Raw genomic sequence first — 576,716 nt, 5'->3', positions numbered from 1 at the left:
GAGAGACAGAGAGAGAGAGAGAGCGTGAGAGAAGGGAGAAAGAGTGAGGAGGAGAGAGAGAAAATGGTGGGGGAGCTATTCTTAAGTAGTGGAATTTCACTGGCTATTAACATCGGACCAATGACTGATTAGGAGGTTCTCGGGCTAACAATCTGGGTTGTAAAGTGGTGTGGGGGAGAGAGAATAATGGCGGCAGCAAAATAGCAGATCTGATGCCAATACCATTTGTGTGTTCCAAAAAGAGCTTAAAATCTGAGGAAATTTGCAAAGACCCAAGTGAAGACCCTTCCTAACATAAATGAGTCATGTTGAAACACTAACACAGAAACTGAGCAGCACACCCAGTAGAGTAAATAAAGTCAACCTTGTCCACTGGGTAGAACAGAGGGGTTTACAGGAGGAGCAAAGGGACTGAACAGGCATTGAAGCTGCCCCATGAATGTTCAGCAGCTCCATGTGCATCCTACGATGTGTGGAAAAACTGAGCCTACCGAATTTACTCAAGTTCATACACAGTCATACCACCAACTACACTGGTCAAAAGCTTAAAATAAGGGCTAAAATGACTCTCCCTTGATTGAGATATTTGCTCTGTCCCCAAAAAGTTTTGCATTCAATGAAAATTTGAATTATAAAGCCTAACTTTGTCATTATCTAACATTAGAAAATTAAAGCTACATTCAATAGCAAACCATACTTTTCTAAAATCAACTTCTTTTAGACAGTGAAGCTAGAAATTATCCTTTTAAAAAAAAGAGTTATTTCAGGGCTGGGGTTGTGGCTCAGTGGTGGAACACTTGTCTAGCACATGCAAGGCACTGGGTTCGATTCTTACCAACACATAAAAATAAATAAAATAAAGGTATTGTGTCCATCTACAACTACATATGCATTTTTTATGTTATTTCCCTTCTCCTATACATACGTGTTTCAGATCACTTAAGGAAAGCTAAAATACTTTATAGCAAACTAACACTACTTCATATAATATGCTGCCAATGAACATAATAACCTTAAAACGCTCCAGAAAGACAAAAAGAGAGGTAAAGATGTGTTTCCTCACAGGTAGCTTGATGAAGTGCTTTCTAGGTTTCACACAGGAAAGTTGACAGAGAAGCAACAGAAATCACTGGCCCAAGTCATCCCAGTGCTGGGGACTCACCACATGTGGTCAGAGTGCCCCCATCCAGACTGCCTTTCCTTTAGTCAGCTCTCTGGGGTGGGGGTCCCTTGTCAGTAGTGCTTTTCAGCTGGAGAGCACAGGAAGAGCCAGCTGGAAGCTCTGCCTTGCAGCTCCTCCCCAGCTCTCACCCCATCCCTTCACTGAGACTGAAGTCTCACAGGGCTGTGAATCCTGGAGCTGCTCTTAACACAAAGGAGAGGTTTTTGCTTCTCTCTCTGTCCTTTTTTTTTTTTTTTCTTTTCAGTGCTGAGGATTGAACCCAGGATTGAACCCACTCTACCAGCTGAGCTATCTCCCCCACCCCTGCTTCTCTCTCTTGTCCACAGACAACCTCTGTCTCCCGACCTCTGATCTCACAGTCTTCCTTAGTATCACAACAGCCTCTGAGATGACTGCGTGAGATAATAGCTCAGCTGTAACAAAGATCCAGTGTGAAGTGTAGTCATGATTTAAAAAAATAAAAGTCCAAAGTTCAGAGTGATTTATTAGGAAGTACAGCAGCTCCTTAATAGGTAGGGAGCCCAGATAGACAAAAGTAACAATTATAAATAATTATTTAGCAGAAGCTGTGTGCCAGGCATTGTTCTAAACACTTAACTTACATATTTTATATGAGTTGATTCCCTTAATATCCCTCTGAAGTAGATATTGTTGAAACAAAGCCCTTGTCCTGGAGCGATGGCAGATCCGGTGGGCTGGAGCGTGGGTGGTGAGCTGTGGCTACACAGTGCCAGCCATGCCTTGGCTGGCCTGAGGCATGGTGGGTCAGCGCCAAGGCAAGCCAGGACACACCAGCCTGTCAGCCCTCAGTGGCCCAAGGCCTGGTGCAGAAGCCCACACCACACCGCACCACAGCCCTGAACCTCCCAGCATTCACAGTCTGCCAACTTCAACAGGAAAATGAAAGTGAGGCAGACCTAAATGGGATTGCAAGGCTAACTAATAGCATTAGTACTTTTCTAAACCCTGATTAGCATAAATTTGGAGCAACATCTTTGACTCACATGCTCTATAAACACCTAGGCTAGCACAATCAAGTGGCAAACTTGCCCTCTGACCCTGTGGAGTTCTCTGTTTCTCTTCACACTTGAATGAATCCTACTCTTACAATGACTCATCTTTGCAAATTTTATTCTTTGAATTCACCAGACAAGAACCCAGAAAGAAGAAACTGGGCAGTGAGCTGCTGAGATCTGCTGCAACACTGGAGGGCATAGCCCACTATGAAGAACTACCACACGTTTCTCACCTGCAGAGGCCTGCAGTTGACACAGACCCCCACACACACCCTCCAGCAGAAGTCTAGTTTCATCTCATACTCCAGTTTCATTATGTCTATTCCCAGTTTACAGATGTGGAAACTGAATCTCAGAATGGTTAAAGAAAGAAGGAAGGGGCTGGGGAGATAGCTCAGTTGGTAGAGTGCTTGCCTTGCAAACATAAGGCCCTGGGTTCAATCCCCAGCACCGCAAAAAAAAAAAAAAAAAAAAGAAGGTAGGGGTGTCAGAATTTGAATCCAGACCAAAGTCTTAATCTTCATTACCCAGCTTCTACAGAGAATTGCCCCTTTAGTTAAGATCTCTGTAAAGGTTAAAATTCCCTAAATGAACTCAAATCAAAATATTTTTATATATTGTGCTAGGAAACTTCGATTCAACAATTGCTGATAACTTGCCATATTTGCTTTTTCTGATAGATGTATTGATATAGATTGTTTTGCTGAAACACAAAGACATCATGACATCATCTCTTATCATGCCTAAATACTTCAGCCTGCATCCCCTAAAAGAAAGAACACTCTCCACAATAACACATTACACCTAAGAAAATTAACAATGATTCACTGATAGCATTCAAAATCACCTAAAATTTATTATGCAGTTTTTATTGAAATAAAATAATGTGTCAAAAGTAAAATTTGATCAAAGTTCACACTTTGCTTTTTCGTTATATCTCTAATCTTTTCTTAATCCCTTTCTAATGACATTGACATTTTGGAAAAAAAGAAGACCCATTGTCTTATAGAATAGACTACATTCTGAATTTCTATGGGCAATTTCTAGTGGTATCATTGACTCATCTGCTATAATTCTTTTTTCTATAAACTAGAAGTTAGTCAGGACTAGAATCTTAGTTGATTCAAGTTAAAGATTTTTGGCAAAAAAATACTGCAGGTATGATATGATATGTGTACTGTTAGTTTGTTATAACAACAGAATATCAGATTGCCCCATTCTTAGCCATAAGGATTTTGATCACTCAGTAAAAGTAGTCTTATGGTTTAAATATGAGGAGTACCCCAAAATCTTCTGCTAATGTAGGAATATCAGAGGTAAAATGATTAGATTGGGAGAACTGTAACCTAATCAGTCCATCCTAGTTTGAATTGACTAACCGGGTGGTAACTACAGGTAGGTGGGATGTGGCTGAAGAGGTGGGTCACTGGGAGCATGACCTGGAAGGGTTATTCTTCCTGTGACCCATTGTCCCCACCCCTCTCTGCTTCTTGACCCCACCAGGAGCTGAACAGCTTTCCTCCACTGGGCCCTTCCCCCATGGTGTTCTGCCTCACCTTGGGCCCAGAGCAATGGAATCTGCCATCTATGAACTGAGACTTCTATAAACCATAAGTTTCAAGAAAACTTTTCCTCCTTACAGGGACACAAAAGCTTGTTAAATGGGTGGTGAACACAAAAGATGTTTCCATCTTAAAAGTATATTTTTTCCTTAGCAATTAGAACATAGGTTGATATCCCCATGTTATGCAAATGTTCCTTTGCCAAATTTAGCACCAATAATGATCTTTGCTTTAATCAAATATTTCTTTGAAGATTGCAAAATTGCAGCTATTTATACCACTATCGAATTTATGATCTGGAATTCTTCCTTAAAGGGGAACTTTCTGTCTGCAGCTGAAAGAACTATTACCAGTCCTCCTATCCTGTCTAGATGAACACCCCATACTTCCGTTCTGATGGCCAATTTTAGAGTAAACCCCACAATAATGTCATGGTCAATGGTAGCAGGTAAGTCAGTGTTAAGACTAACACACATACTCGCCCCACCCACAACATCTTCTCTTCTCCAATCAATCACAGTCATTATTTTTTGTTGTTCAAATAGTTCCCCAACTCCCCAATTTGGCTTCCAGTTGGCTTGACTATTCTGTTAACACACCCTCATTGGTATTTGAGCATTTCCCTGACTTTCTAACTCAACAAAATGTCCTCAATCATTTTGTATTTTTTCTACTCCCAAACTACAACAAACCATTTCTCTAAGGGGCCCTTAAGAATTCATATTTCAGGCAGGGCCACCCAGCAAGAGACTTCCACACACAGCTAGGCTTCCCTGGCCTGAGCAGCAGGCTCGGACCACAGACAGCTTCTCGGAGCAGGGCTGAGGGAGACTCCCTCACAGGATCAGACTCCTCGGCCCAGGCGGTAGGTCTGGACTACAGGGAACGTCGCAGAGGAGGACTGTCAAGCAAGAGACTCATTCGTAGGGCGAGGCTCCCTGGACCAGGTGGTAGTTCCAGACTGAAAGGAACTTCTCAGAGGAGAGCTGCCCAGTGAGACTTCCCCACCAGGTGAGTTTTCCCCACTGGGTGAGGCTTTCCCACTGGGGTGATAGAACCAGAGACCCAGGCCCAGACCAGCCCTGCCCCAGCCCACAGTCTAGTCTCCCTTTGGCTGACCATCGGGCAACAAGTGGAGGCACCTCTGCCCACGAGCAGAGAATATATCCCACCTGAAGGCCACCACCCTTAGAGGGGCAGCTTTCTTGTGGATCATTGCATTATCAAGTTCAGGCTAGGAGTGAGTTATTGAAAATCTACAGGGACACTATAAGTCAACAGGGAAATCTGCAATATCTCAGAGTTTCACTACTAGAGGAGAAGATACCTGAGCAATATGAGAAAACAAGGGAAGAAAATGTCCCAAACAAACCTAGATGCTACATCAATAAAATCCAATGACAGCATGGCAGAAGAAATGTCAGAAAGGAGTTCAGAGTGTACATAATTAAAATGATCAGAGAAGCAAAAAATGAGATGAAAGAGCAAATGCAGGTGTTGAATGATCAAACCACTCAACCATTAAAAGAGCAAATGTGGGAAGCAAAAGATCATTTCAATAAACAGAGATACTGAAAAAAAAAAAAAAAGAAATCCTTGAAATGAAGGAAACAATAAACCAAATTTAAAACTCTATAGAAAGCATAACAAATAGGATAGAACACCTGGAAGACAGAACCTCAGACATTGAAGACAAAATATTTGATCTTGAAAACAAAGTTGAACAAACAGAGAAGATGGTAAGAAATCATGAACAGAATCTCCAAGAACTATGGGATATCATGAAAAGGCCAAATTTAAGAATTATTGGGATTGAGGAAGGCTTAGAGAAACAAACCAAAGGAATGAACAATCTATTCAATGAAATAATAGAAAATTTCCCAAATCTGAAGAATGAAATGAAAAATCAAGTTCAAGAGGCTTATACAACTCCAAATATACAAAATTACAACAGACCCACACCAAGGCACATTATAATGAAAATACCTAACATTCAAAATACAGACAGAATTTTAAAGACTGTGAGAGAAAAGAATCAAATTACATTCAGGGTGAATCCAATATGGATATCAGCAGATTTTTCAACCCAGACCCTAAAAGCTAGAAGGGCCTGGAACAACATTTTTCAAGCTCTGAAAGAAAACGGATGCCAACCAAGAATCTTATACCCAGCAAAACTTACCTTCATATTTGACGACGAAATAAAATCCTTCCATGATAAACAAAAGTTAAAAGAATTCACAAAAAGAAAGCCAGCACTACAGAACATTCTCAGCAAAATATTCCATGAGGAAGAGATGAAAAACAATGATGTAAATCAGTAAAGGGAGGAACTACCCAAAAGAAAGAGCCAAATAAAGGAGAAACAAAGTTGTGTCAAAAAAAAAAAAAAATGAGCCAAATAACTGGGAATACAAATCATATCAAGGGTTTTCAAGATGGTGGACTAGAGAGTGGCTGCATTTCATGTTGCTCCAGAACTCAGGATTCAAGAAGAGGAGATATTGAGAGATTGGGACCAACTCAAAGCCACCGGGTGAGTCTCTCCAGTTGGGGAGGCATCCCAGATGGGGTGGTAGTCCCGGAATGCAGGGAACTTTGTGAAGTAGAGTTGCCAATGAGACACCCCTCCCCCTGCTGGAGCAGTGAACTCGGACAACTGGGAGCATCATAGAGGAGGTCGCTGAGCACAACGCTGGGACTCAGAGCAACTCACCAGGGCTCCGGGCGGCTGCCTAGAGGAGGAGCTGCACGGCAAGCTATTTGGACTCAGAGCTATCGCTCCTGAACACCGGGAGGCTGCCCGGAGGAGGAGGAGGAGCGCAGCGGGTCGTTCGGACTCCGAGCAGCCGCACCAGAGCTACGGGTGGTTACCAGAGGAGGAGGCCCGCGGTGAGTTGTTTGGACTCAGAGCGACCACTCCTGAAAACCCGGGGGGCTGCCCAGGGGAGGAGGAGGAGTGCGGCGGGTCGCTTAGCGACCACACAGGAACACCGGGCAGCTGCCTGGAGGAAGGGGCGTGCGGCGGGTCGTGGGGCTCAGAGCATCTGTACAGGGCTCCAGGTGGCTGCTCAGAGGAGGGGCCACATAGTGGCGATTAGGTGCAGAGCAGAGTCCCAGGACCTAGGAGACTTCTTGGTGGAAGACCCGAACAGAGAAGAGCTAAAGGGCAGAGCAAAGGTTCCAGGACTGCGGGCAGATTCTCTGAGGAGGGACAGTCTGAGGAGACTCGTCTGCAAAGGGTGAGGCTCCCAAGCCCAGGAGGGAGGTCCTGGCACCTGGGAACATTGCAGAGGAAGGCAGCCCAGCCCAGGCGGAAGTTGTGGATTGAGGAGAACCTCTAGGAGGGGAACTGACTAGTGAGACCTCCCCACCAGGTGAGTCTTCCCCGCCAGGTAAGGTTTTCCCACAAGGATAGTAAAACCAGAGACACAGGCCCAAACAGGCCTTGCCTCAGCCTGCAGCCTAGTTCCCCTTTGGATAACCATTGGTCAACAAGTGGAGGCACCTCTGCCCACTAGTAGGGAATATACCCCAGCTGAAGGCCACCGCCCCTAGAGAGGCAGCTTCCTAGGGGAACACCGAAGTATCAACTTCCTCTAAGACTTCAGGCTACTGAAGGATAAGAGGGGATACACTAGCAATCTTCAGGGACATTATAGGTCAATAGAGGAAATCTGCAACATCTCTGCAGTCCACTGACACCTGAACAATATGAGAAAACAAGGGAAGAAAATGGCCCAAACAAATCTAGATGTTACATCAATAAATCCAATGACAGCATGGCAGAAGAAATGACAGAAAGGGAGTTCAGAATGTACATAATTAAAATGATCAGGGAAGCAAATGATGAGATGAAAGAGCAAATGCAGGCATTGAATGATCACCAATCGACAGTTAAAAGAGCAAATACAGGAAACAAAAATCATTTCAATAAAGAGATAGAGATACTGAAAAAAAAACCAAACAGAAATCCTTGAAATGAAGGAAACAATAAACCAAACTACAAACTCCATAGAAAGCATATCCAATAGGATAGAACACCTGGAAGACAGAACCTCAGACATTGAAGACAAAATATTTAATCTTGAAAACTAAGTTGACCAAACAGAGAAGATGGTAAGAAATCATGAACAGAATCTCCAAGAACTATGGGATATCATGAAAAGGCCAAATTTAAGAATTATTGGGATTGAGGAAGGCTTAGAGAAACAAACCAAAGGAATGAACAATCTATTCAATGAAATAATATCAGAAAATTTCCCAAATCTGAAGAATGAAATGGAAAATCAAGTTCAAGAGGCTTATAGGATTCCAAATACACAAAATTACAACAGACCCACACCAAGGCACATTATAATGAAAATACCTAACATACAAAATGAAGACAGAATTTTAAAGACTGCGAGAGAAAAGAACCAAATTAAATTCAGGGGGAAACCAATACGGATATCAGCAGATTTTTCAATCCAGACCCTAAAAGCTAGAAGGGCCTGGAACAACATTTTTCAAGCTCTGAAAGAAAATGGATGCCAATCAAGAATCTTATACCCAGCAAAACTTACCTTCAAATTTGATGATGAAATAAAATCATTCCACGATAAACAAAAGCTAAAAGAATTTACAAAAAGAAAGCCAGCATTACAGACCATTCTCAGCAAAATATTCCATGAGGAAGAGATAAAACACAAAGAAGCAAATCAGCAAAGGGAAGAATTATTCTAAAGGAACTGTCAAATAAAGGAGGAACCAAGTTGTGTCAAAAATAAATAAATAAATAAAATTTTAAAAATGAACCAAATGACCAGGAATACAAATCATATCTCAATAATAACCCTGAATGTTAATGACCTGAATTCATCAATCAAAAGACATAGACTGGCAGATTGGATTAAAAAGAAAGATCCAACAATATGTTGCCTCCAAGAGACTCACCTCATAGAAAGAGATACCCAGAGACTAAAGGTGAAAGGATGGGGAAAACATACCATGCACATGGACTCAGCAAAAAAGCTGGAGTATCCATCCTCATTTCAGATAATGTGGACTTCAAGCCAAAGTTAGTCAGAAGGGATAAAGAAGGACATTTCATACTGCTTAAGGGAACCATAAATCAGCAAGATATAACAATCATAAACATCTATGCCCCAAACAGTGGCTCATCCATGTATGTCAAACAAATCCTTCTCAATTTTAGAAACCAAATAGACCATAACACAATAATACTAGGTGATTTTAACACGCCTCTCTCACCACTGGACAGATCCTCCAAACAAAAATTGAACAAAGAAACCATAGATCTCAATAACACAGTCAATAATTTAGACTTAACAGACATTTATAGAATATACCATCCAAACAAGAGCGAATACACTTTCTTCTCAGCAGCACATGGATCCTTCTCTAAAATAAACCATATATTATGCCACAAAGCTAATGTTAGCAATACAAGAAGATAGAGACACTACTTTGTATTCTATCAGATCATAATGGATTGAAGTTAGAAATAAATGAAAGAGTAAAAATCAGAAACTACTCCAACACCTGGAGATTAAACAATATGCTATTATATGATGAATGGATAACAGAAGATATTAGGAAGGAAATTAAAAAATTCTTAGAGGTAAATGAGAACAAAGAAACATCATATCAAAATCTCTATGAAAGCAGTACTTAGAGGAAAATTTATTTCATGGAGCGCATTTAATAAAAGAAGTAAAACTCAACAAATAAACGACCTAACACTACAGCTCAAAGACCTAGAAAAAGAACAGACCAACACCAAAAGTAGTAGAAGACAGGAAATAGTTAAACTCAGAGCTGAAATCAACGAAATTGAAACAAAAGAAACAATACAAAAAATTGACAAAATAAATAGTTGGTTCTTCAAAAAAATAAACAAAATTGATAAACCTTTAGCCACGCTAACAAAGAGAAGACGAGAGAAAACCCAAATCACTAAAATTCGGAATGAACAAGGAAATATCACAACAGACACGAATGAAATACAAAACATAATTAGAAGCTATTTTGAAAATCTATACTCCAACAAAATAGAAAATTTTGAAGACATCAACAGGTTTCTAGAGACATATGAATTGCCTAAACTGAACGAGGAGGACATACACAATTTAAATAGACCAATTTCAAGTAATGAAATAGAAGAAGTCATCAAGAGTCTACCAACAAAGAAAAGTCCAGGACCTGATGGGTTCTCAGCTGAGTTCTACAAAACCTTTAAAGAAGAGCTCATTCCAATACTTCTCAAAGTATTCCATGAAATAGAAGAAGAGGGAACCCTCCCAAACTCATTCTATGAAGCCAATATCACCCTGATACCTAAACCAGACAGAGACACATCAAAGAAAGAAAATTTCAGAGCAATATCCTTAATGAACATCGACACAAAAATTCTCAACAAAATTTTAGCAAATCTCATCCAAAAATATATTAAAAAGATAGTGCACCATGATCAAGTGGGTTTCATCCCAGGGATGCAAGGTTGGTTCAACATCCAGAAATCAATAAATGTCATTCACCATATCAATAGACTTAAAGTCAAGAATCACATGATTATTTCGATAGATGCAGAAAAAGCATTTGATAAAATACAGCACCCCTTCATGCTCAAAACACTAGAAAAAATAGGGATAGTGGGAACATTCCTTAACATTGTAAAGGCCATCTATGCTAAGCCCATGGCTAATATCATTCTAAATGGTGAAAAACTGAAATCATTCCCCCTAAAAACTGGAACAAGGCAGGGATGCCCTCTTTCACCACTTCTATTCAATATCGTCCTTGAAACTCTAGCCAGAGCAATTAGAAAAACCAAAGAAATTAAAGGGATACGAATAGGAAAAGAAGAACTCAAACTATCCCTGTTTGCTGATGATATTATTATATACTTAGAGGCACCAGTAAATTCCACCAGAAAACTTTTAGAACTCATAAGTGAATTCAGTAAAGTAGCGGGATATAAGATCAATGCACATAAATCTAAGGCATTTTTATACATAAGTGATGAATCTTTGGAAAGAACAATTAGGAAAACTACCCCATTCACAATAGCCCCCCAAAAAATGAAATACTTGGGAATCAATCTCACAAAAGAGGTGAAAGACCTCTACAATGAGAACTACAGAACACCAAAGAAAGAAATTAAAGAAAACCTTAGAAGATGGAAAGATCTCCCATGTTCTTGGATAGGAAGAATTAATATTGTCAAAATGGCCATACTACCAAAAGTGCTATACAGATTCACTGCAATTCCAATTAAAATCCCAATGATGTACCTTACATAAATAGAGCAAGCAATTATGAAATTCATCTGGAAGAATAAGAAACCCAGAATAGCTAAAGCAATCCTTAGCAGAAAGAGTGAAGCAGGGGGTATCGCAATACCAGATCTTCAACTCTACTACAAAGCAATAGTAACAAAAACGGCATGGTATTGGTACCAAAATAGAAAGGTGGATCAATGGTACAGAATAGAGGACATGGACACAAACCTAAAGAAATACAATTTTCTCATTCTAGACAAAGGTGCCAACAATATGCAATGGAGAAAAGATAGCCTCTTCAACAAATGGTGCTGGGAGAATTAGAAATCCATATGCAACAGAATGAAACTAAATCCATATCTCTCACCGTGCACGAAACTAAACTCAAAATGAATTAAGGACCTCGGAATCAGACCAGAGACCCTGCAGATTATAGAAGAAAAAGTAGGTCCAGATCTTCAACATGTCGGCTTAGGACCAGACTTCCTCAATAGGACTCCCATAGCACAAGAAATAAAAACAAGAATCAATAACTGGGATAGATTCAAACTAAAAAGCTTTCTCTCAGCAAAGGAAACTATCAGCAATGCGAAGAAAGAGTCTACAGAGTGGGAGAATATCTTTGCCAATCATACTTCAGATAGAGCACTAATCTCCAGAATCTATAAAGAACTCAAAAAACTCTACACCAAGAATATAAATAACCCAATCAACAAATGGGCTAAGGAAATGAACAGACACTTCACAGAAGAAGATGTACAAGCAATCAACAACATATGGAAAAATGTTCAACATCTCTAGTAATAAGAGAAATGCAAATCAAAACTACCCTAAGATTCCATCTCACCCCAATTAGAGTGGCCATTATCAAAAACACAAGCAACATTAGTTATTGGCGAGGATGTGGGGAAAAAGGTACACTCACACATTGCTGGTGGGGTTGCAAATTAGTGCAGCCACTCTGAAAAGCAGTGTGGAGATTCCTCAGAAAACTTGGAATGGAACCACCATTTGACCCAGCTATCCCACTCCTTGGCCTATACCCAAAGGACTTAAAATCAGCATACTACAGAGATGCAGCCACATCAATGTTCATAGCTGCTCAATTCACAATAGTTAGATTGTGGAACCAACCTAGATGCCCTTCAATTTGATGAATGGATAAAGGAACTGTGGTTTATCTATATATACAAAGGAATATTACTCAGTTATAAAGAATAATAAAATTATGGCATTTGCAGGCAAATGGATGAAATTGGAGAATATCATACCAAGTGAGTTAAACCAATCTCAAAAAACCGAAGGACGAATGAACTAGCTGATAAGGGGATGATGATACATAATGTGGGGTGGGAGGGAGGCAAGAATGGAGGAAGAAGGGACTATATATAGGGAAAAGAGGGGTGGGAGGGGTGGGGGGAAGAAGAAAATAACAGAATGAATCAAACACCATTACCCTATGTAAATGTATGATTACACAAATGGTACGCCTCTACTTCATGTACAAACAGATCAACAAGTTGTACCCCATTTGTTTACAATAAAAATAAATTTAAAAAAAGAATTCATATTTCATATATTTCTAAAACAAAATTATAATTAAATGTTCCCAAAGCAGCCGATACCAGCTAATACCATTGCCAGAATACAGTACAATAATTTTCTAGTTATTAATTAAAATCCTGGTTGGACTTTTATTATCAAGAATAAATGTTTAAAGTAATAGATTTTATCTTGACTAGAATTATGGCTCCCTAAGGAGTCTAAAAAATGATGGATGAGTAAAGCCAGGACTCTGGAATTAGATCCTCATCGTGGAGAGCCAGGTTCAGTTCATATGGTCCTGGGTGACCAAAGCACAGTCTTCCTTAATCTGATAAAGAGTCTTTCCCAGAAGACGTATAAATGAAATTTGATTCATTCGCTTGCTAATTGTTCTTTGCTGTCACCTCTGTTAAATCATGACATATTAATCATGTGAGCATTCTAAATCCTAACAGGGCTTTGTTCTAATCCCACTCTGCACCCAACGTATTAGCACTACAGAAACAAAGCAGGTCACATGAACCAGAAATTTCCCATTTGCCTCAAAATAAATAAAGTTTTCATAAAGAAATTTCCAAAAAGAATCTGCCATGCTCATCTGAAAAATATTCACATAATACCTTAGAACCAAATTCACGTTTGCATTTACTTAGAAACTGACAGGTACGTGAATAAACCAAATTACTCTACAGCATAGTCAAAAGTAACCTACCTTTGTTCTTGGATCAAATGTATGTTTGAATTCCCGCTCAAACCTATGAACTCTGTGACCCAGGTGGCGTTCTGATATTTCTTTATGCCTCATCTCTTCCTTTATTAAGTGGGCTGTTGTGGAGCCTACTAAAAAAGGTAACTCACAAGTACATACCGTGAAGCCTGGAGAGTTCCTGTAGAGTAAGGGTTAACAATTGCTTTTTTCTACTATCTGTAATGACTACAATTCCCCTGCCCCTGTATTAGTCAGATTAGGTAAAATGATGCTGCAGTGATAAATTAACCCAAAATCTCACTGACTGAAACACATAAGAGTATTTTCTCACTCAAAGATCACTGTGGGCCCTGGTAACTCTCCAAGGTATCATGCCTCCATATGATGAGTCAACAGTCCCTGCTGCTTTAACCTGGTGGTTCTGCCATCTCAACATAGGGTCTCCTCCGTGATTGCTAAGGTATGGAAAGAGAATGAAAAATCCCATTGGGTTCTCACTGCCTCACATCACTCTCATTCATATTTTCTTGGTAGAACTATTACATGGCTCCTCTTAAGTACAAGCAGGCTGGGAATGTTATTCCCAAGAAGGAAAAGAGAACTAGATGTTGACTTTTGCTACTAACTTCTATCTTCTTTCTAAGCCTTGAATTTACTAATATGACCAAACTAAAATAAATACATGGGACATCTTGAGTCCTGCTGGCTTAATGCTTAATCAATATTTTACATAGGTTAGTTTCATGCAGGAAATAAAGACAAAATAATTTTTTTAATTGCAAATGTATGAAAATTGACATTTCTCAAGAACAATTCTCACTTTCTTTAAAGGCAATATCCCACAAGAATATACTTTTCATGAGAAAGGAGTTCATTATCTTTTTTTTTCCAGTTTTATTGAGGCTACCAAACAAATAAAAGTTGTATTTACTTCAAATGCACACCATGATGTTTGGTTTTACATACACATTGTGTAATGATTACCACAATTAAATTGACTAACATATTCACCTCCTTACATTGTTACCTTTTGTATGTGTGATGAAAACATTTAGATCTCTCTTAACAAACTTCAATTGCACAATATAGTATTATTAGTTATAGTCATCATACTGTACATTAGATCTTTAGAATTGATTTATTCCTCTTTCATATAAACTTTGTACTTTTTTTTTGGTAATTTTTCATTTTGAGTCTAAGTTGCTGAGGTTGACCTAGAACTTGCAATCGTCCTACCTCAGCCTCCCAAGTCACTGGGATTACAGTCATGCCCCACCCTAGCCCTTGGCAACCACTATCCCACTTTGTACTTCCTTTTTTTTTTTTTTTTTTTGTTATTTTTACAGACTGCATTTTGATTCATTGTACACAAATAGGGTACAACTTTTCATTTCTATGGTTGTACACATGTAGATTCACACCATTCATGTAATCATACATATACATAAGGTAATACTGTCTGTTTAATTCTACTCACCCCCTCCCACTCCATTTTCCTCTACACCATCCAAAGTTCCTTCATTCTGCTCTTCCCCCCTGCCACCCCACCTGGTTATATATCGTCATGCACTTATCAGAGAAAACATTCATCCCTTGGTTTTTTGGGCTTGGGCTATTTCACTTAGCATGATATTTTCCAACTTCATTCATTTACCAGAAAATGCCATAATTTTATTCTTCTTTATGGCTAAGTAATATTCCATTGTGTATATATGCCACATTTTCTTTATCCATTCGTCAATTGAAGGACATCCAGGTTGGTTCCACAGTCTGGCTATTGTGAATTGAGCAGCTATGAACATTGATGTGGTTGTATCTCTGTAGTATGCTGATTTTTAAGTCCTTTGGGTATAGGCCAAGGAGTGGGATAGCTGGGTCAAATGGTGGTTCCATTCCAAGTTTTCTGAGGAATCTCCACACTGCTTTCCAGAGTGGCTGCACCAATTTACAACTCCACCAGCAATGTATGAGTGTGCCTTTTTCCCCACATCCACGTCAACACTTATTATTGCTTGTGTTCTTGATAATAGCCATTCTAATTGGCGTTAGATAAAACCTTACGGTAATTTTAATTTGCATTTCTCTAATTACTAGGGATGATGAACACTTTTTCATATACTTGTTTATCACCTGTATATCTTCTTCTGTGAAGTGTCTGCCCATTTCCTTAGCCCATTTGTTGATTGGGTTCTTTGTATTTTGGGTGTAAAGTTTTTTAAGTTGACACTTTGTACTTCTTAAGAATTTGACTTTTATATTGCACATAAAAGTGAGATCATGTGTATTTATCTTTCTGGGCTTAGCTTATTTCACTTAATATAACATCTTCCAGTTTCATCCATTTTTGTCAAAAATGGCAGGATTTCCTTCTTTATATGGCTGAATAACATCCCCTTGTATATGAAACACATTTTCTTTATCCATCCATCCATTGATGGAAACTTAGCCTGATTCCATCTCTTGGCTATAGTGAATAATGCTGCAGTGAACACCGAAATACAGATAACTCCTTGACAAAATAATTTTATTTCCTTTGGATATATACCCAGTAGTAGGATTTCTGGATCACATGATAGTTCTATGATTAATTTTTTTAGGAAACACCATGTTGTTTTCCTTAATAGCTTTACTAATTTATATTACTACCAACACATCCTCTCTAATACTTGCCTTTACAATAGCCATTCTAACAGGTGCAAGTTGATATCTCATTGTGATTTTGATTTGCATAACCAAAGGACTAGGTATGTTGAGCATCTTTCCATTCACCTGTTGGCCATTTATACATCTTCCTTTGAGAAATGTCTGCTTCTCCATTTTTTTAAGTCAGACTGTTTCCTTGCTGTTGAGTTTTTTGAGTTCCTTAAATATCTTAGATTTTAACCCCTTATCAGATATATGGTTCACAAATATGTTTTCCCACTCAAGGTTCTTTTTTCATTTCCTTGATTTTTTAAAAATATTTTTATTAGTTATTGATGAACCTTTATTTATTTTTATGTAGTGCTGAGAATTGGACCCAGTGCCTCTCACATGCTAGGCAAGAGCTCTACCACTGAGTCACAATCCCAGCCCCTGTTTCATTGATTTTTTTCCACTTGTTTTATAGAAGCTTTTCAGTTTGATGCAATCCTATTTGTCTATTTTTGGTTTTGTTGCCTGTGCCTTATTAAAAAACAAATTGCCCAGATGAATATCAAGAAGTTTTCTCACTGTTTTCTTCTAGTAATTTGATAGTTTTGGGTCTTATGTTTACATCTTTATTTTGAGTTGATTTGGGCATATGGGTATAAATAAGGGTCAAATCTCACTCATCTGCATTTGGACATCCAGTTATCCCAACATCATTACCAAAGAGACTCTTTCTCCATTAAATATTCTTAGTACCTTAGTCAAAGATCTATTGGTCCATAAATGTGTGGATTTGTTTCTGGGCTCTCTGTTCTATTCCATTGGTATATATGTATGTTTTATGCCAGTACCATGATGTTTTGATTATTATAGCTTTGAGATATATTTTTAATAGGTAGTAAGATGTCTCCAACTTTATTCTTTTTGCTCAAGATTGCTTTGACTATTTGGAGTTTTTTTTTGATTGCATACAAATTTTAGGGTTTTTTTTTTTCTATTTGTATAAAAAAATGTCACTAGAATTTTGACTAGAATTGTATTGGATCCACAGATCACTTTGGGTAGAATGGAGACACTTTAACAATATGCATTCTTCCAGTTCATGAACACAGTATATCTTTCCATCTGTTTGTATCTTTTTAATTCCTTTCATCAATGTTTTACCATTTTCAGTTTACAGGTCTTTCACCTGTAAGTATCTTATTACTCCTAAGTATCTTGTTTTTTCTTGATGCTACTGTAAAAGTAAATGTAAATTAAGAAATTTTTCTCAATTTCTTTTTTGGATAGGTTAGTATATATAAATGCAACATATTTTTATATGTTGATTTGGTATAGAGCAACTTTATCAAAGTCAGAGAAAGCTAAATGGAAGACACTCCAAATATGGGCTTTGAAAGATCTGGGTAGTCACAGATATGGTGGGAGTCAGAGGACAGACATTCCGGAGTGAAGAAACATGAAAGAAAGCAGACCCATTCTGAGACCGCGAGAACTCTGTTTATGTTTTCTAAACGAAGAAGAACTTTACACTTTGATGAGTGCCAGAAAAAGGTAAGCTATATTTCTCAACCTGGAGAACTACATTTGGTGTTATAATTAGGGATAAGAAAATAGAGAATCCTGTGATGGTTAATTTTGGTTGTTAACTTGACTAGATCTTGAGAAATGCCCAGAAAATGGGTGAAGCAGTCTGGGTGTGTCTTTGAAGGTGTTTCCAGAGCATATTGATGGGTGGGCCATTGAACTGAATAGGGAATACCTGCACTGAACATGGTGGCACCATTCAAGAGGCCGGGGACCTGGGTAGAATGAAAAAGCAGAAGGGAAACTCACCTGGGCTGCTCGACACTTCTTAGCAGGTCATTTTTTGCTATTGTTGGCACACATGGACATCACACTGCAGCAGCTCTCCAGGGGACTTTCAAGTCCTCAGCCTTAGACTGGGACTGCGTGCTTGGTCCCCTTCCTCCTGAGGCTCCCAGCTTCTCTGAGCAGCTACTGGTTTCCTTGGCTGCAGAGGCCCAGTGTAGGACTGTTCATCCCCTGATTGTTTAAGCCATTCTGCTAACTCTCCTCTTATAATTATATGTTCTTTGTGTTCTCTCCCTCTGGAGTACCTTGAGTGATGCAACCCTTAAGAAATTTAAAGTGGGTGCTGGGCATAGTGGCAAATGCCTATAATCCCAGCTACTTGGGAGGCTAAAGGGTGAAGGACCACAAGTTCCAGGTTAACCTATACAACTTAGTGAGACCTGTCTCAAAATTTTAAGTTTTAAAAGTACATGATATGATCAAAGGAATAATACACACTACTCTTGTGGGTGTTGTAGCCAGTACCATAATTGAGCCTCGTTCCTAGAGGCGTAGAACACCAGCACAAGAACTGTACTCTTTATTCTATAAGCAGGAAGGGACTACTAGAAGTTTGTGAGAATGGAATGAAGTGACTAAATCTCTGTGTTGTAAGGGAAACTATGGTGGCAGAATGAATAATAGGGAAGAAAGATTTAGAAGTAGGTCATTTTGTACAATGGTTATTGCAATATGTCAAATGGAAAGTGATGAAGGTCTACAGTGGGGCCATGGCAGTAGGGATGGCAAGAAAAAGAAAAGATGAACTTGATGCTAAATTTTGGGAAACTGATGAGTTGTAAATATAAGGTTGTAAGAGAAGGATTTAAGAATTCTGGTTCAGTTTATGTCATCCATTGTTTTAGGGAACATAGCAAGGAGGCCACATAAGAGAGAAGCTGATCCATTAGGGATGATGCAGAATTTAAAACACTGGCCATTTTAAATCCCAGATCTGCCATATACTAATTAATCTTGATTTTTTTTGGGGGGAGGGGGGTGTGGTGGTACTGGGGATTGAACTCGGGGGTGCTTTACCACTGAGCTACATTTCCAGTCCTTTTTTTTTATTTTTTTTTTTTTAATTTTGAAACAGCCTTGCTACGATGCCAAGGGGGAGCCTCAAACTTGAAATCCTTCTGCCTTGGCCTCCCAAGTCACTGGGATTATAAGAGAGCACTACCACACCCAGCTAATTATTTGATTTGAACAAGTTACTTAACTTCTGTGTGCCTGTGAGGGTTAAATAAGCTAATAAAAATAAAGAGCTTCACATAATGCCTAGTTCATTGCAAGAGGTCAGCAGTGTTAGCTATTTTTATTATTACTGTTGTTATCAACACTAGCACCAGCACTATCAGACATTTGGAGATGCCTAAAATCACTGGGCAGGGCTCAGGAGAAGGATGAGTATTTGAGGTAGAGATATGTATTAACATGAGAGTGGTGGCTGAGTGTAATAAGAGAGGGAGAGATGGCCAAAGGATGAGTGTAGGCTGAGGCAGGGCTTGCATTTAAGGCATCCGTAAAACAATAGGCATTAATAAAGACTCTTTAGCAGTCACAATGAGCCATTCATCTCTGGCTCATGATTGCTGCATGACTCACCAAACCTGTCCAGGCACAGGGAGGCACCATCTTTGCATTCAGATGTCTACACAGTTACATGCCCCCCAATTTTAAGTCCAATGATTGTTTATATTACGTGAAAAACACTCAGGGTTTAGAATCATTCTTCATGAATCTGTCACAAGAAATCATTCAATAATCTCATCTAATCTGTTTTTTTTTTCATGTAAATAAAATGAAATTCCAAGTGATTCGTAGGCATCAGATTTCAAATAATGATAAAGCCTAGGCTCATTAAGCTCTCAAACATAGTGCTACATATGGAGAGAATGTCATAGGTTTAGGAGTACAGAATGTACTCAAGGGTTCTCTTTGCATCTCAATTTAGGTTTGGTGTGAGATTATTTATTCTCAAGGAGCATTTATTTGCATTACTCGGGTTTCTCAGCCTCAGTACTATTCTTGACATCGTGGTCTGAAAGACACTTTGACGTGAAAAGTCATTACTCTATCTTGGAATGTTTAGAGCAACCCTTTTCTCACTAGATGCAAAAGAGATTTAACCCCCAACCCAGTTGTGACAGTCAAAATCCCAGACACAGTCACGTGTCTCCTGACACCATTGGCAGGGGATGGGGGGGTGGGCCTTCCTAGGGATAAAATTGCCAAGTTCAAAAATCATTAATTTTTTTAATTAAGTAATAAACTCACCCAAGTCCTCAGATGTTAAAACACATGCTCAGATTAATAAAATCAAAATGTGTTTTCATTTGGTTAGTGAACTTGGGATCAATTCATCTGTCCTCCCATGAGAAATGAAGGAGTTGGTGACTGGATATCTGAAATCATTAAATACCCACCTTTTTTTTTTTTTTTTTTTTTTTTTTTTGCGGTGCTAGGGATTGAACTCAGGGCCTTGTGCTTACGAGGCAAGCACTCTACCAACTGAGCTATCTCCCCAGCACTTAAATACCCATTTTGATGACCCAAATATGATTTCAGTAAAATACTTTTATTTTTTAAATCATATAACTAAGGAGGAAATGCTTTTTTAGGAAACAAGGCAATAAAGTAGAATTAATCTGTCAGCACTCTATCAAATAGATATTTAAATATGTAAAACCTAGGTTGTTTAATTCCTCTATGCCTACGATTCCCCCAATGTGTTTCACAAAGTCCTGGTTCCTTGAGATATTAATAGGCATTCTGTAGGAAAAGAGCTCTGTAGTGAGAAAGTTTGGAAATGGGTGGGTTAAAGTTAAATGTTTCTGTTTCCCACATAACTCATCAGAGCCTTTAATATATTTTTGTGCAGTGTGAATCTCCCAGAAGCACATGCAAGATGAGCTGTCTCCCCATCTTATTTGGCTATGAAGTGTTTTCGCTTGTTTGTTTAAGAGTTTCTCAAGGAACAAATGTTCCCCAGAATACTTTTGGGAAACACTGCACCATCCCTCACTGCCTTACACTGAGCGAGCCCTGGAGTTGCAGGGACGAACGATGTGGGACAAACACCAATCAAGAGGCTGCAGGTCAGCAGCTGACCATTTAGAGCCATAGCACTGAAAAACTTTCTCTCATGCAGGCGCTGAATTTAAATTCTACCAGCAACTGCTGCTATATTCAAAGTGTTAGGGTTCAGTTTGGTTTGGTTTTTAATGATAAACAATGAGATTCATCCTGCAATATTGAACAAGAAAGGAGAGTATTTTGGAAATTTTCAGGGATGATCAGAGTTGTGAAAGAAACTTGGAATACCATGATTACATAAGGACAGGGAGCCAGATCACTCCGGGCACTTCAGGAATTCAGGGATGGCTGCTTTGCTCCAGTCACCAGACGGCCCACTCAGTACACCGTCCACCTGAGTACATCCCCTGAAGAATCAAACTTCAGAAAAAAAGACATAGATTGGCTTAGCTTGGGTCAGGTGCTCATCACCTGCCCCCCAATCCCACCAGTCACAGGCCACATCCCACTATCAACACTGCATGGAGAGAGGACAATTCTTCCAAAGCGTAGAGGCTGAAAAGAAAAAGAAAAGATGAACTTTACACTTTCTGAACAGAAAAAGAAAATAAAAAATAAAAAAATAATTAAAAAAAATATATATATATATGGGCATGTACTTTCCTTTGTTCCACGATTTCTACCCCTTCTAGTCAGTTCTTTGTATTTCTTGCATACAGCACTGAAGCATTCCAAATGGGCAGGCTTCAGCCACCATCAACAGACAGAAAGCCTGTCTTTCAGAGAATTCAGTCCTTTGGGGTTGAGTCCTTCTACCAAGAAACCTGGCATTAAAGATTAATGACTCCCAAGAAAGAATCATTTAATTATCAACTAAACTCATTCATTCCTAATAGTCACCCAAAACACAAGACAGGAAAATTTAAGGCAATGTGAGAAGGAAGAAAAGGGAGAGTTTAAAGACAAAAGTAACAAATCAATCCTTTGCGACCTCCAAATGATCAAAATAAAGGAATTGGGTTAAGTATCTGTCGTTCCCCATCCTCAGATCTATTGGCCATGGGTTTTTCTTAGTAATCTAAAATTTATCTGATAACCATCAATTTCTGTGAAATAGGGAGTCTGTGTTATGATCATTACACACACACACACATATATATATACACACACACATACATAAAAATTGTATCCCCGCATCTGGTGGAATTGCTTCTACCTGGTAGATCTTTTGGGAAGTCACAGGTTTTTAAGTATTTGTTCAGAGCATACCTTATCTTGCTAAGCAGAAATACTACACAGAGTTAGATTGTTGGGGCTGGATTGTGACTCAGTGGTAGAGCACTTGCCTAGCGTGGGTGAGGCACTGGGTTCAATCCTCAGTACTACATAAAAATAAATGAATAAAATAAAGGTCCATCGACATCTAAAAAATATTTTTTAAAAAAGAAATTAGATTGTTTGCTGACTTTTATTTTTGTTTTTCAGCCTATGCGGGGGAGAGAATCTTTACTGACACGTTTCTATTTGGGCTTAATTGTTTACTTCTTATCTTTGCCTAGCAAGTCTCAATCAATTTTATAAGAAAGAAGAAAAGCATAATTTTTAACTACTGCATTCCCTTTTATGAAATTCAGCCTTTTGGTTACCTGTGTTCTGGGGCAAAAGTAAGTTTTATGTGATCTTTATTTACTTAACACATTTTATTACATAGAAAAAGTGAAATTCAAGGACCAGGATGTATCTCAGTGGCAAAATGTTTGCCTAGCTTGTGTGAGATCCTGGGTTTGATCCTCAGCACCACAAAAAAAAAAAAAAAAAAAAAAAAAAGATAAAAAGTGAAAGAGGAAGGAAGGGAAAAAAATGAAATTTAAGTAAAAAATCCTATTGTTTGAGAAAGGATAAGAAGATGGAGACAATAACCTGCCTGCAACACATCTTATATTCACTTTTTCCAAAGGAGACATTGTACTTAGTATTCATACTGCAAAAATGTCAAGTATAATAGAACAATCACACATCCAATTATAACTAGACAGTGACAAAAGGATGCTGGCTCTTCTGTTACTTTGGTTTCTGCCTTTTTCTTCTTCTGAGAAGAAGCATTGTGCACTTTTTAAGGAAGGGAGTTCTGTGAAAGGCACATTCACATTCTCATAGCTGCTGGGAAGGGAGAGTTGCAGTCTGAAAACCAGCTCACCACCATTTATTGGCTAAGGGAAGAGCGAAGAGGATATAAAACAGAAATTAAAAACTCTTCCATCCGCAACATCACTGATATTGTCTCAGGCCCACATGAGTCCACTGAGTAATATCTGAAGACAAGGTTTGTAGGAGGCATTTATCTTTGAAGTAGATTTGCTTTTTGTTTTTTTTTAATCTAAAATTTGTACTGAGTAGACCTTAAATAACAAATCTCAAGTAGGAAGAGAGGCCATTTACATTTAAGAAAACAGAATCACATAATTACAACTAAAATATTAAAGCTCTCCTGGATGAGCATTTTAATTTGGTCTGCTATCAAGGGCATTGTTATGAAACAATTATGAAACAAACCTGCAAACCGGAAGTCACCATCTATGGAGGGATGTTTTTGCAGGTTGAATGTCTATTAATAACAATTTTCCTTTTCATCCTCTAGCTATCCTAACAGTTATCAAATTAAAGACAGGTTTTTCTTGGTACTTCGTAAACATCATGTGACTTTGGGAAATGGGGAAATTCACAAGATCTAATTGGGAATAATCATTGGGTCTGCCAGTAGGGGGAGTGCAAGTCAAATTTAACAAGAGAGCTTCAGAAACTGGAGTTTATGGAAGAATCCTAGGAGCAATGGGCTTACTAAATTGAAGAATAAAATGAAGTTAATGGCAATACTTTGTTGGTAAAATTGCATGGGTCTTAAATACTCAAAGAGAAACATCAGCACCCTGTAGAAGTGATAGTTGGGTGTAGAGCACAGATTGCATTTAATGTCTGAATAATTATTTACCCCTTATCTCCACAAACACACACTCCAATTTTTGTTTGTTTTTGTTTACTTCTGCTAACATATAATGCTGGGATATATGTCCAAACTAAAAGTTTTGGTTTACTAGATTACTCATTTTCTCTCTTAGACCTATATTTGAAATCTGGAACACTTTGGCCTATACCCCCACATATCATAGTCTCTGGTTAACCCTTAAAGATCTTGATAAAGATCTTTTCTACAAAAATCTTCTAAGTTTCACTTTAAGCAATTCTCATACAGTATGTTATTCTAGTTCAAGTATAGCTCCCTTTCCCTCAAGATTCACTCAAACTTTATTCTCATTTCCAAATAAAAACCTTCTCCCTTTCTCTCCACAAGTTACAGACCCATCTATTTTCAAGAGAGTCCTTCAAAATTCTATACCAGCTTTTCTCCCAATAAACAACAGGTCTTGGTCTCTTAAAATAGTACCGTACATGAGGGAAGATGAGAATTATGCCAAATGCTACTTTCAAAAACACTCTTTTTTTTGCATAATTGAGAAAACAGTTCTTAAGAATTGAGACTCTGAAATGTTACAGTATTTATTCATCTTTTGTCAAGCCCTGGAGAGAAGCCCTTTTAGAAGCAATGACAGAGCCTCCAAAACTCCTAGGATCAAAGCCTAGTTTTGAATTTACTGACTAGGTGACTTTGAAGAGTTATCTTAACTCTCTAAGCCTGTGTCTTTATAAAATGGAGTCAAAACAACTCCTTTTCAGAGTTGTTTGGGAGAAAGAGATAATATATGTCAAGTCTATGGCATTCAAATACTCAATAAATAGCTATTATTTGTCATAAAATGATAGCTATGTCTTATAACCATCCTAGATATAGATCCCCAATCCTTCTAAGAAAGGAGTCTCAACTAATATGTTCCCATTTGTATAACGGATGACAGGTTCTCTCCACAGAGAGTTAGGCTGCCAGGGTTAAATGCTGCACCATTCATCCACTGCTTTCCCCTGAGTGTACAGACGGTCGAAGGACGACTTCAGCAATGCTACCCTGCCAGGGATCTGAAAAACTGCTGTCTAGATACAGTAGGCTGGAAGAGCACATTACATATGTGATGGGACTGGAGAGAGAACAAAGAAGGCTGAGAAGATGAACAAGAAAGACCAAGAGGAACCAGAGAACAGCCAAAGAACATAGACGACCTCGTTTCACCGCTTACAGGGTATCCGCAGAGAAATTAGCACACAAACGCAGAAGCAGTTAAAGCAAACAGCAAATCCAACAGAGGAGCTGAAGTTACTCAGTTCTGTTAGGAATACACTTAATCCGAAAGACAGTCAAGGCTGTTTCCCAGGATGCAGTGCAAAAAATACAAAAACAAAAATTCTGAAAGCAAAGATTAAACACACACACACACACACACACACAGAGAGGATCAATCAATAAGGTCCTCGTCTGGGTAACAAGAGTTATAGGATGAAAGAACAGAGACCTTCCTTCTGGACTGAAGGAAGGCTTTTGGACTTAAAAACAAAAGGGCCACCATGAGCTACATGGGATTCATTTTTTTAAGTAAAGACTCACACTCAAACACTCCGAAAATTAAAATGCTAAAGACTTACAACCCAAAAAGGTTTACCTTCAAAAAGAACAAAATTCCCATTAGCATCAGACTTCTTTATCAGCATCACTCGACACTAAAAGACGGTGAAAAATGTTTTTGGAATTCTAAGGAAATTTTTTATAAATTTATAATTCTATGCTAAGCCAAACTATCCATCAAATGTGAGTGCAAAATAGATACTTTCAGACATGCAAGAGCTCAGCAAGTTCAATTCCCATGAACCCATTTTAAAAATTCTCCATATGATGACATACTACACCAAAACAAAAAGGATCTAAAAGTAAGAAGAAACTAGTGGAATGAGCTAAACCAGAAAGACTGCTGAAGAAATACTGTACATCAGGATGGAAAATAAATTATTCCAGAATAGAACAGGAAGTCAGAAATCTGTGAAGAATGTCATTAGGCTGAAGGAGAATTCCATTACACAAATGTCTGATTAAGAACCAGAAAGTTCTTAGAGCTAAAATGAAGGCATTACCTGCTTTACTTCATCTAAAGCATAAAAAGAAAGGGAGTTAGAAATACCAGGGAAAATAAAATATTACATAAGAAGGTCATTGGGAAAATGTGATGCAAACTAAAATGTGATATATTTTGAGCAATCTCTTAGCTTTGAAAAAGAAAAAAGAAATTCATTTGCCCTTAACACTTGGGACATTCTGTGAGCCTTTAGTATTGGTCCAACTTGCTATAGGCATTTTCTGCAAATAGTTACATACACATAGTGTTGCTTTATGGCTTTGTGATATATTTTGAGCAATCTCTTAGCTTTGAAAAAGAAAAAAGAAATTCATTTGCCCTTAACACTTGGGATATTCTGTGTGCCTTTAGTATTGGTCCAACTTGCTATAGGCATTTTCTGCAAATAGTTACATACACATAGTGTTGCTTTATGGCTTTAAAATTTTAGAGTCAATCTGCATCAAAGAATAAAAAGAAAGTATACCGATAGAACAGAATATAAATATTACTAACCTCACAAGATAAAGGAATGATAGAGCTGACAAAAGTCAGAAGTAAGGAGAAGAGGAAGAAGAAATGTTGCTAAGTTTCTCATCTTATATAAAAAGTCACATTGGTTAGGCAGCAAATGTCAGAACCACCCAGCTAAACCACTGCTGAATTCCTAATGCTCAGAAACCGTGGGAGATCATAGCTGCTTGTGGTTTTAAGCTTCTACCTTGTAGAGTAATTTGTTATGCAAAAATGGATAATCAATACAGACTGCTATCCCTAGAGAAATAAAAGCAACTGAAGAACCATCTTTGCATGGTCAGAAGCTAGGAACTTTAACCCAGGATCTAATCTCAGGAAAGCTCAATACACTAACTGGGCCTTCTTTGAGCAAGAGTCCTGTCTGTTGCCTCAAGCTCAGTGTAACCCAACCTGAACTCCTCAGCTTGCGTCCCATTCATGGTTTTCCATTCCTCGTCTTGGGCCCACCATCCTCCTATGCACACAAACCTAACATATCTGCTGTGGTTTGTCCCCACCAAAACTCGTGTTGCATCTTTATTCCCCAATGTAGCAATTTGGGGGAATGGGACCTTTAAGAAAGATTTAATGTCTTTCTTGGCAGACTGGATTAGTTCTTGTGGAAATGAATTTGTTCTCCAAAGAGCAGGTTGTTATGAAGCAGGTCAGAGCTCCTTCCTCATGCACCTGCTTCCTCTTCCACTTTTCTGGCATTCATGGAGCAATATGAGGCCCTCACCAGAAGCCAAGTAGAAACCAGAGCATTTGGATTCAACAAAACTTGGATTGAAATTACTCAGGTTTTCACATCTGCATCTGTACTGAACACATACAGGCATTTTTCTCCCTGTCATCATCCCCTAAACAATACAGTATAATACTTATTTACCTTGCATGTAGGTATTATGACATTTTATATAAGGGACTAGAACAACTGAAGATTTGTATATCAAAGGGAGTTCCTGCAAGCAATCTCCCATAGATATTGGAAGGATGATTGCACCCGGTCTCAAGTATTCTGTTACAGTAACAGAAAATAGACTAAGACAATGTCTAAGCCTGGATTATCCTAAAAGCTGAGCCAATGGTGGTAGCTTACATTCAAATCATTTGTTTTGTAGCAGGATCCCAGGGATCAGAAGTGAGACAGTGAAACAGGAAATGAACAAAAACCAAAACGAGAATGCAATATCACATCTGCCAGCACCCCCAATAAAAGGAGAGAAGCATGTGTCTCTTGGTTTCCAGTCCAGTGGGTCAAGAGTTGCCCCACAGGGCCTGAACTCCCCCATACCCTGCTGCTATAAATACTGAGTGTCAAGCAGGTCCTCAAGGTCACAGAAACCTGAGGCCGTAGACAGGAAGTTTATAGCTCTAGCCTGAGAGTGGCAGGTTAACTCTGCACAAGGCTGCTCAAAACCTGAGAGGAGGTGGTTGCCAAGGCTCTGGTTGGAAAAAGAGATGAGGCCAATAGGATTTGAAGTGCTGTGCAAGACGTATTCAACACAACCCACATCCAAATGCTGCCACATCCTTTGTATTTTACAAACATAGATCTTGACTGTCTACTCCCCCTTTCTCCATATTCACAGCCAGATACTTAATCCAGGCTCCCTGTCCCTTTCACTGCTCCCCCTCCCCAACCTTCCATATTGGGGAATGATCCCAGGAGTGCTCTACCACTGAGCTACATTCCCAGCCATTTTTAATTTTAAGACACATCTCACGAAATTGCTGAAGGTGGCCTCACCTCCCAAGTTGCTGGGCTTACAGAGGTGGGCGACCACACCCGGCTTCATTGCTTCTTGCAACAGTCGCCCAACTGGGGTTTTGGAAGGACTGATACCCAAATGGAATAACTCCCAATGTTGATTCTCTTTAATTAATTTCAGTTATTCTTGGTCAGAATGTAACAATGGCAGTGCCTCTCTGCTCCTCCAGTGACACAAACCAGAGATGGGCTGGGCTGGTCCGTAATCCAAACACCTTAGCAAGGAAAATGACTCTCTGTTGGACCAGCCTGTCCAAGGTCAGGAGCCAAGAGATGTTTTTTGCCCCATCTGTATCAATGGGAGTGAAGTTGTTCGTATAGAAAAGAAGGCTATGGTGAATTCCGGTCAACTGGGGACTATCCTTCGATATTATTTACTTTGACTCTTGAAAAATATTTTAACATTTCCAAAAAATAATCTATTCTATAACTTCACAGTTAATTGATTCCTTTGTAGAATACATCCTGCCTGGAAAATCCATCCCCTTACATATTTTATGAATTAAAATATTAAGCAACATTCCATGATGTTTTTGAAAGATGATGATAGATCATTTTTTTTTTAAATCCATGGCAAATTTCTTGGCTTGATCCTCGCTTATATTATGAACATGTTCATTGAATCTGAGGAAACTAGATCTCGTTTCCAAGGTTGTTGTTCTATGCATGTTACAAACCTAATGTACCTAATTACTTGTAATTAGTTGTATTGTAAACTCAAATCTGTTTAATTAGTTTTTATTAGCCTCATCATAAACAAAGTTGATTGTTACAGGTTGTCTTGTTACATTGATGGAGAACACCTGGAATGGATAATTAGCTCCTCCAACAACAAATTAACTCGGACTACAAGCTGTCATTAGTAATTATTTCACCCCCTTTCAGGGAGAAGTCAGAGATTAATATCATAACACAGAGTCAGAATAAAGTCAAGCTGATTGCTTAAAATGGTAACATGGTACTTTTTGCCTGTCTTATTGTAGTTGTTTCTCTAAAGGGGTGTGAGTCACTATGTGAGCATGTGTGAATAAATGCAACCATCTAGCTATATATGCACATTTATATGGACATGCTCCTATGTACACAATAATATATGTATATGAATGCACATTTTACATATTTTTAAACTCCAGCCACTAAATTTATGGAAACCAAACTAAGCTAAAAAACAGAAGCTTACTGGCACATTTAATGAAGAGTTACTCAGGGACAGGCTAAAACCACTAAAGAGGCATTTTTCCCATAACCTTATAATGAGCAGATTTTTTTTTCCTTTCTGAGAATGAGCTTCCTTGGAGACACAGACTTCCTTTCTGGGTAAATTTTGGCCACTAAAAGTCCACAGAGGGAAAGCCTACATTATAATATTAAGTGGAAAATGCAGGGCACAGAACTGGATTAACAGTACAATCCCTACTACATAAACAATATGTTAAAAAAATGGAAAGAAATGTGCTAGAATGATAACAGCACTTGTTTCTGAATGTCTTTTCTCTTTACAGTTTCCAAATCTTTATATAACAATCCTGTATTAATTTTATCATTGGAAAAACTCAAAAAAATAACCATGGAAATCTTGATTATTAAGAAACTCACTAAAAAGCCACATTGGCCAGGCAGCAAATGCTAAGGCTATTGCAAAGAACCATTTTTTACCTCAGGGTGGAAAATTGGAAATTCAATTTGTTTTGCAAGACTTTGGTTTGGAAAACTTCAGCAGTGAAATCTGAATCCCCACTTGAAAGATAAGCACACAGAATAAGTGGGCTTTGAGCTACTGCAAAAGGTACTTTTCAGCAATGATGATGCCATTTAATTTTGAGGAAAGTCACTGGAGTTTATAAAGAGCTTTCACAGAACAAGGTGCTGTAATAAGTTGTTATGGTTTGGATATGTGGTGTCGTCCTCCAAAAGTTTATGTGTGAGATATGTAAGAACATTCAGAAGTGAAATTATTAGATTATGGGAGTTGTAACCTGATCAGTGGACTAATCCACTGATATGGATTAACTGGGTGGTAACTGTAGGCAGGTAGGATATGACTGGGGATGTCCCTTTAGGGTTTATATTTTGTCCCTGGTGAACAGAGCTATATATATATCTTTGCCTCCTTGTTGGCATGTCCTGAGCTGCTTTCCTCCACCACACCTTTCTGCCATGATGTTGTGCCTCATCTTGAGTCCAGAGTTATAGAGTCGGCAAACCATAAACTGAACCTCTGAAACCATGAGCCAAAATAAACTTTTCCTCCTCTAAATTGTTCTTGTCAGGTCTTTTGGTCACAGTGATGAAAAAGCTAACTAAAACTCAAGCCTTGGTTTGGAACCCAGAAAACCTCAGTATGAGTCTGGTTTCCCTTTATGGGGGTGGAAATCATGAACTTAAAAGTAGTAGAGTGAGCTGACATAACTTTCCTATGTATATATATGAATATACCACAGTGAATCTCACCATCATGTACATCCACAAGACTGGGATCCTCATTAGAATAAGATATATTCCATGCTGTATAAATACATCAAAATAGATTCTACTGTCATGTATAACTAAAAAGAACAATTTTTTAAAAAGCACTTTGTAGGTTGGAAAATGCTATAAAAATATCATCGTAAAGGACATTGTAATACAGCCAATAGATCACCAAGAATTTTATTTTATTTTACAAGTGAGAGAAACTGAGGCACATATGCTATTGTGATTGTAGCACTAATTGTAATAGGAAAAACTTGAAACAACCTATATATCTATCATCGAGGGTTAGTAAATAAGTAATGAAAATGAAATGAACTAGATGTACATAAATCAACAAGGATAAACCTCAGAAACTAAATTTTGCAGCAAAAAAAATGCAGTTATAGAATAACACATAGAGTGTGTCATCATGTTTTAAAACATCCAAATGAAGCCAGGCACTGTGGCACATGCCTGTTATCAGGAGGCTAAGGCAGGAGGATTTCAAGTTCGAGGCCAACCTCAGAAGTTTAGGGAGACAATGTGTCAAAATAAAAGTAAGAAGGGCTGAGATGTACCTTAGTGGTAGAACACCTCGATTTAATCCCTAGTACCACAAAAAAAAAAATTTTTAACCACACACACACAATAGTCTATACTTCATTTTTAGTAAAAATATAAAGACAACAATGAGAATTTAAGTACTAATATCTGATTGTTTTCCTACAGAAAGAAGAGAAGCAGAGAGAAGAATGTAATCAAGGTTTTATGTGATCTTAATTATGCTGAGAGTTGAGTGCACTATATTGGATCACTTACTTACACCTTCTCTAGATGTCAAATGTTTTGCATTACAACTGTTTTGACCACTTTATGCAGTTTAGTACATCTTGTCTGCTGGAGTCCTCATGTCAGTTAAGTACTAAAGTTCAGTCCTCCAACCAGTTGGCCAAGTCCTCAACCAGCATGTGGCAGAGGAAGGCCTAGAGTGCTGCCCTCAAGAACCTTAGGCACCAAAGATTCCATAGCCCAGGGACCAGGCTACAGAGGGGGAAAGCCTTAGAATAAAATTGTAGCCATTCTCTATGGTGTGCATCTAACTCTGACTTTCCCTCCCTGAGTGGGTGCACTCTACTTGTTAGAAATATCACCTTAGAAGGAGTTGTGGCTTCTTTTCCTTTTCACTCCCGTGCATCTTCTTAACAAAGAAGAAAGCAAGCCTTTATGTGGCAGCTACTCACTTCACACTCAAGTTCCCAGCCCCAGGCAGGCCCCTAGTTGAGGAACACTGGGTACAGCTTGGTCTCTGGGAAGGGAATGTTTCTGCAAGATGGTCATAGCTTTCCCATTTCTCAGTCAAGGCTTTTTCCACACTGCTCCCTGTCTGTGGTTTTATTTTTTGGTTTTGTTTGGAAGGGAGGAATGAATAACTGGCGTTGAAAGGGAAATACGTAGACCCTGTGACACAAATCCTGAGTTCCACGTCCAGTTCATGATCTCAGCCCAGATTTTGTTGTACTTCCAAGGACAACAGTTTAGGGGTATGTCGCCACAAAGTCAAACTGCCCAGAGGCTTGTAAAATTCTTATTCTCCCATCTCAATGGATTCTCCACTTTGGCCAGCCATAGGCTGCCCCTTAAAAGTCTGCATTTGGAGTCTGCATTTTGCTGTTGCTGCAACACTACAGTCTAGAGAAACTGTTATCTAGAGAAAAGGATTAAGTCCTGAGAATTTGGAGACCTGGTTTCTTCTGACCACCTCTGCCTCGGTTTTTTCATTGCTAAGTTGACAGAGCTGGGCTTAAAGAACTCCAAAGCTCCTTCCAGTTTAATCCTGGGCTTCCATGTGCACATGTTAAAATTTTGGACACCTATTGCATGACAAGCCAAATATCCTATGACAATGCTCTTGGCTTTCTCCCCTGTGGTCATGAGTGTGAAGATGGCTGCCTGAAGATAGGTAAGTTAGCCCCAGGCATTTCCAAGCATTGATGAAGTAGGGGATTCTTCTTATGTGCTATGTACCAGGCTGGGCTGATCTTCAGAAACACAGAAGTATGGTCCAAATGGATGAGTCAGTGATAACATGTGTGATACAACAAATGTTAGATAGGAGTTGAATTGGGACAGGCTTCTCATCCAAGTGGCCTTTGGAGGCCACAATGCAAACAGGGATAAGTATAAGTAGCTACAGTTACTATATTAGAAATGTGTTCAAGACACAGAATAATCAGTGTCCTAAAAAAAATTCCCTCAGTGAGAGGCTTCTCTGTTGGACCCAAGGGACCTTTATTTCACAATCAGATTGATCCAATGAACCCAGCCTTCCCAGAGAATTTTCAGACTGCCCAGGGAATCTCACACCTATCAGGCCTACTCTGTGCCCCTGGGACAAATAATCATCCTACCACAAACGGTACTGTCACTATCATTTTTGAGCACCTGTGGGTGACAGTACTCTGTATTTTTATTTGCTATGTCTTATTTCCCCAGTGTTTCCACTCTCTTCAGTATAAATACTAGGAACATCATTTTACAGAAGAGGAAACTGTGTAAGAGAGATGGATCTCCATGGCTTTGCACAAAATGACTTTCCCACCTCATCTCTGGTCCTGCTCTTTGAAAACAAGGTTGAGATGTTGCTTCCTTTGTGCAACCTTCTTAACTCCTGCAGGGAATTAATCTTTTTCTCTTCTATATTCCCAGGGCACTCCCAAATCTCTCTTACAGCTATCTTCTGTTCCAAGCTCTTACTCTTCACCAAACCACTTGTTCAAGTGAATAAAAACATTTTATCACAACCCAATGTGCACATATATTTTTAAATTACACATGGATTCCTATATTACTCTATTACAGGAAAGAAAATCATGCAGAAAAACATTCCAAATGATGACAAGATGTCATAAGCAATGTTTGTAATTATTTTTAGTAGTTGCAAAATCCTTTTACTTTTTGTAACTTATTTTAAATTAGTAATTATTAAAATAAAATGTCATTGAATTAAGCAATCAAATGTTTAATATTATCTATTATTAATTGGAGCAAGAAATCATCTGTTTCTTTAATGAAATTCTTGGTAAAATATTTAGTGATGGAGACATGAGTAATCTGATTCTAGGTTTAGTTAATTTCAGTATTTGGCTTATTACCTTACATAGCTGGGGGAAAATTCACAAAAATTTATAGAGCCAAATAGAGTGCATTGCTGTATATGCTTACTGAATTGTCATGTTTGGTCTTTAATTACATATATCAAACATGAAATAAACCTTTTTTGAAATTTTCCTGGTAAGTTTTCCTCTTCTTGATGTTTCTAAGCATTTCCAAACTAATTATAAAATGTACAATAGGTATTTTTTAATAAAGGGATCAAGATGGCGGACTAGAAGGAGGCTGCGTTTCTTGTCACTCCGTAACTCCGATTTCAAGCAGAGGATATCTGTTTCTTTGTGAGGCAGTTGCTTATCAATCCCCTGCTGTTTACCCCATTTGTCTGCTGTGATGACCTGCAGTCTGCCAGCATATGGACACCTTTTTTGAGTGCAGATTGCTCACTGTCAGGCACCTATCATCCGCCATTTGTCTGCGTCTGGCCTGTCCCATCACCTGCCTTACACCTTTCCATCACACCAACGCACGAGGCTCACCTTCCGATCATCTGACAACAGTCAGCAAACTGATCGCCGACCGCCAGTGGAGCACCAGCTGCCTGCTGTTGCCTGGAAGTTCACTGTCACAGTACCTGCAGGTTTGATTACACGTGGCTGCCGCCATTTTGAGACAACAGCCAGGCCCCATAGGACCCCTCGCCGGACTGACTGAGCCCCATATCCAGGATAACTCAGCTCAACCGATCACTCCCTGCCTCTGGGGCCCTCACATCGACTGACTGCTCCCTGCCGCCAGGACCCCCAGACCATCTGACTGCGTCCTATCACTGGGATCCTAGACCGACTGATTGCACCTGGCCTCCAGGATCCCACAACCACACCAAACACACTGGACCTCCAGGACCCCTACCGGACCAACCGCATCCCATCTCCAGGACCTCCAGCTGACCACGTCCACACCCTGAGCGTTGCCAACACATTTGGAAGCCACAGCAGCCATCCTGGATAATCCTGGAAGCCGTAGCTCCAATCTTTAGATGGGGCAAATCCCATCCTGAGACACCTGCTGGAGGCTTGAAGCTCATTGTCAGGTACCTCTCAAGCATCAGGCTACTGAACTCTGGGAGGTTTCATATAGTATGACTCTGGGAGTCATACTATATAACTGTTATACTGTAGATTTTCTTTTTTCTCCTTATAGAAATCATTTAAGTTTTTATTTCTTTACTTTTCTTGCTCTCTTTTCCTTTTGTTTACCTGTTCCCTCAGAGTCTCTTTCTCCCTTTTTTGCATGCTAACATCCAATTTCTTTTGATTACACTCTCACCCTTTCTATTATCTAGAACTTCTGTATAATATTTTCTTATCCCATTAACAGCCATATTCTACATCCCTCTGCATCCTCTTTGTCCTCTGCAGACCTTATTGCAAATCTGTTTGTTTTATTGAAGATAATATTTTAACTCATTCTATTTATTATGACAATTTTGTTATTGTCCTCATAGGGGCTATTTGGTCTAGGACTGCATAGTGTCTGAATTGGGCACTGCTAATATTGATCTCCCCTTAAAGAAAGGGTTTTGGAAACCTATAGGGCCACTATAAGCCTATAGGGGGAAATCTGCAATACCCCAGATCTGCACTGCTAGAGGGGAAGATACATGAACAACATGAAAAAACAAAGGAAGAAAATGATCCAAATAAAAAAGGGATCAAAGCTTTCTGAAATTCTTCATTTGAAAGATTAACTTACATGTTAGAAAATATCATTTCTAAATTGAAGCATGCAGATTGAACAATTTTAGTGGTAAAAATCACTACAATTTTGGCCACAAAATTACATAATGATGAGTACATTTTCAAAGATTCCTTTTTAAAATGCTCCCTCTTACATGAGTTTGTTTTGCTTGGGAGTTCTTTTTGCAAAAGAGTTATTCTTTCATTATATAAAACAACTTGTAACTTGAAAAGACAGATTAAGCATGTTTAATTTTTGTTTAATCTCCTGAACAAAGTATACTTTATAACCACTTGTCTTCACCAAAAAAAAAAAAAAAAAAAAAAAAAATTTAAGGAGCAGTTGCTTGTTTTATTTTTAATGATGCTCAATATCTTTAAGATTAGTTTTGAATCCTAAATTGTTATTTTAGATTGTCACAAAAGAACCAGCAAATCTTTCTGTCATACAAGAAATTTTCAAAGCCATTCCCAATCTCATTATAATGAAAGGTATTGTTTTTATAATATTAACCTTGTTGATAATACACAGGTGTGCATGTGTGCACACATACACAATTAGGTAGAATATTCCAAAAGCAAACAAAAGTGAGGACACCTCGTTGGGAATCCTCTCACATATCAGAATTGTTCTGTTTCACAGATTATTATCAGTAGATGTATCAAACATTTCTTAAATTTTATATAGTCATTTTTCTTCCAAAATAAAGATCAACCACAAAACTTGACTGTTAGTAGTTTCAGAAAAGAGACCTGGAGTTTTCTTCTCCAGACTGCCTTTACCATCCACCCCTAAGGCAGGGCTGGGCCATGGGTGTCCTAGGAAGTCTTGCTTACTAAGCAAAGGTTGTTAAGCTCCAGGTCTTGGCTTTGGATATTGTGATGCCAATAACTTGGCAATAAAGACATTTACTCCAGATACTACAGACAGAAAGATTAGTGAAACCACTTGTAGTGGAGGTGAGGGCAGCATTTGGGAAACGAGGCACCCGCAGACTCAACTAGAATAGAAAACATCACCACCCAAAGCACCTATGAGAGCTGAACCAGGTCTGGAGAAAGAATTCAGCAGAGACTGTCCTTATGCAAGGGCCCAGCTGCTGCCAGGAAAGCAGAATAAACACAGGGAAAGACTACCCCAATCTCTTTCTCCTGTCCTGTCACTGCCCCTTGTTGGCCAAACCCACGTAGAAGACAGTCAGCAGGTAAACAAGGGAAATGTGTTTGGGAAAGGTCAGCCTCCTGGACACAGAGCAGGACAGGTCAGAGCATTAAATGGTGGGGGAGGAAAAGCAAGCTGGACAAATAGAAAACAACCAACCCAGATGAGAAGTCCAGTCCTTTAATAATACTGGTTTGGAGCCTTCAGACCCGCCCTTCTCCCTACTATAGATAATATCCTTCTGCTTTTGGGATGGGAATGGGGATCCTCTCTCTACTGATTCAGATACTTTCCATCAAACTTATTATTTCCTATGTCCAACACGAATTATTCATGCATCAACCAACCTATTTTACCTGGGTAACTTGAAAATATAAATACTACAATGCTGAGGAACATTTTTAAACCTTTATTCCATACTTAAATCTCTCCTATGCTATGGAAAACCACTCTTCCAGAATGGTCTACAAAGGTGAATATTTGTTAAAACATGAGTTGTTTGTAGTGACACAAAGTACTCAGATGTTTTCAGCTCAATACCACAAACATGAGCCATCATTCACCTGCAAAGAATCTGCAAAGACAAATTACAGATGGTCTCTTGCTCTCCCCCACCACCACCACATACACACACCGACTCAGGCAGAGTACAAATATCTCTTTAAAGACAGGTTATGAGAAATGTTCTCATAAAGACTAATTCTGGACTCTGAGATGGCCTTCAGGAGCTCATTAGAATCTAAAAAGGTAAGTAGAATTTTGAGCAGTGAACTTCTGGGGAAATGGGGAGTTAGAGGGATACCTCATGCTGTGGTTTGAATGTCTCATTGAGATTTGATTGTCATTGTGACCATATTAGAAAGTGGAACCTTTGAGAAGTTATTGAACCATGAAGGTTATGGCCTTGTGAATGTGCTAATGCTGCTATCTTGAGGGCAGGTTCCTTATCATGGGAGTTGGTTCATTATAAAAGGGCAAGTTTTGTCCTCCAGTTTCTCTCTCTCTCTCTCTCTCTCTCTCTCTCTCTCTCTCTCTCTCTCTCTCTCTCTCTCTCTCTCTCTCTCTCTCCTCTCTCTCTCTCCTCTCTTTCTCTCTCTCTCTCTCTCTCTCTCTCTCTCTCTCTCTCTCTCTCACACACACACACACACACACACACACACACACACACTCACTCTCCCCCCAATTCTGCCATGTGATAATGCAGCAACAAGGCCCTCATCAGACACTGGCACCAGGACCTTGGACTTTACAGCCTCCAGCATGAGCCCTTACATTTCTGTTAATTATAAATAACCTAGTCTGTTGTATTCTGTGATAGTAACACAAACAGGCTAAGACTCTTCAGATGAAGAAGAAACAATTTTAGTTACGCTACTTACTCAGACTAAGGACTTGTAATTAAGACTCTGATGAGGTGGGAGAGTAGAAATGATGGTAAATATCAACCTCTGTTGTATCTGAAACCAAGTAGAACTGCAATTACACCTCAGATTCAGAGTCCCTCATCTAAAACATTCTCAGTGCCAAAGGCCTATAATTTAAAAACAATTTTGAACTGGTTGTAAACTTCTAAAAACTCTTGAGACAAGACTCTTGCAATTTGTGCAAAAGGAAGAAACTGGGCAATTGTATTTGTTTCAACTCTGGTTCAGCACTATTCCACAGGGTAAAATTGAAGAAATAAAGTGAGAATGAATTTTCTTTGATGGTTGTCAATCCTATCATAAGAATTTATGGGAGAGTAAAAATCATTATAGCCAAAGGGACCTATTATGAGGATGTAGTCTTTTTTTATTTCAGTTTGAGGTTGCATTTTTAAAGACCATATCAATTGGAATAGCAGTGAAAAGTGTCATTTTTTAAATTTCCCTTGAATCCTCAATATTACAATTCCAAATCTTACCACAGAAATCTGGCATTAACCAGGAGCAATCCCATTTGAATGTAACAATTATTATAATACACAGAGTGCTTACTATGAGCAAGTCACTGTTCTAAGTGCTTATAAAGATCCATTTAATGCCCCATTTGACAGATGAGAAAACTGAGACACAGAGAAATTAAGTAACTTGCTTAAAGCCGCACAACTATTAGGCTAATAGAGTTGCCAGACAAAACCCAGACTACCCAGCTAAATTTAAATAGATAAATGACAAATATATAAGGATATCCCATACAATATTTAGGGAATCTTACACTAATCAAAAATTCACTTATTATTTGAAATTCAAATTTAACTGGGTGTCCTGTATTTTTATTTTGCTAAACCTTGCAATGCAAGCCTAGTAATGGAAGAGTTCAAAGATCAAAGGAAGGACACTGCACCAAGGAGTATCTGAGCCCAAGAATTACCAGTATGTTTGTGGTGCTGATTCCTTCCTGACCATAGTTACTACCTTATGATAACTGAGCATTTTCTTAAGGTTCTGCAGTAAGCACCTAACACAGATGATCTCATTCAGTTATCACAAAGGTAATACATTATCAGGCCTTTTAAACAGGTGATAAGATTGAACTACATGCCCAGGTTCATGAACCTGTAAGCTATGGGGCTGATTCAAACAGAAGGTACAGTAGTAGGGAGGTGAGATCAACTCTGTGCCACTTCTATAATGTCTGCTCTGTGCCATACAGTTGGATCAAGGTGTGTCCTAATGAATGTCTTTCAGAAATTTCAAGTGATAACTGAATACTTAATCTTAGCCCTCTTTGATTCTAAACCAGAAGCTTCTCTAATAGACATCAGCTCCTTGCAAGAAGAAATCAATGTGCTCTTACAGGCAGTTCCAACCGTATCCTCACAAGTTGGTTTCCACCATATTAGAGCGCCTCCCCCGACAGTAGATTCATCTCCAACTTATGCGAGACCCTGTCCTGTTTTCCATGATATTCTTCACTCTCCACAAGTCCTAGTGGAGTCTGACTACCCAATCTTCAAACCCTATCCCCTTTTGGTCTCCATGACATTGTTCTTTCTAGTTCTAACCTCCCATTATGTATCTTTCCAGCTTCATCTCTGCTCTGTGACCAGTCCTTGGATAGATTCTTGGTCTATAGACTTCCATGGACTTCTGTTTTTCTTTTTATACAGTCCTTTCATTGAGTCTTTCCTTTAGCAGCCTTCTCTTATGACTCATAACTCTGTATCTTCAACTCTTGTCCATGAGTCCTCACAAATTGATATACAAAATACAACTGTCTCTATACCTACATCCTTGTCAGTTTCCCAGTCCTTATTCCATTTTCCAAAGACTAGAGACCTCAGAAATTATTTCTGGCTCCACTCTGTCATCCCTTGGACCAGAATCTTCCCAGTACCCTGCTGTGTCTCTCTTCCAGACTCTTTCTGATGTGTTCTTTCTCTCCTCCCAACTCCTATTGCCATTTTCTTTGTTCTGGCATAAATTACTTCAATAGACTCTTCACTGGCCTCCTTGCTGCCCAATCTCCTCTTAATTCTATTGATTCTGGACATCACTCCAAAATCTTCCCTGAATCCTTGCATCCCATATGTGATTTCCCCAGTCAGAATTAGCTGTGGCATCATTTTTACCACAAAATACTTGATACCTACTGTGGATCCTTGAACGTTTGGATACAAAACTTTCTTCAGGAGCCTCTGATACAATTAGGGAAGCTTCATAGACCAGCACAAGTTTATGTAAGGTGCCAAATTAACAGTGCAGGTTGCTAAAGCCAGAAAAATTCTACAGAAGATGTCACAAGGTTAAGGATAGAGAAAGGGGAGATGTGGGCAGAGAAGTTAAGGGAGGAAAGTAGTCTGTCGAGGGAGTAGCATGAACAAAGATCGGAGCCCCTCATGGAATTTGGGGAGACATGGGGAGGCCAAACTGGTGAACATGGAGGGGAGGATAGGCCTTGAGAACAAATATAACAAGCAGAGCGGAAGGCAGTTACTTCGTGTGTTTGGGGAAGAGTAACAAATGACTATTAGTCTCAATCATGGTGTGTGAGTGAGTGCCAGAAGATGGCAATTTAAATGTGTAATCAGAGTTCATGGGAAGCCACTGAAGACTTTGGGATAATTAACAGAGGCCATCAATGTGGTGTTTTAGGGCTCTGAGGGCAAGACTCTGCATGCTAACATAGCCATGGGAGCATTAGAAATGCTAAATCATGCTCACAGATTGAGCTATATGGTATTTGTCAGTGAGGAAAGTGATCCTTGGGAGAAGAGCTGAGACTAAGGAGCATCTTTTTTTTTAATATTTTTGGATGTTGATAGACCTTTATTTTTATTCATTTATTTATATGCAGTGCTGAGAATCAAAGCCAGTGCCTCACTCATGCTAGGCAAGCGCTCTACCACTGAGCCACAACCTCAGACCGGTAAGGAGCATCTTGAGAGAAACAGGAAATGCCACATTCCTTATTTATACCCATGCCAATTCTGCAGGCAGGTGATGGGGGGGCAAAAGTTTGTGGGTAGAATATGCGGAATCATAATAATACTAATAATATCTATACTTTTACAATAATGACAGGAAGAACAATTCACATTATTATGTGCTTACAATGTGCCATACAATGTGCTATGTGTTTTCTCCAGGTGGAACGCAGGCTAGTAAAGTGCTGCAGTGCTAGCAGCATACACGTTAGCAAATAGCCGATATCCTGAGCACCTCTAGGGAGTCTCTACTGTCCTGATCATCCACACTCCCATAACCACCACGCGTCACCCCGCCATGTCCACTGGCTGGGGAACTAAAAGCACAGAAGAGCGTTTCTAGAACTCCTCTCCAATGTTATGATCTGTGCCTCTTCCAATTGGTCAATGACCCCATTCGATATTTTTAAAATTGCCCCTGTATTTTATGTATTCGGCAGCTTAATTTTTACATTAGTTTTGTATTCTAGAAGAGGAGACAAAGGCTCAAAGAGGTAGAGATTTGACCTAGGTCACAGCTCCTGAATAACTGAGTACAAATTCTATCTGACTAGAGTCTGAGCTCTTGGTTCTCCTAGGAGGGTAGATTTTATGCTGGAGATTTGGGGACCTACAGCTGAACAGACTGACCACACCAAATAAATCAACAGGGGAAATATGATTTCCAGAAACTTCCTGTTTTACTGGGTCAGAGAAATCTGTTAAGAATGTCAGGCCCTTAGTCCACGAGTCATACAAAATGCTAAGCAAAATGCTGAGTTTATGCAAAGGGTAACATTTCCTTCAGTGGTGACATTTAGAGTGGACTGTTACATCTTCATCTAGCAGAACATTCAAACTCTTTTCTTTCATCCTTAAATTTAACTGATCCTGTCCCAGATGCTATGGTTATTTGCCTCTAGCTTCCAAAACAAAAGTAAACAGCAAGGCCATCTGTTTCAGACCGCCATGTGAGAAGGTCAGCCTCCCCCATTGTCTCTGCGCTCCAAGTTAAAAGTTAACAAAACAGAAAGAGGTTTATTTAGTATGAACTCCTGAGCTGCTGCTGGCCGTAAAAGGAGAGTCAGAAAACAGGACTCGATTTAGATTGCCATAATGTATGACTAAGAATGTAGCCAAGAAGTTAGGAAAAGAACAACAAAACCCTAAGGAAAATGAAAAGAACTTAATGTGAGAAAGAAAAAAAAAAAAAAAAAAAAAAGGAGAAAATAAGGAATTAAAAATCAGACTGGTAAATAAATCCAACACCAGCTTACATAGAGAAAAATATACAGATGGGTAAATAAGTAGACAAAGTTCATTGTTTTAATAGGTCAATATGGAAAATGTTCAATAGATCAAATGAACATTTCAAAGGACCCCAAAGGCAAGGAGAAAAATGCAGCATTCATTTTTTTTTTTTTTTTTAGATAGATGATAATATATATCCATGGAGAAATATCCAGGAGAAATATCCAGAAGGGCATTCAAAATACTAACAGTATTTATCTCTGGGTGACAGAATTTGGAGCAATTTTCTTTCTTCTTTATATTTCTTCATATTGCTTGAATTGTTTACAATGAGCATTTATCATTTTAATAGAATAAAAAATCTAAAACTATTTTCATTTTTCTCAAATATGATTGTGAAATATAATACTTGAAAAAAGCTACATAAAAGTATAAACAAATCATATTTGTATTTGCTTTATAAGAATATAAGCATCACGTCTGTTATCGCAATGAATAATATAAAGAGAAATCGTATGAAATTAACTACTGCTACTCTCCTATAAGATTATGCCTTTTATGGTTTAGATATTCTGTATCCCCCAAAAGCTCATGTATGAAACAATGCAAGAAAGTTGAGAGGTAAAATGATTGGGTTATGAGAACCTCAACCTAATCAGTGCCTTAATTCACTATAGAGATTAACTTAGTGGTAACTGTAGGCAGATAGGGTGTGGGTGGAGGAGGTAGATGGGTCATTGGGGGCATGCCTTTTGGGTATGTATTTTCCTGAGAAGTAGGAATCACATCTCTTCATCTTTATATTCATATTGCCTATCATGATACATGTATTTTGAATAAACAAATGATACAAACATACTTTTACAAAAAGTCCTCAGGTCAATTTGACCAATGATAACAAACAATGTGTTCTTTCATTAAGTTATTGTTATATAAAAAGCAATCCTGGTAATTCCTTCAATATACAGCATAGATTTTTTTTAAAAATGTAAAATTAATGAAGAGAAAAGCCAACTCGCCTCCCAGAATCTCAGTTTTCAAGAGTCATCAGGTGGAGAAGCAGGGAAGGGGCAGAAGTTGGAATCAAGGACCATGGTTCCAGTAAAACCCAAGGAATCACAGTCAGAAGTGAGTTCTGACTGGGAGCCTGAACAAAGTTCTCTAGTTTCAGTTCAGGCGTTGCAAACTGGCAGTTCTGGAACTGAATTTGGCCCATAGAAATATGTTGTTTGGTCTGCACTCTGTTTCTTTAAAACTCTTTTAGAACTTTGCATTTGAATGTCATGTGCTGGGAATAATACTGGCTGCAGCAGGGACTTCTCAAAGTGCTTTGCATATTTGAATCCATTAATGTGCTAGAGAACATTTGTTGAGTGCTTACAATATGCCAAGCACTATTTCAAGCACTTTGTGTGTATTAACTCACAAAAGACTTTAACAACCCTACCTCCATATTACCTCTGGGAAAACTGAGGCAGAGAGAATTGAATAATTTACCTGACAGATCCTGTAGCTAGTAAATAACAAAACCAGGATTTAAATGTGGGCAATCTAAGACCCATGTTTGGCCAGTTAGCCATAGTACTGCAGTTGCCTCCCAAATCTACACTTGTAAATTTCTGACTTAGTCCTTGTCAGTTGAGGTACATGAGCCATGGTCAGCAGAGTCATGTCACTGAGTCATTGATCCGAGAATGACATGTTTGTCTTCTGTTAGGGTTTGAACGACCTCTTTCAAGTGAGCAGGTAAGAGGTCCTCCCTAGAGTGAGAAGAACTCCACATATGCATGGCTAGGGGTCACAGAAATAGAGCCTGAGTCACCTCTGTCACTGACGTCTGACACCTTACAGTTCTCAGAGATTCGCCTTCCTACTGGACACTCAAAATGCATAACAAGCAACAACAACAACAAAATGGGCTTCTTCAAAATTAAAAGGTTTTGAGTATTAAAAGATATTATCAAGTTTGGGGATGTGGATCAGTGGTACTGCACTTGTCCAGAATGCTCAATGCCCTGAGTTTGATCTCCAGCACAGCCAGGAAAAAAAAAAAAAAGAGGCACTATCACAGAATAGAAAAAAATATTTACAAATTCTATGTCCTATGTCTGAAAGGCATAAAGAACTTCTATAATTCAACAACATAAAAACAACAACCCAACTTTAAAATGAGCAAAAGATGTGACTAGACATTTCTGTGAAGGAGCTATTTGAATGACCGACAAGCACAAGAAAAGATGCTCGGCATCATTAGTAATTAGGGAAATGCCAATCAGAACAAGAGGGGAATCCCATTTCATACTCACTAAGATAGTTATTATCAAAACTCTAGAAACTAACAGGCGTATATGAAGATACAGAAAAGTTGGAAACCTTGTGTCTGGCAGGTGGGAATGTGAAATGGTGCAGTGGCAAGAAAGAATTTGGTGATTCCTCAAATTGTTAAAGAAGGACCACATGATCCAGCAATTCCACTTCTTGGTATATGTACATCCAAAAGAACTGAAAGCAGGGACTCAAACAGATTCTTGTATGCCAATGTCCATAGGAGCACTAATCACAATGACTAAAAGGTAGAAACAACGCAAATGTCCGTCAACAGATTCATAGAAAAAAATGTGATATACACATATGATCAAGGACTATTCAGCCTTCCAAAGAATGAAATTCTGAAATGTACAACTACATGGTGGAACCTTGAAAACATTGTGCTAGTGAAGTAAACCAAACATGAAAGGACAAATGTGTGCTTCCACTTACGTGAGGTAGTCAAAATTATAGAGACAAGAAAATAAACAGATCTCCAGTGGCTAAGGGCTGCATAAATGAGAAGTGCATTCAATGGGTTCAGAGTTTGTTTGGGATGATGAAAAAACTCTGGAAATGGGAATGATGATTATGTAACATTGTGAATATATTTAATGCCAGTGAACTATATACTTAAAAATGATTTAAATTATAAATTTTGTTAGATATTTTACTACAATAACAAATATGCCTTTAACAGCTAATGAAGTCATACAGAAAACTAGATCCTTGCCCATTCAAAATCAAATAAACTAAAAAAGTGTTAGGGGGATAGGAAGAAAAGAATCTATCAAGTTAGCCAGATAATTAAAAAAAAAAAAAAAAATACTTAGGCAGAACATGGCCAGAAATAAAAAAATAGTCTAGCTGCAGGAGACCATACAAAACTTCAAAAAAGAATCAAAATGCTTTCTTAAAAACTTTCAGAAAGAATTAAATATGATAATGCTTACCAATTAGGTATATGTTCACAAAGACATATGCTAAGATAATAAAATAAATGTCAAAAATCTCAGCTGCTAAACAGTGTAGTAAAGTTAAAATGTCTTCACTTCATGTGAGTCTAACTGAAGAATAGAGCCCCCAAATTTAATTACAGCAAAATCTTATCAAGGTATCTGGAATGTTCTTGGGAGTTTTCAATCCTTTCCAATGAAATGACATGAAAATTTTGAAATATTAAGTCTACCATTTAACTATTCATTAAAGACTACCATATTCTAAATAAAATGAGTTGCAAACTCCATGATTAGAAAGCAAAGTCATGGGGGTTATAAGTTGCTCTGTAGTCTCTGTGTCTTCATTCTCCCAAAACTTTAACTTGGTTCATGTTAAGTTAATGGGAACCGTGGGAGTGGTAACACCATAGGAATATTGGTTTATTAGAGAGGAAATAAAATTTAATTCTAGGATGAACCATTTAGTTACGGAGTGACCTTGGGCAAGTCACTCAACCTCTCTGAGTACCAATTTCCTGTTTTGAAATAAAGAGATTGGACAAAATAACCTTTAAAATCTCTTTAACACACTATGTCACATTTTATTCTGCCCTCTCTTTCATCGTTTTGCTTCTCTATACCAAATATGTCTGTGCTGAAATTGAAAGATGTGGTTTCATAAACCTCCTGTAACTGTGATTTTCATTCATTCCCTCCAAACTTATTCTCTTCTTATATCTCAACTGCCCACACCCGAGAATGATTAGAGAAACTCTAATCCCTCCCTTTTGTTTATTTGTACATATCACATTGGTCCAGAAAGAAGTGTCTAATTTCACTTCTTAAAAAATGTAAAATTCTCTTGCACATATACTGTGCATAATCTTATTTTAAGACCAAATTTTAAAAAAAAACCCATGCTTAACAATGTTTACTGAGTTTTTTTCTCCATTAAAACAGGAGAGTGACATATGCATTCAGAAGGATGGTAAGCGCATGCAGACAGCATGCTGATGAGTTCCAGCCAACTGCCACCCTTCCTCTCCTGGCGTGATGGCTGATCACCAAAATGCATTCCAGAGCTGTTCTCTCCTCATCCATCTCATTTGAGAATGAATTCATTTCTGTTTTAAGTCATCCCATTTGGGAAAACCTAGATCCCATCAACAACAGCTTGAGAACAGAATCGAGAGGAGTAGAAAGGCAAGAAAGAAGACCTAAAAATTAAAACAATCTTTCTTCAGTATAAATCTGAAAAGAAAGCTCTCTTTCTCAGAGTGCCACCAGTCTATGCAAGGAAGATTCTATTCTTTTCTGTATCAGGTAAACAGACAATTTAATAACATTAGTTCATCTGTGGTCAGGAATGCTACATCCAAACTCCACTGTTGGCATCTTTTCATTGGCACGACCACAGATCCTGGCCAGGCTGTTGGTGCACAGGACCGACATGTGCCTACAGACCTGCCATGTCTAGCTGGAATCTTCTTAAGATAGATGAGTTTGTGTTTTGCAGAATTTTAAAAATAGGAAGACCCCAGGTTTTAATGAGTCTCCATTATACCAGCATATATATTTGATATGAAATTTCTTAAGTTTATATTCTAATAACGTTTTACACAATGAATATGCAAAGCCAGATCTATGGAAAACCATATGTGAACCAATCAGGGCCGGAGCCAAAGTGGGATCCAAAAGCCAAAAATAAATCCCACTAATGTGATTCACTCATGTATTCGTCAAATACATAAGTGAGCAACATCTCCTCAACTATTCTAGGCACTGTGGAGGATCTCTAAAGCTTACACCGATCACACTCCACAGCAGAGTGTGGCAAAGTACTGCTGAAGAGACCTAAAGATTCTGATGACCTGAAGAAGAGAGGGGAGCACCCAGCTTCCTTCAGTCCCCAGTGGGGTCAAGCCAGAGCAGGCCTTAGGAGATCTTTGACCCAAAGACAGACAAATGAAGCCACCGGTATCCTCCCAGAGTGATGACAACATGGTTGTGTGGCTGGAAGGGAACTCAGCTTCCCCTTAAGGCAAACCAGACCTCTGATGAGGGACCAGCTCCTCACTTGTGTTGCCCCCATGTATCCTAGAGTCCCAGAAGCTGGGAGAAGGGCCATCACTAGAATAGAGAGGAAAAGAAAGAAGTCCTACAAATGAAAATAATCTTTCCTCAACCCACATGGGGAAAGCATAGTATCAATCTCAAGAGCCATTTCCATCTAAGGGACATGGAGAAGGCAAAGTACAGACAAACCCGGAACCAAAAGAAAGAAGAGCAAGGCTCTCTAACAGGTAGGAGAAGAAGGAGAATACCTAAGTGAGCCCACCTTCCAGAAAATTCTGGTTTGAACTGTGGGAAAAGATATGTACAGCAGGGAGAAGAACAGCCCAAGTTGCTGGTAAGAGATCAAATTTCCTGAGGAGTTGATGATAGGAAGTGGCTTCTCAAGTACACATAATTGAGTACACAGACTCACTTTATCTTCAAAGACAGAAAAAAAGAAAAGGAAGAAAACACCTCAATCTAAAACCAAAGCAAGACCAGACAGGTGCCTCACAGAGAACCCACAGGAGAAAGGCATTTCAACAGGAAGAAGTGGCCAGAAAATTCAACTCCTGGAACTTTGGAGTATAGAAGACTAAACACTCAGAGAAAGGGAGATTGAAAGGGTGGGGAGTGCAAGGACAGCAGCTGACTGGCGTGTGAAGAAGCAGACGCACAGAAAAGCCAGAAGCAGAAGACCAGAGCTACCGGATGCTGGGCACAAGAAACACTGAGAGTGTTTCAAGGCTTCAAAACACCCTGGGACCACAGACCTAAAGGAGGAGACTAGGAACCTGAAATACTCAGCTAATACCAGCAAACAAATCCGTGACTATCCTGTGTAGGAAAGCAGATGATGGTTAGTCCCGTTGGGACACACTGATGCTAACTTCAGTTCAGTCCCTTCAACCCCTGGGTTTCTAGTAAAATTATCCAAAACCCTTGTCAATACAAAATCCTCAAAACTTAAAAATGTGACTTGTACAATTATGAAATTAACATATGTCAAAGGTGTTCTTCAGTTCATTAATTAATGAGAGAACCAACAAGACAATAAGCCTTGTTCAAAGAGTGTTTTGAAGAGGTAGGTCTTCTGCAGCATTTGGAACAATGTTAGAATGAGAATGCTGAGTTGCATGCAAAACTGAGTACAGCAATAGGCCATGACCTTGGTGTTCTCTTTTCTACTAACCAGAATTTATTTGGAAAATCTACATGTTAATAATAACTTCACATAGTCTGGAAACTAATAGTAATGGGTTGGTCAAACAAAGTTTATCATCCTGCTTGGTTATGAAGTGCCAAAGTGGAAAGGCCTGCTAAACCATGCCCCACTTGACTTTTAGGGGTACTGGAGATCAGACTCAGGGCCTTGTGCATGCTAACCACATGCTCTACCTTAAGTTATATCCCCAGCCTTCCCTATATGAAATTAAAAGAACACCTCACCCATCTTTTTGTCTTGTTTCCAAGTTTCAAATAGTTATAATCTTCCTTAATCCCTTGATGCATAATTTAATAGGTGATGGATAAATCTCATTCATGACAGACACTGGAGGAATATCTCTCCCAATTTTTTGAGAACTGAACTGTTCATACAGACTGTTGATGTGCTGGCCTTGACCTGTTGGCAAGAGGAATAGTGTAGGAGGAAAGAGAAGAAATTCCTGATTAGAAAAGTCCACAGATGGCAGTGGAGAACAACTAACCCTGCTGGTCTCAGCCATCTGCCAGCCTGCCAGGTCTTGCTGACCATGTCACACTGAAATCTGGCACTCGTCTTCCTCTGAGCCACATGAACCACCTGAGCAGGGAGGGAACCACTACGGTTAGAATCCAAATGCATCACCTGCAGAAACAGCAGTTCCTCTGGTAGGTGAGGACAAAGACTACCCTTCCAGTGTGGAACTCAAAGACAGCAAGTGGCCAAAAAGGTCGATGTGACCCTTCAGGAAAAGCCTGTCCAAAAAGATGCAGTTGAGTAGGAGCTCAACACAGGACCAGCCTCACCTACCCCAGAAGAAAGAACCCAATTTCTTATATTAAAAAAAAAAAAAAAAAGAAGTTCATGGAAACCAAAATACTTCCTCCTTTTTTCTTGGGGTTTTCGGGCACTTTTTACAGATGATGGGGAAAAAAAACTATTGTCAGCTAGGCATGAGCAAAGGATCAGTAAAAGACGTTTTCAAACAATGGCCAAGAATTGTACCTAAGGAGCTGGGTTAAGCAAGCATGAATGTAAGTGGCCAGGTATATAAAAGAGGGGATCGTGTTGATGGTTCCAATCAGTGTTACCAAAGAATATGTCTGGAAATAAGTGTTAGTAGGGACATGGAGAAATTGAAATCCTTACACATTGCTGGTAGGAATTTAAAATGATACAGGTGCTATGAGAAAAAAGTTTGGCATTTTCTCAAGAAGCTACATGTAGAATTAACATATGACTAAGTAATTCCACTCCTAGATATAAACCAAATTGAAAACAAGTGTTCAAATAAGTACTTGAACATAAACATTCACAGCAGCACTTTTCATAATAACCCAAAGATGGAAACTAATCAAATATCAACAACAGATGAATGGAGAGACAAATTGTAAGATATATAGATAGCTAGATATAGATAATTGAATGGAATACTATTCAGCCTTAAAAAGGAATAAAGTGGGGCTGAAGCTATAGCTCAGTGGTTCAGCACTTGTCTAGCATACACAAACCCCTGGGTTCTATCTCCAGTATAGCAAAAGAAAAAAAAATGGTAAAAAAGGATGAAGCACTAATACATGCTACAACGTGGTAACCTAAAAATATTATGCTAAGTAAAAGAACCCAGGCACAAACGGTCACATTATGTATGATTCCATTTATATGAAATATCAAAAATGGTTAATCCAGAGATAGAAAGTAGATTGGTGCTTGTCTCATGCTGAAAGGATGGAAAACAGTGAGAGGGAATTACTGGTTATTGGGTACAGGATAGTACTTTGGGTTGATGAAATATCTGAGAACTCAAAGGAAGTGTTGATTTCTCTATACTGTGAATATACTAAATGCCACTGAAATGTACACTTGACAATGCTTAATTTTACCTTGTGTGAATTTCAATTCAATAGAAAAAGTGAGGCAGGAAGTATGAGCAGGACAATAACAGCATAGGTTTTGAACTGTAAAGGGCCCAAACCTGTGAACAGCCTTCAAAATGTGAAGAAAAAAAAAATTTCAAAGTAAGCCAAAGTTTGGACAGAAGAGGGAGCAAGAAACACACAGAAATATAAAATTTATATTTAAAAAAATAAAGGTTCAGAAAATACATTTTTTTTCTAGAATCACATCGCCATCTTCTATTTGGATAAGTTATCTCCTCTAAAAATAAAAAGAATATATTTTTTAAGTCCTCAATACTAAGGAAGAAATACTGACACATCAGGATTCAGAGCATAAAGGCTTGACCCCAAAGATCAGAACCATTAACTACCTCTCCCCACCTTACACAGAAGAGCCAGAACCAGCCGCGGTGCAGGGTGGATGGGTAACTGTGTTTTCTGAGACAAAAGCTCCAAAGTTCCAACTATGTGTTCTCTGTGGTGGCGAGTTTGTTTGTTTGTTTATTTGTTTGGGGGCGGGTGTTGTTTTTATTTTTGTTTTTTCCTCTTGAATCACTCAACTAAAATGCTTCCAGGCCTGTAGCAAATCAGTGTCTACCACTCCCTCCTCAGCTTTTCAGCATTCACAGCCAAAGGCAAAGCAAGTTAAAATTAACATCTCCAGAGAAACCATAAATGGAAAAGCCCCTAATATTCATCCTAGTGTGTCTAAGAAGTCAGCAAAGGGACACATTCTGCCTTGGTCCTGGGTAGGGGAACAGGGAGTTTAAGAATTGTGTATGCAACCTCAATGTCACCTAGGTCACTATCCTTTGAGAGTCAAAACAAAGGACCTGAACTCCTAACCCAGATGCTATCTTCCAGATCATTCTTCCTAGCCCTCCAAAGTCAATTAGGTCATATTCCTAAACAAAGACCATTCTCTCCTAAAGCTAGCCGTCAAAAGAACATATATATATATATATATATATATATATATATATATATATATATATTTTTTTTTTTTTTTTTTTTTTTTTTTTTTTTACCCAATTGCATGTATGTCTTGGGATTTCTTTAGAACTTGCAGATGCCTCCCTTGAACTTGAATTTGCAGGTGCATTAGCTTTTTTTCCCTCCTCCCTACAGCAGTTATTACTGGGTCACTTCCTTTCAGAGACTCCTTAAAACTTCAGGGTCTAAGGTAGATGCCCTGCAGATATCTCAATTTAAGGTTATAATGCAGGCACACATCAGTCTCAGCCAGCACTAAACCAAAAGCTTCCTGTTCTGAGAGGGCTCCCACAAGCAGAGTGCCAGAGCCTAATGCATCACTACTTAATTTTGCTAGAAAGGACCACTTATCTTCATTAAATTTTCAAACTTTAAGCTTTTGAAATACAATTTTCTTATTAAATCTGGACTTAGGTCAATGTTTTAGCCATTAAGTGCAAATATATTTGCTCTATAAATAGAGCAAAATGCCATGCCAAACAGCCTCTCTCCCCAAATTAATTAATTTAGAATAAAACTGGAATAGTGTGGGCTCTGGAATTTGAATATTCATGTTGATATCTTGGCATCACTTATCTCAGTGTCTTGAGCACTGTATTTAAACTCCCTGGACCTCTGTTTATTCATCTATAAAATAAACATAACAATTAGCATCTACCTCTTTTATTAAAAAATTAAAATGTCTTTTTACTTGTAAAGAAAGTTATCCAGAATAGTTCTAACAGTGTTCCTTAGAAAATCCACTCCCAGTGACCCACCTCCTCCGCCACACCCCACCTACTGACAGTTACCATGCAGTTGGTTCATTCGAACTAGGATGGACTGATTAGTTACGGTTCTCATAATCTAATCATTGCACACCTCTCAATATTCCTGCACTAACATAGGAGCTTTGGGGAGAGAACTCATCTCCAAACTACAACATATGGCATAATCATCTTCTCTATGTCTTGGCAAATTCTCTTACTCATGTTTTTTATTAGAACATTTTGTCATACATAGTAGTTGGGTTCATTTTGACAAAAGTATACATGCAAGAAATTTGATTTCAATCCCCTTTCCCCCACCTTTCCCTTACCCTACTCCCCTTCCTCTGCTCTACTGGCTTCTTTTCACTCCTTTATTTATTTATTTTTAATTGGTACTTTCTACATATACATAAAGATGAAATTCCCTTTCATACATTTATATATGTATATAACATAATTTTTTTAAATTCATTCCATATTTTCTCCCCTTTTCCATCCTTCCTCCCTCTACCTTCTACTCCACTGACCTTCCCTGTATCTTTATGCTATCCCATCCCCACCCCACCACATTCTTTCCCTTACTTTGCTCTATCTTCCACATATGAGAGAAAATATCTGACCCTGAGCCTGACTTATTTCATAAGTGAAAGCCATGGTGTTCTCCATTTCCATCCACTTACTGGCAAATGCCATTATTTTATTCTTCCATATGACTGAGTAAAACTCCATTGTGCATATATACCACATGTTCTTGATTCTTTCATCTATTGACAGCCATCTAGGCTGATTCCATAATTTAACTATTGTGAAGTTTGCTGCTATAAACATTGAAGTGGCTGTATTGCTATAGCATGCTGATTTTAGTTATTTTGATAAATACCAAGGAGTGGGATAACTGGGTCATTTGCTGGTTCCATTCCTAGTTTTTTGAGGCATTTCTACACTGCTTTCCAGAGTGGTTGTACTAATTTGCAGTCCCACCAACAAACAATGTATCAGTGTATCAGTGTGTTTTTCCCCACATCTTCACTAGCATTTACTATTATTTGTGTTCTTAATTAATTACCTTTATGACTGGAGTGAGATGAAATGTTAATAGAGTTTTGATTTGCATTTCCCTGATTGCTAGAGATGTTGAACATTATTTCATGTATTTGTTGACCATTTTTGTTTCTTCTTTTGAGAAATGTCTGTTTAGTTCTGTTAACCACTTATTGATTGGGTAATTTGGTTTTTTGGGCATTTTTTGAATTCTTATATATTCTGAATATAAATTCCCTGTCAGAGAAGCAGCAGGCAAAGATTTTCTACCATTCTGTAGGCTCTCTCTTCATGCTCTTAATTGTTTCCTTTGCCTTGCATCTTCTTAATTTGAGGGCATCCCACTTATTGGTTCTTGGTTTTATTTCTTGAGCTTTAGGGTCTTCTTGAGAAAGTTGGTACCTGCTCCAGTTAGGAGTGTTGACCTAGCAGTTGCAAGGTTTCTGGTCTAATTCCTAAGTCTTTGGTCCATTTTGATTTGACTTTTGTGCAGCTCTAACTTCATTTGTCTACATACAGATATTCAATTTTCTCAGCACCATTTGTTTAAAAGGCTATCTATCTTTCTACAACATGTATTTCAGGCACCTTCGTCACAAGTATCAGATGGTTATCAGTATGTGGATTTGTCTCTGTGTTTTCTATTCCATTGATCTTCTTGCTGTTTTTGCTTTATAGCTCTGTAGTATAATTTGAGATTGGGTCCTGTGATGCCTCTTGCCTTGCTCTTCCTGCTCAGAGTTATTTTAGCTAGGCTGTGTCTCTTATTCTTCCAAATGAATTTGAGGACTGATTTTTTTAGTTCTGTGAAAAATGTCCCTGGTATTTTGATGTGAATTGAGTTGAATCTCTATATTGCTTTTGGTAATATGACCTTTTTGACAATATTAATTCTTCCTGTCCAAGAACATGGGAGGTCATTCCATCTTCTAAGGGTTTCTTCATTGTTCTTCATAGTTCTATAGTTTTCACTGTAGAGATCTTTCATCCCTTTATCCCCTTGCTTAGATTAATTCCCAAGTTGTTGTTTTTTGTTCATTTGTTTTGTTTTGCTTTGTTTTAGGTTATTGTGAAAGTGATGGTTTTCCTGATTTTTTTTCTCAGCCGAATCACTGTTGGAATATAGCAAAGCTATTGATTTATGAGTGTAGGTAGATCTGTTTTGCTGAATTCATTTATCAGCTCTAGAAGTCTTCTGGTGGAATATTTTGGGATTTTCTTAGATACAGGATCATGTCACCAGCAAAAAGAGATAGTTTTACTTCTTAATATTTGAATCCTTTTAATTTTCCTCTCTTTCCTAATTGTTCTGGCTAGAGTTTCAAAAATTATATTGAATAGAAGTGGTGAAAGTGAACATCCTTATCTTCTTCCTGGTTTTAGAGGAAAAACTTTGTTTTTCTTTGTTTAGTACAACTTTGGCTTTGTGTTTGTAATATATAGTCTTTGTAATGCTGAGGTTAGTTCCTTCTATCCCTAGTTTCTCCAACATTTTAAACATGAATGGGTGCTGTATTTTATCAAAGGCCTTTTATGCATCTATTGAGACGATCATATGATTCTTTTTTTTTTCTTAATTCTATTCAAGTGGTGAATTACATTTATTGATTTATGTATGTCGAACAAACCATGCAACCAGCCTGGGATAAAGCCTACTTGGTTATCTTTTCAGATGCATTTTGCATTTTAAGGATTTTTGCATCTGTCTCCATAAGGGATATTTCTCTATGGTTTTCTTTCCTTGATTTGTCTTTGTCTAGGTTATACTGACTTCATATAATTTATTTGGACGTGTTCCTTCCCTTTAAATTTCATGGAATAATTTGAGAAAGATTGGTGTTAGCTCTTCTTTAAAGGTCTGGTAGAACTCAACTAAAAATCCATCTGGTCCTGGGCTTTTCTTTGTTCATAGGCTTTTAATTGCTGTTTCAATTTTATTACTTGATATTGACCTGTTTAGATTTTCTATATTTTCCTGGTTCAATATGGGTAGTTCACATGTATCTAGAAATCGGTCATTGTCTTCTAGATTTTCCAGTTTATTAGAGTAATATGGTTTGTTTGATTTTTTGGTTATAGATGGACACAATACCTTTACCTTATTTTATTTATATATTCTTATGTGATGTTGAGAATCAAACTCAGTGCCTCACACGTGGGCCTGCCTGCTAGGCAAGTGCTCTATCTGAGCTACACCACCAGTCCTCAAGATAGTTTTTAATCATCCCTCTGGTTCAGAAGTGTCTGTGACGATATCTCCTTTGTTTTCTCTAATTTTGTTTATTTGGGTCTTCTCTCTTTTTTTGGCTAATTTGGCTAAGGATTTATCAATCTTATTTATCTTTTCAAAGAACCAACTCAACTCTTCATTGCATTGATCCTGTGTATTTTTTTTCTCAATTTCATTAATTTTGGCTCTGATCTCTGTTATTTCCTGTCTTTTACTGATTTGGGGGTTAGTTTGTTCTTCCTTTTCTAAGGCCCTGAGGTGGAGCATAAGCTTGTTTATTTGGGATCTCTCAAATTTTTTAACATAGGCACTTGATGCTATAAATTTCCCTCTGCTTTCATGCTATTTCAGATATTTTGATATGTTGTATCTGTGTTCTCATTCATTTCTAAGAATTTCTCTATTTCTCTCTCATTTCTACTTTGATCCATTCTTCATTTAAAAGAGTATTGTTCAGTCAATCCAGTGAAGTGATGAAAGACCATGTTAAGTGTTGACAAGAATATAGAGTCACGGGTATAGTGATATATACACTGATGTTGGAAATGAAGTTTTTCATGGCCACTTATAAAACAGTTTTATAGTTCATTATAATGTTAAACATATATCTAGCAATTTCACTTAGATATATATCTAAGAGAAATCAAGACAGTCCACCCAAAAATATTTATTCAGATGTTCACAGCACCTTTGTTTATAACTGAAAAAAAATCTGAAAACAATCCAAATCTTCATTGAATGAACAAGAAAATTCTGGTATAGTATATTTATACAAAGGAATGCTAGTCTATAATACTAATGGGTGAAATAATAAAAATGTAAAATAGATAAATCCCTAAAGTATTATCATGTGTAAGAAAAAAGTCCTTGACAAAACTGTGTGATTCAATATATGTGCAAATTTTAAAAAGACAAAACCATAGCAATGGAAAGTAGATTACTATTTGGTAGGCTATAGAATGGGGAAAGGGATTGATTGAAAGTTAAGTGCATGAGAAAACTTTGTGGTTGTTGTGGTTTGGATGTGAGGTGTCTCCCAAATGCTCACATGTGAGATAATGCAAGAAGATTCAGAGGAGAAATGATTGGGTTGTAAGAATATTAACCCAATCAGTGAATTAATCCCCTGATAGGCATTAACTGAGTGGTAACTGAAGTGGTAGAGTGTGGCTGGAGGAAGCGGAAATTGGGGCATGACTTTGGGGTATATATTTGTGTCTGGAAAGTGGAGACCTCTCTCGCGCTGCTTTCTGATCATCATGTGAGCTACTTCCCTCTGCCACACTCTTCTGCCTTGTTGTTCCTGGAGGAATGGAGCCAATTGTCGATGGATTGAGATCTCTGAAACTGTGAGCCCCAAAATAAACTTGTCCTTCCCTAAAATTGTCCTGGTCAGATCTTTTAGTCACAGCAGAAAGAAAGCTGACAAAAAAAGTGGTGATGAAAATTCTTTTAAAGCTTAGAATATCTTACTCCATACCCTTATTGATTTTAAGGTCTGAGTTGAGAAATCAGAAGTGAGTCTTATTGGTTTGCCTCTAAATGTGACCTGATGTTTCTCTCTTGCAGCTTTTAATATTCTTTCCTTATTTTCTGTTAGACATTTTGATTATGTTATGGAGAACTTCTCGTCCAATTTGGTCTATTTAGGGTTCTGTATGTATCCTGTATGTGAATGTCTATTTTGTTTCTGATATGGGGAAATTTTCTGTTACTGCCTCATTGAAAATGTTCTTAATGCCTTAAGCCTATATCTCTACATTCTCTTCTATCCCAATGACTCTCAGATTTGGTCTCTTGATATTGTCCCAGACTTTTGTATATTTGATCATGTTCTATCATTTTTTTCCTTTTATTGTATACTGTGTACTCAAGTTAATGTACACTCTCTTCAAAGTCTGATGTTCTGTCTTCAAGAGCTGAATTCTATTTTCTATGCAATCTATTCTGTTGATGATTCTTTTGAGTGAATTTTTAATTCGATTCATTGTGTCTTTCATTTCCAGGAGTTCTGATTGGCTTCTTTTCAATATTTCTATTTCTTCATTGAAATGATCTTTCATCTCGTATATCTGGTCCCTTAATTCATTCTTCAGATCATCTTTTAGTGCATTAAAATTTTAATAATTTTTTATTATCTTTCTCTAGAATTTTATTCACTTCCTTATCTGTGGAATCCTTTGTTGGAGAATTGTGAATTTGGGGGAAGATTTGTTTGCTTGTTTCCTCATGTATTCAGAAGTCTTGGATTTTCACATCATTTGTTATGGATTCCCCTTTGTCTATTATACACATGTCCTTTCATGTGCACTTACCTTTTCAATCCTTGGATTTCTCTCTGTTTTTGATATATGAGTAGATGTCAAGGGGTGGGACCTGAAGTTCTCCTCTGGTTGTTATTTCTTGAAGTCTGGTTGTCAATTTGGAGTTTTATCTCCCCAAATCTATGAGTTGAAGTAATATTGTAATATTAAAGCTCAGGTGGGGCTAGATCATGTGTGGGGTGAGGTTCACTGTTTCTTGGCTTAGTGTGAGTATTTTTCAGCAGCAGTATCTCTACTCTGTGATCTTGAAGTATCCCAATCACCTTCCAGTCATTCTTGGGGAGGCATCCAGGAATAGCACTAGTGTCAGCAACAGATTACAGTCTTAAGATAAATGTCCAGTGTCTACTTTAACATCTGTAACACTAATTGACATCTATATAGGAATGGTGGGGTCAGTATTTTAATATCAGTACCAATAGTAAAAATCTGTAAGCTAGATCAGGTATTTTATAGCAGGTATCTACTATGTCATCCACTGTATTAATAATCATAACATCAAGGAAGTTTTCAAGATGGCGGACTAGAGGGCGGCTGCATTTCATGTTGCTCCAGGACGCAGGATTCAAAAGAGGAGATAGTGAGTGACTTGGGACCAACTCAAAGCCGTCAGGTGAGTCTCTCCCGTTCGGGAGGCATCCAGGATGGGGCGGTAGCCCCGGAACGCAGGGAACTTTGTGAAGTAGAGTTGCCCGGCGAGACGCCCCTCCCCTCCACTGGAAGCAGTAAACACGGACAACTGGGATCATCGTAGAGGAGGTGGCTCAGCACAGTGCTTGGACTCAGAGCAACCACTGGGGCTCATGGCGGCTGCCTGAGGAGGAGCTGCGTGGCGAGCTGTTTGGACTCAGAGTGATCACTTTTGAACACCGGGGGGTTGCCTGGAGGAAGAGGAGAAGTGCAGCGGGTCTCTTGGTCTAGGAGTGACTGCATCAGAGCTACAGGCAGTTGCCAGAGGAGGAGGCGAGTGGTGAGTTGTTTGGACTCAAAGCGACCGCTCCTGAACACTGGTGGCCTGCCTGGAGGAGGAGCGCGGTGGGTCGCTTGGTCTCCGAGCAACCGCTCCTGGACACCCGGGGGGCTACCCCGAGGAGGAGGAGGAAGAGGGTGGGTCACTTGGACTCAGAGTGACTGCCTAGGGCTACGGGCAGTTGGCAGGAGTAGGAGACACAAAGTGAGTTGCTTGGATTCCTAGTGACTGCGTCGGAACACCGGGCGGCTGTCCAGAGGAAGAGGTGTGTGGCAGGTCTATTGTATGGGGCTCCAGGTGGCGGCTCAGAGGAGGGGCCACATAGCCAGGTGATTAGGTGCAGAGCAGAGTCCCAGCCACGTAGGCGGCTTCTTGGTGGAAGAGCCGCACAGAGACACGCCTAGGGGAAGAGCTAAGTTTCCAGGACTGCGGGCAGATTCTCTGAGGAGAAGCAGCCTAAGGAGACTCGTCTGCGAAGGGTGAGGCTCCCAGGCCCAGGAGGTAGGTCCGGGACCCTGGGAACGTTGCAGAGGAAGACAGCCCAGCCCAGGCGGTAGTTGTATATTGAGGGGAACCTCTAGGAGGGGAACTGACCAGCGAGACCTCCTCACCAGGTGAGTCTTCCCTGCCTGATGAGGTTTTCCCACAAATACGGTAAAACCAGAGACACAGGCACAAACAGGACTTGCCTCAGCCCACAGCCTAGTTCCCCTTTGGATGACCATTGGTCAACAAGTGGAGGCACCTCTGCCCACTAGCAGGGAATATACCCCACCTGAGGGTCACCAACCCTAGAGAGGCAGCTTCTTCGTGGAGCTCCGCATTATCAACTTCCTCCAAGACTTCAGGCTACTGAAGGATAAGAGGGGATATACTAGCAATCTTCAGGGACATTATAAGTCAATAGAGGAAATCTGCAATATCTTAATGACCCACTGATTCCTGAACAATATGAGAAAACAAGGGAAGAAAATGCCACAAACAAATCTAGATGTTATATCAATAAAATCCAACGACAGCATGGCAGAAGAAATGACAGAAAGGGAGTTCAGAATGTACATAAATAAAATGATCAGAGAAGCAAACAATGAGATGAAAGAGCAAATGCAGGCATTGAATGATGAGATGAAAGAGCAAATGCAGGCATTGAATGATGAGATGAAAGAGCAAATGCAGGCATTGAATGATAGCACCAATCGACAGTTAAAAGAGCAAATACAGGAAGCAAAAGATCATTTCAATAAAGAGTTAGAGATATTGAAAACAAAACAAACAGAAATCCTTGAAATGAAGGAAACAATAAACCAAATTAAGAACTCCATAGAAAGCATATCCAATAGGATAGAACACCTGGAAGACAGAACCTCAGATATTGAAGACAAAATATTTAACCTTGAAAACAAAGTTGAACAAACAGAGAAGATGGTAAGAAATCATGAACAGAATCTCCAAGAACTATGGGATATCATGAAAAGGCCAAATTTAAGAATTATTGGGATTGAGGAAGGCTTAGAGAAACAAACCAAAGGAATGAATAATCTATTCAATGAAATAATATCAGAAAATTTCCCAAATCTGAAGAATGAAATGGAAAATCAAGTTCAAGAGGCTTATAGGACTCCAAATACACAAAATTTTACAACAGACCCACACCAAGGCACATTATAATGAAAATACCTAACATACAAAATGAAGACAGAATTTTAAAGACTGCGAGAGAAAAGAACCAAATTAAATTCAGGGGGAAACCAATACGGATATCAGCAGATTTTTCAATCCAGACCCTAAAAGCTAGAAGGGCCTGGAACAACATTTTTTAAGCTCTGAAAGAAAATGGATGCCAACCAAGAATCTTATACCCAGCAAAATTTACCTTTAAATTTGATGATGAAATAAAATCATTCCATGATAAACAAAAGCTAAAAGAATTTACAAAAGGAAAGCCAGCATTACAGACCATTCTCAGCAAAATATTCCATGAGGAAGAGATAAAACACAAAGAAGCAAATCAGCAAAGGGAAGAATTATCCTAAAGGAACTGTCAAATAAAGAAGGAACCAAGTTGTGTCGAAAATAAATAAATAAATAAATAAAATTTTAAAAATGAACCAAATGACCAGGAATACAAATCATATCTCAATAATAACCCTGAATGTTAATGACCTGAATTCATCAATCAAAAGACATAGACTGGCAGATTGGATTAAAAAGAAAGATCCAACAATATGTTGCCTCCAAGAGACTCACCTCATAGAAAGAGATACCCATAGACTAAAGGTGAAAGGATGGGGAAGAACATACCATGCACATGGACTCAGCAAAAAAGCAGGAGTATCCATCCTCATTTCAGATAATCTGAACTTCAAGCCAAAGTTAGTCAGAAGGGATAAAGAAGGACATTTCATACTGCTTAAGGGAAGCATAAATCAGCAAGATATAACAATCATAAACATCTATGCCCCAAACAGTGGCTCATCCATGTATGTCAAACAAATCCTTCTCAATTTTAGAAACCAAATAGACCATAACACAATAATACTAGGTGATTTTAACACGCCTCTCTCCCCACTGGACAGATCTTCCAAACAAAAATTGAACAAAGAAACCATAGATCTCAATAACACAATCAATAATTTAGACTTAACAGACATTTATAGAATATACCATCCAACCAAGAGCGAATACACTTTCTTCTCAGCAGCACATGGATCCTTCTCTAAAATAGACCATATATTATGCCACAAAGCTAATGTTAGCAAATACAAGAAGATAGAGACACTACCTTGTATTCTATCAGATCATAATGGATTGAAGTTAGAAATAAATGAAAGAGTAAAAATCAGAAACTACTCCAACACCTGGAGATTAAACAATATGCTATTATATGATGAATGGATAACAGAAGATATTAGGAAGGAAATTAAAAAATTCTTAGAGGTAAATGAGAACAAAGAAACATCGTATCAAAATCTCTATGAAAGCAGTACTTAGAGGAAAATTTATTTCATGGAGTGCATTTAATAAAAGAAGTAAAACTCAACAAATAAACGACCTAACACTACAGTTCAAAGACCTAGAAAAAGAACAGACCAACACCAAAAGTAGTAGAAGACAGGAAATAGTTAAACTCAGAGCTGAAATCAACGAAATTGAAACAAAAGAAACAATACAAAAAATTGACAAAATAAATAGTTGGTTCTTCGAAAAAATAAACAAAATTGATAAACCTTTAGCCACACTACGAAGAGAAGACGAGAGAAAACCCAAATCACTAAAATTCGGAATGAACAAGGAAATATCACAACAGACACGACTGAAATACAAAACACAATTAGAAGCTATTTTGAAAATCTATACTCCAACAAAATAGAAAATTTCGAAGACATCAACAAGTTTCTAGAGACATATGAATTGCCTAAACTGAACGAGGAGGACATACACAATTTAAATGGGAGAATTGGAAATCCATATGCAACAGAATGAACTAAACCCATATCTCTCACCATGCACAAAACTAAACTCAAAATGGATTAAGGACCTCGGAATCAGACCAGAGACCTTGCATCTTATAGAAGAAAAAGTAGGTCCAGATCTTCAACATGTTGGCTTAGGACCAGACTTTCTCAACAGGACTCCCATAGCACAAGAAATAAAAGCAAGAATCAATAACTGGGATAGATTCAAACTAAAAAGCTTTCTCTCAGCAAAGGAAACTATCAGCAATGCAAAGAAAGAGCCTACAGAGTGGGAGAAAATCTTTGCCAATCATACTTCAGATACAGCACTAATCTCCAGAATCTATAAAGAATTCAAAAAACTCTACACCAAGAATGCAAATAATCCAATCGACAAATGGGCTAAGGAAATGAATAGACACTTCACAGAAGAAGATGTACAAGCAATCAACAAACATATGGAGAAATGTTCAACATCTCTAGTAATAATAGAAATGCAAATCAAAACCACCCTAGGATTCCATCTCACCCCAATTAGAATGGCGATTATCAAGAATACAAGCAACAACAGGTGTTGGCGAGGATGTGGGGAGAAAGGTACACTCATACATTGCTGGTGGGGTTGCAAATTAGTGCAGCCACTCTGGAAAGCAGTGTGGAGACTCCTTAGAAATCTCGGAATGGAACCACCATTTGATCCAGCTATCCCACTCCTTGGCCTATACCCAAAGGACTTAAAATCAGCATACTACAGAGATACAGCCACATCGATGTTCATAGCTGCTGAGTTCACAATAGCCAGATTGTGGAACCAACCTAGATGTCCTTCAATTGATGAATGGAGAAAGAAACTGTGGCATATATATACAATGGAATATTATTCAGCCATAAAGAATGATAAAATTATGGCATTTGCAGGCAAATGGATGAAATTGGAGAATATCATGCTAAGTGAGATAAGCCAATCTCAAAAAACCAAAGGACGAATGATATCGCTAATAAGTGGATGATGACACATAATGGGTGGTGGGAGGGGTTAGTGTTAGGGTTAGAGTTAGGGTTAGGGAGGGTGGCAAGAATGGAGGAAGGAAGGACTGTATAGAGGGAAAAGAGTGGTGGGAGGGGTGGGGGGGAAGGGAAAAAATAACAGAATGAATCAAACAACATTACCCTATGTAAATTTATGATTACACAAATGGTATGCCTTTATGCCATGTACAAACAGAGAAACAACATGTATCCCATTTGTTTACAATAAAATAAATAAATAAATAAATAAAAATAATAATAATCATAACATCAAAATTGGGCTAGGAGTTATAAAAACTATATAATTCTTATTAAGTGGGATTATTCACTCTTAAAGACAAAATAGAGTGGGAAGACGAGAAAGTTTGAAATATTTTAAAAAGTGATCAGAGGAGAGGCAGTAATTACTTTCAATTAATATGAAAGTAAAATTACACGAAGATACATATAGTTTTTCAAACCTATCTGTGCACTGAAAACATACTCATGCATGCACACACAGAAAATCATGCATAATGAAAAAAGAAGTAATATAGTACAATGAATGATGCCTTAAAAATTTTAAAGTTAAAATTTTTTAAATAGAATAAGAAAAATAGATTTAAACACTGAGAGTACAGAGGGGAAAAAAGAAAAAATAGAGTAAAAGAAAAAAATTACTGAGAAATAAAGGGCTTCTTTCCACAGAGAATGTCAAACTGTTGGCAAGGATGGATTTTCATTCTTTGTATTTATTTTTGACTTTGTAACTTTTGGGTTTTGGACTGAGGTTGTCAAATCCAATGCCTTTGTTTTCCTCGCTTAGCTGCCAGCCACTGTAGCTAGGAGGCAAAGCTGATTGTCGTAGATCTCAGCTCTCAGTATCCCAGTTAAAGGTGGGATAGTACAATTTGGGTGATGACAAATTGTGTATTTCTGAAGCGGGGATGATGCAGAGTTCTAAATTGGAAGTTCCAGTAGTTGGGGTTTAGTCTTGACCAAACTGGAATTCTGTGAGTGGGTTTTTGGAATTTGATCCACAATCCCTATTGCTAAGGAGATGCCAGTCTCCGCAAGACCTCTGGATATCTAGGGCCTCTGGTAAATCCACTTTTAGGGCATAGGGACTACATGTCCACAGGTTTCACCTTCACCACTATGAATATGAAATACTGGGTATCTGCTCTGGAATGCAGGTACTCCTGTGTGACTGTTAAAGGAGTCTTCCCAATAACTCTTATGTGGTACCAGCAACAAAGGAAGACTTCTCCTCTGGTACTGGGACCCTCCATGGTCCAGGTACAGCTCTTTTTGTGCCCATTTCAGTCTTTCTGGTTCAGGCACCTCTGGAAATTTTTTTAGTCAGTTGCTGGTAACTTCTTTTGAGTTCCCAATCTCCTGTCTCTGCTAACAGCTGTGTAGCACTTATAGATGGTTCCCTCACCACCAAGTAGCCACTTTCTGTGTGCCTTCCTGCCCCAGGAAGCTATATTGGGGTTTACTTTCACTGAGCCACTTCCCCTAACAACTCTGTATCCACTAAAATTAGCCTACTCGCTAATCCCCAGGTTTCCCCTATGTCAGGTTTTCTTTATTATTAATTTCTTTTTCCACCCATATGGTCTTCCCTTCCCTCCATTGTCTCTGTAGCCACCCTCGGTGGGCAAGCTGGTGCACCTCTAATGCATTACTTTTTATATTATGTTGAAGTTTCTGACTTCTCTGAGTCTCAATGGTTTTTGTTTTGTTTTGTTTTTATAATCCAGTATTAAAAATTTCAGTGAGTTCCCTTACTTACCCACCTCACTGAGAAGTGGTCTTCCTGCTTTGTAAGTCTTGTGCTGAGGAATTGCTGGCAGGGCACCTTTCCTCTAATCAGTCATCTTCTCCCCCTGATCCCATTGTAAGGAAAAAACTGAAAATGTTTAAAGTATGTATGTGAGTTCTGGCACAATCTAAGAACACAACCCATGTTGTCTATTCTTATTCTTCCCTAAAGGGGGCATGTTTTTGCTTTGTTTTTGCAGTGCTGGGCATTGAACGCAGCAGGTCTCGTGCTTGCAAGGCAAGCACTCTACCAACTGAGCTACATCCCCACCCAAGGGGACAAGTTGATCTACCGCAGAAATGAATCTGTTCCCAGTCAGGAGTTGAACCACTTTTGCTATTTTGAGACAACTGATCTTCAGGAATACCTCATGTTCTGACCTATCTTTTCTGAGCTTCCACAAGTTTAAAAGTGTTTCATGAGTTGCAAGAGTCTGATCTTGAGTCCTGTCAGACCTTATTCCCTTTCCAACATCCCAGTAGTCCTCTGCTTGGACATCCCTGGCAACAGGAAACTCACCACCTCCCAATGTCGGCGTCATTTTTGGATGGTCTGATTCTGCCATGGCTGTCTCTGTCTCCTTCCTGTGGCAATCCAGCAGCAGTCCCCACGCACACTCTTTCCACATGCTTTGCCCTTCAGACACGTACTAACACTATCAGGTTTCTGGGCTAAATATCCCCACATTCCTAAAACCATTATTCCAGGATTCTGATTTAAAGTCCCCTGCCCAGAAACTCCTACTTATTAATATACCTGAAAACTGCCCAGTACATCCAGAGGAGTTCGCCCCCAGGAGAGACCAGACTGGGAACAGGAATGTAAAGACCAGGAGACAGGTCTTTTCCTCATTCTTTCACCTGCTGTGCTCCTAAGAATCTTCAAAGACATGGCATTGGCTTTCTTCACACATTTCCTAAGTTGGATGAAGTATCAGTGATCATTCAGCGAGGACCTAATTAACCCATTTATGCTTTCCACGTGACTAGGAAATGAAGAGAGAGCCAAAACAAAGTGTGGACACTAAGTTCTATGTCAAACTCCATGCTGTCAATTTTACATACATTATTTAAGTAAATAACAATCATATGGGCATTTTAATTATGTTTTCCATTTCAAAGATGAAGAAACTGAGGCTCAGAGAGGTCCAGTAGCTTGCCCTCAATAGTAGAGTAGTTGAGCCAGAATATGAACTCAGACCATTCTAAGTAAAGTTCCTGGGCTTTCTTCTGTAGTAGACATGTCTTCAGGGTTCACCACAAATGTGTACAAGGACTCAGCTACAGAACAAACACTTAACTCACCTTGAGACTATAACCGTTCACCTTGACTGGGTTCTACCAAGCCAACCATAGAGTTAAAATATCAGCCTAGACCAGAACTCAGCTATTGGCCAAATCTCACCACTGCCTGTTTTTGTAAATTTACTGGACCACAGCCATTCCCATTTATTTACATATCATCTATGACTATACATCACAGTAGAAAACTACCAAGGCAGAATTAAGTATTACAACAGAAACCCCTTGTACAAAACCTAAAATATTTACCAGGTGGCCCTTTACAGAAAGAGTTTGTCTGCTACTTCTACATTTGCCATATCCACTTTTCTAGGGTAGGCTGTCCTTCAGAACTACTGTTATCACCTGCTTTGAACTCCATTCTCGTGTGGCAATTCCTCAGCTGCTATAAGAGCTGGCATGGGGACCGTGGATCCCATTTTCCCAGCATCCAGAGATGTCCCCTCTCTCATGTGTGCAGCTGTAGCAGGACTCCCGTCACCCTGCCCAGCCCTCCCCCAACCAAAGAAAGCCTGAGACCCAAACAGCCCCTCAGACTCCTTCCCCCACAATTCCACACCTGAGTATAAGGACTCACAGACACTTCCTGAGAACTGATTTATACCCCAGCCATGTCCTTGCAAGACACTTGGGGGGAATGAAGGGAAGAGAGAGGAGATGGGAAAAGAAAAGAGAGTGGAATGAATCTGACACAACTTTCCTAGGTACATATATGAACACACCATGGTGAATCTCACCTCTGTGTACATCCACAAGAAATTAATTCTAAAAAATAAGTATGGGTAAATGGCAGAAAGATCAATAGAGGGAAGGGAGTAGGGGGGAGGGAAGGGGAAGGAAAGGTACTGGGGACTGAATTAGAATAAGATAAATTCCTTACTTATATAATTTTGTCAAAATGGATTCTACTGTCGAGCACAAAGAAAAAGAACCAATAAAAAATACAAAAAGATGAGCTGGAGTTGTAGCTCAGTGGTAGAGTGCTTGCCTCACACATGTGAGGCCCTGGGTTTGATACCCAGCACCATAAAAAAATAAACAAAATAAAGGTATTGTGTCCATCTACAGCTAAAAATATTTTAAAAAGTAAAAGTAAAAATTATACATACATATATATATGGAAAGAGAGAGAGAGAGAGAGAGAGAGAGAGATCTGGTTTCTGCTGTTCTGAAAATTGTCCTTTCCAACTTTGGTTCTTCAACATTTTCTTTAGTCCTGTAAATTTTTTCTTATTGTTGTAACAGGGATTGAACTCAGGGGCATTTAACCACTGAGCCACATCCCCAGCCCTTTTTAATTTTTTTTTTTTTTTTTTTTAATTTTGAGACAGTTCTCACTAAGTTGCTTAGAGCCTCACTAGGTTTCTGAGGCTGGTCTCGAACTTGAAACCTCCTGCCTCAGCCTCTCGGGCCGCTGGAATTACAGGCAGGCTCTACCATGCCCAGCTACAAATGTGATTTTTATGTTCCTGCCCATGGAAGATACATCAGTCAAGTCTTGGCAGGAAAGAAATGATGCACTCAAATTTGATGACCTGAGGACAGTTTAATAAAGGAAACATTTGCAAAAGTATAAAAGGGATTACATACTACCCCAGGGTTGTCAAAACTTTAGACTTGAAGAGGCAAAAAAAAGCAGTTAGCAGCACCTGGAGACGTGGGGGCGGGGGGATGCAAACAGGGTTGTCTGGAAGAAGCTGTGAATCTCAGGTGCAAGGGGATGGTAGAATTAGTCCCCCTCCCTCACTCTTCTTGACTCTAATCTGCCAGAGCTCTCCATTGGCCAAAGGCAACTGGAAGCTTGAAGGAAAGGAAGCCCATTTTCCAAATTTATTCAAGCTGGTTCCTGGGGCACACAGAAGGGTGGAAAGTAGAAATGGAAAATATCCAACACAGAGGACATCTCGCATCTTTATCAGACCAGCAGACATTCCTTTTATTTGGCAAAGATACTCAATTTTCTTCTGGAAACCACTTCTTCACTCTCCTGCCAAGTGATTTAAGCCTGGTGGATTTTCTCTCTAACAATCAGAGCATCCTGAACCTCCAATTACAATTGGTTCTGAGATACACATGTAACCCATTTTGGAGTCCATGAGAAGAAAGCTCTGCATTTCTGCCAGAAGAGACCTCCTTTCCTCTAAATTGGAGGGCATTAGCAGAGAACTGCTGGAAGTCAACTGTCTCTCAACGGAAGAAGGAGCCTAGATAAAGAGAAAGTCAACCTTGAGGAAGGTAGAGAACTAAGAAAGAAGAAAGACTAGGCCCTGATAACAGTGTTTGAGTTCCTGGATCTGACTGTGCCTGCAACCCACTGTGTCCAGCCTAGCCTGAAATTGAAGTGGTATTGAACAAACAGGATTCTACAGTATAAAAAGCACTGGTGGCATGATTGTTCAAATCCTCGCTCCAGTTCCTGCTAGCTGTATAACACTGGGAAAACACCTGAGTTTATGATCATCACACTCTTTGACTTTAAAACAGAATTATAACACCCTGACACCCTTTATAGGTTTATTGTGAGCACTAAGCAAGATCACATAGTTAAAGGTCCCTGGTCAACTGTAAAACATTGTTCAAATGTCAGATTCTTCCTCAGGTCATTCCCATCTTCAGATGTACCACCGCGAGGACACAGTGTTCTACAGTCAGGGGCACACAACATTCTAAAATTACTTCCAGGGCTGAGTAATGACATATTGAATAGCAGCTGTCAAGAGCAATGGCAATTTCAACATTGCCAAATAGAAAAGAGAGAAAGAAAGAAATTGACAAAATTGGCTTTATTTTAAAGAGGCAGACTGGAATTGGCATCTAAAAAACAGAATAATGAGAAAAAGGTTGCTGAATTTAAAACTATCTGAAACAACCGAGGCAAAGGAAGATGAGAAACAGGCAAAACTAGAGGAGAGTAGGCCATGCTGGGGGCGCTGTGATTCAAGCAGTAACAGTCACAGCTGGGCAGCAGCAGAGTCAAAATCAAAACCCATGACAACAGACAAGATGGAGTGCTTCCCTGAGGACAGAGAACTGTTGAAAGCAAAAACTCATATGTTAAAACCACAAAAGAATAAAGGCAAGGAAGCCTGCGATCGGGGCAGGAAAGCCACGCTCAGAAAAACAGAAAGATATCAAAGATCTCACGGCTGAAGCTGACCCTGAGAGTGAGTAGGGAATGTGAGAGCAGTTCACCAAGTGGCCAAACCCCATGTGGAAATTTCAAAACTGGAATGGGAAAAATCCAAAGCGCAGCTAGGAAAATGTCTTACCACAGAAGCCAAAGAGGAAAACACATGTGCAAAATGCTTCAATGTGCTGGTCAGGAGCTCCCGCCTCACAGATAGGAATACCAGACTTGGGAAGCACTGGGCTGGTCCAACAGCTCAATTCGATTACAGACTAAAATCACAAAGCAAACAAAAAAATTGATCTGAATGTGTCATCGATATGCCAAAGGCACTGTGATTTACCAATGGGCTAAAAACTGAAAGACACGTCTAAAGGAAATTGAAATTTTTTTTTTGTCCCAACTGAAGAAAAAATGCATTTCTTACAAAGTGTTCAAAAGAAATGTATTTCAAAAATGATTTTCAGCATCTGCTGTGAGCAAAGCACTGTGCCAGGTGCTATGTGTGACAGAAAATGAAAGCAGCACGGTCCTTTGGCTCACACAGCTAACAGTCCAGTTGGAAAGGAAAATCCCACCAGCCTAAGATAGAATAGAGCATGGATAACTTCAGATGGGACAAGTCAAGCTTAGGTGACTGTAGAGCAGGAGAATGTGCAATGAAAAATCACAAAAGAGAGGAAAACAGTTTTCCTTCCCCACTGAAGCGGGGGTAGGAAGTAAATAAATCTACTAGAAAGGATTCATTGGTACCTTCCCCTTCCCCAAATCACCCCTCATCGAAACACAGCATCACAAAGTCCTGCCACTTCTGTCTACCTCCAGACTGTAACTTGAGTCTTTCCTCATTCCTCTGTCCAAAGTGCTCCTAACCTCTTCTAGACCACTGTCATCTCCTACCTGGACAGCTCCCAGTTATCACCTTGATTCCTGTTCTCTCTCCCTTAAAATCAGTCTTCCACCTGGAACTCAGAGTAATGTTTTAAAGGCAAACTAGTTCAAAACCCTCCTGTGGGTACAAGGATCAAACTAGATCAAAACCCTTCTGTGGGTACAAGATCCTCTAGGACCCTGCATCTTACCCCTTAGTCTCTGACCACTCCTCCAGGTTCATTTCATGCTATTGAAGCATATAGAACAGATTATGTGATAAGCACCATAGGACAAGACTAGGCTACCATAACTTTAAAAAAAAATAATCTAATGGTTTAAAAAAATGTAACAAAACAGAAGAATTGAACACTCCAAATCAATAGTAAAGTCTGTTGCTGCAGTCATTCAAAGATCCAGATTCCTTCAATGTTATTTCTCCACCATCCTTATGGTATTGTCATCATCTATGTGATGGAAGGTAGGAAAAGACACATTTATGTCTGACTCAAAGAAGGCAAAAGGTGTGGAGACTACACAAGCAAGATTTTACAACTCAAATCAGCAAATGCAGCTGTTCCCACTCCCCACATTCAATTGGCAAGAATGTAGAGTCCTAGCTACAAGTGGAGACTGGGAAATGTAGTCCCTAGTAACATCCCTATTGCAACATTATTACAGTAGAAGAATGGAAAATCTATTTTGGTACACAAAAAGCATTCTCCATATCTGTGAATGAGATTACAAAAAGAACATCCAGCTAAATATTTATTTAAACAATTGAAAAGAAGAAGTTAGAAAAGATACATAAGACAAAACTTAATCAAAAGTAATTTTTTGCGGCAGTATTAATATCACACATAATAAAATTTAATGTGAAGAACTTAAGGAGGGCATGACATAATTATTAAAATAATAATCCATACTTTTAAAGATCTCTCTGATGATCTTCCTTAATTAGATTAGCTCGTCACATGTTTATGTAAAAAATCAGTGTTCTCTTACATTGAAGCTGCTTGAATTCAGTTCCAGCAAAAGGAAAACAGGAAATAATTGAAAACATGTTACACTAGCCAATGTATGTTTGTAAATGTGACCACGGGTCTGAGCAGTGAGTTGGAGTGTGACCTTAAAGTCCTCTATATTGGATGCTCTTCTTGCATTCTGCCTATGAAATGTGGCCATCCTCTTGGTCTGCAGCACATACTTGGTCTTGACAACCAGCAGTGATATCAGAGTTTAGTGAAGGGGTGGTCCAATGGAAGTTTTTTGTTTTGTTTTGTTTTGATTTGTTCTTTTGGAGACATGGTCACACTAAGTTGCCCAGGCTGACCTTAAATTTGTGATTCTTCTGCCTAAGCCTCCCGAGTTGCTGGGATTACAGGCATATGCCTCTGAGCTCAGGTGGTCGAGTGGTCTTTGAAAGCTTCCTTTGCAATCTTTCACTGATGATCAGCCTTCCTTGGCTGCTCAGAGGTTTCTCACCATGTTTTACGTCACTTGTTTACCATCAGTGTGGGTGGACCACACCATCACCCCACGGTTCTGAAGCAGCTTCACATTCAACACCTCCATACTGCGGAAATGAAAATGTATTTTTGACTTCTCCTATTCAGGCATTTTTTTTTTAATTAACAATTTTGCTACAAATACTTTTTTGTAAGATGCCTGCATATTGATCAGAATTACTGGTATTTTGAGTAATTTCAATTGTTTCCTTATAATCAGTGCTTATAGAAGATATTTTTTAAGACTAGAGTCAGTTGCCAAGCACAGTGGTGCCTGCCTATATTTCCAGTAGCTCTTGGAGGCTGAGGCAGGAGAATCTCAAGTTAAAAGTCAGACTCAACAACTTAGCAAGGCACTAAGCAACTCAGCAAGACCTGGTCTCAAAATAAAAATAAAAAGGGTTGGGGATGTGGCTCAGTGGTTAAGTGTATCTGGGTTCAATCCTCAGTATAAAAAGTAAAAAATAAAAGAATAAAGTCAAAAATTCTATTTTATTGTGAAAACACATAACCGATAATTATGTGTTTGTCACAAAGACAGTTGTGAAATGGCAAAGTTTGAATTACATAATTTCAGCATTCAGGTGTGATGCATATTTGTCAGACAAATAATTATTGTATCTTCCTTAAGAAAGGGGCTGGGGATGTGGCTCAGTGATACAGAGTGTATGCCTGGTGTGTGCGCTGCCCTTGGTTCACTCCCTAGCATCACAAAAGAAAAAAAGAAACATAATCTGGTTTGGAGTTTTTTTGTTGTTGTTTTTGTTTTTTAGTTTTGTTTTTTTTGGTTTTTTTGTTTGTTTTTTGTTTTTTGTTTTTGTGGTGCTGGGGATTAAACTCAGGGCTTTGTGCCTGCAAAGCAAGCACTTTACCAACTGAGCTACATCCCCAGCCCTGTCATCTGTTTTGAAAGTAGAGATTTGTCTTTCTTTTTAGTGACATTGAGCATCTATGGTTATTTAAAAATTTGTCTTTACAGTTTTGTCCATATGATCCTAAAAATGTCTTTGATTTAAAACATGAGCAACAAAAAACAAGTCTCATTATTGTCTGCCTCTGCAAACAAACACTTCTTAAAGAACTAAGTTTAGGACAAAGAACAAAACCAAGCTAGATGCTGTAACTATTTCCACAATGTGGATTAATACATTTTTCTAGTTATAGACTGGTTGAGTTCTGTTATCATTTAGACAGAAGCTATCCTCCAAAAGCTCCTGTGTGAGACAATGAAAGAATATTCAGAGGTGAAATGATTAATGAGAGGTGTAACCCAATCAGTGGATTAATCCACTAATTTGGATAAACTAGGTAGTAACTGTAGGCTGGTTAGAGTGTGACTGGAGGAAGTAGGTCATTGGGGGCATGATTTTGGGGTTTATATTTTGTCCTTGGTAAGAAGAGCTCTCTCTGCTTCCTGGTTGCCATGTCCTGGACTGCTTGACTCCACCATGCCCTTCCGCCATAATGTTCTACCACATCTCAGACCCAGAACTATGGAGTTGGCCAACCATGGACCAAAGCTCTGAAACTGTGAGCTAAAATAAATTCTTCCTCCCCTACGCTGTCTTGTCAATATCGGTCTCAGAGACATAAAAGCTAAAACAGTAATTAGAAGCTATTTTGAAAATCTATACTCCAACAAAATAGAAAATTTTGAAGACATCAACAGGTTTCTAGAGACATATGAATTGCCTAAACTGAATGAGGAGGACATACACAATTTAAATAGACCAATTTCAAGTAATGAAATAGAAGAGTCATCAAAAGCCTACCAACAAAGAAAAGTCCAGGACCAGATGGGTTTTCAGCCGAGTTCTACAAAACCTTTAAAGAAGAGCTCATTCCAATACTTTTCAAAGTATTCCATAAAATAGAAGAGGAGGGAACCCTCCCAAACTCGTTCTATGAAGCCAATATCACCCTGATACCTAAACCAGACAGAGACACATCGAGGAAAGAAAATTTCAGACCAATATCCTTAATGAACATCGACGCAAAAATTCTCAACAAAATTTTAGCAAATCGCATACAAAAACATATTAAAAAGATAGTGCACCATGATCAAGTGGGTTTCATCCCAGGGATGCAAGGTTGGTTCAACATCAGGAAATCAATAAATGTCATTCACCATATCAATAGACTTAAAGTCAAGAATCACATGATTATTTCGATAGATGCAGAACAAGCATTTGATAAAATACAGCACCCCTTCATGCTCAAAACACTAGAAAAAATAGGGATAGTGGGAACATTCCTTAACATTGTAAAGGCCATCTACGCTAAACCCATGGCTAATATCATTCTAAATGGTGAAAAACTGAAAGCATTCTCCCTTAAAACTGGAACAAGGCAGGGATGCCCTCTTTCACCACTTCTTTTCAATATCGTCCTTGAAACTCTAGCCAGAGCAATTAGACAGACCAAAGAAATTAAAGGGATACGAATAGGAAAAGAAGAACTCAAACTATCCCTATTTGCTGATGATATGATTGTATAATTAGAGGAACCAGGAAATTCCACCAGAAAACTGTTAGATCTCATAAGTGAATTCAGTAAAGTAGCGGGATATAAGATCAATGCACATAAATCTAAGGCATTTTTATACATAAGTGATGAATCTTCAGAAAGAGAAATTAGGAAAACTACCCCATTCACAATAGCATCGAAAAAAATAAAATACTTGGGAATCAATCTCACAAAAGAGGTGAAAGACCTCTACAGTGAGAACTACAGAACACTAAAGAAAGAAATTCAAGAAAACCTCAGAAGATGGAAAGATCTCCCATGTTCTTGGATAGGAAGAATTAATATTGTCAAAATGGCTATACTACCAAAAGTGCTATACAGATTCAATGCAATTCCAATTAAAATCCCAATGATGTACCTTACAGAAATAGAGCAAGAAATTATGAAATTCATCTGGAAGAATAAAAAACCCAGAATAGCTAAAGCAATCCTCAGTAGAAAGAGTGAAGCAGGGGGTATAGCAATACCAGATCTTCAACTCTACTACAAAGCAATAGTAACAAAAACAACATGGTATTGGTACCAAAATAGAAAGGTGGATCAGTGGTACAGAATAGAGGACATGGACACAAACCCAAATAAATACAATTTTCTCATACTAGACAAAGGGGCCAAAAATATGCAATGGAGAAAAGATAGCCTCTTCAACAAATGGTGCTGGGAAAATTGGAAATCCATATGCACCAGAATGAAACTAAACCCATATCTCTCACCATGCACGAAACTAAAATCAAAATGGATTAAGGACCTCAGAATCAGACCAGAGACCGTGCATCTTACAGAAGAAAAAGTAGGTCCAGAGCTTCAACATGTCGGCTTAGGACCAGACGTTCCTCAACAGAACTCCCATAGCACAAGAAATAAAAGCAAGAATCAATAACTGGGATAGATTCAAACTAAAAAGCTTTTTCTCAGCAAAGGAAACTATCAGCAATGCAAAGAAAGAGCCTACAGAGTGGGAGAAAATCTTTGCCAATCATACTTCAGATAGAGCACTAATCTCCAGAATCTATAAAGAACTCAAAAAACTCTACACCAAGAATGCAAATAATCCAATCGACAAATGGGCTAAGGAAATGAATAGACACTTCACATAAGAAGATGTACAAGCAATCAACAAACATATGGAAAAATGTTCAGCATCTCTAGTAATAAGAGAAATGCAAGTCAAAACCACCCTAAGATTCCATCTCACCCCAATTAGAATGGTGATTATCAAGAATACAAGCAACAACAGGTGTTGGCGAGGATGTGGGGAGAAAGGTACACTCATACATTGCTGGTGGGGCTGCAAATTAGTGCAGCCACTCTGGAAAGCAGTGTGGAGACTCCTTAGAAAACTTGGAATGGAACCACCATTTGATCCAGCTATCCCACTCCTTGGCCTATACCCAAAGGACTTAAAATCAGCATATTACAGAGATACAGCCACATCGATGTTCATAGCTGCTCAGTTTACAATAGCCAGATTGTGGAACCAACCTAGATGTCCTTCAATTGATGAATGGAGAAAGAAACTGTGGTATATATATACAATGGAATATTACTCAGCCATAAAGAATGATAAAATTATGGCATTTGCAGGCAAATGGATGAAATTGGAGAATATCATGCTAAGTGAGATAAGCCAATCTCAAAAATCCAAAAGGCGAATGATTTCACTGATAAGCGGATGATGACACATAATGGGGGGTGGGAGGGTTTAGTGTTAGGGTTAGAGTTAGGGTTAGGGAGGGTGGCAAGAATGGAGGAAGGAAGGACTGTATAGAGGGAAAAGAGGGGTGGGAGGGGTGGGGGGAAGGGAAAAAATAACAAAATTAATCAAACAGCATTACCCTATGTAAATTTATGATTACACAAATGGTATGCCTTTATGCCATGTACAAACAGAGAAACAACATGTATCCCATTTGTTTACAATAAAATAATAAAAAAAAAAGCTAAAACAGGTTCTAAAAGACTGATAAGTCAATCTTTGGGTGATATAAGGAATAGCAGATTATTGGGGACAATGGATGTGCTTTTGCTCTTCATCTTCACCTTGTTCCTGTCTCTAAATGTCCATAAATATGTCACTCGGCACCTGTCCCAGGGAAGGGCATTGGGATCAGTTATACATCCTACTTCATTACAGCTGCCAAAGTTCTCACAAATTCCCAAACTACTCTACTCTCCCAATTCTGATGTGAAAGGCAGCCAAGCTTCCTGGACAGATACATGACATACAAGGAAGTCAAATGCAAGGCAGGGCCAGTGGGACATCTATCAGGGACTGTCAGCTCATTAGCCCTTCACACTGCTAGTCACTATTCTAAAAACAGCATAAATGAACTCATTTAATCCTTGGAACAACCTCAGATCTGGATATCCTCATTTTAAATGGAGGAAACTAGGACATGCGGAAATTGTTAAATTTTCAGAGATGAAGAACCCAAGATCACACGTGACTAAAAGGCTACACTGCCTTTCAAGTCCAGCAGTGAACCAGAAGTAATGGTCTAGCTGGGGTTATAGTTCAGTAGTAGAGCACTTGCCGAGCACCTGTGAGGTACTGGGTTTGATTCTCAGCACCACATAAAAATAAATAAATAAAGGTATTGTATCCATCTACAACAAAAAATTTTTTTGCAGTACTGGGGATTTGAACCCAGGGCCTTGTGCTTGCGAGGCAAGCACTCAACCAACTGAGCTATATCCCCAGCCCTACAACAAAAAATATTTTTTAAAAAAGAAGTAATGATCTGAAAATCAAGCAATCAGAATACTAGTTACAATTCTTAGTAGGTGGCTACATGACCTCAGGTCCTTCATCCTTTAAAAAAAGGTGGCGGAATGAGTTACTATGAATTGTAAATTAAAGCAAGCGTCATTTTCATACATGGAGATACAAAAACTTTTTGTCCCCACTGTTGGGAAAGACAGAAGAAAATGGGTGCTTTTCTCATTTTCTAGGATGAGTATGATAATAATGACAACAATAATAGTAATATTACCTGAACTTTATTGAGTGCTTAATGTGTGCAAACACTAATAAATTCTTTTCAGAGATTATCAAATGTAATCATAATGGTCACTCCATGAAAGGAGTACTATTACTATGCATGAAATTAGATGATAAACCAAAGCTAAAGGAGATGCCCATTGTCTAATGAAGAAGTCAACATTTAGAAGGCTGCATAAACTGCCAAGGTCTTAGGGTTCTTGATGGTGGACCATGGTGGAAACTGGGGCAGCCTACTTCAGAACTCAGGCTTCCAGATGGGAAAACAATCTCTCTATATTTGTTAACATTAGTCACAGCCCTTTAAATGGAATTTTTTTATTTTAAGTGCAATCCTATCATGGAGTTCCTCCTAATTTACTTCATGAAAATAATCATGAACATTTTGAAAATTTAGCTATAAAATATTCATGTCAGTTTTGAAGTAGGATTAAAGGTGAATTTTTTTTTCTCCTTTTGCTTAACTAAATGTCCCGTAAACATTAACTGAAAAGTAATGTAAACATGTATTTACTTTGGTCTTTTTAAAAGAGGTTCTTAATATTAGAAATGGAAATGATATTAAATATCATTTCATGTTCCAGAATCCCATGACTGTACAAGGCAAATACTGAATTTTAAGTTATATTAAATCTCAAGCTAACATAAGCCAGTTGAACATATTAGAGATTGAATTTTTTAAAACTATTAGATTCTGCAGTCATAATTATCTTACTCTCTAGTCTGTTAATTTCAAAAAGAAAGACCAGTTGCTGATGGTGCCCCACCTGAGCCCTCCCTTCTGCCCCAACTCCGTATGCTTTTTCTTTGGAAACTTCCTCTATTTCTCAAATTTCACCTCCTTCAAGAAGTGTTCTCTGACTCTTGGTCTTATTTTATGGTTGTCTCCTGACCTTTCCTAGGATCCTAGGCACACCTGAATCTTAGCCCTCGATGATATTGCATGACCTAGTTTACCTGTTTGCCTAAGATCCCTGAGAGCGGAAGTTAATTCCAAAAAATCTATTTGTTTCTAGGTCCTAGCATAGTGTGTTTGTGCATGAAAGAAAATTAGATACTCCTTAACAATCAACAGAAGGGTTATCTTAATAATTGCCGTTACTGTGAACAACATAAATTAAATGCTTTTTAAGTCTTCATGGTCAAGTTTTTAAAGCTCTTTTGCATGTCAGATCATTTCTAGATTAATTTCTTTTAAATTGAGAGGGAGTTTATTGACATTTCCTGACCACTCTGAGCAAATTGGAAAAGCACATGCAGTCACCATGGTTTTTCACCTGACTGTAATATGGCTTAATGTTGTTTTGAAAAAATTTATCTGCATCTGTCCTAGTTGCATTCATTGTGCTAACAGAAATACCCTACATGAATTCTCTGCTTTCAAAGTTAATTTGGCAAACATCTGCTACAAGAAAATGGTCCAGATGGTTGCTGACATGTAGTGATAATAAATAAGTGGTCCTTTTCCCATATTGCGTAGAATTTGCTGTAGTTTTCTATTAAAGGGATGTGGTTTTTAAGGGACAAAAAAAAAATTCATTTAATTTCATGGCCACCCAAGGCACATGGAAACAAATGTGATTCATATGTCTAAATGCAAGGCCACTCTTTGCAGATTCAGACGAGGTCACATTTCCAGAAAACCTCATGTTACTGACCTGTGTCCCTTTCTGATATTTAATATTACTTGCCACATGTTCTACATGTATTATCTTAATCTTTTCAATAAGTCAATGTAGTAGGTAGTTATTTCTATTTTCTAGATGAAGAAATAGTCCAGAGTTATTAGTAAGTGGTAGAGTGTCTCATGCTTATACCCTGTCCCTAATATCCACACACTCTCTCCCACTGGTTTCTGGGCATCCACTACCACATTGTATTCTCAATGGGTGAATACAATGGGTGAGGTGTATTACCCAGGCCTTCTTCACCAGTAAAGTTGCAAGATAACACCTTGTGAGCCACTCAGACAAAACTGTATTTGCTGCCTACCCTCCCTAAATTCTTGGGCACTGAAGTCATGTGGAAAACCATATAGGAATGTGGAGAATACCTTTCCCACCCATCCCTGGTGTCCTCCTTTAATATACAACTAATGACTTATCCCATTATCTCACAGAACATCCTCTGAAATATCTTCACCTCAGCTTGCCATTTTGCTCTTTCTAACTAGAAAGATCAGAGAACTAAATCTAAGACACTCTGTACTCTGCTCCCAAAGGGGCTAACATTTTTAAACTTCTTTTGTCAAAACAGACTAGCAACTTGATTTCTGCAGACTGAGCTTGGTTAGGAGGCAGGCAAGCACAAGAAATCACCGGAAATGTAACCAGATGAGAGGTTTCTGTATTGACTAAAATTTCTTCTATGAAGAATGTGCCATATGGTTGAGAGTTAATAAGGACGGTAAGATCCCACGGGGGTGTGTAAAGGTGATAGCTAAACTGCCTGTGAAGAAGAACAAGTCTAGTTAGCCTCTGAGTGTGCTTCTTGGGGAAACGAACAAAGTTGGGGCCAGAGAAGTCTTCTTAAAAACAACATTGAGGTTGAGTGGCCGGCCCTGCTTCTCCCACAACATGAGAACACAAGGCAAACATTAGTCCAGGAAGTTTTAGATGAAGAAACAAAACTATTACATACAAAACTTTTAAATAAGTCGTGAACTTAAATAACATTAAATAACTTACATTAGGGAGCACTCAAAGGAAGTCTGACACCATGATTAGTGCCTCATATACGTATTATCTCATGTAATGCACACACAATATTGTAAGGTATTGGTATAATTACTATCTTGCAGGTGAGAAATCTGAGACCTGAAGATGTTAGATAATTTGCCCAAGGTGGGCTCCATCAGTATGTCTTTTTTTTTTTTTTTAATGTGATACAGAGAACCAAACTCATGGCCTTGGAGATGCTAAGCAAGTAATCTACCACTGACCTACACCCCCAACAGCACACACACCCACTCATTCTTCCCTACTCCAGCTCTTCCCCTGTTTTGCAAGGTTAGTGGCCTCAAAAGGAATTCATAGCAAAGTAGAGATACTGCAGGTTGCCTAAATTCTGTGTTTGAGGACAGAATTATTACATGCTTGATTTCATGAAATTAAGTCTCAAGCGATTCAACCACTTTATAAGCCAGACTTTCTCAGCAAAAGAAGCAGTTCCTCTGTCTTAACATCAGCACATGACACTCAGCGTTTCTGTCCTATGGCAGGCATTCAGTGAATGTCAGTGTTAAGTTTTTAGGGAGTTGATCCTGAAAGTATCAGTTATTCTAATGGAAAGTTCTGTTGAAGCAGACACAAAGATTTCCTTCCAAAATCAACCCAGAAATGCATTCCTGAGTGAAATGTTACTTCTTAAGAGTATCTTACTTTTTAAAACTGTTATACTTTTTAAAAATCTCTTATTGAATTATAATATAGAAAGAAATGCATTGTCCACAAGAATATAGCTCAATGAATTTTCTCAAAAATGAATGCACCTTTGTAACTAGGGATCAGGAAATTTCCAGCCCCTCGAAGCCCTTTGTGCTCCATTCCAGTCACTATCCCAAAGGATTAAAAAGTTATCCCAACTGCCAACAGTATCGAAGAGCTTTGCCTGCTTTTGTAGAGGCAATATAATTGGGGAATATAAGTGGAATGGTATAATATGTCCTCTTTCACGGTGAGGTGAGGTGGGGAATGGTTAAGGAGGCAACAAAGAATATTTTAACACTAGTATTGCACAGAATTAACAGCCCATAAAAAAGCTAGTAAAAAGAAAACCTGATTCTTAGTTTATTCTTGTTTTTAAATTTTCTACAATAATACAAACCCATACCACCTGCACCTGGAATCAACTGTTCTCACCAACCACTCATGGTAGTACACCTGTTTCGTTTAAATTATACTTAACAATCATACATGTGGTTACATGTATACATAGAGCACTCCTTTTCATTGCTGTGTAGAATATTATTGAATATCACTAACTGATTTATTCATCCTTTCTTTTCTAGCACCAGGAATTAAACTCAGGGCTTCATACATGCTAGGCAAGCACTCTACCACTGAGCTATATTCCCAGCCATGTTTTTTATATTTGTATTTTGAGCAGGGTCTTGCTAAGTCGCCAAACCTAGCCTCCAATCTGCAATCCTCCTGCCTCAGTCTCCCATGTAGCTGGAATTACAGGCATGCACCACTATGCTCAGCCTATTCGTCAATTTTTGATGGACATTCAGGTAGTTACTAGTTTGGGGTTCTTATGAACAGTGCCGCTCTGAATAATTTTGTCTATGCTTTTTGGTGAACATGAGGATGCATTTCTACTGGATGAATACTTAGAATAGCCCTTTTGAGATCATAGAGTATGCAAATATTTAGATATGCCATGCTGCCAAAGAGCTTGCCAAATGGTTGCACCAATTTGCATTCCTACCAACCATGGATGAGCACTCGCACTGCTCCATATCCTTACCACCAGGCTCTACACATGTTCAGTCTTTTCATTTTGGCTATTCTGGAAGGTATATTGTATACATCCAAAATTGCAAAATATAGGGGCCTCCTTGGAAGACCAAGAATATCAATTTCTTTAGAAAGGATCCACAGAAGATAAAAGAAATCAAATTCATATAGATACAAGAAAACCTAAAAGATCATCTCTAAATTGTATCAAGGGATATGACCATCAAAATAGGTGTAATATGGACATAAGCAATATTAACAATATTTATTGAAGACATGCTATTATGGACTAAACTGTGTTCCTGCCCCCAAAATTCAGATGTTGAAACCCAATACTAGTGTCACTTTATTTGGAAACAGGGCCTTTAAGGAGGTAATTATTATTAAGTGAGGTCAGGAGGGCAAGACCCTAATCCAATAGGTTTGATGTCTTTACAAGAAGATAAGAAGAGACACCATAACCCTCTCCTCTCTCTCTCTCTCTCCTCTCTCTCTCTCTCTCTCTCTCTCTCTCTCTCTCTCTCTCTCTCTCTCTTCCCTTCTCTCTCTCTCCCTCTCTCTGCTATGGGAGGTCAAAGTGAGAAGTTGACTGTCTACAAGTCAGGAAGAAAGTCTTTACCAGAAACCAACCTTGTTGGCAACTTGACCTTGGATTTCTAGTCTCCAGAGTGGTGAGAAAATAAGTGTCTTGTTTAAACCACACAGCCTGCGACACATGCTCTACCTCGGACACTGTGCTAGGGACCGGGATACTGTGGTAAACAGTATGGACGGAGCCTGAGCTAACCATACGTCACTGGCACATGTGAGCGAGCATGTGTACTTGTGCAAAGGGCGCTGCTCCTGTTCTGCAAGTCTAGTATGCACAGAGGAGGGGATAGTGGGCCCCTCCTGTAATTCCCATTTGCTCCTGTCAGTGATGTCTCCTCCTTTTATTTTCTACCTGTACATAATTTTTGAAGCCTAAGGATTTAATTCTAGGGGCTGGGGATATAGCTCAGCTGGTAGAGTGCTTGCCTTGCAAGCACACGGCCCTGCTTCAATCCCTAGCACCGCAAAAAAAAAAAAAAAAGTTTAATTCTAAGGCACATTGATCTGTTCTTCCCCAGGTGGTAACTGTATTTTACTATTTCTATGATACATACTTTTTCCACATTTTAATATCACTGAAATTGAGATGTGGTTAGAACCTATGAAATCTTATCAATTGCTGTCAGTTTGTGTTGAAGTCAAGTTTTTCTAGAGAGGATTTAAGCTTTCTACTGCCTGTCATATGGCTCCATACCAAAGTGAAACTGCTTTAAATTAAATTCCTTCATTGAAGCTTTTTGAGATATTTTGGGAGTGAATTCTGACTACAACCAGCATGAGAACCTATTTGTGGTTCCAATTTTCAGGGGAGATTTATTTCTCAGTCTTCCACCCAGAGCCAGTTTGCAATATCCAAGGTTTCTTTTTGAACTTCTATGCATAGAATGTTGTTTTTTTTTTTCACATTTACAATTACACTGAGAACATAGCCCTTTGTTCTTGCCAACATCAGTGACCTGTGTAGATTCTTCAACCTGTTTTCCCTTTCTCCAGAGTGCAGGAAATGTCGTGCCTTTCACAATAGAAGGGATTTGATGACAAGAAAACAGGGTTGTTTCTCCCTCTGTGTTTTCCAAGTGCTTTTTTCCTTAACCATTAGCATTGCTGTCTCTGCCAATAACCTCTGAGCCTATGAGAATAAGAATGCAGATAGAAAATCATGACTCAGCTCTGTGCCCCCAGATCTTATGTTCCTGGAACATACTTGACAATTTTAAAAAATGAACAAGTTAATGAACACATGGCTCAGTCATCTCCATCAATCTTCAACACAGCTGAGGCAGTAGGACTATGATGGTCTTAAATCCACAGATACTAGCATTGGCATTTAAAAGTATGTTTGATAAAAAGTGACTTGTTGACATATGAAGATTTCACAAGTTGCTAGTGAAAATGTGGGTCAAACAACATGCAGTGAATAGATCCTTTTTAAATGACTTCTACATATATTAATGCACCAAAATATTAATGGTTTCTCCCAAAATGTAGGATTCTAGCTACACTTTTTTCCTTATCTCTGCTTTCCCAGACTTTCTAAAATTTATTTGGTGACTATGAAATAAACACACATACTTGTACAATATATGTTTTTTTAAAGTGTGAAAAATATAAGACAGTAATCTTTGTTTCTGTTCTCTAAAAGGAAAATTGCTGTTTTCCTTAAAAAATAAAAACCCGATCCCCCAATATTGGCAATGAAAAGAGACTCTGCCTATGGGAAAGGACAGCTAAACCATGCTCCCAGTCAATCATTTTTTACATAACACAGACAGAGCAAAGGTGTGTCAGATCTCCAGACTGGTGAGTTTAGTTTCTATTTCAACTTTCAGTGTAACATTCTACTGAGATGGGTATGAGAAAGGAAAATGTCACTTGTTTTCATAATGGAAGCTACAGAAAATAAAGATTGGCCAAATCATCTTAGATAATAGAGCTCGAATTTTAAAAGGTTGCGACTGCCACAATCAACACTATTTTCCCAAGATTCGCTTTCCCCTTTGAGATCTCTGGCTAATTACTGCAACCATCACTGGGCAGTCCTTAGCCCTTTTAACACTCAAGTCTAAATACAGATACATATCACCATGATCTCTTTGGATCCCTGTAGACCTACTGTTAGTAGGTGTTATGGATATAAGGTGTCCTTCAAAACTCCTGTTAATGCAGGAATGGTCAGAGGTGAAATGACTGGATTGTGAGAGCTGTGACCTAATCAGCCCATCCTAGTTGGAATGGAATGGGTGGTAACTGTAGGTGCATGGGTGGGGCTAGAGAAGGTGAATCACTGGGGGCGTGTCCTGGAAGGGTTTATCTTCCCTGAGGCTTCTTCACCCTGCTTTCTGGCTATCATGAGTTGAGCAGTGTCCTTCCACCATGATGTTCTGACTCACCTTGGGCCCAGAGCAATGGACTGAGTCAACCATGGACTAAACCTCTGAAGTCATGATCCAAAATAAACTTTTTCTCCTCTAAGTTGTTCTTGTCAAGAATTTTAGTCACAGTAACAAAAGGCTAACACAGTAGGTAAACAAAAACGAATACACAGAGTAACTATAGTAGAAAAAATTATTTGCTTGGGCAAATAATGAAACTTACTGGACTGGAGTTGTAGCTCAAGAGTAGAATAATGCTTGCCTGGCATGTGTGACCCACTGGGTTCAATTCTCAGTACTACATATAAATAAATAAAATAAAAGTCCATTGACAACTAAAATAAATTTTTAAAAAAAGAATGAAACTTATGCAGATAAAGCAAAATATACACAAAGAGAAAGAGGATACAGATCTTTGATGACTTCTTTATTTTGTATAATAACCTGCCCTGTGTAGAGACTCAGGGGTTACCATTAGAACAAAGGAATACTGAATCTCATGGCCTTCAGACTTTTATTTCTAAAAGCCTGGAAGCTATATCATAAATGTCCAGCTCCACCTTTGTAACAATGCAATGACCTTGGAATTACCATGTGCATCCCTAATGTCTAAATTCTATGTTTAGAATTTCAGGCTGTGCCAGAGATTTCAGCTTAACAAAAGGACTTCCTTTCCTGGTTATAGTGGTTTTCTAGCTGAAAGGCTTTCTGAATGGACTAGCCATAGCAGTTCAAAGACTTAAAAGAAGATTAGTGAAAGTAGAGAGGTATACCATATTCATAAACAGAAAAACTCAAGTTCAAAAAGATATACTTTTTCCTCAAATTATTCTATAAATACAAAATATTCACTAACAAATTTTTGACATGTGTTTTAAAATTTTAGCAAACTGGTACTAAAATGTATATAGACATGCAATGAGCAAGGAAGAGTCACATCAATTTTAGAGGGAAAGGAAGAAGATGCAAAAGAGGAAGGTGATATACTCTACTATATATCATGATTTATTAAAAATCTATAGCAATTAAAACTGGTATTGACTGAGATAGGAAAAATAGAGCAATAACCAGAAATTGGAACACAGACAGTTACACATACATAAAAATTTGATCTATGATAAAGGTTTCATTATAAACCAATATAGAAAATATGGATTATTTAATAAATAGTTGTGGAATATTGCTTTGCATGCACCCAAAAAGTAACAGGGATTCCTTTTTCTTACCTACATAAAAATAAATTACATGTAGATTAAAGGCCCACATAGAAAAAGAAAACCCATTTTCTTTTTGGAAAAGATGTAAATAAATATGGCCACGATCTTTAAGGTGGGAAGAATTTCTTCAAAGACACAAATCAAAAGGAAAATGAAAAATATGATGAGGTAATGTGTTTGCAATGTGTGTATATCAAGTGTCATAAATCAATGAGAAAAAAACAGCACAACAGAAAAATTGGAAAGATTTATGAAGTGGTAATTCACAGACTAGGAAATTAAAATGGTCAAAGAACACATGAAAAACACCCTTAATCACACTAATGACCAAAAACATGCAAATACAATTCAAACCCACAAGAAGATAATTTACTGAAATTGTTTAATCCAACTATACTAAGTGACATTGAAATTTTGGATTTGTTGGTAGTAGTATAAAATAACATGAGAGAGCAATATCTAGGAAAGATGTAAATGAACATAGCCTTCAAACTAGCAATAGCTCTCTACCTCTTTTAAGTCTATACAGTATAATCTATAAGGAGTTATATACAAGGATACACAGGGGTTTGTTCCTGTATCATTTTCAATAGCAGAAAGAAAATGAAAAGAAAAAATCATCTAAGTTTCACGTTAGAACCTTGAAGTCCAATGCAACAGTGTTGAGAGATAGCGAGACCTTTAAAAGTTAATTAGCTCACCAAAATGCCTTTCTTATGGGACTAGATTAGTCACCACCAGGGAAGGATGTTATAAAGCCAGGCTGACACTCATGTTTGTCTCTCTCATGTCCCCACTTGCTGTTTTGCTTTTCTGTCTTATGATACAGCACAAAGCCATCAGTAGATGTGGTTCCCTGAACTTGGACTTCCTAGCTTCCAGAATCATAAGCCAAAATAACCTTTTTTCATCCATAAATTATTCAGCCTCAAGTATTCTGTTGTTGCTCCAGAAAACAGTCTAATACAATGATCGATAGAGGACAATTTTAAAGTATATTATTTTCATATAATAAACTACTATAAAGTAATAAAGATGAAGAATTAGAAATTCAGGTATCGTACACAGTAGACAAGTTACACAATGATGTGTTGTTAAAAAAAAAAAAAAAAAAAAAAAAAAAAACAGGCACAATGATGCACACCTGTAATCCCAGCTACCCAGGAAGCTGGGACAGGAGGATCACAAATCCTGTCTCATATTTTAAAAGCTGAGAATGTAGCAATCCTGGGTTCAATTCCCCATACAAAAAAATAAAATAAAAATTAGAAGAATTTGTTCAATATATTCTTTATGGATATACACATATATATAGTGGTATTAAATGTATGTAGCATTGAAAAACACAAAATTCAACATGATGACGATATGTTGATTACCCTCTGGGTAGCCAAGGAGGGGAATGGAATTGAGAAATAGTATACAGTGGAATGCATCTAAATCTGTAAATCTCCACATTTTTAAACTGAGTAAAATTTAACAGGATGTTAAAAGGGATTTTCTTATTATCTTTGATAGTCAGTTATGGTCCTGGAGCCAAAAAGAGTTATGAAACACTTTTCTGCAGTATTTTATTAAAAATGGTCCTTCAAATATCAGTTTCTATCAATCACCTCTAGCAAGTTTAAGAGGTTATGCTTTCATCGATGGGGTGTTTTGAAAAGGATTTATAGGAGTAGAAAGGTTTTGACTTTTTTCCCTCCTTTCTCTGGTGGGATGCTTCCCACCCGCTGCCAAACCAAGTGAGAGAGTTCCAAGCAAATTTGTCCCCGGGACCAGGAATGCCTTCAAGAAAGGAGATGGCATCTCGCTTCGTCACTGGTTTTTCACAGAGCTCTAATATTGCAGGCCCTAGCACTACTTTGAAACCATAGAGAATACCAACAAGCATTCTTGGGAGAGCTGAGAGCACCCACAAGCATTTATTGGTATCCCTGTCTGGTTTAACCCATCTCAAGAGCACCAAAGGCAAGAGACAAGTTACAGCAGCATGCACTTACAGGGTGGGAGAGAAGGTTCATTAGGTAGGCAGGTTTTGGGCAGCAAAAGGTTACATTGTATTTTCCCACTGACCAAAATAACCTGAAAAGAGTAGCAAGGCATGAGCCATCTCGAAGAGAGCCTGACCAAGAAAACCACTCCCTGAAGCTAGGAAACCCAGCAAGAAGAGGCTGTAAAGAATGAAGCCTTGATTACCTGAAGCAAATGTATGAAAGAGGGTTTCAAGAATGACTAGCATAGTATGAAGTCCCTACATCCCCACAGGTTCCCTGAAGAACCTGTACATGAATGCTTTGATTAATGGAGGGAATTTAGACCAGCCAGAATTAGCCAAGAGAAGACTATATACAATATCAACTAAGTATGATGACTTTTTGTCCCTCTTAAGCTGGAAATTTCCACACTAGAGGAATTAAAAAGCAGGAAAGAGGTGGGAAACAGAAAGAAAAAAAAAAAAAAAAAAGAATTCTAAAAGAACACCCAGGCTCTCCGTCCTCAGAGTCAGCAATAAGAAGGGTTAAGAGAGAAGTTGGATTACACTTGAGATGTGACTCAAATTATTTTTTAAGAGACGGCATGTCCCTCGGTTGTTCAGGCTGGCCCCAAACTCCTGAGAGCAAGTGATCCTCCTGCCTCAACCTCACAACTAGTTGCCATTACAGTCATGTGCCAATGGGCCTAGCAGGACTAAGCTTTTTAATATCTGAAAACAGAACTCTTCTTGCAGGTGAATGTGAGCAAAGGTCAATTACAGAATGAGATAAGGGAATTTATCATGAGGTGATTAAAAGCAGTTCTGCAGGTTGTTTCCCATTTGTTCCTCTTAGGTTTTAGTCCTGGGCTAAACTCATTTATGAAGCAGTTACACCAGTGGGACAAAATATTAACTATTTAATAAAGCTTGGTGGTGGGTATAGTAACTAGACCTCAAGACACCACCTCCTATTACAAGCTAGTTTAGTCCCTGTCACAGGGTACCAGGACTGTGTAGTCAATAACATATGGTAGAAGTGAAATGTTACTTAACATAAAGTTAAGTGACATTAAGACTTTTTAAAAGACTCTTTCCTTTCTTTCTCCCCCGCCCCTTTCCCTTCTCTCCCCTTCTCCCCGCTCTCCCCCATCTCTTCCCTCCCCCCTGACCCATCTCCCCTTCAAATTCCCTTTCTGTAGGCAACAGCAACAAGAAACCGTCTACCAACAACACAAATAAGTATGGAAGTTTATTCTCCGGCCTTTTTTTTTTTTTTTTTTTTTCAATTTAACCTTCATTTTATTTATTTGTTTTTATGTGGTTCTTAGAATTGAACCCAGTGCCTCACCCATACTAGGCAAGTACCACTGAGCTATAACCCCAGCCCTATTCTCCAGCTTTGAGAAGACTGCAGCCCCATCCCACACCTGAATGCAAGCTCTTGGAGACCCTGATTAGAACCACTCAGTCAAGCCACTTTTGCTTCCTAAACCCCCAGAAACAGTGAGATAATAAATATTTTCTGCTTATACCGCTACATTTTTTGAAGTAATTTGTCACATGGCAATGGATAACTAATAACACAGGTACATAAATATTTGATACAATGCTCTTTATGTTCTTCTAAATGTCTAAAATATCTCATAATAATTTGAACATATATCAAAAAGATTTTCCCCATGTTTGTCCTCTGAAACTGAGAAAAGGGATCTTTTGGAGGCAAGCACATTCAGAGGAAGGTAGACGCTGCCTCTGGTTTGGACAGAAATCAGAAATCGTTCTACTCCCCTGGCAGTACTCTCATTAACTTAAACATTCTGAAAAGTGAGAAACGTCGTGAAGTGAATTATTCAAATAAAATTAATAAAATAATATGCAGAATCAAAGGTCACCGCAAAAGAGTCAAATGGTGCCACATGGGAGTCCAGCTGAGGTAGGATAGAAGGTGACTGCTAAAGGAACAAAGGAAAAAAAAAAAAAAAATACAATGTTTCTGACTGACACTAGGTGGCAGTAAAGTTTTATAATGCAATTTATATTTCAATTACACCGTTTGGCCAGGGTTAAAATGCTTTCAGTGAATATAACTCAAAAAGGTTAAGGACATTCTTACTTATTACTTAGTTAACACTATTTTTAAACTATTATTTCTAATTAGGAATCAAAAAGTACATGTATTGATTTGTGTGACCTAGCCCGTTTTTGAAATGAGGTCAGTGAATGCATTTATTAGTTTATAAAAATTGATAGCTTAATAATTTCAAAATAATACTTCAATCATTACACTATTAGCATTCATTCAGTCATTCCTAATCTGAAATTTGGAGTAATTTAGGAGGAGTTGAGTCACAGTTTACTTTTGAAAGATTGGTACTTATAGACCAAACTAGGAAAGTACTCCAGTAATTATAGTACTTTTCTCATTCCTTTCCTTGAAATTATTCCCTATTATAAGAGGTTGTCTAGCTTAATAATTAAGAGCACAGACCTTGAAACTAGATTGTATAGGTTTAAATACTAGTTCTACTTTGATTTTTTTTTTCAGTCCTAGGGATTGTTCCCACGGCCTGCACATCCTAGGCAAGTGTTCTACTGCTGAGCTACATCTCCACCCCTACTTCTATTGTAGATTATAATCTCTTTACCTACCTCATAAGTGAGTCAAAAATTAATTTGTATGCATAAAGCACTGGGACTAATACTTCCTACATAGAGATGCTATTTAAATATTAACTATTATTATTTGTTGACATCAATTCCCTGTATCTGAAGTACAATGTGCTGTGGAAATATAGAGTAAAAAGTGAAACACGAAACACAATCAATAGAATCAAAGTTCACAGATAAAAGAGACAAACAATATCTCTTGGAACTGCCCTTTACCATTTTTTTGGTAGTTTTATGGGTTATTCTGTCTTGTTTATGTTTTTCAATACAGGGTGTTGAAACCAGGGTCTTGTGCACTCTTCTACTGAGCTACACCCCTAGTTCTGTCCTTTACTATTGACATAGAAGATATGCTTCCAAAGAACAGGAATAAGTTAAGAATGGGACACAAACCTTCCATCTTGAGCCAATGAACTTTCTACTGTAGCACGACAAATTATTTTTATTTATTGACTGAAGAAATTCCTGAAAGACAAGTATTCAGCAATACTGGCTGCTAGTTAAAAAGGCAAATGAAATTCTGAAATGTTAACACACACTTCTATCCAATCTACATTATTCTGATCATTGCCATCCTCCATGTCATGAAGTATTCTACCTTAATTGCCTCAAAGAAGGAATGAGATGACAGAATCCACACCATAGGATAATTTTAAAGCTTTATTTGGCCCAGGCAGTAAGACAAAAGGTTTAGAAGGAAACCTGACCTTTTAGAATGGAGCCTCTTCTGCTTCCAAGACTCAAAATTTTTTTTCTGATGGGGAAGAATAAGAAGACTTAAAAGAAAAACAAAGAAAACACTGGGTTCTGAAAAGGAACCCTAGGTTTGATCCCCTTCCTATCAACCTGAATCCTATGTCTGAGTTCAGAGAAAAGAATAATAAAACACCCAGGTATGTTTGGGGCTTCTAGAGAAGGATAGTCTGCTCTGCTCCAAGGGGAATCTGGAAGCTGTAGCACTCTCTAATTTCCCATGTCCAGTATGTACAAGAATAGAAGGAAAATCTGTATGATATGCCTCACAGATGGTCCTATAAATCCCACAGAAGTTTCCAAACCCACAAAGTGGTGTGGTAGCAGCAGAACTGTGCCAGAAAAGCAAGATGAGCACAGAGCAGTTTCTCATGGTGCAGCTGGTGAAGAAGCAGTTGAATTTTACCAACACAGGGAGCAGCTATGAGGAAGACACTGAGAATCACCAGACAGGAAGAGGTTTGGTCATCAGAAGCAGTGGGGGGCCACAGCAGGCACTTCCCTGGAAAGTGGGTGTATCCTTTAGGATATGGGTTCAGTTGTTTTCAAAAAAGATCAAAATAGCACAGCCTTAAACAAGCAAACTGCTCATTTCTCTCACATAAAAGTTCAAGGTAGGGCTGGGGAGATAGCTCAGTCGGTAGAGTGCTTGCCTTGCAAGGCACAAGGCCCTGGGTTCGATCCCCGATCCCCAGCACCGCAAAAAAAAAAAAAAAAAGAAAAAGAAAAAAAAAGAAAAAGTAGCGGCCCAGTGGGCTAGAGCTGCTCTGCTCCACCAGGTCATCCAGGAACCCAGGTTCTTGTTGCTTCACCCCATGCCCAAGAATGCTGCCCTCGCCCTTGCAGAAACAAAGCTGGCTTACCATTGCTACATCCTCATGCCAGCCTGGGAGGAAGAGAAAAAGCAAGGTGAAAACCTGAGGGCCAGAAAATGCCATTTAAGGGGCCAACCCAGAAGTTGATGTATCACTCCCATTGGCCACCCATTGGACAGCACTTAGACACATATCCACTTTGGCTTCAGAGGCTTAGAAGAATAATCACTGGGAGGGTCAGAAGAATAATCACTGGGAGGGTCAGTAATCACTGGGAGGGCAGCTTAGACCCAGGGGAAAAAGATAAGGTGGTTCACTGACTAAAGGAAGAGAACATATCTCTGATCTACGATATCTGTAGGTGAGTGGTCCTCTCTGCATGGTTAAGTAGAGTATACATACAAGACCATATGACTCAATGTTACACAAATCCCTTGAATCTTAAGTGCAACTCTGGGCAAGTAACATGGGGCTAAACTTCAGCAAAATGAAATTTCTTCCACTCAATGGAATCATAAAACAAAAATTAAATACAGCTAATCAAAAAAATGAAGTTACATTTCTGCACATCTTAGTTTGTGGACTGATATTTATAGTAGCCACTCTTAATTCATTTTACTGAATATGCTTGAAAAAATAAAAGTATAGATCTTTACAAAACCTTGACAAATTCTGATTTCATATTTTTCGTCATACCATAACAATTTAATAACAAGATTGTTAATTATGTTTTTAAATCCTCAATGTTCAAAATAGTTTTATCACATTTATCACATTTATCTGTTTTATCTCCAATTTCCATGCAATTTATTCCCCAACTCCTTTCACCAGATTGTTAAAACAATGGGTACATAACCAAAAACAGACAGTCAGTAGGCCAGCCATGCACCTCAGATGGCTTGACCCAAAGACTGTACCCAGAAACAATGATGTTAGACAGGCTAATCAGATTGTCCCTCTTGGACATCTGAGCCAGAGATACACTAGAGAGCATGTGATACAGCTAGCAAGAGAATGAGAATCAAAGAAAGTCACAGAAAAGAGGCCATTAATCAGCAACAAAGGTCACAAGTCACCATGAGTGAAGTAAAAGCACAATATGAAGTAGAAATCAACATCAGGACTGGGGCTGTAACCTTACAAAATAATTACTGTAATCCCTACATTTCCCACCCTCCCTTGGAGGGAAGACAGAGACATGTGTCTAGTTCTATCCAGTGGAAGGTGAGTGTCAAGTGTCACCTCCAAGTCAAGGTCAGTGAAAGCCAGGGGTTCCCTCCAACCCTCCCATCCCTTGTACAGAAATTTAGGAAGCCACAGCTTAATATGGCAGCATCATAGATGGAAGGGTCTGGGGTCTCTGAGTGGAGAAGGAGAATCTCTGCTGAAATCATTTTATGTGATCAAAAATAAATTTTTGTTGTGTAAAAACCCCTGAGATTTCAGGATTGGTTTATTGATACAGCTAGTGGTTAATTATACAACCAACACAGCAACCAGAATTTCTAGTGCTTTCCATATTATAATTATTCTAGTGATGGTAATTGCATCATGGTAACTTGTTAAAAAGAACTAGTAAGTCTGGAACACTTGTTTACAGCTGATGTTGGTACTGACCCCAGCCCTGTCCATGCTCTCTCATGGGGTAAATATTTCACATATTGCCCTGCTTATAGGAAAACTGCACTTACTCATGCTCTTGAACTTATACTCTAAGTAAAAGCTTAAAGTATAAAATACATTTTTAAATTGTAAGTTAGCATTGGGAAAGAAAGGTTTCATTGCTAGCTTTGTGACTGAAGAACACAGAACAAAAGACAGGTTAACAAGAGAAAAGCAAGCAAATGAATTTCAATTTTACATGATATAGGAGGTTTCAGAAAAGAGGACCCAAAGAAACAGGAAAGTTGGGTAAGTTTGATGAAGGAGATGATGGTGGTTGTGGAGAAGTAGAAGTGGACAAAGTGGGTATGATCTAATGGTAATAAAATGGGGGAAATTAGAAGAGCTGCTTATTTAGCTTTTTCTCTGTGTCTCTGTGTCTTCAGGGATAGGTATGATCCTTTTCTCTAGGTGTAGGGTGGGCATCTCTTACATACAGATCCAATGACCTGAATCTCCTGGAGGAGATCAGAGGATTCTTTTATGGCTTGCTTCAAGGGGAAAAGGGAGGGAAAAGGTCAGAAAGTCCTTCCTGCTTTTATTTTCTCAAGTGTCAAGTGCCATCTGTAGGGTTAGTGTGTCTTAAACCTCATGATCAGAAACTACACACTAATATACCACACCCATACAACTTACTATATACATTAGGCAACAAAAACTATTAGAAGCTTAAATACAGGGGAAGAAAATGAGATAAAATCTAAGAACTCTGAAAGAAAGAAGAAATTAAGACCTGGTGTCTCCCTACCACCTCGCCCTCACTACTGGGAATTTTAAACATAGGTTCTCACACATGTTCGGCAACCGCTCTACCATTGAGCTACATCCCCAACCCTTTTCATTCTTTAGATTTTGAAAAAGCCTCTCCTTAAATTACCCAGATTGACCGGGAATTTGCAATCCTCCTGCCTCAGCCTCTGGAGTAGCTAGGATTACCCAGAACACACTACCACACACAGCTAGTATTTTTGTCTTAAATTGCCAAGATCAAAGAGAAAAAAATTGAAAAGAGAGAACTGTGATCTATCCATGTAAAAGCTTTTATAGTTATAGTTATAGTTATAAATGCTTTTATAGTTATGTGCCACTTTATTTTACTCTGAAATAATGGCATTTCAATACAGGAAATCACTTCGTATTGTTTCCTAAAAAATTACCTGTGCTCTTTCTTTGCACATCACTTGAATAAATTTTAAACAATTACATTGCATTTCATTTATAGTCCTGAAATTTAAATTTGCATTTCTTAAACAGTTACAAGAAGAAAACTAATGTAGCCACTAATGTGTATTTTTTTAAATATTATTTAGTTGTCAATGAACCTTTATTTTACTTATTTATATGTGGTCCTGAGAGTTGATCCCTAATGTGTATGTTTTAAATGACTAAATTCCATTTTCATTTTATTTTCTTTCTCAGGATAAAGAAAGAAAATAAAAGTATAAAGAGATTAGAACTTTTCTGAAGTTACTTTTGTACTTCACGAACTTATTGCAATTATTGTAGTATTATAGAAGATATGCATAATATACTTTTTCCAAACAATAGAAATGGTGACTAAAATACATACAATCTTACATCAATTTTTAATATTCAATTATATGTGAAAATATTTAACATTTAACATGGTAATTGTAACATTAAAGCTACCAAAACTACAAAATACAAAGTAGAATCCTAAAGTTTAAATATAACTTATCTGATAGCTGCGTAATCCCCACAAGCCTAATAGCATGAAATCAATTTTTTGAAACATAGAGGTAGAAAGTATAAATTATTTTTAACCAATAGAAGAACAAAACCAGCCAGGCATAGTGGCAAGGCCTGTTAACAGCTACTTGGGAGGCTGAGGTAGGAGGATCGCAAGTTTGAGGCCAGCCTGGTCAGTATCTCAAAAACCACAGCAAAGCAAAAAAAAAAAAAAAAACAGAAAAGAACAGAACCATTAAGTCCCAGGTATGGCTTGATTAGGAAGCGAAATAGGGTCAAGTTATTTTCCTGAAAATTAACCTCCAGTGAAACATTTCTATATCGAAAAATATGACCGAACATCTAGATTTCACCTTTCATGTCCATTGTCCTTTGCTGCTGCTTTCAAAACACAGCTTTGTCTGAACAACTCTGAGATACAGAGGGCAGAAATTCTTATCTTCTTAAGGTCCATGAAGACCTGGCAAACTGACCTTCAAATTGAATTCAGCCTACAGAACTACTTGTTTATTTTATGAGACCCACAAAATTGTTTTTATAATTAGTTGCCGATAGTTAAAAGTTTAGAACTTTCACAACATAAAAAAGAAAATGAACGGGCCATTCCTGGAGCATATATCCACCGTGTCAACAATGGCTTGAGCTGAGCTGGGTAGAAGATGACCCTATTTTGAGGGCTAGCCACAATCCATACTATTCTCTAATACTCCTCCAAATTGAGATGAAAGGCCAGTTACCACTGATGATGTTTTACTGGACCTTCTCTCTTATAATGTGACTGCCTGTCCCATGAGTTCTGGGGGGGACGGGGCGGGGGGCAGCGTCCCGCTTCACCCCAGGATTAGTGAGGATGTCATTAGTCATAGGTGAGACTTAGAGCATTTGCTGAAAACCCATGCAGCTGAGTTTGGAGATCACTTAAAAGGTTAAATAAAAAAAAGACCTTCAAAGATCATCTCCTTCAAACTCCTCATTGTATGGAAGAGGAAACTGAGGTCCTAGAAGGCTAACTGATTTGTATCAGATCACACAGTGCATTTACAGAAATGCCCAGCCCAGAGCCCAGGTCTTTTAACTCCAGTCTCCTTCCACTGTAATAACAGAAAAAGGAAAAAGAACCAACAACTGAGAAAGGAAGGAGAGTAGGGACACAGTCTCCCTTCCCCCTCCCCTGGGCTGTGGCAGGCAGCCAACTGGAGCTTGCTGCATATTTAATTTAAACCTTTGTCTGCCCTGGCAAGGACAAAGTACAATCTGTTTTATGTAAAAAGTCTTCCCTGAGGAAAGCCTCAGCCTCCAGCTGCGAAACTGATTGATGTTCTTAAAGCCCCCAGGAACCTCTGCTGGGATCCGAGGTTGCGGTTTCCAAAAAAAGAGTTTGTGAAAAGGAAAGCACTGAAAACAAAATTTTTTCCCCTTTATTGTGTTTCTCTCGATTTGAGAGAATTAGATTGAAACAAGAGGGGAAAACATGCAAATAAAGACTATATTTTACAAGCAGGTTTCAGAGTTCCATCTGGGAGGGGCTTGGGATGGCAAGCTGCTTGGGGAGACTGGAGACTTGTCTAGAAGCTTTTGTCTAGAAGCTTTATTTGCATAGCAAGCACTCTGCTTTTACTTAGATTGCCTGTTCCAATCAATAAAGAGACCAAAATGCTCTAAAGATGCTTTATGCACACTTGATGGAAAAATGAAAGCATTGATACCAAAGAATGTCCCTAGTGACATTTTATTGGGAGTGTTTGTGAGTTTCTGATGGAGATTAAAACTCATCTGATTTTGAGAGTTTTGTGGGGTTTGTGATAACCTGTTTCAGAGACCCTGATTCTGGATAATATGTCTTAGGAAACCAAGACCAGTTTTGAAATCCAGTCCTGGAATCACCTGAGAGTGTCCCTGGATTGGTCAGGGTTAGGGAGTGACCTCTACATCAGCTCGAGCCTCAGAGCACAGAGAGCAACACGGAAGTGCCCTGGGGACACCCCAAGAGGTCAAACCAGTACTGAAGTTCTGAGGGTGACCAAAGTTCAACCTGGAGAAGTGTGGCTTCCCGCTGTCCCTAACCTGCCTGGAGCAGACCACATGTCAGGTTGGAAGGAGGGCACAGGTTAGTGTGCAAGGACATGCCTTCCCGTCTGGCTCAAGGGCCAAACTTCAGCTTGGAGTCAGAACAAAGCCACTGCCAGGTCAGGCTAAGGAGCTCAAGACTGTTTTGGGACAGAGCCAGGACCCAGAAACCATTGCCATGAGCCACCAGCTGGCTCTGGTCCCAGAAACATGTGCAGCTGCTGCGCAGGCCAGACTGGGCCTGCAGACTGTCACGGTGCCAACCCCTCCATTAGGCCTCCCAGTCTGCTCTCATCAGGCTCACGCCCAATGCCCTGTGTACTTTGGCATCAGCCTGCCTTTAGGTGTGTCCTGGGGTGACTGAATAAACCTTCAAAACAACCACATGACCTGCTCTCTTATCTTTCTGGGCATTACACTGTTGTCCTAAAATTGCACAGAGGTCAGGGTGTATAGTTCCAAATCTTTTCTGACGTTTGTTGGCGTGATGAAAATGAAGGAATGAACTATTTCCCTTAACTCTGTGTGGTCTAATTTAAGTGTCTTTCATTAGTACTTCTAACAAGAACACAGGCGCCATAGCTGGGGTAACAGAAATCCCTCCCCATATGCCCTAATGGTGGGTGCAAATCGATGAATGGCCGCATTCACAGCTGCTTGCAGAAGTGCCTCCTGGTATCTGGGGCATTAAGTTCCAGTAATAAAGTTAGCAGACGTATAGTCATACTGAGAAAAGGTCAAAAGGGGGAAATCTTTATTTTTTAAAAAGATCATATGTATTCCTTTTATATATACTAGATCATCTTCTGTATCAGTGGTTATAATCAGTTCCCCAGGGCAACTGATCCCACTGACACTCTTTTTCTAAGAGATCGGGCATCTTCTTTCCACATTTTTGTTTTTCTCCAGAACTTGTTAGTCCCTTTCCAGCGTGAGTATAAATTCTAGCATTTAATAAACTGTACCAAGTCCTTCTGGAGATTCTCTTAGCACCAGGGAAGTGTCTATACAGTCTTTCAGTAAGCCCAGGCTGTAAGCATGCTCCCTAGTACAGAATAAAAGGCGGGATGCAGTCCCATGGAGAGCAGCCTGGCTGGGTTTAAGTTATAAGACAAGTAAGACAAGGTCTCAATGCTTAGGAAGCTGGTAATCTAGGGGAGGCCGTGGGTATGTTGCTTAACAAGGTGATAAGTGCATGCTAGTGGTGGGAACCAAGTGCCATGGGAACTCAAAGGAAGCGATGATTAATTATACTGGGTATGGGGATTAAAGATCTGGGAATGTTTCCCAGAGAGAAAAACAGTTGAGCTGAAACTTAAAGGATGAGCCGGCTTTGATCATGAGGAAATTTAGTGGGCAGAGTGCTCACTCAGTAATATGCATTCCAGGAAGAAGCATGGGGCAGAAGCCTTCCAGACCCAGAGAAGTGATGATACATGAAATGTTGGGAGCATAGCAGGTCACGTGGTAGAGCTGGAGGTTACAGCATAATGTAGGGAGTGACACAAGGAAGACTGAAGGGTTAGGTTGGGCCAGATGGTGAGTGTCCTGGACAACAAACCCCCTTGGACTTCATCCCAAAGGCAGTGAAGCATGTGAAGGATTTTAAGCAACTGGCTGGGTCAAGGGATTAGGTTAGTATGTATGACAAGCAAAATTGTCTAAAAATGACTCGGAAAAGTCACTCAGGGTGGCCTGGACAAGCCAACTGGAACAGGGACTTCCCCTTTTTTCCAGTGGGATGGGCTGCCCCAAATTCAGCCTCCTACAGGACTGGCAGCTTTTCTCCCACCCCAGCCAGATGAGCTATAATTCCCCACAAGCTTCACATCTCCAGAGCTGGAAAGCTGACTTTCCCAGACAACTGCTCAGGACATCTCACACCTAACACAGACTGCCTACTCCACTATGTACCCCAGTGATAAATGGCTTCTCCATATGGATATTGTTTTCCTATATGGAAAGCAACAAGGAGGTAGGGTCCTTTCCCTGGAACATAACCTTCTGCATTCCAATAGATGCTTTGCCTTGGATTAATGAGAGGCTGGGAGATTATAGATGTCTTTTCTTCCTGTTGACACTTGCTTTGTTCAATCCTATAGTAAAGCCTGTTTCTAAATTCGTGCCATGGGGTGTTGTGGAATACTCTCTGACCCTGATGCTTTTTGACCTGTGAAGGCATCTACATTGTGCCAAAGTGGGGTGGCCCTAGGAATGAAATAAGGCATTTCCCCATTGTCTGTTAAGACTCTTTATGTTGTAACAGAAAATACAACTAAAACTGGCTTTAAATTGATTTACTGATTCACATAACTATTGGCGTGGGCAGAGGGTACTTAATCCAATGTTTCAATGATGTTATCAATGACCTACTTTTCTCTCCCTGCTCCACCTTCATTAAGATCAGCTTTATTCTAAGCCTGACTCCCCTACTGGTTGTTGGAAAGCTAGCAGTCAAAATCAGGTCTTTAACATTCACATCCAACGTCAGAGAGAACTTTTGGACTAGTGTTTCAAGCCAGCACCCTGAAATTCACCTAAATTAGATAAGCTTCATTCATATATCTGTGCCCACATAAATTCCTATATTCATTTAACAAATATTTACTGAACACCTACTATGTACTCTCAGGGACCAAGAAGAAGTTCTCATTCTGAGAACGTTCTGACCTTTACAATAAGCAGCAGCGCCCCTCCCCCCTCCTGGCTGATAGTTCTGACAAAATGGCGCCTATGGCGCCGTCCCTGCTTCTCTTTCGGGATTTCACCTTCCCACCGGCGCGAACTTGCACCCTATCAGGAGCCCAGTAGAAGAATACAGCCAACCAGCCTGCACCTCATCATACCCCTCATTCCCTCAGGATATAAATACCCGTGTGAACAATAAAAATTTGCAGCTTGATCAGAATTCCTGTCTTGCTGTCACTCCCTGCGTCTCTTATCCCTTTCATTCCTTCTCTCTTAGGTTCGCCGTCCTCGTTGATGTCCCGCAGGTCGGGACAATGTACCAACCACTATTATAGGTACTGGGACACTGAAATAACATTGAATCACTAATGGCTTAACCCAACTGGTACCCTCCACCAGAGCTAGGAGTATGTTCAGTTTCCACCAAAGCATATAGTGATGAAAGTAGATACTTAGTATAAGGAACTCTGTGCTAATAAGAAAGGGGGAAGAAGTAATGGATACTTCCATTACTTCCAAAAACATCTTATACAATACTGAAGGTATGGCTCAGGAACCAGCATTACAGGCATCATCTGGGAGCTTACTGTAAATGCAGAATCTCAGGAGTGCTCCAGTTGTACTGGATCAGAACTTGCATTTTTTTTTTTTTTTAAAAAGATCCCCAGAAAATCCATAAGAACATAGAACTTTGAGAAGCTCTTTTATCTATTCTGAATAGATAAAAAACACATTCTTATGAATGGAAGGGAAGGAAGTTGGAGAACAAACCTAACAGTCTCTGTGGCAGACAAAGTTAGGACAACTGCTGCTCATGACAGTTCTCTCAGAAGGAAGTGAGGAGCTACTTCCTCTGACAGGGATGATTGACCCAAGGGAGACCATCTGCCAAGGTGAGCCAATTATTGGAGTGCTTTTCTGGCACTTTGAAACATGATTGATGAGGAATAGATATAGAAGCTTGTAGGAGCAGAGCTACAAGTTGGCAGAGCCCTAGGAGATCCAGAAGTGCATAATGTGGGAAAATGCAGATCACTCTGAGTCTCTGTTATTCAGCAATTCCTTCCAATATCCCCTATTTCTCTGAAGTTAACCAGAAGGGATTTCTGTTGCTTGCCATCAAAACCACCTTAACTTAGAAAGCTTTGACTTTCTAGAAGAGTTATCTACTGAGGATGGGGGTCTGGTCTGCCTTGAGGGGAACTCCAAAGGGAATCCATGTCACCAGCTAGGGCTTCAAGTGCTTCAGCTGCTTTTCTTCTCAGCTTCTACACTTGACCCTCAGCATCAGCCCTGAACACCCAACTTCATTTCCAGTTGGAAGCCCTTTTAAAAAATTTGGCATATTCTAAAAATGTTTGTGGTTTTCATAACAAATGTCCCATTTTGGGTTCACTTGCTATGTGTCAAATAATGTATCTCTCTAGAATCAATCTACGTGCCCTGTTTTTTTCTTTTTCCCAGTAACGGGGATTGAATCCAGGAACACTTTACCACTGAGATAAATCACCAACTCTTTTTTTTTTTTTTTTTAATTTTATTTTTTATTTTGAGACAAGATCTCACTAAATTGCCCAGGCTGGTCTCGACCTTGCGATCCTCCTACCTCAGCTTCCTGAGTCACTGGGATTACAGGAGAGTGCCACCTCACCCATTTGTGGGTCCTCTTTAATCCAACCTTCTACTGTTAACGTTCTTTCAAATACGACTGACTTATGTAAATATATCTACCCAAAGATGAATCAATGTGATACCAATTTTTTTCTTTTACATGCAAAATGTTTTCAATCAAATGTTGGCTAATAACTAGGCTACTTATACATGAACAATACAGGCATTTAAAGCTTAATTACTCTTTCAGGCTCATAGTGAGAACATCGAGGCTTTCTGTACTAGTCTGAATTTATACAACTTGAAGTATAACATCTTATTCCACAATATCCTCCTTTTCATCTTAAAAAAAAAATCCTTGATACAACAAAACAATGAGGAGGTCAAGTCTTACAAGGAACAAACATGGCATCACATAGGGAAGTGAGTCACCAAGCATCATGCTGGAAACTGAGCCAGGACTGAACTGACTCATGTCTTTCTGGGCCGAGAACCAATTCTAGTTATATCATGCTGGAAAATGACTCATTTACTACCTTTATTAGCTCCCCTCAAGATCAAATCAACTGCAAATTGGAGAAGGTCTTATGAAACTCAAGTGTCTCTGCTTGAGCCATTACCCTCTGCTGGTGCACAGAAGAGTTCTGTGTCTGAAACTGACGGGTTGTTTTGTGTCAGAATCGCCAAGGCCAGCCTTGGCAATTGTGTGTTGCTCTCATCTGAGCCAAACACATCTAAACATGAGAGAATCCATAATCTTTATGCTCTCTACACATAAGCACATTTTTTGGATAATCAATTGGTTGATTGTAAATCTATCATCACTCATGTTCAATAGTTATTGTCATAGAAAACAATCTAAAGAAGCAGTTACCCAGTAGTACTTTTGTCAACAGAAAGTCAAAGTACAGCAATAGCTAACAGCTCTCTTGTTTGCCTCATGGTAACCTCTGCAAGTAAACAATACAACAGAAAGCTGCACTCATAAAGTATTCCTTGAAAAATTGGAAAGAAAGGCCAGCTAAATTAGAGGTCCAAAGTCAGGAAGTAACTTCGAAAGCATGTTAAATAGGTGTCTTCTTAAGAAATGTTAATATTGTTAACACTTGACAGTATAAAATGAATTTGTGTTTGTGTACGTGCTGGGAATTGAACCTCATGCATGCCAAGCAAACACTCTACCACTGAGTCATACCCCCAGCCCTAAAATGGGTTATTTTTTTTTTTTTAAATGAATGCCTTGATAGCAGAATCCCCTAAGTGGCTAACCTAGTTACAAACATGGAGGAATTTCACATGCCTATCTGAAGTTCTGACAACGTTGGGGCTACCATCCTATATGACAGCAATTCGGTAGAACAGAACATCAGCTGCTGCCTTTGGAGAGGACATCTAAAGTTCTCTCCAATAATCTCTAGTTCTCCACAGTTCCTGCTGTTGTTCACTTTTTTTTTTTTTTTTGGTACTAGAGATTGAACCCAGGGTTGCTTTACCACTGAACCACATCCCCAGCCCTCTTTATTTTGAGACAGGGTCTCACTAAGTTGTTAGAGCCTCACAAATTACTGAGGCTTGCTTCCAGCATGTGATCCTCCTGCCTCAGCCCCTCAAGTTGCTGGGATTACAAGCATGTACCACTGCGTCTGGCCAAGAAGTTCTTAACGTAAAATATTTAAAAGCTTATCCACCTTTCAGATTGATCAATCTTGTTTTAAATTCTCAGTGAGATCTTTCCTCACTAAACATATATTGAGCATCTTATTTGCACAAGACAATGTGCTAGGTATCATACATAAAGGCATAAGATATTGTCCTTGCCCTCAAATTGCTTCTAATGTAATCAAACAGAAGGTCATAGAAGCATATTCTTACCTTAAAATCTCATCTTAAAAAGTCTGAAAATGAACCTCAGAGACTTCGTACTAATTTGCCCTAAATCATAGAAACTATAACTTATCTTTCCCAATTCAGGGACCTCTACCTCTCTATCAAAAACTGTAAGAGAACTGGGTATGGGGTGGTGCACAACTGTAATCCCAGCTACTCAGGAGGTTGAGAAAAGAGGATTGCAAGTTCATGTTCAGCCTGGGAAAATTCATGAGACTTTTAATAAAAAATGTAAGAAGGACTGGGATGTAGCTTTGTGGTAGAGGGCTCCTGGGTTCAATCTCCAGTACCACCAAAACAAACAAACAAACAAACTGAATTTTTGAGTAACACTGTGTCGTGTTGTATTCTGACATGTAAAGTACTACTACAGGACATAGTCATTTTTCTCAAGAAATCTGTATTCTAGTAGAATTGCAAAGACACTAAACAACAACTCAAACACATGTGTGCATGTGATGGGTGCTTGACAGTGGGGATAAAAACCTGCCACGGTATCCAGGGATCCTTTCCTCTGCAGGTGTTTGAGAAGGCCTGATCTCACCTCTAAGCCTGTGCAGACATACTGGATTTATCATTCCAACCCTCCACTGAGGCTGGGAGCTAGCTAAAGAAAAGTTGAGGTTTTCCCCAGTAAACCCACATAATTCTGACTAATGATGACAGGGAAAGTTTAAGTAAGGAAGTAGTGGTGGGGTTAGAAAGGAAGAGGAAGAAAACCAGAAAGTCCCAGAAAGAAGGGAAATTAGGTAAAGACTCCAAAAGCCAGGGGGAGCCTCTGGATAACCCTCCCATCCTGTGTTCCCCGTCCACTTGGATTCCTAACACACACTGATTTTTCCAGTTATGGGGGTCAAGAGGGTTCATTTGGGGTCAGAAGGTGACCTGTGTGTGTGCGTCCTGAGCCTGTTCACTGTATGATTCATTCTTCTCCATCACCTGTATAAACAATTCCTATATTGAATTTCTTCTCTTGTAAATACTTAAAAGTGGTTTTTGATTTCCTTGCTAGATCCTGGTTGACACATATAAATACAAAGACTTAATGTATTAAAATTGTGACTTACCAAGTAGTATAGTTATAATATTCAAAAAAGTGGAGCATAAATAGGTCTTCTCTCACTTCCATTCCTAATATGCAGGAATTGCACCAATGACTACTCTAATAAAAAAATTTATTTAACTGAGATTCAGGAAATTGAGTCACTAAACTGAAGACAATAGCACTTGCCTGAAATCCTGGCTACTCAGAAGACTGAGCCAGGGGTACTGAAAGTTCAAGGACAGACTTAGCAACTAAGCAAGACCCTCAAGAACTTAGCAAGACCCTGTAAAATAAAAAATAAAAATAAAATAAAATAAAATAATAAAAAGAACTAAAATAAAAAATAAAAAGAACTTGGATGTGGCTCAGTGCCCCTGCATTCACTCCCTGGAATGAAAAAAACTGGCTTGCCAGCTGAGTAGGAACATTGCACTTGAAGTGTGTCATAAGCAAACAAGTATCCCAAGATTGTCGTACCACTGGCTCATCTATGAGAAGCTACAAGAATGTGATTGACATGCAGCTCAGCCCACAAACTCCTGTGTGCCAAAAGCTCTTGCAATTCTTGAGTCTGTTTAAATTAACAGAATGTTTCAAAGAGGTAGTGAGAGCAGACAAAAGCAGAAATGTCTTTATTTTTTAAAAAATGAGGAAGACAGAGATGAAAGTCAGAGAGAGAAGGGACAGGAAGCACTAGATCATGGAATTCATTGGTGTGAAGGGTAAAGCGATCGACCCCCAACATGGAACCAGGCACAGAAAGGGAGTGAACAAGTGACGGGAGGAGGAAGCAAAAGACAGTGCGTTCCTCTTTAGTTAGGACAGCCCCACAGCTCCACAATTTAGTGGAAATGCCCACAATTTGGAAAAACAGACATTCTCAGACAAGTAAAAATATAATACTGCATTTTACAATAAACACAGAATGATTTGCACATTGACTTTCTTTTTACAAATCCAAATATAAAAAGGTTCTCTATCACATAGCACATGTGATATGTTCTCCTATCTCCTGGGTTATTACTTATAAAAAAGTATACAAATTATACATATATATACATATATATACACACACAAATTCTAAATAATCTATATATACAAAATTTATGCAAATTATACAATTTCTAAGTCATTAAGCCAAATCATTTATGCCCCATCTTCCAGAACTTGTCATTTTTAACACACACACACACACACACACACACACACACACACCCTCCAAAAAAGATATTTTTAAATAAATCTACTTTATTAATAGAAATCAGGCTGAGATTTTGTTATATTCTATATTCATCTGCATTGTTCCATGAAAAATGTAATAAAAATGCAGGCACATGCTGGAAATACTAAATTAGAAAAACAGCTGTGCATTTTACATTGTCCTGCCCTAGAAAAAAAGGCACCCAGGACAATCCCAGCAGCTGGCACACTCTCCATGATGTGCTCATTACCACAAGTAAATAAAGTCAGTAAATTACTGGCAGAGCACAGGGGGCCATGATGAGTCTAGGAAATAACCCTTTCATCAAACTCTCTGCACATTGTATATTGCCTGGGCAAAAAGCAAATAATGATGATCAATGGGGAATTAATATTTTAGTCAAAGAGGAATGGAGATGAATGCATACTATAAATTATTAACTAGCACTTGTACTCTATCCCCTTGGCACAGTGTGAAATTGGCTTCTAAAGAAACAGGATACATCTCTTCTACCTACCTAACACCATTTACTCCAACCAAGGAATAATACCCATAAAGATGCATATCTCTAAGACATTCGGGAGGGAAATTTATACTACCCTTCTGTAATAGAATGTAAGCAAAATATAAATATTTCTATGTTTATCCTTATATAAATATGTTTTATGTTATATGTCCATAAATATTATTGTGCTGTGTTAGGAAGATAATCATTGGGCTGGGAACAGAAACCCATCAGTCCTTTTTTTGTTCTTAGTTATGACCAGCAGTGACATCTTAACCTCTCTGGCCTCAGTTTTCCTCAACTGTAAAAGAAAGTGTTGGATCACAAATTACCTTGCAGAATACTTTCAACTTTAAAAGTTTGCATAAAGACCTCAAAATGAACTAATAGGGGAAAGAACTAAGAATAAGTTATGACCAGAGTTTCATCATAAAAATAAAAGATGAATATAAAAATCATTCAATTCTTTAAACCAATAAAATACTGGTAAATTATAAAATATATACATGTATATAATCATGTGTATATATAAGTTGCTTTTCTCTCTCTTTCTGTATGTGTGTGTGTGTGTATATATATATATACACACACACACACATGTATATATATATGTATATATATATATATATATATATCCTTTTTGGTTTTTTTGGTACTGGGGATTGAACCCAGTAGCACCTTACTACTGAGTCACCTCCCCTATCCTTTTTATCTGAGACAGGGTCTAAGTTGCTGAGGCTGACCTTGAACTTGTGATCCTCCTTACCTCGGCCTCTGGAGTCACTGGGATTACAAGTATGTGCCCAGCTAAGTTGCAACTCTCTTCATGAAAAAAGAAATTGTGAACCAATAATTGAACACATAAGTGAAAAAGTTCTATATTTGCCTATTAACATACCATGCAAGTTACACAGGAAATTATTAAATCATTGGTATTGAAAATTTGAGAAATCGTACTGTGAGCCATCATAGACTTGCAATTTCCTGGATATGCAATTCTAGCAAACAAAAGTAAAGGCAGCATTCACTGTGTGATTTAAGACACCCTAAAATGAATGACTTGAACTCTCTAAGCCAAGAGCCCACAACAGAAGAGAGGGGAACATAATCCTCTGTAACACAAATAGGGTTGTGATAAGGTTACTTACAGGGAAGTGTTCATAAGCTAAAGAGAACTTAGAGCCAAGGGATATGGGGACTGTGGTAAGGGAAGTCATTCTGATCATTTAGAATTCATTTTGAAATGAGGGAGAAGCCTCTGAATCAGCTCAGAGGCACAGAGGGGGGTTTACACCTTTGGAAAGAATTTAGGACAAGCCCAAGCTTAGAGAAAGCTAGAGACCATCAAGTCCCATCCTCCCGTTTTATAGGTGAAGAAGGCAGACAAGGTATGTCCTTGCCCAGTACTGAGCATTTGGCAGAGTTAAGCTAGAACTCCAGTCCAGCCTGCTTTCCCTGACCACTTCCGTTTTTTCTGTGTGGATCCAAAACAAATCCTGCCCTTCCTGACTTATGGCAATGATCCTCCAGGGATGAATAGAATATTCTGTTACCTCTCCCTCCCTGAGAATTTCTCCCAAGCCATAAAGTTTTTCCCAAGCTGACTAATGCTTTGCTAGGTCAGAACTGTTTTTGAGCCATCGTTCTAAATATCCTCTCCCAGCTGAGAGACATAAGAACCAAACAATTCATATGCACTGACTCTATTATGCTACTCCCAGGAGCGGAAGAGCCAGCATGACCTGTGTGTTGCACATTAATGACTCACTGACCAAGTATCAGACAAGGAAAAGGCTCTCTAAAGGGGATGGTAGGGAGAACTCAAATCTCTCTGTGTCTCAATTTTCATGTCTTTTACATAGGAGCATATTTTCATTTGAGTTTCTAAGATCCCCAAAATAGAAAATGATTGTTAATATTTTAAATCTTATTTCATTGATACAAATTTGATTCTTAAAGCAGTTCTTTAAGATTATATAGCTTATTTCTTTGTTTCATGAGAGAAAAAATGAGGATCAGAAAAGTTTCGATTTGTTCAACATCACCCAATGTTAGAATCATCAAATCTAGATGATTCTAGAGTTGGAAAAAACTGGGTCTTTTGACATGCAGTTCAGTGCTTTGGGACCTATGCTATGTGGTTTATCCTGTTTAGAGTGCCATATGAATGTGACAATCTAGAACACAGGGAACCATACACTCAGATTCAATCTTGGTGAGACCAAGATGGCGGTCTCCCACACTATCAAGACAGTTACCCTTCCCCCCAAATTAATTTTGTTCCTTGTAAATTATGTGGTAAACCTTACATATAATTTCAGATACAGAAACAGAGACGGACGGGGAGTCAACTTCTACAACTAGCAATTCTGAAATGATGGAGCTGGGTCATGATGAAAGAGGAAGCAAGTAAGAGGAAGGGCTAACTGTACTAAAGTACTGCTTCAAAAAAAAGAGAGGTAGAGAGGCCACCCTAACCCATCCTCTCCTACACCCCTTCTCTAAGGAAAGTTATCAGCCCCAACCCTTGTCTGCTTCCACACCTATCACTCAAACTTAAGGTTCCTTTTGGTGATTTAATTCAGGCTCCTAGTCACCTGACCACACCTGGATAAAAAGGATAAGGGTGAAAGAACAGACCCAAAACTTCAAGGCTCTAACACCTCATGGGCACTGGCTATTATTCAGTGCTTGCATGAGAGCTGTTCTGTTCAAAATCACTCAACTATAATACTCTCTTCAGTTATAAACTCTACTCTACCAAGCCCCTGCTGTGCTCTGCAGGAAAACAATTTAAAATCACGTAACTGGGGGCCCATGATAGAGTCCTCATCTGGCATGCTCAAGGCTCTGGGTTCGTCCCCCAGCACTGATAGGACGGATGGTAGAAGAGGGCAGGACAGTCACCCTCTGTGTAGTTTCTTGGAAGACTAGGATAGTATGTGGTGGGAGGGAACAAACAAGGAAGAATTAAAGTATTTCCCCATGTTAAGTGGGGTCGGAGGCCAGCACTGTCTCTTGGAGCATTCTTCTCTGTAAAAAGCAGCAGGAACATTTCAAAATAAGAAAAAGAAAGATTCTTCTTAAAGACAGGAGTCATTTCACAGACTTGAAATCAGACCACACTGAAGCTCCGTCTGCAAAAATAATGGTTTTTCCTGACATTTTAAACAGCACAATTTAACAACTCAATGTTTCATTTGACATTTAAGAAGTCATCCATCTCCAAGAAGCTTATTGGCAAATCTTCCCAGTTCCAGGAATTAGCAAATACAGTGTGCATGAGAACACATCTTCAAGAGCCCAAAACACTCTTTTAAAAGGGAACCCAAGACGCTGTGAATAAACTTTGGCTGAGCTGGACCTGCCTCTTACCTCAGACCTGCCAATCCACCATTTTGAAACCACTTACCCTTTCAAGGTTAAATTACTCAGTTTCTTCAATTGAAAAGCAGGCATTCAGGAGTAAGTTGCCTGGGTTGGAGTTGCGGTTACTCTGCTGCTTAAGCTGGTGACCTTGGGCATATTACTTTACTTCTCTCTGACTTGATCTCTTCATTTCTAAAACAATGATAATAGTCGGATAACCTATTGCGTTACGATGATTAAATGTGCTAATATTTATAAAGTTCTTGGAACAACCTGGCAAAATAAAGGTCGTATAATTGTTAGAAAATCATTAATGACATCTATGTACCAACTCTTTTTTCAGATGATTTGTGTACTAATCCTCACTATGTGATCCATGCCAACACCAATCAATGTATCACATTTCCCCTGACCTATGTGACTACTTTGTGGATGGCACATTTTTCCAATTAGAGCCAAAGGATGATTTGAGTCTCCTTCTAGGATTCCTAGGAAAGATATAATATCTCTTTGATTCCTAGAGGATATAGAGTCTGGAGCTGTTACCATTATCTTTCAAATATGAAAGAAGAACCTGTCTGAGAATAACAGAGAGTGGAACGGTTTCATGCCAGAGAAATCACATTCTGTTGACATTATTTGAGCTCCTGGATGATGGGATGCTGGAAGCCAAACCTCCTTCTAGATTTCTCAATTGAATGATTAAATGATTTGTCATTTGATTGCTTGTTTAATCACTTGCAACTGAGAAAGACCAAACTAGTAAAATTTACCATATGTCTCAGGGCCCAAAGTATGTATCATGGCCATGGCAGAGGTGATCAAGGCACCAGGGAGCATAGAACTTCTAATGTGGCAACATAAAAATATTATAGCCTCATCAGCATGAAAATGTGAAGCTCTGGGGCCTGGAGATATAGCTGAGTGGTAGAACACTTGCCTAGCATGTGGAAGGCCTAGGTTTTATCCCACTCCACCAAAAAAAAAAAAAAAATTGTTTTTAAAACAAACGTCAATTTCTGACTTTGTGATTATTGTCTGGTGTTTTAGTCAGCTTTTGCATCATGGTGATCAACCCAGCCACCAAGAACTTAGAGGAGTCCACTGCCCTTGGCTCCACGGTGTGGCAGGACATCATGGCTGAAAGGCAGAGTGGAGGAAAGCAACTTACCTCAAAGTGGCCAGGAAGCAGAGAAGGAGAGAGAGAGAGAGAGAGAGAAGGAAGAAGGGGCCACAGGGATGATGAACCCTTCCTGGTAGCACTCACAGTTACCTACCTCCTCCAGCCATGCCCCACCTGCCAGTCAGTTCATTTAATCTAGGATGGGCTGATTAGGTTACAGTTCTCACAACCTGATTGTTTGCCTCTGAATATTCTTGAATTAATGTAGAACTTTGGGGGCAGATACCTCACATCCAAATCATAACATCAGGTTACTTCATATTTCCTAGTCTCAGTTGCCTCGGTTGGAAAACCATAATTGAACTAAATCTTTACGGACCCTTCCAACTTTAAAATGTTATGACCATGCTTGAAATTAAGGTCCCCTCAGCCAACTTCACGATTTCTCAATAAGCTCACTTTTTCCATTAGCTTTAAGGCCAAGAAGAATTCCAAAAGAATGGTTTGTTTTTTGGTTGTTGGGCATTTTTAAGGGGACAGGTGGAAAGGAGAGGAAGAGAGTTGACCTAGTGATGATTTGCGTGTACTTTCAGCACCTTTGCCTCATTTCATACATCATAATTGGAATTAGGTACAGACTTTTGTATAGAAAAGATACCCTGGCACCATAAATAAAAATAAAAATTAAAAAAAAAAAACTTATTTAATCCTCACAACTCTATGCAGTACAAAGAGATGAGATAACTTCCCCAAAGCCATTCAGTTTACCATTGGCAGAACCAGGGTTTGGCCCAGCTGTTAGCTTCAGGGTCCAGTCACTGAGCCCCACATTGGCTGGCTCACCTGCTGCCTGACAGAAAGCATCACAGCTGCTGTTCACTACTCACAGTGCCCACCAACAACCAATGCGAAATAAATAACCAGCATGTTCCCTTCAACAGTACCAACGGGTGAAAAATTCAGTGTATTTTCTTTCAAGCTAATGATACTAATACTACTACTGTCATTGTATCAAAATAACATTTAGCTTTTGAAAATAAAAAATTAGATATCTGGTAAGTCTCTTGACCTGAGCCACTTCATTCCTTGTTAACAACAGATAACGTAAAACAGGTCAAACCGTAATATCAGCTAAATAAAAATTCTTTCCATTCTAAGCACCAAATGCTATCTTGAATCTCTTTATTGAAAATCTGCTTACCCTATAAAGTTTCTAAACAGCAAAGCAAACTCCCACAGGCAAAGGAGGAAAAATCATTAAGAGCCGGTCTCAGAGAAAGTTGCAAGGAGCTTAAAACTCAATCCCCTAGATAAAATATTCAACCCATCATATATGGTTATACCATTTAAATACTTAGATTTAGGCTATGAGAACAACAAATATGATAAAGAACAGGAAAAAGTTTGGCCCTTGCCATCTATTTATTTATGGAACAAATAACTTCTTGGAATTCTCTGGAACATTTTTATTGACATCATATTTACACCATCCCTTTTACCCATGTATTAAACTTTGCTCCTAAACCACTAATTGTATGGTTGATTTTATTCAAAGTAGGAATGTCTGTGCGTGTGTGTGTGTGTGTGTGTGTGTGTGTGTGTATGAGAGAGAGAGAGAGAGAGAGAGAGAGAGAGAAAGAGAGAGAGAGAAAGGGAAAAAGAGAGAGAGAAAGAAGGAGGTAACACTGTGTGTGGCCAAAGCAAGAACTATTTACTTCTTTAAAAGAAATATCAATAGTGTGCTTGCCAAGACAGCAGTCAGAGGAAGCCCAGTACTTGCTATAGAAGCAAGCCAGAGGAAAAAGAGCCAAAGATAATCTGGCTGCAGGAAGACAACAGAAACAACGAAGCTAGTGAATGTCCAGCATGTGGACATTAACCTGTTACTATCACCATGTGTGGATTTCTTGTAAATTCTTCAAGACTCAAATTCCACCCACATTCACACATCAGTTGAGAAACTGATTCTAATATATATGTTCTACTTGTCTTCTTCAATTTGTGTCTCTTTACTTCATCAATTGATATGAAATTCATGTCTTCATACTTTGTCCATTTTTAAAATTGGTTTCCACTACACATGCTTGTTAGTTTACAACTGTATTTCATACTATTCTGAATCCATATTTTCTATGTTAACTATTAACAACATAGGCTGTAATCTTTCTTGAGCAAATAACTATTAGAGAACTGTGAAATTTTAACCTTAACTGCACAGGATTGAATTACTCATATCTTTTATTTCATGCAACCTGGAATCATTGGTCCCTGCAGGATCATTCTGTACTATACTGCTCCCTTATCCCTTTTCTTCTTTGATTTCCATGCCCAATACCAGTCCCAACTGTAGTCACTGATGTCATTTTTTTTTTTTTTTCAATAAGCTCTGAACCCAGTGGTGCTCTACCATTGAGTTACATCCCTAGCCCCTTTTATTTTGATACAGGATTTCACCAAGTTGCCCGGGCTGGCTAGAACTTGCCATCCTCCTGCCTTAGCCTCCTGAGTTGCTGGAATTACAAAGTAGTGCACCACGGTGCCTGACTACAACTGATGTCTTTGACAAATGTATCTTAGTACCCACTTATCTTTGCAAAATGCATACTGTTATTTTACTGTCAAAACACATATCATTATTACTATCATTACTCTATAGGACTAAATGTTCTTATTTTTCACTAATATGTTTTAAAGATCTATCCACATTGCAATATGTACATCTGGTTTGGTGCTTTTAATAGTTGAGTTACACCACCCGAGAAATCTAGGTTCTGAATATGTTACTATATTCTACTGGGGGAAAAAAAAGCATAAAATCACAAGCTAAGAGGAAATATCTTACCATCAGTGCACGTGGTACGTAGCAGCCTGAAGTTATATAATGTATTTAAGACTAAAATGTTGGGGAATAACCCAAACTCCACCCCCAACCAGCTGTATGGTTTGTTATTTTTGTTAGGAAAATTACCAAAGGGCCATGAGTCTGGTATCTTTGGGGAGATGTTTTGTGCTTCAGAGCTCCACCACTGAGGAATGGCCTCTTTTGCTGTTTTGTGTCTTCTACACAGGCTTTGACAGAGTCAGTTTTTGAATCATTGATGGGAGAGGTGGAGGTGATAGATTGCAAATATCTGGACCCCAGGGGCAGTGTGCTTAACTTTTATGAGCCTCTGTTTCTTCATTTAAAATTAAGGGAGGGTCTAACCTGTAACCAATAATGAATAAAAGGTATCATTTTTCTTTATTTTTAGCTGAAGTCCACAAGTCCTATTACTTGTGATAAAAGTGATTTCAGTTCCTTGTTATGACATAAAAGTGAAATACAGATGACCATATTTCCTGTACTACATGACTTCTTACTCTGTTGATCACTTTTACAATTAGTGAGTTAATATGCATAATGTAGGCAAAAGCAAATTTACCAGAGAGTTGAAGCTATGAGTTTGGGGAGTCACAGGTAGTTATGGAGTGTTCTAGATAGAGGGAGGCAAGGTTAAAAACATTACTATATGTGTTTCTGCTAAACTGCCTAAAGAGATCTCAGAGAAAAGGGACTACAATCTCTAAATCTTCATAACTTGATGCGATTTTTTTCTATTCTAAATAAATATTCCCTTTTATACTTAATTTTATGTATGTAATTTTGTGTCCTTTTTTTCCAAAAGAGATCTCCAAATTGAATTACTTTAGACTTCACAAAACCTAGATTTTTCCCTTGAATGTATATATAACCTTGTGATTTAACATTATGAACAAAAACATGTAGATAAATCTCAATTAATAAAAAAGTTTTCTGAAGTAGAAAAGGGCCTCTAAATTGAATAACTGGGCAAGTTATTCTTCTGTGTGCACCTTAGATTTCTTGTTTTAAAACATCTGACTAGCCATGAGAGCCATTTTAACTGAGAAAATCCCAACCCATTCATACCTGTCTTGCTATACTTCCAACAACACAATAATATTTTAAAGGAACTCACAATGAATTTTCATTATAGAAGATTTAAGCCTTCAGTAGTATGACAAATTATACCCACTGTCCAACTAAGTCTTTATTTTGTAAATGCAATTGTATGAATGGGGTTCTTGCCATAAACACACTAGTTAGAGCATGTCAATATAGAACTAATCTACCTTATAAGGACAGGAACATTTCCTCTACCTGTTCTCATTTAAAACTATATGTTGATTTTCATTTATAACAGTACTCAAAATAGTCCATTCCGAAAGAGGAAGAGGTATTTTTATAGTAAAATGAAATCCACTAAAATCTCTATGTAAACCAGGTTGTTTTAGAAAGTAGGAAGAAAATGATGAGACATTTATGAGAAATCAATAACAGTTTCTGAATATTTGACAAGATCTGAGAAGTTTTTAAAAGAGGAGGGGAATGACAATCCAGTTTAGTCCTCAAACACAAGAACACATAAGTTGGGGGTTGGAGACATCCTTCTCCAGTGGTGATTCTACCACACACTGCTGCTTATTTGGCAAAGTGGGAAGGGTGCTGGAAGTAGGGCAGAGAAGGAAGGATGAAGTCAAGTTTTTTGGGTTAAAAGAGAAATTATAAAGTCACTCAAATGTGCATGCTTTTTTTTTTTTTTTTTTTTTTTTTTTTTTGCAGTGCTGGGGATTGAACCCAGGGCCTTGTGCTTCCAAGGCAAGCACGCTACCAACTGAGCTATCTCCCCAGCCCAAATGTGCATGCTTTGAGAAGAGGACTAGACAGAAGCGTGACTTATCCAAAGTCGTAGCACCAGATCAAGCAGAACTGGAGCTAGACCCTGTGACCACACATCTGATACACGTTCTCCTTTACCAACAGGTGTTTGTGGAACCCTTTGAATGCTTTCATGGTTCCAAGCCCAGCTAGGAGTTTATGGCACAAAACATAAGAGTGATATTTGCTTACACCCAATATCAAATTTTATAATAAAGTTATATTAATTAAGGTCATGGGTATTGGTGCTGATGGAGTTCATACCACTCCAAACTATAGCACCTTGGCATTGAAGAAACAGCAGAAGCAAAAACATCACTCTCCTCTTTGTCTTCTCCCCTGAAGCAGTTCATACAGCCTTCATTCCAGAGGTGCCCTCCCTCTACCCAAAGGAATAGCCTCAGCCTTGAAGACACAGAGACATCAAGAAAAATCTAAACAAAGAGATAGCTAAATTTCCCCCCAGTTTGTTATCATTACGTCCACTTTCCCCCTTTGTCCAATCACACTTCTGCAAGACTGTTTATAAGACACCAAACCTAAGTAAAAAATACAGTGGTTTCCCTGTTTTTTTGTCTTCATTTCCAAAGCCTCCCATATCATGTAAAACAGAATTAAATGAACTTGTACACTTTCTTTCCCCCTACAGATATCTCACCATGAACCTTACAATGAGTAAGAAAAATCTTTTACTTTTTCTCTTCTATCGCACAAAGCTAGATAAGGAGATCTGTAGAACATGATGAAGTGCTCAGAAGTTAGTCTCACACATTTGGAACTTGATGAATGGAAGTCGTGGATTGGTAGATCAGAGGATATTGATGGCTAATAAACAGCGCTTGAATAAATGATTATATAGAAAAAAAACTAGATCACTACTTCAAACTACAAGCACATGAAGTGCAGAAACACAGAACTTTAAAATGATTGAAAGAAAAGTAAGAGAATATATTTATGACATTAAACTAGGAAAGGATTTCTTAAACAAAATACGAAATCACAAACCATTAAGGGAAATAGTCATTAATTCAATTACATTTTTCTTGTGGGTGTGATGCAAGGAATTGACCCCAGGAGACACTCTACCATCAAAATACATATCCCTATTCCTTTTTAGTTTTTATTTTGAGATAAGGTCTCACTAAGTTGCTGAGTCTGACCCAAAACTTGCAGTCCTCCTGCTTCAGCTTCCCAAGTAGTTGGGTTTTCAGGCATGTACCACTGTGTCTGGTTAATTCAACTACATTTTAAAAATACATCAGGAGGCTGAGGCAGGATGATCACAAGTTTGAGGCCAGTCTCAACAACTTAGTGAGGCCCTAAGCAACTTAGCAAAACCCTGTCTCAAAATTTTAAAAATTTACCCAGCGACTTGGGAGGCTGAGGTAGGAGCATCATGAGTTCAAAGCCAGCTTCAGCAAAAGTGAGGCACTAAGCAACTCAGTGAGTCCTTTCTCTAAATAAAATACAAAATAGGTCTGGGGATGTGGCTCAGTGGTCACCGTGGTCTAGTGCCCCTAAGTTCAATCCCCTGTATGCCCCCACCAAATTTTTTTTTTTAATTTTAAAAGATGGAGATGTGACTTAGTGGCAAAACATCCCTGCTGCAATCCTAAGAACCCAAAAAACAAAACAAATTAACACTCCCCCAAAAATAAAAATACATCAAAGGACACATAATATGCCTGTACAGTTGCATTGCATTCATTTGTAAATATTAATTGAACTATACTCATAAGACTTGTGCATTCTCCTTTCATCTATTATACTTTAAGTATTTTAATTAAATATTACAAAAAGATATGAACAGAAAAGTCATAGAATAGGAAATCTGAATGGCTAATGAGCATGAAAAAATGTTCAGCCTCACTGAGTACATGTAAATGAAAATGAAAATTCTTTTTTTTTTTTTTTTTTTTTTTTTTTTTAGCGGTACTGGGGATCAAACTCAGGGCCTTGTGAGGCAAGCACTCTACCAGCTGAGCTATCTCCCCAGCCCGAAAACGAAAATTCTAACAAAGATATATTTTACACATTAACAAACTTTAATAAGTCTTGTAAGACCAGGTGTTGGTGAGAATGTAGAGTACCAGGAACTCCTAACATTGCTGGTAGGGGTAAAAATTAACAAAAATTACTTAGGAAAATTTTCAAATATCCATTAGGTTATGCACAAATATTATAATCCAGCAATTCCTTTCTATAAAAATACCAAAGGGAAAATATTTTACATGCTTATAGAGACAGGCACAAAAATATCCATAGAAGCATTATTTGTAATAACAAAATGTAAAAAAAAAAAAAAAAAAAAAAAAAAAAACCAGAAAGTCCAAACAACAGAAAAGCAGTTTAATAAGTTATAGTCAAACTAGAGTACTGCATGACTGCGAAAATAAATGAGCTAGAGCTAAACATGTCAATGTAGATAAATTTCACAAAAATAATGTTAAGTACAGAAGGGGAATTCTTATAAGAGTTACAGAACACGATGATTCTGAACTATAGTCTGGCTTTATCTTCAGGGAGAGTTTTATCAAAACCTCCTCCTTTTGGGGAGTCAGCAGGCAAGGGCAGAAGTGAGTCCTTAGAAACACTGGGCTCACTACAATTAAAACACTTGGCAGGTATGACATAGGCCAGGTACTGGACATTGGGCAAGAATGTGGTTTACATTTGCTAGAGTACTTCTGTTTTCACCTTGACCAACCTCCAGTTGTCAGGAATAGGTCCTCACAAAACATATGGAAGGGGAAATGAGTGTCCTCGGCTGACCCAAGAAGGAAGGGAATACATGAGAACTTTGTACATGACTCAGGAAAGCCAAGTACAGATAAACATTGTGCCAAGCTCACCCAGCCGTTTTTAGTTCACAAAGATGATGACATATGGGCCTCTTGAGTCACACAGCTCCAATCTGGTTTCCTCCAGTTCAGAAATTCTACCATCTCCAGAAAACAAGTGTTCATCCTCCTGCTATGGTGGTAATGGGCTACCTCCCAGCAGCTTAGAATGCCAAGGGGGACCTAGGAGTCTAAACCAACCCTCTTCAGCTTTCAGTCCTCTTTAGTTTAGCCCTGCTTTCCCCAACACCCTTGCTTCCTGATACCATTTTTTTTTTTTTTTTTTTTTTTTTTTTGTGGTACTGGGAATCGAATGATACCATTATTTTTGAGGAGTGCGTGGCACAAGCCCAATTGATGCTCATCTTTCTCAGTGTCCATTTAGGATTTGGCTTTATCAGGTTTACAAAGTCAGTTCCCATACATGTTCCTGTGTTCCAGCTTCAAAACTACTGTCGCGATGGATTCTCATTGACATGTGAAACAAAATACAAACTAAGCCTGGTTGTTAAAAGCAGAAATCAGACAGGAAGTGTCTGTTACGTGCGATTGTTGTGTAGGTTTTCACTCTTTAGTTGGGAAGACAACCTCCCCGCCTTTGGCATTGTCAATTTATGCCTTCAATTAAAAATCACTATGTGGAGTTCAGGAGGGATTGACATTATATGTGTGTATTCAAGTCACTTTCCTTGTTTAACGGTTTATATAACAATATAACCACAGTCTGATTCCTTTCATCTTTTATGTATCTTAAATGTCACATAATTAATAAATGAAAAGATTGAGAAACCTCTCTATGGTTATGAAGGTGTTATCTTGCCTTTTTATAACTGGAGATCATGAGATTTTCTTCCATATTTAGACAGGACAGAATCAGAGTTTGTGACCATATAGTTCATCTCTTTCCCTTTTATTTTGAAGAGCAAGAAACTGTTCAGAGAATTGACATGATTTGTTCATGACCATTAGTAGCAGATCTAGATTATCTGTAAAACCATCTGATTATGGGTCAGAGTTCTTTTGCTAGAGATCTCAATCTGGGATTTTTAAATTTTTTTTTCATAGTAGACTAAATTTTCCCCAAATATTCAGTTATTCTGCTTCGTTTTTTTCCCTATTGATAACATTCAAATAATTCAAAAATTTTTTTTAAATCTCAATAAATTATACCACTAATAAGAGCACTAAATTTACACACACAGCTTGAAGCAGTCAACTAACATCTATTTATTTTAAATTTTGTTTAGTTGTATATGGACACAATGCCTTTATTTTTATGTGGTGCTGAGGATTGAACCTAGGGCCCCACATATGCTAGGCAAGTGCCCTACCACTAAGCTATAGCCCCAGCTCCACATCTATTCTTTAATAAATGACAAAATGGGGAAAACCTTGATCAGTTTCCCTCATTTGGTTAATCTGATTAGTTCAGGCCTTCTCCTTTATATCGTCACTTAACCAGTAGGTACAGATCAGATGATAGTTTGCCAAGAAGGACCTGGGTGTTTCACTTGGTTTAGGGCACTAGATGTTGAGTTGCTTGCTCATTGTTCCTACAGATGTCTTCAATTTTATACTGGCTTACGTATCCAGTCCCATGGGTGATGTGTTGCAATATACCCTGATTTTCCACATCGCCTTGGGAACATAGCCATCTTAGAGATTCAGGAAGCACACACCCAAAAAAGGATTAAATTGTGAAAGTTCATTCCATTTAAGCAAAGCTGGTTCTCTGCTTTCTTCCCTTGCAAACTGAAGTGCACAATATCATATAAGGTAACAATGCATTCACTTTGAGACTTCAAGAATAGGGGGCTCAGGCAGAATTTTCAAAGCAAATAATCAGATGTTTTTCATATTCCAGAGTTTTAAAATTCTGAAAAATATAAATTCATAAAAATGCCTAATGTGCGCGTGCACACACACACACACACACACACACACACAAATCTGAGATACTGGAAAAGTATTTTTGATTAAATGAATTTTCCAGAGTGTTTTCACTTGCTATCTTTTTCCCTCCCCATAGGAAAAAAAATTTTAAATTCATTTATTCATTTTAACTTCACAAACTAAAACAGACTGTAAATAATTGGGTAAAAATAAAGATAGACCAAATTGAGGAAGATTTCATTTTTAAACTTAGCAGCAGCAACACTATTCTCAAACATATACCATTTTCCATTGATTACATTAATATATCTTTTTTTTTAACATTAGGAGATCTTAAATACTGGATAGATTAGGGGTAAATACAACACTAGAATCCTAAACAACTGGAATAGAAGTTGATTCACAGATCCTTCATTTGTGATTTTAATGTGGCCATGAAGTTCTATTTGGTGGGGCTTTATGTTCACCTGTGCCAACTGTGGTCAAGAATCACTGTCACAGGAGGACAGGATAAGTGGTCGGAGAACAGGGGATGGCCATTAAATTCATTTTCTTTCAAAACCATTAGGACAAGTTGAGAATGTGGCAAAACTCAGCCTTGTACTTTTTCTTAATATATCAGGTAGAGCCCAATTGTTCCCAATCTTCACCTTTCTCCTGGGAAATTGAGAATACTATTCCTTTCATGAGAGCCTTAGATACATATGAAAGAAAAACAAAATCAGGGAATAGGGCTGGGGATGTAGATCAGTGCTAGAGCACTTGCAGAACAGGCATGAGGACTTGGGATTGTCATCTTTAAAAAAAATAGGTTAGGTGGAAAGTTTCAGCACAGTATCTCATCCTCATCCCTGGGACATTCAGAGTTAAGTTGGAAGTGTGAGGAAAGGTGGCACATGTCAATAGCTTTCCTACCCACTTTTCTGTCCTCCCCCAGGGTTGAACCCCTGGGAAGATAATATGAGTTTTGATTTACTTCTCATAAATATCTCAGTGACTAAAAGAAGTGAGAAAGACAAAACCCCAGAGGTTATTTGATGCAGCTGAAAAGGTGGGCTAGTCATGATGCTGCAAACTACCACTGCACAGAATTCCAAGCCATTGGCAATTTTCTAAACAAATCCCAAAATAAAACCAAAATCCATTTGAAATTGTTGGGAAAATCTGCATAAAATTTTGCAAAGAATAAAAGACAATCAATAACTTATGTTATAACCAGGGCTACTTTTAAATGGCTATTATTTTGTAATAGAAGCATGTTCTTACAATTAGAGCAACAAAACCCTCTACAAAGAATACTAGGATGAGCATCAAGAAACCCCCCCAGCCTTTTTCTCACCTCTGCTACACACTAACACTGAAACTCTGGACAAATCAGCCATACTCCACCTACAAAATTAGAATTATAATAAATGTTTCTCCCTCCTAAAGATAATAGGAAGATGACTATCTGCCTTGAGCTATAACATAAAATCCAAGTTATTCTTATTTTTAGTACAAAAAGTCTAGAAATAAATACCATATTGTCCTAACATTTTTATTATTATAATTGGTCCAAATTATGGTTTTTTTGTGTGCAACTTTTATTTGGTTCTTTGTGCAAGAGGTAGACAAAGAGGAAAAAAGTCACATGAACAGAGAGAAATAGGAAGAGGAAATAAATGAGACAATTTTGATTAATGTATTATGCTAAAAAATACTGCAAGAAATGAAACAGCGATGCTAAATTAGATAGCTACAAGACATGAAATCCCCTTGCCTAGCTATTTCAAACCAAGATTCTATAAAAGAGAACAAAGCCAAACAAAGAACATATGGTATTGTTAAAATGAAGTATCAGAAAACTTAAGTAGCTAAATGATTTCCATTTGAAATCAAGAAGGCATATTAGCTAGTAAGTGGATCCCATTGTCAAGAGAGTATATAGATCTCCCTAGGGTTTGGGATGTTCTTTCCTGATCTTTCAAAGTAAGAGGCTGAGCTCAGAAGTTTGTGGTCCTTGATCTATTTCTGAAATCTCTGGGGACCTGGGCCTAACCACCTCAACAATCAGTGTCATCTTCTCTCAGTAATAACAACTGTCTCCAAAGGCAAACAATATCAATCTTAAGATTTTTATATCTAGTTCACTAAATTCAGTTAGCACATTTTAGGATTAGAAACAGCAGTTATTGTTTATTTTCATGTTTAAAAATATGAAAAGATTCAGAAACTTCAGTATGAAAAAGGTAAAGACTAAGAAGATACAGAAGTTAGTGAAGTATATGAATAAACTAAAAAATAATCACTTTGCACTTAACATACTAGGTTAAGAGTCTTTTTTGAAACTCAAATAAGATGCACTTAGGACAAACAAGGAAGTCCTACGTGGAACCTTGGGATTCATAGGCAGAAGCTGTCATATCGCTATCACACAAGGATTAGAAATTCCTGATTACCTGTCTAAATTATCTGCTCTGTGGGTCTTGGTCACTGAGACTCCATCTTAAAATCAAAAATAAAAAGGGCGGGGATGTAGCTCAAGGTAGAGCGCCCCTGGGTTCAATCACTAGTACCCAAAACGAAAAATGAGAAACAATTTCTTAGGATTTGAAGATGTCATCTGTGACACAGGGACAATACTAATGGACTCCAAAGAGTTTCTGTTGAGAAAAATAAATAAATAATGTATATGACAATGATTTAGGCCATAAGAAGTCAAGGAATTTTGATCCCCATTTCTATAGTGTTTTGAGCTTATGAGAAAATATGCTCTCAGTTGCCATTCCATGTTTCAGCTTCAGGATACACAAGGAAACACAATCAACTTCAAAGTTTTGACTGTGCTATGATAAGTTTTTCTTCCGAGTTACAAAAATCACATGACTTCACTACTATATATATTCAAAATCAAATTATGTTGACTATATTTTTGTATAGGAAAAACAGTATTTCAAGGCATTTTTCTAGAAAGGAACCAAATGGTTTTCATTTGATTAAAAAATTTCTCTAAGATGAGATGATATTTATCTTATGCTTTTAGTTTACAGGAGTAGCTTTCATAGGTAAATGACATTCTACATTAATTTTGCACAACTGACATTTTTAATATAACAGTCATTGCATCTAAATGGCCTTTCCTATAGTAGCCTCATAAACTATGTTTGAGTTCCTTTTTTAAAACAACTTGAATTTTGTTATATTACTTTAATACCATTATAAGTCACTAAAATTATAAAAAAGATATTTTAAAAGGTTTTTTAAAATATTACTAATTAGTAATAGTTACTTTGAACATTTTGGTTTTCATCTTTCCAGAATCTTTCATATGTGCACAACACAATCGTATTTTAATAAAATAGAACATATGATTTTACCACTTATCAGTATATTGTGAAAATATATCCAGGCTATCACTTCTGCTTCATCAGTTTAAATGCCTGCATTGTATTCCATTGGATGGATGGATGAATTGTGTGGATGGATAAGGGATTAACCAGTCATTTATTATTGAACAGTTACATTTTTCTGGTTATTTCTTTTTTATAACCAATGATTCCATCAACACTGTACACTATTCGAATCACCCTCTCAGAATGCATTCTTGGAAGCAGTTTCTGGATCAAAGAGAAGCACATTTTTAAGACTTTTGATTCCTATTCCAAACTGTCATTACAGAAAGATTGTACTAACTTTTATTCTCGCCAGTAGTGTATGAGTGCCAGTTTTCCAGCATCCTCCCCTTTGGGGGGAAAAATCATTTCCATTCTCTAATATGTCAAAAGTATGCCAAAATGTGTCAAAACAGCATTTCATTGTTATTTTAATTTGCATGTATTTGGTTACTAGTGAGACCAATCCTATTTTCCGTAAGAGCAGCTGATCCTGTAAGGCCCTCCAGTATTCCCTAGCTTCCACCTCCAGCCACTGACTGCTTGCTCTGAGGACCTGTGACTACTAAGAGTGTTTCTTGGGTCTGATAGCAGGTGGAAGTTGGGCAGAGACAGCAGGAAGTGCCTAGAAATTGACACCCCAGTAGCAGCCTCAACCAGGCTGAGGCATAAATACCATAGGGGCGCCCAGTTAGATGAGATATCACGTGGGAATGCTTTGCCCTCTCTCCCAGAGTTCCCCAGCAGAACTGAGTCCCTGGTGCCCCCACAGGAAACTACTTGATGCCACATCCTTTGCTGGCTTCCCTCCCTTCCCTATTTCACTTCTACACCAGGATCGTATCCCTATTAAAACTACTTGAACTTGATACCTTATCTCAGGGACGCTTTCTTTTTTTGTCCCCCTTATTTAGTCAATTGTCTGATTTTTCATGTATTTTCCCCATCCTGATATTGGTATTAGAATTATGTATTTTAAAATATTAAGAAGGAAGAGATACTTGTGGAGGGCAACCCTGATAGATCACAGCATGTTATAGAAACCATCAAATTCAAATTATCTTACTAAACAGGTTAAGATTTAAAGTATTGCAAGTAATTAATAATAACTAGTATATTCAAAGCTAATTTTCCCCCCTCTTTATCTTAGATGTACCATATTGAGCTAAAGATTTTCTTGGAAGTAAAAATGAACTAGCAAACCACAGTGTGGAGAATATTTTAGCCAAAGTGTACTGAATGTGTTGATTAAACGCTGTAAAATAAGCTACATTCAAGGACTGGGATTGGTGGCATGCACTTGTAATTTCTGTACTTCGGAGGCTGAAACTAGGGGATCACTTCAGCCCAAGAGTTGAAGATCAGCCTGGGCAACATTGTGAGACCTCATCTCAAAATCAAAACAAACAAACTACACTCAAAAGGGTAATTATGGTCAGTATAGACTGCCATCATTTTTAGGGAGTGATTAGAGTTCAATGAGAAGTCTGTGGAGGTTTCATATGGACAGATATTTTGGGTCAGGTGACATTTTCTAATATCTAAAATCAATATGTTCTTAATTAAAACACCAATCTCCCAACAAGACTCTGAAAGGCAGTAAACAATGTTAAACTAAACTGGATCAGAGCCCAGAAAGTCAGGCAGACTAGGAATAAACACGATGAGTGGGGCGGGGGCATGCCAAAAACCACCACCAACAAAAACCGTTCAAAAGCAACTAACAATTTAGTTAGGGGAGTAGGGGAGGCAGGGAAGAGAGAGCAGAGAACAAAAGAAAATTGTCAGTTTGCGTCTTGCTCTGGGCCAGGAATCAGACACAATCACTCCAGAAGAATCTGTTTAGAGGCCATTCTTCCAGCTGCACAATTTAAATTCAGCACTTGCAAAGGTAAAACAAGGACAGTCTAGACAACCTCACTTGCCTTGTATGGGCAATGAAAGTTATTAAGGAGGGTATACAGAATACAAGCCCAGAGCACCCAAACTGAAAAGCCTCTGCAAGAGCTGTGACTGCTCTGCACTTCTTCGTGCCATCTTCAGCAAAGTCAAATAAAAAAAACGTGTGACTGTCATCGTAATGTTCTTTAGCAGGACAGATTCTAATGTTTTCCAGAATTTACAAGATAAATGAAGGCTTTGGGGGGTGGGGAAGATATATGAAGACTATGTATCTACACAATAGCAAACACCCAGAAGAAATGTAGAAAATTTAATCCAGATTAGAGTCGGTGCAAGTGATGGCTATTGGATCCCAAATCTTGATGTTTGAGATAATAAATCACTCATCAGCCCTGTGCTAGTCAAATTCAAAAAGCTCACAGTCGGATTGGTTTGGAGATTCCTCTGAACATTCCTGTCTCAAACTAAAGTGACATTTACTTATATACATTTATTAGGTATTCATCCAACCATTACCACTAATAAACGCAGCTTACTGACTGTCTGCATCTATATGTGCTGAATGCTGTAAGGCAGCCAGTAACTAAACAAGCAAGGATTGAGGTGGCTTTGGGGAAACTTCATTAAAATGCAATACCACTCTAGCCAGGTGCAGTGGTAATCCCAGCAAATCAGAAGGCTGAGACCAGAGGATCTCAAGTTTGAAGCCAACCTCAGCAAATTAGCTAGATACAAGCAGTTTAGTGAGACCCTGTCTCAAAATAAAAAAATAAAAAGGGTTGGGGATGTGGCTCAATGGTTAAGAGTTCTGGGTTCAATCCCCAGGACCAAAAAATAAATAAAACAATTTTTAAAATAATATCCTGTATTAGCCAGGATAGACTTGGTTTTTCTGTGATAACAAACCACCCCCAAATCTCAGTGGATTAATCTAACACATTTTTCTTTTTTCATCACACTAGATGTTCCACATGAATGAGCAAAAATTGCTACACATTCACTGAAGAGCTTGATCTGATGAAAGCCTTGCCAGTTCACACTGCTTCATCTGGAACACATGGCCAGGAGGGAATGGTGGATGGAGAAGGAGACTGGGAATCTCCTACATGCCACTTCCTCTCCTATTTCATTAGCCAGGATGAATCCTGTGACTCCTTTCAAGCAGAGTTGAGAAGTGCCATGTCCCTTATGTCCAAATGGGAAAAGAAACTGGACTTCTGAGTACTTTCTACCACACCCCTCAGTGATCTGGAACTCTGGATGATTGCCTAGCACAACATAAGGGTAGAAACAGATGTTGAGAGGCAAAGCTAAGGATACATAATAAAAGGCTGCAGTCATGGCTCAGTGATCCTGTGTCAAGGTCAGAAGTTGAGGAGGATGGAGGTTCAGGGAGTTGTAAGCAAAGAAAGGTACAAGCAACAAAATCCTGAAAATGCCTTCAAGTAGAAAAGTCCAACCTGTTGTAAAGCCAATTTAATTGACTTTGTTTCCACACAAAGTGACATTTTCCTCAGGGCATCTTAAAGGTGTCACTTGGTATCTGACATCACCCCTATCTGCATTCCTCAAAATATGATCCTTGCACCATTAAGAATAGATATAGCTCAGCTCAGGAGGCTGAGGCAGGAGGATCACGAGTTCAAAAACAGCCTCAGCAAAAGTGAGGCACTAAGCAACTCAGTGAGACCCTGACTCTAAATAAAATACAAAATAAGGCTGGGGATGTGTCTCAGTGGTCGATTACCCCTGAGTTCAATCCCCAGAACCTCCCCCTCCAAAAAAGTAGATATAGCTGAGGGACTTCACAGAAATACTAGGACCTGCCTAATACTTTATGGATTAAAAATCTGAAAACCCAGGAATTCTTTTTTTTTTTTTTTTTTTTGCAATGCTGAAGATTGAACCCAGGGCCATGTGTTTGCGAGGCAAGCACCCTACCAACTGAGCTATATCCCCAGTCCCTAGGAATTCACTTTTTAACAATTTTCTCCTAAGTTATTTTAATGTATTCTAGATTTTGGGGCTCTTTTTCAGACTCCTGCCTAGATTCAGGGAAGGTCTGAGGTCTGGCTTGAGTCTGGGCCTACCCCAAATCTACTCACCAGGTACAGTATGTCCTAATACCAGAAGGCTTAGTAAGGTCAAGGCTGTGCATCTGGGCTACTTGGGGACTGTCCTTGGTGAGAAAGCTTTGGGAGCCTGGAAACTAGGTTGATTTTGAGATTCTGCTGAACTGATTTGTGAAGACTGATGGAACATGGAGTACCTTCAAGGACAACAAAATTTGTAGGTAGGTAGCCAATGGATTAAAAATGGTGGGTTGGAAAAGAGCCCAGTTACTTCTGTAGAACTTCTAGCACAAAATTTATAATCCCAGGTCTAATCTAATACTATGTCTTTCTGCAACTTAGGGTGAACTCAACAGAAAAAAAAAAAGATTTTATTGGTTATTTTTAGTTATGTATGACAGCAGAATTATTTTAATGTAATTATACATGCATGGACTATATCTTATCATAGTTAGAGTTCCATTCTTATGGATGTACATGGTTGGTGGGAAGAAAATTTGCTAACAACGAGTTCAGGACATTTCTGGGTTGTTATCAATTATCTATCTATCCATCTGTTAGCATTGTACTTTTTATAATTGTTATTTGTCAACCCAAGAGTCATAGTGTGCATTTTGTTTAGATATCAGCAATTTCCCTCAATATTCAAGAACAAGACATTTGAACCAATGATTCACCCTTAATTTTTGTGAGTTGTGGATGTTTCAAAACTTTCCAGTGTGTGCATTTTGCTTTTACTCTCCCTGTTCCCTTTCTCTCCTTCCTTCTATCAAGTATGTAATAGTTCTGTCTTATAATTACCTGGTATATTCTTTTCTTTCATTTAAAACTTTTTTGTAAAAGCTAGGACCATTTAAAGCTTACACCAAAGGAGGGTATCTAAATATGAAACAGATGAATAAGTATGTCATGAGCAAAATAACTTGCAGATATAAGAGAGAAAGTTAGAGTAGGCATATGTTTGTGCTTGGGAAGACAAGTCTGTCCAAATATATGGAAGAGGATTAGTGGGGAGAATGGACCACTGGGATGTATAGAAGGTATTGGCTAGTTATCATACAAGCAACTGAAAATTCCAGGATGACCCTCAACCTCTGTGACTGACAAATTGTCCTCAATTGGATGCCTAGAGTTGGAAATAATTGATGCCAGGTGGGTGAAAGAGAAAGTTGATTCCATTTACTATACCACCTCATTTATTTCTGGGGCAAGACAGGCAACTGAAAATGGCATATATGTATCAACATTAGATGGTCTTTTTTGTTTATTTGTTGCAGCACGGACTGGGTATTGGTATCAAAAACATCTTAAAATTTAAGAGCAGCCTTTTATACAAGAAATTAAACCATACATTAGAACCAATATAGAAAGCATTAATATTTTGATATTTCAAATAAATAGAAAAATATGGAAAAAAGTTAAAGAGGATCCCAATTATGAGATCTCATTTTAAACTAAAAAACAGTCCTACTATTTTGAGCCAATAATATTGTTACATATAAAGCTTTCATCAATAAACAGCCTTTCATAGAAAGCATCTTATTTCTTTTTCCTCTGTAAAGGTTTTCATTTTGCATTTGTCATCTAACCCATTGCATCAATAGTTCCGCAAAAGTTGATTTATTCTCTTCCTAAGATAGAGTAGTGAGTCCTCTCATGCATATGATAGAGCCCTCCTTGACTGGAACTGTTGCCTTCTCATAAGTCATAATATGAACTTTGACCTCTGACCACTTTTGGAGAGTAACCAAATCAAAACAGAAAAATCTGATCTTGCTAAAGACCACAAAGAAAGTTCTTGGCAAAATCAGATGAGAAAGCAGAGTTCATGAACTCCCAGTGCTGACATTTTTAATCACTGCTTCTGTCCCTTGTTTTGGGAACCCTATTAGGATATTTTAAATGTAAGAAATTTTGGAATTTTGCTAGTTTGCTTTCCATGACCAATTTAATGGTGGAAAGAGTTATGCACTAAGAATCAGAGACTTAGACTTAAAAAAGAAAGAAACTTCTTATAATGGAAAATTTCGATGAACTCTTTTGACCCTTCACTCAACTTCAAGAATCCCTAACTCAGCCTATCTCATTTCACCTATATCCCTTCCTTCCACATAAGTTTGGAGAAAATCTTACACACTATATCATTTTATTCTTAAATAGTTCAGTATGTATTTCCCCCCACTCCCATATGGGGATTGAACCCAGGGGTGCTCTATCACTGAGCTACATCCTCAGCCCTTTTTATTTTTTTACAAGGCCTCATTAACTTATCCAGGCTGGCCTCATATTTGCTATCCTCCTGCCTCAGCCTCCCGAGTTGCTGCATTAACAAGTATATGCAACAATGCATCTGGCTTCAGCATGTATTTCCTTTCTTTTTTCTTTTTTGGTACCAAGGACACTTAACCACTGAGCCATACCCCCAGTCCTTTTTATTTTTTTTATTTTGAGACAGGGTCTCACTAAGTTGCTTAGGGTCTTGCCAAATTGCTGAGACTGGCCTTGAACTTCTACTCTGCCTGTCTCAGCCTCCTGAGTAGAATGGATTACAGACATATGCCACTGTGTCCACCTTCAACAAGTTATTTCTAAAGGACAAGACTTTTCTAAAAAATATAACTTCAATGCTATTGTTAAATCTGAAACATGATTATTATTTAACACCATCAGATATATAAGTAATGTTCAAAATTCCACCTATCTCATCAATATAATAATTTTCACAGTTCATTTGAATCAAAATCCAAGTAAAACTTACTCATTATATTTCACTACACTTTTTAGGTCTTTTTAAATTTCTAGCCTTTCCCTCCATCTCTGCCCACTTGCACTCTTTCTCTCTAATTTATTTGCTGAAGAAACCAGGTCATTTTTCCTGTAGGTCATTTATTCTGTATGGAATAGATTTTGTTGATAGCAAGCCCATAGTATTGTTTAACATCTTCAACTCTCTGATTTAAAATTTGTAGTTGAATCTAAAAGAACTGAAAAGTTCAGATTTGGTTGTCTTTGGTAAGAGTATATGATGTTGTGTGTTTCCATCAGAGGAACAACGTCTGCTTATCTCTTGTTTTATCATGTTAGCAGATGTCTGGATGCATTAATTCATTAAGTATTGGAAATGTGATATTATAATTATATTACTCCTTCATTTATTTATTTATTTTTTCCAGTACTATCTCCAGTACAGACTCAGGCATGCTAGGCAAGCACTCTACCACTGAGCTACAACCCAGCTCCTACTCCTCCATTTATAAGCATAAAAAGAAACTTCCCTCATCTACTATATAGCTCCCCTGGAAGTACAATTCATAAAGCAAAAAGCAGGATAAATTCTTGCTTACTTCTCTTCCAAAAAATTAGTTGAGTCACTAGTGTCCTGTAATGTTGATCAACTAAGTTGTTTTTTAGTAACATTATCAACTCATGAATTTAAACATATTTTGTGTCTCAATCCATTATAGTTACTATCCTTATTAATGCTTAAATCATCTCATCTTTGACCACTGGGAGGCACTTCAAATTGGCCACAGGATCCTTCTGATTTGATTCTCAGAGACTTTTATAGATGTTATCTGATATGGCAAGATGTTCCAAGCATACCATGTACATTTCTCACTTTGGACTTGGAATCAACCATTTCCCTAAGGACCTCTGATTCTTTTCATGGGAACTAGTATTTAGAAATCACCAACTGAGAGCTGAGTGTTCACTGACATTGGGGTGGCTATCCTTTTTAGGTCTTTAAAGTAGACAGAGCTAGGAAATATTTTCAAGATAAAACATATTGCTAGGTGTGGTGACACATTTCTGTAATCCCAGCAACTCAGGAGGCTGAGGCAGGAGGATTACAAGTTCAAAGCCAGCCTCAGCAATTTAGCCAGGCCCTAAGCAACTTAGTGAGACCCTGTTTCAAAATATATAAAATAAAAAAGTGTTGGGATGTAGTTCAGTGGTTAAGCACCCATGGGCTCAATCCCCAGTACCAAAAAAAAAAAAAAAAAAAAAAAAAAAAAGATAAAACATATCACCAATTCATATTGTTTCTTTAAATTCAAATTCGTGATTCCAGAGAAATGGAATCTATAGAATGTGTGTGGATGGATGGATGGATGGATGGATGGATGGATTGATAAATAGATAAGATAGATAATAAGAAATTGGCTCATGTGATTATGGAGGCTGGTAAGTCCCAAGATCTGCAGCAAGCCAGAGACCTGGGAGAGTCAATGGTGTGATTCTGGTCCAAAGGCCGGAAGAATTCTCTTATTCAAGGGAAGTCAATCGTTTTGTTCTGCTCAGGTCCTCAACAGATTGGATAAGGTTCACCTGCATTAAGGAGTACTTCACTCCAACTATCAATTTAAATGTTAAGTTAATCCAAACACCCTACCAGACACATCCCCCCCAAAGTGCTTGACCAAATATCCATTTGCCCCTATAGCCCAAATTTTAAAAATTGTCTATCACAATGACTCTTGGGTTTAAACTTAATTTTTCTTACATTACAAGTGCAGTTCCTTTCTCCTGTGCTCAGAATTCCAACTCCCAATAACCTCAAGTGTAACAGAATTAAAATATTACACAATTACTCAGTTGTTTCATCTTAAAATGAACATTTAATAGTCACAGAATAATAATACCCTAACAATATGACTATTTAAATGGTTTTGTTATTTTTTGACTTGCAAATCTTTTTGTGCTCAAGGTATATTCCATGATTAATATGTAAAAGATAACTGCATTATGAAGTCAATTGGAATAGTTCCTCTCAATATGATTATGCACCAATCGGATACATTTTTAGATTTATATTATTTTATTGTTTATTTTATGAAGATACTTTCAAATTTTTTTACTTTAAAATTATACAAAATCTTTTTATTTTATTGTGCTTTGTTTAAAACATTTTCATCCTCTCCTTTTAATTCATTTTTCTTTTTTCTTTTTTTGTAGTATTGGGGATCAAATCCAGGATCTCATACATGCGAGGAAGCACTCTCCTAATGAGCTACATTCCCAGACATTTATTTACTTATCTATTTGTTACCAGGAATTGAACTCAGGGGCACTCAACCACTGAACCACATCCCCAGCCCTTTTTGTATTTTATTTAGAGACAGGGTCTCACTGAGTTGCTTAGTGCCTCGCTTTTACTGAGGCTGGCTTTGAACTTACAATCCTCCTGTCTCAGCATCCTGAGCAGCTGGAATTATAGGAGTGCACCACCACACCCGGCCCAGACCTTTATTTATTTTTATTTTTATTTATTTACTTTTTTTTTTTTTTTAAGTAGTGGAGATTGAATCCAGGGGTGCCCTATTACTGGACTATATCACCCCACAACCCTTTTTGTGAGACAGGGTCTTGCCAAGTTGCCACAGTTGGTTGTACTTGTGATCCTCCTGCCTCAAACTGCCAAGTAGCTGGGATTATAAGCATGGGTCACTATGCCTGGTCTCATTCTTTTTATTTATTTTAATGATATTAAATTTATATGTGAAGGATATGGAAAATGACAATCCCAGGACAGGGAAATGACAATCCCCAAAAACTGCTTGACCCAAGGAGGAGAGAGGAGGAATCCAATTCTTTCCCAGTAAATCCTTTCCCAGTAACAATGGGCCCTAAGGAGAAAAAGCAAACATGCATCCCTTCCCCATTGGATCCCCAGCATCTCCACCAAAAGCAAACATTCATCCCTTCCCAACAACAATGGGTCCTGGAGGGAGGAGGCAGATACTGGGCCCTGGACTTTCACCCTTTTCCATGGTTGGGGAGTCCCGGAGGAAAGAGTAAACAGTGAAGCTGTGGGTAACAATGGATCCCAGCGGAAGAAAATAAGCAGTGGAGCCAAACTCTGAGCTTCCATCCCTTCCCAGTAACAATGATTTTCAAATCTTTACAACTCTGCCCAGACTGACATGTTTTGCCCCAGCCTCTGATGATTAATCACTCATATGGTAACCTATAAAACAGAGTCCTTCTGTAACCAGGGGCCATTTTCCACCAGGAAAATGAGCCCCTCCCAAGCCTAACCGATTGACACTGTTGCTGAATAAAGGAAAGCTTGCTGATCCTTTTGATGTCTGCTCCTGTTTTTGGTTATTTGTGCTTACAGTATGGGGCTCAAATCTGACATTTTTCTATTTCTAGACTGTATATGAAAGTGGATTTTATGAACTGTTAGGAAGGAAGGGTGAGTCAGAATAACTTTTCTAACTTTATGACTCTAGAACAGAGGTCAGCAAATCATGACTTGTGCCATGACCTGCTTTTATAAGTTTTATTAAGTTATAGTCATGATTATTTGGTTAAATATTGTCTATGACTGATCTCATGCTATAGAGGCAGAGTTAAATAGTTGCAACAGAGATCTTGTGGATCTCAAAGCCTAAAATATCTACTATCTGACCTTGGCTTTTGAGATGTCTCTTCTGTTCAAAATTTTTAGCTTCACTTTTCCAAGATCTCCGATTTCCCTCACTTTTAACTGAATCTTCTCTCCTTGGCCCCTCCTTTGTCTCTTTATACTGCTCAATTTAGTCTACTTTCAGCAGTTTTCCCTCAGTATGGAGCTTTGAAAGAAAGCTTCAGCGGGTTCAAGAGTTCATAAAGCCCATAGGACTCCATCCTTTTCAGACCTTGTCACTGTATTGTCCTTTCACTTGCCAGCAAACTGGAGTGCACACAAATCTCTCTCAGGTTGAGCTGCTATTCTCAAATCGTGAACTGTGCTTTGGAGTGAGTACCTAGTGGTGGTTTTTGAGATTCGACTCTTCTCAGATCCACTTGATGCACCAACACTTCTCATATAAATGCTGATATCACGCAGGTATTATAGTTGCTAGTGGTTTGTTCCTATATACTTAAACTTTGGGGTTGGTGACAACATATTTTCACTTTTTTTTTTATGTTATCAATAGCGTTTGGTTTGGCTATCTTAATTTTGTGTGTGTGCATGGTGGGGAGGAGTGTGGTTATGGAAAATTCAAGAACTAAGTAACTATTTTACTACTACTGCCATCTTGTCAAAATCCCCAAGACTTGTATTTTAAACCCAGATGAAGTACTAGTTGGATGAAAAGCTAACCAGAGAAGGAACTGGATTTTCAATGACCTTCTCCTAGCTCTATAACATTATAATTCTAATTTTCACTCTGATTTTCATTCCAATAATCAAACTGTTAATTTCAGAAACTAGCATTTATTGAGCTTCTATTATCTACATATCTATATATAGGTTTTTTAAATGATGAACAATCCATAGGTCTTGTTCTTAAGGAACTTATAGTCCAGTGAAAGAAGCAGATACATAGATAATTATAATATAATATGATTATGTGTCATAGTACAAGTAAGTAAGCATTTCTGTGAGCATCCAGAGGTAAGAGCACCTAACTCTGCTTTATGGAGTATGACAAAGGCTGAAGAGAGGAGACAGTAACTGAGATGAGTGCAAAGGGTTGAAGACTGTATATGAACTATGCAGGCAGAGTTCTCTCATGATGAACAGAATCTTTCAGAGGCCGGATTTGCAAATAAGTTCCAACATTTCTATATAAGACAACTCATGGGGTGGTGGAATACAAATAAAATTCACTACATCAGGGTATAAAGTGGTAAGAAAGTAAAGTTATGTTGTGATTGGAAACTAGAGAGATGAAATGAATAATTCAGATTTTTTTAGGTTGGTTTTACAATGCCTCTAAAATATCCAGAGAGAAAATGCCAAGAGTTAATACATGAGATGTCATCAAATTAAAGAGCTTCTGCAAAGGAAACAATTAAGAATGTGAAGAGAGAACCTACAGAATGGAATAAAATCTTTGCTAGCTACTCTTCTGACAGAAGATTAATATCTATAAATATATGAAGAACTCAAAAAAATTAGCACCGCAAAAAAGCAAATAACTAGATTAATGGGTGAATGAATTAAGCAGACACTGTCAAAAGAAGAAATACAAATAACCAACAAATATGTGAAAAAATGTTCAACATCCCTAGCAATCATGGAAGTGGAAATCAAAATTGTGCTGAGATTTCATCTTGCCCCAATTAGAATGGCAATCATCAAGAATATAAACAATAATAAATGCTGGAAAGGATGTAGAGAAAAAAGAAACACTACTTTATTTTTGGTGGGATTGTAAATTAATACACCCACTAAGTAAATCAGTATTGGAGGTTCCTCAAAAGACTAGGAATGGAACCACCATGTGCTCCAGCTATACTACTCCTTAGTATTTATTCTAAAGAATTAAAGTCATCCTACTATAGTGATACAAGCAGCACAATTCACAATGGTCAAACTATGGAACCAGCCCAGGTGTCCATCAATAGATGAATGGATAAAGAAAATATGGCATATATACATGATGGAGTTTTATTCAGCCATAAAGAAGAATGAAATTATGGCATTTGCAGGAAAATGGATGGAACTTGAGAATGGTATGTGAAGCGAAATAAGCCAAACTCAGAAGGTCAAGGGTCATGTTTTCTCTCATATGTGTAAGCTATAGAGGAAAAAGGAAAAGGAAGCTGGGGGGGATCTCAGGAAAATCTAAGGGAGATCAGTAAAATAGAGAAAAAGGACCAGGAGAGGGAGGAGGGAAGCAAAAGATAAAACACTGGGGAATAATATTAGCCAAATTATATTATTGTATAGTGAGTATATATGAATATGTAACAGCAAATCTCATTATTATGTACAACTATAAACCATCAATAAAAAAATGTGAAAAAAAAAATCCAGATAGAAATGTTTGGCAAATAGCTGGAAATAATGCCATGCTCAGGGAAAGTGTCCACCTGGACACAAAAACACTATCAGGTAGTATGGAAGTCTTACAAGTATATGAGACATCTTAAAGTAATGTAGACTGAGAGAAGAGGCATTGAGATAAATTCACCACCATTTTTAAGAGGTCTAGAGAGGAAGAGAAACATAAAAGGGATACTTAGAAGGAGCAAAGAAGTAGAAGCCAAAGAAGGGGAGAATTCCAGAGCAAAGTCAGATGTCCAGAGAATGTCAACTGAAAAGTAAGCACTGGGCCTTGCCATTAGGTAGCCACTGGTGACCTCAGCAAAAACTGTTTCCATGGATTGGTGAGTATAGGAGCTACATTTTAGAGGGTGCAGAGAAAGTAGGGGAGGTGAGGAGATGGAAACGGAAGATAAATTGATCTTTTCAAAAAGTTTGGTAGGGTCTGGCAGCATCAAAACTTACAGATTGTGTCCCATAGGTAACATAAAATCAACCAACCAATGAATATTAATTATGAGCATTTTATATGTAAGCCATTGTGCCAAATGACTAGGAATGGAAGATTTCATGACATAGTCCTTGTCATAAAGGACACAATAGGAAAGGAGAAAGTATGCAAATCCATAAATGCACTTCTAAAAGGAAGGCCTTCAGCAACTCTAAGTAATCAGATTAAATAAAGCACTTTTTAGAGTATATTGGGCTTTATTATCTTTCTAAAATTGTACCAAGAATGTATGTGCATGATTTTGAAAAATGAAGAAAATGTATGTTGGTCAAAAATTAACATAAAATAAACCTGATGTATGAAACAAATAAATGAATCACTGACATTTAGAAGCATTTGACTAGTAATACAGCACAAAACCCTTGTATCTGTTCACTAAAAGTTCAAGTCCAGGGTTGGAGATGTAGTTCATTGGGAGAGTGCTTGCTGAAGGTCCTGGGTTCAGTCCCCAGTACTGAAAAAAAAAAAAAATCAAGCTGGGCATGGTAACATACATGCCTGTAATTTCAGTGACTTGGTAAGCTGAGGCAAGAAGACTTCACGTTTAAAGCCAGCGTCAGCAACTTAGCCAGACACCATCTCAAAATAAATTAAAAGGAGCTGGGAGCGGGGGTGGTGGTAGCTTAGTGGGTAGAGAACTTTCCTAGCATATGGGAGACCCTGGGTTCCATCCCCAGCAACAACAAAAACAAACAAAAAAAAGATCAAGTTCAGTCTCTTTGAATATAATCATGTTATCTTACCAGTCACAGGTAGATGACTATGGATTCAGTACAGAGTCTGTGAAGTACTCCAAAGAGGAAATTCCTTATTAGCAAACAAAATTAGCAGTAGACATTGACATTGCCATCATAACTTTATACAGAGGTCTCCTCTTCAGTCTTTCCGTCCGTCCCTTGACTTTCAACGTAAATGTTTGACATGTAATAAAATACCCTCATAGTTGTAGAAATGTTTTTTCACTCTCCAGTTTTCCAGCAGCCTTCTCATAAGAGCTTCCTTCAGATGCAAGTGGAGAATAAAACTGATCACTGAGACGACCATCAGATTATACAAGTCTTGCTCTTAAGAGCATCCTGATCTGTGAGAAGGTTTGTTTTGTTTTATTTTTATACTAGGGATTGAACCCAGGGCACTCTACCACTGAGTCACAACCCCATCCCTTTTTATTTTTTTTATTTTGAGACCCTGCTATGTTGCCCAGGTGGGCCTCAAACTTGTAATCCTCCTGTCTCAGCCTCCTGAGTAGCTTGGTTATAGGTATGCACCACTTCACCCAGCAGGAGTCTTTTCTTTTGCTGTCTTTCATGGCAGTGTTCTGAAATCCATGAGCCAGGTCTCCACACAAGGAAGCACAGAACCAAAGATAAAGGACATAAGAGTTGGATAGCACAGCCGCTTCTCTAAGAAGGGAATGCTTCTATTTACCTTTACTTTATCCACAGTAGGATTACCAATAAGATGTCAAAGGTGACAAAGTAGAAAGAACCTAAGCATCTCAGGACACAACTGTCTTTTCCTTTCCTCCCTAACACTTAGTCCCAGCCTTGAGTTGATACAATGACACTCTGCCAAGCTTGGAAGCTGTGGTTCCCAAGGAGAGTGTTCTCCCTGTGTTCTGACAGGTGGTTCACACCTGGAGGAGGGTTGGGCAATCTTTTCCCTTTATATCACATTTCCCAGGAGAAAAGAGATCCCCATAGTTGGCTGTAAAATTGGCTTCTCTCAGTAACCAAGGTCTGGTGACTCTGCAGTCTGACCAGAAAGCAAGCCTTCTGGGGCAGCAGGATGGACCCAAATAAGACTTTCAAATATTGGTGCAAAGAGCTGTAGGTTCATTTGTGAATTATACAATGACCTTCTTTCTTCAAGTGCCTGACACCAGATGGCTGAATAAATAAATAAGTTACAACTAAGTCTGTTCCAATGTTATGACTGTGGAATTTGAAATAATTCCTTTAATCAGTCATCCCAAGAGTTGTCTCCTTGGTGTCCTGACCTAGAAGTGGATATCTTTCACTATGACTTTTCAGAGTCCTTTGGTGATAAGAGATTTTCAGCATCCGTGAATATAAATTTAAGTTTTATTACTGAATTTTCAGGAGGCAAATTAATGAAAACCTCTGGGTCTCATTTTGCTGTGGAAGTAACTACTGACATTTAAGAATTGTTGAAGGATTGGAGAGAACTGTATAAAGTTATACCATTATTTATTTTTAAAATAGAGATTTCCAAATAAACCAATTTATTAGATTTCAAAAGGGAACTTCAAAACTCAAACTTTCAACTCCAGCTTTCTTCAGACTGCCAGAGGTTCTTTATCTTCCTTTGACGTTAAAGAATATCAAATATTTGGACAGGAAACTCTTCTATTTCTATAGTTATTAAGAACTCAAAGATGAATGTAGCCATTAAACAAACTATAATAGCTGACTTAAATTTGCTAATGAACAAAAAAATCTTATGAACCTGAATCATGCTATTATAATAATGAAATATTTTGGGCATTGTCAATTGATGATACACTTGATTCCTGTATTACTGAATCAATTGACTCTTGAGAAAGCAGTTAAGCGGTGATCCAAGATCTTAGTGCAATAAGCAATGATCTATTCTAGATCAGTGGTTGTAAACTCCAGCTATAAATAAAAACCAGGAAAGAGAGGCAGTTAAAAAATATTGATGCCCAGGTCCTGCCCCAGAGATTCTGATCTAATTGGTCTGTGGTGATCTATTGCTTCAAGATGATATGTTGTACTGTAGTCCCGTTTTCTCAAAATTACTCCCACCCCACCTTTTCCATCTAGGTGATTCTAAAGTGTATTCAGGTTGGAAACTATATGTCTTAGTCTGTTACGGCTACTATTAACAAAATATCATCAACTGGGATGTTAATAGGCAGAAATACAATGTATTTCTTATAGTCTGGAGTTTGGGTCCAAGATTAAAGTGCTGGCCAGATCTCTGTGTGGTGAGGGCCAGTTTCCTGTTTCACAGCTTGTTCTTGCTGTGTTCTCACATGGAGGAAAGGGCAAGAGAGCTCTCTGTGGCCTCTTTTGTAAGAACACTTACCCCATTCCTGAGAGTTCTGCCCTCAGGACCTAATTACCTCCCAAGACCCACCTCTTAAGCCATTAATGTTAGGAGCTAAGATTGCAAAATATTAATTTGGGGGCACACAAACATTCAGATCATAGCAGTCCTTATCTAGATTAACTATCTAACTTTTTATGACACTGAACTCTTATTTTTAGTTGATATAAGCAATAAAGTGTGACAGGTGTACTTGTAAAATATTTCCTTTATGATAATTTATTCTAAATCACTATTTCTCTCAACGTAATGGCTTAGAAAATTAAAATTACTAAACAAACATAAAATAGCACCTACGAAGTGATTAAAAGTGAAAACCATAGTATGTGTAGAAATGAGGTATAGGTGAGCCACCAGATGACTTTTAAACGTCTCTATAAAGTTGTTTGTAAGAGCCTTGGCATGAAATCATAAAGTTTTCTACCTAAATAGAATCCTTAATGAGGATTGAGGATAAAAGTTAAGTGACTTTCAGGTTTCACCTCATTTTATGAGAGGTGTTGGTTACAACTCATGTTCCTAGATTCTCATTTTAATATTCTTCCTTGGTGTTGAAACCACTTCATAGTGTATAATTAGTAATGTTATAAATCCATCAGGCATTCGGCATATATGTGAACAAAATTAAAAAGGAAGAAAATAGCATCCTTTTCCTTATCCTCAAAAAGCCTATAACTCAGCCAGCTAAGTAAAGTGAGAGACTGGTCAAGTTGTTGGTATCATATTTGATACTAACCTCTCCCATATTACTCTCTTTAGACATGAACTAGGTAGCACTTGGGAAACTAAAGAGAAATAGTATCTGCAGTTTTGACACATCAGTTCCATTTACTTTGAATTTCTGGGGAAGAAGCATGTTGATGCCCTTACCCATCAAATAAGCTGACTTCCTGCCAAATGGATGTGATCATAGGCTAAGGGTGAACCTTCTAGTCAGGAAGCAAGCAAAGGACGAGATGACACCAGGCTCACTTTATAGGCCTTGTGCTTGATTAATAGCACTGCTAGAGATTAAAAAAGAAAAAGGAATGACATAAAATGATGTCATCTACTTAACTGGAAAAATACTACTGCTGCATACCTGTAGTATTATCAAGGTTATAGCTGACAAAACAGATATTCTAGCTCTAATAAAGAAAATTCATAATCTCATTATTTTCCTCAATTACCTTACTTTTGCTATCAAAGTTTGAAGTTATTCTGTCTCATTTCTGTGAAAAATTCCTACAATTTTTTTTTTAGCTTTTTTAATTTTAATTTTAATTTTTATTTATTATTTATTTTTTTAGTGGCAGTACTGCATTGAACTCAGGAGGACTCTGCCACTAGCTACATGTCTATCCCTTTTTATTTTGAGATAGGGTCATCGCTACATTGCTGAGGCTGGACTTGAATTTGTGATCCTCCTGCTTCAGCCAAGTCACTGGAATTACAGGCAAGAACTACCACGCCGGCTAGATCTTCCTTGCCCCGACTCCCTCCCCAACTGTAGGTCCAATCCAGGGTCTTGGCTATGTTAGGCAAGGACTCTACAACTGAGTTACTTCTCCAGTTCAACTGCAAATGGTTATCATTTCCTAAACTTCATTTGAGCAAATGAAACTTTTGAGGGAAAAAAAAAGTGACTTTATTAATTAATCCATTCAACAAGTATTTGTTGCAAACCTACTATATGCTAGGCATTGTGCTATGGAGAATTAGATAGGATCATAGATGTTATAATCCAGTGGGTTCAGGAAAGAGACAGTAAAAAGTAAAAACCTAAGAAAATCACAGTGATAATGGAGTACCATGAAGAAAGTAAACATGGAATTGTGAGAAAGAATACTGGGAGGGCTTGCTTTATATGTAGGACATTTGTTGCAAAGTGCTATCTAGGCAGAGAGATCCATGCACATGAAGACCCTAATACAGGAAAAAAAAAAAAAAAAAAAGCCCTAGTAACTGACCAAAGAGCAGATAACTGGTGTACAGGGAGCAAAGGAGACTATGAATCAAGACTTAAGGAATGGTAGGGATCTTTAACTTTTAGAGTCCACAGACCATGGTAAGGGGTCCGAATTTTCATTCTCATGGAATGAAATGGAAGATATCAGAGATGTTTGCTCAAGCAGATGACATGTTCTGATGTATTGTATGTGTGTGTGTGTGTGTGTGTGTGTGTGTGTGTGTTTGATCTTACTCTTCACTCTGAAAATATCCAGGTTGCCTACAGTTAAGTGTGAAATATCAGAGTGATCTCAACATTGAAATGACTCAATTGTAAACAAGATTTTCTTGCTTGTTTGATTTAATAGAATCCCAAAGTCAGCAAGGTGCTGGGCTAGTGAAGGAGAACGGAGATAGAGGGTCATGTTTTTAAAAGATACATACATCAGTTTATTTTAACTTAAAAGAATGAACATTAGGGACTGGGGAGATAGCTCAGTTGGTAGAGTGCTTGCCTTGCATGACAAGGCCATGGGTTCGATCCCCAGCACCACACACACACACAAAAAAACCTTATAAAAGAATGAACATTGACCCATCAGTCTCCCGTGTAGATGGAAGTCTAGGAACATGAGTCCTTTGATAAACTTTATTAGCTTTTATTTTCTGTCAGCATAAAACACGCTTGTAATTATCCATCAAGCATACATGGAATAATACTGGAGTGCAAGGAAAGTACATTCATGGGAAAAAATAAAAATTAGTTTGGACCAATCTGCAAACTCCTTCCAAGCATAAGATGTGTGTTGCATGAGGTGAAACAATAGCTACAGAAATGTAGCGTTGTTGGTTTCCCTTTCATCTAATAAGTCATTTCAAATTTATGAATTTGTATTCAGACTCTTCTTTGATTTCCATTTTGAGAATCAATTTTCACCTTTGTCCAATAAATTTGCTTTAATATATAGTATAAATTTCATTATATTCTTTAATAAACTAAACTGCTCTACGTTATCACTTTTCCTTGAATTTTTGGGTCATGTTTTCCTTCTATAATTCTACTCAAAAGGAGTTTATCTGTTAATGCCTAACTTAAAACTTAAAGGCTGGTCTGGGGTTGTGGATCAGTGATAGCGCACTCACCTAGCATGCATGAGGCCCTGGGTTTGATCCTCAGCACCACATAAAAATAGAATGAAGGTATTGTATCCACCTATAACTAAAAAAAAAAAAAATATATATATATATATATATGTAAAACTAAAAAGTAAACCCTAAAAAATAAAAATATATCAAGTTAAATATTTGTTCATAAAATATTTTTTTAATAGCACTCATCCCAAAATATACATCCTCATGCAAAGGTTTTTAAAGTGACTTCTATTTGTTTAGCACAGTGATTTTCACATTCATTATTTCACTTAAGTCTCCAAGCAACTGTGGAAGGTCAGTGTCATCTTTTTCATTTTGAAGAAGTCAAAATGAAACTCAGAGGTGGTCAGTGACTTAATATTATACATAGGTCACCCAGTGGGAAAGTGGCAGAACTAGAGTTGGAAGGAACATAGCCCTTTGATTCTTTGGTCCTTCTTTTTTAATCTCCTAATAGTATCAATCAAGGCCAAAGAGCAGTAAATGGGTCTTCTACACTCTTATCCCACAACTCTGTGATGCTCAAACCTGCTGAAGTTCAAAATATTATTATTTAAGTTAAAGACTCTCTTCCTTCTTTCAATTGTGCATTAAAGTCTCCTGAATTAAACTGGAATAAAATTAATGGGGAGGTCTCTTTTTCAAAATTAGTTTGTTTTAGGATTTCATAATATTTCTGGAAGTAGTTTTAGATAACATCACAAAGTGTTTTGAAACTGCAATAGAGAATCCCTATATGAAGTTGGCTTAGCTTTAAGGACTGGCATAATTGAAGCATAACATCATTACTGGATTATGGTAAATCATCTTTTCATTTTATTACAGCAGACTGCATTAAAAATTAACAGGCTATTTAAAAGTAAACTACAGTACAAATTTTTATCTAGGTCAGCAAATAAATATAGAAGAATATAAATAGGGGGGGGAAAGTTATTTCCAGCAAACCTGAAACATTCTCAGATTTGGATCAGTTTTTGGTACCAACCTTAATGATCTTTCTTGATACTCAAAGTGAGAAATTCAAAATTCAGAGGAAAAAAACATAAGAGTAATCTTATGAATCATTTAGCGTTAGTTTGGCTTAAATTTATTCCACCTGAGGGAAGTTTCATTATTAATATAACAATAAGAACAACAACAACAACAACAACAAAAACCTGGTTCTTCTTCAGATCTTTCTATTTGTGAAGAACAGTCCTCATATCTTTAGTTATAAGAAGAATGTAATCTCTAATTGTATGTGTAATCCTTGTAGATTCAACCATTAATATCTGTTTTTTACTTTAAATAAAAAATAAGAGCCTGAGAAATTAATGCTTTCTTAGAAGATTGTTCCTCTCTCAATACTATACATGACATTTCCTCTGTAATGGGGACCTACTGGGTCATCTTGTCTCTTGGCCAGGATGAACTTCTGCCATTGCACCTCCCAAAGCAAGAAGCAGAAACAATATGACCCTTAATTAATCTTAAAAAAAAATGTACATCTAGGAATGGCTGTGTACCGGTAGTCCTATACTTGGGAGATTGAGGCAGGAGAACCTCTTGAGCCTTTACATGATTTATGTTTGATTAAAGATCTACATCTATTATCATTTTTCTGTTCTATCTTGGTCATATACATTTCAAATTGATATTAACTACACCCTAATCCACCAATGGTTTCTGTCGCTTATGGGATTAAATTCTAACTTGTTTAAAAGAATGATAACCTGAAAAATATATCCATATATGTTTTCTCATCATATTCTGTTAACTGTAGAGCCAAAAGAAGTAAAATTATAATATGCAAACTATAATTAGATTTATTTCAATTTTCTAAGATCACAGATTTGCATCACAGTGATCCTAACTAAACATGATGAATCTTTTTTAAAATGTATTTTTAGTCTTTAGGCTTTTAAATATATAAATATATAAAAATATATATAAGTATATATATTTTAAGTAGTAGGTGGGCACAATACCTTGTATTTTTTTTTTTTTTTTAATGTAGTGCTGAGGATTGAACCCAGGACCTCATGCATGCTAGGTGAGCTCGCTACCACTAAGCCACAACCCCAGCCCAAACATGAGTCTCAATGCCCACTTCCAAGAGTAAATAGGGATTTTTGGTTAAAATCTCTGGAAAGGAGGCCAATTCAGGTACTTAGTGAGAGGTGCTGTTTGCTGGTTTCTGGGGATACCACACTGCATGTTGAATGGAGAACTCCCAGAGTAGAAATGAGGTCCCCAGTTAGAAGACTGTTAACACCATTCGTGTAGAGATGATAGTGACTTAGATTAGCATTGAGGTGGTAACAGTGACAGAAATGGAAGAATTTGAGATAGATTTTGAAGTAAAATGGACAGAATATGCTGATGAATTAGATTTGGGAGTTAAGGAAAACAAGAAGTCAAGGACATTGATTAGGTTACTTACCTGAGCTATTGGTTGATTGGTGGAAAGAGTCATTAAGATTGAGAACAGGGCATTGGAGTAAGTTGGGTAGAAGTTAGTTGTGTTTTAGACAATGACATATTTAAGATACCTATCAGCCATCCAATTGAAGATGGCGATTAGAGTTGGACTATGGGATGAGGGGTTGGGTATTTTGATCTTGCAGCACTCACTCAAATCCTCTGACATGATGACTCTGGTGGATTTAGATATCAGGTAGAAGAAAAGAGTTTCTTTCATAAGTGCTTGAGATACAGACAACACAGCTGACATTTTTTCCCCATTTCTGGCTGTGTCTACTTGCTTTTGAACCACAGACCCACTTGGAAACACTTAACTTGGAATTCTGAGGGTTGCTCAGCCTAGTTTCAGAGTATGAAGGAGGCAACCATGTGAACCATTCCCGTCCTCTCTGATAGATGCTCTGGGTGCTGTGAAAATATTCTTAGAGGACTTGAATTCACACATCAGCCTATCCCTCCTCCAACAAGAAGTTCTCAGTGATCCTCATCTCCTTGATTTATGTCTTCCTATGGTATCCTTCCACACTAAATCAGTGCTTATATCTGCTCTCTATTACCAATAATACTACTGATAGGCGAGATGAGTAACTTCTAAGGCTAGGTCATAATGGCATGGCAGCTCTATCTTGTCTTAGATTACTTACTCTGGGGGGAAGTCATTGCCGTATTCTGAAGATGCTCAAGCAGCCCTGAAAAATTCATGTGGAAAGGAACTAAGACCTTGCACCAATGGTCAGAGCCATTTTGTAGGCCATGCTAGTGAACACCCTTGAAACTGGTTCCTCCAGTCTTAGACCTTAGGAAGGCTTCTGCTGACATCTCATACAACCTCCTGAGAAAGCCCCAGCCAGAACCACCTATCCAAACCACTCCAGAATTCCTGACACAGAGAAAATAAGAAAAGATAAATGATGATTATTATTTTAAGTTTTAAGAGATTTGTTACACAGCAATGGATACCTAATTTGTCCTTAGGGAGATAGAATTATTGTCGTTATGAACAACTTTATTATTAGAACTTTCTATTTTGTAATGTTAAAAGCATGGAAAGTAAATTGACCTATGAGTTTTTCAGAAGAGAAACATCTAAAAATCAATTCATTGACTCTTGTTTTTGTTTTACAATGCTGCAGGTCAAACTCGTGCCCCAGAACATGGTAGGCAAGCCTTCTACCACTAAGTCACACCCTCCCCAAGCTCAACCCACTGACTCTCTCTCTCTCTCTCTCTTTTTTTTTTTTGGTACTGAAGATTGAATGCAAGGGTGCTTTCCACTGAGTTACATCCCCAGTCCTTTTTATTTTTTTTTATTTTTAGACAGGGTATCAATAAGTTACCTTGGGTCTTGCTAAGTTGCTAAGGCTGGCCTTGAACTTGGATTCCTTCTGTCTCAGCCTCCATTGATTCTTAAATCCCAAACTCTGTATTAAGAATCCAATAAGGGGCTGGGGAGATAGCTCAGCTGGTAGAGTGCTTATCTCCTAAGCCCAAGGTCCTGAGTTCGATCCCCAAAAGAACCCAATAAAGCAGAAGTCGCTATTGTTTGTTAACTTCATTAATTACTGGTGTTTTAGGAACTCAGCCTGTCTGACAAAAGGAAATACAAAAATATTTTGGATCTTTTGTTTTTATGTCACAAACAGTTCCAAAGTTCAGAGGAAGGAACTTTGGTGTTTCCTTTACACCAAAGCAGATTGAGCTGTGCTATGTTATTTATCTGAGAATAGGAAGTTATGAGATTCTGAATTCTGAATATCAGTCAGAATTATTCACAACAAAAGCCTCCTTGGATCTAACTTGTAATTGAAATCTGCCAGGAAAAAAAAAAAAAAAAAAAAAGCCTTGATGTTCATCCCGCTTCTTGGAAAGTTGTTCATTCTCAACAGCAATCTAAATGATTAGAATGTATTAAGTCATAAACTCATTTTCTGTGCAAGTACCTTAAAACATAAAATGTGGCCTTGCTGATAACAGTTGGGAATCCCTTCTTACAACAGTATCTAAATGGCTAAACACTGAAAATTCTACTAAAATAACACTTTTCAAGTTCATTTTTCGTACATTACCTGATTTGAGTCTTAAAACCTGTAGGTGGGCAGTTCATCCAATTTTAACAGATCAGAAAATGGAGGCCCAGAAAGGTTAACCAGCCTCACTTCCTTAATTTATCAGGTTACTTTCCCTTTCTGAAATATAAGAGGGGTGAACTGTTTTCTGAGGTCTCTTCTAGTCCTAAAATCCTTTTATTCCAAGGGATTGAGGCAAGATTCAATCTGTGTGTGAGATACAGAAAGCACAGACTAGGAGTTAGATCTGGCTCGTCTCCACCACTGACTGACCTTGAATGCTTTGGAGGAACACTTGCACTTTCTGAATATCAGTAGCCTGTAAAAGGAAGTTAATAAGATACACATGATAGAATTATTTTGCAGTTCAACTGAAATAAAATATGTAAATCCCTTATTTGCTCTGGGACCTTGATCTAGTTAAGTAAATCTCCCTCAGACCTGGTTCCCAAGCATAAAATGCCATGACAGGCAGGAAGAACTTCACTTTGGTCAAGTGCAGCAGATGCTGTGGTGTGCCCCTCCCTCAGCCCGTTTCAAGACTGCAGCATCCCCTCTCCAGCTGCCCCTTCCTAGGAGGCAGCTTAGATTAATGGCTGTCAGTGCAGGTGATGAAATTCAGACCCTCTTGTCTCAATTTAGAAAAAATATGAAACTATCTCAGTCCAGGCCTCCTTATGAAAAGGAGAGCCCTTTGATAGAACTGCACGGGGATCCAACCACTCTCTGCCCAGTCTTCTTTCCTACCCTCCCTTGTTGATGCTGTCCCTGAGAGCACCCGCCCCTAGAAACTACTTGTGTGAAAACTTCCATCTCAGATTCTGTTTTCTGGGAACCCAACCATTATGTTTTAACATGATGATAATGAGATAACAGATTTAAAAAAGAGCTCTGAAAACTGTAAAGTTAGAGGCAACGTTAGATACCTTTACCACAGCATAATGAGAATTAACTAGAAAATACTGGGTGTTTTCTTGTTCTTCCCACCAATGAGGTTCTTCAGGCGACATTCTACATTATGACTTCAGAAATGAGAAAGGAGATCATGAGAAGTAGGATATGATATAGGAGCAGCCTTTTCTAGAACAATTTAGGGAAATATTCAGTTTAGAGAAGAGAACTGAGAGGAGAAATTAGGGCAAGGCGATTACATGTTTGTGTCCACACTTTACCCCTTGGGGGGTGTGGTCTGTGGGGGGAAGTGATAAAAACATCCAAACAGGTTCAAGCAAGACTAAGAGCCTTGGGGCTATGGCTGGATCCTCTGGGAATAGGCAGAGGGAAGCTGTGGAATAGGAGAAACTCCATTAGCACTGTGTGGCTAGAAGCAATGACTGAGCAGTGGCAGAAAGGAGCCCAGACATCTGACCTCAGCGCTCCATGCCTTGCTGGTGGCCGGGGTCTAACAGGCTGTGCAGGAACTCAAGCACACCCTGCCCTTATTCCCACAAGGGAGAGAACAGGATACTGAGCATAGGGCAGGCCACAGAAGCCTGGGGTTAGGAAGAGGAGGAAGGAACTCTGCAGGGCCATCAAAGCACTAAAGCCTACTGAAAAATATGACCAGCTGACTTGAGGGAGGAGTCCTGATGAGATAATGCCAGCCTGGGAGAGGGTTTAAAGATTATTGAGTAGTCAGGGAGATAGAAAATAATGATTGCATGCAGAGAGTGTTAAGATGTTTTACTTTAAAAAATAATTATTAAAAACATAGATTTATAGATAAGTATAAAGTGACTTGTTTTGGTTGTGGACTGTGTTACAGAGATGTTGACTTCATATTTTACTTTGTTTCCATCTCTCTCTCTCTCTCCTCTCTTTTTTTTTTTTTTTTTTTTTTTTTGACAGTACTGGGCATTAAGCCCAAGGCTTTGCATATGCTAGGCAAGCACTCTACCACTAAGCAACACCCCTAACCCTATGTGATTTTAAAAAAAAACACATTTTTATCAACTACCCAGGAAAGTCCATACATAACAGATAGATTGGGAGAAATAGTAATTTGCTAATATATCAATTATTTATAATAAAGAGTAAAAACATCATACTGGTATTTACAGAATCAAAATAAGCAAATGTTTTGTCAAACAGAATGTAGGCCACATTCTATATCTAGTTTTAGGCTGTGATGTGGAAAATACCTTATTATAATTCATTTAAATCTCTCCCGTATAGTGAAACAAAAATTAAAAGTTGCATTTATGATTTTAGGTTGTTATCTATTAAGTTAATTTATTATCAAGTTATTTTTATTTAAAATAAAGCAGTAAAATATATTGGAAAGGGTTTACAGACAGATTTTTACTATATTTGTGAATTGTAAACATACATTTCCAATGCATACTTAAGTAATAGTTAAGGAAATAAAACAACGAAATGAAAGACTAGTTAAGGGCATACTATCAAGTTGAACCATTTGGGTGGTCATGATATGTACATTTTGTTGAATATAAACACCAGTGCAGTACTTCTTGAAGTATAATTTTAAATAAACATATTTCTTTAAGAATTAAAAAAATTGTGTATATGTTCACAGAAAAAAATATGACCAGGATATATTCTAAAATGTTACTAGGCCTTTTTTTTTTTTCTCAAGCTAGTTAATTTTTATTACATTTTTCATATTATTTTTTGCATTTCCTAATTTCTTATAGTGAGTATATTACTTTTTGAGTCAGAAAATAAACCCATAAATATTAATAAAGATCTGGACAGGAATGATTCTATTGGTAAAAATTATCTTTAATGAAAGGACCATAAAGCAAGTGAAATTATAGAGATGGCCATGCTATGGTAGAAGACTGGCATTTTATACTGTAGTTGACTGAAAACTAGTGAAAGATATGAGTCTGGCAAAGATCACTCTAAGCATAATGTGAAGAATGGACTAGAAAGGACTGAGAGGCATCAAGTCCTTAGTAGGCAGTTACAAAGATCTGAAGGAAAAAATTATGATGATTAAACCTTTGCTCATATTAAGAAACAAGAGCCAGGCATGGTGGTGCATGCCTGTAAACCCAGAGACTCAGGAGGCTGAGGCATGATCTTAAGTTCAAGGCCAGGCTCAGCAATTTCACTTATATTAAGAAACAAACTTTGTGTACTTCCACAGATCTCCTGACTACCTCCTTATCTCTAGATCAGCACTTGACTTTTGCTAAGCTGTTGTTCTACTTTTGAAGGTGGCTGATGTATCCTACTTTGGGCAAGGGGTGTGCGTTCCTGATCTCCACAGAGAATCTGCATTAGAAACCAAGTTCAGGGGCATTTTGCTTTCCATGGGGAAAACCTTTACCAATGGCAAGTGAATCCAGGAGGAAGGCAGGGAGATATTCTCATCCTTCTTTCTCTTGTGGACCGTCTGAGGTTCAGTTCCTCCTTGTAGTTCTCCCAAAAAAACACCAGGCCTGCTGAATATTTTAGATGAGTGATTTGTTGCATGACTACATGACAGCTGTCAGTGTGGTAACACAGTGAATTTTTACCGTGTTCTATCTTCCCTTGTCTTACACCACTTTTCTTCATCAGTGTAAACCAACCCGGACTTATGCTTCCTCAGTTGAGTGCGCCTCCTGCTCTGCTTTTTACAATAGCTGGGTGCTGACAATACAGCCCATCCCCTAGGGTGCTGGCTTTGCAAACGGGAAGGCCGGGGTTCAAATCGCCAGCACCATGGGATTGGAAAAAAAAAAAAAAAAGCAAGAAAAATATAATAGCTGGGTTTAGACTACCTTTCCAGGTAGTTTTGACTACCTGCACGAATATGGTGATACTGGAAGTGAGTGGAGAGAACAAGAACTTAAGAGATATTTAGAAGGTAGTACTGGTACCAAGTTGGTGGCTGATCTAATATATGAGGAGTGAGGGTGGAGGTGTATTAAAATGACTCCTAGATTTCTAACTTGGACAGGTCAGTAGCCAGCATTAGCACAATTCCTAGCACATATGAAGTCCTCAATCAATATTTAATGGAAGCATGAATTATGGTACCATAATGAAGGTGAAGAATACAGAAAGTGTTTATTAATGTGCCATATTAGAATAACCTCAAGGAGCTTTTAACAAACACTAGTGGGCAATAAACACTAGTGTTTGCAATCCTCTTCTGAAGATGCCCCAATATAAGATATGTATGAATGATTGATTAAGGCCTTAGAAATAATGGTAAAAAATTTGTCAGATTTCAAACAAATTTAATTCTAATTGAACAAGAACATGAACCTATCTATTCCAAATAACACAGCACAGTTTAAACCTGCACAATGGTCCATGATTCACAGAGTAACTAGACAGTTAACACAGATAAATCCTGAACCTCTTATTTCTGAGCTATTTTCATTTTTATGAAAACCATAGAAAAACAGAGCTAAAGAGCCTTCTAGAGATTATTTGGCCTAACTCCCCTGATTCAGGGATAATTTGGCACACAGGTTCAGAAAAAGTACTGATACTTATTTTCTGTAGAGCTGACTGACACTACCAAATAACAATATTATGTTATAGAAATGCTGGCCAAGAAAAGCTTACACTACTAAAAGTAAGGAACCATCTTTTGTTTGAGTATAATAGGATGCATGACACCCTGAAGTTAGGAATATTTGGGCTTAAATGGAATTTATGGCTAAGCCTAAATGCTAGACTGGACATGGTAGTAATTATCATGCTTGGTACTAAAAGTAAAATTACTGGTCTAGAAGTATGATGGAAACTTCAGTGCCAATCACATGTAGAGCAATATCTTATAAATACTCAAAAAATAAGTCATCTAGGACTGGAGTTGTGGCTTAGTGCTAGAGCACTTGCCTAGCACATGGGTTTGATCCTCAGTACCACATAAAAATAAATAAAGTTATTGTGTCCACCTACAACTGAAAAATAAGTCATTTAGAAAGGGGAAAATCAAGTACAGTCAAATATATTTTATTTAAAAAATACTCATAGATAGCTATGCTTTGTGCACACTTCTAAGAACTTTACATATATTATTCATTTAAATCTCATAAGAGACCTATGAAGGAGGCACTATTATTTCACTGATAAGGAAACTGAGGCACTGAAGATAAGTAATTTCCAAAGTCACACACTACTGTGGTAGATGCAGGATTCAAACCCAACAACTTTGCATTTTTGGGCCATGCTGTTTAATCGGCATCTTAAAATAACCAGCTCAGCACATTGATCATACTATGAAGAGGGACCTGGGAGTAACTGAGAGTAAAACAGATCCACATCTCTGGTCACATGCTGGAGTACATACACTTACTGAGCAAATGATCACCTACACTGTTTACACTGTTCCATCCCTTCTCAACTCTTTTTCTGCCATTGAATGGATACAGTTTGATTGACACATTTTTATGCATATAGCATTAAGCTTCAGTCTAATAGTCAGAGTCCAAACTTGGAGCAGCAATCAGTAATAAGCTCCTGAGGTTGAGCAAGAATGAAATTTTCTAGAACTCACCTGAGGGAAAGCTTGTTTCACCACTGCTGTTCCTGGAATGAGACTCTTTTCATCTATTCAACAATGATTTATTGGTGCTTTTTCACTTGACAGTCACTGTTTTTAGATTGGAGTTGCTTTGTTGAACAAGATTGAACAGGCCTCCACTCTCATAGAACACACCTTCTTGTGGTGAGACCAACAATAATCAAGTAAACAAGTAAAGGAGAGATATAATAAGAAACACGAAGGAAAATAAAGCAGGATGATTGTTCAGAACCTGGCATGGCTAGGCTGTGTCTATGTTAGATGGGATGGTCAGGAAAGTCCTCTCTGAGGCAACTTTTGAGCAGAGATCTGAATGAGGTAAAGGAGGAAGCCATGTGAAAATTTGGGGGTCAAAGGCAGAGGAAACAGCAAATGCAAACACCCTAAGGCAAGAGCCAGCTGGACATTTTGAGGAACAGTGAGAAAGATAGTAGGATTGGAGAGGAATGAGTAAAGAAGAAAGTGATAGCAGAAGAGATGAAAGCATTAGGCAAAAGTCCAACCATAAGGGTTGGGTTGTGGTTAGGAGTATGGATTTCATTCCAAGTGTGATGGGAACTACTAGAGGGTTTTGATCAGGACAATGAGCACATTTCATTTTTATTTTAAAGGACTGCTTTGACTGCTGTGTAGAGAATGAAATGCATGGTGAAAGAGTGGAAGCAGGGAAAATAATTAGGTGATTACAGTAGATGGGCAAGTCGCTAGTGTAGAGGTAGTAAGAAAGGGTGAGGTTTCGGATATATTTATATCCACATCTGAATTAATAAATTAACTGACAGAAAGGGCTATGGATTGGATATAGATGTGAGGGAGAAAATTTTGGGCATTGGGGAAGGACTGGATTATTTCTTGGGAAACGATGAAAGAAAATTGCATAGGAGTCATTTTAAGGGAAAATGAGACTAGAGACCTAAACACAGTTCTTGTAGGGGGACCTTTCTTGATAACAGGACAGGAGACCCAAAGAGGGCACACTTCTCTCATCCAGTCAGAATCATAGACTCCTTCCATTATAGTCCCTTCCTCTGCTGAAAAGTCATCTCTTAGACCATAGCCATTGCCAGAGGGAAAAAAATTCTACCTTTTTTTTTTTTTTTTTTTTTGGCAGGTGGTAAGAAAAACTTTTAAACAGGGATCTATGTGTATAGAACATCTATGCTGTAGATATACTGAAAATAAATACATATGTACCTTTTATATTAAATATATACCAATGTATATTATTATGTTCTCTATATGCATTGAAATAGGATAGTATTTGTCTGGTTGTAGGCACTTTACTATGGTTTAGAGTTCAGTACTGGTCTGTGTCCATTACCCTCTCTCAGCACTCCATGATGTTTTTCTCAAGCCCAAAGCCAGGGTCTTTCCTTCCCTGACTGAGGCTGTTATACATAGAAAATAACACCTGAACACTCTACTTTTGAACCAGACTTTTAGTGCAGGAAGGAAGAGCTGGTCCAACCTGTACTTTATAGCAGAGGAAACTGAGCCTGGAGAATTTGAAAGACTCCCAGAAGTTCTAACAGTGCCTTCTGTACACAATAGACCTAACCTTTCAGAATTACACTTCAAGTGCAGCTAATATATTTTTAAGCTCCCAGATTTCCATTAAATACAGAGGCCTCCTGCTTCAGATTCTTTTAAAATAGCAAAGGAGAAGAAGCTAGGCAGAAAAAGGAAGACAATGTTTTTTTTATTTTTTATTTTTTTGGGTGCTGGGGATCGAACCCAGGGCTTTGTGCTTACAAGGCAAGCACTCTACCGACTGAGCTATCTCCCCAGCCCTGACAATGTTTTTTTAACACACATCTTTTAATACATTATCATCACCCTAGTAAATTTTTCTCATGGAGGAGTGATCTTAGGGAAGTGGCCATAATGGAAACCCAAAAGTCAGATCCATATTTTAAAAAGTTACATTATGACAAAGACCTATGAATCATTCTCATTTCATCCAGTTCTCTCTAATTAGTCTGAAGGCTCCGCTAGGACAAGGACTGGAAATATGACTAGGGGATTTTGAATTTGAATTGTTCAGCAGATGTAATAAACTCATAAAAGAAGACATTTGGAGGTTAACTTTTCCAAATCCTATTGTCCATAACTTTTATTCTGGTGACAGAGCCTATTCAAATTAATAATACTAATAATTACTGCATCCTTCATGAGCTTCAGACTTTGTTAAGCGCTTGATATACCATCTCATTCATCATTAATCCTAACACTAACCCATGCTATCGATACAATTACATTTTAGCAATGGTGAAACTAAGGCAGGCACGAGGCCATCACGAGGTTGAGCAATCTGCCACAGTTCACAGAGCTGAGCAATGGAAGAGACAAGATTTGAACACTTACCTCAAGTACTTAATACCCTGATTTTCATTTGTTTGCTTTATTTTTTGTTCTCAGGGAAGCCCGGCAGCCTTTCACCCACTAGGTTCCCTAACGGGAGAGATTTTCCATAAGGAGCCTATTTAGGCCAACAATGAAAAGGGACTTTTTTTTTTTAAATGATCATTCTCCTTTCGGTTGTAATTTTTTCTTTCAGGAACTCTCCACGCCCCACCCCCCTTCCACGCCGCTGGTTTCCGAATTGTCACAAAACATTTTGCGCAACGACCTGGGGTGTTATGACACTCTTAGATATAAATCTGAGGACCAAATGGATGAAGGACAATTTTAAGTAAGAACACACTCTTCCTTCGCCTTGGTTAAACAAATGGAATGGAAAAGATTTGTTCAGATTGGAGTATCCAATAGACGCAAGCTCTTCGGAAAAGCACCGACTCCTTGGCAAACACTGTGCTTAGCGAGACGTCAAAACTCCTGCGCGCAAACAAACGTAGGAGGGGCGCAGTAGCCCGCCCAGCGCAGACTTCTTCAGACTAGCCCAGGTTTTGGAGAAAGCCCGGGGCAATTGTAGCTCCTCCTTCTCCGGGTTCAAGAATGAAGAGGGAAAGGGGGAGAGATGGAGGGTCGGTGGTCCTGGAGGACTTCTCTCACCGACCTGGCAAAGGTGCAAGGGCAGGCCGGAGAGAGGGTCTCCACTGGAGGAAACGTCTGAGTCAACGCAGGACACGGAGGACGAGAAGAACGGGGGAACCCCGCTGCTGTCCTGTCCATTAACAGAGGTCCCCTTCCCCCCCGGAAATGCCCTCGCCGGGCCTCTCCTTTCGCCACCACCTCCTGGGGACTAGGGTTGTAAAATCCCACGCAGTGCAGCGGGCTCCGTGGCCGGGCGGAGCGAGGTGGAGCCCGCGGTTTCCCGGCACGGCCCCAGTAACCTCCAACCCCCTACTGCCGACCCCTAATTTCCAGCGAATCTTCAGCCTCGCTCTTCGATTTCCCGACCCAGGGCAGCTCCAGCCCCACCCTACCCCACAGGTCCCCTGACAGGCCCTGGCCGGGCCGGGGGCGGGGCACCTCTAGCATCTGGAGCCGGGCGGCGTGAGGGAAGAACCACGGCCCTGGGAGCCCCACCTTTAGGTTCTTTCAACTGCCCGGCCCCTTGAACATCTGGGCGCGGGGGCTAGCTCTCCAGATGTGGCTCCTCGGCGGCCAGATGTGCGCGTTCTCCGCCCTAGGCAGGCGGCCTAAGAGTCTGGGCGAACACGTGGGAGGGTCTGGGAGTTCCCCTCCAAACTCACTCAAAAGCCAGCGGAACGTCAAGTCCCCTGGGCTGCCGGCTTGGGCCTCCTCGTCTCCCGCACGCACCGCCTAATGGAAAAGTTTCCAGCTCAGCCTGTGCCCTGAAGCTGAGTAAGCTGACCTTGGAGCTTAGAAAATAGGACAGCTTTACAGAGTTCCCAAAGTTAAGCCCCATAGTTTGTCCAGACGACACTCGTGCTGACGTGGGACTCCAGCTGTGTAGACAGCAAATCCCAAATCGGTGGGTGGACAGAAGTTGCAGTAGGGTTTGCATCTGAGGCTGGCCCTAATGCACTTTTTGACCGGGTATGGATTCCATATTTGAAGTTGGGGGTCGTATTCCACCTGGTACAAGCAGTTCTGGGCGGGAGAAAAGCCTACTGAATCCTGTGACTCAACCCCCTTGGAATGTGCCTGGAGTAATAATGGGGACTTGAAAGGTTTTTATGGCCGAGGTAGCTGGTGGAGACCAGGCTGTATTGGCGGTCGGTCGAGGGGGGCGGTATTGCCTTGTGCAGCAGTGCTGCGCCTGCAAACAGGCCAAAATAGTCGGAGCATCTGGTTTATATCAACCAAAAAGCATTTCTATCGGCTTAATCCGCCGTCCCGCAGAACCGACAGAACAGTACAGCCAAATATATTCTGGGTACTCTTTTAACACTCCAGTAATAGCTAGACCGAATCACGTTTTACCGCTGGGATTTCTGTCCTAACGTACAACTGTCGTTATTTTATAGATGTTGCAAATTTAACTTCCTTTTCTGAGCTTGTGTGTGTGGGCATGTGCCTGAGCACTTACATTCGCAAGCAACTCCCTTAACTACGTTGCCCTTTTCTTTTCCTTTTTGTATGCGACCTTAGAATAGTGAAAAGTATCTGAGACCAACATATGGGTTGCTTACAGCACTAAATATATAGCTGCATTTTCTTTCCTTACGCCCTACTCAGAATTCCAAAGGCAAGTTGGAACAAAAGGAAAACGTGTCTAAGTGCAAAAGGAGAACTAGTGCCAAGAATTACAGTCACAGGGTAAATAACCTTGTTTTCTCCTTCATCAGTGGCCGCCACTAAACCCCCGTTCTTGGACCGTGGCCAACAGTCTGTCTGGTGGAGGGTGCTGCTAATTAGAGAGAGCCCATAAACCTCTCTGTCAAAGAGGGCATGTGACCTTCCCTTCAAGTCTAAACAATAAAGCTGGCGAACTGCAGACTGCACTCAACACTGGCTGCCCTGCCGATTCCCTAAATAGGAACGGGATGAAGGCCAGGCTTAAGAGGTTACCATAGCTTTGCTCTCACACTTTAAGGAATCGGTCACTCCACTTCCCCGTATAACTTGTTTCAATTACTCTCTACAGCCTTTTAAGAAGAGAGCAGCTTGCAGAGAGAACTCATTGTCTAATCTAAATGAGGAAGCAATTACTTGCTGCAGTCCTATGAGCTTTGAGACTGTTGGGTCAAAGATCAACCTGATCTCATGTAACCTAACTTTGCACTTTGGAAGATATACCCATTTAATAACAATTACTTTGTCCTGCTTTTCCGAAACCTTGTTTTCTAGTAAGGATCCTCCTCCTTACTTCAATATCCTTTCTAGTCTTAGAATTTAAGCAATTGTAAAGTAAAACCACAACTACATCCGCATATTACTTAATGCTAAATATCTAAAAAATTGTGTGTGCTTATAGGCATGTCTCAGAATATAACACAATAGAATTCTGTCTTCCCTTCTTTGTCTAATCTACCTCCCTGGGAGCCCCCTTGCTAGCTTAAATTTTATACAACATGTTTTAAACTATAAATAATACAGTTCTACTTTCCTAGAACATACCATATGGAAACTGTCACTTGCTATATATCCTAACTGTATTTGCTTTCAACTTAAAGACTGAATAAAGTTAATCTCTTGTGTAAAGAGGCATTTGACCTTTTGTACGTGTGTGTTTTATTAGTTGAAACACAGTATGGAACAACATGCAGAATTCTTGGTGTTGTGAACAGAGCATATAAAAGGGTTTACAAGGTGTGGTTTGAAGAGAGGAAGGAATGGAGCAAACGCTGGTGGAGAGGCAAGGAAGGAAGGAAGGAAGGAAAGTACTTCCTGAGAGGATCCGCCTCCCCATCAAGCTACATTCTCTCCTCCAACTCATCCTGTTGTCTTAGCCAATAATTGATGGTAAATGATTTGTCCTTATTTTTCCTATTCAATTAAAAACCATCCTCTCTCAAACTGAAGCTACTCTGAGAGCCAAATCTATTGACTTGAATCCATTTAATCTTCAGATTAATAACCTGAAACTTTTGCATAATATAAGGCAACATTCATTTGTTAGCTTTTTAAGTATTCTGTGACCTCCTGAATAACCAAATGTAATGTAATTAACAAGAGTCTGTAATGTAATTAACAAGCCTTTTTTTCTCAGTTTGTAAAGTAGGGATGATACCTCTTCTCAAAGGTTAAAAGTGATATATAAGTGTTATCACAACCAATACAGGGGGCATCACAAGTCTCATGAGGTACATTCTTCTTTTTCCAAAAAACAAAACAAAACAACAACAAAAACCATGTGCTACAACATTCCCTTTCTTTGTAAAATAAATTAATAAAATCCAAGGTATGTAATCCCTATGTAGTAAGTTAGTCAAATGACTTTGTATTTTCACGTAAAGTTTCTTTTGGAATTGGATTTTAAAGATATTGTAGTTAATTTTATGTGTTAACTTGGTTAGACACAGTACTCAGACATTTGGCTGAGACTAGTCTAAATGATGCTGTGAAGGTATTTTCGTTTTACATTAAGATCAACAGGCCCAATGTGGGTGGGCCTTGTCCTATAAGGCGAAGAAGGAATTCTATCTGTAGAATGCCTTTGGGCTTATAACACCAACTCTTCTCTAGCCTACTGACCTACCCTGCTGGTTTTGGACTTGTCAGCTTCCATATTCACAACAGCCAATTCCTTAAAATAAATCTCTCTCTCTCTCCTCCCTCCCCCCTCTCGGCACATTATTGGTTCCTTTTCTCTGGAGAAGCCCTGACTAATCAAGATATCTACTGTTGTCTCTTGGCACAACCGTGATCTACTCAAGCTCTCAAATTAATTAATTAGTATTTTTTCAAGTACTGGGGATTGAACCAGGGATGCTCTAACATGGAGCTACATTCCCAGTCCTTTTTATTTTGAGACAGGGTGTTAAGTTGTCCAGGCTGGCCTCAAGCTTGTAATCCTTCCATCTTTGCCTCCTGAGTAGTTGGGGCTACAGGCATATGCCACCATGCCTGGTTCCGGTCCTCAAAGGTAGAATAACTTAAATAGGCCTGGTTTAGATGAGGGAGAAGTCTCCACTTACAACCCAACCGGTTTCCCAATACTTTGAGAAAGCATCGTGTAAAAACAGAATTCAGCCAGATACTCTAATAGGGCTTCATCAGCCCCTGTCCTTATTCATTTTTTCTAAATCTCAGCAATTGGAAGAACTTCTGTCCCAAAGCTGATGTGCAAAAGCATCTGCTCCTGTTCTTCACCTCCCTTCTCTTTTAACAACCATCTTTTTATAAATGTTCCCTAAAGGTACCAGTTGAAAACATAAGAAACTGGGACAGTTCTGAGATGATGACTTCAACTAAAGGAAGCTGCTGGATATGTCAGTGAAACTGTCAGATTCAGGATATATTTTGAAGAAAGCCAAGAGGACTTATTAAGAAATTGGATGTTAAGAGGTAAAGGAGGGGCTGGGGAGATAGCTCAGTTGGTAGAGTGCTTGCCTTGTAAGCATAAGGCCCTGGGTTCGATCTCCAACACCCGCCCCCCCCCCCCCCCCCAAAAAAGAGGTAAAGGAAACCAGGTGCAGTGGCTCACACCTGTAATCCCACAGATTGGGAAGACTGAGGCAGGAGGATCACAAGCGTGAGACCAGCCTGGGCTATTTAGCAAGACCCTGTCTCAAAATTAAAATAAGAATGGCTGGGAGTGTAGCTCAGTTGTATGCAGAGTGCCCTTGGGTTCAATCCCCAGAATCACAAAAGAAATAAAGGATAATAAAAAATCTGCTCTGAGAGAACCAAATGAATTATGCAATGACTTAGAAGAAATATCAGGATAAATTATCCTCAAATGATCCAAACACTGATTTGGTAACAGTGAATTCATTTTTTAAAAAGCAGGAATTTATTTCCCTTAAATTGTTAGGTTACTCTGCTTGGATATAAGCACTGTGCAGTACTATTGTACAAAGCAGGCAATCAATGGATTTTTTTGAATGTAAAACATTGATTCTAATTTGATTTGTACATGATGCCAAAATACCATTCTTTTTTCCCCCTCCTTTCTCTTAATATGGGATTGTTAAATAAACAAAGAGAAAGCATTAGTGACTTTCTTGTTTTTGTTGAGCACAGTCATTTTGTAACCTACACTTAAAGATAATTGTTAATCCTATGCTTTAAAATTACAATTTAAATAATTATCTTTTAGAAAACAATTTAAAAACACAACCAACGCTAAACCCTAAGAAGAGTGTTTCAAGGCTGGAATATTGATGGATAGGTAAAAGGGCAGAATGTATTCTAAGAACAGTGAATCAGTCTGACATGATTTTTTGTTTCACAAACCTCCTTTTTAAGAACAATGAACCTCTTCAGGGGAGACTAAAACACTGAAAAAAAAATGTTGCAGTTCATATATTCATTGTGTTCTTTTGAATTTTCATTTAATTTTCTAAAACTCTTTGAAACACCACACCAAAAAAAAAATATATATATATATAATATCAATAAAAATGGAAATAAAACTCCATTTTAAATGCTATCTGGAAACACTTTAACATATATTACATATCATAATGAAGTAACACAAGGAAACTTTTTTAACATAGGATTCCTCTCTAAAGCTTAAATGTGAGGCAGACAGACGTCTGACTTTCAAACAGATGGAACCCCAGAACATTTCCAGGATACATAAATCTGAATTTTGTTTTCTATTTTATGCTTGAGACAACTAACCAATCAACTGATGGCTAGGATTTCTGAACTCACTGCTTTTCCTATCTTCCCCTTTCTAAAATTCAAACTGAACAATTCAGTATATTTTTGTAGTCCTATGGATGAACATTACAGAATGTATATGATTTCATTAAATTTGCTGTGATTGTAATCTTTTATGTGTGTATATAATGCCCATTGTCTTATTAAGACATGTTCAGTAATAAATGATACCAATTCATGGAATCCCAACATATGCACTCTGACATAAAAAAAGAAATACAAATTACCACTAATAAAATTAGTTTATTTTATCTTAAAGTTTTCCAAAAATACACTTGTAAATTTACCAACATACTGGGATAAATTTAACCTTTACAAAGACATTAAAATTTTGTAAATTATTCTCTTTTAGCTATAAAAGTACACAGAGTAGAAGGTATTATAAAAGAGAAAATGTTAAGTCATGGTCAATGTTTGAAAGGTGCTAATACACATTCAGTATTCAAAATACTAATAAAAGATTAAATCTTAAAAACATTTAGGGAAAAAAGGTGTGCCTTCCTTTCAGAAAACTTTAATTGTAAATGATGTTTAATAAGAAATATATACTGCATACCACAGTAACAATGATCTTCTCAAATTTTACCTAATTGCTTTATAGATGAATCAACCTACACAGGAGAAAACATAGGAAATTGCTTTTAAATATAATTAGCTCCCTAATTTCCTGATATTAAAGAAAATTTAGCCTGGTCCAATTAAAAAGTAAAAATTACTTGTATTTAATATAATATAGAATAATATATTTTAATAATATAAAAGTTCAAGCATTTCCCAAAAGTACAAACTGTGTTACTCCAAAAGAACGAAAACATATTTATCTCGCCAACATTTTACAGGAATTTGGAATATTTACATATTTTATAACACTGCAGAAATCTTTGGTGGTGACATATGGAATAAGATCCCTGAAAATACTCTAATAATTTTGTTCCATCAATCAGTGTAGTCAAGTATTTACAATCAGTAATGGTGGCAGTATCCTTTTGTAGCCAAATATGCATATACCGTGAGGTGTGTGGAGGGGATCTTATGTCAGACCTAGGTGGGTTTACATAATTACTTAAGCACTAGACTTATTTCTGTCTCTCTTATATATTTTTTTAATACAGAAACAATACCTTAAAGAATAGATCAATTCTTACTTCTAAACAAACTTTTGAAATAGTTAAGTACTAGCGAACAAATTGAATGAATATGTAGTAAAATAAGATATTGGCTATAATTTCTGGATAAATTCCAACAGCTACCAAAATACTAATATCTGGGCCTCAAGGGACAGTAAGGGAAAAGCAAGGCACTGTGGTCTCTGGACAAATTTACATTTTTTAAAATCAGCAGACTTAAAAGCAGGGGTGGGGGGGTGGGGGAGGGAAGGGATAGAGAAAGACCTACTGTACCTTAAAAGAAATAAGAATGTATAAGCTTATTTCACAAAGATCAAAAAGGGGATGCTAAAACACATTAAGGTGACAGAGACTACAATTTAAGAAATGTAAAATGAAGAGAAAGAAAGTGATAGAAGAAAAAAAAGGTATCTACTATGTATAAGACATCAACAGTAGAAATATATCAGAGAAAGGACTGTGAAGGAGTATAATTAAACAGAAGAACTTTCGTTAGTTGAGACAGGTATCTTTGATGAAGCATTTTGATTCTACAAGATAAATAATTCAATTTAAAATAGTATGTGTTAACTAAAGGATGGTGTTTTTTGTTGTTATTGTTCTTTTTTTTTTTTTTTTTTGGTGCTGGGGATTTAACCCAAATGCCTTGCACATGTTAAGCATGTGCTCTACCACCAGGATAGGTGTAATACTGAGATTAGATTTGAAAAAGGTAAGATGGTGCCAGTCAACTCCCACAGATAATGTTCTTGATACAAAGTCATTTATTTGACCGTATCTGGCAATTTACAATGAAATTGCCTCTGCCTAGGAAAAGCAAGCATGGTGTAGCATTTATATTGAGAAGTCCAGTATAATTAGAATTCATAGGAATTTTGAAAAGGAATTAAAGTCCTTCCAGAAACCAGGAGGCTAAAAATTAGTCAAGGTAAAGTAGATGGAGATATTCAGAGTTAAATTTTGGGAGAAAAAAATTGAATGAAGTTTTATTCAGTGTTATGTATCAAGAATGTGAAATAATCAAGAACATACTAAAGCCTAGTATGGATGCAACATTATGAATTACACTCCTGAGTAAACATTCCATTCTTGGCTAATACTCTGAGGAGGTCCTGAATATACATCACCAACTGGCTTCCTTTCTTAAAAAGAAGGAAGATCAATGATCTCACAAATCTCTCCCCTTGTGTTTTCTTTTGAGCAAATAAGCAAAATGGTCAAATAAATTAGCTTGTATAAGTTAGATTATTGATCACTAAAACCATCACCAAAAATATACTGACTTACGGTTCACAATACATATTTAGTAGTGCAACCTTAAAAAGCCTCATAGTTTATTATCTCCAAATCTCTTGGATTAAAAAATTTTTAAAAATAATTTTCCATATGCAGGATTAATGGTGTCTGAATTTCTATTTGCACTCTTCAGGGAATTATCTCAGTCAGAAAAATATTCAAATGATTTGAGTCAATGCCAGATTTATAAACCAGTAGCACATATCAATGCCAAGCTTGTGAATGGATTGGCTGTTGGATAATTTTGTGAATCAGAAGAGACCTAAGCACTACACTGATCTCCAACTCTATTTCATAAAAGTTACCATTTTTAAAAGCTGAAAATGTAATTGGTGTTGACAAAAACATACTAAGTTCAACTACACTGTACAGCTAATTATGAAAACTGGTTAATGTTTAAAATAACTTCTCGTTTATAAAGGAAGTAATTAAAATAGTTATAATTGAATAGTTAGCTATACTTTTTTATACTATAAATCCAATGAATTTAACAAATGAAACCCACAGGAAAGGAGATGATGTATTTCAAGGTATAAATTTGCCATGTCAGAATAAGACAAACAAGTATACAGTGTCAACAAAATTTAAAGTCAATGTACAGTTGTAAAATAAGTAAACATTTTCCTCAAGTGTGCAAAACTAGTCAGGAAAGTGCTATGTGGATACCTGGTTTTCAAACAGTTTTTTCAAAAAATTTCAGTTAATGGTGAAAAAATGAGAAAGTATTATAAAAGTAAAAATTAAAGGAATATATAAAATATACCTTATTATCTTACATTATGTCCTTGTTATGTCACTGCCTATTCAGAGGCCTATTTATTTACTATCCTCATTTGATAGAGATCACATAGATAGAGGTAAACACAATGTAACACCACAAAAGCTAATGTGTCCTGAACCATAAAGACTCTTTTCAAGTATACTGTGGGTCTGTGTTTCATCTTATATCCCAGGCATTCAATGTCACTGATGAATATGAAAATGGGTAAAATACTTTTAAAAATAATTTTGATATTTGTATATTAATAGGACTTGCGTAACTACCTTTAGTAGTCAATATTTGAAAGTAATTGTTAAAGAAATAAAGCCATTTAAATTCATGAAAGTAATTCCTATCACCAACACAATTTTAAGAACTATTTTAATATGTAAATCCCAAATATATCATATTAGAAAATGAAGTTGATGTATTAGTATTGTTTGGGATATCTGAAGAACAGATGACTAAAAATACACCTGTGGTCTCTTCTTCACTTTATATTTTAGTGAACCATACCGCACCTGAAGAGAGAAATGTGTTATTAAGAATTTGATTGATTACTTTAAAAAAATAAGACAGGATTTAACAGTTCATAATCACAGGAATTTTTAAACTTTCTGATACAAAGAATAAATGATCTTGTAAGCATGTATAAAACAGTACTCCTTATATACTCATAAAACATCGACAGTTATTATTTATGTTTTGCTTAGTATATTGTTAATGAATATTGATTTGACACTGCTTTCTGGGCTTAAAGAAAACATTATGGATACACTTTTACTATTTATTTACCATGTAGGATTGGTTAAAAGCAAAATGTAGTTAATTTTTTTTTAGTAGCACAAGGTTGACACTGGCTATTTATGATAACCATGTGATTTGCTATGTAGGAATATCATTTTCTACTTGGAGTGGAAGACTAGGTATTTACCATTTTCAAAATTCCCAGAAAAAAAAAACATTTCCAGAGAATTTAAAATATAACTGCTACTCTATCATTTCAATCCTTCATTTATGGATCATTAATACACGAAATGATAATGCAGCAGGGAAATCCCCGAACACCAATCATTAGAAAAACAACTCTACACTTGACTAACCTCCTTGCGGCCTTTGCTGGTTTTCACAGATTTCATGCTTTGTGATCTCCGAAGTCCTTTGTGTGTTAACATCTCATCATCTGAATATGGCCCATCCGCTTCTTCATCTGTCTTCTCACCTCCATCTTTCAGTGGAATTCCATAAGCTAAACAAGTTGTCAAAAACAGCATGTTTTGGTAAAAAGACATCACTCAGCTTTGGCTCTTCACCTGTGGGCTGGCAGTTCTCTGCATATTTTGCATTCGCCCAGTTCCTCTTCTCTCTCATTTGAAATGTGCTCCCTGCCCCTTGCTATTAATCTTTGACCCCTGTACTATTCTACATGAAGATCATAACTCACTTCCTCTAGGAAGCTTTCCCTGACCATTCTTCTTTTTACTACACATTTAAAAAATTATTTTTGAGCAGTGACACATTTGTCCTGTTAAACAATCAGTGAATGTAACGAGATATACTGTGAAATCTCTTCTCATCTTTTCTCTTTTTCATAAATTCTGAAAAACCCAAGCATTTGTGTTTTTCAGTTTGTCATGTGTGCCTTTGACTTTTAGCAGTTAAAAGTTCTCTCACTCCAAATAATATCATTTGTTAAGACTGGCAATGGTAAGGTGAACCAAGAAAGACCCAAAGGGAAATTTGGCAAGTTCAATGGGGACAGGTGATGGGGAGGTTAGACCAATCCTGTTGCACTGAGATAAAATCCAGCCAGACAGGCAACAGTATTTAGAAACACCACAGGCTACAATGACAGATGTTAGTCAGAGAAAACAGCCAGCATCAGGAAGGTCAGTGATGTAAGTGGGTGTACTAACAGGCTGTTATTGTAGCTATAAAGACTTTTATCTATTAGCCCACATGCAAACATCCAGATAATCAGGTCGGTTACTGTGAAGAAGTTTAAGAGCATCCTGAGGCTGGGGCTCAGGAACAAGAACTTTATCATCCCTGAAGCACAGGTTCTCAAACTTTAGCACATGTTAAGAGATACTAGGAGATTCATCAATACAGATTGCTTGAGATTTAACAGGCCTGGGGTGGAATTGAGATCTGTATCTCTAACAAGTCTGCAGGTGATGTTTATGCTCATGGACCTTGTTTTGAGAACCAAGGTCTGAGGGTCCTGGAGAGAACAAGACAAGGGCCAATCTAAGGCAGCCAGACCACTGGGTGGGTAGATTATAAAGACAGGGCTGGGGTTATAAAGCCCTGTGAAGTTTCAAATTCTTCTTTAATAAAGATAAGAAGCATACATACTTAAATCATCAGGTGAGGAAAAAGTAAAAGGGTTTCCAGGATCAGGAGGAGGCAAGGAATAGACTCCTTGCATGTGAAAAAAACTATACATAATTTGAACTCACTAAGTAAAACTCAGAGTTGTGAATGTTTTTCACTCTCATAATTACATAAACTACTTTAACTGTATATTAGACAAGTATGATTTTATGCTGTGAGACATCTAGGTTAAAAATTAAGGAGGAGTTGAAAGCAGAATCAGTTGTCATATAGGCCAAGATCTATCTTTTCCTGCATTATTCAAAAAAAAAAAAAAAAAAGTGTTCTGGGGAGAAGACACTGTATAAGCACAGGGCTAGGGCAGCGGAGGAGTTTGACTGCTCGGAAGAAACACAAAGAGGCCAGTGTGGCCAGGTCAGGGCATGAGGTCACAGGCCTGGGAGAATGTTCCTGATGCAGTAGGAAATGGGAAAAATTGCACAAAGGAAAAAAAATAATAACATTGTGTCTCATGGAAGTTGACTTGTAGTTAATTCTAAATGTCTTCATTTTCCCCTTTTCTTAAATTTGCAAAATATTTACTTAAAATTATACTTCTATAACTGAGGAAAACAAACCAGAAAAATTTTTGCTTTTAGGTTGTCATCTCTAGATTATTTATTACTGAGGCACTGAGGATAGAACTCTGAGCCTCCCACAAGCTAGACAAATACTTTGGTCACTGAGTTATATTCCCAACCTAGATTATTTTTCTACTGCTGTTGCCTACATAATATTTCTGATTCCAGTATGGTAAAACACAAAATAAGGAGTCAAGGAGAGTCAGAAAGTTCTCTAAAGTCGCAGATGTGGCATATAACTACAGTTCAATAAATAAGTCCTTGCCATTTTAACTGCCTCTCATTTTGTCTGATCAGGATTGGAATTTCATTCAAAAGCTGATTATACAACTTATAGTTTCCTTCTTTTCTAATTTCAGCTAAAAAAAAATCTTACAGACTTTCTAATTATAGTCTCAGGAAAAGTGATGGTTTGACTTGTTATTCCACAGCATTGTTTAAATTCTATTATGTATGAGTCATGTACTAAAGTATGGGGATACAATGATGAAAAGACACAGATTTTTCTCCCCTCAAGAAACTTATAGTCCAACAGGGGAAACAGGATCAAATAGGTATTACAATACTGTAATAAGTGCTATAAAAAGCTGATAAGGACAAGGTGCCAGGGGAGCATACAGTAAGAAGAATTCACTCAGCTTGGGTTCACTTAGATGAGTTCAAGAGAAGATCTTGTAGGGGATAGTGGCTAAGCTAAATTCTGAAGGGTTCATGATTCCACATAGCTAGGGCATGATGGAGTGGGAGAATAAGGTTGGGAGCTAATACACCATGCTATCAAGTCTGGACTTCACCAAAGAGAAATTGGTTTGGGGAGGGGCACTGAAATACTTTATTCAGAAGACTAACATGATCTCTGGGTTGTGTAAAAAAAATTCTACTTGTGGGGCTAGGGAGATAGCTCAGTGGGTAGAGTGCTTGCCTTGTAAGCACAAGGTCCTGGGTTTGATCACCAGCACCACAAAAAAAAAAAAAAAAGAAAAGAAAAAAAAATTCTATTTGTACTTTGGAGAATGAATCAAAATGGAATAAGATTGAAAACAGGGAGCCTAAGCAGGCAGGTCAGAATTTAAAAAGTTGCAGAAGTGAGGACACAAAAAGTAGTGTAATTCAGGATCTATTAGGAGGTGAAACTGACAAGTTTAATTTAGTAATTTATTAAATCAATCCCAAATGAAGAGAGGGAAGATATTAAGTCAAATACTTCATTAAAATATACATTTACTAGTTAACTTAAAACTCAAAAATGAGCATCTTAAATATTTTTCAAAATAAGTGTAAAGCTTGCTTTCTGATTTTAAGATTTACTTAAAAAAATCAATAAAAATCTCACTACTGAGAGCTAAAGACTGCTAACATTTTAGTAATACCCTTCCACATTTTCTTTTATGTATATGCACTTCAAAAAAACACTATACGTATTAATCCATTTCGTCATCTAACTATTGTGTATAGTATAGGGTTATAACTATAACATACTGTTTTGTTAATATTTTCCTCACAATCTGGATATGTTTTCATATCAGTAACTATATACTGACATTATTAATTTTCATGGCTAATAAACTACCTTTTTGCTTAATAATTTTTCTATAGGGTATTGTCAACAAATTTGACTTGTTCTAATATTTGTTGTTTAATTTTTGGGGGGGCAGTACTGAGGATTGAACCCAGGGTCTTGCACCTGCTTAGGCAAGCACTCTACCTCTAAGCTATATCCACAGTCTTCCAATATTTGTTATTTTAAATGAGATGAAGTTTCTTTCTTTCTTTTGTCAGTGCTGGCATAGAACCCAGGGCCAGGCATGGGAGGCAAGCTCTCTACCAGTGGGCCACATCCCCAGTCTGAGATGCACATTCTCATACATACATCTTTGAATATTTTGTCTGATTATTTCCTTATGACGTATTCCTCGAAGTTTCTTGCTGAGTTAAACGGAATTTATTTTGATGATTACTGCCAGATTGTCATCCAAAAAGATTATTCCATTTTAAATTCATACAGCATGCACAAGAGCATTTGCATCTCAACACATTTTCTGTGGTGATTTAAAAAATACTCATGAATTCTGACATTCTTCTTCCCATCTCTTAAATCCCATAGGTCTTTGTACCTACCTCAACAAACAGCTACCAAAAATGTGGTGGAAGTCACACTGAAGGACTTCTTGCCACTTTCTCTTGGGACTCTGATTCTGGAAACTTTTGCTGCCAGGTGAGTCTAACTATGCTCAGAGATCACAAGAGAAAACACAGAAACAGCTGTTTGCCTCTTACTAGAAGTGACGACTCCAGCCTCAGCTGCTCTTTGACCACAGCTGCATGAGACCCTGAACAAAAACTGCTTTGCTGAGTCCATTCACCCTGTGTATGCAAAATAAGTTGACTGTGATTGTCTGGAGCCACTGTTTTGAGGTGGTTTGTTAAGCCGCAAGAGATGGTTGGAACAATTACCAACATGAAGCAATGTTAATTAAAAGCATTTTCCTCCAATGCAATCAGCAAAAATTACTATTATTACTATTTTAACTAAAATAGTATTATTTAAATTAAATACTTCTAACTAAAATAAATAATATTTACTATCTGAAACTGAAAATCTTTTTCATGTATTTGTTGGTCAGTTGTACTTTTTGTAGAACTAGTAATAATTGGTTTGTAGTTGTTCCTGGATTGTCAGAAATCTGAACCACCCCTGGGTGTGGTGGCGCATGCCTGTATTCCCAGTGACTCAGAAGGCTGAGGCAGGAGGATCCCAAGTTGAGATCAGTCTCAGCAATTTAGTGAGGCCCTAAGCAATTTAGCAACTGTCTCAAATAAAAAATTAAAAGGACTGGGGATTGAGCTCAGTGGTAAAGCCCATCTGGGGTTTCCTCAGTGCTCGCCCAACACACACACACACACACACACACTTTCATATATGTATATGAACCCTTTGCCTGTAAAGTATAATAGGAATATTTCTGACAGTTTGTGGTCTGTCTTTTTTCTTTTTTGGTGTGTTTCCCATATATATATATATACACACACACACACACACACACACATACATACATATGTCTGTATATTTATGTGTATATATATATATATATATATATGTATATACATATATATTTATTTAAAGGTAGAAAAATCCCTCAAACTTTGCTGTTATGTTTATTGATTTTGATGTAAGGCTTAAGAAAGTTTACCCATCTAAGTGAATAAAATTATACACAGGAATTTCCTACTACATGGCTTCTTATATTTAAATCTTAATCTTAGGTTTGAGGCAAAGTTATAACTTCAATTCAGTTTCTAAGTCTAGCAATTATCTTAACGTCATTAGTTATTTTCATATGTCTTATGTTATTTTAATTTCATGGTTTAAAATGTAACAAAAGAACTAAATAGCATCTTAAAATATTTTAGTTACACAGTGCGTGTGAGGTGGTGCACTCCTGTAATCCCAGCAATTCAGGAGTATCTTAAAATATTTTAGTTACACAGAGTGTGTGTGAGGTGGTGCACTCCTGTAATCCCAGCAATTCAGGAGGCTGAGGCAGGAGGATAATGCAAGTTTGAGGCCAGCCTGGGCAACTTAATGAGATCCTGTCTCAAAATAAAAAACAAAAATGGCTGGAGATGTAGTTCAATGTAGAGCACCCCAGTACTGCAAAGAAAAAAAATTTAGTCACACCATTTCAAATTTAACAGAGGAATATCATAAAAATGTTAGGATTTTCATATATAACCCCATTTTCATCTAGATAATTGGAAAACAATTCTTAACCTATTCTAAAATATGATTAAATTGCTGATAAAGAACTCAAATATGTAGTCTACAGATAGAGTAGAACACATAATCAAAATTAAAATAACTAATTTAAAATGCATATTAAGAAATGCCTGTTCAGAGCTATGTTTTTATTATTAATATATTAATACTTAGGTTAATGGCTCCAAGTTAATGGTTTCTTCTGCTAAAAGGCATTGCTACCTTAATCAATGGCCAATGCTTGATTACTACCTTTTAGATAACAGCCACCAACTTTGTCAAGGTATTCATTCTTGTGAGAACTTGGAAGAAAATTCCTTATTTTTCCTTTACAAGGAGGGACTGTTATTTTATTTTTCAAATTGGTTTTAAGAATAATTTTCAATCTCCTTCAAAAGAAAACTTTTACTTTCTTAAATAAAAATTAAATAGTTCTGTACCTTATAGACTTAACACTTCAATAGGAAATGTATGGAACACCTCAGTTCTCAGCCTTGCCTTGAAACAAAATTTTCTTATGAATGACAAAATGTTGAAGGAACTATGTCTTATTTATGTGTATGCTTCTAGGATCATAATACTTTATTATAGCTACAGAATAGAGCAACTGTAACATGCTCATGTTACAGACAGTATGCCTACAAGTTAGCTCCTAAAAGATGGAATTTCAATGTATTTTTCACTGGAGTAATCCTATTTTCCAATTAAGTCATCTTTCCTCATCAGGTTTAACTTTTTATCTTGTGAGTCAACATCCTTGCTTGTCCGCAGCACTTACAGGACAGTGTGCTTAACTCTAAGTATCATTCTTAGATGTCAGTACATAGTTGGAGTATTGATCACAAGTCAGAGCTAGCACTGGCTGGTGAGGAGGTAACCACACTCACAGCTTCTAAAAAATTCATGGTAGCAGAAGAAGCTATTGCTATTTTCTAAGCTGAATGATTTCCACAGTCAAGTAAAAACCTTATTTGGAGAAGTTTGAACAAAATGAGGTATAGTTAATTATCAAACTAAAAAATAAAAGCTTAAAAGTAAATTTTACCCAAATTCTGGCAGTTATGATACTAATTTAGTACCCATCTTGACCCACAAGCCCAATTATGAAAGGACCATATATTACAACAAATAACACACCTGCTGATTCACTGGGGGTTGGTTTGCTTTTCTTTTTTGCGTCTGGTAAAGGCTGATATGGTCTTTGTCCCACAGGCTCATCACCTTGTATGGCTGTTAAATCATGCATACTGAAACTTCTTAAACGTTCAGTTATTGCTCCTTGGCTCTATTAATAGAGAAGTGGTAGATCCAGGAAAAAAAAAAAAACAACTTTATAAACTATCTAGTATGCTTGCATTTAACATTTTAAATATTAAAATTTTATTATGAAACACAGTAACATTTTGTTATATTAACAACATCCTTCAACATTTTATTATCAAATTCAGAATGAAAGTTGAGGGATTTGTGTAATGAGCACCACATATTATTTACATTTTGCTATTTGCTATATCACATATCAACTATCTGTCTATCCACTTCATTTTTTATGCCTTTCAAAGCAAGTTGTAGCATTAGTACATGTCACCCCAAACATTTCAGGACTGTATTTAATTTTAAAGTGCAAAACAATGTGTGATGAGATCACCTTCAGAGAAAAGAGCATCCTTGATTCAGTACTCTGGGTTAGTAACACCAAAATTACCACTTTGGGGCATAAAGTTTATGATTTAGGGGATCTTTTCAAAGTAAAGACACTGTTTTAAAGCTAAGCCAAGAGTGGTACTAGCTCTACTTAGAACAAGGCAGGAAAATTTAAGAGCCAAAGAAATTTGGATATATAATGATATTTACTTAATGAATTTACTATCTGTTAAGACATAGTTACTACTATATGATTTGACTTTAAGTTATTTTGCCATAATAATATGAAAGACACTACACACAGGTGGGATATTTAAACATAAATAACTTAAAATAAAATAAAAATTCATTCCTTAACTGAACTAGTCACATTCCAAATGCTCAATAGTTAAATGTGGCTAGTAGATAAGTATTGGACTATGTAGATAGAGAACATTTCCATCACTGCAGAAAATTCAATGGTTTCCCTCACTGTACAGTTTGAAAGGTACATTTTCTGAACTTTTCATATATAAGTACGCCCCCCCAAATTATAAAGTTTTGTGAAAAGAGAAAATAATTTCTAAATTTACCTACTTTAAATTTGTACAGTATATAGATGACTCATTTCTTATTTATAGCTAGATTAAAAATATTCTTCTGAAGGCTTTTTACACTTATTATTTCTTCTTTTCACACATGTGAATTTATGATTGCTTCTGGTTAGAACGTTACCATAGAAACTCATGGTTCATAGAAACTCATGGTTCAGCTCTAAATTTCAAAGTCAAAGGTGCTACATACATTTGGGTGCTACTACTAACTTGTATTTTATCCTTAAGAAAAGGTCTTGATTCATTAGTCTTGATTCATAACTTTGGGTTACTGATACCATACTATGTCAAAATGAAACCCCATTTACATACCCTACTTGAGCTTTGTATTTCTACTCTTTTTTTTTTAGTTGTAGATGGACAATATACCTTTATCTATTTATTTTTATGTGGTGCTGAGGATCAAATCCAGTGTCTCACACATGCTAGACAAGTGCTCTACCTCTGAGCCACAACCTCAGTCCCTTTCTACCATATTTAAAAAATCATGATAAAGAATTACCAAGGGATCTATTTCTCCACAAAATAATTGAATTTTATACATTTAAAAATATTCTTAGCATGGTTTGATTCACTGTACTTGCTTCCTCTTTATCAGATATCATAATTATTAAACAGATGGTCGACAGCATACTTCAGAGACACACTACAAGGAAGTGACCAGTGCTCATCTGAAATAGGTACCTTGTTTTTTCAGAACAGTTATTTTCTTTATCCCACCTTTGTATTTCTGTGCCCTTTCTCAGCAATTTTTGATTTTTTACCTGCTGCCACCCCCACATGACAAATGGCATGCATGTCCATGTGTTATAGTATGGTTCTTAAACATCCCTTAACGCCCCACATGTCATTTGCTTGGTCCCCAGTGATGGTACTGTTAGGAGGTGGTTGAGTCTTTAAGAGGTGGACTTAGTGGGAAAAGGATAGGTCATGGCAGGGGTGTGCCCTTGAGGGGGATATGGAGATCCCTGTCCCTTTCTTTTCTAGTTTTTGCTTCCTAGCACTATGAGGTAAGTACCTTGCTCTTCCATGATATGCTGCCTTGCCAGAGCCCAAGCAACAGGGTCAACCAATTGTGGACTAAAACCTCCAAAACTCTGAGCCAAAATAAAACCTCTTCTATCTTTAAGTTGATTATCTCAGATATTTTGTTACAGTGACAGAAAGCTGACTAACATACTATGATATCCTCTACCTAACTGAGGTGCAATTTCCAAGGCTGGCTTTAATTATCAAACCTTTCCACTCAAGAAAGTACATTTTTTAATACAAATGAGTGAAAGTGTCATTGAGTCAGTCAGCTTAATAATTATATCATCCACAAACTTTGGTATCTATAATCAACAAATATCTTAGAACCTAGATCACAAATAAACTCATACACTATTGTTATTTCCATTGCTGTACTATGTATATTTGCCTCCAGAGCAAAATTTTAGGAAAACAGAGGACAAATTTTACACTGTTTTTCTTCTCCTACTGCATCTGATATGGTTCTGATATTGAGCATATAGTAAGAGAACTAAACACTCTTTTTATGCCTCCTTTTCTTTCATTTACTCTTGACTGATAAAGAGTTCTCCCTAGATAGCAGCATGTTTTAATGTGAACACTAAAGTTTTATAAGCAGAAATTCAGCAGCAAACTACAGGCAAGGTCATGGGCATCTCCATGGGTAGATGACACAATATGCAGGGACTTGCTTAGGGTTTAGATTAAGAATGGAAAAGGCTCAACTCAGAGATATCTGGAGGATGGGGGTGGTGTCTATTTATTGCCTGGATTCTATTTTGGTTCTTGAGTAAACCATCACTATTGTTATCAATACCCTTCGAGGGAGGCCAGGTACTAGGAAAAAGCAAAAAGGGATGTAAGCCTTCTTTGAGAAAGCCCAATACTTTCACAGCTATTATCAATTGGGAAAACTGGATTTGCCACCACATATATAATATGTATATTTTATGGACCCAGAGTAGAACTTATATGGAAACAGAGAAATATAATGTAGCATTATGATTTTCAAAAACATACAGCTGGGTTCGGTGGCACACACCTGTAATTCCAGCAATTCGGAGGGAGGATCAAAAGTTTTAAAGACAGCCTCAGCAACTTAGCGAGGCCCTAAGCAACTTAGTGAGACCCTTTCTCAAAGTAAAAAATAAAAAAAGGGCCCGGTATGTCACTCAGTGGTTAAGTGCCCCTGGGTACCATTTCCTATAGAAAAAAAAAAAAAAAAAAAAAAGCTAAACAACAAAAAACATGATATACATTATATGCATTCAATGACCAATTTAAAGGATAGGTGTAATCACAAAATAATTCCATCTAAATTCCAATCTTCAGTTTTTATACCCTCATCACAAAAATTCATTAATGAAGAAATTACTTTTCCTATATGATGTTAAGTGGAAATAATTTTTCTCTACCCTGTAATTCTAAATCACAAGGGCAAAATGGTTGCAAGTATGAGAATAGTTATAAGAAATATATACAAAAAAGAAAACAGTATCCTCTTTAGGCATATGGGATGGGTGACTTTTTTTGTTTTTAACTTTGTTTTCTTCTTGTGACACTAGGGATTAAACCCAAGGCCTTGTGCATGGTAGGAAAGAGTTCTACCTCTGAGCTATAGCTCCAGCCCTTTTTATTTCATTTTGAGATAGCCTTGTTGAGTTGCCCAAGTTGACTTTGAACTTAAAATCCTTCTACCTCAGCCTCCCAAGTAGCTGGGATTATAGGCATATGCCACTGTGCCTGGTTGACAATTCTTTCTGCTGTTTCACTCATGTTTTCTGTATCTAATCCTTTATTCCTCTCACTGAAAAAAAAAAAAAAAAAAAAAAACAGTAGATTTTGAGGGTACAGATAAACCATTATAGTCACTGGTCAATAACAACTTTAAAAAGCATTGCAGTTTTAGTTAAATTAGTAGAATCTTGTTTATCTATTTTATTTGTTTTGGTTTATACATTAAGTCTTTTAAAAGTATAAGAAAGATAAGGAGGGCTGAGCTGTGGCTTGGCTGTACAGCTCTTGCTTGATTTGATCTCTAGCACCAAAAAAAAAAAAAAAAAAAATTAAAAAAAAGGAAGAGAATGTATGTAAGTACATATATTTAAATATATATACACACACTCACACACATATATATATATGGGGGGGAGGAAGGTTCTAGTCTCACAGGGTAGGGAAGTATGTACGGAAACAGAAATCAGAGTCAGTCAGAAAGAAGGGGGTGACCATCCACAAGGCAGTTCTATATCCAGGTACTTTAGATCCTATTCTCTGCTGAATTGTAAGCACATTGTTTTTTAAAAGTGATCCTAAAAAAATCAGAGAAAATAACAGAAAGATTATAATAAGAATGCAAAAGTCAAAGCATTAGACTAATTTACACTGAGACTCATTTTCTTAAATGTATATGTGAGCCTGTCCAAATCCAGACTCTGAAACTTGAGCCACCTGAAGTTCAGAAGTTTTTCTAAAACTTAATGATGATCAGTCTCAGTGTAAATTAGTCTAATGCTTTTAAAATTTAGCAAGTTCCTGTCTCAAATTAAAATTAAAAGGGCTGGGGATGTAGCTCAGTTGTACATCCCCATCAGAGCTTGCCAAGCATGCATGAGGCCCTGGTTTCAATGCCCAGAACCTAAAAAACAAGAAAATGAGAACATGATAGAGATCCAGACCTAAAATACTCAAGCTCTAGAAAGGATTTTTTAGCTGAGAAGCAGCTCCCTGACCTGGCACCACCCAAAGTCATTTATATCCAAGGGCACTAGGACATCTGAATATCTACTCAAGTATTTAAGTACCTGTTTGGTATCTACAAAAAAATATCTTGTGTATATAACCAATTCTAACTTTTTCTTTTTTGGTACTGAGGATTGAACCTAGGAGTCACTAGGATTACATGTGTGTGCCACCATACCCAGCTAATTCTAACTTCTTTACACTCAAATAATTTTGCCTTTGCCTACATACTTCTTTTACTGGTTAAAATATCACATTAAAATGATTACATTTTGGGTTAAGCAAGGAGAATTTATTGTGCTTATCAGCACCTTTGAATAAAACTTTAACCTATTCTCTTCACATTTTTTATTAAGAATTTAAAAAATATATAATTACTAATGCTTTCTTATGAGCATAAAACATTCGTTTACAGACTAATTCTTATTATTCCATTTGATAATGTATAGCTATTCAGCTATATTTCTTGTTGATTCTTGACATTCTTACATTATAGTTGCAGATAAGGTTAATTCCCAATTTTTAGGGAAATCTCTTTTCCCTATGGATAGTCAACAACAAATCTGATCAAACTCAGGATGAACTGACTGCATTTGCATTGGGTGAATAGTATATTTTCATGTTTTTAAGATTAAAGCCGTGTATTTATTGAAGCATGTCTGTAACATAGAGACAAATTTGAAATGGAATTAAAAATTATCTGTAACTAACCCCAAAAGTATCTATATATATTTAAATTTCCTTTTATTTATTTATTTTTTTGGACTCATCACATCCCTGGCATCTACTCACTAGACACCAGGAACAAACAGCCCCTTCTCAGTTGTCATAACCTAAAATGCCTCTCAGTGGTTGGGCACAAATGGCCTCCAGCTGCGAACCAGTGTTTTAGAGAAGTAAGGGGCTTCACAAGTTAGGTTCATTTTATAGATGAGAAAATTAATACTTAGGGAGAACAATGTGAATAATTTGCTTAAAATCTTAAGGCTAATTAGTGGCAAAATCAGAATGACAACAAAAATCCAGATTAACTTGACTGCTCTAGAGTTCAGTGTTCATTATACCAACCTGATTCCCTAGATGTGAGGGAAAAATAGTATGACCTTTCTTTTTCACTGTCTGTACAAATAGTCTCTTTTTAAGGGGATGGTATTAAGTAGCTGGATAGTCTCAAATCCTTTCACAAACAGAAAGCCATTAAAACAGAGAGCAACATGTCAGAATTTTTGACCTAATCATGAACATTTAAGTCAATCAGATTTCAGCAATTTTATCAGTGAAGCTCTAATTTCTGTGATAAATGACTTTTTATGTCTGCTAAAGAATTCACCAAGAGTCTGCCAAAGGAAATTCAGAGAAAGTTAATATAACCAAGAGCACTTTTCTTCATCTGTCCTTCATTCGTCAGTAATGTTGCTCATCTGTACAAAAGCCACCTGCATTTCTCATGTGAAAAGCTATGGAATGTTGAACATCCTCAGCAAAATCCTTGAAGGTCCTTCGTATATTTATGCTTTGCTCAGCCAAAATAAACTGTATGCTGACCTTGTGAACAGATGCCTGGTAATGAGGTTATAGAACTGAGTAACATTTTCAGAAAATTGCTTTATAGTGTAATAAATGTTCTGATTGGATTCCTATATTCATATTTAACATGCTCAGGTGTGGTTCAAACTGGGAAACCTAGTGAGGGGTATAACTGTTCTTCAAAAGTCACATCAAGAGTCTAAAAATCTTTAGCCTGGAAGATATTTTCTTAAAACTATATATTGTAAAAACTTAAAATAATTCTTAAGTCATTACCATTGACTTTCTTGTAGTTTCTCCATAGAGTTCACCGATTTATTTCACTCTCAATTTACTTGTGAGTATGAGTTTTCTAGTTTTGTGATACTTCTATGATAATACTTTTTTCTGATAGTTCCAGAGATTAAACTAATTTTGGTTACTTTAAAATAAGCATAGTAGCCAGGTGTGGAAGTGCATGCCTATAAACCCAGTAACTCAGGTGTGAGGCAGAAGGATTCCAAGGCCAGTCTGGGCAATATAGTGAAACCCGGTCTTAAAATAAAAAAATATTGAACCCAGGGAAGCTCTACCTCCGAGTTATACCCCCAATCCTTTTTTAGTTTTATTTGAAGACAGGGTCTCACTAAGTTGTCCAGTCTCCCTGAAACTTGTGATCCTCCTGCCTCAGCCTCCTTAGTGGCTGGGATTATAGGTGTAAGCCACCCACCCATTCTTAGTGACTTTCTTAATGATTCCAGGTAGGAGTCTCTAATATTCCTGTATCATCATGGTAATGGTGAAAGTTACCCCTGCAATTCCAAAACACATTCTTTTATCTTGTTGATAAAAGAATCAGGGGCTGGGGTTGTGGTTCAGTGGTAGAGCACTTGCCTAGCACAGGTGAGGCACTGGATTCGATCCTCAGCACCACTTATAAATAAATAAATTAATAAAGGTCCATCCAGAACTAAGAAAAAAAAATTTAAAAAGAAAAGAATCAGGACATCATGAACAAGTTGGGACAGTTTCAAAATAAATTTCAGGTATGGAATATGTGTTTCTATTTGTTTTGCAATAGTAACTTAGGTGATTTTTATGCTCTCTGCTTTCTGCCTTTTGGGGTGGAGAGGTAACTTTAAGGTGATAAATATATAAATAAAATCAATGAAGAAATAAGAAAACTAAAAAAAAAAATAGATATAGGATTACTTTCATAGTATTTTTACAGAAAAGTCTGTGAGATACTGTTTAATAATGGAGGGTAATGGGTAGGGTCTTTTTTTTTTTTTTGGGTGCTGGGGATCGAACCCAGGGCCTTGTGCTTGCAAGGCAAGCACTCTACCGACTGAGCTATCTCCCCAGCCCCATGGGTAGGGTCTTAGCCACAAAAGATGGGATGAAATTTTCAGTTAGTGAATGTAGACATTAGCTATAGGTGGACAGTAACTTGTGAAGGCAGGGACTGTTATCTGTCTTATTCACTGTCCATCCTTGGCATCTAGCTTGTAGTAGGTGTTCAATAAACAGATGTTAAATAAATGATAAGTAGGATGCTAAATATTGATGGAGGCAAAGTATGAAATAAAAACAAATGAAGATGGGCTGGGGTTGTGGCTCAGTGGTAGAGTGCTTGCCTGGCCAGGGTGAGGCACTAGATCCAATCCTCACATAAAAATAAATAAATTAATTAAAGGTATTGTGTCCACCTACAACTAAAAAAAATTAAAACAACAACAACAACAAAAATATACAAATGAGGAGGGAATAAGAATGAAATAATATGATGGGAGCTGCTGATTCCCCACACAGAGGGTATAGTAGTAGTGAATATAAATCAAAATAAAATAAGTACCCCAGCAAATCAGTGTGTACAAAGGTGACTCACAGAACAGCAGATTAGACTAAACTTACATGTTAAAGTAGGTAAAAAAAAAAAAAGGGATTTGCTTCTATCTTTAGCATAATGATTTATGAAAATGTCTGTTTTCTAAACAAATTTTCAGGTTGAAATTTTTCAGTTTTTATCCATAGAAGCATGTTAAATGATGCTTTTAAATATAAAAAATTCAGAAAACACCTTCATTTGGATGTAAATAAATACACATACTTAGTGTGTACGGTCAAACAATGCTAAGTTTCATAACAAATGAACAGCAACAAGTTCTTAGTTCCCTTCTCCCCTTCATCCTGGCTATTTCAAACCCTGTTTTCCCATTATGATAGATGAAGATTTTAGTTCTTTTCCACTTCCCTTTCTCCTTCCTTCATCTTCCCAATACAACAAAATCACATTTGTTAAATCCTTAGTCTGTATTCTCATTATTCTTATTAATGCAAATGCTATTCACTGCTGGGCTAAGTCAGGCTCCATTATTATTATTTTCTTTCTTATGAAACTTTTATTTTTCCTCTGAGTTGATGATTATGCCTTCCTTTGTTGGTGCTCAGTTGTTGTACTCTCCCTTTTTACATTGCCTCAATACACTTTTTCTGGTGCTCAGGGTTGATGTGCGGTTGCACAGATACCAGCTGTCTGTAAACAGTGAGTGCTCTGGTGGCAGCATGCATTCTGACATATTTGAGTAACATCCCTAAGCAGTATTAATCCTATTAGATTCTCTCAGCTTCACACTCTACCCTGCACCTTTCATCCATCACATCCAATACTGGCTGTTTGCACTTTGGACTTGCTTCAAAGTTTCCTCCTGGGTGTTTTGTCATCTCCCTTCTATTAACCTGTTTCCTAGATCTCACGGGTTTGCTTTTTGAGGATTATTCTGTCTTTAACAAATCATATCTGCCCTGACAAAGGAGTATAGGTAAATTATGTGTCTCTGTATGTGTAGAGTTAAAAAAAAATTATATTAAGCTCATATATGACTGAGTTTGACCATTACAGAACTTGAGAGTGAATATCATGATGCTATCATGGATGGTACCATTCTGTCTTCAAGCTTATAATGTCACCATTTAGAAATTTAATGCTGGTTGGGGAAACAGCTCAGATAGTAGAGTGCTTGCCTCGAATGTACAAGGACCTGGGTTCAACCCCCAGCACAAAATAAAATAAAATAAAATAAAATAAAATAAAATAAAATAAATAAATAAATAAAAATTGAATGCCATTCTGCATTTAGAAAATTTGAATGTGATATAATTTTTTTTTTTTTTTTTTGATGGTACTGGGGATTGAACTCAAGGGTGCTCTATCACTGAGCTACATACCCTTTTTTTAGAAAATATTTTTTTAGATGTTAATAGATATTTATTTTTATTCTTTTATTTATATGCCATGCTGAGAATTGAACCCAGTGCCCCACACACGCTAGGTAAGTGCTCTACCACTGAGCCACAATGCCAGTCCCCTAGTCTTTTGAGACAGGGCTTGCCAAGTTGCCCACGCTGGTCTCAAACTTGAGATCCTCCTGCTTTAACCTGCTGAATAGCTGGGATTACTGAAAAAAGTGTCTGTTTTCTCATTTTAAAATTCCTAGTTGTTGAATGTTAGATTCCTGGATGACTTTTTTAAGCAGATATGGAAATCAGGAATGCATTTTCATTAAACAAGAAACTAAACAACTGAACTTCTAAAACTGAAAATAGTCCTTTAAGCTGAAACTTTTGCTATTTTAATGATGATTTATTAATGTATCTTAATAAAAGAAAAAGACCTTAAATGCCAAATAACCTGAAAACTATACTAAAGTGTACTACTGTACTATAATTAATAATAATTTATTAAAGATTATTTTTATACAGTGTATTATATATACAATGCTGCATAGTTAATAAACTTCCACTTAATCCTTATCCCAACACACTGATAGGTATAAAATTTGAAATTTTCATCCTGTTGATTATACTGATTTTGATTCTTGAGTCAAAGATTCCTTTTTTTTGCAGTGGTGGGGATTGAATCCAGGGCCTTGTGCTTGTAAGGCAAGCACTGTACCAACTGAGCTATATTCCCAGCCCCCACAAAGATTCCTTTGAAAAGTGAAAGCACCCTCTTATTACATCCCTTTGACACTGAAATGATATAAAAATGACCATGTTACTAGAATACTTCTTTCCATAGCATTCTTGTTTGTATTTAAGATAACTAAAGGAGCCTCACTTGAAAGCAGAATACCATTTATTCTTAATTAGACTTACTAGTAGTAAACTCAAATTTTAACTTGAAGTGAGATAGACACGTGATATCAATGTTTACTGGGATCTCCTTGTGCAAGAAAGCACTGTACTTTTATATACACTCTCACAGATAGTCATATTACCCCCATTTTATACAATAAGCAACTTATGAACACAGAAATTAGGTAAATTGTCTACGGTTACTTTAGCAAGTCACACACAGCACTTTCTGGATATGAAGCCTATTTTCTTTCCATATACCACACATTAAAATCACTTACTCTACAGTATTTAAAATAAACCACACCAATTACTACATGCAAAGAAATCCAAAAGGCATAATGCAAATATTCACAGAAGGCATTCATTTGATAACTTGGCTTGCAAACACAGCAAATGACATTAGTAATTGGCTAAGTAAAATTTCAAGTTTTAAGAACAGAATTTTTTCATGCCTTATTTTGAATAATCAGTTACCTCAAATTGATTGAAGTAGAGGTGCAGAAGTAAGCCAGAAATCCTACCCAGATATTGCCATCGAGAGAGAGAGAGAGAGAGAGAGAGAGAGAGAGAGAGAGAGAGAGAGAGAGAAAGGGACACCAAAGACAGAGAAAGAAGAATGGTCATCTTTTCTTAAGGTTATAAAGTGGGAAAATTATGACAAAAATGACATTTTAAGGTATTTTTTAAAATTAACTGTCTCTTATTTGGTAATCAATTAAGAATTTCAAAATAGCAAACAGAAACAATGTTAAATTATCTTTAAAATTATCTATGTGTTCTTTCCAGTATTAGAAAAACACAAAGCAAAATTCTGCCACAATTTTATAATGATTTGAAAAATAAAAGGGCCATCTTTCTTTATCTCTTGACTTAATGTGACATTGGATTAAAAGGTAAATGAAAAATTACCTTCACTGCTGCAGTGACAGCTGCAGTAGCTGCTAAGTTTAGACCTTGCCGTCCAAAGTTTACCATGGTCTCATAGCCTCTTTCCTTTGCTTGTACAATATAATCATCAATCTCCTGGGAAAACAAAAACAAAATAACCACAGATGTTAATTTTACCTAGAAATATTGTTAAGAAACCCAAAACTAGGACTTTTTCTTTACCATGTACCAGTTTCACCAATTTTACAGCATAAAGCTGTTGATATACATTTGTGTTGATATACATTTCTAAAAATGACTTATGGAGATAATTTATATATCTTACCCTTTCCTTTGAAGAAAGAAGTGGATGAAGGAATTTTCTATATATTAAACTTGCTCCTTTGGTATAGGGAGAGAGCAGCCATATGACAAAAGCAATCTTCAGTTCATAGTACAAAGGAAACCTAACAAGAAAAAAGCAAAAAAATACTTCCAGTGGGGATGGGGGGAACTACAATGTGGAAAACACAAAAACACTTTTTAAAAGTTTGGTCTCTATGTTAAGTTTTTACATTTAAAACATAGTGTGATCAGGGGCACACTAATGACAAATGAATTGACAGATTGCTGAATTGACAAATTCATCTCATTTAACTGCACATGAGTTGACCAGAGAGCACTGATGCCCTCAGAGGGTCACAACTTCTAGTATGATATTCTTCCTTTGAAGCAAGCATAGGTAAGCTGCCCAACTGAATGTAGCTGTCAAGAGAAGGCATTAACAGCCTCCTCTGCCATTCAGCCATGGTAGTAACATATACCCATTCTGTGGAGCTAAGTTGCCATAGAAGTAAATGACATACCTCCAAACATCAGGACAAAACCTATATATGCTCCAAGTGCACAATGTTGACCTCATATGCACATCTCTTGATCTTTCTCAAGAAAACTTCCTCTCCAGTCTATCTGGCCAGAAATGTAATATTCCACTTGCAATTGAAGGGGGAAAGGAATCATCCCCAGGTAGTAGACTGGGAATTCTGGTTAACATCCATGCTTTTTCCCACATGATTTCCTAGTGCCTTTCTTTTAGACTGAGTATGCTTCCCCAACCAATGATGGTGGGTTCAGCCAGATGACATGCTTTGGCCAACAGAATGGGAATGTGACATAAGTCAAATGCAAGCAGAACCTTCCAATACGCTTTGACTTTCTCACCCCAAGGTCCTCAACCTCTTGCTTTAAGCTTTTGCCTTCCACCATGGGAACAGCTGCTTCTTCAGCCTTGGTCCTAAAATGAGAAGACACTTAAAACTCAGCTGAACTATCAAAACTGCAGCCAACCATATGCCCTCAGGCAGCTTGGGGAAGAAATATGTCTGTTGTTCTAACCTGCTTCATGGTGGGTTTTTAGCCACACTTACAGTTAACTAATCTATCATGAGAGGACCAGCATCTTGGTCCATGAGGAGTCAAGACATATGATAAACTGAACAAGTCTGGGTTCTTCTGGTATACATGCAAACAAATAGATGACAATGAGGAGTCACTACTGTGCAGTCAACAAAGCATGTCTGCCTCAGTGCAACCAAGGAATGTGTAAACTTTCAATACTCACGTTAAGCTTTTTCTACACTTTTTTTTTTTTTTTTCCAGTACTGGGGGTTGAACCCAGGACCTTGCACATGCTAGGCAATCACTCTACCACTGAGCAGCATCTTTTAAAATAAATAGCCTGCATCAGACCAAGCTTCTTGATTTCCCTGGAATTCTTGGGAACAGAATGATCCTTTATTTGAGGAGTGGAAAGTGATGTTTTCATGGAGAAAGCAGATGAAGAAAATGAGATGTTGGATACGAAGTAACTTGATCAAATTCACTTAGTTAACAGCAAGAGCAGGATAAAAATTCTGGACACCTGAAAATAAGTCTGTATTAGAACTTATAGTAGAACTTACCAAGCAACTGTTTGATCTGCTATTGTTTCAATCACAGTGTAGAGGGCAAAAACAATCCAGTACATCATCCAGCGAACCTGGAAATAATAAAAATACTAATCAAACAATGGACTAAAATTATTCACAACTGAGAAATTCTACATAAATATATGTGCATTTCTAGAGATATAGTATGTTGGGCTCAAATGCAGAAGGTGATGGTCTACTTTTCAACAGATTTTATGTTTGAGTTCCTTAGATCATTACATCAACAATCTTGGGATACCACAAAGAATAACAAATCTCTGAGGTCTGATACAATATAGGAATCTAAATCAAAGAACTGGATAAATAGGAAATATTTTTCTTAACTGGAGGAAAATTCTTTAAAGATGTTATCTACACATTTCTTAATGAAGATTATTGGCTATTTATTGCATAAATAATACAGTAAAATGTGATATAACCACCTTTAATCTTCATTAGTCTCTAAAACTTTGCATTCCTTGTTTCTCAAAATACAGAAATTGTTTTGAAGGATTGTTATTTGTATTAATGAAACATCCATAATGCCCATCATTCAGTTTGAGAGTTTAAGGGTGCTTTCTTCTTCTTGCCCTCATAAAAGTCTGAACTTGCATATATCTTCCAATCCAATTCACATGGTAGTTCAGGACATTTTCATCTCTTGCTTGGACTAGAGCATCTTAACTGTCCTTGGCACTCTGGTGTCACTTGGTACCAATCCTTTTCATAGACTGCTATCGGATTAATTTTTCTGGAACATGTTCCCTAAATTGATACCTTTCCCTCTACCTCACTAGACTTTCCTCATTTCCCATGATGGTTCAAGTTTTACTAATCTCTGCTCTCCTGCTCAATAATAGCAAATATGCAATGCGCATGTCAACCATGAGCTAGGGACTGCTAAGTACATAATGTATTACTAATTTATTTAACCCTACAACATTATGAAGTAGGAAATGTAATTATTTCCATCTTAGAGTAGACAATGATGGCTAAGAGTCAAAATGACTTGCTTAAGGTTTGAATCCATTGGCTATGTGATTCTGGAATTGGTTAACCAATTAAACCATTTATAGAGAAAATTGAAGAATTATTGAATGTGGGGCCAAGGATAACCATTACTTCCCCTTGTTCTTATCCTAATCAGTGACAAAAAAAAAAGTAAGTAAAAATCAGGCCATTATAAGCAGCTAGAACATTAGTCTAACTATTTAGCTTATAGATAAGTTTGTTTGCATATTTCATGGACAGTATCAGATTATAACTCAAGTAGTTTTTATAGTTTTCTATTTATATAGACAAATCAATTAATAATAGCCATGAATAATTGTTGAAGCAATTGGATTGTGAAATATGAACAATACCAATTTGCCCAATGTGCTTTAATTTATTGAGAATTCTGAAAACTTAAAAAATTGGCCAATTTTTTGCATTTATAATTTGCAATTATATCTGCAATATGTGGAAATTGATTTATGAGATTATTGCAAATAAAAAAAAAAAAAGGCCAAATATTCTTTTTACTTTTCATGACTTCTTTTAAATCTCCCACTGCTACCAGTTCCAAGCTTCTGTCCAAGGATGAGGATTTTCTTCCAGGGCTGAAATCCTTTGAGTGCCTCTGTATGTTGTCTTTTTTTCCCTCCTACCCAACCCTTAACGGGAAGTGATGCTCCTCCGAGTTCATTCACTTAGCCCTTCCAAAACCAAATACTAAGTACTTTTAACTCTCAACTGAACTCATAATCTTTTATCCTGATTTGCTACACGCCTTTTCTCAAAAAAGAAATGAAGAAAAAATGGATACAAACAGAACAATGCACTTTTATAGAGCTGTAAGGGAACCTTGGAAGTAATCAAACTTTTCTGGTTGGGTGTCCCATTCAACCTGCCCTAGGACTCTTGAAGAGTTTCCAAAAAACACTAGTGCTCCCTGAGGGTAGAGTCTGAAAACAAATAACATGGCTAACTCCCCTCTTTTTACTGAGGTCCAAAATAAATAAGTTGCTCTTGGTCAGGGACCTAGGAAATGGCTGAAGAAGATGGAGTGCACCTGGAAGCCTGAACTTTTTTTTTTTTTTTTTGGGTGCGGTATGAGGATTGAACCCAGGGGTGCTTTATCTCTGAGTTATAGCCCTAGTCCTTTTTTACTTACATCTTGAGTCAGGGTTTCACTACATTGCCCAGGCTGCCCTTAAACTTGCAATCCTCCTACCTCAGTCACCCCAGCAGCTGGGACTGATTACATGTGTGTGCCACTGTGCCCAGCAATGCATCTTTTTAAATAAGTGACTGCCACCAGATCAATGTTCTGAGTTATCCAGGAATTCTTGGTTTTCTTCCTCTCCTAACTAGCACAAGACTTTCAGGGTCAACATTATTACCTCTCCAAAATATTTAAATTAAATTTGGCTCTTCTATGAGGTTTGCAAACCTCAGAAAAATAAAAGTATTTAAGGCAAGGTTGCTAGTTTTCATTATTTACATTTTCATTACTTCACAACCATCATTATGGTTGTGATCTTCCCAAGGGATAACAATAAATAATACTCCATTTTTATAACTCCAGTTACAATTTACCTATCAATGGAGCTGAGTAGAGGTGAAAGGAACTGTACAGACAGTAGTCACTAGCTGATATTCCCTGAATGAATAGCTGTTGACCTGTCACAAAGTTTTCAGAAGTATAAGTGCTTCAGTTTTCAAATGCAGTCATCAGTTAATTTTAAAACTCACAAATAATATATACAATGGTTATCTCTAAAAAATAGAACATGTATCTGTGTCAAAAAATGTTCTGCTGTTCTCAGATGTTCTAGCTCCCAATATGAGTCAAGATCCTAATATTATGAGGAAAACTTACTAACAGGATTATTTATAAATTTGTGGGTTTGGGAAAACCTCATGAGAAGTTTTAACTATTTAATAAAATCAGTTTTGTGGGTGTGTGTGTGTGTTGTACTGGGGATTGAACCCAGAGGTGATCTATCATCAGGCTACACTCCTCACCCCTTTTTATTTTTTGAGAAGGGGTCTCCTGAAGTTGCTGAGGCTGGGCATGAACTTGTGATCCTCCTAGCCTAGCCTCCTGAGTCACTGGGATTACAGGCAGTTGCCACCACTCACAGCCTAGCAATGTCAAAATTTTTTTTAAAAAGGAGAAAAAGAAGAAAAAGGATAAGGCATTGCCTTTTTAGTTAAACAAAACAAAACAAAACAACCACAAACCAACAAACCATTCAATCAGTTGGGCATTTTGGACATTTTCCTAGGGTATAAAATATGATTTTATATAAACAAGAAGTTTTAATTTGTCTTTAATGAATAAATTTCTAACAATCTGTCCTCTTGAACTTAGGGATTTTTTCATTTTCCTCCTCAGAAATAACAAACCTTAAATATCGTTGAACCTATAAAATAATTAAATGTAATTCAATGAGCATGTGTTATTCATGGGAACAACCACAAAGAAAAGTTATTAACCTTGAAAATACATTGTTTCACATTTTCATTAACAGATTTGGTTGGGATTTTATTAGAACTATACCTCAAGGCCACACAGCCCCCTGTTTAAGATTTTGCCCAAAAGAAATAACAGATGATCAGAAAAAGAAAGCAAGTCACAAAATTATAATTAGACATGTGAAGATAAAGAAAATATTTGTAAGATCGAATGAAAGCACCAATAACAAAATGCAATATTAATGTAAAAAACTAGTAGGAAAACAACCACATCTTATGGATGTAGTCATTCCTCTGTATATGTTCCATGTTCAAAATCTGCAGGTGCTGAAGTCTGCTATATACAATGGTACAGTGTTTGCATATAATCTGTGCAAATACTCTTATATACTTAAATAACCTCTAGATTACTTATAATATTTAACACAATGTGAATATAATGTAAATAGTTATTATACTGTATTATTTAGAGAAGACTGACAAGAAAAAAGTCTAAGTTTGTACATGTTCAGAACAGACATAATTAAATTTTTTTTTTTTTTTTTAATCCAGGGCTAGTTGAATTCAATGATGGAAAACCTATGGGTATGAAGGCTGATCAAACACAACAGAAATAATTGCTATTAAAATGGTAAGCCAATTAAAGTGAGTAATCTAACAGGTGACTTTAACAAATCACAACCTACTTTTTAAAGTTACTGGGGAAAAAGGTTACTAGCATTATCTTTCTGAGGAAGAAGCCAGAAATCTCATCCCTGGGATAAAGGGAAAGTAAGAGTTCTCTTACTGTGTTGGGAGGAGGGTTGAAGTAGCTCATGGTTGAGGACCAAGACCTTTACTCAGCAGTATTAAGGCTTGGCATGAGTGGGAAAGGGAGTGGTCTGGGGAAGAGATGGGACAGACTCTGGAATCAATGACACCCTCATCTGTGTTAGAGCAAGGGCTTGCAATGAGAGGTCTAGGACAACAAATGACACACAGAAGCATGGTAGTGACATCTTGCTGTCCATAAAAAGGTATAGTGATGGAGTATGGCTGGGAAGTGGCCCAGTTAGGGTCTGTGCTTCTGAGTTCCTCTTTGCAAGCAGGTGGGTCCATGTGACTAGTTCTTACCAACAGAATATGAGCTTAAACTTTTGAGCAGAGGAATGTGTCTCTTGAACACACTTTTCTCCTGGGCTGGCAGGGAGCACAGCAGCCTTGGAAACTGTGTGCTGAAGGTGGGCAGAGCCTGAGTTCTCAACTGCATGGGGAAAATTCCTTGCCTCATGTGGAACTGTTGTGTCACAGAGAAACAAATTTCTGTATTTTGTGTGTCACTGGATTATTGTTGCATATTATGATCACAGCGTCTTAGCCTCCCCTAAGATGAGAAGTCACACTATGATCTCTGTGAGAATTGAGAGGGCAAGACAACCACAGCAATGGTTCTAGAATTTGATAGGCATTGGTCAGAATGCTCTTAGAGCTACCTGGGGCATGCCTTATGCCCTGCTAGGTGGTGACAGGTATGGGAACCACAATGATGGGGAAGTAGAGAAGAGGACTACCATTAGCAGAAACTCTGGCTGAGATATCCTCAGGGAACTCTCAGAACTGAAGGGTAACAAGGGTTGATGTTCTCACGAAGCAGAATGGAGTAGAGCCAGAGGAACAGGACTTAAAATTATTATGTGATCCCTGGCAAAATGGCTTCTGTGAATCTGTTAGCTATCATTCTATACTGTCAGTATGTGTGACTTCAACAGTAATTCCCTTATTTTAATAGGCCAAGAAAAGAGATAAATGAGTTGTTAGGAACATGCATAAAGTTTGAAGTAAATATATTCTGAGTGGGAGACCAATGAGATACCCAAAGGAAAAAAAAATGCTAATAAGTTAGGAGAAAGATTACATAAACACATCCAATGTTCTATTTTGCTTGGTATGTTTTCTTTCTCAAGAGTACACCTAGTGCCCAGTACAGTAACTGGCACAAAACAGAAGCTCAGAAATATTTATTAAAAAAGTTAATAAACTGGGTTAACTTAATAAGTAAGAACATAATTTCCATTCTTCCTAATTATTCAGTGATAAATGTCTCTGGAATGTGGTCACCATGAATAGTAGCCATGTTTCAGTTTTGAAGCACTTTACCCATTATATTTTTCATGACTAGAGAAAAATATAATGACTTAAAACAAAATATTTATAAGTAAGAGTCCTCAAATGGAATCTTAAAAAAATCATTCAAATATCAAAAGGAATTTATTTTCCAAGGAAATATACTCTTACAAATTAGGCAAGTTCTTTTGAAGATTCTTTTTGAAGAGTCATCTGTGACATATGACCATAGTATCCAAAATTACATTTTGGTTTATATAGTGCATAGATCAGATTATCCTACTTAACAAGCCAGTACTTGCCTTATTATTATTCAAAATCCATAAAACTTTTATAAAGCCTTAGCATTTCAGAAATCCAGACAGTCATGTGATAGTGTTCTTATTTACTCTCTCCTAGGAATTAGAAGATATTTAAAGCCTGAGTGAATACTTTAAAATGAATGTACCCATAGGCTAAATTTACTATCAGAAGACCATGCTCCACTTAATAGGAACACATTTATATACCCTGATGCCAAAAGAAAAGCTGGCCTCATTTCATGATCTTTTAACATTTTTCAACAAAATAAGTTTTTATGTTTTACATTCTTAGACAATACCTTTATGAAGATCACATTTCAAACTATAAAATGACCTTCCTGATTTCCATTACAGAAGTTGAGAGAAATACACAGGCAGAGGAATATCATGTTATGAGAGTCATGGACAATATTAGTACTGGCATCCTAATTCAAAGATATTTTTCTTAAATTGTACCCTTATATTGCTTATTTTGCTATAACCAGTGTGATAGTATAATAGCAATAACTAATACGTGATATGACTATACAAATTTATAGTTGTATAATAAAAAGAAAAATTCAAGTGATATATTAATTTGATAAATATTTTTTAGGGCCTATTATAAACAAAGCCTTTGACATGAAATAATCATAAATCATGTTAAGGTGTTCCTACTTTCAAGAAGCTTTCATGGGGGAGGCAAATAAGACATATGGATGGATGATAGGCAGTTGCAGCATGTTTGATCCAATATGTAATTACTAATATTTTACTACATATTACATATTATCCACCACCTTACATGAATGAAATATCTTCACTTTTAAAGGGCAGCCTTTTCTAATTGGCTCTAGCCTTCTGAAGGTCATGTACAGTGTTTGTACTGTACTTTGTAATATATCTCTGCATTTGGTTTATGTATCACGTTCCTCTGATACTTGGCTGTCACAGCAATAAGGCCTGAAACTGTATTGTTAACCACCGTATTCTTAGCACCCAGCATCTGGTAAGATAAGGATAGCAGAAGGCTTCTAACTGAACTATTCCTTAAAAAAATTTTCTTTTTGACACTGGGGATTGAACCCAGATGTGCTTTACATTGAGCCACATTCCCAGTCTTTTTTATTTTTTAGTTTGACACAGGGTCTCACTAAGTTGCTGAGGCTGGCTTTGAACTTCAGATCCTCCTGGCTCAGCCTCCTGAGTTGCTGGGATGATAAACATATGCCACCATGCCCAGTCAGTCCTTTAAATTTAAGGTCTGAACTGATACAAGATTCAAATAAGCATCTATGATCTGCAAGTTGCAGCTTATAATTTACATACAAAATAGACTTGTGTTGTAGCTATTTTCAAAGTTATCAGACAGTAAAAATCTTTCCAACTTTTCTTAATTAGAGTCTTTGAATTATAACACTATTAATGTTGGTCTTTAAGAAAACATAAAAAAATTATATATGTGTAATGATTTCAATTATAACCAAACTAAATAAATCCAGAGCATAAAATGGTAAAATATGCTTCACTGGAAAAAAAAATCTTTGCTGAGTCTAAAAAGAAATAAACATTGCTGAATTTCAGACCACCCAAAGAGAACTTCATTTTCTGACCATTATTAGCTACTGAGTCAAGTCAATTCACCCACAATATTCACTCCATACCACATTTTAGAGACAACAGAAAAATCCTCTGATACAGAATTCTTTAGAAACAGTATAGAGTTGAAATGATTTCTTCTGTCTCATTAATATTATGTAATAATTTTACTTCATAATGATTCCCACCCTCCTTTAAAACAAAGAGGAACAAAATGTGAGAAATCAAATAGAAAAACTCCCTCTTTTATCCAACCCAGATGGCCTGGTTATGCGATTTTTCTCAGTGCTGTGCCAAGCTGGAGGCATGGCTGAAAATAAGCTAGTTGCAGTTAAATTCAAAGTGAACACAGACCATGGCTGAACATTATTTCTTAAAAAGATGAAGCACTTCAGGTACCAATAATGTTGTTTGGACTGATTTTGGCTTCCTGAACTTTGAGATTTTTCCCCCCTACTGCTGCATTTGAGGATGTTTTAACTTGTGTAGCTCCCCAGGTCTCAATGACTGGGAGTTGTACTTTCAGATGCTGAACTCACATACACAGCAACATTGCTTATCTGGGGCTTCGGGTTATCGCTATTACAGACCTTCAGGATACCGAGCTAAAAGAGAAAGCCTTACCTTACAGAGATGTATCTTGTGTTAAAGTGAATTAAAATGGGGCGGACTATGAACAGAAAGGGATGTTTCATTGGTGTCTCCAGTACTCTTGAATCACCTAACTCCATATATATCTCATCTCTCTGATGAATTTGAAAAACTTGAGAGAAGGGAGAGTACAGAGATGTTTAAAACTAGATGGTAATTAATTTAAAAAGAGTGTTGAAAGAAGATGCAAAAAGCAGGAACTGCTTAAGGGAACTGTTCCCAGGATCAGAATTTAGGAAGGAATGACTTCTCAGTCCCAAAATAACTCTTTCCATCCACACTGGCTGAGAATTTGCACTTCACTTTTTTTTGTTGTTGTTGTTTAAAGTCCTCTTGATTTATTTGGGATAAAACACATTTGTAAGAGACACATTTCTCTCTTAAAAGCACGATTTAGAATTTCTCAGGATTTCAGCATGGGAAAGTCTACCAGAGAGAGGTAAACTGGGCTAATGCCCACTCTATTGGTTATGCTAGTTTTCATCCAAAAAAAATCAGCCTACTTCCTTCTTTCCCCTGGTGTTCCTAAAGTCTTGGCTTCCTATTTGATGCATTTCCAAGGGATGGCATACTTCACAGGAACCAAGGCCTTTAGTTTCTCCCTTATCTGTCTTTACAAAGTAGATTTCATCTTGTTACTTCTACCAGTGCATTAACCTAGCCTTTGAAGATATGTCTCTTTCTTCAAGTGACTGGCAAAACTATGCCTAAAACAGTAGATGAAAAATTGCATTCTTTAGGTATGATACCATACACGATGCACATGGTGCAGCTGTATATGAAAGGCTCCACAGCAAACCTTAAAATGGGTTAAGTATTCAAACAGTGAGCACCAGCCCTTGTAATGCTAGACCCACAGTCTTCCTTAGAAAGTAAAGACCAAAAGAAGAAACAAAAACAAAAAGTTGTAGGAAGGATAACTCTCTGTCATGACCGAACAGACCTGTTATCAAATTACTTCTCTTCAAAAGCATGTGCATGTTGCAAGCAACTTCACAGAAAGAACTGAGAACTGACGTTCAATCTGGGTGAGTGGAGAGAGGGTAGGAAGAGAGAAAGAGCATCAAGGATACTTGTGGGAAGAAAGAGCTGCCCAATGGCCAAAGTATGGGTCCTGGGTAAACAGTGACAGCAACAAGGAGGTTAGTGAAAGGTACAGAAAGAAGGGTATATGATTCTAAAAGAAGCTTTGCTGACATAGACCTTAGCCCAGCCCTAAAACATGGAAATTACTTAATGTTCTTATTCCCTTAATTGTAGTATGTGGTTAATTTTTGAAAGATATTATTTTGCTTTAATCAATTTCAAGTTTAACCCATTTATATATGACAAAAATGAACCTTTTGCTATTTAGTGCCCATTTGCATATATAAATTTTATCATTATTATTATTTTAAAAGTGCAGCGTGGTAAAGGGCTGTGATGAAAGGCTGCCAGAGTGCCTCAATAACCTAAGACAACTCTTAATCAGTGGTCTCCAACGTGGGTATGAATAGAAATCCTGGGGATTACAATTATACAAATAGCTAGGCCCCTTCGTCACATGTACAGAGAGAGGGAAGTAAAGCTTTTAAAAGGCAAGCTCCCTGTGTCTTTTGGATGTGTGATCAGAATCAGAATCTGCATTTTGTACACTAACTGAAGCTTGAGAGACTGTGGTAGGAGACTGCTCCTGCCTGTTTCTCACATCCACTAGTGGAAGGTGTTGACCTTCACTGCCAGAGTTTAAGAGCCTTAAGAGCCAGGAGATAGGTGTGGTGGTGCATGCCTGTAACCCCAGCTTCTCAAGAGGCTGAGGCAGGAGGATCTTAAGTTTGAGATCAATCTAGGTAACTTAGTGAGACCCTGTCTTAAAACAAAACCCAAAGCAAAACCAAACATAAACAAACAAATAACAACAATAACAAAAAAAATTGGTTGGGGATGTAGCTCAGTAATAATGTGGCCCAGAGCTTAATCCCCAGTAACAATAAATAAATTAATTAATAGAAAGAAGATCCTTAGGTTTGAAGCAAAAGAAAGTATGCTTGGATTTGTGAGACAACTTGTTTAAATAAATAAATAAATAGATAGATAAATAAATAAATAAATAAATGAATAAATAAACAAACGCCCAAAAAGCTCAATAAAGTAGAAGGAGCTTGGATTTCAACCTGCTTCTCAGTGACACTATTCATAGCTCTTCCTCCAAAGTTATGAAGAATGTTCTTACTATCTGGCTATGGTCAATTTGATGGAGGTTCACTTCCTTCACAAGGAGAAAGTAGACTTAAGAGTGTCTTCCTTCGGAGTAAACCTGCCTCTTATATAGAGAGAAGGTAAAAACCTTGACTGGCAAGCTGAAATTATGTTCTAATATAACATCAATGGCAGAAGCTTTCCCAGTTGTTTCCAGCAATTTATCTGGACAATCTTGTTAATAAGGATGTAACATAATAAAACTGAAATGTTAGATCTTTATTTGAAAGACACCTGTTGGAAACCTTTGGCAATTACTATAATTTTATAGAATACAAATCACTCAATTTATTTCAGTGACTTTTCAAGACTTCTTCCATTTTACCTAAAGGGTTTGGATCTGTTTTTTTTTTTTTTTTTTTTTTTTTTAACTGTGATTTACTTCTTTTTAAAAAATATTCTGAGAGCCAAGAGACAGACAAAATTTAAGGTCAAATACATTTTAATATAGTTTAAATTTATCATGGTTGTTCAATAGGAATTCATCTTTTTACATTTCTATTATATTTCTAAAGTAACATCTTTTTCATGTGCTTTTAAAATTACATGAGATTTTGGGGAAAGATTTTATTTCTCTTACTTAGCTAAAATCTTCAGGAACAGCTCTAGCTTTTATATTTTTAGGAGGACCTTTCACAGTGTGATGACAATCTGGTTGACAATCTGATTATTACAGCTGTAGTTGGTAAAGCACTATATTTCTAAAATTACATAATGGAAAGATGATGTACGTGTCTGAGCATTCCAGAGGTAGATCCAGGTATTGTGTAAAAGAGGAAATTTCACTGTAAATAGTATAACCATTAGGTGAAAATAGAAAAGTCAGATATATCTAATAAATATCTAATTTTTTAGAATAAAACTTATAGTTTGTATTTTATAATTTAGCACTACTTGCTTAAACCTTTTTCTTATTTTTCAATTGAACTCTTTTTCTACTCTTCCCCCTACTACTTCAAATGTTCCCCCTACTACTTCCAGCTACTTCAAATGTTTATTTTATTAAGCTTCCTCAAAGGAACAATTCTTAGATATAGTAATTCCTCTGACTTTGTGTGGGTTTGAACCCAGAGCACTCTACCACTGAGCTACATCCCCAGCTCTTTTTATTATTATTTTTTTAAATTTTGAAACAGGGTCTTGTTAAATTGCTTAGGGCCTCACCAAGTTGCTGAAATTGGCCTTGAACTTGTGATCCTCCTGCCTCAGTCTCCCTAAATTGCTGGAATTATACATGCGCCACCATGCTAGGCTTAGTGTGTGTGTGTGTGTATTTTTATTTTTTGCTTTTATATTCCTTTATTTATCCTGTTGCCTTACAGACTCTTTTAATTTGATATTTTTCTTGCTTTGTGAGTTAAGGTTCAATTTCATTTTTCTTCCTTTTTCAAAATAAAGGCTTCTAAAGTTATTACATTCAGAAATATAAATTGTGATATGTATTCCTTTCATTTTGATTTTTGAATTAGTCTACTGCTGTACTTTTGATTTTATAGTCAATGATTATTTCTCCCCTTTAGAACTTAAGGAGTTTTCTTCAAAGTGGTAATAAGGTTAGGATTTCTGAACAAATAAAGAGAAAGCAGCACAGTGGCTGCCTCTGAATGCGTCGCCTGCAGTGAGGGTGGAGTTTTTGGTTATTGTAGCTTTTATGATTTTAAGCTATTCCATCACTAGGGATTAGGGTGGAGGTGGCTAGGCCTTTCTCCAATTTACTTCCTAGCGACATTTCCTTTAATGGAAAAAACTGTTTCTGTGTCTGTTTTAAAAATCCATTTCCACTGGCACTGTAGTTGGTAAAATTCTTCCTAGATATTAGCAGAAGCCTGACTTAGCCTATTAGGTTTAATGTTACTGTGAAATGTTTTTTTCTGTGTATCTTACAAAGCATTTTCATTGGATGCTAGAAAAGGACAGCTGGCTAGCTGTATCTTTGTGTGGAAATTGTGAGAATGCTTTCAATTTCCTTCATAAAGGTCAAGGGTTACATTAAATCACTTTCTGAAACTTTAGAAGGGACTATATTAGGCATTTATTTTCAATTCCAATTACATAATCTTATTCACATTTAACACTTGCCTCTTAAAGTGTTAAATCCAAGATATGATAATGAAGAAATTGCTTTTAGAAAACTTAAGTGTCACTTATTTTAACAGTATTCACTATTTTGACAGTGAAGCTATATACTAACATAATATTACATATAAAATAAGTAAACCTGATACATTTAAAATAAGGTTTAAAAAGAATAATAACAATTTAGGTAAATTATTTTTTAAAACTTGATTTTCGGGTTGGGGGTGTAGGGATAGTGTGCTTGCTTGCCACGCATAAGGCTCTAGGTTGATCCCCAGCACTGAAAAAACATAACAAAATAAAAACAACAACAACAACAAAATAACTCCCCAAATGACAAGGCAATAAATAATACTAGGGAAAGGTAGGGTAATGGTAGGGCCTTACAGAGATCAACTGCAAACAGTGTTTATATAATGAAAATGATTATTAACAGGCACTGTAATATCTCAGGTACTGATTTAAATGCTTTATATTCACTGACTCACATTTTCCTCACAACCACCTGGGGAAGTAAGTGCTCCTGCTTTCATTTTACAGATAAGGAAATTGAGGCACAGAAAGGTCAAAGGACTTGCTTGAAGGTACAGCTAGTAATGAGCAGGACGAAGGTGATAACCTGGGCAACCTGGCTCCTGATGCTCTGTTCTTTATCTGCACTTTTTTGTTTTTTAGGTTACTGGGGATTGAACATAGGGCCCTGCACAAACTATGCACTCTACCCCTGACCTACATCCACATCCTTTTAAATTCATTTTAATTTTGATGGAGTCTCACTAAATTGCCCAGGTGGGTCTCAAACTTTCAATCCTCTTGCTTCAGCCTCCACAGTAGCTGAGATTACAGGTGTGTGCCACAGTACTCCGTGTTTATAGTCTGCCTCTCTCTAACTTAGCCTAATTAACATAAATACTGAATATTGATCTAATTCAAATTTCACTGTAACGACACTGGGAAGCTGTTGGGACAGAAAAATATGCATGTGTGGCACTAGGTAACAATAAGATCATATTTCACAGAAGGAAGTCAAGTCACAGTGTCCATCTGAAAAACGAAGAAATAGGGAAGTACACATGTTATCTAGACTTTGGAAATAAATACTAAATTCAGAAAAAAAAGAGTTGAAAATAGTGCCTCTAGATATTTAGAAATAGGTATGGGAGGGTGGAGAAGCTTTTGTTTTTCATAATAAGCCTTGGAAAACTTTGACTTTAAAAGTTAAAAGCAAGTATAGCTTTAATAAAAATAAAAACTAAATTAAAAGTAGATCAGAATGGAAAGTAAACAGCTAAGCATGTGGTCTTATGAAACTAGTTTTCAGTGCAAGAACTCCCATGTTAATCATCAGTAGGCTAATCTCTAAACTCTTCCAATTAGTAAAACCCTTAAATCAAATTAAAAAAAGAAAAAAATGTGGGCGGGGGCAGGGCCAGGGAGAGCCCTGCACATGGGAAGCAAATGCTCCACCACAGAGTTATGCCCCAAGCCCATGAATGAATATTTTTAATTGAAGGAACACTTCTTGACAATAAAGAATAGTTCTTGGGGCTGGAGAGATAGCTCAGTCGGTAGAGTGCTTGCCTTGCAAGCACAAGGCCCTGGGTTCGATCCCCAGCACCCCAAAAAAAAAAAAATAGTTCTTTAGTATTTTTCTCTCTTCTATCTGCACCCTAAAACTAGCACAGAACTTTACATTTTAATAATCAATAAGAACTGTAGAAGTGGCATGTGGTATATTTGTTCTTTTTCATATCACCTAAATATTCAGTCAAAAATTTGGTCACTTTAAAAAACTAAGTTGATGGTTTTAGACGGTCTTTTCTGCACCTTTAAAAGTGTACTCTCCCAGAGTTTTTCCTGTCCTTTGTTCTTGCTCACGGTAAATTTCAGGACCGAATGTCTGATTTTAATTTTTAAGTGCTGTTAGCCAATCTTTTCATTGCTGCTTTCTCTAACATTCTTAGAATAAGAACACTGGTTTCCTAGAAAAGCTACAGCAATTACACATGACTTGGAAGTAAACACTCTATTTTCAAGTCATAATATAGTATGAGCCTGAAGAAATTTGCAAAACCATACTAATTCTTCGGTAAGTTTACATTTCAATTACTGCAAGGCTGAAAGTCTTTAAGTAGGCCATATCAGTCACACTATACAGGAAATTATATCCTAGGAAAGGTCTGTTTTAAAAATAGGCAAAGGAAGAAAGGAAAGTTGCCAAAATACACAGCACTTTCCATTTGTTTTGATTTGAACACAGCATCTGTTTTATCAGGTGCAATCTACCACTTGCAGGCGTAAGGGGAATGGTAGTAGTTAGGGTGGGAATAAGTAAATTAGTCGGAATGTTTGCTTTTGGAAAATAGTTTTTAAGTAGATATCAGCAGAATTTAGGTCATAATCAAATGCCACAAAGAAATTGGGCTTTGGGATAAGTGTTCAGACTGGACTATATATATATGCTGTAACCCAGCAGAATCAAAGTTGAGAAGGTAGATCAATCCACTTAAGAAATGTGCATGCTCTTGTAAATATAATTTAATATTTGATATACATTAAAAGTCAACTTTTTGGGGCTGGGGTATGGCTTAGTGGTAGAGCGCTTGTCCAGCATGTGTGAGGCACTGGGTTTGAATCTCAGTACCACATAAAAATAAAGGTTCATCCACAACTATATATATATATATATATATTTTTTTTTAAGTCAACTTTTTTTCCTTTTCTTATTTATTCATCATTCAGAAATACCTTTCTTGCCTACTTAATAGGGCTATAGTAAGGATGACTGGGATATTATGGGGATAGGCAGAATGATGCCTTCCTTTTCCAAAACGTCCATGTTCCAATCTCTGGGAACTGTCAATAGGTTAGGTTATATGGTAAAGGGGAAATTAAAGCGGGGGCTGGGGGTGGGGGGACGGACAGATGGAATTCAGGCTGCTAATCAGACAACCTTGAAAGGAGGAGATTATTCTAGATTACTCAAATGGGCCCAATGCAATCACAAAGGTCCTTGTAAGAGGAAGAGGGAGGCAGAAGGAAAGAACAAGATAGCCAGAAGCATAAAAAGGTACAAAGTTGGTGGCTTTGAAGACGGAGGAACAGAGACCTAACCCAAGGAAGGTGGGCAGCCTGTTGAAGCTGGAAAAGGAAAGCAGATAGTTTCCCTTTGAGCCTCTAATAGGAATGTAGTCCTGTAGATCCATTCTAGATTTCTGACCTCTACACAAGTATAAATTTGTCATTTTAAGCCTATAAGAGTGTGGTAATTTGTTAGAGCAGCAATTGGAAATAATAAGATGCAAAATTATTTTGATATTGGTAGAAAATCATATATAAAAAAGATAGTATTATTACAAGATGACACCTTAACTTAGTCTAACAGCCTTGATGTTGGATAGTTTGATTACTGGGAGGTTTTGAAGTTGTATTATGTTTCCTTCTCAAAGGTTAATGTCCTGCCCTTCCTGTTGTAGTGCCTGACCATTTTTGGTTTTTGCACTCATTTTATTTATGAAACTGTGTCAATTACCATGTAATTATCAAACCAGCTCTAGCCACCTGCCTTTCTATTTCCTTAGTTTCTTTTACTCATTACTCTAGTTTTCCCAAAGGAATGGTTAAGAAAACTTTTTTCTTTTGCATAAGATATTCCTTACTTTGTTAATGATTAGTTATTCTTTAGAAACAATTCTACATTTAGCTGGGAGTACAGCTCCGTGGTAGAGCACTTGCTTAGTATGAGCGAAGTCCTGAGTTCAATACCCATTGCTGCAAAAAGGTGATGACCTGCTAAAAAGCATTACAACAACACAAAAACATCAATGCAAACAACATGCCAAGAATGTATTCGAAAAAACACAAATACACATATGTAGATATATAAACACATGTCAAGCTTTATAGTTTTGAATAAGAATGTCAATGGATTTTCTCCACAGACTAAATTAAATTTACAAAGCAGAATTAAAATTTCAGAGCTAGACGAGCCTTATGAATCTCAAATGTATAAAACAATCTAGTAATAAAAATCTGGGTGTTTTCTTAAGTGTGTTCTCAAGTCTTTGAAAATTAACATTAAAGAAGTAAGATTGAAGCATAGTGATAAATGGACTAGTCTTTTTATAATGGTTCTTAGCTCAGTCCCTAAAACACATCTTTCCTTCTCTTATAGCATCATTTGCACACATAGGCCCACTTGTTTTTATTATAATTTATTTAATACCTTCATATTTCTTATTGCTACCCCCTTTCCCTTTTATTTTTACTTTAGGGGGTAGTATTTCTTGCCTGCTGATAATATCCTCAAAGTATTAGAGCTTCTGATCCAAACTTCACTTTCAACTTATACTTCAACATTTCCCCCACAAAAATCAAGCAAATTTGGAAGGGGACACAAGAGAGTACCTTAAACACAAGTATATACACAAAGACAAACCAATTGTTGCTTATCTTGGGTCTCAGGAATGCTTTCTAGGGTGAAATTGTTGAGAGGCATATTACCCTGTACTTCAACTGTACAACTAATTATATTAAGAAAAACATCTCATTTAGTAATAGCATTATAAATATCCCAAATAGGGAGAGGAAGGATGGGGGAATGTGCTTGCCTAGCATGCGCAAGACGCTGGGTTCAATCTCCAGTACTGAAAAACAAACGAACAAACAAAATAAAAAATTCAAACCCATCAACCAAACAAACAAATCAAACAAAAAGTAAACTACATAGGGAAGGATTCACCTTCATTAAGCACTGGCTAATCTGTATTTCATAGTTCATGTATTTATGATGTTTAGAAATGGTGGGAAACTCTTGTTTTTAACCATTCAAAAGAATATTTTAATTAAATTATTTCAAGTAGGGCAGAATATTGTCTAGGGAAATTGCACAAGGATTACTATGAAGAATTACTATGAAACTAAAGTATAAAAACTGATAGAAATTTCATGTCTACTGAAATGAGTAATAAAAAAAATTTGGGTTGTATTTCACTTGATTTTTTATTTCATTTTTTCCTATTAGTTATTTTATTTTTCAAAAACATTGGTCAATGATTTCTTGGAAAACAAAACAAAACAGGTCTTTCTCAATAGGCAGTTTGAGAAGCACTGTTAATGAAAAGTAAGTGCTGACTTCTAAAAAACTAATAAAACAATACTTGTCATATTTATTACAATATATATTAAAACATATCCTTCAAGTAATTTATAAGATGAATTTAAATGACTAGGACTTAATGTGGTTCTATGTCTTAAGACTATTTCACTAATTCTAGATCCAAGAATAAGGATAGAAAAACTTCATAGCTCAATTAAGTTCTTTATTTCTGCTAAATGTATTCCACTATTTGAATTGAGTGGTAAAGTATACTTCATTACAAAAATTAGTTTCACATAAAAGAGAAAAAAATGTGAATAACAGTTCAGTAGAATAGGTTAGTTATAAAAGTCTATTGCTTCTTCCCTGAAACCCCAAAATATAGAATCATGATCTGATTCCTGATCATTTGATGAGTTTGAGGACAACACTTCTGTTTAAGATTCTTTATGAAGAACTATGGCTATATACTCAAAAGAGTTAAAAAACAGGTACTCAAATTCTTATACATGAATGTTTGAAGCAGCTCTATTCATAATGGCCAAAACAGAACAATTCCAATGTCTGTCAACGGATGAATAAACAAAATGTGTTTTTCGTTTATCAATACAATGGGATATTGTTCAACCACAAAGAAGAATGAAATACTGATACATACTAAGACATGGATGAGCCTTGAAAACATATGCTAAGTGAAAGAAGTCAGTTACAAAAGGTCACGGATTACACAATTCTATTTGTATACAATACCCAGAATAAGAAAATTTTCTCTGAAATTTCACTCTATCAAACAAGGTAAACCATGTCAGGGATTCATATGTGAGGAAGACCATTTTCTATTAAACAGTATGGTTAAGACTGGGAAAGAGAACGTACAGAAATGAAAAAACAATGAGTAAACAACAACAACAAAAAACAACAACCAGAAATAGGGAAGAGTAAACTGAAAGAAGAAATATTGAGGACTAAAAACAAAATCATTATAAGTAGAGCCCAATTCAAGAAGAAAAAAGTTGGAATTGTTAGTAATAACAGAATGCCTGCATACTTAAATCAATTAGAAAGTGTTAAAAGGCCTATGAAAGAAAAGAACTTTGCAGGAAAAGAGATATTCTCAGCATACCTATAAATTTATAAGGATAGAAAAGCCACAACCCTCTCCCCAAAAGTCAAGCAAACAAAACAAATTCCCCAAACCCTTATTATACTGGAATTTACAGACTAAGAATTATCCAATTACTCATCTTGGGAACCACATATGTCTTTAGATACCAACCAACAGTGAACTACTTTTTAAAATCCACTTTGGAGTTGTTGTCAAAGTTAGTTGTTTAAGAAAATATAAATTTCATTACTTCACATTTACATCATAGTTTCACCCAAAACATGATTCCAGCTGTTTCTCAATGAACAGAAGTTTTCCAGTGTTTCGCATTATTGATTAATTGAGAATTAATCACTCATAAAAACTATACTTACATACTCCTTCACGTTTTTTGTTTTCACAGTTTTATATGAATAATATGCAGGATAAAGCATTCCAAACACCAGCCTAAAAATAAAAAAGGAGATGACTAATTAAACACAACAATTCTTTATTTTATTTTATGGTTATGGGGGTCCAATCCAGACCTTTGTCCATGCTAGGCAAGTGCTCTACCAGGGAGCTACACCTTTCCCACCTCCACTAATGGTGGTTGAACCCAGGGGCCCTTTACCACTGATCTAAACCCCCCACCCCTTTTTATTTTTTGATAGGGTCTCACTAAGTTGTTGTGGCTGGTCTCCAACTTGCCAACTTCCTGCTTCAGCCTCCTGAAAGGCAGGGACTACAGGTATGTGCCACCAAGCCTGGTTCCAACAATGCTTTTAACAGCTCAAGAAAACTAACATAATAGAAAAGAAGTATTTCAGGAAACTTATAACTGTAAATTTGCACGAAGGCAAATGTGTATAAACTAAATTCACTCAGAAAAGCAAAGTCAAATACATTTTTTAAAAAAAAAAGATATTTCAATATTTTAGATGGCAGTTTCATGGAATAAAAGATTATTTTTCAAAAAAACCCAGACTTTTAAATCCTGTTTTGCAACATAAAAACCCATTCTCTGGTTCCTTGAATAACATTTGGAAAATGTAGGAAATCCATGAAAGTAAAATAAAAATTGTCCAATCCTACCAGTCATCAACAATCACATACCATATTTTATCATATGCAAATCCCACTCTTTATCTGTATATAGTAAACCTAAAACATAAACATACACACACAATTTGTGAAGATGAAGACTTGATCATTCATGATACAAACTTGCTTCTAATTATGACAGCGTTATGAAACAACACTGATATATTATCATGTGCATTAAAATAACCATAAGCATTTATAAAATGACTTCAAATCGCTAATAGATCTTAGTGTAATTAATTACACTCATCCATTGCACAGGTCCAAGAGATATATACAAACATAGAATAAACAGATGGACACAGAAATATTATGACAGTTTATAATTGTATTTTCCTGTAATATGGCATTTTTTGGTACTTGAATATTATTCAACAGTATTCTTTTTTTTTTTTTTTTGGAATGGGGAATTGAACCCAGGGGTGCTTAACCACTGAGCCACATTCCCAGCCACCTTTGAGTCTCACAGAATTGCTTAGGGCCTTGCTAAATTGCTGAGACTGGCTTTGAACTTGTGATGGTCCTGTCTCAGCCTCCAGAACTGCTGGGATTACAAGCTGTGACACTATGCTTGGTTCAGCAGTGTTATTCTTAATGTCTGCATTGCCTTGTACTTTTTGATTCCCACAATCCTGAGTTTACAGGATTCTGGTTAATCCCTAAGATTTTGCTATTGCACATAATACTGTAAAAAACATTTTTCTGATCACTGACATTTCCTTACTGGTGATATTCCTGCTTCAAAGAGTATATACATACTTTACCTACTTCTGAAATATCCTCCACAGAAGTTGTTCTGTTTTACATTTCTATACGTTACAAATCAAATGTTTTATTTAAAACAAACAAACAAACAAACAAAAAAAAAACCAAAGATTTGCCAGTTAAATAGGAGAAACAAATAAAAACCTTACTTTTTTTTTTCCCCTCTGTACTGAGGATAGAACCCAGGACCTTAACACATACTAGGTAAGTGCTCTACCACTGAGCTACATTCCCAACCCTTTTTACTCTATTTTTTTTTTTTTTTTCTTTTTTTGTGGTGCTGGGTATTGAACCCAGGGCCTTATGCATGCGAGGTAAGCACTCTACCAACTGAGCTATATCCCCAGCCCGTTTTTTACTCTATTTTGAGACTAAGGCCAAGGCTGGCCTTAATCTTGTGATCCTCCTACCTCAGCCTCCTGAGAAATTGGGTTTACTGGTATGTGCACCATCACCACCTTAGAGCTGTTTTAATATACATTTCTGAATACTAGTAAGTTTGAATTTCTTTCAAGTGTATACTAGTGTTTTGTTGCAGAGTGATATCTTTTTGTCTATTTTTTGTTTATTCTATTTTAGAATAAGTTTTACAGAAAAGTTGGGAAGATAGTGCAGATAAGTCCCATATACCCCATACTAACATCATACATTGGTATAGTGTATTTGTCATACTGACACATGAACTACACTCCATACTTACTTTGGATTTCCTTAGTTTTTACAGAGTATCGTTTTTCTGCACTGTACAGTAGAAAGTGTAGCATCTTACATTTAGAGGCCTTAGAGCTCCTTTAGCTGTACTTTCCACAGAGTTTCCTTGTTTCTGATCACCCTGACAGTTTCGAGGAATACTGAGGAAGTATACATAGAATTCTTCTCTACTGGAATTTGGTTTTTGTTCATCTCATGATCAGATGGAGGTATGGGTTTCTGGGAAGGTCACAGAAGTCAAGTGCTATTCCTATCACTTTATGCCAAGGGCACAGTTACCAATGTGACTCATCACTGTTAATGTTACCCTGTACTACTATGCCCAGACAGTGTTTTGTCAGATTTTCCAACTGTGGAGTTACTCTTTTACCTCTACTTTCCATACTATACCTTTTGGGAGGAAGTCACCATTCACAGTCCATGTTTGAGTGGGAGTTATGCTCTACTTCACTGATGGCAGAGTGTCTACATAAGTTATTTGGAATTCTTCTGCACAGGACACTTGTCTATACTCCCCCAGTTGTTTATTCAATATTTATTGATATCAGTATGAACTCATTAATATTTATTTTATACTTTGAATTATAGTCCAAAATCTCTTTATTTATTCATTGTGGTGCTGGGGATTGAACCCTGGGCTTCCTGCATGTGAGGCAAACTATCTACCACTGAGCCACATCTCCAGCCCAGTACCACTTTATTTTGTTGCTCCAAGCATTGGCTATTGGGAAAGCTTTCGGTTAGTTCCTGTGGCTATTTGACATTACATCTATGTTTGTGAGATTCTCTTGAATGCTTCATTACTTCCTGGCATTACATGATACTCTAGGTTCATCTTGCATATTTCCTGTTCCATTCCTACCATCGGTCACATCCCCAAAGAGCCCCAGTTCTTTTTATTAAGGATGGTATTTGAAACCAATATCTGGGTGCTAGGTATGCTCACTGTTACTGGAGGATTGTTGAGTCTAAGTCCTTCTTTTGTCTATTTTACATATATATATATATATATATGTATATGTATATTTTGGTTGTAGGTGGACACAATACCTTTATTTTATTTTTATGTGGTACTGAGGATTGAACCCAGGGCCCCACGCATGCTAGGTAAGTGCTCCACCACTGAGCCAAAACCCTAGCCCCTATTTTACATGTTAATACATAGTATTATATTAGTTTGCTAGGGTTACCATAAAAATATTATACTCTGGGGGGCTTAGACAACAGAAATTCTTTTTTTCACAGTTCTGTATGCTAGAAGCCCAAGTTCAAAGTGTTGGTAGGTTTTGTGTCTTCTAAGGATTCTTTCAGGCTCGCAGCCTTCTAGCTCTGTCCCCACACAGTTGCCTCTTAAGTCTATGTGTCCTAATCTCTTCTTATAAGGATACCAATCATACTGGATTAAGATCTATCTCAAAAATGTCATTTTAACTTAATCACCTCTTTGAAGACCCAAACCAGACACATTCTGAAGTATAGGGCGTTAAAACTTCAACATATGAACCAGGTACAGGGGTTATGACTTCAACACATGAATTTTGGGAGGACACACCTCAGTCTATAACACATATCGTATATTTGTGAACCTTCATATTGAATAAATGTATTTACTTATATGATGAAGTCTTTCTTACTGGAAAAATACTTAAATCTTATTTTTAGTTCATTTATAGGACATATTAGGGGAGGGTGAAGGCAGTACATTTCTGGTGACTTCCTTATCCTTTGGTTTGTTGATTATGTCAGAGGAGGAATACTGAGGAATACCAAGGAATACTAAGTCTTCTGTTGGGGATTTTATCCTTAGCAACTAGAAGCACATCACTAATAATTCTGCCTTACCTAATATGACTGCCCTGGAAATGCCACTTCACCAGAAGCACTAACTCCCACTCTTTGCCAATAGGAATTTTAGTTGTGCCACAGAGGTCAGGACTTTTCAGTTAAACTTTATGCCCCTTCATCCCCTCTCACACAAAGCACAGAAACCTTTCAGTTCAGACTTTTTAAGAAAATAATTACCCAAGGTCTAAACAAGTACTCAGGTCCCAGGGCAGCTCTGTGTCCATCCTCGCTGTTGACATTAGGTATAATTCCGTAAGTAAGCAATCGGAGTTCTCTTTTTCATTTTCAAGATCATAGTTTTAATCCAATTCGTGTTTCCCTTTAGAACATGGACATAATTAAGGTATTATCTTCCATATTCTCATATAATCTAGTGCCACCAGATTTAAATGCAACATGAGGGGCTGGGGTTGTGGCTCAGGGTAGAGTGCTTGCCTAGCATCCATGAGGCACTGGGTTCGATTCTCAGCACCACATATAAATAAATGAATAAAATAAAGGTCTATCGACATCTAAAATATATATATATGTATATATATATATATATATATATTTTTTTTTTTTTTTTTGGGTGCTGGGAATGGAACCCAGGGTCTTGTGCTTACAAGGCAAGCACTCTACCGACTGAGCTATCTCCCCAGCCCCCTAAAAAATATAAAAAAAAAAAAAAGAATTACAGATTTAAATGCTACATTGCTTCTTTCTATCTTTCTTTTGAACAGATCTTTCTCTCCTGCTTCCCTTGGCAGACAAATCCATCTAATCTGTAACTCAGTCTTGTTGGTTCTTCCTCGGTGAGAGTACATGCATCCATCCTTCCTGCTTTATTTTTGATCTTGTGGCCAATACTTATTTTCACTTGGGTTCAGGCCATCTCATCTGACTTACTGGATAGTTTCCAACCCAGTCCTGTGTCCACTGTTAGATCAGTCTTTTTAATATACCTGCAGCCTGGCCTTGCCTGAAGACTTCAGTGGCTGGTTGCCTCACCTGCTTGCTGACCAGCCCATGTGGGGGCTCATCAGAACGTAAATTGAAAAGCACTGCTTTATATACACCATCTGCTCCAACATGGTTCCCTCATTATGCCTGCTGTATTTCTACTTCAGTCCTGGAATGTATGCTTTTTGCCTGGAATGGCTCCCTCCCTTTCTTTCTTTTCTCCTTTTTAATTCTTGCTTAATTAAATCAGATATTTTTCCCTCAAGATCCAATCTTCCTGCATAAATCATCTACATTATTTTATTTAGAACTTTAGAGGAATTTGTCAGGATTAGTCATTTTGCATTTAGTGTATTCTATTTTAGATTGTTTGAAAAAAATGTTTTTTAGTATATAGCTTCTACTGTAGATAATTTTTTTAAATATAGGAAGGATTTGGGGTTAGTTGATAATATGCATATTGGTGTTTGACCTTCTTTCTTTCTTTCTTTTTTTTTTTTTTTTTTGCGGTGCTGGGGATTGAACCCAGGGTCTTGTGCTTGTGAGGAAGGCACTCTACCAACTGAGCTACATCCCCAGCCCTTGACCTTATTTCTTAACCTCTGTGTTGAATAGACAAAAAATTGAACAAAAAAGAATATCCCTAACTCCTCTTTCTTGTAATAAAAAAAAAATAATGTATATCATTTGGAACAGGGCAAAGATTAAATGTCTTAATGTAGAACAATTTTTTTCAGAACCACTCCTATTAGTATTATTTTCTAGAGGTTTTCTTTTTGGTTTATTTTCTTTAACAGTGGGGGTCTATGGTAGATGTTTGCAGCCTGGGAGGTCGGGCATAAAGCCAAAACATGAGCACACGTATAAAATAAAGTATATTTTAGTAGGCCACCTATAAAATAAACTCAGGGTTTATAAAAGGAATATTTGCTACAAATAAAATTCACCTATAAATTTGAATATTTTTTCAGTTATAGAGGCAGGAAGAAATAGTTACTCATTTCCTCTTCATCCTATTTCCAACTAAAGAGGGGGAACTTTGCCAAAATACTCAAGATACCCTTCTCTCCCACTAAGGTGAAGCTGTCTTTTGAAATGTACAAACCCTGCCTATGTTGAAAAATGTATACTAATTTTAAGTGGAAAAAAATGTTAAGGGAATGCAGTAGTGGGAAATGGTCCTTACATTTTTCATATGTGGAAAATACTTAAAATAGCTATTTTCTAGACAGATGTTCTATCATTTACCAAAATTATTTTGGAGAATTACAGCATGTTCAAAGTCAAGTCTTAAAAACAACCAGTAGGAGAGTTCTGAATACTAGATGTAATTATGTCATCAAAGCATAAAAGCTATCAGAATCTGTCTGATCCCCAGCACTGAAGCTATCTATCATTTCATAAAACACTGATTAAAAGTTCTTTCTCTAATTTAGACCCTAAGAGCACCTTATTATAGAATTTTAAGAAGATGTAGGAAAGTGTATTACAATATAAAAATCACTAGTAATTTCAACACTAAAGTGAATCATTTTTCCTTTTTGTTAAAGGGTTTTCCAAATGTTTTCACACGTCTGATATATTTGTCTTCCAAATGCTTTGAAAAATCATAAATATTATTAATAGTTTAATAGCAAAACTAATCAAGACAGGTTACAAAGCAGTAATACCAAAAATTTAAACTTTTTAAAAAAAGATCTATTATTTTTATTACCATTCCTTTAAAAATTAAAAAAAAAATATATATATACCTATCATCTAGTTTTAAGAATTAACAGTGAGTCACTCTTATCTTTTTCAGGTTTTCTATATCTTTAAGAAACATTATTTAAAAACATAATATGGTTTAGAAGCATAATTAGAACATAATTGAAAACATAATTAACATTAGGATACAGAAAGATGCCCAATGCTATATTGTCAGCATTTTCTTACACCTTTAAATATTCTTTAATAATACCGTTTAATACATGGTATAGAATTCCCTTAAGTGAATGAAAACTATTCAATCACTTCTTACATGTCCAGTACAATGATGAATATTCTTTGATTAATAATAGCAGCAATTACTTATGAACACTTTATAAGAGGTATAATGTTAAGCATTTTACATGCATTATTTCATTAATTTACCAATAACACCTAGAGATGGGTGCTATTTTAAAACCTATTTTATGGATGTAAAGAATGAATCTTCAAGAAGGTAAGAAACTAATCTAGGATCATACAACTTGTAAGTTTGGTGGCTGAATTCAAAACCATGCATGTCCACTCCAGAATGCACTTACAATCTGTTTATTTCTTAATGACATTTTTCTAAAAGTGAAATAACTAGGTCAAACGGTCTAAAATTTTGATACATATGGTGGAATAAAAAAAATCTATCCAAACTGCTATTTATAAAGGAATAACAATGTATATTCTTATCAGGAATATATGAAAATACCCATTTTAAATGACTGTTCTAAAAAACTGGATAAGAAAAAAATGTCTAGATGAATTAAGTGAAGTAGAAGAGATGGCAGCCATCAGGTTTTTTTTTTTTTTTTTTAAACAACAGAGGAAATGTGTTTCTAAAATAGTAAAATATGGTTTAGAACAACAATGTCATGTATAAATCACTACTAAAAGAAAAAAAAGTTCAATAAATATTAATCTATGGTACTAACATTTAATTTTGGAACTGCTTATACCTAAAATTTTTATATTATGAATTCCCTCTCTAATGTATAAAAGAATGTAAACCATAGTTTGTCAAAAATAAATGCAACAAGTGGGCACAGTGGTGCACGCCGGTAAACCCAGCGACTTGGGAGGCTGAGGCAGGAGGATCAAGAGTTCAAAGCCAGGCTCAGTAATGTAGCGAGGCCCTCAGCCACTTCGTGAGACCCTGTCTCTAAATACAGCACAAAAAAGGGCTGGGATGTGGCTCAGTGGTTAAGTGGCCCTGGATTCAATCTCTGGTACCATAAAATAAAAAATACAAAAAAAAAAAAAAAAAAAAAAAAAGGGGGTAACTGGACAGCTTCTTTAAGACAGGTAATTAAACAGTAGAATAAAGATAACAAGTGCAAAATAAAAGTTCTTTCTCATTTTTAAACAATCTGTTTACCTAAATGTAAGCAGGAAAATAGTTTCCTGGGTACTCTTACAGTAAAATAATTTTTACATATAAAATATATTAAAAACAATGACAGTTAATACTAAAATATTCATCATTTTTTTAAAATATATTTTTTAGTTGTCAATGGACCTTTACTTTATTTATTTATATGTGGTGCTGAGGATCAAACCCAATGCTTCACACATGCTAGGCAAGTGCTCTTCCACTGAGCCACAACCCCAGCCCTATTCATCATTTTCTAATTATTTTACTTCTAATTATTTGAGTACAGTCTACCATGCTCTTGAAGGTAGGAGCATTTTGTCAATCTGTATGGGGGAAAACACTAAGTGTACATCTCTTCTCAGTGAGTTCACCCTGGTAGCCTGAATAGGTCATTTGGTGAGCTCACACTGGTCATTTAAAATGGGCCATTGTAGGGGACATTTTGCATCAAGGGAATTAGCTAATGATATAAATCAGTCCTCTCTCCCCCAGCTGTTGAGCATTACCAGCATGCCACTGCCTATGTGTGTTCTAGCCAAGGGAAATTGGAGTATCTTTCAGGACTGTGGAATAATACATGTAGGGTGCTCAAAGAATTCAGTAAAATAAAAAAGGCAGCCCATATATAACCAAGTTTAACCATGACTTCATGCCAAGATTAAGAAACAGAAAAAGGCAAAATTCTCTGTCCTTTAACAAAACTCACTCCAATTGTTTGAAGATTACTGCTCTAGCATTAACTTAGACTATAGTAAATTTTAAAAACAATCACAATCTTAATCTTCAGAAGAAATTCTGGACATAGTCTATTTGTACTAGTAGTTTTTTGACTTTTTTTCAAAGTATTTTTGCCCCCAAGAGGAAATTTTTCTTAGAAATCACACAAATAAGAGAATACAATGAACAGGTACCTGAGGCAACTTAATTTCATTGATTATTGAGTCCTCTATGGAATCCTAAGCCCTTAAGAAAAGCATCCCCTACAAGTGTTTTAACAGTTTCTAATCCTGTCTGTTCATAAGAATCAACTGGGAATGAGACTCTTTGCAAGTAAGGTCCAACAATTCGAATTTCTAAATTCTGCATCTTAAACTAAGCTGTGACAATATTTTGTTTTCTTTGGTTTTGGATTAAAACTGATTGTGATTAAGCAATATGCTTTCTGTATGATAAGCTGGCTTCAGTCTAACTGGATTTTTAAAAGTAATGTGAGAGTGACTTTAGGTTATCTTAACTTTTGCTAAAAGCTAGCCTTGACTTAGATATTAAAATGAATATAAGAGATCACTATAAAAGAAAGTAGTTACATAAACTAAAATGATAACTTAATAAATCTTGAACATACTAAATTTGTGCTTGCTTAACACCAGACAATACCAGTGGTACATAGTCTAGTGATAATGAACCAGTGCATATTCCTCCTCATCTTCTTTGAGGTATGTGTGCCATGCTCAATAATCAATGAAATTAAGTTGCCTCAGGTACCTGTTCATTGTATTCATCTCTTATTTGTGTGATTTCTAAGAAAAATTTCCTCTTGGGGGCAAAAATACTTTGAAAAAAAGTCAGAAAACTACTGGTACAAACAGACTATGTCCACAATTTCTTCTGAAGATTAAGATTGTGATTGTTTTTAAAATTTACTATAGTCTAAGTTAATGCTAGAAAAGTAAAATTCAATTTCCCACAGGTCATTCTGTCATTGTTTAAATAGCCAATCAGCTAGCAAAAGTTCATGAACAAATAATGTGTAACTTTGTCTTTTGCACATTTTATGAAAAACAGTTTTGTTGCTAAAAATCTCTGCTAATTGAGAATTAGCATTTAGGAGAACAATGGTTAAGTGGATATAACCTTAAAGACAAAGATGAAGATTACATACAGGAAGCAGAAGTCAAACCCATGAAAAAACCCTTCAAATCCTGAATTCTGGAACTAAAGGTACAAGTTTAAAACTGCCAAGGAGAGGAGAAGAGAGTAAGCATTCCTTTGAAAGACTTTATATATGTTTTTAATAATAGTCATCAAGAGCTATGAAGCTTGGAATTTTCATGTTGTTGGAGCTAAACTTCTAATTTTGTTCCAGAGCTTTTAATTTCTACTCCAAAAGAAAGCTAAAGATAAAACTAGAGGAAAAAAAGGAAACCACATTAAATCAGACTTTGACTTCCTCATCCCCTCCTTCTCTCTCCCCTAGCCACACCCCCATTTTTACCACAAAGGCCTACGATGTGGTAAACCTCAACCAAAGAAAAATGTTTTAAAAGAATGGTGAACTTAGTACAGAATACAGTGTAGAACCAAGGGCTACAAACCCTTGAAGCATTCAAGTAACTTAGTCTCCTGTGGGTAGAGTTCCACAGCATGGCAACATAGCTCAAAGAAGATGACAGTGCCTGGTTGACAGCATGCCACTTTGCCAGTCGTTATTTTCCCATTCTGATAGTCACTACAAATAAGAAATTCATAGGTGGAATGAATGTTATTTTTTTTTTTTCTACAAATGATGGAAGTCTCAGAGATATTAAGGATTTTAGGAACTATGTGCCCAGTAAGTACTGAAGCCAAAACCCAATAAATAGAACTTCTAATTTCAAGACCTTTGTTCTTCTTTCTTCTCTACCAAAAAATAAAAACCCCCTGAGACAAATGTGCTTCATGATAACACTAGAAAAACAATATTACTAGGTGAATGAAGCTGACAATCAGAAGTTATCTAAGTAATTGTAATTGTGATCCACCAATATACTAGTATTATATATATCAGATTGGAGACCCATTTTTTTATTGTGTACTAAGTCTACATAAAGGAATGCCCATATCTTCGATAAACATTCATCACATTCTCCAATTCCTATCAAACTGGTTAGGTAGCTATACTTGAAAGGATTAAGGATTACTCACATCATCTGAGCAACTCTTGACTCCCAAGCAACTCTAAACTCAGAGGAACTGTTTGCTTTATTTAGCACCTTAAGCACAGGATTTGTAAAACCTAAACTTACTGTTAGCCCCTTCGACTTAAAGATAACTTGAGAGTTCAGTTGTAATTCTAAGGTTTTAAAAAACAGCTTCTGGTGAAGGAAAATCACACACAAGAAAATTTTGAAAATGTTGAGAAAATTTCCTCTCCTAAAATACATTCCTCTATGCAAATAAAAAGAAGATGAGTCATGAAAACCATAAACAGGGATTCTATCCTATTCTGTGGAGTTCATTCAGTACTCCATGACCAGAAAGTGAACTTTCCTAAACTGAACTCAGTTCTAAAATTTATGCCAACTCTTCACATAAAATGTTCATACCTGAAGTGCAATCTAAGCTACTGTTACCTATAGTTACATCAAAAATGAGCTCTAGAACTCCTTACAAGGCACTATCCAATCTGAAGTGAATGTAATATTTTGTTTCCAAAGAATTTTTAATTCTTCTCCAGAAGACAAAACCAGAAATCACTAATGCATACTACATGCAAGCGACTATTTCTTCTATCACATATATATATGAACTTGCTATTGCTCTCATGCCCTCCCCCTTTCCTTTTGTGGTATGAGGAATCAAAGCTGGGGCTTCAAACATGATGGACAAGTGCACTACCACTGAGCTACATCCCAGCCCTTCTTTTTAATTGAAACAAAATTTGTGATGATTTGGAAACAAAAAAAATTATCTTTTTCATACTTCTTAAACCACTTCCCTCACTTTCTTTATTCAAATCATTCTAGTACTTCCAGTATCTCCAACTCAGTAATTTTTTCCCATGCCACTCCCTAGAGCTAGAAAAATCTCCCTCTTCATGTTGAGAGCTCTGCCTCCTCTCATAGACACACTGCATGTCTTTCATTAATGGGCTTGAAAGTTTGGTAGCCTTATTTTGTGGGGCAAAAAAACAATAACGAAAATTATGTTAACAAAACAATAACCAGAATGTAACAAACATTGTAAAAGCATTTAAAAATACTCTCCATATTTTCTTGAGGTGGTCATCTGACAGAAGGAACGTCTAAATGCTGTCCTAAGTACATGAAAATCAGAGAAATGGAAACTTTATTTCTATCATAGACAATGGAATAGGAAAACAAACAGACAAACATGTCATAAGAACAAAACCACCATCTAATTTAATTCTGACGTCAGCAATTACAGCAGAAAGCCAGAATGCTGGCTGGTTGGCACTACCAAGGTCTCTGTCTCTGAGGGAACACCTTTCATTATGTTATGAAAGGTGTTTTCAGAGGACTTTACAGTCACTCTTGAAAAACAGTACTGTTTCCACCAGCTATGACTTGGCTACCCACCACCAACCCCATCTAAAGAAACAGAAAAGTGATTAAAGAGAGGGCAGTAGACATATCAATTAAAAAGAAGTGTCAAAATTCTTCCTCATGAAGTCCTGCTCTATGATAGGATGGCAAGGAGACAAAAGAGAATTGGCAATTAAATACAGTGTCCTTGATTGGATTCTGTATTAAAAACAACAATGCAAGTACATAATGCATTATTGGGACAATGTGGGCATTCTGAATATTAACTGTCCCTCAGTGTTAATATTTATCAATATTCATAGGTGATATCAGTCCTGTACCTCAGTAAGAGAATGCCTTGTTTAAGAGATATAATAATTAGGGGCTGGGGATATAGCTCAGTTGGTAGAGTGCCTGCCTCGCAAGCACAAGGCCCTGGGTTCAATCCCCAGCACCGCAAAAAAAAAAAAAAAAAAAAAAAAAAAAAAGAGATATAATAATTAGCACTGAAACACCACATGGTCTGTTACTTTTTTATAAAAACATTTTATCTTCAGAATAATTTGAGATTTACAGAAAAATTGTACAGATAGTACATAGTACAGACAGGGGACTCTCTTATAACCCATACTCAGTTTTCTTTATTACTAAAATTTTACATTAGTAGCTGGTGTGGTGATGCACACATGTAATCCAAGCTATTTGAGAGGTTGAGGCAGGAAGACTGCAAGTTCAAGGTCAGTCTGGGCAACACCACAAGATTCTGTTTCAAAATTTAATAAGGACTGGGAATGCTGCTCAGTGGCAAAGTGCTTACCTAGGATGTGTGAGGAGGACTTAGGTGTCATCCCCAATCTCCCCCTTCAAAAACAAAATAAAAAACAAACAAACAAACAAAAACACCCACTAGTATATTTGTCACAATTAATGAACCAAAAAATAATATAGAGCTATTAACAAAAGTCTGTGCTTTAGATTTCCTTGTTTTTTTATACAACGTTTTGTTTCTGCTCCAGGATCCCATGTGGGAATCCATCCATTTACCACATTACATTTAATCAACATGTTTCCCAGGCTCCTCAGCAAGTTTCTCAAACTCTCTTATTTTTAATAACTTTCACAGCTCTGAGGAGTGCTAGTTAAGCATTTTTTAGAATGTTTATCAATTAAGGTTTGTCTAATGTTCTTCTGGTTCCCCTCTGAAGATGGGTTTCTGGGAGGTGCATGACAAAGATGACGTATGTATCATTTTCATCACATATCAAGGGTACATACTATCAATCTAACCTGTCACTAATACTGTTAACCCTGATCACCTGTCTGAAGTAGTATATGTCAGGTAAAGTTACCAAACCCCTTAGTAGCTTCCCATACCATCCTTTTTGGAAGGAAGTCACTGTGCGCAGCCTATACTTAAGAAGTGGGGAATCAGGCTGTTCTTCCTTGAGAGTAGAGTAGCTACATAAATTATCTGGAATTTTGATATGTAAGAGAGTTGTTATTTATTCATTTATTTATATCAGCATGGACTCAGGGCAGATATTTATTTTACACTTTCGCCAATCTAATACTGCTTATGTTGTTGCTCAAAATTGTTCCACATTTGGATACTGGGATCTCTTCCAGTTGGTTCCTGTGTCTCTTAGGTATACCTCTATCATTTTAAAAATTTTGTTTTGAACACTTCTTCATTTTCTGGCATTACAAGATGTTCCAGGTTCATCTTGTATATTTCCTGGCCCATTCCTAGAACTAGTCATTTCTCTAAAGTGCCCTAGTTCCTGTCAATGGAGAATGATATTTGAAAACAGGACCTAGGTTACTGCCTGCTCTTGTTGCTACTGGACTGTTGATGATTCAAGGTCACTTCAATTTTATGTATTAGCCAATATTTTTGTAGAATATTGTTACCTTTTGATTTATCAATGCATGTATTGCTGTAATTTATGAAACTTTTTATTAAATAACTGTTTCTATTAAATAAGCCTCTATGTGCCAAGAGAAAGTTAAGTATCTATTTCTCTCTATACTTTTTGTGTTCGCTTGCAGTTTATTTATTTGATGCTGGGGTGGAGAGTAGACACCTGGTAATTTTCTTATTCCCGTTCTTATCCCTCCTTAACCCTGACTGATTTTGTGGCTTGTGTCACCGGTCAGAGGAAGAATACAAAGTCTTCTTGGTATTGGGGATTTTATCCTTAGCAACTAGAAGCACATCACTAATAATTCTGCCTTACCTAATATGCCTGCCCTGGAAATGCCACTTCACCAGAAGCACTAACTCCCACTCTCTGTCAATAGGAATTTTAGCTGTGCCACAGAGCTCAGGACTTTTCAGTTAAACTTTATACCCCTTCATCCCCTCTCACACAAAGCACAGAAACCTTTCAGTTCAGACTTTTTAAGAAAATAACTACCCAAGGTCTAAACAAGTACTCAGGTCCCAGGGCAGCTCTGTGTTCATCCTCACTGTTGACATTAGGTATAATTCCATCATTAGGTATAATTCCATAAGTAAGCGATCAGAGTTCTATTTTACATTTTCAAGATCATAGTTTTAATCCAATTCGTGTTTCCCTTTAGAACATGGACACAATTAAGGTATTATCTTCCATATTCTCATACAATCTAGTGCCACCAGATTTAAATGCAACATGAGATGCTTCTATCTTTCTTTTGTAGAGATCTTTGTCTCCTGCTTCCCTTGGCAGACAAATCCATCTAATCTGTAACTCAGTCTTGTTGGTTCTTCCTCGGTGAGAGTACATGCATCCATCCTTCCTGCTTTATTTTTGATCTTGTGGTCAATACTTATTTTCACTTGTGCTCAGGTCATCACATCTGACTTACTGGATAGTTTCTAACCCAGTCCTGTGTCCACTGTTAGATCAGTCTTTTTAATATACCTGCAGCCTGGCCTTGCCTGAAGACTTCAGTGGCTGACTGCCTCACCTGCTTGCTGACCAGCCCATGTGGGGGCTCATCAGAACATAATTTGAAAAGCACTGCTTTATATACACCATCTGCTCCAACATGGTTCCCTCATTATGCCTTCTGTATTTCTACTTCAGTCTTGGAGTGTATGCTTTTTGCCTGGAATGCCTCTTTCTCTCCCTCATGGATCATTTTTGTTTCCTCTCTTTTCTTACCTGTGATTTCCCATGCCAGCAGTGCTCACTATTTACTTAATTGTTCAATTGCATTATACGTGTATAATAGCTTTGAAATTGTTAACCTGCTCTTCCATGGGATACAACTTCATCAACTAGGGTGCAGTTTTATATATAGCTCTTTTTGACCGGAGTTTTAGATTCCAGTCATTTCCAATGTTACTTAGATCACCACCTTTTTCCCTTAGTCCTTTCAACAAGGTTGTTTCATACATTTATAATATAGTTAGATTCTTTTGTAACATTCTGCATTTCATTCTAGATCTCTTACCCTTCAAGATAATTCTTTCTTTTTTGTTTTTTGATACTGGGGATTGACCTGAGAGTATTTCACACTGAGCTACATACCCAGTTCTTTTTATTTCATTTTGAGACAGGGTCTTGCTAAGTTGTGATTGACTTGTGATTCTCCCATCTTAACCTTCTAAGTTGCTGGGATTGCAGATGTGCATCATCACACCTGCCTTGTTCAAAATGATTTCTAAATATTTGCTTATATGAGGGTTCACTCTTTGTGTTATAAGCAGTGTATGTTTTGACAAATACATAATGTCATGTATCCACTAGTACAGTATAATGTGGAATAGTTTTACTGCCCTAAAAACCCCTTAGGCTTCACCTATTTAATGATGCCTCTTCATTCTCTTGCAACCACTTCTGTTCAAAATCTCTAGACTTTACATTTTCCAAGATGTCATATAAATGGAATTGTATACTATATGATAGCTTTTTTAGACTTGCTTCTCTCATTTACCAATATGCATTTAGGATTCATCTGTTTTTTGTGTGGCCAGATAACTCATTGTTCTTTTTAAAAATCACTGTATGGTACTCCATTGTATGGATATGGCAGAGTTTTGTTTATGCATTTAGCTAGTAAAAGATATCTTAGTTGATTCCAGTTTTTGGTAATTATGAACAAAGTTGTAGCTAAGTAGGCTTTTTGTGTGGATTTTCAACCCAGTTTGATAAATAAGTAGGAGCCTGGCTGTATAAGACTATGCTCAGTTTTGTAGTAAACAAATAAATTATCTTCTAAAGTGGTTTTATCATTTTGCATTCCCAATGGCAATGAATTTTCATCTTGCCAGCAACTGGTATTGTTAGGGTTCATGATCTTAGATATTCTAATAGGTATATGGTGATATTTTTATAAATATAAAAGGCGTATAGTAATATATATGGCATTCTGGTATTCTTTTTCATATGTGTATTTTTCATCTGCATACTTTTTGGTAGGTGTATTTTTTTTTTTTTTTTTTTTTTGTGATTCAGGGTGCTCTACCAACTCTGCTAGTCCTTTTTTATGTTTATTTTGAGTAAGGGCCTTACTAAATTGCTGACGTTGGCCTCCAATTTGTTGATTCTTCTGCCTCAGCCTCCCAAAAGTCACTAAGATTACAGGTATGTACCCCTGCTTCTGGCTTATGTTCAATTCTTTGGTACATTTATAAATTATTTTCTTATATTTGAGTTTTAAATCTTTTTTGTATATTTAAGATACAAGTTATTATCACACAAGTATTTTACAAATATTTTTTCCTAGTTTGTGACTTGTCTTTCCATTTTCTTAAGTGTCTTTCACAAAGTAGTGTTTAGTCCAGTTTATGATATTTTTACCCTGTCATGGATTATATTTTAAGTGTTGTATCTAAAAACTCAGGGTCAAACCCAAGGTCACTTAGATTTTCTCCTGTGTTTTCTTCTAGAAGTATAGCTTTGTGTTTTATATTTAGTTCAATGATCCATTTTAAGTTAATTTTAGTGGAAAATGTAAGGTCTCTTTCTAGCTTTTGGTACATGGACATCTAATTATTGCAGCACAATCTGTTGAAGCAACTTATTTTCAAATGGTTCAGTAAAACCAAGAATAACAAAAGTTATTGCTATTGTAGAACATGCATGTGTGTGCACACACACAAAGCAAGTGTGATCAATTGTTAATAGGTGATTCTAGGTAAAGTGGATATGGGTGTTCACTATACTCTTTAAACTTTTCTGTAGCTTTAAATTTTTCAACCAAAAGTAGTGAAACACTTTTACAAAAAAGGGAAAAATGAAATAGTTTAAAAATATTTTCATTAAATTCTTTGTTTCTCAAAGGGTTAAGTTTCAGTTATCTTAAAAGATTATAATTATGTAGAAAACTAGATTGCCTAAAAACCTGATTACCAGACTACCATATTCCTGGAGAGAAATGTAGAAAAGAGGGCTGGGGATATAGCTCAGTTGGTAGAGTGCTTGTCTTGCAAGCACAATGCCCTGGGTTCAAATCCCCAGCACAACAACAAAAAAGAAATGTAGAAAAGAACAGTAGCAATTAAAAACATAAAAATGTCAAAAATATTTTGCATTAAAAAATTTCTACCGGATCGGTGGATTCATCTATTCTTCCACAAAGTGCAGTTAGTTTTTAAATATTTTCCCAGGTTATATTATTAGGTGTATATAAACTTATGTCTTCTTGGTAAATTAATCCTTTTCTCACATGTTGAACATCTGTATCTGTACTATTACTAAATAGCTTCTATATGTAATTAGTTTTGTTTTTTCAATGCTGCTTAAAATCTTTGTCTTTTAATTGTTAGTGCATTTACATTTATTATAATTATGATATATGTAGATGTCAGCTTAATATATTGTTCTGTGCTTTTAATTTGTTCACCCTTTTGCTCCACTATCCCTCTCTCTCTTGTCTTATGAAATTGATGAATAGTTCATTAGTTCTTTGCATCAGTCCCCGGTGTGGTTTTTGATATGCTCCATGAAAACAGAGAATAGGAGAACCAAAAGTTAAGGTCAACAGGTTTTAAGAAATTCCTTTAGTAAAAGCTAGGTTTACTGTTCTTTTTTTACCTTGGTGGGTTCAGGCTTCTAAGCAACCTTTACTTTCTAATGAGCTCACTGATTTTTTTTTCTTTTCTTTCCTTTTTTTTTTTTTTTTTTTTTTTTGGTGCTGGGAATTGAACCCAGAGCTTCATGCATGCTGGGCAAGTACTGTACAACTGAGCTACATCCCCAGTTCATCCCCAGCCCTTTTTATTTTTTATTTTGAGACAGAGTCTCACTGAGTTGCTTGTGGCCTCACTAAATTGCTGAGGTTGGTCTTGAACTCACGATGCTCTTGCCTCAGTTTCCCAAGCTGCGGGGATTACACATGTGTATTTTTTTAGTTGTAAATGAACACAGTATCTTTTTATGTGTTTATTTTTATGTGATGCTGAGGACTGAACCCAGTGCCTCACATACATGAGGCAAGCGCTCTACCAATGAGCTACAGCCCCAGTCCCAATTTATTCTTTTTTGAATAACAAAAAACATTTATTTTGCCTGGTAGAAGAAATGATCAAACATTTCCAGTTCTCACCCCTTATATATAATAACAGTAAATTCTTTATATAACATTCATTGGTTCTAAAGTTTTTGGTTGATCATGTTGCTACCTATATCTGATTTTCATTGTTTTCAGAAGAATGTTCATAGTCTGAATGACTTTCATCACTAGTGCATTTAAAAAAAAGTTGTTAAATATTTTATCTAGTACTTTTTCTTGTTTTCAACAGGGTCCATCACAATTATGTTTTTGTCCACCAGGACGCTGAAAATGAAACTCTAAATTGCTCTTTATATTTGGAATTTTAAGAGACTTTATTCTAAAAAAGACAATCAGAAAAGTCTAAGAAAGGAAATCAGTTTCTCATTAGGCATTTCTAGGACTGGAGGAAATAGAGATATGGGAGTTCCCTAAGTCTGATGCAAATTATGTAAATTGCTTATGTGTGAGAGTGCCTAATGTTCTTTTGTGCTTATGGCAAAAGAGCTTTTTTAAAAAAACATAATCTCATGCTCAAGAATGTTTTTCTTTTTTTTTAAATGTATGAACCTTCAATTTTTAGGACAAATTTGAATAATCTCAATTTCTATTCAATCCTCAAGATTTGATAGTACAAAAAACCAAAAATTCAGGAAGCTCTAATTCTTTCCCCAAAGATATATAAAGAGGATGGAAATGTGGTTTAGCATTACATAATTTTGCCACCCACTGCAGAAACAGGAATGAGTGCCTAGCAACTGTAAGGGTCATCTCAGGAGAGTGCTGATTGCTCATTGGAGCATTCTAAACACAGATGCTTTTCTATCCTTATCACTTCCAGTCCCTGCTAGAACACATGGTGGTTACCTTGGATCCCAGTGCCATCTCATGAAAACTGTCCTTTGACAATCAATAACTAACACTTAGGGCAGCCTCGATCTGTTGGGTTATGTACTTGGGGGGGTAATTAAAATAAATTGTAAATTATTAGAAGAAAATATGCATTCTATGTAGAGAGTAGTCTCTGTTCTTCCCCAGTGACATTTCTTTTAAGATATGAAATGCTAGTTTTCTTGATGGTATTTTTCTGACCTTATCCCCCATTCCACAGGTTTTAGCTTTAAGGGGAAATATCTAACTCTTAAAGAGGTTATTCATGAATGTGTCTAGATATTAATAGATATTATTTGGTGCTTACAGTAGAAGAGTTTTTCTTTTTTTTTATTGTAAACAAATGGGATACATGTTGTTTCTCTGTTTGTACATGGCGTGAAGGCATACCATTTGTGTAATCATAAATTTACATAGGGTAATGTTGTTTGATTCATTCTGTTATTTTTTTCCCTTCCCCCCACCCTCCCACCCAGAAGAGTTTTTCTTAAAATAGTGATTTCATGTTCAAGAATAGATTTTTATTTTCTTTAAATGTATACTCATTCACATTTTAGGCTGAATTTAAATACTCTTTAATTCGTATTTAATTCTAAAGGTGTAATAGTACAAATAAAGAGCTCAGAAGATTTAGTTCCTTTCCCAAAGATACATAAAGAGGACAGAAATGTGGTTCTTCAATAGACAATGTTGCCTCCACCCCAGGAAGAAAAATGAGAACCCCTTTTCCTGTGTTTCCTGGTATATATATATATATCTTTCTGTACTCTGTGCCTTTTACTGATCTGTTTGCCTGTCCTTGCTCTAATACCACATCTTCTTAATTACTGTAGCTTTGTAGTAAATCTCAGTATCTGACTGAACAACTTATCCCACTTTTTATTGTTTGCTCTTCCTTCAAGATTGTCTTGGTTAGTCCTTGCACTCCACATTTCCATAACACCTTTAAGAAATAACTTGATAGTTTTCTTCTCTAAGTATACGAATTCCCTACTTCATGAACTCATTCAGTCTCTTCACTTTGAATATATAGCCAATCTGTCAAACAATTCTCTGGGTTCTATTTTTAAAAATAAATCTAGAACCTGACCACTGCTACTGTGCTTATCCAAGTTACCACCCATCCTCACCTATGGTCTGTTCTCCATGGCAGAGAGATATTTTAAAATATAAAATTTAATACTGTCATTTCTCTGGTCAAAACAGTAGAATGGCTCCTCATCTCACTCAGTCAATTCCAATGTCTTTAACAATGGCCTAACCTCTGGTGGCACTCTTACTCACCTTTGGCCACACTGACCTCCCTGGCTGACCACAGCCCTGTGTTAGGGCTTGTCCTTCATTGGATTCCTTTTTGGAATGCCCTTCCCATTGTCTGCACAGTTAAGGCCTTAACCTCTGGCAAGTCTTGTTTAAATGTCAACTTTTCATAAAGGTCCTAGTTAGCTACCCTATTTAAAATTATCTTACTCAAAGCTCCTGCCAGACTAAAGGAAAATTCAATCTAAACAAAATGTTTTATCTTTTGACAGAAATATTCAATATATATTATGGGTACATAAGTACATAATAACTATAAGCAATTTGAAAAGCAAAGTTTCATTGTTTCACATAATCCATTCTGTCTTCCCTGTATCTGCCAAAAATAAGACAGCTACAGAAATTAATTGAACACATGATAAATAAATACCACAGATTGGGAGATGAGAGCCCTTTCTGCTGATCATAGATCTCAGTTCTTTTGTTTGTTTTGCATTTTCAATATGTAGAGAAGAACTGTGTAAGTCAAATAGTATTTGCTTTTGTGATATTTAATCCCTAATACATATATGGATAGGGAGAATTGGGACATTTTCTCAAAATCTTAAGGTATTAGGTCAATTTTTTCAATAGCATTTTGGCTGGGTTCCATAGCAGTTTTATCGAATGTTACTTTCAAAATTTACTATATTATATATGATCTATACTAGAAATGTGTACACGGGATGTGGGGGTGGCACCTCTAATCCCAGTGACTCCGGAGGCTGAGGCAGGAGGATTGCAAGTTCAAGACCATGGTCAGCAATTTAGTGAGGCCCTAACCAACTTAGAAAGCCCCTGTCTCAAAATATAAAATAAAAAGGGCCAAGGATGTAACTCAGTGGTAAAAGTACCCCTGGGGTCAATCTGTAAGTGTCAAAAAGAAAATAAAATATATGTAATAAATGTACATAAGTTATGAGGGCCAACAAGGAAACAAACACATGAACCTACCATACAAATTGAGATTAGGACATCACCATGACATCCCACCAACCTCTGTGCTCCTTCTCTGGCTAACAAGTTCCAGTCACTACTCTTCCCCCTTAGTTCAACACCCTGGCAGTTTTCACTGCCTAAGCTCAACATTCCACCTGTAAACCTGTTCTTCTCCTGTTTCCCATCTCTCAAAATGGTGACACCTCCCACTCAGTTGAATCACGAAGTCAGAAATCTGAAATTCCTTCCTCCTCCTTACACCCAATTACCAAATTTTGTTAAATTCCCCACCCCCAGTCTCTCTCATTTCTTTTCCCATGTCTAAAACATTTCAGGCCTTGATTCTGACCCTTCTTACTTTTCAAGGGTACTATCTGCTTCCATTTACTTTCCCTAAACCCACTTTTAGTATCTTCACTTAAGATCTCTCAACAGCTTTTCCTTACTTTCTCAATAAAGAAAAATCTCCTTATCAGGTTTTGCAAAACTTGGCCTAATTGATTGAACTCTTCTAGTTTCTCTAATCTTATTTTGTACATCTCATCCAATGACATTGAACTATTTGATGTTTCTCAAGAGTCTTATTATTTTTCTAAGCCTTGACATAGTTCATTCCTTCTGATTATGGCCTCTTCTCAAGGAGGATATGCTTAACAATGGAATTAAAAGGTCATTTTCTCTGGGATGATTTCCTTGCTTCCTCTGGGTGGGGAGCCTCTCCTCCCAGTCGTCATAAGATGTTGTTCACACTTGAAGCAGCAGTTGTGACTTTGGACAAAGTCACTGACCTTTCTCTTTCTGTTTGCTTTTCTGTAAAATACAATACTGCTGACTACTTTGTTGTAAGCATTAAATGAGTTAAGCCATGTAAAAGGCCAGGCACATGATACACTTTCTGTAAGTATTACTAGTATTATTATTGTCAATGTTATGTTCATGGACTTTTCCATTGCTGGGCTTTCGTGCACAAACAGTGCCATAGTTATTAAGCTCTGTATCCTCAAGGCCTGGAACATTATTGATACATGGCAATAAATATTTGCAGAAGAAATAAGTGTAGATAGAAGAGCAGAGCCGAACCTTTTGTACACACAATCTAATATACAAATATGGCCTAAAATGAAGTCAGAAAATGAAAAAGTGACACAAGAAATTGACAAAATGCTAAATATTCAATCTAAGGGTTCTATGACTTTCTTTTATGGCTTCTGAGAATGCAGTGGACATTTAGCAGTTGAAAATTCTGACAGCAGCAGTATTTATCTGGGGGAGGGGATCAAGTAAAATCATCTTAGTTAAATGCATATATTAGCAATTTTAATTTTCAATTTAAGAAGCACAATGATTTTTTTTATCATAATTTAATAAACAATGCAGTTGAAGAAGCAGTAACGTAAGTCTAATTTCCTTAAGTAACAGGAGTCTCCCTGTCAACTTACATATAAAAATAATCATGTTTCCCAATATTATATTTATTTGGATTGACAGTCATCGTCTTCATTTCTGATTCATCACTTCTCTGTGAAAATAAGCTACTTTTCTTTAAAATACCTCCTTCATTATAATAATTCTTTTCACAGAATGTTTTTATTACTGGTTTATGGCCAAAGATTTACCTTTCCTTTATTTTCCTTTTTTATTAGTTTCCATAACAATACACTGAACTATAAATACTATGTAGTTTTTCTCAGGGTATAGGAAAAGGACATGTACATGAAGATGGACAAATTCCAATGATTTCCTTTAGAAACACATATATACACATATCAGCCACACAGAAACAGGAATCACAAAATGAATGTTCCCCTCCGAGTGTCATTTGCTAAAAACAGTATCATATGAAACTGTGTCCTTATTTGTCACTCAGAAAAGCTCACTTCTGTGGCTGGGGTTGTAGCTCTGAGGTAGAGCATCTGCTCAGTACATGTGAGGCACTGGGTCTGATCCTCAGCACCACATAAAAATAAATAAATAAAATGAAGGTATTACATCAATCTATAACTAAAATACATATACATATATAAACTTTAAAAAGTGAAAAGCTCACTTTTTGTGAATATGTTCTTTCCCCCACCAAATATTTAAACCTTTTAAGATTTCATCCTATGAGATTTACTCTTTAGCAATCAAAGTGCCTTTTTAGCAAGTTCAAAGTCAGTTACCTTTAGTACTGAGTCAAGATCATCTGAGGATTAATAAATTACCTGTCTTCCTCTTCACTTAAAATGTTTTTCTTTCTTACTGATAAAATAGAGACAAGTTAATCAAACCATACTTAGAATTTCTATCATTTTGTGAGGAAGAGAGCAAAAGAGGGGAAAAAGTATGATTTCTAAACAAAAACAAAACAAAACAAAACAAAACCCCAAACCCATTGGTGCGAATTCTTCACAATACCTGCACACTTTGTTACTCTAGTCCTAGAATAATATATTTCAAATTCTAAAAGAAAATAGATGCCAACCAAGCATTTCATATCCAGCAAAGCTGTTTCTGATTTGAAGATGGAATAAAAACCATGACAAACAAAAATTAAAGGAATTTACAACTAGAAAGTCTGCACTACAGCACATTCTCAACAAATATTCAATGAGGATGAAGTGGAAGACCAAAAAAAAAGGAAAAACCAGCAAAGAGAGGAACTATGCTAATGGAATAGTCAATCAAAATAGAAACTAAGTCAAATTAAAAACTAGAAATAAACCAAAATGACCCACAATACAAATAATAACCTTGAATAATAATAACTTTGAATGTTAATGGCCTAAACTCATTAATCAAAAGACACAGACTGACGGATTGAATTAAAAAAAAAGAAGACTCAACATTATGCTGTCTCCAGAGATTCACCTCATAGGCAAAGACATTCACAGACTGAAGGTGAAAGGATGGGAAAAAACATATCACTCACATTTTGTTACTCTATCACTAAATTTACATCTGCAGATTTATTAGTACTGCAAAGAAGTTTAATATACCAGAATTATTCTAATGCATGAAAATGCTTTAAAAAGTAATATTAGATAAAATATTAGCAAACTGTGTTCAACAACATATTAAGAAGATTGCACAACATGACCAACTTGGTTTTATCTCAGAGATGCAAGGTTGGCTTAACATACACAAATCAATAAATATAGTTCATCACATAAATAAAATTAAGCACTGAAATCACTTAGTTGTCTTAATGGAGGCAGAGAAGACCATCCAATGAGATTCAGAACCCATTTATGATAAAAAACAGTGAGGAAACTAGGGATTGAAGGAACCTACCTCAACGTCATAAAGACTATATATGAAAAACCCAAAGACAACCTTGCAGTAAATGGGGAAACACTGAAAGCATTTTCTTTAACATCTGGAACAAGACAAAGATATCTACTCTCACTCCTATTTAATATAGTGCTAGAAACTCTGGTCAAAGCAATTATGCAAGATAAAAAAATAAAAAGGATAAAAACAAGAAAGGAAGAAGTACAATTGTCACTGCTTGCAAATGGCTTGATCCCATAAAGATGCAAAAAACTCCACCAAGACTGCTAGAGCTAAAAAAATAAATTCATCAAAGTAGTAGGTTACAAAATCAACATTAAAAAATCAATAGCTTTCCTATATAACAGCAATGAATCTGCTGAGGAAAAAACGAACAGGAAAACAATTCCATTCACAATAGCCTCAAAAACAAACAACAAAATACAGAACAATGAAGGAAGAAACTGAAGACCTCAGAAAGTGGAAAGATCTCCCATCTTCATGGATAGGCAAAATTAATATTGTTAAAATAGTCAAACTACAAAAATCTATATACAGATTTAGTATAATCCCCATCAAAATACCAATGACATTCTTCATTCACAGAGCTAGAAAAAACAGTCCTAAAATTCCTTTGAAAGAATAAAAGGCCCAGAATAGCCAAAGCAACACTAAGAAGGAAAAAAAAAAAGTCAGAAGCATCACAATACCAGACTTTTAATTATACTACACAGTTACACTAACAAAACTGCATAGTACTGGCATAAAAACAAGCACATAGACCAGTAATGTAGAAAAGAAGCCATAGAGACAAATCCAAACATCTATAGTCAGGTGATCCTAGACAAAGATTCTAAAACCATTCATGGGAAAAGACAGTCTTTTTAACAAATGGTGCTGGGAAAACTGGCTATACATGTGAAGAAGAATGAAAACAAGACCCTTAGCTCACTCTGCACAAAAATTAACTCAAAATGGATCAAAGACCTAGGAATTAGACCAGAAATTATGCAACTCCAGAAGAAGTGGAACACTCTAGCATATAGGCACAGGTGACGATTTTCTCAATAAAGCTCAGGCAAAATGCCAAGAGTTAATAAATAAAATGACATAAATTATTAAATTAAAAACCTTCTGCACAGCAAAGGAAACAATTAGGAATGTGAAAAGAAAACCTACAGAATTGGAGAAAATCTTTGCTAGCTACTCTTTTATTATTTATTTATTTTTTTGGTGCTGGGGATTGAATCCAGGTCCTTGTGCCTGCTAGGCAAGTACTCTACAATACATCCCTAGCCCCTGCTAACTACTCTTCTGACAGAGGATTAATATCTTAAATATATAAAGAACTCAAAAACTTAGCATCAAAAAAAAAAACAACCTAATTAACAAATGGAGAAATGAATTAAACAGACACTTCTCTAAAGAAATATAAATGGCCAACAAACATATTGAAAATGTTTCATTATACAGCAATTAAGGAGATGCAGATGAAACCTACAGAAATTTCGTCTCATTCTGGTTAGAATGGCAGTCATCAAGAATACGAACAATAACAAATCGTGGAGAGGATGTGGAGAAAAAGGAACACTTCTATGCTGTTGGTGGAATTGTAAATTAGTACAACCACTCTGGAAATTGGTATGGAGGGTCCTTAAAAGACTAGGCCTGGAACCATCATATGACCCAGCTATACCACTACTCAGTATTTATCCTAAAGAATTAAAGTCACCATACTGTTGTGATACATGCATACCCACGTTTATAGCAGCACAATTCATAATAGCTATGGAATCAGTCTAGGTGACCATGAACAAATGAATGTATAAAGAAAATGTGGTATAAATACACTATGGAGTTTCATTCAGCCACAAAGAAAAATGAAATTATGTCATCTGCAGGGAAATGAATGGAACTTGTGAGACCATTACATTAAGTGAAAGAAGTCAAACTCAAGGTCAAGGGTCTTGTGTTTTCTCTCATATGTGGATGCTAGAGAGGAAAAAGGAAAAGAAAGGAGAGAGAGTGGGGAATCTCATGAAAATCAAGGGAGATCAATAAAGGAAAAGGTCCAGGAGGTGGGAAAAAGGGAGGGAGGAGGGAAGTGCTGGGGAATGATATTGGCCAAATTATATTGTTTATTATGTGCATGTGTGAATATGTAACAAGAAATTCTACCATTATGTACAACTAAAATGTACCAATTAAAAAAATGTGCAAAAAAGAAAAATAAAAGTAGGTTAAATTCCTCAGAAAACAAACAAATAATATCAGGGTCTTGTTCCCACTCCCAGTGGTACAGTGTTTTTTCCTAGCATGCACGAAGTTCTAGCATAGAGAAAAGAAAAAAGACTCCTGAGGTCACCCAAGGCAGGGGTGAATCAATGTTATTTGGTGAGTGGCTGGTGAGGAACACTGGTAGGTGTAATATGGCATTGGAGGAAAGTAACAGTAGTATGGCACAAGCAACAATGGTAGGAGAGGACTGCAGGGCTGCAGGTCATTACCATGAGGATATTCATGGCATCTTGCATCTTGACTGTGCCGAGACAGACTGAAGAAGTGAGATTTAGACAGGTTAGGTTTCTTAATCCATTAGATTCGTGATCAGTTAAAGTCACCTTACTTAAGATCCATGAGTTAGTACCTAGGGGATATTAAGAAATAAAACACTAAAACTTTCAGAAGTCTGTTTTTCCTCATCTTTCATTTCTTTATACAGAATTATAAAGAATATTCTTACAAAGGGGTTGCCATGTCTATAATGCTGATTAGGGCCTGCCATCATGCAAATGGACAGTTTTAAAGAAATAGGAATGATAGTAACATGTTTCCATATAGGCCATGTGGGTATAAAGGACATTCATGTGGAATATTGTATTTGTGCTTTTCAGTAAACTCTGTGAGTTCATCAAGAACAGAACTGTCCAATTTTTGAGGTGGAATAAAGTCAAACTACTAAGCAGTGATGCTACTTGTACTGACTTTAATTAGGAAAATGAATTAGGATAATGATGATATATGGTTGCATTTTACCCAACTCTAAATTCTGTAAACTAGAAAGAAGACAAAAATGCTGATATTCCAACTCATGCAGAAAAATTAAAATAACATAAATACTAAAAGTTATAATTTCATAAAAACAATTGAACCCAATTCTTTCTCTTGTATGTCTGGAGGGCTTATTAACCTTTTAAATATATTTCTTTAGATGTAATAAATATTTTAGAACAAAGACCACTGATTTCTGCTGAGTAATTTGTACTTCTCTAGATAATAAATACTGCTTATTTAGGTTTAAACACTACCATTCTGTCTTTGTTCTTATAGCATAATTTATTCTTCATATTGTCTCATTTTCATCTACTTAAGGAAAATTAATTGTACTTAGTAAACAAACACTAGGGCTGTATGGCAAATCCAGAGTCATCTGAACCACTGGAAAAGTAGCAATCATACCCTCCTACCCACCCCAAAACTAATGAGGTTAAGGTCATACAGTTATCCACATGTGCTAATATTTCAGTCTACTGTAGACACAGTAGCCAGTCTATGACAAGTTCTTAAAAATGGTTGATATGAAAAGTCAGATTATAAGATACAGGCATTTATTACTTTGAGGGGAAATAAATTAAAACTTGCTTAAATGTATTTAATTTTATAAAAAATATTTTTAGTAGAAAAGGTTAATATTTATTATGGAAATATTACCATAATAACAAAGAAGAAATTTAAAACTCATTCCCAATTCTTCTGCCCAGAAATAATCAATGATAACATTTGATTATGTAATTCTATCTTATTAGTAGAGAAAGATTATAATAGAGCATATAAAAGGATCTGAAAACATAAGTCATGTAAAAACTCTTAAACTAATGTTGCTGAAATTTAACAGATAAGTAAAAGCTGAAGGAGTAAATAAAAGTGTACTTGAACAGTAGAAATGTCAGGGTCTAATATGATCTTTTGATTTTAAGAAAAGGACTATGAAAGACTGGTATTTAAACTCTAAATAGCATCTCCCTTTCTGCTATGGAAGATAAAATTTTCCTGATGTTTCATTCCTCCCACCCTTCCCCTCCTTCTTCTTTTCAGAATTTTTTTTTTCTTCTTATTTTGCAGTACTTAGGATTACTTAGAGGCACTCTACCTCTGAATTATATCCCCAGCCCTTTACATTTTTAAATTTTTATTTCTGAGACAGGGTCTCAAAAAGTTGCTCTGGCTGGTCTTGAATTTATGACCTCTTGCCTTAGTCTCCCAAGTAGCTGAGGTTATAGGTCTGGGTCATGATGGATGTCTGAGCTTCTGTAGATTTTAATTCCTGCTTTTTTGGTTTTTTAAACCAAGATGTGTAACACATTCTAGTTTATAGTCTTAATACATTGGATAGTTTAAAAGCTTGAAATGATTTTGGTTTAAAAGCTTGAAATACACATAAGGCTCCACACTGAAAAATCTTATAATCTTTTTAAGGCAGCATAAACGTGTACTGCTGCAAATGTGCTATGAAGTCACCTCACAAATGTGGCATTTTGCGGTTTGGTAGACTTTGTTCTCATGCTAGTTGGGAATATGAAATCCATTTCCAAGTTGAATTTCATGAGGTACTGAAGAGAACATTGTAATAAAATCCAGACATTCCATCTACTATATTCCTTGCTTCTAATACTTCCGCCTTCATTCTAAAAAGACCAATCAAGTTTGTCTGGAAAGATTATTTCGTTTCATTTTTTCTTTTTCTTTTGGCATTGGGGATTGAACCCAGGGACGCTCTGCCATTGAGTCACTTCCCTAGCTGTTGATTTTTTATTTTGAGCCTGGGTCTCACTAAGTTGCTTAACAGCCTCTGATAAATTGCTGGGTCTCGCCTTGAACTTGGAATCCTCCTGCCTCAGCCTCCCAAGTCACTGGGATTACAGGTCACCCTGCTGAAAAGATTACTTCTTTATAGCCACCAGTTTCTTGCTAAGCATCAGATATTTTTCAGACACTTAAATTTCCTTGTTTTAATATTATCAAACTATTGAGAACCAAACAAAAGATATTATACAATTTTTGTTTCCTTGTTTTAAAATGGTAACAATATTTGGCAGTTCAATTCTATGATTTTTCCAACATTACTAATTCTTAAAGAAATTGTGACTAGGTTTTTCACATCTTCTAATTTTCAAACCTGACTGTACATTCCAATTACCAGAGGGCTTTGAAGAAAAGGATGTCCAGGCCCTATCCCAGATAATTCAATCAGGATCTTTGGGAATGAGGTCTGGGAAATGTATATGTATGTGTTTTGTGGTACTGGGGATTGAACCCAAGGGCACTTTACCACTGAGCTACATCCCCAGTCCTTTCTATTTTTAATTTTGAGACAGGGTCTCACTAAATTGCCCAGACTGGCTTGGAGCTTGTAATCCTCTTGCCTCGGCCTCCAGGGTTGCTGGGCTTAAAGGTAAGTGCCACTGCACCTGGCTTCAAAGGGTTTTTAAGAGCTTTACATATGGTATAGTACTTTGTGAGCTCTAATTATATTCTTTTCTATTTTACATTTTGAGACAGTATCTCCCTATGTTGCCCAGGCTGGTCCTGTACTTGTGGGGCACCTACCATAGCCTCCTGAGTAGCTGGGACTACAGGCGTGGGTAACCATGCCCATCATGAGCTCTATTTCTAAATGAAGAATCAGAAATGCACTATGAAAGTGGATAACCCAACTGTTCAGTAATAGTGAAAATAATTTTAAGATTTTTAAGAAGTTAAAGTTAATACCACCAAACATATTTCTCAAATTAAACAAAAGCATTAACTTGCAACATTTGTATATCTGCTTTTCTGGCTCAGAGCTGTAATTTTAAATTATTCCATCTTAAAAGAATTGTTTTTTAAAGCATGAATAAGGTTGGAAAATCTGTTTATTAGAAAGTTTTAAGATTGGTTTGTGGGATTAAATGTTAGCAAAACATAAGACTCTGATAAACTCAGTAAAATGAGAATTTGGTGCTTGCCTAGCAAGCTGGAGCCCCTGAGTTCAATTCCTTAAGGATGCAACGAAAAAACCATCTGGCTAGGAGTAAAGGAAGTAAAATGATCACTGTTTTGAGGGCTCAGTTGTAGGCTAACATTCTTCATGCTAAAAAAGAAAAAAAAAAGTTAAAGTTGGCAATCTGTTGGTATTTTTGGGTGACTACTAGAGCCCAGGGGTATAGATAACTTTAAAAAATTAAATCTAGTAAGTTTTTTACTTTGTATTCTCAAACTAGAAATCTTTACTGCAAATCTACTAGCTGATGCCTCACAATCATGTTCCTGAGGTGCTGTGATGCTTTGTGTTTCATTTACTGACCAAGTAAGCACAGCATGTGGAATGATAAGGGGGCAAGGGGATAGCCTAAACAGGCCAAATAAATCCTGGCCATGAGTGAGTGACAGATGTCTTAGCCAGGTCAACACCCCCCCCACAAGACTGGTCTCATGGAAAATATATAACTCACCATTTCTTTCTTTTTATATGAATGATACTCAGCATGCATAAGGAATAAGAACTACATAGTAGTATTATATGTTAATATTAGAATTTACTTCTCACTGATAGGTTCAGAGTCATCCAGATTTTAGGGCTAATGCTAACTACCAATCTTGGGGAACTGTCTAAAACAGATGTTATTTTTTTCTTTTTTCCAGTGCTGACGTACAAACCCAGGCCCTGGTACATAGTAGACAAGCACTCTACCACTGAGTTCCATCTCCAGCCCAAGTTAAATTACTCTTAAGTAGGTATTAGGGAGTTTCAAGCAATGTAACATTCTTTACTAGTTAAACTATCAAAATAGATCAACAGACTTAATAAACTTAATGATATTATTAGGAATACAAAACAAAAGCTGCTGAGTGAAGAATATTATTCTATATTTCAAAATCCACATTATCACTTAGAGTCTGTCTTAAAATGGAAGGAGCTATAGTGAAGGCATATTAATTTACATATTTTCAAAGACACTGAATTACTTTTTATAGCAATAGTATGTGTATCAAATGGATAGACAAGAAAACTGTCATCTGAACATAAATGGGAAAAAGAAAGCAGTTAAATAGCTATTTATGTATCTACTTCTAGAATCTCAAAAATTCCTTGGATAAATAAGTTGGACATTGTTCATTGGACTCATATCAGCTCTAAGAAAGGACAAGAGACATCCTGCTTGGCGATTTCACAGAGGTTCTGGCCTTCTGTTCACATATTCGTTGTGACAGGTGCAGCCCCTTCCCTGCCTCCATCTGTGGCCTGGCTCAGCACTAAAACTGGCCTCTACACCAGTAAGAGGCATATGGGGTGGGAAGGATCAGTATCAACATCTCCTTTCTGCTGATATCACTCCCTGCTTGTTATAGCTTGTCCCTTTAGTTCCTGTGAATATCTTTGTCCTGACTCACTTCAGATGTTAGACATGTTTTTTTAATGTAATAGTTGATACAAGGAAGAATATATGACACAGACTTCTAGGTCATTAAACATAATAAAATGAACACTGTGAATCTGTCAACCAACAACTTAAGAATATTGCTAGTATCATTGTTTCAAACCCCTTTCATAGCTAACCTCTATTCTAGAATTTATGATTATCACTCTCTTTTCTGAAAAATAGATTTGCCATACACACACACACACACACACACACACACAATTTCACTATACATTGTTTAGTTTTGCCTATGCTGGTCCTTTAAAATGGTATCATATGATATGCAATCATATCTGGTTTCCTTTTAAAGCACTATAATTTTCCTATTACCTGTCCATATTGATGCTTTTAAGTGAGAGTTCATTTAGTTTTGTTGTTGTATAATATTTCATCATATAAATATACCAACATTTACTTCTCCTGTCCATGTAAAATAGTATTTTTGGTAGATTTTTGCATTACAAACAGTCCTATAAATATCCTTGCAAATGTGTCTTGGCACAGATTTCTTTTATGGTTGGTACATTGCTAGTTATGGAATTGCTGGGTTATAGGGTATGTGAATGATTAACACTGTAAGTTAGGGCCAAATTGTTTTCCAAAGCAGTTCCAGCATCTTACTCTCCTACTGGCATTATAAAAAGGAACCGGTTGCTCTACACATCCTTGCCAACACTTGGTATTTTCAGACTTCTTAATTTTTGCAATCTAGTAGGTGTGAAATGGAATTTCAATATGGTCTTAATTTACATTTTCCTGAAAATTAATGAATTTTATCTATATTTTTATGTATCTAGTTGCCATCAGTGTCCTTATCTATGACATGCCAGTTCATTTGTCCATTTTTCTTCTACATTAACTTTTTTTCTTCCTGCTTTTAGAGAATTCTTTATATCTTCTAATTATTATATAAGATGTTAGCCATATAAGTTACAAATCTACCTGCATTTTAAATCATTGGGCCATAATTCTTGTGCTAGTTTCTCCTATCACAGCATCCTACCCTTCCCCAAGTTAGACTGAGGAAATAGCAACTAGTTTCTAATTAGTTAAAAAAAACTATATCCTCAAAAGGATACTTAAAATAATTATGTATTTTTCATATAGATGCTACAGATAAAACTATTTTCAGGAATGATGTAGTAGAAAAGGAGTGAAACTGAATCTTCAAAGGGTGATGATACATAAGTATATATAAACATTTAACCAAACTCATGTAAATTATTACATAAAAATCCTATCTCAATAAAGCTGACTTAAAACATAAAAAAAATGGTAGGACTAATTTTAACATAGTGAAGTGGTATAACATTTCGTGTAGGGTCTGCATCTGGTGCTAGACTGCCCCTTAGCCCTGCTACTTAATACCTGTGTGATCACCTTAGGCAAGTTATTACACATCTCTAAGGTGGCGCTTTCTCACTGATAAAATGGAAATAAAAGCAGCAACTGTACCATTAGGGTTGTTGTGCAACAAAAATGAATTAGTTTGAAAGTACTTAGAATAATGCCTAATGCAGAGTGAGCATCAAATACATGGTAGGTTACAAAAAATAGACAAATTTATCATTTCTTCTATGTTCTTTTATAGTGTCTGAAAAATTCTTCCCTACTATATCATGATATTCTCCTATCTTCTAAGAGCTTAAAATGCTTTAGTTTTCATGCTTAGGCAGATAATACACTTATAATTTAAAAACGTCAGCTTGCTCTTAATTTTCTTTGAGAAATAATCAAGTTGTCACAACACTATTCAAAATTATTTATACCTTCCTATTGATTTTGTTTTGAGACAGTTTCTTGCTATGCTGCCCATGCTGGTCTTGAACTCCTGGCCTTAAGTAAACCTCTCGACTCCCAGCCTCCCAAGTAGCTGGGACTACATGTGCAAGCAACCACATCCACCTAAACTGATTGATTTTGTGTACTGGGGATTGAACCAGGGATACTCTACTACTGAGTTCTACCTCTAGCACTTATTTTTATTTGAGTATCATTAATTTGCTGAGGTTGGCCTTGAACTTGCAATCCTTCTGCCTTAGCCTCCTGAGTGACTGAGATTACAAATATGCACCATTGTGCCCAGATTGAAATTTCTCTTTTGTCATATCAGATTTTCACATGTCTGAGTTAATTTTTAGTTCCTTATTGTGTTCCATTAAGTTTAGTGTCAATCAATGCAAAAATATTACCTTTTAATACTACCTTTTAAATTACCTCAACATTACAAAACCTTTATATATAACAGATGTCTTCACTTCCTGTTTTTCCTAGTTTGTCTTATTGATTCCTGGGCTTTTGCTTTTTTCCTATGAACTTCAAATAATTAGCCTATCAGATTTTGCTATGGTATGAACATGTGTTGAAGGCTTACTCCGCAGCCTGTGGTGCTATTGAGGGTTGGTGGAAACCTTCTGGAGGTGGGGCTTAATGGAAGTCAGTTCCCTGGACTGCCCTTGAAGGGGATATAAGACCCCAGCCCCTCCTTTCTCTCCTTTCTTTTTAGTTCCAGCCATCATGAAGTGAACACGTGTCTTCCACCACGAGCTCCAACCATGATGTATTCTTGTGTCTTCCTTGGCCCAAAGCAACAGGGACAAGTGACTATGAACTGAAACTTCCAAAACTGTGAGCCAAAATAAACCATTCCTCCTTATAAGTTGATTCCTCTCAGGTATTTTGTCACTGTGATGGAAAGCTGACTAACACAACACAGGTTATTCAAAAATAACAATCGATCGGTAGAGTGCTTGCCTTGCAAGCACAAGGCCCTGGGTTCAATCCCCAGCCCCGCCAAAAAAAAAAAAAAAAAAAAATCGAAGTCCACTGAATTTATAGATTTATTTTGGAAGGGTTTATAATTATCAATATTGATACATTAATACTGCCTGTACATTTACTGTGGTCTTTTATCTTTCAATCACACTTTAGAACTTTCTTCACAATCCCCCTATGCTTTAGTCTATTTTTTATTCTTTCTCCCCCAATTTTTTATTGGTATATTATAGTTGTCCATAATGATGGGATTTGTTTTTGTATACTCGTACACAACAAAATAATTTGGCCAGTATCACTCCCCAGCACTTTCTCCTCAGTTTATCTTTTAACAAGGGATTGATTTATTGACATTTATTGTTATTGACATATTTGAACCCATTTTTACCATCTTTTCTTCCTATGTCTCCTCACCAAGACCTAAGGCCCCCACCACCTTTTTTGTCTTCTGTATTCTCTAGCTTCCTTTTTTTCTTTATATTAGTTCAGAAACTATAGAATAATTTTCTAAGAGATTATACTATTCTCTTCTCATCTTTATTGTGAGTCAGAGGAAAACTAGAGAAAATGGTGAGGAAAGGATAAAAGGGAGGACAAGAGACAATAACGACAAAGTTAGAAGTGGGGAGCACAACTGAAGTCCTTGAAGGGGGAAAAAAAAACCTGAATGCTTTCCTTTCTCAGTTTTTATCTTCAATGTATACTTAAGTTACACCTAAACAATGCCACTTTTAGGATTATAGTTTCTATCATTTTTTGTTTTCTTTACCTTTCTCAATCATTCAAAGTATTCTAGGTCTCTTTCAACTGTAACCAGTATTTTAAAAATAGTTTACAACCATATACATATATATACACAAAAACATACATATTTCTGGTTAGCTCTTTTAGTTAAAGTCTACAAGAATTTATTATGAGGCTGGGGATGTAGCACAGTAGTGGATGTATGCTCAGAATGCACAAGGCCCTGGGTTGCGTGCAAGCGCACACACGAAAGTTGCTACCAAAAATCTAAGGTATTGGGATAAGATTACTAGAAGATAAACATTTTATATCTTAAATTACAAGGGATCAAATGAAAGAAAGCAGTATTTGCATATTTTGCCACATAAAACAATGGAAGATATAGATTAGAAATTTCAAGAATTATTTAATCATAATAAACAAACTTTGTGGGGAAAAAGCTTATTTCCAATTTACATTTGTTGTTTTACTTGGCAAGGAAAAGACTAGGTATCTTTTCATAATATCTTTTTTTTTTTTTTTTTTCTTTTTTTCTAGTTGATAGACCTTTATTTTTTTCATTTATTTACATGCGGTGCTGAGACTTCACACAGAGTGCTCTGCCACTGAGCCTCAACCCCAGCCACACACTGAACCCTTTAAAAGGTACTTGGAAAAAACAGATGGTTTTTCCCTGTAAGCTTGGGTCCATATAAATACCCCTGATATGATTAGAAGATTAATATTCTTAAACTACTATAATATAATATAATAAACATCATTACCCTATGTAAACGTAAAAAAAATAAATAAATAAAAAAAAAAATAAAAAAAAAAAAAGGAAACCAGTCAGATGTTAAGATGAATTCAAAGGAGAATATAAAGAATAGATATATGGGCATGAATATAGATTTTAGAATAAATTTATAAATCATTTTTAATGTAAGATTGTTTTATGTTGCATCATAATATCTTTACACAAAACTTTCAGACCACTTTCCTCATATAATTTTATTTAACAGTTTAATATTTTCAGGTTAAGATTTAAACATTCCAATACCCTTTTCTCTTTTATATGGGCCTAGAGGTATAACTTTAATGATTCTTTTTCCTATTCTTTAATAACTCATTAAACATCATAAACCATTCTTGTTTTGATTTGCAAAATCAACTTAGATATATATCTAAGTAAAAATTGGAAGTCCCTGTTCTTTCAGAAAATCCGAAGAAACAAGAAACTAAGTTTGATGAAAATTAACGATTTAAAAATACAATGCAAATAAACAAATATCAAATGAACTTGGAAGTTGGTTTAGAAAGAATGAGAATGGTCAGTGCCCTCAACAACAACAAAAAACAAGGACCACAGGTACATAGCAGTGAGGAATTGATTACGGCAATAATGAAACCTGCTAGGCAAATATCACCAAGTTTGTTCTCTTTTATTCCCATATTTGTACTGTCTTAGGTCAACACTCAAGAACACCAATTGTTCATTATTCCTGTAGGTTTCTCCATGGTTAAACCAAGAAAAATGTCAGTCTATCTACTTCATAATTTTTGTGAAAATGCATTCCAAATTTAGGAAGCCCCAAAGATTGGTGAATAAAGTTTGATGATGAAAAAGTGTCATATCACAGATGTTTAGCATATAATTGATAACTACATGTACATAAGTTTTAATGCCAATGTTGTTTATTAATCGTTGGTGAAAGTCATGTAATACAAGCTTAATTATTCACTTATTTAGACATCTAAGGAGCTTAACTAAATACAAAATACAGTTTTTCACAACAAGTAATTTACCTGTGATTCTCCACAAGAAGCATACAAGTTTCTACCCTGCCCTCATGTCTCCAAGGATGGCAAATACAGTGCTTTGAGACTGTCAGTCTAATGGTGAACAATTCCAGATATTATGAAGTTTTCCTTTACATGTTGAATAAAATCGGTTCCCTGTAGCATCCACCTATCAGTTCTAGATTTGCACTTGAGAATAACAGAAAAATCAGTACCCCTTACTCATGTGATGACTTAAATTATATTAAGAGAGTTATTTCATTAAATTCCCCATCCCACTAATTTTTCTAATCTCCGAAACTTTTTTTCATGTTTATTTTTCTTTGGACATACAGAAGAGACTGTTGTGCTCTCCCCAAAAAGATATGTTGGAGACTTCACCTCCACTATTTCAGAATTTGACCTTATTTGGAAACAGTCTTTACAGAAATAATCAAATTAAAGTGAGACAGAGAAAGCCCTAATCCATATGAATTTGGACCACACATGCACAATATGAAGGGGGAGATCACAGTGATGTATCTATAAGAGGCAGCAAACATTCTCCGTTTCAGCCCTCAGAAGGAACCAACCTTCTTTGGCTCCCAGAAACTGTGAGAAAATATATTTATCTTGTGTTAAGTGACCTTGTTTGCCAGTACTTTGCTATATAGCAGCTTTAGCCAAGTAAAACATTTTCCAGAAATGTGATGTGATTAAAGGTTAATGAAATTTTCCAAGTGGATTTTTTTAATGTGAGAATAATTCTTTCCTTATAAAATGACATGTCATAGCTGAACACAGTGGTGCAATGCTTGTAATCCCAGTGACTCAGGAGGCTGAGGCAGGAAGATTTCAAGTTTAAGGCCAGACTAAGCACCTGAATGAGACCCTATCTCAAATAAAAAAAATTAAAACTGGGGATGTAGCTCAGTGGTAAAGCTCCACTGGTGTTCAATCTCCAGTATTAAAATAAATCAATATAAGTAAACAAATAAATAAATGGACATATCATTACTTGAAACTATTGTCAGTATTAACACATGAATACTTCATGAAATTATGTTCTGAATTATGGGTTAATACAATCCTGTTTGGTTTATATTTTTCCTATGATTTTCACTTTCACAATTTTCTGGGTAGCTCTTTTTGCAAAATTGATGACAATGTTAATCAGAAAGATTATAGTTTTGTTTGTAAGGCATCATATGGTAACTTTTCGTTTTGTAGTCTAATTTTAAGAGTGTTTTTTGTTTTATGCTTTTTTTTTGGGGGGGGGGAAGTGCTGTGGATTGAACCCTTGACTTTGGCATGCTAGTAGGTATTCCACCACTGAGTTATACTGCCAGGGTTAATCCTAGTGTCTTACCCGTTTCTAGGACCAGAAAAATTATAACTTGTAAGTTATACTTCATTCATAAATTTGGAAATATGGGATATAAAACCTTGATTATGAAACATGTAATTATAAAAATATTTTCTAAGTGTTTACTAATTTTCATCAACTTTTAAAAAAATTTCTGTGATTTGAAATAGAAATTATTTTTAAGCTAGTAAATAAAATGACAGATTAACAACAGTATTTTATACAGAAAATTCTTAAGAGAGAGCTATCAGAGACAATTGTGAACCTCTGAATATTATTATAGACTTTATAATTTATCCCTAACTACCCAGAAGCAGCAAACAGGAAACAACCAGTCATTTTTGATGGGAATGTCAAGCAGACTGTACTTCATAGATCATTCCAACAGAATTTTTTGTAACAATGGAAATGTTCTATTTCTGGGCTGTCCAATTACATAGCTACTGAGTACCTGACAATATGGCTAGTGTGACTGAGAAATGTTAAACTTTATTTAATTTAGTTAATTTCCATGTAAATAGCTACATGGAAATTGGAGAGCATAGTTTCTAGGGTCATTCCCTCCCATGTATGTTTTCTTTCCTTTTCATCTAACAAGAGTGGTTCCAAACAGTGGCGATTTTGCCTACTAGGCATATGACAATAACTAGAGACAATTTTGGTGCTTATAACTGGGGGATGGGGTTTAACCACTAGCATCCAGTTAGTAGAGGCCAGGGAATGCGGCTAAATACCCTACAATTCATAGGACATTTCACTCATAACAAAGAATTATCCAGTGCTGAGGTTAAGAAGCACATATTAAAAGAATCTTAAAATGAAATTTAAAATACTTTGAAAATCATCATTAACGGCTGTATTGTATTCTAATAGTAGCTGGTCTGCTCATTAATTAAAATAATCACTCTCCATTATCTTTTCCTGAGTCCTACCATTTTCTCGGTCCACCTTACCTTGGTGACTATGCATCTTTCCTGAGTTTCAGTCACAGTTATCTTTTTAAGTATACAAACATAAGTGGCACTAGTAAATTTATTTTCAGTAATAGGGATAATTATACACAAACCCTTTATGGCCAGTTTTATAAACATGAAGACTTTCATAACAGAACAATTTCTATTTATAAGTTTTTGTTTATTTCAGAAATGTATGAAAGGGGTAGTCTAGTGCAAACACAATTAATGACATAAAAATAAGCAGAGAATCAGTAGTAATTTTTTTTCCCATGTGATTTCAAAATAATGTTATGTACATTTAAGACATTTAAATTATCCATTTATGCCACCACTATTGTAATATGCCATTTATTTTAACAGTTTAATCTATATTGAAAGTAGAGAATATAAAAATCTCCATCCTGAAAGGATTCAAAATCCAGTGGAAAAAGAAACAACTAATATAGTAGCCATTTAAGAAGGGGACAAAAGCAAATTGCTACTGAAATTAAGTCTAATTTTTGTTGCAAGTTCTGACCTATGCGGTGAAAACAAGATCTAATAGTTTAGGATGTGTTTTCTTTCTTAAAGAAGGAAGACAGAAAAGATGATTTCCTGTTGGACAGTCCCAACATCATTCATGAAAATGTCAGCCTTTTCATTTTCCTGAAAATATTATGCTCCTATTACTGCTCTGATTGTCTAAACAATTTAGGGTAATTTCCTATTAATGAGCATTTAATTTATTCACATAAAGATCTCATCAAAAATGCAAAGATAAACCTATCTTGACCTAGTAGAAAGAAGATATTTAGCTATCACTCAGGGTATACAACTAATTAAAATATTTAAAGCACATATGAGGAAAGAAAATTGTTACTTATGAATTATGGCGCCCCTCAAACTTCCCATAAAAGATTTAAAAATTACTTGGGGATCTGGAAGTAGCAGTTCAGGGGTTGTGTGCATTTTTCTCTTTTTTAAAAAAATGTTTTTTGTAGTTGTAGATGGACAGCATGCCTTTATTTTATTTATTTTTTTATGCAGTGCTGAGGAGTGAACCCAGTACCTCCACATATGCTAGGCAAGCTCTCTGCCACTGAGCTACAGCCCCAGCCCAGTTATGTGCCTTTTTAGCATGTGTGAGCCCCTAAGTTCAATTTTTACATCCTCTCAAAATATAAAGGAATGATAGAAATTACTAAACAATTTTTTGATTATTATACGCTATTGTTTCATTAATACTATCATATCTTAAACACACACACACAAATAAATAAATCACATTTTTGTGCTCTAGGACACCAAAGATGAAAATAAGAATGCACATTCATTTCCAGGTACACTGTTTTACTATCTATCCTTTATTTGCTAAGGTGTACAAACCTACTTTCCTATCTATTCCCCTCCTCCAGTAAATTTTAGCTAGATTTAAAGAGGTAGTGTTTCTAGTAATGGCACAAATGTAGAGCCTTTTCTTTTTTGCTCTCTGGAATAAGTATGTCGGGAAAGGGGCTCGTCAGTGGAAAAAACTTTTTACTTTATTCAATGCTGAGATCCTTCCAGGCTCTCTTTCCAAACAATTCATTCACTCACCAATGATTTCTTTAAAAATGTTGTCAAATAAACATTGGAGGAAATTAAAAAAATATAGCTCTTGAATTCATGGAGTATAATATTTATTATCAATATTTCTGTAATTCATAGTTCACATTCATTACCTCCATTCTCTTATTGCTGAAAACAAATAGTGAATTTTCTGTGTGCAATGAACAATCTGAGAAAAGACCTGTCCTTGTGGAGATTATTTTCTGGATGGAGCAGACAATAATAGATAAAGAAGTAAAGTTTATGGTATGCTTAAAGGTACCAGATACTATGTAGAACACAACAGGGAGGGAAAGCAGGAGTGCTTGGGTCAGAAGACCTCACTGATAAAAGCCATTTCAGAAGAAAGCTAGGGAATGAGCCAGGAGGACATCTGCAGGATGGGCACTGAGGTGGAGGGACTGGCAATGCCCAGGCTCTCAGGCAAGAGGCAGGGTGGAGAACAGAATCTATGGCAGCTAGAATGAAGACAGCAAGGTAGAGGGCATGGAAAGATGAGGTCTGAGAAATGAAGGAGTCCAGATTATATCTTGTTTGCAGTCCTTGGTAAGGACTTGGCTTAACTGGGTAAGGCAAAAGTCAACTGAGGGTTCTGATCAGAGAAGCAACAAGGTTTGATTTGTGTTTCAATGGGATCATGTTAATAAACTGTAAAGGGACAAGGACAGAAGTAGGATGTTATGCTATTATAACAATACATTTAAGATAGGATGCTGGCTTGGACCGGTGTGTTACATGTAAAGGTGGTAAGAACTAATTTATTTTGACAGTAGAGTCATCACAATTTGCTGTAGGATTCAATGTTGGCAATGAAAGAAAGAGAGGAATCAAGGATGATATGATGGCAATGTATGATATTAATACCCTTTTGGAGCTGGAAGTGGTGGCACCTACCTATAATCCTAGGAGAGGCTGAGGCAGGAAGATTGCAAATTCAAAGCCAGCCTTAACAACTGAGCAAAGCCTTAAATAACTTAGCAAGATCCTGTCTCAACGTAAAAAATAAAAAGAGCTGGTGATGTGACTCAGTGGTTAAGTGCCCCTGGGGTCAACCCCTGGTACCAAAAACAAACCAACAAATAAATAACAAAAACTTTTTGGAAAACTATTTGCAATTTATATAAGTAGTTACAAAAATATTCATAATATTTGACTCAGAAATACTCCATATATATTTATCCTAAAGAATTAATTTAAAAGTATATGTAAATGTTCATTATAGCATGATAATTACACTGTAGCATTACTTATTAATGATGAAATGTTAGAAATCATTTAATTTAAAAACAAATAGCTATGAAAATTGTGAATACTGGCTTGATGAAATAGAAGCTATTAGACAACATTTCAGATAAAAATAGAAGATGCTGGGAATATATAAATAGTAAAAGCTATAACTATACTCTAATTATAACCTTGTCATTTAAACAGAGATGTATAGAAAAAAACAAAAACCGATAGTTGAACCATTTCAAATGCTGGGATTTTAGGGGAGTATATTCTTTCTTGTTCTGATAATAATGACTAGCACTTACTGAATACTTTCTATTTGTCAAATGTGGGACAATGGACATTATATATAATAATGCATTTAATCTTATAGGGTAGATTATGGTCAATAAATGGTAGGGCCGATATTTGAATTCAGGCAATCTGGCTTTAGTGCTGATCTTAATTACAATGCTATATCATAAATATATTAAGAAAAAACTTAAGGAAAAAAAATGGGAGTTCCTTCCATTTGTGAGAGTCATGTTTTAAGAGGTGAGGTATGGGTATGCTCTATGAATATTATATCATTTGGAAATTTCAGATCACCATCCCTTGAAAATAGCTAGGTTAACCTGTCAATCTTGCCTGTGAAATTAAAGTAAGTTGATTTTATCATAATCATTTTAAGATGAAACTGAAGCTCAGATGAATGTCATATGTTGCTCAAGACCACATAGCTATTTAACTGGCCAGATCTGATTCTAAAGTCAGTGCTCTCAGCCTTTGCATTACACTGCAGAGAACATACTCATGCATACTGGGAGCTCTGGAAGTTCCTCGTATTCCTTATTCATACTCCCAGAGGTTCATGTGATAGCATTTGTCTTATTTTGCTCATGATAAGCCAGAAGTTTCAGTGGGTTTAAAGAAAGGTAAGAAAATTCTTTATTCTGTCCAAGTTTGTGTAGATCCTGATACTGTTTTTAATGGTTAGGGGCAGGGAAACTGAAGCAAAGGAGAAAACCTAAGGATGCTCATGTTGCTTTGCAAGTATACTTTCTAATGTGATAATGATTCAATGGCTCATGAAATTCATTTCCTGACACTTGATAAATCTATTTTTCCATTGTCTTTTTTTTTTTTCTCATGTTTTTGCACCCTTTCTTTTGCCTCAGACCTTAAATTCTGTAGATTATGTAGTACCGCATGTTTAAATCCCCTCTCCAGTGAGGGTGCCTCCTAAGTGGTCTCTGCATTGCCAACTGATTCACACAACAGCAGCAGAGAATCTTGCAAAGTAAAGCTGTTGCTGCCTTAATTCATCCCTTCTTCCTTCAAAACAGGCTTTCAAGCTAAATATCCAGCTTTCCTTTCCAGTTTTCTCTCCAGTCCCTCGAATGCACTAACTAATCTGGGCTCTCCCTGCTCTGGGCTTTGGCTCACACTGTTCTAACTGATCAGAAATCCCTTCCTTTTTCTTCTTTGGCTGTATAAATCAGGTTCATTCTTTAAGGCCCGATTTGAATATAATCTCTCTTACCTTCTTAGAAGATTCTCCAAGCAGATATAACCCCTTTCTTGTTTAACACTGGGTGTTACAATGGGAGTAACTCTTAGAAGTCTTGACATTTTGACCTGTATTGCAGATATCTGTGCATTTAAACTTCAGTTCCATCAAGAGCAACCACGTGTTATTGACCTTTGTAACTCAAAAAATATTCATATTCCTAGTCAATGGTCGAAAACAAAAATCTGATCTGAGTAGTGCAAAGTCAAAGTGCTCCACATTTTCTAACAGAATTGGTCAAAGGAACCTAGAGAGTTAAAAAAAAACCAAAACAGTATATCGTCTTAATGGGGCACTTTAATTTTCTAGGTGCAGTGTTTGATAGACATCTACCAGGTCAAGAAAGGTATGCCTAGATTATGTAAAAGACAGATTCGAAGACTGGCCTGGAAGAGGTTGAAGAAACAATCTGGAGGCATCTGTGGTACAATTTTGTTGTTTCTTGATTTTTGGTTTGGTTTGGATGAGCCCAGGAAGCTCTGGGGCTTAAAACTAGAAACGTTTGATTAAATGACAAATTTTGAATGATACACTGCAAATCAGGTCAAACAAGTCTAAGCAACTCACTTCCAAACAAAACTAAAACTTAGAAAATTTATCTCCTCTGTACTGAAAAAAAACTTAAAAATGTAGCATTCCCCCCCCCAATTATAAAGCTAATCAGAAAAGCCTGCTTGCTCATACAAACATTTCATAAAGGTACTGAGATAACATTACCTATAGAGGTCATGAATAATGAATCCAAAGACCCCTGAATGTAACTACGTCATTGTTGTTTACTTGGTGACTTTAAAAGTGGAGACAGAAATAATATGGGAAGGATGGGAGAAAATCGGTCTAAAGTGTATTCAAATACCTTTACAGAGCAAACACAACGAACTGTTTTCGTAACTTGTAGCTCTCTTTGGTAAGACCACAATGAAATGCACAGATAATATGAACAAAGGCAACAGGCACCTGCAGTCTCTGAATCACTTAGGAAATATTTCCGCCAAGACAGGGCCAAATTAGAGGATCTGGGCGATCACGCGGGTGTCACCTTTTAGTAACAGACTCCTTTCTCTGTAAGTCCTAAATAGTGGGACAACTGGGACCCTTCCCAGTTGGGCTGGGAGCGGTCTCGTTTTTTAGACAAATCTCTCCTCCTACCACACGTGACCGAACGGCAAAGAGCCGCGGAGAAAGACACCGCAACGCATCAGCCGGGGGATACAAAGGCTCGGTGCCGCGGCATCCTCGGGAGGATCACGGAGCCTCCCGCGCTCGGCATTTGCAGAGCTTGCGCAGGGCGCTGCCGCGAGGCGCGCCGCTCCCGGACCCGCAGGGCGGTGCCGCGCAGCGCGGGGAGCGGGAGCAGGGAGCGCGCGCCGCCTGCCCAGCGCGCCTGCCCACCCAGCGCCGACAGAGCAGGGGCGCCGATCCGCACGCAGCTGCGTCAGGTCGCCACCACCGCCGCCCGGCCCTCGTCCGCCGCAGGGAGCCCCACAGCGACGTGGACCAGGGTGAGGAGGTCGAGGGCCCCCAATCCCTGGGCAGGCCCGAGGTTCGGCTACCCCACTCCCGCCCAGGCCCCGGCTTTCCCCTTCCACTTGGCCCTGCCTCTCCCCACACCTCCTCCGGGCCTGGCGTGCGCAACGGGGCGCCGTGAGCGGCACTTACACTACGGCTCGGGAGATTATCCAGGACACCATCTTCCCGCGGGCTGGGGCCCCGGCTCCGGGGAGGATGGGCGCTGAGCGCGGTGGACCAGGCCGCCAACGGCAGGCCGCGCGCTCGCCGGCTCCTCGCGCTCCCCGGCTCCTCGCGCTCCCCGGGGCCGCGCTGGCGCCCTCGGCAGCCCGGCCCGGTGTCTGCGCGCGGCCGCTCGAGCTGTGCTGTGGTCGGTCCCCCGCCCGTCCCCGCCCGCCGGCCGAGCCGTCGCGGAGCCCGACGGCCCCGCCCCTGAGCTCCGCTGATAGGCGGCGGCGGCGGCGGCGCGTCGGTGGGTCAGGGCCGGGCGACCGGGCCCGGGGGCTGGACCTGTGGGACCCTAGCTGGTGCCGGACCTCCTCGCGACTGCAATCCTACTCCTACACTCTAATCTCCCTTACTCGCCTCCCTGGATCCTAGGGACGCCCACCCGGCGGTGAGAGGGGGACAGAAGCCGGGGACTTGCGAGTAGGGGTCGACAGTGTGTGCGTGAAAAATAATCAGCAGGAGCTGTGTCCGATAGAATTCTCTGGTTCAGGCCCTAGATTCTGGAGAGCAAAAATGCTCGGGCACATCCGGTCCCTTCAATGTTTACGGAGGCCCCCGTCAAGGGCATCCTCGTGGTGCCGCATTTTAAGCGAAAGGAAACCGTTGGGCCGCCTTTCACAGGCCTCATTTGTGTACCAGCAGTCGCATGGTGCAATGCAGGGAGAGACCCCGGAGAGCTTTGGATTTCATGTTTGCAGTTGTGGGAGTAATTGTTCTGGGTCTTTTAGAACACCTTTCCATTAGAGATCTGTAAAGTCTTGTTTTATAGACACAGATCTCCAGTATTTCCCTGAGCCTGCCAGATATCCAAAGTAAAAGCTCAACCTAGGATTCCTAACCTGCCCTAGTGTTTACAAGTGTCTATTTTTTGGGAGGTTGGATTATTGCTTATGCTTTCCAGTTCTTGTGTTTATCATAATTTCAAAACTAGCACTTAAAAACTTATATATATATATATATATATATAATTTTTTTTTTTGGTAACTACAAAATCGGGAGAATGATCTTAAAGCTGAGGCCTTCTCCCCCCTCTTTTTAAGACAACAGTAAAAGGTGGGTTTAGTATTAAAATGATGGGAAGAATAAAGGATTAAATGTGACCTTGGAGCCTTTAATTAAAGTACTAAAAAATAAGATGGCTTAACTTGTGACATATGTAATTTATTTTCGTTCCTCAGTTTCCCCAAAATAAGAAGAGGCTAATAATACTGTAGCCTACCCGTTCTTGCCTTTCATTGTTAATATGAGGCACTGCTAAATAACATGTTTAGGAAGTGCTTGAACTTGCTTGGAATAAAATCACAGGACACATGTGAGTCCTTTCAGTTCCCAGGGTCAGTAAATTAATGCTTTGATTACTTAAGAAATGAGCTCAGACTGCTTTCTGCCTTAGGCTTTATTTCTTTTTGCTTATTTGTATTAAGAATATGTATTTATTTTAAAAATCTCAATAATTTGCATTTGTTCTGAATCTTTTAGTTTTGGCTATTACTCAGCATTTTAGGGGGATTCAGGTGTGCCACATAAGCACCAGCTTTCTGGAGAATTCTCTTGCCCACTAAAAACTCAAATGCATTTGAATGTCATTCAGATCCCTTCATGAGTAAGTCATGAGTATCTTTATAGCCTTAATTTTTACAGCTGTAATCACTAACCCCTAATGCACTCTAAGTTCCCTACCTCTCTTCTTAGAACCAACCTGTATTTTCGTGCTCAGTGCCTTTGCCTGAATTCCTTTTTCCTCTAATGCTTTATGCACCATTCTCTACCTGTCAGAGTCCTCATTTTTCAATGTCCTGTGCCATGAAGATGTTCTTAATTTTCTTCATTTATAATTATTTGTAATTTTCTCTGGGCCTCCATAATTTATTACTTTCATTTCTATACCTGCATCATTCTGTTTACACTCATGTCTAAGCTATTGAATGGTGAAAAGTTTGAGGACAGAGATGATGTATTAGATATCTTTGTGTTTTCCTAATATCTAGCTCAGAATGGGACCCAATAAACATACAGTCACTCTGTTAAGTGTCAAACTTGTAAAATTTTAGCCATGGATAGTGGAAGTTTATTAAAAATGTATGTCTATCTTGCTTATTTTGGAGGGTCATTGTTCTGAAGATGAAATTATTTCATTGAGTTATATTAATGTCTTCAGGGGTTGTCAAGGTAGGTAGGACTGCTATCTGCTTTCAGAGATGTCCCTGGACAGCTCTTTGTTAAATTTCATTTTGTATGCTTATTTGTAGCCTCTGTTTCTTGAAAATTCATATTAATTTTTGCTGCTTTCATTCTGTTTACCTGAAACAGTTCTCTTCTTCCTGTTTCATTAGGCTGTGGTTTGAAAACCACCTATCATGTGCTGCACACACATTGTTGAGTCATACTGATAATTTAAAAGGCCAGGTAGTATAGTATTTATTCTCCTTTGATAACATGGATACTGAGGGTTAGAGAAGTTAACTCACTGGCCAGTGATCATGTAATTGAAAGATGATGGTCCTGGAACTCTAATCCATGTTTCTTAAGCATCTTTACATCATACTGTGATAGATAGCTGAATTGTGTCTAAGACAGTGGGTTCCCTCTAGGGGAAAATTAGGAAGAATTTGTTTGGTGATTGTAATGATTGGAACTAACCACTAGCATTTGATGGTTGAGGACCAGGGATGCTGTATGATTTACAGTGTGTGGAACATTGCAGTGCCTCCAAATCCTTCATGAGTTACAAATAGCCTGCCTGGCATTCATGTAATATTTGTAATTATTTGGGTGTGGAACTTCCATTTTACATATAAAGTCATGGGTTTTAACTGAGACTGAAATTTTCTATTTCTACAGCTAATTGTTTTGTACATTAAAGATTTGTTTGTTCAGAACTTGACCAAAAGTTGTTACAGTTTTGGAAAATTGCAACAGGAACGGCTTTGCATTAAGAGCTGTCTTACTCACCTACTGATAACTAATTTTGTCCCAGGATTCATGTATTGAAATATGTGCTATCTTATAAGTTATTTTCCTTTTCCTTGTTTTATCTAGGGAATATGGATTTTTTTTTGAAGTTTTCTATAGGAAGATTGTTATTCATTTCATCTTATGCTGGTAAAACAGAGGTTGGAAAATATTTTATGGAAGAAGTACATTGAGACCCTGAGGGGGAAGCCTCCCATGAGAAGTACCCAGCTTTTAAGTGGTGCCTTTCTCTTACTGGACTGTGCCTCAAGATAGTTGAGATCTGCTAATAGGTGACCATTTGGTTAGTGTTTCACTGTTTAAGTTAAGGCTCCAAGCACAAGGGGAGAAAAGGAAACACAGTACCTCTGCCCAGAAACTTTTATAATCTGGTCTTCCTTGGTGTGCTTGAGATTGTTCAGGATAGGTGATAGTTATTTTTTTTAACTACCGAATATGATGTTTTTGTTTTTATACATTATATCACTAGTATTCATGCTGTGAGTGCTTCTTCCTTGTGTTCTGCAAGGACACTTAGACCTTGGGTATTGATTTTAATCATGGTGGGAGGCAGCATATTCAGGGCAGAGGACATTGTCTAGGTGACCTGTTTCTACTACCAGTAATATGATGTTTGGCAAGTCACTGTATGTTTCTTGTTGAATGGATGTGATAATACTATGGTGATCAAACGCAAGGGACTTTAAAAGTTAAGAGTAATTAGATTAAATTAAAAGAAATCCTTTTTTCCCCCTATATCTTCATCTAGTTGTCCTAGGAGATATGTGGAATGTACATCTACTGCATGTTAAAGGAATTCATTTATTAGCAAATCAACAGAGCAAGGTATGGAGATCAGATTTACAGTGTACAGAGATACCATCTAATCATATAATTATTATGAGTCTGCAAATGAGACTGGATACTAGGTCACCTTCCCATTTCTAATGGGAAAGTATGTTCAATGAAAATATTTTTATATGGAGCAAGACTAAAATTTCTAAATGAGTCTACCTTTAATAGTAATTTAGAAAACAGTGATAGGGAAAGAATCTTAATATGACTGACTTAAAAGAAGAAACATGTTCTGGTTCTGTTGTTGTTTTTCCCCATGGGCTGTTGGATGAATACCTCTTCTCTCTCACTGTCTACTTGTGGTGTTAACGATTACAACAGAGGTCAAGTTTGGCATCTGACATTGAAATTTAAGTATTTAAAAATGATAATGAGGGGCTGGGGAGATAGCTCAGTAGATAGAGTGCTTGCTTGTAAGTACAAGGCCCTGGGTTCGATCCCCATCACCCAAAAAAAAAAAAAAAAAAAAAAAATGATAATGAAAATGCAGCAAGAATGCAATAGAATAGAAAGATTAGATTCTGAGTTAAGTATTCATTATAGATATTGATATAAGATGGTTACTGGCTAACCATCATTGAGGAAAGCAAAGTATGTCTATAAAATTGCTGGATCTAGGAAACACACATAGTAAGGAATTTACATTGTCTGAGGTTCTTTTAAATTGAGGTAGTAGCCCCATCTAAAACAATTAAGAATTTAGAAGAACTTTTTACCCTTCATGATAAAAAATGATTTTGTGTTTAATTCTGTTAAGTAGCAGAGAAAAATCTAGTTCAAGACATATGTGAGGTACTCTCATTGTCCACTTTAAAATACATAGTTCTTTTAAATAAATGGAGTAAATCATAGTTCCTCATTTTAAACTAGATTTAAATGATTTTAGCTGTTTAGGTACATACGGTGTTATGGTGTAATTGTCAAAGAGCTGAAATGTTCGATAATTCCATTATGTTTAGTAAGCAGAACTTAAAAGCATTATTGATGTTTTGGAGTGGTAATTCAAAGCACACAGAATATAATTCAAAAAGGGAAACAATAGAAAGCTAGTCTTTTTTGTTCCACTTACTTTCAGAGGTAAACTGTTTTCACTTTTTTTCCCCAAAGTCCAGATAAAAACCCAAGTACTAATACATATTTAGTTTAAGATACTAAGAGGGAAATTTATAGCACTGAATGCATTAATTAGGAAAATGAAAGATAAATCAATAATCTAAGGTTTTAGTTTAGGAAACTAGAAAAAGAAGAGCGAATTAAATCCAAAGTAGATTGAAGAAAAGAAATAATAAATAGAATAGAAATAATAAGTAGAAATCAGTGAAATAGTAGTCAGGAAATCAATAGAGAAGAATCAACAAAACCAAACTAGGGTTTTTTGTTTGTTTATTTGTTTGTTTGTACTAGGGATTGAACTTTGGGGTACTTAACCACTGAGCCACATCCCTGCCCTTTTTAATATTTTATTTAGAGACAGTGTCTTGCTGAGTTGCTTAGAGCCTTGCTTAGTGGCTGAGGCTGGCTTTGAATTTACATTTACAGGATTACAGGCCTGCCCACCTCGCCCGGCTAACCAAACCTAGTTTTTAAAAAAAGATCAATAATATCAGTAATGCTATGACTAGGGTAACTTAAGAGAAAGTAAATTACTTATAACTGAAATGAAGAGAGGCATTGTTAAAGATCCTGTAGACACTAAAAGAATAATAAAGGAATATTATGGTTAACTCTGTGCCTACAAATTTGATAACTTAGATGAAGTCTAACAAATCTCACACAAGAAGAAATAAATAATCTGAATAGTCCTATATTAGTAATGACCTTTCAAAACAGAAGACATTACTCCCAGATTGGTTCCTTGGTGAGTTTAAGGAAGAAATGACACATGTTCTCTATAATCTCTTTTAGAGGATAAATGTAGAGGAAATACTTCCTTGTTCATTCTGTGAGGCCATCATTATGTCTGCCTTTTAAAAAACAGATTTCCTCTGTGTTCTGGAATCCCCCACCTCCCTCTTTCTAATACCTTCAAGACATGTTTAGGTAATGAAGTGGAATAATGATCAGGCATCAACCAGACAAATTACAAGAAAAGTAAACAAGAGAATAGTATCTCTCATGAACATAGATGCAAAAATCTTTTAATAAAATATTAGCAAATTAACTCCAACAGCGTATGGAAATTACACACCACAACCAAGTGGAATTTATCCAGTATGCAAGACTGGTTGAATTTTGGAAATTCAATTAAAATAATCCATTGTATCAACAGGCTAAGGAAGAAAAGTCACATGATCACATAAATTAATAGATGCAGGAAAAGCTTTTTGATAAAACCCAACACCAATGCATTGTAAAAACTTGCAGCAAACTAAGCATAGAGAGGAATTTCCTTAAATTGGTAAAGAATATCTTCAAAAATCTATAGCTAATATCATAGTTAATGGTGAGAAACTGTAAACTTTCTTGGTAAGATAAGTAACAAGTCACGGATGTCCCCTCTAAAGTTGCTTTTCAGCATTTTGGATGCTGAAAATGCAATAAAAAATTAAATAAAAGGTATGTAGATTGAGTAGGAAGAAATGAAATATCCACAGATGACATGACTGTGTAGAAAATGCAAAAGAAGTAACAAAAATACTCCTAGAACTAGTAAGCTGTTATATCAAGTATGCAAGATACAGAATTTATGTGAAAAGGTTATTTACTTTCTTAATATTCCAGCATACAAGTAGAATTTGAAATTAAAAACACAATACCATATACATTAGTAACCAACCCCCCAAATAAAATTCTTAGATATTACTCTGACAAAATATATTCAAGATCTATGTGAGAAAACCTATAAAACTAGAGAAATCAGGAGAACTAATTAAATATACCAGGTTCATGCATAGAAAGACTCAATATCATCAAGATATCCAGTTCTTCCCAATTTGATATATGGACTCAGTGCAATCCCAATCAAAATCTTAACTGGTTTTATTTGTAGATATCAACAAACTGATTCCAGTTTTTATGGAGAGATAAAATACCCAGAATAGCCAATACATTTTTGAAGGACAAGAACAAAATTGGAGAACTGACATACCCCAATTTCAAGACTTAAAACTACAATAATCAAGGTAGTATGATAGGAGTGAAAGAGTAGACAAAACAGTAGCCAGAGAGAGATCCACAAATATAACCAACTAATTCTTGATAAAGGAGCAAAGGCAATACAGTGAAGAGAAATAATCTTTTCAAAAAATGATCCTGGAACGATCTGACATTAACATGTAAAAAAATGAACCTAGAAACCTTTCACACTTTACCAGTTAATTCAAAATGGGTCACAGACCTAAATGTAAAACACAAAACTCTGTAACTCCTAGAAAATGCATTAGGAAAAGCCTACATGGTTTTGGGGATTGGCAATGATTTTTTTTAGATACTGCACCAAAGGCACCAGCCATCAAAGAAAGAATAAGCTGAACTTCATTAAAGTTAAATTTTTCCTCTGTACAAAACATACTGTGAAGATAATAAACAGACAAATCACAATCTGGGAGGAAAATATATGCAAAAGATACACAATAATATACTATTATTCAAAATACTCAACAAACTCTTAAATCTCAGCAGCTTGATTAAAAAAAAATGGGCTGAAGAATGTAACAGACACCTCTCCAGAGAAATACAGATGGTAAATAAGCATGTGAATAGATATTCCATATCATATGTCATCAGGGAAATGCAAATTGAAACAACAGTGAAATATCACTCCATACCTATTAGGATGGCCAAAACCCAGAACACTGACAGCACCAAATGCTGGCCAGGATGTGGAGCATTAGGAAGTCATTCATTGCTGGTGAGAATGAAAAATAACATAGACACTTTGAAAGACAGTTTGACAGTTTGTAACAATCTAAACATTCTCTTAACCATTCAATCCAGCAATCACACTCCTCAATATTTACCCAAATGAATTGAAAGCTTATGTCCACATGAAAACCTGCACAAATGTTTATAACAGTTTTATTCATAATTGCCAAAACTTGGAAGTAACTGAGATGTCTCTCAGTAGGTGAATGGATACATAAATTATGATACATTTAGACAATGGGATATTAGTGCTAGAAAAATGTGAGCTATCAAGCCTTGAAAAACAGAGCAACTGTGAAGTCATGTTACTATGTGAAAGAAGTCAATATGAGAAAAGGCTTCATACTGTATGATTTCATTTATATGATATTTGGAGAAGGCAATACTATGAACAGTAAAAAGATTAGTGGTTGTCACAGTGTGGGAGAAGGGGGCATGCAATAGGCAGAGAACTGGGAATTTTTTAGGTCAATAAAACTATGTTTATCCTGTGTAGTATTCAATGGTAAATACATGTCATCAAACATACATCAGAATTTGTAGAATGTACAAAATCAGTAGTGCACCTAATGTTAACTATGGACTGTGGGTAAAAATAATGTGTCATTGGAGGTTGGTTGATGGTAAAAATCGTACCACTCTTGTGTTTGGGATGTTGATATGAAGAGAGGTTGTGCCTGTGTGGGGTAGGAGGTACATGGGAACTCTGTATTTTGTACTCAGTTTTGCTGTGAACTTAAAACTAGTGTAAGAACATAAATTTTATTAATTCAAAAATAAATAAGCTTGAGGTCAACCTTGTCAACATAGTGAGACCCTCATTATTAAAAAAAGTTATAAAAAATAAATTTAGTAGAAAAAATGGGCAAAGAATATCAACAGTTAGTTTTATAAAATCAGGACATTCAAATTAATCCAAAGATACACGTGGTTTCTATGAGAATTAGTTCTTGTTCAAGAAGCATAGTTCAACCCTGGAAGGTACTAAAAAGGAAATCTGTTGGTCCTCAAAGAGTATTAAAGGGAATTTAATACATAATCATATTTATATTTCTTGTAAGTCCCTTTTGTTCTGTTTCTTCTGCTGCCTTGTAGTTGCTCACAGGTCAGACTCTAAAGCTTTATTCCTAAATCCCATCCAACAGATTTACTTCCATCTTTGTTTCTTATTTTACTCATTATGTTGACCATCTTAATCTCAGAAAGTTTTTAAAAGAAAGCTAAATGAGTGACTGAAGGAAGACTGCATATGTCAGCTCACATATTAGTAAATTTTTCCATGACACACTAAAAAAATATTTCAGGTCTCTGTTAAAGAAATCTGGATGAAAATTTCCTTCCTTATTTACCTCCCATATTAGCAATTGCCTGCATATTAAATTGAGTGATAATTGCTATATTGGTGAGAATGGATACTCAGACATTCTTTTTGGAGAAAATAAAGACTCAGTTTTTCAGAGGGGAAATTCTATACATTTTTACATTTTCGTAGATGTCATGATTCTTCATCCTACTTTAGGACTTTATCTCAGGCCTGCTGTTTCAGATTTTGTATAATTGGGGCCTGTGTGTTTAAAAGCTCTCATCCTGTTTCTTTTGCATTTTCAAAGGAGACTTTATACCCTGGGTCTCAAATTTTTTGTTCAGCATGTGTTCAAATCACCAGTGATGCTTCTTAAACCAATTCTCAGTTTCCTATTCAGATCAGCTAAAATCAGAATCTCTAGTTGAGGCCCCTGGAAATTTTTTTAAGACATTCACTATAATCTAGATATATAATTAACTATATGATAAATAATCACAGCTGTTTTTCTAAGCTGTTGTAAGTTTGTGAACTTCTCCAAATTCTCCCCCATGCACCTATTTCAAACCTTGAAGACTTGACTAGAATACTTGTCCAACTTTAATCTTTGAATTTTCATTCTCCTTACCTTGACTTTCTTCACCATCCTGTTTTTCCCTTGCTAAAAATCACTGAAGAACTCTTAATCTTCTGTAAACACCTCTTTCTAGACATTCTATCTTCCGTCTTTTCTTAATACCTATGTTTTGAGAGTTATCCTGTTTTAAATCCTGTTCCTGATTCTGCTGCTTTGTATTATCCTATACATGAAATATATATATATCCATATACTTTTCAATCTATTTATGGATATTTGGATGCTTGAATTTTGTTTTCTTGAGCTGCATATGTGAAGGCTTATCTATGGTATGTATTGCATAATTGTATCTATTTAAGATAGGGGCACTGGGGATGAAGCTCAGTAGTAGAATGTAGCTTGCATGCAAAGAGACCCTGGGTTCAATCTCCAGCACCAAAAAATATAAACATAAAAGTAAATTGTAGACTTTTTTTTTTTTTTTTAATGGTTGCTGTCCATTCTTGTAGATTTTAAGCTTACTGACAGCAGGATGTCTCTCACATGTCCCATCTTGCATTGTCTAACCTTATTTATGGTAAAAAATAAATATTTGTTTCGCTGAATTGAATTTTATTCTAAATTGTTTATCCACCACTCTCTTGAAAACTTAGTTTTCCACAAACACTAAGACAACTATTGATATGACCCAGGTTGTAACATATGAAAATTTTGTTTAAAAAATTAATAACGATTAAAATAACTATGAATTGGTAGGATAACTTACATCAAAATTTCTTTTTTTTAACATCAAAAATTCTTAATTGGCAATTTTATATTAGTATATCCCTTAATTCTTTTAAAATGTCACTTTAGTTTCTGCATATGGAAGTAATAACCTCTAGTAAGTTGTGTGATATTTAACTGGTATTCTTAAGAAACTCATTTCAGAAGTCTAGATAACAGGAGTGATATAATTAGAAATTCTTAGAAATTCTAGTAGAATAGAGAGAATCATTTATATTTTTAAAATTAATGATATAATTTTATTATAGAACTTGTGATAACTGGTTAATGCTAGGGTCATATTGATGGCATGTTGTAAAGCTTCTTGAAGGAATCTCTCGGGTTTGTAATCACTTGTCTAGGACATTGCTTATTGGCTTTTGTTCATACTCAGCACTACATCAAGAAGGATGACTTTATGATTCTAGCTCTGGCTCAGTAAATGATGAAACCTGGGTAAATCATTCTTTCACTTGGTCTTCTGTTTCCTTATCTACAAATTAAAGGTAATACCTTCAATTGCTTGTCCTTATAGGATTATTCCTGGGTTATTAAGTGAATTAAACACAGAAATATATGAAATCTCTTTATAAGCTGTACACTGAAATGGGTATGTGAGTTACTGTTTTTAGATTAATAAGAATCCATTGTAAATATTCAAGACAGCCTTTTGTAATGGTAATCCACTGAACTTGGGAGAAGCATATTGTCACACGGGAAAAGAAACATACTGATTTTGAAGTTCAAAGGAAAGGGAAAGATTGCTTTGTTTGGAGGAAAGGAGGCAGATGCTTCAGAAAGGTGATTCTTTGCCAGGGTCTTGTGTAACTAGAGTTTTGTAAGGTAAATAATAAAGAATTCTAAAACAAAGGAGGGAGGGAGAACACAAGTAGGAAGATTTGGAGATGTCAAGTGCGGTCCTGGTGCCGCAGTGAAGTGGCATAAGTGTGGCCATCAGTGCCACACTAAGACATTTGGACTTTATTGTTTATCCCCTACGCTAGAAGAACCCCTAGAAGACTTAAGCAGGGGAGTGTTGTGATCCTTGAATTGGTCTTGTGGTCTTTCGTCAGAGTAGAGGGTGAGTTTGAGGAAATACTGGAATACGGGAGTTAGAAATCAAGTCTAAGGCTTTGTATTGATGCTATTAATATGGGGAAAACAATCAGGTTTTTTTTTTTTTTTTTTTTTTTTTTTTTTTTTTGGTATTGGGGAGTGAATCTGGGGTCGCTTAACCACTGAGCCATATCCGCAGACCTTTTTTCTATTTTATTTAGAGATAGAGTCTTACTGAGTTTCTTAGGGCCTCGCTAAGTTGCTAAAACTGGTTTTGAACTTGTGATCCTCCAGACTCAACCTCCTAAGCTACTTGAATTACAGGCGTGCGCCCCCATTTCTGGCTTACAATCAGGGTTTTAACCCAGGACTCTCATCCTTGAGTCCACAAATCAGGCATCCCTGACTAGCATTCAGGGGTCTGTGAACTTAGAGGGTGAGAAATTATTTATGTTTTTCACTACCCTTTATCTTCCATTATTGCACAAAGGGGAAAAAAGCTCCCAAACCCCAGTAACAGCAGTACTTTTAGCTTTTTTGACAGTAGAAATCAGATATTTTATGTTACATTGAAGTTGTGGCAATGGTGGATTCATTTACATTGTTTACACTTCTATGACCAGGCCTTAAGGGAAGGTGAGTTTTTTAAAAAAACAAGTAGTGTCTTCCTACCTGTCTCCAAATACATGTTAAACAAGAAGGGTATTTGTGCTTCAGCTTTGTCTTTACTCAGTAATACAGTCAAGCAAGAGTTTGTTTCCAAGCGAAAGCTGTGTAAGCATTTTTGTTTATTTCAAATAAAATTTATTTGTATTATTTGTCATTCATACTATCTATCCATATCACACTATCTTCTGTATCAGGTAGTCCGATGAAATATACCCATTTTGTTCTTTAAAAAAAAAAAGTTGTTGCACATATCTTAAAGCATTGCTTACATTACTCATTCTTACTTTGAAATTATAGTAGTAATAAGATCTGCTCAGAAATTTTATACTTAAATAGGTAATAAAGAAGCGCATATAGTGTTATAGCTTACTATTTTTACTATTTTGGTGACTATTTCAATAAAATTAGTTTCCTTTTATACACATTTTTAAAACTAAAATGTTATCTTAAGTCCATGTTTAATCAGACTAATAAGGTGGTCTGTGACACTAAAAAGGTAACAACCCTTGGTAAAGTGAGACAATGGCTCTTTCAGAATATGCTGGTATTTTGTCATTTTTGGCAAATTACACAAACTAAAGTTTGAGCCAGATGAAGCAAATGATTTATCAGATCTGTTCTAATTCAAAATTTTTACTTTTGATTTTTCTCCCCTCCAAACCACTATCTTCCATAGTGTTTCCCATCTCATTAAAATATAAATTATAAATTACATCATTTTACCCCAGTTGCTCAGGTCAGAAATCTGAGTTATCCTTGACGTCTAATGTGTCTAGAAAACTAACTTGATGTTGTTATATATTGTGTGTGTGTATGAATGTGTAACAGTGAATTATGTTTAATGATAATGCTCCAGTAAAAAAGAAAAAGTAACCTGTGTGTTCTTTCTCTGCTGTCACCACAGTCAACAAGGGAGACTTCTGACACCTGATGTGTGGGACTTCTTCCACCATCAAGGAGGCAGTCAGTTCTGCAGCAGACAACACTAGGACATCTCTAATCCAATTCATTCTGACATAATCTATCTAGAGATAGCATCAGATTCCACAGGTTGGGGACTCAGTCCCCAAGACTGAGCCTCCACCCCCAATTTAGGTTCTAGTTGCAAACCTTAGGCTGTTTCTTTTGGTGCTGGGGTTGATTGGGTCTTGTGTGATAAGCTTGTGTTCTTCCACTGTCCTACACCCCAAACCCCTCACAAGTTGTTTTATCTGTGCTTCCCACCAATGGCTGTTATTGGGGTTCCCACAGTTCCCTTCTTGGGTCCAATTAGTTTGCTGGAGCAGCTCTCAGAACTCATGGAAACACACTTAGGTTTATTAGTTTATTTTATAAAAAAATATTAATGATACAGGAGATAAGACGTGCAGGGTGAGGTGTGGGAGAAGGGACACCAAACTTCCGCCTTTTTTTTTTTTTTTTTGAGACTTCATTGCCTAGGCATGATTGAAGCATGGACAGCCATGTCAAAATGTGATTAGACCAAAAGGATATGATCTAATGCTTATAAACTGGGTGAGGAAGCCCAGCAAGGCCTCTCTGCTTTAGCATTCTTATCCTATCTGTGTAGCATTTCTCCCTTCAGGGCAGAACCCCTCTGGAATGAGGAGGGTCTTATGACTTACTATCAGACAAGGGTAGGCCAGAGGATGACCAGCTGAAAGTAGAAAAGTAGAGGAAGATTAGATTTTCTATGATGCACCTTGGGGAAGAGAAATTGAGGTTTCTATGTCTTGTCTTTGGGTAGAAGTTGGAAGCCAGGAACCATGGAAGAAAAACAGATTGTACATATTATGACAGTGCCTTTTCTGTATTATTAAATTCTAACCTTCTAAATCTATGTACCTTTTCATCTCTACCTCCTCCCTAGTTGGGGTCAGAGGTCATCTCTGCACTGTTGCCAGTCTTCTAAATGGATCTTCTATTTCTGTATTTTTTTTTTTTTTTGTTTTTTGTTTTTTGTTTTCAGTGCTGGGAATTGAACCCAGGGGCTTGTGCTTATGAGGCAGGCACTCTACCAACTGAGCTATATCCCCAGTCCCCTATTTCTATTCTTAATCTTTTAACAGTCTGTTGTATGCTTAGCAAGCAGAGTGGCCTTTTTGGTACACAATGAGAAGACTTTGCTGCTTAAAACCCCCTCTAATGGCTTTCCTTATGTTTTGGATTAAATTCTGCCTTGGCCTACAAAGCCCCATGTGGTCCCTGCTTGCCCTTCCAAATTCATCTTATATCACTACCTTCCTGGCCCTCTAAATTTCAGCCACATTGTCCTTTTTTCTATTCCTGTAAACATGTCATCCTACTTTTTCTGATAGAATCTTTGCATTTGCTCTTTCCTCCTCCAGAATTAGCACCTATCTTCCCTGGATTCTGGGGTGCCTCCTTCATTTATTGTTTAGTCTTCTCCACTTACTTAATCACTCTTGGGTCATCTTATTCCAGTTCTCTTCATAGTGTTCACCATTGACTATTGTTCTTATTTGTTTTCTCTCTCCAATTAGAGAGAGCAAGAATGTTGTCTTCCCTGTGTCATTATTATAGTCCCAGTACCTGTATACATCCTGTAGAACATTCTTTAGGATTTTGGGTGGCTATTGATAGCCTAAAAGCACAGAAGAAAATAAGGACTTCATAAACTAGGCACATTACTTGTTTTTGTCCACAGACTACCCCTAGCATTATATTATACCCTTACCAAAATAAACCATAATAGAATGACAGTTTAAGGATGTCATGGCAGAGTACAGCTTATAGCATTTTAGTGGAACTAGCAAGACGTGGGATAGGGAAAAACAGAGTGCCTGTGAGATACATGCATGTGGGCACTGGTAGAATTAGATACTTAATTTATCCAAAATGATCCAGATCCTAGAGAAGGATAGGATGGAGACTCATTGACTATACACTAAGTGCCAGGAAGTGTTCAGGAGTTGAAATAGCCAGACTAAACAAGTTGTCTGAGAGCAACTTAGTCAGCAAGTAGATGGGAGAATCAGGAAAAAAAAAATTTTTTTTTTTTTTGGGAAGAACCAAGTAATGGGAGGAAGAATTCCTCAGGATTTATAGCAGAGAATAAACTTCGATTTAAAGCAATTTCAACTGCTTTTATTCAGCTCATCTTGATGTGAGCCAATTTCAGAGTTTCCTAGGCCTGCGGGTGATAATGAAAGCAGCTGGTGGATTGTGAGTGTGAGATTTGGAGGGTGGGAGGGAGGGATAAAAGTCAGGGTGGAGCCCTCAGATTTCTGATGTAGAAGCAGTGTTTATTTGGCAGTGTTATTAGATCCATCACAGATCACTAAGGCTATTTAATCCATTGTTTTCCAAACTTTTCACAAAAAAGATCTCTTGTTTTTTCCACCATGAGTTCTACTTTATGATAATGTTTTTCCTCAAAACTTTAATTAGTAATAATTTGCCTCCCAATTTTAACCAAAGATTGCAATTAGAGCAGTACATGCTGAATTGACCTAAGCTGAACTAAAAGCCAAAAAACAAAACAAAGGCCTTCAATTTTAGTTACGATTTTGCAGTTTTTAAATGATTGTTTCACTTAGATTTTTGAAAGATTAAAAATATTGGCGGTCTTAAAGTTGAGAGCCTTTGGAGCTTGAATATTAAAGGCCTAAATTCGTTTCTCAAACTCTTTGACCTCAAATATTTTTCTTTCACATAGGTGCTGTGCTGTTTCTATAGGTCACTTAGCCTTAAGACTGGTCATATCTGCAAAGTGGATTTAATTCTACTTTTAGGGAGTTGAGGATCACCTGAGATGATAATGCCTTTAAGCCCTTAACCTATTGCCTGAAACATAGTGTATGTGCAGTAATTACTACCCATTGTTCTATTTTTATTGTTATTGCTTGGGCAAGTTATTCAGTTTCTGTGTCTTGGTGTCCTCAACTGTAAAATGAGAATTATGAAACCTAACTTATAAAACATAATAGTTCATATGTGTTTGAATTCTAATGTGTTATACGGGAGGAGAAACATTATTTGAAAAATGTATTAACTAGGTTTTTTTTTCTTTCTTTCTGTGATATTGGGGATTGAACCCAGGGGTACTCTATCACTTAACTACATCCCCAACCCTTTTAATTTAATTTTTTATTTTCAGATAGGATTTTGCTAAGTTGCCTAGACTGGCCTTGAGCTTATAATCCTCCTGCCTTGGCCTCTAGAGTGGCTGGGATCACAGACACCGAGTTCAGCTTGAACTGTTATTTTCCTATTCTGTCTTTGCAATCAAGACTATTTAGAATGTAAGTCTTTATTTATTTTTTGGCATGAAGGCTATAGTCTACATCAGTACATTGGTCTTTAATTTAAAGTCTTGTTGATAAATTCTACACAAGGTTAGAAGTTCTGTTACCTGTTTTTTAGGTGCAAATGTTAGAGGCAGGGGCCCAAAAGCAAGACCAGAACAGTAGTTATCTTTAAAAATCAAAATACAGCAAAGATTGATGAGGTTGTGGAGAAACTGAAACCCTTGTATGCTGATGATGGAAATGTAAAATGGGACAACTGCTGTGGGAAAAAATAGAGGTTCTTCAAAAAAGTAAAAATAGAATTACAATATGGGTATTTATCCAAATGAGTATGTGGTAACTCTGTGGTCTTTTTCCCTACAAATGCATCACTATTCTAAAGTTACTTTGCTGCATTTTAAAGGGAAAGTTAGGCACTGTCATTTTATTTATAAATTTGTACATTTGTCAAAGTCTGAAGGGGTAGCATTAATGAACCTTGAAGCCTACTGAACTCGGTAAATGTATGTTGACTGATGTCTCTCCAAGGTGAAGAACAGCTTTACTGTGCCTTTGTATGTACATTTCAACCCATAATGATTGATTGTTTTGGCATTTAACAAAGGATTCTGCCTTAATTTTGTTTTCTGAGAATTTGGCTTTTTGATTCCATATCATCTAAATGTTATGTTTAGAACTTTTTTTTTAATTGGTACTGGAGATTGAACTCAGGGTCACTTGACTACTGAGCCACATCCCCAGCCCTATTTTGTATTTTATTTAGAGACAGTCTCACTGACTTGCTTAGTGCCTTGCATTTGCTGAGGCTGACTTTGAACATGCACTCCTCCTGCCTCAGCCTCCCTGGCAACTGGGATTACAGGTGTGCGCCACCATGCCCTGCTAGAATCTTTTTTAAAAAACATCATTTCTCTGAGCTTTTATGCTGAACTTTTTTTTCCTGAAATATGTTACTTGCCTACTGTTCCAGACACTTAAGGCTTTTTAGGCAGGTTGTTAATTTGCAATGGTGTTCTCATAGTTTGCAAAGTAAGTTTGCACAACCTTAGAGGAGAAGATTGGCTTCATTTATAGTTTTTTAACTTTTTAAAACCAAACATTTATAGACTTTTTAAGTAGTAACTTATTGACATAATTCACATACCATCATCCAGTTAAATAAAATACACTATTATTTGGTTTTAGCATAGATCACCAACCTGCACAGCCATCACTACAATCAGTTTTAAAACTTTTTCATCATCCTACAACTCATTGCCATTTAGCAGTTGTTTATCACTTGTCTCAATCCCTCTAGCTCAAGGCAACTACCAGTCTACTTTCTGTCTCTGTAGTAATGCCTGTTCTGGGTATTTCATATAAATGGAATTGTATAATATGTGGTCTTTTGTGACAACATTTTATATTGTCAGTGGGTATGTATTTCGGTGGTTTTCCACTCTTGGGCTATTATGAATAATGCTGTGAACATATGTTCACATATGTGCACATTTTTGTATGGATATGTTTTCATTTCTTTTGGGAGACCATTGAAAAAAATAAATTTAACCAAACTCTATAAAGAAAAGAGTTTGGTACTACTTTTAGAAAAGTGTGGATAATTTAACATTTTTCTTATTTATTTTTCATCCTCATGTATTAGCTTTTGCTGGGTTTTGCTACACTAACTTAACAAGCTATTTCAAAATCTTGATAGCTTATAATAACAAAAGTTTGTTTCTTGCTTATGTTGTATGTTAGTTGGAGTTGGATAGGACTCTTCCATTTCTCTCGTTGTCCATTCAGGCTGAAGAAACAAGTCCTACTGGGGACATTTTGCTCTTATAATCTAGGGAAAAAAGCAGCTGTTGGAAACATGCATTTAAAATTTCTGCTCAGAACTGGCTTATGTTACATTTCTGCTCACATTTTATTGGCTTAGCCAAGTCATGATCAAACCTAAGAATAGCAGGAAAATTTATTTTGACTATAGGTAGGTACTGCAAATCACATAGCGTAAGATGGGGATATGTATAGTCTTTTATGGAAGGAGGTGTAAGTGATTGAGAACAGAAATTCAGGCTATTATATCTCAAAAGAAATAATGAAACTTGGGGAGGAAATTTGAAGACTCCTGTGGCAGGAAGGTAAAGCTGGTGAAGCTCTATGTTTTTGAATTCAAGGGACTGTCCTACAGTTTTTAATTTCTAGTGCCAAGGTCATGGGACAACCAAACTTAACCAACAGTATCTACAAGTATCTAGAAGTGAGTCAGAGACCCATGGAAGAAGATGAAAGTGGGGACAAGACAGAGATCATATATGTGTTGTGTGGGGAATGACTTAGAGAACTACTCTTGGGTACAGTCCTTTGACCAGTTCCACTCCCTTCATAATGACTTTTGATAGCCCACCATAAAGAAGGTCCCTCTTCTTGTTACCCTTTCTTCTCCTTCTTTCACTCCCTCATTTCCTTGTACGTTTGTTTGAAGAAGTTAGATTATTTATCCTATAGCTTCTTTGTCTAGATTTTGCTGTTTGCCTACTTGTGGTAAGATTATTTAACATGTTCCTCCACTCCTGTATTTCCTACATATTGATAGTTAGATTTAGAGACTTGATCAAATTTAGGTTTGAGACTTTTAGCACAACCTCATCATAAGTGGTATTGTGTATTTCCATCATTATGTATTTCTATACATAATCTCTGTTAGTAACTATTGATGGTAATTGCTTAGGTCCATTAGTAAATCAGGAATTACAAAGAGGTGATTTAAAATTTTTTTTTTCCTCATACTTAATTACTAAGATATTTTTAGGTAGAGAAATTTTCTCTTGTCAACTCTTATCCTGAAGTGTACTTTAAATAAGAAAGGAAAGATAAGTGCTTGTTTTTCTTTAGTAATTTTCAAACTTATTAGTTGGTTCTTTAGGATTCTAGAGAGATAATGAATTATTTTTAGTATTTTTAATGAATTTATGGATTAAAAATGTTTTAATTTTTCAATTCTTATTGATGCTCTTATTGACCAATGAACGTCTCTTCAAATGATGCCTAAATCCTTTCACATGATTTAGTACCAGTGGTCTTGGTAGCTTCCTTGTTTTTGGTATAATGAAATATTCAAGGATTACCTTGTAAATATCCTGACCTAGATCTGAAATCAACCATTTTTGGGAAGTTAATTTAAATATCCTTGATTCTTAAATTACAGAAATTAATATGATGACATTTTTAATGGATGCTTTCCTCGAAGGTGTGACTATTATGTAGACTCATATTAGTTCCTTATAGATAAAATAGAATGAAAACTTAGTAAATACTGGGTTTATTCAGCAGAACTGTGGTGGGTTTAATGAATTATTTTCAATTGCTTTGATCCAGTCTCCTTGCCACTTTGAGATGGATACATGAAATTGTAATTTGTTTTTCTTTCCTTACATTTTTTAGTGACTTAAAATTTGTTAATTCACTTTTTTTCTTTGTTACCTTTTAAGTCTTCATTGTAGATTAACATTTCCCTTCCCATGATTAATTTTTTCAAGCTTTGTTCACATCAGAAGGAACCTCTTAGAGTTATTTGGAGCCTCCTCCACTTGCCTTTTAAGAAAAAATGATAATTACTCTATATATAGTTTAAAAGATGAACTGTTAAAGACAAGGAATTTCTGCTAGGTTGGATTTCTTTTCTTTCTTTTTCTTTTTCTAGTTTAGAGTGAATACTCTTTTGAGGTAACAAATAACTATTTCTGAAATTGGCAAGAAAACTTCTTCTTCAAACTCTCAAAGAAAAGTTGTGGTAGTTATCTGATTCAACTTCTTAGAAAGATCCCTCAAGTTGCTTTATTTATCCAGAGAGAGTCAAGAACCCAAACTTGCTTTTTCCCCTGAAGATGATTGTAAGCTGACAAGGGAACAAATATGAAAGATTCTGTGGTGAAAGTGTGCAGTAGTGGAATTCCAACATATAAATTTAAATTTTGCTTTTCAAAGCAGATTTTCAGATACAATAAAGAAGGGGCTCTTTATGATAAAGATAGACTTGGGCAGTGCTTTTACTCATGTTCACTTCAAAGGTGATGAAAGAGAAGGAAACTTTTCCCCTTTTAATGAAAGTATTATGTATAATTAATTATTAAAGTGTGTATACAATGAAGTTATTTTGAATTAGATTAATTGGAGGGAAGAGTTTGTCGTTAGAAATAATGGTGAGGAGGAAAAGCAGCAATGAAAAGAAAAACTGTAGGAGTGAAATGAGGTGAGAGAGCTGAGAGGAAAAATGGAGGAGAGTGGTTAAGGAAAAGAACTGTTTTTGTTTTCTCCTTTTCTGCCAACTTTTGGGTCACACTGAAGAGAGGCCCACACACTCAGGTGACTGACCAACTGAGTGTTCAAGTTTTCCAACTTCTAAGGTTGATAAACTAGTACAGTACTTACTGCATAGGGTTTTGCAGATTAAATCAGTTTGTCTATAAATTGCTTAGTAGAGTGCCTGGTGCATGTTAAGTGCTCCATAAATGCTATTAGTTTTACCATAACTATTGTTGTTATTAATACTTTATTTATGTATTCAAACAAGTGTTTTTTGAACTACTTGTGTGGTTGGTTAAAACGATGAAAGTCCTTGCTCTTGAGAAGCTTCCGTTTTTATGAAAACAAATAGGCAAGTAAATAAGTGAATACAGATTATGCTAAGTGCTATGAAGGAAATAGAGGGAAGAGAAAGAAAGAATAACTGGGGAAGCCATTTTAGAAGAAGGTGCCAACAAGGCTATTTTGAAGACTGGGAATGAATCCATACACTGAAGATCCTGAGAATTGCATTCCAACAGAAGGAGCAGCATGTGCAAGGCTTTGAGGCTGGAAACACCTGGCACATATAAGAAGCAAAGAAAAGAATGGAATATGGTCTGAAAAGGATACGCCATCCCTCTACATTCCTTAACTGGCTCCACTGCTCCTTTATTTTGCCTTATGTACTCTCTGGTACTACCAGCAAATTGAATGAAATCCTGGGGTGAATCTCATGTGTCCATGTGAACACACTGGAACTAGGGTTGGAGAAACTCCTTAGATACTCCTTTCACATTGGTTAGGAGGCCAATTATTTGTAAGATACTTTAAAGTTTTTATTTCACAAGTTTCTTAAATTCAACCAGTTATTATTGGCTTATATTTTAAGAAGATTTTTTTTAGCTTTAGTTTTTTTGCTTTAGTGCTTGTTCTCCTTGCTTATGTTGTTTATGGTTTCTTATAATTACAACAATGAGTTTAAGAATACTTCTTTCAGACTTTCATTTAAAATTTTACTTTGTGAAAAGAAGTTAAACTGGAAAACAAAGTGGAATAGAAGAGTAAAGAGAATAAGAAAGAATAAGAGGAGGAAATCAGTAGGAAGAGAAATAAAAGAATATAAAATTTTTTATATATACATATATATATATATATTTTTTTTTTTTTTCTTTGCATCGGACAGAATGTGTTTGTCTTGCCTAGTCGGAGTTACAGGTATTTACTTTTTAGACTTTTTACCAGGGAGTAGTTAAGAACAGTAGGTAGACTTTTCAGCTAATTTAAAAAATAAATGTATTTCTAGGCAGTTTTGTTAATCTGCATTTTTGTACTTTAAAAATTGCTTTTGAAATCAGAACATTGAGCACATCTTGATAAATTGGATTTAATTAATTTTGTATTTTAACTTAGAGAACCTCAGGGTTCAGATAAAAATAAAATGAGACTGGTCATATTTGTCTCTTGTTAACTTTTCAGTTGAATAGGATATCTTACTTTATATGATAAGCTAGACCACTTATAATTAGGGCCTTTTATGTGTTTTATAATTGGTATATTCTTGTATAAGAAGGTATACCTTTTTTGTTGAATTTAATTCTCCTATGTATTTCATTTATTTATTTATTTTTTGTAGTACTGGAGAATGAAATCAGGGCCTCATTCTTGCTAGGGAATCACTCTATGACTAACCTACATCCCCAGCCCTGTGTTTCTTTTATTTTGAAACAGGGTATTGCTAAGTTGTCCAGACTGGCCTTGAGTTTGTGATCATCCTACCTCAGCCTCCTCAGTAGTTGGGTTACAGGCAAGTGCCACTGTGTCTAACTTATTTATTTTTTTAATCTCGATCACAATCATAAGCCAGAGAATGACCAATAAGATGAATCAAAACCTCCAAGTTATATGGAATCTTAAAATGTTCTAGGAAATGCTCAAAAGTATTTTACTGTAAAAAGAGCCAAAAACCTAATACATTGCAAATTGTTTGAAAACTTTTAAAAGCCACATTTATATTAACATTAGATTTGGTGGCTTAGTGTATAGCAGAAGACAACTTTTTGAACTATATTATTTTAAAATTTAACTTGTCTAGAGGAAAAATTATAATTGTTGTAATTGTAAATATTAGTTTCTCTTTTTCCAAATTTCTTTAGGTTTATACAGTTAATTTTTGTTAAATTCTTTCAGATGTTACTTATTTGGGGAAGACTAATTATTTTGGGGGGAGGCATCTTGCCTTACTGATGCTGCTGGTTTTATTTGTTCTTACCATGCTTTTTCTCTGTGGTCATGAGATACATATATTTCAAGTTCGCCTTACTACCCAGTGCCATTTCCAGAACATTGTTATTCTTCCCTTTCATGAAAATCCCCGGTCCTTTAGGTTCATGCCTCCCAGTCATACCACTTCTTCCCTTCTTCATTTGTCTGTGGACCTTCATTTATTGAAGAATAAAACTCGCTGGATGCAGTGGCAAATGCCTTTAATCCCAGTGACTGGATGACAGCCAGTTCCTGACCACCCTTCCCAAATTAGCAAGACCCTAAGCACTATAGTGAGACCCTATCTCAAAATAAAAAATAAAATAAAGGGCAGGGTTGTAGCTCAGTGGTAAAGTGTCTAGTTCCAAAAAAACCCAAAAAACAAAAAAAAAACACACAAAAATCTCATTTCTTTCTATTCTTGCCATCCCTGTAAATACCATCCAACAACACAGTTTCTCGCTTTCTTGACCTCCTTTCTCGCTATTTTCATTTCCATTTTATTTCTTCTGTTTATTTCCAAGGACCAGTGGTAGTCCTTTAACTCTGTCCCCATTGTCCCATATATGGCACACCTATAAAAACTTAAACTAAACTTATACCATTTAAAGTAGCGTTGAAAATAACTGTTTTTAGACTTCTAGTATTTTGAGAAAAATAATAGGTGAATGATTAGTAGTAATATTCATTAAAGTTATTAATGAAATATATAATGATCTCTAGATTATGATTTCCAGCATATTTTAATGCACCTGCATGGATTTCATTGAAATAGTCTCAGGATTGAAAACTCAGAATTTAAGGAATTAATCACCCTGAGTATTCATCACTGAAATAATGATTTTGATACCATTCTAATCGCAGCTTCCTGTCCTTCTACAGTTTTCACACTCAGTTATTCCTGTTACTTTTCGTGACTGTCTTTCAAGGAGTCCAGCATATCAATTTGTTTTCTTTGTACAACACACAGTCCCTAAATTTTAAAATTGATATACAGTATACACAACAGAAGAAAGTGTATACAGTAAGCACAAACCAGGCACATAAGCAGTACCCAGAACAAGAAACAGCGCATTACCAGCTCCTTGAAACTCTCCTCAAACATCCTCTGCACTTCTCATGGAATAGATGAGTTAGATTATTTCCTATCATAAATATATCTTATTATCTAATAATGGGAAAGATCAAGTTAATTTCCACCTCCTCTCATAAGGTATGTTATATAAAACTTTATTACTGTTTTCTTGTTTGTTGCTTTGGTATTGATTAAATGATTGTAATCAATTCTGAGAACATGTTCCTGCTGTAGAGTCAGTAGTAGTATTATTAAATAAAGGACAGCATTTTTTTTAGATTCATTTTTAACTCATTTTGAAAGAAACCTAGACTTGATTGCTTTCTTTGTTTCACAATTCTAGGTATTAAACCCAGGGCTGTTCTACCAGTGAACTACATCTCCAGCCTTTTTAAAAAAATTATTATTTTGTATTTGTTTTATTGGTTATATATGACACTAGAATGCATTTTGACACATTGTACACAAATGGAGCATAACTTCTCACTCCTCCCTGTATATGGTGCTTACACCAGTAGTGTAATCATACATGTATATAAGGTAATAATGTCTGTCAAATTCTACCATCCTTCCCATCCCCACCACCCCACCCCTCTTTTTTTTTTTTTTTTTGGTACTAGGGATTGAACCCAGGGCCTTGGGCTTGCAAGGCAAGCACTCTACCGACTGAGCTATCTCCCCAGCCCCCTACCCCTCTTTTCACTCCCCTTGGCACAATCCAAAGTTCCTTCATTCTTTCCTACCCCCCACTTCCCATTATGGATCAGATCCCCTTATTGGGGAAAACATTTGGCCTTTAGTGTTTTGGGATTGGCTTATTTCACTCGGATCTTCTCTAGTTCCCTCCATTTACCTGCAAGTGCCATAATTTCATTCTTCTTTAAGGTAGAGTAATATTCCATTGTGTATATGTACCACATTTTCTTTATCCATTCATCTGTTATTAGGGCATCAAGGTTGGTCCCATAACTTAGCTATTGTGAATTGAGCTGCTATAAACATTGATGTGGCTGCATGACTGTAATATTCTCATTTTAAGTCCTTTGGATATAAACCAATCAGTGGGATAGCTGGGTCAAATGGTGGTTCCATTCCAAGTTTTCTGAGGAATCTCCATACTGCTTTCCAGAGTGGCTGCATCAATTTGCAACTCCATCAGCAATGTAAAAGTGTGCCTCCCCATCCCCCATCCTCACCAACACTTATTATTACTTATATTTTTGATAATTACCATTCTGACTGGAGTGAGATGGAATCTTAGAGCAGTTCTGATTTGCATTTCTCTAATTGCTAGAGATGGTGAACATTTATTCATATGTTTGTTGTGAATTCTGTGAATTGTCTGTTCAGTTCCTTCACCCATTTATTGATTAGGTTATTTGGGGGGGGGGTTTGGTGTTAGGTTTTTTGAGTTCTTTCTTTATCCTGGAGATTAGTGCACTGAGGTGCATGTGGTAAAGATTTTCTCCCATTTTGTAGACTCTCCATGTTATTGTTTGTTTCCTTTGCTGAGAAGAAGCATTTTAGTTTGACTCCATCACATTTATTGATTCTTAATTTTACTTTTTGTGCTTTAAGAGTTTTGTTAAGGAAGTCAGGTCCTAAGCCAACATGATAAAGATTTGGGCCTACTTTTTCTTCTATTAGGTGCAGGTCTCTGTTCTAGTGCTTAAGTCTTTGATTCACTTTGAGTTGAATTCTGTGCAGGGTAAGAGGTAGGGGTTTAATTTCATTTTGTTACATATGGATTTTCAGTTTTCTCAGCACCATTTGTTGAATGGGCTATCTTTTCTCTAATGTATGTTTTTGGCACTTTTGTCTAGTATGAGGGAACTGTATTTATGTGGGTTTGTCTCTGTGTCTTCTGTTCTGTACCATTGGTCTACATGTCTCTTTTGGTGCCAGTACCATACTGTTTTTGTTATTGTGGCTCTGTAATATACTTTAAGGTCTGATAGTATGATGCCTCCTGCTTCACTCTTCTTGCTAAGGATTGCTTTGACTCTTCTGGGTCTCTTATTTTTCCAAATGAATTTCATGATTGCTTTTTCTAGTTCTGTGAAGAATGTCATTGGGATTTTAATAGGAATTGCATTAAATTTTGGTGTTATGTGGCCATATTAGTTCTGCCTATTGAAGAGCATGGGAGATCTTTGTTTCTTCTAAGGTCTTCTTCAGTTTCTTTCTTGAGTATTCTGTAGTTTTCTTTATAGTGATCTCTTTTGTTAGATTGATTCCCAAGTATTTTATTTTTTTGAGGCTATTATGAATGGAGTACTTTTCCTAATTTCTCTTGCAGTGTTTTCATCACTTATGTATAGGAGTGCATTTGATTTATGGTTGTTGATTTTATATCCTGTTACTCTGCTGAATTCATTTATGAGTTCTAGAACTTTTCTGGTATAATTTTTTGGATCTCTAAATATTGAATCATGTTGTTGGCAAATAGTGATAGTTTGAGTTCTTCTTTTCCTAGTCGTATCCCTTTAATTTATTTCATTTGTCTGATTGCTCTGGCTGGAGTTTCAAGGACAGTGTTGAATAGAACTAGTGAAAGAGGGCATCCCTGTCTTGTTCCAGTTCTTAGAGGAAATGCTTTCAATTTTTCTCCATTGAGAATGATGTTGGCCTTGGGCTTAGCATAGATAGCTTTTGCAATGTTGAGGTATGTTCCTACTATCCTAGTTTTTCTAGTGTTTTGAACATGGAAAGGTGCTGTATTTTGTCAAATGCTTTTTCTGCGTCTATTGAGATAATCACAATTCTTGTCTTTAAACCTATTGATGTGATATATTGTGTTTATTGATTCCCATACGTTGGACCAACCTTGCATCCCTGAGATGAACCTCACTTGATCGTGGTGCACTGTCACTGCCCGCGGCAACAATCCCACAGATATTTGTTACCACTTGCAGCAACAATTGCACGGGTATTTATCAGAGGTGGACTGGATATAAACGACTTCTATTTCTGAGCTGCTTCCTTGCTTGCTTGCTTATTCTGTAGCTTATAGAGGAAGAAAGGCTTGCTTGATTTTAGAGGAAGAAAGGCTTTGAGAGGAAGAGAGATTTTGCTTAGAGGAAGAGAGACTTTGCTTTTAGAGGAAGTTTTTAGAAAAAGAGAGACTTGCTACGCTTATCAGAGATCTATTTCTTCAGTGTTCTGCTGCTGCTTCTTAGCGGTAGGTCCCGCATCCTGTGAACTAGGTGCTATTTGTCTACGACCTAGAGGTGTGTTCTCAGTTCTCTGCTCTACGATCTGCCTTCTGCCGCTGCCTGCTGCTTACTGCTTGCTGCTTACTGCTTGCTGCTTCTTCCCTCTGCTAGCTGCTTCTTTTTACTACTAGCTGCTTCTTTCTGCTTGCTGCTGCTTCTTTCTGCTAGCTGCTGCTTTTCTCTGCTTACTGCTTCTTTTTGCTGCTTCTTTCTGCTTGCTGCTTCTTTCTGCTTGCCGCTGCTTTTTCTTACTGCTAGCTGCTTCTTTTCTCTGTTAGCTGCTTCTTTTTACTGCTAGCTGCTTCTTTCTGCTTGCTGCTGCTTCTTTCTGCTAGCTGCTGCTTTTCTCTGCTTACTGCTTCTTTTTGCTGCTGCTTTCTGCTTGCTGCTGCTTTCTGCTTGCTGCTTCTTTCTGCTTGCTGCTGCTTTTTCTTACTGCTAGCTGCTTCTTTTCTCTGCTAGCTGCTTCTTTTTACTGCTAGCCGCTTCTTTCTGCTTGCTGCTGCTTCCTGCTTGCTTACTTTTTTTTGCCTTCTGCCTGCTGCCCACTTATATTCCCTCCAGGAGGTGGAGGGCCGGGCCATGCCAGTTGAGATCAGGCAAGGAGCCAGCTGCCCTATCACGGCAAAGGTTAAAACGAGCAGGCCCGAGTAGGAGCACTCGGGAACACCTGTGCACGCGTTGTGTGCGTGGACTTAATGAATACGGCCAATGATAAATCACCTGAGTGTGCTTATGTTAATTAACCTCCTCACTGCCAATGTGATCAAAACAACCTCCGATGTGATCAAAACAACCTCTGACTGGCCGCCAGGCGCCATCCCAGCGCCCACATGGCACAGTCCCCAACAGTGCACTACCTTTTTTTTTTTCGGTGGTGCTGGGGATTGAACCCAGGGCCTTGTGCATGCTAGGCAAGCACTCTACCAACTGAGCTATGTCCCCAGCCACTATCTTTTTAATGTTTTTGTATGCAATTTGCCAGAATTTTATTGAGAATTTTTGCATGTATGTTCATCAGGGATCTTGGTCTGAAGTTTTCTTTCCTTGTGTCTGTCTGGTTTTGCTATTAGGGTGATACTAACCTCATAGAATGATTTTGGAAGGGTTCCCTCCTTTTCTATTTCATGGAATAATTTGAGGAGTGTTGGTGTAATTCTTCTTTGAAGGTATTATAGAACTTGACTGAGAATCTGTCTGGTCCTGGACTTTTCTTGGTTGGTAGGCTTTAGATGGTGTCTTCTGTTTCATTGCTTGAAGTTGATCTGTTTAAATTGTGTATGTTCTCCTGCATCAGTTTGCGTAGATCATATGTCTCTAGAAATTTGTTGATGTCTTCAAGGTTTTGTTTTATTTGGGTATAAATTTTCAAACTAGTTTCCAGTTGTCTTCTGTATTTTAGTAGTGTCCGTCATGATATTTCCTTTTTCATCACAATTTTAGTAATTTGAGTTTTCTCTCACTTTCTCTTTATTAGTGTAGCTAAGGGTTTCTCAGTTTTATTTTTCAAAGAGCCAACTTATTTTGGTGATTCTTTTGAATTATTTCTTTTGTTTCAGTTTCATTGATTTTAGCTCTGATTTCAATTATTTCCTGTCTTCTGCTTTTGGTGTTGATTTGTTCTTTTTCTAGGGCTTTGAGATATAATGTTAGGGCATTTATTTGTTGACTTTTTATTCTTTTAATATAAGAGCTCAATGAAATGATCTTTCCTCTTAGCATTGCCTTCATAGTGTCCCAGAGATTTTGATATGTTGTATTGATGTTCTCATTTACCTCCAAGAATTTTTTTATTTCCTCTCTGATTTCTTTTGCTATCCAGAAGAGTGTTGTTTTGTGGCTTAACATATAGTCTGTTTTAGAGAAGGATCTATGTGCTGCTGAGAAGAAAGTGCATTTACTCATTGATAGATGAAATACTCTGTATATGTCCATTAAGTTCAAATCATTGATTATATTATTTCTATAGTTTCTTTGTTTAGTTTCTGTTTAGAAGATCTATCCAGTGGTGAGAGAGGTGTGTTAAAAAAGTCACTCAGTATTATTGTGTTGTGGTCTATTGGATTCTTGATATTGATAAGGATTTGTTTAATGTACATAGATACTCCATTATTTGGGGCATATACATTTATGATTGTTACGTCTTGCTGATGTGCGATGCCCTTAGGAGTAAAAAATGTGCTTCTTTATCCCCTCTGACTAACTATGGTTTGAAGTCCACTTCAAATAGAAGTCTGATATGAGGATGGAAACCCCTGCTTGTTTACGCAGTCCTTGTGAATGATACGTTTTTTTCCCCAACCTTTCACCTTCAGTCTGTGGATGTCTTTTCCTAGGAGGTGAGTCTCTTGAAGATAGCATATTATTGGATCTTTTCAGTCTATGTCTTTGGATTGATGAATTTAGATCATTAGCATTCAAGGTTATTATTGAGATATGATTTACATTCCCGGTCATTTTGGTTATTTTGGGTTTTTTACTTGACTTAGTTTATCCTTTGATTGCCCTTTTATTTATTATAGTTCCTCCCTGTGCTGGTTTTTGTTTTTTGCTTTTTGTTTTTCTTTTTTCCATTTCTTCCTCATGAAATAGTTTGCTGAGAATGTTCTGTGGTGCAGCCTTTCTAGTTGTGAATTCTTTTAACTTTTGTTTATCATGGAAGGTTTTTATTTTATCTTCAATTCTGAAGCTTAATTTTGCTGAATATAAAATTCTTAGTTGACATCCATTTTCTTTCAGAGCTTGATATATGTTATTCCAGGATCTCCTGGCATTGAGGGTGTAGGTTGAGAAATCAGCTGAAGTCCGAATTGTTTCCCCCATATGTAATTTGATTTTTTTCTCTTGTAGCCTTTAAAGTTCTATCCTTACTTTGTATGTTAGTCATTCTCATTATATTGTGCCTTGGTGTGGGTCTACTGTAATTTTGTACATTTAGTCCTATAGTTGATTTTCCATTTCAGTCTTTAGATTTGGGAAATTTTCTGATACTATGTTATTGAAAAGATTTTGCATTCCTTTGGTTTGTATCTCCATGCCTTCATCTATTCTAATAAATCTTAAATTTGTCTTTTCATGTTATTCCATATATCTTGGAAGTTCTGTTTATGGTTTCTTATCATCTTCTTTGTGCAGTTGACTTTATTTTCTAGAGCATATATATTTCATCTTCATTGTCTGATGTTCTGTCTTCTAAATGGTCTAGTCTGTTGTTGATATTTTCCATTGAGTTTTTAATTTGGTTTGTTGGTTCCTTAATTTTGAGGATTTCTGCTCAAATTTTTTTTTTTTATAATCTCTGCCTCTTTATTGAAGTGATCTTCCACTTCCTGTTGTTTCTCTCCAATAACATCCTTTATTTTGAAGATCCATCCGTGTATTTCTAAACTCCTTTTCTGCCATTTCTTCTACTGTGACGTCTATGGATTATGTTGTTGAAACATCTTGGTTTGTTCGAGGTGCTTTGTTCCCTTGTTGTTTGTGTGTCTTCTCATCTAGTGGTATGGATCAACAGCAATACAGTTTCTACCCTTGTAATTTTATAGTGTCCTTGAAGAAGACTTCCAGTCCCTCACCTTTAAGGGGGAGATCAATATTAACAGCACCCAGTGCAAACAATATATAACCTCAATTTAAATGACTCCTATTAAGGCATCTATAGTTTTGTCACAGTATAAAGAAATGATGTGTTCAATTATTATCTACAGTATAAATAGTAAGTTTGCTAAAAGAGTTTTACCATTTCAAATGATGTATAATGAGGGAACAGAAGTAGTGTAAGATGTGAGTTTATAAGGGAGGAAAGAAGATAGAGGTAAAGTTTATAGTAAGAGAGAGGGAGGAGGGGCTGGAGCTGTGGCTCAGTGTTAGATCACTTGCCTAGCATGTGTGAGGCACTGGGTTTGATTCTTAGCACCACATATAAATAAAGGAATAAAATAAAGGTCTATCAGCATCTAAAAAATATTTTTTAAAAAAAGAGTGAGGGAGAAATTAATAGAGGTTGACTATTAGTGTGAGAGAAGTGAGAGAGAGAATCCAGGAAGGGAGACAGGTGAGTGAAAAAATACAAATTTAAAAATTTAAATATAGATTTAAATACAGATTTTTTTAAAAAAAGTAAAAATGTAAGAATTTACCACAGAACTGTAATATACTATTCAGACATCCCATTCCTCAATAAATTGATGCATGAATGATATTTGGATTCAAAGATGGTAGAAGTGTGAGAGGGCAAAAAAATGAAAGAAAAGTCTCAATGGAAAATTAAACGATTGCTTCCCTTGACTTTCAAATATTTTCTCAGCTTCCCTGAGAAAGGTGGTATTTTCTGAAGTTTGATGTTAGCCCCAGTCCTGTGGGTGCCGGACCAATTGTGTGGGTGAGCGGATAACAAGATGCCCTCACACCCTCCTCCAGTCTTCCCACTTATTGTAGCCAGCCCCTTCTGTCCCTGCACATTTCAGGACTCACTGAGCTGGAGAGAGCCTGGTTTTCTCTAGTTTCTCCAACCTGTGCTCCTCCTGGGCCCCTGCTCTCCAGCTTTTCACAGGTTTGCTAGACCCAGACTGGCCCACACCCAGCTGCAATTTTTTTTTCTTTATTTTTTTGCGGTGCTGGGGATTGAACCCAGGGCCTTGTGCTTACGAGGCAAGCACTGTACCAACTGAGCTATATCCCCAGCCCCACCCAGCTGCAATTTGATGGGCCTGGGCTTCAGCCTTCCCAGGCTCTGCCTTGCTTTAGTCCCAAGATCTTAATGCCCTTTCAACTTTCAAAGAGACCACCAGGGATGTTCTCACACAAAGGAGTGACCCTGCAAAGAGACAGCCAGATGGCATCTACTAGCATGTCTAGCAGAAAGACCTCAGGTGTAATCACACCTGCGGATACCCCAATATATCTCCAGGCCCTGCCCTGTGTTCCCAGACTGAGGTGGCCAAGCTCTAACATGGCTGCGGCAATCCTGTAGGCCCTGGCTGGTGTCCCAAGATGGTGGCGGCTGCGTGTAACCACACCTGTGGGTACTGTGACAGTGGACTTCCAGGCAACAGTGGGTAGTGGGCATGTGGGTGGTCTGCAGGCTAACAGGAGGCAATCGGAGGGTGGACACCATTCTGCAGGCACTGGGTAGGTGAAAGACAGGTAAATGGCAGATGATAGCGGCCGTCAGAGAGTGATCTGCGTTCAAAAGGCAGGCAATCACGGTGCCACAAATGGGGGTTAAACAGCAGGGAATTGGTAGGCAGCAACTGCTTTCTTGCCTCTTGCCGAGAAACAGTATTTCCTCTGCTTGAATCCTGAGTCATGGAGCAATAAGGGATTCAGCCTTCTTCTAGTCTGCCATCTTGGATCTCCCCTCTCCAGGCTTTTTATTTTTATTTACTTTTTTATTTTAAGACAGGGTCTTGCGAAGTTTCCCAGGCTGGCCTTGAATTGATCCTCCTGCCTCCATCTCCTAAGTAGCTGGGATTGCAGTCATGTACCACTGTGTCTGGCCTTAATGGTTTTTCATACAACTGTTAGGAGAGTCTTCTTGATAGTCTTTTTCTCTAATGTGCATTTTGTATTTTTTCTTTATCTAAGGAAAAAAAACACTGTATTTCCCCAAATTGTCCTGAACTTTATTAGATACCTTTAGGACATTGCTGTTTTTAAAACATTTTACAATGTATTTCCCTGGTTCTGGGAAGACTCCACATGCATGGTTTCTTGATCTGGTGGACTCTACCACTCTTCTGTTTGAAATCAGGGCATGTTAGGAGGACTGCCATTATGAAGTACTGAGGGCATGAAACAGATATGTCCAAACATATGGTTCAGTCACTTCCTTACTCCCCACCCCTCTTAAATTTGAAGTCGTGACTCCTAATGTGTCAATTCACAAAAGTATGAATCTGTAATGAGATCATTCTGGAGTGAATTCCAGCTCTGTCCATGTTGTGTGGCTATATACATTTCCTTTTTCCTTTCTGTAGGCAAAATTGGAATAATATATCTTTCTCACAAATTTTAAGTGAGGAATAAGTGAAATAATGAATATGAGGTATTTTAGCATACTGCTTTGTTTATACAATGTCACAGTAAAAGATAGTTTTCTGTCTTTTCTCACACAAGGTTGGAAACTGATAGAGCCTTTATTACATTTTGGAGAACAGTAGTAATTTCTTAAGTGATCTCTTTGCTCCTGCTTTAATTAATCTAAACTGGTTGCCCCTGTGGATTTACCTTCCTGAACTATTCCACATTTGCTACTCCCTTCTTTAAATTATCAATAGACTTTCTTGGCATTTAGGATAACACCTGACATGAAAGGACTTCTTAGATTGACTTCAGAGTTTCTGACCTGATTACCCATCTTGCTTCCCCAGGTTAACCTGTTGACTCATTGATGCACTTTAGATTATCCAGCTTGTGTACTCACCCAATGGGAATGTCCTCTTATTGGTGACAGACATGACAGAGCCATTTAGCTGTCTCACACACAGAGGCCACTTTGCCCCTACCTTGATCCCTTGGGCCTCTCACATTCTAAATTTTATTATTACCTACATTTATGATCTATCACCTTAACTTTGACTAGTGAATTCAGCTCCCTTTTCTCTTTGTCTTCCCCTTGATGTGCTAAGGAAATTTTACAACCTGTGTTGTTCTTCCCCATGGTTTCTCATCTTTAGCACAATTGACATTTTGGACCACAGAATTCTTTGTTGAGGGCATTATCCTTGGCATTGTAGGATATTTAGCAGCATCCTGACCAGTATTCACTAATGCCAGGAGTAGTCCCCTTTCCTGCAAGTTTGACAACCAAATATTCTAAGGGGACAAAATTTGCCCCTGATAAAAAATCATACCATTAGGTCATCATCACTATAAATCCATATTTTCTGATTTTAATAAACTCTATTTTGTCTGTCAGTTTTTTAACATTTTGCTAGTCAACTCTTCTATTTTTCAGACTTTTATTCTCCTCAAATTTTCCATCTATTATTCTTTGCAGATGACCGTGTATTTTCAAAGAGAAAAGAAAATAGGAACTATTGTATCTGTCCTCCCTAAACTTCGTGATACCAACCAGGAACTTACCTGAATTTGAATTATTTAACAGATTTTGTGACCTTTAGCAAGTTAGCCTTTAAGTCTCATTTTCTTTATCCTCATAAAGGCTGTCATAACAGAAATTATGTCATGTACTTAGAATAGTGCCTGGCCCATAGAGTCAGATGGTGATGGGCCAGTAGAAATGCCAGACCTGGGGAAAGGAACGCTACTTATCGTGAAGTGCAGAGATTCTTATTAGGGTAATATTTGAGTAGAGATCTAAGCAATATAAAGAGTGAGTCATGTGAAGATGCTTGGGAAATGGACTGTCAAGACATGTGACTATAATTTAGGAGAGAGAATGGTAACTGTACGGCAATGTGCAGTTAAAGGGAGTGGGTAGGTTTGTTTTTTTAGATGGGAGAGACATGATCATTTAAAATACCCAATGTGGGGGCTGGGGAGATAGCTCAGTTGGTAGAGTGCTTGCCTTGCAAGCACAAGGCCCTGGGTTCAATCCCCATCACCACACACACACAAAAAAAGATAAGGGCCAAGAAATCAGACAGATCCATTCCTGTGATATAAATCTGAACAGAAGCTGCACGAAGGGTCAAGTGCTTATATTCTTTAGGACACAGGAACCAGGTGGCTACTTATAAAAAAAAACAAGATTCATTAAAATACCCATTGTAAAGTGCAATAAGAGATGGAAGGTCTAGTTACAAGAAGCCGATTTATTTTAACAGCTTCTTAATTATTCCTCTGTCCATTTTCTATGCTATACGTCAGTTAATCATTTTATTTTATTTATTTAAATTTTTAAAAAAATTTTTACAGACTGCATTTTGATTCACTGTACACAAATGGGGTACAACTTTTCATTTCTATGGTTGTACACAATGTAGATTCACACCATTCATGTAATCATACATACACATAGGGGTAATACTGTCTGTTTCATTCTACTATCTTTCCTTCCCCCACCCTCTCCCACCCTGTTTTCCTCTATACCATCCAAAGTTCCTTCATTCTTCTCTCCCCTCAACCCCCACCAATCCCCCTTGATATGTGTTGCCATTGATTTATCAGAGAAAACATTCAGGCTTTGGTTTTTGGGGCTTGGCCTATTTCACTTAGCATGATACTTTCTAGCTTCATCCATTTGCCAGCAAATGCTATAATTTTATTCTTCTTTATGGCTAAGTAATATTCCATTGTTTATATATACCACAGTTTCTTTATCCATTTATCAATTGAAGGGCATCTCTGTTGGTTCCACAAGCTAGCTACTGTGAATTGAGCTGCTATGAATGTTGATGTGGCTATGCAAATCTTATTCTTTACTTTTTTGCTTAAAGTCCTTAAGTGGTCTTCTTGCCATTAGTCTAAAATTCACACTTCATAATGGTCTACTGGTCCCTGCTAACATTACTACTGAATGAAACATTCACCACTGTTTCCCTCTGCCTTTATTCCCTTTATCCTCAAAGACCGCACCCCCTGTTCAATTAATTGTCCCAAGTTTCAGTAATACTATACTGCTTTTCTCTCACTTCCTCAAATGTGTCATGTTCTCTGAAACATTCTGGGTTTTACATTTGTCTAGATCCTTTACCTTACCCTTTGTTTCTGTGACTGACTTTGATTCATTCTTTAAGCTTCATCTTTCTGATCAAACCTCTAACTCAACCCCTGGCTTACTTTGCCTTTCCATGTGCTACCATCACTAATATTCTTTTTTATGTTTCTCACAACTTATAACCATCTCTTTGTTCTTTACTTTTGAATCCCAGTACAAGGCAGTAGTACCTGGCATATAGTAGATCCTTGGCAAGTATGTCTTGAGTAAGTTAGTAGATATAATTGCTAGTTAGAAAAGAGCATTAATTCATTTAAATAGCACTTTTATTTAAATGTTGCTTTGTGCTAGGCATTGTGCCAAAGGTTTCCCATTCCTGCTTTCAAAATGTTCCTGCTCCAGGTCCAATGATGTTTTTCCAAATATGAGTTCTCCTGACTTGAAATCTGGGTAAATGTGAATATATTCTTAGTATCTTTTTGTCTATTGTGATAATTTCATTTCTAGGATGAGAAGTTACTCATTATTCTACACTGAAACGTCATGTGCTCAGAAAAAGAAATAAGGTTTGAAGGGGAGAAGTCTTCAGATGACTTTCTCTTGTGAAGAAGAAATGGAGGTTGTAAGAAAGACTTGTTCTCTTGAGGATAACCTTATAGCAAGGAGATTTTGAAAGAGGAAAGTGTAGGAAGAGTTTCAGGAAGAACCACAGGTATATTCCTCTGTTTAAAAAGTTTTTATTTCATAGCTGCTCAATTCACAATAGCCAGATTGTGGAACCAACCTAGATGTCCTTCAATTGAGGAATGGATAAAGAAACTGTGGTATATATATATACAATGGAATATTACTCAGCCATAAAGAATGATAAAATTATGGCATTTGCAGGCAAATGGATGAAATTGGAGAATATCATGCTAAGTGAGATAAGCCAATCTCAAAAAACCAAAGGACGAATGATATTGCTAATAAGTGGATGATGACACATAATGGGGAGTGGGAGGGGTTAGTGTTAGGGTTAGGGAGGGGTGCAAGAATGGAGGAAGGAAGGACTGTATAGAGGGAAAAGAGGGGTGGGAAGGGTGGGGGAAAGGGAAAAAAATAACAGAATGAATCAAACAACATTACCCTATGTAAATTTATGATTACACAAATGGTATGCCTTTACTCCATGTACAAACAGAGAAACAACATGTATCCCATTTGTTTACAATAAAAAAAAGAAAAAAAAAGTTTTTATACTAACTTTTTCTTTGAATAGCAACAACAACAATAAAAAAAAAAACCTAACATTTTCTGAGCACTTACTGTGTACTTGGCACTGTGCTAGTTGTTGTAAATGAATTATTTAATCATCCTGAAGCTAGTGTTATTGTCATCCCTTAGTAGATAAGCTTATATTCCTGATTTCCTTTTCTTAAAACCCATTATGCCAAGTCTAACTTACCCTCCAGGGAGTGAGGCACGAGGAGTGCAGCTGGACCTCTAGCTCGCTCGCCCTCCTGTCCTGGGGATCTCATGGGCCTTGCAGTAGTTGGATTAGGAAAACTGAGGAAACGCCAGTGTTTCCTTCCTTTCTTTTTTTCTCTCTTTTTTTTTTCTGTGAGCTTGACCTTTGTCAGAAATATGTCATTATTATCCCAGAACCAAAGGTTAATAGAAATTAAACATAGTGCTCATTATAATCAATTTTGTAAATTGGCATTCTTCTTTTCTGTTTGACTTTTTAAAATTTAACACAATATAAAAATAAGTTTATCATTGTTTTTGTTAGTTTCATCAAGCCCTTATATTTTCCACCTTATATTTTCACAAAATCTTAAGTTCTTCAACTACAAATTCTATCACAGAAACCAGTGTTGAAATTCAAACTTGCTTGTTCTGAGGAGGGACTAAATACTGGGAATAAGGACAGTTGTTTATTTGCAAAAGTTATATATACTTAAAGTCTTAAATTCAAAAACTGTTCATAGTGGGGGTGAAGCTCAGTGATACAGTACTTGCCTAGTCTGCATAGATCCTCGATTTGATCCCTAGCACACAAAAATCAAATAAATCAATCAGTATTGTTTAATGGGGAAAAGTAGTCTGATTTCAAAAGATAAGCGGTCCACTGATTAAGTTTTTGCAATGGTGATTCTTAGGCTCGTTCATAGGGAAACAAATCTGGTTCTAGAGCTTCTTTGGAGGCTTGCAGTCCAATCCTGGCTCTGCCACTTACTAGTATTATGAAGTCATGTTTATAACTTAGACACGTTAATCATAATTACTTAACATGTTATCATTTCTTAGCCTCCATTTTCTCACCTGAAAAAGCAGAGATATATTTTTAGGATTATTGTTAGGACTAAATGAGATTATTTATGTTAAATGCTTATTCTAGGCTTAATAGATCTCACATGCTGAGTATTAGCACTTCATTTGTTTAAGTACTGTGTGATTGGCAACATCATGTATCTAGTTTAAAGAAAAGATATGATTAAAATTTTTTATTCTAATATGAAAGGAACAAATTTAAAATGACTCATGGTTTTAAAAAAATAGATTAATGAAGAATTACATCCTTTCAGTTTTGCAGAGAATCAAATAAGTGTAAAATAAAGTAGACACCAGCTGCATTCTGATTTGCAAGTGTAATCAAAATACTAAGATGCATTGTGGAAAGGTAATCCATCTTTTGTGAAATTCGCAACAAAATGGCAAAAAAAGTTGTGTTTGTGTGTTTGTTATTATAAACCCCTTTTGTCAGAACCAAAAGAAATTTTCTCATAATCTAGAGGAACTGTCATTTGGCAATGTCTGGAGACATTTTTGGTTGTCACATGGAACAGTTTGGGTAGGATGGGTAGTGGGAGGTGGTGCTGCTGGAATCTGGTGGGTAGTGATAGGAATGCTCCTAAATTTCCTGAAATTGAGAGAGAATAGCTCCATCCTCCCTGCCAACAAAGAATTATCTGTCCTAAAATGTCAGTAGTGCCAAAGGTGAGACTCCCCTGATGTAGACTTGCACAACAACATACCTAACTGTTAACATTATGGTATGTTTAGTGGTAAATACTTGATAGAAATTAGTGGATTGTTTTAAGCTTTCATTCTTTACCTGTAAATGAAAATAGCACATTTTTCTCTTTAAATTACAGTAGTTTTCATGGAGGAAGTTAAACTAGTAAATTTCTTCCATAATTATTTTATTATCTTTATTATGAATAAATAATCCAGTAGACCCATTAATTTTATTCCATTTTAAAGATTATATTGAGTGATTGATGATGTATAGTTTTTTTTCAGTGCTGAACGTCAAACTCAGAGCCTCATGCATGTTAGGCAAGTGCTCTACCACTGAACTGTGTCTGGAACTCATTGATAGAATATAAGTCTTTTACATTAGATTTTATAATAATTGTAATCTGAAATGATTTCCTTTATTAAGATGGTTGTTTTGACTAGAAGTGTGGAGACATTACAGAATAATCATACTTGATTTGATCAATTATTTGTGATAATTAGGAATTGGATTTTTAAAAATTTATTAAGCATTTCATTAGTTTTAAAGAATAAAAAGTGAACTACTACTGACCTTTCTTATAAGGGTAACTCTGTTCTATGCATATAGCATGTCTTCCTTTGGATCCTCACAGCAACTCCTTCATATATGAACTATTTTCATTTTGATTTTACAGATAAGGGAACTGAGGTCCAGAGAGATCAAGTTATTTGCCCAGAGTCTCACAGCTTATAAAGGTGGAGTTGGACTAGAATTCAGACAATGTAGCACAAGTCAGCCCTCTTAATCACTATATTACATTATGCTATTAACCCAAAACATCTAAATGTTTCTGATTAATTTCATCTGTTTGGATTAATTTCATCTCTGTAGCCACAAATAAACTGAAAGGCAAAAAATTTTAGAATACACTTATGCCTTGTACCTTTGGAATGTACTGTACAATATGAGTTCATACATCTTTAATAGGATGTTAATGTAGTTTGGATATAAAATGTCCCCTAAAGATACTAATGATATTAATGACTTGGTTCCCAGACCAAGGCACTATTGGGAGGTGGTAGAACCTTTGAGAAGTGGGTCCTAGTTGGAGGAAGTTAAGTCATTAGGGGTATGCCCTTGAAAGGAGATACTGGGACCCTGGACATTTCCTCTTCCTCTCTTTTTTGTTTCCTGGCTGCTGTAAGGTAAACAGGCCTCCTCTACAGTGTGTTCCCACTCTGTGTTTCCACCAGGATGTACTGTGCCATAGGACCGAAACAACTGGGACAAGTAACCATGGACTGAAATCTCTGAAACCATGAACCAAAATACCTGTTTTCCTTTTATTATTTCCTTTATTGTCTTAGGTGTTTTGTGATAGCAATGGGAATCTAACACAGATGTGAAACAATGGAAATTCAAAATTTTCTACCATCTCCGTGCATCTTCTGGTGTTTACAGTCTTTAATCCCAGGAAAATCTATAATTTTTTCTCATACTTAGGTTTATTTTATCCTCCCACATTTTTCTTTCTGGCTCCCGTTTGGCTCTTCCTCCTCCTCAAAATGGAATGAATAAACTGGAGAGTAATTTGTCTAAAAGAAATGTGTCTATCAGTAAGTGAGATTATGGAAGAGATCTTACAATTTGCTGGGTGACAGAGGAAGATATAAAAGAAATAGTCTTAATAAGCCACATTTGAATAATCTGTAATTGACTGTAGTTTATTTCAGAAAGGTCTTCTTATTTTTGTTGAAGAAACTTGTAAGTGAACTTTCCTAGCCACAGAGTTAAGAAGAAATCCTGTTTATTTTTAAAAGGAAAAAAAAATTTTGAAAATAAGGTCTCTACTATCTTAAAGCATAATATTTTGTCTAGTAGATATGATAGTTGGAGTAAATGAGTTTGAACAGTCTTCTATTATTGTTTCCAAGTACAAGTTTCTCAAATCTGCCTATAAGTATCTTTACTGTTTTTCAAATGCTAAAATATGAGTAAGCTAAAATAAGTTTTAAAATTTTTTCTATAGCTATCTAGAAAGAGGCTTCATAATTTTACTATGCCACTAATTAAAGAAATCCTATTTAATTTCTGAAGAAAAATACAGTTTATTTCTCAATAATATAAGTTGCATTTAGTAAAAACATTTTGAGGATTCAGTATATAATGATGTTTCAAATGGTTTTTCAGTGTGTCAACATAGGAATGGCATTTGTAAAACTTGCAAATATGAGCGTTAGTTCTGATGAATCCACAATATGGTTATGTTAAACACAAATTCTCTGATATAGAAATATGAATTATGCTGGGGATAAAAGTCTGTGGTAGATAGAGCACTTGCCTAAGAACAAGTGCCTGGGTTTGATCCCTAACACCACACACACACACATAAAAATTATATGAGTTATGTGCTAGTTGATGAAAATGCTTGCAACTACTGCTCCCTGAAATTTTTTATCCTCTGATGTGGAATGAAAGTAAGGAAAGGACTGTTGTTGAATCACAAAAAGGAACTTTATTCCTATATAATAGTAGTCAAGGTCACAAATTTTATATTAGTCATACATCTTTTTTTACTGAGTGACACTGGGAGTGTAGTAAAAAATGTTTGAGTCCATAGTAGTTCTCTGTCTGAAATGGTGTTTCTCTCTGTAGGCATTCAAATTAGTTGGGGTAGAATAATTTTTATAACAATTTAAAAACTGTTAATAGCATACACTGAGGTGAGCTTCAAGCTCATTCATCCCGTAACCATTGTGTTCACAGCTGTCAGCAATAATAGTCTAGGTGCCAAGCTTTGGAGAGGTCTTGCTTGTTTAACTACATTTTAGGCTACTGCTGAAGAATTCATTACCTCCCCCATTGAACTTACCTAGGAGATGAACTTTAAGATCTGAAATTGTTGCAAAAGCTTGCATGTCGTCTGCTTTTTGATTAAGTGAGAGACCTTCCCAACTTGATTGGAACCTTTCATGTTGTGCCTAGAGCAGTGATGTTTGAGTGTACAACTGCTATAATAAAACAAATATAGCTTTAAAAATACTACTTTAAAAATTGTTTTTTAATTGACCTAGTACTGTATTTGAAAAATCCAGAAAAGGAGGATTAAAAAAACAAACTCCAGTAGTCCTACCACCAAAAGAAGCTGTTAATACTATTTAATATTCCTAAAAATCTCTTCTACCGATTCAAAAAACTCCACCAGAAGACTGCTAAAACTAGTAAACAAATTCAGCAAAGCAGCAGGTTACAAAATCAAGACAACAGGGCTGGAGTTGTGACTCAGTGGTAGAATGGTGTGATTCTCTGCCTTAGCATCACATATAAATAAATAAATAAATAAATGTCCATTGACAACTTAAAAAATATATAAAAAATCATATAACAAAAATCATTAACTTTCTTCTACACCAATAATGAAACTCTGAAGAAAGGAATCAGGAAAACAATACCATTCACAATAGCCTCAAACATGCACACACACAAACACACAGAGATTGGAATAAATCTAATCTAGGAGGTGAAAGATGTAAGACTTCTACAATGAAACTGTAGAACACTAAGACCAAAATTGAAGGAGACACGTGAAGATGTTCATGGATAGGCAGAATTAATATTGTAAAATGGCCATATTACTGAAAGCAACATTCAATTTCAGTGCAATCCCCATCAGAATATCGATGACATTCTTCACAAAACTAGAAAAATCTGTCCTAAAATTCATTTGGCAGAACAAAAGACCCAGAAGAACCAGTGCAGTTCCAAGCCAAACAAAAAAACAAAACAGGGCTGTGGGTGTGGCTTAGTGCTTGCCTCACACGTGCAAGGCACTGGTTTCAATTCTCAGCACCACATAAAAATAAATAAAGATATTGTATCTGTCTACAACTAATAAATGTTTTAAAAAACAAAACAAAACAAAAAAACTCCAAAAGCAAAACCAAAAAGACAACGCTAAAGGCATCACAACACCTGACTTCAAATTATGCTATAGTAACAAAAACTATGGTACTGGTGTAAAAACAGACACACAGACCCATGGAACAGAATAGAAGGCACAGAGATGACCCATTTATTAATTGAGTTATTTTGGAGGGCAGTTTTGGTGTTTTTTGAGTTCTTCATATATTCTTGATACTAAACCTCTGTCAGCGAGTTGCCAGCACAGTTTTCTCAATTCTGTAGGTTCTCTTGTCACATTCTTAGTTATTTCTTTTGCTGTGTAGCTTTTTAATTTGATGTCATGCCATTTATTGATTCTTGGGATTATTTACTGAAGTTTAGGGGTCCTAACAAGCAACCTTTGCCTGTGCCCATATGCTGGAATGTTGACTCTGGTTTCTTCTAGGAGTTGCATAGTTTTTGTCTAATTTCTAGGTCTTTGGTCCATTTTGAGTTGACTTTTGTGCAAAGTAAGAGATGAGGATCTAGTCTCATTATTCTACATATGAATAACCAACTTTCCCAGCACCATTTGTTAAACAGGCTGTCTATGCTATTTCTCCAGTGTATGTTTTCCGCACCTTTGTCAAGGATCAAGGATTTGACTGTAGATGTGTGGGTTTGTGTTTTTGTTGGGGGAAGAGTCCAGGACTACCAAACCTTGCTTTGCTTTTTGTGATGCTACTTTCATTGCTCTCTCTCTTCAAAATGGTCACTTTCTGAAAAAGACTCTTTTGTTAAAATTACTCAGTTTATCTTTTCAGTTTTAAAAGTTCTTAGTACTTACATTAGCATTCAGATATCTGTCCAAAGAATTCTGAATATGTTATCACTGTGTTTATTTCTGTAGAAATTTAGCAAGATAACACGGTAGTAGTGAGACAGACAAAATTAGTGAAGTTAAGAAATAGCATAGCTTTGGGAGGTGGTAGACCACTACTAGTTCATTGTTTAGAGAATATATAAATAAAGAAAGAGAATAAAAAAATCTTTTGTGTGTGTGTGTGTGTGTGTGTGTAAACAGTATTCAGGGTAACCAAATAGTTAATTAGGGAAAACCTTTTTTAAAAACAAATTCAGGTAACTAATGAAAATAGAATGATACAATTAGTAAATCATCTGTGGGCAAGTCCTAAGGAAATAATGGAAAAATGACCATTGGGTGAGTTAGGCTGGCAATACTTGGAGATAATAATCACTGTGTGTAGGATAACCTATAGTAAGATTATATGTATCTTACTGTAATGGATTAGGAAAGTATATGTATCGTTTAATAAAGTATTCTTTTTTTTTTTGTACTGGGTATTGGACCCTATTGTGCCCTACCATTGAGCTACATTCCCAGCCCCTCCCTTTTGTTTTGAGTCAAGGTCTTGCTAAGTTGCTCATGCTGGCTTGAAACTTAGATTCTCTTGCTCAGCCTCCTGAATGACAGGGATCACAGGCTTGTGCCACCACCACACCCAGTCTAACGAAGTATCTTGCCAAAAAAATCGAAACTGAGTAATGTCTCTAAATCTTACTGTTAGTTTACAGAAAATGTGGAGAAAAGAGCAATAAGTCAGTACTCTAAGGAACCAACTCAATTTAGAGCTGGTATGTGAGAAATTCTGCAGGACAAATGACTTATTACTGATTAAGGGTGAGTTAAAGAGTTAAGAGTTAAAGTTAAAGGGTGAGTACAAATGCATATGTACTTGGTTTTGTTCCTGGTTTAGACAAACATGATAAAATTTTTATTTTTGAAATAATTGAGGAAATTTGTACATGAGTTTTTTTATTAGATGATATTGAGGAATTATTGTTAATTTTGTGAGATGTAATAATTTCTTTATAAATGTCAATTTAATGAAAAGACTGGTACCAATACATTCTTTATTGTTAATGGGTGAAATGAAATGATATCTTGGTTATGCTGTCAAGTACTTGAGAGTATGTGTATTTGTGGGATAGAAGAATGTGATTGGCAAAATGTTGACATTGTTGCATTGTGTGTTGTATACACAAGCATTTGTTTTACTCTCTACTTATGTGAATGTTTGAAAAAAAAAAAAAGAATTAAAAACCAAAGAAGTATAGCATAAAGCTTTCTGGTGACCTACATTAGAAAGAAAATTGGGTCAGTATTTTAATCCATATTTTCCATATGATGAAAAACAAAACATCAGCAAAGGAAAAACATGACTCTTGCTAATATTAAGACCAAAAAGAGGTTTTCTTGAATGTGTTCTTGAGAACAATATGCATTATAGTATGTAAAATAATTTAAGCCACATCTTCCAACAAATAGAATCTTTTTTTTTTTTTTTTTTTCTTTTTGGTAATATTCTTTAAAATGACATCATTATTAATTCCAGTGAGAGCAACCTTACAGTGAACCAATATCCTACATCCTGGGAACTTTATACCCAGTTGTGTATAGTGCCCCAGTAGAGTTCACCAGAGGTCTCCTTCTGTTACTATTTTAGATTTTTTTTTTTTTTTTTTGCAGTGCTAGGAACTGAACCAGGGCCTCATACATGCTAGGCAAGTGCTCTATCAATGAGCTGTATACTCAGTGTTATGGTTTGTATCTTAAAGGTCTCCCAAAGGCCCCTGTGCTTTAAAGGCTTGGTTGTTAGCCCATGGTGCTATTGTGTGGAGGTAAATCCTTTAGGACGTGGGGTAAATCTTTTAGAAGTCGGGTCATTAGGGGCATGCCTTTGAAAGGATCTTGGAACCCTGACTCCTTCCTCTCTGTCTCTGTGAGGTGAACAGACCTCCTCCACCACATACTCCCCATCATGATAGCCATGCCACCACAGGCCTGACATGGCCAAGTGATGATGGACTGAAACCTCTGAAATTGTGAGCCAAAATAAATCTCTTCCTTTAATTTGATTTTCTCACGTATTTTGTCACAGTGGCAGAAAGGTGACTAACACACCACCTCCTCTTGTACAAACTTACACATCATTAGACAAATATTTCCCATCCATTCACTTTTCCTCCTCTCCAATTTGTTATGCTTTTTTCCCCCTAACCTTTTGTGGCAGATTAATATAATACATGATATAATATCTATTCCTATTTGCCAAGAAGATTTTGAACTTTATTTTTTATAATTTATATCTCAAACGTAATGGTTTATAATATTAAAATACTGTATTAAAACAAGCATTTAAAAATACCATCATCATCTATTCCTATATAGATTCTGATATCAACTCCCTGCTCTCCAAAGAATCACGTTTTAGGGTAACTAGATAAACTGTGTCAAGTATCCTATAGACTTCCATATACACAATTTATTAGGAACAGTTTCTAGTTATTGAGCAGTGAGTCTGAAATATTTCCAATTGTCTGAAATACAGATCTTCGTTGTTGATTAGATTTGTATCATGCCATGTAAGGTTCACATTGTTTTCAAAAAATGAAATGCCTCCTAAAATAGTGCCTTTCCTCTAATTTGAGCGGCACCCTGGGAGTACTACTCATGGGTGAAACCAAGAGTCTTGTAAGTTTTTTTAATTGCTGTATTTCCTATTGCTATGTAACAAATTGCCACAAATATAGCAGTTTGAAACAACCCAGATTTGTTTCCTTACACCTTCCATGGGTGAAGAATCTGGGTACAGTTTAGGTGAGTCCTCTGCTCAGGGTTTCATAAGGCTGCAAATGTTAGTATTGATTTATGCTGGAATCTCTTTTGAAGCTAGGGTTCCTCTTGCAAACCTACATGGTTTGTGAACTGAATTTATTTCCTTTTAACTGTGGAACTCATGGCAGCTTGTTTTTCCAAAATCATTAGAAGAGTCTCTGACCTCTCTTAAAGTGTTCATCTAATTAGTGAGACCCATTCAAGATGATTTCCCTTTTGGTTAATTTAGTAAGGGTCAACCAATTAAGGGATCTAAATTGTACCTGCAAAGTATTTTCACCTTTGCCATTACAAAATAGCAATTATGGGACTGGGTACCAAGGCGCACACCTTCAATTCCAGCTACCTGAGAAGTTGAGGTAGGAGGATTGTCAGGTTTGAGGCCAGCCTGGACAATTTAGCAACACCCTGACTCAAAATTAAAAAAAAAAAAAAAAAAAAAAAAAAGATTGGGTTTGTAGCTCTGTGGACTCAGTCCTCAGTACCACAAAATAGCAATCATGGAGGTGCTGTGCCATCACCTTGCCATATTCTGTGGGTTAGAAACAAGTTACAAGTCCCACCTTCACTGAAGGAGAGAGGATTCTACAAGAGCATGGGTTGTTGGGGGTTATTTTAGAATATGTGTACTAATATTACAGTATTAGTGAACTTAAAAAAAAAATCTTAAATTGTTTGGTTTTTATGACACAGAGAACATTAACTGAAATAGAAGAGAAAAAAATTGTTATCCATAATCCTGCCAGCTAGGAGTCACAATATTTTTCTTTGACTGTGTGTATTCATAATTTTTACAAGATACCTGTAGAGACACAATTTTCCATTGTACTCTATTTACTTAGTAAAGAAAGGCATTTGTCTTTTGACAAAAATGCGTTTGATATTTATAATTGCCATTTTTAAGGGACAAAAGTGCTTCAGATGACAATAAGTATCTTACAATACTTACTGTCTACCTTCCTTGCTTTCTTTTTTCACCCTCACTATTAGGGATTGAACCCAGGGCCTTGCACAGACTAGACAAGCACTCTGCCACTGAGCTTGCATCCCCTCAGCTATTTAAATTTAAATTTTTTTGTTGGTTTGTTTCGAGACAGGGTCTCTCTAAATTGTCCGGTCTGCCCTGGAACTTGTGATCCTCCTGCCTCAGCCTCATGAGTAGCTGGGGTTACAGGTAGGGACCACAGCAGGTAGCCCTACGGAATCAGGTTAATTACATGATTGATAAGCTGTAAAAATCATTGTTCTTTTTCATATATTTTTGTGATTTTTGGCAAGTACATGTATTTGTGTAACCACCACCACAATCAAGACATAGTAATCTTGTGCCTTCCCTCCACACCCTGGACCCAGCTGATCTCTGTCATAATTTTGCTTTTTCTAGAAATGTCTCATAAATGGAATCACATACTTTGTAGTTTTCTTGAATTTGACTCTTTTCACTTAAAATGAATTTTGGATTGTGCAGCAAAGGTATAAAGTTGCTGAAAGAATGGGCTGGCTCTTGCCTACCTCCAGAGTGATAACTTCTAAGCTCCTGCCACATATTACCTGATATTTGTTTATTTGCAGACCTTAGGCTAGTGCAGATTATCTATGCTGACAGTATTAGTTATGTTGGGGACTTTGGGTTATATAGTTATCCTTCAATCTCTGAAGAGGCTGAAAACTTAGTCAGCTATTCAGATGACCCTATAGATGATCAGAACCCCAATAATGCCCCTAATACTACGTTTCAGGTGAGCTTTCCTAGTTGCTAATATTCCTTGTATGTTGTTACATGTTTTTGCTGGGAGAAACAAGTGTAGTGTGTCCATGCCTTCAATGGTAGAGGACAACTGGAAGTTTGTATCTGGTGTTTCCTGGTCCCTCTTCCCTTTGCTGATTTTAATCTGTATCAGTTTAGCTATAGTAAACTATGACCTCAGGTATAATGACTCCTTTGAATTTCATTAGTCCTTTTATTGAGTCATTAAACCTGAAGGTGCATGGATGAGGAGGGTGGTCTCTGAATTGCAGAGGTTTGCCCATATGGTTGCATGTTCAATTTTTTTTTTTACTGGTAAATAACTTTCCATATATGTCTCTTCTCCAGTTGAGGGACATTTGGGGATGTTTCTGGATTTTTGGCAATTACAGATAAAGCTGCTATATACATTTGGGTACAGTTTCTTTGTATGAGCATGGATTTAAAAATATTTAAAATTGGGATTGCTGAGTCATTTAAAAATATACATATAACTTTATTAGAAACTGCCAAACTCTTTTGCAAAGTGGCTGTCATTATCAGTCAGTCCTGTATGTGATTTCTGATTGCTTTTCATCCTTCTTAACACCTGGCATTACCTCTGTATGTGTGTGTGTGTTTTAATTTTAGCCATTTGGATAGTTGTACAGTAGTATCTCATTGATTAATATTCATTTCCCTCATAACTTAATGATGTTGAGTGTCTTTTCTTAGGCTTATTTGCCATTAGTTTATTTTTTAAAATTTTTGTTCAACTCTTTTGCCCAATTAAAAAAATCTGTTGTCTTCTTTATTATTAAATTTTGAAAGTTCTTTAAGTATTCTGGATACCAACCTTTATCAGATAGGTGTTTTATAAATATTTTACCTCACTCTTTGACCTTGGAGAGCAGAGGTTTTTAATTTTAACTTGGCTTAATTTTAAATTTTGCAAATATGGTTTTTGGTGTTATCTTTTTACCAAGCCCAGTGTCATCTAAAAGGTTTTAAGCTTTGCCAGGCATGGTGGCACACACTTGTAATCCCAGTGACTCCGGAGGCTGAGACAAGAGGATGACAAAAGGCCAGCCGTAGCAATTTAGTGAGGCCCTAAGCAACTTGGTGAGACCCAAAATAAAAAATTAAAAGGGTTGGGGATGTGGTTAAGTACCCCTGAGTTCAACCCCTGGTATCAAAAATAAATGAATAAATAAATAAATAAATAAATAAAGTACATTTTTTATATAAGAAAGTTAAAGATAATATATCTAGGTCTTTTTGAATATTTATTCTACTTGGGCTACTCTGAATTTTTTGAATTTGTGATTTGAAAAAAAATACTCAGAATTACCTCTTCAAGTATTTTGTATTTATGTTCATTCTCTTTTTTTAAGACCCCAGTTAGGTAGTTTAGATCATTTATAATGTTCCATATCCTTGATTTTTTTTTTTTGTTTGTTTAGTTTTAGCTTTGGCAATTTATTTTGACCTATCTTCAGGATTATTGGTTTTTTTTCTCATCTCTATCAAGTATGGTGTCAAAAACTTCTTAAAATTTCCATTATTGCATTTCTTAATTTTAGCAAGTTTGACCTTTATTTTTAACATTTTAGTTTGATTCTTGTAGTGTTTTTTTCTCTGTTGTCATTTGATCATGCATTTTTTTTTTACCTGTTTCATTTGCTCCTGTATTATCATTCATAATTATTTTAAATTCTTTGGCTGATAGTCCCAGTTTCCAGAGCTGCATCACCTGATTCCTTTGTCTCCTTACATGATTTTTTGTTCTTGAGTATTTGAGTGGTTATTACTTTTTGGTTGAATGTCAGCCATCCTTTTTAGGCTAGTGGAGATTGAGATAAATAGTATTTATGTCCAGAGACAAGTATGACTATGATTCTTGTTCTACCTGAGTTAGCATGGAGGAGAAGCTGAATCAGTCTTGCCTGGAGTTTACGTGTTTTTTCTTTTATGGCTCTGATTACTTTTAATGCATCTTCAATTTCAGATCTTTTGGTCATCACCCAGTGCTTAAGTGGGGGTGGGAGTCAGTGATTTGTTAGAAAGTGTTGACAGTGTTTTTAGTCCACCTATTCTTTAACCCTTCCTTGCATGCCTGTATTTCAGACAGTCTTTCTATATTCTTTTGTTAGTTCTCTAGTGGTAGAGTGCTGTTTTTATTGCTGGAAGATAGATATGTTGTAGTGGGATGGTGCCTTTCTCTTTTGTCCTAGACCAGTTTTGTATGCAGACCGTTTAACTCCAGTCTCTCAGTAAAACTGCTTCTCTACTAGCAGTAGGAAGCTTATATTGTTTTGTACCCAGAATACTTTCTGGTTCTTTCCTCAGGAGCAAATATTATTATCTAATTTTGAAAGAATTTATTAAGAAGTGTTCTCAGAGCCATTTTGTCCCCGAAGATGTGCCCCTTTGGTGCTGAATAAAACCTTGCTGGTCCATGGGGTGGGGTGGGGTCAGGGGTGGGGGGATGTTTTCATACCCAATATCAAAACTAATGTTTTTAGGTTCATCTTTGACAAGTATATGAACTTTTCCAGATAGAGTTAACTATTTTCATCAATTTGGGTATTTCTTATTAAGTAATGACATCATTTGCAGTGGGGAAAATGAAGAAAACAAAAATGAAGACCATTTCAGTACCCTCTAAGAAGTACGTCTTAAGGTTAAAAAAAAAAAAAAAGCAACAAAACATCTGCATAGAACAGAAGTGTACAATGGAGACTGTTCTCATTTGCATAAGGTATTCAGGCTTCATAATGTGCTCCTAATGGAACTGAACCTTTGAGGGAGAAATAATAAGTATTCATGTTACAAGTAATAATGATATAATTTTATAATAATAATGTAATAATGAAAGGGAATATAGCAATGTTTAGAATCACAAATGCTTTGCAAATTTTTGCAATTTATTTTTACATATTTCATATTGGTATAAACATCACCCACATCAAGATACACAATGTTTGTAGCATCCTCATACCACTTCATAGTCAGTACTAACATACCTTCAGGGGTAAGCATTATTCCAGTCTCTGTCAATATGTTAGATTTGCTGTAATTCTTTCATTTAATCCCTCATCACACTTTTATTTTTCTTTCTTTCTTTTTTTTGTATTTAACCACTTGAAAATAGGCTATTTATTTCTGATCCTGTCTGTCTTCTCTTTGTGTTTTGCTCCATTAAAAATTTTGTTTTCATTTTTATTCTATCCCTGTTTTCTGAGAAATTTCCCTCAGGATTCAAATATGTTTACATCTTTTCCATTCTAAAATACTCTGCTACATGCTTCTTTCTTCTCAAGTACTCTTTCACTCTTACTCTCTACTGCTGTTGAGGAGAGGCTCTGGGCAGTTGACGGCCCAAAGCACATAGCACACTTTTTCTTATTTCTGTCTTTAGCCTTTTCATTGAGAATGATTTCCAAGCATTTGTTTAAGGCTGTCACCAGTAAAGGTGGTCAGATTGCTTTCCAGAACTGTGTTACAAAGTTATATTAGTACTATAAGAGTGTGTACTTGTTTCACTACACCTTTGCTAATACTTTTTTTTTTCCATCTTTGTTAATTGCATATAAGACATTATCTCTCTTTTGTAATTCTTCTATAATTAAGAAGGAATACATTAACAGATTCAGATTTTTAATTATAAAAATTGGAATTATACAAATACTAAGAAGAAAATAGGAAGGAATATCTACATTGAGTATTTTCTAGTCATTACTTTATGTCACATACATAAAGGTATTTGACAGCATGAGATTTAAAAACTTGTGAACATCAAAAAAAATTATGTGGGGGAAAGAAGCATGAATTTACATTTAGATATAAACAAATGAAATAATTGACTTAAGATAATTTTCATAGTTGGATTAGTTGAATAAAGACATTCAGAGAGGTTATTATAAAGAAGAACGTAAAAACATGCAGACCTAAAGTTTTCATATGTAAAGATTTATTTGTAATGTAGAGTATGAGAAAAGTTCTTCCATTTCAAGTTAGTTCTGATGTCTGATGGATTATTTGTAAATGTTATTATTACCAAACTTGGAAAGCAGAGGAAAGTAGCAGTTCTGCAATGATGTTTAAAAACTGTTTAATCAGAAAGTCCTTCTGTGTTATTACATGTATATATTAATGATATGTCTATCTTCTGTGAGACTTTGTTTTTTTTGGTGGTATCTGGGGATTGAACCCAAGGGCACTCTACCCACTGAGCTATATCCCCAGCCCTTTTAATTTTTTTGTTTTGAGCCAGGGTCTCACTAAGTTGCCCAGGCTGGCCTCCAACTTTTGATCCTTTTTTCTCAGCCTCCCAAGTTTATTGGGATTACAGGCTTAGTGACCCTGTACCTGGCTTATTTTTCAGGTTTTAAATTATTGCCATGGGCTGGGGAGATAGCTCAGCTGGTAGAGTGCTTGCCTCGCAAGCATAAGGCCCTGAGTTCGATCCCCAGTACCGCAAAAAAAAAAAAAAATTATTGCCATATGACATGACAGTGTACAATGCTTCTTCTTCAAGCCTTAGAAGCCAACTTTTAAGAACTTAAAAGATTGTCAGCTTGTACATTTTATAAAAGATTCCTAGAGGACCAAAGTGGTTTGCTAAAAGTATTCAGTAGTTAGTGTAGAAGTTATCTAGATTTCCTTGACTCCTACTTTTTCATTAGGTCACATTATGTGACTGTTAATGTCTACTGTGCTATATTTGGGATATCTACCTAAGTGGTTGCATATTTTGTTAAAAATTATGATAATTAACCTTCTGAATGTTTCTCCTCTCCATTTCTTTTTAGGTAATATCAAAATGTGCTCCAGAGTAACAGACTAGGGAGATAGAGATAGGAATTTTAAGGTTGTAGATAAAAGTTTTTTTTTTTGAGGTCTGATCTTCATTATGTGCCATGTGTGATTTTTTTCAAGTGAAGCCTTGGGCTTCCAAACACCAAGATTCTGTGAACATAGGGTTTATAGGGTTTGGAATTGGAGCACTATTTTATAATGCTCTTTAATTGAGTAAATAAATTATCTGTAGTGGTGAAGAACATGTGGAGCCAAACGACAATGCTTTCCTTTATATGGCGTAATTTGTTCTTATTACATATTTCTGTTTTGTGGCAGGTAATAAATCTCATGTAATCATGTGGACTTTTTTAGAATGTGGCAAAGAAAGGAATGACCAAAGATTCCCTATATTTTACTGCCTCATCTTGTTTTGTTTCTTTGAAACCAGATGCCATTAATTTGAGAAATGTACCTCAGAGCTGTGTGTTCATGATCATAAAGTTCTTTCATAATGTAAAATCCATCTTAAATCTGTGAAGAGCATCAGTGGAGTATAGTTAGCATGCTGAGACTTTGGAGTCACTATTACTTTTTAGTTTATATTTTACTTTGGTTTCTCTCATTTAATATAGCTTTACATGTAGTTTAGAAACACCTTTTCTTAATGAAATTTCATGATTACGAACAGAACTACTCTCAGGCATTTTAGCCCTACCGCTACTAACATGCCTACAGTAAAAGTTGTTGGACCAATAGAAACATAACCCTTGAGAAAACTAACCTGTTTGCAAAATGCAAACTTGCATCTAGCATATTTTGATGGTAGTTTTTAGTTGGAGCATTTCTGAGCAGGGCAGTGAACAGAGAAAAAGTGCTGTAGGACACCCTGGAAGGACCCGTGGTGTGTGCTACATGAAAATTTCATTTCTTTGTTTCTTATAGTTCCTCAGTCACCAGATGAGCAATTTTCAAATGCTGTGTGCATTTTTGCTAAATTTTTAATGTTTTTATCATTAAGAGTCAAATTTAAGTGTTCCCTTTAATACTCAAGAGAAGTGGTAGATTCCTTTGCATCCAGAATTTAAATTGGAAACTGGATAACAGATGTAGACAATGCACTATTAGGCTGATTGTTCATTTTCTTCCTTTGTTTTTTCTCTCCCTCTCTTCTTTCACATGGTATCCAAGGATGTAGAAAGTTACTTTCCTGTGTTGGCTCCATCAAGGACATCATTTGAGACTGTTCTCTTTAGAAACCTAAAAATAGACTGGTGTTTTTGATATGCTCATAGGATCATTTTGGGGTTTGTATTAAATTGGTAGTTTGGTAATGAAATGAATGTTTTTCTTGTGAATTGTAACTCTCTATATCTGTTCTTTATAAATTTCTGTGGGAACAAGTTTGCTTTTCTGCCAAAGCACAAGCATTTGAAGGCTTAACATTGTACCTCCATGATGAAATGAGATTATGTATGACATTATTATGAAGACAGTGAATAATCCTATAGGAAGAACAGGAACCTCTTATACATGACTCTTGATTTACAGATTTTGAGTTCCTTTTAGTTGGGTTGTATTAAGAAAAAGGTATATTTTGCTATATTCATTCATTAATTTTTTTCAATAACATTATTTTCTCTTCGTTTAGTAGAGCTGGGAGTATAGTTATGAACATGATAAAGATGCACTGTCCTTGTCCTTATGGACCTTATATTCTATCAAATATAAAACATAATCAGTTATATAGTGCATGTGAATACAGTTGTAGTAAGTACTAATTAGGGTCTGTTTTGAAAATCTGTAGTTGGGTATTTTGACTTAGTCTGAGACTTAGGAATGATTTCCTTGAAGAAGTCACATTTGAGTTACCTTATTATCATAAATGTGATTGAGGAATTCATTTCAAGTAAATGCTTATGGAACTAACAATATGCAAATTATTTAATGTTTAGTTATAAGCATGGTAACATAAATTTATATTCTTTTTATTCTTGATATTCCATTTGTGTAGTTTAGGTAAACTTTTGGTTTCCTTTATTTTAATTTTGACTTGCATATAGTTCCTAGATGAACCTTACTATATAGTCTCATATTGTATAAACTCAATCTAGTTTTTACATTTAATAGCTAATAAAAGCGTCCAAGTATAAGACGTTTGAAAAGTATTTGTTAAAATGCATCATATTTGTCTTGTATGCCATTCTGTCATTGACACTTCCTTAAATAAGCAAATCAAAGCATTTCTAATGTCTGTCTTTCCAGATAGACTGTGAGCTTCTCAAGGACAGAGGCCCTATCTCCAGAACCTTGCAGATGTGAGACATAGTAAGTGAGTGCTAAATAAATATTGAACAAATAAATTATGAATAATCTGTGCTAATAAGGAGGAAGCAACTTGGTGACTGACATTTATGTTTCTTTTAAGCATCTTTTTTTAGATAGTTAAGGGTAGGGGGCCCTTTGATATCACAAAGCCTAGTATTGAAAACCAGTTCCTTAATGTGTGTTCTCAGGCAAGTTACTAAAGCTTCTCTAAAGCTACTTTTCCTCATTCTTAAAATAAAAGTGAGATTACATTTTAGTTTGCATAGTCTTTGACCCATTTTTGGTTAGTGTTCACAAATGATGGCTAATACTATTACAAAAAGATAGATTTTAACTTTTTATCTTTGTTTTTCCGATGTTTAAAGTAGACTCCTGTAGTGGCAAAAAATACTAGTATATGTGAGACTTGCTAATTGACCCTTTCCATGATTATACCAAACAGAAAGTTGAAACCTTATAACTAGTAGACTGTTTACTTAATGAAACTGAACTTCATGAACAGTCATTGATAATTAGATAATCATGGCTCTTATCATTGCAATAAATGCATTTACTTATTTTAGAAGTTAGTTTTAAAAATAAACCAACTAGTTTTATGAATGTATTTTTATATATTTAAAGATAAGGAGTAATCTCCCAATGTATCTTTTACATGGATTAAGATAGTTGATGTATGAGGTTTGCTTTACTTGAATGCGTGTATATGTATAGACATAGTTAATGAACATTTCCATGTAAGGATGGAAAAACTATTTCTATTTTTTTTTTTAGCTCCTATAAGTAAACTTAGTAATTTTAAATACTTACCAGTCACACTCTTTGCCTGTATGCCAAAGAAATGCTATCACTCTTTCTTTCTCTTTACATTAATACTGGCATTTTCTGAATATCATTATGAAAGTAAAGAATATAAGGAAACTCATTAATTAAAAAAACAAATATCCAGAGGTTTCAAATTTGACTTTAAAATTTCTTTTAATTCCATATGCAAAGTTATGATTTGCTGGCAAAAAATAAAATAATGTAAATACCCCCTGAAACCAAACAGCCAAAAAATGCTAGTTAACAAAAAACCTTTAAGTTCTTCTTAATCTATCTTTGAAAATATGTACTTACGGTTTCTCCAAAAGCAAAATATCAACGAAGTATTATAGACCCTAAGAATTGGCTGTAGTCAGGGGATTCACAGAACAGAATTTGGAATAGATTCTAAGAACTGAAGATTTTAAATTTTTATCATTATTACTGTGCAGTATTTAGAATTGAACCCAGGCCTTGAGCATGCTAGGCAAGTGTTCTACTGCTGAGTTATGTACCCCCAGCCCCAGAATGTAAGATGTTTTATTAAGGATATATAGGAATATATGACCTTCTGAAAAACTTACTGCCCAAGAAATATTTTAACTAATTTGTTGAGTTTACATGCTTCCTATAGGACTTAAGGGAGGAATTCCACATATAGCTGGGTTCCTCCGGGCCCATTTAGAGGAATTGCCTATAAAATTAAAAACAGTTTTATGTAAAGCACCCCATCAACCTACACTCTAAAAATATCGTTTAGTGAATGTGTCTTTCATAATAACGTTAAATTTGAATGTCTTTTTTCAAATGACTTTATTTGTATTTTTTTCCATTTGCTCCTAGGATATCACTGAGAATTAGAAATCAGGCAGTGTCCCTTTTAACAACTGTGACAAGCCCAAGGTTACAAAGCAATTAATTGATTATTTGTTATCTGAATGTGGGTCTCCTTATTCTTTTATCTTTTCATATGCTGGGTTATTTTCACTGGGTTATTTAACTGTCTCATTGATCTAAGTTGAAATTTTAGAAATCTGAGTCTGTAATTGTTAAGATAATTTCCCCAGTATTGCAGTGTATACTGAAAGTGAACTTGGAAATAAAATTGCCCTGGTAAAAATAAATTTTTCTCTTAACTTGCCAGTTTGCTTTTTTGGACACAGTTTTCCTTTGTTTATGTATTGAAGTTCTGTGTTTGGATTTTAGATTAGCAGAATTAGACAATGATGTTTAAATTTATTCTCCCTGTTATTTTGGTTTCTAACCTATTAGCAGTGGCTGTGTTTTTCTGCTTCAAACTGTTTAGCTTGGGTGTTCTGGAGAAAGCAGATGAAAGTCTTATTCTGTTTGTTTAAAACATTTTCAGATTATTATTATGAACTCCTTTTAAAAGTAACTTGAAAACATTTTTTTGGAATAGAAGTTTCAGAAAAATCTCTAAAAAACTGAATTTTAGAATTAATTTTATTGAACTAGATGATTTTTTGAAGTTGATTTTAATCACTAATGCCCTGGAAAGCCAGAACTAGAATTTTAAAACATACCTTGAAATACTGAAGTATTCCTGAAATGTTAACTCCTCACTGACCATCTATAAGGGAGGTTTGATCTGAGAGAAGTCAAGTGATAAAGGAGTTCCAAGTTGTAGGGCTGTGTGTATGGATTATAAAGCCCTGTTGTGATTGGACGGCAAATAAACATAATTTTTTTCTTGAACTGTGATTGGCTAAAATCCTTTTCTTTCTATGATATTTTCTAGTAACCGAATCTAGAGCCTTTCCTTGTTTTTTATCATCTGACCAGTGTGTTTAAACTATGTACAAGTATTAAAAGTACTCAGATTGGCACAGAGACAGTTTGACAAAAGCCCGCAGTAAAGCGTTTGGCATTCTTGTGGACAAAGGTGTCTCGTCTGTACAGCTCGAGCATGTAATTAGTATCACCGTAATTGGGAAGAACGAAAGGATGACAGGCTTTTCTTCATTTAAAGTCGTAGGCCCTTTTTCTGCAGTGACCGAGTTCTTTGGGCTTGGTTTTTTTCAGTAGGAATTGTTGCTTTGCTGCTGGGACTGCAGAACTGTCGATTGAGGCTATCCCAGAGGACAGGCGCCAAGTGTTCTGAAAAACATCGCTCTGGAGAGGAGGCATACACCCTTGAGTTTATTTTGTGATCCAGAGTGGAACCAGCACACTTCACTCTCTCCTCAGCCTCACTTCTGAGGGGATGACGAATAGAAAGGTGGACCACAAACTTTCTTAATAGTGTTGCTGAGAGAAAGCGCTTCCTGCCCCTGCTCACCTCTTGCTCCCCCGTCCCAGAGCAGCCTCCGCAGCGGCGGGCACTACTTTCTGTCTGTGGAGGTTCAGCCGACCCTTTCCGCGGCTCCCTCCCCCGCCCGCGCCGGCGGAAGGAGACGCGCGGCACACTCGCCGCCTCACCAGTGGAGGGGAGGCGGAGTAGTACTGGCCGCGGAGCTGTGGCAGCGGCGGCCGGGGCTGCCTCCGGGCCTCCGACGGCTGTGTGGGGATTTGTCAGTTTTTTTGTGGAGCCGTAGCCTAAGGTCTCGAGCTTGGGAGTCTAGAGTAGCGTTGGGAACGGAGAGGGACCGAGGTCGCCGTGTCCTTCTGGGCAGAACGTCAGGAGCGTCCCTGAGTCCGAGCTTTCTCGCTCGCGGGACCGCCGCCGTCTCCCGGTCCGCTTTCCTCAGCATGGGCGGCCGGTAGGAGCGACTTTTCGCTGGTTCCCTCTCCGTGGAGGAGGCAGCAGTCGCTCCGGCAGCTACGGCTATGGCTGTGGAGACGCGACCAGAGCTGGTGGGGAAGCGGTTTTTGTGTGTAGCGATCGGCGAGGACGTGCGTCCGGAGCGCGGGGAGAGCGGACGCTGCTGGCGGAGCTGGCGAGCGGGGGTCATTCGAGCCGTGTCCCACAGGGACAGCCGCAATCCGGACCTGGCGGTAAGAGAGCTAGCGCCCCCATTTCCCGGGGTGCGCGCGGGTCCCTCGCAGCCGCACCTTGTTGGTGCCTCTGGCACCTTGCTCAGCCTGGCCAACTGGCGGTCACGCCCCTCTCTCCAGCCCTCAGCGGGTTTGCCCACTTCCCCAGCCTGGTCGCCGCCTCCAGCGAGTGGTTTCCGCTGCAGAGGCGGTGTCAGAGCCGGACTCCTTGGCGTCCCGGGACATCCGCGGGCCCGTCCCGCTCCCTGTCAGGGAGTGGGTGGTCTGCGGCTTCCCGCTGCGGCGCCGGGACGGCCGCGCGGACCTCACCGAAAGGCGGGGCTGCGAGCGGATGTCGCGCGCCTGGGGCAGGTGGGGGTGGGGGCGGGCCGCTCTCAGCGGGAGGCGACCGGCATCACTGGCAGCGCTTTGGAAGCCGAAGTCTTAACAGTGCTTGGGCTTGAGATTCTAAACTTATCCGGTAAGGTCGCTGAAGGGGCGGGAGAAGGGGAAAGACATCTCTGGTTTTCCAGTACTGGGATTCGTGTGTGGGGGGGGGGGGTGGGGAGGGGGCAAAGCCCATGGCAGTGGCGGTGCTCTGATTCGTCCTGTATTTAGATGCTTGGCTTTCGAACCGGAAACGAAGATGGATTTTTTGCTATGGAGGGTAATAGGAATTAACCTTTCCTTCTTTTTGTACTTTCTGGTTGGGAGCGGATAGTGATTTAGAGTCTAGATGTTCTGCGTTTTATGTGACTTTAAGTGAAAATATTGTAAACTACAATGTTAAATGTGCCGCAAAACATTAGAGTCAATATTTATTTATTTTACTCCCTCCACCGTACACTTGACACTTTTTCTTCGGGTAGTATAGATTTATGTGCATGACTTTGAGTCGGGGATGTGCTCTGTTGTGTACCTACTGCATTCTCACTGGGGAACAGGTTGAAGGTAAGAGGCTGAGTAGAGAACAGGGTACTATTGTACCCTGGCTTCCCAAGGTGGTTTTAGGAATACATAATCCATGAAATTTATCCCTAGTGCCTAGTGCCACTTCCATTTTCTCTTAAAATTTCAAATGTGGGCATTTTTCCTTTTGGTGTGTATCTAGACTTACAATTCCCAATCCATTGTAATATCTGTACATGCAACCTGTTTTGATATTTTTGTTGTGATAATTTTGTTGTATTTGTTTTTATACAATCCTGTTTTTTTAATCATTATAGTCAATGATATGGTTTCATGTGGTATATATGTATTAAAGTTGACATGCTGCAAAATAGGTTTGTTTGGCCAATAGGTATTTCTAAAATGAAATTAGAGATAATTTTGAAGGTTTTTCTTGTTCAATTGGAGAAAAAAACTTGCTAAATATTTTCAGATGTTAATGATTCCATAAATTGTGATAGTTTGTCAGTAACTACTTCTGTGTATGTAAAAGGCATGTGCTGAATTCATTTCTCTTTCAACTTTGATATGAAAATTGTCCTGGCTTTTGTGTGGAAGCTGTTTGGATAACTTTTTTTTTTTTTTAATTATTGCAAAGCAAACGTGGAGTGGCATTTGTTTTCTACTCTATTGTGTGTAATGTGAAAATCAGGAAAGTTTTAAAATAATGGATAGTATTAATGACAATCAAATTATGAAACTTGAATATATTAAAGACTTAGTTGGAAATTTATGCTAAAGAGGTGGTTACATATATTATTTTTGTAAATAAGATATTGAGTATTTAAGAAAAGGTATCTGTGAATGATAAGGCCTGACTGGAAAGGACAGGAAGAATTTTCTTGAGGTGATAGAACTGTTTTGTATCCTGGTTGTTGGTTACACTCATGCATATGTATTTGTCAAAACTCATAGAATTATATACTTACTATCTGTGTATTTCACTATGTAAATTTAAAAAATGCATTGGAATCATAACTGTAAACCTTTGACATATTTTCCTTCAGTCTTTACTTGAAAAATGACTATTATTAACTATATTATTTTTAAAATTCTAGAACCTATAATTTTAGATTTACTTACAGACTTTTTTACATGCATATTCCTTAAATGAAACTTGAAACAGGTTTTAGCACCAGCATAATACATTCTCCCTTTTAGACTTGTTATTGCATAGTAAATTTTAAAGAGCTTGATTGATTAGATAAACATGCTGATAAATAGGCTATTTTATGTTTTTATAAAATTATAAATATATGTAATCAAAGCCCTGTAAATATATAAGAAATTTTAGCTGTACATATGTGTGGCACATGAAAAGCACACGATTTGAGAGAAAAACTTATCAGAACTGAAAGTAGTTGTCAGTGTCTCAAAGTTAATTCTACTTTTGGTCTTATGTGTAAGAAATTGCTATGTATATTATTTTCCAATCATTTCAGCACAATGTTGGTGGCTGTAAACTATACAAATCTGTCTTTTTGGGGCTGGGGAGATAGCTCAGTCAGTAGAGTGCTTGCCATGCATAAGGCCGATCCCTAGCACTGCAAAAAAAAAAAAAAAAAAAAAAAAAAAAAAAATATCTGTCTTTTTACAGTTCTGTGGCTCACAAATCTGACATAGCTCTCTCACTGATATAAAATTAAGGTATGACAAGACTGTTCTTTGGAGAGTTTCACAGGTATTCATTTCTTTTCCTTCTCTAGTTTTTTGGTACCAGTAATTGAAACCAGCTGTTCTTATCCACCCAGCAACATCCCTAACCCTTTTTATAGGCCTAACCCACCACAATCAGCCTCCTAGTTTTTAGAAACTATGCCCGATCTTTGGCTTATTATCCCCTTTCTCCATCTTAAACCAGTCAGGTTGTATCTCTCTGACAATATTTCCTAGTTATTTCTCTTCTGTTTCCTCAAGTGCCTTTGGGCCTAGTCAGATAATCCAGGATAGTCTCATCATGTACTGATTAACCACTTTAGTCCCATATGAAACTTAATTCTCCTTTAATTTGATCTGAACCCTTTGCCAGGTAATATTAACATAATCACAAGGTTTGTGCATTGTGGTATGGATATCTTTGGGAATGGCACTATTCTGCTTATCACAGCAGGGTAGTAAGCATATTCTTGTATGCTATGGATATACAAGTAAAATAGTTTGATACAAAGAAGTTAAGACTAAAATTTACTTTATTTTCATACCAATAGTCTTACTGATATTCACTCTGCTGTCTTCTCTCTTAAGTAATTAGTTTAATTGTAGAATTTTTACTAGATTATGTTTGGATAATTTCATATACTTTGTTGGTGACTTTGTAAAATGGCTGGACAACCTTCTGTATTGTATATATTGGAACTATATCAACCAAGAAAGATCTCATATGAATTCTCCTATACAGCAGAAAGCCAAATTGTAGATGTTGAAATAGATACAAATGTGTCAGGAGCCTTTGATTTCTTTTTTTAGCACCATTATTTAGAAAGGTCGTGTGTTGACAGATTGTTGAGCATTACTCCTGCCCTTCTGTTGGAGGAACTTTTCTAGAAGAGTTAGGTAGCACAGAAGGAAACTGACAGTTGAGAAGCACTATTGTATAATATTCATATTCTCTCTCTCTCTCTCTCTTTCTCTGTCTCTCTGTCTCTCTCTTTCTCTCTCTCTTTTGGTATGAAGGAATTGAACCCAGAAGAAATTTACCACTTTTTATTTTGAGACAAAGTCTTGCTAAGTTGTCCAAGCTGTCCTGAAATTTGTGATCCTCTTACTTCAACCTCCTAAGTGGGATTACAGGCATGTGCCACTATATCAACTAATATTAATCTTTGAATAATAATATGCTAAAATTAGTCTATTTCCACATCCTGATACCTGTCACATATTTATTTAGTAATTTGTTATTCATTAGTTCACCCACCCTTGTCTATGTTTCCTTGATACTTACGGCAGTTATATCCCTCTTTTCAAACTACCCCCTTCTAAAGAGTATTTAAGAAATGTGTCAGAGGTTTTTAACACACAAAAGGAACACACAAAAAATGATACTGCTTTGCAAAGATAGAACCCATAAAATTCCTTTTATTTTGGAGAATTTTCTTGCAATCACTTGAAGAGGAGTAGTTAACCTGGGAATGCAGATTTTAAACTGTTCTGAACTGTGTAAAAGGGTTATTTTTGCACAGTTTGTGTGTCTTAAATATAAATGAAGCATTCATGTTTAGGAAATTCAAAATGTTTTATAATTGTCTATAGTAAGCCCTCTTCCATTTTAAATTCCGTGTATTTCTGCCCAGCTTTTGTAACTGAGTTTTGTATCATTTGGTTTTCTTATGTTTTGTTTGGATAATTCTTTAGGATTAGAATTATTTGTTACTTATACCATGAGCTTACAATATAGATAATACTGTTTTCTGGTATATTCACAACATGTTCAAAATATGAATGAATGATTTTTATTTCATTGGTCAATATGACTTTGATAGGTTAACCATAAGGGAAATTGGATTAACTGGTAGGTAAAAAGACATTTGTGTCTGATTTTATTACAGACTGTTTTTCACCTTCTCTTAAATTTGGGGTCATTGTTGGTCCTAAGGATTTATGTGTAGTAAGTGAGAAATTGCTCTTAATTCTTCCTAGGAAAGTAGAAATTTTAGGAAAGAGGCATCATTAATATTCCACAATACATACAAATGGCAGTCTTTACTTTTTATGTCATGTACCATAAATGTGCTTTTATTCTGTATTGTCATTAACCAGATAAATAACTGTAGGTTCTCTTTTCCTTATCTGTAATTCTAATATCCAGATAACTATAGCAGCTCAGTTTATTTTTTAATGATTTACCTAAAAGCAAAACCTAATTTGACTGAACTCATTTTTTAGTAAATCCTAAATGAATTAACCACATCATGCACAACCCCAACAGTGGGATCCTAATTAAAATAAGTTCTATTCCATATATGTACAGTATGTCACAGTACACTCTACTGTTTCATATCCAAAAAGAACACATGAAAACAAAGATAAAATTAAATAATTTTGTAGGAGAAATGTTAATGAGCTTGATTTTAGGGTTCCTTTGTAAACTGGCAGGGGTTATATGTTAAATACAAATTACATTGCCATAATATTTGCTATATTTAACCTTATAAAATCCAATAAATTTTGAACTCCTGAATGTCTGTTTGGAACGGTTTCAGGTAAATTGTTTGGATATAAACACTTATGATTTTAATGGTTGAGATTTAGTGGCAACAAATATTGCTAATTTTATTTTGAGCTTTGACAGTGATCAAATGTCTGTTTAATATTCAGATAAAGTTTTTTTCAGATGTGGGTTTTAGCAAACTTGTTTGATATAAAATTCTTAATCTGACAAAGAAGTTTTAAAGATTATATAATTCATCCTTTATTTTAAGATTGGTACTTACTTTCTGGGTGCAATGTTGTATTCATGTAATCCCAGAGACCTGGGAGGTAAAGGCAGGAGTGTCACAAATTCGAGGCCAGTCTCAGCAACTTAGGAAGATCTTCAGCAATTTAGGAAGACCCTGTCTCAAAGTAAATAAAAAGGACTGGTGATATTGGTCAGTGGGAAGTGACCCTGGGTTCAATTCTCAATATCAAGGGGGTGGGGGGAAGATTGGTGCTTACTACAATTTGTTGGAACATTTCACTTTACATTATATTTCATAAAATTATTCTAGTAAACCCATTGATGAAATGTTTTTTTTTTTTTTTTTTTTTTTTGGTCTCATGGTGCAGAACTTATTGATTTAGTTAGAGAATACATAGTTAATTAGTAGGGGAAAAATAGTTCATAATCCATTTAGTGTTTTGCCTGACATAGTGCTAAAATTCTGAGGTTTTGCAACATGGTCAGTCTATGCCAGTTTCCTAGACTTAATCAATTGAAATTAAATCACACGAGAATTATTTTGTTGAATTTGAACAAGGCGTTTCATACAATGAGATATTCCATTTAGGGTTTATTGGCAAGTAGACTCCTTTTGGATTACATATTTTTTAAGTAGATTGCAAATTTCAGGTACAATATAATACCTCTTAGTTCAAAATAGCTAAACAAATAGATCTGGATAGAGCTTCTTTTGAAACTACTTTGAATAAATAGGAATTGTGTACAAGTATATATAAATATATGTAACTGAGTACTTAAAAGTCTTACGTTTCGTAGAAGCATTTCTTAAGTACTTGTAGTAAGTACTTGTACAGTTTTATAGATTGAGCCTAAGTTTTCTCATTTGTCTAATCAGCAAAGGAATTGGTCTAGATTCACAGGTTTTGCTATTTAATTTGGAATTTTCATTAATAGTTTTTAACTTACAATGTCTTAGACAAAGTGTGAAACAAAATAAGTTTCAGATCTGTCCCCAGAGCTCTTAATTCTGAGTTAATAAGTCTTCCATTATGGTATGCCTCTTGTGTACTATTACAAGGATCATAATTCTCTTTTGTCAATACTGTGATTCCTGTTTAGTGTTTCCTTTGGAAGACAAGAATTTGCATTTTGTGGGGTGGAGGCGAATGGAGTCTCACTGTGTTGCTCAGACTGGTCTTGAACTTCTGGGTTTAGGTGATCCTCTGGCCTCAGCGTCCCAGGTAGACAGCATTATAGGCTAGTGCCAGTGTGCCAGGCTTCTATTTTTTTTTTTTAATTAGAGAAATTGAGGTAGAATAAATAAATATCGCAGAGCTATAATATTAGGTCTTGAAATGATTCAATATATATTTCTTCATGCACTGGGAAATTTTGGTTAGCTATATTTATGTTTTGGGTGAAAATACTATATAAATGGTTAAAACGCAGAATTCTGTTTCTGTTTTAGCATATATATTTGGAAATAAAAGAAAATGCACTGATGAAAATTTCATGGGGAATACTTCCTTTGATCTTTTATTTCGTTAGTGTAGCGTTGAAGTTTTTACAATTAGTGATTCCTAATTTGACAGTGCAGTTTGGTAAAATCAAATAAACTTTAATTAGTGATCTATGTTGTTGTTTAGGATGAAAGCGTGGACTTTGGGTAAAATAGATAATGTGTAACCTGTAATTTCTGTTACTTTCCTTATCTGTAAAATGGAACTCTTATGTGGATAATATGAGTTGGTAGTAAAGGAACTGATAATAGATAGATACACTAATTCTTTGGTTTGTTTCCTTAATTCTTCTGTATGTATTTGAGGGGTATTTTCTGTATTAGTTGGTAGATTCATTAGCTCTATTTCTTTAACTTCTGAAAAGTAAAAGATCAAATAAGCGTCAGGGCAGGAATTTGAATACAGATTTCTAATTCCATGTCTGTTGTTGTTTGATATGATAAACTCTGTCATATTCTTCACATGATAATTCACAGATTTTCAAAGTGAAAATTAAAAAGGCCCTTTGATTGCTATGATATATATTCTTTCCTAACCTTTGCCCCTTCTTGATTTCTAAAACACCATGGTTCACCTCCCCTTGAACTGTTATTTTTCCTTTCTTTCCTGATTGAAGTTCTTCCCATCTCAATTTTGCAGTAGTGGCTCAGTCCCATGCCTGCTATTTTTCAGCATTTTTGAAAAAGGTAAAGATAATGGTTCAATATGAAGAAAAAGCACTGCTTAAAACTGCAGATTTATAATTAAGTTACAATTAAGTTCTCAAAGGAGAGTAATCTGCAGTTAACTTAATTATAAATCAAGTTTTAAGCATTGACCTTTGTTCAGTTTGAACCATTATCTTTACCTTTTTTCTTACATGAATGTATTGCATCTGGATCTGATAGAACCTCTGTATAAAATGTAATTTATTACCTTCATGTGAAACTTGCTGCCCTTTGGGAATTTATTTGAAATCTCATTTAGGCTTGAAAACTTGTATCCTTGTGCGGCGCATCTACGTTTCCCTCACCTTGAATGTAGGCATTTACAAACTACTTTTCCCAAGTTGGAGGTTTTTTTCCCCAAGTTGGTAACTCCCAATCTCAGTTCTTTGCAGTTTTTACTACTATTAGATTCCAACCTTTCTTTCTCCAACATGTATTTTATTGGTTATTTTACTTTGAGTTCTCTGCCTTCTCCAGTGTATTCTATTTAGTGTAAACAAATTTCATCCTTAATTGCCTTTGGCAAAGTTCTCCTTTGTTTATTTGATGAAGTCTAAATGTTTTTCTGTAAATGTTTGGACTTCTCAATCTTGTTCTTTTCTTTTCGAAACTTAAAGCTCACCAATCCCCAACACAAACCGCTGGAACCAATTTGGTGAAAGTCTTTCTTTGCAATTTATTAAATGTTGTAACTTATAAAATCATAAAATGAATTTCATATTTCTGTTGAAATTTCTTTTACTGATGAACTTTCTAATGTTAAACATACTCTTTGGTTAAAAATGATATTAGTTGAATGAACTGAGAATGGAAAAAGAGATAAAATAATGTATAAAGTATCAGTCATTCCACTTATTTTCATGAAAGATAAAATTGGCTTAACAGCATTTGTTACAATATTCATAAATCTGGAAATACTTTTTGTTTATCTGTGGACAGTACTATAATTCAACAAATATTGAATTTGAATATGAATAAATATTAAAATACTTATTAAATATTTAAACACCTATTTTGTATCAGGTACTGTTCTAGACTGCTGTTTTGTGTAAGTATAACATTAAATGTAAGATTATCATGCTATCTTATCTGACTTATTTGTGTTGTCTATTTCAGCACGTTTTGTAGTGTACAAGTCTTGTCTCCTTGGTTAATTATTATGTAATTTTTGTTGTTGCAAATGCAGTTGCTTTAATTTTCTTTTCAGATTGTTTATTGCTGTATAGAAAGCTGATTTTTGTGCATTGAGTTTATTCTACTTTTGCTGAACTTACTTTTCCAACAGTGTATTTTTTTCTGTGTATATGTAATTTTTAGGGATTTGTGCATATAAAACATCCCTGAACAGAGAGTTTTACAGTTTGAATGTCTTGTCTAATTTTCTAACTAGAATTTACAGTGCTATTTTTTAAAAATGTTTTTAGTTGTAGGTGGATGTTGAGAAGAATGGCAAAGCTGGCATCCTTGCATTGTTCTTTATCTTAGAGATAAGCTTTTAGCATTTCACCTTTGAGTATGATTTGTCTGAGAAATTTTCATAGCCTTTACTATGTTGTACTTTCCATTGGTCCTAATTTGTGGAGTGTTTTTATCATGAAAATAGTGTTAAATTTTGTCAGGTGGTTTTCCTATTTCATTTGTCATAATCATCTTCCCCCCTCTTCATTCTGTGTTAATGTGATTATTACATTTATTGATTGTTGCATGTTGAACCATCCTTGCGTTGTAGTAAAAGTCCTACTTGGTTTATAAAATAAGATTTTATATTTTATTTTGAGACAGGGTTTTGCTAAGTTGCTCAGGGCCTTGGCAAGTTGCTGAGGCTGGCTTTGAATCAAATCTTCCTGCCTCAACCTCCTGAGCCTCTGGGATTACAGGTGTGTGCCACCATACCCTGGTGGTTTATATAATATTTTAAATTGCATTTAATGAAAAAGTTATCTCATTTCTCCCTCTTTTCCCAACAGATATCCTGGTGTCATTTTGCTGGGTATTGTATGTGATTTTGTAGACTAATTTAGGAAGTGTGAATATCTTTTCATTATTGAGCCCTCACTTTAAACAACATGGAAATACCGCTCTAGCCAAGTTTTGCTTTTTTTTTTTTTTTTTTTTTTTTTTTTTTTTTTTGTACCGCAGTGGATATGATTTTCTTCATATAAGTCTTGTGTGTTTGCTTTTGACACTCTATATTTTGATTTTTGAATGTACGCCCTGAATCACTCATTTGTTTCTTAAACCCAACTTTTGGACTTAACAATGTCATCTTATTTTTTTCCTGTGTATATTTTTAATTCCTGTAATATCTTAGAAGCCCTTTTCATTAATAGGTACAAAAGAAATTAGAGTAGAGGTAAGATATATGAAAAGTGTAAAGAAAAACAAATAATAATGTTACTAGTTTATTAAATCTTGACCGCAGTTTTCGATACATTATTGAAGATGTCATTTTCTTTTCATATCTTGTATTTTTAGATTGTATTCGGTGGAAATATAAAATTCATTTTTACATAACTTTACTTTTAGATTGTGTAGCATATCATCTAGAGTAAAATTGTAACACAAATTTTAGAAATACAGATGGTTCATTTAAACTTAAGATTTTTCACCTTTATAATGTAAAAGTGATAATGCATTCATTTGAAACTGCACTTTGAATTTTGTTCTTGACTAGAGAATTTTATGGTGCTCTTTTCGTGATGTCCCACTAGGGGCTAATGTACATGTTTTGAGCATGTTTAAGACAGGCTAGGCTATGGTTTGATGTTTGGAATATTAGTAAATGCATTTCATCTTATGATCTTTTAGGATGGGTTTATTGGGATGTAACCCCATCATTAGAGAACATCTGCACAAATAAAAATAGGAATATTTTGTTGGTGATGATTTACTGTGAGAAACATATATTAGAATTCTTTACATTTTAATTTGTTTATTTAAATTATTTCCTGAGATATTAGTTCCTCTTAAACATTGCTTTTTCAGGGTGTCTTATTTTTTAAATAAAATCACAGTATGTTAAAGGTGACATGTAGACCTCTGTAGGGTTTTTTCCATATCCTTGGCAATAGATTTCATTCTCAAGTGATTTTCCACCTCTGTCAAGTTTTTGTTCTCAAGAACTCTGGTGAGGAGCTGGGGATCGCTTAGTGGTGGTAGAGCACTTGACTAGCACATGTGAGGTCCTGGATTCAATCCTCAGCACCACATAAAAAAATAAATAAAATAAAGTTATTAAAAAAAAACTTTAGTGAGTTAAAACTTAAAAAATAGAAAGCCAATTTTAAGTACTCTGTCATTCTCCAGTGTATTTCCTTTAGGTTTTTAGTTTGAACCACCTAGAGTTTAGGAAATAGATCAGAATGTATCCATTAAAACAACAAATGGGTTATACTTTCTGGATTCTTGACTGAGACACTTGTGATTTATAAGTATATGAGGAACATTTCTGTTTACTCAAGAGTGCACAAAGAATGAAGGAGGCTACGTCCGTAGGTATTAATTATTTTGTTAAATCCTTTTACATAGGTCAGAAAAGAAATTATCCAAATTTTGGCAAAATTTTCTTTAAACTTGTCCCAAGACTTTTTTGTTTTAAATAAAGACGACTTTTACAAAATTAACAGTAAGTAGGAACATCAAAAAATGTTGAACTTATTCTTACTATCTTCAGTTTGGTCTTGGTTCTGTTGTAATAAAACAAAGTGTTTTTTTTTTCTCTTCCATCTTCGTTATTTCTTGTCATATTGGAATTAGATGGGTAGTCTATATACAGTAATTTTTTAAAATTTGGTATTAATGCCACAGAATCATAGAAAATAAGATTATCTTCAAGTTAAACTATTTATCTGTTTTTTTATTTTAAATAATGTGGAATATTATAATTTATGTTAAATTTAGAGTACCCTGCAGGTTAAAGGAAAACATACAGATTCAGTGGAATTTGTTTGCTTAGTTGTTCAAGGGGTAATGAAGTCCAGAATATGTGGAACTGGACTCCTGGAAAATATAAACAGGGATCTAAATGCATTACTATTTTATAGCTTTGGGGACGGGGGTGGGCAAATAAACCTTTTTTTAACATTAGTTTTTTTCTTCCACTGTTTGAAAGTTTTCCAGATCCTGTAGGCTGTGTTTTACTGCAGAATTTTTACTGCAGAGTTTTTCTGCAGAATTTTTCAGAAATAATGTGGGAACATGGAGAAGAACTGAATTGAGAATTTCTTCTTGTTAAGAATCTTTGGAAAAGACTAATATTTATTTACAAGTTTATTATTTTATCATGTTTTTCTTTCTTTATAAAATGCTTATGAATATTTTTCCATGGAATTATACTTACAAATAACCTGAAACATAAATACAGTAATAACAGGGAAACTGTGTTGTAAAGATAAAAATTTCCTGGTGATCCAGGGAAATTGTCATTCCTTCTCTATAAGGAAAAAAAGGTCTCTTTGTCTTTGGCTTCCTTGGTCCTTAAGGTGTTTGATGTTATACAGATTATCTCCACTTATTGACTCTTTTTATGTTTTGAAGCTACTCTAGCCAAGCCCGTGCCCTCATTACTCCAAGAAAATGCTGTGATCAAGATTCAAAATGACCTGTTCCCTAAATCAAATGTAATTTCTCAGTTCTTATCTTACTGGACTCATTGGTAGCCTTTGATTTATTAGCCATTTAGTATGGCTAATAATCTTTTCTTCCTTCAAATACTTTGTACACTTTCTATCTGAAACATTATGCTTACCCTCTCTTGCCTGTCCTTTGAAATCTTTGCTGTTTTTTCCTCATTTCTACAACGTTTTTCTTCATTGCAGTGCTGAGGATTGAACCCAGAACCTTGCAAATTATAGGCAAACACTCTACAAAACCAGCCCCTATTTCTACAAACTTTTAAGGACTCATTCTTCTTCTTTTTTTTTTTTTTTTGCGGTGCTGGGGATCGAACGCAGGAACTTGTGCTTGTAACACAAGCACTCTACCCACTGAGCTATCTCCCCAGCCCTAAGGGCTCATTCTTGTACCTCTTTTTTGTCTTCTTTCATCCTTGATCAGCATGTCTAGTCCTATAACCTTGACTAGTGACTTCCACATTTTATATCATAGTTTGAATCTCCCCATTGAACTATACACTCATTGAAACAACCTATCCATTGTCTCCATTTGGATATCTTATAGGCATTTCAAACTTAATGTGTTCACAGCTGAGCTTCTACAGGGGCTCAGTAATTATTTCTTTAATTAAAATATAAAAATGTCCTATGATTTTCTGATATTTAGTTCTTTGAGTTACATTACTTTTATAATGAAAAACTAATAAGAGAACTTTGTAATACATACGTATGAAATCAGAAGACTCTCTAGTCAATTATTATGTGTTGACTCTCAGTAAATGTTTGTTGAAGGCATAAGTATCAGATATTAAGTGCTCAACATTGTAGGTTAATCCAAAATTTTTAAGAAGTATTTTTACTTCTAGTGGAGAGAGATGATTAAGGCATTCAGCTCATGATTTATACTACCATACATAATTATAAGAAACATCTGATAGTTGTTCCTGGTTCCTTGCACAGGGCTCCCAATACTCTTGGAATTTCCTCAGTGATGAGGGTTGCAGGATAGTCTTTTTTGTTCTGTGAGTGAACCTTAATGGCCTTCTAGGTAGCTTCGGGATGAAGGTGATCAAACCTTGATTGGAAGCTTGGGACTTTCATCACTACCAGTAACATCTGAAGAGTGGAGGAGAATGGGGAGATAATCACTAGTAGCCACGTCATTCACACATAACAAAATCTCCATAAAAACTCCTATATGATGGAGTTTTAGGTTGGCAAAACCTCAATGTGTTGAGGAGGTGGCTTGCTGTATTGGAGGATATAGAAACCCCCTACCCTCTTTCTTTTTTTTCTTTTTTTTTTTTTTTTAATAGAACCATAATAGTAACTAAAGTCTTTCTTGAGGTGTTACATGAAATTACGAAACCTAAAGAGAGGTGTGAGGGAGACTTCAGTTTATTGCCAGTCATTGGTCAAAAGTTTGAGTGACCATGTGGTGTCTGAAGTGAGGGCCCAGTCCTGTCACTTCTTGTGAGAGTGAGCACTTAAACCTGTGGAGTTTGACGCTAACTCTGGGTAGTTAATGTCCCAATTGAATTGATTTGTCCAGTTCCTAGTGAAGAATTGAAGACACCACATATTTGGTGTCAGGGGAAAAAACCTTCCACAATAAAGAATGAATTGTGTAGTAATATTAAGTGCTATTTTGTTGATAATCAGTTTTTGTAGTTATAACCAAAATACCTGACAAGAACAACTCAAAGGAGGAAAAGTTTATTTTGGGCTCACAGTTTCAGTCCATGGTAGGCCAAATTCATTGCTTTGGGCCTGGAGTGAATCAGAACACCATGTCAGAAGGACATTAGCGGATGGAAGCTGATCATCTCACTGTGTTCATGAATCAAAGAGAGAGGAGGAAGGGGCCACAGCAAAGATGAACCCTTCCATGGGTACAACCCCAGTACCCACCTTCTCCAGTCACACCCCACCTATCTACAGTTCCCATTCAGTCCATTCAAACTGATTAGCTTTTAGCTTTCATAATCTAATCATTTCATCTCTAATAATCCTGCATTGACACATGAGCTTTTGGGGGACAGCCATAGATATTATAAGGGGAATCATGGTATTGTGGTATTATTATGCCTTCTGTGATAGGAAAGCTTCATGGGAGAGCTGGATAAGAATGGATAAGAGTTGTGTTTGAATGTGAATATTGACTTGGAGTCCAAATATGTTTGGCACTTCAAAAATTTTTATGCCATCTTTTCTTTTAAGTCTTCTTTCACTCTAATTCACATTTTGAATTATAAGGCATCTATTTATGCCATACGTATAACTTTCTTCTGAGTTTGTACAGGTTATGAAGGTCCATGACGGACTGACTCCTCTTTTCAGAAACCAAATTTAATTGCCCCTGGCCTTAAATCCAAAAGAACGAATTCATACACATATAAAAACTGCCTGTATGTTGTATGTGTATAATATATTTAAAGTATATTGTATATTTTCCATACATTTATTTCCCGTATATCATTTAACCCCAGGTATAATTGAATGAAGAAAGCTGATACACAATTGATACATAACCAATGTAAGGACAGAACTAGGAGGAACTTGTATAGCAGGTCCAAAAATTGCTTCCTTTTTTTCTCCCTGGCATGTACATTCTGCTTCTGATCTTACTTACTATAATCTTAAACAGATAGTGGCAAAATGTAGCTCCAAATTATATCAGATTTCCTAAATCTTCAGACAGTATTTTTGATTGCCTATACCTCACTTAACCAGGTTGACTGTTTCCTTGACCAGTCATCATTGTGTACATTTATTGTGTTAGATATATAGTCCTCAAAACAGTGTTTAACAAATGACAGGTAATGGTAGATATTGTAGAATAGCCGTTATATACATTTTATTGAAAATTAAAAATTTTGTTTGTTCTCCAACGATTCAGAAACACCAACACTATAAAAATGAGAAGAGGAGGAAGGAGCAGAGCAGAATACAAAGATATTTATTAAGGTGACCATAGCCATAGAGTAACAGAGGATAAAAAACTAGAAGGGATTGAATAATGAGAATAAAAAAAAAGGAGGGGCTAAAGTCAGAGTTTTCATCATTCCTGCCTATCTTGGAGTTTTTAAGTAAGCAGCTGGCTACTGTGTGTTTTGTTGAAAGGTTTGTAATGCTTTCAGAAGGAAAACTGACAGTTTTTTAGAGAACATAGAAAATACTGGTAAAAGATGCAAACAGGGATGATTAAGAGAAGGACCTAGGCAAGAGGAAAGGGGAAGAGGTTGGCCTGTAGAAATATTAGATTTCATTTACATAGCATTTGTTGTGGGTAAGGCATTGTCTTTAACTTAAGTACTTTACGTTTATTAATTCTGTCCTCATGAAAACCTTATCAGTTAATTACTACTATCATTTTATTTTATAAATCTCAAAACTGAGGAATAGAGAGGTTAGGGGAAACTATCCGAGGTCATACATATTGGAAGTGATAACTAGTAGTTGAGTCCAGGTCTTATGTCTCCTGGTAACTCTTTTTAATTTTAAGTTTTTGGAGACAAGGTCTGGCTATGATGCCTAGGCTGATATTGAACTCCTGGGCTCTAGTAAGCATCCTGCCTTGTCCTCCCAGGTAGCTAAGATACTAAGATAATAGGCGGTGGGCCACTGTCACAGCTTCAAGAGTCTACTTTCTTTTGCATTGTACTGCTTCACAGGTATAGGATCATAAGGAAACCTTTCTTTAAGGGTTAGAGAATGAGATCACTGTGAGAATTAAGTCTAATCATATACAAAAGAGGAGAAGGATCACCTGAGTCCATAGATCTTAAGAAAGCTTTTCAGCTCTTACTATCTATTTCTGTGTAAAATGATGTAACTTCTCTGAGAATTTTGTTTTTTCATCTGTAAAATAGGGAATATTTTATCTAAAAGGGTGTTCTAAGATTTTAATGAAACTATGTAAAGCCTTACCATGATGTCTCCTCATATTCCTTTACTAAACCTGATTGTGTATACTTTTTGGAGGGCTTCTGTAGATACTATGGTAATAATGGCCAGTAACCTTAAAGGCCTAGTCTTCAAGGAAGGTATTAAATTAAAAGGTCCAGCAATAATCTGGTGGTTCTGTTACTTGGGTTGGTTGAACATTGGTGTTCAAAGAGGTTCACCATAGAAACTTTGTAAAGGCTGGATCTAGTGTTATTTGGTGATCCTCAAAGAATGCATTTTAACTCCTAATTAGTACAAATGTTTGCAGAAAAAGAACGTAAATAAAATCACGTGAGGGGACATGTGAATTCTTGGAAGATTATTTGGAATTGTCTGCTGTGCTTTCTTTTCTTTTCCTGTTTTTGATACTGGGGATTGAACCTAGGGGCCTTTACCCACTGAGCTACATTCCCAGTCCTTTTTCCATTGAGATAGGGTCTGAGTTGCAGAGAAAGGCCTAAACTTGCAATTCTCCTGCCTAAGCTTCCCAGGTCTCTGGAATTATAGACCACCTGCCAATGCACCCAGCTGCTAGTGGGGATTGAACCTAGAGGCACTTTACCGCTGAGTCACATCTCCAGCCCTTCTTATTTTTTGTTTTGAGACAGGCTCTTACTGAATTGCTTAGACCCTTTCTAAGTTGCTGAGTCTGTGTGACCTCAAATTTGTGATCATCCTGTCACAGCTTCCCAGGTCTCTGAGATTACAGGCATGTATCACTGTGCCCCCTCCCTGCCCCGCTGCCACTTTTGATGGTGCAGGGAATTGAACCCAGGGACTCAACCATGCTAGGCAAGCACTTTACCACAGAGCTGCACCCCCAACCCTGATATATGTTCTTGGTGGTTTTTAATTGGCAATAGATGATACTTGATTTCCATCAGTACTTCTAATCCACTGTTTGTAATGTCCCCATGTTTCTCATTATTTTAACACTGTAGATTAAGATTCTTTTATTTCTTGCTGTTACTTAAGGTGAAATCATTGCCTTTGATCTTCTTGCTGCTTACATACTTTTCTGTAACTGGTAGAAGTATCAACATCCCTGTGATTGATGCAGAAATAAGTTTCTAGTGGCTTTGTTATGCCAAATTAATTTTTAAAACAGACTATAGATTAGCAGAATTATGAAACATGTCAGTGAAATAATTTCATGACAAGTGATTTTTATATAATTTATACATTGGTTTTATGTATATGATAGAGAATTAAATAGTATACTTATCAATTATTTACCTCAATAAAAAAATTGGGGATAACTATTATTAAGGGTAACTCACTAAGATTGATAAAATAGAAATGGTATTTAAAAAAAAATCCATGTGAACAGAGGTAAACACAACATAAATATCTCCCCAAACTTATGATATATGAACTAATGGTAATAAGTATTTGTTCTGAAATTTGTTTCTGTGGAGATGGTGAGAAAAAATCAGGGATGTATTGTGTTGCTTCATAACTCCATTGTGAGGTAGCCAATTCAGTCCTATGAAACCTCTCCAAGACGTTGTGTTCCCTCCCTCTCTCCTGATCTGTGAAAAGGAATAACTCTGTTTTCTGGTCTGTAAAACAGGTAATAATCTAACTCATTTCCACAAAACAGGCATTAATACCTTCCATGAGTGGTGCCCCTGTGGCCCCCTACTAAGACCCACCTCTTGAAGGTTCCACCACCTCTCATTACCTTTACATTGGGAGCTAAGCTTTCAGTACATGCATCTTAGTAGGACAGATCTTATACAGACTGGAGCAGAAGTATCACTGGATGACAGGTAGTGGTTTGCCAGGGATCTTATGGGATCTTATTGAACTTGTATTCTGAAGGCAAGAGTATGATGTTTTTCAAAGAATCACTACACTTACTTGGTTGACACTATAGGCTAAGCATCCTAATCTCAAATTCAAAATGCTATAAGCTCTTAAACTTTTTGATCACTGACATGATGCTCAGAACCTTTAGGATTTTGAAGCATTTTCAATTTTCAGATAAAGGATACTTAACCAGTCTATGCAAGTACTCCAAAATCTGAAGAAATTTGAAAATTGAGTCACTTTTTTGTTCCCAAGCACTTACTTTGTATAAGGAATCTCAGTCTGTAGAGTGTTGAAGTGTGGGGTGAGGGCAAAAGTAGAAGAGCACTTATGAAATTACTGTAATGATCCACGTTTGAGTGATGTTAAACATCAGAATGATGTTTCTGATAGCATTCAGTGTGGATTTTCTGGGCATCTGTATTCATGTTATGGTATTTCTTCTTTCATATATTGTTCACCTATTAGAAATTGAACTGCTTCACATGTTGTACATCCCCTATGTTTTTCATCAGTATAAATATGTATAAAATAAGTTTATTTTGTGTTCTCTCTCTTTTTTTTTTTTTTTTTGCTGTACTGGGGATCGAACTCAGGGCCTTGTGCTTGTGAGGCAAGCACTCTACCAGCTGAGCTATCTCCCCAGCCCTTGTATTATATTTGTATTGGGTAAACATTCTTTTTTTTAACCCTCTCTAGGTTTATCTTTATTACATCCATTTTCCTATTCCTCTTTTGTTATCAAGTGATCAAAAATAATTATCTTTATATACATTTAAAACATCATATAAAGATGGATTTTTATTATTGTTGATCAATATCAATAATTTTTTTAAGTTTATACTTTTTTGGGTTGATTGCCAAGCACTTTATTAAGTATAATTGACATAATCTGCACATATATGACATGACATGTAAACACATGAAGCCATTACCATACTGAAAACAATAAAACATCTCCTATGACCTATGTGGGTTTTTGTTTTCATTTCCCTCCACATATTTTGGCAACCACTAATCTGCTTTCTGTAACTAACAATTAGTTTGAATTTCCCCCAGTTTCATATAGATATAATCAGATGCTCTTTTTCTGTTCTACATCCTCACCAGTATTTGGCATAGCCAGCCATTTTGATTTAGTATCCTTGAAAGTGGTTTGAGGTATCTCACTGGAATTTAAATTTCCATTTTCCCTTACGATTAATGATTTGAGCACATCTTTTCATGTGTTTACTTACCATTAATATATTTTCTTTAGTTGACCCTTCTTATTTTTACCCATTTTTATTAGTTTGTAAGAACGTGTATTTTACAAGTATTTTCTCTCAGTCAGTACTTTGTCTTTTCATGTTATTCAGACAATGGAAGTTACTCGTTTTGATGAAATCCTATGTATTGTTTTTTTTTTTTAAAGTACTATGCTTTCTTTAATGAATGTGAGGCTATTCATAGTTTCCTTTGTGAGGTTGATGTTTGAGAAATTTTCCCATTTCAACTAAATTATCAAATTTTGACATAAAGTTGTTTATAATATTCTTACTTTTTTTTTTTTAATAACTGTAGACTTTGTAGTCATGCCACTTTTCACATTCCTGGTATTGATAATTTGTGTATTCCTTTTTTCCTAGTTAGACTGGGTAGAGATTTTTACTGTGTTAGGCAGTTTCTAAATTAATTCTTGTCTAATTAACTCCCTTTACCCTTTTTGAAATTTATTTAATTTACATTATATGTCTTGACCCAATAAAGTTTTAGTTTGAGATCAGTTTTAATTATCTTTGTCATTATTAAGAAGATTACCATTGTGGTTTTATTAATGATATAATAATCAAACTATTAGTTGTCTTTCTGTTGTAGTCAAGCTGTCACTACTGTTTTTCAGATTTGATATACTTAAAGAAATTAAGCCCTTGCTTGTGATTTATATATAGAGAAAAGAAATTATTTATTTTGTTTCTATAACCTTTGGTAGATCGATAGTCTAATTAGAGCTCAAGTCAGTTAATGAAAGCACACATCTTTTCTTTAGTGGGATTCCTGTGTGATTTTAGGATTGTCATGAAAATTAATATAATGAATGTTCATGGCCTCTGGAAGGCATTTCTTAGACATTCAATATCTATGGATTTCTATTTTCAGTAAAATATCAGCAAAGTTGTGTGCTTATAGCTAGTTCAAGCCTCATATCTTCTATCATGTTATTGAAACTTACATCTGTTTTAAAGTTTTTGTTGTATCTTTCTGTATCATATTTTTTTCTCCTTAATGCCACTAATGCTAACTGTTGGGGATGTATTGAGAGTGTTGAGGGCTTTTCCACTTGCAGATTAAGTTTGGCTACATTTAACTGAAGTTCCAAATAACAGTGGTTTATACAGAATAGTTTTCCTTGTCCTAGCAGGTCTAGAAGTAGACATCTCAGAATTGATATGGTCACTTAAGGATGCTACTCTTGAAAACAGACTGATTCTTTTGGTCTTTCCGTGGTAGTCTGCTGATAACTGTTATATAGGAACATTGTTAAAGGTTCTTTGTTAAGTGTGTGTGTGGGTGATTGATGTTTGTTAATTAGTAGATAACTTTGAATAGCCTTTTATTCTTCTCCTCACAAGTCAATACATTTACTTGGTTATAAAGTCTGTAATTCCTGAATTTGTTTGCTTTTTGTCACCATATGTATTAGTTTCGTTGTCATCTGACTATTAAAGATTTTAATCTGTTATGTTTTTTAAATTAGGGCCACAATTATTCTTTTAAAAATAGCTTTATTCAATGTAATTCATACCATAAAATTCAGTCTTTCAATGTGTACAATTCAGTTACCTTGTGTAGTAAGTGTGCCCCTGAAAAGAAACTTAATACCTATTAGAAGTTCCTATTCCTCCTCCCTTTCTCTCCCCATTTCCAACCTCTGGCAACCGCTTAATCTACTTTGTTTTTATGGCTGCGTCTATTTTGTACATTTCATATAAGTGAAGTAATATGTGTTATTTTGCATCTGGCTTTCTTTCACTTAGCATAAATGTTCTCCTGATACATCCATGTTATAGCATATTATTAAGACAGATTCTTATCAGATAATGATATGCAAAGACTTCCATTCTGTGGCTTTTTATTCTTCTGAAAATGTCCAAGCAAAAAAGTTTTTAGTTTTAATTACACCCTAGTTTTCTGTTCTTTTCTTTTCTTGCTTGTGCTTTTGGTGTCACATCCAAGAATCCATTGCCTAACAAGGCCAAAAACATTGTATTTTATGTTTCATGCCAGAGTTTTAACAGTTATAGGTCTTCTTTGTAGGTCTCTTGGTATATTTTGAGTGAATTTTTGTATGTGAAGTAAAAAGCCAGTTTTGTCTTTTTCTAAATAGAACTCCAACTGTCTTAGCACTATTCGTTGAAGAGACTGTTCTTTCCCTGTTGAGTTGCCTTGTTATCAAATCAATTTAAAAAAAAAAAAAAACAAAACTTTGTGTTTAGTAGTATGTAAATAAACACCATGCTTATTCTTCATATTGAATCTGGAATTTAGGTTTTTTTAGTTCTTAAGAGCTTACTTGCTTTATTTTCAGTTTCTAGGTTAACAAGTACTTTGTAGTATGAACTGTGAATATATTTATTGAATTATATGGATGGTCTTTTTGAGAAGAAATTGAGAATGGGTGAATTTAAATACTATTGGACTATTTATTCACCTGGAGATAATAGAAGTATAGATATTCTTAATTTGAGATGATGTGTGTTCTGTCATCTTGGGTCCCTGAAGAAGAAACCCTTGTTAACAAGCAATGGACGTAAAGTCTGATGAACTCAATTGTAATTTTAAGCCACAGATGTTTTATGATTCATTGTTTCAGCTATGTAATCTAACTGTCCTGTCTGATAAATATCTTTTATTCCTGTACATATCTTTTCTTCCTGTTAGACTTAGGTTTAAATAATACAAGTATTTTAGAAGTTCTCAGGTAAAAATCAAGAATGAGAGAAAGTGAAAATACATTGGTAGTCAAAATTAGCATTTTTTGAGTTTTAATTTCTTGCTCTTCTTGTTCCCTTCACCCTTCTTCATTGTTTTAATTTCTTTTTGTTTCCAAAATTACAGACTAGGGAAATATCATGATCAATTGTATCCTTCAACTAAAAAATGGTTTCATTTCATATTTTTGGTCATACTCATTTCTTAGGTCTATGTCCAAATCTTGCACTGTATGAGGAAAGTTTATTTCCTTGTTCTTAGAAAAGGAATTCTAAGACCGAATTTTTAATAGCATTCATTTGATCTCTTTGATATGTGAGCATTATTCCTAGATTTTATGAAACAGGGAATGCTTTGTAACAAATGAGCCCTTTGCAACTTGTATAAAACAATTTATAAAATTTACTTGATTTTTTTATCAATATTAATGCAAATTAGATAATAAAATGTTTGTTACCCTATTAGAATTGGGAAAATTATTGAAATCAGTTATAGAGAAAATTATTAAAACTATTATTATTATTAAAATTATACATATATACAAAAATTGCCAAACAGAATTTCCCCTCTTGAAATGGTGTAGTTTTGCTACATTTTAGAAATGTTTTTATGTCCTTGACTTTAATTCATCATCTTCCTCATATTCTGAGTGTGAATTTCTTCTTAAAATCTATAATGTTTGGTAAACTAATTGATCTTCTACATTTTAAAGACTTGTATTTAACAAATGCTATTTCAAGGGTGTCTGCCATTAGTTAAATAGATAAAGTATATCAAAAACTGGTATTTTTTAACCATGACGTTGTAAAGTTATTTTAAAATCTGAATTTTTGAAGGAAATAATATAAATGAAAGGATCAGTAAAACATCAGATTAATAGTTTTTATACTTGATGAACTATATTGTAACTGCCAAATCAGGAATGGGGACAAAGCTAACTACATGGCTACTTTCTACTCTTTTTTTTTTTAACTTTCATTTTTTATTTTATTTTGTTACTGGGGATCAAACCCAGGACCCTGTGAACTCTACCACTAAGCTACACCTGCAGCTTAAATCTTTTTCTTTTCTTTCTTTTTGTAAAATAGTTTTTTTAGATGTTGATGGGCCTTTATTTTATTCATTCATTTGTATGCAGTGCTGAGACTCGAACCCAGTGCCTCACACGTGCTAGGAAAGCACTCTACCACTAAACCATAGCCCCAGCTCCTGAAATCTTTTTCTTTTAGAAAAAATATCTTCCTAAATTGAATTCTTAGAGTAAGACTTTTCTAAAATCAGTAATTTAGCTGCAAAAAGAAAAGAAGTAACTTTAATTTAAAATTTAATAAAAATTTTCCCTGTGATTTGACATTTTTAAATGTATGTTTAATTGTAGATGGACAGAGTACCTTTATTTTATTTATTTATTTTTATGTGGCACTGAGGGTTGAACCCAGTGCCTCACATGTATTTAGGCAAGCACTCTACCACTGAGCTACCCCAGCCCTGTGATTTGAGATTTTTTATAAATATAGTTAACTATAATAAAATATCTTGTTGGGAATGATTTAATGTCTAGTGTTTAGCAATGTATCTCATGTTTAAGAAAGTCTGTTTTCATCTGTAAGAGCTAAACTATCACTGAACTTTATATTGTTTTAAAATTCATCTAAAAATTTTGGATTTCTGGCCTCCTCTCTATATGCCTATCAAATTTATTTAAAAAATTTTACATAATATTAAAAATAATAATAATTTTATGTCAGTAAATAGGAAATATTTGTAGTTGTTCAATATTCTAACTATTCTATACCTATATTTTAGTACAGGTTTCTGTCTTCTGTTTGTTTATTTACTTGCTCAGTCAGATAAATTCCTAAATTACTGTTGTAAATAGAAATGGCAGTAAGTATTTGGTGCTTTGTCATATAGTTTTGGGTGTTTTTATTTACTGTAGAGTAGAAACTTTGAAAAAATACTTTGGAATTGGTGTGTTTGTGCTGTGGCTTGAAAGGTGTTACCTAAAAGTTCATGTGTGAGAAACTTAATTCCAAAATCATATGTTAATGGTATTAGTAAGTATGGGGCCTTTCAGAGGTAATTAGGTTTAGAGGAAGTCATGAGGCTCTGTGATACTTGCTCTATCTTGGCATGTTATCTCTTTTTACCATGTTGTCAAACAGCAAGAAGACCCTGAGCGAATACTGATGCTATGGTCTTAGATGTCCCAATTTCCAGACTGTTAGCCAAATAAACTAAAATTCTCCCCATATATCTGGGCCTTAGGTATGGCAACAGAAAATGGACTGAGACAGTAAAGTACCATAGTCAAAAACTGAAAGGTTGAATGTTACAGCCTAGAAAATAGTGGCAAAAGGATTTCTAACACATTTACTGATTGCATCCAGATCTGAAAAATATTTCTTGATATTGTGTCACAGATTTGAATGTGTTTTTATAATGCTCTCCCCTTTTTTTAATTTTTAAGAAATCCTTATGTCTGTTATGATATGCAGATTTGAAAAAATCTAGATTTGAGAAATGAAGTTTATATAACTTAGAGATAACACTTGAGCAAGTTGCTTTAAAAATGACTCAACAGTTGTTTATATGTAAACATGGTGTCTTCATTACAAAAATACACATTATGATGGATCTGATAATGGTATAATGTCCAAATGTATAAAGATGTAAAACTTAACAACAGAAGACAACCCAACTTAGTATGTTCTTTCTCAGAATAACATGTAAACAAATGGCCAATAAACACATGAAAAGCTTCTCAGTATTGTGAGTCATTAGGGAAATGAAAATCAAAACCACCATGTACTTCCACTTACTAGAATGACTAAAGTTAAAAAGAAAAAAGACCAACTAACCAAGAAACAAACAAACCAAAAAACAAACCTGGAAAATATCAGTATTGGCAAGGATATGGAGAAATTGGAACCTTCATGCATTGTTGGTGGATATGTAAAATGATGTTTTCAGCTATTACTCAAAAAGTTAAACATGGAATTTACTATACAACTCAGCAATTACACTCTAAGGTATATATCAAAAGTATTGAAAGCTCAGATTCAAACAAATACTATGTACTAAAGTTTATTGTAGGGGCTGGGATTGACTCAGTGGTAGAGCACTCGCCTAGCATGTGTGAAACACTGGGTTCGATTCTCAGTAGCACGTACAGATAAATAAAGGGTCATCAATTAATTAAAAAAATTTAAAAACGTTTATTGTAGCATTTTTACAATTGTCAAAAAGGCAGAAATAACTCAAATGTCCAACAGATAAGTGGATAAAATGACCTTTTATTCACACACACACACTCAGCTATAAAAGGAAATTGAGTCATGCAATAGTGAGAACCTTAAAAATAGTATACTAAGCAAAATAAGTCAGACTCAAAAAGACAAATATTGTATGGTTTCACCTGTATGAGCCATCTAGAATAGGCAGATTCATAGAGTAGATTAGAAATTTCAGGGAATAGGGCTGGGGAGATAGCTCAATCCGTAGAGCACCTTGCAAGCACAAGGCCCTGGGTTCGATCCCCAGTACCGCAAAAAAAAAAAAAAAAAAAAGAAAGAAAGAAATTTCAGGGACTAAGGTGAGAGGATAATTGGGAGTTATTAATGGACATAAAAGTTTTTTTCCCCTTTGGGGTTATGAAAAATTTTGAAAGCAAATACTAGTAGTAATGGTTGCTTAACAGTGTGAAGGTAACTAGTGCCACTAAATTTTGCACTTAAAAATGGTTAAAACTACTTTTTCTCACTTTCATTCTTACACACCACAAAAAAAAAAAGAAAAGAAAAGAAAAGAAATCCACCTGAATACCTACTCATTAAACTGCCCTCACTTTCATATGGAATGGCAAAATCTTAATAACATGACCATGAGGTAACCTTTCTCAAATTCTACTTTTTTTTTTTTTTCATGGTAATCAAATTCAAGAATCATTGTTCAATTGTTTTCTCTTTAAAAAGCAGCATATAGTTTGAGAGTCAGGTACAATACTAATGTACATTGACTAGGTGAAAAGGAGAGACTGATACTTTGAAGAGAGAAATAGTATTCATAGATTGGAGATTAAAAGGTATTCCAGGTAAAGGGAATGTTGTAAGCAAATGTGCGAAAAGGGTAAAGTAGGTTTATCAGTTGATAAAACTAGGGCAAATGGTAGTATTTTTTTCTTTTTTATTACTTTATTGTAGTTTTTATAATAAAACATCTCTGATCTCAAAAATTGTTAATTGCATTTTATTATATTTACATTTAACCACTTCATATTTTCTAACCTTTTGAATTTTATATATTTATATAAAATAGTTTTTAATTGTCCATGGACCTTTATTTATTTGTATGTGGTGCTGAGAATGGAATCCAGTGTCTCATACATGCTAGGCAAGTGGTCTACCACTGAGCTACAACCCCAGCCCAACTTTCTGAATTTTAAAACTAAATTGTTAATCTACCAGGATTGCCCTAACAAACTATTATAGTGTGGGGTAATTTACAAGTAAAAATTTCTCACAGTTTTTGCAGGCCAGAAGTTCAAGATCAAGAAACCTTCAAGGTTGGTTTCTGGTGTAGAGACTCTTCTGATTTGCAGACAGCTGCCTTCTCCTTTGTCCTACCATAGCTTTTCTGCTCTGTGAGTGTGTTGGGGGAGGGAGGAGTTTGGGTCTCTTACTGTCTTGTAATTGTACCAGTTTTAGTCAGATTTCAGATTATGGTCTGACCCTTTTGACTGCATTACCTCCTTAAGGACCTTTAGGAGTTAAAGCATTGTTACAGTTTGAACCTTAAAAGTTCCCTAAAGGCTTATGTGCTGAATACTTAGTTGCCACCCTGTGGTGCTGTTGGAAGGGGGTGGAACCTTCGTGATGGGTGGGTGTGGGTGTGAAGCAGGGGTGGTAGTGGTAGGGTAGTGGAAGGAACTTAGGTCATTGGGAGTGTACCCTTGAAGTGAATATTGGAACCCTGGCCTCTTCCTTTCTTTTCTCATTACTTTCCAGTTACCATGAGGTAAGCAGCTCTGCCCCATCATGCTCTTCTCATCATGATATTGTTCTGCCTTGTCACAGGACCAAGTGACCATAGACTGAAACCCCAGAAACTGAAACAAAATAAATCTTTTCTCCTTATCAATTGTTCATTTTAAGTATTTTGTCACAGCTATATGAAGCTGACTGATAGGCATCAACATATAAATTTTGGGAATGGAGGGGAATGGAATTCAGTTCATAACAATTACTCAAAAAAAGTACACAAAGCCGGGCATGGTGGTGCACACCTATAATCCCAGCGGCTTGGGAGGCAGAGACAGGAGGATCTCAAGTTCAAAGCCAGCCTCAGCAAAAGCGAGATGCTAAGCAACTCAGTGAGATCCTGTCTCTAAATAAAATACAAAATAGGACTGGGGAATATGGCTCAGTGGTCCAGTGCCACTGAGTTCAGTCACCAGTACCAAAAAAAGAAGTACACGAACTAGAAATATACAGGTCAATTATTGCTTTATAAACATTTTTCAGATCAAGATGTAGACCATTGCCAGCCCCCCAGAAATTTTACCAGTTCCACTTCTCAATCATCATAACTCTTTTCTTCTACTTAGAAATAATTGCTGACCTAATTTTTACATCAGTAATTTTTTTGCTTTGCTGTAGTTTTGCCATTTAAGTTTGTACACGTGCTAAGCAGTGTCTGTAAGATCTACTTAATGTCTCTTCTTTTTCATTCTGGTTACAGTTAATTATTTGTGTCTTCCTGGGTTTTGTTTTGTTTTTGTTTCCTGGCAGATTTTATCAATTTCACTAATCTTTTCAAAAAATGCAAGTTTTGGTTTTGTCAGTCTTCCCTATAGAATGTTTGTTTTGTACTTTGTTTCTGCTCTGATCTTTATTTTTTATTCTTCTGGTTTTTCTCTTTCGTAGTTCTCTTTCTCCTTATTAGAGGTGGAGTGTTTGTTCATTGTTTTCCAGCCTTTTCTAAATATGTGCATTTAAGATTTTACATTTCTCACTTATTTCTTTAGCTATATTCTACAAATCTTTGATATGTAGTATTTTTGTTGACATTTGGTTTTATAGGAATATTTATAAGTAATTTTTGTCATTTACCATTCTTTTGAATTTTCTTCATGTTAACTTATGTGCTTAGTTCTCTTTGATTTTGTGCAGTAAACTTTCTTTGAAAAATTAATTATTGAAAAAAACTTAAAACTTAGGATCATGTTATCTTTTTCCAGAGAGAATATGAATTTTCTTCAGGTGCCTGGTGACAGGAGTAGTTTGATCATCTCTGATTGCCTTATTCCCATTATGGTTTGAGATTTTCTGAGCTACATTGATTATTTAAAGCTAAACTGCAAACCATGTAAAAAAAGTGATTAACTTCTGGATCACTCTTGTTCTTAGGATACAGCCTTTTGGAACTCTAACTCAAAGAGTTTATCATGGTCTTTATCTTTGGTGAACTCTAGATTTGGACTTGGTTAAATCTGTTCTGGAGAAGTGACAATTCCTTGCCTTTCAACCCCACAGCAAAAAGTAACTGGTAGTGCTTTGCTTACTTATCTCTCTGTGTTTCTTACCTTTTGAGGTTCTTGTCTTAATAATTGCTGCATGTCTTCTTAGCTCTTGTCTTACTTAAAAAAAAAAAAAAACCACATAAAATATGTTTTATGGAGATTTTTCATTGTCATGGGGGTAGTGGTGGTCTGAAATGCACAGGAAGCAAAAAAATCCTTCATGATATTGTAATCGTTTGTTTACATATGTCTTTTCAATAGGGTGGTCTTTTATTGTTCATAATTCAGCTAATGGCAGTGTCTGATATATAATAAGCATGCAGAAAATATTGATCGTTTGAACATGTATTAAAAAAAATCCTATAGACATATTTCCCCTTGAACCATCAAGGAAAAAGGAAACCAAAAGGCTGTTTTATTTCTTGTAATACTTTCAATAATAAATTTCAGTGTTATACCACTTGTAATGGAAAATTGTGGAGTAATTTCTCAACAACTTAGTGCCTCGTAAATGTTTTTTACAGGAGATTAATTGAAAATTGTATATAGGATAGATGAATTCTTTCATCAGGATGCTTGGTATAGATATCTTATGCTATGGTAACTTTCAGATTATGGTCCACTGCATTACCAGGGAAGTTGTTAGAAATGCAATTTCAGATCTTTTGAATCAGAAACTATGAAATTGGTTTAATAATCTGTGTTTTAAAAGCCCTTAGTGGGATTTTGATGTATGTGGAAATGTTTGAGCTACTATGATGAATAAAAATAATACGATTTTGATATAGGATTCTTAAAAGCTAAACATTATTTATTTTTCTATGATAATATTCTTGGAAAATATTTAACATAGTGCTAAACTTAATCTTTTTTTAGAATTAAATTGTAAGTCTTAAAAACTAAAGAATAATGGAGCAGAGTTATGACTTAAGTAGTTAATTGAAAAATAAAAACTTGTCTGTGTTACACAGGAAAATGATGTGGTTATTTAACCAGAATACTTGCTAATTCTGGTTAAATGTTATTACTCGCTAAATGTTATTACTAGCTTATTTTATTTGTCTTACAGTATTGCCAAACGAGTGGATTGTTTAGGACCCAACTTTTTCTTACCATGAAGTCTCATTAGAACCAAGTTCTTTAGGTTTTCATTGTTTGAAAGGAAATAATTTACATATACCAATATGATAGAAGTTCTTTATGTAATTGCAGAAATGGTTTTATTGTCAGTTTCCTAATTGATGTTGATTTTTTAAATGAGGTACAAGATACTTAAATTACATGAAATTGTTAACATTACCTTTTTTTTTTTTTTTTAAATAAAGCTTCAAAGAGTCACTTGATCATTCAGATTTGTCTCCCTAATTTCTTGAGGGCTATAGGCAAAGAGTTTTATTCTTTTAAAAAAATAAAAAATTGGGTGCTGGCAAATGAACCCTGGACCTCTAAGAAGCCCACTCTACCACTGAATTCTCTGCCTTCATCCTCGTAGCAAATTGTTTTAATCCAGGATTTAAAATCGTCTGTTGATAATTGAACAATCTTACATAAAAGGGCATACTTTAGATCTTTAGCATTATTTTATGTATACATATATATGATTTTATCAAAACTTTGGCAGCATTTTGTTTATTTAACTACGTACGATGGTATTTCGAAGGCAAGAGTGATTAACTCTTAAATTTGTATTTAGTAGCTGGGCGCTTTGGTTGCCCGCCTGTAATCCTAGCTGCTCTGGAGGCTGAGGCAGGAGGATCACAGAGTTCAAAGGCAGCCTGCCTTGCATACACAAGGCTGGGGTTCAATTCCCAGCACCACCACCAAAAAAAAAAGAAAAGAAAAGAAAAAAAAAAAAAAGTCAGCCTCAGTAAAGGCGAGGAGCTAAGCAACTCAGCGAGACCCTGTCTCTAAATAAAATACAAAATAGGACTGGAGATGTGGCTCAGTGATTTAGTGCCCTTGAGTTCAAATCCCCAGTACCAACAACAACAACAAAGAGTATTTAATATTTCTTATCTTTAAAAAGAAAAACAGCCAGGTGTGGTGGCACACACCTGTAACCCAGTGACTCTGCAGAGGTGAGGCAGTAGGATGGCATGTTCAAAGTGAGCCTCAGCAATTTAGCAAGACCCTAAGCAACTTACTGAGACCCTGTCTCAAAATTTAGAAAATTTAGAATGTGTTTACTGCTAAAATGCCTCTGGGTTAAATCCCCAGTACTCCTTCCCCAAAAGCCCCTCGCAATTTAATATACCTCACCCATATATACAAACACTTCAGATATACTTGAGCATATCTCTTAGAATACTTGTTTAATTCTTTGGTAACCTGTTGTATTCCAATGCTTGTTTAAATAATTAGTTAAGTTCCCTGAATCATGAAAGTATAGAATGTTTTCAAGATGGTTGGAGTGAAAAAAGAAATTGAACAGTGGGTGACATTATTCACTTAGATCACACAAAAAATCTGAATGTTCCTGTGACAAGTTTCGTTTTAACAATATATCTTATTATAAACTCAGTGTGAATGTGAATTAGCTGCAGAATGAATCTCTCACTGAATTAAGTGACCTATTAACATTTTCAAACTTGTAAAAAAATTCATACTTGGAAATAATCCTTATTAAAATTATCCTTAAAATTTCATTTGAACATACAACAAATGAAATGCATGAGATTCAAAATTAAATTATTTTGTTTTTACCAAATGCAAAGTGGAATTTTATATACATACTTGATGAACAGTTAACACAATTTTAGGTGAAAATGCAAATAAAAAGTTTTAAGCATTTTTAGAATGTGAATTCTGTGATAAGAAAGCAGTAGACTGCTACAATTTGTCACAAAGGTATGTTTTATTTCTTATGTAAAATAGCGTTCTTTGTTTAGTTTCTTATAGTACTTGGGCAAATTGTGTAGTTCCATTGATTGATTCCATGCAATGGAAATCTGACCTTTAGCAGCTGTTTGAGAAATTGCCAGCACAACATGATCACCCAACTAGACAGTTTTCTCCTTGTTATTTGACAGCCCTTCATGGTTTAGTAACATGCCAAAGAAATGGTCAAACTCTTATTCATAATATCAAAGTTTTGTAAATTATTAACACATTGAAAAATATTGATAAAATGATATAGACTTTTTTTGTCCAAATCATGGATTGAATTCAACTAATTTAAAAATACACTATTAAAAAAATCTTAAGAAAATTTTGAATGTTGAATGAATACAATTTTGAGAGTAAAATATTATTTATTGAAATTAGTATTGGGGCTTGATGTGGTCCCCCCCACCTTGGTTATATTTACCTTGTACAATTTAAACATTATTACAGGTTAGTCTTGTTTTAGTGTTCTTATTTATTATTAAGTATCTTCTTTAGTTGTAAACATGTTTTTAAAAATACAGACTTCTTAACAGTGATTGTACCCCAGAGTAGTTATCTTATCTGGAACTTGAATCCATTTTAAAGCCTGTTCTCTGAAGGACAGCATGTTTGGACAATATAATGGATTCAACCTTATAGTTGCCGGAGTTCATCAAGAACACTGTAAGCTCTGTTTTCATCAGCTTCATCGATTGAGTGTACAGGAAAGGGGGAAGGAGTGCCTTAATGTTTGAGAACTAAATGATGAATCGACAGTACCAGCAGTTGCCAGACTGGATCTTTTCCTGCAGGTGCAGATTTTCCATAGGGCATTGCAGTTCCTTTTCGTTGTGACATAGAATGAAAGACTTTAAGAAAATTTTAAAGATTATAATCTTTAAAATGATTTTGTGGTCATTTTGTATGTCTTAATAATGTTTCTATACGGACTTAGTTCTAAGGTTTATGATTTTTAAAATGTTGATGTTCACTTCAGCTTTAAAAAATAAAAATTTTTGTTGTTTTGTGTACTAGGAATTTAAGGGAGGTGGGTGCTGGAGGACCACTAATCTGTATCCCTAGCCCTTTTACTTTTTATTTTGAGACAGTTTTGCTAGGTTCCCAGGCTGGCCTAAACGTGGGATACTTCTGCATTACCCTTCCAAGTTGCAGGAATTACAGGCCTGTGCCACTGGGCCAGGCTACAAAAGGTGTTTTTAAAACTCAGTATACTAATAGTAAAGTACTAATAGTAAAGTCATTTATATGAAGAAAAATTACATTACTTAAGTGAGGTTTCTGAGTAAACCATGTTTTTACACACAGTCTTATTGCTGCACATTTACCACTATCTTAAGAGGTATTAATTTAGAGTAGGCAGCAGCATATATTCAAAAATGCTTCTAATAAATTCATTCTTCAGGTCTTGTCAGGAATACCAAACTTGTTTGTCAGCTCATCCAGTGAAACTTTTTTTCCTTCTAGTGTTGAATAATTTTGTTATATATTTTGATAGGCTGATTTTGTTGTACTTAGATTTTTTTTTTTTTTTTTTTTTTTTTGTGGTGCTCGGGGATTGAACTCAGGGCCTTGTGCTTGCAAGGCATGCACTCTACCAAATGAGCTATGTCACCATCCCTCTTCTTGTATTTTTAAATACTAGAATCACACTCATCTTTTGGACAGAGTGCTTGCTTTAACTAAGTCATGAGAAAATTGTGAGGCATAGAAGTTAGTCTTATGATCTGGTTAGGCTTGAGATTCTCTAATAGAAATTTCTTAAGACAGAATTAAATGCACTTTTTGTAGTTAAACTGTTCACAAAGTTAAGCAGAATTTTCTTAATTTTTAATAATATTTTTAAGAACCTAAAGTATTCGTATTATATGCCTGCCTCTCCCCATGATACCTAGGAATTGAACTATGTACCTGGTCCCCCCACCCAAATGGTCTAAGTCTTGATGTTACTAGAGAAGAGATCTTTTGTCAGGGAAATGATAGAAATGAGGCCAAACTGAGTTATTGAGAGCATACACAAGGCAAGAGTTCTAACTGGGACTCCAGCTGAAGGGAGACAACACTGATGAAGAAGAGGTAACAGACTACTACTGGAACAAAAGAAGGGAGCTAGCTTTTCATGTTGATGGTCATGAGTGTGTGCACCCCCCTCCCCCAAGTAATTTCTTCTTTGTGAGAAAAAATAGGCATTAGTAAATTATTTAGCTTATTCTTAAGAGATGTTATAGTCTCAGTATTCTGACTTTATATTGCAGTGCTCTCTCATGTTTCATCGTGGTCCTTGAAGTAAGATTGTTGAAAAATGTGACACGAAAGGAGAAGAAAAAAAAAAAATACATGCTGATTTTAAGGGATGACAGTTTAAGAGCTAAAGCCTCTGATTTTTACCATCCTTTCTACAAATAGTTATTTTAATGGATGAGAGATCAGGACTAAGACTTTAGGATTTTCTTCTGTCCCCATGTAGTCCTTAACTATCTCGACAGTACAAAATTATTCATTCTTTCAATAGGAATTTATTTAGCACCTATTTCTTAGTTATTCTGATGTATACTCTGTTTTGGCCCTTTTCCTTATTTCTTTTAATTAAATCATATGCATAATACATACTGCTCTTCGTATGTAACTCTGATTTTTTAAAAATAGAGCTTTATCTGCTGATGTAGCTACACTGTTTTAGTCAGCTATTTTGCTGCTGGTACCAAAAGTCAGGCAAGAATAAATAAGGAAAAGTTTATTTATTGCTCCTGGTTTCAGATGTCTCAGGTCCATAGATGGCTGACTCCATTTTGGGGGGCCCAAGGTGAGGTAGAACTCATGGTGGGAGGCTGTGACAGAGGAAAGCATCTCAGAATATCACTCCTGAAGCAAAGAGACGGCTTCCACTTACCATGGACAAAAAATAAACCCTAAAGGCATGCTCTGAGCAACTCACCTGCATGAGCCACAACCTGCCTGTCTTACAGTTACTACCAAGTTAATCCCTCTCAGGGTATCAGTGCACTGATTAGGTTATAGGTCTCACAATCCAATTTTTTCACCATTAAACTTTCTTGCATTGTCTTATGACTTTTGGGCATACCTCATAACCACTCAGTTCAAAATACAAAATGTTTTTATCTCATCATACTTAATCTAGTACCTTTCCTAATCTGTATTGCCCCTTTATTACAGTAATCTGAATCCTATCACCGAATATGAGATTTGCCCTTTGCCTGCTGTTGAATTTTATGTAAATGGAATCAATTTTTTAAATTCTGTTTGTGTTTTAGTATACTATATTAGATTCCTGCGGCTGCCATAAACAAACCCCACAGACAGACTATGGAGGAGACTTAAACTGTAGACAAGTTCTTTCTCAAAGTTGTGGAGGCCAGAATTCCTAAATCCAAGTGTTGGCATCATCTTCTGAAGGCTCTAGGGGAAATTCTTCCTTGCCCTCTATGTAAGTGTGACTGAGTCCCAGCTTGTGTTCTTCATTCCTTCTATGCCCATTTAAAAAGTTATAAAGTTATGTTGTCTTTTTCTCTTTGATTCATAGGAGGTCCTTATGTGGATGTATAAGTCCTTGACAGCAGGCCTTAGATGAGTGAAGCAAGTGAGGTACCTAGGGTGCAAATTTAAGGAGACATCTGCTCTTAACTTCCTTTCTTCCTGGATTGCATTTCACCAAAACATCTCTCTGACACACTCTAATTCAAGAGTTTCCTATTACCTTATGGGAAAGGCCATCATACTAAATAAAACCCTTCTATTATTCTGTCATCTTAGGGTCTCTCTCCTCATCCTAAAACTCCATCACTAACTGATACATACTTATGTGGTCTTATTTGGTTTGTTGCCATCCAGACGAAATGTGCCTCTGTGAGACTGTGTGGCTTTATTTTTGTCCATTCCCTGTTTACCCGGGTTCCTGGGGCAGTGTATGGCACTAATAGGGTTTTAATAAATATTTAAATGTTATTAAAAATAGGAAAGTTTGGGTAGAAAGATTTCATTTTAAAAAAGGGGAGGGAGTTGGAATAATTATCCCCTCCACCCCCCAAAAAAGTATGGGCATGGTGCATACCTGTAATTCCAGTGACTCATGAGGATCTTGAGGTTCAAAGCCAGCTTCATCCACTTTGCCAGGTCTTAAGCAGCTTAGTGACACTATAAAAATAAAAATAAAAAAGGAGTAGGCATGTCACTCAGTGATTAAGCAACCCTGGGTTAAATCCGTGGTACCAAAAGAAAAAAAAGTATCATTTTAAGCATGCTACTTGTATGTGGGGACTAGTACACACAGATAAGCTATCGAGTTGTCAATGGAATAGCAAAAATTTCTGTACAAGAATGAAAAGTAAATCTTATATTCTTTGCAGACCTTGCAATAAAACCTTGTCACAGCCACTTAAATAGGATGTTGAAGGGAGGAAGCATCTATGGATAATAATGAATGAATGCAGCAGTGTTTAAAATATAAATGGTTGGCTTGTGGGCCATAACATGCTGACACGCTGGACTTGGTGATGAAGTCAAGTCAACTGTAAGACAAGTTGATTGATATATTTTACAATCAGTAAAGTAAAACAAAGAAAGGAAGTATTCTAGGTATTCAATCTAGTAAAAGCTGGAAGGAAAAATATTAGACTTATATAGAGCTTACTATTTGAGGCACTGCTGTACTGAATGCTTTATGTAAATTGTTTAATTCTCACAAATACTCTCTGAAATACATACTGCTATCTCCTTCTTCCACCACCTTTTTGGTACTGGGGATTGAACCCAAGGGCACTTAAGCACGGATCCACATCCTTAGCCCTTTTTACTTTTTCTTTTGAGACAGGGTCTCACTGATTTCCTTAGGGCCTTGCTGAGTACTGAGACTGGCTTTGAACTTAGAGTTCTCCTGCTTCAGCCTCAGGAGTTGCTGGGATTACAGGCTGCACCACCACACCTGGTGTTATTTACTTTTCACTGAAAAGGAAAATGAATCACAGGTTATATAATTTGCCTGAGATTACACAACTAGTAATGTTTGTACCTAAAGTGCTCCTCATTTGGTGCTGTTTTGCTGCTCTCATAACTTAGCTAGGATATTGGCACTGTTAAGCTGGGACAGTAATAAGAAATGTAAATGAAGTATGACCTGAATGTGAACTAAATTACAAGGGAAAGGAGAATGATTACAGGGAAATAGTTCCCTAAGATCACACCAGGAATACTGGAAGTATTCCTTATAATACTTAAGGAATGTGGGGAAAGGAACTCTTTAGGGTGTTTGTACATTATTTGAGCTAATGATAACATGTACTGTATGCTCTTAAAATAGACAACTGCAGCTTTGGTTGAGATGCATGTCTGGAGATACAAGTCTGAGTCAGCATTATTTCAATATGTTTTGAGTATTTGCTTTATATTTCAATATGTCTTGAGTATCTGCTTTGGAAGTGACAGAATAAAAAGCAATGCAAGAGGATGATTTTTTTAAAGCATTAAATATATATAGAATTACGGAAAACCAAGACATTGAGTTAGGAATATACCTTTATAAGTAGAGAGAGAGACAGAGAAATGAATTCACTAGTTGCAGAAGGGAAATGACCAGAATCTAAGGTTATGAAACACAAGAGATTTTTTTTTAATTGTAAACAAATGGGATACATGTTGTTTCTCTGTTTGTACATGGAGTCAAGGCATATCATTTTGTGTAATCAAAATTTTACATAGGGTAATGTGTTTGATACATTGTTATTTTTTCTTCCCCCACCCCTCCCATCCCTCTTCTCCCTCTATACAGTCCTTCCTTCCTCTATTCTTACCACCCTCCTAACCCCAACCCTAAACCTAACGCTAACCCTCCCTCCCCCATTATATGCCATCATCTGCTTATCAGTGAGATCATTCGTCCTTAGTTTTTTGAGATTGGCTTATCTCACTTAGCATGATATTCTCCAATTTCATCCATTTGCCTGCAAATGCCATAATTTTATGATTCTATATGGCTGATTAATATTCCATTGTATATATATATATATATATATATATATATATATATGCCACAGTTTCTTTATCCATTCATCAATTGAAGGACATCTAGGTTGGTTCCACAATCTGGCTATGGTGAATTGAGCAGCAATGAACATTGATGTGGCTGTATCTCTGTAGTATGCTGATTTTAAGTCCTTTGGGTATAGGCCAAGGAGTGGGATAGCTGGGTCAAATGGTGGTTCCATTCCAAGCTTTCTGAGGAATCTCCATACTGCTTTCCAGAGTGGCTGCACTAATTTGCAGCCCCACCAGCTATGTATGAGTGTACCTTTTTCCCCACATCCTCGTCAACACTTATTGTTGCTTGTGTTCTTGATAATCCCCATCTAATTGGGGTGAGATGGAATCTTAGGGTAGTTTTGATTTGCATTCCTCTTATTACTAGAGAACATTTTTCCATATATCTGTTGATTGCTTGTACATCTTGTTCTGTGAAGTGTCTGTTCTTTCCTTAGCCTATTTGTTGATTGGATTATTTGCATTCTTGGTGTAGAGTTTTTTGAGTTCTTTATATATTCTGGAAATTAGCACTCTATCTGAAGTATGGTTGGCAAAGATATTCTCCCACTCTGTAGGCTCTCTCTTCACATTACTGATAGTTTCCTTTGCTGAGAGAAAGGTTTTTAGTTTGAATCTATCCCAGTTGTTGATTCTTGCTTTTATTTCTTGTGCTATGGGAGTCCTGTTAAGGAAGTCTGATCCTAAGCCAACAAGTTGAGGATTTGGACCTACTTTTTCTTCTATAAGATGCAGGGTCTCTGGTCTGATTCCAAGGTCCTTGATTCATTTTGAGTTGAGTTTTGTGTAGGGTGAGAGATACGGGTTTATTTTCATTCTGTTGCATATGGTTTTCCAGTTTTCCCAGCACCATTTGTTGAAGAGGTTATCTTTTCTCCATTGCATATTTTTGGCCCCTTTGTCTAGTATGAGAAAATTAGATTTATTTGGGTTTTGTGTCCATGTCCTCTATTCTGTACCATTGATCTACCTGTCTATTTTGGTACCAATACCATGCTGTTTTTGTTACTATTGCTGAATTGAAGATCTGGTATTGCGATACCCCTGCTTCGCCTCTTTCTACTGAGGATTGCTTTAGCTATTCTGGGTTTCTTATTCTTCCAGATGAATTTCATAATTGCTTGCTCTATTTCTGTAAGGTACATCATTGGGAATTTAATTGGAATTGCATTGAATCTGTATAGCACTTTTGGTAGTATGGCCATTTTGACAATATTAATTCTTCCTATCCAAGAACATGGGAGATCTTTCCATCTTCTAAGGTTTTCTTTAATTTCTTTCTTTAGTGTTCTGTAGTTCTCATTGTAGAGGTCTTTCACCTCTTTTGTGTGATTGATTCCCAAGTATTTTATTTTTTTTCGATGCTATTGTGAATGGGGTAGTTTTTCCTAACTTCTCTTTCTGAAGATTCATCACTTATGTATAAAATGCATTGGATTTATGAGCTTTGATCTTGTAACCTGCTACTTTACTGAATTCACTTATGAGTTCTAAAAGTTTTCTGGTGGAATTTCCAGGTTCCTCTAAATATATAATCATGTCATCAGCGAACAGGGATAGTTTGAGTTCTTCTTTTCCAATTCGTATCCCTTTAATTTCTTTGGTCTGTCTAATTGCTCTAGCTAGAGTTTCAAGGACGATGTTGAATAGAAGTGGTGAAAGGGGCATCCCTGCCTTGTTCCAGTTTTTCGGGGGAATGATTTCAGTTTTTCACCATTGAAATGATATTGGCCATGGGCTTAGCGTAAATGACCTTTACAATGTTAAGGAATGTTCCCACTATCCCGATTTTTTCTAGTGTTTTGAGCATGAAGGGGTGCTGTATTTTATCGAATGCTTTTTCTGTATATATCGAAACAATCATGTGATTCTTCACTTTAAGTCTGTTGATATGGTGAATGACATTTATTGATTTGGGATGTTGAACCAAACTGCATCCCTGGGATAAAACCCACTCGATCGTGGTGCACTATTTTTTAATATATTTTTGTATGTGATTTGTTAAAATTTTGTTGAGAATTTTTATGTCGATGTCGATGTTCATTAAGGATATTGGTCTGCAATTTTCTTTCCTTAATGTGTCTCTGTCTGGTTTAGGGATCAGTGTGATATTGGTTTCATAGAATGAGTTTGGGAGGGTCCCTCCTCTTCTATTTCATGGAATACTTTGAGGAGTATTGGAATGAGCTCTTCTTTAAAGGTTTTGTAGAACTCGGCTGAGAACCCATCTGGTTCCGGACTTTTCTTCGTTGGTAGGCTTTTGATGACCTCTTCTGTTTCATTGCTTGAAATTGACTTAAGTTGTGTATATCCTCGTTCAGTTTAGGTAATTCATATGTCTATAGAAACTTGTAGATGTCTTTGACGTTTTCTGTTTTGTTGGAATTTAGATTTTCAAAATAGGTTCTAATTATGTTTGTATTTCACTCGCGTCTGTTGTGATATTTCCTTGTTCATTTCGAATTTTAGTAATTTGAGTTTTCTCCCTCTTTCTCTTGTTAGTGTGGCTAAGGGTTTATCAATTTTGTTTATTTTTTAAAGAACCAGCTATTTATTTTGTTAATTTTTCCGATTGTTCTTTTGTTTCAATTTCTATTTCCTGTCCTCTACTACTTTTGGTGTTGGTCTGCTCTTCTTTTTCTAGGCTTTGAGCTGTAATGTTAAGGTCGTTTATTTGTTGATTTCTACTTTCTTTTGTTGAATGCGCCCCATGAAATAAATCTTCCTCTAAGTACTGCTTTCATAGTATCCCAGAGATTTTGATATGATGTATCTTTGTTCTCATTTACTTCTAAGAATTTATTTCCCTTCTGATGTCTTCTGTTATCCATTCATCATATAATAGTGTATTATTTAATCTCCAGGTATTGGAGAAGTTTCTGTTTTTTATTCTTTTATTTCTAATTTCAATCCATTATGATCTGATAGAATACAATGTAGTATCTCTATCTTCTTGTATTTGCAAACAGTAGCTTTGTGGCATAAAATATGGTCTATTTTAGAGAAGGATCCATGTGCTGCTGAGAAGAAAGTGTATTCGTTCTTTGTTGGATGGTATATTCTATATGTGTCGGTTAAGTCTAAATTGTTGATTGTGTTATTGAGATCTGTGGTTTCTGTATTCAATTTTTGTTTGGAAGATCTATCCAGTGGTGAGAGAGGTGTGTTAAAATTGCCTAGTATTATTGTGTTGTGGTCTATTTGATTTCTGGAATTAAGAAGGATTTGTTTGACGTATGTGGATGAGCCAATGTTCGGGGCATAGATATTTATGATTGTTATGTCTTGTTGACTTATGCTTCCCTTAAGCAGCATGTAATGTCCTTCTTTATCCCTTAATGTCCTTCTTTATCCCTTCTGACTAGTTTTGGCTTGAAGTCCACATTATCTGAAATGAGGATGGATACTCCAGCTTTTTTGCTGTGTCCATGTGCACGGTATGTTTTTCCCATCCTTTCACCTTTAGTCTGTGGGTATCTCTTTCTATGAGATGAGTCTCTTGCAGGCAGCATATTGTTGGATTTTTCTTTTTAATCCAATCTGCCAGTCTATGTCTTTTGATTGATGAGTTCAGGCCATTAACATTCAGGGTTATTATTGTGATATGATTTGTATTCCCAGTCATTTGACTCATTTTTGTTTTTTGACATGATTTGGTTTCTCCTTTATTTGGCTATTCCTTTAGTTTAGGCTAGTTCCTCCCGGTGCTGATTTTCATCGTTGTTTTTCATCTCTTCGCCATGGAATATTTTGCTGAGAATGTTCCGTAATGCTGGCTTTCTTTTTGTAAATTCCTTTAGCTTTTGTTTATCATGGAAGGATCTTATTTTGTTGTCAAATCTGAAAGTAAGTTTTGCTGGGATTCTTGGTTGGCATTCGTTTTCCTCAGGGCTTGGTAAATGTTGTTCCAGGCCCTTCTAGCTTTTAGGGTCTGGATTGAAAAATCTGCTGATATTCTTATTGGTTTCCCCCCTGAATGTAATTTGATTCTTTTCTCTCACAGTCTTTAAAGTTCTGTCTGTATTTTGTATGTTAGGTATTTTCATTATAATGTGCCTTGGTGTGGGTCTGTTGTAATTTTGTATATTTGGAGTCCTATAAGCCTCTTGTACTTGGTTTTCCATTTCATTCTTCAGATTTGAGAAATTTTCTGATATTATTTCATTGAGTAGATTGTTCATTCCTTTGGTTTGTTTTCCTGTGCCTTCCTCAATCCCAATAATTCTTAAATTTGGTTTTTTCATGATATCCCATAATTCTTGTAGATTCTGCTCGTGATTTCTTAACCATCTTCTCTGTTTGTTCAACTTTGTTTTCAAGGTTAAATATTTTGTCTTCAGTGTCTGAGGTTCTGTCTTCCGGGTGTTCTATCCTATTGGTTGTGCTTTCTATGGAGTTTTTAACTTGGTTTATTGTTTCCTTCATTTCAAGGATTTCTGTTTGTTTGTTTTTTTTCAGTATCTCTAACTGTTTATTGAAATGATCTCTTGCTTCCCGTATTTGCTCTTTTAACTGTTGATTGGTGCAATCATTTAATGCCTGCATTTGCTCTTTCATCTCCTCCTTCAATGCCTGCAGGTGCTCTTTCATCTCCTCATTTGCTTCCTTGATTGTTTTAATTATGTACATTCTGAACTCCCTTTCTGACATTTCTTCTGCTGTGCTCTCATTGGGTTTTATTGATATAGTATCTAGGTTTGTTTGGGACATTTTTTTCCCTTGTTTTCTCATATTGGTCAGATATCAGTGGGACTCTGAGATATTGCAGATTTCCTCTATTTGCTTTATAGTGTCCCTGTAGATTTCCAGTATATCACGTCCCAGCCTTTAGTAGTCTGAAGTCTTGGAGGAACTTGATAATGCAGTGCTTCCGAGGAATGTTGCCCGTAGCCCGCTACTGGTTCCAGGGCTTGCAGCTGGCTCTGTGCGGAAAGACTTTCACTGGGCTGTCTGCTCTAAGAAGCTGGCTGTGGAAGGAGCCTGCCGCCGGAGGGAGCAGGGCTGCTTGGAGAAATCTCCTGCTGCCCTTCCCTGCCCTGGTCCCAGAGGTTACCTGCAGGCCAGAGCTTGCCGCTGACTCCAGGACTTGGAGCTGACTCTGTGCAGAAAGGCTCTCACTGGGCGGTCTGTTCTGAGAAGCCGGCTGTGGAAGGAGCCCGCTGCCGGAGGGAGCAGGGCTGCTTGGGGGAAGTCTCTGGCTCCCCTGCCCTGGTCCCTAAAGCTGCCTGCGGGCTGGAGCTCGCCGCTGGCTCCAGGACTTGGAGCTGGCTGTGTGCAGAAAGGCTCTCACTGGGCGGCCTGCTCTGAGAAGCTGGCCGTGGAAAGAGCCCACCGCCAGAGGGAGCAGGGCTGCCTGGGGAAGACTCTAGCTGCCTTGCCCTGCTGTGAGAAGCCGCCCCTGTCCGGGCCTGCCGCCTGGGCCGAGCTTCACCCAGTGGGGGGGACTCACCCCGTCGCTCTATGTTAGTCTGAGTCTCTCAATGCCTCCCCTTCTTGAATCCTGGGTTCTGGAGCGACAGGAGATGCAGTCACCCTCTAGTCCGCCATCTTGGATCGCCCCAAAGGGATTTTTATGTGGGAAATAAGTAGTATAAGTACACTTCTCAGAACTTAAAGGTTAAAAAAGAAAACCCAAAAGTGTTTTTGGAAATTGGATACGTTGTTTTATAGTGCACCTTGCAGTGGAATACTTCTAAACTGTTAAAATGGTTAGTTGATATGACTGATGATAGTGATTAGCTCATCTAGCTAATAGAGGTATTCTGAGAGGAAAGGGGAAGAACAACTTGAAATCTCCCAACCTTAAAGTCGAATGACGAATATACATCCTGAGCAAACAAAGTAACACATGTATTTATTTGAGCAGGCAGTAGTAAATCAACATAACCAATTTGATATTGTTAATTTAACAGAATTTCAACAAATTGAGTTTAATCTAACTGGCTTATATTAGCATTTCATGAATCTTGTAGCATCCTATTTGTGAAATAGAACACCCCACAGAGTTGAGCCAAAGGAGCTGGTTTTATAGGCAGAAAAGGGTGAATAAGGACCAAAAAGTAGAGTCGGTCTTTCAGAGTTGCTTGCTTTGAAAATTTTAAACCAGTGGGAAGTGCTTCATGCTGGTTTTGGGTAAACTGGGTGCCTCCTGTTGGATGCTGTAAATCTCTTCTGTTGGGTGTTTTTTGATTTTTGTTTTGTTTTGTTTTGTTTTGAAAATGGGAGTGTTTAAAGTTCACTTAACATGAGTGATTTCATTCTGTTGTGGTCTGGTCCTTTAGGCCTACTGCAGGATCTTAGTACAAAAAAATGAGCTGTAAATTTTAGTTAACAATTTCAAAACAAACATTTATAATGGAATGTGGTATTAATTAGTAACAATTTACTTGTCTTTCTCTGTAGCTAATGCTCTTAAATGTTGTGATAGTTGAACTATATAGCTTTCTGATTGAAAGTTGATTATCTTAGGACCTAAAAATGCGTGGAATTATTCCATTTTGGAAGATGTGGCTCCTTTTTACTCAATTTGCCCATTAGGTTGCTGTAGTTTGAACCTGGAAAGAAGTAATGGGGAGTAGTCAGTATACTCTGGAGTGGGTATGATAAAAACCAAAGTTGCCTTAGTATCACAATAAAATACAAAAAACTGTGTAATTAAAATCTATATAAAATTACTGGTTTGGACTCAGTGTATTTTTACTTTAAAAAAAAGAAGTTAATTCACGAAAGGGAAAATAAGGCAGATTGGAAAGATTGTTAGCTAAGTAAGGCAGGGCTTGGTGGCGCACACTTGTAATCTCAATGGCTTGGGAGGGAGATTATGACAGGAGGATCTCAAGTTTGAGACCCCTTTTAGCAAGGCCCTAAGCAGCTTAGTGAGACCCTGTCTCAAAATTTAAAAAAAAAAAAAAAAAAAAAAAAAAAGTTAAGGGTTGGGGTTGTACCTCAGTGGTTAAGAGCACCTGGGTTCAATCTCTGTAGCAAAAAAAAAAAAAAGTAGTTAGACTGATGTCTAGTCCTGGCTTTGTCATTATTATGGAACATTTTCCAGTTCTCATATGGCAACTTGGTAGTTTCAGTGGTTCTGAAAATTCACAGATAATCTTCATTTTTGTTCAGCTCTTTACTCATCACTCCCTTTTAATTTTCTCACTACCATTTTAGAGTTAACCATTTTGGTTATATTTTGTTACTTTACAAATATTAGTTCATGTTAGACTAAGTAGAGATCATGAAAAGTTGTGATTTAGGATAAATCCATAGATGTGTTGAGCTGTGGATTTTTGTTATTCAGAACCAAATTCATTCACCAACTCTGCAATTTCCTCTGCACAAGAGTCATGAAAATACATGATTTAATATGTGCCTTGGTGAAATTTGTTGTCATATGGGGCCATTCATAAATGACTGAAGTTTGAAATTAGGAATACCCAAGATCTACTTATCATTTGTTTCTCTGATAGATACTTCACAGTGCCTCTGGGCATTTAGGAAAGGGTCTCTAAAATCTTAATGTTTTCAAAGGAAAGACACTTCTTTATCTGATCTTTTTTTTTTTTTTTTTTCATTTATTCAAACAGTATTTATTGATTATGTATTGTGTGCCAGGTTTATGTGATGACCATCCTGGACATGATTATATCCCTCCTAGAGATCTTTGTTTATGGAAATTAGGAAATTAGTTTTTGTATGTAATAAACTTCCAGTTACAAGTGATCATGCCCCGCCCCTTCCCGCTTGGTACTGGCGATTCCCAGCAGTGCTTAAGCACAGAACCACATCCTCAGCCCTTTTCAGTTTTTATTTTGAGATAGGGTCTTATGAAGTTATTTAGGACCTTGCTAAGTTGCCGAGTCTGGCCTCAGAGTTGCCATTCTCCTGTCTTAACCTCTTGAATCTCTGGGATTATAGGCAGGTACCACCATGCCTGGCTTGTGATCATGTTTTGAAATACTGATAATACTTCTTATTGAACCTAAATAATTTGTGAAATTAACATGTATGTGGGGGCATTACAAATAGTTTAAAAATATATTTCTGAAATAAGAATACATAAAAATGCAAAAATTAGACCTACATTCCACCATACATAATAATATATATAGTTTTGGTTTAAATGAATACCTAATGTTTACCTAATCATGACTATATTAATATTGTTTTTGGTTAACTAATTAATGTATGTTAACTTTTTAATTTCTTGGAATTATTTTTCTTGGAGTTAGTAATTGCCTTGTACTTCCATCTTTATTTACTTTTCTGTTTATTTGTTAGTGGTTTAATCAGCTACTCCCAATGTTATGTACGATCCTTTTAGTACATTCAGTATGTGCATTAGGTATCCTGTTAAATTTTATCTTTATGAAATCTTTTCTGTGATTTTTCTATTTGGACTGGCTCTACAAATCCCTTCTGATCTTATTTTATCATCATCCTGGTGATTCCTTGCCTCTTTGTTTTGTTGGGCTGTTTTCCTGTGTTCCATTTGTTGATTTATCTCATGTATTGGTGGAGTGTATCTTTGTGTAGTTATTTAGAGAAGATAGTCTGTTAGGACTTTTTTTTTCTTTTTTATATTGAGAATTGAACCCAAGGTCAGTTTACCACTGAGCTACATCCCCAGCCCTTTTTATTTTTTATTTTGAGACACGTTCTTGCAAAGTTGCTGAGGGAATCCCAAGAATGGCTGAGACTGGTCTTGAACTTTTATCTATCTTGCCTCATTCTGTGAGTCACTGAGATTACAGGCATATACCACTATTCCTGCTTTAGGATCTTTTTTTTTTTTTGGGGGGGGGGGGTTTGCTGGGGATCGAACCCAGTGCCTTGTGCTTACAAGGCAAGCACTCTACTGACTGAGCTATCTCCCCAGCCCCCAGAATCTTTTTTTTTAAAGTTGTAGACAGACACAATACTCTTAATTAATTAATTAATTTATTTAATGTGGAGCTGAGGATCGAACCCAGTACCTCAGACATGCTAGGCAAGCGTTCTACCATTGAGCTATAACACCAGCCCCAGGATTATTATTATTATTATTGTTTTATGTCTCCTTAATCTAACAATGTCCTTTACACTACCCTCAAACTCAACTGAGACATGAGTGGATACTGGATATAGAGTTTTGGAGTAGAGATTAGAAATTACTTTTCTTCAGAATTTTCCAGGTATTGGTAGGGGTTTTCCAGATTCTTATACTACTTTTAAAAAGTAATATGACGTTCTCCTTTTTGTTGTTTTATTTGAAAGAAGATGGAGGATCTTTTCTTGTGTCTGCTTTGGAAATGTCACAATATTTCTAAGATTCATTCTTCTGCATTATTTATTCATTCCTCTTTTCTGAAATGTTGTTATGGAATAGTTGAGGCATAGTGTCCCCCTTCTTTTTTCTACTTTATTCTTTTCATTCTAGTTATTTGGAAGAATTTTCCACTTCATTTTTTTTAAACCTTCTATTGTGGTTTTCATTTTTTTAATCAACATTTAATTTCCTAAAACCCCTTTTTGTTCTCCAAAATAGTTGTTTTTTGATAATGACTTTTCTGATTTTTCTGTTATGGTATTTTTCTCATACTTCATAGAGAATATTAATAGTTTTCTTCATTTGTTTTCCTTCTTTCCTTAAAGTCTTTGTTTTCTTCCAGTCATATTTTTTTCTATGCACAGTTTAGTTTCTCTGTTTAAAATATTAATGTTTTTCTCACGAGTTATCTGATAATTCTGTCTTCATATTTAATAGGGTAACGATAATAAAGCAAATTGGGAACTCTGAGCAAGTGGGTGAGGTTTGTAAACTTAATGTTTGAAATCAAGCCATTTCCTTGAAATACCTGATTTTTTTTTTGTTCTAAAAATCTTTAATTTTTATATGACAAGTTCATAAAGAATACTTTATAAAAAGAGGAATCATGGTGTAAATTGCTTAAAACAAATTATTATGAAATTTGTTCAGGGATGCATAGTATAATAAAAATTGAGTTTTACTTTTCTTTAACAGTGTTGCTGCTCATATATCACACACATATAAGTCCATAAAATACAAGAGTTTAATCTATCTGCTGGTTGCTTTAATTTTTTCAGTTAAAGATAAAATCAAAAACCCTTGAAATTACACTTTTCATCATAAAAAAAAATAGTCATAATTCTAAAATACCATTAGTATAACAAATATTCTCACAGACTGTAATGACACATGTTAAATATCAGTGTACCCAATCTGGGTGCTGTCATTGAAATCAATTACAAATGTTTATTCTGAAGATGTTGCTGTGATGTTGGTAGACTGAAATATTGATTCTGGTTATTTTAAATATTAAACTTAATGGAATATCTAGAAAGTAGGTTGAATTAGAACCTGTTGATAGTTTATAATATTCCTGAAAAATAATTTTGAATGACAAAGCTGTGGTTTTAATATAATTAGGAACTTGAAAATCATCTTCCTTTAGTGCTTTCAACTGTCACATGTTCATAAATTGAAGACTCAATAATTTCAAATAATCAGGGATACTTTTTAGGCAGAATCGCATGTGTCAGTACTTTTAATATTGTATATGTCAAATTATAACAAAAGACTACTATAATAAGATGCAGCCCCTCTGATTCATGAAAAGCACACTATCTTACAGCAAACCGAGTTTATATTCCACCATCAAATGTGGTTTGCCCATTAGTTCACTTTGAGGTGAATCAGTAAGAATATCTTCAAATCCAGTAGTCTCATCATTACCCCTCAAAATATCCAGAGAAGGATTGAGCTTGAAAGAAATGGAAGATGCTGAACCTCCTCCTGCACTGCCTTAAATTCCATTTGTAGTTTTAGAGGAGCAAATAGACCTTGAATGTTTTTTAGTGTAGAAAAATTCATTTTATCTTGGTTGAGCTGTACATTTTTTTCTGATAATTCAAGAGGATGACTGGGCAAAAGTTCATTTTTCACACAAGAAAAACCTTTCCGAAGAAGATCATGACTTTCAAAAGCCCACTTGCTGAAAGTTCTGAAACTGGAATACTGTCTTTTAGTTGAGATCCAAGTCCTCTGGCATTCATCTTCACACTGCTCAGGGAACACCTACCTTCTCAGCCCCATTACCTTCAGTTGGCCCTGCCGCTTACTTCCGCTTCCGGCCCTCCCCCCATGTTTTTGTATTTAGCTCTTTTAGTTTAAACTGGTCAGATTTCCCAGAGATTTCTTGCTTGGCTTTCCAAGTTTCTGCTATTGAAGAAAGAAGACTGGGAGTGGAGGGAGGGACTTGTCCTAGACACATTTCATTATGAAAACTTTGACCCAGTCCTCCTCTTTCAGTTGTAATCTCTTCCTTTGACCTGATTTAATAGGCTTCTGAAATCAGAGAACTGCTGTTAACCTTCTAAGATATAAATTTCTACCAAAATCAGAGAAGTGTTGCTAGGCTAAAGTAAGGAAGAGATTAGTGAGTCTGGCTGCTGCTAAAGCAAACTGCAGTGAGTTTTCACCCACAATTAATTTTTGAACCTTCTGGGGCTTCTGTTATAAATTGAATAGTTTTTCAGTTTGCCCCATCCACAGTATTAGATTTAATTCATTAAGCCAGCTATCACTATTATTGCAGTTATTTGAATATGGTCAATTCTGTCCATTTTCCAATCTGTCACATCTTGGACTCCTCATCATTTAACATGTTAACTTAGTTCTCTGTTCATTTCACAATCTGTGTTTTATATCATCTGAGTATTTTCAGTAAAGCATAAAGTAGAAACAGTGGAATATAGTTGAAGTTTTTCCATTTTATTTTAGTTTTTAGTTAATATTGTTGAGTTACGGTTGTTTATCCAGCTGTGAGTATCCAGTGATACTTTATTTTAATGAAAGCTTACATTTTATCACTTTACTCCTTACAATATTTTCAGAATCTTTCCCCACAAATTTTGCTCTTAAAAAAAAAACCTAGTATATAATTCACAATAGCCTACTTAAAAGAAGAAATGTATTAATAGTGAAAATTTAGCATCTGTTGTAGTAAAATTAAATTTACTCTTGAATAACCTTTTTCTTAATGTTTTTAGGCTTTCTTGCAAGTAATGGTTTTTGAACTTTTGATAGGATCAATATTAATAGGTCACTAGGAGCCTTTAAAACTTGTCTGTTTCTTTTGTGTGCATTTTCTAGAAAATATTTTTTTCGGTTGGGCATGGTGGCACATGCCTGCAGTTTTAGTTACTCAAGAGGCTGTGGCAGGGAGGATGATCAATTTGAGGCCTGCCTGGTCAATTTAGTGAGACCCTGACTCAAAATAAAATAAAATAAAATGGACTGGGGGTATACCTCAGTGGTAGAGTACTTGCCTAACAGGTGCAAGACCCTGGGTTCCATTCCTAGTATCAGAAAAGAAAAAGAAAAACATCTTCTGTTTCCAAAAAAATACATTTAGAAATTATTTTTATTTCCTCTGCTGTTTTTAAACATAGTGAAAGTGCATGCCTAATTCAGGCCTTTGATTGTTTAGATTTTGTAGACAAAATCTAATTTAGAAAGTGTCTAGGTATTCCCTTGCTGTCTTCTTTTCTCATTTCAATTTCATTTACTTTTTAACTATGTTTCTTTACCTTTTCCAGTTTTCTACTCATTTCTCCTTGGTGGAGAAGATGGATGCAAAGCAGGAGGTGTGAGTAGTTCTTTATTCTCTCTGCATCTGTTAATATTGCATCATCTTTCCCATGTAATATTCTTGTTTCTTCTTAGTTCATCCTCTTACATTTATGCAGCCAGTGGATCTATATGGTTTTACCTTGTGTGATTTATGAAATTTAGTTTATTCTGACAATATTCTTAGAAGATTTATATTAATTTGTAAGCATTCTTTTTTACATTTCCCTCCTTCCATTATTTATATGTCCTTTTAAAAATCTGATATCAGAAAACTGTTACCCACATTGTGTCATTCACTCATCCCTTTCATTTCTTTAGTCCACCAATATTTAATAAGTTCCTAATAAATCACACTGGAAAATCAATTTCATTGATAATATCTCAGTTTTATTATTAGGGTTCATATTTTATAGGGAATATCACCTCCTGTTTCCTGTTAGAATTATTCACATAATTAAAATCTATAACTTTGGCTTTGTTATTTCCTATCCATATTATAAGTGAGTGTTTCCTTTTGGAGATGTGTGTGGTATAAAAGTAGACTCAGGCTTGAGTTCTGCATATGTTGACTATGTAATATTGGATTAAACATATAATCTTTCTGGGTCATAGAGCTCTCTCTGTAAAAAATACTTATTTATTGGATTGAACTGAGAAAGTTCATGATAAAAATGATGAAATGAGAAAATGTAAATACATGTATTTTTATAACTTAAATTTGAAAAGTTGTATGATGGTAATATTTCTATAAGGATTGCTATCCTTATATAAGGATTGTTTATTTTTGCAGCCTGTTTGCTCTTGAAAGCAAGAACTAACTGTATCATAGTGATCCTTACAAAGTGTTACTGTTAAATAACAAGGACTGTTTTTTTTTTTTTGGAAGGGGAAAACCATATTTAGCCAGCTGTCTAAGTTGAGTAGTTAAAGCTGGGAATCTATGGAGGCCATGGTTATAGAGTTGGCAGGACCCAATAGCAGACAGTAACAAGTTAGGAAGAAAGAGAAAGTTCTCCATAGGGGTTTTCCTCTAAGTCCTGATCTAAGCCCATGTGCTTTAAGAAGTTGCCCAAATGTGTAAGAAAGAAAGAACTCAAAGGATAATAGAGGAATATTCCCAAAGCTCACTTGAGTTTGGAATAGTTCCTGTTCCCAGTAGTCATTGTGATTAACCTTATAATTTACAGGACATTGAGAGAGTACTTAGAAGATTTTATAATGAGAAGAAAAAATTAGCCCTAGACTAAAATTTGCTCAGGTTATATCTAAAAAGTCTTGAAAATGAGACTCAAAAGGATTAAGTTTCTAAGCAACTTAACTGCTTCTCAGGGGAAAGGAAGGGAAAAAAAAAAAAAAAAAAACACCAAAAAACCTAAAAAGTATTTGTAACATTAAGGTAAAAATTACCAAGCAACTACAGAAGCAGGAAAATAACCCCATAATGGGGAGAGGCAGGATCTGATACCAAAAAAAACCCAGAAGAACATAAATGACAGAATTAGTAGACATGGACATTAAACAGAGAGTGACTATATTCTCCATGTTCCAAAAAGTTAAAAGAAGGACTGAACTTTGGAAGTCGAGATCTATAAAGATATTTTTAAAAAATCAAATATAAATTGAAATTCTGGAGAGGAAAACTATAATGTATGAGGAATAAAAGCCACATTGGATGGGATTCAGAACACATAAAGGTAGAGTAATTCCCCATTATCTACAGGATATATGTTCCAAGACTTCCAGTAGATAACTGAAAACAGAGATAGTACCCAACTCTGTATTCAAGTAATGTCATGCCATGACCGTCTGTTAACCTAGATGGCTACTAATGGATGGGTAGCATATACAGGGTGGAAACACTGGATGAAGGGATAGTTCATGATGGAAAGGGATGATGCACAGTTTCATCATGATACTCAAAATGGTATGAAATTTAAAACTTTTGAGTTTACTTCTGGAATTTTCTATGTAATAGAAATATGACCATAGGTAACTGTGAAACCACGGAAAGTGAACCTGCACTTGGGGAGCACAGCTGTTTGTTGACTTAAATAAAATATATTTTAAAGTCAATTTCACTCATTTCTTTTTTTTTTTAATGTGACTAGTAGAACATAATTATATAAATTAAAATATAATTCTAAAAAAAATTCAGTTAATACAAAAGAAGGCAGAAAGGAACAGTGAAAAAAGAGGCAAAGAACACTTAATTAAATTGATAGATTTAGCCGTACTAATAATTATACTACTACCATTTAATGTAATTACTATTAGTCTTGAACTATACAGTTAAACATGCTACAATCTCCAGATCTGGCAGAGATTGTCAGAGTTGATTTTTTTAAAAAGTAAGATCCAACTGTATGTGGTTCATCAGAAATTCACCAGATTTAAAGTGAATGATAGAATGCACTAATAAAAAAAATGAGAGGGACTGGGGAGATAACTCAGCTGAAGGCCCTGAGTTCGATCCCCAGTACTGCAAAAAAAAAAAGAGAAAAAGTTACACTGAATGAATGGAAACATATATAACCAGATAAAATAATAGGGGGCTAGGGTTGTGACTCACCTACCACACATAAGGCCCTGGATTCGATCCAGAGAAATAACATAAAAATAGAGGTGTTGTGTTCACCTCCAACTAAAAAAAAATATTTAAAAAAATAATAATAGGAACATATGTACTATGGCTATAAAATACTCAAGAAAATATCAGAGAAAAGTGGAACAGTTTAAGATTGACATAACGGTCACATATATATGCATCTAATAGCACAGCTTCAAAACGCATGAAGCAAAATTTTATAGTTGAAGACTTTTTTAACACCACCCCTTCTCAGGAGTTGCTAAAACAAACCATTAACAAATGAGCAAAGATGTTGAGGATTTGAAAAATCTTGTCACTCACTTTGATTTATTTGATATTGTCTTAGTTCTTCTAGTTGCTATCAAAATACCTTAAAACTGAAATAGCTTATACAACAGATTTACTTGTCAAAATTATGGATCAAGATCTGGTGTCTGATGAAGGCCCACTTTCTAGTTTATAGCTAGCATCTTTCTGGAATGTAATTATGTGATTGAAGAAGCCAGGAAACCCTCTGAGGCCTTTTTTAAAATAAGGACAGTAATCTTCATTTATGGGGCTCTGCCTTTAGTTGTCAATCATCTCCCAAAGTCCCCCATCTCTTAATACCTTTATAATAGTGATTAAATTTCAACATTTTCAGTTTTACAGGGATACAAACATTCAGAGCATAGCAGATATTAATAGAACATTACCACAGAACTTCATGATGCATATTCTTTTTGAGTACACATGAGAGAGACCATACACTGGGTCATAAAACAAATGTAAATAAAAGGCTAGAAATAGTACAAGGATGTGTTCTTGAACCACAGTGGAATTAAATTAGAATCAATAACAGTATTATCTCTAGGAAAAAGATATTGAGATATTAAACAGTATACTTCTAGATAATCTGTTGGCAAAAGGAGAAATCCCAAGGAGAGTCAGAAGTCATTCGAACTGAATTATAATGAAAATATACTAAGTCAGAATGTGGGTTTATCTTCAACAGGGATTAGAGTGAAATGTATAACTTGGAAAATATACTAAATCAGAATTTGAGTCAGTATGTCACAAAATGAAATTAAACCTCTATTTCTCACCTTGCACAAAAATCAACTCAAAGTGGATCAAAGATGTAGGTACTAGAACAGAGACCCTGCACCTATAGAAGAAAAAGTAGGCCAAAATCTTCACCTTGTTGGCTTAGGACCTGACTTCCTCAACAAGACTTTTAAAGCACAAGAAGTAAAATCAAGAATTGATAAATGGGATAGATTCAAATTAAAAAGCTTCTTATCATCAAAGAAAACAATCAATAACCTGAAGAGAGCCTACAGAATGGGAAAAGTCTTTACCACACACACCTCAGATACAGCACTAATCTCCAGGATATATAAATAACTCAAAGAACTTAACACCAAAAAAACAACCCAGTCAACAAATGGGATAAGGAACTGAACAGACAGTTCATAGAAGAAATATAATTGATGAACAATAGAAAAAGTGTTCTTCATCTCTAGCAGTTAGAGAAATGCAAATCAAAACTGTTCTAAGATTTCATCTCATGCCAGTCAGAATGGCAGTTATCAAGAATACAAGCAATAAGTGTTTTGAAGATGTGGGGGAAAAGGTACACTCTCATACATTGCTGGTGGAACTGCAGATTGGTGCAACCACTTTGGAAAGCAGTATGGAGATTCCTCAGAACACACTTGGAATGGAACCATTATTTGGCCCAGCTAACCCACTCCTCGGTTTATACCCAAAGGACTTAAAATTGGCATGCTACAGTGATGCAGCCATATCCATGTTTATAGCAGCTCAGTTCTCATAGCTTAACTATGGAACTAACCTAGATGCCCTTCAGTTGATGAATGGATAAAGAAAATGTGGTACATATACACAAGGGAATATTACTCAGCCATAAGGAAGAATGCAATTATGGCATTTGCAGGTAAATGGATGGAACTAGAGAATATCATGCTAAGTGAAATAAGCCAATCCCAAAACCCCAAAGGGCCGAATGTTTTCTCTGATAAGGGGGATTGCTGATCCATAGCATCCATAGAAAGAAGGAACATAGGATTATGCAGAAGGCAGTGAGGGGAAGGGGTGGTTGGGGGGATGTGAAGGGCAGTAAAATGAGATGGACATTATTACCCTATATACATGTAGGAAAAAAGTTAAAAAAAGAAAGTGAAAGACAGACTGCACTAACCTGTGTTGTTTTCCTAAGTCATATTTGTATGCAGGGTATCTAGTAGGCAAAGGAAGACGACAGACACCAAGAGTCCACAATTTTGGGAAACAGGTTTTGAAGACAAATGTGCCTATAAATTGCAAAAAGTGTTGCTTTTTAACTATTCATACTGTATAGCATCTCTGAAAATTAAGTCAGGTAGGATAAGAACCTGTAACTATTCTCAGATACTTTGCCAAATGATTTTTCAAAACTGTTTAATGAACTTATAAAAATTGGTCTTTCAATTGAAGGCTCTTTAGATGTGGTTAAAAATAAGTTTACTGAAACTTTAAGTTCCAATGAGAAAAGAATGCATTTGGGGTTGTGTGTCAAGTTTGGGGTATCTGGTGAATGAAGAGAGAATGATGTCACAGTGAAGCATACTTAATTCAGGGGGGGAAAAAGTCTCATTTCCCAAACATTTGCTAGGAAAAGGTAGAAGTTAAAAGGGGAAACTACCCACACTAAATCCTGCTGGCTTAAACTTGGTACTATATTACTGTGCTTAGTAGATGATTTATTCCAGTAACACTTAATCTTAGAAATTTACTCATAATCAACTTTTGATGATTCAAGACAGAGAAGAGAAACGTATATTTTAAACATTATCCCACCTTGTCCTTGAAACTGGTCTGTAATTTAGTACCAGTGTTAGCATGCCTTATGTGCTATTCTGCATTTTTTAAAGTTGAAGTATATCTGGGTGGTCCATGTGTATCCCTATATAGAAGTTATTTTGTTCTTTTTTGATGGCCTAAGAGTATTTCAGAGTATCTATATGGATTATCATAACCAACCATAGACCTATTAGTGAACTTTTTTATGTCTAATCTTTTGCTACAACAACAATACAAAATGAATACACCTGTATACATTCTATTTTGCCAATATTATTTTGTAGCATAAATTCATAGAAATAGAATTACTTTTTAAAAGTGTGTATGCATTTTAAATTTTAAGAGGCATTGCAATTACTCTGTATAGGTGGTTTTAATCAATATCCATTCCAGTATTATGAATGTATAATGAATGTTAACCTAGGTTAACATAACTTGTTTATCATTTTCTATCTCCTAGGTGATAAAAAAGTGACGGCTCAGGGTGATTTTTCACTTGTTTGCTTGTGAGTAAGGTGGAATTTTCATGGTTTTAAGAACTACTTTAATTTCTTTTCTGTGAACTGTTTGCACATAACATATAAGTTCCATCCATTTTTCTGTTGGATTCTTCTTTGTTGTTGTTGATTTGTAGAAGCTCCTTACATATTATGAATATTAATATATTCTTATGCAATGAAAGGAGTTGGAATTTTTAAAAATATGATTTGGTACTGTTAAAGTTGTATTCACATGCACATTTTAAAATTTTATGTAGTTGAATTTATTATATCTTTGATTGCTCATTCACAGTTTATAAAGGTTCCTCTGTGATTTATGGTTTTCTTTTTTCTTGTTTGAAAAGAATGTGGGTGTATCTTCAACAGGTATTAGAGAGAAATGTATAACTTTAAATGCTTATATTTAGAAAAGAAAGATTTCTAAAAAATCAGTAACTTAAAGTTCTACCTTAAGAGAGAAAGAGAGCAATTTAAACCCAAATTAAGAAATAAGGGGAATTAAATTATGAATAGAAACCAATGAAATAGAAAATAAAAGGAAAAGATGGAGTGTACGACACTGAGAAAACAGTTTTCACCTATTGGGTATTCACGCCTTCCCCTGCCAGTCCTTCCCCCCAGGTAGACAACATATCCAATTGGTGAGCAGTCTCACAAGTTGTTTATTGAAATTTTAACTAGAACAACTGTCTGTAGTAGTTAGTTTTAAATATCTATCTAACTTAAATACTTACTCTTTGATATACGAAAACCTATTCCTAGGAGTAGAATATCCCCAAAATAGATTGACTAAAATACAAATGACATGTGCATAGACCATATTCATATCAGCACCGTTGGTATTAGCAGAAGACAGACACACTCTAAATATCTCTCAGTAGGGTTCTGATTGAATAAAAAATGATTCATGTACAAGTTAGATATTATACAGTTACAAATGTAAGTAAATATGATCTACTATGCTGTGTTGCTAAATACATGTTTAAGTAAAAATGATAATAGTAAAGTGGGTAAAAAGTATGGTGCCGTGAATAAATACATTGTGTGTCCATGTTATATATGTTTGTGTCTCTTGTTTTTTTTTTTTTTTTCAATTAGGAATTGTAATTAACACTCTAGGCTACAGCGATAGAAGGGATGATTAAATTTCTCTGAATATACCTTGTTTTCTAGATGTAACTTGAACCATATAAATGTTTTGCATAATTCTAAAAAGTTTTTATCATTTAAAAAAAAAACCCTTAAAGTAAAAAGCAAAGTAATACAAAGAGCTGAAGTGGCGTAACCATAGGCAGCAACTAGTTTTTAAAATTTTTTTTATTTGTTCTAATTGGTTACACATGACTGTAGAATGCATTTTGAAATGTTGTACACAAATGGACCATAAATTCTCATTCCTCTGACTGTACATGGTGCTGAGTCACTCTAGTAATCATAAATGTATATAAGGTACTACTATCCTTCCAATTCCCACCACCCACCCCTCCCCTCACTGCCTTCTGCATAATCCTATGTTCCTTCTTTCTTCCCTGCCCACCCCCCACTATGGATCAGCATCCCTTATCAGAGGAAACATTCGGCCTTTGGGGTTTTGGGATTGGCTTATTTCACTTAGCATGATATTCTCTAGTTCCATCCATTTACCTGCAAATGCCATAATTGCATTCTTCCTTATGGCTGAGTAATATTCCCTTGTGTATATGTACCACATTTTCTTTATCCATTCATCAACTGAAGGGCATCTAGGTTGGTTCCATAGTTAAGCTATTGAGACTGAGCTGCTATAAACATGGATATGGCTGCATCACTGTAGCATGCCAATTTTAAGTCCTTTGGGTATAAACCGAGGAGTGGGTTAGCTGGGCCAAATAATGGTTCCATTCCAAGTGTTCTGAGGAATCTCCATACTGCTTTCCAAAGTGGTTGCACCAATCTGCAGTTCCACCAGCAATGTATGAGAGTGTACCTTTTCCCCCACATCCTCAAACACTTATTATTGCTTGGTATTCTTGATAACTGCCATTCTGACTGGCATGAGATGAAATCTTAGAACAGTTTGATTTGCATTTCTCTAATTGCTAGAGATGCATCATTACCCTATGTAAATGTATAGAGGGAAAAGAGGGGTGGGGGGGAGGAATAATAACAGAAGAATCAAACATCATTACCCTGTGTAATTGCTAGAGATGATGAACATTTTTTCATGTTTGTTGATTGTATTCTTAGGAAGCAACTATTTTAAATGACTTTAAAATATAGTAATTTAATTATACACGTCTAGTGGATTGACACACTGAGTATAAAGGAATGAGATAAAAACCTTAGATGATTTTCACTAATCATGGTTTTGGTATTCTTTCTAGACCTATATGTATGTATTGTGTTATAAAGCAAATGACGTTTACTTATGTTGGTGTCATTAGATAACAGATTATCAAGATGGGAGAAATTATATTGAAATAAAAGATCAGTGAGGCTAAAGCCATAAAGAATTTTATTTGGAACCATGTATAAAGTCATATGAACTGACCACTATGTAAAGGCCTAAAAAAAGTGAACAGATCAGTAGTAATGAGTACCCTTAGCATCCAGGTTGTTGCTTCTAAATGCAATTTCCCGTTTAAGAATACCCCAGGGTTCCTTGGATGTATGGTTGATTTGTGGTCTGATGCAGGAAATGGACAAAATTATCCTAAGATATTATGTTAATAATGTAGAATCAAATTAACTATTAAGAAACTACTAAGGTCATGCCTTCAAGCACTCAAGAGCTAATTTGAAGATTCTCTCTATAGCCATGGTAGAAAATATGACAGCAGAGGCTCCTGTGTAACTCAGTAGTGGAAAGTGTTTCTGTGGATGGGGCTCTGGGTTCTACCACAGGCAGCCAAGAAACAGAATTGTCAGAATAGTAACAACTGCAGAGATTTGAAACATATTTGTTTGAATTCAGAGAGTTGTAATGTTCCTTTCTTAAAAAACCACCATGCCATTACTCACCAATTCTGGAAAATTAGGATAATAGGTTATTGTTTCAATAACTCATAAAAATTAAGCATACAACCTCATGGATAGCAAAGATTTGAAGAGGGAAATTTTCTCTTGATAGACATTCCAGAAAGTAAATGATAATATTTTAATATTGTGACATAATTAGAATATTATAATTTGTAGTTCTTAGTGAGACTGGATAGATAGCAATTGACTTTGGCTCGTGTTATCACACAAAGATATAATCAAACAATACATTTATGCCTCTTGGTCAGAACACAGTACTTATATGTGATGTTTCTCTAACAATCCTGACTTTAATTAAGACTCTAGATTGAGCAATTGTAGGAAATACAAGGACAGTGGAGCATATTTTAAAATGGCATGGAAGAATAGTTAGCACAATACAGATAATTAAAGACTATATGGACAAATGACTTGATTTCTTAAACAATAACATTGTAGGGAAAAAGAGGAGGTAAAACCTATAAATAAAAGTAGACGTGCATCTGTGCCTGATAAGGTGATGCATGCCCATAATCCTGGTAACTCCAGAGGCTGATACAGGAAGATCACAAGATTGAGGCTGTTCTCAGTAATTTAGCAAGAAAGACCCTGTCTCAAAATTAAAAATAAGGGGATGTGAGGGAGGGGGAGGTGATCTAATGCAGTGCTAGAGCACTTCTTGGTTCAGTCTTCAGTAACACACACACACACAAATTTAAGAGGTGTATCAGTTAGTTGAAATATGTGGACCTTATTTCAGTTCTAATTAAACAAGCTTGAAAAGAAACAGAACACCCAATCTGGGAAACTTAAATGCTGGCTGATTTTAGTTTTAGGTGATTTTTTTTTTTTTTAAAGGTTGGAACAAGATTAGCCTTGAGTTGAAAATTGTTCTAGCTTAATGATGATGAGTACATGGAATCCATTATGTTATTGTTTTTTTTTTTAAAAGAACTTTTTTTTTCAAAGTAACTTTTCATATACGTAGTATTCTAGCATTCTGAATAGCTGAAGACTTATTTATGAACTTAAGTACTTAATGCTTTCACACTCTTGGTGAAGAACCATGGATCAAAAGGTGAGACTTTTGTTTGAAGATTTATTATTTATTAAATTCAAGCATTATAGCTGATTAAGAATGAAAGATCAAAGCTTTTTTTTTGTTTTTGTTTTTTTGTTTTTGGGGGTGCTGGGGATTGAACCCAGGGCTTTGTGCTTCCAAGGCAAGCACTCTACCAACTGAGCTATCTCTCAGTTCTTTTTAACAGCCCCAAAGCTGTTCTTTTAACAGGGGTTGGTAGAAGAAAAAATTCAGTCCCTGAATTCAATTGTTAAATACAGTGTTACTGAAAAACTACATTGTAATGTAGTCCTGTAAAATCTTTCTGTAACTGAAAATGTAAATTTCTGTGAAACTCAGATATATCTTGAATTGTTGTTTGCCTTCTCTCCCACCTCCTCTTTCCCTTTTTTGTGTTTTTATTCTTGAATTTAGGGAAAATCTAGTGTATCACAAGCTATACCTAATACTCTGTGCTTCAGTGCCCCTTGTGCCTATTGTGAAAAGGAATCAGTAGTTTCTTTTCTCTGAAAAAATTGTGTGGACTATCTTCCGTAAGATTTCTCTAGAAACAAAACATTTTTTACTTTGTAAATAAGTTTCTATATCCTCATCAGAAGTTTCTGGGACACAAGATTTATCATCATTTCATTTTAGGGCATGCTGATCTGTTAATGTTCTTTCTACCAAATTTTTGTAGTATTACCAGTTGTATTTCACCTGTGTGTGTTGTGTGCACATGCGTGTGCTTGCTCACGTGTGGGTGTGAACCGGTACATTTAATCACAGATTGTCAGTGTTTCCTTAGTTGTTTCCCTTACCTTCACACTTGCTCCCACATTTGTCTTTTCAAAACGAACAAACAAAAATTGGAGGGGTGGGTGAATATATCAGATTACCAGCAGGGCTCTTCTTCCCCTTCCTTGTGAAAGGAATGAGATTCTGGGATTAACTTGTAACATGATAATGTTGTAATTAGGGTAATTTTTGGTCCATTGGCATATTGAGATATAGCCTACATTTGTAATTGTCTCATTCTTCTCTCCTTTATCCCAAAAGTCATATGAGACACAAAGATAAATATATAGATATAGATAGCTAATGTTTGTTACAAATGATTATATATTAACTTTGCGTTTGGGAGATGTAAATGGCATGGTTTATCATGCTCATTCCTCTTCCTTTTAGTTAAATTCTCTACTTATATGTTTTGTTTTTAATTAGAATGAATTTTACTTATTTTGATGAATGATTCTGAGTTAGGACAGAAGCACAGTCATGTAACCATTAACAGTGCAGATATAGAACAGTTTAATCACTCTCTCACAAAATTTTCTTTGACCACTATTCCTTTGTAGTCATCCCTTCAACCTTCCTTCCCCTCCATTTCCCAACCCTGGTAACCAAGCAATCCATTCCCTTGTTTTTCTTTTTTCCTGGATGGCGTATGAATAGAATCATATAGTACTTGAGCTTTTGAATTAAGCTTCTTTCATTTATCCTAAAAGCATTTGAGATTTGTCTGTATTGTTGAATGTATCAATAGTTTGTTGCTTCTGATTGCTAAGTAGTAGTCCAGCATATGAATCTATTGGAGTTTACTTATCTGTCCTATATTTTGGGAACATTTGCTTTGTTTCTAGCGTTTGTCTACTAAAACTGTTGTATACATTTTTTTGAGGTTTTGTATAAATTCAAATTTTCATTTCATATGGGTGAACACTTAAGTGTGAGATTGGTAGGTCCTGTGGTGATTGTATGTTTTACTTTGTAAGAAACTCAAAACTTAAGTTTTCATGTTCTCAGCAACATCCAGGTCAAGTCGCTTTGCATCCTTCTGTTCTTTGGCTTGGTTGGTTTTTAAAATTTCTCTCATTCTAATAGATGTGTTCATGTATCTCATTGTATTTATTTAGTGATTTTTAATATTTTATGTGCTTATTTGCTATCTGAATATCTTATTTGGTTAAGTGCCTGTTAAAATCTTTTGACCGTATTTTTGTGTTTTCTTTTATATTATTGAGTTTTGAAAGTTTTAAATAGTCTAAAAATCGAGTCTTTCATCAAATATACGACTTTGTAAATATTTTCTTCCAGTTGTGACTTGTCTTTTCATTTTGGTAACATTGACTTCCACAGAAGAAGAAAAAAATTTAATGACATCTAATATTTTCTCTTACAGAGATAATATTTAACTGAATTCTTTTACTAATTCAAGGTCCCAAGATCTTGCTTCTTTCAAAGTTTTACTTTATATGTGTAAGTTTGACCAAATTTGTTTAGTTTTTATATATGGTATGAAGTATGATGAAGTTGGTTTTGGTTTTTCTTTGGTTGCACTGTCCAGTTATCCCAGCATCATTTGTTGAAGATTATATATTCTTCCACTTTACAAACTTCTCTAAAATCAGTTCTCATTTTTCTTATGTATTTAATTCTAGATTTTATTCTCTTATTGATCTGTGTGTCTTTTGGCAGTACCATGTGCTTAATTATTGTAGTTGTCTATTAAATTTTAATCATGTAGTATAAGTCATCTTTTTCAAACTGTTTTCTCTCCTTTTACCTACCTATGTGAATTTTAAAATCTACAATAAATCCTCCTGGAATCTTGATTGGAATTGCAATGAATCTATAAATCAGTTTAGGGAGAATTCACCTCAACAATATTGAATCTTTCAATTCATGAACATTTCTAAATTGGATTATACCATTTAACTGATAATTTTAGTTGAGGGCCCATAAACAATTTCATTGTTGGCTATTAGGTACATTGAGAGAGTTAAAAAAGATTGTAAAAGGGCCAGGCGTGGTGGTGAATGCAAGATTGTAAAAGGGACTTTTTGACTTAGTGGAAGTGATAGAAGATATTTTGGAGAAGCGGACTTCTGAACTGCTTCTTGAAGCCAGAGATTTTAGAGACTTAGAGGAGAAACTATATGGTTCAGGTTGAAAGAGAAGTGTGTGACTTCAGTTATACATAAGTATTCTTAATCAGTATTGTTGAATGAATGAAGGGTAAATAGACATTAACACTGGAATGTTCAGGGCTGGGGTTGTGGCTCAGAGGTAGAGCACTTGCCTAGCATGTGTGAGGCACTGGATTCAATTTTCAGCACCAGATATAAATAAGTAAAGATTTATCAACAGCTAAAAAAATTTTTTTTAAATGGAATGTTCAATATAAATAAAAGAAGCAGAGATAGAATTTGAGAGATTTCTGATATGTCACTTTTCTGGAAAAGGGGAAGTTTCAGAGAGATTGAAGTATAATTGAAAGTCACTATGGTTAAGAAAGTGCTAGCTGGGTGCTGTCTTGCTTACTGCATTCCCAGTTACTCAATGTGGAGGGGAATAAGGCAAGAGGATCACTTGAACCCAGGAGCTAAGGGCTATAGTGAGCTATGCTGATCTTGTGTTTGTGCCAGGTATCAGCAGTAGCATGCCTAAGAAAAGCCATTGTAGAACTGGGGTTGTAGCTTAGTGGTAGAGTACTTGCCTAGCACATGAGGCACTGGGTTGGATCTCCAGCATCATAAATTAATTAATTAATGAAAGTTTTGTTTGAAAAAAAGACATAAAAAATAGCCATTGTACTCTAGCCTGGACAACATAGCAAGATCCCAGTTCTTAATTTAAAAAAAAAAAAAAAAAAAAAAAAAAATATATATATATATATATATATATATATGGTGATATTAACTGAATGTGTTTCCCTAAACTTATTAGGTTGAAATTCTAAATCCCTCATGATATTATTGGGAGATAGGTCCTTCGGTAGGTCATTAGGTCAGAGCCCTTCCAGATGGGATTAGTGTCCTTAGAAAAGCGATCTCATAGAGCTTTCTTCTCTTTTTGCCGTATTAGAACTAAAAAGATTGTGTCTATGAACCAGGGAGCAAACAGGTCTTCACCAGAACTCAACCATGCTGGTACCCTTATCACAGACTTGCAGCTTCCACAACTGCGAGAAACAAATTTTGTTGTTTATAGGCCACTAGTTTGTGGCACTTTGTTAGCGCCCCAAACACTTAACACAGAAAACTTGCAGGCTCAGTTATTGTATTAAAACCATGAGTAACATGCTGGGGTGCTGGGGATAAAGCTCAGTGGCAGAATATTTATCTAGCATAGGTGAGGCCTTGGATTGGGTTTCTAGCACTGCAAAAAAAAAAAAAAAAAAAAAAAAAAAGGAAGGAAGGAGAGAAAAACTTAAGGAGAAACAGTATTACATTGTCTCTTTTTGATCCCTTTTCCTAATACTGACTCTAAAATAATTTTTGAACAGAAAGATGTGAGTGTTAAAATGTGAGGAAAACTCAACTGGTTTTTATGCTTTGTATACAGTGTTTTGTGTTATCAAAATAAAGTGTTTCATCTGTCTCCAAAATGAAATAATTGACCACATCCCTTGCGGTTGGATGTATTACGTTACTTGTAAGGACTAGGACATACCATTGGGGTCCTCAAGAGTCATCTATTTTTGTTTAAAATACTTGTAAGGGATAGTAGAATGAATTGGACATTATTACCCTGTGTGCATATATACACGACCTGTTTAACTCTACATCATGCACAACCAGAATGAGAAGTTGTACTCCATTTATGTACAATGTGTCAAAATGCATTCTACTATCATGTATAACTAATTAGAACAAATTTAAAAAATAGTGGTAAGGGCTAGGCTATGCCATTTGGGTCTCTAAGAGTCATCTATTTTTATTCTTAATAATAATCTTTACACATAGAATCTCCTAAAATGGAAGGCCAATTAAAATATGACTTTTTTTGCAGTGCTAGGGATTGAACCCAGGGCCTCGTGCTTGCAAGGCAAGCACTCTACCAACTGAGCTATATCCCCAGCCCAAAATAAGACTAGTTTAAATAGATTCTAGGTGGCATTTTTCAGAGTAAAACTCCAAAATGGATGTGATACTGTAATCATTCTTTAGCCCAAGATATTCTGATTATTACCGTCAAGATTTTTGCATACTGATGAGTTAGCAACAACAAAATAAACCCATAGAATGAAACAGCTCTTTTTATATTCAGTATCACGTTCATTTTCAGTGTATTAATGTAAGTTAATCAACCCATCTTTAATGCTTTTGTATTTTCAGGCAACTAACAATAATAGCATTTCCATTTGGACAATTATACTAGGCTTTTCCTATTAACCTGAGGTCTGAAAGCAGTGTCAGTGCAGAGTTTTATGGATAGCAATAGTGAAAGAAATTCAACTGCCTAACTTTTGAGACATCAGTAGCACTTATTTCATCTGAAGTTTTTGATTATGGTGCCAGCATTTTCATTATCTGAATACTTGGGGGATTAAGCACTGATTTTGAGATAAACTTATTTAAAATATTCAGGAAAAAAACCTATGAGATTGAGTCTTTTTTTTTTTTTTTTTTTTTTAAATGGAAAACCAGAGCCTGTAATCTTTGTTGAGCATTTTAAGTAAAAGAATTACTCTAGGCATTGGAGGATGACCCATTATGTTTCATCTCTATCATATGTTTCACTGATGTATTCAGAGTGTATAAGGATGATTAAAGGGGACCATTGCAAATCCATTATTAGACATCTCACTCATGAGACAAGTATGACCATGGATCCTTGGTACAAAGGTTGGGGGAGATCATTTAGACTTCCTTGGGCCTCAGTTCTTTTGATCTTTAGTTGAGGCCAAAACCAGATTTCCTGAGCTGCCAAGTTATCTTTAATGTTATTTTTATAAATAGTTGTGTGTTTCTTGTAAATATAAAGAAGATAACCTATAAAGAAAGGATCAAAATATACAAAATCTTTGCTTCATGGTTCTAGCTTTAGGACCTCTAATAGAGCTAGAAAATCCATTCATTTGGAACTGTATTGATCCATTATGTCCCATTGTCCTATATGTAAGATGCCTATAAAAACTTAAATTGATCAATTTTATAGGTGTCTTACAAAGTTTTATAGGTTTTTATAGGTGTCCTGTATATAGGATGATGGGTTTTAAGTGTGAAGGCTGGTGACGTAACTAAATGGTAGAGAGCTTGCCTAGCACGTGTGAGGCTTGGGTTTGATACCCAACAGTACCCCCCACCCCCCTCAAAAAAAAATGTGATTTGAATTTTTTGGTTTTATAAACAGCAATAAATTTATATTTCTACTTCTCTCATCCCATCAAAGGTACTGTATTGATAGATATTTTTTATTATGAATTCATTGAATCTTAGTGATTTTTGTCCATATCCACTGCATTCTTCAAGGTTGTTGGATTAGTTCCTTAATGTACCAGAAAATGTAAATGTGTTAGACTGACTTATTTAGCAATGTGCATTTAAGTTTTTCCATTTCTTTTCATGGTTTTTTTGTGTGTGTTGTGTTTTTTTTTTATTGTAAACAAATGGGATACATGTTTCTCTATTTGTACATGGAGTCAAGGCATACCATTTGTGTAATTATAAATTTACATAGGGTAATGTTGTTTGATTCATTCTGTTATTATTTTTTCCCTCCCCCCCACCCCTCCCACCCCTCTTTTCCCTCTATACAATCCTTCCTTCCTCCATTCTTACCACCTTCCTTAACCCTAATCCTAAGCCTAACCCTAACCCTAACTGTCCTCATCTGCTTGTCAGCGAGATCATGCGTCCTTTACTTTTTTGAGATTGGCTTATCTCACTTAGCATGATATTCTCCAATTTCATCCATTTGCCTGCAAATGCCATCATTTTATCATTCTTCATGGCTGAGTAATATTCCATTGTATATATATGCCACAGTTTCTTTATCCATCAATTGAAGGACATCTAGGTTGGTTCCACAATCTGGCTATGGTGAATTGAGCAGCAATGAACACTGATGTGGCTGTATCTCTGTAGTATGCTGATTTTAAGTCCTTTGGGTATAGGTCAAGGAGTGGGATAGCTGGGTCAAATGGTGGTTCCATTCCAAGCTTTCTGAGGAATCTCCATACTGCTTTCCAGAGTGGCTGCACTAATTTGTAACCCCACCAGCAATGTATGAGTGTACCTTTTTCCCCACATCCTCGCCAACATCCTTGCTTGTGTTCTTGATAATCTCCATTCTAATTGGGGTGAGATGGAATCTTAGGATAGTTTTGATTTGCATTTCTCTTATTACTAGAATTGTTGAACATTTTTCCATATATCTGTTGATTGCTTGTACATCTTGTTCTGTGAAGTGTCTGTTCATTTCCTTAGCCCATTTGTTGATTGGATTATTTGTATTCTTGGTGTAGAGTTTGAGTTCTTTATATATTCTGGAAATTAGTGCTCTATCTGAAGTATGATTGGCAAAGAAATTCTCCCACTCTGTAGGCTCTCTCTTCACATTACTGATAGTTTCCTTTGCTGAGAGAAAGGTTTTTAGTTTGAATCTATCCCAGTTGTTGATTCTTGCTTTTATTTCTTGTGCTATGGGAGTCCTGTTAAGGAAGTCTGATCCTAAGCCAACAAGTTGAAGATTTGGACCTACTTTTTCTTCTATAAGATGCAGGGTCTCTGGTCTGATTCCAAGGTCCTTGATTCATTTTGAGTTGAGTTTTGTGTAGGGTGAGAGACAGGGGTTTAATTTCATTCTGTTGCATATGGTTTTCCAGCACCATTTGTTGAAGTCTTTTCGTGGTTTTGAAAGCCTATTTGTTTTTTAGTTTTTTTTTGTTTTTTTTTTTTTGTGGTACTGGGGATTGAACCCAGGGCCTTGTGTGTGCGAGGCAAACACTCTACCAACTGAGCTATATCCCCAGCCCGCCTATTTGTTTTTATTGGTAAATAATATTTCATTATATGAATGTATTGTACTACAGTGTCTTTATCTTTTTATGTATTAAAAGACATCTTGTTTTTTTCTGAATAAAGCTGCTATAAACATTAATGGACATATTTTTGGTGGGTGTGAATTTAATGGCTTTATTGTGTGGAAAAGAGTACACTTAGTTAGAAACTGCCAGGTTGTTTTAAAAGTGCACCCTCTCCCTTACACCTGCAGTTCTACTATTCCAAGTCTGTCAGTATTCAGTGTTGGGCTGGGATATAGCTCAGTTGGTGGAGTGCTTGCCTCACAAGCATGAGGCTCTGGTTTCAATCCCCAGAACACCCCCTCCCCCAATTTGATGTTGTTAGATTTTTGTTTGTTTTTTGTATTTTAGTCATTTTGAAGATGTGTAGTGGTAGCTTATTGTCACTTGAATTCAAAATTCCCTCATGACAGCTGATACCGAACATTGTTTTATATTTCTTATTTCCCATTAATATATTTTCTTTGGTCAGATGTCTGCTGAGATCTTTTGCCAGTTTTTTTCCCCATTGCACAGCCAGGGATCGAACCCAAGGACATTGCTAGATGAATAATTTACCACTGAGCTATATCCCCAGCCCCATCTTTTGTCAAGTTTTAAATAGCTTTGTCCCTTTTCTTGTTGTTGGGTTTTTTTTCTATTTTTGGTGGTTCATTATGTATTTTGGATAGAAGTTCTTTATTGGATGTGTGATTTACAAAGTTTTTTTTTTTCAGTCTGTGACTTGTCTTCAGTCTCATACAGTGTCTTTCACAGAGCAGATTTTTTTTTTTCTTAAATTATTTCTTAGTCATTTTTTTTTCTTTTATTGGTGATCCTTTTGGTGTTGTATCCAAACAAACCATTGCAAATCTTGAAGACAGTCAGTGTCAGGTCTCCAGTTATTATAAGTGATGATTAAATTCTTAGAGTAATCTGCAGTTCCAAAGTGTGAAGTAGTGTTTTACTACTGTGGTTTCCAAAAACCTGGAAGGTATCCAACTCAAATGTATGTCCCTCTTGGTTATTCATATTCCCTGTCTCAAAGAGTTCTAAATATTAGTGGTTACCCCATACAGATTCCTTAAGCATATGCCATTCAGGCAGAGTTAACTTGAGGCTTAGAGTCTGTCATTCTCCAAGTTTTCTAATTCCTATGTGAAATTGGATTTTCAACATTAGTATAATTAAATTGTTTGATTGTTCTGCCTATAGCATAGTTTACTAAATGCACACTCAATACATACATAGCTAATCCATAAAGCTTATCCGTGGTTTATTAAATAGTCTGACACAGGAACTTTATTCAGTAGAAATAAGTCACTGAATTAAATGGCCATTCTTTTGGGGTATTTGAAAGAACAGTTCAAAACAACAGTGAAACATTGCATACATACATACAAAGTAGCTAAATCACTTTGTTAACACCCTGAAATATTATAGTGAATCAATAGAATAGCATAATCACCCGATCCAAAACTGATTTAGAATGACCTTTAAATTTTATAACAATAGTAAATTGCTTCTTACTTAAGGTTACCTGCATAGAATCAAAACAACCATAAAAAGGGATAAAAAGAACAAAGAATATGTTATTGTATTATGCCAAGGAATTAAATATTAACAAAATCTATGTAGAATATTAAATGTGTTTATTTTTACAGGTCATTATTTAGAAGATATTCTAAATGGCTGAGTTTTTCCTCATAATAATTTTTCCTTTGAAGTACCAAATCAACTTTCAGAGTGCATGTAACAAAGTGGGTTTGAGTATGGACTCTAAAGTCGTAGTTTCAGTTCAGATCTAAGACTCCAGCCATTAACATTTGTGAGCCCTAGGGCAGTAATACAAATGGAGACTCATGTGACACCCTCTTCTGTTTACCGTAACCCCTCTTCTATCTAACCTTCAAAAAACTTCACATTCATTCATGTTGACACTCAGGATGTGTATTCAAATTCTGCTTACCACTCTTTTTTCTCTATCTTTGCATGTCTCTCAGGTTTTGCAGAGATATACTGGTGGTGTGGTCCTCCTGGGAGGATAGCTTAGAGGATACCTATGGAGTCCCTAGAATGGAGCTTAGGTTAATTTACTTGTGGATTTCAGAAGTGTTAGTACTGATTCATGGTGTAGATGAGTTGGTAAATTTAATAAATTAATACAATGATAAGAACCTTAATACTAATTTTGAATCCTAGGGTAAAAGACTTTCTAAAATCATTGTGAAATTTTTTATAGTTCTTAGAGTACTATAGAGGCACTCTTCCTGTTTTGTTACCTGCTTTTGAACTTGGAAACTAGATTGTGTAGTTGTTTATTATCATCATCTGTATACTAGAGCTAATAACTTCTAAAGATGACAGAATGTGACTTGAAATAGTTTGTTATTTGTCTTTAGTGTAAATTTATTGTATTTCAGATAGTGATACTATATTGCAAATATTATAAATAATATATTAATATAATTTTCTCTTAAATCTATTTATTTCTGCCTTTTAAAAAGATATTTTATTCTAGTAATTAGTTTTCATTGGAGGCGACATTTTTCTCTATCTCAAAAATTAAATGTTTTATTAGCATGTATATGAATAGTTAGACCAAGAAACAAGTGTTCTAATTTCACTTATTCATTATCAATACTCATTGCTATTTAAACATATTACAAAGAAATAACACTAACTGATAATTCATTTATAATTGAATTAATATAAAGTAATATATTACTTTAAATTAATTTACTTTATATTAATACAGCAGAACTATTACTGTGCTCAGTGTCTAAAGAATCTATTGTAGACGGTAAATTGAGGAAATTAAAAATACCAAAAAAGAGTAAAACCAGAATTAATTTCTAGTAATAATAAGAAACAGAAACACTTGGTTTTGCATCTAGAAGTCCAAGAAATAAAGTTTATTGGTGGCAAGTTCTGAAGTTACTTAATTCTGGGATTCCAGATCTATAAAGAATAATATCATTGGTGGTTTTGAGTTGTTCATATATCTGATGAATTGATACTGTCACAGTATCTTCTGGTGCTCAAATAATGAAAGACTATAGATACACAAGAACATAGTATATTCTCTGCTTCTGTACAGTGAAAGGAAGGTCCTAATATTTTGTTGTTGTTGTTATTGTTGTATGAGGGAGCAGGGAGGATTGGTGGTGCTGGGGAGTTCCATTTTTTATTAAAGTCTTTTGTTTACACATTTTTCCCCCTAACATGTCATAATGTTTAGAAATCCTGCTAGTAGAGGGAAAATAGGTGGATATGGGTGGTTGTGTTCATTCTTGTTAATATATCCTCAGCACTGATTTTTTTATCTTGTATAATCATGGCATCTCAATTGTCCATCCAGTGAATTACTAATTTTTCTGCAGCCTTTGAAGATGCTAACTTGCCTTTTCACATCACTTTCTTTGGCATAATATCCTCTTAATACTATGCTTTCTTATACTTCTTAGTTATTTTCATCTATTTCTTTTCCTCTGCAGTGGTGTGTGTGTGTGTGTGTGTGTGTGTGTGTGTTTGAGTGTTTGAGACATGGAATCTTACTGTGTTGCCCAAACTGATTTTGAACTTCTGGGCTCATGAAGACGTCCTGTTTCAGCCGTCCAAGTAGCTGGATACCACCACACTGGCTTATAAATTCTGAGGTTTCTCATGCTTTTTATTCTCTTTTCTATGAATTCCTTTTCCATTCCCCACATTTCATTTGATATCATTTGAACCCTATATAGTTAGGTTGAACTATTGTCTTTGCTTAGCTCGCATGCCTTTAAACATATTATTCCCTTTTACTTCAGGAATTTCCTGTCTCCATCTGTGAAATTCTGTTTTTTTCTTCAGATACTGTTTAAATGTTATTTTCTTCATGGAGATTTTCCCAATTTTCCAGTCTAAATTTCTTACTTTCTTGTCTGTGTTATGAAAATAAAATAATACTCTGCATGTTAAATTGAATTACATTAGCTTGTCATTACTGAATGTCTATATTCACACTCAAACACTTTGAACATTTTTTGAACATTAAAAGTTGTATGTGGTCCTTTATTGATCGTCTTATCCTTCTGTGCCTAGCATTATGGCTGGTCCTTGATAGGCACTCAGTTTTTCAAGTATTGTAAGTAGGTGTGCATGAATGTTTGCATGAAAGGAAGTTATAAGAAGCTGTATGTTATTATTTCTATAACCACAACATATAGTTTATTTGAATAAGTTACTGTATATTTTTGCCACATTTATGAAAACATGGTTAAGTCACTTGACAAATTGTGTGTCTAATTAGAATTCTAGATATCAAGAAATGTTTCCTACACAACAAGTATTTAAATATCTTCTCAAGTATTGGTAGTCAGTGAAACAGTGAAGAGAATTTATGAATTTTCCTAATAATGCATGAGACCCTGTGTTCAGTCTGTGGCGGGGGAGAAGAAGAAATGTAAACTGATTGATGGTTTTCTTCCTCTTTAGCCAGTTTTTAGTTTGTTCAGTAATCCTACCAACAATGCCTTAGTTTTCTCTTTTGCAAAACATCTCCCAGCAAATTGTAAACAATTTTTCTTTTTAAGAGAAATTAAGTCTTACTGTATTACCTAGGCTGGGCCCAAGCAGTTCACCTTCTTTAGTCTCCCAAGTAGCTGGGACCACAGGTATGGACCACCATGCCTGACTGAACATTCACTGTCATTATTATAGACTTGAGTACTTGTGTCCTCCTCACCCCCACCAAAATTCATATGTTGAAGCTCTAACTCCCAGTGCAGTAATTTCTGAAGATGCAACCTTTGGGAAAATGATGAGGGTTAGAGGAAGTCACAAGGGTGAGGATGGGGCCCTAATATTATCACTGCTTGTATTATTAGAAAAATCCTCCCAGCTTCCTTGCCCCACATCAGAAATCAGCCGTGCTTACTCTGATCTTGACCCTCTAGCCTCCAGAATTGTGTGAAAATAAGTTACATTTCACACAACTTGGTTAAACCACCTATTCTATGGTATTTTGTTATAACATCCTGAGCAAACCAAGGCAATCATCATCATCATCAATGATATTACATTAAATATGATACATAACTTATCTAAAAGTCATAGTAATATATGAGTTTTATAATAAGGAATTTAGGTGACATGGCAGGAATATAATTATTTTTCATTAAATGTGAAGAAAAATAATTGAAATTTAAATGTCAAATATTTTGCAGTTCTTGATACATCCTGTCGTTCACCATATAGGTTAGTTGGGTAAATAATTCATAGAAAGGAATAAGCAATAATGATGGAGAAACCAAACTTGGTCTCTTTCTTTTGCCTTTTTATCCTCATCATGTGACTCTTTCTCATTTTACACCTTTATCTAACTTGCAGATTCAATGTGGAAAATCTTTTTTTTTTTTTAGTTCTAATTAGTTATACGTGACAGTAGAATGCATTTTGAAATAGCATACATAAATGGAGTATAATTTCTCATTCTTCTGGTTGCACATGATGTAGAATTTCACTGGTTATGTAATTGGTAGTAATGTCTAATTGATCCTACTATCCTTCCTACCCTTATACCCCTTCCCTTCCCTGTTCTAATTCAAAGTACCTCTGTTCTTCCTTAGCACACCCCAACCCCTTATTGTGAATTAGCATCCACATATCAGAGAAAACATGCAGTCTTTGATTTTTGGGACTGGTTTATTTTGCTTAGCATTGTATTCTCCAGCTCCATCCATTTACCTACATATGCCATAATTTCATTCTTCTTTATGGTTGAGTAATATTCCATTGTGCATACATACCACATTTTCTTTATCCATTCATCCATTCAAGGGCATCTAGGTTGTTTCCATAGTTAGCTATTGTGAATTGAACTGCTATAAACATTGATGTGGCATATTCTAGTGTGCTGATTTTAAGTCCTTTGGGTATAAACTGAGGAGTGGAATAATCGGATCAAATGGTGTTCTCATTCCATGTTTTCTGAGGAATCTTCATAACTGCTTTCCAAAGTGGTTGCACCAACTTGCAGTCCCACCAGCAATGTATGAGTGTACCTTTTTCCTCAAATCCTCACCAACATTTATTGTTGCTTTTATTCTTAATAATTGCCATTCTGACTGGAGTGAGATGGAATCTAAGTGTAGTTTCGATTTGCATTTCTCTAATTGCTAGAGACGTAGAACATTTTTTCATAAATTCGTTGATTGATTGTATTTCTTCTGTGAGGTGTCTGTTCTGTTCCTTATTCCATTTATTGACCAGATCATTTTTTAGTGTTATTTTTGAATTCTTTATATATCCTAAAGATTAATGCTCTGTCTGAAGTGCATGTGGTAGAGATTTTCTCCCATTCTATAGACTATCTCTTCACATTCTTGTTTCCTTTGCTATAAGAAGCTTTTTAATTTGGTTTCATCCCATTTATTGATTCTTGATTTTACTTCTTGAGCTTTAGTTCTGTTAAACAGGTCAGTTCCTAAGCCAGCATGATAAAGGTTTGGATTCATTGTTTTTTCTGTTAGGCACAGGATCTCTGCTCTAGTGCCTAAGTCCTTGATCCGCTTTGAGTTGATTTTTGTGCAGGATGAAAGATAGGGGGTTAACTTCATTTAGCTACACATAGATTTCCAGTTTTCCCAGCACCATTTGTTGTAGAGGCTATCTTTTCACTAATATATGTTTTTGGCACCTTTGTCTAGTATGAGATAACTCTATTTATGTGGCTTTGTCTTTGTGTCTTCTGTACCTCAACTTGGAAAAAAGGCTATTTTAAGTGTGTGGTCTTCCACCTTTAAGTCACAAGAGTTCAAATGCATCTCTCTACAGTCTATGCATTCATTTATCACATGTCCTATGTATTAATTTATAGAGCCTCTGCTGCTGTGGTTTTTAGGCCACTTGTCAGCAGATTTTTGTTGGGGTTGAGGGTCTTTAGCCTTAGTGTTTGATTCTGTGACAGTTATTATTTAGGACAATTCAAAGACCTGTTTACACTTTCTTCTGAAGTCTTAGCTGTTCACCTAACAGTTAAGAATTCTAAGAGACCTCTAGATAAATGAAGACTACTGTGTATGTATTCCTAAAAATCAGAACGTAATGTCAAGTGTAGCATTCACACCGTGTATGACTGCCCCTTATCTTTGTACTTTCCAGGTATGTGTAAAAATTGGTGTCATTCCTTTGGGTTTCTAAAGCTTTGTTGATTAAATTTCTGCCTAAAGCTGTTTTTAGGGAAGAAAAAGGTTAGCATCATTTAAATTCTATTTTTTTTAACAACTAAAGAAGGTACAGTCAACTATTCATAACTCAAAATCATTATTCACTAAGAAAATGTAGCTTTTATTTTTTTAACCCTTCTTGCAAGATGTGGTTATCGTGTGAATTTTTTTTTTTTTAACCAGTTCTCTTTGGTCATTGTTTGTAATTGACATATAATAATCGTACATAAATTGGGGATACAATGTGATAATATGATGCATATATCTAGTGTATAATGATGAAATCAGTATTATTGCCATTTCTATCTTCTCAAACATTTATCATTTAATTGTGTTGGGAAACCTTGAACTTCTTTCTTCTACTTTATAAAATGTACAGTAAGTGAATGTGGACTATAGTCACCAAACTGTGCTGTAGAATTACCAACACCCATTCCTCCCACACAACATTACCCTGACATCCATTTCCTCCCAACCTCTAGCAACTACCACTCTACTTTGCATTTCCACAAAATCGTTTCTCTTAGCTTTCACACAAGTCTTTTTAAAAAGTCAGTTCTAGAAAAATAAGGGCATCTAATATATTCAACAGCAAATTGTGTGGTTGTTATTAATTTTAACTTCAAATATGTTCCATGGCAGTGCCCAATATTTTTTCAATGAGTATTTTAGATACTGTATATATCTAAGTAAACATAAAATAGTCACATTGTTTCCCATATTAAGATTGTGACTTATAGCTCTTAAAATTTTGGCAGATTTGGAATTATAACTTAGACTAAAATAATTCTTGGGTATAAAATCCTTATTTTGATATACATAAGTTGAATATAAGTCTTAAACCAGGTAACCAGAATCCTTTTGCCACTTTGAAGCAGTTCAGACCTGGGTAAGAAAAGGGAACATTCTCCATATAAGCAATAACCAGTATTGAAGGATTCAAGGCTTAGATTAATTTAGATGGGCAAAATAATAAGTATTGTATGACTGTTTCTTAAATTTCTTTCTACCTGCAAATTATTCTCTGACAGCTCTTTCTTCAGTACCTTCTTTAACACAGAACAGAGATTTTGTACATATTGACATTGGTTGTAGAAGACATGTATTAAAAGAGAGAGGAATGTGACAATTTAATTATCTAGAAAACAGTTCTTAGAATTCATTGTTGTGATATCTTGGGTTAACATAGTCTCTGATATTTTTTTCTTGCACAATATTGAGACTCGAACCATTCTACCATTGAGCTATATCCCAGTCTTTTGGTTTTGTTTTATGATTTAAAGTTTTTGTTTTTGTTTTGGTTTTTTTTTTTTGAGAAAGTACCTTGCTTTTTAAATTGCATAGACTAGCCTAAAACTTGAGATGATTCTTCTTCTGCCTCCCAGGTAGCTGGGATTGATGACAATCATGCACCACCATACCCAGTGGAATAAATTATTTTTCCTTGTTTTTTTCTCAGTTTCTTCACTTATAATCACATCAGTACTCGTGACTCTCAACTTCATACACATACACACACACACACACACACACACACACACACACACACCCCTCTTTTCTGAGTTCCTACTGTCCATAATGTTTGGTTCTGATATGTGCAGTTAGAAATGGCATTTATATAGGTTTGGAGATCCATGGAAAGAAGTATACGTTCCATCTCCCATCCCACACACCTACCCATACACTGTAATTTAGATAAGCAACTCAGATCAGATTCAAAAATCTTATCTGTGTTGATATAGGCAATCTACCATGGTCACTGAGTATCCCTTCACATTCTTACTGAATATGCCAAGAATGCAAGATTCTGACTACTCTTTAACTGGACCATCTCTTAGAGTTGTATGCACAGTGAGCAGCCAGCTGTGAGAGATGAAGTAGTAACTTTCCCCAGACAAGAGCAGACTTCATTGCACTTATTGTCTAAGTGGTGAATACCACACTGTCCCTCAGGTCAATGTTACTGTTCTGTAAAACTCACTTTTTGCTCACGTGCCCAAATGGCCTTTTACATCTTTATAATGGAACCTGAGTATAGGAGATAGATTGGTTGAGAGTCGAGAGTAGCTAGTACAAGCATCATGACAATATACCTTGTATGCTCTTTTTGCTCAAGTAGTAAGATTCCAAGAGTTTCAGATCTGATCAGAATCCATGAAACAGTAACAGGCTAGTGTGTTCTCTTTTAAAAGTTTTTTTTTGTGTGTGTGTGTGGTTGTAGATGAACAGCCTGCTTTTATTTTGTTTGTTTATTTTTATGTACTGCCAAGGATTGAACACAGTGCCTTACACGTGCTAGGCAATTACTCTGCCACTGAGCTACAATCCCAGCCCAGCTAGTGTAGTGTTTTCTTTTTTAATATTTTTAAAATTATTTTTATTTTTTAATTTGTTTTACTTAGTTATACATGACAGTGGAATGAATTTTGACACATTGTATACAAATGGAGCACATCTTCTCATTCCTCTGGCTGTACATGGTGCAGTCACATTAGTAGTATAATTATACATGTGTGTAGGGTAATTATGTCCATCTCATTCTAACATGGTGGTGTGTTCTTGATAATCTGAAATCTAAAGGTGAGTTGGTTACTCAGCAAAGAAAAAACAGTATTTGTTTCCTTTTGTCTCTACGGTCTGCAGCAGGTTATTTAAATTGCCTGTGACACTGTCCTTGTGGTATATGGTATGTGTTTGGAAAGCTCACTTCATTATGAATACTAAATTTATATCTATAACTTTATATTTGGAAGAATTTACATTGATGTATCTTTCAGGTTAAGGAAATGTTAATAGTCTTTGGCTCTTTAGGTTCTTGACTGAAATATTTTGTCAACAAGACTGTATCATTGTCCGTGAGGGAGAACAAAGTTAATATTACGGTTTTCCCAAGAGTTATCTCTGCTCTACTTTTCTAGGGTTTCCAAGGACTTTCATACCACAATTTAGGAATTAAAAAAAGAGTCTTGAAATCTTGTATAACTTCAGATTGACCTCAGCAAAGTCCCTAAGAATGAGTTTTATTAGAAAAAGCCAGTGGTTTTATTGACTTCTTCCTTGACTTGGGTTCCTTTCCTGACTTCGTATGGATAATTAGGACAGATGTTAACTCCATGACTAGTGTACTCCTCGTTCCTCATTCTGACAGATAAGTACATACAACTAGCTTCCTATTGGGCAGTAGCACAAACATCAGATCAAACCTTTTTTAAAATTTCCCCCTGCAATGCTGGGTATCAAACCCAGGGCCTATCCACTTTAGGCAAACACTCTAGTACAGAGCTACTTCCCCAGGCCACAAATGCAGCTTTTTGAGAGTTTCCTGCCATGTAGCTAGGTATGATGGTACACATAAAGTATAAGGAAAATACTTCCTGTAGGAGTTCAAAGATACAGTTGAATTGTAGTAGGGAGTATAAAGAATATGGAAATCTTGAGGTGGGCCAGAAAAATGGAGAGGATATAATAAGGAAAAAAGCAGATATGTCAGGTATAAAGAGAAGAAGGTGGAAGAATTAGGATAAAAAGATAAGGAAAAACAGAACTGCCTCCACCATAACTCATAATCAGATATGAGGACATCTCCATGAAGAGACAATTTGAGGGAATGACTGAAAAAAGATGAAGTGGGAGAAGGAAGAGCTAAATGACTGAATAATAATTGAATTAATAATATAAGAATCAACTTTGGTTTTCCACATTACAACATCTTTGACTTTTTTCTTAGAGGAGTATCATTGAGTCTTTTATCCTTGAAAATAACTTCAGGTTTTTCAAATGTGACTTTTAAAATATTGAGGTAGTTTCTTTTCTTCTCTAGTTAGTTGAATGTTTTTATCATGAAAGAATGTTGAACTTTTCCAGATGCTTTTTCATCATTAAATATCATGTTTTTCTTTCCTTTATTCTTTTAATGTGTTTTATTATTATGTTGATTGATTTTCATATGTTGGAACTATCCTTATACTACCAACTGCCTTTTATATGTAATGTTTTATTCCAGCAAAGCCAAGTTCTGTTTATGTGTTTTGTGTGGCTACATTACAACGTCAGAGCTAGATGTAGTGGTTATGATAGAGATCATATGGTTTACAGAACCTAAGATATTTACTCTTTAATTATCTATTTTGATATTGGGAATTGAACCCAGGGTTTTGCACATTCTAAGCACATATTCTATCACTGATCTAACCCCCAGCCACCATTTACTTTAAAAAGTTTTCCAACCTCTATTTCTAAAATCAGCAGTATAATAGAGTTCATTAGTATGTATTTAGGAGATATGGACCAATCTGTGCTGATCACTGTCCCGTAAATTGCTTTATTTCATAAACAGTGGTTTATTGGTTTATGTTCTTGTCATAAGTAATAAGAAATACATAGGGGGTAATTGGGTAAGAATTTTAAGAGAAATGTTAATCTGAATAATGAATTCATTAATATTTTTTCTAATTCAACTGCATGGCTTATATTTTGAAATATCACAGTTCTATATTGCTTATGAGTTTCTGTTTTCCTTTCTATAGGTGTACGTGGAATTTGATGATCTCGAATGGGATAAACGAGAGTGGGTTAAAGTTTATGAAGATTTTTCAACTTTCTTGGTGGAATACCACTTAATTTGGGCCAAAAGGAACGACCCTAGCCAGACTCAGGGATCAAAGAGCAAACAGATTCAGTGGCCTGCATTGGTAAGATCCATTATTGTTTCAGTAAGCGTTTTCAATTATTTGTTTTAAATGAGTAAGATTTGAATATCAGTTTAGATTTGTCTGGCTGATTACAGATTAATATTCCTGAAGGCTCTGTAATTTCTGGTAGAAATTTCAAAATGATTTGATTTGTTGAAATAACTTTGTATTTCTCCTCATTAGGGTTCTTTTTGCATATTTTGTCCACAAATATTTTTGTGTTAGTCAGCTTTCCATTGTTGTGACAAAATACCTGATAAAAATCAAATTAAAGGAGGAAAGATTTATTTTGGCTCATAGTTTCAAAGAGCCATCGTCAGCTGGCTGTAAGGAAGAAACATCATGGCAGTAAGGTGTAGCGAAGGAAAGCTGCTCACCTCATAGCATCCAGTAAGCAACAAATGGGGGAGAGGAAGAAGCTGGTAATAAGAAATACCCTTCTAGGACATGCCCCTAGTGACCTATTTTGCCTAAGTAGGCTCTACCTCCAATAGTTTCTATCACCTCCCAATAATGCCATCAACTGTGAATGCAGAGAGCCCCCCTCTCTGAACATTGCTCCATTATGGACCAAGCTTTCAAAACATGAGCTTTGGGGGATATTCCAGATACCAAACATAACAAATTTATTCTATCCAATTTGGTGAAACATAAATCAGATTAAAAGCTACTGAGAGAAAGTTAACTGTTTGTATGAGTGTGGAGCAATTTAGCTGAATGAAAGTTTGTAAGTGAAAGATGGAGGATGCTAAAACATTCCATAGCACATGATTTTTCTTGGTTTTGTTAATCAGTGACTCATTATAGAGGAGATGTTAAATATGTTTAGGTAATGGGTAAAATTACTTCATATTAGGAAATGATCCATTAAAGAAAATATAATAGATCTTAATAAATTCTTCAGTGCTTTTGAAGAATTTTATAAAAGAAACATATTAAACATATTATTAAATTCTGTTAGGAAAAGAGTGGAGTCTCTTTAACCTTTGTTACCTGATTTTGGCAGAATGTGTAGCAGGTAATGAATTGCAATATTTCCTTAATAAATTAGTCTTATATCTATATGAAAGAAATATTTTAAATGCCACTGAAGCATTTTAGGTATTTGGTATAACTAATGTGTCAGGGTAGGTACTTTCTATTTTGCAGTGCTGGGAATTCAACATATGGCTTCCTATAAGGCTAGGTAAGTATTCTACTACTGAGCTATATTTCTACCCTGAAATTTTAAAATGTAGTTTGCTCACATAGAATAGTTTCTTTTGCTAATAATTAAATATGTATGAACTTTCTATTTTAGTCCACCATTTAATCCTTTTCTGTGTATAGAATAGCAATTTAATATATATACTTCTTTGACCAATTCTTTTTAAAAAGTCTGAGGAATATACCTGATTTAAGGACTAGGGATATAGCTCAGTGGTAGAATGCTTGCTTAATGTGTATGAATATCAGTTTGATTTCCAGCACTGCTAAAAACAAATACTATAAAAAATAAAAGAAAGTACAAGGAGGGAGGGAATTAATGAATTGAATCAATAGCAGTGTTTAAAAGAAAATTAATATTGAAAGATAAAAATGATATCCAAAAGCTATAGTTTTGGCAGGAAACTTTGAACAAAGAAGATAATTTATTCATAGTAGGTTTTTATAAATATTTGTTGAATAATGTTGAATAAATGATTGTTAATATAAAAAGTTTTAACCCTGATTAGCTTGCTTTTTGATTTTTCCAGACTTTGATTAAAAAATTGAAACTTCAGACTAATTATATACATGTAAATTATATATGAAAAGTCTCAAAAGTAGGAATAATATCAATGATATAAAATGAATAGTTCAATATTATGGTTAATGAATAAACAGAATTTTTGAAATATCTTTACGCTTGCTTAGAGGGAATTAAGAGTGAGGTAAATTCTGATTTATATTAATGAATTACTGATTTTATAGATATCTATTGGGAAATACTTTTAATAATTTTGTCATATTTTTAGAACATTTTTTCTATTAAATCTTTTAACCTCAACATTAAGACTGCTTAAACAATTAGCCAACTTTTTACAAATTTATCTTACTTTCTCTTATGCAAGAAGTGTGTACTTGTAAAATACTGAGTTGGTACAAAGAAAATCATAAATTCCATCACTAAGATATGTTCATTTTAATTCTTTGACAGTATGTTCCTATTACTTTTTTTACTTCTATCATAGAATTAAAACAAGTTAAGTGTAGTAAAGTATATTTAACATAAAATTTGTCATACTAGCCATTTTTAAATGTATAGTTCAGTGGTAGTATGTTCTTGTTGTGCAACCATCACAGCTATTATCCACAGAACTTTTTCCACCAAGTAAACTGAAACTCTATACTCATTAATCAAAAGTTCTCCACTACTCTTTTGCCATGTATACCACCATTCTACTCTTACCCCTATGAATTCTGCTACTCTTTAAGTACCTCATAAGTAGAACTATATAGTATTGTCTTTAACTGACATATTTCACTTAGCATAATGTCTTCAGTGTCCATTCATGATGTAGCATGTGTCAGAACTGACTTCCTTTTTAAGGCAGAGTACTATTCCTTTGTATGTGTATACCACATTTTGTTTATCTGTTTATAGATAGACACTTGGGTTATTTCTTCCTGGCTATTGTAAACAATCTATTCTTAATATCAGTTTATTATCATGTGTGTGATTTGCAAATATTTTTCTCATTTTGCTGATTACCTTTTTATTCTTTTGATAGTGTCTTTTTAAATATGTTATTTATTTATTTTGATTCATTGTACACAAATGGGGTACTGTTGTTTCTCTGGTTGTACACGAAATAGAGTTGCATCATTTGTGTAATCATACATGTAATCGGGTAATGATGTTTGTCTCATTCTGATATTTTTCCTTCTCCCCACCCCTCCCCACCCCTCCCCACCCCTTTTTCCTCTATACAAGCAGTCCTTCCTCCATTCTTGACTCCTTCCCACTCCCTATTATGTATCATCATCTGCTTATCAGAGAGATCATTTGACCTTTGGTTTTTTTGATTGGCTTATCTCACTTAGCATGGTATTCTTCAGTTGCATCCATTTACCTACAAATGCCATAATTTTATTCTTTTTTATGACTGAGTAGTATTCCATTGTGTATACTACCACAGTTTCTTTATCCATTCATCAATTGAAGGCATCTAGTTGGTTCCACCAAACTAGCTATTGTGAATTAAGCAGCTATGAACATTGATATGGCTTTATCACTGTAGTATGCTGATCTAAGTTCTTGGGTATAAGCCAAGGAGTGGGAAAGCTGAGTCAAATGGTGGTGAATAGTATCTTTTGATGTACCAAAGTTTTAAATTTTGTATACATGAGTGTACAAAGCCTCTGCTTTTGATGTACTTGTGTATATACCCAGAAATGAAATTGTGGTCATATTGTAATTCTGTTTGTAATTATTTGAAGCATTCATACTGTCTTGCATAGTGACGTACCATTTTACATGTCTTACCAGCAGTGTACAAGGGTTCTGGTTTGTCCACATCCTGACCAACACTTATTTTCTTGTTCTTCCTTGCTCTGTTGGCATTAGCTATCTTAGTAGCTAGAAAATGGTATCTCATTGTAGTTGTGATTTACATTTCTCTAATGAGTGTGATGTTGAGTATCTTTTCCTATGCTATTGACCATGGTTTATCTTCTTTGGAAAAATGTTTATATTTCAATCACATGCCCATTTTTGAATTGGCAGAATTTGAATTGTTTGGGTTTTTTGTTATTGTGTTTTAAGATTCTTATGTATTCTTAATTCCTTATCAGATGTGATGAGTTCCATGTTCTTTTTGTTGTTGTTGCCCATGTCCTTGTCATTTTAAAGACAACAGCAGATTACAACCATTGCTAACTCCAATTTCATGAAGATTTCCCTATATATTTTCTTCCCAAAGTTGTATAGGTGTCAACCACATTTCGGTGTTGTATTTATTTTAAGTAATTTTCACATGTGATATAAAGGTACAGCTTTTTTTTTTTTTTTTTTTTTTTAACGTGGATATCCATTTTACCAGCACCATTTGTTGAAAAGACTGCCCTAGCCTGCCCCTATTGAATGGTCTTGGCATTCTTGTCAAAAATCATTGTTCATATATATGGGTTTATTTCTGGGCTCTGGGCTCTGTCCCATTGGTCTCTGGTTTGTTATGCCAGTACCACACTGTTTTTAACTTACTGTTGTTTTGTAGTAAATTGTGAGGTGATGATGTGTTTGTCCTCCAAATTTTCCTTTTTCAGGTTTTTTTTTTTTTTTCCCAGTAATTCCTTGAGAGTCCATGTGAACCTTTAGAGTGGTTTATTTTATTTCTCCCAGAAAATATTATTTAAATATTGATAGGGATTACATTGAATCTGTAAATGGTTTGGGGTAGTAGATATCTTATCAATATTAAGTCTTCTAATACTTGAACATGGGGAGTCTTTGTATTTTCTTCCATTTCATTCTGTAGTAGTTTGTAGTTTTTCAGTGTATGAGTCTTTCACCTCTTTGGTTAATTCCATATAATTTATTCTTTTCAATGCTATCTTAAGTAAAATTTTTTGTTCATTTAATTTTTTTGGATTGTTCAAGATTAGCATTGGAAGTGAAACTAGTTTTCCTGTGTGGAGTTCATATCCTGTTACTTAGTTACTATTCATAGTCACTGGTAAAAGACTGAAAGCTTTTCCTCTAAGATCAGGAAAAAGACAAGTATGCTTTCTTTTGCCGCCATATAGTGTTGGGAGTCCTACTCAGAAAATGAGACAGGAAAAAGACATAAAGACATTACAGTGGAAAAGAAACTTCTTTGCAGATTCTGTGATATTATACGTAGAAAATCCTAAAAATCCCACAGAAAATCCCGTTACAAGAGTTATAAATGAATTTGGCCAAGTAATAGGACACAAAATCCCTTTCTTTTAAGCATAGTTTTAGTTAAGACCATATTAAGTTGTAGAACCTACCTTATTTTACTTCAGTGTTTCATCTTACACATTTCTCCACACGAATAAATAACTCAAGGTAATTTTTAATGGCTGCATAATATTTAATCTGTAATGACCCATTTCCCTAAGTTTGGCATTGTAGTTGTTTCCAGTTTACAGGGGATTATATTTAGGTGTGATAAATACCAGTGTATGTAAGTCTTTGTCCTGTATCTCATTATTTTATAAAATTTAGATTCTTAGTAGTAGAATTAATGGTTAAAGGGTATGAACTTAAAAACCCACAAAAACTTTAAGAATCTCACCACTGATTGTTGACAAGTTATTTGACTGCCGTGCCCCCAGTCAGTGGAGGCATTACACCACACCCTTACAAGCATTAATAATTACTTTCAGGGCATCTTGTTTAAAACCCAAACATACATAAGAGTAGGAGGAATTTTACATCTCAAGAGGATGTAGCATTGAATGTTTTCTTTTTCTGCTAATGGATATTTTAAAATACGATTTCATTGTTTTAATTGCATTTCTTTATAGAGTGAATTTTGTCATGTTTATAGAAACTTGTATTTCTGTGAATTATTTTTTAGTAGTAGGGTTTTGTGTTTCTTATATTTGTTTAGGTTTTCTTTATGTTATTACAGATTTTATAACCCTTTTATCATGTTTGTAGTTTACTCAGCTAATTGTTGGATAGCAGTTTCTTTTGAATTGTAAGTTTATTTGTAAAATAATTCTATATAATGGAATATCTTCGTTAATTTGGATAGGATGTGACTGCCTTCCTTCCTGTCTTTATATTGCCTGCCTGTCTGCTACTTGCTTGTCTTCTCTCCCCTCCTTACCTTTCTCTTTTCCTCCCTCCCTTCCTTCTTCCTTTCACAACATAGAGCAAACAAGTGAGTAGGAATGCTTGAAATACTTGAGAATAATCAGTTAAATTTCATAAGAATTTTGTGACATTTATTTGTATATAGTACATATGACTGAGATTCTGTTGTTTCCCCTTCTGTTCACTAAAATAAGTCTTCTTTACAATAAACAGCAGTTATAAAACTCATATTTTTAAAATTTTTGTAGCAAAGTGAAATGCCATATCTACAAATTAATTTGAGGGATCCATCCATGAAGTGGCAACAGAATGAAACATTGGGAACTAATACTTTGTCTTTAATTTTCTACAGATTTAATGTTTCTAATTCTGTGCACATGATAACTACTTGCTTTATGTTTTTTTGTACTTTAACATATGTCTGTATTTTCCTCTTTCTAGTTTCACTCCTCCTGTGGTACCTGTTAAATATTACATATTGGTTATGTTATCTTGTCTACCTCTTATTCCTGGAAATGAGTGGAAACTGGCAGTGTAACTGCTGGTTTTAAAAAAAAAAATTATGACAGGAAAAAATGCTGTTGTCTCATTGGTTTATTTTTTAAAATTTAATAGTAATTATATCTTCAACAAAGTACAGATAGTATAATGCTCAGATTACTTCTCTGGAATTTTCTCTTCACCTTTCTAAGCTATCAGTAGCAAAACATTTATTGGAGCACCATATAAAACATCCTTAAGTGCTCACTTTTTTTTTTGCTTGGTCCTGTATGATCAGGGTACCACCTGAGGTCGTTCGAACAATGTAGGTTGAGGTAACTTACATTTCTGTGTAAGTTACTTAATATATTGTTATTAAAGTAAAATACTTGTGAAAGCACATTTATCTGCACCAGAGAAAGAGAAAGTGTTGGCAATCATAATTGAAATCAACGAATCACCTACCTAACTGGGTTAGGGCCCTGGCTCCATCTCCTTTAGGAAAACCTTCTGTGGGGAGTGGGGCTTTGACCCTAACCCAGCTGGGCTGTAATACTACTGCATTTTCTAAGGGGCAAAGTTTTCTACTACTTTTCTGCTGGCCCAGCCTTCCAGATCACCCCAACCAGAATTAATCTCACCATTCTGTATTCCTGTAGAACTTTGTTTGTACCTGTTTTAATAACCAGCACATTCTGCTTTGTATTTTATCTATTTGTTTGCATGTCTGTCTTCCTCTACTAGATTGTAAGTTCTATGAGGACAGGAATCATGTCTTACTCATCTTTGTATGGTTCCTAGTAATCTAGCACCAGTGCCTCACCATCTTAGTGAATACTTAATTTAAAATGATTGCAACCTAACTAGTATAAAAGACTCTACTAGGAGTATAGCAGGTTTCCTGACTAGTAATTTAAGCTAAAATCAAAGGACAGGAAAAAACAGAATCAGCCAGTGTGGTAAAACTATGAATTACCAATTTCAAACATGGCAAGTAGAGACAAAAACAATACCAAAAGTTATTATTCCCTCATTCTAATAAAATGCAAAATTTGATTTCTTAATTGTCAAGGCAGTGAATGTAGAATTAACCCAACGTAGTTATTTTAAGATATGAAAGGAAGAAGCTGACCTCTTTATAATCAACTAAATTTGCTAATCTCTGATAATTTGCCCGAATTTCTGAGGTAGATTTTAGGAAACTCAGTTTCTTCCTAGTACAGATTTTCCTTCTGTAATTCACGTTTGAACAAGAATTTTGATCAGGTTATAATTGTGTAACCTTATTGACTTATTTCTTTTAGATTATTTGCATACTAACAATGCCTTTTGTTACTATCTGTTCTGAAAGAAATCCTCTCAAATGTTTGAAAAGAATTTACTGCCCTTAGGGACCAAATTACCCTAATGCTGGCTGTTATGTTGACAAAATGGATTTAGTTCATGGCCTCAACCACATTTTACTAAAATGTGAACACATACCACGTTCCAAATTAGAAATGAACTTTTAAATAAGTTCATTTCAGCAGCTTTTATATATCAATAACTGAGTTCCCAAAACTAGAATTATTAGTTGTATAGGGTTTTTTTTGTACTTGGTTAAAAAATGAAATAGAAATAATTCCATTGTGACACCTCCAGGATTATTACTTATTTGAAAGGTAAAGTACTTTAAGATATTATGTATAATAAAGTATTAATTTTTCTAAATGCTAAAATCTAGGACTGGCAAATATTGTAATGGATGAGTATATAAGTTCATTTATTGTGGATTACAAAATGATGACATTATATTTTGGAAAGTATGTTGTAAGAATCATAAAGAAGTTCATACTCTTTGATTTATTAATTCTACTCTTAGGAAATTATTCTTACCAATTTTTAAAAAGTAGAAAGTATATTCAGTTCAACTACTATTTGTCAGATACTTCATAGAAATAGATACTGTAAGAGCTAGAGATACAAAAATGAAAGGCATTAAGTTAACATGCAGAAAGATGTTCATTGTAATATTACTAAAGTGGAATAACTTTAAAGGAAACAACTTGGATGTCCAATATTTTCTGAATATTGTTAAATTAATTTTAGAGGGATATTATGCAGCTTTAAAAATGATAGGTTTACTTTAGATAAATATAAGCAACATAAATCTTGATTTGTTACTGTCTGAATTTTATCTATTTGGATAGTAAATATAAAATATATATATTTGTAAAGTAACAAAAAAAAATCTTTTTAATAATAGTGAAGTTTTTCCTGACCAAAACTTATCTTTAAAAACAACAACAACAACAAATCCCTATATCCCAGCAAATTGGGAATTTTAATGTAAAAATGTTATCAGTACTGTTTCTTTTGGAAGTAGTTTTCTTCAAATGAGTTAATTTAGCAGACTTGGTTTAGATTTCTGGTAATATATTTTGATAGCTCCGTTTTGTGTTTTGTTTATATAGTATTTTCGTATGTGTCCTTAATAGTACAGAGATTTAAAATTTTATAACAAAAATGACATAAAATATCAAAATATCAATAGTGAAGATTAAAAGTTGTACATTGAAATTATTTGGTTGCTCATAGATTCACATGGTTTCTCTTTAGAGAGCTAGTTATAGATTCAGAATATAGATCTTCTAGTTATAAATTCAGATTTCAGAATTGAAAAAAAGAATCTTATAAGGCATCTAAGAAAGGCGGTGTAATATATTAAGAGCACAAAACTTCACGTCAGATTTCTTGTTTCAAATTCTAACTGCTGCCATTTATTTACTGTTAGTATACTGTTTGTGTTCAAAATAGAATGTATCACACAAGAATTGGGAAGATTAAGCAAGAAAATGTATGAATAAAAATTTGTGAATTTTGCCACATTTATACTTTGAGGGAAAATTTCACAAGAATACTCTTCACTCTGACAAACAATTTTAAGTTTAAGGGTTTCCCAAAACTACTTCCAGGTTTGTTAATTTACTAGGACTCACAGAATTCATTGAAAGCTGTGCCGCAGTTTATTACAGAGAGACTACAGAAATTCAAATTAGCTAGGGGAAGAGTTGCATAAGCTACTAAGCCTAGGAGAGATCCAAATAAGTTGATCATACTCTCCCTACATAGTCATGAACAGCATTACCTCCTTCTGACCACACCTCTGTGAGTATTGCTAACTGGAGAAAATCAGCCCTTGCTATTCACAGTTTTTATTGGGGCTCCATCTACATGGGTTAGCTTTAGCTTCCCAGAAGTCAGATTATACCTTTAGTTTTCACTTCCACTGGAAGTTAGAACTGATACTGAGGTCCAAAACCACATTGCTAAATTGTTCAGTAGCCAAAATCCCAAATAGTTCTATCAAACTGGACATTCCGTAGGCCTAGAGATTAGTTTTCTGATTATATTTGTCTGAATATTTACATTTACTACAGAATTTATATGGTAGTTACTGCAGTAGTACCTTGAATATAATCATATCACAGTATTCTTGGGAGATTGGTTTCAGGACTCCAGAGAATCTGTAGATGCTCAAGATCTTTGTATAAAATGGTATTATATTTACATATAGTCTGCACCATGTTCCTGTGTACTTTAAATCATCTCTAGATTACTTATAATTCTTAATACAGTGTAAATGCTGTATAAATATATGCTTTACTATATTGTTTATGGAATAATGACTAGAAAAAAAGTCTACAAGTATTCAGCACAAAGACAGTTTTTCCCCCCCTGAGTTTTTTCAATTTATATTTTATTAAATCCACAATGCAGAACTCTTGGGGTAGTGGTACACACCTGTAATCCCAATGACTTTGGAGGCCAAGACAGGATCTTAAGTTCAGGGCAGCCTCAGTTACTTAGTGGGACCCTGTCTCAAAATTAAAAGGACTGGGGATGTGGCTTAGTGGTAAAAATGCCCCTGGGTTCAATCGTCAGTACTAAAACAAAAAACAGAACTCATTGATACTGAGTTCTAACTGTATGCCTAACTTTTGGAGGAACCAGTGTATGGTAGTGATAAACTTAAGGGGGAAGCTAATCTGATTTATATAGCCATTCCATACATTTTGAGTTTCTTGTACTAGTTTACTGAGTTTACCCCTTGGTTTACCACTGTTTGTATCTCATGATAAACTTGTATAGAACTATTCATATAGAAATTAGTTGATGGTTAACTAAGTCTTCCTTAAACCATTAATTTTCTATTGGTTGTATGTCCCGAAGAGGCTCTCACTAAGTCTACTGATATATTTGATTATCAGTATTATCAGTGTTCTCATAAGACTTACAAAAGTTAATTGCATCTTACCAGCATTTTAGTGCTATGCCATATAATTCAGTTTTTTTTTTTTTTTTTTTTTTTTTTTAATTACAGAAGAAATCAGTAAGAACTGCAGAGGAATTTGCTTTGCCTTAACAGAATTGACCCTTGTTCGTATATTATTGTTGTGGACAAGTATATTTACGGTTGCCCCTTATTCAGTTACTTCCTAATTCCGGGTCAATTCTGAACAAAGCCAATCACCATGACGCCATTTACAGTCTTGTACTAAGACTTTTTTCCATTATGTGCTGTCATAAAGTAGATTCTAGCCGAGAACAGTGGCAAACACTTGTAATCCCAGTGACTAGAAGGCTGAGGCAGGAGGATCCCAAGTTTGAAGTCAGCCATAACAACTCAATAAGACATTAAGCAACTTCACAAGACCCTGTCCCAAAAAGAGAGAGAGAGAGAGGTGTGTGGGGGGAGAGATGGAGGGACGTAGAGAGGGTGAGGGAAACAACTGGGGATATAGCTTAGTGGTTGAGTGCCCCTGGGTTCAGTTCCAATACTGGAAAAAGTAAAATAAAGCAGAGTCTACTTGCTTGTGATATGATGTATTCCCTTGTTACCACATTCTTGCTTTCTACCTTCTCATTGAAATATTTTTCCACGATAGCCCAGGATTGCATATTTCAGATTTTTGGAGTATTTTATGTCCTTTGACCATAGAGGCAGTGTCAGATAGTGTCGATGGTAAACAAATAATGTTTCAAAGGGAATTTTCTAGTATAAAATCTTAGTGGTCATTGCTAATAGTGATTATAAGCTCTACACAGGGCTGTCTTGTAAAAATTTGTCCAGCTTCTGTACTGAATTGTTTGAAAGTACTGCTATAGACTCAGCCGTTTTCATCATTTCCCATTTATCATGTCCACTCATATTGTATGAAGGTAGATTAATATGCCTTTTGTTTTACTAAAAAGAGGAAACATTCCTTAGACACAATCAACATCTTCATAATACTTTCACGTAAAGGTGATGCAATTACTTTTATATAAAGTCTGTTCAGATATTCTGCTTTTTATCCAGACTTTTACCTAAGTCCCATAAATCTTATGTACTTATGTCCTAATTTTATCTATAGCCACCATTAGGACTTTACCAATATGTTTGTAGCCTTTATGCATGGGCTGTGACAAGGAGTCCCAGAGACATCTCTGCCTCTGTATTTTGTCCATTTGCATGCATTGCATCCCCAAACTGGTGTCTGGCAAGTACCTAGGCCACCTCTTGAGGCCTTTAGGAACATCTGCTCAGGCAAGTTGAGCTAAAGTTTCTTTGAGTCATTTTTACCTTCCAGTTTTAAAAGTTTTCCTGAGATAGGGTGAATAAAGCAGATTTGTTTAGGGTCCTTAATGTATGGCAACCATCAGAACCTTCCATAGGTCTTGTCAACCTCTGAGAGTATTTCAGTATGACCTTTGTTCGACTCCATCAATATTCACTTTATTCATTCCCATTTTTAAATAATCATTTAAAGAATTCCACACAGGTGGACCAAATCTCTTGTCTCTTGACTGTCCCCTTTTCTCTATTTTCTTGAAAATTTAAGCAGTGAAGGCTTTAAGAACATTTGACATGTGAGAATTTCTGGCAGGACACAGCAGGATTAAATGAAACCCTTTTACTAAGTGGTTTGACTTTCCCTTAGGTCCCATTTCTTTCATTCCTCCATGAGAGGGTCGTTAACTAGTGTATGCCCTAAGACAGATGATTAGAGGATTGTCTTCTCTGGAAAACTGAATGTCCCAACGAATAAGAATGATAAATACTTGTATTTAAGGATCCTCCAACAAAATTGTCACTGTCTCTATGGATACAGTCTGCAATGATACCAAGCTAGTCCCATAGCATTTTCTATATAGCCTTTTAGTTCCTTACAGGTAGATATGAATGCCAAGTCAATGATCTCTACAGTCATTTAAATCTGATTATATTTTAGAAGGTGTACATAAATACTGTATCCTAAATTATTAAGATTTTCATTAGTTTTTTGCCTGAATGAAGATGAGAGTTTTGGGTTTAAAATCTATTCATTATAGGTACAATGACCCGATCCTATTAGCTATTGAGTGAATACTGAGTGAATGAATGAATGAATGGATACAAGGAATTTTAATTATGAATTGAAAGCGATTTCTTGTTTTCAGTTTTAACCTCCTTTTTCAGGTGAGTAGTTTTAATATGCTTTAACAGTTTAGTATTTTCTGAAGTCTTATGAAAAAAAGAGGTAAGCCAGTATTCTAAATATTCTTTAAATTCTTTTCTGAAGTACCTTTAAAAAGTAGATTGAGAGGAAGGATATAGGTCAGTGGTAGAGCACTTGCTTAGCATGCATGAGGCCCTGTATCACAATAAACAGATAGATAGTAGTAGATTTAAATTTTTTTTACTCTATAATTTTGGATTTTGATTTCTGTGTTAATTTTGTTGAGGTGAATCAAATTGAGGATTTGAATATGCTTACTGAAATTTCATAAATTTAAGACATATCATAAATCAAACAGGGAATAAGCCACAAAGTAAAGTATTTATGAAACCTCAGAGTCATTGCTACTTTTATCAGTCTTCATATTAATTAATTGATGTGTCCTCAATTTTAGGCATATAAGTACCAGATTATTTGCTTCTTAAGACGTTAAAAACACTTATTTAATAATAAAATCAGAAAATTAAGTTATTCAAATGTAAGTACATAAAAATATTTAATTTTTTTTTTAAAATTTGATTTTTAAAATAAAGCTCATCAAAGCAATTAAAAGTACTTAATAGGGCTTGGTAGTGGCTCCTGGCACTGAGGTGCACACCTGTAATCCCAGTAATTTGGGAGGCTAAGGCAGGAAGATCACAAGCTCAAAGCTAGCCTCAGCAATTGTGAGACCATGTCTTGTCTCTAAATGAATAGAATGAGTGAATGAATGAGTACCCCTGGTTCAATCCCTGGTTACCAAAAACAACAACAACAAATTCATAGAAACTGTAGTGGTGTGGATGTGTGCATGGGTACAGGCGCTGCTGAACATCAAACCTACTTTCTTGAGCATGCTGGACAAATAAGAGCTTCACACCCTAGTTTCTATTTTTTCTTTTTCATTTTGAATCTTGATTTTATTAGGATATTATTGGGTTCTTAATCCCAAAAAATTAATTATGAGCCAAATGTCCTAGTGCATGCCTGTAATCCCAGTGACTCTGTAGGCTGAGACAGGAGAATGGCAAGTTTGAGATTAACCTCAGCAATTTAGTGAGGCCCTAAGCAATTTAGATCTTGTCTCAAAAAATAAAATGGGCTGGAGATGTAGCTCAGTTACCCTATCCACCCCCCCAAAATGCTCCTGAATTTGCATAGTTCATTTTTTTCTTTCTGCCTCTTCTGCCATTCTCACCCTAATCCATGAGTTCAGATTTTTCCCAATTTAAAAAAAATTGTTAGATTTTATTGTTTTATCCAAAATTTGTTTTGCAGAATGGTTAGCATATCTCAAGCTTTTCATGATCTACTAGAGGTTATTTTTGCCTTTTTGTTAAGCCACAGTGAGTTTTTTTCTTTGAAAAAATTTTATGTCCTAAAAGTAGGTATTTTGGAATCACTTTTATTTGACCTTTCCAAGTTTTTTTCATGCTTATATTATTCTACTTTGGTATTCTCTCAAAGCTCCTGTGTTAATGCAGGAATGTTCAGAGGTAAAGTGATTAGATTGTGAGAGCTGTAACTCACTATCTTCCTTCAAGTTGTTCTTTTCGGGTGTTTTGGTCACAGTGACAGGAAGACTGAGTAAAACACTCTCCCTTAAATTCTAACCCCTTATGGCAATCAATATCGGCTCTACAGCTTTCTCTTTGCTTATGTAACTATTTTTAAAAATATGTAGATATGTATAGATGCACATACAGTGTGAACTTTTCATCTCTGTGATGATAAAAACAGCTTAGAGAATGAAAAGTCTGTTTTAGACTTAGGATTTCAGAGACTTGGTCCACAGTCAGCCAATTCCATTACTCTGGGCCTCAGATAAGATAGAGCATCATGGCAGAGGAAAGCTGCTCAGCTCATGGCAACCAGTAAGCACAAAGAGCTAAACGTTTTTAAATAAATACAAATTAAATACTAATTTGTAATATTTAAATTTTAAATTTATTTTTAAATAAATACAAATTAAATACTAATTTGTAGTATTAAATACTAATTTGTAGTAAAAGGGAAATTTTAAACAAATACTCTGAACAATAAAAGTAAAAAAAACAATATATTAAAGATAATATTGCAAAAGCATATTAAAATTTTTTTAAAACTATAGAAATGAAATGTAAACACGTATATAAAACTCAGTTTAACATACTTATCTGAGTTGTAGTAAATAAAATAAATGACTAACATAAGATTATTTAGAGAGACTATAGAAATGAAAATATAAAAAAATGGTTAAAATTAAATAAGTGGTTAATAGAATGGAAGACTCACCTATTTAAGAATAGATAAAGTTAGAAGTTTAAAAACTAATTAGACAAAAAGGCAGTATGTTAAAATAATGAAAGTCATATATAATTTTAGGTCAAGAAAAATGTTAACATTTTATTACATTAAAAAGTGAAGCCAGGCACAGTGGTGCATGCCTGTAATCCCAGCAACTCAGGAGGCTGAGGAAGGAGGATTGCCAAGTTTGAGACCAACCTTAGCAACTTAAAGAGACTCTGCCTCAAAACAAAAAATAAAAAGTGTTGGGGGAAGTGCCTCAGCAATTAAATGCTCCTGAGTTCAATCACCAGTGCCCCCCCACCCCCCCAAAAAAAGCGTTAAGAACTACCTTTTCCTTATCTCTTGGTAATAAATTTCCACCACTGGGACAATTGATGCATAATGATCTTTAAGCCATTTGTCTTTGTGTAGTTAAATAGTTACTTAAATATATTGGATTTATGTTTGCAATTATAGGGACATGATTACCATGAACACAACTCAATAATGTATTTTAAAAAAGAATCCCCAAAGTTCATTGGTTCCCCAAAGAGGCAGTCAATTTTTATGAATATATTTTCTAAAATATTGTTTTGCCTGCTTTGCTTATAATCCTTCAGCAGTCTTCACATTAGTCTTGGTTAAAAAGATTGTGTATTGTAATCATTTATAGGACTTTGTAGTCTTGACCTAGCTTTCTGAACCATTGCCAGTACCACCACCATGAAAAACTGCCCCACTGGTCTTCATAGTCCATAACTGTAATTTTCTTGGAGTTTTTGAAAAAGTACCATGTTTCCTCCTGTCTTTATGCCTTTGAATATACAGTTTTTCTGTCAAGAACACTTTCCTTGTTAACTTGATTCGTATCTAGAATATTTCTTCATGGAAGTTCTTTCTTACCCATCATCTAAAATGAGAGGGGTGCTCAGTAAATTTTCCTAATTTAATTTATCATGGGTGGTGTGTGTGTGTGTGTGTGTGTGTGTGTGTACTGGAATTTAAACCCAGGACATCGCACATGTTAGGCAAGCACTTTATCTAACTGGGTTACATCCCCAGCCCTTTTAATTTTACTTTGAGATAGGATCTCACTAAGTTGCCCAGGCTGGCCTTGACCTTGAGATCCTCCTACATCAACCTCCTGCATAGCTCCTCCTGGATTACAGATTTGAGTTACTGACCCATGCTTTCATTATTTGAGTAATGTCAGTCTTTCTATTTAGACTGGATGTACTATGAAGACAGGTTTATGCTTGTTTTCAGTATTTAGCCCTCTCCTTCATTATTGGAACTCTAAGTAGACTTGTTAGACTTTTATAAATTCCTTCCATATTGACTTTTTCTTTTCTTTTTTAAACAATTTTATTAATTTCTGCAATAATCCCCTACCCCAACTTCCAATTTACTTATCCTTTTTCATGGTATCTAGGAGACTTTTATCCATTCATTGATTCCTTTCCCCCACCACACAGAGGTAGCACATGTAGTGCTGAGTATCAAATTAATACCAAGCTTGGGCATGCTAGGCAGTTAATCACTCTACTACTGAGTTATGCCCCCAGACCCATTACTTTAAAAAAATAGTTTCAATTAATACTATTTTTCATTTCTAGAAATTTTAGTTTTTTCCAACTCTTCTTCCTCATCTAAAAAAAATGTGTTTTCTACACGTAATGGTAAACTAGTCTTTCATTTCTTTAGCAATAATTATATAACTCCCACTTATTCTGTGTTAATCTGTGATCTATGTCTGTTGAATTCCATGTCTAGAGTTTTTCTTATTTAGTGTTTCTGCTGGTAATCAATGACATTATCTTGTTTACTTATGTTTTGTTCATTTTTTACTCTCTTCCACCCTTACCAGGCTAGGTAGTTGGATGAGTTCTGTCAGAATTTTTGGAGGCCTAGAATGAATGTATATTTTTCTAGAAAAAGTTTGCTGTTATCTTCTGTACATCTGAAATGACACTAATGACTTTGAACTACTTTGAAATTTAAAAATTTTTAATACTAAAGTGATATGAATGGATCCATGTGAGCACATGTTTATAGTTACAATTTAGAATGTTTTTTTAAACCATATTTCTTTCTTATAGCCTAGTTTTCTTGCAGATCTGTGAACATGAAAAGGTTTACTTTTTGTATATCTTAAGATACAGTTAAGTCCTTCATGATTCTAGATTGGTAGTGAGGCATTGATCTCTATACAAATTTAGAAGTAAATTTAATTAATGTTGTCTAGGAATTACAGATTTCAAAATAGTTTTTATACAGATTTCAGATATGTATTATAATTATTCACATGTGGATTATAACCAGTTTGTAGTATTGGTGATTATAACTTAGATATTGGAATCAACATAACAGAATGAATCTCAGTTCTGGTGCTCAACAATAATCAGAGTGTTCAATATAGAAGGTATTACCAAGTAAGATTTTTTTCTCCACATTTTTTAATTGATACATTGTAGTTATACATAATAGTGGGATTTGTTGTTATGTATTAATACATGCACACAATATGATTTGACATATATCCCTACTCAGCCCTTCCCCACTCTCTCCCCAGGCCCTCTTTCTCTCTTCTGCTGCATTTCCCTTTGCTTTTCAGGTGATTACATACCCCACCGCCCCCCACAATACATACACCTTTCTTTTCCTTTTTTCTTTCTCATGCCCACATATGCAAAAAAATGTGACCCTTGACCTTCTGAGTTTGGCTTATTTCACCTAACATAATGCATAATGGTCTTAAGTTCTATTCATTTTCCCACAAATGACATAATTTCATTTTTCCTTATGACTGAGTAAATCTCTATTGTATATACATACTACATTTTCTTTATTCATTCATTTGTTGATGGACACCTACACTAGTTTCATAGTTTGACAACTGTGAATTATGCTGCTCTAAACATGGGTATGCATATATCACTGTGACTTTAATTTTTTAAGATAAATACTGAGAAGTGGTATAACTTCCTGGGTCATATAGTGATTCCATGCCTAGTCTTTTGAGGAAGCTCCATACTGATTTTCACAATGGTTGTACTAATTACAGTCCCACCAACACTGTAAAAATACTCCTTTTTCTACATGTCCTCTCCAACATTTTTTATTGTTTGTATTCTTGATGACTGCCATTCTAACTGGAGTGAGATGAAATCTTAGTGTAGTTTTGATTTGCCTTTCTCTAATTGCTAATGATATTGAACATCTTTTATGAATATGTTGGCCATTTGTATTTCTTCTTTAGAGAAACGTTATTTGTGTTTTTTAATATGTTCTAAATATTAATCCTGCTAGAAGAGTAGCTAGCAGAGATCTTCTGCCATTCTGTAGATTCTCCCTTCACATGCTTAACTGTTTCCTTGGATATGCAGAAGCCTTTAAATTTGATGTCATCCATTTATTAACTCTTGGCATTATTTCCTGAGCTTTAGGGTCCTGTTGAAAAAGTTGTTGCCTGCACTTGTGTGTCCGAGTGTTGACCCTATGTTTTCTTTTAAGAGTTGTGTAGTTTCTGGTCTAATTCCTAAATCTTTTTTCCTGTTTGAGTTGACTTTTGTGCAGGGTTAGAGATAATGGTCTAGTTTAATTCTTCTACACGTGGATAACCAGTTTTCACAGCACCATTTGTTAAAGAGGCTGTCTTTTCTCCAGTGTGTTTTTGGTGCTTTCATGAAGAATCAGATGGCTATCTGTGTGGGTTTGTCTCTGTCTTTACTTCTGTACCATTGGTCTATATGTCTGTTTTATGCCAGTATCATGCAGTTTTTGTTACTATAGCTCTATAGTATAATTGAAGTTAGGTATGTGATGCTTGTAGCATTGCTTTTTTGCTTATAATTGTTTTGGCTATTCTGGGTCTATTAGTCTTCCAAATGAATTTTAGGACTGTTTTTTCTAGTTCTGTGAAGAATGGTCATTGGTATTTTGATGGGGTTGCATTGAATCTGCATATTGCTTTTGGTAGTATGATAATTTTAACAGTATTAATTCTGCCTATACATGAACATGGGAGGTCTTTCCATCTTCTTGTGTCTTCTTAGTTTTCATTGTACAGCTGTTTCACCACCTTGATTAGATTTATTCCAGGGGTTTTGTTTGTTTGTTTTCTTTTGAGGCTGTTGTGAATGGTATTGTTTTCCTGATTTCTTCTTCAGCAGATTCATTGATGCTACTTAAGAAAGCTATTGATTTTTTTATGTTGCATCTTTACTGAATTTGTCTCTTAGCTCTAGTAGTCTTTTGGTGAAGTATAGGATCTTATCGATAATCTGCAATCAGTTGTAATTAGATTTCTTCATTTCCTATCTTATTCCTCTCATTTCCTTTGCCTTCTAATTCCTCTGGCTAGAATTTCTAGCATTATATTAAATAGAAGTGGTGAGCTTTTTAAAGGAAAAACTTTCAGCTTTCCCTCATTTCGTATTAGGTTGATTTTGTATTTTTCTTATGTAGCTGTTATGATGTTGAGGCAGTTGTTTTTTTTTTTTTTTTTTTCCCTATCCCTACTTACTTCAGTGTTTTCATTATGGATGGGTGCTGAATTTTGTCAGACTTTCTCTGCATCTTTGAGTTGACTGTGATTTTTGTCGTTAATTCTGTTTATGTAATGAAGTACATTTATTGATTTATGTATGTCAAACCATCCTTTCATCTCTGGTATAAAACCAACATGGTCATGATTTACAGTCTTAATATGTTGTTGAATATGGTTTCCTAATATTTTATTATTAAAGATTTTGGTATTTTAAGTTGTCAGGGATATTGATCAATTTTTTTTTTCCTCCTGTTCTTACCTTGTTTTGGTACAAGAGTGATACTGGTTTCATAGAATGAATCTGGAATTATTTGAACCTTTCTTTTTCGTGTAATAATTTGAAGAGCATCGTCATTAGTTCTTTGAAGTTCTGGCAGAATTCAGTTGAGAATCCATCTGGTCCTGGGCTTTTCTTTGATGGAAGACTTCTTATTACTGCCTCTATCTGATTGGTTCTGTCTATAAGTGATAACATATAGGCTAATATATTCTAATATATTGGAGAATAAGTTTTTAAAATCATCCCTAATGATCTGCTAGGTTTCTGTGTTGTACTTTTTCAGCTATAATTTTATTAACTTGAGATCTTTTTCTTTTTCTTTTGGTTAATTTTGCTAAGGACTCATCAATCCCGTTTATCTTTTCAAAGACCCAACTCTTTTGTTTTATCGTTCCTTTGTGTTCTTTTTTTATTCTCAAGTTCATTGATTTCATCTCTCGTCTTAATTATTTCCTTCCTTTTACTGATTTTGAAATTGGTATGCTGTTCTTTTTCAAGGGCTTTGAGATGCATCATTAGGTTGTTTATTTGGAATCTTTCTGAATTTCTTACATAAGCACTTATACTTCTAAACTTTCCTCTTCAAACTGCCTTCATAGTGTCGCAGACATAAATCTTAAGTTTTTAAAATTTCTCCCATGATTACTTCAGTCATCTATTCATCATTCAAAAGTGTATTATTAAAAAAAAAAGTGTATTATTCAATCTTAGTGTATTTGTATAGTTTCAGTAGTGGTTTTTGGTATTGATTTCTAATTTCATTCCATTATGATCTGATAAGATTTCATAAGACTTTGAAGAATGGGCATGGGTTTGAACTTCTGTTCTGTCACTCATTATGTAATTTTGAGTGACTTCCTAACCCCCTCTGTAACTCCATTACTATAATACCAACATCCTAGTACTGTTGTGAGTTTTAAATGTTTACTCATATAAAATTAAGTGAATTCATAGCATATGCTGGTACTACGCAGATTTTATTTGACTTTGAAAAGTAGATGTTAGTAGTTTTATATCTTTATTAATCGTAAGTTAAATGGTAGAATCTTTTTCAAAGCAACAGATAAGATTTAAAAAATTAAAAAATAAACATAAGGAACCATTTGGTATATACTTTCAAAGTTATGGAAAGCATTATTCATTTGTGATATCCCACTGGTAGAGAAATGGAGAAATCTCTGAGATGAATAATACATTTAAAAAATCTTACGTTTTTGTATAATCTTATACGTATACATTTTTAATATTTTGGATGCCTATTGTGTAGAAGAAATAACCACTTTCCTTTTTAGCCATAAACTAACTTGCTTTGATTAGTGCATAAAATGTTGAGTTTTGAAAATCCTAAGCTTTTAAATAATATGTGTATTTAGAGATTCATTACCTACCATCCATCATTCATTGTGGAAATCTGTGAATTATTCTTTTAATGAATTTTGGTATTACTGTATTCATTACTGTACCTCTGTAAGTCTCCCCCACTATGCTATATTCTACCTATACCTAATTGATTAGCACTTCCTGAAAGTACTGTGAATTTTGACATCCCCATCCTTTCTTTCATGCTTTCCTCCCACCCATTCACTTATTTCTACTTTTTAAATCCCTACAAATCCAGGATAACTCAGTATCTCCTTCATTTCATGGATTTTGTAGGTTGCAACATTTATGTGAGTCAATATATACATCAATCTCTCTATTTATATATCGATATCTATATATATCTCTATATCAGTATCTATATAGATATATAGATTGAGATTTTATATATATATATATATATATAGAGAGAGAGAGAGAGAGATGACATTTTATTTATATTTTTGCTTCCCATCCTCTAAGTATCCGAGCACAGTGTCTTGAAAGCATCATTGACATACAGTATATGACATCATGAAAACATTATCAGAAACTTCTTCTAACAGACTTTTGCTCCATACCAGGCACTGAATAAATCACCTTTAAATGATTATATCTATTTGTATCTTCATAACATCCTTACTATCTACATTTTACAGATGGGGTAACTTGGCTCATGAGATAAACAACTTGCCTGAGGATCTGCAGCTATGTGTGCATGTGCATACCTGGGATTAGGCTATCCTGACCCAGGGTCCTTATGTTTAAAAAGTCAATCATTTATTTACTGAAGTGAGTCATACGGGTGATTGTTTAAATCTCTTGTTAGTCATTTTAGTCATGGTGTAGGCTCAAGGCCAGTCGTAGTTCAAATAGCCAGGAAGTCTCCATAGTCTCATGGTCTGAGGAGACAGCATTTAACAATTTTCATGGCTGACCCAATCACATCTATCCAGTAAATTCCAAGACGTTGTGACTTCCTTTTTTGGGAGAGGAGTGTGGGGCAGGTGATAGTGGGATTGAACCCAGGAATGGTGTATCACTAAGCTACACCCTACAGTCCTCTTTTATTTTGAGACAGCATCTAAGTTACTTAGGACCTCATTTAGATTATAAGACTGACCTCAAATCTGCAGTCTTCTTGCTTCAGTCTTCCAAGTTGCTGGGAACACAGATATGTGCTGTGGTTCCTTGATAATACTTAAATGCTCTTTTATTGGTAAGCAGTGTTTGGTAGCTTTGTTTAAAAAAATGGATAATACAGTCATGCACTGTTCAACTATTGCATGTAATGTTGTGGTCCCATAAAATTTTTTAAAAATTATTTTTATTTATATTTTTAGTTGTTCATGGACCTTTATTTTATTTACTTATTTATATGTGGTGCTGAGAATCAAACCCAGTGCCTCACATGTGTGAGGCAAGCAGTCTATTACTGAGCCACAACTCTAGCCCTCATAAAATTTTAATGGAGTTGAAAAATCTCTATTGCCAGCAGTTTTTACTGTCTTTTCTGTATTTAGATATGCAGATAGTTTCCATTTTATCAAAATTACCAAAAGTATTGAGTACAATAACATACTATACTGTTTTGTAGCCTAGGAACAATGGCTATATATTATATAGCCTAGGTGGGTAGTAGGCTATACCATCTAAGTTTGTATATTTATATGCTGTGATCTTATAATGATGAAATCAGAATGTGTTCCCTTCATTAACTTATATGTAATGGTATTTAGTACATTTTTTTACTTTGATTTTCTTTTGATTACTTACAAATATAGTTTTACTATGTTAATTTTAAGAGGAAAACCTTGGGTTCATAATTGTAGATACAATTTACATTTTTTCTTTCTACAAGGAGGCATAAAGTTGAAAATGACAAGAATCAAGCTTTTTTGTATAGCTTAGAAGATAGAATGTTTTCTGTTTACATCTTATGGTTGTATTAGTAAGCAGAAGAAAAAGTGCCCGGTGCAGTTATCAAGTTTTAAACGTTCCCTGTATTTTGCTTCTTTATGCCAGCAAGAGCTGAGAATTGACTTGGTATTATTCTTTTTGGAATGTATTTTCTGTATTCAGTTGTGTACTTTCAGACAATCCACCTGATAGCTGCTCTGTTGGTATCTATAATATAATGTATGAATTGAAAAATAATAATAATTAGAAGGGAGATCAGTAGAGTTGATCAGAAAGTAGATCAGAATAGGGAGGAGGAAAGGTGCTGGGAAATGAGACTGATCAAATTTGTGCATGTATGAATATAGCATTTATACACAGTACCACTATTATGTAAAATTTTAATGTATCAGTAAAGGAAATTTAAAAGAATAATACAGAGAAATTCCATACAACTCCCCCTGTTCCCCCCAGTAGTAACATCTTGTACAGCATGGAGTACAGTATCACAACCAAGAAGTTGCCTTTGTTGTCAACTTTATGCCATTTTCATCAGTCTTACATGCACTTACTTGTATGTGTGTTTAATTCTCTTCACTTTCATCACTTGTGTAAATTTGTGACCACCATAGTCAAGATACAATTTCATCACTATATGTCTTATGTTACCCTTTCATAGCCACAGCCACCTCTCTTCCTTAATCCTCTATAAATCTGTTCTCCATTTCCATAATTTTTTCATTCTAAGACTGTTGTATAAATGAAATCATGTTGCATGTCTGATCTTAAAGCTGAACTTTTTTTCTTTGCATAATCCCCTATCACATTGTTGTGTGTATTGATAATTTGTTCCTATTTATGACTAGGTAGTATTTCCACCAAATGAGAGTACCCCACAGTTTAACCAGTCACCTGTTGAAAGAAATTTGGATTGTTTTCAGTTTTTGATGATTACAAACAAAACTGCTGTGAACGTGTATTTGTAGTTCTTTGTGTGAACATAAATTATCATTTTTCCTGGGGTAAATGCCTAACAGTACAATTGCTGGGTTATTTGGTAAGCACATAAGTTATGTTATGAGAAACTGCCATACTTTTTTCCAGAGTGGGTGTAACATTTTATAGTTGCATAAGTGATGTGTACCTAATCCTTTTTTTTTTTTTTTTTGCATCCTTGGCAGCATTTTAAGAGTAATGTCGTTATTACTTTTATATTAGTCATTATGATGCATGTGAAATGATCTCTTATTATTAATTTAGTTTGTATTTTCCTAATGGGTAATTATGTTGAACATTTTTTTGTATGCTTGTCTATATATCCTTAAGTAAGTTGTCCATTTATTTATTTTTGCCCATTTTGCAACTGAATTGTATTTTTGTTTTTTACTGCCATTCACTTTAAGTCCTATTATACCTGGAAATGATTGTATATGCTGTAAGAGTATATAAAGATTTTATTTTTTCTGTGTGTCTCTGGAAGAGTTTGTTCTTTTCTGCCAGTGTTTATGTCTATTTTCGTCATTTTAGCTTCTTTTTATGTTTAGCTTATTTGGGGGATTTTCTCCCTCTACTCCATATACCTGTTCTAATACTACATAGATCTAATAACTATCACTTTTTCTTTTTAAGTTATTTATTTCTTTATTTTTTTTAATTTTCTGGTTTGTTGGGGGGTATTTTTTCCTCCTCTTTTAATTTGGGTTTAATTTTTTCTCCTCCCTCCCCCTCTTTCTCCCTTTGTAACTATTGCTTTGGTCTGATGGAGACAATAACTTATATCAACCCTGTTGAGAACTAGAAAAAGTGAACCAAAATAAACAGTAAAACACTATCTTCAATCTTCAAAGTGTAAAGAATTAGAGTTAAACCTTTGAGGAAAAAAGAACAGCCAGTGTATTGAGTCTGTCATTTGAGGCTTTTTAACCTTTAAAACGGTTTAAATTTTAGACAAGACCACTGAGCAGTTGGGAAGCTAAGAGGTTATTTTGCCATATTTACTACACTAGGGAGACAGAAATTGAAATTCAAGCCTCCCAAGGAGGGAGACTTTTTAAAGCACTTCGATTTTTGTTAAAACCTCAAGGAGTTATACACTAAAAGAGGATTTCTTGGTCTTAGCGCTATTGACTTTTAGACTAGATAATTTTTTGTTGTGGGGAACTACCTGTGCATTGAAGGATATTTAACACTCCCCCCACAGCCCACCTTGGCCTGTATTCATAGGCATCAATAGCAAACCCCTACCACCACCATCTCAATGTGACAATCAAAATGTCCCCCTATTTTGCCAATGTCCCTTGGTAGTAAAAAATCAATTACTCCCACTCCCATTTAAGAAACACTGTACTAAACAGTACACTGGTATAGGCTAGGTTGATAGACATTAAAGTCCAATTTGAATCATCTCAGTCACTGATTGGATTAAGAAGAAATAGGATTTATGAATATATTTGCCTTTAAGTTGCCTGCGAAAACAAAATGTTAGTCTACCCCTAGAAGATATATTATCAAAAGTCTGAAATTATCTCTTGAGTGTCTCTTATTACAGTACTTAACAATCAAAACTGATCAGAAGGTAATGTGTCTAGCTTAAAAGAACATGAAATGACACCTGATAAAAAGCAAAAGAAATAATATACAGTTGAAACATGAGCAGAATATCTACATAATAACTAGACATCACATTTAAAATAACATATATTCAAGAAAATAAATATTTGTCAAGAAAAACTTTAAAGGGGTTGTGGTTGTGGCTCAGTAGTGTTTGCGTAGCACATATGAGGCCCTGGAACATCCTTAGCACCACATAAAAATAAAATAAAGGCTATGGTGTCCACCTACAACTAAAAAATGTATATTAAAAAAAGGAAGAACCAAGGGGACATGTTACAACTCAGAAATACAATGATTTAATGGCATATTTACCTGGTCAAATTTTACAAAAATTACTTTTAAGTCTTACATTAAATCTTAAATTAAATCTTACCTATCAGTTTAGAATGAGTGAACATTTTTACTGTAGTGACATTCCTGTTCAAGAATGTGCTATATTTCTGAATTACATGTTATTTAATGTCTTGTAGTAACTTTTGCAAATCATGAGTTTTATTTCTTCCTTATTTAACATTTTAAAAATATTTTAAAAACTTATTTTCTGTCTTCATTGGCTTCTTCTGCTTATGTGGTACAAAGATGTGATTATGAGAATCTTACCACAGTTAAGATTACTTTGCCATAGATAATCTTTATCAAGTTAAGGAGTTCTTGTTTTGCCTGAACCTTTTAAAATGTATGGAGTAGTACTTCAGGTGATGATTGTATTTTCTTCTATGTTGAATGACATAAAGTTTACTAATATTAATTCTCCCTTCGACTTCTTGGTTTGACCAAATTAGTTCTAATGAATTATCTTTTACATACTGCTGGTCTTGCATGGCTGATAACTTTAGGATTTTTGCAACTATATAGCTGAGTAAGATCCACTTGCAGTTTATTTCTCATACATTACTGGTTTGCTTTTAGTTTGAAGGACAGGTAAGACTATTAATATTGAGGTTTTCCCTCTTTTGTCTTTGTTATATGGTATTTCGCTAATGATGAATTCATTTAGGGTTTATTTTAAAACACATTTTATAAGATTGTTACTAATAACCTTTTCTAGTTTGGATAAGACCTGAAGTCTATAGTGGTAGATATTTTATTACCAAATATTGCTCACTGTAACCTTTTTTTTTTTTTTTTTTCTCCCTTGATTTACTTTGTCAGAGATTGGCCAGGATACTTAGTCTTTCCAAAGAACAAAGTTTTTTGCTTTATGCTTCCATTTATATAAATCCTTTGACTTTTTGAGTTTATTCTTTTCTTCTTATACATTAGTTCAATAGTTAGCTCATTAATTTCTGAATTAAGTTGAATAGTTAACTCATTAGATTCTGAATTTCCCTCTAGTAATAATTGAATGGATTCCTCAAAATTTAGTGCTTGTTTTCATTGTCCTTTAGGGCAAAATATTTCCTGAATTTTGTTATGGTTTTCTTTGATCCATTCTTAAAAGTTTCTTTACCTACTTATGTTTTAGTTATATTTTTGTGTATTAACTTCTGAATTAATACTATCATATTATACTACCAGTGCATTATAATTTGTTGAGATTTGGTATGTGATCAGTTTTCATAAATATTTCATATATTCTGGGGGTAAAATGTGTATTATTTATTATTGGGTACAATCTTACATACACTCATTAAATCAATTATCCTATTCTGTTCTTTATCTTAATGGGCAGATATTGTTTCTGTTTGATCCATTATTTTTGAAAATTTTATATGTAGATATCCAGTGATTGTGAATTTATCAAGTTTTTGTTTTGGTGTTACTTTTTTTCTAAATTGTTTATTGCTGCATTATAAATACACATATTCATTGTTATGTGCATGCCCACAATATAGCAATATAATTTGGTCATTATTGTTCCCCAGAATTTACCTTTCCCTCCTTCTGCACTTTCCTCTATTCTACTGGTCTTGGATTTTCATGAGGCGCCCACCTGCAACTCCCCATCCTTTCTTTTCTTTTCTTCTTTAGCTTCCATATATGAGAAACAACATACAACCCTTGTCTTTCTGAGTTTGTCTTTTCACTCTGTTTCCATTCATTTTCCTGTAAATTACATAATTTCATTCTTCTTTATGTTTCAATAAAATTTTATTGTGTAGACATACCACATTTTCTTCATCCATTCATCTATTGATGGACACCTGGCTAGTTCCATAGTTTGGCTATTGTGAATTGTGCTGCTGTAAACATGGATATGCATGTATCACTGTAGTATGCTGACATTGCTGACATTAATTCTTTTTTAATTATTATTTTTATTTAGCTTTTATTTTTTTTACAGACTGCATTTTGATTCATTGTACACAAATGGGTACATAATTTCATTTCTATGGTTGTACACAATGTAGATTCATACCATTCATGTAATCATACATGTACATAGGATAATGATGTCTGTCTCATTCCCTTTTTCATACCTCCCTCCCTCTCATTTTCTTCTACATATTCTAAGTTCCCCCATTATTCTCTCATTCCCCACCCCCACCCCCATTATATATCATCCTCCACTTATCATGGAAAACATTCTGCCTTTGGGTTTTTTGGGCTTGGCTTATTTCACTTAGCATGATATTCTCCATTTTTTTCTTTTCTTTGTACCAGGGATTGAACCCAGGGGCACTCAACCACTGAGCCACATCCCCACCCCTATTTTTCGTTTATTTAGAAAACAGGATCTCAGTGAGTTGTTGAGTCTGACTTCGAACTTGCCATCCTCCTGAGCCACTGGGATTATAGGCTTGTGCCACTGCAACTGGGAATTCTTTGGGTTAAATACTACGGAGTAGCTAGCTGGATCATATGATAGTTCCATACCTAATCTTTTGAGAAACCTTCATACTGATTTCCATAGTGGTTGTACTAATTTACAGTCACACCAACAGTGTGAAAGTTTTCCTTTTTCTTCACATCCTTTTCAGCATTTATTATTGTTTGTAGCCTTGATGACTAGAGTGAAATGAAATTTCAGTGTGGTTTTTGTTTGCATATCCCTAATGGCTACAGACATCCAACATTTTTCCATATATATGTTGGCCCTTTGTATTTCTTCTTTGGAGAAGTATCTGTTTGGTTCATTTACCCAATTATTAATGGAGTTATTTGTGGTTTTTTGCTGTTAAGTTTTTTGAGTTCTTTAAATATTCTAGATGTTAATCCTCTATTAGAAGAATAGCTAGCAAATATTTTCTCCCATTTCGTAAATTCTCTTTTCACATGCCTAACTATTTCCTTTGCTGTGCAGAAGGTTTTTCATTTGATGTCATCACATTTATTAACTTTTTTGACATTATTTCTAGAACTATAGGGGTTCTATTTAGAAAGTCATTGCCTGCACCTGTATGTTGGAATATTCTGTTTTCTTCTAGGAGTTGCAAAGTTATGGTCTAATAGTTAGGTCTTTGCTGCATTTTGAGTTGATTTTTTTTTGCAGCACGAGAAAAAGGGATCTAGTTTCATTCTTCTACAAATGGATAACCAGTTTTCCCAGTTTGTTAAAGAAACTGTCTTTTCTCCATGTATGTTTTTGGCACCTTTGTCAAGGTTCAGATGACTATATTTGTGTGGGTTTGTTTTTGTGTCTTCTATTCGGTCCCATTGGTCTATGTGTATGTTTTGATGCCAGTACCATGCAGTTTTTGTTACTGTAGCTCTATAGAATAATTTGAAGTTAGGTATTGTGATGTTTCCAGCATTGCTTTTTTGCTTATAATTGCTTTGGCTATTCTGGGTCTGTTAGTCTTCCAAATGAATTTTAGGATTGTTTTTTCTAGTTCTATGAAGAATTGTCATTGGTGTTTTTGATGGGGGTTGTGTTGAATCTGCATATTGCTTTTGATAGTATGATAATTCTAACAGTATTAATTCTGCCTATGCGTGAACATGGGAGGTCTTTCCATCTTGTGTCTTCTTAGATTTCTTTCTTCAGTGTTCTGTAGTTTCTATTGTAGAACTCTTTCACTTCATTCGTTGGAGTTATTAAGTTTTTTTTTTTTTTTGAGGCTTCGTGAATGGGTTTGTTTTCCTCATTTTTTTTTCAGTAGATTCATGAATGGTTTATAAGAAAACTATTGACTTTATTTTTTTTTTTTTTTTTTTTTTTGGTGGTGGTGTAGATGGATAGCATGCCTTTATTTTGTTTATTTTTATGTGGTGCTGGAGATTGAACCCAGTGCCCCACATGTGGGAGGCAAGTGCCCTGCACTGAACTACAGCCCCAGCCCTCAAAGCTATTGACTTTTCATCTTGATTTTTGCATCCTATGCTGTCATTTTTTTTTAAAAAAAATATTTTTTGTTCACAGTACCATTATATTATATAATTTATTTTTTTAATGTGTTGCTGGGGATTGAACCCAGGACCTCACATGTGCTAAGCAAGTGCTCTACCACTAAAGTTAACCAAGTTAGAATTGTTATATTTTCCCAGTAAATTGAGTTGATTTATTATATAAATGGTCCTCTTTCTCTCTAGTTCAGCTTTGTTTGAAGTCTGTTTGGTTTAATATTAATATTAATACAATAAATTCCTTTGGTTACCATTTCTTGATATGTCATTTTGCATACTTTGATATTCAGAATTTCTGTGAGATGAAATATATGTGAATGGATTTTATGAAGACTTTATCTTTTCACATTTCTTGTTTTAGGTTGAAAACTTATACCATGACATTTATTAAAATAAATATTTGAAGTTATTTCTAACATTTTTATGCTGTTTGTTCTGCATTGTCAGGTTTTAGTTTCTACATTTCCTTTTTTTTTCCTTTCATATGTTTTCATTCCACTATTTTCCTGTATATTCTGCCATATTGTACTTTGTTTACTGTTAACCTTTTTTATTTTTATGTCTGCTTTATAATTGATACCTTTTCTATTTTAATACAGATAAAGTCTAAAATTATTCTTTTTTCCTTCGCTTCTGCATCTTTGCTCACTGTACCCTTAAGCTGTATTGTTCCTGTTGTTTGATATTTTGACAATATCATGTTTTCATTTCCAAAGTTGGCACATTATCATTACTATCTTATGTAGTCTGTTTGTTTAGATTTATTCCTCCTGTTATTCACTTTGGAAATTTTCACTTCTGTTTCACCAGAAACAATTTCCTCTAAGGAAAACCAATAGTTTACTTGTTCAGTGGTTTCTGCATTAGATTTCTTTGTTAAAATACTTGGTTGATGATTATCTTCTATTAACATATTGAAGATGTTATACCACTAACTTAATTAAAGACTTAAGCTAGGTAATTTTTATTTAGTATTCTTTCTTTTCTTTCTGGATATTTTTATGAACTGCTCTTAAATTTTTTGAACCTTCATGTACTGTCAGTTTGGATTTTATTGTACTTGTTATGTTTTGGGTGTTTTGGACTTATATGTAGGATTTAATGTCTTCCAGTACTTCTGTTAAGTTCTCAGCCATGGTCTTGATCAATTTAGTTTTCTCTCCAATCTGTGCTTTTAGAACTCTTGATTTCATATGCATCCTACTTCCTAATTCTTTTTTTCTTCTTTCTGTTGTCTGCTACTTGTCATTTTTAGCTACATTTTTGGATTATTATTGTTGTATTTACCCATTAGTAATGATTCTCTTTTGGTTTATCCTATCTGTTGTTAAATCTATCCAATGACTTTAAAAATGTTTTCAACACTGCAGTCTTTTTCAAGTTGTTTGTTCATTTTTTAAAATTTCATTTTCCTGACTTTATTTTCCAACTTCTGTTCAAGCATATAAGCACAGTACTATTTTATATTCTGAGTCAAAATTACCTGAATTCTTTACCATTTAAATTCTGATGGTGTGTGTGTGTGTGTGTTGACATTCATTGATAGTGTTTTATTTCATTGTGTTTCTGTGAATTTAAAATTGATAGTTCATTTTCCTTGAATATTTACCTTAGGGAATTCTTTGAGGTTTCTGAATTGAATTTGAATTTACTCTTCCCATTTGGCACTTTAATATAAAATCTTGATTCAAAATGGTGCATGCAAGACTGAGAAAGGAGAATTGGAAGTTCCAGGACAACCAAGGCAACTTAGACCCTGTCTCACAAGAAACAATAAAAAGGGCTGGGGATATAGCTCAATTGTAGAGTGTCCCTGGCTTCAATCCCCAGCACCCTCACCCCCAAAATGTGTTTGGATCACATAAGTCTGTTCCAAAGGTCTGCATGAACATAATTGTGATTCACAACTGAAAGAAACTAAACCTAGATAAGAAACAGTTTAATTCGATATATAAAGTTTACTTTCAATAGTACTGGGAGCTTAATAACAGTGCAACTATTGCTTTAATGTATTAAAGAAAAATGTTGTCAATTAAAAATTAAATATTCAATGAAAGTATGCTTCAGATATAAAGCAAGGTAAAGAAATTTTCAGATCAACCAAAGGAGCTCTGCCACCATAAAAAATACTGAAGGAAGAGCTTTACACTAAAGGAAAATGTTCACACATAAAAAACAGGTAAGTGCAGAAAGAAAGGGAGAATGCTAGAGAAATTAAAATGTAGGTAAATAGAAAAATTATCAACTTTAAGATGTAATGTAAATTGTCATCTATAGTGTTTAAAACAAAATAGGAAGATGTGCTATAAGCATAGTAAGTGGCAGAATAGGTAAATGGAATTAATTTGCCATGTCATATTATTTTTCTTAATTATTAGAATGTGCCAATTCAGGTAGATTATAATAACTGAGGGATTTTATTTTATGGCAACCAGTAATGTAATTATGCAAAAAATATTCAAAAAGTGAATAAAGTAGAAAAATTAGAATAGGGCATTTTACTAAATCTATATTGCATTAAGTAGTAAAGAAACAAAGAGTAGATGGGAGAAATAGATAAAAAAATAATACATTAAACCTAAACCCAAGTATACCAGTCATTACATAAGTCAAAAAGAACATAAGCAGTGATCCTCTGCCTCAGCCTCTCAAGTTACTGGGATTATAGGTGTGTGCCATCATGTCCAGCAAGACAAAGAAATTTTTAAAAGGCCTGAAAATTGGAGAGGAAAAATAAAATAGTGTACACAATTGTGTACACAGAAAATCTAACCGAATCTAAAGAAATTATGCTTAAGTCACTGAGTTTATCAAGGTCACTGTTTTAGTCAGCTTTTTCATTGATGTGACCAAAATACCTGACAAGAACAATGTAGAGAGGAGGAAAGGTAAAGGGGGGCTTACAGTTTCAGAGGTTTCAGTCTACAGATGACTGACTTCATAACTCTGGGCTTAAGGTGAGGCAGAACATCATGGCAGAAGGGCATGTGAAGAAAAGCATTTCAGGATATGACACCAGGAAGCAGAGAGAGCGAGAGCAGAGAGATCTCTGCACACTAGGGACAAAATGGAATTCTCAAAGGCATGCCCCCCATGACCTACCTCTTCTAGCCATTGCCCATAGTTACCACCCAGTTAATCCATATCATTAATCCACTGACTAGGTTACAACTCTTGTAATCTAATCTTTTCACCTCTGAACATTTTGCATTGTTACACATGAGCTTTTAAGGGGATACCACATACCCAAACCATAACAGTTAATGTACAGAAAGATACTTACTCATTGGGTGTTTGAATACTTTCACTTTAAAACAATTTCAGATATAATCCATACATTATAAAAGGACTGGCAGTATTTAGTTGAAGTATCAGTGTATGGAATCTTAGTGATACATGATTATAACTGGAGAACATGCTAATAAGAGCAAGTTTTATGTTCTAGGTACTCTACTAATGCATAGATTAAATAGTTTTATCCTCATTTTATTGATGAAAATCCGTAGAGTTTAATAGCACCAGTTTAATATATTCAGTTAAATTTTGTTCTTGACCAATGTGAAATAGAGGAAAAGGAATATGAAACAGAAAATTCATGTGTATGGACAACTTTGTCAAAATTCTTATTATTATGGATAACAAAATAATAAATATGTGAATGGTATGTGAATTGTTAAGGTAAGCGTAGATTAGGAGTAGAAAGACAGCAGATGATCATAGGGAATTAATAATACCTTCAGTCTTAGAATATTAAGTTTGAGTAGTACTGTAAAAATTCATCCCTTTTTCACCCGATCTTTTTAACAGTTTATAGACTGTTAGAGGTTGAATGAGCGATACATTTAGTATCACAAAGCAAATGTGAGTATAGGGCAGTTGGAGATGAAAACTTAAGCCTTCTTTCAGTGATGTTCTAGTTATTTGTTTTTAGGTGTCATGTAACAGAATATGTAGACATTGGGTGAAATTGTGGGCACTGGTATTTTCATAAATGTTAATAGGAAAACAACTTTTTACAAAATTACAACTTTTATAATATAGTTTTTTCAAAAAAGTAAAACAGTTTTATCATTTTAGAAATATCTAGCATTTTTAAATTATGAAATTTGCTTTCCTGCAATATAAAGTGATTAAATGTAATTTAAATTCCTTTGCCTCATTAGGCAGATGAGGAAACTGCCCTAACATTTCCTATTTATCCTGTGCTCTTCCATTTCTTTTTATTGTTGGTAAGTTGTTATAGGGGTAAATTATTAGGAATTTTAGAAGAAGCAGAGAAAGGGTATCTGAGTAACATTAGTACATAAGGCCTGAAGTACCACTTTAGGAGGATTAGGGTAAGTGTTTCTCTGCCTGTTTATTTTAAGAACGAATTTAGGTCTTATAAATAAATTAGGATATGTACATTCTAGGGTTATAACTTACTCTTTTTTCCTTTTTTGTTTGGTAGGGATTGAAGTGAGTTCAAGTAAAAGTATCTCCAGAAAATAACAGCACCCCCCACTCTAGAAATAAGCCAGTATAATTGAAGGGTGTTACATTGAGTGAAAGGCCTGAGGGAGAGAAGTGAAATGAATCACAGTGGAATCAACAGCTCCCACTGTGTTTAGTGCACTGTTCAGACAGGATTTAAGATTTATTGTAGAACTCTTGGCCCAGCTTCCAAAAGGAGTTAAGCATAGAGGCCTGAAGATAGTAGCTGAGGATGAAACTAATTACCCATCCTTTTTCTTCATTCCATCTGGTTGTGAAGAAAACAAATCTTTTCATTTAACCATTATATCATTTTATAAATACAATTATTTAAGCAAGCTGAAAAAGCATTTATATTTTCTAGTGCAAAGGTAGAAAGATGTAGTTTAAAAAAAGGTTCTTTTCTCAAAATGTGAGGGAACTGAAAAATGTGATGAATAAAAAATGTAGCAAGTTGGATTGGAATGTGTTGAATAACAAGCAGAACTTAAATTCTCCTCTGTGTACTAAAGAGGACTCTTCATTATGAACTCTTTCACCAAGATTCTTTGTTGCAACAGTGATGCCAGCTATTGTAACTTTAAGCAGGAAGGGCAATTGCACCAAGGGTTTTGGAATGCAGGATAGCCAGGAAGATAGGAGAGACTGTAAGAATCAGTGTAAATGCAAACTCATACCAGAAATGTGTATCATGTTGAGTAAAGATGCTACAGCATATCATTGAGGAATATATATATGGTGACCATAGAATTTGGTAATTATTAAAACCACAACTCTAGCCCCTGCCCATCTTATACTTGAGATTGTTGTTATAATTAAAATAATGAATATGAAGTGTTCTTTTGTTCATTTTTGTTTTAGACTATCAGATATTTTGCAAATGTGTTTCCATTTTGTAGTAGGAAGACTTATAATATTACTTAAGGATACCTTCCCTCTGAGAGAAAAGGGCATGAAGGGGAGAATATGATCCCATGCCTCTGGGGCATCAGCTGCTGTTCCTTGGGTGACTAGGAAAAATGAGAAAATTCATATGAGGACTCCTTAGAGAACAGGATTGCCTCTGCTAGTGGTTTATTGTGAAAAACCATGGTGGATTTTCTGTGACTTTATAAGCGTCTCACTACGGAGGACTTGGAAGTTAAGAAGACAGGGGTCTAGTGCAGTGGGCACTATTTCGCAGATTAGAATTAGCTTTCTTCCTGACCAAGATCCTCTTTATTTGTAGTCTTCTATAAGGGAAAGGGAGATTTTGTTGTGTGGTTCTAAAGGTGTAAGGAGCATAATACTCCTTGAAGACACATGGTGACTGCTGAGAACCTTTATGTGTTTATCTTTTGTACCCTAATTGTGATTATTATGGTTAGTTTTTCAGTCTTCTTTTTTTATTTGTGCATTAGATTTTAAAGTCTCCCAGGATATGTGCAAGCCAACAAAAAATTAGTAAATATATAGTTAGGATTGAAACATGAATAGCTAGTTTTAAAAATAACATTGTTTTGTTTTATAGCACATTATATAAGATTTAGTCCTTGACTCTTAATATCCTTATTTTATAAGTGATTCACTTTGCAGATTCCAATGCATGTCCTTCCAAAGTTTGTTTACATTTATATTTCTTCTTACCATGCTTTGTTACCCCAGTTTCCATAAAATCAACATTTAAAAGTTGCCCTTGCCTGGCAACTTTTTGTCCAGATGAGAGAACAGCTAGTAACTCACTATTTTTCTAGTTAAAGTTTGAAATTTGAAATAAATATTACTGATACTTGAAAACTTTTTAGAGGTTGTATGGGCAATACTATAATATCAGATTTTTTAAATGGGGACATAAGGAATAATATACCAACATGTAACTTAAGTGTATAGTCACAGAAACCAGATACTAGATTTTATTTTATTCTTAGAGGCTTAATATTAGATGGTTTTTAGATATTTCTGATAGGAATTATTCTTCTGAACAAGTGTAATGGTTCAAATTGCATATTGCAGTGAAATTGCTAGCTTTTAAACAAATTGATTTATAATAAAATTTTCTTTTAACTGAATATTAAGTAGAATTATTAGCTTTTTAATTGTAAGCATTATTTTTTTTTACATTCAGCATACAGTAGTGCGAAGATCTTTTTTCTCATTGGTCCCACTCCTAGATCATCACCATTTTTGAATAGGATATCCTGTTGTTGTCTCACAGATTTTATTGTCAAGGTTGAAGCTAACCTGGAACAAGACTGATAGCAACATTCAAAAACACTTTGTCAGACTGTTGTGTCTGACCTTATCCCCTTGTGAGGTAGTGTCTCCATTTTTCTGGGTCAATTCTGTTTTTTTGATGGGTGGAACTCCTGAGGTATGGAACAACATTTTGAAAAACAGAAGACAATAGCAGTTCTAAAAAAATAAAATATTCTGGACTGCATTCTTATAGATTATGCTCACCTGTACTATCTTTAACATAAAGATAGTACTAAATCAATTTATTAAAGTGAAAGCCAAATTAGATATCTTTTCTCAAATCAATTTAAAATTATCAGTCTTTTAAGCTTATTTGAACACAAATTCACATTCATAACAGCAGAATCTACATTTATCTCGATGGAAAATTTGATTCCAGTAAATCATATTCACTGGTACTAAAAAAAGTGACACACATGAAAGGATAATGAAATATGTTTATTGCCTTTTCTTGGGTCAGCGTCTGAAGTATTCTATGACAATAGTCTTACATTAGTACAGCCTCTGGTCATTTGGAGGTACAGTGAATCACTTGACATTGGAGGAATGTGGAGACTACTGTGATATGTGATCATTAATAACTTGGAAATAAGATGGTTCTCTGAGATTTAGAATAATAAATTCATTCTAACAAGGACTATATGTTTATCTGTCACTGAAATAAATGAAATATTTTTGTGTAAGTTAACTGATTTAGTTACAAGGTAAATTAACTAAATGTCAAGTACTTTAAGGATTTGGGAGATAAAATTAAAATGTAATCGGAATTTAGTAAGTTGTTATTTAATCATTTTTATTTACTCCTTTTTAGAGATCAGAAGGGAAGAAAAGGGATGTTTAATTTAAGGCTATAGGTATGGAAAAGGGAAGTCCAAAAAAGCCAGAGGTTGACATTGCTCATCAGTATCTGGGGTAGAGGATGCCCTGTTTTTCTGTCATTGGACTAATTATTCCTTTTCTTACATCATTCATGTTTACCAAGTAAGATTTTGATTTCTTAAGTAGTTTCTCTAAGGAAAGATTGTACTGTTTGTTAATCCCATGCATTCCACATTAATTAACATCTAATATTTATCACTTAAAATGAATAAATGTAGGATCCTAATAGTGGTGTATGTCCCTGTAATCTCATCTAGTCAGAAGCCTGAGGCAGGAAGATCACAAGTTCAAGACCAACCTTGGCAACTTAGGGAGACACTGTCTTAAAAATTTAAATAAATACATACGTAAATAAATAACAAGGACTAGGAATGTAGTTCAGTGGTTAAAATGTCCCTGGTTTCAGTCCTCACCAAAAAAAAAAAAAAAAAATTTAAAAAAAGGTTAATGGGGGAAATCAGAAGAAGATTTATGAGAAAAATAATAAATAAATTTGCATTCTACTTTATCAGTATCTACAAACTTGATTAGTGTGTCCTTATGAGGAAGACCTAGTCTTGGTATGCTTACAAAATAGTTTTCTGAGTTTGTAATATTAAAAATTAGACTATCTTTGTCTTTGTTCAAGGACAAAAGCTACCCATGATGGCCTTAGATAAATAGTAATTTGGCAGTGAATGGTAAAAATGTGTTTGGTTTGTACTGAAGTAAACCAAGGATTTCATGATTCCCAACAATTTAACTCGAAGTCTAACTAAAAGCCTGCTTCAAATCTTCCCTTTGATTAAACATTATCTGATTAGACTTACAAGCAATGGCTACTCAGTTTAAAATACCAGATTGAAAATCATTTTTCTTAGTAAAATGTTTTATTACTATCTGACATAACTGTATTCTTGTTTGTTTATTGCTTTTTCTTTTCTACACATAGTCTCATATACATAATTGTGAACTGCTTTGATACTTTTTGTTCATGGTTGTTTTAGGGTTTTGTTTTTTGTTTTTTTTTTTTTTTTTTGTTCAGAACATGATTATATTTCAATATATAATTTATTTACAACCAAAAAATAAAGCCACAGTCAAGTTAATAAGAAAAAAACATAGCATTTCCTTTGCAATACATGGCAAAATGTGAATATACTTAATCATAAAGGAGCTCTTGGACTGGGGATATAGCTCAGTTGGAGTGCTTGCCTCACAAGCACAAGGCCCTGGGTTCAATCCCCAGCATAAATGAACTCTTAGGAATCAGTAAGACACATACCATTCAAAGGTATGATCTAGCTTAACATTAACCAAAGGAAAAAGCACTTTCTTTATAATATTACATTATCAAAAATAATGATAATGATATGTAATATTAGTTGTGATTTTGTCAGTACACTTTGTTTCTTTTGCTGTTATCAATACCTATAATATGTCAGGCTGTTAGGAAACATTTGCTGAATGAAGGAATTTAATTGTGACTCTCCCTTTCCTCAAGGTTACTCTGCTTATAAATTGTAGATAGTATATAGTTATCTTAATGTTTCTGTTCTATGTTGTCTACAATCTGGTCTCCATCTGCTTTGGAAGTTCCTTAGAGCTAGGGCCCTATGTTGTACTATTTTGCCCTCAGAATCTTAGTTTGAACAGCTGAGTTTGAGGCATTGGTTCAGATAGCCTTGAGTTTGATTTGGAGGTTAGTAATTTAAAAATTTGTGAAATTATAATTTTGCTTTTGAGGAATGTGATAGTTAATTTTTGAACTTGACTAGCCCAAGGGATGTCCAAATAGCTGATAATATTATTTCTGGCTGTGTCTATCATGGTGTTTCCAACGGAGATTTGCATTTGAATTAATAGCCTGAGTATGGAAGATTACAGTCACCAGTGTAAGTGGACATCATCCAATCCTTGAAGGGCCAGATAAAACACATGGGTAGAGAATGGGTGAATTGACTCTCTCTGTTATAGCTGAAACTTTCTTCTTCTACCCTCAGACATTTCTGCTTCTGGTTCTTGGATCTTCAGACTTATACCTAGATTTTTGTAACACTAACTTTCTTGGTTCTCCAGATACGGGATTTCTTGGCCTCCATAATCACATGACCAATTTACCACATACATCTCTCCCCTCACTCCCCACTTCTGTTCCTCAGAGAATCCAAGTGGATACAAGAGCAAATGATGTATTATTTGAAGATTGACATTGTATAAAGTGGTCCCTGGTATTAGTAAACTCTAAATAAAATTTAAGACAGCATGATGGCATGTACCTGTAGTCCCAGCTCAGGACGCTAAGGCAGGAGGATCATGAGTTCAAAGCCATCCTCAGCAACTTATTGAGGTGCCAAGCGTCTTAATGAGAACCTGTCTTAAAATATAAAAGGGCTGGGGATGGGGCTCAGTAGTTAGGCACCCCAGATTTAATCCTCAGTCTCCCCCCAAGTATGCATATAAAATGTATATTAATATCAATAATACCAATATTTAATATGTTCTGTTCTCTCAAGTGTGCTATGACAAACTTAGTATTTTTAACAGTTCTATTAAGTGTAAAAGTCCCTATAATCTTTTAAATCATTTCATTTTATGGTTTATACTCCAGCAGTCTTAAAAATTCTTGTGCTGAGTAATAGAAGACCCCTCTACCTCAGCCACTTTCTCTGTCTTGCTTCCAGTGTGTTGCTGGTTGATATATATACCTTTTCCTTCAATAGTATATTGGAGGAAAGTTTCTTCTTGGTAGAAATTTGAATTTTCTAGAGAAAAAATTTTGACATTTGAGAATCTTTCACTGAAATAACACTTTACCAGATCATTCTTAGTAAAACTAATACATTTCTAGTCAATATTTATTATTATTCTTTATGTAAGTTGGTAACCCAGGAGTGCTTGACACTTGCTTCGCAACATGATAGAATGAACATATGGATGGGGAGGGGAAGAATTGCAAGGAACAGTTTTGAAAACTTAAATGAAAAAACCTCTTAATATGCTCAAATGAGGAAATAATTCATCATTGAAGTGAATTAACTGGTTCATATTCCTAAAAAGATGCTCAAATAGGTGACTTGCTCACCTAAGCAGCTTTAGTTCAATTATAAAGGAAAACTAAATGTTTTTGAACAAATAGTGAGAAACCCTTAGATTGATGAAAGAAAGGACTGGAACTTTATACTGGGGCTGACACTGCCTTGCCATGGCTATGGGAAGAAAAATAGGAAAAGAACTACTGAATTTCTGCTGCTCCTCCTCTCTTCTGAACCAAAGTTAACAAAACTTCACATACCAGCTGTGTTTTAGACCTCTCTCATCCTCTAAGGAGTCAGATCAGGGTAGTACAAATATACCTTTTGCTTCTGAGTGGTTAAGAAAAATAGATCATTGTTTCCATACTTCTTACCTGCCAGGTTCTCAGTGCTGATGAATTACAGTTGGTAGGAGATATGAGGAAAACCAAACCAATTTTTTTTTTCTTTTCTCTACTCAACACTGTTTTATGTTTTTGTTTTTGAAAGGTACTGGGGATTGAATTTAGGGATGGTCTACCACTGAGCAACATCCCTAGGGTCTTGCTGAATTGCCCAGGCTGTCCTCCCAACTTGTGATCTTCCTACCTCAGTCTCCCAAGTCTCAGGATTACAGGCATGTGCCACCATGCTTGACTTCTGTCCAACACTTCCAACACTCAATGTGTGAGGGTATTTTTCCATGTACCAAGATGTTTTCCAACTGATGCTAGCTGGGTGCCCTGTAATTTAGTTTAATTATGGTATATACCTGGAGATAGGGTCAAATTTTGTTGGAAGAGGGCTTAGTCCCACAAGAGTGCCTCCAACCTTGGGTGCTAATCACAAATAAGTACATTGTCATCTATACTTCTGACTGACTGACCAGCAGTAAGTTAAAAGTTCCCACGAACCCCTTGTTCAGCTTTATTAATTTGCTAGAACAGCTCACAGAACTCAAGGAAACAATTGTGCTTAATTATCTATTATAAAGATAATCTAAAGGATAAAAATTAATAACCAGATGAAGAGTTACATAGGATGAAGTCTGGAGCTTCTGTCTCCATGGTGTTGGGTTGTACCTTCATTTGGTGCATTTGTGTGTTGTGTTCACCAACATGAAAGCTCATCCAAGTAATGTCCTTCGGGATTTTAAGGAGACTTCATTACATAGGAATGATCAATTATATCACTGACTATTGATATCGATCCTTTAGTTCCTATCCCCATCTCCCAGAAGTCAGGGAATGAGGCTAAAGTTCAAACCCTTTATTCATATTTTGGTTCCCCTGTTAACAGGCACAAACTGAAGACTGCAGGAGCCCACTGAGATTCATCTCATTAGAAGAAAAGATTCTTCTGTCACTCAGGACAGTTCAAGGGATTTAGGAGCTCTGTTCCAGACACACCTGTCACTCAGGAAACTACAAAGGTTTTAGGGCTTGTGAATGAGGAACCAGGGATTACAGACCAAATATAGCAAATGACTCTCCTAGTGCTACTCCAAACAAGGGTTTTAGGGACTGTTCAGAAAACAAGAACAAACACTAAATATGTATTTCACACTCTCACAGTCATCTAAGGAGTGTTTCCTTGTCATGATGCTCTAGCATATGAACAAAGAATGAAGCTTCTTTGCCAAAGAATTGTTTGGAGAAAAGATGAGAAATTGACTATATTGCTGTTCCACCATAGGTTTTTTCTAATGTTCCACCATAGGTTTTTTTCTACCTGCACATCCTGAACTCAATAGGTTTGGCAGTGATTGTGGCCTGGCATTCTTCATATATATTGCTTGAAATGAGTTTTTCTGGAAGAAAATTAACACAGAGGACAAAATAATAAAACATTCAAAAGAAAACAATAATATACTGGGTTATAAATTCTATTAGTAGTAAAAAAATAGAATAAATGTCATTAATAATAAAGTACTCTAATACCTATACAAAAAATGTTTGGGGAGAAAATAGTATGAAATAGGACACTTTGAAAAAATTTTGGCATAGTGACACCCACCTGTAATCCTACCTGCTGGGTTGGGGGTGTAGTTGGGAACAGAGACAGGATGATCACAGACTGGAAGCTAGGCTGGATTTACATAGCAAGACTCAGACTCAAAAAGAAATGAAAAATGGGTTGGGCACTTAATGTTCAGTGGTAGAACACGTGTTTAGTGGGTACAAGGCTGTTGGTTCAGTCTAGGATAAATAGCAGAATAGATCTCTCTGAATAAAACAGAAGATTAGAGCAAGCATATCTCAGGAGAAAAAGGATGACAGGATGATAAACAGAAAATATTTTTTAAAAGTTGAGAGACAGTAAGGATAAAAATAACAGTGCTAACATCCAGATGATAGAAATTCCAGAATGGAGAGAGAGGGGTGGGGGAATAAAAATGAAAAAGAAAATATTTGAAAGAATAAATAGAATAAAATTTTCACATCTTCATCAACATTTAGTATTGTCAGTCTTTATAATTAGTTAATTTCCTTAAAAATTATTAATATTTTCATTCGTGCTGCTTTAGTGACAAGTAAAGTTGAATATCTTTTCATACATTTGTTGACAGACTTTGTTTTTAGTCTCTTCATTATTTTTGCCTGTTGTTCATTTTTTAAAAAATTAGATTGAGGCAGGTATGGTGGTGCTCTCCTGTAGTTCTAGCTACTCCATAGGCTGAGGCAGAAGGATTACTTGAGCCCAGGAGTTCAAAGTCAGCCTCAGTAACATTAGGTATACTGTCTCTTAAAAAAAAAAAAAAATTATTTGTGGCATTTATTTATATATTTATTCTAGATAATAATTCTTCATTGGTTTTATTTGGCTTGTGTGATCTTCCCACAACTCATGTTTGCACCTGCTGGTAAATTTTAGTGCATAAAAGTTTTAAATTTTTAGGTAGTCAATTGAACAGATTAATTTTATATATCCTATGAGGTAAAGATTCATTTGGTGGAGCTGGGGTTGTGGCTCATTGGTAGAGTGCTTGCTTAGCATGTGGGAGGCACTGGGTTCAATTCTCATCACCACATAAAAATAAATGAATAAAATAAAGGTCTGTCAACATCTAAAAAATTATTTTTAAAAATTCATTTTGTTTCATGTGACATAATAAATTGCTAAGCAACATTTCTTAAATAATTGACTCATTGTCCACATATAAGCAGTGCTGCCTCTTCAAATAGCAAGGTCTCTTAACAAATAGAACTGTTTCTGATCTCTAATCTATACCACTTGTTCCATTACCTTTCTTTCACTAATAGAACACTACCTTAAGTATATTAATAGCTTTTTCCCCTAATTCCTTTATATCTGATAATCAGGTGTCCCTTTTTTGTCATCTTGAAATTGTAGTGTTTCTGACCTTTTGCAAGATTAGCTTAATACATAGGAAAAAACACTTTAGAGATTTCTTTCCTGGAATAGCCTTGAATTTTATATTCAGGAAAAATGTCTATTTTACTATATTGCATCCTTTTTTCTATGAAGATGATACGTGTTTCCATTTATTTAGGGTCTTGTATTATATCTTTAGATAGAATTTCAGTTTTTTCCATGAAGTCTGCAAATTTTTTGATTAATCCCTGGAATGTACTAATGGTTATTGCTAATACAAGTAAAATCTTATCTACATTTTGTAATAATGCAACACTGTTATCATTGTTTTATGGTAAAAGGAATACTAACTGCTATGAAGTTTTCAAAATTATAAATACACAGTGAGTACTAGAAGTTGTACTTCTGTGGTAGAGTACATGTTTAGCGTGCATGAGGCCCTGAATTGGTTCTTCAGCACACATATAAGGCAAAACAAATATAAACGGCATACATAGATAATGTAGCATTCATATAGCCCACTGAATTAAAATAAGGCTTCTGGCTTCTTATAGCTGGGGTAACCATGTATCTAAGGTCCCTCCCAGCTGCTGCAAAGGCTAAAATAGCTACAAATCTGGGACACTACCTTTGCACCTATTGTTGTCGTGACAATTGGCAATCTAATGTTGTAAATTTTTTTTTTCTCTTTTGCAAGCTAATGTTTTAGGAGTGATAACAGTTCTAGGTTTTAGATATATTTTAATAAATTTAGGAATTTCTTATTTGGCTGAAAGTTTGGAGTTTTTGTTTTTAGACTTACTGAATTTCATCAAATGCTTTTTCATGTCTAATGAGTTGATTATATTATTTTTGTCTTGAACATATTAATAGGGTATTACTTTCATAGAATAGTCTTTGTATTTTGTGGTAAACTAATTCTAGTTATCAAGTATGAAGCATCTCTACGTGAATTTAACTGTTAAAGACCACATAGTCTATTTGTTATATGTTGCTCTGTTTCTTGTTTTTTATTCATAAATTCTGTATTTTAAGTTAGAGATACCAAATAATCACTGGTTAGCTTGGATAGGGTTTGTCTGTTTTGAACTTTGTTGGATGGTGATCAGGGAAGATTATTGGTGTACCAAATCCCAGTACTAGAGTTCTGAGGTATTATTCCTCAGATTGAATCCACTTTCCAGGGAAGAATCAATCTCTTGATGATATCTGTCCACAAAGATTCTGGGTACAGAGTGAAGAAAGGAGGCAGACATTCTCTGTCTCAGTATGCTAATAATGACCTATGTAACCTATTTTGGTTTGGATATGATGAAGAAGCACAGCAACAAGTTTTTTATTGAAGACCCTTTATTTTAAACTTCGAAGAGAATAAACTTTCAGGACAGCCAGTCTCCCTGGTGCAGGAAGTCCTTGGAGGGATTTAAAGGATCTGATTATTTTTCTTAAATAGCTGTCAGTGAAGTCCCCTTTGCTCTTGCCCTTTATTTCCTTTACCCCCAGTTTTAGTGTTACCTGGCACTGACAGTGCTTGTGTCTTTTGAAACTTCCGTGGTATAAAATGGGTTGGTTCTTAGCTTCTTTGTCAGCCCAGAAGTCAGGTTTCTCTGGTATAATATCAGTTGTCGCTGGTACACTATCAGTTATCGCTGGTACATTTCCTTTCTAATTTTAAAAATGTTGCTTTTTCTCATTCTCCCCTTTTCCCTACTATCATTGTGGATATTTTTCTTTCTAAAGAGTTTGCCTGATACAGCTTTTATTTTTAGTAGGGTTTCCAGAGGGATTGAAATTAAATGCATGTGTACAACTCACTATCTTAACCCGGAAACCTAAATCTACTTTTTAATTTGTCCTATTTATTTTTAATATGTGTGACATTTATGATGAAGTGTTGAAATATTCTGCAATGAGTAATATCTAGGTGTACTGTATATGTTTGTAAATAAATTAATTATTAATTGTCAACTGTTTTTGTAAATCACTGCATTTGTGTTTCACTTTTGGAACAGAAACTAGATTTTTTTAAAGACACATTTGGAAATTTCAGATGAATCTGCAGAGTAAGTTATTCTGATTCTGAACTCCAACCACTATAAAATATCAAAATAAGGAAATTGTATATTTTAATAACTTCTTTTCAGATGGTAAGTAATATCAGGAAAATATATTTTAATTAAGTTACTTATTATGCCATAAAGTTTGATTACAAACATAGCAGTATACTTTAAAAAATTTTTTTAAATAGAGTAAATGCAGTTAACTCCAATATGTCTAAGCTTAGAAAAATGAAGAGGAATATGACTGACCAAACTGAATACTGATCCTAATGAGCATGTTAGAAAATATTTCTGTTTATAGGGTAATGAATTTCCTATAAAATTTATTACTGTATTTACTTAAATATATGGAAATATTTGAAAAAGTCTTTTCTATTATCTCAATAATGTATCTGATGTTAACAAGTATCAATATTTACTATTCTTCCCTGTACAGGCTTAATATTGGGAGCACTTAAAAATAGTCATTACGCATGCATACATATTTTCAAAAATAATTTTAAAGAACACTGTACAGTCTCATCTCGAATACAGCCAATTCCTACAAGGTTTGGGGCTCTACACTACGTAAGCATAACCATCCAAAAATTAGAATAAAAGTTAGATCAATACTCTGTCATTAGTCTATCATATGTATTTTTAAATTATTATTTTAATATTTACTGTTGAGACACCTTATAGCTTTTATATACCACCATATTGATACCATGAGTGTACTCTCTCTTTTTGCAGCACTTATGCAGGGCAGGCACTGTACCACTAAGCTACATATCACCATCCTTTTTATTGTTGTATCTTGAATTAAACTCCAACATGTGCAATACCCATTAACTGGAATTGTGTCACTGTATATTTCAAAGCTTTAGTAATATGATAGCCTTAGTCTGCTTGAAGAAAAATAGTCGGTGCGGTGGCACATGCCTATAATTCCAACAGCTCAGGAAACTGAGGCAGAGGCAAGAGGATTCTGAGTTCAGAGTCAGCCTCAGTATCTTAGTGAGACCCTAAGCAACTCAGTGAGACCCTGTCTGTAAGTAAAAAATAAAAAAGGACTGGGAAATGTGACTCAGTGGTTAAGTGCCCTTGGGTTCAATCTCTGGTACTAAAAAGAAAACAGAAAGAAAGAAAAGAAGAATAAAAGAAAAAAAGAAAGAAAAAGAAAAGTAGAAAGCAAAAAGGAACAAAGTAATATTTGCCCAAGTCTTTTTTCCCTTTCTGTAAAATAATATTCTACCCAAAAGTCCTGTTTCAGTATATGCTAGAATTATTTAGTGTGAATTTTATTGAGGATATAGTGACTCATTCTGAGATTTTGCTCAGAAGAAAAATTCTGTGGAATTGCATATACATTGTTTACTTTTTTCTCTATATGGATTTCCTTCAGTTTTCTTAAAACTTTTTTTGGATAAGTGCATTAAATGGTAAAGCACGTGTGGTGTCAGTTTGATGCAGCTGCTATAATAAACTACCATAGACTGGGTGGTTTAAACAACAGAAATTTATTTTCTCATGGTTCTGGAGGCTTGAATTCAGTGGTCATGTTGTCAGCAGGGATAGTTTGTTCTGAGGGCTGTGATAGACTTTTCACCTTGACTTAGTTGATTGTCTTCTCTGTCTTACACTGTGTCTCCTCTGTAATTCTTATAAGGATATTCCCCTAATGATATTATTTTAATTACCTCTGTTAAGGCCCTGTCTCTAAATACAGTCACATCCAGAGACACTGAGAGTTAGGACTTCATATAAATTTTAGAGTGTGGTGTATAGACACAATTCAACCCATAACACATACTAGTACAAAAATGTATCTGTGCATGGTGGCACATGCCTGTAATCCCAGTGGCTCCAGAGGCTGAGGAAGGAGGACTGCAAGTTCAAAGCCAGCCTCAGCAACTTAGCAAGACCCTGTCTCAAAATAAAATATATTTTAAAAAATGTATCTATAATGCCCACCACCACAAAAACAATTTTTGTCTTTAAATATAGTGTGTGTGTGTATATATATGTGTATCTATATGTATGTATGTATGTATGTATATGCCTGATAAATAAAATAATGTTAAAATGCACTTGAATAATAAGAACTATTTCCCCATTGTCAGAAACATGATTTTGAAAAGGAAATAAGGACTACTCCTGGAAAGAGTAACTTCCTATTAAATGAGTCCTTGTAGAGGTAGCTTGATAATCACCTACTTGTTACAAGAATCTTAGCCAAAGAAAACATATACACACATTTATATGTATTAAAGTTTGTCAAAGGAATGTAGTTTCAAATCCTAGACTTCTATACAGATTACAAGTGAATAAAAGTAATTGCTCTCTGTGATCTCTTAGACTTTGAGTTTTTCTACCTCACTCATTTCTCAGCGTTAGTATATATAGACTATTATTATAGTTGGTATCCATGTAGTAGATACTTCCAACAATGAAAGTCAATTTTTGCCTTGTAGACAAAAGAATCTTACATTTAGAATCATTCCTGCCAACTTACAAAAATAAAAGTTTACTAATATGAATGTTTAATTAAAGTGTGGTACTTTTGTTTCTTCTTGAGAACTTTTCCATTTTGAAGTTTAACAAGCAGCTGAGTTTTTTTTTTTTTTTTCCTGGCTGTGAATTCTGAATCCTCATTCCCTCAGATGAAGCCAGCAATCTGGGAATGCCTGTGTCTGAAAAGTAGAGACAGCCATATGCCCAAACTTCTGTTACCAATGCCTTCTGATATACAGTGAGTTATTTTAATTGCATTCCTGATAATGGCAAAGACAGTAGCTACCTGTTTTCATATTGAAAATAGGTTTCCGAAGTTCACAATTCATGTGAATTTGGTCCTTTTCCCCATTTTTTTAATCATAATAATTAAAACATTTTATTTAATACCAACTATATGGGGATACTGTGATAGGAGGATGCTGCCAGGAATAAGATGAGATCCTTGCTCAGAAAACTTATTAATTCCTATAATTCAAGGGGAGTAAAATTAGTGCCATAGGAACATTCTTTTCTAACATCAGAATATATGAGTCAGTGGCTTCTCAGGAATATCTTTGCTGTTCCTTCTGAAACTATCCTGTTGTTACTAGAAAAACTCTGTAGAGTACCTTGAATTTAATAAAGTAAACAATTTTGGCAATTTTTTACTTGACAGAGATAATCTCTTATTGACTACTATTTGGGACAAACAACTGTTTTTCTACTGAGACCAGACATAAAATGTATTTAAAAAAGAAGCTGCTTCCATGTAGTTGATGTTATCAATCTTGGGTACATAGAATGCCTGCCTGGGTGCTTACAAAGTAACATAAAGTACTGCAAATACACTGATATGAGTCAAATATGCAAGACCTATATGTGGTTGTGATTTAGCATTGGAACGGATTAAAAGCACAAACTCTCCTTATTCAGTAAGTTAGGAGAATACCTGTTACAATTTAGGTATTAACTGTCCCCCAAATGTGTGAGACAATGCAAGAAAGTTGAAAGGTCAAACAATTTGATTAAGACAGCCTGAACCTAATTAGTGCATTAATCCATTGATGTGGATTAACTGGATAGTAACTGTAGACAGGTAGGGTTTGGCTGAAGAAGTAGGTCACTGGGGGCATGCCTTTGAGGTTGTTTTTGTCCCTGATGAGCAGAGCTCTCTCTGCCTTCTGGTTGCCTTGTTCTGATCTGTTTTCTTCCACCATGCCCTTCTGCCTAGACGTTCTGCCTCACCTGCCTAGCTCTTTGGCGTTAGTCGACCAGGGTTTGGATATCTGAAACCATGAGCCAAAATAAACTTTTCATCCTCTAAATTATTCCTGTTAGTGACAAAAAGTAACCAAAACAATACCTCTGTCCTCTCCTAGATGAGCATTTTGAAGTCAGGATAATAGATAATGGATCTTAAACTCAAAGGTTTTAAAAGTATTAGTCCAAGAGCTAGTCAGTCAGTGATTGAGGACATTGTATTAAAACGTGTAGTGAATGTTGCTATAAATTTTTCCCCCTACAGCTTTGTTTTTTCTTTTTCTTTTTCATTCTTCCATTTTTTTTTTTTTTTTAACTGGAGATAGAATCCTGGCACACTTTACAACTGAGCTACAACTGTTTGAGACAGGGTCTCACTAAGTTGCTGAGGATCTTGAGAAATTGCCGAGACTGGCCTTGATTGAACTTCCAATCCTCCTGTTTCAGCTTCCTGAGTTGCCGGCATTATATGCATGTGCCACTGTGCTTGGTTTGCTTGTTTGTTTTTGTTTTTTCCTTTTTAGTTAAGAACGTTTCTCTATGTATTCATAAGCTCTCAAATGAAGACGGATCTTTACCATTCTTGATTTCGTAGGAGTGTATTTATCTTAAACTTACTTTTTAATAGGCCACTAGTTTGGCTAATTCCAAATGAGACCTGACATGACAACTGACCTCTCTCAGTGATCTATTAGAGCTCAACTTTAACCCCCATAATGGAAAACTATTGCTTATATTGTCTGGCATTTAAGATTAAGAAGAAAGCCTCGGAGTGTCGCTTAACGGTAGAGTGCTTGCCTGGCATTCATGAAGTCCTGGGTGCAATCCTCAGTACTGCAAAAATCATTCCATCAGTCAGTCTGAAAGATGGTTCTGAAAACATACTACGCCTATGACAAAATATTTTATTTATTTCAGGTTTTCCAGGTTATAATTTTATAAAATAACAAATTTGGAATATATGTAAATAATTTTATCTATAAATGTGCAAACAGGAATAATCTCCCTTTTCTTTTTGTTCAAATATTTCATCACTAATTTTATTGGTGACTGTCCTGACTTATTATTAATAAGTTTGTGTGTGTGAAACCAAACATACAGAGCTTTATGTGAGATAGAGCCCTGACCATGGCATTATTGGTACTATAATTAACCATGTTTTCTTACCAGACATTAGTGTATTACCTTAAATATATTTGGTTAGATATTGTATTCACTTCATGTGATAATTGCCTAATTGTGTCAGGATTTAAATAATAAAAGTTTGTTTGATGATACATACTTTTCCGTTTTTCTGTGAGATAGAGTCAGTAGTTCTAGTTGTACATAGCTATTAATTTAGACATTCTATGTCTAGGAATTTATCTGTCTTATTTGTTTGAAATAGCTCAAGTATAGGTCATCATCATTACAGGAAACATAATATGAAGATTTAATCATTCATAGAAAACTGAAAATTCAAGAAGTCTGGGTTTTATGAGACTTTCTCTGTTTATGCAGAGATGTTTTGCTGACAATCTTGGCATTGGAACACTAGCATAAGGGCATTCAGGAACTTCTTGGAATTCATATAACTTGCCCCAATCCGATTATCTACGAATCATTTTTATTTTAATGTGTTTGTTGAAGGGAAAATGACCAATTATTAATATCTTATACAAAAACTGTGGGCAGCCTTAATGGGGTAGACATTTATTAGTAAGATATTTGAAATCTTTATTTTAATTTATTATCAATACTGTTGTTTATGTACGAGGTGTTTTAGTCAGCTTTTTTGCTGCTGTGACTAAAAGACCTGACAAGAACAGTTTTAGGGAGGTGTTTATTTTGAGGCTTATGGTTTTGGAGGTCTCAGTCCATAAATAACAGCCTCCATTCCTCGGGGCTTGAAGTGAGGCAGAACATCATGGAGGAAGGGTATGGTGGAGGGAAGTGGTTCATGTAATGATCAGGAAGCAGAGAGAGACTTCATTCACCAGATACATACACCATGCTCCACAATGACCTACCTCCTCCAGCCACACCCTACCCACCTTCAGTTTCAACTTGGTTAATTCTGTCAGGAGATGAATTCACTGATTGGATTAAGGCTCTCATAATCCAATCATTTCTCCTCTAACCTTCTTGCATTGTCTCACTTTTGGTGCACACCTCACATTTAAACCATAAAACTAGGTGAACTCTGAATTATTCATTTAGAAATAGATTTTCCAATGTGCCATAATAGGAAATCTTAGTTTTACTGTTTAAGGATGTAGAAATTCAACTATCTTTACTTCCAGTATTTTTTCTGTATTGCATAGTTTCTATCACACTGCTTGACAGTATGGTCTTTATAATATTAGTAAATATGGAAATTAATTTTTAAAGATTAGAATAAATGTGGCATCCTATTAAGTGATACAGGAAGAACATTTTAATATGTAAATATTTGGGAAGAATATATTATGAATTGAAATATGTTCTTCAAAGATATATTGAAGCTTAACGTGAGGTAGAGATTTCAGAGGAAGTATGATCCTCATAACACCTTGGTTTTGAACTTGTAGCTTTCAGAACTGTAAGACAATAAATTCCTGCATTTAAACCATCCACCAATGTTATTTATAGTGCTTCATTACAACAACAAATATAACAAAAACTTAAAACCATTTCACATCTTTATAACTTATATCAGATATTCTAATTTCAACCTTTTCCTCCCTTCACCCTGCACCTTTTCCTTCTGCAGTCTCATTCTCCCTTCTAGCTGAGACTACAGTTGAAGCTCTTTTTTGTATCAGGTCTATTACTGAACACATTATTCTTCAGACTATTGAGATTCCATTAAAGGGTATGATGAAACACTTGATTGTTTTATAAAGATACAGCAGAACTTGCCTTCATGGCCTCCTAACTGTCCTTGGGACAAACCTCTTTTTTTTTTTTTTAAACTCTAGTTGTAGAGCAAGCAATATTATGGACTTAAAAGAATTACAAATCTTGTTCAACCTTTTAATTTTGCAGGTAGAAACGGCTTTTAACTTTGTGAAGTTGTGTCATCTATTCCTTTTATAATGTTCTCATTCTCTGAAATAGTCTGGTCCTGTTCTCATGTTGGTTCCACTGAATTAAAAAGGAAAATATGAACAAGAAAACATGTGTCAATAAAAGTGAAGCATTTTATTGTTGACATTATTTATTATGGTGTTTGAAATAATACTTTATTTCACACACAGTATATATGGATTTTCCTGAATTAGCAATATGATTTTAACTTATGAGAAGATAACTTAGTGCCATATTCTTAGCTGAAATGCTGAAATACTCACTTCGACCAAACTAAATTCAGATATGACTTAAGCCAGTAATAGTTAAGCAATTTCTATCACAGGTAGATAACTTCTTAGATGAGAATGTTAAACATTAAAATAAAATGTAAGTTTCTAAAATGAATGTGATTCTTGATATATGTTTATATACATGATTGTGCCTAATTATTTTTATTCAATTTATAATCAGACTTAGAAAACCATGTAGGATGTCTTCTGAATTTTCTGTTTGTAAGGAGTCCTTTGATATATTTTATTTTGAAAAATAACACATTTCATAGTTTAATGATAATGGTTTTGTTTTGTTTGTTGGCAGTATTGGGGATTGAACTCAGTTATACTCTACCACCAAGTTGTAGCCCTAGCTCTTTTTTATTGAGATAGGGTCTCAATAAGTTACCTGCCTAGACTGGCCTTGAACTTGCAGTCTCCAACCTCAGCCTCCCACACATTACAGGTGTGCTTAGTTTCATTTAGTTAAAAGAATTAATACACTCTTAACTTCTCCAATTTAAATTAGCCAGGTGAAAGCCCGGAGTAGTGGTACAAGTCTGTAATCCCAGCTACTTGGGAAGCGAAGGCAGAAGGATCACAAGTTTAAGGCCAGCCTGGGCATCATAGTAAGACCCTGAGTTTCAAAATAAAAAAGGCTTGGGGATGTAGCTCAGTGGTAGAGCACCCCTGGGTTCAATCCCCAGTACTTCATAAACAAAATAAATTAATAGATATGGTATTTTTGGCATGTTTGCCTATATTTACCTTTTTTCTGCTTTACATTATAATTGGACATTGCCTTCTTTAGGGATCAACAGCATTTTATTCAGAATACTGGGGGATGCCTGGTAAATTCCTCCATGTGCTGCAAGGTAGTCCAATTCAATTTTGTGTTCTAGCCTTTCACAAGGTGAAAATACTAGGTTTTAGTGAAAAAAGAATGATGAGAAAAGTGAAAAGCGTGTAACTTTTGTGTTCACTTAGTTTCCTAGCACCATAACTTTTTCTCTCTTTTTACAGCTTTTCAGGTTAATGAGCCATAAGTAATTTAGTACCCTTTGCTATCAAAGCAAGTAACTACACATACTTTTCAGGACCCTAGGGGTTAATGAAGAGGAGAAAAGATGCCAAGGGAAATGATGGGTTTCCAATTCTGAGAAACATTTTTATGTTTGTTTTTTGGGGTTTTTTTTTTTTTTTTTGAGAAACTTTTAATCTAGTTAGTGAAATAAAACAAAAATGTGACTCAAGAAATATGTAACCTGCTTTATTAAACTTTTAAAATAATAAGTTATAAGTAAGATAGTGGTTTTTAGTATAAAAAACTTGAAAAGTTATCTAGTCTCTCATGTTCGTTTTTCTTTTAAAAACTTGGTTTTCTTAACCAGGAGAGACTTTTATCTTTTATAACTATAGATAACCAAGCTGCCTAGCATATGCAAAATATAGTCAGTCCTCATTATTTCACAGATGTGTATTTGAAAATTTGCCTACTTACTAAAATTTATTTGTAATCCCCAAATTAACGCTCATGGCATTTTGTTGGTTATCATAGACATGTGCAGAGTTGCAAAAAAGTTGAGTCAGCTATGCACACAATCCTGAGAATTGACAAGATGATGTTTTACCTTTTTTTTTAAGATTTCATACTGTAAACAAGTATCCTCTTAGTGGTCATTTATTGTCTCTCTCTCTCGCTCTCTCCTTTTTTTTTTTTTTTTTTTTTTTCATTTCATTTCTCTGATTTTGCTATTTAAAATGGTTCCCAAGGGGCTGGAGATTTAGCACAGTGTTAAAGCACTTGCCTAACTTGTGTAAGGCCTTGGGTTCAGTCCCCATCACCATAAATAAATAAATATCCCCAAGTGTAGTACAAAAAGGCTATGATGGGGCACCTTTTGGAAAAAATATGAATGGTAAATTTCATTTAGGTATGACTTCCAGGACAATCACAGGACTGTTTACTGTGATTTCAATATTAACAAATCAGTGCATATATTTTAATAAGGTATCATAAAACAAACACATATAAAGTATCATATGTACTTACTGATTAACAAAAACTGTTTTACCCAGAGACTCAAAGGAACCTACCCTTTTTTTCTCCTTGAGGCAGTTGTTCAGTATTTGATAATTCCATGTTTGAGGTGACTGTATACATCTACTGTGAATAATGAAAATCGATTACTTACCAAGTGTTTTTTGGTAAGAATATTTAAAAATTTGTTCTCTGACACTTTGGAACTAAATTGTAATTTATACATAATTTATATTTTATAATATGCTTCCTATTAGAGTGAAGGGATGATGTCATGGTGGTTTTGATTTGTTTTCCTGATTAATGATGTTTAATATTTTTTTGGTATACTGTTGGTCATTTGCATGGTTATTTAAAGATCTGTTCCCCACTTTTTAATCAGGGTTTTTTGTGTTTTTTTTTGGCAGGGGTCAGCTGGTTTTGCTTTTGAGTTGCTTATGTATTCTAGATATTAACCTCTTTGTTTCTACATTTTTAAGAGTGCCTTATTACCCAGAAGCTAGTGAAGATATTTACCCTAAGTTGCAGAACATGTTTGTGTTGCGAGGTGTGATAACTGGAAATTGAACCCAGGGGTACTATACCACTGAGATATATCACTAGACCTTTTTATTTTTATTTCAAGACAATGTTTTACTAAGTTGCTGAGGCTGGCATAGAACTTGTGATCTTTCTGCCTCAGCCTCCTGAGTAGTTTGCAGACCTGTGCCACTGCAACTTAGCAGTTTTTAAACTTTTTTTAAAATAAACATTTGATCATACTCTGTTGTATGAATCCTTTGTTAGATCCTATTAAAATTATAAAAATGAATACAGACATCTTTGTCCCCTTAGAGATCAAATTTTTGTGCAGATCTAGATATCTGCCTAAAAACATAAACAATAAAGCTATCTTAATGTGTTAGTAGAAGTCCAAACAAGCAGCAATAGCTATATAAAGCAGAAGAAAATTTTGAGTAGTGAGATCTGCCAATTCATAGAAAATTTTTTTGATCTAGACTTTAGAAAGGATTGATTGAATTTTAACAGATGTAGGAAAATATCTTGAACTACATCATAAGAGAATAAAGGTGAAAGAACAAAGGATGTTTAAAGATGTACAGTGTGTATAATTATAAAAATGAAGTAGGGAATATGAAGCTGGAAAGAGATTAAATTGAATTAAATTTAATTGAATTAAATTGTTGAAGTATTCATTTGTAAGATGGAGATGATTTGAATACTTTTCTAATTGTGATATAGAAGTGGCAGTATTGGGGATCGAACTCAGGGCCTTGTGCTTGTGAGGCAAGCACTCTACCAGCTGAGCTATCTCCCCCGCCCCAGAAGTGCTTTGACCAAAGGAATGATTTAGTCAGATATGTGTGGTAGGATCAGCTGGAAGGGTCAAATTAAATGCCAGAAGCCCTATTAAGTCAAAAAGGACATAATACAATGGAAAAGGTTAAAAACAAACTAACAAAAATGTAAGAGTTTTCTGCATGAAGATAATATTTAAAGACATGAAATGATGATCAGGTAGACTTTAGAGTGTTAAAATTAATCTTGAAGCCATATCCATGTTTAAGGGTTGAGAGGAAGGGGAAAGAACTGGAAGATTGAAATGAAATCAGAGAAATGAAGGAAAAGCATCAAAATATGATATTTTCAAAGTCAAAGGAAGAATAAGTTTCAAAAAAATATGGCATGTTGGGGCTGGGAATGTAACTTGATGGTAGAAGTAGTATATCACTTGCCTAGTGTGTACAAGGCCCTGGGTTTGATCCCCAGCATCCTCCTGCTCCAAATAAACATGGGATGTCAATGATGTGGAATGCTTCTGAGTTTTTAAGGAGGATTTGGGACTAATGAGAGACTAGAATTTAGCAATAAGTGAGCTATTACTTTAAGAAATAAGTTTTAAGAAAATGCAGAGGTAGAAAAATAGATTGTTGGAAAATAAAACTAGAATGACCCAAAGGTTTTGAGACCCAATTTTAATGATGAGTGCACTGATTATGTAAAGTGTTTTCCACAAAGAAGGAAAAGTAGATATTATTATCTTACTTGATGCAGCTGAGAATGGTAGTTGTGAATATAAGTTGTGAGCAAAAGAAATAGCAGAGGTGTTCCTTCAGAATATGGCTAGGAAAATAGTGATCTGTTATCAACCTTACTTGGAATAAAAACTTAGGACAGGTGGTGTTTGGTTGTATACACTACTTACCTGAGATATTTGTAGGTGAATTTGCTGCTTAGATGTATAGATAGAATAGCTAGAATTTATTTTAGTTAAGGTTGGTGGGTTTAAAAGTAGTCAAGAAAAGTTCAGAAAAGTGATTTATTCTTCTATGTTATTTGTAAAATAATAGTGGAAATTATTATTCCTGGTAAGGGATGGAGTATGTGATCATCCTGGAGATAATAACTTGGCTAGATTAAAGGAGGGCAGTGTTTTTAAGGAAGAGAAAAAATCTTATTTAGATAGTTTTATATCATCATGTTAATAAAGAAGGATTCTAGATGAAGTGAATTTGACCTTCAGATGTTTGTAAATGTTAGTATGTATGATGATGTTTGTCCTGTCTTAAAATTACTTCCATAGTCTTAAATAGATCTTAGTGACCATTTAGTACATTTCTTTAAAACAAGTGTATGGGGATAATATTAAATTATAATATTAGTAGAATTATAATATTATAATATTAGTAAATTAGTAGAATTACTAATATTATAATATTAGTAAATTAGTAAATTATAATATTAGTAGATGGAAACTTACTTCTACACATAGTTTTCCCTGTATTTCACTCATTTCCCCTACCCACCCCTGCTAAAATGTTAAAAGATTAGTTATAAATGAGGCATTGTTAGTAGATAGGGTCTCAAAAGTATGGTAACTCCTTTTGTCCATGGTTTTGGTTCCCACAGTTAGCTAGTCCAAAATTATTAAATGGAAAATTCCAGAAATAATTAATTTATAAGTTTTAAATTGCATGTCATTCTGAGCAACATCATGAAGACTGTGTCTTCTGACTGTCCCTCCCTAGGCATGAATCATCCTTTTGTCCAGTATATTCACACTGTATACACTACCTGCTTGTTACTCAGTAGCCATCTTATTTATCAGATTTCTTGTTGTTAGAGCGCTTCTTGTTCAAATAATCCTTCTTTTACTTAATAGTGGCCCCAAAATATGAGAGTAGTAATGTTGGCAATTTAAATACACCAAAGATAAACTGTAAAGTGCTCTCTTCAGGTGAAACAAAGTGGAAGTTCTCATTAAAGGAAAAAATCTGTATGCTGAAGTCGTTGATATCTATATTAAGAGAATCTTTTATACATGAAATTGTAAAGAAGGAAAAAGAAATCTGTAGTAGTTTTGCTGTGGCCCCTCAAATTGCAGAAGTTATGGCCACAATTCAGTACATCATAAGTGTTTAATTAGGATGGAAAGAAAAACAAGATGGAAAGATGTTAAATTTGTGTTTGTATATATAGTAGCAAAACTATACATGGGTTTGGTACTATACTATGTGCAGGTTTTGGTGTTGAGTGGGGGTCTTCCTCCTATCTTCCTCAGCAGAAGTTTTAATTCCGGTCATATTTTTTAAAAAGTCAACTAGCATTTAGAAATGTTGTGAAACAAATGATACATTTAATGTCCTTTCTCATTATTAGTTATCGCAGAAAAATTCATACTTTTTATCTTGTCATTTCTCTTTCCATGAAGGTTACTAACTTAAATTTTTATAGACAGTCATTGTTTATTCTTTTTTTTTTTTTGCTTGCATATCACAAAATGAATTTCAGCCCTGTAGTTGAGCTATTTTATAATAACAGCATAATTTTATGCATGTTGCTACATTGTGTATGTTGATGTCTTTCCATGAAAAGCACCTTAGGGTAATCATAGACATCAGAGATAGAAAAATCTTTTGGGGTGTCTCGACCTATAATATAACCTCAGAAGTGCCCCCCCCCCCCCACTATCTAGTTTTAAGTGTTTGTTGTTTTTTTTTTTTGGTACTGGGGATCGAACTCAGGGCCTTGCGCTTGCAAGGCAAGCGCTCTACCAGCTGAGCTATCCCCCTAGCCCTTAAGTGTTTTTAAAATGTTGTCAGAGGTTTCAGAAATTTTCAGAGTTCCCTAGAAGTCTAAATATGCATCTTAGACCCTTCTTTAAGGATGTTTTCCTGATGTTGGCCTATATGACTTTTACTGCTTTTTAAATTCATGTTAATTTACATATTTTCAGAGAATTTACCTGTTTATCATCTCTTTATATGAAATAGCCATTTTGTAATATTTGAATAGATTGTGCTGGAGATTAAACCTGGAGCCTTGCCAATGCTAGACAAGTGTTGTAACACTGAGTTTCCACAATGTTTGATTTTATATATCTTTCATTAATCTTTATTTTTTAGGTTTTTCTTTACTTCTGTGATTTTCATACTCTTGTTCATTACAGTGTAACACATTTTTTAATTTTATAAATAGCGTCAGGATAATCAGAATTTTTGCTCTGTAATCAAGTTTTTAATACCAACCTTTCTAAAATGTCATTGCTAAACATTATAGCATCTGTGACTTTATAGTCATGTAAAATCTTGTTATAGTAAATATTAATGTTGAAAACTATCCTTAAAGTTGTTCTTTTAAAACTCAAACCAGTAGCCCACCAACTTTAAGTAATTTGGAGTGCAGTACTGTTTGATTTAGGATTAAGTAATTTGTACAATCTTTTCAAACTTTATTGCAACAGGATTTGACACATAACTACATAAGCTGAAACTATAAATGTGCAAACACTCATATGTCAAGTAGCATTGATCACCTTTCTGTGCCTATCAAAATGAATAATTAAAAATGTATTTTATGAGTCTTAAAAGAAAAAATTTAGCTTTCTCATAAAATTCTTAGAAATGGAAGCCTTTTACATAACTACAAAAAGAATCAACTGAGGAAACATGCAATGATTTAAATGACTAATTGTGAATTTTTTATAGTCGAGCTACTGTTAACTAGTGTTGTGGAGGAAATCACCCTAATGCAAAGGTAACTTCCAAGTGTACCAACTGGTAATGTTGCCCATGCAATTGAAAGATCCACGGCTCATATTAAAATACTGGGAGTCTAGAGTGATTACATTCATTTAAAATGTATAGCAAGAAATGAGATGGGAAAACAAATCACAGGTTTACAGGAAATCTTTGCGGAAGACATGTCTGATAAAAGACTGTTATCCAAAATATTTGAAGAGTTCTTAGAACTCCACAGTAAGAATATAAATAACCTGATTAAGAAATGGATAAAACACCTGAACAGACACTCACCAAAGCTATACAGGTTACACATAAGTATATGAAAAGATGCACAACATCTGTCAGTAAGGAATTGCATATTAAAACAAAAATGTGGGACTGGGGTTGTGGCTTAGTGGTAAAGTGCTTGCCTTGCACATGTGAGGCACTGGGTTTCATCCTCAGCACCACATAAAAACAAATAATTAAAGGTATTGTGTCCATCTACAACTAAAATTTTTAAAAAAATATTTCACTGTATACCTACTAAATAGACAACATCTAAGATAATAACTCCTCAAAACGTTGGTGAGGATGTGGAGCAGTATGAATTCTAATTCATGGTTATACCAAGTGTAGCACCCCACTGCAGGATGTTGATGGGGAAGACTGTAATGCATATGAAGATAGGAGATATATGAGAATTCTTTACTTTTGTACTCAGTTTTTCTGTAAACCTGAAAAATGTTCAATGAGATAAAGTTTATTTAAAAAGAAAGAGATGCTTAGTATGCACAAGACTCTGATGCTTAGTATGCATCAGAGAGAGAAAAAAGAAAGGGAAAGATGGGAGTTGGTAGAGAGAGGTAAGACTGTGAGGTTGATTAATATATTCAGTACAGGATGCAGCCTTCTCTGCTAATATTATGACTGTTAGGACCAGAGCTGAATATATACATGAGGATTCAGAAGAGGGAAGAAGCCTCGGATCAATACCTGCTTCCTTATAAAGCAGTCAAAAAGCTTGATCATATGCATAATTCAAACGTTTTTTGATAGGCTGTGCCTTTCATCTTTATTTCTTATGCAGGGATACTTGAAGCAATAACGTGTATTATCAATGAGAGGACATTTTATAGGTGACATAGTTTTCATTCCATAGGTAAAACGATCAGAGCTTTATGAATACTTAAAGATTTACTTGACGTTTCCATGTATTCTCTTTCTCTTCTTTTATTCTCTGTGTGTTTAATGTGTAGCACAAGTTCCTTGCTGTCTACTGATCATACTTTATGATCAGTACCATCTCAATTTGTTTTATTCTCTAGAGTAAAATTAGGTATTATACAGAAATGTAAGTTGTAAATTTTTAGCTCTTTACTATATCATGTGTCTCCTAGCCAAAAAGAAAAATCTTCTATAACAATATTAACCATTAACCTAACATTGAAGCAGAATTTGGCTATCTATAACTTGCATACATTGGCCATAATTGATTTACCAGAAATTGTTGCTTGAATCTTTTGGGTAAGGAACTTTGTTGAAAAGCTGATAGAAGCTATTTACTAACCGTTTTCCAGGAAAAAGAGGATGTGCATATTCATAAACTTTTGTGGATAATTATAGCATATTGCTAGATTTCCTTGAAGAACTTTTAAAAATATATATATTATATGTATATATGTATGTACATAAATATATACACACACATAAATCACATACAGACATATAAAATTTAGGTTAGATTCTCTGCTCTAGAATAGTACATCCCAGAATTTTCCATGTATTAAAGCATAATGAAAGCCTTCAGCTAAGCATTTTTAGTTCTTTTAATCATTTAGGACATGACTTGATTATAAATCTATCCAGATTACTTGTTTGTGTGTGTGGGTGTTCTGATGTCTGTATCTTTCTAATAGAATGTCTTTCATGTGCACTTGAACTGATCTCAGTATGTTAGGACTGTTCATTCACATATTTGGAATATTGTGTAACAGAAGCTTTAACATGTATAGAGAATACATTATTGTCCTTTACTGAGATGCTAGTCAGCTTCATCTTTGCATCATCCAAAATGTCTGAGAGAGCTTAATGCTTTGTAGATGTTTTGGTTAATATTTGTTGAATGAATAAATCTTCTAATCCTTTTCTCATCAAATGCTACCAAGCAGGTTTTACCACATGCTATACCGATGTGTGCCTGTGGGGGTGAAGCAGAAGTATGTGTTACACCATACTTAAGTACTAGCTTTTTGGAACCTAAACAAATTTAAAGTTTGTTGTTACATTTCATTGTACAATGAAATGAACCCCAACTTATGATGCTTTGACTTACATTTTCTTGACTTTACAATAGTGTGAAAGCAGTAGGCATTCATTAGAAACTGTACTTTGAATTTTGATCTTTCCTGAGACTCCTATCATATGGTAGGATACTCTCTTAGGATGCCTGGAGGCAGCAAGCAAGCCAGAGTTCCCCAATAGCCCAAAGAACAACAGAGGGTAAACAACATATACCCTACAGTGTACTGTGTTGCCACCATTTTTTTCTGGAAACAGGTATTCAATAAATTACATGAGATATTCAATACTTTATTTTAAAATAAGCTTAGTATTAGATGATTTGATTCAAATGTGGGCTAATGTAGATGGTCTAAGCATATTTAAAGAAGGCTAAGCTAAGCTGTGATGTCCTATAGGTGTATTAAATGAATTTTTGACTTAGAATACTTTCATCTTATGATGATTTTATTATAAGGTGATCATCTATATTCATTCCCTTTGTTATCTATATAGATTCCATGCAAAACCAAAATACTGATAAATTTTACTTTCAGGTATATAATACCAAGCATAGTATAGATGTTTTATAAATAATTACTAACTAAATGAATAAATTATGGCACTGAACTTGTAGTTACTGAAACATGTAGTTTGAGAACTTACCAAATGAATTACCAAAATAACTTTGATAATTTATATTTCAAATTTACTAAATTGAATATGTTTCACCAAAGATGAGTACTTTAAATTATAACTTTATATAGGGCACATAACCTTAATTTCAAAAAAATATGTAGCATACATGATATCCTGGGTTTAATTCAGAGCATCTCAGAAACTAATAGATAAGAGTGGTACATACCTGTAGTCTAAGCTATTTTGGGGAGTTGAGGTAGGAGGATTACTTGAGTCCAGGAATTGCAGGTCAGCCTAGGCAAATAGCAAGGCCACATCTCAAAAAATTGAATGAATGAATGAATGAATGAAAGAAAGAAAAAGAAGAAAGACAGGAAGGTAGGTTGAAGGTTTTATGCTAAATAAAATAAACCTAACAGGCGAAGACAAATACTGTATGATCTCTGTTATATGCAGAATCTAAAATAGTTCAGCTCAAAGTGTAATAGGATGTTTGCCAGAAAATAAGGGAAACGAAGAAATATTGGTCGAAGGAAACAGATTTTCAGATAATGTAGTAAGTTCTAATGATCTAATGTTCAGTCTAGTCATCCTAATTAACAATGTATAACCGTGTGAGGTGGTATACACCTGTAATCCCAACAGCTTGGGAGGCTGAGACAGGAGGATAACAAGTTCAAAGCCAGCTTAAGCAACTCAGCAAGGTCCTAGATAACGTAGCAAGACTCTATCTCAAAATAAAAAAACTAAATGAGCTGAGAATATGACTCAGTGGTTAAGCACCCCTGGGTTCAATTCCTGGCACCCCCCCTCTCAAAATACTATAGTATATACTTGAAATTTGCCAAGAGAGTAGATCTTAGATGTTCTTAATCACATGCACACGCAAATATACAAGGAAATAAGATGAGGTGGTGGATGTGTTAAATAACTTGATTGTGGTAATCATTTCACAATAAATAGGGGCATGAATTTATCATGTCATACACCTCTAAATTTATACAGTTACATCAATTATATCTCAGTAAGGCTGGAAAAAATTAAATAAAGTGTTTGCTGAGGTTGACAATATGTAGTAGAAAAGCACGCACATTAGAGCTTTACCTCCTTGGGCCACAATCTTGAGCCAACTCATTCTGGGTTCATAGTTCAGGTGACCTGGGAAATTCTTTTGCTGCTTCACAGGCAATTTTAAATCATGCTTGAAATCTTTTGTTGAATGATTAACTATACTTCTGACTCCTTAGGTCTTTTCTTAAGGAACTTCCTCTTTGTTCCTCTTAGTATGCGTAGAAAGTAGAGATCAACAGTGATTAAATTCTTACCCTTTTCTTTCTTTTTTTTTGAGGTTATAGTGTTTACTCTTTGGTATTATATTCTCTCTTGCCCCATAATTTGGAGAAGCAGAATTACTGCTATCCTAGCCTACTGCTTTAGTGCTTGATATTTTTAGGACGCAGGGAGATCTTTAAATAGGTATCTCTCTACATAATTTCAAAAAGTTTATTATCTACCGTCCCTAAGTTTTTCATATTTAAAAAACTTGGTGTATGAAATCAGGGAGAGTTTAAAGGGCCTCTACGTGGGTCATATAGCCCTATATTGAAAACAGCTTTATAGTGTAAGTTATTTATTGATGAGCTATTTAAAGAATTTTGTGTTTGGTGAGAAAAAAAGACAGATTGTTAAGTGAGCAAAATGACAAAGGCACTGATCTGTCAAGAAAACGTCTTAGATCCTTAACCAGGATTCATGGTCCTCTAAACCAGTAGTTCTCAAAGCTGACTGAACCTCAGAAATAACTCAGAGTTTTTTAAAACTGAAGATTCCTGGGCCCCACCCTCACTATAATTAGGGTAAGACTTAGAAATATGTATTATTAGAAGATTCTCCAGGTGGTCTTGGAAACTCGAATTGTGGTGTAAAATATTAGGCGTTTTGTATTTCTGGGGGAGCCATAGTTTTTATCATGTTCTCAAAAGGGGTCCTTGATCCTCCCCACACCATATTTTAAGAGTACTTGATATCAGTCACTGATTATCAAATTTGATAGCATCAGAATTACTTAAGAACTTGGTAACACAGATTTCTGAAGCCCACTTCTAGAAATTCTCAGTCCCTAAGTCTGTTGTGGCCCTGGGAATTTGCATTTTCAACTGATTCCTTAGCATTGCTGATGCTACTAGACAGGGGCTGTTCTTTGAAAACTGCTGTTCTAGGCCTTAGCTAACACCTTTGTATACTTTAAGCATCAAGCTCTAGAAGCAAAGTATACCTCTCCGGATTCTTCATCAATTAATAACAGTAGTAAACATAATGGAGCATAACAAAGCTCAGTCTAGTTTACTACTGGAAGAGAAGGTAAAGAAAACTTCCTCCTTCCTGGCAAAGAAGTGAAGTAAAGTCCACAGGTGTTATTTTAAGTAGTTCATGAATAATTGCTTCTGGGTATGTCATTTTGCTTTATTCTGGTCATAGTAAGAAAAGACTTATTACCAAACCATTAAATGGTTTGTTTTTGTTTTTACACTAAATTTTGTAACTTTTAAAGCATGCTCATTTCTTCCATAGCCAAGTAAAAACAGCCCAGTTAAAATATAGTTTGACCTAAATTTGACAGGAAGCAGGAAAGATGATCCTATGAATTTCTCAAATGAGAACTGGTTGTATTAAAAAGCTCAAAGCAAATGATAAAGTGATCAATGTGGGGAAGCTTTCAGATCCTTATGGAAAAAGCAACTGTTACCAAAGCTATAAAACACTATTAAATCTACGGTACTTCTAAAGTGAAGTTTACTTGCCCACTTCTTACAGAATATCTGAATGTTGAAGAAAACTAGGACCTGGAAGAAGTCTTTATTATCCATGAAGAGTTTTATGGTGAAACTTCTTTTTCTACAGAGATAAAATTAATGGTTTCTGTACATCATTGATGGACCTTTGTGTTTTTCTTTCTCATTTAGCCCTAGGAGTCTAATTGTTTCATCTGTGTACAGGGAAAAATCTTTATTGAAACAAACTGACCTGAGAATAGACTATCTGGTGCTTTAGGATTTGCGTTTGAAGAAAGTGCATCAAAATTTTGTTAGTGTTTATTGACTTAAGATTCAGTTTGTATATTTTTTTCCTGTACATTTTTGTTAAACTAACTTTTGATTTTCTTACAACATGTTAGAATGGAAGGAAAGATAATTTTAAATGAATCATAATTCGTTTGTAAATAAAACACTTTGTGCCAAAGTCTTTAATTATGTGAAGTTGTATTTTCCATTATAGTCTTGGCTAGGGAATATAGCTCAGTGGTAGAGCACTTGCCTACCCTTATAGTCTTTTACTATGTATATCAGTACTTTTATATTTCATGACTATTAAAATATTGGCATAAATCATCAATAATTTTAAAATATGGTTGAAAATTTGATAGCTTGGTTATATTCATATTTTGAATCTAAAAACTATTGAACATAGGTGAACAAGATCACCTAAATGTTTATTTTTTTTAAATCAACCAAAATTGCTACTGTATCACTATATGATGGAAATTGCGAATCCCTTTACTGAAATTTTCAGTTTCCAGGTTGTTGCTGACACCATCAGTTGTTGAAAACAAGGAATATTGCACAAGAAACAGTTGTCAAACGGAAATGAAAACATCAGTAATAAATAGATGTCTTATCTAGGTTTCTAAGACATAAACAATAAAATGATTGGCAAAATTTGGAAATTTATTTTAAAATTAGTTTTATACTGAATAGGGACAGGAAATCAGCTTTATGGAAACATGACATGTCCTACTCTCTGAGGATGGTATGCTTGATAAGACTCAAGACAGTTTATTTTAGTTTAACTTCAGTTTTTTAGCTTTACTCCAATTTTATGTTTATTGGCATTTTAACATGTGCTTTCATTTATGGTCCAGTTGATTTAATAGTGTAATGTTTCCTATACCCACAAAACTTTTTGCTTTTCATCATTATGAGATAAAGGGTCTGTGGATCATAGCGATCCCATGCTACCAAGCCTTCCATGTTTTTTTTTTGTTGTTGTGCATCACACTTGACAACCTACTTGGTTGATTTAATCTATTTTGAAATTGAATGTTACTTTTTACTTTTAATTCTGCCATCTTTTATGAATAATAGATGAACATTCAGTTATACTTCTTTTTTGCTCATTTGTATATGCAAATAATCAAATATTTACACATTAGCATATACATTATATAGTAGCAGTTATTTATGAAAAGCTTGGTTTGTGTTTATTTGTACCTTGTTCTTAAAGATTAGTTTTAAGAAGACAATAGAATATAAAAATTGAAAAGAATCTAATATTTTATAAACCACTCCTTGCCAAGGCTAGAAATGGGATCCTTTAGTGACAGACTTGACAAGTTTTCTTCCAAATTCTTTTTGTGTGAGGTGGGTGTACATGATACTGGGGATTGAACCCAGAGCCTCATGCATGCTAGACAAGTGCTCTGCCACTGAGCTATATCCCTAGCCCTTCTTTAAATTTTATTTTTAAGACAGGGTTTCTCTAAGTTTCCCAGGCTAGCGTGGAACTCATGATCCTTCTTCCTCAGCCTCCTGTAGCTGAGATTACAGGTACCTGCCACCATACCCAGCCCAGATTCTTCTTGATTGTTTCTAGTTACAGGAAGCTTACTACTTCATGGGTAGGTCTGTACTGGTTTGGTAGTGCTTTATTATTGGAATTGTGTTAATTGTTTTTCCTGAGCAAGAATTGTCCTTCTTGAAAATTCTATTTATATATTTCTTTTCTGTTGTTATTGAACCCCTTAAATAATTGCACAGTTTGTCTCTCACCTCTTCTTTGGGAAAAAATATTCTACATTTCTTCAAATGACATTAATATTTCATAATTTGTAATTCTCTTTGATACATCTTAGTTCAAAATTGTTCAATTTATATTATGATGCCCAAAATGAACAAGATATTTAGAGAGTATATAAACAATACAAAATCCAGTACCTTACACATGTTGGGCAAGTGATCTACCACTAAACTGCATTCCCAGCTTTCCAATTTTAAATCTGAAGGAATTATTATGTCCCTTCTGGGCACTTTGTGTGCTTATTATAAGTAAGTTGGAAATTTGATTTGTTCCCTGACTTTAAATATATAACACGTGTTGGCTTAGTGTCTTCAAACCCTCCAGGATTTTTATTCTTCCCACATGACTTTCTGGGAAGATAGGACTCCTTTGACATTCAACTTATGTAGTTGAATTTTTTTTATGTAAATATAGGACATTACCTTTTCATTATTAAGTTTTGGAATTAATCCTTTTCCAGTTTTTTGTTTTGTTTTGTTTTGGTACCAGGGATTGAATTCAGAGGCATTGGACTACTGAACCACATCCCCATCCTTATTTTGTATTGTATTTAGAGACAGGTCATGGAGTTGCTTAGGCCTGGCTTTTGCTGAGACTGGCTTTGAACTCACGATCCTCCTACCTCAACCTCTCAAGCTATCCACGTTTTCTTGATCATTTTAAAATCTAGGTCTTGGTTATATTTTAGTCATTCTATCATTTTTTAACTTTAAAATAAAATGACTTTCAAGCGATAGTGTGTAAGATCAATGATGAAGGGATAGCAGGTGAACAGTTAATAACAATACTATTAATCATTGCCCTTCAACCAGCTGCAAGTACATCTAGAACTGTCCTCCAGCTCATATTTCATTGGCTATTGCAGATCATCTTGATAAAAATCTTGTTAAAATCAAGTTCTAATATCGCTCTTATTTTAAGATTACACTAACTAGATAGCCTTTTTTTTTTTAAGGCAAACTATTTTTGTTGAGTATATTTTGCTCTTAATTATCACTATTAAAAATTTTTTTTCATTATGCAGATTATCCATCTTAGAATTTTGGTGGAGTTCCAAGTGTCCTGGCACACAGTTTTTAAATTGTCCTTTTCCTCCTTTATAAATAGAATAAATACCTGTTTTTAATATCTTGATAATGCCATGATCTTTTTTCAAAGATTATGAATAATGAGCTTATATCTAGCAATTTGGTATTCCTCTTTCTTGTTATTTTTTTGTTGGGTTGTGGCTGGGAATTTAACCTAGAACCTTGCACATGATAGGCCCATACACTACCACTAAACTATACCCTCTCCTAATTTAATATTCTCTTAGGTAATGTATTTGAAGCTATGTAAACTTTTGACTAATTTTTTTCTTTTTTTCAGTACTTGGTACTGGGATTGAACCTAGGAGCACTGTACACTGAACTATATCTCCAACTTTTAAATTTTGAGACAGTGTCTTGATAAGTCACTGAGGCAGACCTCAAACTTTTGATCTTCCTGCCTCAGCCTTCCTCTTCATTCTTCCACAAAACTGAGATTACAGGTGTCCAAGGCACCCAGCTCTTTGGATTCATTTTTGATCATTTATAAAAGTGTAAAGATGTTCCTATTATTTGTAATAATAGAAAATGAAAGTGACTTAAGAATTACCAGAAAATAATAATAAAACTCATGTTTGTTTACTTATGTATTTGTTAGATAGCTATTTAGAATAATGGCACTGTAAAAATTTGGAAAGAGTATTAAGTAAATTGAGTAACTTAAAATTTATGTATATTCTGAATCTCAGTAACCAATATTCTTGTGAGGAAAAAAAAAGAATTCATCCAAGATAAAACTATGAGATCATATTCATTGATTTAAGGTCTTCTTTCCTTTCATCTTACTTATTAGTGTTTTATCTTTCCCAGTGTTCTTTTTCTGAGCATAATTCAGCTCCTTTAATAACACAACTCCTTTATGTTAAATTACTTTCTTTTCCTAATCTTGTTTATTTCTGTTCTGGAAAGTGACAAAGTATGTAAATTTGTCATGTCATACTTCTTTTCCTTTGTGCTTTTTGACTTAGCAGTTTCTTCTAGACAGGTGTCATTTCCCTCCATTAAAAGTTCAAAGTTTAAAGTTTTATATAAGAGCAGATGGCAAAACACTTTGCTCTCTGCAATCTCATGCCAACAAACATGGAGGGAAAAGCTCAGTTCTTTCACACCATACAAAGTAAAAGTAACTCAGCAATGAATTGGCTCATAGTCCCAAGGTTCCCATAAACAAAGTTTTTGACAGAAAAGGTCATACTCTACAAAATGTCCATTTCTTTTATTTGTAAAAATGAGGTTAACCTCTGAAGTTCTATATTTCTAAGAGCCTGTTTTTCTTTCACTTAGTTTTCACATTTATTTACCCTGTGACTTGAAAATCCACCTGTACCCTATAATACTAAATTCTCATTTTTATCTAGGTCAGTTTTGGAATTTTGTAAACTGTTCGTTGATGATTTTATATTCACAATCTAGTAAAACATTGTTGAAGTCACACGAACATTGAAATATATTGTAGTATCTGTTATAGCTAATTCTCTTATCATTTTTTTCTCTTTTTCTGTTTTGTTTTTGTTTTGAGAAAGTTACTTTTGCTTGTTTTTCATATGAACATTAAAATTGATTTGTTTAGTTCCAAATCTTTATTTTTATCGGCCATATAGGACATAAGAGAAAATAACTGATAGAGGCATAAAGGAAAACTATCAAGTATTATATATATGAACAAAGGAAACATCATTAAGCATGATTACTATATTAATGAGTTTTAAAATATCTTCTTCTGAAATAGTGTATTACTGCTTCTATTGGTTCTGAAAGGAAGCATGAATAAACTTGACAGAAGTTTTAAGCATTTATTCTAATTTGACTTCACGTAGCCACTCAATATAAGTTTCACTTTGTCCTGGTAACAGTATGAAATACGGGTAGAAGAAAGTGAAAATTTAGGTCTAAAATACAGTTTGTGACTATTAATCTTTTTGTGAAAAGGAAAATAGGTTGTATTAATGCTATAGCATACAAAGTTGTAACGAAAGAAAAGTAAGTAAAACCTCAGTATTATGAGGAAGGAGGACTGATCAGGGTAATTCTGAAACAGAAATCAGAGATGACAAACTCCTCATTGAACAACTGCCTTGTTAGTATTCAAAAGTCTAGAAGGAAAAGGTCAAAGAAAGGACACAGAATTTAGCCATAATGCTTTTGATAATATAGACTGGAAAGTGTTTTTTTTTTTTAAACATACATTGGAATTATCAAAAGTGGTTTTTCTTAGTGCACCTATATGCCATTAAAATATTTGTCATAATATCTAAAAAGTTAAAAAATGACACATTCTTTTGGAAGTCCTCTCATGATTGGAGCACAGTTTTCTAGAATATAATGTAAAATATAAGGAAAGGAACAGTAAATAATTCTCCAGTTATTTAGTTCCTAGCAGGGTTGTAATTTTGTCTTTATTTGCATAATTGCTCTATTAATGTATGTTTCCTTCTAAAACACCATAAGCTTGCCAGGTGTGGTGGCACACAACTGTAATTATAGCTACCCCAGAGACTGAGGCAGTAGAATTCCAAGTTCCCTAGGCAACTTAGGGAGACTCTTGTCTCAGAAGGGCTAGGGATGTTGCTCAGTGGTAAAGTATCCCTGGGTTCCTTATCTATCTTGTCTCTCTTTGGCACATGGGCGCGCGCGCGCGCACACACACACACACACACACACACACACACACACCGTAAATGATACTAGGGGTAGGAATTTAGTTGTCTTTTCTTCACCATTATATCACCAGGGTCCTGCACATAAAAGGTATCCCATACATATTGGTTAAATGAATATGCTATGTGCTTAAGGAAAGGAGGTTTTCCCATATCTTCAAGAAATATTTGTAGCACTCATAGTCTGCTAAAGGTGTGAAACTGCTATACAATCTTGGTGTTGCACGAAAGATCTGCTTGGATTCATTAATGTGAAAAACTTAATCCTTTGGGCATTACCATGATGAAGAATTTTATGTTTGATTATGTATTTTCATGGATTTACAGAAAAATAAGGCAGCCTTCATATGAGGCTATTTATGGTTCAAATTCTAACTACTGTTGTGTATTTTTTTCCTATCTGTATGTGTTTTAAAAATGCTAGGTCATTAAACAGAGATTTTTGTGTGTGGAAGCCCTTGGTTCAATCCCTAGTGCCACCCCCAAAAGGTTTTGTTTGTTGTTTTTGTGGGAGTTTTTCCTTAAGTCTGTATAATTGAAGAAATCCATTGTTTGTTTAGGCTTCCATATATATAAAGACCAGAGATTTATTCTTTTCCTGGTCAAGGATAAATGGACCCACACTGCCTATTCGTATATGTAAGGTTCTCACGTTATTAAAAGGAACAGATTTTTCTTCAGATAGCCAGTGTTGCCTTCCTTTTAGCCTCTGTTTACTTTCTCACCTCTGTTGATTTATTCAGCTTGTAACCTAGAAACCAGCTAAGAAGGAAGGAAGTCAGAGATGTGTATTTCTGGGCAGTAACTGGAGTAGTTTCCTCTTCCCCTATCCTGGTTTGCTGCCAGAAAAGGGCCTCTTATCCCACCCCCCACTTCCCAACCAAAAATATAAAAAGAAAAGAAAAAAGGAGCAGTAACTGTTCACTTAAACCTTCCTTAATCCAACAGGGAAGGCATAAGCCATAAGAATGATTAAAGGACAAAAATGCCGTTCTCAAATGAGTACTTTTCCTGTGTGAAAGGTTGACCCCACAATCCCTAATGAGTAGGAAGAACTACAGAGAATTAAGGAGACATAATATAAAATTTAGCAATTTATGCTTGTTTTTATTTCCTCTATGTCATTACTTCACTATTTTTGTGTTAGAAATTTATTATCAGAGTATCATAGGAAACATACATTAATATATTTGAAAAATGTTAATTAAGCCCAGCTTAAATATTGAAAAGGCATTTGTTGTTATCAACTAGTACCTCTACATCCTTGTACATCAAGAATTTACTCTATAGTATTTTTTTAAATATATTTTTAGTTGTTGATGGACCTTTATTTTATTCATTTACTTATATGTGGTGCTGAGAATCGAACCCAGTGCCTCACACTTGATAGGCAAGCGCTCCACCACTGAGCCACAACCCCAGCCCTGTAGTATTTTTTTACAGCAGTGGAGAGGCCTTTTTATTTTATTCTCTTATTTACAATAAATTTTAGAAATGTGGTATTATATGTACTTAAAATTTGATAGTTTATAATTTGACGTTTCTTTGTTGTTTGGGTCTCAGAAAAAAGCTGCCAAGTTTTCTTGCTGTTTATTGGGGGTAGGGGGATGTGGTTACTGGCAGTTGAACCCAGGCACACTTTACCCCACTGAGTTATATCCCCAAACCCTTTTAAGTTTTAATTTTGAGGCGGTCTCCCCACGTTGTTCAGGACCTCACTAAATTGCTGAGGCTGGCCTTAAATTTGTAATCTTCCTTTCTCAGTCTCTCAAATTGCTGGGATTACAGGTATGTGCCACCATACCTGGGTCTTGACAACTTTTATATGACATAGTTCTCATTTTCATATGTTTTTATTTCATGTATTAAGAGATTCTGAATGAGTTTTCAGGATGGTTTGTGTGATTAATCATTATTTGACAGCAGTATTAAAAATACTTTGTTCTGCTGGGTGTGGTGACCCATGCCTGTAATCCCAGTGGCTCAGAAGCTGAGGCAGGAGGATTGCAAGTTCAAAGTCAGTCTCAGCAATTTAGCAAGGCCCTAAACTCAGCAAGACCCTGTCTCTAAATAAAATATGAAAAAGGGGTGGGGATGTTGCTCAGTGGTTAAGCACCCTGAGTTCAATCCCTGGTATAAAAAAGAAAAAGAAAAAAACCTGAATCCTTTGTTCTAAAGTTACATTTTAGCACCATTCATGTTCTGTAAAATAAAAGAAAATGTTATATTTTAGCAGCATCTATATTACATAAAGCCATATTTTACTCCCATCCTTAGAATGATCATTGCCCATCTCTTTTCATCCTTAAAATGAGACTTGTAAGTTCAGGGCCATTATATACTAAATTGAAAATACTTTCTTTTCAATACTTAACCCGATATTTTCTCTGAAAAGACAGTAATACATACGAAATATATAAAAATGGGTTCTATATGTAGTATAAAAAAGTCAGGACACATATTTAGATTAAATTGATAATATGTCTACATGGAGACAAATTAATAAAGACTACATATATATGTAAAAATAGGTGAACTGTTTTTTACATTGAGAATTTTATTGTCAAGATTTCAGTAATATATACATATATTTCCTTTGCTTCTCCGTGTAATTATACAATAAAACTGAACACATTTCAGTTGAATCTTAACACTGAAGCATGACTGACTGAATGGTCAACTTTTTTTTTCTAAATCAGAACTGGCAAATTTCACTGAATGCTGTAAAGGTTTAAAACCTAATTACACTGACAAATTAGTATCTGTCACCTGATGTTTAGCATACAGACACTAGTTTCCATCTCTTGGGCTTGATTTGTTGAATACCTAGAGTTAGCCATATCTTCTCATATTATTTCCCACTTTGTGGCAAAAACCTTTGCCACAATTTGCCACAAAGTGAGAAATAACTATTACAGTATCCCTGTCCAGTAGAAAGAATTCACTAATTTTTTATTATTTACATTAAAAATGGAAAAGTAGGGAATAATTTTAACTTTTATTTAGCCTAAATATTATTTCAAAATGTGATCAATAGGAAATTATTCATGAAATATCTTACATGCTTTTTTCAGTAAGTGTGTATTGTATACATATAGCACACATCTGAATTCAGACAAATCATATTTCATATGCTTGGTAGCCTCATAGTCACTCACTACTACCACATTGGACAATATAACTCTATAGAGTTTAGATAGAAGTTGAGAATATAGTCAAAACATTGAGAAAATACATCTTGGTTTTCAAACTACAGGTATTTGTGAATCATCTTGATTAAATTGTTCTTATAAATAATGAAAATACTTCATCAGTATTTCAAAATAAATATTACCAGTGTGTTTTCCTTTTAATTAAATTCACTCCTGGATTTTTTTGTCATCTGATTTCACTAGAGTGTTACATCAAAAATGTTTTCAATTGTTTTTGTTTTCTTATATAGCTTTAAGGCAAAATAATTAAACTAAAAAAAATCTTTGCTTCAAAACTCACCAAAAATCATTTTTCTGACTTAAAGTTATACTTTATTTTTGCCAACCTGAGAGAGATTTACATATTATTTGTTTTCTGCACTTTTCTCACCTTGGTAAATCTGGAAAGCAAAAACTTTGCATTTGCATTTGCTTTATGAAGGAGACAGTAAACTTGAGCTCTCAGTCTCGCCACTAGTCTGTCTTTGTCTGTTGTTAAAATTATGAGCCAGTCTCTATGGCCGCAGCCAAATGAGTAATCACCAGTAATGTGACTCGTGCTGGAAGTGACTCCATCAGCACCTGTGACGGGGGATTAGTTACAGTTTACAGAGCACCGCCTCTTCCTTCTCTCAGTGCGCCCTAAGCCAAGTACTCGTTCTCATTTGAGTGTCTGCACTGTTGGAAGCTACTGCAGTGTGTTTCCACGCAGACAGAGTACAGTGGGAAAGGGTTTCTGTAGCTAATGGATGGCTGTTCTCTTTATTTGGAGTATCTTACTGGTTATGTAAGCGACCTCGGGAGAAATTATCCTGACCCAGATCGGCGGATGCAGTAGTGCTTCAGCTGCAGGATTTCTTAGTCGTTAACACCACTGTGCTGATGACAAAGAGCGAGTTGTAATCCTCATCACTGCCAGGGCTGAGCCCGAAGCAGACAGAAAATCGTCATTTGCTCGTCGGAGACTTGTTAGGTTACAGCTCCTGCTTGGTTTTTGGTCTTGGCTTTTCTTCCTATACAATGACGCCGCTGCAAGTGAGCTCAGAAATGCTTGGCTTGAGAGCCATTTGCCTGTGATTTCTGAAGACTAAAGAAGTCTTTACGATAGATTAAAAAAAAAAAAAAAAAAAACACCGCTCGAGAACAAAATGAAATGGCAGCTATACTTATTGACCTTTACAGCCTTGGCTTGGATTTCTGAGATTTAAAAATACTTTAAAATTCTCAAGAACAAAGTACGGTTTGTGTTTTTTCTGCTTCCTCTTTCTTTTGTCTTAATTTACATTTGGTTTTGCTTCTTAGCCTTAGGAATTAAGGTCACTGCCTTTTATAGTTCTAGCCTCAGCGTTCTTAGTTTTAAGATTTTTTTTGAAACTCTTATTTGTTGATAGATTTACTGTGTTCCTAGTAATTTAGTAACAATGAAAAAGATTAAAACTGGAGTTTAATTGTTTGAAATATTATGGCAGAAGTGTTTTAAATTAGACTGTAATTTTAAGGGAAGTAGGTTTTTGTTTTGTGGGTTTCTTTTTTTTTTTTTTTTTTTTGTGGTGGTGGTATATTCCCTTCCCCACCCCCAAACTTGTTTTCTAACGTTGGTGTTTTTCAATAGACCTGCTTGGGTGGGAATTTGGACTTTGTTCTTTCAAGTCACTCCAGTCTTTTTTTTTTTTTTTTTTTTTTTTTTGGTGGGCTAAACCTTGGCTTATAAAATTTTTCCTAATATTGTTTGCTGCTTCAGTATTTATCTTTGTTGAGGTTCATATCAGTATTTTTGTAGTTAATAAACCTGTTTTTTTTTTTTAACTTGGAAAAGGAATTGTTAAATGTTAATCAGAGATAGGTAGAAATGCAGACTGCAGATAAAAGCTCTGTGAATTTCCTGTTAAATGGTGAGTCTTAACACGGTTTGTTTAAGCAGCTGAGTTGTATTTGAGAGCTGTAGCTGATTTATTTTAAAAATGTTTTTCGGGGAGTGCTCATCTGTTCACTTCTTCCTCATGTGAATGGAATGTGGTGCAGCATGGATCCCCAAACAGGATACAGTTGTTCTAAGCATTCTTCCTATAGTGTGGTAGGCCCTACTGGAAATGTGGGCTCTTATCTATATTTCTTTTGCCTTTAGACTATTTTTTAAAAGCATGGTTAACACTGACGAATGACCTTTAAAGAACTCAATCTATTAATGAAATTGAAAAAGTGTTTTGTTTCAAATAAATGTTCAGTTTTTAGTAATTTTCATTTGGGTTTTCAAAGACTTTTAGCATTTGAATAAGTCTTTTGTGATTAGGGCCATATTCTACTCTGCGTTTCATCAGATGGTAGCTCATTGCTTCCCCTTAGGCTGTGGAAGTTCCTCTTAGAATGATATCTTTAGAGCCTTAAATTAGTTATGCATGAGTTCTAGTGTCTTTACATTCCAGTGCATCTAGATCCATGAAATATTTACTACAGTCATCAAAAGCTGTAGGATCCATTTGCTTTTATTTAAATGTGTGCATTTTTATTTTCATGCTGATAATGTATCTGAAATATTTTAAACTTGGGTACAAAAATTAACACTGGTTAGTTTCATTGTTACTTTGTCAATTTAAGAAAGCAGTTTTTTAAAACTACTTGGTATCATGTTTGCATTAAACTACATGGTGTTTCCACAAAGTGGGATCACACAAATTTATTCACTTACTACATATTGAAATATTTCTTCAACAATTACTATAAATTTATTTATTGATACTGATAAGAACATACTTCTTTAAATATAATTCCATTTTAACATTGACAGCTCATGGCTTATTTATTTCCTATGTAAGAAGCATAATATACTTTGGACCTCCTTTTGTAGATTATAAGTTCTCACGTATCAGAGATAGATCATTGCCTTAAGAGTACTCAAATTTGATTGTTGTAAATTAGTATTTTTACCCCTCTGGTAGCAAACTTTTAACAGTGACTTTCAATTAAATACCTTAAAAGTTGGGAAATTAGTTTAACCTAGAATCTGAACCTTTTTTTTTCCTAATTAACTGAGAGCAATTTACATTGACTTCTTGAAATTTATCCTTAAAACTCTAACCTACCTTCAAAAGGAGAGCTCTTAGAGGTTCTCTTCAGAATGTTTTTCATATTATAAAATGACTCTTATAGGAAATGCAAACCACCTGTATTGTTTGCTTTGGAAAGAGGCACTCAAGACTGAAGTTTACTTCTTTGACAAATTCTTCTTAATTGAATTGTCTTTAGCCACTTAGTTAATATCATTTGTGGGCCATTTTTTGTTAACCTTCATGGGTTGACCTGACATGATACTGTTCGAAAAGAAAAAGAACATTTGATAATGTTCAAAGATTAAAAGTCCTCTTGAGAAGATGCCAGTGTTTTCTAGTTTACTAAAAACTAAACACACAAATATAAGATGAAAAACCATTTTTCATAGTACAGATTGTAACATCTCTTTATATTATTTCATATGAATCGATCACATAGTGGTATAAAATTTTTTTAAGTCTAATGAAAGTACTCTGGAGTTCTTAAAAACTTATGTCACTTCATAAGTCAAAAAATGAATGGGATTTTATAAAAATGATAATTTTTGGAATTTAGTCCTGGCAAATGGAAAATATTAGATGACAACAGTAGCTGAAAATAGCTAAATAATGTGGGCATTTTTATTTTGAAAATATAATTTCTCCCCAAATAAAATACTTCTCATAATTATGTAGAAAAGGTTAGCCTAAGACATAGGAAGAAAGGATGTTGCTGGGAATAGATTTTATAATCATTAATATTTAAAATAAGTGACTATGTAAGAGGTTTGGGCTTCTGGGCCCCATCCCCCCAAACCCGCCTGCCCGCCTGTCGTCAGCAGTGGGGAACTGTCTGTGGATGGAACCTAGGGCCTTGCTTATGCTAATAAGCACATGTTCTATCTTTGAGCTGTGCCCTCAGCCCTGAAAATTGTTTCCCTGTTATTTCAATGAAGTAAAGATGTTAAGTAACTTATTTTGTAGATAGTGTGAAAACAAGGCATGTTTAAAATACTTGTTTATTCTCATGTATTTTTAACTCATCAAAACAATTGTAATCATACTGAAAATTCTTTTAGGAATTTCTTAAATGTAAAAATTTACTCCTTAAGAGTCATTCCAAACTGAAAATCTTGAAGTTTTTCCTAGAGTATGTTTATTACTGGTGATTAACAAGATATTGTATTTCTTTAAGACACATGATAAGCGGCAAACACAATGGCTTCAGAACTCCTGGGGATTTTTACTGTCCATGTTAGAAGCTTTTTGTTTTGTGTTGAAGTGGTCATACAAGTTGCCTTGTAGTGAGAAGCATTTCTTCTGTGATATAGGTAATTTAGAAACTGAGTTGATTCATTCTGGTTTCTAAATTTTGATTATTTTATAGTAAAGCTATTGTTTCTAAATGATGGAATTTTTAAAATAGTACCTTGATGTAGACTTAGTTTTTATTCAACCTTTACTATGAAAGTGAATGTAATCTTAATTAAAAATATTTGGTATTAATTTTTTCTTCTTCTGCCTCCCTCCCATCCCCACTCCAAGATGTGAATAAAATCCTTTATATAAATAAAAAGACATGTCTTTGAAAGAATCACATGACCTTTGGAATCACTTTTTAAAAAAGTATTGAAAATAGGAAGAAACTGCACTGCCAGATAGGTTTTTCCTTGTGCTTCTTACCTCTCCCTACCCTCCATGCTATTCTCAGTGAAGTAACTGGATTTTTATTTGTGTTTAGGGGGAAGGGTAGGATTAAAAGAACAGATGCTTTTTGGTCCTTTAAAATCTCTATGTGAATAAGCTAGAAAAATATAAAATTGAAATTATTACTGTTTTATAAAGAATAATACTCATAGTTTAGAAAAAGAAGGGTAAATATGCTTCTTTTTCAAAAAGCAATTTCTCTTTTAATATTAAAATTTTTCATACACCTGCATACTCAATTGATCTTTTTAAAAGTAGGAAAATGAGCTTAATATGTAATTTTTTCATATTCCATGTAGTTATACTTCATTTCTTTTTCAAAAACTTAATTTCTTAATGTATGGAAAAAAGCATTACTTTAGGTTATACCATGTGTTAATGACACTAATACATTGTGTGATTATTGTGCCACATTTTGAGGATACAATTTAGAAAATAACCATTAGAAACTTATTTTTCTTTTGACAGACTTTCAAACCCCTGGTTGAAAAAAGTATACCCAGTTCAATAACTGCAGTAGAATTCCTTATAGATAAACAACTGGATTTTTTAACAGAAGATAGTGCCTTTCAACTGTACCAGGTAAGAAATTTTAGATTTATTTTAAAAGTTAACTGTTGATTTAACTTCATTCATATTCAGATTTTTAAAATAATTTTTTTTTAGTAATAGATGGACAGAATGCCTTTATTTCATTTGTTTATTTTTTTGGGGTGCTAATAAGGATCAAACCTAGTGCCTCACATGTGCTAGGCAAGCACTCTGCCACTGAGCTGCAGCCCCATCATGTCCAAATATTTTTAAATACTAAGTTTCAGCTAACATCTTAGGTGTACAAGGAGCTCCAGGTATTCAGTAAATTTTGATTATAGCATAAATGATTTACTCAGTCAAGAAATATATAGTGAGAATCTACTGTGAACCACACAGCCTTCTGTCTGTAACTGGGAATAAAGAAATGAACAAAATAACCTCTGACTTTCTAAATAATCATAGAAAGTAGCTGGTGCAATATTAGTATAAATTATGTTTATCTCCCACTTTAAAGGTTAAGAATTAGGTTTATTAATATAATTTAATGGCATTAGTGTTTACTATGCTCATACATACCAGTTTAACATAAGAGCAGTTTGTTTTCTTTTTAAGGGGAAATTTTCCTTCAGATTAGCATTAATTGAGTAATAGCTTAAATATAATACATTTAATTGGAAAATATTTTCTAGTAGACTATTAGATTTGTTTGTTTATATAGTGGTGCTAAGAATCAAACCCAAGGTCCTTGCACGCTAGGTGAGTGCTCTACCACTGAGCTACAACTGCAGCCCTAAATTAAAAGTATTAACCTAAATGTTTTAAAAAATTTTTAGTAACGTCCTTGTTAATGTTTGAAGATAGTGGTAAAAAACAGAATTTTCTTTGTACATTTGAACTTTAAATTGGTTTAAAAATTGTTTCCTTTTACCTAAATGTTTAAAGTAGCACTAGTTCAACTCTTTTTTCCCTAAGGAGTGGAACATTAATAATCCAATTTCATTTCATACTAGTTAACTATTTTTCAAAAAATAAAATATAGAGCCATCGTCCATGGAAAGAACAAGGACTTGAGTTAATGAGCAGTGATTTGTTGTGCTGGAGTTATACTTAGAGAATTAAAGTAGTTCTGTCAGGTTTACCAAAGTAAGATGATGGTTCTTTGTGTACATGTTATTTTCTAATTTGAAATCTACATAACTATGCTCTTGTATTTTCATGTTATTTTTCTTTAAATGGCCTTTTTTGTTGGGGGGGGTGGCTATTAAGCTTTTGTTCTTTGCTTATTATAATTATAGTTAAAAATCCATAGCGAAGTCCCAGCTTACAGTGGAGTTATGGGAGCTTTTCCCTTGGGTTTTATTTTGTTTTTATGGATGCCATTTAGTGTATTATAAGCCTTACTATCATTTGTTTCATTTCTAAAAGTCAAAGTGAAATCAAAGGGACCTTCCAATTCAATTTTTTAATTCTGTGGTTGCGTTATCATCTCTGTGGAAGGAAGTTTCAGCTTGGATTTGATTTAGAGAAGTGAAATAATTATGTAGAAATTACTTTTAAAAATAAACTCTTGCCAGGTGGCCTAAAACTCTACAGCATGTTTATTAAAATTATGATTAAAATAATGTGCTAACCCAGCATTTTTTCCCTATCATTTCAAAACCTGAAGATTGTGATAATTCTTTTGTTTTAAAAATAATTAAGGCCTAAGAGGTAAAGTCTTAAGTGATTTGGCGAATTGTCTTTGTTCATAAGTTATTTAGACTTTGGTTCTAGTAGAATCTTCAAATCAACCTCTGACCTAGAAGGACATTGTATCTTCCCAAAGGGAAGTGCTTCACTTTGGTGCTGGAGATCAAACTCAGGGACTCTTCATACTCTGCAAGTGCTTTACAAGTGATCTGTACCCTCACTTGACATTTTAATCATTCTGTGCTTCCTAAAAAAAGGTGGATTCACAAGGAAATAACCTTAGCAGTACTTGATTTTTATAATTTTTTATAAACATTTGTAGTAACTAATGGTTTTCAAGTGTTTTTCTGTAAACATTTTCATCTTTGTATCTGGGTTGGTTGGTTTGTTTTTTAAATCATGTTAAAAATACCAAAGCATTTTCTCCATTTATAAGATATAGATTCCTGTTTTAGCATTATGAATGAATATTTGCAATGGAGGCCAAATATGACTCAGTTTAGTTTTTCAAATTTATTTATTTACTCATTCATTTGTTCTAGGAGAAGGAACAAATTTTTAGAGTTCATGCAGTTGAAGAGGCTTTGTTCTGGAATGCCTTTCCTCTAACCAGTTGTCCAAGCAGTACATTAAATTCCTTGGCATCTTAAACATGGCAGCTTTTATTGGCATAGATTTTGTAAATATTGCCTTGATCTATCTCAACCTGAAAGGGTTACCCTGTATAAGTCAAAGGGAACTTAGGTACACTAGAACAAGCTTTCTAATTATTGCCCCAGTTTTTCTCACTTTTTAAATTTCATGATGCAATTTCTTTTTAGTCAGTTTCTGATTATCCTTTATAAACCTCTTAAGTGAGAGGAGAGAAATCTTTTCTTTAGAAATGACTTTTGTGTATGTGTTTGTTAGTCTAAAGTGATAAGTATTTAACATGTTCCATGGTGTAATGGTTAGCATTCTGGACCAAGTGTGATAAGAACATATTTTGTTTAAAAATTTCCCAGAAATAATACTTTGCTGTGAATCTAATTAAATGTTTTTACAGTGATAATTCCCATCTACCACCTTTCTCCCTGAGTTCTCAACGTTTTATTCTGTTTCCATATATTCCCTTTCTAGCCCCTTTTTAAATTAGATCAGAATGATGATCTGTATATGTAGTGTATGTGTATAAGGAAATGGTTAGGAAACCGATGACTCAGGATTAATAATACAGGTCCTTTCACTCTTAAGTAATTGGTTTGAATCCTACCTCTTTCTATCTTAATGACTTTAGTGCACAGAATATCAGATTGCATGTGTTAAATTATTTGATCTGATCAGATTTTTAGTTGACATTTGGTTGAGTATTCCAGGGCAGCCATTAGAGATCATAATTTTCAGTATTATGGGAAGAAAATTTACTGACAAAAAAGTTGAACCAGCATCTTAAAAACAGTATGATGAATGCATATTAATTAGATCACTGAAGCAACAACCATGGTTTTTATTTTGTTTTGTTGGTTTTTGTTGCTGCTGCTGCTGCTGCTGTTTGGTGGTACTGGGGATCTAACCCAGGACCTTGTGCTTGTTAGGTGAATGCTTTACCACTTAACTACATTCTCAGCCCACACCATGGTATTGTTGTGTTTTTTCCTTCCCTGTGCACACAAATAAGTTTCTGCTTCCTCCTTTTAGTTTTCCTGATCATGCCTAGTTGCAGTTAACTTTCTTTGAAGCAGAGGGGGGAGGGAAAAAGAGAGGAAGTAGGAGGGAACTCTGCAGATTCTACTAGTGTTGCTTCCCCTCCCCCGCCACCCAGCTGGCTGGGAAGAAAGAAAACAAATTTTTGCTTCTTAAAGATGCTTTTTATAACTTTTTTTTTTAATAGTAGTATTGTTACTTTACTTTGGAATACGATTACAGAGGTCAAAAACTGGATTGTGCTTTTGATTAAATTTAAAAGATTGATAAAGACATACAACATTCAACTTCTGGCATGATTTTGAAATCAGCTTGTCCTGCATTTGGCTACTGGCCATGCAGACGCCTGCACTTTTCAGGTTGGCTGCTTCATAGAGGATATAGAAGAGATTCTTACCTGAAAGTTGTATATGACTCGTATCAATTACTCTCGTTTGGTCTGGTTTGTTAGTCTAGTATTTTCTGGGGATCATATTGCTCTTTGCTTTTAAATGTAATAAAGCAATAATATAAAGGACACTAGTTAAAACCATAAGAGATCGATGGAGTATGTCCATTTTTATCACTATCGATTTTTAAGTCATTGTAGTACTGTAGTACTAAGGGATTTTCCCTGGAATAAGGTTGAGCCATCCTAAAGCTAGACTTAACCTCAAATTTGTGCTCTTTCTGGTGTCATGTTACTACTCTTCCACCATTAGTTTTACCAGTACTGTAATTTTTTTTAATATCCCAAAAACACTTTTTTTTCAAAGATTTTTTTTTTTTTAAGCAGTGATGACTGAACTTGGCAGTGAAAGACATGTTTTATATGAATTTGTAAGAATCTCTGGAAGTACATTTCATATTAGCATATAGAAACTTATCCCCTCCTCCATCAAGGAAGAGTACTTGTGTTATAGGGAGGGAGGTGGGGAAAGCATAAAGGTCAGTGCAGAGGTTGGATAGATAATTGCCTCACCTAACTTTTCCTCAGAGTCTTTGAATTGAAATTATGTGCTTAGATTCTGCCTTCTTTAACTTACCTTAAAATTTTGAAATGTCTGGTTTTAGAAACTTCTAGATAAACTTCATTCATTTAACAGTTATTTAAATGTTGAGGTTTCCCTATTCATCACACCCTACTAGTTGCTTTACCATTTTTAAAGCAAAGTAATTTTATTGTATTTCTTTCTTTCTTTGTTTGAAATAGGGTCTCCACTGTGTTGCATTGGCTAGACTCAAACTCCTGGACTGTATCTTTCTACCTCAGCCTTCTCAGTAACTGGGAGTACAAGCACACATTAACAGTCATGGCTAATAGTCTTGATTTTATTTTCAAGGAATTCACTATCTATAACAAGATTTATACATTTATTTATTTATTTATCTTTAAATTTTCCTTGAAGTAGATGTAGGAGCCAAAAATGCATAATGATGACTTCAGATGCAAAATGTCAGTAGAGATCAAAATGGTTAAAGAAGTCTCATGAAGGAGGTAAATCCTGAATAATGGAAATGGAAGAGAGTGGAGTAATGCAGACATTTGCAGGAGGGACAGCATAATCAGTGATAAGGAAGTATATTTAGAGAACCATAGACTTTTAGAGTAATAGATATCTTATTAGATACATATGAGATAAATAAGGAAAAGGTATGGGATCGCATTGAGGGGCACTTTGCCACTGAGGTACATATCCCCAAGTCCCCAGGTTTTTTTTATTTTTGGAGTTTATTTGTGTTAGTTTCCCTTTTCCCCAGACAGGTGTTCACTAAGTTGCTGAAGTTGGTCTTGAATTTACTATCTTCCTGCCTCAGACTCCTGAGTTGCTAGGATTACAGGAATATGCCACCATGTCTGACAAAAGTATGCATTTTGAAGTCATTTCTGGCAAATGTGGTTTCAAACTGTAGTTTTACCATTTGTTAGCTATGCGACGTTAGGAAAGCCTAAATTTTTTTGTAAATAAATGGTTTTCTCATCTATAAAAATACCCATCTACCTTAGTGTTGTTAGCAAGATTAATTAAAATGATGTATTAAAAAGTTATGATCTAGGGCTGGGAATATAGCTCAGTTGGTAGAGTGCTTATTTCACAAGCACAAGGCCCTGGGTTCAATCCCCAGCATTGGGGAAAAAAAAAAAAAAAAAGAGTTATGATCTAGATACTGCTTAATACGTTACCCCCTCCCTTTTTTTTTTTAACATAAAGGTGTTTTAAGCCTTTTTTGTAACTCATTTCTCTTGCTCCCATTCACATACTCATTGGACATAAGTGGGCCCCTGTCTGCCTCTCATTCTTTTTTATCAGTCTTACTGTTCTTCTCTAAAACCCTTACCTTTCTTTCTGCAGCTGGTGCTAGATAAACCTTTTCAGATGACAGTACAACCTATTGTCAATGTATAACAGATCTTAATTTTTGTATTTTCTTCTCCCACAATGACTTTTTTTTATTTTTATTTTTTGCATGAGGGGTGTTTAAACACATCCCCAGCCCTTTTTATTTTTATTTTGAGATAGGGTCTCGCTTAGTTGCTAAGACTGGTCTTCAACTTGAGATCCTCCTGCCTCAGCCTTCCAAATCACTGAGATTACAGGATGATGACTTCTTAAACTTCTTATTTTAAGGAAATGGTATTAGAAAAGATGACTATGGAATACCTTTTTTCCACAGGGAAAATCAAGCTTCACTGGCTGCTGTTTACTTTTAATCTCAAAAAAGTATTAGTGATAAGATACAGAAAGGTTTGTCATAGTTTGGCTGTTGAGACAGGTTTTGTGGAGGTATTATTATAAATTGGAAAGCCTCTGAGCATTGAATGAAATAGTTTGATTAAGTGACCTTTGACAATTCCCCCCTTCTACTTTTAATTCTGTGAACTTGCTTAAGGTGGGAAAACATTCATTTTGACCAATATTAACCTATCAGGTTAAGTCCTAATTATTTTAGTCTCTGAAATAGAGACAATTCACCCTAAAACTTGGTTTATTTGAAATGTGAGAACTTCTGAGTTAGGATGTGCCAGATAAAAATCAAAAGTTCTAGCTGGGCTGGCATAGGCCTTTAATCCCAGTGGCTCAGGAGGCCAAGGCAGGAGGATTGTGAGTTCAAAGCCAGTCTCACCAATTTAGGGAGACTCTATAAATAACTCAGTGAAACCCTGCCTGTAAATAAAATATAAAAAAGGGCTGGGGATGTGGCTAGGTGGTTAAGCCCCCTGGGTTCGATCCCTGCCCCCCTGATCCCCCACCAAATGTTCTATAAATTTGAAAGACCAGGATTGTTTAGATTAACAGTACTATTCTGTTTTTCTGTGTTCATTACTTGGTTATATTTTGACAGGAGTTGTTCACATTCCCAGTTATTCCCTGAGTTTTCACATACATCTCCCTTTTCTGTTTCACTTTTCACATTAGCATTTGAATGAAATTTAGAGGTGCCTTGTTGAAATAAGTAAAGTGAGAATGATTTTGTTGCATATACATTGGGCCAAGAATGTGAAAAACACAGGACCATGACTGTGACTGTGAACTGACTACTGATAGATTATTGGCTTGGTAGAATTAGCATCCCTGGGCAGCTATTGCTGGGGGTGGTCCAGATGAGGCCAGTGCAGGAAGCAGCTATTGTGTAGTGCTTGCTTGGCCTTATCCCATTTCTAGTCAAAAGTGACAGCTTGCAACAGTAGAGCCAAGCTGAAGCCTGGATAGTAGCATGGACAACAAGAAAAAGAGAACCAGCAGCTAAAATAGAATCATTAGACTTACTTATTTGTCTTTTTGTTTTTAACTTAGAGTTGGTACATCACGTTTTAATATTCAATAATTTTGCTTTACATTCTTTTAAAATACTTCTTCTAATATAATTTCTACCTAATTTTATATAACTGTAATTTCAAAAATAATTATAAAACATGCTTACTTAAGTTTGGGTATTTGATTTCCTCCAGTGCATGTCTACCGCCGTTGAAAAAGGAGTTCTTTGTAAAAATTTGTTGCAAAACTTGATGTGTTGAAAATGTGTCCATGGAGTGCAGGAACATGTTATTTTGACTGAAAATTGGCTTGAGTATGAGCTATTCTGCAATACTCAGATTAAAAACATTTATAAGTCACTGCCATAGTTCTCTTGGTCCCAAATCTGCTATGATCATATGCTAAAAAATCTGCCAGAGTCTTTTTAATTTTTGGTGGCTGCTGTTAAGAATTTAAAGTATGTGAAATCATGCTTGTAGAAATTGGATTCCAGAGATTCTGAGCCATTACTGGTTACTGTTAAGAAAAATTTTCTAGTTTTCTTTTTGCCAGTCACAATAGGATGATAATATTTATTTATTTTCCCAATTGCAAGTCTTTACTAAATGACCGTGTTACTTTCAATTTCAAAATTGTGTAATGTTAATATTTTATATTTTTAAATTTGATAATTCCCAAAATATTTTCATGTTCATTATTATTATAATAGCCTATGGGTAAAACATTTATTGTTGTTTTATGTTTGCATAATGTCAGTTTCACATGTTTATTTAATCTATACAACTCTCTGAAACCTAACTTACAAATGAGAAGATAGAAATAGAAACCCCCTTATAGTCAGTTAAATTTTTAAAAGGATAGATACTTAACCATACTGCAAGCAATATCATGGTACATTCATAGCAAGAAAGTAAGGCTGAACCTTAATTAGACTGTAATTGGGAAATAGAAAGTCAGGAACTCAAGTCACATATCTTTTTCTCCTTTCCCCCGTCTCCTTTCTTGAGACAGGCTTCTTCTTGATTTTCCTTCCCATAATACTAGTTTTTATTTGGCCTCAATGACTCAATGTTAATTCCCACCTTACCTACCCCTTTTCAAGTCCTTTTAGATCTAATACCTAATTTTTGCTAGAGATAGTTTAGGGGGAATGAAAGGCTGAAAGGAGAGAAAAGAAGGTAGAGAGAATGAGGTTTAAGGAAGTGTTGTGCAATAGTGGCTGGGTTCACACAGCTTAGTAGAAGCAAGAAACAGAGCCTAAACTGAAAACTTTAAAGTGCCACCTTGCCTTTGTGAGCCACCAAATGTTAAGTCTCTTATTTGCATATTTTTCTCTTTCTTTTGGCTCTTTATTTTTCTTATAGTTGACTTCTTTTCTAAATATAAAAGTTAAAAGTATTTTTCTTATTTTTATTGTCAATACATTTTCCCTGACTTTCCACACACTCACATCAAGCTATACTCCAAATCTGTGCATTATTTTCTGATTGAGTTGTTCCCCAAGCAGAGAATCTTAATAGATTTAAGATGTTTTTCAGTCTCCCTGGTTTTTTTTTTCCCAGCCGTTTTTCTTTTTTATGCGCTGAAGTATTCTGAGGACCTAGATTTCCTCAGTTAAAATTGAAAAATAAAAGTTTAAAATGGAGTCCTGTCTAGCCAAAAGGGTTGTCTCTAAAATCCACATCTTCTCAGGCTCCAGACTAAAGGCAAAACAGTACTAGCCTTTAATCAATAACTAATGTGGGTTAGAGGCTGTTTATTTGTATATTTGAGGGTCTGGTATATTAAAATCAGGAATATAAATATTTTATTGTCTTCTACAACCTGTAATCTAGTGGGGTAAATATGAAGAAAAATATAAATGTGTATAGGCAAAATACAACGAGTAGCAGATACTTGAAATCAGGAAGCAGAGTGCATATTGTATGGTTGATCCATTTATGAAAACATGAACTGTACCTTCTTCTTTTGAAGGTATAGTGGTGATTGAGGCAACTTTTAACCATTTTTAATAGGGTAGGCCACGTGACTGGGCTGTTTGATGTGTCCTTATTGAGTACAGAGAAATAGTGAGCATTTGTTAAAAAAAGGCAAACAATAAAACTTAACATTTTAAATTTAAGCATAAAATTCAGTGTCTTTAAAGTGCAGTTGCTTTGGTATAGTGGAATATGTTGTATAACTGTTACCACTATCCATTTCCAGAACTTTTCATCACCCAAAACAGAAACTTATCACTAAACAGTATTTCCCCACTTTGCAATTCCACCTTCACTGATCCCCAGTAAAACCTGTATTGTACTTTTTGTGTGAATTTGCCTATGCTAGGTATCTCACATAAGAGAAATGGAGTATTTGTCTTTTTGTAACCAGCTTAACAGTAGCATAATGTTTTCAAGTTTCAGTGATGTTAAAGCATGTGTTAGAATTTCATTTGGTTTTGTAATTGAATAATGTTCCATTGTATGTATATACTGCATTTTCTTCATACAAGGTCTTCCATCTTTTGACTCTTGTGAAGTGAATGATGCTGCTATGAACATTGGTGTATAATGAGCCCTTCCTTTCATTTGTTTTCTATATATACTAGGAGCGAAAGTGTTTTCCATGGTTGCTGTATGCCAGTTTTCGTTCCCATCAGTAGTATACAGGGTTCCATTTTCTTCCACATCTGCACTAACTTTTTTTTTTTTTCTGTCTCTTTTCGGTTTTTTAATGATTATTATGCTCATAGATTATTATGTATATAGAGCTATATCTTACTGTAGTTTTGATTTGCATTCCTCTGATGATTAATGATAAACCTGTTTTCAGATTTATTGATCATCTGAATGAAAGATGTTCATTCAATTCCTTTTCCCATTTTTAAATTTTGGGGTGTTTTTCTTTGTTGTTGAACAGTTTTAGGAGTATTTTATTTGTAGTAGGTATCAGTCTTTTATTAGATACATGTTTTGCAAGTATTTGCTCCCATTCTATGGCTTGTCTTTGAGTACATATGTTTCTAATCTTGATATCTAATTTATTTTTTCTTTTATTGTCTCTGCTTTTAATATCATATCCAAGAAATTATACAAACTCAATGTCATGAAGATTTTCCCTTTTTTTTTTTTTTCCCCTAAGAGTCTTATTTGTAGTTTTTAGTTCTTACCTTTAGGACTTTGATCCGTTTTGAGTTAATTGTCTAATATGTGGTATAAATCACTGTGAATATCCTCTTTTCTCAGCCCCATTTGTTGATTTGTTGAAAACATTGTCTCTTCCACATTGAGTGGTCTTCGCACTCTTGTCGAAAATCAGTTGACTGGTCATTCATACTATATTTTATTTCTGTACTTTTCTGTTCCCTTGACCTGTGTATCTGTCTTTATACCAGTATACTGTTTTGATTACTTGGGGTATCACTCTCTTTTGAGGAGGAGTATTTTTTTATTTTGAGACAGGGTCTCATTAAGTATCTTAGGGCCTCACTAAATTGCTGAGACTGGCCTCAAACTTCAGATCCTCCTGCCTAAGTCTTCTGAGTTGCTGGGATTACAGGCATGCACCACCATGTCTGACAGGTTTTTATTTTTTTATTTTTTCCCTCAACTGCATAATTGGTTCAAATGATTGTTAGAATCACTGGATCAATCTTTAGTATATAACTCCTGTTTTAGAAGTAATTGGTCTATAGATCTGCCATTCAGAGAAAATGGTTTTTAAAATTTTTAAGGTGATACAGGGGATTCAACTCAGAGCATTACACATGTTAGGCAGAGAAGGGATTGTAGCTCGATGATAGAGCTAGCTCTTATTAAAATTCTGTTTTGAGACGTGATCTTGCTAAGTTGCCCAGGCAGACTTCAAACTTGGCCATCTTCCTGCCTCAGCCTCCCCAGTAATTGGCATTACAGGTGTGTGCCATTATGTCCTGCTGCACTCAAGATTTAGGAAAAAGATCATGTGATTGTTGAGCTAATATATAGTCATTTATTTTATGTGCCAGTCACTTCTTCTACTTGTGAATTTAAAGACAAAATACTTCACTCTCTTAGGTCAAGGAAAGACCTAAATATAACACCGTATGCTGTTAAGTTCTAAAACAGAATTTTGTTCATAGTATTTTGCAGTGTGGAATCAACTGTTGCAAAAATACCAAATGTTTGCCTGTTTTTCTTTGTTTTATTTTTTCTCAGAACTAGGGTTCTATTAGAAATAAGATGGAAAACAGATAAAGGGAAAGCTCATAACTGTTTTTCAGTAGAGTGTTCTATGAGCAGCCTATAGAGTGATGCTTGTTCAAATAACTAGCAAAGCCTGTCCTAGTTCATGCAGAACTACCACAGGTAGTACTGATATTTGATTTTTCCTGTATTGTTAGTAGGTTGTGGCTCTATTGTAGTAAATGCCTTTGGTATCTCCTCACCTTCATTAATGGGTGAACACCGAGATCCTGCCACCATTTCTAGTGCTCTACCAGTGTTAATATAGAGCCACTAGGCTATAGATTAAGACAACTGGAAAAGTTGGAAGACTTCGAAACAATCTTACCAACTTAAAATTGTCAACAGATGTCAGAGCTTTTATGTGGACTATCAGGTGCTGCCAACATACTAAATATGAACCATTATCTTTGTTTTTGAATGATAATAGCTCTGCTTCCTCTTCTAGGTCTTGATATTGTGATGTTTTCACCTGTCTGTTCACATACCTCTTACTAATCCAGTCTAGTTCCAGATAAAATTCTTATATCACTCATTTTCTATAATACCTAAGCTGGTTATTTGATAAAGGTTATTAATTATCAATGAGTATATGTTTCCATCACATTTGCCCTTAGAGATACTTATATATCCCAGTGTGTGTGTGTGTGTGTGTGTGTGTGTGTGTGTATATAATGTGAAATATTAAGAAATTTTTTTTTAAAAAATCCAGTGCTATTCCACATGTTATTTGCCTAGTACTATAAATACTATACTATACTATACTGCCAGTATAGTATAGTATTTATATTGCCAGTACTATAAATATTATATATAGTATTTATATTGCCAGTACTATAAATACATCTAATTCCTAAATAACAGTGCTTCTCTCCCTTGCCATTTATGGAATAGCCATTTTGAGAAATACAGAATCTGTATAATGGGAATGAATAAAAATCTGGATATGTCAAGTCTCACCCCAAATATAAACTCTTCACTCTTAAAGGATTTGAAGATTTAATCTACCATGTGGAGTTGCAAAGCACAATGCCTAAAACTCCACAGAAAGATGGGTTTGTGACTTATATTTCTCACATCTATTTTTTTGTGTGTGTGGGGAAGTGGGTACTGGGAATTGAACCCAGTGACGCTTTACCACTGAGTTACATCCCCAGCCCTATTTATGTATTTATTATTAGCTTGAACTTGGAATTCTGTCTCAGCTTTATGAATCACTGGGAAGTACAGGCATGTGCCCACCACATCTGGCTCACATCTACTTCTGTAAGGGCATTAAGTTCCATTAGATACAGTCACCCCTATCCAAAATGCTTGAGGACATAAGTGTTTTGCCTTTCGAAGTTTTTCAGATTTGGAACTACTTTCATAGACTTTCCCTGTTGAGAATCCCTAACCTTCAACTTCAATAGCAGTTACTTCAAATGCTTAAAGTCCTGTTTTGGAAAATGTTCTTAATGTTTATTTACATTTATTTCAGAAAAACTTGAATTATGGATAGTATCTACTGGCATATTGTTAGTGTTGGATTGTAAAGCTCTGCTCTGGCCAAACAAGAGAAAGAAAGTGGTTAACTAGCTGTATATACCACCAGCACCATATAGGAAAACTTCGAACCATTGATGTGGTGGATTTTTTTTTCTTTGTTTTTTGTTTGTTTGTTTGGTCTTAATCACTTCCAAGGTGTAACTCATTTTGCCTGGTTTCATAAATAGGTATAACTAACTATACATATCAGTACTTGAATTCATTTTGAATTTAATTTGGACAGGGGCACAACTTGGGTAGTTCTTTCTTCTGCTGCCCCCCCACCCCCAGATCTCCAAGGACTTCAGAGTGTCTGGCTTATATTAATATTATTAAACTTAGATACAAATTAAAATTTAAAATATAGAGAGAAGAACCAAAGTCAGCACACCATATTTGTGTGATAGTAGAATAAGTTGCCAAATTTTATTGATTTTATTTAAAGATACATATTTATTCAAATACATACTTCCACATATGAAATTTATCTTCTCAGGAGATATTGGCTCTTTTGGGGGTGGCAGTGCTTTATTTAAATATCAGAAACTAGCAATAGAATTAGTAGTAGTCCAACTCAGATCCCAATTATCTGTAATGCTGGGAAAGGCATGTAGCCACTTAACCAGCTAAAGTCTTTATTTATCATCTACAAAATAGGTACATAGTGTCTGTCTCATGATATCTACTTTCCTTTATTGGTAACTGCTGATCACATGTGCTATCTAAATTTAAATTAGGTAAAACTAAATTTAAAAAATCAATACCTCAAACATTCTAGCCATTTCAAGTGTCTACATAGTTATATGTGGAACGGTCCAAACATATAACATTTTTATTGCAGAAGATTCTCTTGGACAACCATGCCCTAAATGCTGAAGGAGAAAATTACACTCATGTATTTTCGGTAACATTGTTTATTGCGTCCAGTCTCATCTGAACCCTTAGTATCATTTGGCACTTTTTTTGATTTCCCTTCAAAACTTATATTTTGTAAAGCAGTTATTCCAAATTATCACTGCTGTACCAAATTTCCTCCTTTTCTCTTAGTAAATGACCTTTCTCTTGCTGCACAGAGGAAATTGAGGTTACAAGCAGGAACCCCCTTAACTTCCTGTTCTTATACCTATTTTTCTTCCTTTTCTTACTTCCTTTACTCTTGTCACAAAATTGTGTCCCTTTTTCCTAGTCTACTATTTTACAATATTTCTTGGGTATCTGCATTGCCCAGTTACTATTCTAGGGTTTAGGATACAGCCATGAGCAAAACAAAACAGATTTTCTCTTTCCTTATATAGCTTACCTTTAGTGAGAAAAGAGAATAAATTAAACTATTTAGTGCATTAAAAGACAATAAGTTTTATGTAAATAAAACCTGGAAGGAGGTAAGAAATATCATCTGGAATAAAAAATGGAAAGACCCTAACGTGAAAGCATTCGTAGAATAGCATATTACTTGGAGATGAATAGAAAGTGATGTTAGAGGTTATAAGTGTATTTAAGCAGGTCTTTGTGGACTAATTTTATAAAATCTTTAATTTTTTAAAGCTTTCGGAGGGTTTTGAACAGAAGAGTGATGTGATGAAACTTTTACATAATTTTAAACATCTACATGCATAGAATAGTAAAATGAACTCCTGTATACCTGTCAGTCAACTTTAAAAGTATCAGTTCATCGCCAATATTGTTTTCATCTTCTCTTGTTTTGTTATTTTATTTATATACTTATTTATTTTGTATGGGACATTAAACCCAGGACCACTTTACCACTGAGCCACATCTACAGGGTCTCACTAAGTTGCTTAGGGCCTCGTTAAATTGCTGGCGGCTGGCCTTGAACTTGCCATCCTCCTTCCTCAACCTCTGGAGCCACTGGGATTATAGGCATGTGTCACCATGCCCAGCTCTTGTGTTATTTTAAAGCAAATTCTACATGCCATATTTCATCCCTAAATGTTTCTCTTTACATATGCATATGTATTTAAGTTAAAAAGTCACTGCATATTTAGTTAAGTCTGGTATTCCCAGTAGTTATGTTCTAATAAGATTGCACTTCTCAGCAATACCAGGAATGGTGGAGTAGAATATCATATGTTTACTCATTTGCTTTGTCCTTAATTATGCAACCACCAGTGTTAGAATAACAACACTAACATTACCATTAACAGTTTAATTGCTGAAAACATTCTAAATTTTTTTGTTGTAGTTCTTTTATCCTTAGAATATATCCCACTGGGGGATATACACAAAGTATTATGTTTCATAGTCTTTTGGAATTGTTCCTCTCTCTGCCTTATGTTTTACAAAGCAAATCCCTCTTTGTGTTTTAGTACATATCTTCATAGATAGTTTTGCTCCATTTACCAATTCTTAAGCCTTTATCTTTTTCATTGTTTGTTGTTGTTGATTAATAGATATTAAAATCTCTGTTCTGTAATATAAAAATTAACGGTTTCTCATCATCACACCCATTCTACTTATAACTTTACTCCTTTCTTCATAGTGGAACTTCTTTTTCTTTTTTTTAATACCTGGTATTGAACCTCAGGACATTTAACCACTGAGCCACATCCCCAGCCTTTTTTTTGTATTTTATTTAGAGATAGGATCTTGCTGAGTTGCTTAGGGTCTCGCTAAGTTCTGAGGTTGACTTTGAACTTGTAATCCTCCTGTCTCAGCCTTCAGAACCCCTAGGATTACAGGCGTGCACCACAGTGCCTGGCCATCATAGTGAGGCTTCTTTAAAAATAAGTGTGATCTTCTATGTCTATATTTTCTTCTCAGTAACATCTTTAATTATTGCAGCCTAGCTTTTGTCTCTGAAAAAACTGATCCTGCTAAGATTGCTACCTTGAATGTACAAGTCTCTATCCCTGTCCTACTGAGCCTTTGCATTTAACATTTGTGAATCACTGTCCTTTTGGAAAATCTTGTAGTATTTTGCAGTTCTGGGAATCAGGCACAGAACCTTGAACATGTTTATTAAAGCAAGTCTTCCACCATGAACTACACTATCCCCAACCCTCGAAATGCTTTATTTTGTTGTTTCTGTGACACCTCTTTTCAGGTTTCCCTTCTTTTTATGAGTACTTACCATTTTTTCTGAGTAGTTTTAATATCAGGTGACTTTTTTTTCCCAGGTTTCCTTTTTGCTATCATCCCATTTTCCTACTCACCCTCAGCAGCGTCATATTGCCATTATTTTTAAAATTCTGTCTTCTGAATCTAAATCCCTACCCTAGAAGACTTTTTGTACTCTTTATCATCTCTTTAACAAGTATTTATTTAGTACCTTATGTACTGGGCAGTGTTTAGACAAAACTTGCCTTCCCGCTGTAGAGCCTAATTCTAGAGGAGGCATTACTGCATGACTGTAGTAAGTAAATTATATAGCAAGATATACAATTTAATAAATGCTTTGACCAAATTGAAAAAAATGGAGCGGCGTAAGAACAATTATTCTGTTGGCTACTTTATTAATATTGAACTCTGAGACCTTCCTGATTCATTCTATATTCCAACAAATGACATAACCACAACTATCTCCTTTTGTCACCCATATTAACATGGTTTTAGGTTCCTCTCTTATGTCTCTTTATTGATTTCCTATAATTGCTAATTCTGCTTTCTTAGTATTGCTTGTAACTGTCCCACCCTTTCCATCTCTGTGTGACTTCCATCCTTGCTTGGCTAGACTGTCAAAAAACTGTTCAAATAGGATCTTCTACCTCTCTGTTCTTATTTAATCCATATCAATATATTTAAAATTCTCCGCATGTGCTGTACTGCTAGTCATGTATGTGCACATATGCTTTTTCTCCTATCCGGAAAGCCTTTTTCTGATCTCCCTGTAGTCTGGCACCTGTCCTTATATTTAAGTTCTTGAAACTTAGGTGTCTGGCGGGGGGGGGGGGGGGTTGTTTGTTTTGTTTGTTTGTTTGTTTCCCTAAGTCACAACTCAGATATTCCTCTTATGTAATGCCTTTCCTGATAAACTTAACCAGATCATCTCTCCACTGCTACTACCTTTTTTTGTCTCAATGCTGTATCCTATATGAATCTTTTTAAAATCTGTACTGTTTGTGTATGTCTCTGTTCAAATAATTTCTACAAACTTTCTAATTCACTTTTTTTTTAACCATAGCATGTGAAGTCAAAGGAAGTAGATTTGCAGCTTGATAGCACAAAAGATTACAAAAGAAACTAAAAAGCAGTCTTTTCTGCTGGGACACTTTGATATAGAATAACACTTTTGCGGGGTGGGCGTGGGGGTGCCAGGGAATGAACCCAGGGGTGCTTGACCATGGAGCTACATCCCCAGCCTTTTTTATTTTGTGAGACAGTCTCACTAAGTTGCTTAAGGCCTTGCTGAGTTGCTGGGGCTGGCTTTGAACTTGTGATCCTCTTGTCTTCTCCTTCCAAGCCCCTGGGATTACAGGCGTGCACCATCTCACTGGGCTCTAGAATCCACACTTTATACCAGTCAGTAATTATGACTGCATTATAACATAACAAAGTAATCAATAATGATGATACCCATAACTATTGATTACTTATTATTTAATTATTGATTACTTATTGATTACTTATTATTTAATGAAAGAACTTAAAATATTTTTAATTTAGAAATAATAGTATTAAATTTTTTAAATTTATTTGTTCTTTTTAGATATTTGTGACAGCAAAGTGTATTTTGACATGTACATACATGGAGTATGACTTACTCTTATTAGGACCCCATTCTTGTGGTTGCACATGATGTGGCGTTTCACTGTAGTGTATTCAAATATGAACATAGGAAAGTTATGTCCAATTCATAGAATTAAAATCTTTTATTCCTTGCTGCTGGGGTCTGAACCCAGTGCATCCTGAATGCTGAGTATGCACTCTACCACTGAGCTAAATCCCCAGTCCAAAAAAAAAAAAAAAAAAACTTCTTTTACTAGAAAAATTACAATAAATATATTAACATGCTTTGGTTTACTTTCTCTTCAGTTTTTGTTTTTTTTTTTTTTCTGATTAGATTTTTGAGCTGTATTACGTATCTTTTTAGGAGGAGCAAAAAAAAAAATACAGGAAATCATATGGAAGGTATGTTATACACATTCCCATACTTAACAATACCATAATTAAGGTGTTCTGTTATGGTACCTTACACATGTATAATTTTAGTTCCCTTCTCCCCATTTTGAATGTGTATGTGTATAATAATATCTTTCATATATTTGCATTTGTTCTACATAGATCCAGTGAAGGGAATAAATAGACTTAAATAGGTGTCATAAAAGAAAAACTAAGTGACTTGGCAAGACTATCAAGTCATAGGATTTGCTGATCATTTCAGTTTGCACTAGACTTTGTTAATTCTTTTTGAGAAAAGGAGAAAATAGGGTATTATAGTATTGCTCAAGTGTAGATTTATCATTTCCATAGCAGTATATGAAAAAATGAAAGCCAGCCCAGGAAATCTGTGATGTGGAACTGACTGCATTTTGTATTTTTTAAAATGTTCATTTTGTATGGACAGTATATGACTTCTGGTTCATATTCATTCTGTATGAATGAGAAAGTCATTGACATAACAACATACTGAGCAATACTGAGCTAGTGCTCAGTATTAGTTTCTACTTAGAATTTTTTATAGAATACCTCCCCCAAAATATTGCAAGCCTATAAATTTTATTTCTTTCTGAACTTGAACTCCCTCTTTCCCATCCCAGGACTTTTTTTTTTTTTTTTAAAAGCTTGCGTTCTCAAAGAATATTTTCAGTTACTGCTTCAGAAAACATTAAACAGTTCCTAAGCCTTCCTGAGTTTGTTCAGTTGTAAGTTTGAGGAAGCTGCAGTTAGTAAATTGTGGTTTGCAGATGCTGTAAGCAGGTGACTCAATAGGTTAAACTCGTGACTCAACTGTGTAAAAGCCATGGCGATAAATAGCTTGAAAGAAAAATTGCCTTCCAGACTTTTGAACTGCTATGAAAAGTTCACCTATTATTTATCACAAAAAATATCAACATGTGGCTTTAAAAGGAACACATTTTTCTGTAAGCAGTTTTAAATTTTCTTCTTAATTGTTCTGATTTTATTATGGTAACTGATGGGACCTTAATAGTAACAGCACTTAGTAAGTTGTAGTTAAGATGCAGAAATACTATAGGTCTGGATGAAGTTTATTCAAGTGAATAGTTTTATCAAAAGTCAATTTCATTTGGGAGGTTAGCTGAGAAAAACCTTATGGGTAGTTCTTTTTAATTAATATAATTAAATGTTTATTTTTTAAGTTAAACTAGGTGTAACTAATCAGGTAAAGCAAGATATATAGTTATTTTGTTGTAGTTTGATGTAGTAGGACTTTTGTATATCAATATTGTTAATCCATTCCAAAATTCTTGAGTATTATGATAAAGTATAGTTTACTGTTTATGATGTTTATTTCAAATCTTAAAATACCATATCCTGTGAATTAATTTTAATTTAGCCAACAACATTTTCTGGGTTGTTTTGTTTTGTTTTTGGAGATCAAACCCAGGATCTTACACATACTAGGCAAGCATTCTGCTGCTGAGCCCAGTCATTTGCTTTGCCTTGCTTTTGCTTTGCTCTTTTTTTTTTTTTTTTCTTCATAAAGACAGATTCTTGGTAAGTTGCCCAGCGTGGCCTTGAATTTGCAGTCACATCCTACTTCAGCCTCCTGAGAAGAGAGAATTACAGACCAGCACCACCATGTCTGGTTTGGTTTGCCTTTAATAAAGTAATTTTCCAAACTGGGATTTTATCCACATTATAAGACCATGTTGCTAATATCATCTGTAAATGGTTGAAAACTGAGCAGAGTTTTCAAAATTTTGACTCTCTGAGTGTGTGAGTAGTTATAAGTTAAGTAGAAAGGGCCTTGCCATTAGAAAGTCCCTTGCTGATTTGCCTTCTAACCAGATGGTTTTAGGGAAATTACCTAATCTTTGTTTCCTCATCTATAAAATGGAGAGAATAACCCCAAACTAGAAGAGGTTTTGTTAGAATTAAATGAAATTAACTTGGGCTCCAGGTATTGCTCAGTGATGGAAAAACATGATTTTAACCTTTGTGAAAGTGCTTCTCTTATGTCAGTTTAAAAAGTTTTTAAAATTTATACTGACAAGTAAGTATGCTTGCTCTTAAATTTTTTTTTTTTTTTTTTTTTTAGTTGCAGATGGACAATACCTTTATTTTATTTATTTTTATGTGGTGCTGAGAATGGAATCCAGTGCCTCACACAGTGTAGGCAAGTGCTCTACCACTGAGCTACAACCACAGCCCCAGTGTGCCTACTCTTAAATAGCTGTTTCTTAAAAGCTGAAAAGAGATTTGTCCCATGAATCATAGACAGGTAGTTAGGAGATTAGTTTTTAAGTTATATTGAATGAAACCTAAGGATACTACTCATCTAGGATAATTGAAGAGTAGTAATGCCAACAATCCAGAAACATTTAATTTTTGGTTTTACATTGTTTTGCGAAGTAGCAAATGGGACTTCCATTGCATTTGTTTTGAGCTAAATTTGAGTTAGGTTGGCAAAACCTCAACCAAGTATTGGAAGTTTTTTCTCAGGGGTAGCAATGAAAAGATGGACTTTAAGAAAGTCCCAGGATATTTCCAATAACTTAATTTTTCTGTGAAGTTTTAGAAATTGATTGAATTTGTATGTGTGTGTGTGTTAATGTCAAGTTTCTTAAGTTGTAAAATTCTCAAAGTATTTAAAAAATAAGGCATTTGGGCTGGGATTGTGGCTAGTGGTGGAGCTCTTGCCTAGCATGCATGAGGCACCGGGTTCAGTCCTCAGCACCACGTACAAGACTAAATAAAATAAAGTTAAAAAATAATACGGCATTTAATCCTAGAATAATATCTGAAATACCACATCAGATTTTTTAAATTAATATAAAATATTTATTTTGCATAGGACTAAGTTAAAAATCACTGACTTAAATGTGTATTTTCTTGCTAGTTTTCTTTCCTAGAAAACATCAAAAAAAGGACTGGGAGTTTAGGCTCAGTGCATGCTTAACATGAACATGGCCCTGGGTTTAATCCCTACCACCAAACAATCTTACACACGAAAGTTCATTATCAAATATATATGAAACTGTTTATTCATACCAAAATCTGTTAATTAGTAAAGGAAATATTTTTCCTCTAACTCGGTTAATATTGAATTTTATGACTATTTATAATTACTATAAAATTGAAATTGACATCTAACAAGTTTTTTAAAAACTTTTTAGTGCATTATCATTAATAGTGGATTAGCAGAGGTATTATAAGAATTCAATGGAATAATGCCTTTTATAATTGAAACCATATTAATAAAATTACATTAAATAAATCTTACTTTTTATAGGCCCTTAACTCTGTTTTGGTTTTCTGAGGTGAATTTTTGAGATGGAACTCCTGGGAATAGAACCCAGAGCCTTGTACATACTAGGCAAACACTTTAACTTTGTTTTTAATACTGAGTTTGTATCATAATGGAAGTATTAAGAATGTTTTCAGGTGTATCAACAAAAGTTTTAAACTAGCTAAGTTTTTTATGGAATAAGGTCATTGTATTTAACTAACAGGTTGTATTGAAATTTTTAGTGAAATATTTTAAGTTTCCTATGATAGAATTTTATAGCAAAGGAAATTAGTATAATAATATGAGCAAATTGTTGACATTGGTCCGTGTTTTGCAATTTGAAACTTTTCTTCTTATTACTGCAAAATAAAACCTGTTCAGGAAAAACACAAAAGTCTAGCTAAGTAAAAAAGATGATCCATAATTCAGTTAGCCAAAGAAACTGCTATTAGCATTGCAATATATTTTTATGTATTTTTATTATGCATAAAGGTTATAAGGATATATCTCTGTAGGTACATATAATAGATGCAGGTCAATTAGAAAGTCATCACAGACTAGACAGAATGGGGATATGCAAAAATGAGAAAATTTAAAGAAAGTAACAGGTCTAGGGGTGTGGCTCGGCATCACACACAAAAAGGAAGTCAGACTATCTTTGTTCAAATCCTATTTAAAACCTATGTAAACCTAGCCAGTCATGGTTCCACATTCCTGTAATCCCAGCAACTCAGGAAGCTGAGACAGGAGAATTGAAAGTGAGAGAGGCTTGTTTCAGTAATTTAGCAAGACAATGTCTCAAAATAAGATAATAATAATAATAGTAATAAAGGACTGGGGATGTAGCTAGTAGCCCAGGGTTCATTTCCCACCACCTAAAAAAATAAAATCTATGTAACTTAATCTCTCCATGCTTCAATTTCCTTATCTGTAAATGGAGATAACAATACCTGCCTTCTTGGTCATTTTGAGAATAAATTGGCAAAATGAAGGTAAAAATATTTAGCATAGTGTCTGTTACATAGTAAATGCTACACTCATGAATGAATTCTGCAAACAAGGCTTTGAATATAATTGAGTAAAGTTATTCCTCTTAAAATTACTGTGTTAACCTTTCTGTTTGGAAAAATAATGAAGAAAAAGAATGTTTTTGTGATCTTTTGAGCCAAGATAGAATAGGGTTCTTTGGGGGGTGTGTTTGTATTTGTATTTGTAACCAGGGATTTAACCCTGGGGTTCTTCACTACTGAACCTACATCCCCTGTCCTTTTTTATTTTTTATTTTTGAGACAGGGTTTAGCCGAATTGCTGAGTCTGCCCCTGGCCTTGTGATTATTCCACCTCAACTCCCAAGACCCTCAGATTACAAGTTTGCACCACTGCACCCTGTTTAAGATAGTTTTTAAAAGCTATACCCAATTTCCTAGGTAGACTTCCTTTGGAGAAGTATTTTAATTCCTGGATATAAGTTCTGGCCTATATCATTTAAAAAAATTTTTAGTTACAGATGGACATAATAACTTTATTTTTTATGTGTTGCTGAAGATTGAACTCAGTGCCTTAAACATGCTAGGCAAGCTTAAACATGCTCTGCCACTGAGCCACAACTCCAACCCTATCATTAATTTTAGTTTGTTTACCTGGTAGATTTTAATTTTATTTTGATGTTAGAAGTGTTTTTTCCTTCTGATAGACATGAAATTTAAAATTTGGTTTTATTTAATTTTTTTCAGTACTAACATTATAGATGATGCTTCTGTAAGAGTCAATTATATGCTTAATAATTACGAGTTAATATGCTGTGAAGCATGCGAAAGCAGTGGTATTCAGATGAGCATATTTTAGTCTTTAATAGGTTAATTAAAACCTCTTAACTATAAAGTATTAAAATGTGGCAGCTTTTTCAGTTATTACTATATTACACGTGTATTTTTTGTATTGATAATTAGGTGAAAGTCTTCAGATCTAAATCACTCTTTCAAATGACAGTGTCAAAATTAACTAAAAAGAATGATTCAGAAAACTCATTGGAAATAGAGAACACTATAATTTAACACTTCATTTTTAATGAAGTTTACAGTAACATCTGAGTTTGTAAGAATTATAATTTCCCAAGTATTGCAACAGTGGAAAAATTTAAAAAGCAAATACAAAATGGACTGAACAGAATACAAATACAAAATGGTGTTTATATATGAAGTAAGAAAAATGATAAGGTAGCATCTCATTTGGGAAATTATGAGCCCAAAAAAACAACTAAAATCTTGAGACGTTAGAACATTTTTATACTTATTCATGGTATAAAATAGAACCATTTCCTCTTTAGTAATTCATGATATAAATAATGGCAAGTAATACCACAAATGGAAATTCTAAAGAGAGGTTCCTGAAATACTTGGATGTGTAATAGCAAATGGCCTACAATGTTGATAAGCTTCAAGGTAGATGTTTTTGAGGATTATAGACTTTTTTTCCTCTTTTTCTGATTTGTTAATGCTTCTAGGATCGATCCATCTATACTTAGCTGTACTGATTCTCTGGAATGAATTTTTTTTTATTTTTACAGTGTGCATTTTGATTCATTAGACACAAATGGGGTACAAGTTTTCATTTCTGTGGTTGCACACAATGTAGTGGAATGAATTATTAAACAGTATTTTCCATTTTTATTTCCTTTTACATGTGAAGATAGTGTTATTCTAAAGGGCTAAATACAATTTTAAAATTTAACATTCACGTGCTTTTATAACATTTTCTGAAACTAGGAGCCATGAGCTATGGCAAATAACATTTTTAAAGATCATTGGTTATCTTAACAGGGATAACTTCAGAAAGAGTATGAACATGATCTAAAAAGAGAATGCTTTTATAATAATATATTGACAAGAGGAATGATAAAACTGACAAAAACTTTAGAAGAATCAAAGTAAGTCCTTATATATAAGAGATACCTATTTCCTTATTTTATATGCTTGCAACCATAGCATTGTCTTCGCCACCTTTAGATTCATGGCAGACCTAGGGCTTGCTCCTTGATTTCTGCATGTGTTTGGTAAGAACTTCGTAAGACCACCCCAAGCCTGCTCTTAAAGCTTGCTTTGTAAAAAGCAAAATTTAACCTGGCATAGTCGCAAATGCTTAGAGTCCCAGCAAATTTGGAGGGTTGAAAGGCCAAGGCCACCCTCAGCAATTTAGCAAGGCTTTGTCTCAAAAAAGGTAAAAGGAACTGAGATGCAGCTCAGTAATAAAGCACCCCTGGGTTCTATCCTAGTTGTGAGGGGCAGGGGAGGAAATCTTAATTGCTATTGAAGTCAGTTTTGTCTTCTGAACTGGCTGTTATAAATATTTTAGGGTTTGGGATGTTGCAGTTGTAGTTTGGGGGTAGAGCACTTGCCTAGCATGTGTGAAGAAGGCACTGGTTTGATCCTCAGTACCACAAAAAAATAAATGAATAATATAAAGGTATTGTGTCCATCTACTACTAAAAAAAATTTTTAAAGAAATATTTTAGAATTTGGGGTACTACTCATTGGTAAAGCATATGCTTAACATGTGTGAGACCCTAGGTTCTATCTCTACTGCCCACCCCAAGAAAGAAATGAGGGAAAAATCATATCACTCAAAAAATAACCGTCTGTAGCATCTTATACTCATCAGCCATTGAAGGAACTAGAAAGCTAAAAATTAACTCCCTATAAGAGCCTCTTCTCCCTATCAGCCCCATTTTTCAGATGAATAGTTGTTGTTCCTTTAGGGCACGGTATAAATTAAATCATTGATTTGATAAATTGCCATCTCATGGAGAAAACATTAATTTTAAATCTTAACCCCTAACTAGAGATTTTACAAGAGTGTGTGCGGAATGTTTATAATCCTCTAAACCACCTTGGCAAATGCAGCTCAGATTGAATTAGGTTCTCATTTTTTGAAATGGACATAACATTTAGCTCTAGGATCCTATAATGTTTGTTTAGCTTGAAGAATATTAAATAATTGGTTAGTCTGTTAAGTTCTTACAATTAAACGATGACAGTGTGAAAATGGATGGTATATAAGAAAAAAATGTGGAGGGAAAGAGGTGGTTGTGGTTTCACGTCATGCATGGACAAACTTAAGAATTTTTTTTTTTTTCTTTTTTCTTTTTTTGAAAGAAGGGATACTGGGGTCTGAACTCAGTTGTGTTCTACCTCTGAGCTATATCCCCCATCCTTTTTGGAGTCAGGATCTTGCTAAGTTCCCCAGGCAGACTTTGAACTTGAGATCCTCCTGCCTCAACCTCCCAAGTAGTTGGGATTGCAGGTATGTGCCACCATGCCTGACATCTCTTTGTGTTTCTGAATTAATAGCAACTTCTAATGCCAGGAATACTTTCTAAAAAGCTCATGTTTAAGAAGTACAGATGATCAGAATGTTGGCATTTGCTATTTTTCCTTAATACAGTAATCTTTTTTAACTGTTCTAAAAATTCACCTAAATGTCGTTTTGATACTATTTCATTAATAACATCAGATGTCCTTGGAATTCCATTGTATTAATACTGTTTACATCACCTCTATTAAATTCTCCATGTGGCTTCAGCATATAAATAATTTAGAAGGAATGAGTGTGTTTCATGTCATCTCCTTGATGATGAGTGGGAGAAAATTACATGGGTACTATAAAATAATAGCCTAGTCACTCCTTCTGCCATTGGAAGTATTTATGTATAATTATTTTGTTGTCGTTTTCAGTAGTGCGTTTCACTATTGTTGCCCAGGCTGATCTGGAACTCCTGGGCTCAGGTGATCCTGCCTCCTTAGCCTCCCAAGTTGCTGGGATTACAGATGCTTGCCACCATTCCCAGCTTTTAATTGTTTTTGAAAGAGAAATTTCATTGTTGTCATTTACATTATACTCTAGATTCTAGGCTTCTAAATTATCCAAATAAACCAGGAGTGATGAAATCTTCCATAAACAGAAAATAATTTTCTCTTGCTTTTAATTTTTTTTTCTTTTTTGGGGGGGGGGGGAGGGGGCGGTGGGTCTGGTGATCCAACCCAGGGTTTCCACACATGCTAAGCAAGCAAGGACTCTCCCACTTACAGTATACCCAATTTCTCAATGCATATACTCATTTTTACCTTACTGTGGAGTGTAGAGCAGTGGATGGTACCAACCTTTGTATATAGAAATTGTCGTTGGCCTAAAGGAGGAAACCTTATCTTTCAAAGTAGATTTTTTTTCCCTAAATTATCTACACTAAAATTAAGTACATCAAGGAAGTGTATGCTAAACATCAAAGAATGTATCAGGGAAACTCATTTACTTGCAAAGTTTTAAAAGATTTATTTGAAATATTTTTTTCTTTAATTACTAATGAAAGGGATTTGTACTATTTTCTAGGGTCATAAATGTACATAATTCAGTCATTTGTGGAATACAGTTAATTTCATAATATTACATTGCCTTAATGTAGGAGTTTTAAATCTTCCTTTGTAGTAGGTGGGTTTTTGTTTTTGTTTTGTTTTGTTTTACTAGGAATTGAACTCAGGGATGTTCTACCACTGAGCTACATCCCAATTCTTTTTATTTTGAGACAGAACCTTGCTATGGCTGAGACTGGCCTTGAACTTAAAATCTTACTGCCTCAGCCTTGTGAGTTGCTGGGATTGCAGGTATGCATCATCGTGCCACCCTCCTAAATTTGTTCTCATTTCAGTTCAGGGGTAGGCTAATTCCAGCCTACCTGCCTTACATTTTTGTAAGACCTTTTTATCCTCCCCCTCCCCCTGTAGTGCTAAGGATTGAACTCATGGCATCGTACATATTAAGTGAGCACTCCTACTGCTGATCCACATCCCCAGCCTTACATTTTTAAATGATTGAAAAAAATCAAAAGAATAATAATATGTCATGGCCTTTGAAAAGTCTGAAATTTAAATTTTATAGAATGCCAGTATATGAAACTCTATTAGAACACAGCATGCTTGCTTACTTATATATTATTTTTCATATCATTTGACTACCTTTCTGCTATAATAGCAGAATTGAGTAGCCATGATAGAAATGTATGACCCACAAGTATAAGATGCATACTGACTGATCTTACCTAACATTCTTTGGTTCCTTAAAAAATTTTTTTTGTCAACCTTTGTTTAAAATCATGAAACTATACAGAAGCCCTCAGTGGTACCTGTATTTAATTAAATTGCAGGATTTGGTATGTTAGGAATTGATGTCAGTCTTGACTTACAGGAACTTAACATTCCTTTTTTTAACTATTGGCCAGCAACTCCAAGGATCTAAGGACAAGCAATCTTTTGTAATTTTGGTAACCATGAATTTAAGTTTATGACTTACAAAACTGGTATGGCAAACATGTTCATTCACCTGACCTGATATTTAAGGTACAAATGGTTTCTTTTATGGTAACTCCTATAAAATGCAATCAAAGGTGGTTTATGGGAGAAATTTAATACAGTGTGATTTAAGCAGCTCACTGGATGTCACACAGAGGTCAAGGGTTTTATCGAAGGGGGAAAATATTCCATTAATAAACCACACATCAAAATCAGTTTGAAAGTGGGTATTGGATTATTCCCTGTCAGAAATTATACAGTGAAGCAGCTGCATCAGTTTTGTGACTTTTTTTTAAAATCAAAGTGCTATTCTAGACATCAACTGGAAGTTTAGAGTTATTTTTTCTTTTGAACTAAGTAGGAAGTAGAGAACCATTTAAAATGAGGTTAGTCCGATATTCTTAATGTCCAGGTACAGATTCCAATATGCTTTTAACTCCGTGATGGTATTCTATACACATGAAGAAAAACTTTGCATTTTGACTATCCCAAATACTAATTCATGACAGTGTTTCCCTAGAAGTACATAATTTGGATATTTGTAGATTATGATTAAGGCACGTCACCAAAGCTATTTTTTCTCTTTTATGCTTTTCTGATTATAAGATTATATGAGTTTACCATCGTAAGCTGTTGCTCTTTGACAAGTGTTCAAGTATTGCTATGTATGGTATTTTATGTAACCACTGTTAGAATTTTACAAAAAGATAGCTTCCATTTAAATAATGTCTTTTACTTCATTTTACCCATTCTGTCTTTGTAAAACATTACCTTTCACCTTATAAGCATAATGGAGAGAGAGGAGTGGTGGGGAGAGAGAGGGAAACAGACATCAAGTATTCTTTATCATTTACTGATTTTAACCAAGGAACATACTATATGAAAAGGGTATAGTAATTTCAGCCCACAAGTTGTTATAAAAATTGATAATGTATGGAAATACCCAACATGGTGTTAGGCACAATCTTGTTTGCTCTTTTTGTTACTACATTACAGTACCCAGCTGTTCATTTAGAGCCAACTTTTGTCTTTGCAAAAGGAAGAACAAAGAACTGAACAGTAAATAAACTCTAGAACTTTATTTAAGATGTTGTTTTGAACTTCATGTTTTCTATATAAGTTTTCAATAAGGTGAATCTTGCTGAACTGATCTTTCCCATTTGTCACTTGCTGGAAGTTATGACTAGGAGTTTCAAATAGTATACAGTTATGGAAAAGGGGAGGTTCATAGAAGATTCTATTCTTTCACTACCTGGGTGACTTCTTTGGGAAAAATTTCAGAAAATACTTTTTGTTATTTAAGATAAAACTCTGTATATAGATTACTGCTTGCAGTTTCTGTCTTAAAAGTATGAAAAGTAAACTACTGTGTGTTAAATTTTGTTTGGTGTGTGTGTGTGTGTGTGTCTTGGTGGGAGATGTTTGTTTGTACTGGGGCTGGAACCCAGGGATATTTTACCAATGAGCTACATCCCCCAGTTCTTTAATATTTTATTTTGAAACAGGGTCTTGCTAAGTTGCTTAGGGGCCCACTAAGTTGCTGAGGTTGGTCTTGAACTTGTGGTCTTTTTGCCTTGGCCTCCCCAGTCACTGAGTTTACAGGTATACGCCCTGGCACCCACCTAAATTGTTTTATAACATCATAAGAGCTCAAGACACAGCTGAAATTCAGGTTTTGTGGGATTTTGTTTGTTTGGTACCAGGGATTGAATGCAGACCAACGCTTAACCTGTAAGTCACATCTGTAACCCCTTTTTAATTTAGAGACAGGGCCTTGTTGAGTTGCTTAGGGCCTCACTAAGTTGCTGAGGCTGGCTTTGAACTCACAATCCTTCTGCCTCATCCTCCTCAGCTACTGGGATTGCAGGTATATGTTGCAGGTGTGTGCCAATGCTTCTGACTCTCTTGGTGACTTTTTAATTATAGATTCTTAATGTCTAAGTCAGCTTTATGGGCTTAATATTTGATTTTTAGCACCTTCACAAAATTGTTTAGGTCAACACTTAGAAAAAAAGAATCTTCATTTGTCTCTGTTTCCAAAGTTACTCATTTAGCCTTTTGTGGGCCTCTTTAAAATGGACATGTTGATGTAACAGAACACATGGACCAGGAGTAGTTCAGCAACAACATGCTTGTCATAAACCAGGCAGTGTCTTAGGACAATTCGAATGGGTTTTATTTAACTGAGTAATTGTTACTGCCATAGATAATTCAGAATTGAATTTTTTTAAAAATTAATTAGTCGGATATGTTGGATACGTGTATCCCAGCTACTTGGGAGACTGAGACAGGAATATCACAAGTTCAAGGTCAGCCTCAGTAAATTAGGGAGAGATCCTGTCTCACAAAGAGCTGGGGGTATAGCCTCAGTGGTATCACAAAAACTAAATTTAAAAAATAATAATAACAGTAAAAATTAATTTCAGTACTTTAAAAAAAAACCTTGTTTTTAAATTTCTTATTTTGATATGGGATCTCATTTAGTTGTCAAGACTAGCCTATAACTTGAAATCTCTCTGTGCCCTGGGATTACAGGCATGTGCCACTGTGCACAGTTTCAGTGCTTTAAAAATTTTATAACAAACAGGATGGAGGCAGATATTAGTAACTCTGCTTTATAGATGAGGAAACTGATGCACAGAAATTTGAGCTTATCTGTAAGTAAGGTCATATCAGGAAAGAGACTCACATTATAATGATCTTGGAAACCACTCAGTACTTTAACTTGTTGAATAAATACAAATATATTTGAACAAATCAATTTTATATTCCAGTGGTTATATGTTATAAAATTTCAACATCAGCAATTGTTAGGTGTATAATGCTACTTTATAAGTAGTTATAACTCTCTGTATAGTAATAAATATATGAATGGGAATGTGTGGAAGCTAACATGGAGATAATTTTGTTAGAATTTGTAGCTGTCAGAGCAATCTGAAAATGGTAGTTGTTTTCCATAGAAAAAGATTCCTGTATTCAATTTGTCATATACTGAACTGTCAGCCAGTATGTATCAGGAGGGGGTAGAGTACTAGAGAACTTGTGATATTTTCTGTTCTAAAAGTGATGAGATTATCTAATAGTGCAGTATATTGCTGCTATTGTTTTGTTTCTGGTGCCGAGCATTGAATCCAGAGCCTCATGCATGCTAAGCATATGCTTCATCACTGAACTACACCCCCAGACCCTGTAGTATATTATTATGTGAATGGTTAAAATTTTTAAAAAAGGAATTACTTCTGCCTTTGGCTTTTACTAGCTCTAAGAGACATAATAGATAGACTAATACAGTATTATTCCAAAAATGCAGAGTAGTGACTTAAAGCAGTGATGGATGAGAAAGCAAATTTTTACTTGGATAGACTTTGAAATGAAGGAGTGAAGTATGACTTGCTTGATTAGAAGTTTTACTTTTTACTCTTCAGCCATCTTTTTTTAATCTAAATTACTAGATTGTTTTTATTTACCAGGTGTAATTCCCTGATTTAGCACCTTGTTAATTCTGATTTCCATAATCTGCCAGTCCACTTTTAAAGTAGTCCCAAATTGACAGTGCTATTTTCTCACCAGTTAACTTTAGAGCTCCTGCAGCCAGTCTCAAATGCAGGTGCAGCAAAGGTGCTTTGAAAGAAAGAAAACAGAAAGTGATGGCCTGGGACTAGCTGATCATGGGAAACCATGTGACTGTGATTGTTTCTGTGGTCTAGATCCACCTAGTTCTGAGGATAATATCATGAATAATCCAATTTTAATTACCTGAATGCTTTGGTACCGACTTAAACTAGAAGTTTTAGTAGTGAAGTTATGGTCAGGTGAGTTTGACCAGAAATGAATTTGATGACATTTAAAATCAGGACAGTAACTGGTAGTTTCAAATGCTAATGTTTGGGCATCATTGGGGGTGGTAATTCACATGCACACATTCACTGTTAATAAAATATTGCATTATTTTGCCACAGACCTTGGATTACCTGAGATACATTTTAACTTCAGATAGTAAAAATACTGAGCGGGGGGGGGGCATGACTTTAGTGGTAGAGTGTTTGCCTAGTATGCTTGAGGTAAGATCCTAGGTTCAGTCCCCAAACTGTAAACAGCAGCAGCAACAACAAGAAAAAGAAGTAAAATTCTTAGAAAGCTGATCAGAATAAGACTATACTTAAAAAGTTAGAAAACACATGACTAAATTTCTAATTTTGACTGTAGAACATTGTTGTCAAGGATCATATCCTTGACAGTAATTTCTTGTGCTCAGTTGTTAACATAATTTCTCATAAACTACAACTTTGAATTTTTGGTATTACATACATTTAGATCAAGAAGATTTCTCAAGTCTTTGGACATATAAAAGGGAAAGTTGGTAACATAAATGTTAGGAGAGCATAATATGGACCTTTTCTTTTAATCTATAATTCTAGGACGACATAGACAGCCTAAACCCAGTTCTCAGGGACAACCCGCAACTTCACGAGGAAGTGAAAGTCTGGGTAAAGGAACAAAAGGTTCAGGAGATTTTTATGCAAGGTAACTATTTCGAAATTATGCATTATTGGGGGGGTGGGACTAGGCATACATATATGTCTTTGGTTGTTCAGTTATATGCAATGTAAATGAAAGAGCCAATAATTTCAATTCTATATAGTCCAAATGAAAAATAATTGCAGTATTGTGATAATTTTGATAGCTTGTGATTCTACCAGTTTTCAAATAACTAATTTGAACTAAATTCTTGGCCTGAAGTTATAACTGCACAGGTGTTTTGTTGAATGGAAAATTTTCATGAAACAGAATGCTTTAGGTGTGTGAAGAAAGCATTGTTTGCATAAAGGGTTACCCAGAGCCACGATTGGTTTCCTTTGAAAAATGCTACTGGTATCTGATATAAGTAGCCTGTTTCACTACACCTTTTTCAACACTTACCTCATTACTAGTCATAGTTTTGTTTCCTTTGTTTACTAAGTTACGGGTTTGTCTACAACATGTGAACTTCAAACTAGTGATGTTTTATAATTCCTAGTAATTCTCTTTTTTGTCAGTAAAATTATATATCATAGATGTAAGCTTCTTGTAAAATTGAATTGAAACTGAGACATTATGGCATGAACTGTTGATATATTGTTGAATGTTAAGAATAGTTTTTTAAAATTCCCATATTTATCTCAAGCCTCAGTATCCATGCCATTAAGCATTAATAGAAGTAATGTCAGTTGTGACTGTTTCACTTTATATGGTTACATATAGCAGCAGATCATGTATATATTAAATGTTTCTTAACATAAATATTTATAACAAAAATCAACTATTTCAATGATCACCCATGACTGATCCTGCCCAGTCTACACCTCCTTTTGCTTCTATCAAATTTCAGCATCACCTTTTTCTATCCATTTTTTAAATAAAGCTACCATATTGTGATAATGCCATACAAAAATTTAGTTTCTTATCAAATAATGGAGAACCAGCTTGAGATTTCCAGTTGTCTTATAAATGTCAAATGATTTTAATAGATTTTATTTATTTTTCTTAAAAATCAGGAGATCCAGAAAGAGGGTCCACATGTTGTGATTGCTTGGTATGACCCTCTCCTTCCCCATTTTTCTCTTTCTGCAGTTTATTTGTTGAAGAAGCCCAACTAATACTTTAAAAATAAATAAATAAATGTTTCCTTGAATCCTGTGAGGAAAAAAGATTAAGGCATTAATATCCCCTATTCATTTTAGACAGAATTGTGTGAGGCAGATTACAAACTGCTTAGTTTAGTGTTTTTAGTGTTGGGAATAAGCCAGTGGAAGTGGCTTTCTAATGGTAATTAAAAACTGATCACTTTGTGTTATTCTCTAACCATTTTCTGTATTACTTAGAAAAAAATAATATGGGGTCTTACTCTTCCCATAGTTAGAAAAGACTAAAGTTTATATAATAATAGATAGTGAATAGCATTTATGCATCACCTTCCTTAAAATATAGCCAGTGATTATCTTCATTTTTTTCTAGATCAAGATGTTCAATTTGTAAGTCATGGATTGTTGTTTTTGTTTTGGTGGTAGTGCAGGGGATCAAACCCAGGGCCTTTTACATGCTTGTCAAGTGCTCTGCCATTGAGCCACATCCCCAGCCCTTTTTTATTTTATTTTTGAGGTAGTGTCTTAGTAAGTTGTCCAGTCTGGCCTTGAACCTGTTGATCCTCTTGAATTGACCTTCTTCAGTGACTACAATTTCAGGAGTGCACCACTGCACCCAGCTGTGCATTAGATGTTTTAGGCAGCTATTGGCATCACTCTTTTTCTTTTTTCTTCTTCTTTTTTTTTAAATTGCAAATAAGTAAGTGTTAAACCATTTGGTGGTATTTTGAGTCTGTTAAATCTAGAACAAAGAGCATCAGTCTAGGAATCAGAAAAATAAGTTCCATCCCAACTCTTTGACTTCAGGTTTTACTTAACCTATTAATTTCACTTCCTTGGTTTTTATAAAGAGATCACAATACCTAAGAGTTAGAGAGGATTAAATAAGTACTTGGAAATTTTGAAATTTTTTTTGTAATTGTTATTATAGAATACTATTATTAATGTGCAACAGTCTCCCCACCCTCCACATTTCCTGTTAAACTTTATAAAGTATTTGATAATATTTTAGTGCCTGTGAATTGAAGAAATTTTCATCTCCATTATCCACTTATGTGTAGTGATTTTTGTTTTAATAAGCTTTTCTGAATATATGGAGATAGATCCTTAATATTTAGTCCTTCTTTATTTTCTAAAGTATACATTTACACATGTGTGTATGTGTGTGTGTGTGTGTGTGTGTGTAGATGTTTAGCCCAAAAGTACACCTTATTTCTTTTTTTAACACATTTTCAGTGTTGTTTTTAAATGCACTCATCAATCAGATCTTTGAGTTTGAAGACTTTTAGCAGCTTTTCCTAACTGTCACAAAGGAATCAAAATTTGTAGTTGTTTGTGGTAAAGTTCTGGCGATTGAAGACTCAGACTTCACGTTCCAAGTTACCTTTTCATTTCAGCCATGTAGTCATGTGCCCAAACCTTGTTAGCAGCTTTAACCTTACTACATCCTAGATTGCTGTAACTTTTGTTCTGTTCTTTACTAACTCATGGTCCTAGAAACATTCCTCCTAACTTAAAAAAGTATTTTATTTCCATTGAGTCAGGAAGTATGTGTATGTAGTAGTATATGTATAAATAACCTCAGAATGATCTGCTCTAAGAGATATTTACCTTTTTTTTCGAGATGGAGTTTTGCTATGTTGCCCACACTGACCTTGAACAGCCTCAGAGCAGTGAAGATTATAGTCATGGGCCACCAAAGGATTTGATTTGTCTTCTACAACTTTTTTTTTTTTTAACTTATCCTTGGTTATATTATTCATCTATCACATAGCTTTGTTTCTCCTAAGAGGTAATTCCTAAGTGAAAATGCCCACAATTAAGATATCCTTGTGTTTTTTTAAAGGTCCTTATTCCTTAAATGGATACAGAGTGAGAGTATATAGACAAGACTCTGCCACCCAGTGGTTTACCGGCATAATTACTCATCATGATCTCTTCACCCGCACCATGATCGTTATGAATGATCAGGTAAATAGTTCAACTATTTATTTTTGGTGCTGGGGATTGAACCCAGGACCTTTCACATGCTAAGCTGTTTTTATCCTTGCAGCCCCTAAATTAATATTTTTGAAAAAAACCATTTTTATAGTGCAAATAGTCTATGCCAAAAAGAATATACCAGCAGTTCGATAATAATTTTCATCTCCAGGGTTTTGTTTTGTTTTCTTTCTCTCTTTGCTACTGGGAATTGAACCCTGGGCCCTCACCTCAAGCATACTAGGCAAATGCTCTACCACTAAGCTATATACCCCAAGCCCTTTTTCTTTTATATTGAGATTGTGTCTCACTAAATTGCCCAGACTGGCCTGGAACTTAGAATCCTCCTGCCCCAGTCTCACCAGTAACTGAGATTATTGTCATGTCCCTGCCATGACCAGCATCTTGAGGGTTTTTATTCATGTAATCCTAATAAGTTTAAATGTATCCAGTGTTACACAGAGGTAGGTTACTTCAGGTCAGAGGATAATGGTATTGTCATATTTATTTCAACACTAATACACTCAGAACCTGAAAGAGACATCATTTTTAAAAAATTCTTCAGTTAGCTAACTTAATTTTTCCTGTATCTCTGGTATTCAAAATGCATTCTAAATGGTTTCTCTATCACTGAGTCATATCCCCAGGCCTTGCTTTCTTTTCTCTAATGAAAACTTTCAATGCATATGTAGGTCTCTCACATCAAATTCATTGTTAGTATGCTCACTTTTTGTGACATGTTAAAGATACAGGGTTGTTTTTTTTTTTTCCTTTTGAGAAAAATGTTTACTTTAAAACTGTTTGTGTATGTGGGAAAAAATAGATATTTAGAAATTCCTTCCTAAGTGAATTTTGGGAGGATTATATGATAGAGTTCCTTTGTAAACTATTAAATGCTTTGGTTAAAATTTTGTCAAGATGGTATAAATAAATTGTATTATTTAACTGCATTTTTCCTTAAAAAAAAAAAAAAAGAGACTTTAACCTTGATGAAGTACAAATTTGCCTTGAATTTTTAAATTATTAACTTTTACAATTTTTGTCTTGTCTTCCTTAAACTCTTACCTCTTAGTTTTATTTTGTAGCTGCTTTTTAAAAATTAATTTAAAATATATGCTCAGATTTATGTAATTAATTTTAATCACCAGGGCAGAATTACTTTTAACCTTCTTTAATATTGTTTCAACTACTAGCCAAGAATTAGAAAGTGTATATTGGGCTGGGGTTGTGGCTCGGTGATAACAGCGCTTGCCTAGCATGTGTGAGGCACTGGGATCAGTTCTCAGCACCACATATAAATAAATGAATAAAATGAAGTTACATCAACAATAAAAAAGCAGATATTATCTATTTGCAAGTATACTTTGATAAACAAAGTTAAGAATTAATCAAGAATATAGAACCCAGCTGGGTGCAGTGGTGTAGGCCTGTAATCCCAGCAGCTCTGGAGCTGAGGCAGGAAAGTTCAAGACAGCCTCAGCAACTTTGCAAGGCTGTAAGCAACTTGGTGGCATCCTGTCTCGAAATGAAAAATAAAAAGGACTAAGAATGTGACTCAGTGGTTAAGCACACCTGCATTCAATCCCTAGTCCAAGAAAGAAGAATAGAATCCAGTATATGAGTGATACCACCAAAAGAAGTATTAAATGCCCAACTTGTAATATTTATTTTAAATATAGGAAGTAGAGATCCCAACCCAATTTCTAAACATTTCTACTCAGTAAAGAAATGCTACCACGTATTGTTAACTCATTGTATTTAATTTTTGTTTTTGTTTTGTGTTATGGATTAGGTACTAGAACCACAGAATGTCGATCCTTCTATGGTTCAAATGACCTTTCTAGATGATGTTGTTCACTCCTTACTAAAAGGTGAAAATATTGGCATTACATCACGACGTAGGTCTCGTGCCAATCAAAATATCAACGCTGTTCACGTATGTATGTTACTAGTATTTAATTTTTTATCATTTCTCTTTCTCTATTTAGAATTACTGATAATCATTGTTGGTTATTTTTAGGGCCATTATACACGTGCCCAAGCAAATAGTCCCAGACCAGCAATGAACTCTCAAGCTGCTGTACCAAAACAGAATACACACCAGCAACAGCAACAAAGAAATATCCGTCCAAATAAGAGGAAGGGCTCAGACAGTAGTATACCAGATGAAGAGAAAATGAAGGAGGAAAAATATGATTATATATCACGAGGAGGTAGGATCACTTTTTTTTCTTCAGGGAATGAGAACAAATAATATTTAAAATATGCTTACTTAGTTTTGATTATGAAAAAGTAAATCTGTTTGTTTTTGGAACCTTACAGATAATCCTAAAGGTAAAAACAAAAACTTGATGAATAAAAGAAGGAAACCTGAGGAGGATGAAAAGAAACTAAGTATGAAAAGATTGCGAACTGACAATATTTCAGACTTTTCTGAGAGCAGTGACTCAGAAAATTCCAATAAGAGAATAATTGATAATTCCTCAGAGCAGAAGTCAGAGAATGAGTTGAAAAATAAAAATACTTCCAAGATAAATGGAGAAGAAGGAAAATCCCAGAATAGTGAGAAGGTAGAAGAGACACTAGTAGATATCCAGCCTCCCTGGGATCAAATACATGAAGATAAAAAACATGAAGAAGCGGAGAAGCAGAAATCTATTGATACTCAGCTTCAAGAAAAAGTTACTGTCCATTCATCAGAACAGGCCACACTTGTTGAACATAATCCTAATGATTTACTTCTTCAAGAATGCAATATGGAAAACACACATACAGTGGAATTATTACCAAAGGAAAAGTTTGTATCCAGACCACCCACACCAAAATGTGTTATTGATATTACAAAAGATGCTAATTCAGAAAGGGTGGCTCAGGAAAACTCAAGTACCTTTGGCCTCCAGACACTTGAGAAAATGGATCCTATGGTTAGTGATTCAAAACATTCAATTGTAAATGCAGAATACTTAGAAACAGCAAAACAAGATTCTGACCCGAACTGGGTCAGTGATGTAGTTCAAGTGGATTTAACCCAGTCAAGTGTTACAAATACAAATGCTTCTTCAGGAAACGATCGACTGGATATGGAAAAAGAAAAAAGTCAGTATATCTCTTACACGTCTTCTTTAAGCGCACCTTCTGTCACAGAAGATAAAGTGAATAAGCGAAGTCCACCCCCAGAGACTATAAAATCTAAACTAACTGCTTCAGTAGATGCTCACAAGACAAAACTCAATTCTTCTCCTGAAGTCGTTAAGCCCAAAATTACCCATTCTCCTGATTCTGTAAAGTCTAAGGCCACTTATGTGAACAGTCAAGCTACTGGTGAAAGAAGACTGGCAAATGAGTTATCAAGATGCAGTTTTCATCCAGTTCCTACTCGAGGCAGTACTTTGGAAACTACAAAGAGCCCTCTTATCATTGATAAAAATGAGCATTTCACAGTTTATCGAGATCCTGCTCTTATTGGATCAGAAACAGGAGCTAATCACATTTCACCTTTTTTAAGTCAACATCCTTTCCCTCTTCATTCCTCATCCCATAGAACCTGTTTAAATCCAAGTACCCATCACCCTGCCTTAAGCCCTGCACCTCATTTACTAGCTGGATCATCCAGTCAAACTCCATTACCTACTATTAACACTCATCCTCTAACTAGTGGTCCACACCATTCTGTTCATCACCCTCATTTACTTCCCACTGTGTTACCTGGAGTGCCTACTGCCTCCTTACTTGGTGGCCACCCACGCCTAGAGAGTGCTCATGCCAGCAGCTTGAGCCACTTAGCACTAGCACACCAGCAACAACAACAGTTGTTACAGCATCAGTCACCTCATCTTCTTGGACAAGCCCATCCTTCTGCTTCATATAATCAGCTTGGACTTTATCCAATTATTTGGCAGTACCCAAATGGAACACATGCATACTCAGGACTTGGTCTGCCTTCTTCTAAGTGGGTTCACCCAGAAAATGCAGTTAATGCTGAAGCTTCATTAAGGAGGGTAAGTGACACTGGTTTGCCTTTATGTCAGTATATACTTACTTATTAATACATACAGGTGCATTTCTCATCTTTTAGGTCGCGTCCTATTATAAAATGTTACAATTTTTCAGTTTCTTATTTAGATGCTTAGTATCCTCAGAGCGGTAGCAGCAGAAATCTCAGAAAAACCTATTTATAAAGAGTTAGTTGAAAAAAGTAAAACTATTTTAGATTGTAGTTTTTATTATAGATTTAAATTCATATATTTATAATTGAAAATTCTGGATTAATATTTATGTAAAATGATTTTCAATATGTAGTATCAAATTGTTCTTTTAAAAATTGTTTTGGGGCTGGGGAGATAGCTCAGCTGGTAGAGTGCTTGCAAGCACAAGGCCCTGAGTTTGATCCCCAGTACCACAAAAAAAAAAAAAAAAAAAAAATTGTTCTGTACCCCAGTTCAGTGTATTGTTAATTATATATTACACCTATGACTCTTTAGATTCTCTTTGTTTCTTAAGGTAATCCAAGGTTGGAGATTCCTAGTATGTGGGAAAGTTGAGACTGAGATTCTCTTTACCTAACAGACTATTGCTGGAGTTGGTGGTATAGAACTTACATTCCTTTGTGAGCTATGTGATTTCTCTAGCAAATTCATTTTACATTAAGAAAAAACTAGTAAGGATAATACCAGGCTCGGTGTTGTTATTGTTTGTTTGTTTTTAATGAAGTAATGAGTGTCGCTGTTGAACTCCCAGGAGCAAATCTTGTCCTTTGTGGGATCCAAGATAGTCTTCAGATATCCTGCCCAAATCTGTTTTTGTACCTTTTTGTTTTTGTTTTTTGGGGGGTAGGTGAGGATCACATAGTGCTGACTGCCTAGCAAGTCAGAGCCATGGGCTTGATCCCCTACACCTTAAAAAATAAATTTACTATCTTAATGATTAGGCTCAAGTACTGCCAAACATTATCTTTTTGTATTTTAGGATTTTGTTTTGTTTTTTTGGTAGTCAAGATTGAACCCAGGGGTACTGTACCACTGAGCTACAGCCCTAGCCCTTTTATTTTTTATTTTGACCATCAAAATAAAATTTAGTATGACCATCATACTAAACTACCAAGGCAGGTGTCTTAACTTTAGATCCTCCTGCCTCAGCCTCACCAGTAGGTGGGATTACAGGTGTGTGCCTTCATACCAGCCCCCATTCCCATTCTTTATTGTGCCATTCATCTAATAATAGGTAAAACATGCTAGAATATGTACATTACATAGTCCTTAAGTAAAAGAAGAATTGCTACATTATCCTAGTTTCAGTTGTCAAAGTTGAAAGTAGGTGTGGTAACTCGAGTTACCTAATGCACTCACATTTTTACTCCGACCTTTATTCTCAGTGTGTCATGAATGTAGTTGCAACTGCACAAGGATAGACCAGAGGAACATAAGAAGCCAGGAGATAGCAAATAGCTTTGAGTCTTCTTCCATAAGTTTCAAGCTCTGGAAAATAGATCTAAGTTATTGTTAGAAATGGCTTGGAAGAATCATTGCTTGGTAGATTTGTGACTATCAAGCCTCCATGTTCATAAGAACATAAAATGTTTTATTGTGGTAAAAATGTTAAACTAGCTGGGTGTGTTGGTACATTCCTGTAAGCCCAGCTAGTTGGGAGGCTGAGGCAAGAGGATCCCAAAATCCAGGCCAGCCTGTTCAACTTAGGGAGAGTCCCTTTCTCAAAATAAAATGAAAAAGGGCTAGAGCTACAGCTCAGTGGTAAAATGCCCCAGCCCAGTACAACCCCACCCCCCAAAAAAGGTTAAACTATAAATAGGTATATCTGACTTTCATTAATATGTGTAAAACTGTAATATGAAGGAATAAACTTAAATAACACTTTGAGCAAAAATCAAGATCTGTTACTCTGGTTAAAAAGTGAAAAACAATACTAGCACGAGGCACCCGATTAGGAAATAATTTTGAGTGGTATTTTATAGGGCAAAAACTTGTTTCATTGCCTTGCCTTGATTATACTTCAAAATTTTCTTTTTTGGGATACTAGGGATTGAACCCAGAGATGTTTTCCCACATGAGATGTTTTCCTCAGCCCTTTTTATTTTTTATTTTGAGACAGGGTCTTGCTAAGTCACTGAGGCTGACCACAAACTTACAATCCTCTTGCCTCAACCTCCCGAGTCACTGGGATTTCAGACATGCACCACTGCACCTGGCAAGATTTTCAAATCAGAACTCTGAGGCCTTTTGTGCCATTGCAGTGATCCTTATATGTATAATTATGTATTTTTCTCTGACCTTTGTAACCATAGTATATGTTTCTAATTTCAGTAATTTTACAGCAGTGTGTATTTGGTATATATCATACTGCTTTTGCATTATCATTTTGAGTTATAAAATGTAGCCCCTTTGTTAAAACCAAAGTCACTTTTATTTTTCTGGTATTTCAGTATCAGCCATAGTATAGAAACAGTCCTTAAACATGTAATTAGATATATGTCTCAACATAGAGGTCACTGTACCACATTTTTAATTATGAGAAAGGCAGCATATTGACATAGAAAAAGTTAACTTTGTTTCATACCTTCAGGTTTAATGGCTCAACAGTGTTTATAGCTTATAGTGCAATTGAGTACATTTAGGCCTTGAAAATACAATTATCTGCCAATTGTAAGTAAATTGTTATATTGAAAAAGTTAGCTTTTTTTTTAATGACAAAAATTGGCAAATGAACTTGGTTATAATTTCTGGTGAAATATATTTAAGAATGACTTTCTGTTCTTGTTAATATCAACATAATTTTTGCTTGTTTTTTGTTTTGTGTAGTACTGGGGATTGAACCCAGACACATTCTACCACTGAGCTATACCTCTAGCGCCTCCCCCACTTTAATTTTTTTTTTTTTTTTTTTTTTTTTTTTTTTTTTTTTTTTTTGCAGTAGGATCTTGCTAAATTGCTAAAGCTGGCTCCAACTTATGAGCCTCCTGTCTCATCCTCCTAAATCTCTGTGATTACAGTCATATGACATTGTGCTTAGCTGCAATATATATTCTTTTGGTATTAAAATCTTAGGAAATGAAGTTAATTAAATTGAAGGCACTGATTTCAAGAGCTACTTTTAGTAAAATTAAATTTCTGGAAATTGCTAATTTGATACTGTTGAATATCAACATGGGAAAATCCATCTAATTATCTAATTATGCTGTTACATAATTGAATATTTCTCATCCAGTTCATTTAGAATAAAAGTCACAAGTTTCATAAGTGTACTGTTAAATTTCTTCCATACTTAGCTTTTTCTAGTAACTGAAGTCTAGATTTTTTTTTTTTTAAATAGAATTCTCCCAGTCCTTGGTTACATCAACATACCCCGGTGACCTCAGCAGATGGTATTGGATTACTCAGTCACATTCCTGTCAGACCTTCCAGTGCAGAACCTCATCGACCTCTTAAAATTACAGCACATTCCAGTCCACCATTGACAAAAACTTTAGTAGATCACCATAAAGAGTAAGTTAACCAGTGCTTAAATTTATACCTTGTTTTTCATAATTCACTTTTCAGACAGTTTTAAGTTAACATTAAAACTAGACTTTGAAGAAGTATCATTCTTTCTTTATTGATATATTTTGTAATTTACTTTATTAGAATACTTGCAAAGGTGTGTTTTACTTTCATAATAGAATATGTTACATAGAAACCATCTTTTTTATTTTGCAAGAAAAATTGGTTACAGAAATCTTTGTCTTTTCCTTATAGAGAATTGGAGAGGAAAGCTTTTATGGAACCATTACGGTCTGTTGCATCCACATCAGTAAAAAATGACCTAAATGATCTAAATAGGTCACAGACTGGGAAAGATTGTCACTTGCATAGGCATTTTGTGGATCCAGTATTAAATCAATTGCAAAGGCCACCCCAGGAGACTGGAGAGAGATTAAACAAATACAAGGAAGAACATCGTCGAATTCTTCAAGAAAGTATTGATGTTGCTCCCTTTACAACTAAAATTAAGGGACTTGAGGGTGAAAGAGAGAATTATTCCAGAGTAGCAGCAGCATCATCTAGCCCTAAAAGCCATGTCCTCAAACAAGATAAAGATGTAGAACGCTCAGTATCAGAGCTTTATAAAATGAAGCACTCAGTGCCTCAGAGTTTGCCCCAAAGTAACTATTTCACTACATTGTCCAATAGTGTGGTCAATGAACCACCAAGATCATACCCATCCAAAGAGGTTTCAAATATTTACACTGAAAAACCAAGTAATTCCCTTGCAACACCAGCTAATCCTCAAACTCTGACTTCATTTATATCATCTCTTTCAAAGCCTCCACCTTTGATTAAACACCAACCAGAAAGTGAAAGTTTAGTAGGCAAGATACCAGAACATCTTCCCCATCAGATTGCATCTCACTCAGTAACAACTTTTAGAAATGACTGTAGAAGTCCTACCCATTTAACAGTTTCTTCTACAAATACACTCCGCAGTATGCCTGCTTTACATAGAGCACCAGTATTTCACCCACCAATTCATCACAGTTTAGAAAGAAAGGAAAGCAGCTACAGTAGCCTTTCCCCTCCAACGTTAACTCCAGTGATGCCAGTAAACGCTGGCAGCAAAGTTCAGGAATCACAGAAGCCTCCAACTTTAATTCCTGAGCCAAAAGACTCTCAGGCAAATTTTAAGAGTTCTTCTGAGCAGAGTTTGACAGAAATGTGGAGGGCTAATAATAAACTCAGCAAAGAGAAAACAGAGTGGCTTGTGGAGAAAAGTGGTGGAAAGTCACAGGCTGCTGTGGCATCTGTCATTGTGCGTCCACCTTCTAGTACAAAAATTGATAGCATGCCAGTCATGCAGTTAGCTTCCAAAGATCGAGTTAGTGAAAGATCTTCAACTGGGGCAAATAAAACAGATTGCCTCAAACCAGTAGAAGCCGGAGAGACTGGAAGAATCATTCTACCAAATGTGAATTCAGACAGTGCTCACATGAAATCTGAAAAAAGCTTCGAGACTCTCTCACAGGGCATTGTTCCCACTTCAGTTATGTCTACTGCAAATACAGTATGTAATACCAAAACAGACGTATTCACATCTGCTCCTACTACCACCAGTGTTTCCAGCTGGGGTAGTTCAGAAATAACTTACTCTTTATCAAATACCATTTTGGCCTCTACTTCCTTTGAATGTATCTCTTCAAAAAATGTTAGTCAGTCAGTGGCTCAAACACAAGAATGCAAGGTCAGTACCACAGTTCCAGTTACTCTAGCCAGTAATAAAACAGGAAGTACTGTTCAGCCCAGCTCTGGCTTCTCAGGCACAACTGATTTTATTCATTTAAAAAAGCACAAGGCAGCATTGGCTGCAGCTCAGTATAAAAGTAGTAATGTTAGTGAAACCGAACTTAATGCTATGAAAAATCAGACAGCTTCAGCCAACCTTCCTCTGGATAGCACTGTAATCTGTAGTACAATTAACAAAGCAAACTCTGTAGGAAATGGGCAAGCATCCCAGACAAGTCAACCGAACTACCACACTAAACTGAAAAAGGCCTGGCTTACCAGACATTCAGAAGAAGATAAAAATACTAATAAAATGGAAAATTCAGGGAATTCTGTATCAGAAATTATTAAGCCATGTTCTGTCAACTTAATAGCCTCTACATCTAATGATATACAAAATAGTGTAGATAGTAAAATCATAGTTGATAAATATGTAAGAGATGATAAAGTCAATAGGAGAAAAGCCAAAAGAACTTACGAATCCGGCTCTGAAAGTGGAGACTCAGATGAAAGTGAAAGCAAGTCAGAGCAAAGGACTAAAAGGCAACCTAAGCCAACTTACAAAAAGAAGCAAAATGATTTGCAGAAAAGAAAAGGTGAAATAGAGGAAGATTTGAAACCCAATGGAGTTCTCAGCAGGAGTGCCAAAGAAAAAAGTAAATTGAAGTTGCAGAACAGCAGTAATAGTGGTGAGTAAATAACTTGTTTTATCTAGCTCAGGTAAAATGGGCTGAATGTTCTAGCAGTAATGGTGTGGTTCTGTGAAGATTAGTGAGTTGAAAGGCATCTTTTGTCTTTATTTGGAGGTGTAGATACACACACACACACACACACACACACGTACTCATTGATCTCATTTCTACATTTTACAAGTACCCTGTAGGAAGAGATAAGAGATTTATTCCTCGTTTTTAGGGAGACTTAAAGAAGTACATTTACTTTACCTCCACTTTGTAATTTAGGAGTTAGTCATAATCTTAACTATTTCTAAGAACTATTAAAATGGAGTTGCAGTTATCTTAACAAAAATTGGTTCTAATGTCATGAAGATATTTAACAAGTTGTAGTTAGAAAATTCTAGTTATTGTATGTAGTGCACATTACCAGAAGAAAATTGGAAGAGTAGTGTGAATATGACCTATCTTCAGATGACAAAATTGTAAGCTTATTGGAATTATCAATTATTTGCTGCTCAAATAGTTGTTTACAGTGGGCACAAGATACGGGGAGAATCTTGTGATTTAATTTCCATATTTAAGAACTTCCATTATAAGTAAAAAACTGCAAAACTTGAATATTTCCTTTGTGGCAATAGCTGGACAAAAATAAGTGATTCCATAATATTCAGTATAAAATGTTTCTATTTATGTCTTTACTCTAGAAGTAGTTTTTCTAAGTTTACTTATTTCTTTGTAGGTATGTTGCACTATGCAGAAAGCACTTAATAGTTTGATTATATTCGTGTTTTCATCCACATACAATATATGAAATATCTGTGACATTGTGGACGCTCAAGAAGTACTTTCACAAGCACTTGGATGCTTGAAGGCTCTTATTTGTGCCTTTTCACAGAATGAGGTTTTCCCACATGCCTGTGTGGAAACCAGAGGCAAAGTGAAGGAGAGAAAAACAGGAGGATGGAATCATAGAAAAGGACAGTCAGAAAGTGAAAGAACGAAGGACAAGCTCAACTAGAGACAGAGAGACTGGCAGACTGAAATGCAAGTATAGTCAGAAGACAGGGAGATTGACAACGAAGGATACCTGCCATTTATTTGAATTTGGGTTATATACAGTGTCACTTTTCTTTCTTATATGTTCTTCTTACTGCCCCTGTTTAAATTCACAGTAAGGCTTAGTGTGGTCAATAATTGTTTCTCTTCTATTTCACGCAACATTTCCTTTGGTGTTGGTTATTTGTATACTTTAGTTAAATTTACAGAAAAAAATTAGGAACCCCCTCCAGCTTTTAACATTTAGAAAACCCTTATGGGGTTAAATTTTTTAAATTAACTCAAATGAAGTGCATATTCTCTATTCATCTTGAGACTAAATGTGCATATTTTCAAATTAGAGTCCTAAGACAATGGCTGGTATTAGTACCTTTTTTCCCCTGCATTGTAATGCTTAGTAAAAATCTCTCTCATACATGGTAACTAACATTTTATTTCAGTAAGGTCAAATTTTGTATTTAATAATCAGAAATTAGCTGCTTTTTCATACTAATTCTTACATAATTTTAGTTTAGCGTATCTATTTGTGGATTTGCTGATAGGGAACTAAGGTTCAATAGGTTCTTACTGCACAAAGTCAACACTGAGTTAGGTTTTTGTTTTTGTTGTGGTTGTTGACTATGTTAATCTCAAACTATTAGGTTTTAGATATTGCCAATAAGTTAGACATGTAGAATTAAAGAAAAAACTTCTATTTATTGTACAAATACTGTGAGTTAACTTCATAAAAGTTATTAGCAACAGTTAACCTGGTCTAGAAGCAAAATTTATAATATGAATGTCTTTGTAATTAATTCATTCTTTAAAAAGAAAAAACTCAAAGTGCCTATTTTGTGTCATAATTGAGATTTGCTTTGAAATGTCTGGTTCTTTATTATAATACTGTTTAAACTGTTCTGGTGGTATGGGGATCCATACTCTGAACTGTTCTGTTACCTGAAATTAAAAGTATATGGTTAAAGTTACTTCCTAATCAAAAATAGAAACAGATTGCATTTAGATTATTCTAGTGTAATCAATAAGTAAATAAATTATTGCAAGAAAGTGTACCAAATAAAAATTTATCAGCAGTGTGACATTTCTATTATTCATTCTGATTTCTAAACACTCTTAACTTTTTTAAACAGTCCATAGGAAAAATCTGTCATGTACACAGTGCAAACTCTTATACACAAGCCTTTGGAAACATTTATACCATAATTGGTCTGTGTGTCTGTGTGTGTCTATAGTAGATTAAGCCAAATTGCTCCTTGTCTTAAGATGGAGACAGAAGAGGGGAAAACATGTCATTGCAAAAAAACAAAAAAACAAAAAAAAGCTCAGCAATCCTAGAAGTACTGAATACAATTGGACCCAGTATTAAATGAGCCATCCTGTCATTTAAATACAGTGCTTCTGTGCAAGATGGGTTGAGTTTTCTGTAGTTACACTGTTTATCCTGTCGACAAATAGGAAAAAGTAGGAGCTCTGGATAAGTGTTCTCCTACAAGTTTCTGCATTAAGTATCTAGTCTCGAGACTCATGGTGCCTCTAATATATGGTATAGGCATGAATACAAGGCACAAGATTAGGAAATACAGTGTATTCTGTCAATGTGAGAGAAATAGCAAACTATAAATCTAATGTCATAGATATATTAATATCACAGGATGAGCATACTTAAATATTTGAGTTACCAAATATTGCTTATCCCAACATAGTTAGCTTTTAAATGAATATGTTTTTAAAATTTTAATAGACAGGCCTGGAGTTGTGGCTCAGTGGTAGAGGACTTGTCTAGCACATGTAAGGCACTGGGTTCGATCCTCAGCACTACATTAAAAAATGAAGTTATTTTTAAAATTTAATAGACAAAATTTTAACATAATTGTTTGGGTTTCTCCTGGTTTGAAAATTCTACCTACTCTCTAGGATTACTTGAGTCATGTTCTACTTGTTAAGTGTAAGTTAACAAAAGTGACAGAACAATGATGTTGACTATGGTAAATAAATAGATTTTTTTCTCCAAGTAATAGGCTGTGTGATACATTTGAGGTCTTTTCCTTTATATTTCTTTAATGCCTTTTCTTTTTTCTTTCAAGAGATAGGGTCTCACTGTGCTATCCAGGCTGCCCTGATCTCTTAGACTTAAGTGATCCTCCTGCCTCAACCTCCCACACATAGATAGCACTGAAGGCTCAAACCACTGTGCCTACATGTCAAGAAACTGACATGATGCTTTTTTTGTTTTCTTATAACTTCCATCAATTAATTTGTGTATCTTTTCCTTTTATTTTCTTTAAAATCCTTTTATTTTTATAAAAGGTACTGCTGCCTTTAATAGGTTAATATCAAATGCAGGGCATTGCAATAAAGGAAAGAAATTTCTGTTTAGAATGATTTTTTTAGTTATAGAGGTACACAGAGTATGAATGATTCTGTTTGCTGTGATATACATATGAATTGTTAATGTGTAAAGAGTTCGGTCAACTGGAAAATTTATTCAGCTCTGCATTTCCAGCATACTAACAAAAGGGTTCATTAGTTTAGTAAATTGGTTAACAAGTAAACAAATGCTGCTGTGGACTTTTCAGTTATTAATTATACCTAGAAATCAAAGTCCTGGCTTTTTGTCTCTAATCTTAACCATTATTGTGATTGTTGTGTATTTGTCTTGAACTTCATCTCAAGGAATATACCTTTCTATAAAACAATCTTGCTAATCATTTCCCACCGATTTTACAGCTGGCATCCCTCGTTCAGTATTAAAAGATTGGCGAAAAGTCAAGAAGCTGAAGCAAACTGGGGAATCCTTTTTACAGGATGACTCCTGCTGTGAGATAGGGCCTAATTTACAAAAGTGCCGAGAATGTAGACTAATTCGCAGTAAAAAAGGAGAAGAATCAACTCACTCACCAGTATTTTGTAGATTTTACTATTTTAGACGGTAAGTAAATATGAAATGGGGGGGAAATATATTGAGTATTGGAAATTATACTGTTGTTCTAAGGGGCCCTTATCTTTGAATTTCTGTGTTTCTCATACATTATAAAGAAACGTTAAGGGGCTGGGGTTGTGGCTGGGTGGTAGAGTGCTTGTCTAGCATGTGTGAGGCACTGGGTTCAATTCTCAGCACTACATCTAAATAAATGAATAAAATGAAGGTCTATCAACATCTAAAAATTTTTTTTAAGAATTAAACTTTTTGTGCTAAACTTTGACAGTAATTAACTAATGAACTTAAATACATATTCATTTATTACTTGATATTCATATTATTACTTGTGTTCTGTGACCTTTGTTTTCTGAGAGATTTATTCTTCTTTAATGAGAAAATGTTAGTATTTTTCCTAGAAGATGTTAAGAAAATGGCAGTTTGTTTTGGATTAAAGAATTTCTTAAAAGCGTATAGACTTTGGCAAAAACAATGTAGTATTTATATCTGTACTTTAACCAGTAAGCATAAATAGTTGATTGGGTAAAAAGATTAAAATTTGTAGCTATAAAAATGAATTATAAAACAACAAGGATTTGTTACTATCATTTTGTAATATAATAACCACATAAACCTTGATTAACCTCTGTACTAATTTAATATAAGTAAATACTTCAAAATTGAAAACTTTACTCATAAAGTCTGTTCATGACTTGTAGGAGTTCAACTAAAGAGTAGCTAGGTTACCCATCTAGTACAGATTAGTTAATGTCTTATATTCTTAGAATTAGTCATTCCAGTTTGAATACCATCTCTGTCCGTTAGTTCCTGTGTGGTTTTATTCACTTTAAAAGGGCTGGGGTTGTAGCTCAGTGGAGAGCACTTGCCTAGCATGTGTGAGGCACTGGATTTGATCCTCAACACCATATAAAAATAAATAAATAAATGTTTAAAAATAAAATAAAACTAAACCTGTCTCATTTGAAAATGTGACTGACAGTAATACCTACTTTACAGTGGCTCAGTGAAGGTTAAATGAGGTAATGTGCAGAGACTTTGTGTGGACCATGTACATATGAAATGGTCTGTTGCTGTTGATGGTTATTTTTCTACTTTCTTTTAAGAAGTTAGGAGATACTCTATTCTGGTAAATGTACTACGCTGGTGGGCCCAGGAGAGATCCTAAAAACTATGTATTGGTAGGAACAAACCATGTTCTATTTCTTCTTTATTCCATAGTCTTTGTAACCAGCAATCCCAAGAGGGATTTGTTGCAGAAGGTAGTACACATGGATTTGCAAAAGAAATCACAGATGGGATTGGAAAAGTAGGTTCCAAACAAAGAATATCCAGGAAAATTTTTGAATAAATGTTTAAGTGAGGATAATGTTGAAATAAGTTGATTATGATGAAGGGAAATTTTTTGTTTAAAAGGGAAAGTGTAAAATTTTTTAAAGTATAAGAAGTAGAAATAAAAAAGACCATTTTTGATATTGTCCCTTTGAAAAATACAGAATGACTTAATAGTGAATTTCAGATATCCTCTTTGAGAATAAAGAGACTATAAATACTCAAAAGTTGGGAATAACTGCCAGCCAATAAAAAATGACAGTATTGCCTTTCATTTCCTCAAGTTATTTTCAAATAGAGTAGTTTACATTATTTTATGTCAGAAGCTAAGAGCAATTAAACACATTAATCGAGTTCATAATAAATTGTCATTTTAATGGAAGTATATGTGTACTTGGAATTTCTTCCTCCCAATAAAAATCCTAAGGTGATGTAGACCATTTTTATCATCAGCAATTTCTGATTGAAGTTAGATATAAAATAAGAGCATTTCTCTGACTAACACGGGTCCTACATTTTTACTCCTGTTACTCATCAAATTCTTGGGGCATAGTTTCTAATAGTTTTCATTTGAGTGGAGTTAAGTAAGTGTAAATGGTGGGGATAATTTTATTTATGTGTTTATAATATAATATGAACCTAAAAATTAATTATAATCTTCACTTGGTACTTGGTATCTAATGCTTTTGTGTTTCATCATTTCAGATTGTCATTTAGTAAAAATGGAGTGGTTAGAATAGATGGTTTCTCTTCTCCTGACCAGTATGATGATGAAGCTATGAGTTTATGGACACATGAAAATTATGAAGATGATGAATTAGACATAGAAACTTCTAAATATATCTTGGAAATAATAGGTGATAAGTTCTGTCAATTAGTAACATCTGAAAAAACAGCTTTGTCCTGGGTGAAAAAGGATGGTAAGAAAGTTAAATATAACCTACACTATACAGATTTCATTTTAATATCTCTTTGAATTATGTTTAATCTGTGTGAGAAGTCTCTCATCTAATCTTAAGATTTGTAATTATAATGACATCTTTCATGTACTTAAAGTTACAGATTTTTTTTTTTTTTTTTTTTTGTTAACAGGAATTGAACCCAGGGGTACTTAACCACTGAGCCACATCCCTAGCCCTTTTTAATTTTTTATTTTGAGACAGGGTCTCACTAAATTGCTGAGGTTGACTTTGAACTTGCCATTCTCCTGCCTCAGCCTCCTGAGCTGCTGGGATTACAGGCATGTGCTACCACCTCTGGTGATTACAGATATTTTCTTTTGAGATTGAGTCTGTTAACCATTTGTGAAATTATAATAACATTTTCCTATTTCTGCCATTAAAGCATAGATCAGTGTGATAAAATTACTTCAAATACAAAATTGTGAGATTTTCTATTTTGTTATATAAGAATGTAATCCATCCCAGAGATTTATATTTGAATCTCAACTTTATTCTTGTTTAATGTGATCTTTGACAAATAACCTCCCTAAATATCTGTGAAATGGAAAAGATGAGTACCTCATAGATTTATTTACAAAGTAGTACACTAATTATATGTTTACTTAAATGTAAAGCACTTAACATAAGTACATAGTAGATGCTTTAAATGTTAGCTTCTTTTCCTTCCTTCCATAAAATTGGTGATCACATGGCAATAACTGGGGACATTTTTGGTTGCATAACTAAAGGAAGTAGGGAAGTAATGCTGGCATCTAATAGGAAAGGCCACGAATTCCTCTAAACATCCTTGCACAGGATATTTCCCCACAAGAAAGAATTATTCAGGCCAGAATGTCAACCCTTCCTTTAAGATAAACCATTTTTAATTTCACTTACTATTATTTATGAGTCTTCTAAAGAGAAATACTAATTAATTACTTGAGATCTGCTATTAGTCTTCAGTTCATATAGCCTTAAAAATTCCCAGTTTTCCTTTACGTTTCTACTTTCACTGTATTTCAGCCAAAAGTGCATGGAGAAGAGCATGTTTACCTTAAAATTTTTATTTTCTCTGCATTTCAGCCAAAATTGCCTGGAAAAGAGCAGTACGAGGAGTCCGTGAGATGTGTGATGCATGTGAAGCGACACTGTTTAATATTCACTGGGTCTGCCAAAAATGTGGGTTTGTGGTCTGTTTGGATTGTTACAAGGCAAAGGAGAGAAAAAGTTCTAGAGGTTGGTTTATAACAATATAAGTTGAAATTTTCTATGTTGTTTTGTTTAGGATCATTTATCTGGAAAATTAGATGTTTTTTTTCCTGTCTTTATCTTGGATATATTGTACTAATATGTAGTATATTCACAAAAAAGAAATTTTTTTAAAGTATGTCTTTTAAGAGGAAGAATAAGTACAGTTTTCAGTGGCTGAATTTCCTAGGATTAAACTGCTTCTACATCTTTTAGCCTAATGAGTGTTTTCACTTTTTCATTTCAGACCAATTGTCCCTAATCATAGACCAAATTTAAGTTAAACCTTGTTGCTTTCAGATTCCAAGTCCAAAGTCCTAGAATCTGTTAATTAAAACCATTCATGTAAGTCATATTTGAATACTTCAGAAAGGGACTTCATCTGTTTTCTGTTTTTAGAGAACTTACAGACTGCTAGAAATGTCTTTCTGGCTCTATTTTTTCAATGACCAACATTTTGAAGCTTGTCATTGAAGTTTTATGTACAAACCATCGAATTTATATTTGTGAAATCTGGAGGGATATAAAACCAGTATGTTATCTTACAGATAAAGAATTATATGCTTGGATGAAGTGTGTGAAAGGACAACCTCATGATCACAAACATTTAATGCCAACTCAAATTATACCTGGTTCTGGTAAGTATAAATATATATTATCTACATAGTATAGCAGCTATTGATTGTTCTACATTAAAAGAACACCAAAAGAAATATCTAGGAGTATAATAGAATGAAGAGGTAATATTTAGCTAATCTTGAATTATCTTACTCAAAGTGGGGAAGTCCTTTAGGATTATCTTTCTTTAGGAAGATAAACCCAGCTTCAGTGATGAAAGCCATAGGATACACATTTAGAAGAGGAAAATAGAATACAATGAAAAAGCCTTTGGATTCATAGTGAAAGCTTTCTAAGATTTTTGAACATACTGAATTTTTAAAAATAGGATAAGTGAGAAAGTAATAGAGAATATAAACTTGGTTGAGTGATTAATACTGTGATATTTGGAAGGGATGGCATGAAGAAAATAAATGGAAAAGAATGAAAAAGTCACAAAGAATGAAAAGGTCACATAGCTCCTAAATTATAAAATATAGTAAGAAAAGATTTGTATAGTCTTAACAATTAGTAGTAATTTTTTTAATTAACTATCATTTTATTTTGTAGTATTGACAGATCTTCTAGATGCCATGCACATTCTTAGGGAAAAATATGGTATTAAATCCCATTGTCATTGTATAAACAAACAGAATTTACAAGTTGGAAGTTTTCCTACCATGAATGGTGTATCTCAAGTGAGTAAAAATCACTATTTATATAAAATGCATGGTTAAATAACTTTATTTGAAATTCAGTGTAGGACTTATTTGTGAATTACATTTTCTGTGTTACTGTGTAAATTTCTTTTTACTGCTACTTTTTAACTCTGAATCATTGAAGAAATCGTTTTTTAAAATTTAATTGTTCTACCCTTGTAGGTTTTACAGAATGTTCTTAATCACAGTAATAAAATTTCTCTGTGCATGCCTGAGTCTCAGCAGCAGAATATACCTGAGAAGTCTGAGAGTAATGGCAACAGCAGCCCAGGGAGTGATGTAAGCACAGATAGCAAGTTAACTCCTCCAGAATCCCAGTCACCACTGCACTGGTTAGCAGATCTTGCAGAGCAAAAAGCCAGAGAGGAAAAAAAAGGTAAACATAACCAATTATCTAAGTATACATTAGAGGATTATATGTTAAAAGAATTTACTTGGGTCTTTTGCTTAAATTATGATTTAAGTTCAATAAAACATTGGTCTTATTCAAAACCTTGCCTTCCTAAGATTGCATCAAAATTAGTTACAGAATCACATATGGATGAGTTTATCGATGAAACCACTAGAGTACTAGATCTCTTACCAGTATTTTTTGCTTGTCTAACTATAACATTTTTAATTTGTGACAGGTACAAACTCAACTGCATGTCTAAGATATTGAGGAGGGACTTTTCATATTCAAACATTTGACTAAACTTTAAAAGATTTAACGCATCTTCTAGTTTGTATTCAGGTGAAGAAATCACTAGTACTACAGGTTTTGCCTTCCACTATAAAATGCAGGATGCCAGATTTATTTGTACTTATCAAGCTTTTGTTAAAATTTTGTGAAATGTTTCGTTTCAGAAAACAAAGAGTTTTCCCTTGAAAAGCAAAGTAAAGAAGAGCGAGAACAAGATGGTTCTGATTCTCCAAATGGCAGAACATCCCCTCCTATGTCCCAGAATAATGAACAGGGTTCAACCTTACGGGATTTGCTGACCACAACAGCTGGCAAACTACGTGTGGGCTCTACAGATGCTGGCATTGCCTTTGCACCAGTGTATTCAACAGGAGCTTCAGTGAGTGTGATTTGACAGATTTTGTAGGGGTCCGAATGCTAGGTAGGATTTAGCCCAAAGCCTCAAACGTGCTAGGCCAGTGCTCTACTTCTGAATTGTACTTCTAGACCTTTGGGTTTAATGTGGGCCTGGTATCTTGGTGTTTGGCTATGAACTACACAATAAAATGCAAATGAAATCTTAAGTGAAATGGGTAGGCATGTTCATTTGCATTCTAACTTCAAAACCGTAGTTTTCCATCTTCTTTTCCTAAGTGAAAGGTTGAAGGAGAGGGCTCTTTGAGAACAGGAGAACTATTAGATAACACCTTCAGAATGTGAAAACAGTACATTTAGTGTGTGTGTGGTGGGGAACCCATATTAAAGTGAATGGTTTATGTTACTTAAAATACTTACAAATCAAAATTTGATTTAAATGTTCATCAGGGATAGGAAGGAAGCATAATGATTTTCTAATTAGTTTAAAAGTTTTAGTGGCTTTTAAAAGTATGTGGAGCATTCCACCCACCTTATTCTGCCTCATGCCTAAAATGATGTAAAAGGTAGGAAGGCTATGCTTCTAAGTTTTGCAGGCCTGGTAGTTTCTCAATCAATCTTCTGGTCCCCATCTGTCAGGAAAAGTACAGAGACTTAGGAAACCATGTCCTACTAATACAACTGCATATTCTTGAATGCAGGAATGCCTTTTGTGTTGGTTCCCACCCCAGTCTCAGTAAAGTCACAGTTTAAAATACAGTATGTGGGAGGAAAATCACATATTTTCTCTCAAAATTTTTTTTCAGTAGTTTGTTTTTTCCTTCATAGAGTGGCAAAACTGGGCGGACTATGCCTAACATTCTTGATGACATAATTGCTTCAGTTGTTGAAAACAAAATTCCACCAAATAAAACCTCCAAGATAAACATAAAACCAGACCTTAAAGAAGAGCCTAAAGAAAGCAGAAAGTCTGTCATGAATGAAAGTAATAAATTGTACAGTGATATACCACATTCTTGGATCTGTGAAAAGCATATTTTGTGGCTTAAGGATTACAAGAATAGTAATAATTGGAAGCTTTTCAAAGAGTGTTGGAAACGGGGGCAGGTGAGTATTTTAGGATGATTGAGTATACTCTTCATTCATGGATCTAAAGTTGATTAAGCAGACAAAATGTTTCTCTCCTTAGGGATAGAAATACAGGGGGGAAGAAAATAGTATTTAACATATTTGAGAGGCAATAAGATAATAAAAACACCAATAGGATTACCAGAACAATTATTTCTTAACTCCTGTGTCTTTGGCCAGATTTACATGAATTAACAGGAAAACTCTGGTTATTTGATATATGTTGTTGTTGTTGTTGTTAACTGGAAATTTAACCCAAAGGCACTTTACCACTGAGCTACACATTAAAATAATTTTTTATTTTAACACAACAAGATCTCACTGAGTTGCTAAGGCTGTATGTTAAGGAGCATACACTCCTTAACACTAAGGTCAGGGTTTTTCCAGTCTTGAATGAGAAGTTCCATTATTTCATTCTGTCCAAATAATACTTTCTACAAGACCTATGCATTTCAGCAGTTTACTGTATCAATAAGAAATTATGAACAAATGTAAGCATTTGCATGATACTATTAATGTTAATATTTCTTTCTGGAAAACTTTGCTAGTTTTTGAGCGCATTTAGTCTTTGTACTAGGCATTTAGGATATAAAAAATGAATAGGCTATGTAAAAATGATTTAAGAACCATTTTATTGCAGTGGTTCTTGATCTTTTATGTCACTAAGTCCTTTCAAAATCTGATGAAGGTGCTTCTTCTTGGTGCTTCCTCTTCCCCCCACCCCAAAAAAATATACCAGTTCATTGCATCTGCACAACATGTAGCCTAATCTTTGATTGTTAAGGGAATTTTTTTTAATTAAAATCTTTTTTACTTTTACAGACTGCATTTTGATTCACTGTACACAAATGGGGTACAACTTTTCATTTCTATGGTTGTACACAATGTAGATTCACATCATTCATGTAATCATACATATACATAGGGTAATACTGTTTCATTCTACTGTCTTTCTGTCCCCCACCCCTCCCACCCCATTTTCTTCTACACCATCTAAAGTTCCTTCATGCTTCTCTTCCCCCCATCACCACCCCCTGGTCATACACTGTCATGCACTTATCAGAGAAAACATTCTGCCTTTGTTTTTTGGGGCTTGGCCTATTTCACTTAGCATGATATTTTCCATCTTCATCCATTTACCAGCAAATGCCATAATTTTATTCTTCTTTATGGCTGAGTAATATTGCATTATGTATATATACCACAGTTTCTTTAGCCATTTGTCAAATGAAGGGCACCTAGGTTGGTTCCACAATCTAGCTATTGTGAATTGAGCTGCTATGAACATTGATGTGGCTGCATCACTGTACTATGCTGATTTTAAGTCCTTTGGGTATAAACCGAGGAGTGGGATAGCTGGGTCAAATGGTAGATCCATTCCAAGTTTTCTGAGGAATCTCCATACTGCTTTCCAGAGTGGCTACACCAGTTTGCAACTCCACCAGCAATGTAAGAGTGTGCCTTTTTCCCCACATCCACGCCAACACTTATTATTGTTTGTGTTCTTAATAATAACCATTCTAATTGGAATTAGATGAAATCTTAGGGTGGTTTTAATTTGCATTTCTCTAATTACTAGGGATGATGAGCACTTTTTCATATATTCGTTGATCACAAACAATATATTTGTATATCTTCTGTAAAGTGTCTGCCCATTTCCTTAGCCCATTTATTGATTGGGTTCTTTGTATTTGGGTGTAAAGCTTTTTAAGTTTTTTTCTTTTTTTCTTTTTATTTTTTTGTGGTGCTGGGGATTGAACTCAGGGCCTTGTGCATGTGAGGCAGGAAATCTACCAACTGAGCTATGTCCCCAGCCCCTTAAGTTTTTTATAAACTTTGGAGATGAGTGCTCTGTCTGAAGTGTGTGTGCAAAAGATTTTTCTCCCACTCTGTAGGCTCTCTTTTCACATTATTGATTGTTTCCTGTGCTGAGAAAAAACTTTTTAGTTTGAATCTATCCCATTTATTGATTCTTGCTTCTATTTTTTGTGCTATAGGGGTCTTGTTAAGGAACTCTGCTCCTAAGCCAACATGATGGAGAATCAGGCCTACTTTTTATTTTGTGAAGAGTCTCAGGTCTAATTCCTAGATCCTCGATCCATTTCAAGTTGAGTTTTGTACAGGGTGAGAGATAGGGGTTTAATTTCATTTTACTGCATGGATTTCCAGTTTTGCCAGCACCATTTGTTGAACAGGCTGTCTTTTCTCCATTGTAAGCTTTTGGCACCTTTGTCTAGTATGAGGTTACTGTACTTATGTGGGTATGTCTCTGTGTCTCCTATCCTGTATCATTGGTCTACCTGTCTATTTTGGTGCCAATACCATGCCGTTTTTGTTACTATTGCTCTATAGTGGAGTTTAAGGTCTGGTATTATGATACCTCCTGCATCACTCTTCCTGCCAAGGATTGCTTTGGCTGTTCTGGGTCTTTTGTTCTTCTAGATGAATTTCATGATTGCTTTTTCTGTTTCCATGAGCAATGACATAGGGATTTTAATTGGGATTGTGATAAATCTGTATAGTGCCTTTGGAAGTATGGCCATTTTGATAATATTAATTGTGCCTATCCAAGAACATGGGAGATCTTTCCATATTCTAAGATCTTCTTCAGTTTCTTTCTTTATTGTTCTGTAGTTTTCATTGTAGAGATCTTTCACCTCTGGTTAGATTGATTACCAAGTGTTTTTTTTTTTTTTGGAGGCTATTGGGAACAGAATTGTTTTCCTCATTTCCCTTATAGATGTTTCATCACTTATGTATAAAAAATGCTTTAGATTTATGCATGTTGATTTTATAACCTGCTGTTTTACTGAATTAACATTTTGAGGTCTAGAAGTGTTCTGGAGTTTTTTTAGATCCTATAATAGAGAATCATATCATCTGCAAATAGTGACAGCTTGAGTTCCTCTTTTCCTATTTGTATCCCTTTAATTTCTTTGCCTGTCTAATTGCTCTGGCTAGTATTTGAAGGACGATGTTGAATAGAAGTGGTGAAAGACGGCATCCCTGTCTTGTTCCAGTTCTTAAAGGGAATGCTTTCAGTTTTTCTCCATTAACAATGATGTTGGCCATGGGCTTGGCATAAATAGCCTTTACAATGTTCAGGTATGTTCCTACTATCCCTATTTTCTCTAGTGTTTTGAGCATGAAGGGGTGTTGTATTTTGTCGGACGCTTTTTCTGCGTCAATCGAAATGACCATATGATTCCTAACCTTAAGTCTATTGATAGGATGGATTACATTTATTGATTTCTGGATGTTGAACCAACCTTGCATTCCCGGGATGAACCCCACTTGATCGTGGTGCATTATCTTCTTAATATGTTTTTGGGTACCGTTTGCCAGATTTTGTTAAGGATTTTTGCCTCTAATATTCATCAAGGATATTGGTCTAAAATTTTCTTTCCTTGATGTGTCTTGGTCTGGTTTTGTTATGAGGTTGATATTAGCTTCATAGAATGAGTTTGGTAGGGTTCATTAAGGGAACTACTATAATATTAATGTCAAGTACGTTATTCAATCCTTTTGGTTTCTATTAACAAAATTTCTTTTGTGTATTGTACTTTATATTTCTCTACCCATTTCCCCCAACTTATCCCATAAAAAAATAATTTTGATGAGTGGAGAAAATCCTATAGTTTAGAAATGTCAGACTCCCTCTTTTCTTTCTTTCTTTTTTTTTTTTTTTTTTTTTTTTTTTTTTGGTACCATGATTGAACATAGAGGCTTTTAATTGTAGGCAGTAGTTTTTAATTGAGGAATCAACATAATGAAGTTGACATTTTTTAAATAATTGGTAACAATAGCAAAGCATATTAGAAGTTGTTACAGAGAAGTAATACCAGAGGGAGGAAGTCTTTAGGAAGCCTTATATCATTTCAAGAAAATGATGGTATTCTTTCTGCTTTGAATTATTTTAAAATACCAATTAGCTTATCTCTTTTTTATGATCACCTTTTCCCAAGCTGCTGATTACCATAAGAAACAGGCATAGGTCTGGATTATTATTGGATAAGCACTAGAAATTAATATGTGAATTGTTAGTAGTTAATTTTCTAATAGCTATTTTAAGAGTTAGATGTGTTATTAGCCAATTAATGATGTTTAATGGAGCATTCAACCAAGTGGTCTGGTTAATGAGACTTTAGGGTGTGTTTCTGGATTCGGGGTTGTTGTTTTTGTTTTGTTTTGTGCTTAAAATTCTAGCTCAATTCTTTCTTTCTTTCTTTCTTTCTTTCGGTACCAGAGATTGAACCTCCCAGGGACGTTTAACCTCTGAGCCACATCCCTTGCCCTTTTTCATATTTTTTATATAGATGTAAGGTCTTGCTGAGTTGCTGAAGCTGACCTTGAACTTATGATTCTCCTGCCTCAGCCTCCTAAACTGCTGGGATTACAAGCGTGTACCACCACGCCTGGCTTCCAGCTCCCTTCTTGTTGAAGGTTACATGAAAAGTCATAGTCTCTACCAGTGAGCTACATCTCCTGCCCTTATTACTTTTTATTTTAAGACAGAATCTCACTGAGTTATCCAGGCTGACCTGGGATTCGGGATCCTTCTGCCTCAGCCTCCTATGTCACTAGGATTACAAGTGTGTACCACTGTGCCCAGCCCAAGTTTTAATTATCTTAGGAAGTTTAGTAAATATTTTTTAGAGACTTTTAAGTCACAACTTCTTGTGATCTCTATATTTTGTAATTTTACTTCATTTATGTATTGTATGCTAATAAGCAAGTAATTTATATTCTGTGTAAATATTAACCTGTAGACAAAGCAACCCAGAAACCTATATTTCTACAACCAAGAAATGAAAGTTTTAATATTTTTAGACTTCTTTCTAAAAAATTACTGCATATTTAAATTTCTGATTAAAAAATGCCACTACACTCCACATGGCATTCTCTCATCATTTCTTTTCTTTGATAGTGTATTGTAAATATCTTTTCTGGTCAAAAATTACGTTTAGTGATCTCCTTTATAGTCACCAATTTGTCATTAGGCCTGAATCCTAACATATTATTTATTTGTTACATATGATTTATATCATACCCACAACTTTTTTAACTGTTATTCATTTATCTATTCATAAGCCTGCAGTGGTGTCTGGTGTGCATAAGAAAATGAACATTAGCTTATGGAAGGCGGAATCGATTAGTCTTGATTTTGGAGACCACCAAGCTGATCTCCTGAACTGCAAAGACAGCGTTATTTCAAATGCCAATGTTAAGGAATTCTGGGATGGTTTTGAAGAAATATCAAGTATGTTGTTTTCGTTTTTTTGTTTTTTTTTTTTTTTAATTTACTGTTTTCTTAATCATATTCCCACAGAATAATAAACTGCAAATATAACCTAACAGATTTTTAGTCTTAAAAACGTTTGTATTACATAGTCATCAGATAAAAAGTACACGGAAACAAAATACTGGGTTCTAATCCTTACTCTTAATAGTCTCTTTAACCTTAAAAGAAGTTCTAATAATACATGGGGACATTTTTGGTAACCCCATAAAATTGTGGAAATTGAATTAGCATAATTTATGTAAAACACTTTTAAATTAAAAGTATTTATGAAAGACTATAATGCTAACAATTGTAAAGAGAGATTTTGTTTGTTTTGGTACTGGGGATTGAACCCAGGGGTATTCAACCTCTGAGCCATATCCCCTGCCCTCTTTTTATTTTTTATTTTGAGATAGGGACTCGCCAGGTTGCTTAGTGCCTCAGCCTCCCAAACTGCTAGGATTATAGGCATATGCCGCTGCACCCAGCACGAAGAAATTATTTTTTTAAAGAATTTTTTGAGACATTACTAATGAATAATATTTTACATTCTATTCATGTACATAAGGAACAAAAGTCTTAATACCACAGAAGTACATATGGAATAAAAATAAGCATTCATTAAGCACATACTGTACAGTAATTGAATCATTCATTTATATTTCTTTATCTCCAAATATTGAAATTGAAAAGTAGATATTACCTTATTAGTAACTAACTGCATTCTTTATAGAACGGCAGAAATCTAAAAGTGGAGAAACAGTTGTTTTAAAATTGAAAGATTGTCCTTCAGGGGAAGACTTCAAGACTATGATGCCAGCAAGGTATATCTTTTGAAACTTTCATTTGACTGTTGGCTTTTGGAAGTTGAGCTGAGATTGTTCCCAGAGGTGAAATAAGTAACTGCAAATGTAAGCTTTAGGGGTTTTTTCTTTCTCTTTAAAAAAAAAAAAAAAACTTAGGGAAACTGTATCCCTATAGTTCCAGTAGGGGAATTTTTGTGTTATGGCAGTAAGGGAAAAAAGCTCACATTAAAGAACCATAAGGCCTTGTTTGCTGCCTCTCTTTTGAAACTTTTAATTTGTACTATTTGGGAAGTAGAGTTTAAATTTTAATCAGTATCACTTCTGTTTAATGCTTTTCCATGTGTAATGAATTCATTTAAACTTCGAAGAAGGTCAAGGGAAGTGTTATCTGCCTTAAGGAAAGGTTTTCTGATATTTTTAACAACTTAAAAATTATATATTTGAATGAACTTTTAAAATAACAAACTTTAAAGAACGTAGTATTGTTATTTTTCAGATATGAAGATCTTTTAAAAAGTCTGCCATTGCCAGAATATTGTAATCCAGAAGGAAAATTCAATTTGGCATCTCATTTGCCAGGATTTTTTGTACGTCCTGATCTAGGACCAAGGTTATGTAGTGCCTATGGTAAGTATATATTCATATTTCTTCCAAGGTGAAATTATGTGTGGGATTTTAACAAACTTCTTCCAAAGATAAATTAAGATGACTTTTAGTTTCTACTCTTATCTGTTCTTTTAGTATTAAATCTCCTGAAATCCTTTTTCATATCAATAGTATATTACAAATTAAGAGCAAGTATCTATTTAAGTACCTGCTAATTTCATTAAAATATTTGCATTTTTATTAATTTGCAATTTATAGAGCATTTTTACAGATTGTGACTTTTAGGAGGAGTTTGTTGTACAGGGAGACTAAGGTCAAATTATAATTCTGACAGCTGATTTTGGGGGACTATCTGATACATCATTAGAAAATATAAAATATTTTGTTAATTTTATTTTATACACAGGTGTAGCTGCTGCTAAAGATCATGATATAGGAACAACAAATCTCCATATTGAAGTTTCTGATGTTGTAAATATTCTAGTCTATGTTGGCATAGCAAAAGGAAATGGCATTCTCTCGAAAGCAGGTAAAGAAACTATAAAAGAGTAGTGGTATTGCAGTTGAGTATACCACATACACTAGTCTCATACACAATGTCAACCTCCCAAGTTAACAACAAAGGTTCTAAAAAGAATTGCAATGTATATAGGGATAGTATAATCTTTATTACTTAAAGATTAATTTTTCTTTCATCTAAAAGAAATTTTAAGTTTTTTTTTGCTCCTTTCCTCGTTTAAGTAATGTGTTTATGAAAATATATTCTTAAACTCAAATGTAAACATGTATTGAAGAACAGAAGCTAGGTTCTGGAACTTTTAAAGATGGTTTGTGCCTCATTCTTCCTTCTTAGGTTTTTGTATGCTTTTTGTTTGTTTATTTGTTTGTTGGTGCTAGGGATTGAATCCAGGGCTTCACACATGCTAAGTAAGCATTCTGTCACTGAGGTGTACCCCAGCATCTGTCTTTTTCCTTTTCATCTTTCCCTGTATCAGAGGAAGAAAGAGGCCTTTTCTAAGTAGAAGTGACATTTCTGTCTAATATATTGGTTTTAGTTTCCATTCCTTGGATTTTTCTCTAAAACCTTGCCTCCATCTCATCACTTATTCCCTACTTTTATACATAGTCATAGATCTTTAACTTTTTTCTCTCTACTGGTTTCTTGAATAGAAGCATACTGTAGGACTGAGTATTGCCCAGTGGTGGAATGCTTACTTAGCCATGAATGAGGCCCTGGGTTCAATCCCCAACAGTGAAAAAAAAACAAAACAATTAGGACCATACTCCAAACTGTTCTTTTTCAGAACTACAGAAACTCATTGGTTACTCTGCTTTCTTAACTGACACTATCAATTATAATAGATGACCACTCCCACCCACCTCTACCCTAAGGATTTGTCATTAGGCACACATGAGTTGTAGTCCCAGCTCTACCGAGACACATGTGATCTTTGATTTATATTTCTTGTCCTTTCTGAGCCTATGATGCCTATGATGCTATGATGCTGTATGATGCTATTTGGTATATCATTGTGTTGTACTTAAATCATCCCTGATAGCATGTATTCTACAAGAAAGAAATTATACGTGCTTTCCTCCACTATTATTCATGTCCTTAATCACTGGAACTTTCTTATTCATCTTTGCTTGTTTTTTAGTACTGAAGATTGAACCCAGGCCATGTGCATGCTGTGCAAAAGTGCTTTACCACTGAACCACATCCCCAGCCCTATTTAATATTTTATTTAGAGACAGGGTCTCACTGAGTTGATTAGCACCTCACTTTTGCTGAGACAGACTTTGAACTTGCTGTCCTCCTGCCTCAGCCTCCAGAGCCACACTTGGAATTATAGGTGTGCACCACTGCACACTGCTAAGCTGTCATTTTTTTAAGAGAACATTTTTTAACTCTAACCCAAACAAAGGATATAATTAAAGAGTAATCTTTATGATAAACTCCCCCCACCTCAGTGCTGGGGATTTAACCCAAGAGCACTTTGCCTTTGAGCTTCATTTCCAGCCCTTTTTATTTTATTTTTATTTTGGACAGGGTCTCACTAAGTTGCTGAGACTGGCCTTGAACTTGCAGTTCTCCTGCCTTAAACTCTTGATTCGCTGGAATTATAGGCGTGTGCCACCACACCTAGCTTATGATAAACTTTTAACATTGTCCTTTATTTTCTTGTTTTGGGAAATGGGAAAAAACTTGGTCACAAATAACATTTGCGGACTGAACTAGTCTGTGAGCATCCTTAAGTGTTTATATGATTGTGTTTACCAAGTATGGTATTTGTGTGGATTTATTAAGACCCTTCTTAACTCCATGGAGTCTTGACTGGATCTTTCTTAGTTCTAATCTAACTGTGTTTGACCCATAATAAGCAGTTAAAAAGTTAATACGTGTTTGAATTAAGAAAACCTACAGAAATTAGTACAACCACTTTCACAGTGTGGAGATTCCTCAACAAACTAGGAACGATATGACCTAGCTGTCCCACTCCTTGGTATTTATTCAAAAGAACTAAAATCATATTATAGTGATACAGTCACTTCAGTGTTTATAGCAGCATAATTCATAATAGCCAAATTATGGAATTAACTCAAATGCCCATCAACAGATGAATGTATGAACTAAATGCAGTATATATACACAAAGGAGTTTCATTCAGCCAAAAAGGAGAGTGAAATCATGGCATTTACTGTGATAAATGGGTGGAAATGGAGAAATCATGCTAAGTGAAATAAACTAGACTCAGAAAATCAAGAGTCAAATGTTTTATTTCATATGTGGAAGCTAAAGCAAAATGAGGGAGAAAGACAGGTGGGGAAGGGGATCAGATATTCTAAAGATATATGGAAGATCAGTGGAATAGAAGTAGGAGAATGAGAGAGATAAAGGGAGGGAAAGGGAAAGGTGGAATGAATCTAATAGAATCATGTTATAAACATATATAAATGTATTGGGGGAATTTCTTCCTTGTGTATAGGTAGAAATAACCAACCAAAGGAGTGAAAGCAAGATTAATAGAGGAGGGAGAAAAGGGAGAGGGGAGGAGGGGAGGAATAGTAGGGGAATAGAGATTGAAATCAGATTCCTAGTATATATAATTTTGTCATAAGAAACCCAGATAATTATATAATTATCATGCTCTATTAAAAAAATAAAAAATGAACACACAAAAAGAAATTTTTGTAGTCAGGTTTGAATATTATAAAGATTTCACAGTCACAGATGTTACTAGATGTCTGTTATATTCTTTGTAGAAGGGAGTTGCTTTCACTTGTAATCACAGTAAATTGGGAGGCTGAGGCAAGAGGATTGCAAGTTAAGGCCAACTGTAGCAACTTAGTGAATCCCTAAGCAACTTAGCAAGACCTTGTCTCAAATATTTTTTAAAAAGGCTGGGGATATAGCTCAGCTCAGCAGTAAAGTGCCCCAGGGTTCAATCCTTAGTACCAAACAAAAAAAGGAAGATTTATTTAAAGTACTCTCTGTAGAGTGAACCAGGCACAGGGCTGTATGCCTGTAATCCCAGCTGTTCTGTTTCAGAAGCTGAGGCAGAAGGATCACAAGTTCAAGCCCATTCTGGGCAACTCAATGAGACCATGACTCAAAATAAAAAAAAAATATTACAGGCTGAGCATTCTCAGTGGTAGAGCACCCCTGGATTCAATCCTCAGTACCACCACCAAAAAAAAAAAAAAAAAACTCTTGAAATCAAGAGTCTGAAAAAAAAACTTTCCTATAGTTCCACACTTAAGTAACCACAATTGATGTTTGCATACTTGCAAAACTTAAATAAGCCATGTATTTTAGTTTGTCAACATTTTAGAGAATGAACTCGTTTCTTCGAAACCACAACTTTGTTGATGAAGAATTTGATTACATATTAACCATAATAAAATACGAGAGTCTATAGAAATTAATCAGTGCTTTCCTTTAGTCACAGTAATAAGCAAATCCCTTCACCTCACTGAACCTTTTTACTCAAGTGTAAAATATGATTCTTGACAACCTTATTCTAATTATAGGAACCAACTGAATGATAGTGGTTATAAAAGTTCTTTATAAATTATGAAATGTTATGCGTCCACACCATTGTTGTTAGGACCACCCCTTTGGGGACAGGGAGAATGCTGGTTAAAGTTGAGTAGAAATTTGAATTTTCTATTTCCTGCCCCTTGTTTTACAGAAGACAAACCAGGAAAATCACTATTGATCTTGCTTATAGCACACAGGAGACAGTTCCAGTTTTCTGCTCTTAATAGTTTTTGAATATAAAATTGGGTTTGACTCCTTTAAGAATACTGATCTATTCTGCTGCTCTGGCTGCTCTGATAAATCAATTTTAGAAGATTTGACTTTCTGGTAGTCTTCACTGACCAATTTGAAAATACTCTTCTATATTTTAGGAATACTCAAGAAATTTGAGGAAGAAGATTTGGATGACATTTTAAGGAAAAGATTGAAGGACTCAAGTGAAATACCTGGTGCTCTGTGGCATATTTATGCTGGAAAAGATGTGGACAAGATAAGGGAATTTCTTCAAAAGGTATAATTTATGTTGCAGATAATTTATCTCTTCACTTTGAGCAAGGGCTCACTACTTAATACAGCTTATTTTGGCATTCAGCAGTATGAGATCATCACGTAATTTTTTAGTTTGAAGGGATGGAATTTTTGTTGAAAATGAAAAGCTCCTTTGTAGTCTTTTTTTAAAGCCTGTTTGAGGTTTGTATGGTAATTTGTTCTCATTTCATAGTGCTCCCCTGTCTTCTTTGTCCCCTTAGAGTAAAGGACCAAAGTGTTGATGAACTAGGTATTAGTTGGATGGTATAAGAAACATCTAAAAAAAGTAGAATCTTTAAATTTTCTTAGAATCTGGTTGATATGTTTGACTCTTGATCTAGGTAGTGATTCTACTTTGTCACATCTGATTATCTGTTATACTTTTTGACTAGACAGAATTTTGAGTAATCATAACTTTAATAGTTAGACATTCTCAAAGAAATTAACACATCAACCTGAAATAACTGGTTCATACTCTTTGCTAAAATATTTTCGTAATTTTGTAGTATGGGGAATTTTTTTTAAGGGAATATAAGTTGCTTATTTTATTATACTCTTCTCTCTGTGAAGCAGTGTAAAGTGAACAGACTTTAGCACTGTTTAACTATCTTATCCCAGTAAGACCCATCAATAGTTTAATCTATAATGAATGCCTTGTAAAGCAAAAGATCATTTCAATGAATAATTTCTGGAAAGGTTCCAAATAGGTATTTCAAGGATTAGAAGGTAAACCCTAAAAAAGTTGTAATGTTTATACATACATTAAGGGATTGGGGATGGCTGTCAATAAATGTTACAAAACTCATTCACATGAATGGCTTAGCATTGGTGAGATGGGGGACAAACCATACTAAGTTTTGCCTGATCTATGTGTTGTACCCTTGAAACAATTGGTAAGGAAGGAAATTAGATAGATGAAAACTTCATAGAAAAAGGAGATGGTGGGAAGGGAGTATGATTGACTCTGTTAGTAGCATTTCAGTGTGCTATATTTAATATCCTTTGCTTTTCAAATTATTGCAGAATGTTATTTTCTTTAACTTAAGCACAGTGGTAATTTTAAGATTCTGAAAACAAAGCACATGCCATTGTAAATTAAATAGAAATTTTAACTGAAAAGGATTTTTCTTCCTTTCCCTAATGTAAATGGGGTGTGTATTTTCGTTTTAATCCATATTTCAGATTTCAAAAGAACAAGGTCTTGACGTTCTACCTGAACATGATCCAATACGTGACCAAAGCTGGTATGTAAACAAAAAGCTCCGCCAAAGACTGCTTGAGGAATATGGAGTCAGAACCTGTACTGTTGTTCAGTTCCTTGGTGATGCCATTGTTTTGCCAGCAGGAGCACTTCATCAGGTACCTATAAACTTTTTGACACACCTATTGAAAGAACAGATCTTGAAAATTTTTTCTGGGCATAAATGTAAGTGAAAAAAGACAGAAGTAACAGGACACTCTTAACCAGTCTGTTTTCATGAATTAAATCACTAAAATGGCATTTTAGTGTTTGAAGAAATTTGAAATAATTGAATACTTTCTGAGCTTGAATTTTTTTAACATAGACCAGTTTTGCATTTATATATTGTTTTTGATTTAGTGGATTAAATTTTAATTTTTAAGACCTCAGCAGAAGGATAGAGTTATTATATACTCATTAGACCAGAAAGAGGTGAGGGAAGAATATCAAGACTTTTTTTTAAATCAGGCTATATGTTTTCCTACTGTCTCTCTTGAACATGCTAACATAAGAAAGATAGTATGTAATTTTTATAGTTATCAATTCACAGAACTAAACTAAAACACCTAATTTTGGGGTTCCTATAGCTTGATACATGGCATCAGAAAAATGACATAGAATAGCTGTTGAGGAGAGGATATGGAGGATGAAATTTAAAGCACACAATGGATCCTATAGGAAGAATGGGGCAAATAACCCAGTTTAACCCTGTTAATAGTAAAATGAACCAGGGAAACCTAAGGAACCCACCCCCAAAGGCTAATTTTGTCTCATAAGTTGTTCCCTACCTTTTCCATCCACCATTCAGTACTTGAGATATAGTTTAATATGTATTCATTTGCCAAAGATAGGTTCTCACATTTTATAACTACATATGCACTCACTGCCTGTTATGCATTTGTGACATTATCATATACAAATATTCCTTAGGTGATACACTGTTTTTTTAAGGATGTCAGATTCAAGGTCAGATTTCTTTCTTCAATCTCAAGTGGCATTTATGATAGTGAAATCAAAACATCATAATAATAAATGTACCTTTTTCTCTATAACTTCCTAGAGAAATATATTAAATGACTGTATTCAGATGCCCTCAAAAGAACCACCTATGTTAAAGGAATCATACAATAAATCTTTTTGTGAATAAGAATATTCCTTTGATAATACAAAATGGTTCTTCAAATCCTTATTTACACATTTAGCCTTCTTAAAGTAGATACAACAGTCACTTTTTTAAATTGAGGTATAATTTTCATGTAGTGAAACTTTCCTGTGGCATTTAATCATCTAAGTTTTGATAGATGCATAGATAACAAAACAAACTACAGGATAGTTCCATTGCTCAAAAAAATTCTCTCTAGTAGTAAGCATCTCCTTTTCTTGCCCAGTTGTCTAGGTTTTTGTCCTTTATAATTCTGCCTTTATGAAAACATCATTTAATTGGAACACATAATATGTATTCTTTCAATCTGGCTTTTCTTTTTCTTTTAAATTTATTTTTGTAAAAAATTGGGATACATGTTGTTTCTGTTTGTACATGGAGTAACAGCATACCATTCGCGTAATCATACATTTACATAGGGTAATGATGTTTGAATCATTCTGTTATTTTTTCCTCCCCCCACCCCTCCCACCCCTCTTTTCCCACTATACAGTCCCTCCTTCCTCCATTCTTGCCTCCCTCCCACCCCCCATTATGTGCCATCATCCGATTATCAGTGAGATCATTTGTCCTTAGGATTTCTGAGATTGGCTTATCTCACTTAGCATGATGTTCTCCAATTTCATCCATTTACCTGCAAATGCCATAATTTTATTATTCTTTATAGCTGAGTAATATTCCATTGTATATATATATACCACAGTTTCTTTATCCATTCATCAATTGAAGGACATCTAGGTTGTTTCCACAGTCTGGCTATTGTGAATTGAGAACATTGATGTGGCTGTATCTCTGAAATATGCTGATTTTAAGTCCTTTGGGTATAGGCCGAGGAGTGGGACAGCTGGGTCAAATGGTGGGTCCATTCCAAGTTTTCTAAGGAATCTCCACACTGCTTTCCAGAGTGGCTGCACTAATTTGCATCCCCACCAGCAATGTAGAGTGTACCTTTTTCCCCACATCCTCGACAACACCTATTGTTGCTTGTGTTCTTGATAATCGCCATTCTAATTGGGGTGAGGTGGAATCTTAGTGTAGTTTTGATTTGCATTTCTCTTATTACTAAAGATGGTGAACATTTTTTCATATGTTTGTTGATTGCTTATAGATCTTCTGTGAAGTGTCTGTTCATTTCCTTAGCTCATTTGTTGATTGGGTTATTTGTATTCTTGGTGTAGAGTTTTTTGAGTTCTTTATATATTCTGGAAATTAGTGCTCTATCTGAAGTATGAGTGTCAAAGATATTCTTCCACTCTGTAGGCTCTCTTTCGCATTGCTGATAGTTTCCTATTTAGTTTGAACCTGTCCCAGTTATTGATTCTTGCTTTTATTTCTTGTGCTATGGGAGACCTGTTAAGGAAGTCTGATCCTAAGCCAACAAGTTGAAGATTTGGACCTACATTTTCTTCTATAAGATGCAGGGTCTCTGGTCTGATTTCAAGGTCCTTGATCCATTGTGAGTTGATTTTTGTGCACGGTGAGAGAGAGGGGTTTAGTTTCATTCTGTTGCATATGGATTTCCAGTTTTCCCAGCACCATTTGTTGAAGAGGCTATCTTTTCTCCATTGCATATTTTGGGCACCTTTGTCTAGTATGAGAAAATTGTATTTATTTGGGTTTGTGTCCATGTCCTCTATTCTGTACCATTGATCAACCTGTCTATTTTGGTGCCAATACCATGCTGTTTTTGTTACTTTTGCTTTGTAGTATAGTTGAAGTTCTATTTCATTCTTCTTGCTAAGGATTGTTTTAGCTATTTTGGATTTCTTATTCTTCCTCAGTCTGGCTTTTCTTACTCAAGAAATGCATTTGAGATTCAGCCATGTTTTGTATGTATTATTTGGTTCCTTTTTATGGATGGATATTTGATTTATTTGTTTGTTTTTAAATATATGTATTTTTAGATGTAGGTGGACACTGTACCTTTAGTTTTATTTTTATATGGTGCTGAGGATCAAACCTAGGGCCTCATGCATGCAAGGCGAGCCCTCTACCACTGAACCATAACTCCAGCCCTCATTTATTTATTTTTCCAGTTCTTTAAAACCCATTCACTAACTGAAGTATAGTCATATTATTTTCAGATTGAGGTAATAGTAAATAAAGCTACGGTAAACATTTGCTTATAGGCTTTTGAGTGAACACAGCTTTTCATTTAAATACTGCTTAGTAGGACTGCCTTGGATATAGGAGTAAGAAACTGCCAGGTTGCTCTCTGAAGTGGTTGTACCATTTCCTTTCCCCAAAGTAGTGTTACATGCATTTCAAATTCTCCACGTCTTCCCTCAACACTTGTTACTATCAGTTTCATTTCTAAACCATTCTCAAAACTATACAGTGCTCTATCATTGTGGTTTAAATTTGTACTTTTTTTTTTTTTTTTTTTTTTTCTTGGTATGGGGATTGAACCCAGGGGTACTCAACCACTAAGCTACATCCTCAGCCTTTTTATTTTTTATTTGGGGACATCGCTGAGACTGGCCCTAAACTTGAAATTCTCCTGCCTCAGTCTCCCAAGTCACTAGGATGATAGATGTATGCCACCGCACCCAGCAATTTGTACTTTCTTAATGTTTAAATATGAGTATCTTTTCCTATATGTATTTGCTGTCTGTTTACGTGGTAAAATGTGTGTTCAAATATTTTTCCCTCTTTTTTTATTTTATTTGGAGTGTTCTTTATTCTAGATAAATGTTCTGTGTCTACTCTGTTATGCAAATAAATTCTCCCCATCTCTGACTTAACTTTCCATCTCTTGATGTTCTCTCTGAGTGGGGATAGGAGTCGGAGGTAGTGGAAATTGAACCTAAGGGTCACTCTACCACCAAGCCACATTCTCAGTTTTTTCTTGTTCTTTTTCCTTTTTATTTATTTATTTATTTTTTTGATGGGGTAGGCCTACCGGGAATTGAATCCAGGGGCACTCAACCACTGAGCCACATCCCCAGCCCCATTTTGTATTTTATTTAGAGAGGGTCTCACTGAGTTGCTTAGTACCTCACCATTGCTGAGTCTGGCTTTGAACTTGTGATCCTTCTGTCTCAGCCTCCCAAGTTGCTGGGATTACAGGTGTGTGCCACCATGACCATCTCAGCCTTTTTCTCTTTTGAAGAGAGGGTTTTTCACTGTGATGTCTTAAGATGGCCTTGAACTTTTAATCCACTTACCTCAGCTTCCTGAGTTGCTTGGATTACAGGTGTGGGCCACTATATCCAACATAGATTCTTAAATACCTTTAACTTTTGAAATTGTAATTATAAAAGTTCAATAATGTAAGACTAAATTTTCACCCTGAAAATTAACTTTGCCTCCAGTTCCTTTTCTCCAGAGACAATCATTGTTACCATAGAGGTTCCAGACTTGAACATGCCTCCCCACTGCTTTTACTTTGGGGGAGGCAGGGATGAGAGAGAAGAACCATCTTTTATCTGAGTAGCAGGCACAAAGTAATCTTGTTAAAAAATTCACATACCACTCTGCCCAAAGCTTCAGAAAGCCTCACAAGTCCAAAAACAGCCCTACACCTGCACCCTCGTCTATATAGTCTATACCTATACCTGTACCTTTGCTCTACACATTTTTTAAGGCTTTGCTCAGCTTTTACCTTCTCAGTGAGGTCTTTCCTAACACCCTTGTTTAAAACTGCAAATTGTGTCCCCTGTCATCTTGTTTACTTTATTTTCCTCCATTATAGTTATCACCTTCTATCATGACTTATAATTTACTTACTTCAGTATCTTTAACTTCCCACTAGAATGTAAGCTTCATATAGTCAGAGATATGCAGGGATTTTTTGGTTTTGCTTTTTTTTTTTTTTTTTTTTTTTTTTTAAGCAATGCAGGGGATGGAGATCAAACCCAAGGCCTCACACATGCTATGCAAACTCTGCACTGAACAATAACCCCAGCCATAACATTTATGTTTTTCATTGTCTCTTACCCTTATCTAGAATGATACATTTAAAATAAGTATTAGTAAATCTGTAAAGAATTGAAAATATATTCTCATTTACAAAGAAACCTTTTGCACAAAATTATACTTTTCTGTTTGACACGTGTGTGTGTGTGTGTGTGTGTGGTGTACTTTGTACTTTGTACAGACATGCAAAGTTTTACTTCTTCCTGTTTTCTCTGGGTACTATGGGAAATTTACCTGAGTTGGAACCTAATTTAAAATTTTCACTACATAGTGAACATATATACATCAAAAGTGTACATATATACATCAAAAGACATAGTTTCTTTGGAAATGTATAGAAGAGTCATATAGTTTATAGAAAGCAAATTTTGTGTATGATACAAGATGTTACATTTGAATAGACTGTGAGGAAAGCATGTTTGTGACCTAAACTGGCAAATTGTATTCTGAGGTCTACCACTAAATTGATGAGTGATCCAAGACAAATCATAAACTTATGTGCTCCATATTTTGGCAAGAAATTGCCAGCTAGGGCTGGGGTTGTGGCTTAGTGGTAGAGCTCTTGCCTAGCATGTGTGAGGCCCTGGGTTCAATCCTCAGCACCGCATATAAATAAATGAATAAAATAAAGGTCCATTAAAATTTTTTTAAATATAAAAATTAAGAAAAAAAAAAGAAATTGCCAGCTATAAAAGCAGGAAGTTCTACCTTCCCTTTCCTATGTAGTGTGATAATGACAGCACAGTTGCTATTTTGAGAGGTTATTGAGGTTGCTGTCCCTGATTCACAAGTGGTAGTAGTGGGTTTGGTTTTGGTTTTGGTTTTGTGTTTTTGGCAGAACTAAGGAATGAACCCAGAGGCACATCTTTTTTTTTTTTTTTTTTTTTTGTTCTTTTTTGTACATGATTGAACCCAAAGGTGCTTAACCATGTGCTACATTACCAGCTCTTTTTTTATTTAGAGACAAGGCCTTGCTAAATTGTTGAGGTTGACCTTGAGCTTAGAATCCTTCTGCCTCAGCCTCCTGAGTTGCTGGGATTACAGGCATTCACCACTGTGCCTGGCTCCATCTCTTCTTTATTTTGAGACAAGGTCTCACCAGATTGCCCAGGCTGAGCTCAAACATGAATCATCCTGCCTCAGCCTCCCAAATTGCTGAAATTATAGACTTACACCACTATGCCAGGGAAGGTAATGTTACTTTGAGAGAGAATTTAAGGGAAGTGATAAGAACTCTGTTCACAATATTAATTTTGATTCCGTACACATTATTTCCAACATATGTAGGTCTTAGCAGTACTGCAGATATTTATTGATGATTCAACACTTATGGACTACAAGTTGCCCTCAAAATAATGCAGACTCTAAATCATTATTTCTCATTCTTTAGCATACATTAGAATTTCCTGGGTGGCTTTATCAGACACAGAATCCTGTACCCCACCCCTCAGAGTTTCTGATTAATTAAGTCTAGGAAAGGAAGGAACATGAAGTTCTTCTAACATGTTCCCAAGCAAAGCTTAATGTTACTGTCAGGAACTACACTTTGAAAAACCATACAAATTGGAAGCCCTTGTAAACTCAAGGTGCTTATCAAAAAAACTTTCAACCAAGTGGTACTTCATGACAGAAACCAGTAATGCTAGGGAAGAAATACTGCTCTTTTGCCTGTCAACAGTAAGTACTTCCAGAAGCTAAACTAGGAGATGAGTTCACATTTGTGTCATATAGCCATAGCACTCTTATTTTGTAAACACCTCTAAAATTACAAACTTAAAAAGCTTTTGTTGGGCTGGGCACAGTGGCACAGCCTGTAATCCCAGGTACTCAGTAGGGTGAGGCAGACAATCTCAAGTCTAAGGTCAGGAAATTAAGTGAGGCCCTAGGCAACTTAATGAGACCCTGTCTCAAAATAAAAAAGGACTGGTGATGTAGCTCAGGGGTAAGCCCCTGGGTTCAATCCCCAGCACTCCACCACCACCCAGATCTTTTGTTGGCAAACGATACAGTGTGTAAGACTCTTCCTTTACATCCCTAGGCAGAGCAGCTAGACCTTGACCTCTCAGCTACAGTATTGAATGACTTTTATTTAAACTGAAACAATTAACTCAAGATCTGGGGTGGTAAAACTAGTGCTGTACCACAGTTCTCAACAACACTAAATAAATGAACAAATAAATAATGTCTCTAATGATAAATTTCCCTAAATTGCTTAAATTTAGCTATTCATAATGAATTTATATTTTAAAGTTGTATTGTCTTTGCATTTATATGACCAGTTGTATAGAATTAGAATTGATCCTTTAAGACAAGTATAAGTAAGATAGTATGTGTCCAGAAAGTGAAGTATAAATGGCTCAAAAGATGGCAGGGAAAAGGGATGAGTAGCCAGGCCTAGAGGAGCATGCCTGTAATCGTGGTGTCTTGGGAGGCTCAGGCAGGAAGATCACAAGTTAGGACCAGCCTCAACAACTTGGTGATACATGAGAAACTTTGTGAGACCCTATCTCAAAAAATTAGAAGAGCTGGGGATATAGCTCAGTGGTAAAGGAAGCTATAAATCCTCAGTACAACAAAAGGGTGGGGGTAGATAAAGTGTCTTTATAACTGAACCCTTGCATCTTAAAACTAACCCTCAATCCTTGAAGAAAATATATCATGTGCGGGTCATTTGAAACAATAATAGCATTCTGTAAGCACTAATAGAACTCAACATTTGGGCTTTGACTTTTGTTTGGTTTTGGGGGGTACCAGGAATTAAACCCGAGTGCACTTAACCAATGAGCTATATCCTCAAACCTTTTAGTTTTTAAAATTTTTGAGATAAGGTTCTCTTACTAAGTTGCTTAGGACCTCAGAGTTGCCTCAAATTTCAGATCTTCATACCCAAGGCTCTCAAGTCCCTGGGGTTACAGGTGTGTGCTACCGTGTTGGGCTAAAACCCAACATTCTGAAAGTCATTTTAAAATAACTATAAATTGTCAAAGACTGACAGAATCAACTTTTTTAGAACTCTGGAATCTAATCCAAAACTTAGCAACCAGGAGACCATTTAATGAAGAAAAGGGCAGCTAAGATTTGACATTGAGGGAAATCTCTTCAGGCACTAATAACCAATGAAATAATGCAACACAGACATCAGTGACCATACCCAACAAGAAATACAGCCTTTGAGAAAAAAATTGGTAAAATTTACTAAACAATGACTGTAGCCCTCAGCAATCAACAATAGCAAACCCTGAGGCAGGGGAGAATCTGATTATTAGAGTTAGCACATTACAAAGTTCAGATACCAAATTTTCAACAAAAGGTTACAAGGCATGCACAGAAAAAGGAAAACGTGACTCATTCAAAGGGAGAAAATATGCTGACAGAAATATTCCCTGAGGAAGTCCAGATATTGAACTTAGACATCAGTCTGAAATACAATCAAAGAGCTTAAGGAAAGTCTATGAATAAAGAACTATAGGAATTCAGGAAAATGTTGGATGACTAAAATGAGAATATCAATAAAGAACTTATAAATAAAAGGTATGTACTGAACCAGGCGTGGGTGATACACATTTATAATCCTAGCTACTCGGGATGCTGAGGCAGGAAGATCACAAGTTTGAGAGTGGCCTGGAAAACTTAAACCCTTTCTCAAAAGTAAGATTTTTTAAAGGTCCATGGAAGGTAGCTCACTGGTAGAGCATTTGCTTAGCATGCACAGGACACTGGATTCAATTCCCATTACCATAAAGCAAAAAAACCAAAGGTATATACTAAAACTTTTGAAGGGCTTATTCTTTACTCTCTCCACAGCATGTTCAAATAAGCAAAAGAGAGAGGGTATTTATAGACTCTATGATGGAATGAGAGGGTTAATGTAAGATTATAAAGCAGCTATTAGACAAGATGTGAGAGAAGTTGGGCTTCTGTTGACTTGCTATATGTTGACTCGTTTGTCTTGGGACAAGAAGTAAACATCTCATCCATAGTCTGATGTTCCGTGAAACAGAATATATCTGTTCTGTGGACAGATGAAGAGCCAGTAAAGCTGTAGAGAAATGCTGAAACTGTCAGGCATCTACAATGCATAATATTGGCTGATTTCTTACAAAAACTGTTTAATCGGGGAAGAAAAAGCTGTTTTGTTACCTTGTTTTTTTGGATTTTTTTCCTTTTGTGTTTTTTTTTTGTTTTTTTGTTTTTTTTTTTTTTTTAGACTTTTTTTTTTTTTTTTTCAGGGCCGAGGACCGAACTCAGGCCTTGCACGTGCAAGGCAAGCGCTCTGCCACTGAGCTAAATCCCCGACCCCGAAAAAGCTGTTTTGAAACACTGTTGTACTAAAGTCAAAGGAGATTGAAGTCTATTTAATTGGCTATTTTGAAAGGACTCAATCAAAATCATAGTACAATTCTGAAACTCATATGTGGTCAGTAGATGTATTTGGACCTATAGTTTTCTTCCTAGTTCCTAACAAACTGAACTGCATTTCCTTTTCTTTATGCTCTGGTGCAAGAGCCAAAGAAACAGCCTCAGACATACTCAGATTGTGATTGCCTTGTTGATTGTTTCTAGTTTCCAGTCTTTAAAGTAGAACATTTCTACAAAATCCATCTTGACAAAATTTAGGACCCACTTATCAACTTCTCCAAAGGGTTTCTGGAAGTTATTTTCTTTTTATCAATTAAAAATATTTCCTGGGGCTGGGTTTGTAGCCTCTTGGTAGAACACTTGCCTAGCATGTGTGAGGCACTGGGTTCGATTTTCAGCACTGCATACAAATAAGTGAATAAAAATAAAGGTCTATCAAGGTCTAAAAATTGTATATATTAAAAAAAAATTTCCTTTACCAAGTCACTTTCCATGAAACTTTTCAGTGGAAGGTGTGGTATTCTGCCTTGAAATCCATTTGATGTTTGGGGAAAATTAAATATCTTGGTTTTAGACTATGGCTTTTCTTTGCTCCCACCTCGTAGATTTATATTACACAAGTTTTCTTTTGGAAATAGGTACAGAATTTTCACAGCTGTATTCAGGTAACTGAAGACTTTGTGTCCCCAGAACATCTTGTACAGTCATTTCACTTAACGCAGGAACTGAGACTTTTGAAGGAAGAAATCAATTACGATGATAAGCTGCAGGTAAGAAGTGAATGTTCAGTTCTTTTTTTATGTTCAGAAAATAAAATATAAGCATAATAGTTTAGGCTTTTATTGCCTGGTTTGTCACAGAAGATTAATATCAATGTGTATTTAATTGTGTGAATTTTAGTGACCCCTATTATACCTCTTGGCTTAGCAACACTTCTAAATTTTGACATTTTTCTTACTGAATTTTGCTTACCTAGGCCCCATTAAAATTACTAATACTTTTTAACCTGGTGGTTGTCATTTGTCAGTTTCTCTTCAGCTCAAGTGATTAGAAATGTCAATATTTCTTTCAGGTTAAAAATATCTTGTACCATGCAGTAAAAGAAATGGTGAGAGCGTTGAAGATACATGAAGATGAAATAGAGGATATGGAAGAAAATTAAGTGTGGTCCTGTTTGATAATTTTAGACCGTAGAATTGGGATTACCTCCCCTTGAATGATGACATGTATGCACACTGACTTAAGCTTCATAAAACCATCAGTGCCAAGAAATTCTCTTTGTAGTGATTACTTGTTACTGACACCACAGCAGTATAGCATATGTCACAACTCCTGTGATTCAATGTCATAAAAAAAGCTAAATTCAAAAACAGTACTACAGAGCTGTTTCTGTATCATAGTGTATATGATGTTTGTGAAAATGTCAAATTTAAAATGATGTATTTATTTTTGGTAAAAAAAAATTATATGCTATATTGTTGATCAAGTGTAAATGTGCCCTTGTACAGTTTAATAAGATAACTGATATTTTTCACTACATTGAGACAGTTACTGTGAGAATAGGACACAAACACCAGCTATTGCCTGCATTTGGGAAATTTGCTGAATCGCACAGCAGTCATGTCATAATCAGAAAATTACTGCCAAATAATTGTAAAATTTGTAAGATATAAAGTATATAAAGTAGATACTAAATAGACACTTCAATATTTTGTTGAAGCTATTGACTGTATAATTAAACATTTTCAAAAGGTGTAATTTATTTAAAATTGTCTCATTTTGGTAAAATTTATGTGAAGTTTTAAAAGCTAAATATTAAACTTAATATACTGTGTAAATATATACATATATACATTTAATGATGTATTTTTTTAAAACATTGGCTTGCTTTTGTTAAAGTGCAAGTGTTACATATGGCTTTGTATATTAAAGTTAAAAGGGGTTTTACATTTTCCATTAAAAAGACTTTATCAGAAATTGGATTATTTTAGTTCTTCCTCTTTTGACATGTATACTACTGAGACAGAGAAGAGCTTGCAGTCAGTGTTTGAATACGCATACTACTACTTACTGTGTGACCCTAGTAAGTTGCATTAATTTGGAATCTTCATTTTAATAGCTAACAACTATTATCAGCTGGTTGCTTGAGGTGTATGTAGTTCAAACTTTTCAATTTACTGGAAATATGTAGTTCTCCACTGACATCTGCAGGATATTATGAAGAGGAAAAAAGTGCTGGGCACAGTGATGCACATCTGTAACCATAGTGACTTGGGAGGATCACTAGTTCAAAGCCAGCCTCAGCAACTTGGCAAGACCCTGTCTCAAAATAAAAAGGGCTGGGGATGTGGCTCAGTGGTTAAGTGCCCCTGGGTTTAATCCACAGTACCAAAAAAGAAAAAGGGCGGGGCGGGGTGATAACACAAGTTCTGACACCTGATAAGTTGCTGAGTATTTTCCTGATTTTTTCCCCCCACCATCTTATAGCTCCATGTAGGCTGTTTTGCCACTGTCCACCCCCAAAGTTCAGCTAGGATTTTGAGCAAGTACCTTTTGTATGAACTCCTAACACCTGCACAAGGGTTGATGGGACCGCTGACTGGCCAGGAAAGAAAATTAGCTGAAGAAAGGAAAGTAGGCTGAAAAAACACTTTAAATGATTTTGTGAGCTATGACTTTTTTTTTTAAAGACTTCTCTGTTGATGACCTGGAGATGTAGCACAGTGGAAGAGCATTTACCTAGCACCACAAAAACAAACTTGCCAGTTGATTAACTTTGTTTTGCCTATTTATTTTTGTGGTGCTAGGGATTGAACACAGGACCTTTTTACCACTGAACTATGTCCCTAATCTGTGAGCTCCTTTTTAATACCATTTTTCCAAATAGGCCTCAACCAATTGTAGTTTCTTTTGCCTGATGCTTTCATATGTTATCTCTGATATAAGTCTTGATATGGAATTAATTTAAAGGCAAGATAATAATTCTGGAGATTACCACCTGCTGATCCCCTAAGTCTACTAAGAGCTAAGGGTCTCTGATTATTTTTCTCCCAAAAAGCATTTGCCTCTTTCAGGTTGTTGAGCCACTTTTGAACCATGAGATTATTCTAGTCATAGAATAATTATTCATAGTCTAAAGAGTATTACCATGTTCTGAATTTCATGCTTATGAACTAATTTGTGCTAAGCCTAGGTTGGAGGGAGAACCCCATTGGGCTTGTATCATTAAAGGTATTTTTTAACTTTGGAAGACTGGGGAGTTGCATTATGGATTGCTTTTTAATTCCTGGAGCAATTCCTCCAACCCATTTACCATGTTGCAGACGTCCTTTTGGTTGGCTCTGATGTCCACACAGCTTCCTCCAGAAAGTGGTATGATGTGTATTACCTTAAAGGTATAGAAGAGTGGTTTGGGTTTTGGTACTAAGAATTGAGCCCAGGGGCTATCACTGAGGTATATCCCTACCCCTTTTATTTTTTGTTTTGAGGCTGACCTCAAATGTGTAATCCTCCTGCCTCAGCCTCCCAAGTCACTGGAATTACAGGCATGTGCTACCTTGCCTAGCTAATATGTAAAACAGAAATATCAAGGTCAAGAAAATGTTCATATAGTGAAACTTGTGCTGAATAGTTAATTGTCTTCCCATTTTAGTCTATAATGTCTTTTGGATCTGCATATAGATTACTTTTTTTGAATAATGAATTTACATATGTTCAAATCCGTATCTTTTCTACTGTGTATTTGGGAATTACACATAAGAAATCAGTCTGTTACTTCCATTTTTGGTACATAGGGTACGGGTTTAATTGTGTATAAGAAAGATTGGTGACCTTCAGAAAAGTGCTCTCATACCTTTATTTTGCTCTGTGTGCACATCTTATATATAGAGAGAGATACAGATTCAGCATGTTCTGTTCTAGATTCTAACCTATCAAAGATGTTCTCCAGACCAGATTAGATAAGCATTTTCAGCCTTGGGGTGGGGAGAAGAGAAAATGGTTTAGTTAACATTCAATTCACTCTGCATTATGAATTTAGGTGTAGCAAGTTGACCAAGATACAAAGTTATATGCTTCTCCTGTCACCAAGTCAGACTAGAAAGTTTCCTAATTGCAAGTTACAACAACCCTAGTTCCACCTTGAAATCACATGGGAAGTGTAAAAGCTGAGTAATAAAGTACTTAGATTCCCACGATAATTTATTTTGTATTGACTTATTGAACTCTACCACTGAGCTACATCTCCAATCCTTTTTATTTTAAAACAGGGTCTCACTAAGCTGGCTAGCCTCTAAATTGCTAAATCTGGCCTTGAATTTGTGATCCTTCTGCCTCACCCTCCTGGGCTACTGGGATTACAAGCATGCGCTGCCACGCCCAGCTGTCTTTAAATTAAAGTTCAGAGACTTAATAATGGTTCCATCCAGGCCACCAGCTGCATAGGAAGTTGAGTTCCCTTTTGTGAATAGGATGGTTTTTTACAGCTGACTCAGCTGTTAAGCTCAGTAGACTAGGAATGTAACTCAGTGGAAGAGTGCTTGCCCTACTATGCACAAGACCCTGGGTTCAGTCCCAGCATCACCTAAATCATTCAGAAGTCAACACAGTATAAATGAGCTGTCCAGATGCAGCCAGGACTGGAGGATTGCCCTTTTCTGTTTTGTCTTTGAAAATCCAAGCTGGAATACCGTGAGAGGAAATGCATTCTTAGGACAAGTGAGGAGTCCAACGCTGTCTCCCAGCCCTCCAATCTTTGACCCTAAATTTGACAGGTGATGAAAGATGTGAATAGCGGAGTCAATGAACAAATACAAATGAGGGAGAAGTATAAAATCAGGTGGAATTGACTCCTTTCCCAAGGAGAGCAGTGTGGTCTCTGCCAGTGCAGTGGGATGGTAACTCCCTCACAGGTCTATCACACTGTTCCAGAAGATGGACGAAAACAGTCAAGGTAGGTGGAAGGAGTTCATGATAAAGGAGATACAAGAGTTGCAATATGAGGGTAAACAGGATAGAGTATAGAGTATCTTACAACTTACTCGATAGCATTTATTGAGCTGTTATTGAATATTTGGCTGTATGTGTTTGGCACTGGCAATATGATAGTCAAAAAGATACTCCTTTAGGATTGTCCATCTGTGCTAAGTACTAGGTGACCAGTATATAAAGTGAGACTTCCAACATACTTCCAAAGTGATTTACACAATCACTCAACTCTGGTTCTTTTAGAGGAGTGGAGGAGGAGGGGCTGGCTTCTTGAAACTTCCTTTGTAAGAGAGAATATCAAGTGGACAAATCTATCCAAGCAGTAGTCCAGTAGACAACTTCCAGGATGTGTCATAGGCAAGACTACAATCTCCTATATTCTAGTTATAATTTTTCACACCAAATATGTAGAGAGTGGCATTCTGAGGTGTTTAATCAGTAAGTTGAATATATGCAACCAAATAGTCTGTCCCCTAATTCTTTGGAAATGGTTAATCCATGTGTGGCACACAAAGGAACTTAACAAAAAAAATTTCAGTAACTGGAATTGACTCTTACTCCTTTGCTGCCTGGATTAGGAAATAGTTTTGTGCATTCATTTCGGTTTTTGTTTAGAAGTATTACATTCACATCTTTTAAATTTTGGTAGTTGAATTTTTTAAGGCCCTAGTATGTTCTAGTGTTTGAACACATTTCCCATGATGCTCAGTGGGCCAGGAGCCACATTGTCAACTAAACTTTGGGGAGAGGTTGGTTTGAAAGGTAGAAGGCTAAAGGGTGTTACTCACATGCTTGTCTAGCATGTGTGAGACCCTAGAGCCAGTCACTATTCCTGTCGTTGGTTCCTTCGCCCTTAATCCTGTCATACCTGGAGAACTCCACCCTTTTTTTTTTTTCCTGATTTAGTACCTGTACTAAAGAAGCAGGCTAAGAACTGCAAAAATTGAAAAATTGACACCACCCTCACCTAAATGACTATTGACAATCCTAACACATGTCTATTCCAAATATTTTCCGTTCCTCAAGACCCAGTACCGGACTGTGGCCCCCTCACTTTTAGAAAATGGAAGGATAATCCACTTTACTTTCTTTTGAGGAGAGGTATGGATACTGGGGATTGGAGTGCTTTACCACTGAACCACATCCCCAGATCTTTTTATTTTTTTGCGCAGAGCCTCACTAAACTGCAGAGGCTGGCTTTTAATTTTGTAATCCTCCTGCATCGGCCTCCTGAGTCACTGGGATAACAGGCGTGTGCCATCATGCCTAAGGCCCCCATTTTATTTTTGAGATAGATAGGATATCACTGAATTATTGATGGTCTTGAACAGGATCCTATACCTCAGTCTCTGAACTTGCTGGGATTACAGGTTTGTGCCACCACACCTAGCATGGGTCAGCCTTGAGATTAACTCCTGGCAGTGAGACATGAAAGGCATGATCAGACAGGTAATAAGTAAACAAGTCTCTGATCCCTGCACTAATTTCACCCAGTTCTTAAAGACATTTTTTGTAAAATATTGGTTTAGTTGTAAATAATACCTAGATAATAAAGACAATACCTTTACTTTTATGTAGTGTTGAGGATCAAACCCAGTTCCTCATGCGTGCTAGGCAAGCCCTCTAGCACTGAGCCACAACCCCTGCCCCGACATTTTATTTTTAAATTGGATTTCTGTATCTGTTCTAGACAAGGCAAGCTAATTAAGACCTAAACGAGATCCTTGTCTTCCACAGCCAGTCTGGCTAATGACCCCAAAAGAACCAGTTTCTCATTATCCACCAGATGGCACTGTTGGTCAGCAATGGCTTTTTTAAAAGGAAGAACTTCCCACAACAATGTGAAAATAACCTTAAAAAAAAAAAAAAAAAAAAAAAAAAAGCCATTCCACTCACTCCCAGATATCATTGATAAGGATACATGAGGATATGACAAAGTATAATAATAAAGATCATTTTTGATCTTTAATCCATTGGTTTGGAGTGATTCAAATCGTAATTGTGGTATTATCACATTTCACATCTTGACTCCAAGTTATGAACAATCCTGGGCCAACTATGCCTCTCACCTAGTATTCATCTTTTTTGTACTGGGGATGGAGCTTGGGTACTCGGCCACTGAACCACATCCCCAGCCCTACGCTGTATTTTATTTAGAGACACGGTCCCTGAACTCTCATTCCTCCTGCCTCAGCCTCCAGAGCCACAGGGATTACAGGTGTGCGCCACTGCACCTGGCTCATCCTTATTTTTTTTTTAAATCTATTAACAATTTCTTAATAATTTATATTATGTGGTGCTGAGGATTGAACCCAGTGCCTCATGTGCTAGGCAAGTGCTCTACCACTGAACCACAACCCCAGCCCCGTATTCATCTTAATCACTTTTTAAAAAGCTTTTAGTCATGGCTGCTTGCAAATTTTTAAAAGAGTCACCATAAAACAGGCCAGGCATGGTGGCACACCTGTATGCAATCCCAGCTACTCTTGAGTCTGAAGCAGTAAGATTTCAAGTTTAAAGTCAATGTGGGTCATTTAGGAAACCCTGCCTCAAAATTAAAAGAGCTGCGAATGCAGCCTTGGTTGATAACATGCTTGCCTGCCACGCACGAGGCCCTGTGTTCACAAAAAATAGACAAAGGCAGGAAGCAGTGGCGCACACCTGTAATCCCAGCAGCTGGTGAGTTCAAAACCAGCCTCAGCAACTTATCAAGACCCTAAGCAATTTGGTGAGACCTGTCTCTAAATAAAACACAAAACAGGACTGGGGATGTGGCTCAGTGATTAAGCGCCCCTAGGCTTAATCCCCAATACCAAAAAAAAAAAAAAAAAGGTATTTTAAGTGTAAGCACAAGCTCAAAGTTTAACAGATGATCTGTGACTAAGGAAAAAACAAATGTTTTTCCTCACTCTGGATATTTATGACACCAAACATGGAGTCTTTTCTCCTCCACCTTGAATTCTCTGTTGAATATAAATTAGCTGCTCTAAAATTTAACTCACTTTTGACACTATCTACTTGGAGATAGCATCACACCCCCACAGGTTAAGTGCTCAGTCCCACAACACTGCCCATCTCAGACCAAATTTCTAGTGTGACCTCTGCTTCCGATCAACTGGAGTTTCCCCACACAACTTTGGTTTAGGTAATTTGCTAGAATGGCTCAGAAAAATTTTACCCATTTTACAAAAGATGTAATTTAGGAATAGCCAGGTAAGAGTCAGTCATAGTGGTAACAGAATGGAGCTTCCAACCTCTGGGAAGTGTCAATTTTCACATGTTCAGCAATCTGGAAGCTTTCCATACCCCACAGTCTAGAGTATTTATGGAGGCCTCGTGTAGGCATGCTCAGTTGTTAAATCTTGAGCCCTTCTCCCCTTCCAAAAGGATGTGTGAGGCTGCGAGTTCCAAGCTTCTAGTCACAACTTGATCTTTCTGGTGACCAGCCCTTAGCAAAAATTAAATTAGTCGCCTCGCTAGAATGAGACAATCCTGCCTCTCAAGATTTCAGAACTATGTGCCAAGAACCAAGAATAAAGACCCAAATATGATTTACTATCAATTACACTATCAGCATCTCCATCTACTTCTCAGGAATGAGAAGAGCAGAAACGCAGTAGTTTACTGTGTACAGAGATGAGGTTTGAATAACCAGGTCCCTTGGCCACAGTAGGAAAACTAGACGACTCAGCCCCAAATATGGCTCAGTGAACACAGCACAGTCCGCAAGTCAGACTTTTCTTTACTCTTGGCACCCTCCCAGTCTGTTACACAACTTCATAAAACTTAGAACTTTCTGGACCCCAACTTACATATAGAAAATAACAGGTCTTAAAGACCCTTAAAACTGACACCCAGAGATCCAAGATGGTAGACTAGAGGGAGGCTGCGTTCCTTGTCGCTCCATAACTCCATTTCAAGTGGAGGATATGTTTCTTGGTGAGGCAGTTTTTGCACCTTATCGATCCCCTGCTGTTTACCCCATTTGTCTACTGTGATCACCTGCAGTCTGCCAGCATATCGACTTTCTGAGTGCAGATTGCTCACTCTCTGGCACCTATCATCCGCCATTTGCCTGCCTCTTGCCTGTCCATCGTCTGCCTTTCACCTACCCATCACCCACCGCCCGAGGTTCACCTCCTGATCATTCGACAGCAGTTGGCAGACTGACCAGACCGCCAGTGGAGCATCAGCTGCCTGCCATTGCCTGGAAGTTCACTGTCACAGTATCTGTGGTTTGGCTAAATGTGGCTGCCGCCATTTTGAGACAACAGCAAGGACTTATAGGACCCCTGGCCGGACTGACTGAGCCCCATCTCCAGGATCCCTCAGCCTGACCAATCACTCCCTGCCACTGGGGCCCTCACATTGACTGACTGCACCCCACCTCCAGGATCCTGCAACCATATCGGCAACACCCCGCCTCCAGGACCTCCAGCTGACCACGCCCACACCCTGAGCTGCAGCTCCCCATTTGCCAACACATGGGGCCATCTTGGATAATCTGGGAACCTGTATCTCCCATCTTTAGGTGGAGCAAATCCCATCCTGAGAAACCTGCTGGAGACTGGAAGCTCATTGTCAGGTACCTCTCATGCATCCGGCTACTGAAGACTGGGAGGTTTGAATACTATATGTTAAGAGTGTAGATTTTCTTTTTTCTCCTTATTGAAAATTTTAAGTTTTTATTTCTTTACTTTTCTTGCTCTCTTTTCATTTACCTGTTCCCTCAGTCTCTCCATTTTCCCATACTAACAACCAACTTCTTTTGATTATACTCACTCTTTCGATGACTCTAGAACTTCTGTGTTTTTTTTTTTTGTCACATTAACAGCTACATCCTACACCCCTCCGTATCCTCTTTGTCCTCCATTAGGAACTGTAGACTTTTTTTGCAAATCTGTTATACTGAAGATAATTGAACTCATTCTGTTTATTATGACAATATTTGTTAATGTCCTCATAGGGGTATTTAGCTTCGGGTTGCATACTGTCTGAACAGGGCACTGCTAGTATTGATCTCCCCCTTAAAAAGTTTGGAAACCTATAGGGTCACTATAATCCTATAGGGGGGAAACTGCAATACCCCAGATTTGCACTGCTAGAGGGGAAGATACATGAACAACATGAAAAAACAAGGGACAAAAATGATCCAAACAAGCCTAGATTCTATATTAACAGAATCCAGTGACAGTATGATAGATGTCAGAAAAGGAGTTCAGAATATACATGATTAAAATGATTCATGAAGCAAAGGATAAGAGAGCAAATGCAGGCAATGAATGATAATACCAATAAGCAGTTGAAAGAGCAACTGCAGGAAGCAAAAGATCATTTCAACAGAGAGATTCTCAAAAAAAAAAAGGAAATCCTTGAAATGAAGGAAACAATAAACCAAATAAAAAACTCAATGGAAAGCATCACCAAAAGACTAGACCACTTGGAAGACAGAACCTCAGACAATGAAGAAAAATATTTAATCATGAAAACAAAGTTGACCAAACAGAAGATGGTAAGAAATCATGAACAGAATCCCCAAGAACTATGGGACATCATGAAAAGACCAAATTTAAGAATTATTGGGATTGAGGAAGGAACAGAGATACAAACCAAAGGAATGAACAACCTATTCAATGAAATAATATCATAAAATTTCCCAAATCAGAAGAATGAAATGGAAAATCAAACACAAGAGTCTTACAGCACCAAATGCACAAAATCACAACACCACACCAAGGCACATTATAATGAAAATGCCTAACATACAAAATAAAGATAGGATTTTGAAGGCTGAGAGAGAAAAGCATCAGATTACATACATGGAAAACCAATACGGATATCAGCAGATTTCTCAGCCCAGACAAAGCTAGAAGGGCCTGGAACAACATAATTCAAGCTCTGAAAGAACATGGTTGCCAACCAAGAATCCTATACCCAGCAAAACTAACCTTCAGATTTGAAGACGAAATAAAATCCATGATAAACAACAGTTAAAAGAATTTACAAATACAAAGCCTGCACTACAGAATATTCTCAGCAAAATATTCCATGAGGAGGAAATGAAAAACAACGATGTAAGTCAGTAAAGGTAGGAACTACACTACCTTAAAGGAAAATCCATTCAAAGGAGAAACCAAGTCAAGTTAAAAACCAAAAATAAGTCCAAATGACTGGGAATACAAATCTTAATAATAACCCTGAACGTTAATGGCCTAAATTCATCAATCAAAAGACATAGACTGGCAGAATGGATTAAAAAGAAAGAACCAACAATATGCTGCCTGCAAGAGACTCATCTCATAGAAACAGACACCCACAGACTAAAGGTGAAAGGATGGGAAAAAAACCTATCACACACACAGACTTGGTAAAAAAGCAGGGGTTTCCATCCTTATTTCAGATAAAGTGGACTTAAAGCCAAAGTTAGTCAGAAGGGATAAAGAAGGACATTTCACACTGCTTAAGGGAATCACAAATCAGGAAGACATAACGATCATAAATATTTATGGCCCAAACAACCATGCATCCATGTACATCAAACAAATCCTTCTCAGTTCCAGGAATCAAATAGACCACAACACAATAATTCTGGGTGACGTTAACACACCGCTGTCACCACTGGATAGATCTTCCAAGCAAAAACTAAACAAAGAAACCATAGAACTCAACACAATCAATAACTTAGACTTGACATATATAGAATATTACATCCATCAACGAGTGAATTCACTTTCTTCTCAGCACATGGAACCTTCTTGAAAATAGACCATATGTTATGCCACAAAGCAGCCCTTAGTAAATGCAAAAAAATAGAGATACTGCCTGGTGTTCTACCAGATCATAATGGAATGAAACTAGAAATCAATGACAAAATAAAAAACAGAAATTACTCCAACACCTGGAGACTAAATAACATGCTATTGAATGAAGCATGGGTAACAGAAAACATCAGGGAGGAGATAAAAAAATTCTTAGAGGTAAATGAGAACAACGATACAACATATCAAAATTTCTGGGACACTATGAAAGCGGTACTAAGAGGAAAATTCACTGCATAGAAGGCATTCAAGAAAAGAATAAGTCAACAACTAAATGACCTAACATTACAGCTCAAAGCCCTAGAAAATGAACAGAACACCACCAAAAGTAGAAGACAGGAATTAAAATCAGAGCTGAAATCAATGAAATTGAAAAAAAAGAAATTCAAAAAATTGACAAAACAAAAAGTTGGTTCTTTGAAAAAGTAAACAAAATAGACAAATCCTTAGCCACAATAACAAAGAGAGAAAACTCAAATTACTAAAATTCATGATGAAAAAGAAAATATCGTGACAGACACCACTGAAATACATAACATAATGAGAAGCTACTTTGAAAATATATATTCCAACAAAATAGAAACTACTGAAAACATCAACAAATTTCTAGACATATGATCCTCCCATCATATGGGATCTAGACATATGATCCTGGTATGTGAACCAGGACATACACAATTTAAACAGATCAATATCAAGCAATGAAATAGAAGAAGCCATCAAAAGCCTACCAACCAAGAAAAGCCCAACACCAGACTGATTCTCAGCCGAGTTCTACAAGACCTTCAAAGAACTCATTCCAATACTTCTCAAAGTATTCCAGGAAATAGAAAAGGAGGGTACCCTATCAAACTCATTCTATGAAGCTAATATCAACTTCATACCCAAACCAGGCAAAGACACATCAAAGAAAGAAAATTTTAGACCAATACCCTTGATGAATATTAGAGGCAAAAATCCTTAGCAAAATCTGGCAAATGGCATCCAAAAACATATTAAGAAGATAATGTACCACGATCAAGTGGGGTTTGTTCCGGAAATGCAAGGTTGGTTCAACATCCAGAAATCAATAAATGTAATCCATCCTATCAATAGACTTAAGGTTAGGAATCATATGGTCATTTCGATTGACGCAGAAAAAGCGTCCGACAAAATACAACACCCCTTCATGCTCAAAACACTAGAAAAAATAGGGATGTAGGAACATACCTGAACATTGTAAAGGCTATTTATGCCAAGCCCATGGTCAAAATCATTGTTAGTGGAGAAAAACTGAAAGCATTCCCTTTAAAAACTGGAACAAGACAGGGATGCCGTCTTTCACCACTTTTTTTTTTTTTTTTTTTTTTTTTTTGTGGTGCTGGGGATTGAACCCAGGGCCTCCCTTGCAAGCACTCTACCAACTGAGCTATATCCCCAGCCCCATCTTTCACCACTTCTATTCAACATCGTCCTTCAAATACTAGCCAGAGCAATTAGACAGGCTAAAGAAATTAAAGGGATACAAATAGGAAAAGAGGAACTCAAGCTGTCACTATTTGCTGATGACATGATTCTCTATTTAGAGGATCCAAAAAAAACTCCTCCAGAACACTTCTAGACCTCATAAATGAATTCAGCAAAATAGGATATAAAATCAACACACATAAATCTAAACCATTTTCATACATAAGTGGTGAAACATCTATAAGGGAAATGAGGAAAACAACTCCATTCGCAATAGCCTCAAAAAAATAAAATACTCAGGAATCAGTCTAACCAAAGAGGTGAAAGATCTCTACAGTGAAAACTACAAAATACTGAAGAAAGAAATTGAGGAAGACCTTAGAAGGTGGAAAGATCTCCCATGTTCTTGGATAGGCACAATTAATATTATCAAAATGGCCATACTTACAAAGGCACTATACAGATTTAACGCAATCCCAATTAAAATCCCTATGACATTGCTCATGGAAACAGAAAAAGCAATCGTGAAATTCATCTAGAAGAACAAAAGACCCAGAATAGCCAAAGCAATCCTGGGCAGGAAGAGTGATGCAGGAGGTATCATAATACGAGAACTTAAACTCTACTACAGAGCAATAGTAACAAAAACGGCATGGTATTGGCACCAAAATAGACAGGTAAACCAATGATACAGGATAGGAGACACAGAGACATACCCACATAAGTACAGTAACCTCATACTAGACAAAGGTGCCAAAAACTTACAATGGAGAAAAGACAGCCTGTTCAACAAATGGTGCTGGCAAAACTGGAAATCCATGCAGTAAAATGAAATTAAACCCCTATCTCTCACCCTGTACAAAACTCAACTTGAAATGGATCGAGGATCTAGGAATTAGACCTGAGACCCTTCACAAAATAAAAGAAAAAGTAGGCCCAAATCTCCATGACTTTGGCTTAGGACCAGAGTTCCTTAACAAGACCCCCACAGTGCAAGAAATAAAAGCAAGAATCAATAAATGGGATAGATTCAAACTAAAAAGTTTTTTCTCAGCATAGGAAACAATAATGTGAAGAAAGCCTACAGAGTGGGAGAAAAATCTTTTGCACATACACTTCAGACAGAGCACTCATCTCCAAAGTTTATAAAAAACTTAAGGGGCTGGGGACAGAGCTCAGTTGGTAGATTTCCTGCCTCGCAGCAAAGGCCCTGAGTTCAATCCCCAGCACCACAAAAAAAAAAAAAAAAAAAAAAAAAAAACTTAAAAAGCTTTACACCCAAAATACAAAGAACCCAATCAATAAATGGGCTAAGGAAATGGGCAGACACTTCACAGAAGAAGATATACAAATATCTTATTTGTGATCAATGAATATATGAAAAAGTGCTCATCATCCCTAGTAATTAGAGAAATGCAAATTAAAACCACCCTAAGATTTCATCTAATTCCAATTAGAATGGTTATTATTAAGAACACAAACAATAATAAGTGTTGGCATGTATGTGGGGGAAAAGGCACACTCTTACATTGCTGGTGGAGTTGCAAACTGGTGCAGCCACTCTGGAAAGTAGTATGGAGATTCCTCAGAAAACCAGCTATCCCACTCCTCGGTTTATACCCAAAGGACTTAAAATCAGCATAGTACAGTGATGCTGCCACATCAATATTCACAGCAGCTCAATTCACAATAGCTAGATTGTGGAACCAACCCAGATGCCCTTCATTTGACAAATGGATAAAGACACTGGTATATATACACAATGCAAATATATTACTCAGTCATAAAGAAGAATAAAATTATGGCATTTGGTGGTAAATGAAGTTGGAAAATATCATGCTAAATGAAATAGGCCAAGCCCAAAAAACCAAAGGCTGAATGTTTTCTCTGATAAGTACATGACAATATATAACGGAGGGGGGGGGTGATGGGGGGAAGAGAAGAATGAAGCAACTTTGGATGGTGTACACGAAAAAGGGTGAGAAGGGGTGGGGATGAAAAAACAGAATGAAACAGACAGTATTACCCTATGTATATGTATGCTTACATGAATGGCTTGAATCTACATTGTGCACAACCACAGAAATGAAAAGTTGTACTCCATTTGTGTACAATGAATCAAAATGTCTGTAAAAATAAAATATTAAAAAAAAAACCCTGACACCCAAAATAACTAAAATGGGGTGTATCCCAGTGGTAAAGCACTTAGCACTTCACAGGTATGTGGCCCTGGTTCCATCCCAAAGCATGGCAAAAAAAAAAAAAAAAAAAGTGTGTGTGTATATATATATGTGTGTGTGTGTGTGTGTGTGTGTATATATATATATTTGCACACATATATACAATTTATAAATACATATGTAAATAATATCTATGTGACACAAAAGTATCCACAGATTAAAAAGCAGGAAGTTCATGTAATTTAACATTTTGAACTAACTTGAAAAAATATTTCCCTTTCAATCGTCTTGATAAAAGACTAGGGAAAAAAATTTTGAAGAAACTGGTTATTTCAAAAACATTTTCCTCCTATTCCCTTTTCTCTTAAACATGGTTTCCAGGTTGTATGGATTACCTGATTACCATGACAAGATAGATAAAAGTGTTACTACATAATACCTACTTTTTGAAAGAAATGTTTTGTGAAAAGTTGAAAACGAGAACTCAGGATCAGGCTTTTTAACACCCAGTTACTTATCTGGATTCAACAAGTAAGTCTAAGTGGACTGCCAGCCTGGATGCAAGCCTGTAATCCCAGTGGCTCAGGAGGCTGAGGCAGGAGGATCAAGTTCCAAGGCCAGCCTCAGCAATTTAGTTTAGGTGCTGAGCAACTTAGCAAGACTATACTCAAAAATTTTTTAAAAAGGGCTAGGGATGTGGCTCAGTAGTTAAGCACCCTGGGATTCAATCACTGGTACCAAAAAAAATAAATAAAATAAAAAAGAGGAATGGCACAGCAGGAGGTCACCACTAAGAGCCAAGTCCCACTAAACTTCTTACTCATGCAGAACAAATTATTTAGAGGAAGCAAGCTTTTCTTAAATCTTTTTCAGTGCCTTATGTTAGACAGAAAAGATACAAAACCATCTAGCAATCTCAGTCAGGTGATAGGCAAGGAATGTGTCTAGAGGTTACTTTGCAAATAAAAAGAAAGTAAGCATTATTTAATCTACTCTGAAGGTATTGTGCTAGTATGCTGCAAAAGTACCACAGTCCTAGTCAAAACACCCATAAACCATGCACAGTGGGGCACATGCATGTTATCCCAGAGACTCAGGATGCTGAGTAGTATCATGTTTCAGGTCAGCCTGGAAAATTTCATCAAACTTTGTCAAAAAATTAAATTTTTTTTTTTTTGTAATTGTAGATAGGAAGCATGCTGTTATTTTATTTGCCTATTTCTGTATGCAGTGCTAAGGATCAAACCCAACGCCTCCCATGGGGTAGATAAGTGTTCTGCCACTGAGCCCCAGCCCCAGCCCCCCGTCAAAATATTAAAAAAGTAAAAAATGTTATGAAGAAGGTTAGGCACACAAAATTTGGGATGTTATAACGCAGATGAACAAATTAAGTAACACAACTTTTAAGATATTTTAAGGGGCTGGTGTTGTAGCTCAGTGGTAGAGCGCTTGTCTGGCATGTATGAGGCACTGGGTTCAATTCTTAGCACTACATATAAATAAATAAAAAATATCCATCAACATCTAAAAAAGTATTTTTTTAAAAAAAGGTATTTTAAACTACTCTTGTTTCATGTGCAACACAATGAAACAGGAAAAAAATGACTCTGGCATGGTCTCTTCACCCTTCCAATAGGCCAGTTTCCTCACTGAACATGGGGGCCTAACCCTATCCGCCCAGCCCAATGGCGTCCTCACTCCCTCAGAAGGCACTATTGTCCCTCATTCCACAATTCCACACAGAAGTCCAGTCCATGCTTTAACATACCTAGTGGTCCTCACACAGGTATTTTGTTTACATCCTCTTCTCCAATCCCTTCTTCTAGAACAACCCCTCTCTTAGAAGTAGAGAAGAAAATGCTCCACACCCTCAACACCATCCACTGTGCTCCTCTGGGTGCAGGTGCTACAAGAATGGCTGCACACTGCCTAAAGCAGCCCTGGGCACTTTCCAAGTGGAGTCCACCAAAAAAATATTTGGAACATTTAAACCTTGGGGAAATTCACATTTGATCTTACTCAAAAATCCCGAGAAATTCTGTACTCTCCTTCACCCTCTTTATAGGGGAAAGGGATTACAAAACAATGGGGGAAAAATCCTTAACACACCAAAATAATCATTTGACAGCATCTGCTTAAATTCCTATTCAAAGTTCACAACAGTCACAGCCACAGGGTGCCTTGCTTTTAAACCACCAACCAGTCAACAAAGGTATAAAACACAATTACTTTATTGATCTCTTACAATCAAATACTGCCAACTAGCGTTACTTCCTCATGCATCATTAAAAACAAAGGATCTTTCCTTAATATTTTTAAATGATGCATTATGTAACAAAGTTAGAACGTAAAATGCACCCTGATTAATTATGTAAACTGGTAATTTTTTTTAAAAGCATAACTAATAATTTGGTTTCTTTCTTCATAAAATGGAAATTTAAATATTTCTCCTGATAGTCTTGAGGTTATCATTATAAGTAGTGCAAAATGTGGCACATATAGTTTCATCTAGATAGGTGTACATCTTACACACCTTAAACAAAATGTGCATAACAAAATGCATACAGTAAATGCATGATAGAAAGCATGTTTCATATACAAGGCAGCCCCTCAGGCCACCATATTATTTAGGTTTTACATTATCATTTATGGCATTATAGATTAATTATACTTATTTTTATACATTTTAACCCTGAAGATAAGAAAAATAATTGGTGCTTGAGAAAATTATTCCAGGTAGCCATTTGGTATCAGGAGAAAGTGAACCTCCAAGAGTTTACTGTCTGCCAGGGGGAATCATTAGCTTGAGTGGGTAGATCAGATATGCAATATATTTCACAGTGACTGTTTCCCATGTCCTGACAACGCTGCTCCTGCCAGTCAGTCAGATGGTGCAGCACATCTGGAATTACCCTTGTATGTGGTGATGTGGTTTTCCCTTTTTTTTTTTTTTTTTCTTCTTTTCCGGATTAACTGTGTTGCTAAATTTCTTCTTTTGATCTCTCCAAAGGCCTTCCATTTTAATTATTCATAAGTCCTTTCAGAAAATCCTCAGAGAGCTCCATAAGCGGAAGTTCTGGAGATGGAAAATCCAAGGGAGGAAGATTCGGTATTGGAATGTCCTTGGCTTTCCCAGTATTTGCTGCAAATTTCTGCCAGGTTGAAGAAGCTGTAGCAGTGTCTGAATGTGGTGGCAAGCTCCATAACTCTGACTTTTCTACAAAGTCAGCATCCATATCCAGCTCCTTATCCACTGGACCTTTTAGAAGTCTGGCTTTTTCAGCCTTCAGTTGTTTATTTTCTTTTCTTAATCTTTCATTCTCAGCCACAAGGAACTCCACATGCCTCTTCAAATCTGCAATTTTGGTTGCTTGCTCTTCAATAATTGTTTTATCATCCTTAGGGGCTTTGCTTCCAATACATGGCTCTGTTGGCTCACTCTTTTGCTGAAGTAAAAATAGTAGTGTGTCTGGATCCCTGTCAAAGACTCCCTGAATTTCAGGGAGGTGTTTCTCTGTGGAAGGGCTGTACTTCTGAGAAAGAAGGGGACTCTGACCCTCTGCATCCTCAGCAGAGGTTTTGTGAGATGCCTGAAGATGGGTAGCTACATCCTTGTCTATGTTCTGAGCTTTTGATCGTTCTTCACGCTTTGCCCTTTTCCACCTCTCCTGGATGAGGAGGAGCTGTTTCATGTGGCTATCCCTTTGCAATTCCAGTGATAAATGAGCCTATTACACAAAAGGAAAGGTACAATTTGCAGAATTTAATACTGGAAGTCTTTTTAATGTTCAATATATGCTATTCCAAGAGCCTCCTTTCTGACTAACTCAGTAACACTTAAAATTTTTACACTGTTTGCAATTCAGTAAAGATTCCAAAAAAAGTTTTATAAACTAGGACTTTCTAGATAAATTAGAGAAAGGTGTTTTTTTTTAGCTGATCAAAAGCACCATTCATTCATAAAATCAAAGTCCTAGTCTCAATCAATACTTCAGACTTTTTCTCACTGTGCCTTACCCCCCTCTGCAATGCCATGCCATTTGTAATCGGCTTAAAATTAGATATCTTCCCTCTTTAGACGTCAGTTCTGTAGTCAGCCAAAAAGAAAATCTTCCTGTTAACAGAGATTTAGGAGGCCCAATGCAGGCATAGCTAACATGAGCAGGTTCTATATTATTAAAGACAGAACATTAAAAATTCTGAGGTTCAGTGTAAGAAACAAGTGGTTTTTTTCCTGCCAGATATCCCTCTCAGAAATTATCTCCTTATTACAGTTAAGACACATATTTACTAAGTACTTTCTGGATACCTGACATTTTACAATCAAGAAATCAGAAACCAGGTGTGGTGGTACATGCCTTATAATCCCTGCTTTTAGGAGGCTAAGGCAAGAGAATCAAATCACAAATTCAAGGCCAACCTGGGGAACTTACCAAGATCCTGTCTCAAAATAAAATTTAAAATAGGGCTGGTGAGGGGCTGGGAATATAGCTCAGTTGGGAGAGTGCTTGTCTCACAAGCACAAGGCCTTGGGTTTAATCCCCAGCAAAAATAAAATAAAATAAATAAAATAAAATAAATAGGGCTGGTGATGTAGCTCAGTGGTAGAGCACTTGTCTAGCATGTACAACACTGTGAATTCAACTCATACCACTGCAAAAAAACAAAAAAGGTATCTTCGGATAAAGGTATTTATTTGGTGGAGGTGAATACTGGGGATTAAACTCAGGGGCACTCAACCACTGAGTGACATCCCCAGCACTTTTTTGTATTTATTTAGAGATAGGCTCTCACTGAGTTGCTTAGCACCTTGCTTTTGTTGAGGTTGGCTTTGAACTTGCAGATCCTCCTGCCTCAGCCCACTGAGATTACAGGCATGTTCCACCATACCCAGCATTTTATACATTTTTCATACAGCACTTAAAGAGCTCGGGAACAATGCTTTATTTTATACACAATTCGAGTCTCCAAAAGAATATCTTTTTAGGACTGAGGCTGCAGCACAGTGGTAGAACACTTGCCTAGCACTTGTGAGACACCAGGTTTGATACTCAGCACCATGTACAAATAAATGAAATAAAATAGAGGTATTAGGTCCATCTATAACGTAAAAAGAATTCTTTTTCAATTTCAAAAGAGAAAATCTCTTACAATTTTGCTGCTAACATTAAGAACTTGTCTTACCTGTTCAGACTGGGTCAACTTCATAGCATCAGAAAGATATGCTGGCCATAAAAAAAAAAAAAAAAAAAAAAAAAAAAAAAAAAAATTTTAATATATGAGTATCATCCTGTAATTAACAGGTAAGAGTTTATGATTGAACCCAGGGGTGCTCCTCTACTGAGCTCCATCATATTCTGAGACAGGGTCTTGTTAAGTTGCAGAGACTGGCCTGGTGTTTGCTACCATGACTGGCACGTTTTATGCTTTAAAATCCCTGTAGAAGGGCTGGGGATGTGGTTGAGTGGTAGAGCACCTAGCATGTGGAGGCCTACATTTGATACCCACCACTATCAAATAAAACAAAGAAAAAATCCTGCAGATTTTACAATTAAATAACTGCAGATAATTTAATTTGGAAAATAAGTTTAGGAAGGATTAAAAAGTAGTAAGAACTATGCAAGTATGATGGTGCATGCCTGTAACCCCAGCAACGCAGGAGGCTGAGGCAGGAGGATCCTGAGTTTGAGGCCAGCCTGGGCAATTTAGTGAGGCTTTGTCTCAAAATAATTTAAAAAAGAAAAAATAGGTAGGGTTATAGCTCAGTGATAAAGTGTCCCTGGTTCAATCCCCAATATTTCATCTCTGAACTTTACACCCAAATTACAAAGAAACCAATCAATAAATGGGCTAAGGAAATGGGCAGGCACTTCACAGAAGATATACAAGTGATCAACAAATATATGAAAAAGTGCTCATTATCCCTAGTAATTAGAGAAACCCAAATTAAAACCACCCTAAGATATCATCTAACTCCAATTAGAATGGCTATCAAGAACACAAGCAAGAATAAGTGTGGGCATGTATGTGGGGGGAAAAGGCACACTCTTACATTGCTGGTGGAGTTGGAAATTGGTGCAGCCACTCTGGAAAGCAGTATGGAGATTCCTCAGAAACCTTGGAATGGACTCACCATATGACCAGCTATCCCACTCCTCAGTTTATACCCAAAGGACTTAAAATCAGCATAGTACAGTGATGCAGCCACATGAATGTTCACAGCAGTTCAATTCACAATAGCTAGATTGTGGAACCAACCTAGATGCCCTTCAATTGATGAATGGATAAAGACACTGGTATATATACACAATGGAATGTTACTCAGCCATAAAGAATAAAAAAATTATGGCATTCGCTGGTAAATGGTGAAGCTGGAAAGTATCATGCTAAGTGAAATAGGCCAAGCCCAAAAAACCAAAGGCTGAATGACAGTATATAACAAGGGGTGGGTGATGTGGGGAAGAGAAGAATGAAGAAACTTTGGATGGTGTAGACAAAAAGGGGGTGAGAGGGGGTGGGGATAGAAAAACAGTAGAATGAAACAGACAGTATTACCCTATATAATATGGATGCTTACATGAATGGCTTGAATCTACATTGTAACCATAGAAATAACCATAGAAATGAAAAGTTGTACCCCATTTGTATACAATGAATCAAAATGTCTTTAAAAATAAAAAAATATTTTAATTAAAAAAAATAAAATTAAAATTAAAAAAAAAAATTAATAGGAACCTATCAGGCCAGGTGCAGTGGCACACACCTATAATCCCTGAGCCTCCGGAGGCTGAGAGAGTAGGATCTCAATTTCAAAGCCAGCTTCAGCAACTTAGCAATATCCTATACCTAAATAAAATAAAAAAGGACTAGGGATGTGGCTCAGTGGTTAAGCCAGGTTCAATCCCTGGTACCAAAAACAACCACCACAACTCTCCGATCTCAGGATCAAACTCTGGATGATGTAATTTGAAGTTAAATAGCGAATGTTAAAATCCTTACTTTTCCTCTTTTGGTAGACTGCTAGGAATCCGTTATGGTTTGAATCCTAAATGACCCTGAAGGGTCAAGTGTTGAAGGTTTGGTCCCCAGTTAATGGCACTATGGGGAGGTGGTGGAAAATTCACGAGGTGGGGCTTACCTAAAAGAAGGTGGGTGACTGGAAGCATGACGTGAAAGGTCCTTATCCCCTTCCCCTCTTTCTGCTTCCCACTACCATGAAGTGAGCAGTTTCACATAGTCCCACCATGTTCTGCCTTGCCACAAACCCAAAGCAACATAGCCAAGAAAACATGAATTGATACCATAAAACAAAATAAACCTTTCCTCCTTTCAAGTTGATTTTCTTACAATAACGATAAACTACCAGAGAAAATTGGTAACAATAAGTGAGGTCTTTGTTATGACTATATCCGATAATATGATCCAGAGGCCTTTGAAATTGAGGTGGAGGAGGAGTCATGGTTTAGAGATGCAGACTACAGAAAGCTTAGAATGTTGTAAACAGAACCTAATGGGCAATTCTGGTGGGAATTCAGAAGACAGAATGCTGATTAAGAATGGGGAAACTAAAGGACAGGCTCATGAGGTCTAAAACAGAAATGAGGATCCTACTAAGAATTGGACTAGAGGTCATTCATGTTACATTCTGAGAAAAAAATGGTCTACATTTTGTGTATGCCAAGATTCTGTGAGGATGAATTTGAAGGAGATGAACTAATTAACCTGGTGGAGGAAATTTCAAGGCAGTGACCTGGGTTTGGCTTTTAGCTAATATAAAGGGAGAATAGGAGCAACCCAAAAAAAAAAAAGAGAAAGAGAGAGAGAGAGAGAGAGAGAGGGAGGATTTGAAAAACTTGCAGTTTAGACAAAAAAGAACTTTTAAGATGCCACCGCTAAAGAGTTTAGTGCCATTAAAAAGAAGCTAAAGACTTTACACCTGGACAACCAGAACGATGCCTTGAGGGCACCTCAGGAATCAGCAAGATCCTACCCATCACAAACCATCAAGACTTTTGTTTGAAACGAGACCCCAGGGAGCCCTACTCCCAGAGCCCTGTGTTCAGCTTTCAAAGTAATCACAAGCTGCTATAGCTGTGGACCAAGCAGGTTGGCTACAGCTGGTAGTAGACCTTGACACCATCATACAATGGTGGTATCATGGGCACTCCCATGAAGACTTCAAAGGAAAGCCTAGGATGCCAGTCAGTATGTGGCAGAGTCAAAGCCCCTGAGTAGGCAATGTGTAAAGCTGTGAGAGTAAAGCTGAAGCTGCAATGGAGACCCCGAGACCCCAGGAAGTCAGAGTTGCCAGGAATGGAGAATGCCTGCCAAAGGAAGTCACAGGCAGAGAGCAGAGCCAGTCTGAGAGAGTGGCCATGTGCACTACAGTTGGCAAGGCCAGAAGCGGAGCTGCCCAAGCCCTTTGGAGTTCATATCATATCACTGCAGCACACAGAGCTACAGAATTTAGTATTTGCCCTGCTCAGTTCAGTCTTGCTTCGGTCCAGTCCCTTTTGTCTGTGGTCCTCTTCCTCCCATTTGGAACAGGAATGTTTATCCTATGACAAGTATGTTAGAAGTATGTAACTTGTTTTTTAATATTCCAGTGGCTCACAGCCAAGTTTGCCTTGAGTCTCAGAGTAGACTTTGGTTATGGGCATTTGAGTAATGATGGATCTGTTAAGACTTTGGGGACTTTTGGATAGAATAAATACATTTTGCATTATGAGATGGACATGAGCTTCTAGAGGTCAGCAGCAGAATCTTACAGTTTGGAATCTGAATGCTCCCCTGAAGGCTCAAGTGTTGAAGGCTTGGTCCTCAACTGATGGCGCTATGGGGAGGTATTAGAACCTCTGTGGAAGGGGGTGTGTAAGGAAGGAAGTTAGACCAGTGAGGGCATGCCCTTGAAGTGGATACTGGCCCCAGCCCCTTCTTCTCCCTCTGTCTCTGCCCCTCAATGGCATGAGATGAGCAACTAGCTTCACTACACACTCCCTATCATTAAGTTCTGCCTTACTGAAGGCTAAAAACAATGCATCCAAATGACAATGGACCAAAAACTCTGAAATTTGTGAGCCAAAAATCAACTTTCCTCCTTTTAAATTGATTTTCTCAGGAATTTTGTCAGTGACCTAACACCACAAAAAACTAATGGTTAAGTTCTATAAATACTCAAACTCATGGTACATTTTGAGGTCTATGATCCCATCTACTTATTTTAACTTACATTCTATATTTCATTATGTTTCTCTGTAAGACATTTTATATCTTCTGTGGAACAAGGTGGGGTATAAATAACATGTATTATTAATAATGGATCATACACAATTAATCCATTTCCTACCTTTTGTTTACTGGAAACTTTTTAGCATGTCTCATCCCTACATTAAGTCCCTTTCCCCTCTTCTGCAGATACAAGGCATTGCTTTCTGTCTGATCTTAATTCGTATATTTTTATGATTTCCTGATTTCCTGCTTAAAAATGCCCTCTAGGTTCTACCAGTGTTGAGATGCAGATTAATAAGATGTTTCTTGTCCATCCACTTTCTTTCTTTTATTTGGCATCAGGAATTGAACCCAAGGATGCTTAACCACTGAACCACATCCCAGTCCTTATTTGTATTTTAGACACAGGGTCTCACTGTGTTGCTTAGAGCCTCCTTAAGTTGCTGAGGCTGTCTTTGAACTCACAGTTCTCCTGTCTCAGCCTCAGGAGCCACTGGGAGTACAGGCATATGTCAGCATGCCAGCTGCTTGATCTACATTTTTTTTTTTTTTTTAACAAATAGAATAGTTTTTGTAAATACTTCCCTTTGCAGAACCTTAGAACAGTATAAGGCTAGGCATGGTGGTGCATGCCTATAATCCCAGCAGGTTGAGGCAGGAGGATCATGAATTGAAAGTCAGCTTCAGCAAGTCAGTGTAAGGCCCTAAGCAGCTCAGTGAGACCCTATCTCAAAATTAAACAACGGCTAGGGATTTAGCTCAGTGATAAAGCACACCTGGGTTAAGTCCCCTCAAAAATAAAATTAAAAAAAAATAAATCTTAAAACTAGGTTTTTTTTTTTTTTTTTTTTTTTTGGGGGGGGGGGGAGAGACCAAAATATTGAAACCAGGGAATTTAACCACTGAGCCACATCCTCATCCCTTTTTACTTTTAATTTTAAGACAGGGACTCTTTAAATTACCTAGGGTCTTACATTTACTTGCTGAGGCTGGCTTTCAATTTTTTAATTCATGATCCTCCTGCCTTGGCCTCCCAAGTCACTGGGATTGCAGGCATGTGCTATGTGCCTGGATACAACTGAGCATTTTTAAAGATTATTTTAAAAGGGAAAAAAAAAAACTTTCAATCTGATTGCATGGACATAGATTTCCTCCACAAATTCAAAACAGGAATAAACACCTACTAAGAGAAATTTAGGAAAGGAATATAGCTATCTCAGGAAACAAAAACAAAACAACAACTCTGATTAAACTGCTTCCTCCAAATATGAAGCAAGGCAAATATTTAAAGTAGATACTAAGAAATGATGGGGGAAAGGAACTAAAAAAAAATCTGAAGAACCTACTACACTTCTTTCATCCAGGCATGGTGGTACATACCTGTAATTCCAGTGACAAGGGAGGTTAAAGGAGGAAGACCACAAATTTAAAGACAATCTCAGTGAGGCCCTAAACAACTCAGCAAGACCCTATCTCAAAATAAAATACAAAATTGTGCTGGGGATGTGGCTCAGTGGTTAAGCACCCCTGGGTTCAAGCCCAGGTACCAAAACAAACAAACATACCCAAAAAACCTATTGCAAATAAGACAATTTAGAAAACCATTGAGTTCATTCCAACACAGCAATTTTCAACTCTAAAACACAACACGAATCTACTTTTTAACTAAGTCTAAACTCTAAATCTGACCAGTGAGATTTACTAATCAAATTAAGTTCTATCTCCATAATTAAAATAATATGATCTAATAGGTTACCTTTTATCTTTTCTAACCTGAGAATTTCACAGAATTTAGACTGGGGCAGGGTGATATCTGAAGCCCTACAGCAGTTTTAATCCTTATTCAAAGACAAATATCAGGTTAGGAGGAAAGAAGCTTTTCTCCCTTTTATCTATTCAGGTAGTTGGGATTTTTTTGGTTTTGTTGTTTTGGTACTAGGAATTGAACCAAGGAATATTTCTACCACTGAACTATATCCCCAGCACTTTCTTATTTTTTATTTTGAGATAGGGTTGAAGTTGCTTAGGGCCTCGATATGTTGCTGAGGATGACCCGGAACTTGCAATCCTCCTGCGCCAGTCTCCAAAATTGCTGGGATTACAGATGTATGCCTGCAGAACTCATCTGCAACATGATTTTCTTAAATAAGCAGTATATTGCTTTCGTAGTGACTAAAATTTAACAATTCAATGGATAACAAAATACAGTTTAGGAAAGACTTAATGAGAATGAATTAACAAGTGTTCATGTTGCACAAAGCCCCCATAAAACTCACCACAAAAATATACAGATTTATGTGGTAAGTGCCATCTGCCCATCCTACAGCAGACATGTCAAGTACTTGAAATCCAGACTCCTTTAAAATAATTCAAGCTAATTTTCTGGGTGTTCAGCAGTGTCCACCTTGCATATGCAGGGCAACACACATCATCACTGTTGTGATTTTCATTCTAAATAAAGTGGCAAGATACTAGGGAAAAGAAATTGCTCTTCAATACAATCAGTATTTCTTAAATAGACTACTCACCCGCAGCCTTTTTGTGGCAAGAAATAGCCTCTTCGTATTTCCCTGCAGCTAATAAACGGTCTGCTCGTCTGCTCTGCTGATGAGCCTAGAAGATAAAGATCTTGAAATTCTTCTTAATTATAAAACGTGACTTTAAACAACAATAACAACAGTGGTTGAAGGTTGAACACCTGCTTAGTGTAAGGCTCTGAGTTCCACCACTAGCAACCACCAAACAAAACAAAACAACCTTTTAACAAGATAAATGATGCTGTTTGTTGTTACACATCAAACCATCATTACAGCTGTATCTATACCTAGAGCGATGAAAAGAGTAGATACAGCTTAAAACTCTGCAGCTGAATCAAACTAACAACTTCTGCTGCCACCAATAAACCCTCTCCCAGTTAACACCAGGTACTTCAATGACCCAGTCTTCCAATTCAGATGTTAACCAGAGTCACAATTATAGTCTGTTACTCAAAATGTGCATTTTTTTTTATTTTTAAACTTCTTTTAAAATGAGTTATTTCATAGACAATTCCACTAGTCTATATGATTTAAAAGCTATATCGAAAAATCACTTGTCATATGGTAACATATAAGTTTTATTATTATCAATTCATTCTTCCCTTTCAACATAAAGCTACTATTTGTCTCAAAAATGAGAAATCTGCTGGGCATAGTAGTATGAGCCTATAATCCTAGCTATTCAAGAGGCCGAGAGGATAATGAGCTCAAGGTCAGCCTCAGCAACTTAATGAGACCCCATCTCAAAATAAACAAACAAAAGGAACTGGTGATGTAGTTCAGTGCTAAAGCACTCCTGGGTTCAATTCCTAATACCGAAAAAAGAAAAAGAAATGTGAGCTCTATACAGTTGAGGCAAGGTA

The 576,716-nt window shown here is 35.8% G+C and overlaps 3 protein-coding genes and 1 pseudogene across 10 annotated transcripts in view; 1 reads left to right on the top strand and 3 right to left on the bottom strand.

Moving 5' to 3' along the window:
* Nucleotides 1-163,943: 163,943 nt before the first annotated feature.
* On the bottom strand, nt 163,944-252,090 carry Reep3 (receptor accessory protein 3). Its single transcript, XM_047552446.1, has 8 exons — nt 251,907-252,090; nt 205,634-205,706; nt 186,641-186,717; nt 185,026-185,146; nt 184,722-184,835; nt 173,314-173,461; nt 166,566-166,711; nt 163,944-165,983 (listed from the first exon to the last, which is right to left on the bottom strand). The coding sequence occupies exons 1-8, from the start codon at nt 251,936-251,938 to the stop codon at nt 165,927-165,929; spliced, it is 768 nt and encodes a 255-aa protein (XP_047408402.1). The 5' UTR covers nt 251,939-252,090; the 3' UTR covers nt 163,944-165,926.
* Nucleotides 251,593-550,917, top strand: Jmjd1c (jumonji domain containing 1C). 7 transcript variants are annotated; one of them, XM_047552442.1, is made up of 26 exons: nt 251,593-251,749; nt 390,392-390,556; nt 470,568-470,681; nt 502,602-502,707; nt 505,651-505,775; nt 507,577-507,720; nt 507,805-507,997; nt 508,107-509,782; nt 513,108-513,280; nt 513,530-515,739; nt 519,508-519,709; nt 521,753-521,967; nt 523,072-523,224; nt 523,785-523,874; nt 524,404-524,531; nt 524,715-524,928; nt 525,399-525,613; nt 526,417-526,695; nt 531,808-531,976; nt 532,731-532,821; nt 533,300-533,430; nt 533,816-533,938; nt 537,823-537,962; nt 539,162-539,338; nt 549,297-549,428; nt 549,731-550,909. In XM_047552442.1, the coding sequence occupies exons 4-26, from the start codon at nt 502,701-502,703 to the stop codon at nt 549,818-549,820; spliced, it is 7,077 nt and encodes a 2,358-aa protein (XP_047408398.1). In that variant the 5' UTR covers nt 251,593-251,749; nt 390,392-390,556; nt 470,568-470,681; nt 502,602-502,700; the 3' UTR covers nt 549,821-550,909. The 7 variants fall into 7 exon arrangements, 6 of the variants coding, with proteins under 6 accessions (XP_047408398.1, XP_047408401.1, XP_047408396.1 ...); XM_047552440.1 differs by lacking the exon at nt 251,593-251,749 and adding an exon at nt 310,461-310,921 and having other exon boundaries at nt 549,731-550,917; XM_047552443.1 differs by lacking the exons at nt 251,593-251,749; nt 390,392-390,556 and adding an exon at nt 466,025-466,601.
* LOC124984618 (proteasome maturation protein-like) lies at nt 358,875-359,301 on the bottom strand (annotated as a pseudogene).
* Nucleotides 550,918-566,297: 15,380 nt separating the features above from the next.
* The window catches only part of Nrbf2 (nuclear receptor binding factor 2), a 17,466-nt gene continuing 7,047 nt past the window's right edge, over nt 566,298-576,716 (bottom strand). Inside the window, exons 2-4 of one of the 2 annotated variants that reach the window (XM_047553096.1) lie at nt 575,845-575,929; nt 569,273-569,313; nt 566,298-567,816 (exon numbers count right to left, since the gene is read on the bottom strand). In XM_047553096.1, the coding sequence (XP_047409052.1) occupies nt 567,109-567,816; nt 569,273-569,313; nt 575,845-575,929 (834 nt within the window). In that variant the 3' untranslated portion in view covers nt 566,298-567,108. The remainder of the gene's footprint in view (nt 567,817-569,272; nt 569,314-575,844; nt 575,930-576,716) is intronic. The other variant, XM_047553097.1, reaches the window with a different exon arrangement.

Source organism: Sciurus carolinensis, chromosome 5, assembly GCF_902686445.1.
Source record: "Sciurus carolinensis chromosome 5, mSciCar1.2, whole genome shotgun sequence".
Taxonomy (NCBI): Eukaryota; Metazoa; Chordata; class Mammalia; order Rodentia; family Sciuridae; genus Sciurus; species Sciurus carolinensis.
Note: the sequence above shows the minus strand (reverse complement) of the source record. Positions and strands in the feature narration are given on the sequence as shown.

Coding starts and splice junctions, on each gene's coding strand:
- Reep3 (XM_047552446.1), bottom strand. CDS start 251,938: ATGGTGTCCTGGATAATCTCCCGAGCCGTAGT. Junction 186,718..205,633: donor CAAAAAACGTGAAGGAGTAT/GTAAGTATAGTT, acceptor TATTATTTCCAG/GTTCGCTGGATGATGTACTG. Junction 165,984..166,565: donor CCAGCAAAGGCCGCAAGGAG/GTTAGTCAAGTG, acceptor TTCTCTCTTCAG/GTGCGGTATGGTTCACTAAA.
- Jmjd1c (XM_047552440.1), top strand. CDS start 310,754: ATGGCTGTGGAGACGCGACCAGAGCTGGTGGGGAAGCGGTTTTTGTGT. Junction 524,532..524,714: donor CCATGAATGGTGTATCTCAA/GTGAGTAAAAAT, acceptor CTACCCTTGTAG/GTTTTACAGAATGTTCTTAA. Junction 526,696..531,807: donor AGTGTTGGAAACGGGGGCAG/GTGAGTATTTTA, acceptor TCTATTCATAAG/CCTGCAGTGGTGTCTGGTGT.